Source organism: Opisthocomus hoazin, chromosome 2, assembly GCF_030867145.1.
Source record: "Opisthocomus hoazin isolate bOpiHoa1 chromosome 2, bOpiHoa1.hap1, whole genome shotgun sequence".
Taxonomy (NCBI): domain Eukaryota; kingdom Metazoa; phylum Chordata; class Aves; order Opisthocomiformes; family Opisthocomidae; genus Opisthocomus; species Opisthocomus hoazin.
Window position 1 is genome coordinate 11,693,883 of NC_134415.1, and position 576,716 is coordinate 12,270,598.

At 41.7% G+C, this 576,716-nt stretch overlaps 4 protein-coding genes across 19 annotated transcripts; 2 read left to right on the top strand and 2 right to left on the bottom strand.

The window, feature by feature from the left end:
* Positions 1–14,982: 14,982 nt before the first annotated feature.
* Positions 14,983–118,253, bottom strand: CEP170 (centrosomal protein 170). Of its 5 annotated transcripts, XM_075412623.1 has the most exons (20): positions 118,089–118,253; positions 93,062–93,207; positions 86,081–86,170; positions 80,191–80,272; positions 79,491–79,546; positions 79,218–79,380; positions 76,993–77,127; positions 71,017–71,493; positions 68,233–68,393; positions 67,747–68,148; positions 53,142–53,291; positions 46,653–46,779; positions 39,530–41,356; positions 33,903–34,137; positions 28,932–29,109; positions 27,354–27,521; positions 26,959–27,047; positions 20,731–20,824; positions 18,974–19,025; positions 14,983–17,323 (listed from the first exon to the last, which is right to left on the bottom strand). In XM_075412623.1, the coding sequence occupies exons 2-20, from the start codon at positions 93,164–93,166 to the stop codon at positions 17,037–17,039; spliced, it is 4,878 nt and encodes a 1,625-aa protein (XP_075268738.1). In that variant the 5' UTR covers positions 93,167–93,207; positions 118,089–118,253; the 3' UTR covers positions 14,983–17,036. The 5 variants fall into 5 exon arrangements, with proteins under 5 accessions (XP_075268738.1, XP_075268739.1, XP_075268737.1 ...); XM_075412624.1 differs by having other exon boundaries at positions 33,903–34,029; positions 67,747–68,393; XM_075412622.1 differs by having other exon boundaries at positions 28,962–29,109; positions 67,747–68,393.
* Positions 118,254–118,796: 543 nt separating this feature from the next.
* On the top strand, positions 118,797–238,133 carry SDCCAG8 (SHH signaling and ciliogenesis regulator SDCCAG8). Of its 3 annotated transcripts, none has more exons than XM_075412626.1 (19): positions 118,797–118,919; positions 134,202–134,360; positions 134,468–134,550; positions 138,004–138,117; positions 138,529–138,654; positions 138,933–139,073; positions 140,455–140,519; positions 142,369–142,557; positions 144,735–144,873; positions 148,099–148,251; positions 150,807–150,941; positions 154,235–154,351; positions 166,454–166,596; positions 185,678–185,805; positions 187,914–188,022; positions 194,799–194,930; positions 231,178–231,304; positions 233,224–233,306; positions 237,850–238,133. In XM_075412626.1, the coding sequence occupies exons 1-18, from the start codon at positions 118,853–118,855 to the stop codon at positions 233,272–233,274; spliced, it is 2,178 nt and encodes a 725-aa protein (XP_075268741.1). In that variant the 5' UTR covers positions 118,797–118,852; the 3' UTR covers positions 233,275–233,306; positions 237,850–238,133. The 3 variants fall into 3 exon arrangements, with proteins under 3 accessions (XP_075268741.1, XP_075268742.1, XP_075268743.1); XM_075412627.1 differs by having other exon boundaries at positions 237,968–238,133; XM_075412628.1 differs by lacking the exon at positions 237,850–238,133 and adding an exon at positions 235,086–235,219.
* A 31-nt stretch (positions 238,134–238,164) lies between these two features.
* Positions 238,165–405,254, bottom strand: AKT3 (AKT serine/threonine kinase 3). Of its 5 annotated transcripts, XM_075412632.1 has the most exons (15): positions 404,799–405,045; positions 392,441–392,595; positions 332,208–332,283; positions 316,109–316,234; positions 303,003–303,114; positions 301,382–301,526; positions 295,220–295,351; positions 291,640–291,705; positions 289,970–290,038; positions 281,427–281,549; positions 279,281–279,409; positions 260,537–260,751; positions 257,770–257,857; positions 246,975–247,077; positions 238,165–244,470 (listed from the first exon to the last, which is right to left on the bottom strand). In XM_075412632.1, the coding sequence occupies exons 5-15, from the start codon at positions 303,101–303,103 to the stop codon at positions 244,385–244,387; spliced, it is 1,257 nt and encodes a 418-aa protein (XP_075268747.1). In that variant the 5' UTR covers positions 303,104–303,114; positions 316,109–316,234; positions 332,208–332,283; positions 392,441–392,595; positions 404,799–405,045; the 3' UTR covers positions 238,165–244,384. The 5 variants fall into 5 exon arrangements, with proteins under 5 accessions (XP_075268747.1, XP_075268745.1, XP_075268744.1 ...); XM_075412630.1 differs by lacking the exons at positions 332,208–332,283; positions 404,799–405,045 and adding an exon at positions 405,122–405,254; XM_075412629.1 differs by lacking the exon at positions 332,208–332,283.
* A 72,212-nt stretch (positions 405,255–477,466) lies between these two features.
* Positions 477,467–484,579, top strand: ZBTB18 (zinc finger and BTB domain containing 18). 6 transcript variants are annotated; one of them, XM_075412634.1, is made up of 3 exons: positions 477,467–477,584; positions 478,691–478,774; positions 480,874–484,579. In XM_075412634.1, the coding sequence occupies exons 2-3, from the start codon at positions 478,762–478,764 to the stop codon at positions 482,454–482,456; spliced, it is 1,596 nt and encodes a 531-aa protein (XP_075268749.1). In that variant the 5' UTR covers positions 477,467–477,584; positions 478,691–478,761; the 3' UTR covers positions 482,457–484,579. The 6 variants fall into 6 exon arrangements, with proteins under 6 accessions (XP_075268749.1, XP_075268750.1, XP_075268754.1 ...); XM_075412639.1 differs by lacking the exon at positions 477,467–477,584 and having other exon boundaries at positions 478,366–478,774; positions 480,874–481,561; positions 481,674–481,787; XM_075412635.1 differs by lacking the exon at positions 478,691–478,774.
* The last annotated feature ends 92,137 nt before the right edge of the window (positions 484,580–576,716 follow it).

The window sequence follows — 576,716 nt, forward strand, 5'->3', positions numbered from 1 at the left end:
CTCCTGTGTACCATACAGGGACTTGTACCCACCGGCGTGTGTACGTGCACACACAGAGCGAATCCACACAGAATTACTAGCTGTTGCCCATCTGTAACTTATTGTTTGTCCACGCAGTTGCTGTAACAGTGAGCAACACCACAGCGATGGTTCTGAAACTTTAGCCCAATGTGCCATCTAGTGACAATGCAGGTGATCCCGAAAACCAAACTCGGCTTCTTCCGACCATTTTACTTGCAATAGAAATCACTGACTTTTGCCACATGAGCCCGCTTCACTTTGGAAGAGATTTATGTTTTCAGGTTGTTACTTTGTTCTGCAGGAGAAGCTTTGGATTCTGTAATCATGACCTTCCATACAAACCCATGTGTTTGCTTTGAACAAGCCGCAAAACAAACAGCCTGCAATGGCCAACTTTGTAGCTGCCTTTTCCAGCACGTCAAGTTATGTTTACTACCCACGTTCTTAGAAAATCCTCCTTTATGGTGGTCCAAGAACCTCCCACAGATCAAGACAGTATACCGGACATTAGAGTCCTTTCCTTTTTGTCTCTTTTTCCTGTGTGCAGTTAGAACAGCTTGATTAGTTTATAAAGGGGTTCATTTATATTTGAAAATGTCCATTTCCCAGGAAACTGATGCTTCTGAAAAGTGCCCTTACTTTAAATACTAGCAAGAGGTGATCATTCAGCTCAGTATCATCATCTGCACTGCAGCCATACCCAAAAGACAGTGAACAGATGCCAGGAAGCTGGCAGAAGACCTCGAGTTTAATTTTGCATTCTTATGACTTGCATGGGGCTTTGTTTTAAATCAAACATTTCTTAACCTACTTATATATGGGTTATATATATGTGAAGCATATATCCATATCAACATATATATAAGTTTAAAAATGGAGACCTGTCAAATTAATGTCCAAATAAAGATGAATTACTCCAAAGAGTTCTTGAGTGGAGGTTTCTAGTGGTGAGCGCAAGTGAGAGAGGCAGAAATCAGTAGTAGAAGGTACATCCCTGTGCAAGAGAGCTGACGTGAGTCAGAACTGGGATGCCGAAGCACCAGAACAGTCTACCAACAGCGGACCTTTTGCAATAGCATACCTTCAGGTAGTAACACCACTCTTCCCTGTTAACGTAATTGCAAAATCTGCATTCCCAGTACAGCTGCAGCTCAATTTGTAGCTCTTCAGTTTATAATGCCCCAAGAGCTGAAGCAATGCACTCCACGAAACATCCCGAGACAGCGATGGCATCCTGGACCCGAGTCTGGGAGGTCGGTCAGATCCCACTTGGGCTACCCCCCAGGACTTCTCTTACCCTAAACTATGAAACTACCAATGCTGCACAGAAGCAAGAGCAGAGCTCCTGCTGAGTTCAGCTGGGGTCTAATGGAGGACTCTGGAGTCATTTGCATGTCTGATGGGTTTCAGCTCCCTGATAGCACAGAGAAAGGTAATAATAACGGCTACAGCCTGAGCCAGGGCAGCTGCATCGGTAAGGATGAGGGAAACTCACACAGTGGAGGTCCCCAGCTCCCCTAAATGACACAGGACTGGAGTATCCCTGCAGGGTATTCTGCGCTGCCTGTTACTCTGACAGGCAGCCATCCGCAGGGCAGAGATGCCGGGCAGCAGGCAGACACGGGGCACTGGAGAATTACCGTCTTCTTGTTTCTGTTTCTGCCCACGGTGGTTAGTGCCAGGAGCTGAGCGGGGCAGGCAGAGAAGGGCGCGTATGCCAGCGGTGGGGAAGAAGCAGCTCCAACCCCACACCATCCAGTTCTCTCCGCTTTTACTTCCCTTCTTGTACAGCTCCACTCTCCTCCCCCTGGACCTCCTGCGTTAAGGAGCAGGGGTAGTGGAAGGAGCTTTCTACGTTGTATATGGCAGTGCTGCTTCTCCTTCTGTCCCCTGCCTGTTGTCACATAGCAGCTACAGGTCCCTCTCCCCCGTGACTGCTGCAGGTAGGGCATCATCCTACCATTTCTAGAAGCCCAGAACAATCCAGCTACCTATGCAAAACTCGGCTGAGTCACTCACTGTATCAGGTTTGATATTTATAAATAATTCTGCGTGGATGCATATAGGACAAGGCACAGTTCAGCCACCTGCCACACAGCTGCATGGCTTGTGTCACACGCTGCTCCATTTGAAGGCTGACAGGTGTAGCAAGGAAGGAAGGAAGGAAGGAAGGAAGGAAGGAAGGAAGAAAGAAAGAAAGAAACAAACAAACAAACAAACAAAGGGAAAAAGAAAGAAAGAAACGAAGGGAAAAAGAAAGAAAGAAACGAAGGGAAAAAGAGGGAGACAGGGAGAAGGGAACAAGTGTTAGTGCAGAGGCATAAAATCTCCACAGTCTTTTCTAGTTTGTGTTTGCTCTTCTATTTCCCTCAAAAATGTTGTATTTCAGCACCTCCCAGGTGCTCGTTCAGCGGCATAGCTGGTGCGTCTAACATGTATCAGAATTGTGTACTGGCTTTTCTGAGCTCTTTGGTGACAAAGAAGCGCCTGTGCCAGTGCGATACACAGAGTGGAGGGGACAGAAACCTGCCAGCTACCTCCACAGTATGCTGACTCCCTCATTTCAGTTACGATGAACATTTCAGTTCTGGATATGTTTGTGTTGCAAAGCAAGTAAGCATAGAAACACTTCCATCAATATACGTGTATTCGCAGATCTGGTCTGATCTGTTTATTCTTTCCCAAAACATCATCACGTCAGTTTGCCATCTGGCGATGTGTAGAAGGTGAGCAGAAGAGTTACTTGTGTGGAGTTGAGACAGAAAAGTTTCTAGAAGAAACAGCTGCTGAACAGCGGCAGTAGATGGCATAGAGAACAGAAAACCTGAGCATCTGTCCTTCGTTTCTACGGCTGCCCCTCTTGCTGGGCTGGGAATGATCGCAAAGCAAGAGACAGCCAAGCATCTCTGCCAGGAATCACGACAGCAATCGTCTCAAAGGCTGTACATGGTAAATAGCCAGGATAATCTTACAAGTGTTTAGAAAAGGCTCAGTATGAATGTGGGCTGACATGGATAACATTTTGAGTTGACAGAGTGTAGTGCGGGCACTCACTCCAGAATAATGGACCTGATTTTGAGAGGTTCTAATTACCCGCAGGCCTTGTAATGGAGTCAGTGTCAGTGCAGGGTAAACAGCTGAAACGGGGCAGTGTGAACCCTTGGTTTAACTACTAGAAGGTAAATCAATACAATACAAATCTTTCTAATCTCTTTGTACTTCAGGTTTGTGTCTCAGCATAGTCTTGAGAGATGAGCAGCAGTTAAAGAGAAACAAAAAATGAAGATAGGAAACTGAAAAACTGCAAGTTCTTTGGAACTGAAAAGTCTAAAATGATGATTTCATATCATATTGGAAATTGTGACTTCAGACATGATTTCACATGTTTTCTCTTAACCACATATGCCATATTCCAAATGTCTATCGAATAAAAATCCAAAGCTTTAAATCACCAGCTCAGAAGTGCCGTGCACTCATTTCATCTCCAGATGCCAGTCACGTGTGAAACAAGTTTGATAGGCTCAATTTCTTTTCATAGCTAGCAGAAGTTTTGGTTCCTGCCTTCACACCAGAAATAGATGTGTATATACGGTTTGCAATTCTAGCTCACATTACAATTTATCATCAAAGTTCATTGGCAAAGCTGCAGGGAGTTGCTTGCAAGAAGTTGTTTGCAAAATGTTATCTAGTCGTTTTAAGTGTTTCACTATAAATTCCTCCTATTCATGAGAAAAAAATCATAAAGCTAAGGCAAATAGCTCTACATAACATAAAAAAGAAACCAGATGAAAGATGAGAGAGGTCCCCATTCCCCATTCCTCAAGAGATTGGTTCTTACTTGCACAAATCTGAAGAAACCGGCAGAAATTCACAGTCTGTATGGGAAGCAGGACTGAATACAAAGCAAAGTAAATTAATGGTTTTTGTCAATTTACCTTCATGCCCAAAGGAATACCATGGCTGAAACTTGCAGCCGCAGACCCTGGTTATTTTTTATGTCACCGATTTGCATAGCCTCGCCATTAATTATCTTTGTCTGAATTGCTATATTTGGTTGTGCAGTTGAGACAGGGGAGTGGAAATTTCGCAGGAGCTATTGCATACTGCACTGCAAATCAGGAGGAGGTTTTAATGCCATTTGAGAAAAGCCATGTTGCAGTTTGAACTTTAATTTGATATCATTAACTGTACTCCATGACTAATGTTGAAATCCTAAGGGCTGTTTCTCATGGCCTCAAGCTTAATTCCCTAATGATCAAGTATCACGTTAGCCTCTCTGTCTGCCCTTTCTCAAACATGCCTGGGAAATGTAAAAGTTACAAAGGCAGATTTAATCCTTCTGTTGTATGATGGAAAATGTCTAAGGAGTCATAACTGAAAATCCCCATAGCTGTCTTACAAACCACTTTATCGGATTCTTTTCTCCAAGCTCAATAAACTGTTGTGAGATAGATGAGTCAAAGAATAATGTGCCCTGTAGATGATGAGAGCACAACATTCAAAATCAGACAGGGAACTTCCTCGTGTCACATTGTTCTGAAGTGTAAATGTGAATAGCAGGAGTCAAAGGCCACAGATATCAAGATTATTACGTTTACTATCAAATAGGACACAGATGTAACCGTCTTGGTTTCATTTCTCTGACTGCAAAGGAGCCCCGTGTAGATGAGGGAAAGCCAGACTGGGAGACTGACTCAGTGCTCTCGTCTTCTCATATAAAACAATCTCCCTGATTCCCAGACCATCAGGACCAGGCAGTCCTGCTGAACAGGCCACGACTTAGCTAGGACCGTTCTAGGTGTGCCAAAATGTGAAAGAAATACCAGGGCTTAAGTTTCAACTGGATGTAAAAAGAAAACAGTAGAGGCAGAACAAGAGCAGCAGTAAAAGCTGGTGCTTCCTTCACTCTCAAGGTTGGAAACACTGTTTGGTTTACATTTTTTGCCTTTTCATTTCATGGGCTGTAAGTATCCCGCCTGCCTGCAGCAGACTTCTTTCAAGTCCTTCAAGTTCAAATTCCTCCCTCCTCCACCTCTCTGAAGCGCACAGAAGCCCGACAACCTGCAGCGCCGGGGGTTTTGTTGTGTGACCTGGCTGATGATGGCCAGCCTTCCTCCTGGCCGAGGCAAAGCCTGACCTTTGCTGCAGCTATTGGTCCCCGAGTGAGCCAGACCTGCTTCCGTCCTTACTGGCTGGTTGTTTACAGGAGCTGGCTCTCCACAGCTGCACTGAAATCAAGAAGAGTTTTTGTTTAGCCCCTGTAAGCATCTGGCCGTAGCAAGAATAATGTCATTATTTAAGTACTTCATGCAGAAGCTCTTCATGCGTTCCACTGCTGACATTACATAGCATAAACTGCTTATTTATAGCAGTTTATTAAAGCTATCTCAAGCTAATTTAAATTAATTCTGCTTGGTTGTTTCTCATCTCATAGCTATTGTTCACCACTGCTCAGGTAACTCGCACTCTGGGAAACAGTCCAATGTGGTAGCCTACCCTTTTCATTTACATAATTTTTGAAAGATCAGTTATAGATCATTGATTACTGCGTCCAGCTCTGGAGCCCTCAGCACAGGACAGACATGGACCTGTTGGAGTGGGGCCAGAGGAGGCCCCAGAAATGATCCGAGGGCTGGAACCCCTCTGCTATGAGGACAGGCTGAGAGAATTGGGGCTGTTCAGCCTGGGGAAGAGAAGGCTGCGGGGAGACCTTAGAGCAGCCTGCCAGTAACTGAATGGGGACTTATAAGAAAGATGGGGACAGGCTTTTAGCAGGGCCTGTAGCGATAGGACAAGGGGTAATGGTTTTAAACTAAAAGAGGGTAGATTCAGACTGGATATAAGGAACAAATTTTTTACCATGATGGTGGTGAAACACTGGCACAGGTTGCCCAGAGAGGTGTTCAATGCCCCATCCCTGGAGACATTCAATGCCAGGTTGGATGGGGCTCTGAGCAACCTGGTCTAGCGCAAGATGTCCCTGCTCGCTGCAGGGGGCTTGGGCTAGATGGCCTCTAAAGGTCCCTTCCACCCAAAGCATCCTATGATTCTGATTCACCTTTTGATGTAACTAAATAATAACACATGTTGCTGAGAGCATGACAAATCTGGAAACGTAGATAAGTATCAAATGTCATTTTGCAGCAAAGGGTTAGCTTCTCAACATGAGCACTTAATGACATTGCTCAGCTGTGCTGGGAGCTTTAATCCCTCAGCGTGCCGGGGCATGTATGTAAAAGCACCAACAGATCAGGCAGTCTCCAACCTGTGCTTGTAACAGCTTGTACATGGCTCTGTCTGCGTGGTAAAAGTTGGAAACTCTTCATTTGTACACCATTATTTTTTCTTCTGAATAAGTTGGCAAGCAAATAAAAAGTACTTACAAAAAAGTAAGTAATGGCCAAAGTTATTCTCTTTGTTATTTATGTGTAGGTCATGTGCTGACATGGAGGGGATACAAATATTCCAGTTATTCAAGTTCCTAGTAAGTCAAAAATAAACATAGAAATGATAAGTTAGTAAATGTATAAGTTTAGCCAGAGTGATTCACATTACAGCTCTGACATGAGAACTTCACTTTTAAAAAAGAAATTAAATGCAGAACGATATTAAATTTGAGGAATAAAATTGTTTTTGCCTGGACCATATATAAAGAGAAATTTCCATGCAGTGAATACTCAAGATACTTTTCCATGAATTTGTCTTCAATTACTTCCCTTAATTGAATCCTGACTGGTTGTTAGCACTCTACCAGCTCAGCTAATGAGGCTGCTTGCCCGAAGTTCAGGGTCCAATATCTCGACTTCCCAGTCATTTTCCCTGTTTAACCCCAACCAGGAGCATCTCGGCTTCTCCATTTGTCAGCATTATTTGTACATCTGGGCAAAAAACTTCTGTGTCTGAGCCAATGTCCTGCTTTTCCTGATTCTGTGGATCCTATTCAGTCATCAAGTGCCTTTTCTTTTTCAATAGTCCGGATATAGCTGGACCACCTGACTGGTTCTTGTATCTCAGTGTAGCAATGGCCCTTTCCTCCCCTCTTTGATGTTTTTTGAACCAGTTCAAGGGACTTTATAAAGCCCCTGAGGCATTTTACTTTAGTTGCTTCAAGCAACCCTGTGTAAGACCCAGGGTTTCACAGATCTATGGTTTAACTGAACATCTGCCCTTGTTTCTGATCTCAAGGTCTGACCCTTCAGATCAGCACCCTCTTTGTATGCTGTAAACCAGATGTAGAGGAAGTCTTGCTCTCCAGAGCCCTTGCTGGCATTTCCCTCTTCTCCTGTGTCTGCTGGAAGGGCTGGAAGGGCTCTCCCCATCCCACGAGCGACACAGCCCACAGCTGCTCTGGCTGCCTCCGCCGGCCCCGTGACCAAAGTCTGTTGAGCTGCAGACACTGCTCTGCCAGCTGCTGGCTCCTGCAGTCCTTGCTGTTCCCAAGTTCAGAAACTGATGAGTTAGAAAAGCGCAGCATTTGCCCTCTTACCTGAGTCCTCCTGGGTGAGCGGGCTTCCTCCGGATAGCCTGATTCTACATCCAGACAGTCAGTCCTGATTCCACAGAAATCTCCAACACTTCGAATTTCTTTGGAGCGTGACCTATTAGTTGTTGAAATCCAGACTGGGAAAGTTGTAGCTGGGTTTGCAAGTTTACCTGAAAATTTGAGAGAGGTTGCTCCAACCAAAGCTTTATTTTCCTCAGTTCCTTCTGGGCAACTTAAATCCTTCAAAAATTTTTTTTCTGGGAATTCCACCCCCCCTTCCCCTTTTGTTTCTTTGAGGAATTTCTAGTCCTGATGGTAAGGCACTTTGGAAAGCTTTGATTCCCGTGAGACCATGCATTATCTGTCGTAGCTTGCTTCAGCAGGAGTACCAGCTCACAACATCTTTCCTTAGGAGCTCCGCTGCTGTGAACAGCAGCACTGCTTTGTCTTTATGACCCACTCATCGGACTTCAGCACGCTGCTTTCTATCAGAGAGAAAATCAGGGAGGTAAATCTAGTGTACTCCTTGGTGAAATTGCCTTGGTGAAATTTTTTGATGAAAAAGCCAGAGTGCAGGCACAGCCAGAGCCAGGAGGGGCCAGGGAGAACTTGACTGTCATAAAGTGATCACTGGCTTCCTGCCTCTGGTTTCTCCTTTGAGAATGATGCCAAAAAAACTCGTATAGAATGTGGGATTATCCACTTAGCTCTGTCCTTCCAGACCCCTGAGTGAAATCATAGAATCATAGGTTGGAAAAGACCTCTAAGATCATCAAGTCCAACTGCCAACCCAACCCCACCATGCCTGCTAACCCATGTCCCAAAGTGCCACATCTACATGTTTTTTGAACCCCTCCACGGATGGTGGCTCCACCACTGCCCTGGGCAGCCTGTTCCAGTGCCTGAGAAAAATGAAAGCTTGATCTGCAATCCTTTCTGGTTTGTCACTAACTTTGTGTAAGTCAGTGGTAGCTGTGACAAAGAAATTAGGAAACCTGGCAATTTTTCAAAGGCAGGCAAATTTAATGGAGCATGTGGCCCTTCTCAAGATAACAACTTTAACACTTGAATTCTTGGCAAAATGGCAGCTTAACTAGAAAATTTTAGAGGCTTCAGATTTATTTCTTCTTCCAGACGTAATCTTGTCCTCAACAAGGCACATCACCATATTTATCTTTTTTTCCTGGAAAGTTGACAGGCAGGTGAATGGCTTTCGATCTTTTCTGAAATGTATATACTCTAAATACCAGTATATACTCTAAATACTAGTATTATTTTTTTGGTATTGTGATCCGGTGGACATTTAACATGCATGAACAATAGACACACAGTCAGAAACTGAGGCTCTAGACCAGGTTTCTACAGAACCCTCCAGGAACACCTGGGCCCTACAGCTGCGTACTGTCCTACAGGGAAGCTGCGTTGCGGCTAACCACGTGGAGGTACAAAACACCATCTTTCATATATCGCTGATAATTTTTAGACAATTGAACAAAATACAGTTGCTTAGATGCCTTTCACTCTGGGCTTCTGCATACATTTAGAAATGGAATCCTTACATTAGAAAACACGAGTGGCTACAGCAGCGCTTCTGCAGGGCTGCAGAACGAGTGGACAGTATTCTTCTGGCAGCAAGTCTAATGCCCCAGGTATCAGTGGCTGAAAACTTCTATCGATAGGACCTCTGTTAGGTGACTGAAGCTTCAGATTAAAAAAAATGGACACTTGTAAATACACACACATAAATCAAGATAATTTTCATGGAGAATTAGAGCACTTCAGGCACATGCAGATTAATTAATGCAAATAAAACTGATACACATCGCTGCTTTCAGCATTGCCTAATGGACAGAGATAGGGATAAAACAAATTTTCAGGAGACCTGGGACAATTGTAAGACATGCGCTGCACTGAGGATTGCGTGTGGGACAACTCCATGACTACCAGAAGCTGCCCCAAAACACCAGGTCAGCCGCTGGTTCCAGCCGACCGCTGGGGAGGCTGCCAAGAGCAGCTCGCTCCGGCAGCTCGCTGGGGGAGACACTGGCATCTCAGCAGCTCCAAACGCGCCAGTGAGGAAACCCAGAGCGGGGAAAGAGGGGGAGAAGCAAGCACAATTGACCTGGCTGGGAGGAGAAAGGTGACGGGCTCTGTCGCGTCCCCGCGGCAGTCAGGAATAACTCTGGTGTTAGGAAACGGGCACTGTCAGATCCAACAGCGCATTAGTACTGCCACCGGGCTGCAGGTTGTCACTTACCCAGATTTCAGTCGTGGAGAAGCCCTGCCTCAGCACTTTCTAGACCACAAACACAGCAAGATTTTTCTTAGTCTGTTTTCCCATCTGTAAGATCAGGATGAAGCTATTTCCTCACCGGTATTTCTAAATGGAATAGATGTCTGTGAAGGGCTTTGAAAGATTTCAGAAGGAAAGCACCACTGGAGGGTAAAACCTTGTAACTGTTTCTTTGGCTTCAGTACTACGGCGCGAGCCTGCAAGCGATATTGACGTTCGTCAGATCACCCGGGGCCGGCCCGCAGTGCTGCCGCCCAGGAGGCTCCAGCCAGCAGCGAGACGGGCTCATTGATCCACAGCGATTCTCCAAAGCTCATTTCGCTTCAGGCTTTTCACTGTGCCTCCCTGGAGAAAATCTTCAATTAGAACTTTCCTTCAGCTCTGCTTTTTAATCGTACCTATTGCTTTATAGATTTTTTTTCTACTATCCTATGCTTTCCATTTTTGGCTCGCTGCATTTTAAGCAGTCAGACAAGATCCAGCATGTTTCCTTGCCTGGAGGAATTTAAATACCAATTAAAAGAAACCATTGATGTCAGCCTGGATGAATTTCTTCCTGCTAATTCTTAAAATCATCGCTTTTGCAATGTCAGGTTAAAGCTTATAAACAATTCATTTAAAAAATGCCTGTGCTAGGGCGGCAGCTTTTCTGAATTTTACAGAAATGCACATAAGCAAAAACTAAAATGTAGTGATCGGGTTTTACACTCAGCTAGGCAAGTATGTCAGTTCAGTTACCTGAACCTTTCCGTTGACGTCGGGGAGACCAGCTCTGCTTACCCTGTAACTGAGTGCATTTGGAGCATTAGGGGACAAGCGTACGATTTTATTCAACGCTTTTCTCCCACTTGCATAAAATCCACATATTTTCCAAATAAAGTCACTTCATCATTAAAAAGGAAATGATGGCTTTCTGTGTTAATGCCACTTTGAACTTTGAAAAATACTTAAAATTGGCCCACGTTAGAAATTTCGACACTTGGAAGCCTGAAAACACGTTCTCAAAAACTCCAAGCGGCAAATGCTGCGTGCGCCGCGGAGCCAAGCCTGCTCGCGCAGACGGAAACATGGCCCCTCCCCGGAGTTCGGCGTGCCCCGCGCTAACGTCAGCGCTGAGATACGCCACTCAGCTGCGCTTTCAAATACACGTTTGAACTTCTGCTGCCCTTGGAATAATAACTTCAGAGAAGCTGCAGACGTGATTTTCACCAACACCCAGCATTTTTAAATGTGCAAAGGTGCTGGGGAGGAACGATACTTGAGGAGGCTGCACATCTAGAAAATCTACTCAGGAAATCACTAAAGCAACATTTTTACCTCAGACTTGCAATGGGATGAAAGCAACTTGTAAGGTGTTAAAAACATTAAGTTGCATTAGAAGTTGATTTTTGTAAACGACCATTTTATCAGCCGTTCGTCGTACTGACAGCAGCAATGACATGGGGATCTTGGTTTGTGTATCTCCTTGCATGCCTGGAAACACAAGAAAGAATGAACAGGGTTATGCGGCAAATTTTTGATGGCACACGAGTTCCCAAGTGTGCAGGTAACAGGATCACAGTATTATACATCTCCATCTTTAGTCAGTTCAGTAAATTTCACCTGTGAGGTACAGAAATAATTTTAGGAAAACCACATAAAATAAACTGCATGGAGGATATGAATTTGTTGGGGGTTTTTATTCTTCTGTATGGAAAGAGCTTTCTAGTGTTTCCGTCGGTGCGTCTGAGAAACCCCGGCTACTCTGCAGAGAGAAACCCAAAGTGACTACCACACACCTCACGACTCCTCGGCGTCTCCAGCCGCCATCCTCTGCCCCGGAGCAGGGAGCCTGCAGGCTCTCCTGCACCTGAGGCACGTGCTGGGGCAGGAGGTGAGTGTCGCTGCCCAGCGCGGCAAGCCCCATGCTGATCGCCAGCTCCCCATGTGCCACCTGCACCTCCCAGCTCCTTCACGCTGGAGGTGCCTTGAATTAAGGGCACCGCGGGGCTCAGTGACAGGCACCACCCCGGCCGACTGCCCTTCTGCCGTCACTTGTCTCTTTCTAGAGTTCTTACAGAAGTTTGCTTAGCCGTTTGCACTCAAGATCGAGTCTCCTAATCCAGTAATGTCTGTTGAGAACACGGTTTTTGCCTGCTCATTTATTAATCAGTCGTCATATCGGGAAATACCATTTATGTCATTTTCTCCAGTAACTTTCTTACGGCATTTCATTTCTTAATACTTTTAAAATCTCCTTATCTGCAGACATCTCTCTCATCTGCCAACATCAGTCTCTGATATCCTGAACCCCAACTCGCATCCACATCTGTATTATTTCCTCAGTGAATTTTTCTTAACTTCTAAATAACACTGTCTCAGAGGTGATGCTGTGAGTGAAATGTGAAGTCACCCATTAACTTTTTAGAAGTTTATATATAATCCTCATTCTTTGTGGCCTGCTTCATATGGGTCCACGTGTGCAGGAACAGACATACAGAACTTAGAAACCTCATGTTGCATATTTAAAAAAAAATTCTTATTATTAATTCAGGTTTCTCTGTTAATAAAGACCACAGTTTGCTTGAAAGATAAGTCATGCTGCTGCTAAACTTATTTTTTAATATAATACAAAGACCTCTAGAGCCCTGATAGCGTTTTTAGCTACTCCATAGGAGCAGAAAGCCTTATAAACGTGTATTAATTTTTAAAACAGGTCTAAACATGCTAGCCCTAAGGAATTGTTGGGCTACACCAACAGAACTTAGCAAGGACACGTGTTAATCGGCAAAGGAAAACATAGGGTTTATCCCCGAAACGAGCAAAGCTCCAGCCCCTCACTCCACCCCAGGCCCTAGTGCTTGAGTAATTGTTGCCAGTATAACTTTTGAAAACGTCGCCCTGCATTCCCATGAAGATGCTCAGCAACCACAAACTCCTGTTTCAGTGCGGCCTCCCCGACGAGGGCGTTGTGTACGACCCCAGCACTGCAGCAGCTCTCCCCAGACGTGAGGCACGGATGGGAACATCGTGCAGTGTGGCAGCTGCTCGAGAAGCTGTTAGCAAGACAACGTGAGCGCAGGGTTTATTTTTTTGCTGTTAACTCTGGTCTGGTTGGAACAGGTAAAGATCAAGCTCTTTCACAGCAGGCTTCCAGTTATCTTATCCTGCTTTGAAGTATTTCCAGGGCTGGATAATCCCACTTATTTGCTAACTACATCTTATCCTCCGGAAATCTATGAATAGAGAGGAAAGAATCGGAGAAGGAAATGCCCTGCTCCCCACGCACTTCTCTGTTGGCTGTCGCTTGCAGTGGCAGCACCGGGTGAGGCTTACCAAGTTGGAAACAAAAATTGTTTTTACAAGCTTATTGAGCTAGGGCAGCTGGAAATGCCATTCCTTAGCACTAGGCAACTGTCCTTGGGCAACAGTGCCAAGGCCGGAATTGCCGGATGTATGTAGTGTCCGGCAGGCACGGCTGAACCAGCGGGACTGTAGCCCTGTCAGCACTTGCAGATGTGCGCTACTTGAAGATACATTCTTGCGCTTTTAAAAAAGTGATTATTCACCAAGATGAAGCCAAGCATCTTGTACGGTGAGTGGCGAAGCTTCTTCCTTGTAAATCTCTTCAGACGCAGGAGCCCTGCTGGAAAATCTCCTTGGCACGCAGGGAGCGGCCTCCTTTTGCCGTACACACGATTCCACAGAACGCTTCACGCGTTCCTGCATACCCTTTCTTTTCATGGCTGCATGCCACTGCAGTAATTGTAGATCTTTTCTGTGCTTGTAATCTTTCCAATTGAAGTTACAAAGGACTTCCACCGGGCATTAACGGAAATTCAGTTTTCGGTGTGAAAGCAGCATTCTCTGCTGAGACTGAAGTACCAGTTGCTTTTGGTGCAACGCACATGCCGCAGCGAAACACCATCTTGTTGTTATCAGGTCAGGCACACAAATCATACTCTTAGCTTTAATTCTGTACGCTGCAGCTAGATGCGAGTGTCATTAGAAGTGTTTGCTGGTGTATAATTAGCACAGCGCCCGTAGCTAAGGGAGGAACCAGCAGCGCTGATCAGAAAAGGCTTGAACTCGGCTTTCCCTGCGCTGCTGCATGTCAGCCCCACTGGCTGATGTCGAAAGGAAGCAGAGGAGGGAAGCAGTCTGGCTGGATTCCCAAGTGCTTCTGAAAAACATCTCTGCATAACCTTGGCTCAAAGCGTAGTGGCTAGATGAAAATGTTATGTGGGAAGAAATAACAACGTGCTACGCTACCACTTACATAAATGGGGCTCTGTGCATGAGAACATTAACCCAGAAGTGCATTCCCCTTACTTCTGTGAAGACGGGGGGATACGGGCAACAAGTGAGGAAACAACAGCAGCCAGTGAATCTGGGGAGTATGAAAAGTCCCCAGCACCTTGAAAGCCCTTCTGACGTCTCCATGTCTGGCATTACACCAGGCTAGCACCTCTGAACACCAGTACGAATCTCCTGCCCTTCCAGAGCTGAGTGCCATCGAGTGTCACTGTGTGCCACCCGTGCAGTCTCACCGTCATCAGATGGGGAAACAAATGAAAAACAGGTGCACAGAAGCAAGAGCAGAGCTGGCTGCTGCCAAGCGACAGTGAAGCTCGGCAATGCTGAAATGGGTAAGCTGGGAGGGAATTCTTGGAGCTTTATACTAAACTCACAGCTTTGTTCTTGCATGAAGCTAGCAATGGAAGAGGCAGCTTAGTGTCTTGCAGGAAAGTAAGCACAGAGTCGAAGCTGGGACAGAAGAAACAAGGCACCAGTCTGGAGCCAAACCAGAATGTTCAATAACATTTTCCAGTACACGAAGCAGAGGAAAGCGGTCTGCGAAGCATCTACTGCGGCACCTGGCAGGTGCATTACAACTCGCTCGCTCTCCTTCTACAAAGGGAAACACCATCACTATTTGGCGACCGGCTTACTGGATTATCTTTGCCCCTAGCTTTGCACACAAAAATCAGTTTGTGTGGAAACGAACTTGAGCATGGGAACAGGAGCCAATACTGTTAGTACAGAATAAATGATGCAGCAGCAGCAATAATACAAATTATTCTGGAGAAAAGACTTTTATGAAAAAATGTTGTTTCCTATTTCAGTAAAGGTAAGTCAGACTGCAGGAAGACTGTGTGAACTTCCCAGCTCTCAGTTACACATTCACACGTTTGTAAAGTTCCAGAAACACTTTATTTAAAAATGGAGTTGTAAATGCATATAACAAAATAACATACATAATAAATGTAACAAAAATAAATAAGGAGAACATGTTCATACAAAATAAGAACATAGTAATGCAAAATGCTTATTACAGAACATAAAGGTATCACTGCCTGAAAGAACACAAACAGAATCTCGCATGCAGAGCCTGCACCTCTAATCCTTCCTAGCCATCTCCTGCTTTCCACTCGAGTCTGCGGAGAAGTTATGTTCCCAAGCATTAAACAAAAGAAGGAATTATGGTGATGGTTTGGTACACTCTGTTTTCAACACCTGGCTCTAGTTTTGATTTATTTTTGCCCTTCTGCACCTTCTAAAACTTTTCTTGTAGCCTCTGTAAACTAGTGTAATTCAGGCTTCCACAGTTAGCTGGAGTAGAGCATATTGAGTCATACATGAAGGCTGTTCGCTTTTAATTTTTTTAAAGAAAATATGAAATCCATTATACAACAGATTAGTGGTTTTGTTTTTACATCTCTACAAAAAAAGTTTTTGCATTTTTATTAACTGGTCTAACTTTTATTGACTTCTGAAAGCCTGTACAATTTAAAAGTGTACAGAAAGTAGTTTTTTTAAACAAATGTCACATAGGATTATTGCTGAAATATTAAAGACCATTTCATAAAAGCTGCAAAACTGTATCTTTAACCGTAATATATAGAGACTGATGCAAACATAGGAAAATTCCAGTCTATTAGATACATTTAACAGAAATAACATTCCTCCAAATTACAGTGTTCTGGAAATACAAAGTAATTAATTTTTATTATCATTTCCAAATGTTAAGTTACTGGGGCAACTTATAAGGAAAATAGGCTTATATAGGAAACTTTAAACAGACTTGCGTTTCAGTGGTGTAAGCAAAACGTCTACGTTAGCAGTCGCCTTCCAGAACCCTTTTAAATATGTAAGACACAGACAGCTTTACTAGCAAGACTACAGGAAAATATACAGAAGCAAATAAAATCACTTGCTTGGGAGTGCATCTATCGATCAAGCAAATTATGACAACTCTACTTCCAAGTCCCCTACAGAAAATTTTACATCTCATGATCATTCCAAGGAACAGTAATTTCTTCCGTAAGCTTATGTTGCATTTGAATTGGTGAGAGCCCATTTGCCTCAATATGCTTTAAAATGCCCCATGTTGCTGTATGTTTAAATTTGTTGCCTAGTTTCAAGTAACATTTGGACAGAAATGAGCTATGAAATACTTCTACTTTCATTAACATCAAAAAGACATTTGAAGAAGATCAAAAAGTGCCAAATAGTCCTTGCAGAAAGTGGATTAAAACACTGCAATGATAATACAAGTACGGTATTATCAGTTTTCTATGTACACCAAAACACTGCTTGCTGTTTAATGATATCGATATGTTCACCTATCACTCCCAGCAAATCTTAGTGCAAACATAATTCGTGAACTTTGTAAACCCCGAGACAATTTACGCAGCAACAAGGTTATATAAATCACAGAAATGTTTGAGATTTTCAGTACATGAGAATGAATGCTTTCTGAAATCCATCTTACCTTTTGCAGTCATGTGTCACTGTAGTTAAAGATAATGTTTCCTATATAAATCATCTAATTCAGAATCAAATGTAACTGTTCAACAGTTGTGTACAACTTTAGTGGAGGAAATCCATTCATGAGAGCAGCTTGGCAAAAAGATTTGGGGTTTCAGTAACATTAAATGTTAGACTGCTTGCATGGCTTTTAGAAAGAAAGAAATCTATTAAGGGGAAACTGCTGATATAATAATTCTTTTGCAAAGCACACAACCACAAAGGGCAAACCTGCCACAATTTGCTTTCCTACACTGGTATCTATGCATATCTTTATGATTTGAAAAGGATTTGTGTGACAATCAAAGCATCACAGTTAAATAAAACTGGTTTAATAAAACAACTGCTGTTTGATCAAGCCTTTTTTTTTTAATTATAAAACCAACAGTATAATTTTGCCTTTATTCTTAAACATTCCACATGAAAGGTTTTTGTATCAACACTGAGATGTCACTCACGCAGCGTGGCATCTTCCTCTTCCCCATCTGGGTTAAACCTGTTGAAATGTATGCTGCAATGTGACTCGGAGTCAGCATTCTCAAACTCAGCTGCAACAGGGACGGCGGCGGGTCGAAGAGCCCGAGCTTCGGGCTGGCAGTTTGGCTGCACTTGAGGGCGGGTACTTTGGGGAATGGGACTGGACTTCGGCTTCGGTTGAGCTGGTAAGATGGGGCTGGCGAATCCCAAGTTGCTCAGGGCATCCAGGGTACCATCAGGGTCGATCATAGCATTAATTGCTAAGCAATCAAGAACAAATGAAAGAGACAGGGAAGAAACCATAAAAAATACAAAAATCTTGTTCTAACACTTTTATTTTTATGATGACAGACCTGAGCTTTTAATTGTGCTGCCCACTACAAAGGAGTGGTGTATCTAACATATAAGTAGCTGATACATGCATTTAAAAGCATTCACACAGATTAAAACTTCAGACGAAATGAAACTGCACAAACTAAACATTGCCTGATGTGTGGACAGGAAAGAGAGATGACAAACCATCTATGATTAGCTTATAGGGACTGAAAAATGGGATTTTTTAGTCATGTTTAAGGGGCTTTACCTGTAGTATTACCATCACATTATGCTTCATTCAACCCCACCCCCAATATCCATAGCTGCTACTTCCACGACTGAATGAAATTTGTATAAAAGGGCAATCATGTATCTGTTTTAATGCATAATGATGGACTTACTGTCCCTCTCTCTCCACATAGTGAGGGCAAACTGAAGCACCTAGTACAATTTCATTTTACTGTACTATCAACACGTTGTCACATTTAACAGAACGTTTCTCTTTTTTATTTCCAAAACTGCACTAATATCTACTCAAACACCACTGCGTACACAAGGAAATGATTTGGCTTCTTTCTCTGGGTGTTATTGCTTGTTATGTTCTCTAAACACAATATAATTTGTAATGAATTAACATTTTTTAATTACAGCTGAGCATGAAACAAATACTAATTTGTCTATAAAGGTGGCTAATGATTCCTCCCAAAATATTCTTTTTTAAAACATGTTTTATTGTAGGATTAAATCTGAATGCTAAAAAAAAAAAAAAAGGAAATTCACAGCAAATAATGATTATATATAAGCATGGACCACTAATCCATTTGACCACTTCCAATGAAACAATAAACAAAGTATAAACAATACACAAATAAGATTGCAACTTCTTTTTAAAATATACTCAGTTTTCAAGTTGATTTTGATAAATGGGATAGACATCTAAATAGCAGACTTTGTAAGCACAAGATTCTTCGTTCCATTCTATTCACAGGTAAGTCTTTGCACGTGAAAAACAAAGTAATTTATCTACTTTTCAGTCCGTGGGCTCCACAATTGCAAAGAGTGGATTCAGTAGTGTGAAGGGAAGATGTCAAAAGCTAATCCTAAATTTTCATTTTATTGTATCAGATAAAAGTTTTATTTTTTTTTTTATATTTCCTATAGATTATGGTCCCAGTGCATTCCTTATACTGAACTGTGCTACACATGAGGGTATTACTGATGCGTAAAGACTATTTTATAAAGCCTAATCTCAGGATTCTCTATCATCTACGCTTCAGCATTTACCCACAAAAATATTTCTATTAAGAATGTTTCACAAATAATTCCTTTGGGATTCTCTGGACTATATAATTTTTAGCTGAGCCTTTTCTCACCCATATCAAAAGATATCATTACTCTCCTGTTTTAAAATAATTCAGTGATGTTTCTTTACCAAATGTGCCAGCAATTATATGATACTAATGTACACGATACTGTGAACATATTTTCATGCAATGTGATAACTGTTTCATGATACACATATATATACACAGATACATATTAAAAAAATTCAAAGCAAGCAACAATGAAAGAGAAAAGTGAAAAAACATTTGTACCTTGCAGCTGTTTCTCAACTCGTTTCAGTTCCTGTAAGATTGATGAGATTTCCTAGGAAAGAAACAAACACATTTCATTCAGGAAAAAGAGACTCAAGCTACCTATCAGCAGTAAACAGGCCCCCTCCCCAGCCTTTCCAATAAGATGTTTGGGTTGTCTGTCCTGGTATCAGGAACACCCTTGCTGGTGGTGGCCCAGCCAGGTCCACCACAGCTCCTGGGTGGTGGTGCTTGAGGTTGGACAGCCAAAATGCTCCTCCGCACTGGCTCTTCTGCCTGCACTACTACTTCTCAAGCACAGACTTAGAGACACCACGGTTCTGCAGAAATGAGGCAAAGCAACAGCAAGCCTTTATAGCAAAGTTACAGTGTAAAGCCAGTATTAATGGAACAGGGTGATTTAGAACCTTGTTCAGATGTGTCACAATAGTAAGATGACTGCATCGGGATTTCTTCTGCACCCATTGGGCCCTGTGCCCGTGAGACCCTTCACAGCACACTAGTGTTGCGTCCTCAGCACTCATTTGCCTTATAGGTTTTTCTTCTCCGTGCTGCATCACTTGCTAACACAGATGTAGCAACAGCAATGCACTCAGAAATACAACAATTATTAAGTGTATCGCATCTTAAATTATAAATATGTAAATCCTACAACTGAAGGATCCCACACTAAAGAATACTGTTAATCCAACTGCAGAGGAGAGCTATCAGTGATCTTCAAAAGCTGAGCATTGTCAAAGGCACTGGTTTCAGCAGCCCATTTAGCCCATTTCAGAAACCAGTTCTGTACCAAATAATGTAATTTTTGTGGGTGGCAAAGAGATTGATTACCTTGGATTTTACCAAGTCATTATCTTTAAGTAGATTCCACATCTGAGCTGCATATAAATGTCCCAAGGACAAAACAAACATCAGTTACAATTGTCCTCTGTTAAATTCTAATAACATTCTGTGGTAAAAATAAGCACTGCGTTTGAACAATACATTGCTCTGCAAACTGAGCAGAAACTTGAAAATCAGTGCATAGACAAACCCCCACCCCAACTTTCAAACAATGCAAGATGCTTTAATGCATTGGAAAAAAGTTTTGCAAAACGCTGAATTTAGGAATAAACATACAACTAATCTTTTTCTTTTTTAACGAATGCCTTAAAACCCCATATTCATAGCATTTAGAATACAAAACACTAAACTCCAATCTTATTCTGGAAATGCGTCAGATAAGAGAAACTCCTTATATTATCATATTTCTAAAAATAGAAACTTCCTTGAGTAACAGTGTGTCTACAGATTATTTTCATCCACATATAGCAAAATACAACTATTTCTCTAAATGTTAATCACACAGAATCACAAAGTATTAACCGTATTAGGTATTATATATTAATAATCTGTTGGTAAAGTAGTCCTTAGGTTGTAAAACAAGTTCATTCAAAATCAATCCAGCATTCAAACTAATGGTTGTTACCTTTTGTTAAACAAAATTACTGACGGCCTTTATACAGTCTGAACCCTTTTCATTGTGTTCTTTATCTGACAATCTACCCTGAACAATTACTTCAGACTGTTTCTTTATAAGATAGAAAGTCTTAGTAATTATTAAAGATTAGGTTTATTCTTGAAATACACTGAGTGTTTAAATAAAACCTTTTAAAGATTTTTGCCTTTATATAATTCAAAAGAATACATTCCTTTACTGATTATTTAGAAATTAGGTAAGAAGCTCATTCAATCCCACAAAAGATAAGTATTCATACCATGCTTGATGTTTTCACAATAGGAACTTCACTTTCAGCTCGCAACTTGTTTTCAATTTCTTCCCAATTTCTGTCTTTGTCCTTAAATAATATTCTAGAAGAAAGAAATTCAAGAACAGCATGTTTAGAAGAGACAAAAATAAACAAAAATTAACAAGCAAAACCCGAAAGATTAGATACACGATACACGAAAGTAGCATAGGGAGCACTGAACAGAATTAAAATCTGAAATACTGAAAACTGACAGTATCCAACCATATAGTTTAAATTTTCAGGGAAGCATACAGGGTTTCAGCAGTATCATTATTACTGACATTAAAATGGCAGTTCTGTAGCTAAATACTTCCTTATGGTGTTGAAAAGACACAGCTGATTCCTTCCTTCAGCAGAGACTTTTTTTAAAAAATCCAACTATTTTGTAGTAGTCAGAGAACTCCCTATTAGCACTGCATTTTACAACAACTGCAAAACAGAAGACAAAGACTAACAATGGTAAATTAATGCAAGTCTTTTACCAATTAAATGAAAAATAAAACACTTCAGAAAATCAAAAGAAAAATGCATTTCACAGAAGTTTTCATTGAAAAGTCTCAACACACAAATTGTATATGTATGCTTTAGTAACAGAAGTATCACTTGCATTACATATTTAAAGTCACTTCTTCTATTTGTAAAACCCCAAAGAGTACTGAGATTCCCCATTTTTTATATTGTGCTTCCCTGCTGTGATAAATGATTTTTGTTTTCATTGTCATATCATAAACATAATTTAAACTGTTTATATTTGCATAATTGGGAAAAACAGAGGACTATGCAGATATTTAAGGTCTGGGTATTCATTTTTTTTTGAAGTGGCACCAGAATGACAGAGGAATCTAAATCCACTTCTCTAATTGCTATCTCAGAGTTAGAAGTATAAAAATAGCTGCAGTAAAACTGCTAAGCAAACAAACAAACCAATCTGAAATCACAACTGAAAAGTAGTACATTTTAAGGAAGTTATTAGTGTAGGTAGGTCTCTGATGAAATAATTTTGAAGGTGGAAATTCATGACACCGTGTATCTCATAAAGACTAAGAATTTGCAAGAAAGCTGGGAGTCTTAGTACTGTATTTCTGTTAATCTTTCTTCAGTTATTTACAACCTATGGAAAATCCCACTCTCTATTACCATCCCGTCAAGAAAGTCTAGTTTTTCAAAATGTGTACCCTGTATTATCTTATCAGTACACAGAGGTCTGCAGACAGCCCATCAGGAAGCTGCTTTAACTCTTCTTTTGTCTTCGAGGTCTTCACTTGCTGCCGCTTCAGAACCTGTTTTTGTCAGATGTTTCACTGAGAGGAAGCGCTGCTCTCGTGAGACAATGTCATGAGATCGATGCAAATCACTACTTCTGCAAGTGACTTTAGTGGATTAATGTACAAAGCATACAAAGAGTAAATATTACCACCTTCTTTTTCTTGCGGAAGGAAAACATAAATTAAAAGTAATCAAAACTACAGCGAAGAAAACATGAAACACTTTATGGCCTCAAGTAGTGCCACCACCTGGTAACAAAGCTGATCATCAGAGATCTGACAAGACTGCTTTTATGTTCTGGAAGGGAGTGCAAAAGCTTGCAAAGCCATACGACTGCAAACCTGGATACCAGAAAGTCCAATTACAATGGAAAATTTAGGACTTGCCTGACACTGATGAACTTAAATAAATAAAAAGCAGAGCCAATTAAATCCTTTATAGGATCCTATACAAAAGAACAGGCAACTCCTAGAAATATTTTGAGTCAGTATACAGAGAATCTTACACAGCTATACTTTCCGTACTTTAACAGTATTTATATCATTTTAGAAATCACCAGGAACATTGAAAATATGGTTTTATTTAGCAGTAAACAGCACTAGTATGAAAGATATAGAAGTTTCTGACACTGCTTGTTTCTTTAATTTACCTTCTTGCTTATATTATATTAAAATACTATCGTTACGTATGTGATGAATGCCTTTGCTTGTGTTTTCTGTCTTACTCTCTTTTAGAGATAATGTTCTTACTTCTCTTTTACAATTTGAAAGCTTTCCATTTCATAGGTAATTTTATTCAAAAAAAAAGGTGGGAAAAAAAATGAGAACAGTCTTTTAAAAAATGCTATTATTTCCACTGTAAAGTAGACAGGCCAATTTGATTTTGCTATAACTTTAGGAAGCCTATTTCCTTTTTAGAACGTTTTTTTCAGTTCTTCTTTTAGTACATTTTAATCTCCCAGGGCATCTTCACCTCCGTCTCCTTTGCTCTTCCTCCTTCTAACCACACTCTTTGTATTAAGAGAACGTATTTATAAATGCCTGCTGCCTTCCGCTCCTGCCTTGCCCAGTGCTACTTTCTGGGGCAAATCTACCTGAACTTTCTTATTTGTGTTCAGTCACCATTTTTCTTCCATGGCACTTTGCAGGATGCACAGCAAACTGCGGAGACTGCCAGTCAGTACCTGCACTGACCTGAATGCTGTGCCTAGATTTTGCCCCACTGAAGACATACTTTGCTGCTACAAAGCAAGCCAGTAGCACTGCATCCGCATTGCAAAGCACTGCTAAAACCATGTAGGTCTTCTCACTGCAAAACCCGCTTACCTCTTTCCCTCCATAATCTCTGAAAATTCCTGCAAACTCCTTATAACATGTAAAAGACAGAAAAGCCAACAAACTGCATATCTGCTTCCTGAGAAGCCACCACAATAATTTGTTAGCAAAAAACAGGTTACAGGATACATGGCAAGAATGCTGCAGAATTTTTAATATAATGTAGTTTTGCGTACACCAGCAGATAAAAACCTAACTGATCATACAAAGTAATGAATAAAAAAAAATTATGAAAAAGTAACTTAGTAATACCCAAGCTATGACCTTATTCCGAAGAAAATTACAAATATAGAGAGGATTTGGTGATAGGAAAGAACCAGGCATGTGAATCTGGTTCTATGTGAACCCCACACTAGGACCTGGGGAAAAAACCCAGTTTGGCCAGCACTGGGAGAAGCTAGACGAGGAATACAGCATCAAAAGCTTCCATCAGTCCTACTTCTTAATGTAAGGTAGGATTGATGACAGAACTCAATGGAACTCGGAACATTATCTATAAATTAGAGAAGAGAAATGGCAGCTCTAATGAAGTGGGGAAGAAACTAGGCAAGCAAAAAGATACATATCTTCTTATATCCTCATATTAATTTATTTTCACGATTGATTTCAGCTCATTTTAATTTCTGATAGATCTGCTTGTCAAGAATGACTGAAAATATTTATGTTTGTAATACTTTAGCTAAAGTGAAACAGGTCTTCTTGTAAAGCTAGCTACTGAAAGTAAAATATAACAGAAATAAGAGTGTTCACATTCACAGGAGGCACATCTCTCTCCATTTGGACCCAGACAGGAAGGATGTAATTTTTTAATATGTATGACGCAGTTTGTAGGGAATGTAATTGCCCTATACTGTCCGTGCTCTTGGGAGACAGGTTTATATTGGTGAAAAAGAAAATTTGAGAGAGGACTTTTAAAACATAGTCAGGCTTACTGGTGCCTCTATAAATTTCTCCTCTCCTTTCAGGTTCAAGTACTTTGGAAAAATACACAACTGGTAGCTTGGAAAATCCTGATTGATTCTCACTGTATCTATTCTGGGCAGAACTGGCTTAGATGCAGTAAAAGCAGCACACCAGCTGGCTGAACTCGTGTGCACCAAAACAAAGCAAAGGAAAAATCTGTAATAGGTCCTAGCTGTCTTACATGCTCTTTAAACACTTCTCTAAAACTACTGTTGTTTTTCTGATCCAAAATATTAATGACATCATGAATAACATCACAGTAGTCAAATCCATTCTGAGTAGCAGGAAAAGGAAGTTTTGATTACAGCTCTGGGGAATATGCTAAATAATTGCTTATTAATTAAAGCAAAAAAAACTAATGTATTTTTATAGAAATATGCAATGCCACTCTCTTTAAACGTATATAAAATGTTTATAGGTATGCTTATATTTATACCATACATGATCACATCAACATTACATTCATTAGTGTAGCTGACACCTTTTAAACTCAGAAAATTAATCAGAAAAGCATAAGATGATTTTATAGTTACCTGCTTTTCTCAGAATGACTTTGCATACATAAATTTGCTTTAACTGTACTGAACTCAGTTTTGTACATTAAGTAAACTACAGCTGTGCTAGCGATGTATTTATAGATCAGAAACTGCCAACCATCAAGAAAAATCAGCACGACGAGAAAGGCAGAGTATCTACTATCTACCACTTCTGAGGAATTTAAGAGACATATCATCCTAGACGCCTACCACAAATAAGTCAGTCAATAAGCACGATTCTTGTTCCAATCATGCAGCTTTAAAAGGAAAAAAAAAAATATTGGTAAGCAAAGTTCCTTACGGATGTGACTGTATTTTCCCAGAGAATTATGCACAAAACAAAACTGAAAGTAGTATTTTGTTTCTGCTTCAAAATTTCAAATGCCTTCTAGAATGACCTTCAAAGAATGGTCATGCCTAAGTACCTCTTGGCATGTATCTGCTGAATTTTTGAGATCAGCTATTAAAGTAAATGATAGCATGCACTCAGAGGTTGATTAAACTTGAACAAGCTGTGAACTTTTGCATAATTTGTAGTAAATTCTGCATAATGAAGTTGAACTCTGTTAATTTGGCACAGCTTTTGAGAGTAACCGTATTGTACACCTGCATTTCACAAACTCATTTGTATCCAAAATTCACACATATTCAAATAAATAGCACAATACATAAACATGTGTCTGGGAAAACCAAAGAGGGAAAGGCAGCAAACGGTTTATTTTCAATATTATAATCCTGCAGCCCGAAAACGGTGAGTTGGAAAACGAGAAATGAGATGAACATCAGTCCAGGAACATGTTCCAAGATAGCAGAAATAGGTACTCACAAATGTTACCTGTAACCGCTAGTAAAAACAACACACACAAAATCTTAGAACAGAAATGCTAAGAATGGGCTGCAGGCTTTTAAAGACTTCATTCTCCAGTCAGTGATACTCCTCCTACTAGAAACAGCAGGACTAGAAATGGCAGATAACCTACAGTTTTTACTGATTTCTATTCTTTTTTTTCTTCCTGATTTCTATGGTCAAATTTTTTTTGGTATGCCCACTAGAATATAATCTTCAGATATGTTAGTATTTTGCTGCTTTTACAACTTACGTCACCTTATGATGAAATAAATTTGTAACTTGGTGATTAATCTGTCACCCACCTAAGATTTCAACATCTCACACTTCTCAGACAAACTGATCAGTTACAGTATTATCTCACACTGAGAAGATTATATGGGAAGTTCAGCCAAATCACTTTCTTATTGTTAATGTACTATATTTTTAAATTATTGACTGCAAAAAGACATGAACAAGGACAAGTGAATTATACGATCCTGAACTTTTGTATTTAGAGTTTTAATTTATTCTTGTCAACCAAAGTGGTCACTGAATGGTTGTACACTCACTCATTCAAGTTAAACGGAGCTGTTGGTAAAGCAACATGTTATCATTTTTGATATGTCTATAATTCCTGTTAGCTACTATGACATTTTATACAGGAATCTAACTAAGCAGGAATTTTCAATTAAAAATAACGGATGGTTACGTCTGTTATTTTAGATTTAGAACTCAATAGTGACCACATTGTGTCCAAATGTGTGTGATTCTGTGTCCAAAGCAAGTTCTTTTTCAGAAGGATTTACTGAAACTGCTCTCCTCTGTACTGTTTTTCTTCCTAAAACGGGTGATCCCTACAAGAACTTGGCAAACGTACAGGGCCTGGTTTTACAGTTCAGCAACATCTTAACCTTATCTTCTAAGGAAGGGAGTTTTACAAGATTTGCATAGAGGTCGTGTAGATTTGGCCCAGTATTTCCAGTGTTGGAACAGCTCCTCTGCTGGAAGTATGATGGGTGATGTTCTGTCCATGTAAACTTTGCTGATATTTATTTTCATATAATGTGAAAAACACACAAGCAATAATGGAAAAAATATTCTTTTCAAATTGATCTGAATGCTACAAAGGCCATAGGTAATGTTGCTTTTTTAAAACACGAGTTGCTACTAAATACATCTAGCTGTGTTATAGATCTCTCTTCTACAAGTAGGAATGCTGATGAGAGTAGAACATTTTCAGTAATAACAATAGTTTTTAAAAACCCACCTGATTTTGCCAGCTGTTTTGTCTATGGATTGTCTTATCTTGCGAGAAAATTGGAAGACTGAGGACAACAGTAAACTGTCCCCCATTACCTGCAATAAGTTTTTAATAAAAGAAGATATTATTAGCTTAACGGAAATGAAATACAAACAAGTCCATATATTTTGAAATCTTTTTTTAACTTAAAAAAAAAAATCATACTTGTGTTCTAATTAGTATCATATACAATCATATTTGAACATTTTGCAAATTAAATAATACACAAATATTTTTTCCAGTATTAATGCCACCTGCTACAGGTAGGAAAGAAAGGACAGTGTCTAGAATATTAAGCGGAGAGACAACTGTAAAAGCTTAGAACAGACACATTACTAGAGAGAGTCCTGTTGTGTACTTACTTCATCTCTGCTCCAAGTCCTTCTCCGGGTAATTGTTGGGGGTTCGAGGGCATCTGACAGCTGAGGTCGAGCATCATTAGGCCGACCATTCCCCTCCGGCGGTTTGGCGTGCACTAGTGGAGGGATTTTTCTAAAATTGAGACTTTCATCAAATACTCGGTCAACCAACTGGGAGTAAAAGAAAAACGCGATTTATGAAATCTACTGGATACATACAAGATCAGACTAATATTTTTTTTCCTTCTGAAACAGTTCACAAGAAGTCTATCAAACAAAAATCATTCTGTTGTCTTTCACAGTAAAAAATGATGCATCTCTTATGTAACAATACCTTGTAGAAATGAAGGTCTTTTTTTCGAATACCAGACATAGATGGCAAAATTCGACCACTCCACAGCAATTTTGCTTATGGGCAGGTAACATATTAGTTACCTATAACCTGGTATTGAATAATTTATTCTTTCGATTAATAGAATACATCTGTGGAATTAAGTACAGTAATATCAAATTTAGAGTTTTTTCCAGATTAGTCGGAGTGTTACAGAAACACCTATACCTACTTAAAAGCGATACTGCCACCTGCAGTAGTATGTACACACCGTACAATTCTTTAAGAAGAAAATAATTTTGTAATATAAAAATCAAACTGATCCAACAGGATCTGAGAAAATGAGCACTTCCTTAAACTTTAGCCACAAATCCAAATGAATTAAACCCAAAATCTATGTGAGTGCAGTTACAATTTTTCTGAGTACACAACTCACAGATTTCTTATCACTGTTTATATCTTTTTTTCCACAGAAAAAGACAGTATTATACTAAACACAGTAAACTAATGTATTAACCAAACTTTATGCACACAGAAATGAATAAACACATTTTGAAAGGAACACTATGAGGAAAAAAAATGCAGTAAACATTTACAGCATATTAGGGTGATTTGTAGTATGGTAGAAAGTGATGATTTAAATTCAGATTAACATGTTTACCAGCATTAGACCTGTGATGGTTACTAGAACAAGTTAGCCAATATATTCATAGAACTGCACACCAGAGATAGTTAAAGAAAATAAGAATTATTAGAAGCACACGGCAAACTTATTTGAAGGCAGTTTTTTACAATGTTATTAAGAAAAAAAGTCTAAAGTTATTGTTAATTGATGGTAACCTAAATATTTCAGTGTTCAGAAGACGACACTTTAATGTCACCTGTGAAAAGAGGGACTTTTTTGTTTTTAACAGCTATGCAATGTATTAAATGTATATATTTATATATATTTGTGCATACACACCAGTATCTTTAAATGCACTTAGATACTATCGAACGGTATCTAAGGCTACAGACAAGCAAGAAGCAAATATTTTGTCCCATGTTTCGTGGAAAAAAAGAGACAGACAGATAGTATGCATCTTTTTGACAAGCTGTGTTCATAGAATAATCTCTGGGTTGTTTGTTGAAACTTAAAGGAACTTTAAATCAAAAAACAATGTAGAGATCATGGACACAGGTTGAGTGGAAATAACTAAAAAAGGCTATGCAAAATGCTAAAAGCAAAAGAAATAAAGAAAAGGAAGAACCTTATGCATTTCTCCATGAAGATCTCCTACCTCTTCTCTAGTGTCTATGGCAGAGCCAGGGGTGGTGGCAGCAGTGCTTACTGTGGTACTGGGGGCAGTGCCTGATGAAGTCACTGAATCTATCTCTCCTGCTACATCGTTGATTTCCCGTGCGATGAGAGCCAGATCTTGACTGATCCTAGTAATAAAGACAGTGTTACATTCTCCCCTATAAATATTTCTGGACCAGTAGAGCCCAACCTGCAGCCCTTGAGCTTTTAAGTTCCAGTTCCTGATAACTGCGCTAAAAAAAAATGTATATGCCCTTATAAACTGGAAGTTTATTTGTAGAACTATAAAAGCAAATTTTTAACTGAAGCTTTTAATAACATACCTTTCTAGAGAAAGAAGGTAGAAGACAAACTCAAAAGATGGAGCATCCTTGTTTTCTTTCTAGGATTCCCAGGCAGAGATGTGTGCAACATGCACACATGGGATGCACTGGAAATACGCTGAAAATATCGCACAGATGAACTGTGCACACACAGTAAACTTGAAACGTCCAGAACACATTTAATTTATACCTCAGTTTACCTACTTGCAAAAAACTTCTTCAGGACCTCTGATGATCCAGCAGCCCTGCAGCTTGCTCAGATCAAACTGCTTATGCGTCTGAAATTCCAGTACTCTAAATCCTCAAATTTAATCAAGATAAGCTTTCTAGTTGGAAAAACAGAACATGCCTGTAAAAACCTGGATATGACAGCACCGCACAAATACATCTAACTTCTCAGCTGAAGATTCTTTTTCCTTTCTTCTAATCCACCACATCACAAAATAGCTCTGCTCTGTATTCTGCTCAGCACAAGGAGGAAGCTTGCCAGCACTGCTTGTGCTGCTGCTCCCTAGTACACCCCAAAAGAAAGAGGGGAAAAAAAAACCCCAAAGCAAAAGCTAAAAGCCCCCTACTAACTATGGCACTCAATCTCCAGCTTGGATTGAGCAGTTCTGAAGACCTAGAATTCAGAGCAGCCCACCAAGAGGTCCCCTTTCACACTTCTGTCTAAGTGGACTGAAGATATAGCAGTCAACATTCCTAATTCTGCACCACCAAGGACTTTGTGAACAGCAGCAACTGCCATTTAAGTGGAAGGAGTTGCACCGTCACGTCAGAGTGATGCACGCCGTGCTGGCCAGTGCTTGCGAAAGGTGAGCTTCCTTCTGCTCTTTGTTTTCACTTTGTCTTCAGGTGAAAAAGAATGGACACCACTGATCTACAGACAGTTTAAGACTGAGTGAGCAGAATTTAAACTAGAAAGACAAATATAATCAGAGAAACTTCCAGTCAAATTCCAACACTGGATTTTGTGACTAACCGTCAGCAATCTGCAATAAAGTGCAACCTTGTGCAGCATACGTGTATCTACACGCATATAATTGGTATAAGGCTGTAGTAGAATACGTGGCAATTACCTGTGACACTCAAGACAATATTTCTGAACTCAAACTACCAAAGACTGGAACACTAAAGCAGAAACCAAGTCAATTGCTCTTTTTTATAAATTAAAATATGATAAGTGCCTATTACTACATTAATTTAACCTAATTACTACATCTTTGGGGTAAATTTTAATTTATATTTTGTGTTCTTATATATACACATCATTAAAACTCCAAGGTTTGAACTAATATTCTAAGCAGTAGAGACAGCACCTACTTGCTTTGTTTCACACAACCACACCACTTTTTTTCAGAAAAATTTCAGTATATAATGAATAGTCGTGAAGAAAATAAAACCCAGGAAATTTCAATTATCAGTAAATCCTTCAGAAGACAAATGTCATTAAACACCATCACCAAAAGTAGTATCAACCAGCTAAGACTTAACTCTCCACAGAAACTGGCAATGCTTCAACATGCCACAGCCACTTCAATTGAGTTCTTACAAAGCAATCAAAATGACATAAAATGTCAGATACCTACATGAAAATGAATTCAAGTGAATCCAGAAATTATCATAATAAACAACTCTAACATGGATGGCAAGCAACTTGTTAGATAATCATCATAGTCAAACACTAGTCAAGTGAACAAAATCTGGAATTAGTTTCAACGTGATAGTAAGCTATAGTCAGTACTCAATAATGTTTCTGTATAGAAACAATATAAATAGAGCACTAAAAAAAAAGCATCATGAAAAAATAAAATAAGAAACCAGTTGAGAGTTGGGCCATAAATGAAGTTTTCAAGTCATTCTACAGTAACTTACAGAAACAGAAAGTATTGCTTAAGTATACAGAGTATGTTTTGTATGATCAAGGACAAGAGACTTCGGCTTTAGGTACACACTATTTACTTGGTTGCAACTGCAGGCTGCGTTGTAGATTTCTGCTGCTTCCTGCATCAGACCTAGCAATCAATTCAGGGAGCCAAAACTAAATTAAATCTCAAATTCCTTACCCCCCTAACCCATTCCAGGGAATGTTACTATTAGATTCACTTGGTGAGCAGACCTCTGCAGCTAGACAGTGACTTAAGGGACAGACATAGTTGCCAATGCAAGAGAAAAGGTGGGAACATGGGCCTTGGGATGGGGACAGCATGAGCATCTTTCTCAACAGTCTGGAACTCTAGTTCTTATTTACCCGTAGTGAAAGAATACCCATAGCATTAGAAAACACACAATAAAACAGGAATACTTCCAAGATATCTGTAATAATTCTGAACTGCTGGGTTACCAAAAAAATTTTTATGCTTAGCCTACTATGTCACACTTCCTACAATGAGTCAGTTTATTTTGTAATGATACTTTAAAACCCTTAAATAAAATATATGTGAAGCTCCTGTTATTCTGAGGGTGTATATTCCCTCTGGGCCAAAGTGGTTTTGGATCAAACTTAGTTATTCCATTAAGTTTTTTAAAACACCTTTCAAATTTTCAAATTTATTAACATCTGTAGATTGTACAAATCTGTGAAAAGTGCAAACTGGGTCAATCTTGGAGGACCAGATAAAATACAATATGATGGTAAAACGGATGCAGAGAGATGTTCCTTATACAGTCTCTAGACCTTCACCTGCACATTTATTTTATGAAATACTTAGCTTTACACCTGCCTAATCTAGTTGGTTACTCAACAAAAAAAATGATATAAACCAATTTTAATGAGATCATATAACTATCTTTTCCTTTTTCAAAAACTCTAAACAGAGTTGAAGGGACTATGATCACAGAGGTTGGACTGAGGGCTGGGAAGGAAAAAACAACCAGGGTAGACAATGATGAAGGGGAGACTATGGTCAGCAAAGCAGAGGGAGCAGAGCAAAAATTATCTTACAAAGGACAGAATTTAAACGTAAAGCCAGGGGAGCAACACTGCAAATCAGTACACAGAGATACAGAGGCACAGAAAGGATCAACTAGTGACCTAGGAGAGCGGGGCTCAGCAGAGGCTAACCAAGGAAACTGGTGCTGGAACCAGTGACAACAGACAGCAGTAGTCTGGCATTTCTCAGCTGCTGAGCGCTAGCTTTCTTCAGCTTAAATATGCTCATTTAATGCAGTTTGTGTAAAATTTCTATATTTCTATACACAATTGCCAATTTGGCAATACCGATTTAAGCCTCTCACCACTTCCACTGGAAACAAAGAATGTGAAAAAGGCAAGGTAAGTACATAGCTTTCAAAACAAATCTAAAACCAGTATCTAAATGAAGAAAATAGGAAGAAGCCCAAGGGAAGAAAAAAACTTGCAAACCTAACCATCAAGTAAGTTTAGACTGAATTGTCAATTACCTCCAGTGTCAATCTCTCCCAGATAAGCAAAATGTACCAAGAATTTTCACTGAGATAGAGGTTCAGCAGCAGTTTTCACAAGGAGGAAGTAACACACTACAGCTATCCTCAATTTTTTTCCCCGTATACACACATTCCTCCCTATATCCACCTCTTTAGATTCTTGGAAAGAAAGAGATGTTTTAGGAAGATGCCTTTGAAGGTGTTCATTTCATGATTTATCGCAATGCTATCAGACTCCCTTAAGTATTTCCCTTTGCACAGACCACACTCGAAAAACCAATGTTGAAAAATACTATCAAGAAGAGAAAACAAAAAAATAATTAATCACACTAAGCAAAACACAACGCTTCACATCTGTGAGACACCAGTGTTCAGACTAATTTTAAAAGGAAAACACTCTTCTTGTTTAGGCTTCCAAATTAAGTTCTGTGAAAAGGCTCAGAACCTAAACACTGGCATCTAAGTTTTAAATAACATCTACATACTTACGTAATTTTATATGTTTAGTGTAAACTGCTTGAAGTTTTCACTGCCTGGGTATTGGATGATATGGGAATAACTGGTTACCAAAACGCAGACTGACTACCTTTTGCTTGCTTCACTTGAAGCAGAGTGCTATTAGCAGTAATGGAGGAACTGCTATACTGTATCTCAGGGACCCACAACAAAAGAAATTACTTTTTGATGAATACATATGATTTAAATCAGAAAATATCTATCATGAAGTAATATCTAGATAAACTGAAAATTAAAATGAGAATATGGTCTCTCTCATTGCCACACTTTTTCTCTGTCACGCACATTGATCTGAAATTTTACCTCAATAGGAATGTAAAGGTAGTACAAAATCAGATATACTTCAGCCTCAGGCAATACACAATTATCATCTAAGAGTTCTACACAAAGTACCTCTGCAAGTCCCACTAATGCAACCAGAAGTTCAAATTCTGGGATCCGACTATCACAAGCCAGAAATTATTATCATTTTCCATTAGAAAGAGATGTGCTGATAGCACGAGTGTTCTGTCTGCCAGTCTCTCATAAGAAGAATTTTAAATTACCCATGCAGTTAGTGCATGAAAACAGTACGCGATACAGAAAATCCATTTCCATCTCTTTCTCCTATATATGTACCCGTATAACTGGTTGGGGAAAAATCTTTGTTACTTTAGAGGCGCTCCTTTAAAACCAACCTTTCTATTTCTTCCCGGTGAGCAGTCCAGTCACGAATGTAGTCTTCCTGCTCCTTTATTCTGTGCTTGAATGCATTGCTACTTTGAGCTGCTGTCCCGGTGCTCTGCAGTCGCGTGGTTTTCAGGGCTGGAGAGGTACGTAGACGGGTATGTTTAGGGGAATTACGGTTTGATCCGAATTCATCTTCTGAGGTGGAAGCATAATCTGTAGGAAAGCGCCTCCATCTTGCACTTACTAAATTAGTTTGATTATTAAAAAAGAATTATTATTGCATCTTTAACAAGAAAAAAAAAATATTATTTCAGTAACATGACAAAAGCAGACAACTATTCATTACCAATCCCCAAATACCTTACAAAAGGTTTATTTATTGCATCTTAAAAAGAAAGCTACAAAATTTGTGTCAAATAATAAATATTGATTAATAAAAACATAAACCAGATGCTCTTTGTATAATGATCAGTGAAATAAGACATAAAAGCCTGTAACTGTGTATAAGCTCAAGCAAACTGTATTACAAAACAAGGGCCCAATTCATTAACATTTAATTATATAGTCAAATTGCACTTTTTCTGCAGATTTTTTCCCAATTTTCATTCAAGTTTTACGTGATACACACAAAAAAATGAGGAGATGTAAAGGAAGGATGGAGTTGGCACCAACCCTGGAATGCACACTTATCTAAGGAAAGCATAAAAATCCTAGATGATGCATTATGTATTTAGTACAGAAAAAAATATTTTAAAGTTAATACTGTGTTCTAAAAGTCAGCAGCCCATCTACAAAAACAGCAGCCTCAGAGCAAAAAGCATATATTGTCACATGTAGCACATAAAGCATACACAGCCATGTTGCTAAAGACAGCCTGAAGTATGAGAACTGAAACTAAGTAGGAGGCTCTTGTCCCGCTATGAATTCCTGAAGTCTAGAACATGCATTTCAGATCTGCTGTCCTCAAACATTCCCAGCAGGAAGAGACATCACTAAGTGTAAAGGAATGCTCATCACGATGACCTGCTAAATTCTTTCAGGGAATTTAGTCCCCCAAACTCACTGACATTCATGAGACTCTTCTAATTACTGTAGAAATTTTTAAAAGTGTATGATCACCTCTTGGTAATTTAAAAATAATAGGTTCAAGTAATCTATTGGTTTTAGTATAAAAAAAATGCAAGAAGAATGATTTCTCCTGAAGCATTCAAAAAAACATTACAAATGAAGTATACACAAATATGAATTAAAGTAATAAATAATAAAAGCAATTTTTAGTGGAGTAAAGATTTGTGTAATGGTCTCAACGATTACAGTATGTAGAATATGGCATTGGTGTATAAGCTTACATCCCTTCCCTCATACAAATAATACATTTTTACTCACTAAAACCAAAAATACGCTTGTGTAATTTTTTTCAGGTTTAAATGTGGACTTCAAATCATGTCCAGTTCTACTATTTTTTTTTAACAATCTAACTTCATTGAAGAAAATAAAAATGTCTCTCCAGTCACTCACTATTCTCTTTTTAGAGGTTTCAAACTTGTTTTGATCTTAGGGAAGTAGAACATAAGCAGAAAAAGCACATTTCCTCACCAACAGCATGCAAGCAATGTGTGCAAAGTAGAAAGAGTTTTATGAGTTGGGCCCAATTTTATCATCAATTACTGTTTAAAGTCTTCATCCCGGTTCAAATTATACACATCAAAATAAATATAAAATTTGTCTTAAAATCTCTCCAATGCTAGCGCTGCTAGTCCAGCAACTCAGCACTGTACAATGAGCACATGTAGTCACATATTTAAAAACTAAAAATTGAATGAGAAGTGAAATATCAGAAACAGATTTGATTTCTAGTACTCTACCACTGTAAGTTTCAACATCAGGATCTGGTCTGGGAGAAGCTTGAATTTCTCTGTATACAAAATAGTGTTTTATCATGTTAATTTGTATTAAAACATTCAGTTTAGAACCATTTGCTTAAGTAAAATATATCGATGAGATTAGTCTTAGGTCCTCTTTTCCACCCACACTTTTTAGCAATAGATTCTTCAGTTATACATTCCATCAAAAATAACAAATTTTGCAAAAGCTTAAAAACATGTCAGAGATACTAACTGAAATGATATCAATAAAAATTGTCTACATAGTACCATAAAACCTCTCTACACTTTTAAAGACAATTACATTTTAAGGTCTTAGAAATGTTGTTAATTTATATTATAAGAGGGTTTCTCATTAATATGGGAAAAAGTTCTTGTAGACTTAACAGTAAAAATATCAAAGTTGTATGATTCTATGATAAGCAATATCCAAGCATGTTTTCCATTAAGCTACCTATACATTTGCACATATATGCTTTTAATACTATTTATAAATTATAAACCTCTGAAATGTCATTGTAGTCCATGTAGATTTCTGAAAGCTATCATGCAATTAATTATCTCAGACAACTAAGACTGTATCAGCACCAATAACCAGAAAATCCTCCAAAATGCTGGCTAAAATAATCAGCAAGGAAATCTAAATTGGTGACTCCACTGTGAGAACTACAATGTGTTGACAACACCTTAAGCTGGCAAGTTTAATGACTGAGCCACCATAATGTCACTTATAAGATCTCAGGATGGGCTTTATGAAGCATATCCCTTATAAAATACTCTGGTCTAACTGATGCATTGCCTTGTCAAGTTTCATCCATTTCAAAGACCATGAAATTCGGTGCTCAGTAGCTCAGTAGTGCAATAACGCACGGTAGTGCAATAAAGTACAATTAATAAGAGCTACCTTAACAGCTTTGATCAACCTATCTGCTAGTTATTTGCAATTACAGCTAGGTCAGCAAGCCAGCAGAGCTGCCTAACACAATTACTTGTTCAAGGTCTCTTTGTTCTGACTCAGTGCTTAATTTTACAGTTGCAGCTTGGCACTTTTGCACTGTCTGATGCTGTTGTTGATTTTCCCAACACACAGCTCTTTCTGTAACAACATCATATTCAATTTTCCTCTGCAATTGTGAAAAAAGGTCTTTGGTCTTCTCTGTTTTTATTGATCACACCCTACCATCTGATGATTCAGTGCCTTGATTAAACCTTCCATTGCCTGTGCCATAAAATTACTAACTCTACTTCACATGTCTTCACAGTGTTGTCAGTTATCAAGCCTCCTACCACAGAAACAGCCTGGTAATTACTTTAATGTTGGTAATTCTCATTGAAGATGTTCCATTTATCTGCTTGCCCTTTCATTTAGAAGTAAGCAATATTTAACTGTAACAAGGCTTAAAAAAGATTCTTGAAATTACAGACTTGCTGACAGCTCTGACAATTTTAATGCTATTACGTTGCAACTCATCTGCATGAAGATAACAAAAACTCCAGTGACTACAGCTTTTTTTGCTCCCTTTTTACAGACATGTATTGTCTGCACATTCAGAAAGACTTGTGAAATGTGGAAATAATTTTCTCTCTTGTAGACAATAAACTTACTGATACAGACCAAAATACCGAACTCCAAATCCTAAACAACAATATTCTTTAATTACATAGTAACAAGACTTGATTGATTAAGCCATGAGTTTGTTCTGAAAGTACCTGACTGATTTATTAATTGCTTTCAGATTACTGCCTTTACATTGATACAGACTTCTCCCTGATTTTGATATATAAGCTGATAAAGTTTTTTTATGACAGAAGCTCTTTCTACCATAGATTTTTCTAGCAATGGTCTTTTTATTATTTTTAGCTTATTATGTTGGGGTAGCTCATGAGAAGACGGCATCTTTTCTCTCTTGAAAACAGAGTATTCTAAATAAGCTGTAGTAAACTTTGTGTGATGCAGGTAAATGAAATGAACATTAAACAAAGATGACCATGGTAGACTAGTAGACTGGGAAGAGAAAGATAAGGCCCACTCCCCTGAACAGAAGCAGCAAACCACTTCAGTGCAGCAACCTGGGAAAAGTGTTAGGAAGCATGCCATAGTTCACGTGGACACAAAACTCAAACTCTTGTGGAAAACACAAGCAGCAGCAAAGTGACAAGTAACATCGGGGGTTTACTATTTCAAAAAGCAGCAATATCACGATGTGAACTAGTGTTAATTATTAAAGAAAACTTATAGAAGCAGTTTGAACTGACACTCTTCCCTGACCTAATGTTGCCACCTTTCAGGCTGCACACACCAAATTTAAAACTTTGATTAAAAATGAAACATGTTACTTTTCCAATGTTATCTTACAAGGAAAGACTGAATTTTTCTCTGAAGCTTCACCGTATTTTTGTATCTTTGTAGACATCTATCATAATATAAAACAGATTCAACATTACAGCTCAGTGAATATCTCATTTGTAGCTCTACAGAAATTTCTATTCAGCTAATAAATGACACAGCCAAAAGACACCTGTCTGTGGAATATACACTGCTAAGAACCCTGAGCAGGCACATTTATGATATACAAGCAACCAAAAGGGCAGCAGGACTGTGGGAAATTTAAGTATCACAGATGTTTATATCAACTCTGAATGTGAAGCAGTAAAGGAGAACAGATAATCTCAGTAGCAACACAGAACACTGGAAGCTATTATATTTATTTTTTCTTCTACTGTAGATTTGCTTCAAATAAGGTCAAGCTGGTAGTATGACAATTCAAAAAGCAAGACGACATCAATTTTAGACATTCATTCCACATGAAAGTTGACTTATTTAGAATTACATTTTAATGTTTGTTGACTTAATATTGCTTTTGGAAAAAAACTAGCAGCCTTTCACACTGCTTCCACTTAAAGTGTTATGTGAACTTCTAACTGAATAGTAGGTTAGAATTCATCAGTTGTATGGATTTTTCCTTCCACACAAAAGACAATATTATAGTAAAGCAAATGACACACAGAAGAAGATCAACATGGTTTGGAAATCATGATGAAACTGTAAATCATCATGATTTGGAACAGAAAGCAGAAACTACTCCAAGGCAAGGCAAACATTTTATTTAAATTACGATATTTAGTTAGGTAGTGTTTGTGTTTAATTTTTCCACTTGTTACTTCATTGTTATTACTCTTATCAAATAAATCTCACTTTTGTAGTTCTGGAAGTGAATCTTAAATTATAAATATATTAAAATATTATATTAAATATTATAAATTATATATTAATATATTAAATATTAAATATTATAAATTATCCTACAGATGCTCAGGGTGCACCTCAGGGAACACCTGCTGTTCAGTATATTTACAAGCCCACCTTACAAATAAATATCTTCTCTGCAGTAAAAAGTGCTGCTGACCTTCTCAACTTCTACTACTATGACTCGAGCAGAGATCTCTGCTCTGTTTTTGTATTAATGCAAATCAGTGCTGCCACGTCTGAATGCCTCAGTGCAATTCCTTGTTATTGGTTTCAAGTTAAAAGAAAAATATCCAAACAGTTAAAGGATTACAATTTCTTGTCTTTACGATTTTAAGCAAGAAACATCCACACGCCCTGCCAAGGAAGCCTCTTACTCCAAAGAGGAAGACTGCATTAACTAAAACTCAACAAATGTTTGTTAACACCTGTTCCTTAAAAAAAAAAATCCACATATGAAAAACATGTCATATTGTATAAGACTAGTTCAAATAATCTCACATACCTGAGGGAGAATTATGAGCTGAAGCCAAAGATTTGGATTTTGAATCTGAAAGTCGAGAAATGCTATTGGCTCGAGTTCTAGCAGAAACTTTACTACTATCTCCTGCTGATGTTAACCTTGCCCCACTTCTGATAACAGCTTCTGGGGTACGAGATGAAGCAGTGCTTCTAGTTATCGTTGCTTCAGAATCACTACGTGCTGATAAAGAGCCAAGTCGAGTTCTGCGAGGCTGAGCAAGTAAATCTATTCTGGAAATAGTTCTCCTCCCTGACGGAGGTTTTGACGTAGAACTTGTAGTGGACACTTCAGAAGCCACTGAAGCCTTATCGGCATCAGCAAGCTCGCTATCTGAGGCTTCACCAAGCCGTGCTCTGCGCAAGAGAGAAGTCCTTGTAGGACGAGGTCTTGGAAGAGTGGTAGATTTACTGGATTGCCCAAGTGCAACAGGAGATGTTTTTGATTTCGCTGACTTTCCTTCCATTTTGGAATGTAAAAGTTCATCTGCTGAGGCAAAAGGAACTCTACCATGTGATTTCCCAGAGTATGTTTCCTGGTCAGATGATAAGATATCAGAAATGGCAGAATGAGGTACACTAGATGTTTGGTCATCATCTGTCAAATCTACTGATGGTTGTCTCATTCTTCCACTGGATTGCACAGTTTTGCGAGCATCAGCTCTAGATCCACCATCTGAAGATCTACTTTTAGTTTTCTTTTCCATCTTTTCTCTGGCACTTGTTGCAGAAGATTTTAAAACATCCTTTGAAGGGGAACCAGAGGAACACCTATCTTTATATAAGATTGTAAAGCTCTTTCGCTTCTGCGTGGATTTTCTTTCAGTGTCACCAGTAACGAGACTGATTGTGCTGGCTGTATCTACATCTGATTCTGGTGATATCGAATTATCTCTGTTATAGCTTGGAGTCTCAGGACCTTCATCAGTTTTATTTTCTTCACGCAATTTAGCTTCAAGGAAAGCCATTACAGCTTCTGTGTCCTTTAAAATGAGTGTTGTATCTAGACTGGAATCGGTGTCCATTGAATCACTTCTGTCACGTATCCTGTTCGCAGATGCTAAAGGGGTAGCAGATCCACTTTGCTTATTAATGTGAGGAATAAGTTCTATAGGTATATTTGTGCTAGGCTTATCTATAGTAAAGCTACCTTGCCTCACTAATGGTTTTGAAGATTCCTTTTTGTCTCCTCCAGATACGTTAGAACTTTGTCCTTTGATTGCTTCCTCATTTTTCCTTCTTTTTCCCTCACTCTGTGCCAACTTCATTTCTACTTTATCTGTAACATGTCCAGGAGCTTTGTCTTGCTTTTCCAAAGTTCTGGGTGTCATAGCAATCTCCACCCTACCTTTCTCAACCTGGCTTCCAGCAGGTTTTGCAGAGGATAGTTTTGCGGCTGTCCAGTGTCCTTGCTCCTTCCTTTCTTGCTGAATTTTTGCTAAAGCTTGTTTTACCACGGAAGTTTCTCTGACAGTTTCAACTCTCTCTTTACTGGAAGAGCTGGGGAAAGAAAAAACTTTGTCTCCAGTAGCTTTGGGCGAAAGACCATTCATTGTTCTGCTTCCCTTAGCAATACTTCTGCTGTCAGCATCTGAGGCATGAGCTGGAGTTTCTTTCTCCTGAAGTTCAGTGTCTTGCTTTTCACCTATTTCTGATCTCTGATGCGATGTAGCTTTTGCTTTTGAGCTTTCATTCACTTTCTCCTCTTTGGGAAGCTGTGGAAGTGTTCTCCTCTTTCGCTCACCTTGGCTGGTCATAGAAGCAGCTGAACCAGTACTTCTAACAGAAACACCAGACTCACTGATGTCTGTATCTAAAAATGAAAACGAAAAAAATAGTTGAGAAGTCATTCAATAGCAAGGTAAATAGAAACATTAAATTCTTCAGACTATGTACGACTAATAAAACAGAACTGAAAAAAGTCATTAGTGTATCCCTCTGTTCTATGGCAGAATCAATTATACTTACACAAATACACATTTAAAAACATTTTACAAGTTCTTAAAAATCTCAGTTGATGGAGATTTGACTATCCCTATAAGCTATTTGGGTAGATGACTCTTAAAATAAATTTTCTTATTCTTTAACCTAAGCTGGACTTTCTCCAATTTAGCCCATTACTGCTTGTTCTATTCTGATCACGCATCTTTTCCTCTTTACAAGGAAGACTGCAATCACTCCTCTTTAGAGTGGAAACTCTGCTTGTGAATTACATTAACTACCTCCACACTACAATAACTAAGCTGTACATAACTAGCTACATTATTTCATTTCACTGTTGCAACACATTTTGTAATAAAACGCACACAAAACCATGCTAACATAATTTTAGAATGGGTATGTCCTGATTAAGGAGATTACCTATATAAAAAAAATTACTAGAAGTAAAATGTCCAGAGCGCCAGGCAAAGAAAGAACACTTCATTCTACACAATCCAAAGTGCTGATACAGCGCATGTGTTCATCAAAGCAATGTCTGAAAGCTTGTAGTGGAGTTACTGCAATGAACCATTTCTGGTTTGTCACAGACACATAACCAGGACAGAAAACGCCATCTTCCAAAAGCATACTTCCTAGAACTAGCATTTGCAGGAAAAGCGGAGGAGTCATTTCAGAAGCAAGGTACGAGTGAAAAGACAGAACATCCTATCCTCCTGCTCTGCTACACACAGGCAGAATTCCTTCCCAAACATGGATAATTTCGGTTGCAATTAAACAATTGCCTATTTGTGTGACATCTTGGACTAATTACTACCTTGCTGACACCCTGTGACTCTATACGGGGAAAGGGAACACTTCATAAACATTTGTGTCATTCTTGCAGAGGGATTATGGTATTTTTTCCTGCTTCACTGTAATTTCAGTACACATGTTGCATAATATGGGCTAGGAGAGCTCTCATATAAAAAGGAAAATTTTCATAGCTACAAGAATTTGAGCTACCTGAGATATGTTCTCCCTGAAATCAAACTCTTCTAGCCAGCAGCGTACAACCTGAAGCTTTCGTGCTCCCACAGCAGACTAAATCAGGTACACAACAAATCCCTGTTGTATCAGCACACCATTACAACAGGGAGTAGAAAGCACGTCTTACATTCCTAAACACATTCAGCACCAGATTTCAAAGCTACTGAATAGGGTAGGACCCCCTCCTTCCTCCCTACTTGCCTGTTTCTACAGCTCAAGGTCTTGTCTCACCAATGGGCTACAGCCTCTCCCTGTGAGACCTCCCCTCAAGGGAAAGGCTGCAGGGCCGGGAGACACTTTGCAGTATTTAAAAGCCTTACTCATGAAGAAAGAACTTACTATGGTTGAAAGAGCAAAAATAATGCTTTTAACCTAAACAACACATTATAGTATAGAAATACATAGAAAATGTATAAAAACCATCAAAAGAATGCGGCACTACTGCTGAAGCACTTTCATTTAATTCTTAGTGGATATAGAATGCCCTTAGGGCAGAAAACATATGGATATCCCACGAACTATTGCAAGGAATAATTGATGCCGAGTACCTCCCGTTTACAAACCGAACTTGGAGATAATATGAATTGCTCTATGAATTGCTCTGAAGTTGAATGTTTGGATAGAAAATAATTCTTTTGCAAGTTCATTTGTCAGTTGTTGCAATATAATGTGACATACTAACACACAATTCACTTTTCACCAGGAAAGATCTATAAACCACTTCTCTGCATACCCCATTGGGATCTTTCTACCAAGGCTTGCCGCAACAATAACATTGGTTGTTCCAGGAATAAAAACTGGAGTACAGGGCTTCCCCCTCTGCAAAAATTCTCCGAGCACTTCACTGAGTACCGACAATCATACCGTATGTATACAATTGTACCTATCTGATACTTTCTATCTGAGCTCTTCAATCTTTCTTTTCACACCTCTGATGAAGAATGAAAAATGACTCGCGCTATTTTTTGTATCCTCCATGTTAGGACGCTCATTTGAAATGCAGGAGGTATCTTTGAAATCTAAGCAAGGTTTTCTAACTCCTGGACTATTTTTCTTGCAAATTTTTTAAAAATTGGAGGTTCAATGAAAATCTGTATGACTACTATGCGTGAAGACTGACTTCTCTCAGACATACCTACCAGATTAAATCTTTTATATCTATTTATGCATGTAACTTGCTTCTTGGTGAATTTCAGTCTTTAGTAGAAGAAACGTGTGGACCTGTTCAGCATTGTCTTTGGCCATATGCATGTTATGTGAAGATTAACTACTAAGATTTCTAAATAAAACACAGGCATCTAAGCCAACAAGACAGATTTTGTGAATTCGTCTTTGGACATACATATCAAAATTATATTTTCATTATATCTTCAATGCTTGAATGTTTTCTGGATTTCTCCTTTAGCATTTTAGAATTCTTGCAGTATGGGTATGCGCTACGCAGTAGTTGCTTCACTTAAATCATGAAGTTCTTATAACGGTAAAAGCAGCATTGATCTCTCTGAAGAAGATCCTTGTTAGTGTCCCATCTGAAAAGTGACTGTGTAAAACAATACAAAACCCAAAAGACCACCAACTGCCCTGATTCACTGTCTAAAGGATCAGTCTGAAGAGCTGTGATTTTAAGTGCCCTATATGCATACCTGATCCTCTGGATTTCCATTATTCTATGTACAAGGTACAGCAGATAATTTATTTTTTCCCCTTTCCATCTCCTTTGACTTCTAGTATCCTATGCAAAGTTCAACTACTATGAGGGGTGGAACAGCTACTACAGAAGCAGCAGTTACTGGTAAGAACTGTTCCATGCATTGATGCAGAAGTGTGCATTACACAACAACAAAAGCGAAATTTCTTTGTAAGCTTCCCCAAAAAGTAAAATGAGCCTATGAAGTTGGAATGTATTTTATTGCTTGCTTTAATAAATGGCTTTACCTTCTATAATTTTAAAACCACGTGAACTCACTTCAAAAAGTAAATTAGCAGAAAAATAACTGTATTTGATGAACCAGTTAATTAAACACGCTTACACATACTTTCATCTGCTGAATACACACCCAAGTAGAAATTCAGTTACTAATCAATACACAACAGCAGCTTAATTTTGGAAGAAATTCCCAATAATATTTCAGTTTCACCTTCTTTTTTTTTTTAAAGTAGTCAAGTTATTTATTCAACTTAAGAATTAAAAGTCATGTTCTTTCTCTTCCTTTCATTGTGCTAGAATACCAAATTAAAAGCTAAGTCTCTTATGAAGAAGCTAACTGGCTTTTTGTCCAGTAAAGAATAAATTGTACAGGTAAGATCTCTATAAAGAACATAAGAAGTATCTGAATTAATTTATTAGTGTTATCTAAAGTCTGAGGACAGTAAAATACATCTATCACAAATGCACTTAGGAAATGCATGTATTACTTCCAACTAAGTTAAGGTGTTGCAGGAGAAATAGAGGGAATTTGAAAGAAAAAAAAAAAAAGTCATTATTGCCTGTGAGATTCAAGACTGAGCTGTTCAGACAATGGTTCAGTTCATCTAACCTGGGCCAGAAACAGAGTTATCCAAACTTACCAAGAAATCTCAAATTTGAGTAGAAAAGTATGGACAATATCTTAATTGGGTTTTTTGCCTTCCCCTCTCCCCCCTTTGTTTAATATGTCATGTGGAACAGATAAACACTTTTAGAGAAATCTCCGTCCCTATGCTTTTACTCTGGTAATAGGCAAATTTTTTTCCGCAGAAAGCCTGACTGCTGGGCACAGTTCTAGGACAGTCTTGCAGTCTAAGCAGAGAGAGAATCACAGGGTTCTGCTTTGAAAGCAGTAAAGACTCGGTTTTATCAGTTGAAAATGCAGTCTTCTGAGAGACTAACTTATAGGTCAAAGGTGTAGCTTGTTCTGAAATTGTAAGAGACTGGATTCTTGAAAATCTGAAGAAAGCTAGCAGCTGTAACAAAAAAGTAGACAACACACATTACAATTCATTACAATTCACACTTGTGAATGTAACTTTTGGGGGGAAAAAAAAAAGAAAAAAACCCTAAAAGGATGCTCAAAACTATAGAATAAAAATAATTTATTCTTTTCACCAATGTCTAACAACAGGTTATTGGACATGTTCTGTAGATGGTAGTATATCTTCAGAAGTTGTGTATACAGAAGAACATTTCTACTTCTAAACTACATTTTTTTCCCTAATTAAAAATCTTTTAAACTTTGTCTGGATTCTGAAAATTTCAAAGTCAGCTGGAATAAGAGGAAATGCTGGAATTGCAGGACAAAAACATTATCTCAAGTAGTAGACTGATAATTAGTTACTTCTTGATCACTAAACAGCGTATCACTTTCAGAATATGAAGCACTCATTAATATGACATCCCTTTGTAGTTATCAGTCAATTTTTTAATGAAGAGCTACATTAACTCCATCTCAATACACAAGTATTGACATAGAAACGACACTAGAATTCTGTGCTAAATCATCTCTGAAGTGAAATTGAGTGGAAGAAAACAGCAGAGGAGAAGTAAAGTAAGGTAAGCAACTCTAAAGAGTGAAGAGTGTAGATCTTAAAGAACAAAACATTTAAAATACAAATGTGCATATTTTAACTAAGGAGAGACATAGCCTGACCATCTGGCACTCACAAGAAAGGGAGATAAAGTTGTTCATTGCTGAGAAGGTGGTTTCTTTGGTTTTCAAGAAACATAGAAGGTTTTCTATGTTTCCAGGATAAGGAATTATGCTGTGCTTCAGATGAATAACAACTGAAATGAAATCTCAGGTTGGATGGTTCAACAATCAATCCGACGAAGTCCAATTTGGGGTCAGTACTGAGAAAGATGTAAGGAAAGAAACATACTATGCAGATGAACCCAAACTGATTTCAAGTGGAAGTTTCCTTAATATTAAACAGTTTTTATATTTTTTGTTTTAGTAATATTCAGCTTAATATTGGCACTCTTCTGCCATGCCAAACACCACTACTGTTGAGCTTGTTTTTATGCTGTTTGTTCTCAATGACACGAAAGAATTTCAGGTGAAGATGAGGCAGTAAGAGTAAGAAAGCTGAAGGTACATAATCACTCTCTTCTCCCTTTCATGGGTGTCTTCAGCAGAAATTATATCAACAAGAACAGCTTGTAATACCATTTTCTAATGGTGCAGGCACAGAAGACTCCAATCTGATGTCATCTTGGTCATGACGTGTGTGATTAGCAGCCAAACTGGCCCACTGTGATACCCAACGTTTACTTCCAGGGACAGCAGAACCTTCCTAAGGAAGAAAAAAAGCATAAGAAAAATTACAACTGTTTGATGAACATGGGCATGTCCTCTTTCCAGGTTTGTCCTGAATAGACAAGTCAGACACTATTTTCCTGAAGGAAGGTGAAAAAAAGCTTACCTCAATAAATTTTAGTTACCAGCTCTAGAATGGCAAACAAACAAACAAAATCTATATAGTTGCAGAATCAGTACAGAATAAATGGCATTTCCTAGTGCAGTGAACTTTTAAACGCCAGAAACTATATAAAAAGTAGTAGAAAATGTGCTAGTTATGAAAACAGATTATTTCAGTCCTCAGCTCAGAAGAGCAGGATAAAAAAACATGGAGTCTGAGGAGGTGTGTGTTTAAAAATTAAAAACATGTGTCAGGAAGACAAGAAGTGACATTTTACCAGTTTAGAAGACCCTCTTGTGCAGATGCAATATTGTATTTACTTCATTACGGAAAGACTACCTTAAGGATTGAAAGAGTAAGATAACTTATGATGGAAAGGAAAGGAAGATCAAGTCATTTATTTGGCCTAAACAAAAAAAGAAGCAAAGGTTAGTTTGAAACCATCCTACTGGGTAACAGTGAAGTCAATGTAATCGGTATCTGGTATTTTTTTGCAGTGACCTAGAAAGGAAATTAATTTCGTTTCTTGATGGTAAGCCTTTTGAAATCTTGAAAATTTGTAAAATGTTAAAAAAGTAAATATAAAATTAAATCATCTTCTTAGGTTGTGTTGTTATAGTATCTTAAGCATTCTTTTTTCCAAAAGCTGATTTCTAAATATAATGCAATCTTTCTGTTTTATCCAATATATTCTCGTCTCTCTTGCTCACGTTTCCAAAAAAAGACAGCAGGCAACTGTCGATGCATATATATATATATATATATGCACATGCATGCACACACGTGGGCTGTACACTGTCAAAGGCTTTATCGAAGTTTACATAGTCGGATTTCTTGGACTCAAAAGACAAAGCACTGCAAATGACAGAAGTCACTGACTACAGTTCCAATGGAGTTACATAACCACAGCAAGTCAAATGAGAAACCACAATTCAAGAACAACAACAGAGATGGGAAGGACATGGAGATACCAGTAACTTTCTTAATAAGGAAAATTGTAGGAGCTGTTTCAAAGGTTAGCTGAAGCTCTGCTGCCTCTCCAAATCTTGGCACTTACACTCAAAATGTTGATTTTTGCCTAATGCCTTGGCCACTCTGGGATTCTAGTCTTTGACCAGGAATCAACTCTGTAAATTTATACAATTTATTTAGCAGAAATGGAACGGCAAACAATGTGATCTAGTGTATGATGGCTTCTTTCAAATTAGAAGTTACTTAGACATTTGAGAAGAATTCAATTTATGACCTTGAATTTCTCCTGATTAAATGAATGACCCTAATTAATGCAAACAAGTACAACATCAGAATTATTTTTCAGAATATTATGAATGTAGTAAGTCAGAGATGCACCAAATAATTTGCTTGAACTATTATACAAATTTCTGTATTGTGAAATCATTTCTTAGAATCAAAATGTTATAAAATTCAAGTCTAATAACAACAGAGGAAAGCAATTCAATGTTTCTGTTATTTATGGGCATTTCTGAACACAATGCAAGGAAAAGGGTGCCAGAAAGAGTATTACAAAAAACCCATGCAAAAATGTGCAGCATTTATGCACTAACAACTACCGCTGAAGCCTCATTTTTTTTCACATCACTAAACTTTCTTTTCTCTATTTCCTGTCTGTACCAGTGAACTCCCATCTTTAATAAAACAATTAATTACACCCAAACCCAAATACGATAGATGTCCCAATTATCTGTGCTACAGAAAACTCCAGCTAGTTCCTTGTGTACACCTAACCAATTCCAGTGATACAGATATGATATGTATCAGATACCTGAATTCTACTTCACAATAGAGAAACAAAGAATTTTCAGATTAACTATGGTAAAGCAACATGATTATTTACTTTTCTCTGAAAGTAATTACAATGCCAAAAAAACCTTTTCTGCATCGCAGTGGATGTAAATGTGTGTTTTGCCAACCCTCTGCATAGACAAGCACAAACAACAAAGCTATGAAAAGCAGTTTCTTTTGATAGTAGTCTAAGCACATCCAAAGGGTGAAAGGTTTATAAAACACAGATTAAAAAAAGTCACATTCAGTTATCCTAATGTTCTTCCCATAATCCATATCAATTTTCACCTTACAGGCTCTCAAGTAAGCAATCCTCCAAACCTTCTCCTGAATACCAAATTTCGTAGTCTTTCAGAAAAGCTGGATTTATATAAAAGATACTGGCCCCTTATTGCATATACAAACTCACGTGGAGTAACAGATCTTCAGAAAATGTATCAACGGATTTCTACAGACTTACTATTCAGCCTGAAGATTTAGGGCTTCAGGCTCCATATCTGAAAAAACCCCACAGCACACACACGACACCTGGAAGTATTTCAGAGCAGAACAATATATTTTTTTAAATAAATTTCAACAAGCTGAATAAAAAAAAAAAAAAAAAAAGCCAGACGTATTTTCAGGCACAGACTCCAGTCATCTCATGTTGTAAGAATCATGTTACACCATGCTTTCATAAATTGAAGTTCTGTCTTGAAAGCAGTTCTTTTAGTCCCTCCTCACCCTACCTGCTTCAGAACCACATTCCTCTAGGGTGATGATTTTTCTTCAGATTTCCGTACTCACTTTATTTACAGCCAACATCTTCACATTTGCTCCTGGAGCAACACTGACATCTATCTCAAATAATTATTTTTCTTTCTGTTGCATTTACTCCCGTTCTACAGCAAAACCCAGCAATTACACCTATCTCAGCTACTACTTTACTAGATGAAATGAATTGTACCAATCTGTTCTTGTAAGGCAAATATCCATTCCCTTAATAATCTGAGTATACCTCTTTGTACCTTTTCTAGTCTTGTCTTGTTAAGTCTCTGCTTAACCAATACTGGCAGCAATTCTAGTGTCAGTACTTCAGCAGAAGTTTCACCAGCACTTTCTACCATGGTGACAACACTGCCCTTTCCTACTGACAATACATTTCCCAGGGTATCCAAGGGTCATATTTGCCTTTCCACAGCCACATGACATTAGTGACACAATCATCCTATGATTCAGTATAGTCCCTAAGTTCAAACAACAAGCAAGCATCAAACTTCAGGCTGAATGGTTTGCTCTACAGAAGGTTTCAAAATTAGTGTAATATGAGGATAAACAAAAGGAAATACTGCCTCTAAATACACACAGCAGTTCTCCACTGCTAAGAAGCAATACAGATAATATTTAAATGAATAAAGTTATTCGGTATTCAGAACGGCAGCGGTATTATTTTATTTATCTTCTGTGGGAAAGACACGAAATGGGCATTCAAAACAGGAAAAGGAATATTATAGTCAATGGCAGCAATGACCCTGCAGATGTGGAACCAAGTTTCTAACTATGCTGCAGTCTTCACAAAAAAATAAAAAACCCTCACACAAAACAAACAAAAAGCAGGTATGTCCTTAAGAATCCCATCAAAGACAATGGTGATAAACCCTGTACATTATTTAAGAACAGTGGTTAGCATAGATAACTGGTCACTGAAAATTAAATGGAAGTTGGATGGATAATTCACAGCCCAAATGTCTACAGTATTTTTATTAATCAAGCTCACAAAGCAATAATAAATAATAACAACAACAATAATACCCTCTTTATTCTCTATCTTACTTAGTTTTTGTTTTTAAATCACACTTACCTTGGTTGGCAAGTGGCAGCTTATAATATAGAAAATAAAAACATTTAAATATTTTAAATAGATGGATTTAGTATTTTTACTGGCTATATGTAATCATTGAAAAGGCAGGAACCAGCGCAGGCAGGCTCAATCCAACTGTGTCAGACATTCACTCTGCATTTTATTTAGTCTCATGACATACACTGCTCCAAAGTCCCAAAGTTTGTTATAGCAAAGGAAAAGCTGAGAATTTCTTTATATGAAAAGCAATTTTTTTAGGTCCTTTCCATGCACATTATTCACAATACTTCATGAACCCTCTAAGGTTAAGATACCTAAGTTCAGAATAATCTACAAATTCTAAACTCATTTTTAGAAAATCTTCATAATTTCCCAAGACATCTTTTCCACCTTCCTCAATTGAAATCTCTCACATTTTTATTCTCTGCTTTTTCTATGTCAATTATGCCCTGCATTCGCCTCATTCTGCTAAATCATCTACAGCTACAACTGTGATGAGCAGCTGAAACAAGGACCACCCACTATCTGAGTGGATGCAAGCCTGGAACACTGAGCTACCCTGAGGTTACCTGACTATTTAGCCAAGATCTTTAATAAGGTTTATTAACTTACGATCTGCAGCTCAGTAATGCTCTAAGTCTTCCAAAAACCACAAGCAGAAAAGTCAGTGTATAACGAGAACACGTACTTTACAAATTAAACACATTTGCCTCTACTTTTGCTAATGATACAAAAAACTGCATGTAAGTTTTGGTGATGAGACCTGAAATACTACAATCTTCTCTAAATAGTTCTCCTCATGATTATTTTCCATTACGATCTTACGAAATACACCTCTATTCTTCTGAATTAGCTTCTCTTACATCTAGATACCTATCAACCAACTTCTATTTTTAACTTTCTCTGGTAAGCTTTTTTCCATCTTCATCCATCCTCATCTCACCTTGCTATATCCACATTGCTATGTCAGTTTTGCTCCTCTACCTACCAAACAACTCTCATTTTTTCTTCTATCATGCCTTGTAACAGTCTTGTAAATTAAGACTATGCCAAGTAATCTATTCCTTTCCCAATATACGAAGACCTTTCTACTCAGCAAAGCATCCACAGTAATAAAAAGGCATCATTGTCGTAATTGCAACCTAAACCAATGCAGGTTTTACTATGCTAGTGCCAGAAGGATTCTTAAACCTGCCCTATGACTGCAAAAGTCTGAGTCTTCTGAAATCAACCCCTGTTATTTGCAAAATATGACACCTGGAAAGCTCAATTATGTTCATTAAATTAATAACACACTCTTCTGCTGTTTATGAAATTATAGAAATGATAAAATATCAATACTTTTAATAATCTTCAAAACCGATAAGGCACAACAGAGCTGAATGCTGCAAAATGCATGAAAAAGCAGAGAGAGAAAGACTGTGGTTATAGATTCATGCAAAGCAGCGAGATGAAAAGCAAAGTTTGTCAAATTCTTCCACATGATATGCCCACGCTATTTTAGCTATAGTCTACTTGAAGCAGTAACCTTAGAGAAAATGTTCAAATATACTGATCTAGGTACAGTAACACACTTAATATATCCAGACTGCACAGTAGCTAAAATAAAACCACGATAAAGCACACCTTCTCTAGGAGAAACAGATTCCTAGATACTAAGACCAATGCATCTGCATGGCAGGCACACAAAGTCATACTTTAAGCTCCCGATATATTCCAGAAAATTTGCTTATTTATAAAGTTTGCTAATTTACAGGATCATAGTTCCAAAATAGCTTGCCATGGCAACTAGGAGTAAGTGTGGTGTGCTTTGTTACTGTTACCAGATTAATTCTGCTTAAGTGTGAGCCCGTTCTGTTCCCAACTTATTTCAAGTTATAGTTCTTCCATTGCAACGATATCAGAATGTCTCCCAATATTTCAATATGAAATACAATTAACGTCTAGCTTGTGTGCATATTCTGAGTCATATATAAAGAACAGGCATTTTTCTTTGCCTAATCTTTCACCAGCTGATTCAATTACACTATTTCTGAGGCAACCAACATCAGTGACTTCTCATGAGTGGCATCTCACTTGAGAACTCAAACCACGAATGTATAAACCTGAAGTCCTCTGGCTTCAGAAAAAAATCTGAATTGTATTATCCATCATTTTTTTCCTAGCTGACTCTGTATCACACATTAAATGCATACACCTTATTTCTGAATTTTAATATAGTTACTTGCTTTGGGCTGTAAAACATAATCAGCTTTTCCTCAGTTCTGCTGCATAACTTACAAGCAACATATACTGTGCAAATGTGTTTTGCAAATATAATGTTGCAAAGAAGCTCCTGCTACATTTCCAATACACTGGAGTTAGTGCATATAGAATGGTAGCAAAGTTTAAAACACCTTCACAATGTAGTGTGCCTGTCTTGGACAGAGAAGTTTTGATAATGCAATGAAGGCCTAAGAAAAACAAAATACTTATAGATTTGAGCTAATATTTTCCAGGCAAGGTTTTGTTTGCTGTTTAACACTTACTGGTCAGTTATTAGTGCTCTCTCTTATTGGAAGAAAAAAGAAGACCATCAAAAATTAAATTCTACCTCTGTGTCAAGAAATCCAGTTGTACTCAGTGGTCTTTTTTCTTCCAGCACTAGTGTAGCAGAATTTATAGCCCAATCTTTTACTAAATCTTTGTGGTTCTCGCTGATAACAGGCCTATTATAATCCTGGCTGTCATCCACTCCAAATACCTGAAAATGAAACAAACCATTACATACATTAACCCAATACCAGCCTGATACAATGTTCAGTGTTAATGGATGGATGGTGACATGCTGGATAGTGAGTTTAAATAATTTTTGTTGTACTATGCTTATCTATCATCTTGGTGAAATCTACAAATTAAATGAAAGAAACATCTACAGCAATTAAAAAAAGAGCAGAAGGCTATGTCAACACTGAAAATTCAAGAAACTGCTAGTTGGAATGGTCAGATATGAAAAAATGACCCTTTGATGAAAGAAACAGAAGGTTAAGCCAAAGTCATTACAAAAACCATTTTACAGTCCATTTCCCAGTTAAGGACAAAACCAATTACTAGAACCATCAAACTGTCACATTTTTGCCATTATCTAGTGAAAACAAGAAATACAAATGCTTACATCTGCTACAAACATGCTTTTTGAATTACTTCTCTAATACAAACAAAATTTCAGTTTTCCATTTGTCAGGGACTTAGCAGATGTTAGAAGTCCACCAGGTCTCAAAAACCATGTAGCCTCATCTCATTCAAGACGTGACTTGCCATACTTCTACTACACTGCTTCCTGCTGATACTTCTACTAATCCCTTCTGCTTGTGATAGAATAATTTTTCCATTATATTTAAAACCATTGTTCAGAGAAAAATACTAGAAAAATGTTATTAGCAAAGCAATTTAGTAATAAGGACTTAAGCAGGAGAGCCAATATCTTCTCTGTCAAATTAAGTAATACGAATTGGTTTCAGAACTGATGTATACTTCAGAGCTATTTTAGAGAACATTTTGTATCTTGGAAACATATAATTTATAAAATGTATCAATTTCTGCCTAAGAAATAATAAATTCACTACTACTGAAGATTTGGACATTAAAAAAGTTACAGAATAAAAACAGAAAACCCCACATATTAAATCTGGCTACTAAAAAGAAACTGTAACACGAAAAATTGTTTTGTTTTAGAGAAAGGCAAAGAAAAGGAAAGAAGGAAATGACTTTCATAGATGTTTTCATCCTGTCAAAAAAAATTACTAGTCCAAAACAGAACAAGACATACAGAATTATTTTTTTCCCCTAAAACTGTTCTGTAATTCAGTTTTGTACAGTTAAGCTAGAGGACTGGTTTATTCGAATTCGTAACAAGGTTAGTGTATTTAAAACGGATTCACCACTAGATGGCCACAAACCACAGTGGTTCTTAGTCTCTGAGAAGCAGATGGAGAAAAAAAAAATAAAGCACCCTGTCATTCAACTCCTACTTATGCTCTTCTAAATGTCCAGAAAGATGTTCCTATAGTATTCATACATTCATAACTGAGGAAGCTTTTTCAAAAGCGTTGGAATTGTATTTTGCTCTCAAGCAAAAAGTCTGCTTTCTACAATTCTAAAATTCAGGCAATGCTCCCCAGTTTTCAGTGAATACATAAATCATGTCTAAATTCACCTATGCACGAGTTGCTTGACAGTACTGTATAAATATTTCTGTTCTTAGAAAAAGTGTGATATAACGTGATATAAAGTAAGTTTTCTCTTTAATGATGTACTTTTGATTTGTACAGTTGTAGCAATTTTTGAAGATATAAACCAGTTATCATCCACTGCCTCCTTTCTTTGAATGTATCGCTATTCTGCAGCCACTTTTTTTTTCTTGTTTAATGTAGTTCCATTGATTACAGAGTTTTACATACTCTTCTAAATGAAAGCAAATTCTAATTTTATCGCATAAGCACCTGAAGGAAAATATGAATTCAACACTTCCATATCTAATCAGGACTACAGGAGTAAAACGCAGCATGTAAATTGCTTCATACAATCTGGTGGCACATTCATTTGCCATACCAAATTTCTTTACTTGTATCACAAACAACAGCACCTAAGGCTTCTTTCAGTCTCACCTTTTCTAGTACTGAAGTCCTATTTAAGCAAATTTTGTTATTCTTCTTCTATTGCTGAAATGACTGCAAAAACAAATTTGAATATTGTCTATTTTTCTGGGAAAGGTAATATGGTAGCAATAAGATCCAAGTAAAAGATTTACCTCCTAATACTACTCCTAATGCTCCCTCTGTATATATAGTAGGGATATCATAGGCCAGAAAAGATAAGCAAAATATCTGGGGACACTATTAATATCAAGAAAAGGAAAGCATCTTCTTCTTTAAATGTATATTTTTGCACTACACGTACATTTTACATTTAGGAGTACTGGTATGTGCATGCACCTGCACCTTCCATTGCTACACAACTGTAAAGCTCCTCTTCTCAGCAAGAAAGAAGAGATTCATCACACAAGTGTGATTTAGCCCAAAGACTAAATTTCTGAACTGTGATATGTAAAACCCCTTTGAAAACAATGCCATTAATACTTTAAATATTAAAACTATGCAAAAGATAAAACAACTCACGTCCAATATTTGACAAAATTTAGAACATCACTTACACACCCGTCACACATCTGCAGAAAATTAATACTATCAGAATTTCAGGATTAACCAATCCACTTGCGCTGTTCACCAAATAATGAGAGTATACCCTCAAACAGAAACAGCCATGGAATAACCTGAAGGTTTCTGGCAGAAACCATCTCTCTACCAGTTAGAAAAATGCAATATGTACTTTATGGTTTGCTGTGATAAGGTATGTGTGCCAACAGTGGGCTGTTGTGATTGAAACCTGAACCGACAGAGACCTGCATGTTCCCGTAAAGACTGAATGACATTCTTCAAGGCTTCCAATTCTTCAGATGTTTCTGTTCTGTAAATATCTTCATGATTCCAAAGTAATTTAATGGAGATAACTTAACCAAACCAAAAAAATCCTGAGGGAATGCTGATGTCACCAATCACTGCATCTCTTATCTATTTATACAAAAAGACTGAAGTTTCTTTCTGTAAAGCTTCTATTTGTCAGAAGCAACTACCACCTGTATTTTGATTAACCGTGTTTTGGGGAAGAAAATGATGAAGCCAGATTCCAAGATACAGGTTTGGACACAGCAAGTTGTTTGAAAATGAGATGAATGCTTATTTTTTGTTTTAGATTTGATAAAGCAGGTATATGGAATCTATGACTTCATTTACGACTTCAAGAACTTTGCTAAGCATCTCGAATCACATGTATCCAGCACACACCTGTCAACGAAAAAAAGAAGTTTCCTAAATATTTTACACTTTATTATGTCACTGTAAACAATAAGGACTTTCAAAAAATAATGATCTTGCATTTTTGGAGAGAGTCTGGGTGATGGGGAGTAATACATTTGTTTTTTAACTTAGGTAGCTGTATGCAGCATGAAGAAAATAATTCCTAGAAATCTTTTTTTTTAAAATAAATCCAAAACATATATTAATGCTGTTTTTTAAACAGATGTCATTTAAAAACAAAACTATCAGAAAAAGGTATTTCCAAGCTAACAACTTCCTATAAACAATCATTCTGGGAAGTTAAAAGTTTTCTGTGTGTTTAAAAAGTGCTTAAAAACAGCTACTTTATGTTTAAAGTGTTTCAAAAACTTTATGAAGCATGAAACAATTTCCATTACAAATCAGGACATTTTGAATGGCAAGGGAACAACAGCTGTAGAAAGTCAAGCCCCATTTATGAAATGCAGTCAACATAATTTTGTTTAACCTGCAACCCAGTTGACCTCTTAAGCAAATAGATTAACAGGTGATAGACAGACTGCATCCAGTTTTGGTCCTCTCAGTACATGACAGACATTGTCTAACTGGAGGGAGCTCAGCAGGGGCCACCAAGACGGTCAAGGTTGAAGCACGTTGCCTGTGGGGAGAGTCTGGGAAAGCTAGGCTTGATGAGTTTGGAGTGTTGGCTTTGGGTGTGCCTAACAACAGTCCCCAGTACCTATGGGGCATGTAGCAAGATGACAGCCAGGCTCTTCACAGAGGTACGTGGCAGCAGGACAACGGATAACTTGCTGAAGTTGAAACAAGAGAGGTTCAGACAGGATATAAAGAAAAGGTTTTTCACTCTGAGAACAGCCAAGCAAGGCTGCCTAGTCTCTGTCCCTGTAGGGTATGAAGACCCAAATGGATAGTGCTGGGCAACCCGTCTGACCTTAAAGCTGACCCTGCTTTGAACAGAAGGATGGACTAGAGACCTCCTAAGGTCCTTTCCAGCTTACATGATCCTGTGATACTTAATAACAGTGATTCTAGACAATAACTTAGCATCTCAGGTCAGCCTTCTAGCTCAAAGAGTCAGTCTTGAGAAATCCCAAAGGGAAATCCAATAATTTCTCAGTTGCAAAACTGCCAACACAATGGCTGACCTATAACGACGTCTCCTAAATCAGGGGAAAAGGGAGTTCCTGACACATACATTTCAACTTCAAAGCAATGAACGGTAGGCTCTCCAAACACCCCTCTGTGATATTCCATTTACATCCTGTAGTGCCACCAGTAAAACAAAGGGACAAACCAGCAGGCTGAAAATAAAGCCAGCCCCAAAACATCACGCTGTTACTTGCTGGAATGCAAACTCAGCCTGAAAAGTACAGAGGCGAAGTACAAAACACCTGATGGCAAAACAACTGCACCTTGATGTAGATATTAATAAATTCCATCACTTTATCTCAGCAACAGTTTTCCCAATATTGTAGCTGAGAATATAACTTTATCTACATAAACCACTAATTTTTAAAATTCTTTATCCAATAACGAACAAGATTTAACAAAATCTATGTAACACAATACAAGCAAGATGCAAGCATTGCAAGAAGTAGTGGCATAGTTTTGGAGACAGCACGAGTTACAGGACCAAGCCTGAGCACGTGCCTTGTCCTCTTCTGCAAGGGCTAATTTTGTAGAAAGCAGAGTAATCTGTTTTGGCAGGCCACAGGCATTTCCCTGTGAAAACAGTTCATGACTCAGAGCACACCTGCTCGTCACCATAGCTGAAACACAGCTTTAACACAAGCTAGCTTTAGTGTTCAGGAATTGGTCTTGTTCACTCTCCTTTCCTCCCTCTCCTGCCCCCCAGCAGATGAATTAATATCTTTATAACACAGATGAACTATACTAGAGGTCAGTACAACGACTTCAGGATTAATTATCAAAAGTGATAACTCTTTCAAACCACAGAAGACATTTTTCTTTATTGACACATATGTGAGATCTAGAAATCAAAATAAAAACTGGTCAGAAAAATTAATGGCAACAGAATCCATTTTTCTGAATCAAACGGAAGAAAATGGGTTAGGTAAAAAAAAAAAAAATCCACCCCGCTTGATGTTTTCTTTACATGCTTTTTATAAACTTAAACGTTCCTGAGTAACAAAAACTTTTTCCATTTGTATCTCTTTTACGTGCCTTTCCCAGTTCCTGATGTTCGGACTTTATATTTACTTTTATTTAGTTTTAGGACATTAATTTTAAACTATTTCATGGTTTATAAAGACCATACTGCAGTTCTACAATATTACAATTACTCAGTACTTAATGTCCATAGATCTAGGTCCTCTTTCACATCATTACTGAAGATACTGATACCAACGGGGAAAAAAGGTCTTATCTGAAACTCCTAATAGAGATGCTCACTCAGTTTTATAGCAAGTCATGTATATTAGAACAAGGATTCTATTGTTCTACACACATACTTACTACACAAAGCATTAGAAAGCATTTCTAAGAGCACTAACACAAACTAGGAGCATAACTTTTATTCAAAACAGAAATCTGAAAAATTCTATCTAGCTTTAAAATTTTGAGTTTCTAAAGTTTCCCCAAGTCTTACTGCTGTAGTCTTCACCTACAGGATATGCAGTAATTACTAATAATATTATTAACAGAAAACCAACAGATAAGTAAGAAGGATTCCAGTTGCAATTCAGAGAGCTAGAACTAGGAACCTATCCATTAATGATGGTATTTGTAAACTAGAACTATTTGAATAATTCTCCTTCTTTTCCTTCAGATCCTGACAACAGTTACAACCACAATCTGCAGAGGTATTTGGAAAGGATGATGACTTAAATGCTATTAATTTCAGTGCAGGCAATGTGTATACAAGGAGCAGAACAAAACCCAAAGACAAATAGTCTGTAAAAGAGAATGCAAAGACGAACAGTTAAAAAACCAAACTAAATCAAAGTGGAGCACAGGTAAAGGACAAGGGGCTGTACTGCACAGGGCACTAAAGACCACAGCAAACAGATCCTGTCAAAATAAAACATGGAGCAAGTGTTTAAATTTGAAACAAGGTATTTGCCATTGTAAAGTGATGGGAATGTAAATTACATTAGCAATTATGTTTCTTAACTTTTTTGGGGAAAGGAAGATGATGAACATATTTGATTGTCAGGAAAGTCAAATAAAAGTAGATTTCAGAAAATAAGCTGTGAACTAATACAGTCAGATCAGCAAGAAAAAAAAAGGGGGGGAGGGGAGAGAGAGAAGAGAGAAGAGATGCGAGTTTGGAAACACAAGCAGGATTTCAACAGTTTGGATGTACTAAGCAAGATAAGCCACACTCAGAGAATGCTTGATTCACAGCAAGAGAGGATTCCAGGGAGCCGGGAAATGAAAGAGGTTTCAGATTCATATCGCAGATCATCTTGGCAATGCTGCGCTTAAGTGTTCAGACTGAGCTCCTCATAATTCTTCCAGAGAAGGTAGTCCAGACATTCATAATATACAGTAAGCTGATTGTTGAAAGTCAGAGTTACTGATCAGATAGGACAGAAAAAAGGCAAACATTTTCCTCCCATCTTTAACAGAGTGATGAGCCAGGGTACAATGCCTACGATCAGTCTGTGTGTAGCTAACGCACGATGTGTGTTTAACCAAGTTGTTCCTGAAAAGTCTGATTTTAATAGTTTTTACTTGTTCTCAGCAGTTATGGTAGCCATCCCAGGCAAACAGACTGTGTTCTGTGCAGGGTATGTCTCATGAATCACTTACTGATTTTCACAGATGTTTATGTCATTTTAACTATATATTGAATATATAGAATCAGATGCAAGGAGCTCTGGTACAAAAACAGCTACATAAGCAAATGAAAAAGATCAACATGCCAAGTCTAATAACTTCCTCTCAGCAGATGCCAGCTACACATTTACATGGATACATATTTTGAATTCTTCTCTATAGCAAACAGGTACCTTTTCTTTAGAATTCCAAATTCAAAAGGAAACAGTAAGTTTAGAGATTGAGACTCCTCCCCTCGGAAGAAAAAAGATTACAAACATTCTCTGAACTCTTGACAAAATTATATGCTCAGACAATTCGATAGGCTTGAATTGTTCTACTGCTTTTTGAGCACTGTATTCATAAAATATGGTCATTCTGCAACCAAGACACTCTGGAGCTAAAAGGCATTCTTTCTAGAAGAAATTGGTGAAGCAATTGTAAAAGCAATTAAACACAGAGGGTGTGAAAAGACAGAAGATCTGAAAGTCATTTTCTGAAAACAGATATATCTGTCCTGGTTCCTTAAACAGCCATTGAAATATGCTGAGACTTTTTTTTTTTCTCCTAACTTACTCCCTGTCTCTTAATTCTTCTCAGGAAGTTTGCCGTTTATAATACCGCAAAAATTTGCCAACAGGAGTTCCATTAACGTGTATGTTAACTTCAAAATAAGAGGAGTTATAACAACATGTATGTTAAGTATTGCAATGAATAACATCCCCCCTCCCTGCTCCACTTTCATTGTAAATGTACATTTTTGGATTAACACAGTTCTAGTAAAAGAGTTCAGAATATACATTTTCTAATAAACCTTGCAGATCTTAGAAAATGTTTTGATTTGTATACAGCTCCATGTTTTAAAATTAATCCCTGCTAAGCACTGCACACTCTTTACTAATGACAGAAAACATCCAAATTAGTCTATACTTCTTGCAGAACTAGACTGATCTATGCAAATGTAACAACATAATAAAATACCTACTTACAATTTTGCCATTCTTACGTTCAAAATATTTAACATAAAATTAATCTTAAACTTGTCAGTCCACAATTCTTCTTTTCACAGTTACTTTAAGCTTAATACAATGTTTCATACTATCTGGAAGATTATTGATAAAACTTTAATGTTTGCAGCAGAGAAGTCAAGATCTGGCAAACAAACTTCATGAACACTTAAAAGAAACAACAACAAATCATCCAAAAGCACGCAGTCCCTGAGGAACACATTAGCCAGTAACATATATGTTAGGAACAGACATATCCTGGGAGAGAAAAGAGTAAGGAGATTCCATTTTATTATAATCGCCTTTCAGTATAGATTCCTATTCATACACATGCTCAAAAAACAAAAAAAAAGTGTCAGTTAAAACAAACTGAAATGTAAGTATTACGATGAGCAGAAAAATGTAGAAAATGAAAACAGAGAACCTGGTGTCTACATGAACACCAAGACAGCTTACCCTCCAAAACTATTAGTTATTCCAAATTTTTAAAGAGGAAAAAAGAATCTCTCTGAAGAATAACTGTACACTCTGCATAGCATACAATCAAGTAAAATTAAATAGCATCTACACTAAAACCAAGCTCATTACTATTATGGCCTGTATCTATATAAACAACCACTTTAAAACAGCATCCTTTTCCAATTTAAAATCAGTTGGAACATGATCTAAAATATGAACTCTGCACTGAAAACAAAATCATTAAATGATCGCAACAATTCTTTTTGAAGATAGCAGAAGGATTGATTGAGGTTTGATGTTGGTATTTTTTTTTCAAGTTTTATTTCTGGTTGGGAATTAGTATGTTGAATTGAGATCTAAAATTACTTTGCTGATAAAAAAAATCAATTATTTACCAGGAAATTTACACGAATCTAACATGACTGACAAAAACAATTTTCGGATCAAAGAAAACTTTATCTAAGCCCAATATTCCCATATGCATATGAGTTGCTATAAAATTCTAGATTCCCTGGTTAGCTACGCTAATGAGAACTCAAACATACATGTAGCCTCTATTCTGTTCCTTCCCTTCCGACACATGCATAGAAGAGTTTAACTCTGCTACAGTAAGTTCTACAAAGTACTTCCACTCACACATACCATGAAATTAAATTGGCTAAAGAAGAAAAAACAAAAAAACCTACACAAAATAAAGAAAAAAGGGACACACCCTCCAAACCCCCAGAGAGCCTGCAAAAACTCATATAGTTGTTTTTTATTTACTGCAATAGCCTCAAAGTATTTAATATTCTAAACATCTCTAGAATTATTTGCACTTTCATTTCTTAAAATTTATTATGGGTAACATTTTTCTGTATAGAAAAAAGGAAACCCATTAGCCTGATAATTTGCAGTCTTTTTATGTCAACAAAAAGGAAGATGAACTGCAGAAACATAATTTTGAATTCTGTCATCCACTGACAGACAGCTTTTCTGTGGCCAAGGAAGATTTTTTTTACCTGATATGACTGCTGAGAACAACTTCCTTCTAATAGAACACATCTGATCATTTAAAAAAATTAAAACAGATAGAAAATTTATAATTTGGTGAAAAATAGAGAGCAATTGCTAAGTGTTAACAGAAGAAAGGACTGAACCTATCTAAAGGGCAGAATGGCTGGATGTAAAGGAAGTCAAATCGTACGACTGTGCCCCACTTACTCGTGTATTTTGTGTGTTAAAAGAACACTGAAAACATGTTCTAAATCAAATCAAGATCCTGAATTTCTTCTTTTGTACTTAGCCGTTAGCTGCAAACAATTAGCGTATTTTTCTGCTAGCAAGAGTTGTGGCTTTCTGAAGCTATTTGAGTAGAGAATATTGTATGCCTTGCACGTTCAAGGTGGCCTTTGTAGTATGTAAGAGCAGCTTTTCTTTTTACTCATTGATGAAACTGCTCTCAATGGTAATTTTAAAAAGAGCTCTACAAGTATAAAAAAAAAGCCCACATGAACTACTCAAATCATAACATACTTTCACGTTATTAATGTATTTATTTTCTAAACATGTTTGCCTACTAAGGAATACTTCTCTATGAATTTAAGTGACATTTGAACACTGGGATGCAGAAATATCATTGGCTAATAAAAGGACTTTTAGGAAGCAAGGTTTCTTGCTATTTTTCAAGTGTTCTCTATTTATAAAAAATATTAAGACACAACCATACGCTTACACTGAAGAGAGCAAGTGAAAAGGAGATGAGCTTGTGAGTACAGCACCAACCTTGATTAGAATTTGTATTTTGTAAACTAAAGGTGACAGAGGACCATATGGAAACCCATGATCGAATAAAAATGCAAGTAAACTAGTCTTAGAAGAGGTAAGTGTACAACATATTTTCATACCAGTAATACCGGCAGTGTTCACTCAGTCTCTGTATATCAAAAAACCAACAGGATTTGAAAGAAATAGTAATAATGTCAAGTTACTGAAAAATAAACTTAGAAGTCCCAGAATATGTATTTCAGAGAAAATTTCAGTACTACAAAATGAGTTTGTGTGCGCGGGTTTGTGTTACTTGTGAAAAGCACAGCTGGATCCCATGTAAGCACCGCAGTACAGTGGAGAGAGCATTCTCACCAGCTGACTGACGAAGGCGAGCAGGCAGCTACAGTGGGTAACCGCTGAAGATTGCAACTGTTTGCAAATTCTAATCGCTGTCTCTACAATGGGAACTCTAACAAATCTTTCCACTCAGAAATATCAAGAAATGTAATTCACTTAAGCCAAACCAAACCAAAGAATGCCTAAGCCATACCCATTTTTTACCATAATAGTTTCATGTTTTGGTATTTGTTCTGAACACATGCATGTTATGTATTATATTTTAAAAGAGAAACAACTATGAAATCTTCTTATAATGAAATCTGCTTCTCTGTCTCTGCCTAATAACATAGCTGGAGATTTCTCATAACTTCTACAAAATCTGACGTTGTTTTTTTCTTTTTTTATTACTTAATTTTAAAAATTTATCTTTCTATGTATTCTCCAAGATGTTTGTTTTGTTCTAAGAGACATGTTTAAAAATGGTGTGTCATCAGTGACCTGTTCAAAGCTGGCCACAAGGCAGTGATATTTACTTCCTCTGAAAATATCTTTAAGATTTGTGAATAAAACTCAAGTAACAGCACAAAAGAAATAATTCTTATTATTCCTGAAATACTAAGTAATTACCATCAGTTCCTATCATGGCTGATCTAAGCATAGAAGATTTTCAAATACAACCAACCCAAATGATTAACTGCTGTACAAGTGAAACAATCTTTGGAGGACTCCGGAGTGTACAGGTCTTGCATCTTTTTTTTTTAATGCTTACAACTGAAAACTATCTTCTTAATATTTTTATGATGCACTTCATTTTTTCACCCTAAAATCAAATTTCTTTAAAATCTTTCAAATTTTCAAGCAATTTAACAAATTTCTCTTTTCCTACTCAGTTCAGTCTCTGCGGGCATTTCTATAAATTCATTTTATTCCAGTGACCTTGCCTATCAGATCTTGATATCATGTCTGATTTTAATTTCATTGGCTCAGCAAATTATCAGAAATTTCCTTCTAATTATTTTTGTACCTTTTTCATATTCTCTTTTCAAAAGTCAGGCTTTAAAATGGTTAAGAAAAAAATAATATGTTGTTTGTTATTCTATGACTTTCCTGCTGCATACTTTTTGCTTAAGATGCTGAAACAGTAGCAGAGGAATAAAAGGATACTTAGCAATCTAAATGAAATCAAGATGTTGAATAAGCAGGACAGCATCCTTTTTGGGTTTTTAAAATCATTTCACGTAAGTATCTATTTTCTTTGAGTCTCTTTCCTTGAATCTTTAGTAAAAGGCTACATTAAGCAAAATGGTACTTTTGAAGGAAACAATACAGCGCAACATTAAGGTCTTTCTCCCCTTTTAAGAAACTATATAGATAGATTTTTTTCAATTTTTCTGACACTTTTAACTTTGATTTCCTGCATATTGCAGGATTCTTAAGTCAAACAAGCATGATTAATCATGCCTTGGTTTTTGACAAGTTAATGCCTCTCTTGCATTTGTGGTTTGCTCTTACGTTCCTTTCCAGAGAAGAGAGTAGATGGCCTACAGGAGTAAGGCTAAGGTTTCCCAACCAAATGAGCCACACAAAGTAAACTTTGGATATCTTGGTCATTCTCACCCGTTCTTCCAGTAAAATGGAAAAAAGACCCAAGCCCTGAAGTATTTTATTCCATATTGAAATTCTTCAGGGAAACCAGACACAGATCTTAGCACCACTCCAGTGTAAACTGTTACTGACAAGACTGCATTATTTGTGGAAATGTTTTAGAAAGTTATCCTTGCTATTTGTTGTGCATTTTCACCCCAATCCTAGCAAATGTAACTCTTCAATTTCAGCTAATCTTTTGACCCAACATACACTCATTGTAACTGCTGAGAAAAAGGATTGACTTGCCAGCAAAGAAAGAGAGGTTATACTAGAATTATGGATAAACGTATACCAATAATTCTCTTATTTCCTCAATAAAACAGCACAGCAGTCAACAGGCTAACAAAAGTCCTTGTCTTATTCCTCACTTATCCACCTTCAGCAACGTAACAGAATCCACAGCATCAGCAACTTAACATAGGAGGGAAGCAAAGCTGGGCTCAGCTGGACGAAGAAATTTTGGCTTCCATTTGGTTCTGATTTTCTTCACTGGCTGTTCTTCTGCACTTCATAAAAAATAGTATCATACTTCTTTCACAATACCAAACCAAATAAGAATTGTGCAGCAGGACTCTCTGAACTCAATGTAAAATACACTGTTCATAATACTTCAGTATAGATACTAAGGGAAAGGATACAGAAGATCTCAAATAAAAAACACCTCTGCTTTACTTCCTAGTGAATCTTTACTATCTAGTGGCAACACTTTTTAGATTAGCAGTAAGGGGTGTTTATAATATCCTAAAGCTTTTTATACAACACTAAGGATATTAACCAGCACTTCATTACCATCCCTAATGCCTACATTCACCTCTTGTTCCTGAATTTCTCCTGTAACAGGAGACATTCGTTTCAAACAAAAAACTGACTCCAGATATCCTGAATGGATATTAAAGACGACAAATAATTTGAAATCTTATTAAACATTAGACATATTCTTTTAAAGTACATAAATTATCCATTTTGAAATATTATTATTTTTTCTGGTTTCCAAATAAACCTTTTTGCACAACTATACTTATCAAAAACAGGACTTACACATTTTCTGATGCAATTTAATTGAAGATTTGTAACTTGAGAATTAAATGTAGATATTCGTAGTCACTAAGCCAAAGCTTGCTTCATTTGGAATGGCTTTAGTTCTCAGTAGTTTTTTGAATACTGACTCAAAAAAGTCAAGTTTCCTTTTCAAAATCCGTAAAAGGCAAAACCATTATCTTTATGAATTTATTGAAGGCAATTCTCTTTATTTTAACCCTCTCTCCCAAATGCTCCATAACGACCTTTTATTAAATAAAGCCATCTGTAATAAAATTTCCCATTTCCCCACTGTCCGCACTTTTCTACAAAATCAAAACAGTGAAGCTAGCTTGTCTTCCACAAAATATTTTTCAATGTTCAGCCAAAATTCTTTGTAAATGTATTAATGTATTCGCTCAGCTCTGAAAAAGTTTTAGACACACAAAGTCAATCCTTAGATAATTCTATAACAAGTAAGCAATGAATTTCCTGTTAAATTGGCCAAAAAATTGCCTCAATTTGGATGCCAGCATTCTACCACAATGGATTGTTTGGGAAAACACAACAGTAACAGAAAAAAAATCCTCTTGAAGAGTCAGTTAAGCCAAATGATTAAACATAGCTCCTGCTACCCATATCTTCCTCTTGAATCCAATGAAAGAGTTATTTGCAGTTATTTAGCTGCAATTACAATTTCTGTTGTTATTTCTATTATCACCAAGAAGCAAAAGTTACTTGGTCGTCACATGATCCCTAAGCCTAATGAAGCATATACCTGTATTCAAACTAGGAAAATTACATTGCTATCATATAAACACTTTTGTAAAATGAAAGCATTCTTGTACTTACTTTTTATAATGGATGCTGAAATTTAAGTTATTGTTATTGAAAACATTCACAAATCTATTTCTGTATAATAATTTGAATAGAGCCAGTTTATATACTGAAAACTACAGAGATCATAGGATTTTAGCAGGTGAGTACAGAGTTATAATAAATTAAAATATAACAACTATCATAAAAACAATAGTTAACTGAATTCTGTTGCATAGTGTTCTCACAGCACTTAAATCTTTTGAAAATGCATTAAAACTACCAAACTAAAAGAACAGCACCATCAAATTGGTATAATTTTTAGCCAAATGCCTGCTGCTACTTTCATGACCATCCGTATTTCATCATTATAGACTGGCTTAAAAACTTGTATCATTGCAACAGCTTTAATAAGTAGAACTGAACTGGTAGACAATTGCCCACACATCACATACCACTTTAACATCAGTATACATTTTAGGCTTCTCACCTTATCAATCATTTTACGGGCTTCCATTTCTTCAGAATTGGGATTTTCCAACTCAATAGTGTAAGTACCTTTGTCACTCTGGTCATCCTCATTGTCCTTTTCAGTAGCAGCAGAAATATGTTGGCTTTTCAACTTTTTGTCTGTCTCCTGGTTCTGACTAGGCCTATGGCCAAGGCTTCCCGAACTCCTTAACAATGCAGCCTGTAAGACAGGCAATGCAGCAGAGGGTTCTTCGGATTTTTGTTTTAATAGTTTTGCATGAACACCATGTACTGCTCTGTGATGCGATGAGCTAGCTTGCACAGATGAAGGGACTGCTTTCTCTCCTGATGGAGGTTTCACTCTTTCAGTTCGCACATGAGGTGTTGGAGATGGAGATTCTGGGCACAGCCCTCCTACATTCTGAGAAAAAGAATAAGAACGTCTCTTTCGAGGATGGTCTTCACCAAAAAACTCAATCATAAAGGCAGTCTGACTCAAGCCTACTTGCTCTTGCTGCTTTTCTGTGGAATGGACTTTCTGGTGTGAACTTTGCAGCTCCGTATGATGATGCCTTAAGTGTTCTTCAAGGGCTGCCCGCTTACTGTAATGCCGGCGTGCACCAGCATTTTCTGAATCACTTTGTGTACCATCATCATGCTTATTCCCTACAAGCAAAGCAGAAGAATATACAGCACATTGAAAAAAAAACAAAACAAAACAAAACAAAACCCAACAACCCCAAACCAACCCAATACGTACAAAAGAAACTGGCAGGCCATGAAAGAAAGAATTTCATACTGGTTTTCTGTTCAGACTCCAAGAGCTTTCAGTACCTGTCTCTGCAAATATTGTACAGCTCCTGATAACACATTCAACTTGCTATGAGTCAAAAAATGAAACACTTCATGAGCTGATCAGTAACAGCAGTGCATTAACTACTCTTTTCATCAATACTCTCAGCTGTGAATACTTCTCAGTATCTTACAAAAGCAAGTATTCTACCAGCTGTACTATAGTATGTTTCCCAATTGTATTATTTTTGTTACACAGCCAATTGATTACAAATGACTACTGAAACATTCAAGGCAGGGCTAAGAGGAAAAAGAAAATCCTAAAAGAGTCCTTCTGGTAGCTGAAAATACCCATTGAGAGCCACAGCTCATATTGCTGGATTCCTCAAACATTTACAACAGTTTATCATGAGAACTGTCTACTGAAAATTGGACTGAATCATTACTCTTTCCAAGAAGTACAATGAGTTTTTCCATCATTCATTCCCCTCAGCATCTGATGTATGCATGTAAAATGGTTGTTAGTACTTATTCATTTCACAAACTACTTTGAGATCTATGAATAAGGATTACGTATTTAATATATCATATATACACCTATAAATATACTTTGTAATGATACCTAAAAATGCATGGAAGGCTTGATACTCATACACAGCAAGTCACATTTAACACAGAGCAACTTCATGTACAATGAGCATCTACACTTCTGAGTTTTAGCTCAGTTCCTGGGAAGAAACAGCTTTACCTTCTTTGAATTCTTTTGGATCAAGTCTTACTCATGTGCACATAGAATGTATGATTTATTTTTTTTATTCTCAAGAGGATAGCTTTTTTTCAAGGTCTTCTCACTTACCCAGTTAGGATATGCAGCTACTATTCAGTTATATAGTAATCACATATTTGGAAACCCTACTTATCAGATTAATAGCACTGAACATACAGCTGAAATCCCAGCTTACCTTCCTGTTTCCTACTTATTTGTACAGTGCCTATGAAAATTACGTGAAGGTTCATATACTTCCAAATAATAACAATAAATATCAACACCACAGTCAAAGTCGAATAACATAATTCTAGCCATGTGACTTCAATATTGGAAGAAAAAGCTGAGGAGAAAAAATTTTTTTATTTTTTCATAAACTTTCTAAGTGGCTAGGTATATTCTCTACCTTCATGACCTGAAAAAGTACAAGTAACAAGTGAGAAAACAAACAGATCACAGAAGATTACAAAATCCAGGTGTTTATTATGGCCATATGCACCTCGTAACTTACACCTCTCTCAGATGAAAATTTATCAAACTTTGAGGAGCTCCTGCCAGGAAAAGGCTAAGGCTTTGTAAACAGAGCCCTTCCTGTTTATCGAAGTGACATGGCTAATATTTTGAAGAATGTTCATGAACATAATACAGTAACATGAACAACAAAAAATGCTCTGTGATACACTCTACAAGAAATATATGCTATTATCTTAACACTAGCACACTGATATAATTCTGTTTTAACAAAATTATTATTTTTTAGCATAATTTGGAAGAGTCAGCCTTAAAAAGCAGTCTTTTGATCAGTAAGACAAAGCACATTGTACCCAGTCCCAGCTGGTTTAAGAGCTAGACATGGTAAGGTTGCAGAACCAAGAAAAATGGGAATTGCAGGGTTAACCTGCTGAAATTAGAAAGAAAGAGAGACTTGAGAAAGTTCTTCAGAAGTTTTCATTTTGAAAGTCTGAATGTCACTGGAATCTTCATCTGGACATCAAAATTACTTTCTTCGCTATTTTGCTAAGTGGCGTCCAAAAGAAAGTACACTTTTCACGCTTAACTTTTGATTTAATCCTATTTGAAGTGTCAGCGTCTGCAGTAAATGAACATATATAATCACATGGAACTCCACTCATCATCAGTATTCTTATAAATACAATATTCTGCAAGCTTAGTACAAATATTGAAGCTCTTGGTCTATTTCAGATTCCTGACTCAAAACTGACTCCATCATACATGATCAATTTCAGCAGAATAACTACAGGATGTATTCTTTGCCATATATTATTTTCTTAGAGCACATGAATATTCATAGAACATATACTATTGGAAGGGTCGCTAAAAGGATAATTTGAATTTCAGAGCTTTGATTCTAAAAAGCAATTCAGCTTTTTAAACTAATGAATGGGAAAAAGTAACATATATAAAATTTAACTAAGGTTTTGTTTTTTTCCTTTTCCCTTTCGAGATCGTAGTTTTAAATACCTGATGTTTTCAGTTGTACTAGAATATATCCAATTAGTATAGTTACTGTAAGATGATTTAGGATTAGCTTTTCTGTCCTCTTTTTAAGACTTAATCCTGCAATAAAATCTCCCAGCACAGATCCTTGTGCGCATGTGGAGTATCTGTGATTTCACCTGAACTCCACAAGGGCTCAGGGATCCACCCACTGGATGCTGGTGAGGAATAGCTGCTTTCAGAAATAAGCATAGCTGGAATTGTTTACTTTACCTTTCAGTCTCTTCAAGTACACTGGAACGTCACTCTTAATACTTTTGGAATCCTCCTCTGTTGGTTCCCATATCATTCTAGGAGGATTGTTCTGTGCTAGCCAATCTGCTACTTTGCTCTCTGCGGCCATCATCACCGTTTGAAGCCCAGGCAGGTCCTGACCACTGGAGGAAGCAGGCTTTTTTGACTTGTGACGCTGTTCTGAAGTGAATTTTGTCACATGGTCTTTGATTGTTACTTTTCCTGGAGTGTTGTCATCAAATTCAATGGTAAAGGAAGCATGCCCTGCACCTGCTGCATGGGAGCTTTGGGCGTCTTTTGTCGGAATTTCATGAATAGTGCTCTCTGCTACCTGTGAAGGTTGCTGGAATTCTTTTGTGGGGATTTCAAAATAACTTGGCTCCCTACAGAGAGGATAAAGTTCTTCATTTGCAGCTGCAGATTGCTCTTCAGCTTGCTTGGCATCTGTACTGCATCCTATTAAGAAAAATAAAAAATAGATTTCACAATGCATGGGAACTTCAGGTTCTTCAAGAAGTTTCTGAACTCCTGTAAAGGCCACTTGAGTAATTTCTGGAATAAATGGTAAGATTGTAGAGAAGACTGAGCAACATAGTTCTGGAAAAATAATTCCAGAATTACATATAAAAAGTATTACTGAAAAGACAGCACAAGGTTTGGCTGTAAGGAGTGTAAAGTGGCAAAAACCTCACTTAGAATTTGTCAAAGGAAATTTGCATTCCAAAAATTTTTAGATGATGCAAAGGTCAGATGAGTTATTAGCACACAGAAAACAGGTAAATCACATTAGAGCAATAGTTGTGATGATCATTATTGCAATTCCAGCCTACTGGAAAAACATCAAATCAAGGTGCCCCCAAAACAAGTGCTAGTGATCTATCTGGCTATCATCTCCTGCAGTGGATAGCTGGTATAATGTTGTTTGATAAAATTCTCTGGAAAAACAATTCACACATTAACGCAAGATAAACATTAATTCTGGCTTGAAAAGGTTAATACTGATAAGCATTGGAAAGCCTTATGGAATTCAAACACTTTATGTTTCTACAAAGGACAAAACCGAAGAACTGCGCTAAATCCTACTGTCATCTGCTCTTAGTTTACTTGTTTCCATACTTTGTAGATGAACAGAACAAGTAACAATAGCTGGAAGCGTGCAGAATGTTACCAAACCATGCTCTAACTGAGTAAAGAAAGTGGAATGCGGGAAAATCATGGGGCAGTAATTGAAAGTCCCACTGTATAGCCCGAATGAAGGTTGAAGCTTCTTGTGGTTGCAGCAAAGCCATCAATGTGCCTTTAAGAAAACAAACTTTGTGGCTGCATTTCATGAACTAGTAATCTAGCCAAAATATCTGCTGTAGAGATGTGCTATAAGCAACAGATGCTTGAAATGTTAGCAGCAATGGCAATCTACATTCCAGCAGAAGAATTCTGAATAGAATGGACCAGATGACCCACAAAGGTCCCTTCCAACCCCTAACACTCTGCGATTCTGTTCTGTGCTATTTGACACAGTCTATCAGACATGCAAGAAATTGCCTGTGTATATGAATATATTATCATCTGCAAAGACAGGATGAAACTGCAGAAAATGTTTTGCAGTCTTCAGATTTCTTAGAAATGTTCTTTTTTTTTCTGCCTTAAAAACACAATTTAAAAACAAACCTCGTAAATGAAAATTATCCAGAATTTACAAAGCACTTCTTTAAAAAATGTCTGTAAACCTGGAGCAAAATATTTATTTGCAGAAGGTATAAGAAGCAGTCAAAATATCATATTTACACAATACCTTAAAAATATTTCTTATGTTAGCTTTACATTTGGTAATGTGCAATGATATACCATGCTTCTTCGCTGCTACAGCTTTGCAAAGCAAGCCTTACATATGCAGCACTTGCATGTATTCCAGGCCAAAACTCAGCAAAATTCTAGAACAAACTTCTACGAACTTTAATGTTAATACTAGGGATTGCGTGTGTAATCTCCTACACATACTGATTACACTGGAATTTCTAAAATAAGTCAGCCTGCTGCACCATAAAATGACACTGTTTCTTAAATGTAAGGAACATTTAATCTGACATATAGTTAATGCAATGCTGGAATTAAAAAATACTTCATGCCAAATGGAAAAATACTACTTCAGATTCTTAAAGCTTGTTTAAAAATTAACTTCTGTCTTTTCTTAGATTTCTGGTAAAGGCATTAATGATGTAAAATTCTACAACTACTACCAAGATCAGCAGAGAATGCAGTTTTTGCTTTTCCAGGAAGTGAGAGTGTAACACATGGCAATAATAATAATTACACAACCTGGTAAAGTTGCCAATAACATGTAAGTTTAACAGTTGCAGCATAGATAAAGTCACACCATAGATGTATATACAACTGTTCATTTTTATACAGAATAACAGATCATAAAAATCATATCATAAAAATAGAGCAACATACATGTCTGAAAAAAGTAATAAGGTTTTTTCTTCTTAAACCTTCCCAAGCTATTCTGATCTGTTTACAAATAATTTCCATTAGTGAGTTTCCACTGTGACAGAAAGACAGTAACATTAAAATAATCTTATTAACTCGAGACTATAAAGACTAATTGTCTATAGCTGGCTTAGCAGAAACAAATCTCCTATTTCAATCTCCTCATTAAACCTTGCCCCATCTGTTCTAATTCATGCCTTCTTTTCTATTCAGTGAATAATCATGTACCAAATCATTAGAGCATGAAGCAAGTTCTTCATAGGATTAATTGGTTAAAATGATATCAAGCTTTATTGATTTGCGTTACTGAACAAAAGGTTTAAGAACTTCCATTCATGAACTCACCTATAATGTACTTACTTTTAGGCAGCTGATATAAAGAAGCATGTTTCAAACTGATGCTTTAAATACTTAATACATTTTAGCCCATGAAAGAACAAATAACTGCATCAAGCTTGAAGGGGTTTTTTAAAGTTATTTTTATTTAAAAAATATCCAAACATGACAAGTCATGAGAAGTTTCTAATTTCCTTTCATTAAAGTGTCTCTTTATATTAATTTCCAACCATTATATTCATCTATGCTATAAAACCTAGGTGCATAAAGGAAACACATACTAACTTGCTGAAAACTAACTTAGTGTTTTCATGCAACCTAACTGTAAACCAAAGAAGCCCCAAAAGCTTATGTTTTTTTTATGATTGTATGAAAACATTCAGGATACTTTTTTGCACACTTCTGCACATAGTTAGTGTTCTGAGATTGAGGAAATGTGTCCATAGAGGCAAGTGTCAACTCTTTTCTGCTGTCTTCCCAGGTTCTCTGCCAACACTACTAAAACCCACCTACAACAGTCAAAAAACAAACTAGTAAAACATATGACTAATGTATACCCAGAGATTATGTGATCAAGATAAATAAATCACTTGTCTGCAACATGGGATTTTAGTTCCATATCCTCCCAAATGAAACTGTTTTGCAAAAATGTCAGATTTTGTTTTTTTCCCAGCAGTGACTTCCTATAACATTTCACATAAGCTTTTGTTTAGTATGAGCATATTCAAACTGAATTCCATTCTTGCAGATTTATTATTCAGTTTGAGGAAACAGAAGCTACTCCTATACTCTACACAGATTAATTCTGTTCATAAGAGATAAATTCATGATTAAACAACAACATAAACAAAAGAGATTTCTAACATATGTTGTACATTTAAAAAAAAGAAATGCTTTACTTGCCAAGAAGGCTCCAGGCCCAAATTTTATTTTTATATATAGTGTATATATATGGAAAACAAACAAACACAATCAGTTAAACACTGTAGAAAAGATTAGTCTATCTTCTCTATTCATCATTTACCTTATGATGAATTCACTAAGGCAAAGCATTCCAAAAATATCCTCATCACTGAAGTTCTGTCTAGAGCAAACTTATTTTCGTCTACAGCTGAAACAGATTGCACCCCCTTGATTAGTTTGATAGGAAGTTGGAATCTTATTTTTCTTTGAACTCAGGAAGAAAGACAGAAGCACTGATCACTTTCTGAAAAATCTATAGGTAAATACTGCTTCTGAAAAAGCAATTTAAAATTATGAAAAAATACGAATAGGCATGCTATCAAGGAGAAACTGGAATCTTGTGCCATACCTTAATAATGGCATGGCATCAAAATCACAGACCTCACAATATTACTTTTTAATAAACCTGTACTTAATGAGGTCAAATAATATGCACGTTTTTTAAATTAAAACAATAGATACACATGAGTATAAAAAGCTTGATGAATTCGTATTTTTGTTATGCTAGTTTGCTATTGACATTGGCAGCTAAGCAATAGCAACACAGGTACTAGTGACTCTACCGTGCCCCTTTTGGCATATACAGAGTCACAGGTTTCATAGCCAATAGTTAATGCTTCCTGTAATCTGGAAAGTAAGGAGAAGAATGGGGCTAGCATAAATGGCATGACTCAAAGGCAGAGACTTCATTCTTTCTCTTTGTAACTGATGACATACGCTCTTTTCCTTTTTGTTGAGAAAAATGGAAGTGGAACAACATCTAACAGTCACTGCCTCTCATTATTATTGCCATTGGGAACAAAATTTGTATTCCTTAGGAATGCTTAGAAGTGTTTGAAGAACACATTTCTAGACAAGATTTCAATTGTAGAGTTATAGATTATAAATGTAGGATATGAAACCTGTACTTCACAAGCCTCCACAGGAGCACACAATAGCATACTCTGCTCATGCTGTACACGGTAGAGAAATCTTTCACCAGAAATCAGACCAAGTAAGGATGTGATCTATAACTGTACTGCATTATGATGAAGTTCTTTTACACGTGACAAAGTTAAGTTGCACAAAAACTGTCACTAATTTAAATGTTTTCACCTGGTTTCTTTCTACTAGTCCAAATCTTAAGAGACTGACTTTACTGTGTGAGTTGTGACAACTTCAGACTAATATGAAAAAGTTCATTAAAGACTACGACAAAAAGTTAACTCTAAAGACTCTGACTTCATTACACTGAAGTGTTACTTTAGTTTGGTTTCACATGTTTTTAGAGTTTATTCCAATTCCTGCAAAATGGGATTCATGATAACCAAGGCAACTACTATTACAAGTAGTTTTACTATTACAGGTAGTATTACTATTCCCACCTCAGTTAAATTACTTTTAAAAATTGCAAATTTAATACTGTTGGGCCTTAAATGTGTTATCTAAACAGCTAAACAAATACAGCTGAATTTTGTCCTAACCTGAGTTAAGTTTTAAGGTTATTGTCTTTATCAGAATAACAGCCATGTTATTTATATGCCCAACGATGGATTTACAAGCCTAATTATAGACATTGAGATTTAAGTTTTGGCAATGCATACCGTCTATAGACAAGCTAAATCAAAAAAAATAAAAACACAACACCAAACTCTATTATGGGGAAATAAACATTACCAGTTTAACTTTAGACTACACAAATCTTTACTGCAAGAACTACGCAATGCAATTCCCACTAATGCAGCATTACTGAATAACAGGGGAGAATGCTAGCATAGATCACCTTATACAGTTGTAAGTCGAATACAAAAATAATATAGCACCATTTATTTTCAGAAATTATTTTGACAAAATATCCCTATGCAATCTCTAATTTGATCATATAAAATGACAGATATGGATTAAATTGATAAATGAGACACACTGGTTCAGGTAACATTATTTTCTGTATTTACTGATAACAAACTGTATTATATATTAGAAAACTGATACATTATATGTGAAATTGTTCTCTGGAAATGCACAGTTTCTCAACAGAATAAATTTTTTAAACTAACTTAACTGGCTTTCATCTATGCAAACTCTCTGTGAAACTTGCAAACATTAATGACTGTTTAGTTCCCTAGTTAAGAATGTACGTACTTAGTAAAGAGTAAAAACCCAACAAAAATAAGACAACAGACTTACCTGAAGCCCCTGTCTCATGCATTTTCTCTTCATGCTTGCTGTCTGGCTTACAACCACTCTTTTCATCAGCTTCATCATCACCCCACCAGGCTGGCTGTCCATACAAAGGTGTCCCACGAGGCATGGCAGAAAGATCTATAAAATCAGCCCAAAGCAGAGGAAATTACTTTTCTGTTTAGATGTGATATTTAGGTCAGAACAACCTGAAGAGAGAGTCATGTGCTTGGATCTTTTCTCCTGGAAGCTGAAGTGTATTGGTTGCATGCATTTGCCTAAATACAAAACAAACTTGGAGACTGGATAACTGATCTGGGTTCTAAATATAAAAGCTTACTAATGACCTGATCAAAACTTCTGGCACAAACGTTTATGTAAAGGCAGCTGACATCTCTTACTGTTACCCTGACATATCTGTAAACATTATTTTCTGCTTTCAGTTTGAAATACAGTATAGCAGTACGTTCCTAAAAGCTGTCCACTGCTATTTCTGTGAGAAGATTCTCACTTTTACCCACATTGACCTTTCAATGAAATCTGAACTCACTGCATGAAAAACTGATCAAATTTTGCAGTGTTGCCAAGGTTCCAACATGCTGACAGCTACTACGGAGTGCTGAAAGTTACCTTGTGTAAAACATTACTGAGTACAATCATTTAATTATTTTTTAAAGGCAACAGTTAAATTAGAGTTCAATTAAAAATGCTATTTCATATATAGGATGTATACACATGATTAAGCACATTTAAACATAAAGATTAAACAAGAAAAAACCCCACTGGTATAATTAAGACTTCTACCTTGATGATAAATTGACTAGATCAGTTTTGACCTGATGTCTTGGAAGGATAGTTCACCCTACTGAGATTTAGCCATTGTAATATCATACAGATGTTCTGAAGATACTTTAAAACAGTCATTATATAAAATAACATAATCTGTTCAAATCCAGCTTAGTAGTTTGTCTGTCACTTTGCCTATCATGAATTTCAACATTTTTATTCAATGTTTTATTTACTGTCATTCCAAAGATGATATATAATTTCTCAGACATGCCAAAAGTTTCAATATGATTTGAAGATACTAAATACTTCTTTTTTTAAAGCAGCATTAAACTGCTTTACACTTCAGTCAATGCTGAATTGTTTTTAAAAACTTGATGACTGATGCTTGTGCACTGAATTAGCAATAGTAAACAGCTATGCATACATAAAGCAACAGTGAGAGACTCAATTCCCCAAAAGCTTCTGAGAATTGCACTTAAATGTAAATCCCTATCATTACTTTGACTGTTATTTTTGGAAGAGTGAACAGAAAAATGGAAGATGAGGATAAAAAAACCCCACTGTGCTACTTTATCGCAATTTAAGAGGACCCGAAAGCTGAAAAGCCATATTGAATAGGAACACTGAAGTACTGGATAGGCTTTATGTACCTTTAACAGGATGCTAAATCAGCCAACAAAACTAAGATTAATTAGTTTACAGAATCCCATATGTGGGGAAGAGAACTCTGCAGTGTGTCTTCCAGAAAAATGCATTAAACCTAAACAAAACTGCTGAGGCCTTGACCTAAGGAGTTGGACCTAGTCAGTTCCACACTAAGGAGGCAACAATACCTGATTCCTTTCTCATTCTTGTGGTTATCTCCTGCAGTAACAGGTAACACAGCAAGTTGCTATAAGACTAACAGTAAACTTTAGCACATTACACAAATATGAAAGACGATGTAGAAACAAGACTGAAGCTACAGTTTTCACAATTTTTTGACACCACAATAGAACACTTTGGTTCTATCCTGGTGTGTGTAACAATGAATGCTCAGAAACAAATAAACAAAACCTCCACCCATTTAAAAGGGGGGCGGGGGGGGGGGGTGGAGAGAAGCAAAAAAGAGAGCACTTAACAATGGTGGTGGTAAAAAGTACAAACTGTTCCTGAACAAATATTTTCAGCTACAGTGCAAAAAATTAGCACCTTCCTGTCACAAATGCTCAAAGTTTGAAGATGATAAATGCTAATTAAATGTCCCTTTATGAGTTTTCTTAATATACGGATGCTACAGTAAAAAAGGCAGAAATTAAATTCTGAAAGTTCTTAACTACACTTAAAGTTTGTTTACATGTATATGGAGTTTTTACTATCTACAGAATTTCACAAGCATCCTACCAAAGCAAATTAATATCCTTTCCAAGCTTGTGTGCTTCTGTGACAAAAACGAACCTTACCCATTGATTTCTCTTCAGATTTCAGTGCTTCTGCGGTTTTGTGGTGCACTTGAGCTGTAGAGTCTGTTACCTTGGACTGCGAGCTTTTGGAACTGGTTTGCTTCGATCCTTCTGCCTCTGAAGATTTTTGGGATAACTGGAGTTGGCTTGTGAATTTTTCATGCTACATGACATTCAACAGAGAAAAAAACACCCTCAAAGAGTGGAAAAACCCCTGATATTACCAATAACTACACAATGACAGAAGAACATCTAGGAACTGCATGTTGCTACCTTAAGTGCTTCTTCAGGGACTCTCATCTCTCCCCTGACAACAGTAAAAAGATTAGTATGTATGAAATGCTAAGGAAAATACTGGAAAGGCTTCTCAATTCACAACAGGATTTTACACAAAAACAACAGTTCTGCAGCCTGTTCGCCCATTGGAATGGTGACACTTCTACAAATATGTCACTGTTAGACTAGCATGTATGATCATAATCATCAGAGCAAATGCACAATACAGTTATTTACTATTTGCAAATAGAACACTGAGTAGATACCTTAATGTTGTAATAATGCAAGCTCTCTTTTTTCATTTCGTAGTTTGCCAAGTGATTACTTGTAATCTTCTCTACTTACTTGTAATCTTCTCTACTTGTATACAATTTCATATCATACAATATTCATATATTTGCCTCAAAGAAAGCAATGTTTTTTTAGCAACTCAGAAGTTACACATTAGGTTTTAAATAGTAATTGGAAGTTGAGGTTTCTTGCAGTGAGAAACAATGAAATGAGCTTATCAATAGTTCTGACCAAAGTACAGTATTTTAAAACCAACCATTTTCTCTAATCTAGGCATTTTTGTAGTAACGAGAGAAATAAATATTTCAAAGCTGCTTCTCAAATAGTATGAGAACCCTTCATTTAACGTAACCACACTTTTAAAAAGAAAAGTGTGTCCCGACACTGTGCATTCCTATGACAAGGATATCATATCCAAATCTCAATTTATCTTCTAACTTCAGAGTGATGTATGTCTGTTCCGGAATCCTCACATCATTCACAAACGTCTACAGAAATAAAGGAGGACAGAAAGCGATACTGTTAAATTCCAAAACAGTAAAATGACAAATCACTTAAGTAATTTTACATGAAAGTTTCCAGCACTACAAATTTTCTAGTGGTGATTCACTGGGGAATTAAACTTATCAGCTCAAATTACCACTTGCTTCACAAAATACTTCAAACGAAAGGTTAAACACCCGTTGCTAACTAGGCTGCTGACACCACACTGGTCTCGAAAAGTTTCTTACAAGTTTAATCTTGTTAGCAGTATTTACTGAATCGTTGATTAATATTGCCTCAAATTAGCATCTCCACTCATTAATTTTCTTGTAGTTTGCTTTTTCAATCTGAATTAGCTGTCAGAATTGATTTATCATCACATTTGCACAGCATTTAACATAGGATATGAGAGTTCGGAGGTAGCTTATAATTTCTAAACATTGTCAAAGGACTTAAAGGAAAAATGGACCAAGTTGGTGCATCTGAGTAACTCCAAATAGCAGTAATAAAGAATCCAACATATTGCAACTCTTGGAAGAGCAGGTATAACACCACTTGTAAGCAGAAGTAACATTATTATACCAGCTATCAGAAAAGCAGAGCAAATTCCATAGGCTTGACAATACCTTTTGAAAATTCAGTTATTGTACAATAAGTAACCCTCTCCTCCTCAAAATCACTGTTGGAAACCTAGTTGGAGAAATCAGACAAGCTTTCAGTGACTGGGAGAAGGATTTATGAACCTGAAAGTTTGCCCAATTTCACCAGCCGTATCAGCTGGCTGTTAGAGGCAGTGGAGACTACCAACCACTCCGATTTCAAGGTCTGGATTAAACCTAACAGCAGAAAACAAGGCATTTGCAAAAACCTGCCAGTGTGTACTTCAAGAGAACACCTGAGATATAAACAATGACTAATTACACAGGCAGCAAGGAGGGAGAATAATACATGTTCAAGTCAAAATGGATCTCAGATGTAATTTGGAAGAGTTGGAAAACAGTTTTGTCTCTGTGGGAAAAAAAATACATGAACATAAATAGAACTTGAAGTTAGATTATTCAAGTCCTACAGAAAACTCTAGAAAGTCACAGACATAAAATTCTAAAATGGATACAAGCCCTTGTAAGAACTAGGGGAAAAAAAAGTTTATTCCTTCACTGGAACTGATCTGTATGTTTAAAGACTGATTTACAGTCTTAGGAAGGTAGGCTGTCAGCAGTCAAGCAAACTGCTCGGGTTACTAACATCAGCTAGACTTAAAGCTGCATGTGGTGACTTCAGATACCAGAAATCAAGCATGGTAACACGCTAAGGTAGGAGTGGGTGTCAGGAGCTGAGCGTTTTCTCCTCACAACTTGCCCTTTTGCTGCTGGAGGGGATGCTTAAACCTTCAGCTAGAGACTGCTCCCAGAATACGCTACCTCCCAATGACAGCTCTCAATATGATCCTTCTGCTCATCCCGAGTCACAGCACTGCTCTCACAACTCTCCAAGTTAGGCTGAATCTTTAATTGTGAAAGTGAATTGTTTCTTTAACTGTGTTTGTTACCCTCAGAGAAAACTCCATATTATGTCAGTATCTTCCGAATTTACTCAGTGATAGAGAAACATAAAAGGGTGAAGACATGTTTCATCTAGCAAAATAGAGCATTAAACTCTCGATTAAAAAAAACTAGAGATGAGGATACCAAGAAAAAAGAAAACAGTAAATGTAACCCTGCATAATATTTAAGACACTTTCAGAGTTACAGATCCTTGAAGAATCCATCCACAGTGTGAGCTGACAAAAATCTTCCGCACGGCATCTTGCCTGAAACTGTTCCTCAAGGCTCAATTCGAATCTGCATTAAGAAGCTACAATTTACACTCTGAAGTTGTTCTCCTCTACATTCTCCCCTGGCTTTCTTGAACTCTTCCCTCTCTTTTTATCTGATAAGAATGTTACATCTGAACTTCTCAGAATGTAGCAACTTCCTTGTAAGAAATACATATAATCAGCAACATGTGATCAGTCTCTTGTTCCTTGGTGTTACTTCCTCCACCCTCTTTTAAAATCCAAAATGAAACTTTAATTTAGGGCAAACTCAAGGCAAATAAAATATTTATGGTTTAGCTGGTATAAGACTGTTTCATTATTTTATGAATTATTTATCAGTTGTACATTTTCCCACACCTTAAACAATTTACAGCTTCTTGCTTGTTTCTTCTTTTCGTAACAACTACAGGTTAATAAATAGGAGTTTAATTATCTAGTGTGCCTTTCTGAAAGACATTTACTATTAGTTTGTGGCAGTTTGGGGGACTTCAAATGCCGCAACTCCACAGGACCATCCTATTTCAAACTCCAGAATTCTACATCTACAATGTTTCTGTGGAATGCAACAGCTGAAATTCGTCATTTTTTTAGCATTTTGAAGCTAGGGACACACACACAAGTCAGCCAAGAATCTAAATCTTTGCACACTTGTGTTGCTCGTCTACATCTATTACTGCTAGATGAAGTCTGGAAAGACAGAAACAATGTCCTTCCCCAAAAGTGTGAAGGGATCTTCTGTTTTATTTTCTTTTTCTAAATGAAAATAATGTTTATTTCATTACTCAAAAAATTGCTTACCTACATCACAGAAAATACATTCCATGAGAAATAAAAATTCAAGGTCCCACTATTTACTGGTTTGTAAGCACAAAACTTTGAGTGGTATTTAATGTGTATTTATTCCACTTTAACATTGTGAGAGTCCAGAGCAAAAACCCCGTAAGAGGAATACCCTCAAGGCAGCCTGAATTTTAGTGAATCACCAAAATTCAGGCTGCCTTGCGGATATGAATGTATATAGCTACATATGTATTTTTCCTCTCAGGTCAGAGTTCTGAAATTCATGTGCAATCAGTATACTCAAGTCAGAGAACTCTGGAGGTGCTGCGTTCAGTCTGCAGACATCCTCATGACTGAACTGATGGCACACAACAACCAAGCCTCAGTTGTTTTCTCACTGGAGTTTCGAAATCCCACCACAGGCTTTGGGATGCAAGACAAAGCTAGTTTGAAAAAGCTAGTTACTATGTCAGTAAGGAATCCTTTCCCCTCTTTAAATCACTCTACACACATTTTTATTTATTCACATGATTTCCAAAGCTTTATTCTCCAAATAGTGCCTGCACACAGCTTGCTGAGTATTTCACAATTTCAGTGTGAAAGGACTTCACTATCCTCTTATCATCCCTGAGAAGAATGTTATTCAACAGAGCCATAGATGCTTGATAATTTTTCTGGTATGTTTTTGAGGTCACAAGTCAAAAGAGAAAATACAGTTGAATTCTGTTGATACTGCTGAAATAATAGATTTTATCTTAGCAACTGTACACATTTTCCTCAGAAAAGACAAATTCCTTAATCGTTGTTGTATGAAATAAATGATAAGCAGGACCAGGAGGAGTCATAATGTAAACAAACTGGAAATAAAACTTATACATTGTGCAATTGTAATTAAAATTTACTTTTGCTTTGTTTTCAAGTCTAGATGTATGAAGACCAGGATGAAGACTGCTGTAACCTTTACACTGAGCTGAGTATGAATCAACCATTTAGATAAGAACATTCAGGCATGAAGGCATCAGGCACAATCACAGTTCATCTCATGAAAGTATTTGGGACTCATAAAAATCAAAAGAAAAGCCCTGTGTATTGGTAGTTGCCATCTCCCCTTAAACTCTGAATTATCTTGAGTGGTTAAAATGCATTACACCAGGAATGGAGTGGTCCTGCATACTAAGAAAAATATGTATCTGTTCTCTAAAGAAATGGGACTAACTGGGGAGACCCAAAATAAATGTTTGCTCTTGATGAAGCAAGCAAAATAAGAATTGATGGAAGCTGATGAAGCACTAAAAGAGAGATTTGGCTGTTAAGTAGGGGGTCTTAGTTGAAATAGCAGCTAGACTAAAAGAATTAGTGTCTGGTAGTAGTTCACCGCATGGTACAGAGGCATTGCATATATTGTTCCAGAGCACTGGAACAGGCTGCCCAGAGAGGCTGGGTAGTCTCCTTCTCTGGAGATATTCAAAACCTAGGTGACTCTGCTTTGGCAGGGGGGTTGGACCAGATGATTCCCAGAGGTCCCTTCCAACCTCTGCCATTTTGTGATTGTTCTGCCATGCAATCTGGCTTAAGTACAGTGTTACAAAATTATGTCTTTCCTCTTTCAACCTGAAACCAGGTAGGCAGAGGTATGTAAGGAAAGCACAGTTGGAAAGAAATAGTAAGGGAAGCACTGAGAAGAAAAAGGGCAAGGATTTAACTCTAAGACTTAATATTCCCTGTCCCAGAACTGTGGGAAGGAGCTCCTTTGATATCTCTGGGTAAACAACTATAAAGCAACTGACACCTCAAACTAGAGAATGAATCAGGTCAAGCAAAGAAAATAACCGAAAGCTCTTTATCAGAGGCACAGAAATGAGCTGAAGAAAGGCCTTTTAACATACTTTTATTAAATTCAAGTTTTGTGACAAGGCAAGGAAAATCAGAAGATATACCTACTGATGAACTGAATAACAGAATTAGGGAATAAAATCAAGAAGCTCAGCAAAAAATTACTACATGCTGAATTAATTTTTGATCACTGCCTTGAAACTGCACTGGTTTTCAAAATACAGAGGCATATTAAATATTTAAGGAGCAAAGTTCTTATACGTCTACAACTGTTCAAAGGCAGTAACTCTTCAGGTTACACTGGTTTCGTATGGAGTTGAGACTGACTCTTTGGAAGATGAGTTAGTTGCCTTAAAATGCTGAAAAGCTAGCACAGACAGACTAACAGGGGTTTTATTTTGAAATGCACTTCAAGATAAAACACCAAAACCTAAAGCAATGCTAACAGTAAGAAACCTGAGATTTCTTCTTCAGCTTCTGTTTTTTTAAACATTTGACAATGGTTACTTGAATTAATGTTTAGAAAGCTACTGGTAGTGAACAGCCATCACAGATGAACTCACAATTTTACTCTGTATATATTCACGACACAGCCAAACATTTAAAGTTCTATAAAATAACAACCGTAACTAGTGTGTATAAACAGCTCATAAACAAGTATCTAAAGGGTTACAAAAAAATATGATAGTCATTAAGTTTTTAATAATTACTATAGTATTTAAAACATTTATAAAAGGTGAAGCTCACATAGAATATTGTATACAATCCCTAGAAAACCCTTAAAATGTAAAATGACATATGAAACTTGATTTTGCTCAAACTTTACATTTTTCCTACATTTGTTTGTAATAACTTGACACACATTATTCATAGACCTTTTGACACAAAGGGTACCGAAAAACTAAATGCAAATATAGAATAAGTTACAGGTTTACATGCAACCTGATTATTGCATACTGATTTTTTTTTTCCACATATAAAGTAGGGTTTAACATTCTTTTCTGTATGAAGGAGAAAAAAAGAGTAGCATGTGAAATAAAAATCCATTTCTTAACCAGGCATTTTAGATAGTAGAATCAAGACTTTCTCCCCCCCGCCTTTCTGAAATAAAGAGTAACATATTCATTTTTATTCTTTTGAGTTTTTTCCTATTGCCAAGGCCCTGTTATTAATGGAATTTATTGCAGCCCTTTTAATAGTGTGCAGTGGAAAATCCCCACAAAAACTACATTTTTGTTTCAACTGTTGCCTCATTTCCGATCTCACATTAAAAAAAGATATTGATGTACACTTGCTAAATCATACTCTCCTTGCTCAAAAAACCCCAAACCAGAAAAGCATACAAAAGACTATGGGGAGCTACACATTTCTGATGTTAACTTACCCCATTCAAGCTGCCCAAATCCTTCACCAAGTGTTCATCTGTAGAGGCATCATAGTTAAGTACAGCATGTTGCTTGTCCACACTTCGTGACTAAAATATATATATAAAAAGATAAGGTATTTCAAAACCAGATCAAGATAGCATTTATTGCTATTTCATACAGTAGCATGATTATTTTCTTTCTATATAGCACATTTCTTCAAATTATCTAAAAAAAATTAGTCCCACATATGAAAAAAATCATTCTCTAACCATATCCAACTCTGGCCCTGGGTGCCCACAGCAGAACTCTAACATTAATTCAGAAGAATTATTTTCTTAATGTTTCACCAATGTGACTAAGTCAGATCCAGCCATATCTTAACTGAAAATATTTTTTTTCCAGTTCACCATAGTATCACCAATGTTTAATCTAACATCACCAATTTCACCTTAATTTTTCTCTCCTTCACTACACACATCTTTCAAAACATGAATATGATTCTATGGCATTGCTGTTCTCTCTGAAACATGCCGTTTCCTGTCATGCATCAGTAAATCTTCCATTACATTCCCTTGGATATTTACCATAGCATACAAGCATTCAAATTGTTTCTCCTTAATCTCAATTTCCTAAGCAAATTAGCAATAGGCTCATCACTAAATGTCTGAGCAGTTCCTGAATTGCTACTCCCATCAGTTCTGACTCTTTTTCTTTTATCAGTCCTTCCTTAAGCACGCCAGTGTTTATTTATTTATTTAATTCTGTACTTCACATCCAAATGTCAACCCATAGATCAGGAACAAACCTTACCCCTATTTTCTCCAAGAACACCACTCCCCTAACAGCTAAGTCCCTCTTCTAGAACTTGCCCACGGTCAAATGTTTGCAGCCTGAGGTGCTGACTTCAGGCAAGGAAGAGGTGGGGCTGGATGTATGCTTCCTTCGCGCCTGCATGTGGGCAGGAGCTTGACCTCCAGAAGAGTTCCCAACCGGATGGAGGCCACAGCTCTTCTTCCCCAGCTGTGCACATCTGATCTTCCCAGTCTGTTTGCTGGCAATTCTGCCAGTGCAGTGTCCTGACATGACGGCAGAGCAGCAAATTTCTTCCAGCAGTATTCTTTTCCAGTCTCAGATTTGCATCTTCTATCCCTGCTACTCAACTCAATTCTTCCGGACTATATAGCACTGAGAACTGTAAATTTCTGCCCAAGACTTCTGTGCATATTTCTGTACCAGCACCTGCAGTCTGCCAGCTCTAGGAGTCCCCAGTTATCAGTGCATTAGACACTGCAAGGCATCAGACCGTGCCATCATGACTTCTAAGGAAATGCTTTCTCTTCTCAGACCCCCACGTTTATCACCTCTTTCCTTCTTGATTTCTCGAGACTTGCTAATATTTTTTTCCTGCCTTCTTTTCAATTTACTTCCTTATTCTTCCTTTCCATGCCATCTTTTGACTGCGTCACTTTCTCCTCAAAGTGAAATCAGTCCTCTTCTGCTTACACTTACCGTGTTATTTTTAGAATTTTCATTGCAACCAATTTGCAGTCTTGAAGTGTACAGAAGGGAGACCAGGATATAAAAGGGGAGGGGAGAATTAAGGATGAGACAGAGAGATGAACAACAAGGTCCATGCCAATAAAAGCAGCACTAGTATACTACATCAGTTAAGTGTTCTTAAGGGTAGATGAAGATACATCAGTATAGCTTATTTTCTACTAACTTAGTAATCTTTCATCAACTGAAAACAAGCTACCTCAGTAAAATTAAATTCACTGATGCAGGTGTTCTGCTGAGCCGACGATGTCAAGCAGAGATTACACTTTTCCACGCACAAGTGATACAGCAACGCAAGCACAAGAATTACCCCATCTTTACCTAGGTTATGGGAAAAAACTCTGAACTTCTTTCAAGGCTATTCAGGAGGACTACAACGATATCGTGAGGTTATACAGGGAGAAAGTTAGACAAGCCAAAGCCCAACTAGAACTTAGCCTGGCTACTGCCGTAAAAAGTAATAAAAAATGTTTCTATAAATACATTAGCAACAAAAGGAGGGTGAATTAGAATCTCCATTCTCTATTAGATGCGGGGGGAAACAGTGACATAGGATGAGGTACTCAATGCCTTCTCTGCTTCTGTCTTTAATAGTAGGGGAAGTTGTTCTCTGGACACCCAGCCCCCTGAGCAGGAAGACAGAGATGGGGAGCAGAAGAAAACCCCCCAAATCCAAGGGGAAATGGTCAGTGACCTGCTATGCAACATAGACACACACAGGTCTTTGGGGCTGGATGGGAACCACCCAAGGGTGCTGCAGGAGCCGGCAGAGGTGATTGCCAAGCCACTCTCCATCATCTGTCAGCAGTCCTGGCTACCTGGGGAGGTCCCAGATGACTGGAAGTTAGCTAATGTGATGCCTATGCCCACCTACAAGAAGGGCCAGAAGGAGGAACCCAAGAACTACAAACCTGTCAGTCTGACCTCAGTGCTGGGGAAGGTTATGGAGCGTTTCATCCTGAGTGCCATCACACAGCACACACAAGACAACCAGGTTATTGGGCCCAATCAGCACGGGTTCATGAAAGGCAGGTCCTGCTTCACTAACCTGACCTCCTTCTATGACCAGGTGACCCGCCTAGTGGGTGAGGGAAAGGCTGTGGATGTTGTCTACCTGGACTTTAGCAAAGCCTTTGACACAGTTTCCCACAGCACCCTCCTGGAGAAACTGGCTGCCCATGGTTTGGATGGGTGTGCACTTCATGGGTGAAAAACTGGCTGGATGGCTGGGCCCAGAGAGTGGTGGTGAATGGAGTTAAATCCAGCTGGTGGCCGGTCACGAGTGGTGCTCCCCAGGGCTGTTTTGGGGCCAGTCTTGTTTAACATCCTTTGCAATGATCTGGATGAGGGGATTGAGTGCTCCCTCAGTAAGTTTGCAGATGACACCAAGTTGGGTGGGAGTGTCGATCTGCTCGAGGGTAGGAAGGCTCTGCAGAGGGATCTGGACAGGCTGGATCAATGGGCCGAGGCCAACTGTATGATGTGCAAGAAGGCCAAGTGCCAGGTCCTGCACTTTGGTCACAAAAACCACATGCAATGCTACAGGCTTGGGGAGCAGTGGCTGGAAAGCTGCCCGGCAGAAAAGGATCTTGGGGTGTTGGTCAACAGACGGCTGAACATGAGCCAGCACTGTGCCCAGGTGGCCAAGGCAAATGGCATCCTGGCTTGGATCAGGAATAGCGTGGCCAGCAGGAGCAGGGAGGTGATCATCGCCCTGTACTCGGCACTGGTGAGGCCGCACCTGAAGTACTGTGTTCAGTTTTGGGCCCCTCACTACAAGAAGGACATGGAGGTGCTGGAGCGTGTCCAGAGAAGGGCAACAAAGATGGTGAAGGATCTAGAACACAAATCTTGTGAGGAGCAGCTGAGGGAGCTGGGGTTGTTTAGTCTGGAGAAGAGGAGGCTGCGGGGAGACCTTACCACTCTCTGCAACTGTCTGAAAGGCGGTTGCAGCAAGGTGGGTGTTGGTCTCTTCTCCCATGTAACAGGCAATAGGACAAGGCAAAATGGCCTCAAGTTGCACCAGGGGAGGTTCAGATTGGATATAAGGAAAAGTTTCTTCACCGAAAGGGTTGTAAAGCATTGGAACAGGCTGCCCAGGGAGGTGGCTGAGGCACCATCTCTGCAGGTATTTAAAAGACATACCGATGCGCAGCTTAGGGACATGGTTTAGTGGTGGAATTGACAGTGTTAGGTTAATGGTTGGACTCGATGATCTTGAAGGTCTCCTCCAACCTAAACAATTCTATGATTCTAATTATGTTATTCAAATACAAATTGTATCAGTAATCAGTTATTTTATTATTTTTAATAGGAAGTAGCACATAAAAATAATTTTAAATGGAAATGACCCAAAAGATTGTTAAAGCTTCATGATATTTTGTCACATCTTCTGAAATGGTAAGAATGATTACTCACATCTGTGACTTTTAAAGAAACACCTGAAATTCTGCAGAACATTAAAGTTTTCCTCAAGCTCAGATTACTTGCATATAATTGGACACCTTTTTATTCATTGCAGACAATCTTTACAGGCGCAAAGATTGTGCAAATCTTTCAGATGCCATTTTTCCTTCTGATTTGTTATTGCAGCCTTCCATTCAAATTGAAGTACTACAAAATTTACTTTTCATACGACTGTGGTGCCCTGGCTTACAGCTAAGCACCACACAGCTGCTCACTCACTCCCCCCAGCCCAGTGGGACGGGGAGGAGAACTGAAAGAGCAAAAGCAAGAAAACTCATGGGTCGAGTTAAAAGATAGTTAAAGCAGCAAAGGAAAGAAGAAGAAAGCATAAATAAAACAAGTGATGCAAAGGCAGTCACTCACCACCTGCCACAAGCAGACCAGTGCCTAGCCAGTCTTTGAGCAGTCGTTACCTCCCCCAAAGTCCCCTCCCTCAGTTTTTCTGGCTGAGCATGACACTATACGGCATGGAATATCCCTTTGGTCAGTTTGGGGCAGCTGTCCTGGTTGTGCTCTCTTTCAGCTTCTTGTACACCCCCAACATAGTCACGTGTGTGTAGAAGGAGCAGAGTGAGAAAGAGAGAATGCATTGAAACTGTGAACACACTGTTCTGCAACAGCTAAAATATTTGTATGTTATCAACTGTGTTTTTGGTCACAAATCCAAAACATAGTACTACAAGGGCTTCTATAAAGAAAACTAACTCCAACCCAACCAGACTCAGTACAAAGATTTATATCTGCAGAAATAATAAAAATCACAGAATAACTGTGTGAAGAGCTGTATGAATGTGAAGAGGAAAACTCCATCCTCAGTTAAAATAAATGTGTAACTAGCACTATTTCAGACAAAGACTCTTCAATCCAATCCAGACTACTAAGAAAATGTTCAGAAGGCAGAAATTAGGAGTATTCTTCCTTGGAAATGATTTTGATAATATGAATAATGCAGAATTTTTAAGCTTGGAAATGATTCCCCCATCAAGATTTAAAAAGTTTTCTAAACATAATGGTGAAAGAAGGGGAAAATGTGGTATTTATCCACAAGAAGGGTGATGCACTGGAGCAGCTAGCTAAACACAAAGACTGCATACTATGTTTGAGCACATTTACTAAATAACCCAGTTAAAGCAAGTCTGTAGACCCAGACATGAACAAAACCTGTGTCAGAAGAACAGGTACAGATCTGAGGTCTAATTCTACCAAGCAAGCAACAGAATTGAAATGCTTTTTAATAAGGCTTTTCTAACACGTTTTCTGTCAAGAAATTATGAATAAAAGCATTAAATTCTGCTTTATCATGCATTGTCCACACGCTTTGCAGTAAGAGAACAACCAAGTTGTCAAGAGTGGAAAAGAAGCGCCTACACAAAGAGCTATACACACAGAACAAGAACACATTATTAGCTGCTCTTTTGATAGGTTCCTCCCCCTCCAGCAATATGTGGTATTACAGTCATGCTGGCATGTAGACCTAACATAACAGCAGGCTAAAGAGAATACTCTTGAAAGTCACCAGGCCCCTTGATTCTTTTTACTACCTCTGAAGTCAACACACAACAAATAACAGTTGTAAATGACTGGAATCTATTCACAAAATTAATCAAAGAGGCAGCTACTTTTGAAGGTGATAAAGGCTGAACTTTTATAACACAAAATAATAAATGCTTGAGTATCCAGCTTTACTCTAAGGACTGATCAATCACAGACAGAAGATGGCATAGAGGAGAGAGGAAGAAGCAAAGGCTCCGTTACTCAGAGACAACAACTCATTACAAAAAGCTAGTGGCAAAATAAAAGCATTTTTCTGATTATAATCTTCTGGGCAACAACCAATGGGGTAAGGTTTTTTGTTTGCCTTTTTTTTCTGTTTTGGGTGTTGGGGATTTTTTGTGTTTATTTGTTGTTTTGCTTGGGTTTTTCTATTTTAATACTTCCCTCATATATAACCAAGACATCATACTGCCTGTCTTTAAAGAGAAATTTAAAGTATTTTCAACTACTTTCTAATCGGACGAAGTATTTTCATCATCAATAAAACCTCTGGATGCCTTCTGAGGTTGAGAGCCAAATGCAGTTTACTAGGGATACTACATTCTGAGTAATATACATAAAAATAGGCTTTTAGGCACTTAATTTTCTTGAAAACAAGAAATCCAAAAGAAAGTATTTTATCGAATGGTACAAAGGGTTGAGAATATTAGTTTTAAAGTTTAATCCTCTTAAAGAGTTCTACAGTAACTAAAGACAAGAATTCAACAAGAAACTCCCAAAATATTACCATTAACCATTCAAATATATACATATACTAGAAAGAAGCAGCTCAGAGGACTACAGCTTTTACAGCGTGAAGTGCATGCAATACGGCTACATAACAATACAGTTACACACCACTAAGAGTTCCACATAATGATCCTGAAAGTTGAGGAAGCTACTGCAGTATCAAACTATTTTGATGAAGACTTGTATTTTTACAGTTCCACTGAAACCATTACTGAAACTGAGTCATTCAGCTTCCTTAAAGATAGAGAAATACTCCTCTCTACTAATTTCATTTGCCTTTGTACAATAAGATCATGATATGGGGATAGAGTTACGTCAAATCGTGTGATTAAATTAGATTACAAGTTGCAGAAAAAACAAAGCTCTTTTCAAAAACATCCAGTGCACTTAGCATTTTCACATTTTATGAATCACACAGTGTACTTACTGATCATATTGCAAAATTTATTTCATCTTCTATTCTTGCACTCTGTATGTGATACCTATGAAGAAAATGTGTTCCTCCACACTTCGACAGTAACTGTATGATTGATGGCAATACATTTAAACTAACTTTTTTCTATGAATGCCAAAGATTAATCAAAACAATCGTTCCCCCAGCACCTAGGGAACTTAATTTTCACAAGGAATATAAAACCAGTGCATTAAGTTCACGATTTGAGCAGTTGCACATGGAAGGCTGATGCAATTACCTGTAACATCAGCTCACAGTCATCTCTTCCAACAAAAATCATTTCTCTTGGCAGTCTATGGCGGGTGCCTCCACTGCTCACCAAAAACCAGGATGTTAAGCTCATTTTCTGCTTAGCTGATAAATCCTTGGCAAAGTTACGTCATCCTGTAGCGAGAAAGAGAGAGAGACAGAGAAGTTCATTTTAGTTATTTTTAGCTCCAGTTCCTGCTCAGCAAACACTGTGAGCAGAATACATTAAGCCTCTGAAAATGCAGCTTCCTCAATAGCATGTACTGAATCCAGCTATCGCAGGAAGTGACAAGCTCCAGATTTACATAGTCTGAGGCTTCATGCAACTATGCAAATTTAATTGGCGGTAAGCTTCTTCAAAATGAACAAGCAGGTAGTTAATGCCAAAGTTGTACATCAAGTTGTCAGAAAGCTTTTAACATTTGACCGCTTACTATCAAGATAATTGCTACATTAATGCTTCACTATCACAATCAATAAACAACACGGCAAATGTTCACAAAATACAGCAAGTAACTTGCATGTGTGTCATTATATTCTCCTGTGAAAAAGAAGTACATCATTTGGTCTAAAGCACAGCACCAAGTGAAAGCTTAATTTAAAGGAAGTTTTGCTTCTTATTTCACATTGGATTGTCTCAACAGAACTTGTATCTTGGAAAATTAACAGAGTACGTTTAGAATTCTAAACTAAGCAGAGCAAAATGCAAAATTTAGAAATTATTTATAAGTAGTAAACCTGAAAGTGTTCCTACAAAGCTTCACCTTGATCTTCCAATAAACAACAAGACATGCTACATACTTACTAAGAAAAAAACCCCACAGCTATTTCAAATGTCATAAAATACAAAGGAAAACAAAACTTGAAAACTGGATAAAATCTTTTATGGAAAACTACTTCACATAACACGGCCTACTTGACACTGGGCAAAAATACAATTATAAGCACCCTCCAGAGTAATTCAATGGTTGATACTTGGAAAAGCCTTTAAGAAGTATTCCAAAACTCTCTTTAAGAAAAAACAAGCCAAACCAATCATTTCATTCATTCGTTACCCCCCTGTATTCACTAAAAGAGAAGTCAAAGAAAAGAAAAAGAAACCAGCATTCCTCTCTACCAAATAGCCGGCATTTCTCTTCTCTTTCATTTGTATGTCATTTAGTGAAATTATGCAGGAGTAGCAAATGTACTGTAAGTAGACATAAGCTTGTAGCAGACTTGAGAATAATCTGCATAATAACAAGAATGCAGCGAGGCTTGACTAGATGACCCACGGAGGTCCCTTCCAACCCCCAACATTCTGTGATTCTGTGTGATTCTCAAAACCAAGACTAACCTGCAAGCGCTGAGTAAGACAACAATGCCAGCACTGCCCCATTAGGCAAACTACCAAGCAAGGGGACACACCGCATATTATGAAAATTTAAAGACGACCGAGTTAAGTCAAAACTGCATCTGAAAATGACAGACTGGACATTTACAAAACAGTTAAGTCAAAAGCATACCACAGCAGGTGCTAAAATGAACCAGCAGGGCTGTCAATCCAGTTAAAAAAAATTTAATGCAATTTATTGAAACTTATGTCCACTTAATGTTCTCCACCTCAATGGAAGAAGTGAGACAGCATCTCTACCACACTTTCTACTATATAAATAGAAAATTTAAAGATTACAAATTACATCTACAATACTATCTTGCTGAAATTAAATTTAAAGACATCTAGTTACCAAATAAGTGTTTTAATCATGGAAACAGTTTATTCAGAACCTTTGCAGGAAATTAACATTTGTATTTTTAATTTAACCTAGTTTAAAACTAGAAGATACACTAAGTCAATCAAATGACATTTTCCTATTCCTTTTAAGAAAGTAAAAGGAAGTATCAAAACTGGCCAGCCTAGGTTTCAGCTTCTAACAAGGAAATTAAATGGATGCTTGACAGCAAGCATGCTGTTCAATATCAAAGGTCCTCAGTCCATTTGTATTTTACTGCCTTTTAAATCTCCCAGCTGCTTATCATAACAAAATTTACACCATTAGGCCTTCTTGTTCTAATTGGAAATTCATATAAAAACCTCCAAGAGGACATAAACTATTTGAAAAAGTTCTTACTTAAACATTATGTTTTAGTTAACACAGGTGAACTATCAATAAAGCAGAAAAACTATTTTTATTTATAAAACCGACAAGTAGGTCAACAACTACCGAGCTTGGTAAAAAACCCTGTATCTCCCACAAATGATAAAGCCTGACAAAAAACAGAAGCTAACTGAAATATTTTTTTAAAAACATATTACACAGAGCAATCATTGCCACACAGCTTGGCAGCATATTTGTAGTTAAAAGCCCATCACCATTTCCATTGAATTTAATAATGTTGTTCTTTTCCAACAGTGCTGTCTCAACTTCAACAAATCATCAACCTAGATACATATTTTATTTTAAAGTATTTTTTAGAATAAACAAATGCCTTTGATCAAAGCTAGGCTGAAATTCTGCATCGCAGAACTGGCTGAAAACAGCATACAGTAGCAACAGTTGTTTAATACCAGAACAAAAAAGTGCATTAAAAATTTGAGACGAAGCTGCACACTTACTAGTTATATAGGCAGTATATGGGCAATTACATTGTACCCCGAAAACTACATGAAAGCTAACAATATTTTTAATACACTGCTGTATTAAGTATTCCGGCTGTAGTATTCTGAACAATACCAGGATGACAGATTGTTCACTGTCCAGGAGATACTAAATTCAATTACTATATGACAGGTGCAAAATCATCAGAAGTGGCTCTTTACACAGTGTAAATATAGATCATGATAATTTTTGCGATAAAATATTATGCAAACTAAAGGTTACACTGGGTTCAAAAAGCAGTAAGCATTCATGGAAGAAAAAACTATCACGCCTACTAAATGCAATGACCCCACTTCTAGCTCAGCAGCTGCATGAGTTGTGCATTCTGCAAAGCTGGGAGCATGCTCTAGTGAGGTTTCACTTGGTATCGTCCTAGTTAACACCCTCTCTTCCTTACCTAGTCTTTGTTTATGGGGAACAGGATACTGGCCCAGACAGACCTGTCTTACTCCACTACAGACTATGCTTTTTAGATGAAGTATCTACCAAAAATATTATTTCTTCCCCAGAAAAATGGATTTTAAATACGTTATTGAAACATTTTGTTTCCTTAGTCTTTCCTAATATGGCAATATCGTGTTGTAATCTTTAAACAAATTAATAAGCATTTCACCTTCAAGACTTGATCATTCAAAGCAATAGTTCATTCTAGACACCTAGAAGTCAGCTGCTGAGCTACCTATTGCAACTGCAGAACATTGAACGTTTCCTTGTCTGCAGAAGAAATAGCATCGTACAGTGAAGGGCAGGAACCAGTGTGTAAGAATGAACGCATGGGTAATAAGTCATTTGAAACAGATGATGTAGTAATGAGAAAACTGGCTGCATCATCACTGTAAACAGAATTCAATCCTAAGAACTAAAGCCCGTATTATGTAACCAAAAGATGGGTGTAACCAATTTCAAACATGTCTAGAGAAACACTGCCAAAATCATAGTTTTGATACAGTAATGTTATTGTAAGCAAAAATCCTTAATAATTTCACATTTGAGCAATCTACAGTCTCCATTTCTATATTTGCCTGTAACTGAAAAGTCAACTGTTTTCTCCAACTAAACGATTAGCAAGTACTGAGACGGTAATCCTATACAGAAACAAAAAACTGTGTTTAAAATTTAAACTAAACCTAATATATGCCTGAAATTCTGACATTCAAGCACTGTAGTCCTCTATATTAAGAGTGAAAATAGTATAAACTTCATTGTGCACAACTACTCTATTACTGTACAACAAATTTTATTTAAGAACATTTTAAAACAACATTTAAAAAACTGTGCATGAAGCTGAGACACAGCTTGATGATAATATGTTGCCAGTTATTTGCCCTTATAAGTTCCTGTTTCCAGCTCCTAGAAATTTTGCTAAAATTAAGTTTACCTTCTCATAAAATTGCTTAGTATATTTGGGGAAGATTCAGAAGTAGCGACTCAAACATTTCTGAAACCAAGTTAGAGGAAAACATTCTATGCTACTACCTTTAAAAAAAATTGCAAGTAGTACTTCATACACACAAATTGGTAATTGACATGTGACAGGAGGCCTTAGTATCAGTTTGTACCTTTTACTATTGCTGTTGTGCAAATCTATGCAAATACAGACAAGCAACAGCCTTCTGAAAACTTTCTATGTGTATATTAGTTCAATGAGTACACAGATAAATTCTCTCAACAACTGTCTATACAGATCATGCTCCACAATTCACTTTAACCACCTCTTTTTAATGTTATAGCGCCAGTTATAACCAAAACCAGAACATCCTTCCTCAGTACTCTCAATTCATCCACTATTGCAGGTAGAGAACAAACACAAGAGTAGAAGACTCAGAAGGTGAGAACAACACCACACTTGGCCAAGACACTTGAGCTGGAGCTAGGCAGATTCTGGAATGGGGAATCAAAACAGACAAACATCAGGTGTAAGCCATGACAGGGAGAAATCAGAATTAAGACAGCACTAACAGAGCTAGTAATGACTGGAGAAGTCCTGAAGTTAAAGCTGATTCCCAAGTCACAGAGAAACCCTGTCAGCAAACAATGCGCACAGGAAAAGTACCTACAATGACCGCTTTATTGTCTATCCAATGTAATTCAGGAGACTGAAATAGAGAAATCTACGCTACAGAAAGAAAAGAGCAAAGTGAAGGTAATTCCAACCCTGAGAATATTACTGTATCAATGTAACTGATACTAAAAAGTAATCTACAAATATATTTTTATTTAAATCTAGAAATTTTTAAGTGGAAAACACCGCAATAATACTGTCTACTCTGTAATACAAACACTCTGAAGTTGGGCAGTATCACAATCAGTGTTCCACATACAATCATAATTAACCTACTTACATACATGCATTAAAAAATAACCTTTAACTACATCACCACATAATATTTTAACCAGGACCTCCACCTTATTTGGGTTAAAATAAAGAGCTTAACAGTCAATTAATCAGCATTATTTTTTTCCTCCTCTCCTTATCAACTGATTAGCCTGTGCCTTATTTGTTGCACACCACTGAAAACCTTTTGTGAATTATTAACTTCCTACTGACTTTATCTGCCATGCTCATCACCACGGCATGAGAAATTCATTAACACTTCCAGTAAAATCTCCACAAAATCTCTACAAAGGGTTTATTATAAATGGGGAAATGTAGAGAGCACTTGTTAACACTAAAGTGTCTTAATCTTCAATATTTAAGTCCCAAAACTATCAGCATTTCATCTTAAAGTACCCAGTTTTACACAACATTACAGGTCAAATGGTTTCATTTATTTCTGTTACATCACTGAATGTCTAATTCTTTTCCAAGTAGGTTAAAGTCACATGTAGGGTGGCTAGGAAATTAAGACCACCTTTCCAAAGTATGGGTAGATTGCTCATCTGTGTCATATTTTAACATAGTGGTTTGTTGAACTGTGATCTAATCAATCTGCCAGGCCTCCCCACATTTATATTTCCAACATCATCGTCCATACCATAAAGGCTTTAAGTCACTGTCACTGCCTACACATTGCCCGCCGCCACTTAACACAGATAAAGAATTGGTCCTACAACCCATGATTTTATAGAACTATGAGCCAGTGTCGCACAGCACAACAAAGCAGTACTCTTAATCCAGTGACCAAAGGTGATACATGAGCACCGATAAACAGTATATATGGCAGGTAAGTTGCTACACTATACAACTCTGAAACCAACTCAAAGAGCCACATTGTGACCTGCAATGACCAAACCAACATGATGAATGCTTATCACTAATTCGTTTTAACATGCTCTAGTCCTATCTACTGTTACCTCAAGCCTTTGAGCCCCACGTTGGGCGCCAAAAAGCACCCTTGTAGTTTAACCCGGCAGCTGGCAACCGCACACTAGACAGCTGCTCACTCCCTTTCCCCCTCAGTGGGATGGGGACAAGAAATGGACAAAAGGGGAAACTCATAGGGTGAGATAGAGACAGTTTAATAAGACAACAACGTAAATACTACTACTAATGATAATGATGAATATGCAAAATAAACCACGTACAATTTTTCTCACCACCTGATGACCAATTCGCAGCCCCAAAAAAGTTTGAACTCCCAACCAAGAGAGGATTCAAACTCCCAAACTCCCTCTCTGGAGAGCAGCTCTGCAGAGAGGGAACGGGGAGTGCTGGGGGATGACAAGTTGAGCATGAGCCAGCAGTGTGCCCTGGCTGCCAAGAAGGCCAATGGATATCCTGGAGTGTGGCCAGCAGGTCCAGGGAGGTTCTCTTTCCCCTCTACACTGCCCTAGTGAGGCCCCATCTGGAGTACTCTGTCCAGTTCTGGGCTCCCCACTTCAAGAAAGATGAGGAGCTACTGGAGACAGTCCAGCGGAGGGCTACGACGATGACGAGGGGGCTGGAGCATCTCTCCTATGAGAAAAGGCTGAGGGAGCTGGGCTTGTTCAGCCTGAAGAAGAGAAGGCTGAGAGGGGACCTAATATATACTTATAAATATCTGAAGGGTGGGTGTCAGGAGGATGAGGCCAAGCTCTTTCCAGTAGTGCCCAGTGACAGGACAAGGGGCAACGGGCACAAACTGAAGCAGAGGAAGTTCTGTCTGAACATGAGGAAGAACTTCTTCACTCTGAGGGTGACCGAGCCCTGGAACAGGCTGCCCAGGGAGGTTGTGGAGTCTCCTTCTCTGGAGATATTCAAGACCCACCCGGACAAGGTCTTGTGCAGCCTGCTGTAGGTGACCCTGCTTCAGCAGGAGGGTTGGACTAGATGACCCACAGAGGTCCCTTCCAACCCCTCACATTCTGTGATTCTGTGAAAAACCAACAAACCCCTGCCCCTGGCCAAGTCCATTCGTAAAGTGAGCAGGATGTCTATGGTATGGAATATTTCCATTGGCCAGCTCAGCTATCTGTGTGGCTGTGCTCCCTCTTGCACACCTGCTCATTAGCTGAATACGAGAAAATGGAAAAAGTCCTTGATTTATAGCAACAACTGAAAACATCAGTGTATTATCAACATTCTTCTTGTACTAAATCCAAAACATAACAGCTGCTGGGAAGAAACTTAACTCTATCTCAGCCAAAACCAGGACAATCTGCCATCATAGAGACTATAAATACAAGAAAATAATTCGTACTCTGGAGTAGCTTCTAAATGTTTTAGTCATGAAACTATGCTTGGTGCTTTCATAATCCCCTGCTTACATTGCTGTCATCCCAGAAAGGGAGACAGAGGGCTCCACAGACAACAGTCTCTTGGCTGAAACTATTTGCACCAATTCCTCTGGCTGGCTCATCAAGCGAATCTGTTAATAAACTGGTTATCTTGTGCAGGGGGGGTGGGGGAAAGAAGCATGGCTGAAGAACCTTTCACTGGGAACTGGAATTCAGTTCATGCCACAGTCATGTGAAATGTTATTCCTCAAAACCCTTAAATAAATAAATAATTATCTAACTAAATTAAAGAAGTTTAGGCTAATGATCAATAAAAATATTCCTTGAAGAATTTATGGACCTTCTGAATTCACAGTGTAGTTCACAAGGTGAAGTAAGAAAACTTCAGTGTTGGCCACTGCTTTCCAAGTAACATGGGATACATGTATATAAAAGTTTAGCACACTGAAAAGACACTACCCAAAGTAAGGCTTTGGTCAAGTCAAGTTGGATCAAGCTGTCAAGTGACAGTACTTTTCACTTTGAGGCTAAGATTAGTGTCATAACAACACCCATAAAGGTTAGTAAAAGTATACCCTTAGAAGGCTGTAAAAAATAATAAAAAAATAAAATCAATGGAAGCATAAATAAGGTAAATTACGCTAAAAAAACTCATCATCAACATCCCCCAGAGAAGATGAGTTCACATACTTAGGAAAACTGACCAAAACAATCCTAGATTTCAGCAGTTGTCCAACTAGAACTGCTATTATGGAGTACTACACTGACTGGCAAATTCCCCTGAACACATCCCTCTAGAAACATCCAAATGCTATATACTGCCCTGAACAAGAAACTGTTCCCATTCACACCAATATAAAGAAATATTGCTATTAGTTATAAACTTTATGACAATTTCATGCAATTACTCTAGAGTTACACTGACGTAACAGAGCAGAACTGCATGGCAAACATGCAAATAGGTAATGTGGAAGAAAACAGGAAACCAAGGAAGAAAGGTGAAGTATCCATTCAATTTAGCTTCCTTGTTCAAATGGGGAACAGGAGTACATTTAGGATGACTGTCCCTACCACTAAACCAAAACACCTCAAAAAATTGCAGTCCTCCTTGGTCTCTTGGCTTATCTCTTAAACTTATTAAGGTTTAGCTGACAAGGCAACTGAAGATAGACTCAGACATTCATTCTGCTTCTGAAGTACTTGACCTGTTCCACCTTAGTTCGAATACCCAAACTTGGCCACAGTGTCTTGAAAAAAAGATTAGAAAATCACACTGAAGCCTTACACTACATCTAAAATGTGTAATTTCCAATGTCCATCAAAAATTGTAGCCATGACTAAATTTTACAGAACAAGGCAACCACTGAGAGCAAATAAACCCTCTTCACCACCACCCTGCAAAACTGCTCTCTTCCCCTTTTTGCTGCCCCCCTTCCTTTTTTGTATGTACACAGACAGAGGAAGAAAGAAGGCAAAAAAAGAGTACGTAAACCTCCCTAAATCTTAGTCTGCAAAATCAGCTGGGTCTTTTGTTTACAGAGAAAATTGTTCACTAGCAACATCTGCTAGATCAAATATTTTACAACAGATTTTTTAAAAGTTATTTTAAATTTAAGAAGAAGAAAATATATATATTAAAACATAGAGCAGAAATAAAAACCAGAGTAAGAAAATGTCTTTATAAAGCATCAGGAGATCAAGATGAGTCATGCCTCTTGTTTTTCTTTTTATTAGTATAATCCAACAGAGGTAGATATGCACATTACCTACATTACCTATCATACAAGACTAACTAAAACCACAAGAGTTAGAGTTCTACCACATCAATAAAGCAACAGCAATGTACTTCTCCGAGGGTCTCTGGCTAGGAAAGGAAGAAAACCAAAACAGAACAAAATAAAGGGGGGGTGTGTGTGTGGAACCCAGACAGCCATACACGCACACGCTCCACTTTACTGTGGTGAAGCTGCAGAGTACAGCTCAGCACTCAGTCGATCTGGCCCTAGGGTCAGATTATCGCAGCAGACTCCTCAGGAGCGTTTGTGGCAAGGAGTATTTCTTCCTCATATTTTAATTACAAAAAGGCATAAAAGCCTTCTAACTGGGAATGCTACTAAGAATAGCGAGAGATTCTCCTCCTGAAGAGGAAAGAGCCTCCAAAGAGCTTGAGATCTCTACCCAAGGGACCCAGATACCCTTTTTGCCCTACAGGTCACCCCATGTGTCTGATGGAGTAAAGACAAGAAAGCAGCTCAGGAGGCTGTTGCCCTCTGTCAGTCAGCAAATCTGCCCAGTAATGTGGCTACAGCTGTGGGGCCACACAAGCATCCTTTCCCTCCGGTCCAGGTCAGAATTAGATCTATGTCTATTTTATTGCTGTGACACACAGGGATAGCTGTCAGAACAGGAACTGAAATAAAACCCTTTTTCTGCCAACAGTGCAGCTGCACTGAAAGTTGCTCGGGGTTTTGATTTTGAGAGACAATGACTTAAAAGACTATATCCTACTTCATTTTTGATGTAGTAATGACTCACACAACTGAAACCAACAATCTCTCATGTAAAGCATCTAAGAAAGGGAAATTAAATGTTAAAGCAACTTTGAAGACAGCTGTGCCTTTCCCCACCACAAAAGCCCCTTTAAAAAAAAAAAAAAAAAAAATTCCTAGTAGAAGCTAGGAGATCAAATTGTATTAAGACCAGCAGAGGGAAACAAAGACTTCAACAACTTGACAAAAAAAAAAAAGGTTATCTTTACAGTGAATACTGGCAAACATGCAAATTCTTAAAAAAATGATGAGAAAACTTTGCACAAGACTGGTACTGTACATGCAGATAGCCTTACACAACAATCATAAGCCTTTTTATGCATATATTGTTGTTGTAATAATCAGGGGTACCTGAAGGATAAAAAATATTTTTAAGTTTTAAGGTCTTCTCAGTCTAAACATTGGATTTCAAGCTGTTAAAAGTACACTCAGTTATTAGCCACTACGATAAAGCCATTAAGACTTAAAAAAAGCTATCCTGTTTTATCCTTTGGTAACAGACAATAGGGATATTTTGCATTTATTAAAGAAAATGGACAGCTTGTTTTGCATTCCTAATCTTTACATTCATAAGCAAAAAATCATTTCTCACGAATGTTCTTCTTTGAAGCCTTCCTACACAGGAAAGCAACAATTTTGAAAAGTTGCTTTCAATAAAATGTTCAAATAGAAGGTAATGTCTGCTTGTAAGAGTAGCTTAACTTACGGTCAAACAATCAAGTGTTCATATTTTGTCCATCACTCTCATTCAGATTAAGGAACTGAATAAAGAAAACTATTTTGAAGTTTTTCTGTTTCACCATGATCAAACAAGGTCATCAACACAGAGATTAGCACACCCGTATGCTAATAAAATAGCGCACCTGGTAAGTAGTCTTTAGAAAAGATCACGGCAAACAGGCCACAGAAACCGTAACCAAATTGCCTTAGGGAAAAAGTTTCCTTTCATTAAAGCTACAGAAATACCTCCTTCCCACTCCATATCAGACTATATTATCAGACTATACTATTGCCAAGATAAGCAAACAGGAAAATAAATAAATAAATACAAATCAGGCACTGCATTCAAGTAGAATGTAATCTTGAAGAAGCAGTCAAGTCCTCTTCCTCCGCTTCCTACTCTCACTGCCTCCATCGTGGCATGTTCCAAGTTATTTTGTAGGCTGTGCATGATGAGGAAGTTTTATTTGCAGTGGCCAAGTACCAACCACAGTCCTGAGCACTACTGAAAAGACAAACACCACTCTGCAAATAAAATTGGACCTCTTAACCTCCCAAGGGTGGTGATTTCACTTGCCCCAAAATTGTGAAATATATGGGGTTTATTCCATGTCCTAAGATACTTAGTAACATTAAATTACATTCCAGGCAATGCAAACTTTTTCTTCTTTAATACAGGGAATTAATTTTTTTGTGGGTATGAAGGCAAATAAGCTCTCCAAAGAAAAACATGTATTTAAGTAATTTTAACATCGCTCTTAGTTTTCAATTCCATTTGACTTCTTGACACAATGTATAAGTACACAGAACATGAAAATGGAAGTAACAGAGGGCGATTATTGAAATCAGTGTTACTGATCTCAATATCCATTCATAGCATTACATACGCATAACTGGAAAAAGGTAGTCAATTATTATTCTTTGCTACATCTCCACTGTAACATGAAAAACATATTTATCATTCCAAGATAGGCTCCATACGAATATTTGATACATTCTACCCTCTCCCTTATGAAATGCTTTGGAGCTTTTCACAATTATTTCAACAGCCAAGTCCACAGATGTATTTTTCTTGGAAATACACTAAGTTGTTTGTTCCAAGCTCAGTAACACAGGCCCTACATGGAAAAAAAAAAAAAAAGGGCAAAAAAAAAAAAAAGAAGGCTGGATGTACTTATTTTACAAAACAACCAAAGGCTCAAAATTTTGCCATAAAGTTCTAAGTGATGTTCGCTCTCAGCAATCTTCAGTCTGAAGACAGGGAAAGAGTGTGTGTGTGCACCAGTATAATAAAAGCTCGTTGACACCTTGTCGTAATTATGTTATGCTATGTGGGTATTCCACAAAGTATTTAACATCACTACAAGCTTAAATCCAAAATTCTTTAAAAACTAGCATGGTAGCTGTGATGTAAAGAGAGCAGTTTTCTTCATGCTCAGCATTTTCCAATCTCGGACAAAACCATGGGATTTGATTTTTAAGATCTTTTCCCTATGGGAAGTCCTCTTCCTGGTGATTCATATGAAAATAGAGTAGAACAAGGCTTAAAATGCCTTATATTTTCATTATGTGTTCAGTTCTTTACTCATAACCCAAATCATCCAATAGAAATACAGTCTTGCAGTTTAGAGTATAGCATTTCTTTAATGTCTGTGTCCCTCCCATCTCTCTCCTTCCCAGGAATTGAAATTGAAAGGTAACAAATACAACACGAACACTTTCTCAGTGTATGATCACATGAGAACAGCTGCCTAAAAGACAGTATTAAGAATTTAGCAAGACACAAAGCCGGGTATGACATCTGCACAAACAACAAGAATACCCATGGTTTTAATGATTAGTATTACTTATTGCAAAGGTTTTAAACCAGTCTGTAATTAGTACCTAGCAAATGGCTTCCCTGGAGAGAAGCTATTCCACATTTGCTTGCGGTGCCTGCTCATTCCTTTCTTGCATGCAGCCACCAAACAGGAATACAGCTACTAGCACGGTAAGTCTTCATTCTGTTTCTTACACTACCTCTTATTTTCCAGATGTGATCAGCTACATGTGACATTGTCACCACAAACTTTTAGAATTAACATGTACAGTGAGCATGCAACTTGATGATTTTGTGCAAGGACTTGCTTGAGCAAGTGTATCACAACCCCTCAACTAAATCACAGTTAGAAGCCCTCACTGCTGTGTAAGCAGAATATTTTCATATGGACATTTATAAGCAGGTTTAAGAATGACTGACTGATGATTTAAAGCTGATTTGGTACAACATCAGCATATGTTTTGCAGAATACTACAATGAAAATCTGCTTAACTTCAGAACGCTTGGAGACCATCAGAAAATGCTTTTATTAGTATCATATTATAAATATTTTTAAAGGCTATGAAATGAATGCAACTGTGTCTTTCAATAGACAGAAATCTGGAATTCAAGTAGTTCTATGGGTGGAAACCTATATAGATTGTAAGTTCATTAATTCTGTTGCCTTAAATAAAAAAAAAAAAAAAAAAAAGAAGAGATGTGAAAGGTAAAGCTAAATGCAAAGGGCTGTGAACTCCACACACACTGCCCCAGGCAGGGAACCAAACAAGAGGAAGCGGTACTATAACCTCATCCATCAAAAGGGATTGAGTTAACCCTCTCACTGGCACTTTAATGAACAAGTCTGGGGCTCTGGGTTTTGTTTTTTTAAGAACTATCCACAGTTACTACAAAAGTTATTTCTTTCATGTCTCCAACAAAAAGATTTGACTGGGAACTTCGTCATGCTCAGCTGCACAAAAAGTAAAAGGTATATTAAGCAACACTGACTATGCTGCTGCAATACAGAAACATTCTTCTGGTTTACCAAAAATAATTTAAATCATTTTAACATGGAACTAAATACGGACAAAAGCATAAGAAGTTGATTAAAACAGATCATCATCAGTTCACTTTTTAAAGGCTGGAACAATTCACATCCTCTGTTCTTTAAATTACATTTCCACAGTATAAAAGTTATTATCACTATTGGTACCCACTAAGCAACACTTCTGATAGTTTAATAAGTAACACCTAACATCTTAGAGTAAATTAGTGCTGCATTTCTATGTTTGTTTATTTTGCCTTGGCTCTTTCTCACTTTATTTCTTGTGTATTTCCTATTGAAAAGATGGTAATTACTTATTTTGTGTATCTGTCACATACAAGACTAATACTATCTCTTGCTTGGTCAGAGCGTGCAGGGACACGACGAGGAAGGCCAAGGCTCACCTGGAATTGAAGCTGGCAAGGGATGTCAAAAACAACAAGAAGGGCTTCTTCAACTACATCAGCAGCAAAAGGAAGGCTAGGGACAATGTGGGGCCGCTGCTGAATGAGGCGGGTGTCCTGGTGACAGAGGATGCGGAGAAGGCAGAGCTACTGAATGCCTTCTTTGCTTCAGTCTTCAGTGCCAAGGCAGGCCCTCAGGAATCCCAGGCCCCGGAGGTAAGAGAGGAAGCCTACATAAAGGACGACTTTCCCTTGGTCGAGGAGGACTGTGTGAGGGATCGCTTAAGCGATCTGGACGTCCACAAATCCATGGGCCCCGATGGAATGCACCCACGAGTGCTGAGAGAGCTGGTGGATGTCATTGCTGAGCCACTCTCCATGATGTCTGAGAGGTCCTGGAGGACAGGAGAGGTGCCCGAGGACTGGAGAAAGGCCAGTGTCACTCCAATCTTCAAAAAGGGCAAGAAGGAGGACCCAGGGAACTACAGGCCGGTCAGCCTCACCTCCATCCCGGGAAAGGTGATGGAGTAGCTTATCCTCGAGGCCATCATCAAGCAAGTGGAGGAAAAGAAGGTTATCAGGAGTAGTCAGCATGGATTCACCAAGGGGAAATCACGCCTGACCAATCTAATAGCTTTCTACGATGAGATTACTGGCTGGGTAGACGAAGGGAGAGCCGTGGATGTTGTCTACCTTGACTTCAGCAAGGCTTTCGACACAGTCTCCCATGATATCCTCCTAGGGAAGCTCAGGAAGTATGGGCTGGATGAGTGGTCAGTGAGGTGGATTGAGAACTGGCTGAATGGCAGAACTCAGAGGGTTGTCAACAGCGGCACTGAGTCTAGTTGGAGGCTGGTAACTAGTGGTCTCCCTCAGGGGTCAGTACTGGGCCCAGCCTTGTATAACTTCTTCGTCAACGACCTGGATGAAGAGTTAGAGTGTACCCTCAGCAAGTTTGATGATGACACAAAACTGGGAGGTGTGGTAGATACACCAGAAGGCTGTGCTGCCATTCAGCGTGACCTGGACAGGCTGGAAAGTTGGGCAGAGAGGAACCTGATGAGGTTCAACAAGGGCAAGTGCAGGGTCCTGCACCTGGGGAGGAACAACCCCATGGACCAGTACAGGCTTGGGGTAGACCTGTTGAAGATCAGCTCTGCGGAGAGGGACCTGGGAGTGATGGTGGACGACCATGAGCCAGCAGTGTGCCCTGGCTGCCAAGAAGGCCAATGGCATTCTGGGGTGCATTAGGAGGAGTGTGGCCAGGAGGTCGAGGGAAGTTCTCCTTCCCCTCTACACTGCCCTGGTGAGGCCTCATCTGGAGTACTCTGTCCAGTTCTGGGCTCTCCACTTCAAGAAAGATGAAGAGTTACTGTAGACAGTCCAGCGGAGGGCTACGAGGATGGTGAGGGGACTGGAGCATCTCTCCTACGAGGAGAGGCTGAGGGAGCTGGGCTTGTTCAGCCTGAAGAAGAGAAGGCTGCGAGGGGACCTAATATATACTTATAAATATCTGAAGGGTGGGTGTCAGGAGGATGGGGCCAAGCTCTTTTCAGTGGTGCCCAGTGACAGGACAAGGGGCAACGGGCACAAACTGAGGCACAGGAAGTTCCGTCTGAACATGAGGAAGAACTTCTTCCCTCTGAGGGTGACGGAGCACTGGAACAGGCTGCCCAGGGAGGCTGTGGAGTCTCCTTCTCTGGAGATATTCAAGAGCCGCCTGGACAAGGTCTTGTGCAGCCTACTGTAGGTGACCCTGCTTCGGCAGGAGGGTTGGACTAGATGATCCACAGAGGTCCCTTCCAACCCCTACCATTCTGTGATTCTGTAATCCAAAATAGCCTAGTTGTAGCCTTCATTTTATTTCCCCAGACACACTTTTACAAGACATATTTCTTACTTCAAGCAAGTGTGTGTATTTTTTTAAACAAATGATTTACGTTTTTTTTAACTATATTTTCCTTCTACCCCACAGTTAGTAATTAAAACTCCTACTGACACCATTTTTAGTTACCTGAGGAAGTGGGGCTTAAGTAGTCACTCTTCTTCTGTCAATCACTCCTCCTAACAGCAAACTTCAGAGAGCTAGAGATTTCAGAGATACAAAACTCCTAAAAGTTCTGGAAGGCTGAGCAGAACAAGTTCAAAAGAACAAGTCCATCATCCCACTAGCAGAAGCACTGTGCTACAAGCTTGACAGTTCCCAGCTCCTTAAAGGTTGCTGGCCGACCTGCGCTCACACAGCTCCTCTGTCCTCTGCCATTTCAGGGTGATCGCCATTCCGGTTACTTTCCTCACAGAACATTACTGGTTTTCAACCAAGCAGAGCAAGAGCGAGCACACGTACATGTTGAGGATCAGCACAGTTTGGGATACAGGACACACCCCTGAGAAACCAGACATTACTTGTTTCTCCTGTATGTTTTTCTCTCCAGTTCATCTTCATAGGATTGCTTTACTTTCAATCAAAAGCAAAGTGCTTTCCTAGTGTTGCCAGAAACTCCGAGGTACTTTTTTCCCTTTAGCCTTGGATGTACATGCCATGTACTATTACAAGTTAGAAGCAGGGACAGAGGAAATAGAAATGTTCCCTGTACTTGGTCCAGAAGATGAACAGGTTGAGGGGTCTCCTGTCCAGGCACACAAGCATTTTTAATAGAGTGAGTGCATTCTCATGGTATTGCAAGTATAAACACACAAGCATCACAATGGATTAAACAGATATTTCAACAATAAAGGTCCAACAATGTCAGCCCATACATCCATAAAAGTCAAGCTTTACAATTAGGAACAACGGCTCTAGAATATACTAATCCGCAATCTTCTGCAGACAGAAAGGCAGCTAAAATTCAAAAGAATACTGAATAATCACGACAAAACAATTATCCTTTATTATTTGTATTTTAACTCTCAGTAGTAAAAAACCTCTATGAACAACGGAGCTCCGAAGACTGACTTTCATTCCCACTTTCTCCTCAAGTTCAAAGTGCTTTTCTGATGTTTTTGCAAGTTTGCTTCAGAGAAAAAGAAAATGCCTCTTATTTTCAAATCCTCCACAACTTTTAGTACCTGAAAAGGTGATAAAATTCCATCATACACATTGTATTCAGAATTTAAAATGAGACTGGAGAGGACTCTGCCCCCAGTTTTACTGGCTGAAATGGAGACGTTAGCGGTTTAATTAAATTCAAAGATCTAAAGACAGGAACAGTAAACTGTTCAGTAACATGGGATGGGAATTTATAGCGTGGCATCTCTTCCTTATTAGCAGCTCCTGCATCCACGCTTCCACTGCAGCAAATCTCAAGTAATGTACTTTGTGTGAACTGCCTCGTGTTCCTTGCACATGCCACACAGTAGCAGTTACTATGGCAAGTTAATACATACAAAGCTAATACATGGATTACCCTGTCATAAGTTGTTTGCATCTCCACAACTTAACTGTATTGACTTATTTTCAACCTTAGTGTTGAAGACTCAACTGACAAGCAAATAAGCAGTTCTAACCCTCATCATGCAAATGCTAAACTGAAGAAGCTGCAGTTCCACACCAGCCAAAGCCAGACTGACTGCTGTCGGGATCCCAACCGTCCTGCCCTGCCCCAGCCTCAACGTCCTAACTCCTCCTTTTGCCTTGGCTGCAGGACTCAGGTGGCTGTGCAGCTGAGCTGAGCTGTAGCAGCATGTTCAACTAGCGACAAACTAACTCTTGCGCTCTTCTCCACTTCCACAAACAAATGAATCATTCCCAGAAGGTCACACACAGAAACCTAGCACCAAAGCAAAAGGAGTGGGGCTCTGTAGCTAGGGGTGGGAGACAAGGGAACAACAGTACATGACCAAGACAGCCAGCAGCCAGTTCTGCTTAGGCTGCTACAAGAACACAGGTCAATTACACCACATCTACCTAAGCTTCACAGGACTTCTTATAGTTAGAATAAGTCTAGATTAACCGTAAGAAATATTAATATAATAATTACTATTTAAATATAAAGTAGTTTTTTATATTTACCCACTACAGATTAAAGCTGTATAATTTTTAAAAACTTACAGTGTGTATTTTGACAACTAATCACAGTCCAATGATCAAATCTTTAGTCTCTCACCTCCTGATATACTAATGCAGTCTTTCTTCTAAATCTGCCTTAGATCAGTGACCCCAAATGTGAAAGAAAGGAAGAATTCCTATGGAAATAATTATACAAATAAAACAATACAAAGACATCTTTGAATAAAATTTTTAAGGCCATGGCACTGTCCCCCTAAAAGTGCAACAGATAAAAATAGTAGGGCATCGCGCTTTTCTTGGTTTTGGAATGGAACTGCACCAAGGCAAAGACCCACAAAATATGGGAATTCAAGGATTTCAATCTGCTAAATGTACTTTTCTACTAAAGTGCTGTCTGAAATACTGTCATCCTTAGTGTATTTCATAAAATTATGTTTGTGGTTTGTTTTTTAACCAAATCAAAAGTTTCAATTGGCCTCAACTGGGAAAGGAATGACTCGGGACTCCCTGGTTCACTGTCACACCTTGATATTGATGTTTCAGCTTTTTTTTTTAACCGCCACCTTACAAAGGACTTTACTATGTGCTATAGGCTGCCCAGTCAATATAAAAACAAAAATGAATTCACCTTGTCAGATATCGAAGCAAATACCCAGTAATATTAACTGGACCAACTGAAAATGGTTATTGTGTAGGGTACACAAACCGGGTAAATAGAATTAGAGATCACGAAAGCAATGTCAGAAGCTCTAGAAGAAAAAGTCCTTCTTGCTTCTTGGCAAACTAGAGCTCAAGGCATGATGAACAAAAACTTTAAAATGTTTCTACTATGTGCTGGTACTGAAATTTGATTCAGAGACCAGGAACTGAAGCTGCTGGATAATTTAGTTCCTAGTTCTGTTACAAACTCTGACCTCCTCAAAGCAAGTAACCAGGCAGCATTTCAAAACAATACACTTGCAATGATAATCCTGCAAGTAACCAATGCAAACCAGATTCTAGAATATCAGTCTGCCCTAAAGGGGGAAGCTGACTGTTGCTATTTGCAGTTTCAGCAATGCAACACCTGAACACGTTTGACAGTTGAAGTTGCCAACACAGTATGCTGAAGAAAATGCAATCAGGCCACAAAAATGCATTTAGAAGAAAAACAGTTTTTGAACAATATCTTTTCTTATGTTTATCAGCAAGAACTATAATAATAAGACAAACACAAAGTGACCACTGAGGGCAATATCTTCTGTAACATGAAATTATTGTAGTGGTTCCCTAGTTCTTACACCAACTAGTTCCGATCGTTCTTCAAAACTCCCTGATAATCCACAAGCTAAACAAAAAGTAGTTCTGGGTTCTCAGAGGTTCCTCAATGGCTTCCTAAATAATTTCTGCTTACAACTCAAAAAAGATTTGTAATGACCAGTTTCACAGTTAACTTAAAGCTAAAATTCAAGCTGTGTTTTTGACTTGTGAATCACCTCAAAAAGCAGTTCTTATAGGAGGAGTTTGACCCTCATACTACATGACTATCCCCTTTGGAAACAGAGTACAATAAAAAGAAAACATGATCATTTAAAGAAAGGGAAGATGGATGAGCACAAGTGTAATCCCTATTAACCTCACAAAACTGTGGTGGCTTTTTTGTAATAACAAAAACATGTAAGAAATTAGGATTTTAATTATTAAGCTGAATGCATATAAGAACAGAAGGTCTGCTATAAAAGGTCATATTTATTGAATTGCCTTTTCAACACATAGCTGAAGAAATGCAGATCTAATGGAAGGAATAATCCTTAATAGAAACTACACCTGACTAGGTCTAAAGTTCCAAGCAGAAAACAGATGGAGACTAGCAGTGCCTTAGCAGAAAATACCATCCATGCTCGCACCTTTCTGATCTCTCCCTTGGCACCAGATTATAGCTATTCTTGGAGAAAATATACTGGGTTTAGGTCAGACCAAAGGTCTATCTATGTTGCCATTCTCACATTCTTAGGAAAATTCCAAAGGAAAAAAAAATAGTTAAGTAAAACTACAATATTAGCCATTAAGCGTCTTCTATTCAGTAAATTAAATTATACAATTAAGTAGAGTAATTCCTGACATCAAGGTTTCTGCAATGATACAGTTCCACAGGACTAAATAATCAGTTAAGTCATTGAGGGAGGGGGAGAGAAGGTGAGATTAATGAAAGCAAGAAAAATGTATGTTCATGAGAAAACAGAGAAGATATCATGAAATTCCAACTTCCTGCATTTTCCTTCATAATCTTGAAATGTGATCTGTAACAAGAAGCCAAATAAGAGATGATTGAAAAGGCTTTGGTCTTGAACACAGAACAGAACGCATATTTAGATGGCCAAATATTTGCAATTCAATAGAAAGATCATCAACAAAATTATCTAAGCATGTCATTCTGAGGGACAAGTCGTAAGTACACCTGATTTAATGCATTCAGTGTATTGCTACTTTCAGACCATAATGTTTAGCTAATGGATTGATTACAAGTTCTTCATGCAATACCACAGCTGAAGACTAACAAAATACCCTGCTCACAAAGAAACATCTTGTAAATGGCAGGGAGTGGCACCACTTCTGTTATTATTGCTTTGAAAAGCTGAATAATTGCAGTTCTTCCTAGAAAGAAACAAAATGAGCCAGAATCTCATTTGGAATAAGGTACAAAATGAGATGAGATCTGGAAAGGCCATCACACAGACTTTAGAAGCTTCAGCTGTTTGTCAAGCAAGATACCTTCTCAGTTTCATGGAAAAGATCAGACTATAAAACATTTCAGTTCACAAGAATGGAAACAACCGAACAGAGGACCCTATTACAAAAACGCCAATCCCCGCGATAAACACAGCAGAACTGAAGAAGCTGGACTGTAAGAGGGCTGCAGTTGTTGGACCTGATTCAGCTCACTAGGCCCACCAGTGGATGATGCTGGAGGTCTAAAAAGCACCTAGCTAAGGAAAAGCTTATTTTGCAGTAACTTTCTAAGAGGAGAAAAAGGGAAGGAGAAACAAAGTTGAAAAATATGTCGGGCTCACATAGGAAAAAACTATCACATTTCATTGAGTACTCTATTCAGGGGATGAAAAGAGAGAAGATAATTTGTATCTCTGTGTTGAATGAATAAAAGCAATTTCTCTGAATGTATACCAAATAACACTTTTCTACAACTCAGAAAAATCACACACTTGATAACTAGTAAGCAAGAAAAAGCTAAGAAAATATTTGAAATCTTAGAGCCATAAATTCTGTGAAAGAGCAGATACCAGTATTCGCGTGGCACAAAGATCCTGCTTTTCCTTGTACAAAGGCCGCACCACTTAACAGCACCACTTCTCCTTCCTCATTTCATATCTGCTTTGCAGAGAAACATTTTTCTCATCCAGTGATATGTTCTGAACCTTTAGTCTGTGGCTGTGGACAATTTATGTATCAAGGACAGTAAGTAAAGGCTAACAATAAAAACAAAACCAGTATCTTAATTATTTTGGTTTCTAGGATTTATATATAACCCAGCCCCTTTTCTGACCACAGTAGTCTACAGTGGCACAGGGGACAGCCAGACAGGACAGCTAAGCAGACCAAATGTATCTTTGCTACTGGAAGAGGGAGCATTCTGTTCTTCCAGGCTTGACATTGCTGTGCCCATTCTGCATACTTGCTCTGGCACTCAGCTGACCACACAGCAAGGTAATTCAATTTGCCAACCCAAGGGAGCAGGGAGAGCAGGGGGGAAAAAAAAGAATCAAGCAAAACACAAAGAAAAGAAATAGTCTTCTGCTGGGTTAGTCGAGTGAATCAACTTCTCATGTACTTAGAAAAGTACCAGAGCCACTGTGACAGACCAGTACAGCCATGCTGTGACAAAACCAGAGGCGAGTGAGTAACTGAGATACCCGAGTCAGTCTCTTTAACATCCACCTACTTCCAGACTTATAATTACGGCAATCTACTAAAACGTCTTTGTGGGTTTTATTTGAAAGTTCTAGGACAAGCTGCTTTTGACATACTATATGATTAAAAAATACACACATTAATTCAAAATATATGGGTTTTTTGAAGGTCAAACAAAATTTTAATTAAAACTATCATTCTAAATACAAACGCACCTGTAAAATAAAAACAGCCTCCCAGCTTTTTTGGGTTAGAGTGGGAGAAACAAAACTACAAGAGTTAACCAAGTATTTAAAATTGACTTCAATAATTATCTGCATGTATAACTGTACAACAGACAGATACACAAAGTTGTTTAATCAAGTAGTTTGGACTCTCTTCCCACCCTAATTTGCACGCATTATGTTTAAGTCACATGATCACATACTGTTTTTCCCCAAGACATCTGCCTCATTCAACCCGCTGGATGGACTCTGATCCAGGGAAGCATTAGCGCTGTGCACTGAAGGAAGCTGCTATTTGTAGACCAGTCCATTGAAAATTAGTAGATACACAACAATCAATACCAGAACGGAAGCAATGCAGCCATTCGGTGAGAGCACTACCAGCCTAACAGACACCCACAGACCCCCACAGACCCACTTAGCACAGTGAAGGTCTGTATCTTGTCTCAGATACACGCATCTAACTCTAGCTCCCAGCAAGCAAATTTGAAGGTCCATCCCTCAGTAACACAGAACCTTCTTTTCTCAAATTTCAAACAGTCTCCTGGTCACAACCATATCAATTTTTACTACATTACGCAGCATGTTCTTCAAAGAGGAGGAAGTGCATGCCATTGCATCCTTTTACGTCGCAAGTCCTAGAAGCAGATGTGAGAATTTCTGCAAGTAAATTCTGCTATCTGCACAGATTCAATGCCTAACTCCCCTGTTTGAAATTTTCTAAAGGAAAACAAGAATTTCACAGATTTTCTTGACTTTCTACTGCAGTAAAAACAACCTGTTTTACCTCAGTTCCATTCTGCCTTTAAAGCTAAGAAATGCAGTGCTGACATAGAAATTATCTTTTTAGGAGACTCAAGGAGATACTATGTTATCAATATACATTAAATACCTTTTTCCTGCATTTGCAAGAACTGGAAATGGTACTTCAAACCCAATTTCTGCAGCTACTCATGCCTCAGGCTTCATTCCAGTCACTCAAGGAAGCTTCCTAGCTCCCACCTACAAGTGCACACAGCCTCTTCCAGTTCACTTTCACAACAACGTTCTTTTCTGGCTTGCGTGTTACCAACAGAACTGTTAAAAAAAATTCTGCCTGCCAAGCCTGTTACAGCTGATGAAGCACAACATAGCAAGAACCCATTCCTCTTCAGAATAAACAGAATACATATGGGAAGCAGTCACCTGTCACAAAAAAAAAAAACAGCAGTACCATGATAAAGTAAGTTTGGTAACCACTTTTATGTCAGAACGTTTCTCTTTAAAAGAATTAAAGAAAACATTTTTATCTGATCCATTACAAATAAATTTTAGATTCTTGAGATTTTGACAAAATTCTGTGCATCCTCAGCTACGCTATTCTTTCTATCCAGCCAGCCTTCCTGACCTCCTTCAGATCAAAAAAATTAAAAGGGAAACAACAACAACAAAACATTTACATGAAAGCGACAAAGCATTAAAAAAAAAAAAAAAGAATGAGGGAAGAGTCTTTGTAGTATTTATGTTTAACTTTTCTCCACATTAAATAAAATTTAAAGTGGAGGACGTTCCGCAGGAAGAGTTTAGTTCCAGTAAGACAGACTTCTCAGCATCTGGACATAAAGTGATTCCCAGAGGAAATTAATCATAGGAAATCACAGTGTATTTAATCATGTCTCGGTTCATTTCACAAAAACTATTCCGCCCCACATATCACTTTCCACAGGCAAACCCCGGGCCAAGACCACTGTCACAACGTCCCGAATGGCATTCCAGCGGAGAACAGACCGTCATCGCAGTGCTGGAGCGGGCTTTATTCTTTCAAAGCAGTTAAATATTTTATGAGCACCTTTGCTTTCACTGGGAAGAAAACAATTGCTTCCAAGCGCAGCTCAGTGGGCGCTGCCTGTGACCCCTCGTCGCCAGAACGCGCTTCCTGTCTGTCCTCAGCCCCTCGGCGCCGCATCTGCATCTCATTTTCTCCGTCGAGCCCGCGAGCAGGCGGACTAACCGCCATCTCTCCTCGGGAACGCCTCAGCCAACGCCCCGGGGGCTGGCGAGCGGCCGCGCCGTCCCCGGGCCCCCCTCCCCCGAGCCTTGCGACCCGCACCCGCGGCGCCCAACGCCCGCACAACCGCCGCGCGCGCACAGCCCCCTCCCCCCTTGCTTCCCGCCCGCGGGCGGCGGCGCGCGCAGGGGCCGCGGGCGGAGGAGCCGTCCCCGCCGCGACGCGCTCCCCGCTCCGGAACCGCCATCGGGGTTTGGTCAGCGCGGTGACCCGCTCCGTCCCGCGCCGCGGAGGCAGAGCGCGCCCGGCGCAACAGCAACAAAAGGTTATTTGGTATTTTTGGTTTTGGTGTTGGTTTTTTTTTCCTTTTTTTTTACCCCCTCAAGAAAGAAAAGATGACGCCTTCAGGAGAACGTTTCTGAATGCAGAAGGCCCGCCTCGCTGGGTGAAAATGCGCAATAAAAGGCAAACCCGATGGGTCTTCTCCATCACCCTTCCCAGCAGACGCTGTTTTAAGGGGGGGCGGGGGGGGACACACGACGCACACACCCGCATGACAAACGCACGGCAGCTCTGATTTTTAAATCCGGACAAACGCCGCCTTCGGCCCCGGGGCAGTCTGTGAAATGGGGGCAACCGGAGGGGGGAAAAAAAAACTAAAAAAAAAGAAAGAAGCCTCTGGAAACGTCCGCTCGAATCACGGAAATCCGCCGGCGGGAGGGGAAGGCAGGCTGCGAAGCCCCGCTGCCCGCCCGGTGGGTGGGTGTGCCGCCGGCGGCCCCGGCCGGGCGCCCATCGGGACGGCGCAGCGCCGCCCGCACCCGGTCTGCGCCGATGCCCCTGGAGGGGAGCGGCAGCCCCTCGCCACCGGCCCCGCCGCACTCCCGCGGGGGGAGGAAGACGGGGGAGGGGGAGCGGGCTGTGCCCGGACGGCGCTCCCGCCCCCTCCGGGGCCCGGCGGGCGAGGGCCGCCTGACACAATAGGCGGCGGGCGGACGAGCGGCGCGACCCTGGCCCCTCTCCCCGTTACGGCTCCCGCCCGGCCCGCGGTCTGGGGCGCCAGCACCCTCACTCACCCCCTCGAGGAGGCTCGCCGCGGCGGGGAGGGGCCGTCCCTGGCGGTGCTGCCGCTGCTCACTGAGCCGGCATCCCCGCGGGGCGGGGGCGGGGCGCTCCGGTCCGTGTCCCTCTGGCAACAGCTCCAGCGTTATTCCCGGCACATAGCGGCTAACGGGCACAACGGGGCGCGGCACTGCGCAGGCGCCGCCCCAGCGCACACAATGCGGGGGGGGGGCGGGGGAAGGCAGGGCGCAGGCGCCAAGGGCCGAGCGGCGGCGGGGCCGAGCTGCGCCTGCGCCGCCTCCAGACAATAGCTGTCCCCGCGCCGGGCAGGCACTGCGCAGGCGCCGGGGCACGCGGTTGGTGGGAGGTAAACACCGCTTCCCCCTCCCGCCCGCCTCGGCCATGACCGGACCTGCGCCGTCCCCCGCCGCTGCGGGCCCGGGGACGTGGGCGGAAGAGCTGCACTTGTGCGCAGGCGCGGCCTCGGCCCGAACCGAGGGGAAAGAAGCGGCTGTGGCGGCCCGCGGGGGCTCCACGGCCCAAGGCGCGCCGCGCGGCATGCCGGGACCTGTAGTTTTCTGGGCGCATTCCCGCCCCCCGCGTCGCCGCCACGCTCGGCTGGGGCGGGGCGGAGGTGGCAACGGTTAGCGCTGAGGAGACGGGGGAGGAAGGGAAGGTACCCGCAGGCATTGTGGGAGTTGTGGTTCTTCGGGAGCCGTCGGCGGTTGCGGAGCGCGGGAAGGCAGAGCGGGTGGCGGTGCCGGCCGCTTCTCTCCTCATGCGGGCGCCCCGCGGGGAGCCCGCCCTGGAGGAGTCCCTGGAACGGTACCAGAGGCGCCTCCGAGGTGAGTGGCGGAGCGGCGCGGGGTGGCAGCGGGCGGCTTCTCCTGCCTCAGCCGCCGCCCGGTGCTGCTGGAGGTCCCGTACCCCGCCGGGCGCCCGGCGGGGGCGGGGGGCGTTTCGGCGTCCCTGTGCGCTGCGGAGCCGGGGCCGGGGGGTCCCGTCCCCGGACTGAGGTGGGGCGGCCGGGCTGAGCCCTCCCCGCGGCCGGCACCGCTGAAGCGGCCTCCGGTCCTCCCTGAGCCGGATCGCCGGTGCGATTAAACCGCCGCGCGAACTTGTCTGACCGTGACTTGGCTTCGGTGCAAGCGTTGTGACTCTCACTGGGACATCAGGCTCTGGATAGGTGGTAGCGGAGTCGATGCAAATCGATTCTTACGAGAGTTTTTATTTCCTGTATCCTAAGCTGTTTTCATACCTGCCTCCTCACCCGAGAGGTGTTGTCTGTAGCCTGACAGAGAGCACCTTCGCCCCCCGGCTGTGCCGTCTGGGCTGTGTCAGCCTTCAGACCGTCTCTGATGGGTCGAAGTCCGTGTCCAGATTCTAAAGAAAGCCAGTAGGTAATTTGTGGGTACATCACCCCGCTTGGTGCAAAAAGTTGTGCTGCAGACAGGGTGCCCGCGCGTCACGCCCTGCCACGCTGGTCAGTGAAATGTGTGGTTGCAATGTGGGAAACGTCATCGCAAAAAAATAAAACGATGGAAATATTTTTACATAACTACTGGATACTGGGTTTTTAGCAAGTGTTTTATAAAAAATTTCATTCTCAAAATAACATCACTTCTTTGTGCTGAGGATGGATTTTATTTGTTCTGAAACACAGAACTTTGAAGAATCATCTCTGTTTATTTCTCTTGCAGATTAAGTGGGCAGGTAGATGCTGCTTGTCACTTGCTGGTGGAAGAGTTAAAATGACAGATCCCAGAGCATCTCTTTATAGGTGTAGAGTTCCTTTTGTGATATGTAAAAAAACATAAATAAAAATCTATGAATAGCCATACACAGACATGGATAATCTTAGTAGTGTATCACGTTTCCTTTTTCTGTGGAAGAGTATGGAAAATCACTAGATGGTTTTCCTGTACTGGATTTGGACTTTCATGGAGGCAAAGGGTTTCTCTATGACTTTTATTGACAAAGGAGGATTTTAAAACTATAGTTGAACACATATGATTTTGCTGCTTAACAGATCTTCTGAAGGCAACATGTTTCTGCTTTAAGATGGTATTGTCTCTCACAGAGGCACAGCTTCCTTTAGAAAGGCTGCATTTTAAGGGTTTTTGTTCATTTCTGCTGCACTAGTATAGGCATAAGTATGAGATCAGCTAAGAAGCTGAATATGTGGTATAGTTCACAAGACATTTATTTTTAGAGTGCTTGCGATTATCTTTTACCTAGAATATTTTTCCAGGCCTGTTTACTTGCTTTTATGCATATGTATTAATAGGCTATGCTGTTATTGAAACATTGTATAAATTCACATTTTGCTTCTGTGATAGCTCAGTGGTTGACCTGCCTTTTCATTTTAGGCAGTGAAGCCCAGTCAGTGCTGGCATTTTGGATTACCAGCAAGTCCAAAGGTGGCACCTGGGCACTGGGGAAGGCAGATTTCTTCTGTTCACCCTGTTCTAAGGAGTTGAGTTGATGTCTTGAACTTCTGGAGTGCACAGGCAGCATGCTGTGCTCAACATCCATCCTGCTGGGGCATCCAACCATGCAGTGGTTATGCTGAGCTGCCAGAACTCCCTGAAGAATGTTCTCAGCTTGCTTAGATAGTAATATCAGGTGAAGCCAAAGACCTTTGATCTCCAAGCCTACTATGTGTTCCCATAAGTTCAGGATGCTTAATACTTATTTACGTAAATGTCCTTGTGTGTGTGTAGTTTGGTAAGCTTGGTAAGGACTTCATAGTTTGTTCCTTGACTCAGACTAGGCTCATCATGAAAATATGCTTTTGTAGTATTTCGTAACAGAGCTCCGGTCTTTCTGATTTTTATCTTGGGCTCTTTGTGCATTTTAGATGTTCCAACGGAATTTGTCTTTCAACTCGAAAATCTGTTGGAGTGCTTGGGCACTGTCATATGTATGATATCTTCATAGTTGTGATGAGCTTTTAGGCTCTTGATATGTAGCGTTTTGAGGGATATATATGATATATATGATGTCTTTGTAGTTGTGACAAGCTTTTAGGCTTTTGGTACGTGGATTTTTGAAGCATGCTTTGGGACCCAGTTATCTGGACATTGTAAGTGACCTCTCTAACCCTCTCATATCTTCCAAAAGGCCATTCTTAACAATTTTGCATCTTGGGCTGTTTAACTGTAACTTTCGACCTCGCCATATCAAACAATTGGATGCATGTATTCTGTTCATACAACTTATTTTCATTTTATCTCTTTCTGACTGAATCCTCTTACACTGGATCCATTATGTTTTTTAAATCGTTTCAGAACGTGACGTTCTAGTGGCTGTTTCACTTTCTGTTCTGGGAAGCATGAACTTTTTACGTACAGTGCCGAGATAGGTTTGATTTCATATATCCAGGGGTCCCTCTCAGTGAGTAGTTATCACAAACATAATCCCAATGCAGGGCGATACAACATTGTGTTTCTCAATGAGCCTCTGTTTTTCAGTGATGAACAATTTTTAACTCCTTTGACCTGTACAACATTCCACACATCATTACTACTACTGTTAGGAATTTACTGTAGGACAAATAGAGCACTGTTACTCCCTAAGCTGTCAAACTTAATTTTTTACCTGTTTTTTTTATGTAGTTGTACAGCTTGAGATTCTTCTCCAGATTGACATCATTCCTGTCATCTGGATTCTGGTATTTCAGGTGGCGTGCCTCGGGCATTGTTTGATCTTTTTGAAATACAGTGTTCTTAAACTGCCTCTAATGCTTGACGTTATCTGGACCCAGGCTGATACGTGGCAACAGGTTATCACCACCCATGCTGGAGATCAGAAGAATCATTTTACAGCCCTATTCAGTTTGATGGAAGGATGCATAAGTTCTCAAAGAGTAATCAGTTATTGAAATGCAGTGTCTTTGTTCTAAAGGGAAATTCCTTAAGAAGACTGGGACACAGGGAGCCCAGGTGTTCAGTAAACTGAGCCTGGTGGCCAGAGGACAGAAAGCTGGACCAAAAAAACTGACTAAGACAAAATTGGTCTTAGAGCCCACCAGAGCGGTTCTGATGAAATAACAAAGGCCCTGTAACAGGGATTTTCCTGAATAGTGTAGACCTTGTATAATGAAAGTCTTCAATGTGTGTGTAATAGAGTTAGGAGGGTGGTATTTGTACAGTTGCAGTTACTAAGTTACTCTGTAAACTTTCACACAATTGAGACTGTTTCAAATGAACCTCAAAATCTTTAGGAGATAATAACATTTCCAAAAAAAAAGTTATTCTCAAGGGAATAGAGGTAGTTTGTAAATTAGTAATTAATTTTGAGAATTGCACAGAACTACAAAACAGTAGGGGTTGGAAGGGACCTCTGTGGGTCATCTAGTCCAACGCCCCTGCCAAAGCAGGGTCACCTACAGCAGGCTGCACAGGAACTCGTACAGGTGGGTTTTGAATATCTCCAGAGAAGGAGACTCCACAACCTCCCTGGGCAGCCTGTTCCAGTGCTCCGTCACCCTCAGAGGGAAGAAGTTCTTCCTCATGTTCAGATGGAACTTCCTCTGCTTCAGTTTGTGCCTGTTGCCCCTTGTCCTGTCGCTGGGCACCACTGAAAAGAGTCTGGCCCCATCCTCCTGACACCTACCCTTAAGATACTTATAAGATCCCCATTAGTGCTGTGCTATTGTATTCACATTAGTAACTAAAAATTGGCAGGCATAATGTGAATATCCAATGGGCTTGCTACTACACCAGTGCCGAGAGCAGAGTGTGATGGCTTCCTGCTATTTTCCCCTTTTCTCCCAACAGCAGTAAATATATGGTGAAGACTATTTAGAGCCCACCTCTTTGTTGGTAGTATTCATCTGGTTCCTTAAACAGAGAGGTGTTAACTTACTTTTTTTCTGTTGAGTTTTCTGCCTGTTTAGTAAACAGCACTGGCTCACTTTTGGGCCAGAGTCAGTATAAGAGGAGGAGCACAGGAGAGGGAGACCATCCTTTGTAGGTACCATGCCTGACAGAGCCATCCTGTAAATCTACCCTAAGAAAGCATGGAAATTATGTTCTGTATTCCACTGCATTACTGAGTGCAGCGTCCTATGTAATTTCATAGAATGAAGATGCAAGCTGTGGGAGGAACAGATGAAAATAGAAGACTTCTACAAATAGTTTTGTTTTGTGTCTGCTTTATGTGACTCCAAAATTAAAGTAGGAGAGATGTGAAGTCAAAGCCGTCCTAAGAGAAATGAGTATGTGGCCCAGCTACCAGCTCTCCAAGCTAGCTGTGACACTGAAGCAGTTAAGAATTGAATTGTAAATTGTAATCTATAACTGTAAATTTTTGGCTTAAGGTTTTTATTTTTATTTGGCAATTGTTTCCAAGTATTCTGCTGAACAAAGCATGTAACATTTATTTAAGGGTAGAGAATCTGTTGCAATGAACTGCAAAATGCTTGGAGTTTCTCACACGTGAGGGTCTCTAGACCTGAGGCATCACCTCTGTGCCGGGGAAGATCATGGAACAGATCCTCCTAGAAGATATGCTATGGCACATGGAGGCCAGGGAGGTGATTCGAGACAGCCAGCATGGCTTCACCAAGGGCAAGTCCTGCCTTACCAACCTAGTGGCTTTCTATGATGTTGTAACAACAAGGGTGGACAAGGGAAAACCTATGGACGTCATCTATCTGGATTTTTGTAAAGCCTTTGACACGGTCCCCCACAACATCCTTCTCTCTAAATTGGAGAGCCATGGATTTAATGGGTGGACCGTTTGGTGGAAAAGGAATTGGTTGGATGGTCGCAGCCAAAGGGTAGTGGTCAATGGTTCAACGTCCAGATGGAGGCCAGTGACGAGTGGAGTCCCTCAGGGGTCCGTACTGGGACCGGTGCTGTTCAATATATTTATCAATGACATGGACAGCGACATCGACTGTACCCTCAACAAGTTTGCAGATGACACCAAGCTGAGTGGTACGGTTGATACGCCAGAAGGACGGGATGCCATCCAGAGGGACCTGGACAAGCTGGAGAGGTGGGCCTGTGTGAACCTCATGAGGTTCAACAAGGCCAAGTGTAAGGTCCTACACCTGGGTCGGGGTAATCCCTGGTATCAATACAGGCTGGGGGATGAAAGGACCGAGAGCAGCCCTGCTGAGAGGGACTTGGGGGTACTGGTGGACGAGGGGCTGGACATGAGCCGGCAATGTGCGCTGGCAGCCCGGAGGGCCAACCGTGTCCTGGGCTGCATCAGGAGAAGCGTGGCCAGCAGGTCGAGAGAGGTGATTCTGCCCCTCTACTCTGCTCTGGTGAGACCTCACCTGGAGTACTGCATTCAGCTCTGGAGCCCTCAGCACAAGAAGGACATGGAACTGTTGGAGCGGGTCCAAAGGAGGGCTACAGGAATGATCCGAGGCCTGGAGCACCTCTCCTATGAGGACAGGCTGAGAGAGTTGGGCTTGTTCAGCCTGGAGAAGAGAAGGCTGCGGGGAGACCTGATTGCAGCCTTTCAGTACTTAAAGGGAGCCTATAGGAAAGATGGGGACAATCTGTTTAGTAGAGACAACAGTGACAGGACGAGGGGTAATGGTTTTAAACTAAAACAGGGTAGGTTTAGGCTGGATATAAGGAAGAAATTCTTTACAATGAGGGTGGTGAAACACTGGAACGGGTTGCCCAGAGAGGTAGTGGAGGCCCCATCCCTGGAAACATTCAAGACCAGGTTGGACGGGGCTCTGAGCAACCTGATCTAGTTAGCGGTGTCCCTGCTCGCTGCTGGGGGGTTGGACTAGATGACCTCTAGGGGTCCCTTCCAACCCAAAACTTTCTGTGATTCTATGTGCTTTATGCTCTGCAGAAAGGACTTGTTTAGGAACTCTCGACGATAAATGCTGCAGCTCCAGAGAACAGTTTCCTCTCAAAGATATTAATTCAGCAAAAGCTGTGTTGAAAACCACCTATTTCTCATATAATGCAAAGTAACTATGAAGACCAAGAAACTGAATCAAATGATTCCATGATTCATTATTTTGAAACATCTGAATGTTAAACACTTCTTGGGAGTTTTTGAGGGCTGGCTAATGAACAGCCTGGTATCACTCATCGTTATTGTGCAATGTTTACTGTGAAATCCTAGCAGTATAGGTAGTAATTGATAGTATACTTTCGGTCTCAAAGCTGCCATGTAGTGTGTTCGTAACATGGTAACAGGTAGCATGCCTGTGTTTGGCAGCCAATAAAGAAGAATAGTTGCATATCAGAAGGGCAAGTAAGGTAAATTACAAGACTGCTCAAAACAATGAAAACTTAAAAGCATATTCTCAGTTTCAGTATTTTTAAGCAATTATTTGGCTGAAATGCTGCCCCAGAAGAGGTACATGATGTACTATTTTAGATTTCTAAGTTTCAATAGAAACAAAGTGAAAATTGATATACTTTTGAACAGTAAAGTTTTCTTTAAATAGGCATCGTCTTTCGTTTTTCACTAACTGGTCTAATTTTCTGTTTTGTCAGTTACTGTTTCACATCAATTCTACAGTGTATTTTTTTTTAAGACCTAAAGTGATCACGCATTTCTGGAGTTCACAGTCCTGAGGGACATGGGGAAGGCGAGGAGTATAGTCAGGACCCAGAATTTTAGGAAAGCAAAATTCCAGATCTGCAAGGAGTTAGTCAGTAGGATCCCCTAGGAAATGGTCCTCAGGGACATAGGAGCAGGACAGAGCTGCCAGATCTTTAAGGATGCTTTCCATAGAGTGCAAGAGCTCTTAATCCCTAGGCCTAAGCAATCAGGCAAGGAAGGGAAGAGACCAACATGGCTGAGTTGACCTGCTGGTCAAACTGAAGGGCAAGAGGGACCTGCACAGGCAGTGGAAGCAGGGACAGGTATCTTGGGAAGAGCATAAGGATGCTGCCCAGTTGTGCAGGGATGGGGTCAGGAAGGCCAAGGCACAAATGGACCTGAATTTGGCAAGGGATGCAAAGAATAATAAGAAAGGCTTCTACAGGTATGTCAACCAGAAAAGGAACACTACAGAAAGCATACCCCACCAATGAACAAGAATGGCGGCCTAGTATCAACAGACGAGGAGAAGGCTGAGGTACTCAACAACTTTTTGCGTCAGTCTTCACTGGCAACCTCTCTTCCCACACCTCTCAAGTGGATCAACCGCAAGACAGGGGACAAGGGAGGGTAAAGTTCCTCCCACTGTAAGGGAAGATCAGATTTGCGATCACCTGAGGAACCTGAACATACATAAATCTATGGGACCTGACGAGATGCATCCTAGAGTCCTGAGGGAACTGGCTGATGTAGTTGCCAAGCCACTCTCCATGATATTTGAAAAGCCATGGCAGTCATGTGAAGTCCCTGGTGACTGGAAGAAGGGAAACATTGCACCCCTTTCTGAAATGGATAGAAAGGAGGGCCCCAGGAACTACCGACCTGTCAGCGTCACCTCTGTGCCTGGGAAGATCATGGAATAGATCTTCCTAGAAGCTATGCCAAGGCACGTGGAGAGCAGAGAGGTGATTTGAGACAGCCACCAAGGGCAAGTCCTGCCTGACCAACCTTGTGGCCTTCTATGATGGAGTGACTGCATCAGTGGACAAGGGGAGAGCTATGGGTGTGATCTATCTGTACTACTGTAAAGCCTTTGACATGGTCCCTCACAGCATCCTTCTCTCTAAATTGGAGAAATACAGATTTGATGGGTGGACTGTTTGGTGGATAAGCAGTTAGTTGGATGGTTGCATCCAGAGGGTAGTGGTCAACAGCTCAATGTCCAAATGGGTGCTGGTGACAAGTAGTGTCCCTCAGGGGTCCATACTGCGGCTCGGCTGTTTAATGTTTTGATCAATGACATACACAGTGAAATCGAGTGCACCCTCAGCAAGTTTGCAGGTGACACCAAGCTGAGTGGTGCAGTTGACATGCCTAAGGGACGGGATGCCACGCAGAGGGACCTGGACAAGCTCAAGAAATGGGCCTGTGTGAACCTCATGAAGTTCCACAAGGCCAAGTGTAAGGTCCTGCACATGGGTTGGGGCAACCCTCAGTATCAATACAGGCTGGGGGATGAAGGGATTGAGAGTAGCCCGGTGGAGGAGGACTTGGGGATACTAATGATTGAAAAACTGGACATAAGCCACCAACGTGTGCTTGCAGCGCAGAAGGCCAACCGCATCCTGGGCTGCATCCCCAGCATCGTGGCCAACAAGTTGAGGGAGGTGATTCTCCCCTTCTGCTCCACTCTCTTGAGACCCCCTCCGGGAGTCCTGCATCCAGCTCTGGAGCCCTTAGCACAGGACGGACACGGACCTGTTGGAGCAGGTCCAGAGGAGGCCACAAAGATGATCGGAGGGCTGGAACCCCTTTGCTATGAGGACAGGCTGAGAGAGCTGGGCTGTTCAGCCTGGAGAAGAGAAGGCAGAGGGGAGACCTTAGAGCAGCCTTCCAGTACCTGAACAGGGACTTACGAGAAAGATGAGGACAGGCTTTTTAGCAAGGCTTGTTATGGTAGGACAAGGAGTAATGGTTTTAAACTAAGGGAGAGTAGATTTAGACTGGATGTAAGGAGGAAATTTTTTACAATGAGGTTGATGAAACACTGGAACGGGTTGCCCAAAGAGGTGTTCGATGCCTTGTCCCTGGAGACATTCAAGGCCAGGCTGGACAGGGCTCTGAGCAACCTGATCCAGTTGAAGATGTCCCTGCTCACTGCAGGGGGGTTGGGCTAGATGGCCTCTAAAGGTCCCTTCCAACCCAAAGCATTCTATGTTTCTATAATTCTAAAAAATCAGTGTAATTCTTTCTTCTCTAACTTTATAGGGCTGGTTTCCAATTAGGAGCCGTGGGTTATCAGAATGTAAACTGTTTGTGGAATTTATAGCCAGTAACTTCTATTCATCTTCCTGTAAGCATTGTTAGAACTGGACCGTTAGCTTTAGATGACAGACTTACGGCAACTTCTTCCTACAGCTGTAGTTTGTTTTCTTCAATTTATGTTGCTGAACACTTCTACCAGCTGGAGTTATTTTCCATGTCTTTCAGGCACTTCTGTTGTTTTGGATGGTTGGTTCCTTTGCTAAGCTCTCCATTAGCTCCCAGAGTGTTTTCTATGGCATTTCTGAGTTCATGAATGAGGTAGCTTTGGTGCTTTCATTTGAAGGAGTGCTCTTTATAGACAGTCTTGGGCAGTGTCTGAAAAAACATCTTTTGTTTAGGCCATGCAAACATGGTTCAATGCCTTCTCTGTTTTTTCTGTTTTCACTTCAGTGGCAAATTGTTCTTAGAATGATTTTTAAATTTTTTTTTTCCCAAAGCTGATTACTACTTTAGAAATACAGCTACCTCTTCCATGTTGTATTTTACTTCAGCGTGTCCTGACTCTAGCCTTAATCTTTTTTTTTTTTTACAAGCCAAATGGATCTTTAATGTGTCTGCAACATAAAAAAAAAATGCTGTTGTTAGGCAGTAGTACTGACATTCCCATATAAAAAAAACCTTCTACCAATTATTTTTATACAAAGATACTTATCTGGAAAAAGGATATCTGTACTGTATTTTCAGGGAGTAATACTTAGATTGTGTAGTTACAGTGAATACAGAAAATAACCAGAGCTATCAATGCTTCTTCCAGGACAGAGGAGTATCTTTATTCAGCATGTAGAATATACGGTATGTGCTTTTTGAACATAATTAATGTTTCACTCAGGGCCCTCTTGGTTTTGTCTGAAGCGTTGTGCTTAAATGAACTTACTCTAGTCCGAAGTTGCATTCATGTTTAGATGAACTGAGGGGTAGAAATATCTTTGTACCCAGAACAGTGTGGTCTTGATCGTGGATTAGGATCCCTGGTTGCTTCTGTCTCTGAAATAATAAGTAGTAACGTACTTCTTCCCGTGAGGTGTTTGGTCAGCTATGTTGTTGCTAAGGCATTAGATAAGTTATCTGCCTGTCCCTTGTGGCAAGTACTGCCTGTGATTTATACATGACAGCTGACAACTTGACAGTGTTTTTGTGGAGCAGTTGCATCATTTTTTTGATGTATCAGGTTTGATCCATCAGGTTTTATTGCTAGCTTGCCGTTTTTCATAATCATCTCAGATCCTTTAAACACTGAATACCAAAGAGCTTTATACTTAATAAAAATTATTTTCATAAGTTTTAATCCAGTAGTCCAATTTCATTTATATCCTCAGCTGTTCCTGTAGGAAATAATACATCAATGAGGTTTTGTTATACAACAGAAATATATATTTGGATTTTATTCGTAGAATCTTGCTAAGATGTAGAAAAGAGAAATACTGACTGAATTTTAGACCTGGAAATCACAGTACTGCATGTGAGCAGTTTTCTGCAGTATGTTTTTACTGAGCCCCTGTTTCTGTAAAATGTACTATTACAGGAACAGAGTCATAGAATCATTAAGGTTGGAAAAGATCTCTAAGATCATAAAGTCCAACTGTCAACCCAACACCACCATGCCTACTAAACCATGTCCCAAAGTGCCACATCTACACATTTTTTTAAACACCTCCAGCGATGGTGGCTCTACCACTTCCCTGTGCAGCCTGTTCCAATGCCTGACCGCTCTTTCAGGAAAGAAATTTTTCCTAATATCCAATCTAAACGACCCCTGATGCAACTTGAGGCCATTGCCTCTCATCCTGTTGCTAGTTACTTGGGAGAAGAGACCAACACCCGCCTCACTACAACCTCCTTTCAGGTAGCTGTACAGAGCAGTAAGGTCTCCCCTCAACCTCCTCTTCTCCAGACTAAACAGCCCCAGCTCCCTCAGCCGCTACGTATAAGACTTCATTTCTAGACCCCTCACCATCCTCACTGCCCTTCTCTGGACACGCTCCAGCCCCTCCATGTCCTTCTTGTAGTGAAGGGCCCAAAACTGAACACAGTACTCCGGGTGCGGCCTCACCAGTGCTGAGTACAGGGCGATGATCACCTCCCTGCTCCTGCTGGCCACATTATTTCTGATCCAAGCCTGGATGCCTTTGGCCTTCTTGGCCACCTGGGCACAGTGCTGGCTCATGTTCAGCCATCTGTTGACCAACACCCCAAGATCCTTTTCCATCAGGCAGCTTTCCAGCCACTGCTCCCCAAGCCTGTAGCATTGCATGGGGTTGTTTTGACTGAAGTGCAGGACCCGGCCCTTGGCCTTGTTGAACCTCATACAGTTGGCCTTGGCCCATTGATCCAGCCTGTCCAGATCCCTCTGCAGAGCCTTCCTACTCTTGAGCAGATCGACACTCCCACCCAACTTGGTGTTATCTGCAAACTTACTGAGGGAGCACTCAATCCCCTCATCCAGATCATTAATAAAGATGTTAAACAAGACCGGACCCAAAACTGAGCCCTGTGGAACACCACTCGTGACCAGCCGCCAGCTGGATTTAACTCCATTCACCACCACTCTCTGGGCCCAGCCATTCAGCCAGTTCTTCATCCAGCAGAGAGTACATCCATCCAAACCATGGGCAGCTAATTTCTCCAGGGGAATGCTGTGGGAAACTGTGTCAAAGGCTTTGCTAAAGTCCAGGTAGACGACATCCACAGCCTTTCCCTCACCCACTAGGTGGGTCACCTGGTCATAGAAGGAGATCAGGTTGGTCAAGCAGGACCTGCCTTTCATGAACCCATGCTGGCTGGGCCTGATCTCCTGGCTGTCCTTCACATGTCTGGTGAGCACATCCACAGAATCACAGAATCACAGAATGTTCGGGGTTGGAAGGGACCTCTGTGGGTCATCTAGTCCAACCCCCCTGCCGAAGCAGGGTCACCTACAGCAGGCTGCACAGGACCTTGTCCAGGCGGGTCTTGAATATCTCCAGAGAAGGAGACTCCACAACCTCCCTGGGCAGCCTGTTCCAGTGCTCCGTCACCCTCAGAGGGAAGAAGTTCTTCCTCATGTTCAGACGGAACTTCCTTTGCTTCAGTTTGTGCCCATTGCCCCTTGTCCTGTCGCTGGGCACCACTGAAAAGAGCTTGGCCCCATCCTCCTGACACCCACCCTTCAGATATTTATAAGCATTTATTAGGTCCCCTCGCAGCCTTCTCTTCTTCAGGCTGAACAAGCCCAGCTCCCTCAGCCTTTTCTCATAGGAGAGATGCTCCAGCCCCCTCGCCGTCCTCGTAGCCCTCCGCTGGACTCTCTCCAGTAGCTCCTCATCTTTCTTGAAGTGGGGAGCCCAGAACTGGACAGAGTACTCCAGATGGGGCTTCATTAGGGCAGAGTAGAGGGGAAGGAGAACTTCCCTCGTCCTGCTGGCCACACTCTTCTTGATGCACCCCAGAATGCCATTGCCCTTCTTGGCAGCCAGGGCACACTGCTGGCTCATGGTTAACCTGTCGTCCACCAGGACACCCAGGTCACTCTCCACAGAGCTGCTCTGCAGCAGGTCCGCCCCAAGTCTGTATTGGTGCATGGGGTTGTTCCTCCCCAGGTGCAGGACCCTGCATTTGCCCGTGTTGAACCTCATCAGGTTCCTCTCTGCCCAACTTTCCCACGTATCCAGGTCACGCTGATGAAGATGTCCAAGATGAATCGCTCCATAATCTTACCCAGCACTGAGGTCAGGCTGACAGGCCTGTAGTTCCCGGATTCCTCCTTCCGGCCCTTCTTGCAGATGGGTGTTACATTGGTGAAAAGCTTAGCTGGAAAAGTTAGGGTGAATGTGTGAGCACTTAAAAATTAATGACTTAAAAATTCATTATGAAATTATCATGTTGTCTTTAAGCATATGTTCTCTGTGTCCAGTAGCTTGCATCCACAGAGGTTATTTCTACTTCTTTCATATTTAAAAAGACTGTTTTTGAATTGGCAGAAACAACAAATGTAATCTTTCCTCTCACTAATGCGTCTTCGTTTATCCTAATGCCCAAAATTATGTCCCTTGTTTAGGAAAAAAAATGTTATGGTGCAGTTACTCCCTTTTACGTGTACAGTTCACCTTTACTGACATAAATGTTAGCTCTTTGGTGTCTAGTGAGTGTAAAGACAGACTACTGGAAGGAAACTCCTCTAACTCCCAGCTTCCTGGTGGTGACTGTTTTGCTTAAGGCAGCAAATTTTGTAATTTGGAATCAGCAAGATTGTAAGAAGCTTTGGCAAATATGTGATGAAGCTTTCGAAAATGTGGTGACATTACTCCAGAGGCAGGAAAATGTAGTCAAGAAAAATAGACACCAGTGTGCCTTTGATAATGATTTTGATGTGTTTCACTACTACTGCCCAGTGTATTTATGGAAGAAGAGGACATAGCGTAAGAAGATCTATGTTATCTTCGAGGATAAGAAATAGCTTGGAGTTCAGAAGCTGTAATGTTATGAAAAGAGAGGGAAGTTCTGGGAAAAACTTCGTACAGGCCTGTTTGGTTTTGGTTTGTTGTTCTTCACTAGCCATGGAGCAAATATTGATAGTCTGGGATTCTCTGACAGAGGTCTACAGTGAATGGGAAATGAAGGAATTTTCTTGCTGTCAGATGACACACCACATAACAACCGACATTGAACACTTCTGGGCAGCAACTAGTTGTGACGTAGTTTGCTAAATATTTAAGCCATTGTGTCAGTGAGATAGTTCTACCATTGCTCAATTAGCTCTCCCACCCTCATAGCATCCTGGAATGCTCAGGAATGGGTGAATATCTTAAATATGCCAATAGAGAAATATTTGACCTAAATCCCTCTTTTTTTGTCATTGCCTTGTCAATTGTATTTGGGGTTACTGTAATAAAGTATGGCTATTTAAAATGTACTTTTCATGTCTTCTTTTACATTAACTTTGTTAAAGGATGGAGTACCCAAAAATCAAAAGGGGTGATATGAATCAGAAGATGACTGGGCTTTAAAAATAATTGCTGAGAGAAGATGAATAGGTCAGAAACGGGTCAGGTTTTTATTAAAAACTAGCATTGCTAAAAAGTGAGCAATGGCTGGCATACTGGACCGAGAACCATGTTCTTAAGTATAATGCTTTTTTGGGGGGTGTTTATATTTTGTAAGCTATTTGGAAGTTACAACCAAGCAGAGAAAAAGACTGAAAATGATTGTGAAAACCATTACAGTGGGGAAAAGAATCAATTTCCCAACTTCAGTCAAGATGATGTGAACTTGAAAAAGACAGCTAAGGTGAAGGCACAAATACGTATCTAGCTTTTGTTCTCTGACTTGAACTGCTATTCACCTTTCCATTTGGAAGAAAGGGGCTATTAACATTTATAGCCAGCGGCATATATACTCTGCAGCATGTCTTCTGAATTCTACCAGCAAATATTTACTGTGATTAATTTTTTAAGCTTTTTTTTTTGCCTATGAAAAAAAATGTTTTCCATTATTTATGCATCATATCAATTTACAGATTACAAACGTAAAAATAAATGAAGGACATTGCTGGAAAGCTTGCTATTTTTCTAGATATAGCAGTTATTCCAGTAAAACATGTTACCTTATAAGCTTTGTCTCACAAGAGTGAAATTCCTATTCTGTGGGCATTTATACCTAAATGTTTCATATATAGTAGTCCTAGGGGAGAATAACCCTCCAAAGAGTTCAGGGCTAAATGAAGAAAATAGCTATAATTTTATGTTACTGAAAGTCAAGTTAGGTCTTGAGAGTGTGGAGTTTTGCTTTGTTTTAAATTATTAATAACTGTTAACTGTTGATGAAACTTTTCTTATTCGGGGTGGTTTTGACTGGTAGTCAGAAATGACTGTGGCATTATTTAGGAGAAACTTAAAAGAAACATGTCTTCTTGTATGCCTGATAAAGTGTCTGTGAATCGTGATGGAGGACTTTCTCACCGAGCATGTACGCTCTGTGCCTGATCTATGGGTCGTTTTCTGGGTTCACTTGGTATTACAGTAGAACCTAGAGATCCTGCTTTGCTGAACATTGCATAAAGCCATACTGCTTAGGTTACTACTCTGGCTTTTCTAGTTAGTATATAAATTGCTTAAAGGGAAGAGAAATTAAATACTCATCTCCATTGCTTCCAGTGGCTGCATTTAGATCAAGTAGTGAAACTAGACTGATGCTGAATGCTTTTAGTTCTCCCATTTTTTTTCAAATTTAAAATACCAGTCAGTAAATACTTTCTTTTGTGTTTATTGTGACTAATGATGTGGGGGTTTTTCCAGAGCGTGCTAGTGAAAGCATCCATCAGCTGCAATACGCCTTGGAGGAAAGACAGTTTGCAAAGGGAGAGGGTGAAGTTGGATTTGACCAGTCCTCTGTGGGCAAGGGCAATGATGACAGTGGGAATGCAGCCTCGCAGGAACTGCAGCACAGTCACGCAGGTAAGATTACTCTGGAAGCAAATAGTTTAAAAATTATTAGAAATTGTACTAATTTCAATAGAAAAAGTAAGTATTTTTTGGTTATAAGGTTTCTTATCTCTTCCTAGTTAATCAACTTAAAATTTTGTTGCAACATCAAGAAAGAATGGAAAGTGAGATCTCTCCATCAAGAAAGAAGAGGTCGTTCTGTGTATGTTTCTTCTTGTTTCTTTTGTGGTGTTTGAGTGAATGGCATAAATGATGAGACCTGTTTTCTAGCATCGATGAAGAGAAAGAGGCACAGAATAATTTTTATATTCTGAAATGTAGGAGATTCCTGAGGCTATGGTGAGAACTTGGTATGCTTATGACCACAGTGGAAGAAAGAGAAATCTATAATACAGGATTTAGACTTTCCTTCTCTTGTGTTGACCACGCAGTGTGGGTCACAGTCCACATTGCTTTCAGCTTTCTCATCTGTTTTTTTCCAGCAACAGTTCATCCTTTTTGTTTTGGAAACAGTTGGGATAGACTACACGGACAAATTTCTGTAAAAGCAGCCTCTGCTTTCCTCTGACTGTACTTTAATGATTCTTAAAAGCCTTCTTATGCTGTAACTGTGCTTTTTCTTTAGAGGATTAGAGATGTTCATGTAACAACAGGTTTTGTAGCTGTCTGCCAAAGTGCAGTGGTCTCTGTCAAAGTTAATTTAGACCTGTACATGGGTGTCTCAGATTTAACCTTCTTGCAGCAGAACTGCACCTAAGTACGTGCCATGGACAGTTCAGTTGCAGAGCAACTTCTAGATACTAGTATCCCTACAGGAAGTAATATCAAGAATGCAAATGTGAACAGCACTTCTGAGGCTCAGGCATAAACATTTGGTAATTCATACTGATCAGGTGCATCATTCAATTCTGATTGTAATATTTGGCCTACTTTAAGTATGTGCCTCCCCAGCCTCTGTTCTTTCACCCTATAAAACATTACATTATCAGAATATTAATGAAAATTTTCCAAATTCATTTATAATTAATTGATAACAGTTGTGTAGTAAAAAAGGTAAAAAGAAATAAGTCACAAATGATCTACCAGGCATTTGCCCCGTGAAAGGGCAGGTAGAGGCTTCTAAATAAAGAAATATCCCACTGGCAGTGCTGTGAGTTAAGAAGTTGTGTTAAGAAGTCCTCTGTTCTTTTTCTGTTGGGAAAATATACTACATATTATTTTCCTTTTAGTGAAACCATTTTTTAGCACGCTTGTGTACATTACACTGATGTTTCTCAGGTTAAACATTAGCACTCTTTTTCAGTGAAAAATAATTTGAATAGAAATGGAGTTTTTTGCATTTTTGAAGACTGCTATGCTGTAATCTTTTCAGGGAGGCACTTGAAGGTCTCAGCTGCAAGGTGTCTATTCCATTTTCAGAAAAGAGGGAGGGGTGAATAGGAGCCAGAGGAACAGAACGATGAGTTACAAATATTATCAGCACTATATATATTTTAAGAAGTGTGATTAATTTTTAAAACTTTATAAAGTATCTGAGATTAATAGACTTTAAAGCAAGGTGAATTCTGAGTCAATAGAACATAGAACTTGTGTGCACTGAGCCAGGTGGAATACATTGCAAATTCAGAGTCTCTTGGCTAAATGTTTTTCTGGATGGTTCTTGAAAATGCTCCATGTCTCTGCAGTCATAGTTCCAGATTTCTCAGGAGTCCACCCTTTAATATGGCCGTTACTTATATTGTGTATAATTTGACAGGAAGGCTTTTGTTGCTAGAAACCTTTCCCTCACCCTGGTTAGTGGATTTTATCCTTTATCTTTAAAGGTTGGACAGGGAATCTTAATACCTTGTTGAGAGGAAAAAAAACATCAGTTGTTGGCAGAACCTGTAGATAAGGTAATTAGTATTTAATAGCCAGCCATTAGCAGCTTGATTTGTGGTTTTGGGTTTGTTTGAATGGTGAATGTTTCAAAAGTAATATTTAAAACCAAAGATGTGGGTTTCTGAATCTTTTAGGAGATTCAGGAGATTTAGGAGTCCAACTGTTCAGTTAGTTTCTGAAAATTAGTTCGATGATTTTTGCATATTGTGGAATATTTTTGCACAAGAAGGTGTGTTTCTGACCCAAGATCACAGATGTTAGAATTGCATCAGTTTCAAAACTAGCTAGGAATTGGCATAAAAATGCTTGTTTTCATCCAGAATAGTGAACTAATGCTAGAAATGTACTTGTTGTTCCTCTGAGAGGACCCTGTTAACAACTCTCTGAGTTTAGTATTTCTTCCCAGAAAAGAACATGTGAGTAAAACTGTTCAGTAAATTGGTGAAAAATTGAGACGTTTCGTATAAGATGATATATGTTCTACTTAGAGATGTGTCCCAGTTTGACTGTCTTAATTTTAATTGTTAAAAAAAACCCCCACCACCAAACCAAAATTTTGTGGCTTGCATTGATATACTTTCTTTTATCTTCAGAAATTAAAATAGTTCATATATGTCAACTAGCATTAGACTGTACTTAGTTCTTTCAGTGGATGAAATTTGCAATAGTGGAATATCAAACTAAGGTAGTAAAACAATATTGAAATACGTAAAGAGGACAGGTGCGGATCTGATAGTAGCTGATAAATTTGAAAGCAGACACTCCATTAAATATTTTTGTGATTATTCAAAGGCAGTTTCACATTTATGCCTAATACTGTTACTCCATTAAAATTATTTTAAAGTATGTTATACTTCATTAGAACTAACCAAATTATTATACTATTATAAAAAAATTGTTATATCCACTCTAAAGAATCCTTTTTATTAGACTGACAAGGACTATTTGTTGCTGATAGGATCGAAGAGAGGCTGTAGTTTCCAGGAGACTATTTCATTTATGATTTTAAGGGCATTTTAGTAATATTTACATACGTTCTTTATCTGTCCTGTATTCTTAGGAGTAAATGCCGTAAAGTTATAGTGATTGTGTTTTTCATGTTTTGTAAAAAGTTTAATCCCTGTTTAAATCTTGCTGAGCAAGGCAGAGGTGTAATTACTTATCTTGAGTGGGCAAGGATTCCCTTCATTACCTTCTTTAACTAGTTATGTGTGAGGCTATAAAAAAATTTACCTATTTATAGGGTCTTCAGAAAGGTTTTTTAGAATTGTCTTTTAGAATACCAATATTCAAGTTCTTTGATAAACGTTACACATTTTCCTGTGTTTCTGTGGAGGTATTAAAATTGCAGACATGGTGTGTTTCTGCAGCGATTGTTAGTAGCATTTAGAGGAGTTGCTTCTGATGCACATCCACAACTCGTTAAAATTCAAAGGATTTTTGTATTAATTTCACCGAGAAAAAAATATTTCCTTACGTTTGTCTAAAATAGATGATACACTGAAATAGTGGTATGAATTTAATTTACAAATCGGCTTGTGGATAGGATTTAGTCCTTATTTGTAGATGTGCTTAATGGAGCAGCTGTACGTTTTGACAGAAGTGACATATTTACTTTTTGCATTGAAGAATTTAAGTTCTTACTGTGTCTCACTTCCTTATGATCTAGTACTTGGTGGCTTGTTATTAAGAGTACATAGTGTTCTGTGTGCAAACAACACCTTACTGCAATAAAGGGAAAACTGGAAAATAACAAATTCTTTTCTTCCTTCAGAAACCCCCAGAAGCTGCAGCAGGAGACTTACCAGCCCTTTCTGATCTTGTTCCTATAATCAATGATCAGTCACAGTACATTAACCGTTTAGAAGCAGAAGTGAAGTTTTGCAAGGTATTGGACAACAAATTTCACCTACTAAAATCCTGGTCCCCTAAATACGAAGAATTGCTTTAAAAACAACTTACACTTAGCCTTTAGATTGGTTGCTGTAATGACCAAAACTGAGCCAAACACAGTTCAGTACATACCAAGCCTTGCCATGCATCTTGATGCCTGGGTAGTGTTTAAGGGGCTTCAAAAACATTTTTGCATGCTATCACGAATACAAATAAGCAATTTTTTTAAGAAGTTATACTGAAATTCAAGCTACAAAAGTACAAAATCTGTCTTTTGAGTATGCTTATTCTATCTAAAAGGGTTAATGTAATTGAGAATGTTAATCTAGACTTTTAGTCGCAAACGTATTTAAACATTGATCGCTGTCTCAGGGAGCCTTTTACATGCAGTTCGTGTATCTTGTAGGAGGAATTGTCTGGGGTGAAAGAACGAGTACAAGTAGTTGTACTTGAAAATAAGGAACTCCATCAGAAACTGAGATTCTTAACTGCGGAACATACATTGAGAGAACAAACTCTTCTAGATGCCTCAGTAAGCTTTGATTTTTCTTTTGTTGTTTTCATCAGTGGTTTCAGAACTGATGAATGGTTATCCACAAACTGAGTTTTAGTCAAAATTTAATGAGAATGTGCATAACATCATTGTTGTAGGTTGCCAATCTAATTAACTTGTTTATTAGTTTGTTATTGTTTATTAGTTCTTATATTCTACTGTAATGAAAATTATAAGATTCAATACTTATATAATTAACATTTGTTTGAAAAACAAGCCTACATAATTAAACTGAAGCATTAATATTTTTATTTTAGGCAAATACTCAGATTTCCTGGCCTGCAGGTGGTAATGGCTGTAGCAAGCGTCAGCCTGTCACCTCATCACTAGCACAGAACAAGGATCAGGCTGTTGTTACAGCAGCTGTTGGAGAAACAGAAAAATGGCATGTAGAACTGGTTGGTATTAACTTTCTTTGCAGAGTCATACCTTTACAAAACCTTTCAGTGCTTTGTTGTTGCTGCAGTTCTGATGATTAGTTTTGTAACAGGCATACAGGAGTAGTTTTGGTTGACTGAACCTTAATCTGAGGTCAAATTTTATATCTTAAACCTCATCTACTCATTATACCCTAATTAATATTATTAGCCAGTTAGACACATTGGGCAGGTTGTACGTGCAGATATTGACTTCAACTTCACAGAGATAAGTCTTATTTTAAGAATGTCCTGTCAGTGATGGCTCCACTGTGCTTTGGAGATTCTTAGAAGTAACACAATGCACAAGCTGGTGGGAACTAGCTGGTGCAATATAGACAGCCTTCCAGGCAAGCTGGTTTGCAAAGAGCCTTTCTGCTCCTGGAGCAGCACAAGCTCAGTGAAGTACAAAAGTAACTGTGTGCAGTCTTTTTTCCCTAAGCTGAATTATACGTTTTGTGCTTTTAGAGATACAGAGGAGCCCTGGTGAATCAGAGATTATGTTGTCTCTGTCCTGTGTTTTTAGTTTGGGAAGATGTTTGTATTTTTTTTGCTCTAAATTAATGGGGTAGCATTGCTGTCTTTTGGGAAAAACATGGTTAACTGAAAGTTTTGATGTTTTTTATCCATGTGCATATGTGTACTGTGGAATTTAAAGGGTACTTTAATTCTTCAAGATAATTATATGTATTTAGAATTTTTTCCCAGTAAAATATTTTTTTGTTGGTTTTGTGCATCATCTAGAGCTGAAAACCTCTTTAGTGATCCCGAAATGCCTGTAGTTGTTTGAAAGCTAGTTTTTGCAGTAATTGCACTTTTACTTCATCTGCCATATTTAAAGCAAGAGAATCATATTTATTGTGACTTCTTTCTAAGCATCATAGCGAGCTAAATATCCGGTGCTTTACCTGGTTCATTATCACCATTGTATTTAACATTGGTGTGGTTGATTTATAGACCTAGTTCTTCACCAGGTAATACGAGTAACTCGCTCTATTATAAATAAATAGCCTATGTACCTGAAGTTCTTCAGAATGCCTCTTTAGTTTCTGCTGATTTGTAGGAGAGTAAGAGCAAACTCGAGAGAAGATCATTAATTTGTGTAGATCATTGTAGAGGAGTGCAGTTAGAGCTGAAGCAATTTACCATATGAGGCTCTAGCAAGATGTATAGAAATAAGAAAATGAGAGGGTTGTTCATTTTATAGACTGACAAGTGTGTAATATTGAGATTTCTCTGACATCAGTGTTTCAACAAGATTATATCTGTTGGGAAAATGAACAAATGTGGTTAATATCTAGATTTATTTGTAAAGCCAGTATTATCAAGAAAGCAAAAGATACTTCTTCCATCTTTTCTAAAGGAGAAACTAAAACTTCTTTATCAAGAAAGAGTCGATGTCCTTGATGCTCAAATACATTCTCTAAGGTAAAGTGAAATATTTTTTTATTTCTTGAAATTATTGTTAATAAACTATCACTTCATAACAAAATGAACCACTCTTAATCTGACTTTAAGTAAGAGAATGCCTGCATGTCTGAATGTCGTGTTTTCTGATAGTGTCCCTGAAAGCTGGTTTTACATGAAGTTTTCTCAAATATAAGCGTAGCAAAATTGTATGTACTGCTACTATATAGCAACATTAGCAATACATAAATTTTAAATTGAGTTGAATTATTGTATTTTTAGAAATTATGACTTGATATAAAATGTCTGTTTTACTCTTTTTCTTTATGGAAACATCATGTCTGTTAAGGCAGACCAATCAAAGAAAAAAAAAGAAGTTAAAATTTTAACTTATGTAAGCTTTTCCATAATTAGCTTTCTTCTACTAATACTCTATGTCACAAATTATAGAAATCCTAGGCATTGAACTAGTTTAGGCCACATAATGATTTTAGAGCAGGAAAACATAGTTTTGAAGCATGCAGGCATTGTTTCCAGTCAGGTGACCTGCATATCTTTAAACACAAAGCTGTTTGAAAATAAGTCCCCATGTACCGCCCCCCTCCCCCCCCGCTTGAAGTGTTATGTATACTCAGAAAAAAATACTAGAGGCTAAAATAATCTGAGAATTTCCACAAGTACATTATTCAGCCTCTTGATTTCTCCTCAGGGGCATGATCTTTCAAACTGTAAGTTCCACAAAGCACTTGAGCATTTGCTAAACTTTAATTAAAGTCTGAAATTATATCGGTTTCAGTGGGACTCTCCTTGTTTTTGACTTTAAGCATGACTTTACGTAGGACATGCTGATTTCTGCCCAAGTTTTCCCAACAATAGGTCTGTTGTACCATAACTGTCTTAAGGATATATGCAGAGCAAATTCTGTTAAGGTTATAGTGGATTATATTTAATAGACCAACTACTAAAATTGGAAAAAGCGCACAGAAGATTTCCCAGATGGAAATAAGCATGCATGCAGTGTATCATGTGCACAGTAAATCCAATGCAACCAGAATGTGTCAGACTTACTATGTGTGTGCTGCCCAGATGGCCTGCATAACAAACCAAAAGCTTTGGATTCATTGCGCAATTTGTCAAATTGATCTATATGTGCACAGTGTGTGTTTGTCTGGAACTTCCTGATGGCAGCTTTCCTACTGCTTGCGCTCTCCCCGGCCTGACAGATGCTTGGAAATTCTGGAGAAAATTCTTCAGAGCACCTGGTAAAAGTTTTGGAGACAAGTCAAAAACTTACCCTGTTTTTCTGGAGGCGTGGTTGACCTCAAGTTTGTATGTAACGCTGGATCAGAGAGAATGTGCTGAATTCATCTGGATTTTGTCTGGGGAGCATAGGGGACTTTTACTTTAGTTTATATAGTAACCATACAGTTAATTTGAGAGTAGAGAAGAAATGTGAAGTTAGTGATATTATTAGTAAGAACAACAGAAAAACTCTTCGCTAGGGTATTGAAATATTTATACAGCTGGTGGTGGTTCTTGCTAATGAATCTTTTACTCTGTTCAGACAATATGTTTTGTCCCAAGTTTGATCTCATCATTTTCTGTGTAACTTCACTATTTTCTGATACTACAGAAGGAAGGAATAAATTAATACAATTTTGGTTTGTCAATTAACAATTTTAATTGGGCAGTTCAACTATTATTTCTCTGTTAAAGACTTCATTAGCCTACTGAAATGTGTAAAATAATATTCATTACAGGGATTCTTACACTTTTTTTTAGGTTACATCTGTAATTACATGTTGCATGTAAATATAACTTGTAGCAGTGTTTGATTGCACAAATAATATTTTTTATTTCTTTTTTCTAGAAAAGACCTTTCAGAATCTCAGAAGACATGCAAAGATTTGGAAGGAAGGCTAAAACACCAGAAGTCATTCATATCAGCCACGAATTCTGGCTGTGTGGGTGGTCTGTGTCTGAAATGTGCACAGCAGGAGGCAGTTCTTGCACAGACTCATTCTAATGTTCACATGCAGACCATTGAGAGGGTAACAAAGTAGGTTTTGAGGGTATTTACTTTCTCACTGAAAGTACAGTTGCTTACGTTAAACCATTTAAGTTTTTGTTACAACAATATGCTGGGTTACATTCATAGAGAGATCATAGAATCACAGGATGGTTTGCGTTGGAAGAAACCTTTAAGATCCTCTAGTTATAGCACCCCTGCCATGGACAGGGACACCTTCCACCAGACCAGGTTGCTCAAAGCCCCGTCCAGCCTGGCCTTGAACACTGCCAGGGAGGGGGCAGCCACAGCTTCTCTGGGCAACCCGTACCAGTGCCTCACCACTCTCATCGTAAAGAATTTTTTTCTTACATCTACTGTTAATCTACCCTCGTTCAGTTTAAAGGCATCACCCCTTGTCCTATCACTCCAGGCCCTTGTAAAAAGTACCTCTGCAGTTTTCTTGTAAGCCCCTTTCAGGTACTGGAAGGCTGCTCTAAGGTCTTCCTGGGGCCTTCTCTTCTGCATGCAAGAATTTTCTGGGAAAGCTCGCTCTTACTGAAGTGTTTCAAAATCTACTTTCATAAGAAAAGTAACTTTGTCGCAGTCACTGGAAAATAAGAACAAACTGTAAATCAGTACAATCTTGTAATCTTGTATTATAATGCAGTTTCAAATAGAAGATTTGAGCTGACCAATTTCTCTTTCTTAAACCATTATTTCAGTTTGAAATTTAACAAAATATGAAAGCTGTATCTTAGGAAAATGATCGTCCCCCTGTACTCAGCACTGGTGAGGCCGCACCCGGAGTACTGTGTTCAGTTTTGGGCCCTTCACTACAAGAAGGACATGGAGGGGCTGGAGCGTGTCCAGAGAAGGGCAGTGAGGCTGGTGAGGGGTCTGGAGAACAAGTCTTATGAGGAGCGGCTGAGGGAGCTGGGGCTGTTTAGTCTGGAGAAGAGGAGGCTGAGGGGAGACCTTACTGCTCTGTACAGCTACCTGAAAGGAGGTTGTAGTGAGGCGGGTGTTGGTCTCTTCTCCCAAGTAACTAGCAACAGGATGAGAGGCAATGGCCTCAAGTTGCGTCGGGTCATTTAGATTGGATATTAGGAAAAATTTCTTTCCTGAAAGAGCGGTCAGGCATTGGAACAGGCTGCCCAGGGAAATGGTGGTTTCCCCATCCCTGGAGGGGTTCAAAAGACGTGTAGATGTGGCACTTCAGGGCATGGTCTAGCAGGCATGGTGGTGTTGGGTTGACGGTTGGACTTGATGACCTTAGAGGTCTTTTCCAACCTTAATGATTCTGTGATTCATGTGATGCAATTTATTAAGAGTAAAGATATTTCAGTAGGGATTTTCAAAGCACCTTTGTCCAGATCTTGCTGGATTGAAACTCAAAATATGACTGCTAGTTCACTGGCACATACAAGTGGGTTACCACTCCACACAACATCAAGAAAAAAAACACCACCAAACACAACAGTTTTCTGCCGGAATCTCTGGTTGCACCTAAACCACAGATAATTATGCTCTTAATTTAAAAGCTTTCAATATATCAAAATAATTAAAAGGTGATGTTAAGTATTTCAGTTTTACTGACTGTGCTTCAGTGTTTGGCATAGGTCTCAGTTTCTTGGTTAACAAGAGTTCGGAGGGGATGTAGAATGGGGATGTAGGATCCAGAAGTCTTACTGTTTAGTTTAGTTCCAGTTTGCAGCAAAGGGCTATTGATTTTCATTTGACATACTTAGTGCTCTGAATTACTTGTTGAAACTAACCCTTCCTTTTATTTTTTTTCTCGCTATTTTACATTTAATGACAGTGTAAATTCATATTGCTTCCATCTGTTTTTCTTCAGGAACTTGCCTTTTTTTTGTTTTTTTTGTTTTTTTTCTAGCATGGGTCCCCATTTTGTAATGCCAACAGAATGTTGCTCAGTTTCAATATATTTATGACTTGAGCTCTACTGTCATTACTGGTGGTCTTACTAATGGTCCATCCTCCTGAAGTGAAGAACTGGACAGCAAGCAAATGATATTTTTAGTATCTACCAAGCTAGCAGTATGCTGTCTTTCACTCTTAACCCATGCTGGTTTTAGTCTTCACTGCTTCACTTACCACCCTTATGTCTTTATCTGTTAACATTTCATATTTGATGTACCTGTTGTGGTTTTTTTTCCTCTTGAGAAAAGATACAGAAGAAATATCTGGTTTTTCTTTATATGCAGAGAAAGAGATGATTTGATTGATGCACTTGTTTCACTGAGACGAAACATGAAAGAGATGCAGCAAAGAGAATCTAATGCTTGTGAGCAAGTTAAGCAAGCTGTGCAAATGGCAGAAGAGGCCAATTTAGAAAAAACAAAGGTAAATTAATCAAGAAACGAGAGCCTTTCAGTATTCAGATCTACTGCAAATGTTAATTAGTTTAATTTGCAGATCTACTGCAAATGTTAATTAGTTTTCATGCTAATGAGAGAATATACGCAGAAGACCTTTATCACTTGTTGCTATGGTGTAGTAGATTGAAAAGGATTGCACTGTGTGACTGTTCCTGAGCAGTAGCATGAACTCTGTATTTGAGTTCCTAAATTCTCGTCAAGGCTGTAGGGTGTGTTCAATTCTTAGGCCATCATTTAAATTCTAATGTAGTTTCACGGCAAGGTGATAGAAATTGAGTGGTAGAGTTTTCAAAGCCATTCATGACATGCAGGAGGATAATCTTCATATCACATTTCTGAGCTACTCCAGAAAGAATATTTAAAAACCTTAGAAACAACTCTTTTGCCTCAGATGAGTGCAGTGCAAGAACTGATTAGCTAACAGACTCTTTGAAGATGAGAAGTCCTATCTGATGCTACCTACAGGAAGCTTTTGGTGCTATGTAAATAATAATGATAAAACCGGTTTCGATCTTATGCATGTGTTAGTCCTAGTTACTGTATACAATCAACCGATGTTGACCTAAATTATTTCCTTGATATTTAGTGACATCTACTGTATTATTAGTGAATTACTATGGAATTGAGAGAGGGTTGTTTTGTTTGTTTTTTTTTAAATGAAATGCCGTTGGTTTTAATAGTGGCAAGATTGATATGATTGTTCTATTGATCAAATTGGTGTTATTCATCCAATGCCATAATAGAGTGTGTGTGTGTGTGTGCTTAGGATTCTGTAACTATAAACAGTGGTGCAAAATCATGAGAGTTGGAAATCCTATGTACTTGTTAAATTTAGCTTCAGAGTATTACAGCTACGTGTTTTTTACTGAACAAAGACAGAAAGAATCCTGCTGAGCCCACTGTTCGCCTGTCACATAGTGTCCCTGAGGGGTTAGACTTTTTTAATTGCTTACTTGTTTACTTTTTTGGGAGTGGGCTCTACAGTTGTCCCGTAGAAATGTTATTCACTTAACCCTGTTTGAAACTGCACAAAATACTTTTCCTCCTCTGTGCAATAAAGTGAAGTTGTCTGATCTTCCTCTTTTTTCATTTGGTTTTGGGAATCTTTATTCTAATATTTAAAAAGAAAAATCCCTATAAATTCTTATTCAGTATAGTTCATGTTAGGAGTATGGCCTAAGAATAAAATGTATTAAGATGAATTAGTAGAACCTTTAATAAAATGCCTCTTTGTACCTGTACTTACACCACATAAAGAAAGCAGCTTTGTATGGTCTCTACCAGCCACCCTTTTCACTGCAGCAAGGAAATGTGAAGTGCTGGCCCTGTACAAGACTATTCACTAACCTGCTTTCTTTCTTGCTCAAAAACTGTTGTTACATGAAGGAACTGGAAGAAATCCTTCGCTCATGCTCCCTTAATTTATGATTTTTACATGTACTGGTATTTCTCTTGGTAAGTACAAACCATCCTTTATTTTCCCAGTCCTATTCTACTCTTAAGGTGAAGTGCTGTTTACTTTTGAATCCAATAGAACAGGCCATATAAGAAAAGCGAAGAGTTAGCACTTGAAAGCCCAGTGTGTTATAATTGCAGTTTCATCACCCTGTTTACAGAAAGTCTAACCTCAGGTGCCTGTCATTTAAAACCACCATTTTTTCTTGTGTTTTGGTTGTCTCTCTAGTTTGTGGCCTTTTGGCTATTACATAGAGCAGGGAGGAGATGTGGTAAGGTTAAACTTCCACAGTTGAAGTACATCCAGGAACGTGTTTTCAACAGAAATGTCATATAAGATAGAACAATACAATAATTGTTTGAACTGCTCGTTGAGTAGTTGAAACAGTAGAGTAACAAAATACACATTTCTTCTTGCAACTTATATCTTCTAGAGTTGCGTTGTTTTACATGTCTGCCAAGCTACACCAGTCTTATGCAGACAATTGTTTGCTGATGCTGGTGATAAATTCCTACAGAAGAGGATTCAAGGCAACAACAGAGGGGTTCCCTCACCAAGACAGACTTGTGATAGGAAAGAGATTCTGAGAAGGGTCCTACAGAATTGCCATAAACTAATAGAGACTCTTACAGCATTCTCTAAAAATTGTGGTTTAATTTGCTTCCCTCATGAACAGCCGAACACCAAGGAAATTGCATATAGGGGAATGGCTTTGAGTAAAAGAAAAATAAGCACTTAAAAAAAATAATTTGAAATTAAAAGGTAATAAGGTTGAATTCCAAAAAGGAAGTTACTTCAGCTTCCTTGAAATAGGATATGCTGAATATCAGTGAAACGATGAAATGAACTCTAGTTTACTCATGGGCTAGCAAGCTGCCTTTAGGGTGCTTTGAATACTTTGATTTACTTAATGGAGTAGTGTAATTCTGATTTAAATTGATGTAACACTCAACTGCTATCCCTTTGGCTGGGATACATCAGCATAAATTAATAGATGTTGGGTTTTTCCTACCTTTTTTAGAAGATAGTGGTACTGTACTTCTTGCATATGAATTTATGTTTCTTCTGATAGAAAACACATCTATAACCTGTGTTTTAGCACTTCAAATTGAGCAGGACACTTACGAGTTTTCAGTAGAGTTAATCTTCTTTATCTGACAAACCAGAAACTACAAAAAAATAGTTTCTTTGTATCTTTACTTAGGTCTTCCAGGTTTCTTCTTAGTCTTCTGCACTCAGTAATTCACTTCAGGGGGAAAACAAGTGGAAGTGCATACATTACTTGTTTATTTATTTTTCCTTCAGCTATGCAGTTAGGCAGTAACCACAGTGTTTGCAAGGAGTCAGATATTGGACCCTGGTTCTTGTGATGTACGTTCATTAAATTTAAATGGAAGACAAATAATCATCTTAGTTCTAGAAGAGCAGCTACCTATCTGGAAAATATACTCTGAAAAATGCGTTCATCTTTGCCATGACTTTTAAAATCTAGTAGATTTATAAATTACAGTAGAGCATGCATATACATACAAAGATGTACATCTGTTGTCAATTTCTTAGTCCTATTCTACATGTTAACACAGTACGGTATGTATAAACATCCTAATAGCTATGTAAAAAAATAAAAGACGTCCTTTCTAATAGCAAATTGGTTTCTCTGAAGGCATCAGATAAATACCATGTGTGTTTAAAATTTTAGATTTCTTCAACTTAAAAATAAGTATTTTTTTCTAGGCTCTAGTCCAGTGTGAGCAGCTGAAAAGTGAGATGGAACGGCAGAAGAATCGTCTTGAGAGGGAGTTAGCTGCCCAGCTAAATAAGAGGACTCATGAGAAAGAAGCATTGCGGGAAGAAATGAAGAAGGAAAGGGAGGGCTTGGCGGCAATGGTATGAGTTGGTTTTTTTTGTTGTTTTTTTTTTTTTTTTAATATTTGTGTATTACAACGAGGATATTGGCCTCTTTAAACTTTCTGTTTGCTTGTTTTTCATTTTGTTTCAGTTTTGGATTTGAGAGCTCAGTAAATCACTTCTACCATTGCTTAAAAGCAGTGGTAGATAGTAATCCTTTGAGTCTGAATAACTGGGTCTTATGCTATGTCACTGGATACATAATAGGTTGTTGATGTTATGCACTTATTTTAGTTTGGATAATGGTTTGTAATGCACTTTGTCAAAGTAAGAAAGGGTAAAGTAATATGTGATGCAAGGTTTGTACCTAGCTTCTTATAAAGTTTATTGTTTAGGTTGCCAAGTCAAGCTTTCAGAAGTTAGCACGTCGAATTTGGGATTCTTTGCTACTCTGAGCTTACGTATACATACATGTTAATGTTACAATGTTTGTAATTTGTAATTACATTCTAATATGGTATTTTTCAGAGTGACATTATCATAAATTTAATTTGCCCACCTGCAGAAATGTGTTGGAATCTCTCCTCTCACTTTTACTGATGTTTGTAAACTCTGAGACAGAATCTGTCTCATCATTTATAGTGTGACAATTCCAACAAAGCCTTGATAACCATGTTTTAGACTTCTAGATGCTGGTGTAATCCAAGTGTAAAACATAAGGGTTTTCTGCCCAATGGAATCTACAGAGGAAACCTCATGTTAACAGCAGTAAGCCTGTAAAATGTGATGGAGGCGGCACGTCGAAGGTGGTTGGAGAAAGAAATAGGAAGAAAAGTAGAGAGGGAAATGCTCCATGAATTAGTGGGTTTCATGCTTGTTTGATGTGTAACCTCTTCAACCATTTTGTAGTGGAGGTTTGGAAACAATATAGTGAATTTCTGTTCTGATTGTAGGCTTTTTCCATATTTTTTGAGCTCCTTTTAGAAATAAGCCATACAGTTTATAAAATCTGGAGAGCACAGAGTGAACAGGATAAACTATTTAAGTGTTTAAAAAACAGGAGGTTCTTTAGTAGAGTTGTTGCCTGTGAAATGGCTGGAAAGCTACTAATACAGACAGGGAACCACAGTGATATGTTTGTATTTCTGGTATTATGAGATGGTGGAATAATGTTCTGAAGCTGCTACAGGAAGTCAAAGCCTTTGATTCCAGTTCCAGATATTAAAGCAGAAATTAAACACAGTGATAGGGGCTAAGTGATATTTAAGAAAGTGAACTGTTTTGAGTGATCATCAGAAATATGTTGCCAGGGCAAACAAATTGAAAAAACAACCTTACACTGGAGACAATGAGATTGTTTGAGTCCTTGCTCTATTGGGAGTTATCCCTCTCATGCATTTTGTTGTTTAGTTACAGATTTGCTTTAGAGCAGAGTAGGCACTCCAAAATATAGCCTACTAGACAAGAATTTCATGCCTCTTTTTTGGTAGAATAATTCACTCCTTCGTGTCACCATGTTATTTTGTATTTCATCACCCACTGAAAAGTGTTTTACTGGGACTGATTCCCACTTTTAGTTGTAGTCCTTTTTCTAAATCCTACATACACATTAAGCAACATGTAATGGCACTATGTGCTTGGTAATTAAAGATATGGGATGACTTTGTAGAAAACTATGATCTGTATGCACGAGTTACGCCTACGTACAATTAACTACTTCTATGTTTCAGGATTATGAGATGGTAGAAATGGTATACTGTGCATCAAGTCAATTTGCATATGAATATTTTATCACTTTATGAGGTGATTTGTTTGAACGGGAGAATTGGCATGATACATAAATCAGGTGGATGTATAGTGAGTGAAAAATAGTTAAGAATATGTAGTCCTCTAGGTTTGGATTTGAATTCCTGTAAGTTAACCTAGAACCGTCAGACACCATTATTTCCACTTATTTTAGTAAGCTTCAGGGCTAAACAGCTGAACGGTCACTGTCTCTCTTTTATTGTTACTTATTTTTACCATTCAGCAAAATTTAATATGAATTACATTAGCATTTTTAACGTACTATTTCTGTATGGTTTTTGTACAACATCATGCTTTGATCTATAATGCTGAAATGTTTCCTGAACTTCAAAATTAATTTAAGATCTGTGGTTGCAATCGAAGTTTTCTTTAGCTGGGGGGAACATGATTTAGTTTAAATCAACCTACATAAGGATGGATAAGAAGGTGTTGAACAGTCCTGTTACAGCTGCAAGAATAATACAACCAGCTGCTCTGACACTTTGTCCATACTAACAAGTCCTGGAGACCAGTCTGGTTGATGAAAAGTTTCAAATGAAGTAGTGTATGATAAGTCAAAATAATGAACCTATTATTAAAATCATTTAGCCATATTCTATTGTATTTTTATGGTATATTTTTATGGTATATTTTTATGGTATATTTTTATTGTATATACTTAATTTTTTAATTATCTTTTTGGTGCTGTGTATTTTGGCTACATACACTAGCTTTCAAGGAGAAAGTCTGACAAGATTTAGATCCGTGGTTGGTCAAATTGTGTCATAGTGTTCTTGGGCTTTTTGCAGGTGACGACCATGTCCGAAAACGTGGCCATGTTGGAGGCTCAGGTGGAAAGAATTACAAGGGAAAAGAACTCTCTAGTTAACCAGTTAGAAGAATCACAACACCAGCTTGTATCACATGACATGGAGACAAATAAGGTAGGCACATTTATAAATAAGTATTGAGCTTGGTTTTTTCTTATCATTGTGACCTGAAAGATAAGAATTATTTTCTTTCTGCATTTTCCTCTGTATTGGTGAAAAAAAAAAAAGTGTGATAAATGTAAACTTCATCTGAATATCCCAGAGACACAATTTTATGATTAAAAAGATAACTTTTTCAGTCTGCTAAATCACCTTGTGATGCAAAAGCTAAACTTTCTACCTTGCAGACTGTGCAAATCACTATTTAAAACTGCAGTCCAGTGTTTCATTAAAAATTGCATTTGGTGTGAATGAGACTGTGGTATTCAACCCTGTCCTGTAATTGCTACCTCTGGGATATGCAGTGCTTAAAAAAAAGGGAGCTGCATCAATTCGCTGTTTTTCAAGTACTTTCCTGTAGAATGTGTATGTGGTGTACCGCTGTATTCATTAATATTGATGACATGCCTTTTACAAAGAGATCTTTCTTCCAGTTAAGAGTTATAGCTTAACATCTGTCTATGTATGTGTATGATTTCTGGGTGCTTTATTTTGCATGTGTTTCTCAACCTGTTAAAGCCTTAATGTGGGTCATAACGTGAGAGCGGAAAAACAATTGCCATTACAAAATTTCTGCTGGGGAGTCACACAGGTGTTAAAGTGATTATTTTTATTAGCTTAGTTTCATCATTCACTTGGTACAGGAATAACTTCAACTTCGTGAGGATGAGGGGGTGCTAAATTTCTCTAGAATATACAATCTGAGAATTCAAATTTGTTACAGCGTCTTGAAATGTCTATATATACCTTACCAATAATCTTGGGGCCAATCCTACCTCCCCAGTTGTTAATTGCAAGGGTTTGGGAAGCAATTCATTCTTCAGGCCTCTAGAGACTGCTGGAGAGGTTTTCATCATTCCTGTCTTCCTCTGCTGCTGGTAGCAACAGGTTAAAGCATTACAGAAAACTTACAGCAACAAGTCATCCCAACCTATTAGAAAATTTAATTCGGCTTCAGCTGAAAAACAAATGAAGGGAGCATTTGAAGAATGTTGAAATGGTTTTATTTATGATTTCTGTAATACAGGGTTTTTTTTTCAGGCTGGGTTCACAGATGACTAGCACCACTTAAAGGGTCAGGGAGCAGGGGAAAGAGGTAGCAGGTATAAATATCCGTTGGTCTGGAAAGAGCAATTTTATAACCTACCAATTCGAAGCAGTTTCTCAGGAGGGTCACGCTGTAGTTCCAGTCCCTGCTTCACTCAGTGTTAGTCAATACGAAGTTGGCTAGGTGGCCGCCTTGCAATAGTCTATGCTGTGCTTTTATTGCGCTGTCGTGAGAGATGGCAAAACCCTGCATTTGTGTCCCTGTTCTGAACTGAGAAGTCTCAAACGTCCTGGAGGAAGGTGCTGACCGTTAAGCTGTCTGTCTGCATCACCCTGACCTTCTTCGTTGGCTGTGTGACATCTATGTCTGCTTGTGAATCTGACTCCTTGTTTCCGAACTCAGTTTGCCATTATTAAAAACATCAACTAGCAACATTTTTTCTTTTGACTTTTATCTGAAATGTTTTTTCTGAAAGCACCAGAAGTCAGGGAAAAAATTTTGGAGTGAGAATCTTTTTCCTTTGTTCTGAACTATAAGGAGACTGAAAAATCCATTATTAGGACAGCACCATCTGCTGATTCTTCTGCGTTCTTCACTTGTGCGAGGAGGGGGGTGCTGAAGGCGAGGACGGCTGGATTTATTTTTTTTATTTTGCTTGGAGGAAGTGACATATCACTCTGTCACATCCTTCATGTAAAGGAAGGAGGAGGTAGAAAGGAGGTAGAAAGACAGGGTTGGCAATCTATGCAGTTGTACCTTAGGATTTTTTTAGTTGCATATGATATTTCAGTATTAAACCCCCCCAGTGCTTTAGAACTTTGCCGTTCTTCAAAGCATTTGCTACCTTGCATTATTTGCAACAGGGTCAATTCCCAAACTGTCCTTTGAATTTATAACTGAAGCTGCTTCTAAAAGTTATGATAGTCGTTTTTGTTTTTTTCTAAGGGGATTTGATTGCAGTGTGTGTATTGTCTTTTACCTTACCTTTTTTTTAAGAAGAAAAAAAAAGTAATGAAAAATGAGAAGAGTTATGAGACTGAAAAATACAAAGTAATTTGGATTGTAGAATGTGTGTGAGGAGATTGAGAAGCACAGAGAGCTGCAGCAGCAAATTAAAAGCATGCACATTTAGGAAGCAAGTTTGGTGAAAGAAGTGGGGTAGGGAAGCAGAGTGAGTTGGAAAGTTCATTCTCCAAGAGTAGCTGTGAGTCAACACATTTGTGTTTTTCTTAGGGAGTGTGTATGTATTTATGTTTGGTTAATTAAGGTGAACAGGCACAAACTGGAGGTGATTGCACAGGATAAGGGCAAAAAGGGCACAGCTTGTTCACCATCCTTCTCCATTCCCAGCAGAGAAGATCAAATAGAATCCTTTTAAAGTCTTAGACTGGGAAATGGGAGAATAACAACCCTACACAGCAGTAGTGAACGTTGTGTGGGGGATTGATGTGGGGTTTTTTTCTTTCTCTTTCTTTCCCCTAACCTCTCCCCAGACCCTCTGAAGTTGAGCTGCCTTCAGGTGGAAAGGAACGAGGAGGTAATATAATAAAAATCCCAACAGCAGGGAGGAATTGTTGCCTTTGTGGAAGGGATACTAGATTTCTTTAAATCTTGCTTTGCTCTCTTTCTTCTGGCTCATGCATATATTTGAATTAGGCATTGTTTTTAAAGAATTTATCTTCAGTTTGTAGTAAGTCTGCAATGCTCTGATCTAACTTTGAAAATGATCATATTAACATTTAAACATTTTCTTTCTTAACAGTGGAAAATTGGCAAGATAAGAAACTACGCCGTTATTTAGAAGTGTGATAGATCCTTTACTTCTAGGTTTTGAAAGTGTTGACATAGATTTTCTTGGGATTTTAGAGAGAATGGGAGAAGTATATAAAAGCAGCAACTGTAGTTTAACTGTATTTAGTAGCACATATATTTACAGCATAAATATTTATACTTACTGAAATCTTGATCCAAATATGATTGAATCTAGAAGGCACTGCGTATTTCAAAGTCGATGGCTATATGGAGAATTCAGATCCACCTTTTTATATAAAAACATTTACCATGCATAGTCTTAAAATACCTGTAAAATTAAGATATGTTGCATTTAAATGACCTCTAGAGGGCACCAAAAGATCTAATTGCAAACCCTGGGCTGTGAATTCTTCAAGCTACAGATCGTGTTGTCTGTATAATCTAACAGGTGTGCGGAGAAATGCGCTATCAGTTGAATCAAACCAAAATGAAGAAGGATGAGGCAGAAAAGGAGCTCAGAGAGTACAGAACAAAAACTGTAAGGGAGCTTGAAATTAAGGACCAGGTAAGAGATAATACTGCTATACCTTTGCAGTTATTAGAAGCCTAAGTAGGGTTATTTCGGAAGCTGGAATGATTCATTTTTCTAATAGTGGTCATTTATTACTGTTAAATGGTTTCTAAATTAAGGGCAACAAGCCAGCTATTACTGTTAAATAAATACCTCTTGGTTATCTTATTCTTGTTTTCAGCCCTAGTATGTTCGGTTTTACATAATACTCATCCCATGCTTTCATATAGAATTACTCTGTCATATGTATTCATACAATGTACTTAAATTGTGTGTACTGTATACATATGTTTATACACTTTTTCTCACAAATAAATCCACACATGATTACATATGCAGCCTGACAAAACACTAAAGACTCTGAAGTATAACCTAGCGATACCAAAAATGAAAATCATTTATCTTCCTGTTTCTTTAAAGATTGAATGTTAATGAATGCTGGGATTCATAGAAAAGTTTAAAAAAAAACCAACAACAACAACAACAAAAAAACCCCAAACAAACAACCCAGACCAAAAAACCCAAAGCCTTCTAGAGGATATAGGTACATAGAAATTCCACTAGGCATTAATTGTTGATTATCTAAACCTGTGTTTTATAAGAATACAAGAAACAGTATATATCTTATAGGTAGTCTGTGAGAAAACGTCCCATGCAGGAAGAAAGATTATTAGAGTAACCTGCGACATACTTGGCAAATAGCTTGGACAGGTGTAATCTGCATCTTTTGAAGTGCCCTTTTTTGTTGAGGTTGTATCTGTTTTTCTCTAGGTATTCAAACTTCCAGTTATTCTTTCATAAGTTGTGATTTGCACATTAGAGTGGATGGATGTCTTCTGAATACACAGATGTATGAAATGAACATGAGGATAATTTTTTTTTGTATGCATTTTGTTATTAGAGCAGCCCATCTAACAGGTTTTAAATCATTCTTTTTCTTATAAATAAGTGAAAAATTGCTCCCTGTGTCAGAATATATGTAGGGAAAAATGCATTCTTTCTGAAATTATATTTTTATTTATCAGTTCCCCAAAATCTTTGTGTAGGACAGTAAGTTTCTTAATAAAGTACGAGCTTAGGCTGGAAGCAATATTAATTCAAATGATAATAAAAAGATATGTAAAAACCAAAAGAGAAGTTCATTAGATAAAATAACTCTTCAATATGTATAGAAAAACGTACAGGGCAGAAAAACAGAGGCCTGAAAAGATTTTGTTTTCCAGGTTGGCTTTTTTTTTTCTTTTTAGGCCTAAGGACACTTAAAAAAACAAAAAAACCCAGGCTTGTCGTCTGTGTCTTGACAGATATCACAGATAAGAGAGTTGGCATAATCTTGGCATACAAACAAAACAGGATGTGTTTAATAAGATATTTGAAGAAGTATCTTGGATTTTAAATCCTGTTCTCCAACTTGCTTCAGGATTGCCTTTTGAACAAATTGCAAAATTTAACAAAATATTTTAACCTCATGTATTGACATACTGGTATTTTATTCAGTGTGGGAATGAATACACCAAAATGTGGTGATTTATAATTTGATATAATTAAAGTGGTGGGAGGAGGAGTTCGTGTCAAGCAAAGATTATTAGACTAATTCAGTAATTACATGAAGGAATTGTATTGTTCAAATATGATTGTTGTTTCCTTAAAGAAAGGAAAACAAACTAGTTTGAAATTCTCAGGCTCAGAGTCTAGCAGCTGTTTTACAGCTGTGGCTCTAGTAACCAAGAAAATTCTGTAAAGATCCTAATATTATTTAATATGTTAAAAGGTAACGAAAAAGAAGAGTGTGTGTATGTTTTGGTATTTTGGTTTTTTGGGGTTTTTTGGGGGGTTTTTTGGGGGGGGCGGTGGTTTAAAATCAAATTTTAACAAATGTTAGTAAGTCATTGCAAATTATTTCATTTAAATTAAATGAAAACAGCTCAATTGCATCTAGCTTTGTATTTAAAGAAAAACCTAAAATGTTTCATCTTATATGGCACTGAATAGCAAGTGGTAATTGTTCTTTGGTCTCTCAGCCATGACCTGACCTTCTGGCTAAGAGAGAGAGTTGATACCTTCCTTGGCCACCATCTGTTCATAATAAATACATATTTATTTTTTAAAAGTAGAGACAATAATGTATGAATATTTTCATGCTAGTCTATAGTAAATGTTGCATTTTTCTATTTTAAAAGCACAGTATCATGTTTCAGATTGTCTTTTGCTATACTGAAAGTGAGTTTACTGTTTTATGAGGTATGACTGTATTTTTAACTGTGCTATGGATAAATTTTAGTATTGAAGATGTATTTTTGTTTATATGTAGTGACTTAAAAAGGAATTAAAGTTATTCAGGTGTGTCAGAATAAGCAGAAATCACCACATGTACAGTTTAGGATCATGAGATACATTTATGTCAGTAAATACAGATATGTGTTTATTATACAGTGTTATTTCTAAAGTTCTTCAAAAGTGAATTTGTATAATTTAGGAAAATTAAAGGGAGTACTTATCTTTGGTCTTTCTCTCTTCTAGTCTAGTATCTCTTTTCCTATCATTGTTACTCAGTTAAGACTAATAACAAATATTGGCACCTTGGTATGACTACCTGTTATTAATATTTGACATGAAAATTTCTTAGAATAAAAATGAAGAAGCAGTGATCAATGTTACCATTTAAATTGAATAATTGTTTTGTAATATCATCTGTCATGATCCTGATTAACATTAGGATTTGGGGGGGGGGGGGGGGGGAAGACATGTACCACACAGTTTCTCTACACAAAAACCGCATCTGTTCGTCTGGCCCAGTATGCTGTAAAGTAGCACAACCTACTGTCCTCACTTTTCCTCTCTCAGCCCTCCCATTGTGGATGGAGCTGTGCTGAAGTAACAGTGCCTTACTTCATGCTTTTCCTTCTTAGGAACAAGCTTTAGAAGTTATACGGGCATAATGCCTGCATGGCAGTAAACTGTGCCCACACTAGGGGTTGTACTAGCACAGCTATATCGGAGAAAAGTCACGCCCTAACCTAAATAGCTGTTACCAGAACAAAAATTGTGTGGCATATTTGACATAACAGGACTTCACTTTTATAATACTTTTTCTGTGAATTTGCAAGCACTGCATGGCATCATTTGTGCATTTCTAGCAGAAATCATACTTCTGACACACCATGAAATCGTTTCCTCAGATTAGCATCACTTGCTCTTTTCTGCTCTGCATTATAAAAAGGAAGTACACTGTTAATAATTTGCTTTCTGTTTGTCTGTAAATTATTTTTATTTGGTTTATAAAATCTTGCAAGCTTCAGCATGTAGAAGTGACAACAGTTTTGTAGTATTGGTTTATGCAGTCCCAGCCAATTTGAGCGTCATCCTTATTAGATAGTTCTTACTGGTAGCATTGCACCACTGGGAGCTGTGGTCTCCTTGTAATAAAGCAATAAGACATGTTAAGTCCAACTTCAGAGACTAACTGAAGCTTTTAAATTTTATTTTTCATGTTTTGAGGAATCAGATAAATACTTTGAGTAGAAATAAATCCAAGCTCATAATCTTAACCAGTAAAAAGCCATTCTTTTTATACTGTCTTTAAAATCAGACAAACGTTTGAAGCGGGGGATTACAGATTTCTGTTGCCTACCTTGTAGGTGACAGAATGAAAAACTCCAGAAATATTATACCAAACCCCACAGATTTTTAAGAGCTGCTTCATGGAAGTTCATGAGTCCAAATAAAAGAAAGTTGGAGAGTCACTGATACGCACAACCTATACAAATGGAAAGAACTACACATCAGAGCATTTTTTTGTGGTGTGACAGTACCTAAATGATGCCTCTGTACACTATAGACTGATGATTTTGCAGACAAATAAAACTCTGGCAAAATTGCAGTCCAAAAGCATTTTGCCAAAAGGTATTTTGGGAATGTTTATCTCATTTGTCATAAATCTGAGATTTATAGTAACCTAATTTGCACATTATAAGCAGAGAGATTACTGACTCTGTCTTTATCAGAAATACTGCAGGCCGAGAATTGGGGTGTATATCCTGGAAATGCTGCAGTGTCCGATGCAGGACCAGTGCAACCTGCTGAAGGCACTGATTCACTGAAGTGCCTTTTTATGAACAGGTGTCAGGCCTCCATCATTCAGGCTTTGAAAATACTAGATTTTTCACAAGCTGGGACATCCAGGATATCACCAGATGTTTTGAAACTTGATAAAACTGCAAGTTTTAATAATGCTGGCAAAGATGGGTTAGGATTATGTGTTTTGTGTGTTCTTGTAGCAGTTCTGTGCCTAAGATTTTGTGACCTCACTAGCTGAAAAGATGCTCTGGAAGTTCTGTTTTGGAAAATTCTAGTCAATCGGTAAGCATACTTGAATAGAGTTTGGCAGGAGGAAAAATCCAAAACCTAGCAGGCAGCCTGAAACGCAGTATCGTATTTTCTTACCTGGTCTGATCTGGAGTATAACGGCCTTAAGAGTAGCAAAGCCAAATTGCTTTTGGACGAAAAAGCATAAAGAAAATGTGATAACCTTTGCTGTAAGTGAACTCTTTTTAATGTATTATTTTCAGTTTGGGGCACTCAATGCACTAATTTGAAAATGGGTAAGTAAGAGAGTAAAATGATAGTAGTTTATGCCTTGCTTTGATATGGATTTTCTAACCGGTTCGGGAGAAACATCATTCTTTTTTATAACTGAACTTACTAGCTCATCTCAGATTTTTGAGGGAAAACATTGATCTACAACCCTGAAATATATAACAAAAGAAATGTTTGATTGCAATTATGATATGGCTGCTGCTGCTGCTCTGCTATGGCATTGCTTTCTTCCATCAGCCATCCATTCCTTAAGGATCGGAGGTATGATCAGCCTTCATTAAATTCTTTGTCATGTTTCCATAAGAAACTGGGATTCCCAGCAGTAGAATTTTCTGTACTGACCGGTCTGCGTTTTCTGTACTGTCTGCTTTCCCTAAGCAGCTTACCTCCTAAGAGGAACGACCCAGTTGGTAACCAGGATTTTGTTGTTCATAGGTGTAATTGGCCCATGCAACCTTCATCCGGTTCTGTCGTCCAGTGTGAGGTCACACTGTTAAGAGTGTGGGAAGAGAAAATCATGTATATGCATTAAACATTATTCAAAGTAGGAAAATAATTGCATAGCTCTTGGTATTGTGTGTATATGCATTATATTTGAAGAAATCCTTGTTTTCTGTTGTTTTTTTCTTCTTAAACTAGAAAAATGGGTTCTTTATCAATAGCCATTGTGCCAACAATCAGAAGAGAAAGAGTGTAAAAGTCCCTGACTATCACTTGTTGGTTGTTGCTGCATAGGTTTTCTTTCCAGCTATTGCTTAATGCTGTCCAGGAAGAAAGAGCCAATCCCACACCAGAAATCTCAAATATGTGTTTGAAATGATAAAAGGAATAAGTTTTCTTCTCTCCTGTTTTTCAGTAATGAAGTAGGAGTAATCTTCCCTTTCCTTTTCTGTATGCATCCTTCCTTTTCTGAAATTCCTTTATCAGCAAGCCAACCATCTATTTTGCACACCCCATTCTCTCCCCGGTCCTGTCCCATCCCTCCCCCCACTCCCAGTCCAATCCATTGAAAAAAAAAAATAAAATCTTGTTGCACTGTAGAACAAAATCGCTTTCTTATCTCTGCTGGTGGCTGCTGAGCTAATCTCTAGTACAGCAAGGTTGTCTATTAAAATGTGACTGTAGTAGTTTCTATGGGTTTGGAAGTTTTGTTCCTGCAGTAGTATTGCAATTCAAGTATTTTGGCAAATTGAAAGCAAATATTTTCAGGGAAATAATGAGGTAAAATCCTTGTATAACATGTTTCAGCCATTCACTGTTGTCTGTTTCCCAGAGTATTTATGCACAGTATCCAGGGGCCATGTTGCTCTTTGAGATTTTGCACAAGGACAGACACCTAAGATAGCTTCTTAATTAAAAAATTGTGTGTGTGTGTATTCATAAATATCTGCTTAGCAATGTGATTTTTTTTCTTGCCCCAGCTAACAATTACAGATAGCAAGTTTGCTTCAGTGGGATTTACAGATGTGTGCGTTTAAGAGCATCCTCCCTCCATGCCATTCCCGGGAATTTCTTCCAGCATCCTGCTCTTCCTAGCAAACTGCAGCGGCCTGTCTCTATTAATTCTCAGTCTTTCTGGAAGCAGAGGGCTTGTGGCTGCTGGCCTGTGCTTAGGTAATGGTTTTCATCTTCAGGCTCTGCCTTTCAGTGGAGCACGTGGGGTGCCCCAGTACTGCCAGGTGCTGTTGCATTTCTTTGCAGTACGAGTGACAAACTGGTCACAGAACTGCTTCCCTTTGAGGAATTGGAGAATCCCACCAGATCAGGCTGGAATGATAGCCGCCCAGCAAAATACAGCCTGCGTTGCTTACCTAGGTTATGTCTTCGTTTGTCCGTCTGCTCTGCAGAGTTCAGTTGATATGTGAGCCAGCCATAGGGAAAACCCTTCAAAGGAACCGTGGGTGTTTATTGGAGTTACTTCTCTTCCTGTGTATCTGATCACATGAGTTGCCTTTCATGTCATGAAAGGTTTTCACGTTTCTGTTTTGAGCTAAATGATTTGTAGAATTCACAGTTGTCTTACGATTTTTGTGAACTGACCTCTTTGAAAGAGGAGGTCTTTGTGGACTCCTTTAAGTCTTGTGTGCATTGTATTTCTTATTATTTATTTGTATATTTGCATAGCTTTATAATAAATCTACTTCCAGAAAGGAGATTTCCCTTTAAAACCAGATTTTAGTTTTCACAACTGCTTTCCATCCTCATTCTGATTTGAATGGGAAGCAGCAGTAATTCATATAGAGTGCAAAAGTTGTTGGGACGTGGAGGGGGTTGACCTCGTGTGGCCCTAACTCTCTTTACAAAGTTGGATAGTTTGTCAGGTGCAATGTGTTATGTCAGATGGCCATGCCTGGGAGGTCTGAGGTTTAGAGACCACTCAGAACCTAGAGTTGCTTGACCGATATCAGGTTTAGTATAGAAATGCCTGCAAATGACCCCTGCTACATATGGACTGATGGTCGTATTACCTCCAAGTAACATACCGCAAATGCTTACTGCAGAAACTGTCAAGTTTTGTTTTAATCAAAAAATAAAATTATTGTTATAGTATGCTGTGATTGTTCTGTCCCTGATCAGTTAGTATATTAATAAGTAAACAAGGTGACATGGATTGAGATCAGTGTTAAACAGTGCAAAAATTTCCTGTCACTGCTATATGTAATATTGAAGTGTATGTGAATGGCCGTACTGGCGGCACCTCTTAGAAAGACCTTAATTATAGCTTCAGTCCTGTGCACCATCACTGATTTCATTGCTTTGAAGGGCTACTTCAGTAAATGAAACGAAGCATGTGAGCATCAGGGCCTGTGAGATTTTACCGTGTATTAATTTGAAGTGTATGTGTTTTTATAGATGTTGATTGCCTTTTTGGGGGTGTACCTGCAAATACTAGCCACCATAGTAATTACATTTCACTTGTTATTACTTTGTATTTGTTCTTCTGTTTTTGGTTCTATTTTATACCCCTTTGATCTTTTAATAATGGTGGAGAATGAAGTAAGAAACAAAAAGAAAATACTGTAAATTCACAAAAATATTTTTCTATCTAGAATTATTTTCCTGCAGAATTTGTGTAATGGTATAGTCAGTGCAAAATTTATTTTTCAGGTTATATTATTTATTTTCTTACCTGATGTGTGAGCATACTGGTACAACAGGGAATGTCATAAAACATTTATTAATTCATCTGGTTTTAATATATTTTTGATTTTGTTAAAAGTGTTCGAGAGTTGTTTTTGCATTTACTTCAGAGTACCAATTCTTTTATCATTGCTTAATCATTCTCATTTGTTTAAAAAAAAAAGCATTTGTCTTTTCTGTCAGTGTGCTGCTATTTAGAATTCTATGAAAAACATCTGCTAGTTTGGAATTTAAAGTTGGTTTTTTCTGCATACAATAGCATCAGCATCAGAATGAAAAGAATTCAACAATTATTTTAATCTTTAATTTGACTTTTTTGATTGAAATTATTATTTCATTTTATCAGAATTTGTAGAGATAAAGAGATGTCTAGTTAATTAAATAGCACATTTTTACAACATACATAAGTATTGCGAGGTGAAGATAATTTCAGATGATTTATGAAGAGGATATCTGAAGATTGATCCAGTGTTTGAGAAATCATCTTTTATGTTTTCCAGTAAGTTGCATTTATGTCACTGAATGTGTGTTCACCTGAAAATGCATTGTGAAAACCAGAAGATAATTTGTAAAGTCATCATAAACTAATGAATGAAAAATGAAACACTTAAAGTAAGTGTTTCAAGAAAAAAATATAGAACGGTCCTATATAATTCAAAGTGGAAAATTAAAATATATAAGGTGGTTGGTGGTAATACTGAAAAAAGAATGATTCATATAGAATAAAATTTCACTGCAGTGGTATTTCACCAACACTTCAATTTTTGTTTGGTAAAACTTTCTTCTTGTAACGGAACTGGGTTTGATTCGGAATGGTATTAACGTGTTTCAGCTTACTAATAATGATGTTTCTCTTACTGAGGTTTCGGCTGCCATCTTTCGATGGCAAAGTGCCTGTTGATATTCCTTGAAGTTTAGGCAACTGCAGTGCAAGACAGATTAAACAGTACTTTTAAAATTATGTGCAGAAGTAATAAGAATATTAAAGTTGCGGAGTTAAGCACCAGAAGTTGCCTGTTCCAACCTCAATATAGTCTTGTTGTACGTATACATTATGATAATTCTGTTCCTTGTTATACTGAAAATCTGTTTCAGATTTTCTTAAATGCAAGATTGTCATCTGTCTTTTTGCGGTTCTGTGCTCCATCTCTTGTCTCTCACATACGTTGAAAAGTTAAGTACCTTGAAGAAATACTCTCTGATCGTGTTGTAAAAAGCTGTATCACAAATGATAGGCACTGAGGGATCAAATTAACACTGCATGAGAAGCAGAGTTGTCAGCAAAATACTTGGTGGTTTGTTTCTGTTTCTCTCCCTACAATTACATTGGGGCCCAGATAGCAGCTGCAGAACTGCTTGCAGCTTACCAGTAGAAGACATGGGAACTAAAAGTAACACAAAAACTAGTTTCAGTGTGAGTAGTTTTGGAAAGATGCTGCCTGATAAGGTTCCTTGCAGGAATAGTGAAGAAGATTCTTGGTTTCGTAATTTCTCTGTATTTTAAATTCTGGTTATATTGTGATGACCTAGTCCCGGACTGGACGTATTTCAGGATAGAGCGTATACGTCTGTGAGACTGTTACTATTTGCAGGAGAGAGGACTGGTTTTATTGTGTGAACAAGTCTCAAGTGCTGAGACTTCATAGGTTTCAAACTATTAGCCGAGTTTTTAAACTGAAGTAACACGTAGCGTTCAGAGTATGGGCTGTCTGTTTTCAGCTTGATGATGCAAGGCTCCTACCAAATTATTTTCAGTGAGTGTTGTCTGGTGTTTCATAAAGAAGAATTTAGTCGGTATCCCTAAATATACCTGGGTTAGAAGCTTCTGGTCTCTGAGTTGCTGTTAGCGTGTTCTCTTGGGTGGCATTTTTGTGCCATCCCTTTCTCATGAGGTTGTGTACTGTTTCTGCCATGGTTGTTGCCAGAATTCTTGTGTAGAATTCCTACTCTTCATATAGCTTGCACAGTAAGTACCTCTAAATATTGGTATTTTAAGATGTGTATATATATATATACACACATGCACAAACACACACACGTGTGTGTATGTAAAGAAGGCGATTCTGAATTTTGGAATTACTGATGAAAGCAGCAGAAGTAAAATTGTCCTTCAAAACCTAGGTTTGCTTTCTTGATACTTATTACAGAAATCATAAGACTGCTGTGAATCTTTAAAGATCCTGTCATGGAGTCATTGTCTGAGAATTTCCCTCCATACTTCTGTGACAGCTGAAGTCTGTGGATGTGTTTTTGGGTTCAACCCTGCAGGTTCAACATCTGGCTGATGGAAGCAGAACATTTTCACCAGAGGTTCTTGCACTTGGAATTTGCTTCCTTCTGTGGGTCTGTGTCAAAACCTGACTGAGCCTATTTAACTTGAGGCAATAGTGTAAACCCATCTGTTCTTGAAACTTCTCCCTGAAGGAGTGATCTAGAGTGTATTTACGTTCTCAGCTGTGGTTGTGCTTTTTCAAATACTTAGTTGATGCTTTTCGACTAATTTCTGGTTTGGTTTTTGTAAAGGTCTGCTGAATGGATGTATTCTTAAAGCAATTTTTAAGAATGTTGCAGAACTTCCCTGTCTCTAACTTGTAAAGACAGTGAAGATCTCATATCCCTGTTTACTATGAATGGAAAAATCACATAAATGAACTGTTGCTGTTAAGAAGAACAGAGTGTAGAGAACCCACTGAGACTTCTGTTGTTCTGTTTAAAATATGTGAAAGTCTCTGGGAAGAAGTGAAAATGCAAAGCATATGTAACTGAATACCTTTGCACACCTGGTTTTAAAATATTCTGACAGTATAATAGGTTGTTACATTCTTTAGAGGGGAAGAATACTAATGATTTTGGAGATAGTTTCATTATCTTTGTATTTGACCTTGGAATTACTGATTTCATTTGGTAGGTGGTCTATGTGATAAAGCAAGGTGACATTGAAATTCTAATCAAAATTTCCTTCATGAATCTTTGAGTGCTCTTGGGGGGAAAAAAGTGTACGGTGAAGTAATTAGCAAAATTCAAAATAAATAAAAAAGAACATTATGAAACCTTTTTCTGGATGAAGAGATTGTGTTTGCGACATCATGACTTACTGTAAGTGGTCTATGTTAACATTTTCATGGGAGAAAAGGAGACAACATTATTACTAAACTGCTTCAAGTGCAAATATTGGGACTGAATTACATTCATTTGTTCTTGTGGGATGTTTGAATGAATAATTTCACTAACTGAAGAAGATATTGAGGCCTGTCTACATTAGGAAGCTATCACAAAATAAGTTGTGGTATGAATTTAAAGTATAATAGCTCTTCAGCACTAACTCCTTATATGAACAATTTTATTCTGTGCTACAAATGACCTTTCACAGTTTAGTTGACTGAAAAACATGCAAGTTCCCTCCAGCCCCAACAACGAATAAATATTTATGTAGGGAGTTAGTGCAGAATAGTTACTGCATGATAAAATTATATTGTTAGCTTATTCTGTACTCCCCTGGCCTCCTTAAAAGCATCCTTAGGACAGAGTATAGTATTACAATGCAAATGTATTCTTACAGGTACTTGCATGTTATATATGGACTAAAAGCAAAATATGTTCCTTCTGAGACTGTGAAACATGTTTAAATTGTTGACAATATGATTCAGTTAGTGGTGGTAAGTCCAGTGTGCTATGCTGGAATCAAAGATGCAGATCATTCAAATCATTATTTGTAAATTAATTAATAGGCTCGTTGACCAATTTAGATTTACTTACTTGGTTTAGATGACCTGTAAGGACTAATGATGTTAAGAAAATAACAGGATTAGCAGTTCAGTTACAAGTTATAAATAACTTATTGTCAGTAATGGTAAAATCACAAGATGACCTTTATTCTCTTGCATAATGTTACGTGAATATGAGAAAGCTGAATTCCCACGTGTCGTTGTTTATGTAATAGATAAGTAAAATAAATGACCACAAGAGCTATCCCATGCCCAGCAGCTTCTGAAGATGGCTGCTGTTCTGCTGCCTTCTGGCTTTCTAACACATTGACTTCAGGACACAAATATGGAAGCGTTCACATGAGAAAATCGGAAAATGATTGAATGCATGGATCTCTTAAGCCATGTGAAGACAATAACATTGGTTGTGTATTAATGTATTTAAATATGATATGCATTTTGGCTTTTCGTAAGAATGTAATTTCAAATACTTTAATTTGCTTCTTTTGCGGTTTTTATCAACAAACTACTTTTGTTCTAAAACAAAAGTGTGCATTATTTTTCAGGAGCTTTGATCACAGTAAGATTTATTGTCTTAAAGCGTATCTCTATGCATTTCTTAAATATACTTTCTTTGGTTCTACAATTTTCTAAGCAAATAGAAAAACTGGGATTAGAGCTGAATGGAAACAAACAGCGTTTGGAACAAGCCCAGCAGGATGTGACAGGAGCCAGAGAGGAGTGCCTGAAACTGACAGAACTGCTGAGTAAATCTGAGCACCAACTGCACCTCACCAGGTACCCCTTATCCTATTACATGCTGTAGTACCAATTTCAGTCTGCTAATTTTTTGCCACAAGCTTCCCCACAGTTGTTACAGATATTTGCAGTCATTGAATGCATGAGCAGCCCTCAGTCATGTTAAAAGTGGAGATTTGACAAAGTGAGTTATGAACTACAAAGTGAACTAGAATTTATGAAAGTGTGTTACTAGCGTGAAGAAGAGGCAATGTTCAGCTCCAGCAGTGAGCTGGCGTGCTTTGGGGCAGGAAGAGGAGCAGCGGAGAGTGCAGCTTCATTCTTTTTGTTGTTACTGCATTTGGTAGGACAGAGACATTTTAAATGTCATTTGAGACTGTAGTGTACAGCAGCACCTTTAAGCATAGGAGTTCTCAGATTAATAACCTGAAGTTTCTGCAGCAGAATGACCAGCAACATATAAATAAACGTAATTCTGTTAAGCTTCATTGAAGATTAAACAATCAGAAAGTGGCATTACCGTTTGTGAATAGGAGGTAAGCGCAGGTATGTGAGGAGGGTGTTTTAAGTCGCTTGCTCAGTGGTGATGTGGTACAGTGCAAACACTCTGTGACAAAAGACTGCCTGAGCTGATTCCATCCTTGGGTATAGTTCCCAAAGCCATTTACTGTACTATTCATTACACATTTCCAGAAAACACCAGAAGGTTAACATGCCAATTATTCATTGCAGTTTGAGTTTTGGTAACTGCAGGAATTTTTCCTTTTGCCGCAGAAAATGCTATTGTCTGACTGTTTGCAGGGTTTTGGTTGTGTGGGGGAGTTTTGTTTTGTTCCGTCTCCCTGCTCCCCCCAAGAGAGGAGCTTTTGCTCAGTCCTTAAGGAAAAAAAGTTGAATTAATTTAAATTTTACATGGAGGGGGGGAAAACCCTTTGATTTTTATCGCTTAACAGAAGTCTGCGTGTTTATCCAAGTCTTTTACTCTTCAAGCTTTGTGAGAATTCTGCCATTGAGTAACTGGAAATAAAATAGAGCCTCGCCTAAACTATTAAATTCAATGAATCACTTTTTTATTCAGCTACATTTCTGTGTAATTCAAAGCACGGTTGTTTAACAGATGGAAGAAAGTACCACTCTAACAGCCTGTATTTAGAGAAAAAATATGCTAGAGGTTAATGAACTTGAAAAAAGTTTTGGGTGAGTTGTTAAGATATCTAAAGTTTGGATTTAGCAGAACTTTATTAATAATGATTTGTTGTGATAGTTAACCAAATGGCTTACCATGCTCCTTTTAGCAAAAGGCTGATTATATGCAGTAAAGCTCTGGATATCTTGGAGGAAATCTGACTAGCCAATAATTTTGTGTGTGTGTGTGACAATAGTGAACTTGTGAAAATGAGGTCTATTGCATACTTTTACATAGCGAGGTACTTAAAGCTGGATACCTAACATACAGATGATTCAGGTAGCTTTTCAGGCTATGGTCTCTGACTCGGGAAGTCCGAGATGCAAATCACTGGAGTCTGGAAAAAGTATTTTGGGCAAGTAATGCTCTGTGCTGTTCTCATGCAGTTTCACAGACATCTGCTGTTTGACACAGATGCTGAACTGCCACGGTTTCTTTGTCTCACCTAGCGCAGCAACTCTTCTGCAATGTCCTAATCTTCATTTTGCTTTTTATACGTTGTGTTATGGTCTCTGCTTGTAAGTATGCTTGTGAGTAGTGAAGTGTTTTCTATGGTGATATCTAACTGCCAGAAAAATGTATACACTGCAGCATGGGAAATAGGTTCAAATCTTTCTCCATGATATTTCCCAAATTCTGTAATACTTTGTTCTCTCTTGGTTTTTGTGTCCTCCGTATCTTTGGAGTGTCCGTCTGCTTTCCAGGAATACATTAGGTGATGTTGCTGTTGTGGATGAAGCAGGAGGGAGAAAAAGAGATGAGAGATTCATTGCTCCGGAACTGTTACCTGTTGTGCCCGTGAACTTAAGATTGGTAGGGCAGGGTTAGAGATGTTCTCACATAGCTGTCTGTTTTCCCTGGGTCGCAGAGGAAAAAATCCGCTGCCGAAAAGAAACTTTTCCTTACCATGTACTGACTTTCTTCCTCTCAGATCACTTCCTGCCAGAACAGGTTTTCTGTATTAGTGAAGGTATAAAAGTTACATGTCTCTAGTGGCGTTAGTTTTACATTTTGAATTGGTACATCCATAGTCGCTGCACATGAACTTTGTTCGCTTACAGTCTGCCCTCTTTCATTCTTTATTCCCTTCATCTCAAATGGCAGCTGTGTCAGTGAAAATACTCACTTGAAGGGTAGTGGTAATAGCAATCCTGTGGGGGTTATAGACTTATTCACTGTGGTGCTTGCCAAGGAAAACAGATTTTAAGCTCTAGAGTCCTGCCTGTGGGAGGTTGCTGCAGAAATTGCACTGATTTAGTGCATCTCTTGGGTTTTCTGGCCTTGGCCTCGGCTTGCTGATTCCCCTCTTTTCAGAAGAGGACCAGCTGGTCCACTGCAAGTCTCCTCACAACGCTGGACTTGAGGGAGGCCTGTACTGCTGTTACACGGTTGTGGATAGTTGTTCTGTTGCCTTGAATGACCTGTCTGTGTTGTTCTGGCAAGAATTACAGGTAGCTGAGGAGATACAGAAATAATTCTTTGTTTTGTATGAATTAGTTTGTTACTAAGGAGAATAGTTCTTCACTAATCCACTGATTCCAAGTTTGGATATTGTAAATAAGTAGAATAATAAAATGAATACAAAAACTTTGGATTTTAATGTATGAAAATGAGATGGTGAATACTATATGAATGGATTAAAAGAGAAAGAGTATGCTGCCTAGGTCTCAATGAGAAAAAGTGTGCTCTGCAGAACTGCGCTCTTCTCCAGGAGTCCCACTTCTTTGCTGCATCCTCATTTTCAGACACCGTTGATTGATTACCAACTAAACAGCTTCTAAGTTAACAAAATGTACTTGTTAAAAATCAAGAAAAAGGTTACAATTAGCTATTCTAAACCATTGCCACAGAGTTTAAAATTGCCTTTTCCTGTCACCTTTCTTCCTGGAGCAATATGTTGCTTAGAAATCCTTGCTATTAACATGCATTTCCTGCCATTGAATCTAGTTAGTAATTCTAATTTGTATTTCTTCAAATGACTGGGAAAATATACAACTTTTGCTGTGTACTTTTGATTGTCAGTCATGTAACTTTGCAGATGTCACCATGCTATGAGGCTGACCGTACTTCTTTAAAGTATTATTTTTTTTTTTACCCTACTTTCAGCTTTGTGGCTGTTTGTATTGGAGTTGCTGCAGTAGGAGAATCTTATAAAATGGCTTGTGAGGTCAATGTCAAATTGCTGTTACTCTGGCAAGGCTGGGTCTTGCTAATGAAACTTATCTGAATCCGTTATTCAGAGAGCAGAAAACATACAGATCTATTGTTCTGAGTTCACAAGAGAATAATCATTGAAAAGCATGTCAGTAAGCTAGTGGAAAAGATCACATAAAAGATGCAAGATGTTAACAACTTGCCCAGATCTTAGTGTGTCATATAATTTAATAAAATTTTTCACTATTCTTACATAACGGGATCATCATTAAAAATCTTTCCTCTTTTTGTTTCAGAACAAATCTGAAGTTATTGTTTGTTTCAGTTGCAGTCAGATGTCGTTCCTGTTTGCATATGTCAAAGCAGTTAAATCTTAATAAACTAGGAAATGACTAGATTTCAAAGTTGAACTTGTTCTATGCCATCGTGCATTTTCTGAGCACAAAGATAGGTAGATGGCTCAAGATATTTTTTACTGAAATGTCATCTAAAATTTGCTGGGAGATGTAATTGAGTGGAATTGAAGCAGATTTAGCTTAGTTTAATTTTTTGCTATTCTTGTTTGCTTATATGACCCACCAAGCTACCCTGAATCTCTGTGTGACTCTCTTGAAGGATAAAAGTCTGTATTACAGTAAGTCAGTGGGTGTTGTAGTTCTCGATTACTTTTTTCCCCCCATTATGTGATATTTCTTTTCTCCCTTATATTTGAAAATGATACAAACTCTAGAAAACAGCATATCTTAAGAAAGTGACATTTGGGGAGTACAGTGCTGTAGCCTTCCTACTGTGCAGCGGTCCTTCTTGCTAGTTTAAAGAGCTCCATTAATGCTAATTTGTATTACATGTATGATACGTAAAGCACATAAATCTGTCGTTACATCTCCGGATTCTTGTGACATTATTTAGTCACTGAAGTTTTGGTGTTGAGCTGTATGTTGTCACCAGTGTTCCGTGTTAGAATCGCAGCATGCCTCATACATTGATTTCCCTATTTAAGCTGTTCTATTAAATGATAAAATGTAAACTGACTTCATGGTGGTTATACATAGCCTTCTAGGGAGTTGCATAGTACTTAGTATTATCTGTCAGGTTTTTTTTTTAATAGTAGTATCTATTAGTTAGCAGCACACTTACTGTTGTGCTTTTCCAACAATTTTAGCACATCAGAAAGAGTCCATTGTCTATGCTGGAAAGGAGGTGACATTTGAAGAAATGCTGTTACTAATATTAAATGGCTGAGATATGTTTTCAGACTGACTGACTGATGAAAGGACCAATAACACTTAAATGGGGGGGTGAGGGGTTGGGGGGGAGAAGCAGAAATGAGGTGTAAGCAGTGACTGATTTCTAATTTTTTTTTATATTCTGCTCATCTTGTAGAAAACCATTATTCTAAAATGCAGGGAGGAGTGATAGCATAAAACAACTCTGATAACTAATAAACTTTTTAGATTCTGCTTCATATGTTTACTTTCATTAAATTTAGGGACGGTTGCGACTATGTTGTTGTGATTCAGTCAACATTTATTTCTATCTGGTTTTCGTATACAAAGGCATCGGGATGCCAGAAAATAAACTGTTAACGGAGAATTAACTTCTTTGGCACGCTTTCATACTTCTCTTCCAAATTAAAGAAAATGAAATGGGCAGAAGCAGAGTGTAGATTACCTCCTTTTTGTCAAAAATGGTGGGAATTTGAAAATTAATAATAAAAAAGGGAACAGATGCAGTAACATGCCAGAGGGAGATTAATGTGGAGAGTAAAATCTGTGAGCAACAAAACTGAAGCAAACTGAATCAGTGGGAGGTGGTTGTACAATCAAAATCAGGATAAAAGAGAAATTACAAACAACCCTGCACTTGTCAAAGTAGTAGTAATGAAATCCTGACTCTGCCAGCAGCGAGAACCTGTGTTAGCACTTTGGGGTAAGGCCGGGAGCCGGGTGCCAGGTAGGAGGGCAGCGCGAGGCTGCTGGGCGGCAGCCATCGCGTGTGGAACAGATGGCGGGGAAAGCTGGCCGGGGAGGGGCTCCTTCGCAGAGCTAATCAGACAGTAACGGATAGGGCAGCTGGGAGGACTGACCACCGCGAGGCGAGCGGCGGGGTAGCCGCAGCCTTCCGCGATGTGTGCAGTGGCGTGCCCCTCGGCCCGAGAGAAGACCTTGCAACGCCTTTTCTATGCGGCGGCTGCGCCAACTTCGGGTGTCGGGCGCCTTCCCGCCTCGGGCCGTCGCGCCCCTCGCTGCCGCAGAAATACCTGTCCTTGCTCGCCGTCCGCTCGCGCGACGAGGGTACGCGTTGGCGTGTTTGAATGGCAGCAGCGCGTTGAACGCGGAATTTGGTGGCTGGACTAAGCGCAAAAGCACGTGGGCCCGGGGCCCGATCCAGCAAACCGATGGGAAAACCTTGCCCGTGTTGAGAGGGGGGAGAGCTGTGGGTCGGCACCTTCCCGCAGGCCTGGGCCCCTCCGATGAATGCAGCCGGTTTTCTAATGTTTTATTTTGGCTCGGAGGAGGCACGTCCCTCTTCGTAAATGAGAGCTTGTGAGGAATGAATGGGGGTCCGAGCCTTCTGATCTTGAGTCACATGAATAATTTTCCTGGTGTAAGAAGTAAAGATCAATAGGATTTCTTGTGCGAGTAAGAGGTAGTCATGTGCAAGAGGATTACGAGGTCATGCCCCGTGCTGATGACTGTCAGCTTGAAAGAGGAGTGAAAACAAAATTTTATCAAGGAAAGGGGGCAATAAAATCCTGAAGTGTGTGTAGCGGAGGGAGACCTGACCTATTATTGCCCAGTTCTGTTCGGTCGGGGTGTGTGATACTTTTTTAGGCAATTTCAACAAAGAAATCTACATCTCCTGCATCTGCTTTTTGAACTTGTGTCTCTCTCATCTGCAGAAGGTTTTAGCTTGGCTCCGTTATTCATTTTGAGCAGGGAGGGGAGGAAACATTACAGGGATTTGAAATAGGTGGTATAACATAGCCATATGCTATTTATGCAGCAGTTTCTGCAATAAATCTAATTTGGTGCTGTCAAAAAAAATTAGACTTATTTGGTATAGCAGCACATTAGTAAATGATTGTGGTAGCTTTGAAAGTTGTCATTCACTTTGCTTTACTTGCAATAGAATCTTATAAAAGCTTTTTTTTTTTCCCCCCCTTTCCTTTTCCCCCAAGCAACTCTGTGAAAATGTCTCAGTTCTGTGTCCTGCAGCTGTAGAAACTGCAAATATTTCCACAACTGAAAAGAAGGTCTTGCTTTAAGGTAATTGAGGAAGGGGATGGAAGAGAATAACCTCTATTGTTAGCAATTATATGAATGTATAGGTGGAAAAATCAATAAAGTGGGGAGGGAAAAATTTCTCCCTTGTCTGCAGGTTTTCATAGTGCAGCTGAAATTGTTTATCTGATTATACAGCATGTAGATAAATTAGCTGCTCTGCGTTATTATAGAAGGTAAAATATTTTACCTGCCATGATAAGACCATATGCTGCTTTACGAAGACTGATACTGAATGATTTGAAATAAATCGCCTCTGTCGTCTTCTGGCAGTGTCTCGTAGAAATTTCGAAGCCGATATACTTTGTGTCAAAATAATACACAATTATTAAAGTATCTTTCTATTTAATTACTTAAATGTATTTGAGATGATTGTACAAATATGAAAAGGCCATTCATTAAGTTTAAAAGGGAAAGGAAGAAAATAGAAGTGAAGGAGTGAAGAATGAATCCAAAATTGTGTGTTAATTTTGAATATGAAAGTCTTTAGTAAAAAAACACCACCTTTTTTTCATTCTTACAGAGTTTAAACATGGTTGACAATTTAATTTATTGTCCTGCAATACAAATTTCTCAAGCAAAAGGCATTAATACATTTTCAGATTTCAGTCTTAGAGTCATCTAAATTTTTCTCCATGGCATTCAAACTACAACTGGTCACATCGAATTTCTCTAGTGATTTCATCTTTTATACATCGCATCAGGTTGTTGAGGGAGCCAAATTACTACTGCATGTAGAGTGTGGTTCAGGAGCAGTGACAATACTTAAAGCACTTTGGAGCGAGCAGTGAATTCAGATGAAATACAGAAGAGACTAACTGCTGTAGAAAACAAAACAAACATCTTTATAAGGTCTTTGTTTTGAGCAGTTATTATTCAGCACTAACAGTAATAAGTTTATGCGTGTGTATCAAATATTTACTTTGATCTCATTCAAATTAGGTTTTCTATTTGTGTGACTAATGACAACAAGATAATGATTTATTTTTTTGAAGCATAAAAATCTTTCAGACACATGTATTCAAGGCTGCTGGATTTTTTGCTGAATTTGCTACTGGAAAAATGGTTCTGATTTTTGTCTTTATTTTTGACTTGTTCTAGGGCTTTTCTGTGAAGTACATCTGAAAGCTTGTTTCTGCAATAAGCTAAAATGTACGTTTTCTATCAGCACTTTGTATTTGTGAACTTAAATAATTCTTCAAGCTGCCTTGTGCTTTCAAAAGTATATTCAAATTGTTTATTTTGTGCAGTCACAGTGAATGTTGGTTTGTTTATTTTTTTTATCTTCTGCGCGAGATTCTGCTCCTGCAATTCTTGCCTGGAAAAAAAATCCAGCAGAGAACCCCAAGGGTCCTCAACTGGGGACCTTATCAAACTTCACCATCAGCCTGTAGGTTGCCCTCTCTGGAGAAGGTAGCTAGTGGATGGAGGGAGGAAGAAAAATCCCCTGCGCACACCAGCTTTGGCTGCCTGGCAGCTCTCCGCACCCCTTGCTCAGTGCCCTTGTGCCGGGGGTTGGTCGGGGGGAAGGTGTGAGCTGGGAGATGCCTGTCCTGAGCGAGCAGATGAACGCAGCCTCTGCTGTCGGCTACTTGACAGGGCTGACCTCCTTCCCCTGGCTGTGCTGGCAGCGTGGCAAGCTCAATAGTGTGCCACTGCTGGTTGTCCCTGCATTCCTGGTGGTTTGAGTATGAGGCTGCATTTTTGTAGAAATAAGAGCAGCTGTTCTTGATTAGCCACTCCTTGTTCTTCAGTTGCCTTCTACAAGGCTTAAATCAAACTGGAGAATAAAAGTTTGTCTGTGTTTAGGTGGGAACACTGCAGCATATTCTTTTCGTTCCAGAGTTCCTCTTCTATTTTGAGTGCTTTTGTTCACCTGCATGTTGTTTCCTATGGAGGAAGATCATAGCATCAGAAAACAAACGCAGGGACTAATCCCTATATAAGGGATGTATCAGTATCAAGTTATTGTTCAGCTAAACTTGTGCAGTATTTGTCAATACAATTTTCATTAGAGTCAAATTCAGACCTAACATAAGTATAACTGCGTTTCTGCTAATGAGATTGGATTACCTCCTGGATTTGCTCCCAGAAAGCTTTACTTTAAATTAATTTTTGGTAAAAGGGTAATAAAATGGGTGTTTTTTTATAATTACTTACAAAACTTAAAATATGTATTTTATTTTTTGGTACTGTATTTAATCGTGCTGAAAGAAATTTTTTTTTTTAAAAGGATACCCAAGGTATGCTGTGAAACTAAAAGGTATTTCTTATTTTAGAAGAATGAGACTCTTGAAGGGGTTAGTTAATAATTCAGGAGCTTGTGGTTATCAGAATGTATTCCTGAAAAGAAATACGGGCACAGGAATTGCTAAAAATAATGTATCCTGCTGACAATATGAATTTAGTCTCAGCCCTGACAAAGTATCTTTACAATTTGTCTCAACGTGGAAGGCAGTATTTTAACAGAGTCGCATATGTGTGTTTTACAAGGCTTGAAAACAGGAAAAAATATTCAGAATTTTTTTTTTCCTTAAACAGTGTTGCATTTGAAACATCAGTAGGTAAATTAAAAAAAAAAAGAAAGAAAAAGAAAAAAAAGCTGCTGCAGATGAAATAATTTACAGTGAATGCTGTTGGCCGCTCTAAGATTTTACTGTAAACTTACTCATTCAGCTGTTCCCATTTTCTCTTTGCATTTTTAGTCAGTATCTTTGTTACACAGTGTTAAAATGAGAGTCAAAAACTTTCATTTATTATTTTATTTGTAATATTTTTGTTAGCCTTTTTGTATTTCTTTGCATAGCTCTGCAAGTCTTTCTCAAATTATGCTAGTCTTTGCAAGAAGGTACAGATATACACATCTGAAGAAAAACACATTAGCTGTTGGAGTTAACAAATGGTGATTAAAATCTATTCTTTTGCTTCTGTATTATTTCTCCTGTACCCCAAACCGATCTTCACAAACACAGGACTGTAAAGAACTTCATCTTCTGCTGGTTAGCAGAAGTGGATTTAAATCCACACCGACAGTTCATTTGACAATGACCTTGAGGGGCTTTGCTTCTTGAAGAAGAAAGCAGAAGCTTGCGGTAAACAAAGTTCACTTCTGACAGATGGATTGAATGACAGAAAGGTTGCGAGTGCCAGAATAGCCCTGGCAGAGGAGGAAATGTTCAGTGGAATCCAACAGGAGAGGAGGTGTGAACAGGTGCAGGGTTGCTGACGGAAGGGGAACCAGATGGAAGGAGCCAGAGCCAGTTTATTTAAAGGAAAAGGCAGAAAACACTGAAAGGCTGTGCGATCAGTGGCTAAAAGTGTGCATGGAAGAAGGTAAAAATTCACAAAGCAAAACTGCACAGTGGGATATCTAGCACTTAACATAATGGTAGTAATTTGTGAGTTTCGTTTTAAAGTTGCTGTTGAAATACATTTCTCCCTTACTAGTGGCAGCATAAGGAGAAGAGATTTATAACCTGACCAAAAAAAAAACCCCAAACCACTAAAACCCTCAACTGTTATGCTGCTGTCCATTATTTCTAATACTAATGTGCAGACAGTTACAATGAGAATAATACAAGAATTATGCTACAGTTGACCAAACCAATGAAATGCCTACAAGGCTGGATTTTTATTTTTCAACTCACCTGTTCATATCTAGTTCCTGTGATATGTGGGTAGATGAATATGTCTTTTATTGGGATGCTTCTGCAATATCTAAGCAAATCAACAACGATCAAGTACAATGTAATGTTAGCACTGTATTTCTCATCTGTCTTGCTTTTGGTCACGAGTTTGTCAGTTTGCTGGAATATGTGGTATTTTGCTGTAGGGTGGGGGAGAAGTCTAGCTTAGCCTAGATCAAATTCCCTCAAAATCAAATATTGTCTTTCAAATTGTCATCCTGAAGAATACTTCGTTCTGTCAAATTGTTCTGCTCCTTCCCAAGTGAGGCTTGGTCCTTTGGAGGCAGAGAGAACTGTTCCTCAGTTCTGCTCAACTCCAGCGATAGCTGGGGATAGTTAACAACTTCAAAGTATCAGGCCTACGGTAGCTTAACTGCGGGTTGCGTGTCCAAACCTAACATCTGAAAAATATGGGTGGCTGTTCAGCAGTCGTTCATGGTGCATCTGTGATCCACTGGATCATTCAGCTGTGCTGGTCTGATCCGGGTCAGGTGTGAGTGCGCAGTCACTTTCCTTTTGAATTAGCTAGAGCATGCAGTGCAGTGTTTGTGCTGACTTTATGCCAGCTGCAATAGGACAGATGATACCTGATTCAGCATAAAGCTTGCCTGGTACAAAGTTAACGTACCAAAAACATTGGGTTTTTGAGCAAATTTAAATTGGCAGGGCGAGTTCATAGCAGATCAGGTCTCTGCATCATTTAGCTGCATCATTTTTTGATTCAATGGTAGGATCCTGATGGCTGGATTTACTGTATTAGCAAGCTGAGCCTTGGAGTACAGAGTCGCGATTGTTTGAAGCTGGTCTAAGTCTGTGCTGCTGCTGAAAAGGCAAATCCCGAGAGCGGTGGTGTGTGGCGGTGTCTGGCCACACGTTGCCAGGCCCTTGCTTGTGCTGACACTGGAAGACTGGCACCCGTATGATCAGGTGGTTCAGAGAGTTAATCAAATTGCAAAAGAATAATTTTTTCTTGCAGAGTAAGTTACATCCGTGCGAATTAGAAGAGGATGAAAAGAGGGACCACGCGTTATAGTGGCAATGTCGCCTCGGACTGGCTTAAATCTGTCCTGAAGCTACATCATAAGAGACTGCTGGTGCCAATTTCAAGAATCACCATGAGTCAAGAAAATTACTCCTCTATTTTAAATATAGTGAAAATAATTTAAATAACTTTGTGTATGCAGAGGAAATGCCTGTAAAAATCTTTTATGGAAAGCAAACATTTCAACATTCAGCCATTTGCAAAAGTGGCTTGTGGAACAAAGATAAAAGGAATAGTCCAGAGAAAGGGATGCAGTACTGTGAAGTGCTTAGGGCTACGTACTAAGACTTCACAAAAAACACTTCTTCTCGTGTTGTATCTTCCCATGCAACTTCTGTTTTGTACTTCATTGTCTGTTTCTGTTGGGACTTATCAGCCAGACAATTCACAATCTGATGGTAATAACCACTGCAGGATGGGTGTTTACTTAAAAAGTACGTAGCTTGCTGGTATGGCTTATAGATGTGCCAGAAAAAATGGGATTTTTGTTCTAAGTCAGTAAATTTGACCTAATATGAGATGTTAATTACTGGTAGAGACACTTTTTTCCTTCTCTAACAATGGAATAGAAGGCAGTTAATGATAATATTTAGCTGTTGCGTGGTATGCAGAAAACTATCCAGATTGAAAAGTAGTTATTGTCTACATTGAGGAACTGGTAGTTTTCTGTATAGATCTTCTGAAAGCGTAACACCAAAAGAATAAAATCATGTTATAGGCTAGGTGTTTGCAAATTCTTTCTTCTATGCTGAATTTAAAGTAAGAAATCCAATCTTTTCATTTTGTTAATAGACACGGTAGACAGTAGAAGAGATGGAATATGCCACCAGTTATGTATATACTCAAGTAAACTATATTCAAGCTTCTTTCTATCGTATAAACTTTCATAGGAGTAACACTCTGTGTCTCTCAGTTCCTATGCTCTTACAACTTTCCATCTTTCTCATGCCCATCAATATCTCCAGTTAATTTTGAAGTAGTTTTCAAGTACAGCAAGTACTCAGAAACAGAGTAGGAATCTTTTTCATGCACAGCCATGAATGTGTAGTATCTTCTGATGCCTCAGGTGGGGTGTGAAGGGCAAAGTGGAAGTTTTAGACTTCAGTGGTTTATTGTTTGTGTAGACCTCCTAATATTATATAAAGTGCAAATATGTATAAAAGTTGTAAGGTGGTACCAATGGTGTAGCTGCATGCTAAACAGAGAAAGCTGGAAAAAAAATTTCAGTGGGAACATGAAAGTCATGTGCACTGATTTCTGTTTCAGCAAAACTGAAATTCTCAGAAAAAAATAGAATATAGTATAACAAGTTGACGTTATTTGGATTCTGGGAATGGGCTTCAGTTGGGTAATTATTTGCATTGTGGGGGAAGTAGTTTTAAGCTAATTTGTCAAATAATTGTAGCTAGTCTCTTGATAAAGTTGGAAATGTGGACAGAGCTTAATCTTTTCTTGTTTTCTCCCCCAAAAGTGTTTCTTATTTTATGAGATGTTTTTGTGAAGTAGTAGTAGCTAGACAGCTAGAGCTATATTTCCCAATCTTTTATCTCAGGCAAGGTAGTAAAAAGTTTTGTTTGGTTGGTTCATTAACACACCTTAAAGGTATTTCTACTTTAAAGTTATTTCTGTAGCATTTTCTAGCCTTCCAGATCCATATTTAAAGAATTGAATTGATGTGAATGCTTAGGTTTTTACCGCTTTTAAACCCTTGACTGTTACAGAACTTTTCTAATTGCTTGTAGTAGCCTCTGCTTCATATGGTTGTGAGAAGAAAATTCTGACACTTCCTTATTTTAGGAAACTATCTGTGTCTCTCAACTAATGTAACTAGGCACCAAAAATTAAGTAGGGGTTTTTTTTGGGGGGTGGGTTTTTTGTTTTTTGTTTTTTTTTTTTTTTAAAGCCTTAATTCTTACGAATAGGACCACATACATCCTTAACAATGACACAGTCCTCTAATTCTACCAATTAAATTAATAATTAGGTCTCTGCCAAATTTGACTATGCAAATATAGATTGTACTGAGGCTCACCAAACACAGCGAGCTGGCTGGGGCAGTTTCCAGAAACTTGAGCTTTCCGCTGAGAAGACCTGGCAGCCGGCTCCAGAATCAGCATCCGGTCAGAAACAGACAGAAAGAGCAACTCAGTGGGTAATTCCCACAATGGGATACAGGAAGGGCAATTTTTCAGCTCCTTGGAGAGTTTTAAAGAAATGACCTGATCATGATGCTTTTAAAAGATGCTTCTACAGAATTCTTCCACAAGCATGCACGAGTGCATCTTTTTTTAATTTATTTTTTTGACATAAGAACATTTGTTTCATGCCTCTCCTTCTGCCCTGTAAAAGTACCAAGAGCTGTAAAATCCAGCCAGTCCCAACATGCTGGAGCAGATTTACACATACTCTGAAAAAATCAAAACCTTTATTACAAATAATCGGATGGCAAAAAATCTACGGTGTTTTATAAGAGGAAACCAGGAAACACTGTCCAGCTATGTCTTCAGTCATAGCAATCCCAGGTATTAAGAAGAACCTATTAGATAAAAGTACGTAGGCCTTACAAAGGAAGAGAACCAAAACAATGCTAACCAAAAGATTCCAAGAAACCTGACTTACGGGAAAGGGTGAAATCTTGTGACCCCAAGTCTCTTTATTGACTTGATCCAAACATGCTCTGTGCAGATAGAAATTAATAATTTTGAATCATAGCTACACTTAAAAACAGCATTTACTTATTTACTTGCAGAATTTGGGATCTTACTATGTTGTATTTCCTTATGTAGATGATGGAGAATACTAAGACCTCAGGCAGCATAAGATAAAACTTTATAAACATGTTCACCATTATAAATAGCTGAATAGGATGCTGCAGTGCTCTTAAATTGAAAGGCAGGTCTGAAAGCCATTTTAGGAGTTTTACATTAATAGAGAAAATGATTTAAGACCATTCCTGGGGAGAATAACTTCTTGGTGATTTGTGGGTTTTTTCATATTTGCAGACCAACCTTTAGGCTTGTCTGCTGACCTGAAGAAAACCCAAGCCCTTAGCCTGCTGTATATGAAAATCTTATGAAGACACATATGGAGGACAGAGGGAAGAAAGTTGTGAAATATTCTAACCCAGCCTATGATCTTTTTCTATATACATTCTCTCATGACCTTTATCATTGTGGTATTTGAATGCTTTCTGATGGTAAAGTAAGAGACTGCAAACATTTTTCTCATGTTTTCCCTTACAGAATAGGGTAGATACTGTGACCTCGTGTTTCAAGTTTTATTCTTTTTTTTTTGACTGTGGATGTTGCTGTATAGTTTTTTTCCCCTGTAGCCTGAGAGAAGAGCAAGGATATACGCTGATTTTCCATGCTTCCCTTGACACTTGTAGATGAAGTGATAATATGAAATAACCTATGAGAAGATGGTTCAGAAAGGTGCTTGTAATGGACAGTTCACTAGACCTATATTGTGGAAAGCTTGCAAAGTAGACTGCATAAAATGTTGCTGGGCTTTTGTATCCAAAGATATTAGCTAAAATCTTTACAGTTCCTAATACACATAGGCTTTCAAGTCCTATTTTCAAAAGTGTTCTAATTGATTTGAGTGCCTGCAGGCCAGATTTTGTTAAAAGATACTGGGACTTAAGTGCTTAGGTACCTTCTCAAAACTGTTTTTCCATTTAGTATATAGAAGCTTGTGCTATGCTGTTTTCAGAAATACTGGGAGAAGCAGCCCACTTCCTCTGGAAGAGCTGAGGGAGCCCTCAGCCGAGTGCTTTCCCTCTTCTGAGGAGATTTGTTGTGCAGTAGTTCACAGTGCTGGCCCACTTGGCTACCTGTCATCTCGGAAGAGGTCTGTGCTCAGCCGCTGAGGCATGTGATTAAAGCATCAGTGTTAGGCTCGGCTGGTCCTCTTGCTGCCCAAGTATGAGTGTTGGTGCCGAGTTGCAGGACTGGTCATTATTTAGACCAACAGTCTTGTTAGTCCAGATACATCAAACATTTGGAACATTAAATACCACCTATGCCTAATAATTTATGAAGTCCAGTTTAAAGTAAGCGTATATGAAAGCCTGAAAGAGTTTATAATTACATTTTTAACTATAATTAATAAGAAGTGAAGATGTCAAAAATAAGGTTATGATAACCTTGTGTGCCACTGAACTGAGATAATTGCTAGGGTATTTTAATTTGACCAATTAAGTTCATAGTCCTTACTAATGGATCCATTAGCTTTTTACAAAATGCCACAAGTTGATCTCATGGAAAAATCAAATCGTCAATATAGGAGGCATGGTTGCTTCACATCATAGTGTCTGTCAGAAGACCTCCAGTCAGAGACCTAATTCTATATTAAGACTCTTCCTATATTTTTTCATTTTGTATTTTTATGATTACCAAAGCAAAAAGACTTTTGCAGAAGGACCTACTAATGAACTGTGTTGTGAAATTCAAAGTTTTATCAATCTGAGTTCTGTTCTTTTACAGTCAAAAATTGATGAGCTATTATTTAGGTCAAATATGAACTTCACATCACTAGTCTTTATGTCTTTTTCTTCACTGAGAAGCCATTTGACAGAGAGCAGTCTTCTATTGAAAATGGATCTGTGATCCAGTTTTTGTTTGTTAGTGGTGGAAAAGGGTTTTTTTTCATTAAATATGGTGACTCAAATTCAGCCAGCATACTTTTATGTTAGCTTTGAGGTCAAAGTGAATTTTCACTTCATTTTCAGCAAGGATTTTTATAAGTTTTGCAAGTGATGGCAATTTTATTCTTTTTCCTTGCTATAAGCTGCAGTATACCATGCCCTTTGTTTTGTCAAGAATATTTCGAAAGCATAGCTTTCAGTCACTGCAAACCAATATCCAGTTCATTGAGATATGTGAACAAGTTAACTAAGTAGGCTGCTCCTGACAGCCATAACTCAGGCTCAGAACAGTCAATGTTTAGAGCTAAAATCACTGTGGAAAACTTGCACTTCAGAACAGGCCTCCAGGAGAGCCTGAGCTTGTCTCTGTGGCAGTGAGTCTTTGGTTGCTTCTGAGTTTATGGCACAAAAATGAAAGTCACCATGAGTTCAGTGCTTCTGCTTTAGTAAAACTGATCAGCACTCCATAGATATTCTTAAGTCGAGCTCCCCTTCTTTCACAATTAAGAGTAATTGCAAATAAGCAGCCGGTGTCAAACCTTCTAAAACTCCTGCAGTATTAGCTGGTTGTAGCAGGAATGTTACAGACAGTTCCTGAAGGCTCTTTGGCTGCCTTCTGCATGTTTTATCCCGGGGTTCTTTGCTGTTTTTTTTTCTTTTTTTCTCTATATGTAAAATGTGTTGGGGAAGTTATCTGTAGGGAGGGCAGAGAGATTGAATTTAGAGAGCAGGGAAGGTGTCAGTTCAAGGACTTGCCACTCAGTTTAGACAGCTTTGGCTCCAGGAATTTTTTTGGTTCCTCAGCGGCTCTGAGCACCTCAGATGTTGCTTGTTATATGGCACTGGACGTGTCGCAATCCCAAAATTTTCTAGGTGCTAAGACTGAGACCTGTCAGCTACCCTTCTCTGCAAGTCTTACCTGTGTTTTCCCAGTCTTATAGATGGGTTTTTATCCACTGTATGAACTCATTTTCACCCACGCCATTTAGACTTCAGCCAGAGGAAACTCAGCCATGCATCCTTGGTTTCTGAGCTCCTGCTTGTTTGCTCTGTAAAGTAAGTAGCACAAGTGAGTGGTTTTTTTGGATGGGTCCCCTTAGCGAGACCGCGTTTCTGGTGGCAGTAGATTCTCCATTTGTTTTGAACTTGCCCGTTGGCATGTTTTTGACAGGAGGGACCCTACCAATGAGGAATGAGCCTTTGCAGGCTTGCCTTGGTAGCTTGAGCTGTGCGGCTTGATACGTGCTGAAGGCTACCCCTGGCAGAACGCTACCCATCCAGCTGCGTGCCAGATGACAGCACAGCACCCAACTGCACATGGCCATCTCGCGTGAGACGCTGCTGAGTAGAATAGTGTGCTACTGCCACTGCCTGCAGCTGGAAGTGTCTCAGGGATGTGTTAGGTGCTGGTGCGTTTTTTTTGAGCAGTCCGGTGCTCATGACAACCATCTGCAGGTAGCAGGTATTTGGAAGAGGGGAATGGGTTTAAATAGACTGATTCCCAGCAGATATGGAAAGATTTTTCATAGTAATGCTTTCCGTATTTGGAGCTTACACTTAGGAAATGATGCAAGCATCACTCCTTAGGATAGCCCCAACACAGTTACAAAGTAATTCTGAGAATGATGTGAATACAGTGCAGTTCAATGTATGAAATTTACTTGAAAAATGTGTTTTGTTTCTGTAACGCTATAATGTCCTTGCTATCTAAATGTATTCTCTGTGTCAAATAATATTTTCAATCTTACCTCAGAAAAAACTGCCTGTGATTTCAAAGGGAGTTTTGCCTAAGGTAGGGCTTGCAACATCAGGACGAGGAATTAGTGTAATGTGACCCACCATTTGTATTGCTTTGGGGTAAGTTGAAGAGAGAAGATTTAACATTGTGTGTGTCATGCTGAGATATTGCAATATCTCGGATGGGTTATTAGGCACCAATCCAAAGGTTAAGTGCAGCAACCACATGAGATGTGGCTTTATCCTTACATGATCTACACCCGTGTTCTGTTTTGTAGTCCCGGAAGTAGGTATTATCCCTAGAATAAAACAACACATTCAGAAGACTTTACTGAAACCTATCCCAAGCTATTAAATGTAGCAAGTGGTATGTCGTAGAGAAGTGTGCCTATATATGGCATTTGAAATACAGAAATAAATCCTTGTATGTGTGAACTCACTGAAATTTTGAATCTGGATCCTGGTGTGCACCAGATAAATATTCACGACCTTTGGGAAAGTCTAGGTATGAATTTGCAGTTTCAGACCTTTTCTAATTTATATGCATATATCTTTTTGGGATTTTATTTTCCATGCTGTTTTTGCTTGGCTTGCACTAAATAAAATGCTTCAATGGAGTGTGGTAGTCTAGCATTTGTTTTGCCTCAGGAGTAGATTGCCCCATCTTGCATATCTGGTCAAGTAAATTGCTCTCTTGCCTGCGTACTTCGATAATAGCACTGGGCTTTAGACCTTCCTGTACAACCCCCCAGTGAGCAGAACCACAAGGGGCTGGGCCTCTGTTGTACTAGCAGTCTTCGCTATTGTAGTGGATGCATTCATCTCCTGTTTACATAAATTAATAGTTAAAACTTGTTTAGTTGCTTAAGAAAACTCATTAAGCTTTCAGAGTAGCTGTATTATGAGCAGTGTGGCAATCGCTCCCATTGACTTATCTCCTGCTGGTTCGCTGGGAACCAGTCCATCTCAGGGTCAGGCCCCTAAGCTTCATTGCAGAATTAAATAAATAGAATTTAAAAGAAAATGCAAATAATCTGTTCAATGCAAAGTGGATGTTGGGCAATTTCATTGTGAAAAAGAAGTTGTGTTTAAAATGTTTAAAAATAAACTTGTGGTTTTGTCTGAAAGGCTAATTTTCACGCAGGAAATAGATCATATTTTTTATCCATTTTCTGCTAGTCACTGGAGAATGTTTGACATTGTAAGAGAAAGGTCAGTTTGTATAACCTGAAGTGGGAAGGGGATGTTTAGTGTGAAAAGCTTGGCCATACAGTGTCTTTTTTTTTGTTATTATTAATTGAATATTCTGCTATGCCTCTTAAATTTATCATCTTCAGTGTATGATTTTTATTTTTCTTTATTTCTTATTTATTTTTTGTATAGATTGGAGAAAGAGAGCATTCAGCAAAGCATTAGCAATGAAGCAAAGGCCCGAGCCCTTCAGGCCCAGCAAAGAGAGCAGGAGCTGACACAGAAGATGCAGCAAATGGAGGCCCAGCATGAGAAAACTGGTAGGTGGTAGGGAAAGATTAGAGCCTGGGCACTCACTCACAAGCCAGGCCCACGCCTTACTGTGAAATGACATCAGGAACACCTGTAACCTTTGGCTGGCCGAAGGGAGCAGATGCTAACTACACCGGAGATTCCGAATTACATATTAGTTAGCGTTTAAAAGAGAAAATGGAAAGTATTGCCCACTGTCTGTTGATTTCAGAGTGCTGCTCTCACATCTGTTGCACCATCTGGATTATGAGTTTATTTACCTGTGTTCAAGAAACGTAAAGCTGAGAGAGACCACAACAAAGTAGAAAAACAAAGGGCTTGTTTTTGGCTGGATTTTCAGGCACACATGTTATATAAAGAAAATAGCATCAGAAGCTCTGCGGGAAATGCTCTGAGCTTACAGTTAAAGTCTCCTGAATAGCATTGAACAGTTCCCACAGTACACACATTATAGCTACTCTAAAAGCTTAATGAGTTTGCTTCGGCATCCAAACTGGAGAAAAGCTTTAGCCATTAATCGGTTCTTAATTCACTGTCGCAGCTGGATGTAATTCACTGGCTCCAAATTGATATGTTCCTTTATTTAATCTTTGCAGCCTCAAACATTTTTAGCATTACCATGTGCCCCCCCCCAATCTAGAAGAAAGATGTTTAATCCCTTGCATACTTCACTTTCTCATAAGAGGAGACTTCATTGCATTGACTTAGCTGATCAATAACTTCTAACCTTTAATCTGTAAGTAAAATGGGTTTTCCAAACAAACAAAAAAAAGCCTTTTATTATTGTGAAGTACTATGCCAACAACATTAATAAAGGTGCATATTATAAACAAAAAAAGATTTTTTGTTAGAGAGGAAACCCGTGGGCATGGAAAGGAGGAGGAGTTCAGCTCTTACAGAACATGGTATATTCATATGTTTAATAAAATACCATTTTTGCCCACCAGTTCTGCAATACTTTTAGAAAAATTATGTAGCCTGTATTAATCCTAAACAGTGTCAGACAATACCTGAGGTAGCAGGCGTGTTTACATCTGCTGTCTGATTTTCTGCCATTTTTTGCAGCATTATCACAGTACTAGAGGACCTGTCTGTGTGTTCAGGGACTGCAAACAGCTACGTTATGGCTGCTGTCTACGCAGTAGGAAAAGGAAAGAAGCTCACAGAATCATTTTTTCCTTGCTCTAGCTAACGCATCTGCATATGACCCAGTATAATTTTTCACGAGAGATGTGTAATTTACCCTCCTGGTGCATAAATTGTCCCAGTATACAGAAATGGAACAACATTAAGGCACAGTTTGTTTTTACATATCTCTAGTAGGGTTAGAAGGGGTTGAAAATGATAGTCATTCATTATGTACATAAAGAAACCCTTGTGTATTATGACCCTACTCACATACAAGGAATTAGGGTAACAGTGGTCTCTCTTTCTCTGATTTTAAAAGCAGAAATTCAGAACATGATTTTGCAATATCTTCCTTTTGAAAAAAATAGATGCTTGATTTCTAGGTCACGAGTTTTGGTGCAGCCCAAATTGATAGTAATTGAAAAGTAATTTATAAAATGGTTTTACTGCAACTGTCACTGGACAATAAGTCTAGATCTTAGCATTACAGAGGAAAAAATACATTAATCATAGTAAGGGCAGGACCCAGTAAATAAAAAACCTGCTTTTGTAAGGAGAGGATTAAATGAGTCTACAATGTGAGTGTTTGGGTTGCCAGTATATCCTCTGCATCAGTTGCGCAAGCAAAAGGCTGCTGAGGCATGGCTTGCCAATTTTATTCCTCCCAGAAATGTCAATGAACTTCTAGCTAAAAAGCAAAACCACCAGATTAGATATGTAGTCTTTATGGTGATACTTCTCATACGAGACCTGATTCAGTGGCAACATCGATTTAACGCTTTAGGTTAGCTTACTCTGACATAGAGCCTTTATCTGGTGAATGATGATGCCAATATTTCATGTCCGAGTAGCTAAACTTTAAAAAACATACCAAACCCAGAAAGACTAGAGGAAATAAATCAAGAATACATAAAACAGTTTCTAAATGATTTGTAAATTTATGTAATTGTAAGATAAATCTCTAGTTTTAAAATTTTGTAATTTCTAGTAAATGAACTGGATTCACTGCTGACCTCCCAGAACACATTCATAGCAAAAATAAAGGAAGAATGTTGTATGTTGGCACGGAAGTTGGAACAAATGTCAGAAAAATACAGGTTAGTATATTTTTCTTATCCTGTCCCTTCTATTATTAGGACATGCTGCCTTATTTTTTTTTATTTTTTTGTCAATATTTATTATTGTTCGTCTTGTCCCAGGTATTACACATCATCTCAATATGATATGCCACTTAAGAAACATGAATGGGTTTTTATCCAGGGTAATTCCAATTTTCTGCTTTTCAGGTTATGTTTCTGGCTATTACTTCAAATTTTTTAGACAATTCCAGTGTAAAAATTGCATACTGTTTTCTTCCTAATGTTAATAATATGAAGAGTGGAAAATTATTAACAGAGCTGCAATTCGAGTTTATCTGATATTACATGAAAAATACTAAATATTTAAAATTCTCAAAACTGTAATCTGTTGGTTTAATGGTTTACTTAAAACTCCATTCACAATACTACGCACTGAATAATTATCTCTGAAATAATTGTCATCAAAATTGCTTGCCATCGAAGCTCCGATTCTGCCACCACTTGTTATGTGGTGCTCTTGTTAAAATCAATAGCAAGTCTAAATACAAAGCCATTAAAAATTCAGGAATAGAACAAAACCTGGAAGCAATAACTGCTTTAAATACAAAGGTATGAAGGTATCTATTTAGAAGTTCTGTAGGACAGGACTATCTTAAAAAAAACCAAAACACAAAAAAACCATCTTATGAGTTTGGTAGTTCTATACCAGTAAATCATTTGATTTTACATTTTGAAGTGTGAAAATAGTCTTTTGAAACTTTCTGCAGGGTTCTTATTTAGGACTTAACAGTCCTAAATAAACAGGACTGAAGTAGTGAGTTGGCATTCTGGAACTTCTGTAAATTTCATGCAAATTGTGTTTAGTAATTAAGGGTAGGATTCATCTTGTATGGCTTCTGTGAAGTAAGGAAAACAGCAAAGATAAAATTGGTTTTCAAGATAGGATTATTCTTCTACTGGGCGGATTTAATCATCCTGTTGAGGTAACATAGCAGGGGTAACACTCACTCAGGAAGAGAGTTCATTTATCCCAGTATCCTGTTTCCAGGAATGGTCAAAGGGGAATGATATAAGTAGATGACAGACACACGCACACAGAGATATGTATTTATAAAAAAAAAAAAAACCACGCTTCCCACAGGTACTGCCTCCACTGCCTATCCTACTTTCCACTGAATATAACGTGTTGACTAGCTGTTAAGTGACTGAAGTTGGGACATGAATCCTATCCAGAGTGTTTGGGGAAGGAATGAGAAACTTGATGAAATGTAAGCGATCTTCCCTTGCAAATGTTGCAATGGGTACTCGAGAGAGGAGCAAGCAGAATTTTTCTTCTGAAAAAGCAGAGCTCCTCTGTTAAAGTAATACAAAATCTAAATAGATTCAAATCATGTTATTATTCCAGCAATAAAAATGCACACAGACTTTGTTGCTAGAGCTCACAGTCACAGACTAGTAACTGTAAAAGGATGAAGGAAAGACAGAAAACATACTGTGAAAACACATTATTCTCTGAAAATAAATACCGGAGATTGCCAAGTGTTTCTCCACCTAGAAGCATTAGCTGATTATGTCAAGAACCTGAAAAAGGGAAAAGGAGCCCTCTTGGATCTCCAGAAAATGGTATATCTTGCACATGAAACAGTATGGAAGAATGTATGAAAGCAGTTCTGAGAAGTGGCCCTAAAATAGCTTGAGCTTGCCCGCACTGGAGTGGGAGCTACTGCAGTCAGTAACAAGAATGGAGAAATAGGTAGGGACAAAGAAAGCGTGTGAAACTGAGAACAGAAGGGCGGAACTGGAGATGATGGATAATGGTAAACTGATAGATGCCTTCAAAAAGTGAAGTGATCAGGAGATCAAATGCAGAACATGACTTCGGCAAAGTTTTAAATGCTTGATCAGTATATATCTTTCAGTAGCAGCTTTCTGAGAGGCAGTCTTCATGCTCTTGTTACTGGATATATTGTAAAATCACATTTCTGGGACAGAGTGCTGTAGCTTTGTCTTCTGAAAAAAAGTTATCATTTCTGGAAGATTTTATAACTTAGTTCTCATGTACATTAATAAAAGCAGATCATGAAGCAGCAGGGTATCCTATTTGCATGGAAAATATTTTTTCCATGTGTTTTTCATGTTTTTGGTATGATCATAAATTGAATTTTGGACCTGGATGTGTGTTTTCTTGCTATACTTCTAGACTCTTTGTGCATTAGTTTCCATGGGGTTAAGAAATAACTGTATACTAGTGGTAACATTATTGAATTGGTAAAGCACTCAAGCTTTTTTAATAACAGATGCAAGGGTAAGTTTATATAAAATTTTGTGGGTTTGATAGGAAGTAACGGGCCCATCTGTAGTAACAGGCATTTCAAATTTACCTGTGACAACTACGTATTTGCCCAGTTTCCGTGGGATGCCTCTGAATTGCACATATATTTTTATATTTAATACAGGTTTTCTGAGAGATCTAAACTGAATTTTTCTTGTTTCTGTGTAAGCTGGAACCATTCTTGTGAGCTAGCCCCTACACATACTTAGAAAAGCTTCAGAAAGACAATGTCGGACAAATTATAAACCCCTCAAGCTGTGCAGAAAGAAGATAGTGTCTGTGAAGGTTTTTGTATGCATAGGCGTGTTTTAAAATATAGTCCTTTGTTGTTTTCTTCTCTGTTATTTTGTGGTTTTTTTTTCTCTGATTGTCACTGTCTGAGTTTCTAGGTTGTAGATTAATGCTGAACACTACCCACTGTGTATTTGTGATTTGCGTTTTGTAATTAAGGGGAACAATGGGAGTCCGCTGGGTCTCGTTATATATAATGGTTGGTTTAATTTGTTTCACTTCTATCTTGTTAATTGTAAATTGATCATTAAGATTTGAATTCTAATCTGTCACCAGGGTTGTGAGTATTGAAGCTAGAGCAATGATCCTGGTTTTAATCACTGATGATGAGAAACAAATTTTATAATTTTGGTACATATTGCAGTTCATATATTTTAACACTGTATTTTATGGTGTTATAAATATTGTTAAATGACTTTTAGTGTAGTTTTACTGTTTGGACTATAATGTATAAATTATATTACTGGTTTGGCAACAGTAGGCATCCAACTGTGTGAGTTTAATTGAAGTAAAGAACACACACCCGGCTGAACTATTTCTCTGCATGTTTGGTTGCAGTCGTTGCGCTCAATACCAGGAATGAAGTGTTTGTTGAAGGTGGCCGTACGAAGATGTGAAACGGTCTGTCTGAAGGATCAGTCATTAAAATCCTATGCAACAATACTGTGTCAGCAGAAAAGATGTCAGAGCATGTATTTAGTTGCTGTGCAAGTAAACAATTGATTTTAAGAGTAGGAAAAGGCAGTGCTTAAAAAGTGCTGCAATGCAAAAGGTGGTTCAGAGGAGTAAAGGCAGCATTGCCTTATCAGTGTGCAAAAGTTAGCTCATCCTAAAAATATGCGGAGACTGACTGAATTGTTACTATTTGTCATTTCCTGGTTCTTTGCCTCCAATATTTGAATGTTTTGGAGGAACTTGGTTTTCTTTTTTTCCAAGACTCTTCCAGCAAGGATGGTAAATAAAAACTTAAACTTATTTTTAAGTAGAAGCTGAGGCTTTCTTGGTAGTTGAATGGATCCAGAAGAATAGAGGGTATTTTGTTGTTGTCCCTGTCCTCCCCTCAGTCATCATCAATTCTTTTTAATACAGTGACAAGTAAATGAGATTTGGCAAAATCTATTACCCATCTAGTTACAAGCATGCATTTTACATTTTTATTTCCATGTGATGATGTAGCTTTGCTCTGTGCAGTTTCAAAATAATATTGATTTCATACAGGTCTGCTGAGTCTACCAGATCTCAGGAGCACGCACAAATACATGAACATGACTGTAGGACTTGTGGGCCCAGCCTGAGTCTGCAGAAGTGCCACTCCATGCAGAGTTCAGCTCAGATGGCAGCACTGCAAATGTCTGCACGCTTCAGTTTCTTCGGAGTCCATCGCAGTTTACTACTCGGTCTGTTGGACCTGGAGTAGCTCTTGCGGAGCAACATCGGCCTGCCCGTGCCGTGTCCTTTAGTTGTTCTGGATCCATCAGACACAGTGCTTAGTGCATAGATTTGTCTGATGTCCCGCTGTCCCTGGCCTTAGGTGTGGGCTGTCTCTGGAGTTCAGGGCTGCGTACGCTGGCACCTGCCCCCCTCTCTCTACTGTCCCTGCTGTGGCTGCTCGGGAGCAGAGTGAGTCAGAAGCATTTACGCAGACCTGGTCCTGCCCCTGGCTGGGTGAAATTGTTACTCCTAGTATGAACATGCTATCACATTTATTACAGTTGTTCAGGCTTATTACAATGATGGCTGGGTTTGGGTTTTTTTTTTAATCCAACAATTTCGAAGTTATTTAAATATCACATCGAACTAATTGTTCTCTTAGTCTTTGGAAACTGAAGTGGATGAGTGGCATATTTAAAGATGCAGGGGGAATCTTTGTCAGGTGATAATGAAGACTCCTGGTGCGCGGTGTTGTATTGGGACCAGTGTTCTCGGTTTAATGCTGACACATGTGAACCTTTTAACATTGACCTTAGTAGTATTCTGCCCTTCATATGCGCTGTCCTCCAAAGTTTCAGTGTAATTAAGTACTTGAATCTGGGTGGTCAGACCCTTAGATATTTACTTGAAAGGGACATTGTGTAAATAATATTTTAACTGGAATGATTTTTTTTTTTTTTTCTGTAATTACAAAAGAGATGTTTTAGGAGAAAAGAGTGCAAGTAAAATGGTTCAAAGCATCAGGCATTTGGAGCTCTATTTTAGGGAAGAGAGATCATGCTACTCATGTTTTCAATGAATTCAGTACTTTCTTTTGTTTCATTAATTGTAATGTTCAGTAGCGTTTTGGTTTTGGTTGGTTTGAATCCCTTGATCTTTCCAGAAGGACTTTGAGAACCTTCAAATGTGCTAGAGATGAGTAAGTCCCTTTAGAACTTTAAGATTTTTACCACCCTGAAAGTTGCTTCTGCTGTTTCCATGAATGAGACAGCCACATATAAATACAGAAAAAAGAAGCAGAATCACCCAGCTGGGAAACCCTACAAGCATGATAATTTACAGTATTCCCACATGACAAATGCTGTTGTTGCATTTTGCTGGCAAAAAAAAGGAATGCAATCTTGAGTTTAGGCTCTATTGCCACTTGCTTGGGCTTTGTTACATCAGGTCTCTGCTGAGCTGCTCTTCAGTGAACCTTTGCTTTTATTCACTGATTGTCTTTCTTACAGTACCAGTGTCAAGTACAGGCTGCATTCATACTGTGTGATAACAATTGGTCCAACTGACAGTTCTTTGTTAATGCTAACAATTAAGTTACTAGTATTTCTGTTAAATGATCGGTGTAAAAATTCGAGTTCAGTTACCCTCCTGTAACATCCTGCCCACTGTTACATACTTGTGCCTTTAATTTTGATGTACAGATACATCAGCACAATTCTGATGCATTTGTCAGTGATGTTCCTTAATAGAGCTGTAACTCCCTGTCTAAATTCAATTACAGACAGTCTTCTTCCAAAGTTTCCCTTGCTAAGTTCTTACAGATTCACAGATGATATCATGTATTGTTCTCTATTTAAACATGAAAAGATTATGTTGTCATTTCCAGATTTGACTTGTCAGTGTAACAACATGTTTTGAGGGAGGAGTATTCCTTCCCCCCTGCACTTTGTTGTATTTTTCAGAATGTCAGTTGTTGTTGCATTCTGTAACAGCCAGGAAGGTAAAGTATCTTTCTGCTGTAACTGCAGCATATTTAAGTTTATGATTTAAAGATATCTCTGAAGCTTTTTAACCTCAAGATCTGGAGTGGCAGATGCCATAAAACAAATTTGCTTGCTTTTGATTCTTACTTTCTGATGGTATAGCAGATTCTGACATGTTCTCATTAACCTTTTCCAAAGAGTTAAACTGTACAAGTGCATAATGTATATTTTATCACTGAGATTTTTTCCTGATATTAAGAAACAGCTCATGCTTGTTTCTCCATGGGCTGATGGTTAGAGATGTAGCAAGTAGCAGTCCCAGGTCATTCATGGATCTGGTGTATCTGCTCACTCGTGAAGAATAAGAATTGCTAGAAGTGACTAATTTTCTTAAAGGCTGTGCCGAGTTTTATGTAGATTAGGGTGTGCCTTTGTGATTTGTCCCTTGTTTCTTAAGGTTTTATTCATTTTCCCCTGAATGTGTTTTTTTGAGGGTGTTTTTTTGTTTGTTTGTTTTAATCTGTGTAATGGTTTTTGGGCATATTAGGTTAATAAAGTTTCTAAAACAGTACTACTATTGAGAGTTCAACCTGTACAGTGCGGTAAAGGTTAAATGAGTTTTTAGTAGCCATTTTTTAAATTAGATGTTAGCTTTTACTAATAAAGAACTTGAAATGCGTTTTCAAAATGCTGGCCAAATTCTTGTTTAACAAGTATGAATTTACATTTATTGATCTTATTTAACATCAACACATAATTCCAAATGACATGCCTGTTTAAATTAGGCTGAAATTAGCATAACCAACCTATGACTGAGTGATTGCCATTGGCATATTTACCAGATACCCTTCAGCATCGTGTTCTTTTGTCTTAAGATTATTTGAAACAGTATTTTGTTTCTGTAAGTTCTAGTAATAGCCTGTTTATGCATTACATATACATGTATGAAATTTAGTAAGTGCTGAAGCCACATATTGATGGCACGCTGCAGGATGAAATCTGACAACATCCATCATCACTGTGTTTTACTTTTGTAGATCTGAAGTCAACCAGCTTAGTCAGGAAAAAGAGTATCTTCGTGGCAGATTGGAGAAGATGCAGAAACGGAATGATGAATTGGACCAACAATGTGTCCAGCATGGGAGAATGCATGAGAGGATGAAGTTGAGGTAGGAGGTCCTGTTAATCTGTCAGTATGTGGTATGCTCCCCTGTACCTGTTGTGTTGTGTAAACATAAAAATGACACTAGGTTGTCTGAAAGTAATACTCTTTCCGTATGAAAATGACCACCCCTTCCCCCTTTCCAAGCATTCTGTCAAGTTTTTTTTTATAACATCTTTTGCTTGTGCCATTTTGGGTAAATAGAGGGGAAGCTTGAACAACACAGTCTTCCAAAGAATTTGAGCCTAGTACATATGTGTGTGGGCTGCTTCGGCTGTTCTCTGCTCTAAGTTGGATGAATTGTCTTACCATATTACAAAAAAAAAAAAAAAAAAAGGGAGGGGGGAAAGAGAGAGGAGGTTAATCAGTAAGATGAATGTAGAGTACAGATGTGGATTCAGTTATGCCATGTAATAGGTGTGTTTTTTGGTTTTACCGTCTTACCTTTCTCAGTAATATTAATCTTGTATAAACAGACAAATCTTACTGAAGATCTTAGTAACCAGAGAACTATTAACAGCTCCCAGGCATCACTAGCCTTTCAGAGAAGCAGCAATTTCCTCCAGAAGAGCTGGGAGCAGCTACAGCAAGACTAATATGAAATATTTCCACCAATACCGATTGACTGTTCTGGCCAGAGTGTCCAGACTGCTAATGCCTTGTGCTGCAATTTGTACTAGATGGCCTTGAAGATTACTGTGCAGACTTTTCTTTTTGGTACCGGAAAGTTCATCTCTGCTCTCTTGTTCTGTTTTCCACTCCATAATTCAGTGTAACGGGCACTGGAAAGAGCTTAGGCATGGTTTGGGAGGTGGAGGATAAAGTAGGGAGATGGCTGAGAGGCAATTCTGCAAACCCGATCAGCCAGGCTACCTCTTGTCAGTAGTGAAAGGCAAAATGCAGTTTAACTTCATTTGGACTAGATAGTCCTGGCTGGGCAAATTTCTGTTTGCTTTTTTGACCGCTGACCACTTGATAGGAACAGAGCTTGCATATACTGAAGCAGTCAGTCTTGTATGCTCATTTTTTTCCAAGTGTTCATTTTTGTAATTTTTTTTTGTTGCCATCTTTTCATTCTCTGTCCGTATCAGCTTATTTTGTACAAGCTTTCTGTACGTTGTTTTCAATCTTCAAGACCCCCTTCTTTCTTCTTCTTTGTCAGATTTCGGTCTGTACCTCATCTTGTTCTTCTGTAACTCAGGACTGTCATTATCTTTTATAGTTCAGAGAACAAAGAAATTCAAAATGCTATGACTGTGTCCCTAAGCTGTGTGGCTACATGAGCTTTCTGTTCATCTCACCTCCCTTTTGGTGTCTTTACTTGTGGTGGATTCTTAGCATATGGGTAACATGCACTGAGGACTCAGGTTTACTTTTTGGGGGGGAAAAAGGTTGGTTTGTTTGTTTGTTTGTTTGTTTTTTTCTTTCTCCTAGCTGTTCTCCTGTAGAATTATTGATATCTAGTTGAATTTAACTTGTAAGTTTTTCGGACAACCTTTCCTCTGTCAGAATCAAGTAGATGTACTGGAAAATGTTGCTCATTCTTTGCTGCAGCAGCAATGGTTATACACTAGAAAAGACTGAAAGCATTAATCCAGAACAGAAGAGTGGTTTGAAAGCAGAGTGGTCATGCTGCAGGCAGTGCCTTACCTTCTGCTGCTGTTTTGATGACAACAAAAAGAGAAAACAGGACAGTGATAACATTTGTCTTATTTAATATTTTACAATATGTAAATATGGCAGACATTGTCAAGTATTTGAATGATGAACAGTATACTTTACCCGGATTTTAAGAGGGCACTCTTTTAACATATTTGTAATGATGATCTTGCATTATATTCATTTAAAATCCGGGTAATAAATGAAAAGGCTGATATAATAAACTGCTTTAAAAATTCAGTTTAATCTAGTTTTAGTTGCCATGGGAGAACTGTAATAGATTTTCAGTATCAGTTCCCAAATGCTATAAATTTGCTATGAATTATTAAGATCTGGGTGAAGAAAAGCAGAAAGTATAACTACTGCAACAAATCAGTCTCCTCATTCCTTATATTTATGTTGAAGGACTTCCACCAAATAAAAACAGTGATTTTTCTCATCTGATTTTGAAAATAGAGATTGGACTATGCTGTTTAGTAAAGGGAGAAGAACAAATAATGTCTTTTCCATCAGATTTTCATCCATCACTCAGATATTAATAATGACAGCAAAATAAGATTAAGGATGATACCTTGTTAACACAATATGTTTCCGCTTTGTGTGCAGCTACAAATGACACTGGTCTTTTTGCAATACAATCCCGCAAAGTGAGTTCCTACCTAATTTTCTAGCTATTGTTATTCTGGCCCTCTTTAGAAAGTTTCTTGTAATCAAAACAATTTTGACTTAACTTGGGACTTAACATTTGCATTTGAATAATAAGGAATTGTGCTATTTGTTTAAAAAGAAATCTCTGTCACTACTTGTATTCTCCTAGGAGAACATGACAGGCCCTGATATGACTATTTTGTGGAAGGACCAAGATCTAATTGATCAATCAGTATTTCTTTTTGGAGTATCTATGTTTTGGCACTTGTGATAGTTGCATTTCTGAAAGTGAATGAGAGAACTCTTTCTCTGCCATTCCTTTCTTTCCGTCTGAATATGTGCTGCAAATGAGTATAGTCTAAAATGATATAAGCAGGTTTTAAAGAAAGAGATTAGTTTGAATTGCAATCATTAAAGATGATTTTGAATCAGCCATTTCAATGTAATGCAAATATCCATCCCGTTCAGTGTGTTTTTGCTCATTGAAGTACAGCATTAAAAGAAGTCGATGTCCATCTAAATGATAGAGTTGACACGTGCTGTTGGGGCAAACTTGAACTGAAAGATGCAGGGTTTGCAGGACGAGGGTGACACGTTGAGGCTGCAGTGAGGTCTTCATTTAATGCTATTAAGCTAGCAACCGTGTGGATCTTTGCTTTACATTACATGAACTATTTTTTTTACATTGGTTTGTTCTTTTTTTGATATTTTTTGCAGCTATGTACTTTTCATTTTAGACAGTGATTTGTTTAGCTAAGTAGATTATCTCGAAAGTATTAATTAATGTGGCACAGGGTCACTGATGTGCCACTGGAGATGAGCTGGTCAGCATGTGTGACTTTATGGATCTGAATCTTGGAGAAATAAATTCTTGTCTGTTACGTGGCAAAGAGTACATTGGCATAAATTTTCAACCTCAAAACAAATTTTATCATTAAATTCTTCAGATTATCCTTCTGTAGATATGTGTTCGTAGTAGAAATTAGCAGGTAGCAGAAAGTGCAGAATTTCTTATAAGGCAGCTATAAAGATAGAAAACTAGCAAAGAATAAAAAGAATATGTAGCAAAAATAAAAGGTTAAACTACCATTCTGTTTTCCTTCTGTGCTCCACTCCACAAAAAATAGATTCCAGAGGAAGGAAAATCCAAAATCAGATGAATTGGGTAACTGTACAAATAATGTTGGTTCTTTCTCTCCTTTTTCTGTTTTCAAACTGAATTCCAGGGCATGTGTTTTCACCTCTGTAGTTAGACCAGTTCTGTAAATGCAGATCCAGTCGTTTCTCACAAGCTCTTTTCGAGTTTGGAAGCAAGAAGAGAAAGACAAGGATCTGCCTAAACCTATTACTGATAGAACATATTTATGAATAAGTAATATTTGCCCAAGCTGCGATAGGTCAGGATTTCATCAGACTATTTAAGCTTTCACTGAACTTAGTTAACAACTCTTATAGGTACAACGTTCAATTACAGCTTTTATTTTCTGCGTCTGTTCTTCTCGTTAAGCAAGTGTTTGATTGCAAGTCATCTATTTAGAGAATTTCTTCTGTGGACAGCCAGTGTCTAAAATGGGGAGCATTTAATTTAATATGACTAGCTTTTTCCTGTGTACGTTTCCTGTCAAAGACCCAGATGATGTGTGGAAATATAGCAAATATGAAGTAGTGTCTTCAAATAGGAGAAGAAAATACTAGGCAATTGCTTTCTTTTTTTCAAGATGAGCCAGCCATACCTTTACTTTTTATCAAGCAGCAAAAAAGAGCATATGGACAGTAGTTTGTGTGAAGTATGAGGCTCTTTTGAAATCTTTTTAGTAAAACATATATTTGGAAGCTTCTAATGAGTTTTTCCCAAAGTAAGTTCAGTATATGGGATCTGGGGCTATGACTTTTCTCTAAAACTTCAGTTTTGGTGATTAGAATTGGTATGACTGTTACTTTTGCTGTAATGCGTGTGATCACTATACAATCTGTGTAACATTAACAATAATAATACATTTTATGCAAATTTGTATGGTGATTTTTGCTGTGGTGGCTTTTTGGGGGCGACAGAGTTGCATGTATTTCGACTGTATTTTTGGTAGCTAAAGTTAAAAAGAAGAGCCTACAGGACTGGCAGTTTGGGGCAGATGTGTGTCTATTCCTCAGGCATCAGTGGTTGTAAGTTAACTATAAAAATGTTACAACCATCTGTGTAACAAGACGGCAGAGATCTGCTCTCGCCTGTTACTATAAATAAGAAGGAGATTTGTTTGACTTCATAGACATTGGATTTATAAAGACTATATGTGTCAAATTGTAACTACGTGCCATGTTGCTGAGATGTGTCTGCAGCCAACTACCTGGGGTGTCTTCCCCTTCAGACATTCTAGTGTAGTGCAGCAACTGTGCTGAAATGTCTGTATAGCACAACATGTGACAAATGATATTTGTTTTCTACCTATGGGGAAATCTTATGGATAAGCTTATCTGGAAGAGTAGCTAAAATGGATTCTTAAATGGACCACTCGAGGAGTTAGAGAGAAAACGTGACATTCAGTTTAACAATGATTTTAAAGGGTTTGCCCAGCATTAAATTTATTTTTTGTTGTTGTTACTGAGTGATGGTGTATGAGATATCATGTATGCATGAGTGAACACACATATATGAGAATTGAGGCATATATATATTGAGAATATACCAGCAGTTTCAAGTAACTGATACCTAAAATCACAATAGCTGGTTTGCTGTCACTGTTACAATTCTGAACATAGATTTTGGATTTCTTTGGCAAATCTTCAGTAGAACAATTGATCAAAATTATTTTTGATAACTGGAGCAATCAAGCTGCATTTAAAATTTTACATTTTCTCCCTAAAGCTTTTGTACATTTTTGTGTGTGTGTGTGTGTTTTCAAGAAATAATGATGGGAGTAGCATAGTTTTGATCATTGCCTAAAAGGGCTTTGTTTTTTGCCAGTCCAGTTCATTCTTTGTTGAATATATTGTGTTCCTTATTTTTGTTTTACCGATAGGTTGGTATTTTTTTTAAGTAACAGTGAGGCAATTGTTACTGCCTTTTTGCTAGATCAATCATCTGTTTTGAAATGCAATTATAGAATAAAAATGCACTATATTGTGGCTTATTAGTTCAAAATGCATTAACTTTTATGTTGAAAACAGAGCTTTACATATGCAGTGTCCATAATATCTTTGATATCAAAGTTGCCTCAGTGTTTGAAGAGCAGTATGCTCCACTTTTTCCTGAGCATCATTTTTCATACCCACCTATCTTTGGTGTGGTTTTGCTGTCTGGAGACAGACCTGTTTCTGTAGCCTTTCAGGCAAGGAGTTTGTAAAAAGCTTTGTGGTCACTGTGTCTGGCCTTGCGGTGCAGCCAGATAAAACTCTTAACTCTGTCCAGAGTGTGGGGTTGTCACAATTACTTAATTTTTTATTACTATTTAATAGACTCACATTTTAGATTGAGAAGTGTACACTCCAGAGGAATACTATTAGGAAATACTCAATGAATGATGTGTACACACTAAGACACATAAGCATATATATGTTGCAAATCGTGCCAGAGTCTGAAAGTGCATTTGGCTTTTCTTTAACGTTTATGTGTTTACGCACAGTTCACATGGTCTGGAATAGAAACTGGATGTTCAAAATCTCTTCCTCTCCAATTTGCTATTTGTCTATGTGTTTGTCTATTCCCCACACACACACTTTAAGTAGATGTCTATCTGTAGTATGTATATAAATGCATGTATTATTTATACTTTTATATGTATAATATTCCAATTCTAAATAGTTTATAAGTTATATAAGATTATATGACACCAAATACTGTTTTTAAAGATTTATTTCCCAACTATTTCAACAGTAGACACATAAAGCAAAAATTATGTTGGTTGTTAGAAAACCTGGAAATGTATACAGAGAGTGAAATACAGTGTCCTCAGAAAACACTGCAAAATAGCGTGCAGAGAAGTTGTTAGCTTTCATAAGAAGCAAATGACAAGCGAAGGAAAATATCACACCCAACTTTCAGACAGATGTTTAGGGGACTTACTAATGTTCTGTAAGATGTATTCTAGGTCACAGAGTACTGTGTTCCTCTACTGCAACTAAGTGAGTGTGTGTGTGTATTAAATATATGTACTTGTATATACAGCGTTTACAGATGTATATTCCTTTGAGAATGTGTTGAGCTCTGATGTAAAAGTCATTAGGCCTCGCTGCTCCAATTTGGACAACTGTTTCCAGCACCACTGATCTTCTGATTGGGATCCTTCTTATTTTGATCGGAATTTATTTGTGTTCAGTTTGAACCTACTTGTCCTTGAGCCAAAATTGGGATAAGTAGTTCTTTGTTCTACTTTTATTTTGTGTGCACTGAGAAATGCAGATAATTATAGACAATGGTTCTATCTGTTCAGTCCTACTGCGCATTAATAAGTGAAGCCTTTCTGTTTTGTTGTTCTTTTTGCAATAAACTCTCCATCACCCTCAGTTTTCTGATTGTCGATCTTTTTTGAATGTGGGCAATCAGAACTGTCTACAGAGTGCTGGATGAGGGTATTTGAGTATCTTGTATGGTGGAATTAATGTATTTACTGGAAATTTCCTTGACTGGTCGATCCTACGATCACGTTTGCCTTTGACAGCTGCATAATATTGGCAACTGATAATCCTTCTCTATCCAAGAATTGCATCCAGGACCTCCTCCTCCCAAGTAAATTCAAGTTCTTAGCTGAGACTTTTGCTGTGATCTGAGAATGCGTAAAATCCCTCGTGTAAGACTTTGTACTGTAAAATTTCATCCAGTTTCTGATGTTTGAATCTTCTGAGTCATCTGTTTCTTTCTATGAAATATCCCAGACCTTCTATAAGCTGATGACATCTCTTAAATTTATCAGCCCACTCCCACTTTTTGTGCTGAGTCATAATTCAAAATATTCAAAAATCTGTTCAAACTTGAAGAAATCCTCTTGTAATTCTTCCTCACCTTCGATTGTACTTGTCGGCTGTGCTCTTTATTTTAGTCCGTTACAACAGCTTAGTTAACAATTGCTGATGGGGCGTGACATTTAAAGTTTTGCTGAAGTTCATGTAGCTAAGATTTATTGCATTTCCTTTGTCAAAAAAATCAGCTGTCAAAGAATTTAGGATTGATGTGACAGAATCTGCTTGGTCTAACTTAAGTTTCAGTATCTCATGCTTTCCAGGTACCTTCATTTCCTTACGTATTCTTCCCCCTTCAAAATCTGTTGTAGGCTTTTCATGCATTTGGGGTCATGTTAATGGGCGAATAATTATCTGAATTACCTTCTTTAAGAATTAGTTAATGCCACATCTGTTTTGATTGCTTCACAATGTAGTCAATATGGGGAGGAAGGTGTAGAGGGGAAAATGACAGTGTACATGTTCATTTTGCACAGCAAGACAGCTGGCCCCCACAATTTCAGTGTTTTAGAAACTGGAGAATAAGATCTGGGAAAGGGATACCATAAACTTGGGGGATAGTCAATGCCTGAAAGAAAAGCTAGGTGGAAAAGTAGCCAGGTTTGCTTGCTTCTGTGTTGAACAGCTATCAACACTCTGACTAACACCCCCTCTGCTAATACTCTGGTAATTGTCCACTCCTGAGAATTTCTGCTACTCTGCTGCTTTGGTGTACTCTGCCTTCTCCAAAACAGACATGGGGATAGTTCTTATTCATGCCATCAACTTCTGGGAGTCAAAGCCTTCAGCTCACTAATAGTAAGCTTGTGTTCTTGTCTACCGGGAATGTAAAAGGCCCTGAAATATGTGTGACATAAAACAGCACAACATAAGGTTCCAGGCTGTTCTTGTTACTTTCTGTTGTCAGCACAGTTGTTGGTTTTCAAATTTAAATGTTAATGTAGCATTAACGAAGAATTCTTGATTCTTTCCTCTAAAATGGAGGTGGATAAAGGTGATGTCTTTGACAGCTCAGCCCTGACTCTCCTTGATATGGCAAGATCTAGAAATGCTTGGCCCTGTGCAGATCGTCACAGTGATGCTGAAAATGATGTGCGTCATTGGAGAGAAGGGTACCATGGTGTTTCAGTGAAACCCCGTTTTATTCTTCTGTGTTTCCTACAAACCTGAAACTGTTTTAATTTTGGTTGAGCCTTGCTTCTGGTGGTGGTATGTGATTCTTCTTGTGTTAATCCACCAATTACCCCTTAACCACCACCATATCTTCTGCGTTGAAAAGCTTTGCCTTCAGTGCCTGGTAGTAGCACCTCTGGTCTGTGGTAGTAGTCATGGACCGGTCTTCCTTACCCATTTCCCCAGAGATGTGAAATAAAAAGTGAGCAGGCGGGATCAAAGTGCTCATTTGCTGACAGGTTCATAAAACCATAGTTGTTTAATGGCAAGAAATAGCACCAAAAAACATGTCACAGTTCATTCAAGTTATTTGCTGAAAGGTATCCAGAGCTACAAAATAAAGGTTTCTACCCAGGATAATAGCCTTTCCAATGTAGTGTGAACTGTGGAGGACAACCCTCCCCATGTTTCTCCTAGAGGTACACAGCATTTAACAATCTTTAGCAAGTCTTGATTGTTTAGACCATCTAAAAAATTAAATTGTTGAAATCCCTAACTGTTGTACTCACCTTGTTTTCTTTCTTCCATATTGTGTTGCATGTGCTTTTTTAAGGTTCATTTTTCTGTACTATATTTCTGTAATAACCTTGTTATATGTCAGACCATTAAAAAAAATATGTTTTTAAATAGCCACTGTGAGACTAACACTATGCACTAGTTCAGCAGCAAATATCTAGTCAGGTTATTTAACAGTAATTGGGATCTTCCTATTGGGCCTTAAGTGAACTCACAATAATAGTAAAATCTGACTATTAACCCATTTGGCAAACTACTTTAAGCAGTAGCAGATTTCCTTCTGGTTTTGATCTCTGTGTATAACTCTGAGATTTTCAGACTAAGGCTATTTAAAACCCTTCATTTCCCATATAGTGGGAAACTGAAAATGAAGACAGATGAATAACATTTAAGCAGCTTTGCAAGTGTGTAATGAAAATTTAGCAGCTCTGTAACAAAATCTATGCACCTGCCTGTGTTCAAGGTTATTGTTGTAAGAGAAGGAGACCCAAAACTGATGACGATTTATGTTTTTAATAAGTGAGTAAATTTTTGCAAGGCTGTTGGAAGGTAGCTTTTTCCTGATAACTTCAGTGGTTTGATTGCTTCTGTAGCATCCGGTCCTGCTCCTGTGGAAGTTAATATAACTGGGGATGCTCTCGTTTTCCATATACAAGTATAACCTGCTTTTAAATCTTGGAGTGTTTAGCCAGGATGTGTCTTGTGCCAGTAGTTCCATAACTAATGTTCCACTTAAAGAAGGTGGTGGTGGTGAGTTCCCTTCATGATTTTTGTTTTACATCTTTCAAACTAATTGGAAGTGGTGTTGTTTATGCATTATGAGACTGAAGACTTATTTTTCCACTGGTTTTGTTCTCTAAAACACAGATAGAATCTTCTTTTGTCTACTTCTTGTATAACTTAAATTATCATTCTTTACTGGAGTTCCAGTCATATTTGTTATCAGTTTCTGAGTGCACTCTAACAAATTTTCTATCCTAAAAAAAATAAATACTGAAAAGTAGTTGTGTTTATTGTGCCTTGCGATAGTGCTAGTTGTTAGTAGTCTAATAGTAACAGGCATTGTGCTAGTTTCTGGAAATGCTGTCTTAAATCTGTTGTCCGTCAACTGCTAATCGCAGAAGTTGTAGTGAACTAGAGTTTATGGAAGTGGCTATAAGTAAGGACAGTATGATAAGACCTACTTAGCATCTACATTTCTAGTGTGCTCAGGGCTTCTCACTTTGGTTCTGAAGTAAAGTAGTGATGATGGAAATATGAAAGAATTGGAAAAGGGTAATAGATTATTCTGTGTTTGTTTAACTTGTTCTTTGTGAACAGTAAATTCATATATGAAAGGAAAGAAAGGGGAAATGAGATATTTTTTTTTTGTTAAATAAGGTACTTTTAACCTCAGATAGCCAGATTCCAGCTTTAGTTATACATATGGAAATACATCCTTGTCCCAAATACAGTATCTCCTTACCTGTGACTTGATCCTGAATGGTCTATAGAATTCTGATTTCATTCAAGTCAAGGTTGCTAAACACTTCCACTTCTCCAGTTTCAAAAGATTGTGTCGGTGGCATGGCTGAAATTACAGTAATCTTTTCTCCGCTTATGTAAAACGGTGTAAACTTTTTCAGTGCTACACTAGCACTTCCCACACTGCCAGGGATTTAGCCTTAGTTTTAGCTATGTGACTTGCATGTAGTCAAAAACAACTTTTTTTTCACTTTGCTTGGATCACTTCAGTGGCCGACCTTTTATATATATATAAAAAATATATGTGTGCGTATATATATGCACACACAGTTTCAAAACTAAAAATAAGCTCATCTGTAAATTGACACCAAGCATGGACAATTACACAGAATAAATGTTTGGAAGCGTGTGACTTAAAAGCACTTTGGTTTTAACTTTTACCATTGTGAACGCTGTTGTAATCTGCTGTGCCTTATCACACATGTGTTAGATGATGCAAATACTTGTGCTTCCCAAATCAGTTTTATGAATAAAATGCACAAACAAGCTGAGCAGAGCCATAGGTGTCTTTGGAGAGGGCTTTCATAGGCTGGGCAGAAATGGAATTTCTTCATTGACTTTCTGTAATGTCAACCCTCGCCAGTAAAATCCACAGGAATTGCATCTAACGTTTTGTCCTTTTTACATTTCCATTTTTAATATCAAGAAGACATTCCAGGCAGTGCATTTCTGGGGGATTATTGCATTTCTCGGGTGGCTGAAGTCACTCACCCTTCAGCCTTGTGCCTCGCAACATACCTGAGGCGAGCAATAAGCCCCAGCAAGGCACTGCTTGTCTTATCTTATTGCTTAATTATTATACCTATTTAATGCTGCTTAGAACGTTGTCAGCTGTTGAGAAAAGGTAATTATCACTAGTCAAATGAAAAACACTTTTTTGGCTGCCTTACGGATACACATTTTACTGGTACCTTGATACATAATGAAGCCTGATAGCAAAACTTTTGCTTGTCTCTTCTTCAAGCCACAGCTGTTTCCCTGCTAAATTCATCCCATCTGTCTCCCCTTCCGTAAGGCTGTAGGCAGTATAGCATAAGTACAGAAGCAGTTCAGTGCTATTTTGGATAAACATAGCTGAAATTTGAATCTTTGCCATTTGCAATGCACACATTTTGTTTTACTGCTGTAAAGAGAGCTGTCAAAATAAAAACTACATGGATAATTTACTGAAATACAGTCAAATAAAGGGATGATCAAAGGGGAAAAAATGAAGATATAATAACGGGTCACTCTTACTTTCCGGGTGTATTCTGAACAGTGTCATTGTTGACCTCTTGACATGGCTGGATTCAGAGAAAATGGTAGCGGATAAGACATGTAGGAGCCACTGAATTAGAATATAGCAAAAAGAAGTCTAGACTTCATGCCAAAAAGGTTAACTGTAGCAGGCAATTATTTGTGATTGTGCCCTGCTGAGATAGCTGACCAAGGTGTAGTTCTTTGCTCGTTTTATAAGGAGTATATAATTGTGTGAGATAATACAGCTTGGAAATTGAAACCAGGATTTCCATTTGTGAAACTTTGTCTCTGAAAATGGAAGGACACCATAACGTGGGGCAATGGTCATCTACACCCTCCCTTACTCTTTGCAGTTTTAGTTGACATGGAAAAAAGTATATTAAAGCTGAACACCGCATCTTGCTTGAGTTTGTTGTTCTAGATTGGATTGGTGGTTAGTTACCCAAGGCTTGTGTTTGAAATTCCAGACTTTCTAGAAGAAAAGATCCAAATCTCAAAGGTCTGCTTGATAATTCACTTTTGTGACTTGACTAAATTGAGTGCTGTGCAATATACAATATTTGAGAGTATTTTTTAAAAAGTCCTCTATTATGCTAAAGTGTTAGAAAACCTATGGCACCTCCTAGTAAGAGAAGGATTTTGACCACTACATCTTGGATATAGTTTCCTTTCACTGCGTTATTGTGTTCTATGTGGCCCATCTCGGAGAAGAGTGTGTTTCATCAGCAGTGTCTCTATATGGCTTCTAAATACTTATGAGTCTTTTGCAGGAAAACCTGGGACGCTCTCTCTAGATTAACGCTGATGTGTGTTTGGGGTAGTTCTATGTTCTCTGAAAGTTAGTTCTTGAAGGCTAGTGCTTCTAAATTCTGTTACGTAAAGGTGAACAAAGCCATGTTTGTCCAAATCTAGAAGATGCTCTCATAGACAAAGAAAGAAATAGATGAAGAAGTTAATGTTAGTGGACAATGAAATGGTCTCAATATAAAATTAATCTAAATGTTACAAGCTGAAAGTTCACAGAATCACAGAATCACAGAATAGTAGGGGTTGGAAGGGACCTCTGTGGGTCATCTAGTCCAACCCCCCCGCCGAAGCAGGGTCACCTACAGCAGGCTGCACAGGACCTTGTCCAGGCGGGTCTTGAATATCTCCAGAGAAGGAGACTCCACAACCTCCCTGGGCAGCCTGTTCCAGTGCTCCGTCACCCTCAGAGAGAAGAAGTTCCTCCTCATGTTCAGACGGAACTTCCTGTGCCTCAGTTTGTGCCCATTACCCCTTGTCCTGTCACTGGGCACCACTGAAAAGAGCTTGGCCCCATCCTCCTGACACCCACCCTTCAGATATTTGTAGGCATTTATAAGGTCCCCTCGCAGCCTTTTTAAAAGGCTAGAAAAAACAAAACAAAACACTTGTTTTTGTTTAGAAAAAACAAAACAAAACACTGTGGAGTTCTCTACTACTGAAAATACTGATTTCAGTGTTCTGTATTGGGGTAGAGAAGGGAGAGAAAGGATGTGAAGTCATTAGCTTCTTCAGTATTTACAGGATTGTTTTCAAGCTGTATGAAAAGAAACAAAGCCTTTTGTGATATTACAAAGAAAGGTACTGCTACGTGAAAAGCTTACACGGTGGTTTTCTTGTAAATATATGTAAAATCAATAGTCTGTGGCAAGAACCAAGACTACATTACTCCTCTGTGTTAACAGGAATGTTAGAATTTCTCTCTCTTTATAGACACTAAATTGAAATATATTCAAAGGTTGTGAAATATTATTTTTGTTTTGTCCACTAATATGAATATAAATAAGGATGTTATAATCTGGGAGACTGAATGTCAGTATTTAGTCCGCCTGTAACTGGTCCGGGAGCTGGTAAAATAACAGAACTAGTACCTCATGTTTCAGCTTAGAGGAAAAAAGGCTTCAGCATTTTGAAGGGAAGCCCAGTTCTTCAAAGATTCCACCATAACAGCATGCCCAGTAACCTTTTTGTGGATCTCATTCAAAAGAGCAACATCACCTGTATTTAAGATTGCAGAAGCTATGAAGACTTGCAGTGCGTGTAAACTCATACTAAAAGCTGTTGTCTAACACTGGATGATTTGGTTTTTTGTCTTGGTTTCTCTTTCTGATATATTTAAGAAAGCTTTCTGAGTCTGCTAGCTGAATGGGAATGGAGCCAACTTTTACTGCATCAACCTGTTGGACAAAGTTGGTGCAGGAAGAAAAAGATTCAGAAACAAAAGGAGATTGCGGAATGTTGTGCATGTGTAAGGGCATCGCCCTCTCTACCTCCCTTCAGGCTTGACTGACAGAGTAGTTGTATAGACTTGTCTGAACACTTAAGTCACTGAAATATTGTGGTAAACGTCCAGGTACTAGGACCTTCTCGAAACAATTGCTTTGATGTTAAATATATTGTGACATTCTTGAAAGTCCTAATAAGGTCTGAGCTTACCTTTTAAAAATACTGCCTATGGCTTGGTCATCCTGTTTTGTATACAACTGTGTAAATCAGCTGCAGTGAAAGGAGAATGTTTAACATCTGATGGAACATGTGCATGCAACAACTTAATGTTCCAAGAAACTTAATAAGCTTGCTTGGTTTCTTTTTTTTTTTTTTTTACTCTCTCCAAAAGGAGAGGTTTACTTTTGTGCTGCGTTACGTATTGGAAATTGTAAGCTTCTGTTAGAGTCATTTAGGTAGCTGCTGTAAGTTCATGTGGAAGGCCTATACCTTCGTGCGTAACGAATTTAACAGATCCACTGCATTTTTTCGAAACATAATTCCAAAACTGCAAATATTTCAAGAAAACTCAATTTTTACAAAGGATTTTACCCTCTTACAGGGTTTGCCCAAATGAGAATTAGGGATAGAGGAGTGGGCAAGATCAAGAGCAAAACACATTATAGTGATTGTCTTTCCCATGTGCAAAGTATTAAGAAAGCTGTCAATCTTATGTTTTTCACATGTTTATCACACTTTATTTTTGCAGTCCAGAGTGCCTTACCATAAGTATGTGCATTCGTTGATGATGTGATCAAAAATCCAAGATGATGTGAATTCCAGGTGATCGTTCACCTACGATGTTGAGTATGCTTCCACTGTTGGGACTGTTTAGTGGTGATCTGGATCCAATAAGGAGACTTTCTTTTGTCAAGTCTGGCACTTCAAATACTCATTTGTTTTTGTCTGGCCGTTGTCTTTCTACTTACATCCAGGATTTTTTTTATTCTGCCTATGTCATTTTAGATCAGACAGAAGGCCCTGTATTTCTACTTTTTCCTTCAGCAGGATAGTGTAAGGACAAAAGAAAAAGAAGGAACGGGTCAGAGGGGATCACATACTACCAGACAAAAAATCCATTAAGTAATATGGAAGAAGAAAAACACTTATTTAAAGACAAAAGAAGAAAATTACTTCTTACAGTGTTGTTTTCCGTTCTTTTTCCTTTACCTTTTCATGCTTTTCTTCGTTTAAGGCAATTTTAGGTACTTCATCTCTACATGTGAAAGGAGTGTTTCCTGATAAAAATGTTCTGAAGATGTCTGAATCTTTTGAAAAAAAAAATTATTTTTAATGTACAGTGAACAAAAACCTCTGTTTGTTCAGAATTTTTCATGCAACTTACTTGTTTGCGCTGTTGCCTTGAGTTACATGATCAAAACCAAAGGCCAGTGCAGTCTTTACAGGATATTACTTTTCCCTCTATCTTAGCTTTCTGCTCCCACTTTCAGTTGCTTTTGTTTTGGTAAATTTTAGACTTAGTTGTTGTTATTATTAGTGCTTAGATGTTCTGGTTAGATATAATTTGCAAACTTCACTATTTGAAAGTTGTTGTTTTTTTTTAAATAGCAGCATGACATAAACTGAACAATACATTCCACCTGTATGGTACATAAATGTTTTTCATCTTTTTGCCTAGGTTCTCCCAAACAGAGAAACTGTAGCAACTGTTGTAAGTGCTTGCAGGTCACCTATAAAACAAAATTAAAATCTCTTTCAGCAACAGTGGGGGTTTTGCGCATGCGCTCTTAACGGAAGGAAAAGCTTACATTATATTGCTGTGTTAAAATGTTTCCCTTGGAATTGTTCTTCTCTGAGTGGTCTCTGGACCCAGCACTGCTCTGTTCCATTTGAGCCTCACCAGAGGTGCAGAGCTACCCTAAGCAAAGTTTTGAGTTACACAGACTATTTATGCAAAAGCAGAGGTAGAATTAATTTTTGGTAAAAAGTGGAACTGATTAGAGTCCTGATAGTTAAATTCATTGGCAGAACCCCTCCAATTCCACTTCTGTTAAAGCAGTGTTGCAAGATGAGTGATCCTTCCCATGCTGCTTCCTTTCCTTTTAATAATCAGTGGAACTTTGGTTGCTGGAACCAGCTGAATTTGTTCAGTCCCTTGAACGCAACAGACAGCTGTAGAACAGAATTGAAAATGAGGGTTACCTGAGATCTTAGTGTTATTTGCGTGAAAATAGCATCTTAGAAATTCCGTTCCACTAAAATTTATTCTCTCCTATTAAGATAATTTCTATTCATACTTTCAAATACCACATTTGGGGATTCTTTCCTTTGTAATCTTTATGGAAGGAATATTTTCCTGATACTTCGGTGATTTCTGCATCGGATCGGAGGCTAACATTACAGTCATTAATGTTTACATCAACAAACGTAAATTCAAATTAAATCTGTTATTTAAATAGCATAATGGAAACACATGGTGCTTTGTAGTCATGTAATGAAAGAAGATCTGTGCCTCCAGGAGTTTATGATCTAAAGATCAAAACCAGTTTCACATAGCAACAGACCTCCTCTAATATCAGTGTACAATTCAGGGATTTTGTCTTGCTTTTACTTCAGCATAAATTTTACTCTTGAGCAGAGATTTCACCCAGGCCAGTGCAGTAACATTTGAGATGTAATGCGTAAGTATTGTACTTGACACTTTGTGCAGGGGCAGTTAACTCTCAGCACGGAAAAGCTTAGTGTTTTGGTGTCAAGATTTATACTTTGCTTCTTTAACAGTAACACTGTGAGCAAAACTTTGGATGATACTAGTTTAGTTAGGGAAATAAAAATCAAATTCTTGTCTTTAACGAGGAGTCTGACTAGCCACGCTTTTTTTTCCCCCAGTTGTGAAAGTAATTTTGTGCAAAATTGCATTTGAGTTAAATTATTCACTCATCCTGGGGCAATAGCCTGTATTCACTTTCCAGCTGAGCCAACTAAAAATATGGGAAACAGACCAGCCTAGTATTCCATTGTTGCCTTATATAATGTGGTGTTTTGGAAATGATGATGAAGGCAACCTGGAGGTTTCATGGATGAAATAGTAGATTCATAAACCAAAAGCTTTGCGTGCTATTTGTAATGGTGTTTTCTCCCTTCCTTTCAAATCTCTGTGCCCACAAATCAGAGATGTTGCTTTTGTTTAAAAAGAGAATGACAAAGAAAAAGAGAAAAAAAACCATAAGCCTCTTCATCCTTTGAAGAAATCAATCTTTGCCTGAATTGCTGGCTGGGTTCCCTCAGAAGCCCTGGACGCCTCCAAAACTTGGAACCAAGTTCAGACCCCGACTAGGTAGTGTACTCTGTTGAGTGTACTTTAAGTCTTAGTTTGCTCCCCACTGTATGCTACAAAAGAGTCTGGGTGTAAACACATAGGTTGTTATTGTCAAGTGTGATGGTTTGGGATTTCTTCCAATTATTCTCCTAATTAGGACCCTGAATTAAAAAGAATTTTTCATTTCTTTTGGGCGTGGGGAGCTAAATGAAGACCTGTCTATGAACCCTGTGACTCACAGGTAGCCGCAAACCATTAAGCCCCTTTGTCGCTGTAATGACTTAGCTGCAAAATAATTCAGTAGCTCTAAAAGGCAAGTTTTGCCTTCAACCTTCTTGACTGAGCGTTTTCCCTAAATTAAGGTAAGCTCGGACAGCACCTCGCATGCTCGCATGTTTTCTTCCTTGTTCCAGTGCTTTTTTTCTCAGTTGATGCCTTTGCTTAGGATTGCACAGCTTGGAGATGCTACTGTGTTTGGTTTTCTTCAGCTTTTTAAATCCATAAAACATGAGTTCTGGTTGTTTCCTGATCCTCTGAATGTTTTGAGTTCTGGCAGCTATCAGAGACTTCTGAGTTACGGCAGTTCTTCTCCAGGTGCTGTGCCTCAATTTTACCTGTACAGACCCTGGTACGGCTGGTTTAAGGTAATCTGTGTGCTGTGTGGAAAGAAAGCTGTACTGGTCTTTTTTAACATCTTCTAAGGTAAAGCTGTGAGATATTTGCATGTTGGGAGTGGTAGGCATGAATGAATGTTGGCACTTTTCTTCCAGACTGCTCTGAGCTTTGTGTATGGCTGTGCACTAACCAGAGTGAAGTAATAGATTTTCCTGCAGCGAGCAATAGCACAAGTCTTGCCTTCTGCAGGTCTGCAACTGGATTGCCTTTCTACTGCGCTTCTTTTTTTTCAACTAAACTGTAACCTTCTGAGCAGAGTGAGTCTCTGGGTCATACGATATGTGGCTTCACACGAACTTTTCCTACATGACAGGCTAACTTAGCAACCAAAATTTGTTATCCACTTACTCCTACTCATTGCTTTTGTCTTGTGCTGGCGTATTGGATTCTGTGCTGTACAAAAGGAAGCCCTAAACAACAACTAGTGTAGCATTGTGCCTGGGACCTGTGTATTTGTATCTAGACTCAGATGAAGGAGGACTTGTGCTCAAAAACATTCAGTGCTTGGCAGTTGCAAATACCAATTGCTTTTGTAACAGTGAATCGGTGGTAATCTCACCATTCTAATGCAACAGTGAAAAAAAAATCCTCTATCAGTTGGGGTACCTTAATGATTTCAGGGTGCTTTGAGTGGAAGAATAAGCAAGAAGAGTAAGATTTCCTAAGAGGGTGTAGCATTGGTAGTCTGAAACAACCAACCCACCTCCACCCCAAAAAACCCAGAACAGCAGCAAAACAAAACCCCCAAACTACAGAGGTCCTATGAAAAGATACAATAATTCTGATATCAGGCAGTTAAGTAACATACTCTGATGCGGAAAACTGTCCCAGATTCCAGCATTCCTTTCAGCTGACATTAGAAAACAAGGTAGACTTAGCATGAGAAATAGTGTCTTTATATGAAGAGATTGCTCTTGTTAGGCCCATATGTGAACCATATATCCAGATTCTCTGTACATCCGCTCACATGTCTCCCTGTCAGCATCTGAAGAGAGATCCCCAAATGTTCAAATGTACCTTGCAGATCACAGTTTAATTTTAGAAGACTATCTTGGCCTATTAATTTTGATTAGAACAGTGCTGTGATGGAGGAGACATCAGATTGCAAGTAAAATTTCAGAAGTCAAAATACTACAAAGCTGTAGAAATAAACACATGTGCAACTTGCAGTAATAGGTCACAATACTTGTATATGGTAAAATATGTATGTGTAAAATAGATGTCATCATTGAATAAGCAATAATTCATCAGGCAGTGTATTGCTCGTGCGCTTTGTGTGTTATAAACTGCAACATGGAGGCTGAATGCTTCCATGAGCTGTGTGTGTCGGACAAGGAAGGCAAAGTTTAAAAGCCCAAATAATGGTTCCAGAGCTGACACTTCTAGAAATTTGGAACTTCAATACTGCAGAACATCTTGGACATTTTTGCAATTTCTATGTTTTCTCATATTTAATCTGTAAACCTTCTTTTCAATTTGATGACAAGCTTTAGAATATACAAGCAAAAACCAAACTTCTTGTACTTAAAAAAAAAAACAACAAAAAAACAGGGGGCAAAAAAGCTTACTCCTTGAAATTGTTTAATGCACATAAGCAAAGTAAACTCCTAGACAGTTCAGAAGAATCGCACTGATTATTAAATATGATCAGGTAATACCTAAGAGTTAGAATAATAAAAACTGATCACATTACAATAGTTTGAATACCTTGAAACTTGCAGAAATGTTAATTGAGATCTTTCAGATACCTTATTGATTACTTAATTTCTGTCTAAGTTATATTTTCTTATTGTATCCTTAAAATTAAGTACGTGAAGTCACCATCAAGAACTAGAAATGATACCAAAACAGGAGCTGCAAAATTAAAAATGCCAGTTTGAAGTGCAGCGGTTTCATTGCAGCGGTTCTGTGCTTTCTGTTTTGATAATGGATGTCTAAGGGCATTCATGTGGTTATTTAGTAAGGGAAATTAATTCCCTTACTAATATCCTCACTTCCCAATTAGCCCTTTTCAAATAAAAGGGGGTTTGGTTTGCTTTCAATTCTCTACAATTCTTACTATAATTTACAGAATCACAGAATCACAGAATGTTTGGGGTTGGAAGGCACCTCTGTGGGTCATCTAGTCCAACCCTCCTGCCGAAGCAGGGTCACCTACAGCAAGCTGCACAGGACCTTGTCCAGGCAGGTCTTGAATATCTCCAAAGAAGGAGACTCCACAGCCTCCCTGGGCAGCCTGTTCCAGTGCTCCGTCACCCTCAAGGTGAATTTACTGTAGAAATTCTGATGTTTCTACAGGTTACAAATGAAGTGCCCAATAAAACTGGGTAGATGATTTACAATTGTTATTTATTGATATTGGACATTTCAGGTATACCTAGAATATGAATACCACAAGCTTTTAACCTGTTTTTGTAATCTTGATTATTCCATATAATAAGATCTGTCTGTTCTTTAAAAACTTCAACACCACCACCACCCCCAAAAAAACAAACAAACACAAATCCCACTTGTTTTGCATTTGTAACTATGACCAAGATATGATAAAGGATTCTGCATCACACCCAGTCTTTTCCTTAAGTGATCGAAACTGCAATCCAGTGAACTCATTGGCTCTTTCGATCAGAAATCATTAAAGGTGAGCATGTGTAAGAAGCAGTGCAGTTACACTCTGCAGTCAAGGGAGTAGCTTTAGACATACACTTTGCCTTCATAATTTTCCATTGCTTATCAAGAGAATAAAGTGTATTATTTTTTCTTATCCTGCAAACAAGAAGAAAGCAGCATTTACATTGTCTCTAAAGTGGTCAGTTTGCAGCACGTCTTGGCCGAGACTTCACCTGTGGTTTCTTTTCATTCACCTGTTCTGGGACAAGAAGATGTAGCACATATACAAAATTTCTTTTCTCTCTCATATCTAATCTAGGATCATACTTTTTTGCTTAAACAGTATATTTAAATTCTGAAATGCTTAATCCAATGCATGTTTCACATATGCAAAGGACCTCTCTTGGCCAGCCCCTCTCTTTCTGAAATTCTGTTTCTGATACTTGTACGGGCTTTTATTGAAGGTAGGGCAGTACTGGAACTTGCTGGTGAGGGACTGGGATGAGGCGAGAGAGCCTGTGTGGCAGCTGTCCAAGCACATCATCTTCTAGAACTGCAGTGACAGCTGATGTTCAGAGACATACCGAACGTGGTCCTAGACAATTGGGTTTGACCTGGTCAGTTCAGAAGGTACCCTGCTGGGTTGGTTATTGCTTTGCTGTCCAAAGCAACCCAATGGATAGAATAGGCATTTTTGCTACATCATGGAATACGTTGACACATTTTACATTTTGAAGTTCAAGTGTGTTTTGAACTTGTGGCATCTTTTTCGTAAGGAAAGGAGGAAAAAAAAGTGGAATTATGGGAGGAGAAAGTTGCTTTATAATTTTGTTTTTATATAAAACTATCCAAAGCAATTTTGATGAAATTTTAAATGGCCTTGAGACAGAGAGGGAGGGAAGGAAAAGTACTAGCCATAAATAAACAGCTTAGAAACTGAGTAGTATGTACTCAAAAGTGCTTGTTTAAACCAAAGCTTCAAAATTGATCTACTCTTTCTGTGAGGGTAGGACACAGTGTCCCCATTGTTTGTTTAGGAACTCTAACTCCTAAATAGCCAAAGGAAAAAACAATTTGTACATTATCTAGTCGAACACAAGCATTCCCATATTGTAAGGAAAGCTGGTTTTCTGAGGGCAGCGGAATGTTCTGTGCTCACTGCAGTGGAGAGTTGGTGTGGGGAGACGATTTGGAGCAAATATGTGTCTAGTTTCTACTGAAAAATGTTAGAACATACACATGTGCTTCATGGTCCTTCTGCTGCATACTGCTTCCCTCTGCACAGATAATCACATGAACAATACATGTGAGCAGCATTTGAGGTAGAGCTGTTATCTTTTATCTCTTTGATGTAATATTTTACTGATGCATGCAAAGTTGAAGGAGGAAATAGTGATTCTGAACAAAAGGTGCTGCTCAGCAGACAGAATTGCAAAATTGTGCCGTCCGTCCTCACACATTTCCCTCTCTGCCTGTCCTTCATTAATTGAGATAGATAGATAGTTATTCATCACAGAGTGGTGGATGAGAGTTTTATAGGAGCATTTATTTATAATTTCTGTGTTCTAGATCTCTTTTTTTAATTTCGGGCTCCAAAGTGTATTTTTTCTTTTCTGTTATAGTCAATTATGTCAGAAATGGTCAAATGATAACTCATCACAAACGAAATCATTTTTGCAGCCTGTCTTCCTAGCGTCTGGATTCTAAAGAGACAACCTGGATGCCTGCATGCCAGGGCAACCAGGATTTCAACAGTGTCAATAATCTTTGCTCATCACACCAAAAAAATCAGTGTGTCAGTGTATTCCTGCAGAGTCATTAGCGTACAGACTCACTGCTTGCTTGACAAAGCATGGTTTGGTGCGTTATAGTTTCCTAGTTTGCTTGCCTGATCTACCTCTGACAAAAGCAGAGAAAAAATGCAGTCCCTTCTTCGGTGGCACACTAATGTGGGAAATAAATCTTCGGGCATAAGGTCTGAAATGGCAGTCATTTAAATAATTCAAATGCAGCGATCGTTTTGCCCATGTGCCTTCAGTTTCTTTGTTTTATTTCTCTGTATTTCTCAAATCACTGAGAGACAAACGATCATCTGCGAGAATCTATATTTTTAAAATATCTAGAGCTAAATAATCCCCGTCCTCTTTAAATGCAGTTTAACTGGTTACATGTTAAATAATTATTTGCTCTCTCTTTTGTGGTGTGGAGGGGGGAGTTGGAGGGGAGAAGTAACATACAAGCAGATGTGCTGCTAGATCTACAGGCTTCTGCCAACCATATGGCATCTTAAAGAAAGATGGTTGGAGCGTCTGGATTAGCAAAGAGTCGGGATGGAAAGCCATGTGTCGTGTTGGTACAGGCAGTTGTTTTAGCTCTCTGTAAAAGGCTTCAGGAGATTGTGTAATGGAACAAATGGTACTGCAAGCCTAGTAACAGCCTTACCGCTGCTGGAGAGGCAATTGGCCCCCAGGCGGGTACTGCTTCATCCTTGCTTGTTGGTTTTTTGTGAAGGATTTTTATATCGTTATTCTGTGTGCTTCTTTTAATGTACGGCAAACTTGGGAGATCTAATTCTGAACTTTATACTTAAAAGAGAGCTATTGTGTGTTTAGCATTTTTTCACACCCTCATTTTATATAATGAAAACATACAGTTTCGCGCTCTCTGAAATGGGAAGCTCGTGCCCTTCTGCAAATTTCCTGCATCCTTCGTGAACACTTTGAGACACCGATTCACTGAATTTGTAGGCAGTGCCCAGATTTGAGGGGAAAACTGCTCTCTCTGGGATTTGCTTAGTTAAAAACAAGATTGAGGCTATTGCGCTTGTGGCTATAACGTACCAGCTTGGCATTCGTGTTCTGTTTGACAGGTTGCTCTTTATGCAAACAAGGGGTCTGCTCCTATTAAAGACAAAATTCCTTTTGTTTTTAGCAACACAGGATTGGGCTCTTGGTGGGATTTGGTGTGCTTTACAGCAGTCTCTGTAGTTCACTTTGCAGCTCATGGGAGCTACTCTGGATCAGGATGAAAGCTTTTGTGTCCAGATCTGTAACAGAAATAGGTTTTAGTCATTCCTCTACTGTCACACAACAGAACTCTGAACTCCTCTGTGTGTCTCAGTGAAGTCAGGCCTCTCCATACACCTGTAAATGCAGTTTTCTCTCCCCAATACTATTTGTTCCAAAGGAAATTAAAAATTTGATGTTGCAGTAAAGGGGTTCAATAAAATTAAGATTTTTTTTGTGAAGAGTCTTGAAGTATATTATGATTCCGTATTGCATTTTTAATGTAAGGAGATAACATGAGTGACACCCAGATATTCATTCATAGGTAAATACTTGCTGAGCAGGTAAAGTTGTGGTTTCAGAGACATTAGAAAGAAACCATTAGCTACAGAAGCGTCTTCCCTACTGAGGATCTTTGCTGAAAAATATGCTGTCTGAAACTGAGACAAATGTTGCTCTAATATAGCCTAAATTCACAACAATTTAAAAGTAAGTACGATTGCTGCTCTTTTTCTCTTTAATTTTTTTTCTTGCTCTCCAGAAGGCTCCTTATCTGGAGCTTAGGAAACAGCAGCCCTCAGCTTAATCTGCAGTGCAGTTACGGCAGCGCATGCTTTTTCCTGAGCTGCCTGCGTGCCCCCTGCTCAAGCCTGCATATGTTGCTCAACACTGATCAAAAGTAGGCTCCCTCGGGAGAGAGACTTGGGCTCATTTTGTTGGCCTGTTCATTACCTCTCCTCCACTGAGGCTGAGCCAGGTGCGAGGTGGACAGTTGTCCACCTGGAGCAGTGCCAAGACCACCAGCGTCTCTCTGGAAGGCTCTGGTGGTGGCTGTTGAGGGGGAGTGGAGTCAGACCAGTGAGCCCCAGTGGGGACCTCGGGCTCTCCCAGGACGTCTGCTGAGCTTTCACGGTCTTTCAGAAACCCAGGGTGTTTTCTGTGCCACGTTAGCGTGTGAGTTCACCGACATTGTGGGGCACGTTATCCAAAGTGTGTGTTTCATTCAGAAATGTGCATTTCTCTGTGTAGGGTTTCCAATAGCGAATTTTGAGTAATGGTATATTGGTGATGCAGCAGCAGTATCAGAGGTTACCAAGTCTAGAGAGACAAGCAATTGATTGATAGTAGGTGGATCTCCTGCTTCTCATTTGGCATATGTTTTTGTTTTCCGTATCCCTACTTAGAAGAACAAAAATATGGTCGTGTTTTTAAACAAAGAGACATAGCTTTGTTTTCTTAATTTACTACTAGTGATTTCAGGCACTTAATTTTAATTGTCCAACTACTTATGTGAATGAGAATGTTCAGCTCCCAAAAGCATATCAAGGCTTCTGAGCTTTCTGTTTAAACATTTGTTTCGTAAACCTGTTACTGTTACTTACCACTGAAAGGCTAGAACAAAAAGCATAATTTACCTAACAAAACTAAGCAAGGTCTTATGATGTAATCTAAGGAGGAAAGTAGTTACATTGAAGATGTGTCATGAAAATGAATAATGTATTTTTTTCAACTTGTGGCAAAGAAAAGACAGATAGTTTTGCTAGAATTTTTGACAATAATTAAAATACAGTGGAAACAGAAGAGTCTGTGCATACACATGCACAGTTGTGGACAGAATGAATTCTCCTGCTGGAAGGTGCCGACAGTCTTACTGTGGTGGGGTGCCTGTGCATGGTCCAGTGCCTGCTGGCTGATGTGCCGAGCCATGACTTGGGAGAGCCGGGCTGGAGCCACCGTTGTGCTCGTTTTGTGCGGTACTCCTGACAGCCCTGTGCTGCTATCGCACAGACACTGGAGCTGCTGTTCTCATCCACAAGCAAAGCTGCTGTCACCAGAAAGGCCTAACTGACCCTTCCTGCTGGCTGTGATCTGGGTGTGTTGATACTCATCTCCAGACTGCCTGGTTGCAGTCATATTCCTTATTGTGGAGGGGTCAGTGGTTATTCTGAAGATAACTGTAATGATATTTGCCTCTAAAGCAGCAATAAAATTCCTCTATTTCATAGCAATGATTGAGTTCAGCCTTTAGGCTTGATGCAGTAAATTCAGAGCACGATTGGACTAATATATATACATCATGAAATAGCCACTCTTTTACAGAGAGTCTAATACTGTCTGTAATGTACTAATACATTTTTAAGATGTATTTTCTGTGAAACGCTTCAGTGCTTTCCTTTAGTCCTTCTGACCAATTGCGGGTTTCACTAGCTTCACGTGGAAGTTCACAGTGTTTTTAACATAGTCCAAAACAAAACACCAGGTGGACTCTGTATTCACAAGAGCTGAGCTCCATGAAGGCGGGCTGACAATACTGCTTGGATCCTCCAGCTTTTTTTATTTTCTGGAAAACCTCTGGTTTCTCAGGACAAAAATCCTCTCCTCTCGGCTCTTCCCAATGCAAAAAACTTTCTTTGTAACCCTCACCATTTCCCCTACGTTTGGTCTTCCATGTTGCATTCCCCACAGCTGGTGTTCCCTTGGCACTGTGGCTCTCCCTTCAGGCTCTGCAGAACTGGTTTATGGTGTACCGAGGGACCTGGGGAGACTGGGGCTGGTCCCAAGCGGATACAGCCCTGGTGCAAAGTGCTGTGTTGCGTGAGAGCAGCAGCTCCCTGTGAGGTGGGAGCACGCTTGCTTGGCCAGCCGGAGCTAACAGGGAAACAGGCTGAAGCCCCCCCAGGTCCCTTGGGATTATCCGTGCATATCCAAGCACAGCTCTTCCCTACATCTCACGCACATCCTAGGTTCCTCGGCTCACCATGACCTGCTTCCCAGCCTCTTCTCTAAATGCTCACTCAGTATGTGCCCACTATTCTCATTTTTCTTTCCTAGACGGAGTAAGTTTGGAAAATAGACATATGTGATAGAGCTGTATTTGATGGGGAGTAGGCCAGGCTTGGGCTAAGTTCACAAATGGAAGCAATCTGGTCTGTATGGAGAGAGCAACAGGGCCTAATATGGAAAATATCTATCTGAATATGCTGCACAGAAAAATTATCTGTCACGAATATTAAGTCATGTTCTTCTTTTTGTATGTCACAAGTATAAAACTACACTCCATACAAATCTTACATCTATCATTACTTTCACTGTAATTTATGAAAACCACAATAACCCTGTGTGAACCCTGAAAATAAGCAAATATGTTTTGCCTGCCAGAGCTTACAGGCAAAATCAGTTGTTCGAAATGTACCAGAAAGAGGGCCATAGTCACACCTCTGGTGTGTGGAAAATAAGGGTGATGGGATTTAAGCAAAGAAACTAATGAGTGACACCTACATGGATATTTAACACTGTGTTTGATATTTTTATAGTTTATTTTCATAGTGGTCAAACTATACAGTATAGCAGCCTTGGTTTCTATGTTGAAGAATATTTTTGAAGGACTGTGATATATAGTTATTAAACTGTGAACACCTTGCAGATAACCAAATCAGAAGGACTGTACCCAGCACTATGGAGCTCCCATTTGCAAGATCACTAGTGAGAAACATTTTACCTTTCAAGCAGAGGTACTAATACCTCGAAACAGCAGCTTTATGCTCTCTGTAGTACAGAGCCTGCAGTCCTTGCTGGTAGCAGCTCGAGTCTGGGCTGAGCGAGGACGGCAGGGCTGAACTCAGGGCTGCTCTGTTGGTCTGCAGTTGCGACTGTCAGAAACAGAAGCAGTTGCAGCTCAGCTGCACGACCCTTTCTAGCGGTAGTATTTTTTTAATTAAGACAATGTCTGACAAAGTAAATTAACAGAAGCTGATGCTTTTAGCAGTTTTTTTTTCTTCAATGCCTGATGTCAGCTTGGGCCACATGTACATTCTGCACATGCCATGGGATAGAAAAAGTGAAGCCGCCTTTTTCAATTCTCTGCTGCCTGCCCAAACACCACATGTACTGTCTGTTACATGTCGCTTCTGATGAGGTTCATGCTGGGAATTTCTTTTCAAAGGCGAAGTGTTTCTGAAGGAAAGAGTTCAGATTGGGCAGACTGCATTAAAAAAAATTCCCAGTGTCTCTGACTCGAATATAGTATTATTTGGTTTGGACACCAACTAGCAGTCTGTAAAGGCTGAAATTTGTCTGGTAATGAAAGAAATAAGAGGAATCAGAGTAAGCAGTGGGGAAAATGGAGCATACATTTATAAAAAATAAACCAATGACAAAAATTGTTGTAACCAGTAAAATAAGTGCGGGAAAAAATATTTCAGTAGTGCACATATGTGCCTTGTGGAATGATCCTTATCCCCCTTATGAGGGGGACACTTTTGAAACCTTGATAGGATGTACGTCTCTTAACATTATCAAGACTCTGTGTTTCCTGATGGAGAAGTTTTGCAAAATCTCTTCTCTCTGTCACATAACAAAATCAGAGGTAAACATATGAAAAAAAAATAAATTAGAGTCTGACTATAATGTTACAGGATTATTGTGATTATATATCTGCTGCAAGCCCTGCCTTCTTTTTTTTTTCTCTAGGTTATATTACAGCACTGTAAATCAACAGTCAGCCTCAGTGGTTTGGAGAATTGTTTTATTAAACATTTTTCAGCGATAGGCAGAAAATAGCAGTCACAACTATTTTTTCTAGAGCAAACGAATGCAGAGTTCATACTCTTAGCATAGATTATATTCTTCTGAATTCCTTTACAGGAGGAAGAGCCTCTCTTCAGCCTAGGGACTCAGACACAAATAGATGTTAGAGAAGCTTTCACCCGTATCTTTTCCGGCCTGCCATCCATTCTCTTTCATTGTTTCCTTCCTGCCCAAACCCAGGAGGGCTAAAAGTGGCCATCATATCGGCTAAGCCCAGCTGCTGCACCCCTCTGCTGAAGGGCCGGCTGATAATGTTCTCTCTTCAGCACGTTAGACACGAGCTGTTAGAAGCCCAGGAACAGATCCAGGCTCAGGTTTCCTGCGTGATCTATTTGTTTGACCTGTCGGGCCAGCTGTGGAAGTGAAGATATATTCTCATAGTCAGTGATGACATCCAAAACAAAGGGGAAGCCCCTGTTCCTGAGTAAATGTTTAATTAAACCCTCTTTGTAATTGTTATCACCGCATGTGAAGATTGTTGTAATCTTGGAGAAGATGTAATATAGGCAATTCTTTAAAAGCATGTGGAAAATTTGAGAATGTCTTTAGTAAGAAGGAATTTAGAGGTTACCCAATACACATTTAAAGAAAAATGATAAAGGGATAAAGAACCACCTGGGTCAAGGGTTTCATGGTGGAATGTGGACATTTTCTTCTTAGGTGTCTGATTCCAAACTGTGCAAGGGATATGAACCTCTAGTTACCATCTGTTAACATAAGTTGGATGAGTTTGTTCTGCCTGTAGTGCAGGCAAGTGCTTACCTTACTAAGCTAGAAGGGGTATGGATTGCATTCCTTCTCTGCCTGAACAAATGAGAGTCTGGGCCTTTTATGTGGCAATAGAATTTTGATAGGGATTTCAGAGGGTGGGAAATGCTACAGAAACTTGTTTTAATGTGCCCTAAACTGTCTCCCTGTGTCCTGTTAGAAGTCAGGAGTTCCAGCAGCAGAGGCGAGGAGGCTCGTTCACTGTCCTTAGTTCCTACTCACTGTTTTACGGCTGCTTTTTTTTCATTTGCATGGGTTTTTTTTCTCTTATGCTCTGTTTCTTTCATTAGCACGAGAAAGGTGGATCATAGCGTTTTGCTTTTGAAGCTAGAAGGGAGAACAGAGTTCAGGTAAAGGATGGGTAGTATAGATGTTCCCTTTTAAATTTTGGGAGCATATGGAGACTTCTCTGAGATGCTCATCGCTCAAGGTTATCTCAAGATCTTAAGTAAACAGCAATTTAGGACACTAGTGAAACTTTGAGGGATCATTTGCTATTTGTCTGCATTTCTAAATTTACAGACTCTTATTCAGATACCTAAAATTTACTGCGTGAATTTGTCAGTGCTGCAAATCACAACGAAGATGCAGGTTGCTCATACGAGAACTAACTTCACTACTGGTTTAAACATCGTAGTTGTCCACAGAGCTGATTCAAGATATGAAGAGGTGGTGAATATATGTTTTGCTGCCTTAGTGAAAAAGACAACATCACTTCTGCTATGAAAAGGGAAGATGGAAAAGTAGCAGAGTTGAGACAAAAAGGTCTGGCTTTCCAAGATCCTCATAGAGGCAAAGCAAGGCTGATTATTGATTTGTGTATAGCAGGAGATTACCTTAGGCAGTGCCTGCTGTGTCGATGTCAGGAACTAGCTGTGGTCACTGGAGTTTGTATTAAGGTTGTGTGGTGCTTCTTGTTACAAGACACCGCTGAAGTTCTTTGTACTTTCATTAGGCTTGCCAAAAATTGTGGTTTAGGCTGAAACTGCTCAGCAGGGCGGTGGTGGGTAATCGTCTTGGGAAGAGATCAGCGAGGCCGGCCAGGGGAATAGCCGTGGAGGTGGGAGCCAGGGTGGGAAGGAGTTACACAGGCAGCCTTCGCTCAGGCGTTTCCTGGCTCCTGACTGTTTGAGTATACAAATTTAACATCCTTTAATGGGTTGTAGTACAACTATCTGTTGAGTACCACAACTTAAACACTTCCTGTCACTTCAGTACATGATAGCAAATTTGTAGTGTGTCCTGAAAAAAATTATAAAAGCAGGCAGAGGTTTGCTGATAGCAAGTTTACTGGGTTCTGCTTTCTTTTCTAAGTGGCTTGCTCCTCCTTTTTGTATACCGGCTTGCTTTTAAACCCACATTTGCTTTTAAAATTCATAGTGCGTTAAAAACATTTGAAATTCGCAAATGGCCAATTACCAAATCTGGCACTGCTTACACGGTGGGGCAGAGTCCCCTTCAGCCGCATCCCCGCAGCATCGTGAGGCTCTGCGGCGTTGCCCCAGTTCTCCCCCCTGTAACCAGGAGGAGCCTCGGATCGCTCTGCACCCCCGCAGGCAAACGAGCAAGGCGAGGGTGACGTTAGACACCAGTAGCCTGGCACTCGGATCTCATCCTGACAAGGGAGATGGTTTGTGAAGGCAGTTTGCTGCACAGTAACGTGTTCTGGTGACTCTGGGTTTTGGTAGTTTTTGGGGGCAGCAGGAGCCCCACGGCCCCAGCACCCTCCGTCACGGTGGCAGCCGGCAGACGGGGGCTTCGGCGGGGAGGCGGCTGCAGCAGCGTGCCAGGCGAGCCCTGACAGCTCTGCTCTGGCTGGCCAGAACTAGTTATCAGATTACTTGTATTAAAACCTAATTAAGATGTGTGCCAATAAATGCAGCGTGGTGATTGGATTTGGTGATTTAGCTGCTGCGGGTTGCTGCAATCCAATCACGCCATTTCAGCAAAGTCAGTGCCATGGAGTAGAGTGAAAACATTTTCCATCAGTAACCTGACTGTACCAAAAGAGTAAATAACCTTTTACTGCCTCTGCCATGCCAAGGACTGATCCCCACTGCAGGGTGAATGGACACTGTCCACAGATCCTTGCATATTAATTTCTTTCAAATCAACTTTAAGACCCAGAGGAGAGCTGACAGGTTGTATCAGCTTTTCCCTTCCCTGCGGACTGCCTGCGGATTAATGGACCTGTGAGTCCCCCAGGGCAGGGAGCTTGCAGCGAGAGCCTTGTGGGTGGCCCTGGTTTAGCAATGTCTTTACAGAAAAGAACGAAGCTTTTGGGTTTGCCTGTAGGCCGCAGACAAGGGGACAATCTCAATGTAACACGATGGGTGCTAGTCCAGCTTTGTGGTGTTGGATGCAATGGAAGTTTATTCTGCTGGGTGGAATTCAGCTTGGAGCCAAAGCTCTGCTTTATGTTTGATGTTTCACCTACTTTTTGCAGAGTCCTGCAGTGGCTGTCAAAATGTAACACCACCTGTCTATCCCTTTCCATTTCATTTCTGGACAGGCTAGGGTATAGCCTAGTCTCGGATCCAGATTTTACTCCTGTACAGAGTGAGAGATGTAGTCTTCTGCAGGTTGTAGCTGCACAAAGTAGCAAGGTAGCTTGGAGCCATTCTAACATAAAGCTGCATGCGAGCTCCACGTATTGAGAATCAGAGCAAAATGTTTACCCTGAAGCATTCATTACAGCTTGTGATGCCTTAGTTTTGCTCTCCTTCTGTGGAACCGCTTGTGTCACAAAGCTCCCGCTTTCCTGCCTCTGTACAGAAATAGGAATTTTGGTTATTGGAAAATTATTTGAAGGGTATTATTATTACTACTAAATGGGAGCTTACTCCTTAGTGCCAGGTTGTCCTGTAAGTAACCCAAATGTAACGTAGTTCAAGAGCTACCTGTCTTCACCTTGTGCCTTGAAGTAATGTGACAGAGCCTGCCCTTCAGCGCTCCCAGGCCAAGGAGGAGCAGCCACCCAACATCCCAGCTGGCCAGACCTTGCCACTCTGGTGCAAAAATGATCTCATTTGGAATGGGGGGGAGGGTGCGGTGGTCACTCAGATGCTCGGGACGCAGTACACGTTTGCCTGGTAGGTGGTGTTGCCAAAGTGAATGTGGCGACCGTGCAAGCTCACTCACTCATATTAGCAAAATGTGCAGAAGGTTCTGTCACCCAGTTGTAAAAATGATGGCAGGCATCGATGTGCAGTTGTAACATATGGGAAGTACAGTGAATGTGGGTGGAGCTGTTCATTTCTCATCTTGAATCATTTACGAGATCAGCAGGCAGGCCAGATACAATGCATATGGGAATGTGTGGCTGTGCTGCACATGTCACACGTAATAGCAGATACTGTGAGAGGGCCCAGAGCCTGTCCTCAGGAGCTAAACGCACCGGAGCAGGCTGGTAGTCCCAGCATGTGGACCAAGGGCCAGCTTGGCAGCAGTTTTGGGAGAGCAGGCTGGTAGACTGAATTTTGGAATTCACGGACTAAGATCTGCACTGACTAGAACTACTCCCTTTTTATCCATCATGACCCAGAATTGTAGAAAGGAACTTTATTAACCCTGTCCTCAAGCAGTGGAGATAGATACAGATGATAAAATGCAAAGTTGTGGCCTGCTAGTTGAGCCCAGCTCAGCGCCTGTGTTACCTTCTTCCCTCTGCTCAAGGGGACAGCCTAACTGTAACATGGTGGGTGGTGAAGTTACAAAACAGAAAAGCATAATTGAGTAGTACTGCCATAATTAAACACTCTTCTATTTACAGCAGTTTATCTGAATCACCCTTTGCATGGTCTGAAAAGATAGAGAGCTTTACAATAGAGCGTGCTAAGGCTCATGTCCAGTAATGTTTCTGGAATTTGCATGGGCTGCCTGTGAGTATCTAGTAGAAAGCGTTGGTTTGATGTAAAATTCCCGTGAGCTGGCAGTGACCTCTCTGGGTGCCAGAACTGGAGGTAGTTCCTCGTGCTGAAGTGGTGGCTCTCCAGCTGGAGCCTCCTCCCTGCAGGAGCAGAGGCACGCTGGGGAAGGGCCTCTCCTCCAGGCTGCCTTGGCTTTGCTCCTCCAGCCAGAATGGGCCCTGCCGCTGCGATGGGCAACTCTCATCAGGTTCCTCCAGACATGGGGGTCGACAGGTTTATGTACTTACCTGTGTCTTCAGCTGCCAGAAATAACAATTTTGTGCAAGAGGGTCTTTCAAAGGCCATATGATTGGTCTTAGACTGAAACGCTAGGAGAATGGCTAAATTGTTAACTGAACGTAGAAGTCAGCAGAAACCTAAATTCTAAGGGCCTATACCCAGACTGTAGTTGGTAGTTGTTGAGTCAGGCTCTCATGTGTGAGGAGGATTTCATAGCCCCAAGCCTTTAAATAGGTAGGGCAGCACTGGAGTTCTTCCCTTGGCTGTCTGAAGACAGCGCTTTCCAGTTACACCTCCCTAGCAGTACTGCTGTAAAGTAATAACTACTCTAGAAATAAAGGACCGGAAGATGTCTTTATTGAAAATCAAGTAGTGCAGTAAGGTCACATCCTCCTCATGTTAAAGGAAATCAATGGCAAAGTAGTGAGCTGAACTCAGCTCCCCAGTCTGAAACTACGACGTTGCCTCCAGCAACCACCACTGTTGCTGTGCACGCCCTGGGAGCAGGGTGCTTGTGGAAAAGCTGCTGTCTTTGAAACCAACACAAAGAACAGTACAAGAGCGGGGGCTGGTTTGTGGATGGGAGTTTTGCTTTCGTTTTGAATTTCCACCCCCTGAAATCACCTTTAGTAAAGGAATGAAGCCTAAACAGCTCCGGTACCAACATGGTGTAGTTTGGAAGGTATAGGGAGTGTGATATGAGACACACAGTGTGTAAGTGTGTTTAGTAGAGTGTCCTGTGCTAACAAAGTGGTGGTTTTGTTTGCTTCATTGGGCGTGCACAACCAGCTGTCGCCGTTTGCAGCGAACTGCATCTAGATTTGTTCTGATCCCCAGGAGATGGTCCTGCAGCTCCTCAAATCCCTCTTGCAAGGAAACGTTAGCAGACTAACAGGACACTGTGAAATACGGGCGTTCACAGTGTTTGCTGCATGATTGTTGCAGTTTGATTTCAAAGAAGTTGGCTGGCAGATACAGATCAGTTAATACTGGTTTTGACATAGATTTTGGCAATTTTGTTTCAGCTAGATTTTCCTAGCTTTTTATCAGGAAATTTGGGGGTGTTTACTAATGCGGTTATTTGAACAATCCTGATTAAGAATGTGAATATTCAGAGTGATTAGCTTAGCTGAGTTATGACAGCTGTACAAGTCAAAACTACCACATGGAGCTGCAAGTAGAAAGATTCAGAAAATCACGTGCCTTATTGTAAGCGTAGAACTAATTCCATTAAAAACACAGCCTGTATGAGAGATTCAACCTAAAACCCTGTGCAGCTGAAGCTGTGTTTCAATCTGCTGAGCACGAGATAGTTTACAAAAGCAAGCAGAAAGTTTAGATCCAGAACTGACCTTGACAAAACCAGAGTCGGTTCACGCTCCCTGAGTGCATCCTGCTTAGATGTGCAGGTTTTTCTCTAGAGTACTGTTATTTAAAGACAAGAAGCTTCTACGATACCTGAAAGGACTTATAATTAAAGACATTTCCATTTAAAGAGTGAAATGGATTTAATGTAAAACCACAATTTCCAGCTTATTTGTGTTTACATCCCTTGCTACAGGTCCCAAGCAGACCTTAAATTTTTCATGGCAGGAGTGATAAACAGTCACTGGGGACATAACAAGACATACCAGGGTTTGTGACTGAAGAAGGAAAGGTGCGGTTGCCCTGTCCGCAGCAGTGTTGTCCCAACTCAGGCACTTGTTTCTCCAGTGTAAGCAAAAAGCCACTGCGTGTTTCTGATGAACACCTGATGAACCTGATGAGGTTCAACAAGGGCAAGTGCAGGGTCCTGCACCTGGGGAGGAACAACCCCATGCACCAGTACAGGCTTGGGACGGACCTGCTGGAGAGCAGCTCTGTGGAGAAGGACCTGGGAGTGCTGGTGGATGACAGGTTGACCATGAGCCAGCAGTGTGCCCTGGCTGCCAAGAAGGCCAATAGTGTCCTGGGGTGCATTAAGCAGAGTGCGGCCAGCAGGTCCAGGGAGATTCTCCTTCCCCTCTACTCTGCGCTAATGAAGCCCCATCTGGAGTACTGTGTCCACTTCTGGGCTCCCAAGTTCAAGAAAGATGAGGAGCTACTGCAGAGAGTCCAGCGGAGGGCTACAAGGATGATGAGGGGACTGGAGCATCTCTTCTACGAGGAGAGGCTGAGGGAGCTGGGCTTGTTCAGCCTGAAGAAGAGAAGGCTGCAAGAGGACCTTATAAATGTTTATAAATATCTCAAGGGTGGGTGTCAGGAGGATGGGGCCAAACTCTTTTCAGTGGTGCCAGCAACAGGACAAGGGGCAACGGGCACAAACTGAAGCAGAGGAAGTTCCGTCTGAACATGAGGAAGAACTTCTTCCCTCTGAGGGTGACGGAGCCCTGAAACAGGCTGCCCAGGGAGGTTGTGGAGTCTTCTTCTCTGGAGATATTCAAGACCTGCCTGGACAAGGTCCTGTGCAGCCTGCTGTAGGTGACCCTGCTTCAGCAGGGGGGTTGGACTAGATGACCCACAGAGGTCCCTTCCAACCCTGAACGTTCTGTGATTCCTCCTGATCCCTGCCAGCTCATTCCCTCTGTCTTGCAGCCCCTGATGAGGAGGACCTTCAGAGCGATGAGCTCTTTACACCCTTCCCCAGGAATCCCTGTTATGCTGTTTAAGGATGCACACTGACATGCTTCATTAACACTAAGCTTACTCAAAATAAATGTTGCGGTCTGTAATGAGTTTTGGGTATTGACCAGGTTGCAAGGAGCAGTGGACAGAAAACAAAAGGTTTTGTCACTTTATCCCTACCTCCTGACAAACTGGACCTGTTTGGATTTATAATCAGGACTAGTGTGTGTGTCTCAGGAAAATGGTTATTGCAGCAGCTACAGAGCGTGCAGCTTGCCGAGCTACAGATGTCAGGATGCAGTCCTGCAGTCTTTACTGATGTCACTTAATGGCAAAGCAAATTCGCTGTCATGTCGTGATAAGGCTTCTAAATGAGAAGGGAAAACCTTTAGAAGTGCTCGTTTAAAGCGTGAAGATAAAGTGTATCGAATGCCCATCCTAGGAGTCCTACTTTAGTCTCAGCCCAAGCACCAGACCGAGCTCTGTCATCTGGGAGCTGCACCCGCCAGTGCAAACATCAAAGCCTCCAGCCTGAACTGCAGCTTCAGATGCTCTGCAACCCTTTCATCTGTTTTTTTCCAGGTTACAGCAGCTTGACAAGCACTGCCAGGCCACTGCCCAGCAGTTAGTGGAGTTGCTCAACAAACAGAATCAGCTCTTCAAAGAAAAGCAGCTGCTCACAGAAGAGGTGCAGTTTCTGCGTATACAGGTACTGTGCCAAAAGAAAAGAAAATCTGAGGGGAATATTCTGCAGCTTTAGCAGAGAAATGCGCCAGCAGTCTCATTGCAGCTGCTGGAGTTTGTTGCTGTTGTTGTTTTAAATAAAGGGGGGGGGGGGGGGGGGGGAAGAAGTCCATGCAATTGGAAAGAGACTGGTAGATGGACCTGAGTCCCACTTCAACCTAAACGAAATGCAAAAAGTGTTTGAGGTGACAGTAAGGGAGAAGTTTTTCTCGGAGACAGTTCTTAGCTTTCTTATTGGAAGATTTTGTGTTCCTTTTTGAGAGGAGAAAAATCCGTTCTTGAACAGCATTAACGTGTGAACAGTAGCTTCATGTTGGTGGTTCTTTTGAGTTGTTTGCTGACATTTGTCAGACTTCAGTCCCGCTACCACCTGGTGATTTCCCCCTGCCCCTTACTTTAAAAGTCATTTATCCTTCCTGCTGCTCCATGACCACTCACCCAAGCGTGAGGTGGAGAATGGGATCTCAGGCTGCCTGAGCACTCGTCACGGCACCACGTCTCTGGCAGCACTGGCTCTTGCCTCCAGTGGTCTCTGGGAAGCTGTGGCTTCTCATGGGCTGTTGCTGTGGTTTTCTTGGCCACTGTTCTTCAGTCAGTGCTTTGGAAATAAGGGAGAGGACTGCATGGCTTGGTTTTTTTCTTTGTCTTTCATTTACTCATTTCAGAAAAAGAAGAACTAACAAGCACAGAATGAGGTTTTCAGTAAAACTGTCAAATAATCAAACCCTGATTCTGTGACTCAGTAAATGAACTACTTCAACCACAGCATGATGTTTTCTAACTTGCAGACTAGTGAGCTTGCCCAGTGTAACTGGAGCTCTATTTACAAGGTAGCAAACATTCTACAGTCAGTGTAGGAAATTTAGTCCAGTAGCACACCTAGCAGTAAGCAGGACATGAAGCGTCTTAGAATTTTAAGATATTTGAATCATACTGTTTTTCATAGGCTTTTTAGCTGTAGAATTTAATAAGTGTTTAACCCAGGAGAATGAATTCCATACTTTGTTAGGCCTTGAATCATGTCAGTGTGTTTGGTTTTACAGGATTTCCTGCTGTAGTAGACAAACTTGGTAGTTTGAGGCAGTGTAAGGTTATCAGCGTGTAGTAACTACGGGCAGATTTCAGGGCAGCCATAGTGCGCTCTCTGTAAGATAGTCTAAGAAGGTGGTTGTTCAGAAAAGAAAATTAAAATTTCTGTTTTAAGGGAAGAACTTGTCATAATGTGAATGGACTTTGCATGTTCCATGGGGATTTTTGTTATTGATAATCCATTTTATCTGTTCTGAAGTTGAGCAGAAGTACAAGCACAAAGGAGGAAAAAATCATGCAGATACTATACTGCTGTCGAGACTTGACTGGCACAAGCTTCCTTCTTTTTGTTCTTTACAAGTTAATTGTGCTCCAGAGGATACTTTTTAACTTGAGAACACACAGAAGAGAAGAATGATATAAAAAAATTATTACTAAATGAGCCCTAAAGATCTATTTGCAGCTATTTAAAGCAACGGTGTTTCTCTGGGAATTGGAATTCAGCCCAAGAGAGCTGCCTGGAATATCAGGCAATTGTTTTAAGAATACGAAAGAGCAGTTCACCATAACTGGGAGATTTTAACTACAGAAAAATGAATGTATTTAGTGTATAAGTATATTAAACAAAAATCTCTTGCAGAATCGGTGTTGATCAAAGGTGAAAGTGACATCATATTCCACATTTTACTGTATTGTTCGACAGTTCTGCTTTGTAATCAATTTTTATTTGGTCCAGGGAAGCGGGGAGAAACCAGTCACACCTAATCTTTTAAAAATTATGTAAAATAGACTAACGTTAATGTGCTATTGTATCTTGGAACATAAGCCCCTAGTAACTGCAGTTGCATATTTCAGGAAAAAAAATGGAATGCAGATCTCAAACAGGACACAGATGGAATCAAGTAAAAACCTGGATGGATAAAGAGAACAGAGCAGAAGTAGGTATTTTTTCTATATCCTATATATAGAGAGAGGGGAGGGAGAGGAAAGGAGGACTAGAAGTATTTGCAGATGTGGGCTGAATCTGGCAAACGCCTCAAGACAAAAGGGAGAAGGAAGTGTTTGAAACATTTTTGGGTTTGAAGTTGTTGGGGCTTTTTGTGTTTGGTTTTTTTTTTTTAAGCACCTAAAAATTTAGGACAAGCACTCACAGCAAAGACAGGTTTATCTGGCAGAAATTTAAAAAAAAAATCGTAAGGATTTAAATTGGAGGGGAAAGGTGGGACCTTCTAGAGGAACTCAGATTTTACCATAGGTACTTTCTGGTCTGGATAATCACTGGGTGTTTGTTGATTTGGAATTCGTTAGTTCTGTTGCTTCTGGTAATATTTCCCTGCTGAGGAAGCAGAATCTTCTCTTCAAAAAGGCTACAATGTGTTTTGTAGTAAAACTTAGTGTCCTGTTGAAAGCAACGTTATATAAATAAGTGTACTTGGGGTAGCGCTGTTGGGGGTTCCAGTACTGCTACATAGTTACAGCTCTTCCCATGGCCTTGTAAGGGTTACTTCACCTTCATTTAAAAGTCCCAGATTTTAAAATTGTGTCATTTGTTTTAATCTAGCTGACTTAGAGGAAAAAAACAAACACTGGCAAACCTATAACGTTCATAGGATTTGTCTTCAAAACTCAGGTTACTTCCACTGCCATTTTTATTTCTAGTGTTAGTGTTTGCTGTAGGGGGAAGGAAGGAAGGGAGGAAGGAAGGAAGGAAGGGGGAGGAAGAAAGATGTTTTTAAATCCAGCTGCATTCTGGTGTGTTGATAGTCTGTTTTTCATGGAAAACTCATTTGACACTGTAAGAAAAATTCGGGGGTTTAAAGGAAATGAAAAAAAGTCATCATAAAAGAAATACCTGATCTGGCTACATGCTGAATTCCCTTAGAGGCAACACGAGTTAAAAGGCTTTTAGTTGAAGCAGTAACTGAGAGAAGTGCCACACAGTTTTCAAAAACATCTTTCTCATTCTCAGCAGTGAATGACATGCTTTTAAAATAATAACGTTAAATCTCCTATTACTGAAAGAAGCTCAGTATTATTTCAGAATAACCGCCTGCCTACAACGTGATGAAGATGCTCACACTGTATTTTCATTTTCATAGCACTAAAAAGGACCAGTACAATGTGCCTGACCTTACAGCATGGGCTGTGCATCAGGCCGTTACACTAGGATTTAGTAGGTGGCACTAATATTCAGTGGTGGTGTACAGCATAACATCTCAGGTCCACGTAAAGGTAGTCATACGTTTGGTTACTGGATTGACACCTCTCATTGTGAAAGTTTTCAAAAGATTCAGGTTTTGAGTTTCTGCCTTTGAAGTCTCTTTCACGCTGCAACTCGCTCCGAGGCAGGAGGACGGGAGACATTTACCCGTCCTGTATAGGTACTAAACACAAATGTGTGTCGTGTAGCAAACAAACGTCTGAGCTGAGATGACCAGAGACCTCAGGGCTGCCCACCCAGTATGAGTACATTTCTGAAAGCTGGGGTGCTCCCCTCTTGCAGCATCTGCCTTGGCGTCCATCAGTTTGACAGGAATCAGTACTTGGCCCGGCTGACAGGCCCCTCGCGGAGCCTGGCTGCCGAAGGGGTGGCTGCCCTGTTCCCTCCAGCCAGGAGCTCTGCCTTCCCCCCAGGAGCCCTCCCTGGCAGGAACCCGCGCTTGCCCCATGCTCTCCGCGTGGCCGAGCCACTGAAACTATCTCCTCCCTCCTTACAGATGTCCTGGTTTTCGCTGTGAGCGTGTCTGTGAGCAGACCGTCTTTCTTCTAAGCAGAAGTCAACATGTACTCAGCGTGACTGTATTGCCACCCTCGCCCCGCGGCGGGACGTACTGTCACAGTTACAGCTGTTCCTGAGCGCTGGCTTGCTTTGTTTTCTTACATCAGCATGAATTCTCAGTGAGGTCCCAGCAGGAAATGCGGTGCCTGACGTGCTCCCAGGTGGCCCGCTTGCTTTTTTTTCATTATATGGTATGTTACAGAAGGGGAGCTTTATATCCAGAAAAGTTGTAGCTCGTCCATCTCTGGTGTCAGAAGGGATTCGGGCTGATCCTTACACAGCTCTCAACTGTTCTTCAGGAGACCTGAAGACTGCTTAGGTTACTGGGGAGAGAGCTGGGGTTTTTTAGTGTAGTCTAAATGCGCAAAACCAGTGCCCCTGCCAGGTGTCTGTAACAGCCAGTGACATTCCACAGCCAGGGGTTGGTGGCTGGTTTTTGGTTCGTCTGGTTTTTAAGCAGGTGAGAAGAAAGTCTTCCTTACTCCTTGGATGGAGTTTAGTCAGAGGTGGTGAGTGTGGAACTGTGACAGGAGTGGGTACAGGTAGAACCCTGCTAGAACCCTCAAGTGCTGCCTCACCCAATACTGCACCAACTCTTCCGAGCTTGTGCATCCGCAGCCATGGGAGGCCCGTACCTCTTGCACGGCGCCTGGCCAGCTGGCAACGCCGGGGAGCAGCTCAGGAGCTCAGCCTGGCCCTCCTGAGAGCTCCACGTCGGGTACGGCAGCTGTGCAAGCGAGGGCTGAGGCACCTAAGCCACCTGCATGTTTTCTAACCAAAGATGGAGCGAGTGGCTCCTCTCCCCTCCACTATGAGTACTGCTAACAGCAGTGCAGCCATTCAGTTGTCCATGGCTCTGCTCCTACACAGCCTTCCGACCCCTACACCTGAGCGTACCCAGCCACCCCGGGAGAACCCACGGAGAACGGGAGGGAGTGGCGGGAGGAACCTGAGCAATTTGTGCTGCAGAGCTCCGCTCACCGAGTGTCAAAGCACTGGCGGGAGGAGGAGAACGTTCAGACTGGGAAGGCCCCTGCCCCGACTGTTCAGCGACCAACCCTCGGCAGTCAGCTGGGCAGCAGGAGCGACAGGGCTGTGTCCGTTCAGAGAACGGCTCTTCTTCAGTGGCTGCTCTGGCATCCAGGCTGCTGTGCAGCGAGAGGCTGCCGCTGGTTGTGCTTCATTTTTAAAGCAGTTGAGGCCTGGCTGTAGTCAGGTGGAGAAATGCCGACTGCGTCAAGCAAGCTGAGGTTCAGCATCTCGCGAAGCTTTAACGCTGGGTACCTGTGGCGAGGAAAGCCGTGTGGGCACCCCGAGGCTTCGGGATGGAAGCCCTGGCACCTAGCGGGTCTGCAGGCGGGGCTACAGGAACATGATTTGTGGCTGCGGGTGACAAGAAGAGGAAGGTGACAGCTTTTAAGTTAGAGGTGGGTAGGACAGGATGACATGACTGTCCTGTAGAAGCTTTGTGGAGTTCAGTGGCACAGAACGCTGCTGGCTGAACAGGGCGGTGAGTCTCTGCCTTGGGGTGCAGCTGGGCACGCTGTGTTACTGGGGGGGTGGGAACGGGGGGACCAACCAGAGGAACAGCCCGGCTGGGGATGGTGTGAGCCACCCGCAGCAGCAACAGCTGCCACGAAGCTTCTCTGGGAGCCGAGTGTTTGGGGGGTTTTTGCCTTTTCAATCTTCTGCCTGTGCGCAGAGGGTGGCTGTGCGCAGAGGGCTGCTGCGCATGGAGCAGGAGGCCCTGGCTGTTACTCACCAGTCACTGACACGGAATTCAGCACGGCTTTCGGTGGCTCCAGTTTACTTTTCCTTGCACTGGTTACAGACACAACTGTAGCAGTTGGCACTGGTGCATGTATTTGGGGGAAAAAAGTACCATGTTACTGTTTTTAATTAATTCTTTAATGAACTGCAGCATCATAAATTCTCCATTTTTAACTCAGCCCAAATTGCCTTACCAACTAAGGTGGGGGGGGGGGGGGCGGGGGGAAGTAAAACCCTTTAGTCGTCTAATGCAAAACCAGCCAAAGTAGAAAGTTTATTTTTATTTCTGAGGTCATTTACATCTCTTAAATTCAAATTTTAGAACTCCAGTGGCTTATTTCTAGGCAGCTCCCCCAGCTCCAGTAGGGTTTGATGTCTCGCTCTGAATTCAGCCCTGTCGTGCTACTGTGGCAGCGCAGACCGTAGCTAAGCGAGAGCCTGGAGACGGGAATTCGCCTCCCCGGCAGCGGGCTGGGTCCCCCCGGCAGCAGCTCCCCGTCGCGCTGCAGCTGCCCGCCCCGGACGCGCTGGACAATTCACAGTGAACAGGCTGGGGCACACACCCGCCGCCTCCCTCCTGGAAAGGAGAAGGGCCAGGATCCTGGACGTGCCCCGAAACAGGAGCTCAGTTATTTACTGCTAAACACGAAGGATGTCTAAAGCTCATGGAGATCCTGTTTTTCAGAAACCAAACAGCTCGTGTTCTTGCTGCCTGTACGGCTTTTGATCTTAGAAAGCGGCGAGGACAGCAGGCCCGCAGGACGCGGCGGCTTTGAAGCAGCGCTTGTTTACCTGGCATTACCGCGGCCTTAACCATTTCTGCAGTTCTTGTCTCAGCACTCGCCCGCAGGCCGAAGGGCCACAAATGGGAACGAGCAGCACCGCGATACAGCCTGCTTACTCGCACCCCTTCTCCTCCTTTTATCTTCCAGCTCTGCTCTGCACCCAGCTGCAGCTTGGGCTTGTCTGAGGCTCACCCAGAGACACCTCTGCAGAAGATGGGCACTCGCTGGCTAACTTCAGCTGCTTTCTGTTTGTTTTTAACCACAGAATCGTCAATATTTTGAAGCACGACCAGCCTACCAAACTTCCTAGGAAGACAGCTGAGATTTTTCTGAGAAGACTCGGCTCGCAAGCCAGTTTCAACAGCTAGTATGTAGTGCGGACTTAATTTATCATTTGTACGACTTTTTTATAAAATGTTTTTGTCTATTTTTGTAATTGAACATAGATGTCTTATTTACAGACTGAAATAGCAATAAAATTCTTATTTGCCTTTTTCTGTCCTTCTGAATGGCAGAGAAGGTGCTGTGCCTCGGGGGGGGGGGGGAGGAGAAGGGGACTGTCCCTAAGCCCTGCACAAACACACTGCGCTCCTGGTTATAAACTGATTACCAGAATCTACCTGGGAACTTCATTTTTACAAGGCATTTGTCACTTTTTCTCCAAAAGTGAGACTCCTAACAACGCCTCTTCCCTCAGAAAAGCCTAAGAATGCTTGAGAAAAATTCCACGTAATGTGGCGGAGCTGTGGGGGGGGCAGGCTGCCCTTCAGCACGCCCACTGGCAAAGCCCTGGAGAGGCAGGAAGCCTCAGGGCAGCTTCGCCGTGGAGTGGGGCGCCCGGCTCGCCACGCTGCGGTGGAGGGGGGACGCCTGACTGTTCCACCAGCCACCGTTTAGCAGCCTCAGGGACGGGCACCAGCAGAACTTGGCTTAAATTACTGAACGCCAAACAGCTGGAGGGCTTTTTTCTAGTTCACTGCGCACTTGTGTTTTTAAAAGTTACTTTCCCAATAGCAGACTCTTTCAGAAGGAATTTATCTGAATCTTCTGCTAAGCAGTGTAGAATAAACCAAGTGCATAAAAGTTTCTACATCTATTAGCCGCAGTGTAGTTGTAGAATTGCACCAGTAACGGGGGAAAAAAAGCACAAAGAACAGTTCCCTGTTAATAAAGCTACCTCAGCCAGCATAAATGCATAAAATTCACCAAAAATAGGAGTAACACCACATGCAAGAAGTTACCATTTGCTGTGGGACACAATCCTTCCTTCCCTCGCATTTGAAGAGTTGTTAGTGGGTACAGCCCTAACATCAAAGTGGTTCTTCCTCCCTGTTACAATTTCCTGCCCTGTTAAACTGCCAAGTGCAGCTAACGGCCCCCCTGAAGTGCTTCACCACCAGGCCCGTAAAGATGCTGAACGTGGCCTCGGGGCGATGAGCCTGGTGAAGGCAGGGCCTCTCCAGTCCAGCGCTGGGTTTTCCACACTGATCAGGCTGACGATTTTGTGTGTCACGACTTTCTAGCTGGTTAAACAGGTAAGAATACACAGTGATAAATGTAGGACTATGCAAACTTTTTTAAACAAATTATTTTTTTATTATTCCACAGCATAAATCTGTGTTGAAATAGGAGAAGGTGCCCACAGGCTACGCACGCAAAGGAACTGGGGCACCCAGTCCCAGCACTTGGGCTTCCCTGCGATGCCAGACCCTCCGCCTTTCTGGTGGCTTCTGGGGCTGCTTGCCGGGCACCGCCGCCCCCATGGCTCCGATGCCAGCAAAGCGTCCTGGGCAGCTGGAAGGGGCTGCCTCCTCCTCCCAGGCACTGGCTCGATTCGTTCTGTTGCTGGGAGCCTAGCAGGACTCCATTTCCCCACAGCAGCTACTCTGCCTTACAGCAATTAATTAGTCCTTAAGCACTGCAGCACCAGGTCTGCCTGGCTCGTGTTCCCCCCGCTGCTTTCCACTTCGGCACTGAACGCTTGGTTTGACAAAGTTTTCAAGTGTCGGAGCAGGTGACCAAACCCTGACCCGGCAGTTCTGCCGCAGTCGCCTCCTGGCCCCAGATCTCCTGCTACCACGGAACTCACGGCTGGCTGGCGCTCGCTCTTCCCTGCTACAAGGCGGGGGAGGAAAAAGAAGGAAAGGCAAAGACCTGAGACCTGGACGAAGCGCCTCTATTCCAGGGAAGCGTCCACCAAGCCTGAGAGCTGAGCTAAACCCCAGGTGATCCAACTGCTTCAGGGCCACTCAGCCTTCCTGCTCAGGTGGTTCAGCCGGCCCTGGACCGGCAGGTGGGCTTCAAAGGGTCCCCTCTGAGGTGTCCTGCAACCCCCACCTTCCCATTTGTTCCTCTCCTTACCCTACCCGTTGCCTAGCGGTGGGATGTCAGGCCATGAACTTTGCCAGATGACGAATCACCTAAATCGTGGGTGTTCTGACAGGAACGTAGCCCTGGGTAATCACTACTCGAAAAGCCTGACCCAGATTTACAAGTGACACACACCTCGTAGCGCTAACCTGAACCACCTGGGTGGAAACAGCCTTGGTCCAAAGCACAGATACAGCTTGCTTAGTGGTAAAAACTTTTTTTTTGTTGACAATACTGTAACTTCATAATTTACAGCTGAAACTGATCACCCAGTATTTGAAATAGGTCACAGCCAGTTACAGTGCTCACTCGGACTTCACAGCAAATAAAACTCGCAACTAAACATGCACAGATCAGCATATATACAGTGATAAAAAAATAACGATGTACATTTTCTTGTAAGAAGAAATTAAGTAAATTCTTTGTGCATTTCAGGATTGAAACATCTAACCTATATAAAATTACTTTAAAATATGAAGTAAATATTTAACCCAAAACTCAAGAAATCTTTTGTAATCTGCAATATAGCCTTCTCCTTTCAGTGTTTCTTTCTCTGACATGGAACAACTTAGGACTTTTATCCTCTAAGATATTTAACAGTAATGTGCAGATATAAAAAAATACGTCCTTTGTGGCAAGCTTGAACATATATATATATATATATATATATTTACAAACCTCCAGAACAAATTATCATTACAAAACACAGAAGTAGCAGATTGACATAGTGCTTTATTTAAGCTGTCTGTACGAAGGAAAATAATGTGCATCCCTATCATATACGTGTAAAAATACTAAGGATGTACAGTGTACAAAAACAGTTTTTTGTAGTTATTTCACATCCTTGTGGGTCATATACTTAAGGAAATAAACAGTTTAAGTATGACCAACAGTAAAACGGTTTCTTGGGTTCGTAGTCGTGTCTGCTTAATATCCTTAACCATATGACTAGATCTTGCATGGATCTAATGAAAGAACTAGCAAGGTCAAGAAATGTCACAAACTCTAAAGCTACAGGGAGGTAATTCAATTACCAATTTAGAGGTTTTTATTTAAATAAATACTTTACATTTCATGCTTGCCTGTAATGCACTACCAGGAGCAAGATAAGGAAATTCTACTGTAGACAGTACAAACAGTAGCAGCAAAGTGTGTACATTGAGGTGTAATATATAGACCCTGCAGTTAGTAAGGAGAGACCTTACTTTGTACTCTAGGAGAAGCACATGGCCCCTGCAAGAACAGTCAGCTTTGAGAAGCCGCAAGTAAAGATGGAGGGAAAAAAAATGAAGGTAACACAATACTGGAATAAATGTTCTTTAAGCAACAGGAATGTACTGGAAGATGGGTTAGTGTGGAAAGCGAAGCTGTGTGCAAAACTGCCAAAACCCAAACAGAAATGACCTATTTCCTCCGAGACGGCTGCAGGACGTCGGGCGTACGCTGCGCCGTGGAAGTCCGTACAAGCTGGAGTCCGAGTCTGCCACGCGCTGTGCTCCAAAGGGGAACCCGCCACCACCTCCTCTCCAGACCCAACCCCAACCGCCAACAGCACACGAAGGGCTCCGGAAGGCGCTCTCGGCACCGCTCGCCCATCCGTTCCTAACACCGGTAAGCGAGAGGAAATCCCCAGCCCCGGGCAGCGCGACGCGGCCACTGACTCTCCCCGCAGCGCAGACTGCGCCGGCGAGGTTTTGGAAGGCAGGCAGTACGATGCGCAGTGAAGGCTGGAAAGGTTTTCCAACGGTTCGCCGACAGACACTCACTGCCGGCCGCGCTCTGACTCGCTGCGCGGCGCTGAGCTCAGCGCGGGGCGGCCGACGCACGCGAGGCCGGGCTGGCCCGAGGCACAGCGCCCGCTGGGCAGCCGCCGGAGCCGCCCCGTGTTGAGAAACTTATTGCTAGTACAAGCTGAAAACATAGCGGGGAAAAACGCAGGCGTGTAACACAGATCTGGAGTCGCCATAGTTTCAGTCTGTAAGTATGAGGCCTTTGCAGAGAACTAATTAATGCCCGTCTATTAAGTCCGCGGTTGTTTCGGTCGCTCGCCGCGCCAGCACTGACGCCTCTACACGAGCGGGGCGCAGCGGCCCTGCCCCGCGTTCGCCGTGCTCCTCTCTCTCCGCAGAGGGATGATCTCGACACGCGCTTAGTGTTACCAGGTGACAGGATGAGACCCTGCCTCGTTAGAACGTACAACACGATGCACCGCGGACTGATTATCCATCCATTGCTAGCGATAAAACATGCAACGAGAAAAATTGTCTAAACCAGCCCGCGTCTTTAGCTGCCTTGCTAAATGCCCAGCCACCCCCTGACCGTCCCAGCACACGCACTGCCAGCAGTGGGCTCCATGCTCGGGCACTCGGCTTCCCGCCCCGGGAGGCGAAGGCATCCGCGCAGGAACACCTCTCCTCCCAGACCCAGCCGCTCGCTCGCGCAACGCGACCAGCAGCGCCCGGCAACGTCACAGGCGCTCGCCGGGTCCGCACGCAGAGACCCTTCCAATGATAATCCCATGGAGTCGGGCTTTCCAGGCGGCGCTCCCGAGGGCGCGCGCACGCTGCCCCGGCACGGCGCCACGTCCCGACTCCTAGCACCAACGGGTTTATCGTGAAGATTATCATTGCTGAAGGTCGGAGCGAAGGTTTATGCACATGTTCCGTCAGACACAGATCTCCGGAAACGGAAAGACATTTTCCTATCAGTGGAGCGCTTCTCGCGGGGTTTTAAACTCGGTCAATCGGGTACCGCAGTTACGTCTAACACGCTGGGTTTTGGGACTCTTTTGCTTGAGGGCAAACCTTCCTTGAGAACAGCTGATCCCAGAAATTTACTCTTTTCATTATTAAAATAAAGTGCTTTTCTTGTAATCGCTGGGGTCTCGTTGTTCAAACGCCAGTTCCTTCACGGAGGACAGCAATGTTCTGCTGTGCTGCCCGGCGCTCACCTTACCTTTCCCCTCAGTGGAGCACAAGATGTAGCTTTTTGTCTGACCGGTTTTAACCCTTTGGCACAGGAAGCTGGAATTCCTCACCTCCACTGCCAAACGCTGCCAGACAGTTAACAGACAGCATTCCACTCACACAAATCGGATTCTAAGCAGTATGTACAATTTCAGAGCCTTGTTAAAATTTCCACATGGGAGAAAAGTGCATTATTTCCTTCAGCTTGTACAGTCCTTCCATATATTACAAAATTAACTGCTAGAAGCCTGTTCTATCTAAGATGTAGCAGCATTTGCAAACATGACACATACAATCCTTATCTCTAAAAATAAATACTACCGCAGTATAACCAAAAAAAAAAACCAAAAAAACAAACCTCAGTTAAACACCTGGAGAAAAAGCGAATTCACAAACTCCGAATGAAACCAAGTAAGGCAAACACCTGTTCACCTTGGTGCACACATTTTGGTGAAAAGCAATACCATTATGCCTGTCTACATTCTTCAGCCATCAGAGGTGATGTATATCATGAAAGAAAAAGAAAAGCATGAGAAAGATGTTATCTGGTGCAAATTATAAGACCCCCTTAGACAACTCCAACTGCTGCTTTTACGCCTTCATTTCTTGCATGTATAATGTTCGATTCTCCATGATTGCACATGAACCTGGAAGTTCTAAATGGCAGGCTGGGTGAGCCCAGCCCTTCTGTTTCTTCTGTAGTATCCAACAGTAATTAAAAAATAATATATATATATATTTATATATATCAACAGTTTAAGTCCTTCTCTCAAACGTTTGCCAAACAAATTCCAGCCAGATGTTAATGACAGAGACCTGCTTCAAGTAATGATATGCCTAACAAAAACCTGGCGCGTGTACATCACCACCCCTATGTCTCCTTGTTCTAACCAGCACAAACAGATGCAAGAAAACGCTATAGACTAGTCTTTTTAGACTAAGTACAATTTTGATTCATCTTCTGGAAGAAGATAAACTGGACCAACACATTTTTTTTGTTTAGCCTCCACTGTGAGGAAAAATAGATGACTACTTGTGCACAAAGTGTACAATGCTGAAGTCAAGTCATCTACCTTCAGAGAAACTGTCAGTAACTTCTTGACGTTGCTATTACACTGAGACTGTGGGCAGCAGCAACAGCAGGAGAGCGCAGTAGAGAAAAATCTCGTATTTCATGCAAAACCAAAACGGATTTTAGGTAGATTTGGGAAAGAAACTTGTTCAATTTGGAACGGTCTCTGAAAGTGCCCCTGCTATCTGAAATAGTATCTAGTACTGGTGGTGATGTTCAGGAATCATTTTCAGTGATAAACCTAAGATGACAGTGAAGCAGCAGAACAAAAATGTTATTCTCGTCCACTTGCAGAGTAGGAAAACTGGGGGAAATGCGGCCGCCTCTCATTGTCCATGCAGTCCATACCGTCCTCGTCATCTGTATTAAGGGAGAAGTTCAAAACGTCACTATATTTGCAACAAAATTTTGTTCTTCACCTAATATGCAGTACACCTTTCAGGGTTCAACGCTGAAGTGAAAGGCTCAAGGTAAGACTTCATTCATGGAAGCTTACGCTCACACAGCAGAACCAAGCTCACTGGAAGGGCAGCCTTTCAGGCAGCCACCAGTTATTTCGGGGAGGGCTGGTTGGTGCGTTTGATTATGACTGTCACCTGAGACCTTCAGTCACTGCTACCCTTCCGGGCTCACCAAAACACGCCAGCACGTCCAGCTCCTGGTGGCACGGAAGCCGACTGCCGACTGAAGCAGCCAGTTCTCATTGTTTCTTACGCTGAGTTCAGGAAATGATAATCTTATTGTGGATATATATTTATGTACTCCTCCATTTCAAAGGGAGTTCAAAGGAAAAACAGCTACAAAATGAACAATTCATACAGGTTCTATGCGTTTCAATTCTTACATGTTATTTTTTGGTAAACTATTTATTTTTACAGTATTTGTTGGGATCAGCGGAAACACAGACTAAGCCAAATTCATAAATATTTTTGTTTACATGATTCCTACAGTGGCAATGGAAACCAGGCACCAGATGTTGCCTGACTCTTAGAATTTGGATCTACATTCTCACCTGGATTTTTTAACAGTGCTTATCCTTAAAGACCCCTATTGAAACCGTTATTCTAATGACGTATTTACCCGCAACCTTTCAGAATTATGTATCTTTTGCATCTTCATATACTCTATGTAGAAAAACTAGAGTTAATGCAGGTTTGAGCAACTGCTATGGTCAGGCTGCTTGACTTCAACCGTGCCTCTCGGTTCTGAAACTTCAAATACAGTCTCCCATTTACACTGTGAATTTAAACCAGGTTAATGTACAGAGCCTGTTTGTTTAGCTGTCAGTTTGATTACTGTAGATATAAGATACAGATTCAATATTCACTTAGCATGATTTGTAAAATTTTGATAGTTAAACAAATAACTGGCCAAAATGTTATGAAAATTATTTCTGCAACTGCACAAGATCTTCAGTTCAGCAGTGACTTTCTGATACCCTCCATCCCTAAAGCACATTTTATCCCCCTTTTGCACAATCACATCAGGCAGAGGTGACACCATACTGTAGATAATACAATTACTTGTAGATTTTAAAAGAAAAATAATTCAAAAGCATTTCCTGTTGCAACACCCAGAAAAGGAAAAAAACCCCATGTGGTCCCTGAACCACTGCAGCTGACTAGAAGAGGCAGCAGTTTTCCAGACCGAGCTGGCACACGAGCAAACCCACCTCTGGGCGCTGGCGATGCGACTCACCGCAGCCGCAGGCGAGCAGCCCTGCCAGCTCTCCGCGAGGGCTCCCCACGCCAGCAACGCCGCGGCTCTGCTCTGCGCGGCTGCTGGCCGTCACCCCCACTTTATTACCCTTCGGCCTGGGGCGGGGATGCAGCCCGCGCGAGGGTCCACGCCGCAGCAGCCAGACCAACGCAGCAGGGGCCGACAGAGGCACCGCAGGTCGGCAGGTCGTGTCCCTGCATCGGCACCCATCACCCGCTCTGATCTCAATAAAGGCAAAGCTGCAGTCTTGGGAGCAGACACATATTCTGTACTGCTTCAGCCCTCGATGGACAGACAGCCACTCGCATTGCGTATGTGGAGTTTCAAGAGATCAGGACTTCCTGATATTGAATCAATAGTTCAAATTTTCGCAAAGTTTGTTAAAATTACAAATATGAACACATTCTCATCCAGACAGATGGAAGAAGAAAGAGTGGTTTTTTTTTCACAGCAGGAAGACTTAAAGTCACTTAAATGACTGTTCAAACACTAAAAATGCAAAATCCAGAAAATACTCCAGATCTATCTACCAACGGAAAACTGCAGCTAAACCTGGGAAACCTAGAACACCAAAAAATGAGCTAGCTCTGTGAAAGTGTAATCAACCTTAATTATAGCCTTTATCGTCTACCTTTGTGAGCCTCCTTCCCCATCCTCCAATAGGAAAAAAAAAATATCTCCCTTAGAAAGGACATTCATTCAAGAACTCAGCAGTAAGATTTTAACTGCTCTGGCTGGGTAAGTAACTCTGTTAAGCTCCAGCTTGGCCGATCAGAGCATGATTCTTGTGCGTGTTCCATGTTCCATTCTTGTGCAGGGTCCATGTTCCAAGTACTTTGCTGAACTGGGACCTTGAGTGCCAACCAGCAAACATTTGAAGCCAAAACAAAAACCCCAAACAAAAAAAAACCCCATGCCAAAAATGCCCCTAGAACCTAACCCAGAGTGCTGTAATATTCTAAGCCTTGTAAACGCTCCTTCTTTAGAACACTGTCATTAAGAGTTACTCTTTTACACTTCCACATGAAGATTTCTATTAGTCACAGAGAGCACAGCTTTTCCATTCAAACAGCAAAAACCTTACACGGTGCTTTATTATAAACTGATTGTTTTTAAGTTATGCTTCTACATAATTTCTGACTTACATTTTTCAGGCGGCGTTATTGTAATAGTTTGAGCTGTAAATTCTTCATCAAAATACCTGGTGTCTGTCTCAGATGTCACTTGAGGTTTAAAAGGAGGTACAAGCTGAAAGGGACCAAGAAACAAAATGAAATTACTACACCTGCAACCAGCCAAATTACTATCAGAAAAACAAGTTCATCTTTTTGCCTATAGCCCAGATCAAACGAGGAGGGCCGTGGAGAGACAGCCGAGTCTCTAACCTCTAGTAAGAGATAGAAGCCATCAGAGTCAACCCCCAGAATACTAGTTCAGAATCCAGCTAATAGCACTACATGGCTAAATTCCAAGGACCAGTCTCACGTGACTTGCAGATAAATTGAGCTGCCTGGCGATAATTATCTAGACATTCTTCGGGCCATTCTAATTACCTGCAGAGATGTCAGGCAAAGGCACCAAGGTGGTGTCAACAGCTCAGGCAGAAAGGACTACGCAAACAGCACAGGAAGCACAATGCTGCTTTATTTTTTCGCAGGGTTAAGGCCTACATCTGAGCTTACCTTTAGAAGAAATGTGAATGTGAAAATAAATCTGATATTTGAAAAAAGGCCAGTTCACGCTTAAGTGAGTTGCTGGACCTAATCCTGCCTTTCACACTCTGGTGCGGTATTTCCCAAGAGCAAATGACTGGGATTTGCTCTCAGCTTGCAGGCAGGACCTCCTTGCCCCTCTTTTCAGCCAGCCTTGCTATCCACCTTCTCCCCCGGTACAAGCGCCTATGGGCCAAAGATTTTAACTGGAAGGCCTATTCAGCCTGGAATCTCACACTGCACGGTGCCAGACCAAAACCACACAGCGGTTTAGTGCCTGTGACACTGCAAATGGGGCTGGGGGGGTTGCCAGTGTCTTGGTTTGTACCTTGGAGCCCATCGGTGTTATCTCCTCACATGCACTTTAAAATGCACACCCTGAAGATAACGTATCCATTTCCCTTTCCATATAACAGGTTAACTTATGGCTCACTGATATTATCTGATCTTGCATGTGGTTTTCACTAGCTTCACGTTCTCTCTCTCCTCAGCTCCAGAACACCGACACCAAACAGTTCAGGTGTTCGCTTACCGCACAGCAAGGGAAGCCGAACTGCCGTTAGACCCCCTCCCCTCCCCAAGGCCAACGCACTAGACACAATTCACGACACACGGTGTACATTGCAGAAACTCCCATTTTCGATGACAATTTTTTACAATAGCAAAAGTCTTTGTTATTTTATTATGTTTGATGTACAAGACTTTTTTTTTTTCTCCTTACAGCTTCGAGGGATCTGCATGACCTGGTGAATGTTAGCAGGGGCTCTGGAGCTTAGTGCTAAGCAAAGCAGACTACACAATACAGGAACCGAGCCACCCAAATCCCAGAACAGGCTAGCCTGCCCCACGGGGACTAGACTGTGTAAGGACACAGTGCTGCACAGCCAGCCAAAGAAAGCAGGCTTTCAACAAGTTGCTCATCACAGTACATCTCTATCCAGAAAAATCTTAATAGTAATTCCTAATACTCCAGTTTGGGATTAGGCATAAAAGATTAAAATGTAGTAAAGTGCATAAATGGGGCACTTAAACAGCAAGACAGCTGCAAAAAAACCACTAAACACAGGCAGGTGTAGGTGCATGCACTCACTTAAAACCTCTCCATTTTTTATTGCCGTTACAAAGGCACACACAAACTCCCGCTGTTTCCAGATCCAGGTTGAAAACTGCCACCCAGTTCTTGTCGCGTTGTCCCTCTCACACAGGACATACTCCACTGGCAGCGGGTAATGTGAAAGCCACGGTAGCTGGGGAAAGACACCTTCACTGTACTTCGCACTAGGAGAACCACACCAGAATGCTGGGTGGTTCTTCAGACACAGGACCAGATTCTGCTGCCATCCCTCCCAGGACACACCTACAAGTCCTTCAACATTACCCTTTATTCAACAATTTGACTCTTTTCTTCCTGCAGCAGTTTATTTCTCCTTTTGAGAATATACTAAGAGCTCTGTTTTACCTGATCCAAATCTTCAGTAACAGTTTAAGCAATTAATAAGCAAAAATAAACCTATCACTTCCATATACTTAAAAATAGTACAATAAATCTGATCAACACAGTATTTGAAGTAAAGGCTTTGGGCATTGTAGGATAAATGCTTATGGAGCTAACATACATAAACTCCACATCAGAAGAATATTCCAGGTATAAATCCAGTTACATCCAGTGTTTAAAAACCAAGTATTCTGTTTTCTTGTACAAATTCTTGCACCAAGTAACCTACTCTACTCAAGGCCAAGTGACCAGCACTGCACATCCTTCTAAAAGACACTTTCACAGTTCTCAGAAACTGAAGTAAACATTAGATAAATTCAGTATGAAAAAAAATCCATTAGATATCAGTTTATTGTAACGATTTTACCACTTCCCTGATTGGGATCATTTTTCCAGATCGGAAACAGAAAACGCCATTTCACAAGAATTAAAACTTTTCACATGAAAACACAAGCTTAAGAAAAATTTTCTTGTTTCTCCAGTCAAGGACAAGAAGCAATGTCTTTCCAATGGAGCAACACACATCCCCAGCAGAACAAACCACGCTTGCTGTGAAGTAAACCAGAGACCCTTCACGCTACAACTACTACGTGAAGAGAAGGAGCAACCACTCACTCCGCAGTCTTTAACAACTGTGACTTGGGTCAAAGTAGTCAGTGAAAAACTGAAGGGCAGGATAAGATCATGAGATCTAGCAATGTACGGATCTGCAGCTGGAGAGGAAAAAGATCATGCATTACCTGACAAGTTTCTTCCTCAAAAACTTACTGGCTAATTAATGGTTTACTCAGGGGTTTTTTCCTCTTTTTTTTTTGTGTGTCCACTGAAGTGAACAGGCCTCACTACGACTTTCGCTCACCCCCTTGTTCTCTCCATCTATCTGAGATAGTAATGGTTATGAAAAACTCTCCAAAGACTTTATTTTAGGAGAGAAGCACAGTACTCAATGACACTTAAGGAACAAATAATTACAATAATAATTTCAATAATAATTTCAATCAGGTATGAAAAGCACCATTAAAACAAAATCCATCAATCACGGGTAATGGGAGGAAGCTGGTGCTCCAATCTGATGCTCTTTAGCGAGGCTTAATAGAAAACTCTTTATCAGTAACAAGTCAGCTGATGAAACTTCCAGGTACGGCAGAATTTCAGCTGCCTGGGGAAGTGAAAACAAGCAAAACACACTAAGCTCCAGGCTGTAGCCAGAGGGGAGGAACCCGACGCAAGTTTGTGTCACTGGTGTTTTAGGATTCATCCGTCTTCCAGCGGTACCCTTCATCTGCTGGACATTAATAGCAGCTGGAAACCTCAGTGACTGCAGAAACCAGCCATGCAGCCACGTGGCTCTCCGTAAGAGGTTATGCTGGTATTTACACGAGCTATAGCCTCGCATACACCAGCCGTCCCCTACAGCCTACGGAAAAGAGGAAACGGTAGCGGAGACTCAGACGCGCAGGTACAGCTCCACAGAGAGCAGCAGGAAGGCTTCTTCGTTCTCTCCGCACACCTCGCCTCCCTCCCTCCGAGCACCACTTCCAGCAGCACAGCTGTGAGGGCAGCCAGAAGCGGGCATCACTCCTGTCGATCTGCTCTGCCCCACCTACACCAGACTAATTGTGGGTGAAGTCTTGAGGACATCCCACTCCAGACAGACTCCTGATCCGCCACCAAAGGCGCACGCCCTCCTCCCCCAAGTAAATTCCTTCTCTGATCTTAATGTAATTGTTGGGATACTTGCAAGACAGACTCCCAGCTCTCATGGGAGAGCCTCTAAAGTAACCATCGTCAAGAAATGACGAACGGGCACACAGAGCTCAGGCACCTCCTCCAGAAGAAAATGAGAGCAATTCAGTATGGACTCCTTTCCTAACAACCTCTCAGACAAAGCCGAAGCACAGCGTACGGTACAAATGGGGTATACAGAGGGACGTGGTACTTCACCACCACATTCAGGAGATGGGGGACAGAACCACGCAAGACAGATTTTGTAAGCCATGTCACCAACACACCAGGCCACGCTATGGAAACTTGGCAATCGTCTTTCTGGAGGCGTGCCACCTTTGTTCATTAATTGTCGGATTTTATTTAAAAACAGAAAGCAAAATCTCCACAAATTTCAGCTGTAATGAAACCATTAGAAAGACAAACGAGGTGCAACTGCTGCAGAGATAACCACCTGGACTGACACACAGCCTTATTAAGAACTGAGAAGCTTCTCCATATGTCCCAAGGGAGACTGAAGCAGAGGGTCAGTGACAAAGAACAAAACATCCAGCATTACCCACAGCTCCGACAAGCAGAACATGAAGATGCCACTCTATAGCCAGCGGCACTTCAGTTTGGTGCCTCAAGGAGAGAGCTACCACCAAAGCTTCTCCCCCCTTCTGACCTGAGAAGTCAGAAAGTCCAAGAGTAACGTGAACACGGCAAGGCAGACCCAGTAACCTGTGCCCGAAAGGAGTCAGATGAGCTCCTGTTCAGCACAGGCTTTGCCGCACTGTGAGAGAATCGCGCTGCTCGGTCCCGGCTGCCAAGCTTTGGTACGGGACGATTTTCCTCCTCTAGCTGGCTGTGCAAATTCAGGCAGAAGGCACTCGAACCTGACAGGAGACTGCACCTCCAGCACCCGACAATTTGCTCTAAGGGCCAGAAATACAGATTTTCTGTGTTTATGCATTACATACACACATATGCATAAATATGTATGTGTGTGTGTGTACAAATAAAGAAATAAAAGTCTAAACTCCGTGTGAGTTCAGTGGCTGTAAGTGTTGATGTTAAAAAATCCAATTTCACACCAACCTTCTGTCAAGCTGAATCTGCCCCGGCCACTTTCAAGGCTTGATGTTAGAAATGACAGCAGAAGCAGCATAGTGTCTCTATCATCTCCAGTGAGTGGCATTCCATTTGGCATCCACCAAGAGCAGCATGTGAGAAACACCACTGGTCTTCCAGTTCAAGACCTGTGCAACCTGCCACCCGTCTCTCGGGGGAAGGGAAGGGGCAGGTACAGTACCTGACTGTTACAGCCACACTGAGAGGAACAGACAGGCTCCATCCTGCAGCTTGAGCTTTCTCACACCTACTGAACAACTACAGAAATACTTCAGTACGAGAGAAAATATGTAACGCTACTTGCTCAGCGATAATCTGCCAGGAATCATTTGTCTTGGTGTTCTATAGGAAGTGGCTGAAGCTACTTCAAAGTAACTGTGATGCACTCGATCTGCCAAATGAAAAATATGATGCTTAGGAACATCAATTTGATCCTCCTCCTCTTTTTAATTTAAAGGGAATTTTCCTTCCAGTTAACTCAAAATTAGCACTACTGTAAGAATCTCATCCACCAACCAACTGCAGCTGAATAGCACTCTGAGATAAAGTGTGAAAGGAATAAGAGGAGCAGCTACACACCACTCCCACTGCATTACTCATTGAAACAAATCAGGTAACTAGATTATAATCTCAAAACTCCCAAACACACTAATTCCCTACGTATCATATAAATACTAAAGACTGAGCACTGTTATTCAATTGCAGGTTCTATTCATAAGGAGTGACTATTCAACTCTTACTTATGGTTCAACTTCAATACGACATTCCAAGTTGTCCAATTAAAAAAAATCACTGCAGCATCTCAACTTACGTGCCTCTTCTTTATTAACAAATTACAATGTATTAGCTGAATTCTGTTTTTCTCACAGCTTATCTATTTTGAAAATTTTTTATAAAAATAACTACAAAACAGGTATTTCAGTAATGCCTAGTATGATCATCATATGCTGCATTTCATAGATTTCCATCTAGTTTATTATTCAAGTCTGACCAAAACTGTGTCAAATGTTACAGTTCTTTCTTACCATGAAAGTTAATTAAGTATTAGTAATTAAGTGTTCATGATTTGATGTCCAGAAATCAAGCTTTCATTTGTCTTAAACTTTCTTGGAGAACCAAAGCTGCAAAGTTGTGATTTTCAAGAATCAAACAGAAGAGACAGATTAGCCAAATCAGAATGGTGAAAAAATGAATTATACTGTGAGGAGGGAAAGAGGCCACATCACTGAAACACACCTTTGCATGCTCAGCTGGAAGCGTGGAAAACATGTCACAATTCACAAACAGATTTCTCAACTCAAAAAAAAAAAAAAAGTATTTGCATTAACAAACTAGCTAACTTACTAAATGACATTTCAAGTAAACAGTCTATTTTCACATAAACTGAAATTCATTAACCTACAAAATACCACAATAAAATATTTTAAAAGGACACTGGTAAAGCTTGTCTCAAAGTTTTATATTTTTCTGAAGCCTATCTGTTAATACATGTTCCCTCATTTATACGTCTTTCAAGCTGCCATCAAAGCAAATGCTTGGTGACCCTAAAAGCCATGCAGAGATACTAACGACACAAAACCTTCGTTCAGTCTTTCAACATCACATTGTCAACAACAGTATTTTAATTATAAATACATAAGTCCTTTAAAACAACGGTTTTCCTTTCCTAACAATAATTTTCTGCTCTTCTGATACTAGCTCAGTTACCCAAGGCAACAGGAGCGGACAGATGATGTGCTCTGCTAGTCTGTCTGTCCTGCCCTAATGCGTTCTGAACAGCTGGGCGAACGCACCATGCCAGAGAAAAGACGAGGAACACGGACGCTTCCCACAGAACTGCTTAATCTAAGTTTACTGAATGGAAGCGAGACCCCCCCGTCCGTCCCCCCGAAACAAGAGCTTCCACTGAGGGAAAGACGGCAATCGCAGCTGAGCTCCAAGCCGGTCAGTAAGCATTCAGAGAATCAAACACCCTTGGGTGTATTTTCCTCCCTGTAACCTCAAGCAGCTGGGGGAAGGGCTGGTGGCCCACCACTAGCTCTGCCCACATGCTTTAAAGTACCACTGGAAACACAACGAAAAGATCAGACTGGTCAGCAGGTTTCTGATCTTTTTACCACTCATATGGCAACAACACAAAAGCAAGTAGCAAGGGTCACTTCTACAGGCTTTGCTGCACTGCAGATCATTGTACAAAAATAGCACAACTCAAATAACAATGGCCTAAAACCAGATGTTGGTATTTTCCTCTTTCTCTCCTGCCCTTTCCCTTAAAATCTGATACACAAATGTACTTAAACATGCATTTAAGATTATAGTTATGCTGCAGATTTTGCCAGGGCTGAACCCAGGGCTTCAACCACGGGATTTCATAATCTGCTGTTGTTGGGCCGTAAATAAAGCAAAGGCCGTCGGAGCTGACGGGTGAGGAACAGCTTCGTGCAGCTGCCCGACTTCACGCCGAAGGTCGCTGCCTCCGCACGGAGACAGGGGCCTTCACCAGCGCTGCGCCCACGGCAGCGGCACCACCGCAGCCTTCACCGCCGCTGCCACGCGCCCCTGCTCCCTGCCCCGTGCTAACAAATGAGTATGTTAGCACTCCCTAACTTGCTCCAGGAACAACCAGAGGTATTATCAGAAATCAGAAGGAGATACACATATCTGAGCCCAAATTCCTGTATGATTTCTTTCTTCTTTCATCCATATTGCATGCAGGACGAAACCCAGGCTTCACTAAAAGGCCTGGATCTCCTTTGCCATGAGGCTACCCAAGTGATTCGAGATGCAAGCCTGAAGACCTACCTAAATTCCTACCTTTAAATTAATGCCCATGTGGTTTTTATTTGGTGGAAGACCCTAGACAGAACAGCCAACAACTTAAGAATATTTTGCAACCCAAATAAAAATATGCTAAAACATTTCTTCAACCAGTAACAGAGAAATTTCAAAAAGCTTCCTGATTCTAGCTTAAAATAAAACAAATATTTTATTTAGAAGTATATGGGCTTTTGAAGTCTTCAGAGTTTGCCAAACTATTCAATTTCTCATACTCAGGCACAGAGATTAAATCTCATCAGGGCTGAGATGATCACAGGAAGAACCTGGCACGGGCTGCTCCCTTTCATATGCCCTCGTGTTTTTTCTGCCAAAAATGAGTACATCTGATCACAAAAGCTAACTACTATACATTTTTCATTTAAAGGCAACGACCTTCTCTGCTCCGCTGTGTCGTACAACGTTTTATTCTCATTGTGTAGTACCAAATTATTTTAGTTAGCAGTATCAGAGAGCTAGTAATTACAATTGACCATTTGGATCCATTTGACCTGACAGAGCTGCTGTGTGTTGCATGAAATACTCTAAGTTTACAGATACATAATTCTGTCTCTAATCACACCAGTAAAGTGATAACCTAGCAGGTACAGAGATGTACTCAGTCTCTAGCCAAAATGACAAAATTTGAGGTGCAGGAGCATAGCGTGCACCTGTGCAAAACTATCCCCCAACAACTACCTGGAATACACAGCATTTTTTGGTTTCTGTTACTCTGAATGTGAACTCCAGTTCTTTCACTGCTAACAGAAACACATTCCTGAAATGCAGCGAGAAAATTACAGTTTCAGGGTGCATAAACCTCAGGCAAGAATCCTGTGAACTATTTTTACTATGCAAACAATTATATCAACTGTCAACTTCATCAAGTGACCCTACTGCTAAACACTGTACTGCTACCAATACACAGCAGCAGGAGCAAGCACACAATAAATCTATTTGAAAATCAAATTTGTTTGATGCACATTCCTCCTGAGTTATTTCAGAATGCAAAAACCTCAAAAATATTCATATATAAGCATTTTAATCAACATAGCCAAAGTTCGTTAACCTTATCATTACGTTTGAAGTTGATATTTCAGAGCACAGTCTTACACTCCGCATACTTCAGAACTGATCAGACTGTGTGTGCAGAAGGAACACCTGGGTATTTTAACCAACCAGACAAATGGCTTTGCAATAGGAACAAAACTATTTTTTAATTAAACAGCAAAACATACTGTCAGAAGTTATTTTCATGAGTTATTTTTCCATAAAGAATATACTGTGTGCCAATACTGCACAAAAGCAATTCCTATGATCCTTGAAGTTAACTGTTCAACTGAGGAAATTCAACTGATTTTTTTACTGGCAAATTTAGTTTCTCAAAGCAACAGTGGACAGAGTAAACAGTAAATGACTACAATTTCTCCAGTTACAATACTCCAATAAGCCATATCCACCTCTATGAGCATAAAAGCAAAATACCTGCATTTATATATTTCTATAAATTTATATATGTATGTACTTATATCTGCAAAATACCTCCTTTTATTATTTTATATATTTATAGCTTAGAATAAGATCTCAACTGAAAGACATTTGCCATGTTGATTTGGAAAGACTCAAAGTGCATGCTTAAAAATTAAGAGTATATTTTCTTAACCAAATATGATGTCGGACACAGTGTCGAATCGAGAGCTCTGTTTCTAATATAAAATAATGAAGAAATCTTTTTCAACAGAGCAAAAGTAATGTAACAGCTTTTTCTTTCTCACCCACTCCTAGCACACTGCAATCTGATCAATTTTAGTTGGTTTTTTTTGAACTCCAGAAAGGTCCTCAACTTGTATTTTTAGATTTTATCCTCAAAGTGCTTCTCTATAATGTCCTTACATAAGCAACCAGTGGTTGAGCTCTTAAAGTAACATACTTACTCTGATTACTTATTTTAAAGTTTCTTGAAGCGTCATGATACTGCCAGGGAAAAATCACACTTGTATCAAGTAACTTCAGAGTACCATATTTTGTATCATCATGTACAGGCTCTTATTTGAATTCCGGTATTTGTCAGAGAAGTACCATACCAATAATCACACATTTTTAAAATTCCAGTTCAACAACAACTGAAAAAACAGTTTGTATCATTGACATTGTAGCATAAACATATTCTGCTCATTCGTATGTCTCCCATTTTCCTTTTATCCGAACAAAGCAAAAAAAAAAAAAAAGAAAAAGAAAATCTATCTTTTAAAACTACACAGCTCAACTGGCAAATTAACAATGTAAAACAGTTGGGGAAAAAAAAAGACTTTATCAAAATAGAAGGGGTTTATAGCAACAAGTAAATTCTTACACAAGTACTGAGATAAAATCAGCTTCTGTATATAAAACAACTGAAGTCAAATTGAGTTTCACTACTGAGTAAGATAAAATAATTTTCTAAAATCATCCCCAAAGTGTTGATCATTACAGGAACAGGACTGGGTTTAGTGAAAATTGTTCCAACTGAAGTCCCAGTACTCACTTTCTCCACAAGCTGTTTTGGCTCAGTGTTTTAACACTATTTTAATCTTCTTAGATATCTCTTTAAAAATAAGTTTGAAAAAGATTTCTACTTAAACACAAACAATCAGAAAGTAGATTTTTGCTATGAGTCCCTTCCAATCACTTCATTTTCCTATTGCCATAAGACAACTTTTCAACAAAAGGCAGAAATAAAAAGACAATTCAGGATAAGCTTCCATTACATTTTCTCACAGTATCTTGAGTCATACACCTACTTTGCTCTTGAAGGCCCAGGAAGAAAAAAGGAAAGGAAAAGATTTGGACGTTTACACAATAAAAGAAAAATCCTTGCTGAGTTTAGGTTGGTTTGCAAAATTCATTTTTGGTCCACTGACACACTATTACGGAAAACAAAAGATGAAGTAAGTACACCTACTTCAGAATAATTATTCATTTGTATTAACACAAAAAGTTGCAAAGAAAAACATGACTAACTTCAGAGAGCAGCAGTCCTATGACTGCCAGTTGAAACCACCCTGCAGAAGCCAGGTTACTCAATACCATATGAAGCCATACCTTTTTATCATACACATCTTGCCAGTTTACTCCAGCAAAGAAACTATGACGCATGATTTCTTTTGCATCATCTGGGCCTCCACCAAGCCTAAAGAGAGTGGGGAAAAAAATCATATTAAACAAGTGTCACTCTTAAAGGGAGATTAGGTAATTGTAACGGTTGGAAAAGTGACCATTTGCTTTTGACTATCTGGGAACAGTTCTCACCCCTTTAATGTGCAATTCTCTACCTTTTTAATATGAATTCAGGTGATCTTGAGAGAAAATGTGATGGTAGAAGTATCCATGCCACAGTCTATTCTATTTGATTAATCCAACTACAGCATTCGTTACTGTCTGTGATAGGCTTTTTTAATAACTCATTCATGTTAAAAACATACGTAAGTTTCATTGTCTTGAAAGACCAACTCATGTTCTGGCACTACTAAAAACCCAAATGAACCCAACAATGCTGGCATCAAATTTTGCCAAGGAGGTGCCAGGCACTGCATTGGTAATGTCTCACACATCATCTTCACACAGTGTTTGCTGCTGTTGCATCTGGGTGCTGTAACAATTAACCAATTACCATAAAATAGTCTCAATCTGAGTCACTTAGTATAAATTAATAAATTGTAGGCCTGCTGAGAAGGTTATTTAAAGGCCATTGTAAATAACCACACTATTCACTGGGGCCCATAGTGTGCCAAAGCCAGACTCTGGCAAATCACCTTAGGAAGTGAATTCCACCTACTTTGGGTGAACTTGTCCAAGGCGATTTGAGCTCACAGAAGTGGTCACTGCTGCCAAAAGAGGAAGGTCCCCCCCCGCCCATACCTCTCCCCATTCACTTGCATCTACACTATCATTCCCACTGACGACTGTGGACTAAGTCAGCTCACTAACTTGGAAGAAAACTAACCCTGCAATAAGAAAACGAGAAAGAACTGGCTGTTTTTTGTTGCATTAGCAATTCAAATTTGACTCAACAAGTTCAGTGAGCTCCTTTGAGCTGCCGCTGTTGGTGGAGAAAGAACCACGCATCCAGTGAAAGGAACCTCTGCCCCTTTCAACAGCATGTGGGCTTTCAGGACTCCTCAGCTCTCACCTAACTTCTTCCTGAGAGTGGCTGTCCTACTGGTCTAACAGAAAGAAGGTGCAACAGAAAAAAATCTAATTGTAACTGAACAAGCAGCCCACACATGTTAAACATTGACAAGAAGAGTGATGCAAGCAGGCTGCGTTTGATTAAAAGGAACTACTAAAGATACAAAGACAAATTTTAAAAGTAACCTTTTAAGTAAGATAAATTCCTCTCTATAGCGTTTACTGCAAGGAGCAATAATTCCAACCAAGCAAAAATATCTGTCTCGGTATTACCCTGCTGCCCAATTACAAAAATATTCTGGACTACAACCTCAGTCTTGCAGTAGCTGGGTGTAAAGTTATTCTCCTTCCCAAGCTGTATTCCTCTCTATTTCTCAACTACTCACTGTAAAATTCTCTAAAGCTCTGCTAAGCATCCCCATTAGCCTGCTGTCTCCAGACTTCTCTCAGTATCTTCCCAGGCAGCTGCTCAGAGAAAAGCCGAGTTGCAGTTAACCTCTGTGCTCCCACCCTGTTTAGCGTTAGCTAGCACCAGAACTGGAATATGAATAAGCTTGTAAATGTAAGTCTGTAATAAACACCACTGTTGCAAAGATTAATTACAAGAAAGTACCTTTTCAATTGGAAAGGTTAATATATTTCACGGGTCAGATTGTTTGGATGTTAAAATGCTTTAGGAGTTGCTGCAGGAACAAATTTTGACTTTCCATGTCTTTGGTCGGTCGGTCACAGTTTGCTTTTATTGCACACAGCAAACTCCATTGAACGGGCACTGCCGGGCAGCAGCAGAAAGCTGAGCGCTTGTGCCGGGCTGCCTGCAGGCAGGTCCCTCCGAGGGACACGGCAACCAGTCCTGCCCCGAGTGCCAGTGAGCAATGTCAACTGCTGGAAACTTCTTCAGACACGGAGGGTGAAGGAGGCCTAGAGAAGAGGGACAGACAGGCAGAAGAATGCCCGCAGCCCTAAAACAGGCCAAGAGGCTCAGAAGAATCTACAGAACAATCTCCCTGATTTACAGAGACAGATTTGTTTTAGAACCAGAGGGGACTGGGCACTGCCAGTCCAGTGCAGGAGCCACTGGAAAATGTCTCTCCTAGGCAGCAAGCCCAGAGGGAAAAGTCCACCACAAAAAGGCACAAGCAGCAGCTGGGTGATACTTGTTTTCAAACCACTGTGTTTAAATTTCACCCAGATGATTTATTCTTTAACAAGTTGCTAGTTTACACAGTCTAAAATGTGATCTATTTACATGCCCTAGTAACATTTAGCTGTAGCTGTCTATATACATCTTCTGGCATGATCACTTCCAAGAAAAAGCAGTGTAGTTCCCATGGGACGCTACAGCCAACCCAGGGCTAAGCCATACTCTGCAAAACGATTTAGAGCTTTCCCTTTCTTCCAGCACACAATCTAAACCTGAAAAGATCTCTATGCTTGCTGTGAATGATTAAAAAAGTGTTCTCTTCCACATGCTTTTTCCCTTTTTGCTCGTTAAACGCACTTTGTGTATTGTTGCTGTATTGAAAAAGTGGAAATCTGAGACAGTATGGCTGCATATGGCCCTTTCCTGTGACTGACAGGTCCGTCAGCCAGGAAGACCAGGCAGCACTGGCCTATTTTTACATCACCCAGTCTAATATAAGTATTAATTATGCCTGTATACCCAGGTAATTTCTCTTACCGTTTATTTGGATCCTTTATCAGTAGGCCTGATAGTAATGATTTTGCATCTGCAGACAGAGTTCGAGGAAATTTTATGTCCTCCATTAGTATCAGTTCAAATAGTTTCTCATGATCCTGGTTGTAGAACGGTAATCTTCCACACATCATCTCATACATGACAACTCCTAATCCCCACCAGTCCACTGCGCGGCCATAGTCATTATCTTCCAACACCTAAGACAGAAACCAAAGCCAGCTGTAAGACATGCACTCTTTCAGACACGACCATTTCAGTCTGTGGGATGCATCTCTCTGTGAACGTGTTGCCAAGACTTTATTTTCACAGCGTGCTACAAGGACTCCCAGAACCTGGCTCAATACACGCAGCTGCAGTACTGACCCACACACCCCAGCTCACTGAAATTCCAGCCATACTGGGGACCGCACTGCTAAAGGCAAAATAAAAAATTGAGAATGACCTGCTCAGAATTATCACGACTGCCTTTTCCCCTTTCCTATGTCCTCTACCATCCCATTTACAGGGTAGAGAGCTTTAGGAATAGACACTTTGTCTACGGGCACTACTGTCTTGGTTAGCATTCTTCTGGGAGAAGAAGTGAAGCATCTCGCTGCTCAGTCACTTCCTCTCTCCTTACCCCACCTGTAAGAATAAAGCCTCAAATTTAGAAACTTCTTAGCACTCCCATGACAAGCTTAGCTTCTTTATGATCTTTGTTTATATTAGAAGTCCTCTGTGCTTTTCTCCTGGCAGTTTCACTATGTTCCATGAAATACTCCAAACAGCTGAACTGTGCCAATGCAAAGAAATGTAACAATGTTTATATCATACTATACTTATTATGATACTATGTTTATATGATATTATATGATCACAGAAATACACAATTTGTTAACATAATGTCTCCAATGTTGTGTACCTAAAAAGAACCTACCCTGCAGCCCTTCTCCCAGCAGCCCCAGAGAACTGCAATAAGGAATCTAAGCAGTGTGTCTTGACCTTAACACACCTTCAATTGTAGAAAGGCAGACGACATAACAGCAGCATACACTCATAATGAAACCATAAGCAATAAGGAAAATTAAGGCTACTGAATATATACATACATAATTCCAATTTCCGTGAATTTCTAAAAGATCATGCCCTTTCACTCAAAAAAGATTCAGCAGTTAGAAGTTAATAAAAGGTAATACAGTATGTGCCAAACTGCCAATATTTGCTGTAGAAAGATCTATTGAAGAGACAAAAACCTTAAAACAAGAAATTAGACTTAAATAATAAACAATTAGAAAGATCAAACAAATGCAACTAATACAGCTGGACTATATTTGTAAAGAAACAAGGAATTCTTTATAGAGAATTGTTTCTGTATCATTAAAAGGCAGATTCTGAAAGGCAGTACATATGACTGATTGTTTTAAAAAAATCAACAAAGTAATCCGTAGAAAACCAAATCCTTTTTACAACACACAGACACATGCAATCACCACCACAAATAGCTCACCCAGACTCAAACTGTAAGTAGACACAGAGGAACAGTCATTTAGATATATAGTAGTGAAAATCTGGTGATGCGTAGGAAAGCCTTCAGGCTTTGATGAATAAGACAGCCTCTAACAGATCAGAAATAACATTTTCCATGAGTACATTATCCTGTGATTGTCTAAAAAGTGTAAGATGACTTCCAATACTGTTCTCTGAAGCAAGTCCTCGCCCATCTGGGGACACTAAGCGGCCGCGACCCCACCATAGGACACACACACTACCCCAGCCAGCCCTAACGAGGGGTGTCACCTCCTTTATCCACCTCTCCTTTTTCTCCCCCAGTAAACACAACCCTGCTCTGAAGTATCAGGTAGCTGCTATTAGTAGAAACAAAATGCAGTCTGATCCAGTATGGCAGTTTTGACAATCCCACAGCAATTAACGCATTCATATTCCTAGTTTTCACTGTCCTTAAGGATTAGTACTGGAAACATGATGAAAAGGAGTGCATTACAAATCCCTCTTGTGTATATAAGATTAAAAAATCATAAATATTAACACATTAACACATACTATTTACAACTGTGCCAAAACACACAGATTCGTTACATCATTGATATTTCCAAATAGAGGGTGAAATTTTGGAAAGTGTAAAATACAACAAATTATCTGAATAAGTACATATGACAAAACTAACTAAAATAACTCTTGCATTTTAAAATTGTTTTATGAGTTTGAGCATATTGCAAGCTATTTGCTGAAAAACTGTATATGAAATCTGTGACGCTTGCCTTGAAACCACTGTTTCTTCTGCCACAGAATAACAGCATTATATATTTTTCGACCATATCTATTAGCACCATTACTATTTTTCCTATTTGTACAGTGAGCTACTCTTTTCTTCCAAAGCTAGTAAAATATATAAAATTGTGAGGCAGTGGTAGATGCTTTTTACAAGCAAGTTGAGGTGTAGTTTGTATGTGAGATTTATAAAAGAAGGTAACGGGAAGATAAAATGTATCATTCTCTGAACAGGGCAAATCACATGGCCAATAGCTAAACCAAATTGTATCTGGGGCTTTACCTAATTTATGCAGGACTTTACCTAATAATAATAAAAAGTATGAGCAACCTTTTTCTGCATTCCCACAACAGCAACAAAACAGTGGTACAAAGAAAGAGCCAAATGTGATTTTTAACCTCTTTTTACATAAAATCATAAAAAAGCATAAAAGCTGGATTAACTGCCTCCCGAACCCACATATCACCAGCCGGGTTCTCATCCCCAGCTGGCAAAACTGGCAACTCTTTATTTTTGTTTAAATACCTGGTTTTCAGCCAGCCAGACAAGCAAGAGCATCAAAAGGGTTTCATTTAGGCAAAAGGCAAACAGCCTGAAAATAGTGTAAATAAAGCAAAATGCATCTCAACTTATTTTAATATAAATGTAATAAAATTGTGCATAATGCATTCACAGTAAATGCACACAATTATTTTCTTTAAGTCATTTCTACTCCTCATGGTGCTAAGAAACTCCGGGATTTGTAGACTGTGACAAATCAATGGAAGCGCTGGAGTCCAGCAGCTCCTACAACCAAATCCATGCAATTAGGGCAGGCATGAGAACATGTCTATACGCGCTGCCCTAGCATTACCGAATCCTTTCCAAACAATTCCTACATTGGAGGGATTTAATTTTAATTACACTGAACATAGGTCAAGAAAGCTTCAGCTCAGTGCTAAAATGAACATGACACACAGCTGCAGGCTTTGTACCTATGAATAATTCAATCTTTTGCCTACCATGAGGTGGATACCCGCTTTTAGAAATGCCTCCTTAGGCTATGGGGACTGATACTGCTGTCCCTCCAGTATTTGTGGGGTACCCTCCTATATGTGGGGCACCTGCCTGAGCACCTGGCCAGCACAGACACAGTGGAAAGTCTCATCTTTTAGACTTTGTACGCTGCCCTTAAAAGCTGCCTCCACCACCTCCAGCCATTTCTTTCCCCCTGCATAAGGACCCACAAATCTGTCTTTAAGTGCATACACTGTCCTAACAACCCAGTGCCTTCAAGGTCACAGCAGGAAAGGCAGCAGGCCCACGAAAACCATCGCAAAGGGCACAAGCTCAACCACTCTGGTATCTGTTGTACAGTAATCTGTTAATATTTTCTAGGGGTATCACACAGAAGGATCACGTGGAACCCATAAGCTACACTTAGAAAGAGCAGCTACACTGAGTACGTACTCCAGTCAGGTGCGTTTTCATGAAGTACAGACGAAATTACATGCTTTCTTCCACAAAATGTGCTTAAATAGTCAGATCATTCAGGTACATGACTTCCCTTACCTCATCTGCTCCACACAGGTGGCTGCCAAAATCTGCAGCCACCTTGTCGAGACCTAGGTGAGGTTTTAGGCAATGAGGGCTCCAGTGCGATGTGACTTCAGTGCACAGATAACATTTACAGTCACCCATCCCCATTTTACACCTCACACCATCACTGTACCCAAGTGACTTCCCAGTGCTAAGCAGGAGGTAGGCTGACTGCAGTTCAGTCTGGATGATACCACAGATTATGGGAAATAAAACTCAAAAAAACCCAACCTTCATTTTCATGACTTGAGGGAATCTTACTCCATCTTCGTTTAGGGCTCTAGTTCAACAACCGGTTCTTTCCGAGGCAGTGCCAGACTAACTCCCACTCTTGTTTCTGTTCCCTCACCACAGCTCCCCTCACCTTGTGTGGTTTTATGCAACACATCAAAGTTGACCAGTACGAAGAAAAAAAATGGAAAAAAGTTTCCCCCTGGGTTATTTTTCACCTGAATGGAGTTTTCTGACCTAAGCTTCTCCATGCCACGTGAACAGCTGTCGTAGCAGCAGTGAGCACACCGAGGCAGGCAGTGTCAGATGTGGCACTGCTGCAAAAAGCAATGCCTGTCAAACTCTGCCCCAAAGTTACTGCCCCTAACAGCGTAGGAGTCACACGGCCTCTGCCAGTTCTTGCTGCACACACAGGCAGCTCCAACAGCCGTGCTTTTAAGGGGAAGATTAAGGGCCTGATGCTCTTCCCAACTGGTATTTCTCCAGAGCACTCCAACAGTGTAACAGGGCTCCACAGCGGGCACAAACTCATTGCTGCACTGAAAATGCTGCAATTTGCACAGGCATTGATGCTCCTCTAGAACTACACCTACACCTGCAACACCAGGACACAGCCTGGGTTGATATGGCCTCAATGGCCTCAAGTTGCGTCAGGGGAGGTTTAGATTGGATGTTAGGAAAAATTTCTTTCCTGGAAGAGCGGTCAGGCATTGGAACAGGCTGCCCAGGGAGGTGGTGGAGTCACCATCCCTGGAGGTGTTCAAAAAACTTGTACACATGACACTTCAGGACATGGTCTAGCAGGCATGGTGGTGCTGGGTTGACGGTTGGACTTGATGATCTGAGAGGTCTTTTCCAACCTTAATGATTCTATGATTCTGTGATACAGATGCTTTTAAAAAAGCTGCAGAGGTGCTACTGAAGTTTGTGTTTTTCCAGTCTTAGATAAATATGCAAGAGGTTAAGTAACATACACACTTTCTAACAAGGCAGAAACATCAGCCAGGCATCTGTTCCAGGCATATGCAGGTACCTTAGTGCTTTGGGCATGTTTTAAAGGCACTGGACAATATCACAGTTTCAGCTAAGGGAAAGTTATTTATTGACCTTAAAACTTTCATTTATATTGTGGTCAAAAGGCAACCCAACTCCTTTTTAAATTTACTGAGATAGCACGAATAGCCAACCGTACCAAGGGAAAACAAAGTATTCTCTAGTAACTCCACTGTCTCTGCCCACTCTGTGGTTTCTGGAGAGTATTATCGGCAATGACCGAGTATCTGATGGGACAGCGTTTCATACACACAGCAAAGACCATCAAGCCCTACATATCAAATAAAAAACTCAGTTCATAGACTGGACTTTGCCTTTGTGATGTCTGACCACACAAACACACTGCAGTGCTGCTAAGATCACAGTAATTCAATTGTGTTTGACCCTCACACATAAAAATTCATTTTGCTGACAAGTAACTACATATCAGAAAAAAATCTTCTTGTATTCATATTTACTGACAAAAAAGAAACTTTCTAATACTACTCCCCACTGCTGAAAAGGCCAGTGTGTTGGACTTGAAAATATTAATAGAAATTATTAGTACCACCAGAAACTTTCTCCTTCCCAGAAGACAAAATCCATTACAAAGACCTCCTCCTCTACTTCACCCGTGGTAGTAGATTTTAATGTTTAGGTTTCAGTCAATAGATCTCCAGGTGTCTTTTGCTTTAGGTACATCATTCCTTTAAGAGCCCAACCTACAGTCCACAGAATTTGAGGACCGTTTAATTTTTACAGCGAAAACCAGTGAAAAGATATCTTTCATTATATAGGCTCTTCATTCCTTCAGTAGCTAGAGCCAGAAGTTCTCTGGGCTGCAGCAGCTTGAGACATATCTGCAAACTCTTCTTTACAAGGGCTCGGTCAGAGACTTAGGAAGCAGGCAATTAAATGAGTCAGCCAAAGAGAAGTTGACACTAACACATGCAACGATTTTACAAGATTGTGTGAAAATAATTTTTTTTTAGGATGTTAGCCAGCAGTATAACAGGTGACCACAAGTCTGTGACCATCTTAAGTCAGTCGTGTATTTCCCTTTGCCTTCAGTGAAACCTGGATTCACTGATCACAGAATACTGGACAAGGCCTGACTGCCTCAGGCACATACCGAGCCTAATGGAGAAAATCCCTTAGTTCTGTTTTTCCTGCATTCTCTTGAAACAAAATATCCCTGATGAGCAGCCTCTGGAAGACTTTTGGTTACACAGCAGAAATTCACACAACCAAGAAATGTACTTCCCACAGACCTCTAAATGGGAGTTAGTTGCTGTAACTTCTGGACTCCGCAAAGAGGAACAAATTTAGCAATAAGCTTGAGCATGAGAGGCTTCACACAATGCATTGTCAATCTTCTACAAAAGGTTTTATCTTTAAAAGAACAATACCAAAATATCAGTTTCATACTCGGTGCTAGACAACCAAGGCAACTTACTGGAAAAGCGATTACATTTTTGACCGAGCTATGGTTTCTCTTCATACATTAGATACAGACTTTCCAATAGCAGATTAGAAATAGCTTGTTGCTCGATCAATAAATTTTGACAGAACAGATGGGAAAATATTTAAACATCTAAACAAACTGTCTGCACACCTATGTTGTGAAAGAAAACTGAGAACTTGGATACACCAATGTACTGTTAATTTAAGGGGAAAAAACTGTTTTCAATTAACCTTACAGTTCAGGTGGAGTGTATGTTCCTTAAGTGTTCCTGGTAACCCGTCACACATTTTTATTGCTACAGGTGTTGGTCTGCTAACAAATATTCATCCACATATTATTCAACAAAACTTCAGAAGTATATTTGCTAGAACTTTCTATCCATTGGGGTAACAGCTGCAACAATGAGAAAGTTTATAATCTAACACTGATGAACAAAGGTAATACACATTTCTTTCCAGAAACAGACTTTTATCCAAATGTATGAAAATTCTTCCTGCAGAAAGGTACATTTGTCAAGTATTATACAAATTTAGTTACTATAACTGTATCAGGTATGAACAGTGAAAATATTGCTGCATCAATAGTAAAAAAGAAGACCTGAATGAATACTCCTTGCTTTTATCATACAGAGCTGAAAAGACAAAACACCGACGTTAGAGGTACCCTGGGAAATGGACACCTGAGAAATCTGACACAAGGCAGACATCCGAGACAAGGCAGAAAGTTTTCTATTACTGCTCTGACTTTTGCCGGTAGTTTTTCTCCATTTTGCATCTGGCTTGCACTGCTGTTTTACTGCTGGTCCTAATGCAGACTATCTTCCTAATACGTTTTTGTACTAGAGATTTCCCCCATCTTACCTAGCTTTTTGTTAGGTAACCTTAAAAAAATAGCAATCTAAAATTTTTTTTCACTTGCTGGCACACATTCTGCTGCATCAGAAATGATACATTCTGGTATAAACGTAAATTAAGCAAAGCCTCCTAGAATAAAGGACATGCAATACTAATTAATGCATTTAACCTCCTACAAGGGACTCTGACTTCAGCAGAATTTAAAATCCCCCCAAAAAAATTAAGCTATTGCACATGAAAAAAGTATTCTAACAAAGAACTGTAAGAAGTCAATGGCAACCCTGGCCATCAAAAAAAAAAAAACCACCCAAAACCAAAACCCCACCAAAAAAGCAAACCGAAACACAAAAAGCAAGAAGAAAACCACATCATATTAAAAAGAGTCGTCAAAAGTAAAACCTATTCAATGGACAAAAAAACCCCAACAACAACAAAGAAAAACACCAGAAAGCTAAAATAACTCTGTTCTAGAATTAACAGATACCTTTCATAGAAGGTAGCAAGTAAAAGCAAAAGATGATTTCAGTCTACAGAAAGATGGCACTTCTAACTCAACCAATTCTACCATTGGAAGAAAAACTGCAGACCTGTTCATACCTATATTAATTCTCACTGCACTAGAGTAGTCTCCGTAACATACACTACCAGAAGATGCAAGATGTGTAAGAAGTGATAAATAACAGTATTACTGTGATGTTTCTTTCTGGTTGCTCATTCTTCCTGAAATGATTCTCAATTTTTACTGATGTTAAACAGCATTTGTTCAGCTTTTGTTTATGCTTCATTTCTGTCGGAAAAAATAAAGGCTTTTGCTGATATGGAAATAATGTTTGCATTGATTAAATGAAAATTAATGAAAAAAGCTTCAAGCATGTTATTGAGATAGTCTTTGTAAGAATTGTCATACTTCTTTGTTTTACAAAAAAACGTGGTTTTTATTAGAAAACTGCTCTCTGCTTTTAAGTTCTGGTTCAAATACAACAGTTTATTTCTGGGCAGCATGAGCGAATCTGTTTTCTAGTCTTTTGTTTGTTTTATTATTTTTGCATATTTGTTACATCTTTCCCCTTGAGAAGTCTGACACTACATGCGGACAATTCGTTTGCGCGTCTGGTCAGATTAACCAGATTGCATGAAAATTCAAATTCTTGTTACATCCTTGGTTGTCTGGCTTCAGGAGAAAGTCAAACTCTTGTGCTAATTTGTCTGTTGGTGCAGCAACTCTTCTGTACGTGTAACTGCGCAACGCTTTCGTACCCCCATCTAAATAGTCCCCATCTTTTGATCTTGATACTGGTTATTGCCAACAAATGATGTTCTGCTCCGGATACTCTGCCTTGTCCACATTCCATCATGTTCATCTCAGGGCCCCACTGGCAATGCCAAGCTGAGAGAAATGCCCAAATTCAAATCACTATCATTTTTGATGGCTTAGGAGCATAAGATGGCACAATGTGGTACAGTAAAATCTAATAAGTGACAACAAAACAGAAAAAAATACCACACTTGAATTTTCATGAGGTGCTAGCATTTCAAGATAAAACTACTTATTTGTATTTGCATTTCCTTTCAATGTAAAAAAATAATTCGGTACTTGGAATTCTAGTGTAAAGAGAAAATACTATGTTGCGAATCTCCCATAAATCAGAAGGGAAAATATTTTCAGGCATAGATGCTGTTCCTCCTCACACCATGCACTGGTCCTCACCCAGAAATAAACTGTAGCCAAATATACAACAGACAGCTGTTCAAGAGCACACGCCAACACTAAACCACATTTCCACAGGTAAAATAAATTCTGTTGTGCCTCTGCTAAGAATGAGATTATGCATGAAACTTCTAGGTAAACAGAGAGTAAATAAACTTGAACTATCCTTTTGAAGCCAGATGAAAATTGGTTAGACAAAGCCCAATAACATAACTACAGTGTTTTGTTTACAGTTACTGACCAGACGAACTCTACTTTCAGGAGAATGAGTACAAGTTATCAGAAGTTGGGGCTTTTTGATTTTAAGCAAAAGCCAACAACCAGAAGCAAAGCGTTCTGCCTCACCAAGAAGCAGTAATGTCTCGTACTACAGGTTAAGACAAACACCTGCTCAAAAATAAAAAGAAAAAATAATTATGGCATCAGTGCTGGTAGAAGACTTTGCAAATAAATATTTATCAGATTAGATACTTTTTATTTTATGGAATGAAATACATCTCATCATTGAGATTTTTTTAAAAAGGAATCTTTTTTTGTTGATATAAGTCAATAGATATGAATGTTAAGACTCCATTAAACTAATGCAAATAATAAGCAAAACTTCAGTCCTCATAGTAGGGCAGGTCCTTACATGTAGTGGTCCACACATAAAAGATGCGCTTTTTTTTGTTGATTGTACTGTCTCTAATTACTTAGCTTTACATTTGCCTATATGACAAAGAGGTAACGCTGCCTGTTACAGATTAGTTCTAGTTACACAGGTACTCCAATTACAGACATAATTAATTTACACCATTGTAATAAGAGGGTTAAAATCTTTCTTGTGACATCAGAAGAAAAATGTTATCACAACCTGCAACACTACCAAGACATGACACTAAAGCATGACCCTTCTGACAGCATTCTTTGAGCATGGAACACAACTGATTTGAATGCATCATTTTAAAAGGAAGAAAGAATACAGCCACCACCTTTCCAAGTCTCCGGCTGATAAACACTAGTGTTCTGTTCTTGGATACAACAGCACTATATAACATACTTTCCTAAACATACATTGAGCACTCGTAGGTCCTATTTCTTTTTATCAGTAAAGTTTTTTGGGGTGGTGGGTTTGGTGGGTTTTTTGAGGGGAGGGGAGGCTGCTCTATTTTGTTCATTCTAACTTGGCAATCAAAGAATTTTTATTTTTACACTATTACAGAAGTGCATTTTTCTAGGTTTCCAAAACCACCTTATTCAACCTTCCCCATCTGTCACCATCTGCTTCTTTTTAGCATGTACTTTTTGTGTGATCACATAAGCATGTGAAAAATAACTAACATTCAGATGATTGTCTGCTGGTACATTTGAGGACTGGGCATAATAAAAGTGAACTGCCAAAACGTACTTAACACTTCTAATTTTGTTGGGTCTTGCATGTAAGCTACATTTGATTTTCAAACTGTTTTACAGTTGGAAAGTTGATCAGGTACTCTAACTCAACAGTAAAACTGAGACTACATAATTAGCTCAGCACTAAAAAGATTATATTCAAAGAGAGGAACAAAACCCAGAAATACATCCACATGAGTTCACACATCCATCTTGACTGAGTCTGTCTGCACAATGTTGCCTGAGGCACAGGATAAGATGCTACGAGGAGCCTACTTCTGGACAGTCTTCTCGCCAAGCTGCCACAGGACACGCAATAAAGGACTTTTGTAATTACAAGGGTGGATGAAATCTCATGGAAATGTTGGAGAAGCAACATCTCCTGCCTTTTGTGTCCCTCTGCAAAACATTCTATTCGTTTCTATTAAGAGAAAATTAACAAAATAATATAATTGTCTTTAGATCAATCTCTCTTTCCTGCCCTCAACGACATTTTTCCTCATAAGAAAAATCTTCTCACCTCTAAGCTGTGTTTTCTGGCCTATCAATCTACCTGTGAGATCATCAGGTTCATTTCACGAATTCCTTTGACCTCCTGTTAACCTCTGTTGCTATCCTCCTCCTTATTTTACTCAAATTCTTTTCTCTCACCCATTTGAAAAAAAAAAAAAAAAGAAAAAGAAGAAAAGAAAAGAAAAAGGCCTTGGCTGAATTACCCATGCAACTTCATTTTCTCTGTAGCATAACATGCTGGTCTTTTTATGTCCTCACCTTTGCTGATCTCTCTCAATTGGCCTACCTCAGTTTATGTTTGGCTACTTTCATCAGTTCTTTCCAAACAAGCACCTTCATGCTTTTCCCCACACCTGAAGGAGCTCTTCTGTGACATTCTCATTACAACTTCTATCTGCACTAAAATCCCTGTTTAAAACACTGCTCTGCTATGATGCCTGCAAAAACTGAAAACATCAGTTTCCATGCTAGCATGTCTCGGTGCATTTCTGTGGTTCCCTCTCTGCCTATATATCATTTCGTTTCAATGCATATCAGATGCGCTATGTGGTAGACCATCATTTTCTCAGTCCAAAAATCTACCAGACTGCCTTTGGCAAATATCCTGATCCAACAGAAGCAAGTATCAAAAGAATGAAATAAATGTATAGCTGCACCAGTGAGAAAATGCTTTTTCTGCCTCTACTGCAACATTTTGCAATCTGCATATACCACAACATTCTTAGAAAATTCAACTTCAATTCCTGTAAACACAGGAAGAATGTTTTTTCTTGCTACAACTATGCCTGCAGTACAGGGCACCACGCTTCCCTCTGCCACTGAACTTTGACGGCCAAGTTCTAGATTTTGGGCCAGCCCTACATCAAAGCCATATCTTCCCTAAAAGAAAAGCTGTAAGTAAGAAATTAAGTGAAAAGTGAAGAAAGACAGCAGTTGCTTCTTGATAAAAGAGTTTTTACCTTTCATTTCTCTGAGATAAAACTCAGGGAAATAATTGATTACATATGATCTCTCTCACTCCCATTTCTAAAAGAAAGATCACCAAAAAACCTCCCCCGGCCAAACAAGCATTGTGTAACTTACCTTAATATTTCCTTCCTCTCCACTGGTCTCATTTTAAAGTAAGTTATAAGACATGCAGATCTTCTCATGCCTAGGGACAAAGGCTATGAATCTACTCTGGTCTTATTTACTGTCACATAGCTTTAAGTGATGATACTAACTGCATAAACTATACTGAAATGGTCTTGCTGTGGTTTGGGGTTTTTTTTAATAAAAGACTACTGTTCTTATAGGAATGCATTCATCCATCTAGTCGGTATTTCTACGCTAATAGAACTTAAAGGGGTCCTACCATTTTCCCTGTTATTAGAATACACCTAAATATCATCGATCATCCATGCCTATGAAGAGTTATTTGAATGAACATCCATGAAGTCCCTTACAGACTTGTTCATAGCCAAAACATCTTCTCTCCTGTTACGAAAAAGATTAAAAGCATCAAAATAAATTTCTGGTGTTTAAACTTGTATCTCCCATGACACCAAAACTTAGTAGCCCCGTGACTGCCCTGCTGTAACCAAGACTGTGCACTTCGTGCTAAGAACTTGAACTGAAACGCAGAGAGCCAGAAGCTGCAATCACATGTAAGAAATTACCCTTATAAATAATCACAGCTGCAAGAACTTTTATTTCTCTGCCCATGTAGCTTTAATTCCTGAATGTTCTAATAAAGAAAGTCTGTAGAGGTCTGTATCTTTATTCGCAGGTCTTTGATCCTTGACGATCAACTGAAAACTATCAAAATCCAAACTGCTTTTAAATGTCTCACAGGTATATTTACAAGTACAAGTACTTTCTCAGTTTTATTCTTTCTTTCTTAAGCAAGTGATGCTGTCTGGAAAAGACACATGGTCCTATCCTGCCTTTGACACTGCAAAACTGCAAAAGAAACATTTTGTATTTTTTACCTGAAAAAAATTAAGAGTACATCTGTGTTTACTAAATGGGATCACAATTCATCTTTTTCTCATTGGATCTATGTTTATTCTCTGACACCACAATGATCTCTAATGTGATAGCTGACTTTGAAGGATAACAATGCAAACAGATTCCTAAGAAATAGTCTCTTCTTCCTGAAAAACTACTGAGGAACGAGAAATTGTAAAATATTTTATACCTTTCAAATGGAGAATACCACAAATTCTTAGAGCAGACGGAAATATTAAGTATCACCACTACATTTATACACAAAATAAAAAATGAGGCTTGCGTTAGTTCCACCGCAGATGATAAAAGAATTTCACTATTTATCAGACAACCAAGTTATTCTCAAAAGACTTTATAATTTCACACATAAAAGGTACTTACTCACTCTTCAGTAAGTGCGACCAAAATGTACATCTGTACTGTAAAAAGATACAAGCCCTGCTATTTGTGAGTGGCAAGTATTTTCTTACTAGAGGATGTGTTCATACCTTACCATCTCCTATGCTTGGCACAAAACTATGTAAGACAAAACACAGTCAATGCTATTTTAGTTTTCTTTAAACTGTAGAATACTGGTGTTGGGTAACAGGGAAAGACTAGGAGAGGAATGTACCTGTGGACCACCAAGCTGGAAGCCCTGCACACTCCGGTAAGAACACAGTGCTTGGTGAAGGTAGGCATAAACTTCCAGGTCGGTGCCGCAAACGATAAATCAGTGACGGTACAGAAGAGTAATTCTAGCTCCAGAGATGAAAAATGGCTCCAAACCAGCAATCTCATCACATTTTCTTCCTGTGGCCCACCATGCATTTGATCTTCACATGGACAGGGGCATTTTTCTGGATCTTCCAGATATCAGTACGATCTGTCTCAGGTCCTACATGAATGGTCAGGCCCTGCCAATGTGAGATGAAAGAGCCTTCTCAACAGAGGGTGGGAAGGACTACTTTGATCTCAGAAACACAAGGTTTGTGGTGAAACCATAGCAATAGGTGTGCTTGTTTTCTGAACAAAAGTAATTCTGAAATGACCTTGGGAAATAATTCTGTATGGATCCACAAGGACACCTTCACCTGAGAGAATGTCATGCAAGGAGGAAAGCCACATTACCCTGGCTCAGCTACTTCCCTGTTTTCCTGTTGGAAGCAACTGTAACTTAGTTTTTGTAAAAAGACAGAACAGTGAGCAGGACTCTATGTTTCAAACAATGATCCAAAAAGCACTTGGAGAACCAAGCTCAAGTTCTCGTTTGGAACTGAATCCACAACACTGAATTCATACAAAAGAAAATATTAAGTCAGTTCTCAGGCTAGGTATAGATTCCTGCCAGCCAAGGTTCCCGTGTCAACTGCTTCCTGGCTGGTAGACAGCAACATCAGGCTACCCCTATGCGGCACACAGCACACTGTCCTAGTGTCCTCTACCAGCAGCCAAGAAGCCCATGGGCAGCTCAACCAAAAGGCCTGTAGAAGGGATGCACCCATCACAACTGACGTAGATGAAAGAGAAGGATGCAAGGGTATTATTAAAAGGACAGATGCTGGGAGGTGTGGAAGATACACCAGAAGGCTGTGCTGCCATTCAGCGTAACCTGGACAGGCTGGAAAGTTGGGCAGAGAGGAACCTGATGAGGTTCAACAAAAAAAAGGCAAATGCAGGGTCCTGCACCTGGGGAGGAACAACCCCATGCATCAGTACAGGCTTGGGGCGGACCTGCTGGAGAGCAGCTCTGCGGAGAGGGACCTGGGTGTCCTAATGGACGACAGGTTGACCATGAGCCAGCAGTGTGCCCTGGCTGCCAAGAAGGGCAATGGCATCCTGGGGTGCATTAGGAGGAGTGTGGGCAGCAGGTCAAGGGAGGTTCTCCTTCCCCTCTACTCTGCCCTAGTGTAGCCTCATCTGGAGTACTCTGTCCAGTTCTGGGCTCCCCAGTTCAAGAAAGATGAGGAGCTACTGCAGAGAGTCCAGCGGAGGGCTACAAGGATGATGAGGGGACTGGAACATCTCTCCTGCGAGGAGAGGCTGAGGGAGCTGGGCTTGTTCAGCCTGAAGAAGAGAAGGCTGCAAGGGGACCTAATATATACTTACAAATATCTGAAGGGTGGGTGTCAGGAGGATGGGGCCATGCTCTTTTCAGTGGTGCCCAGCGACAGGACAAGGGGCAATGGGCACAAACTGAAGCAGAGGAAGTTCCGTCTGAACATGAGGAAGAACTTCTTCCCTGAGGGTGATGGAGCCCTGGAACAGGCTGCCCAGGGAGGTTGTGGAGTCTCCTTCTCTGGAGATATTCAAGACCCGCCTGGACAAGGTCCTGTGCAGCCTGCTGTAGGTGACCCTGCTTCGGCAGGGGGGTTGGACCAGATGACCCACAGAGGTCCCTTCCAACCCCTACTATTCTGTGATTCTGTGATTCTGTGAATGGATTTCTCCATGTAACTGGAGAATACCTTGCTTCCAAAGAAAGGCTAGAAGGTGTCTGCCTTTACGCTTACCACATCCAGGCAAAACATAAGTAACTAGCGACAGGACAAGAGGAAATGGCCTCAAGTTGCATCAGGGGAGATTTAGGCTGGATATTAGGAAAAATCTCTTTACTGAAAGAGTTATAAAGCATTGGAACAGGCTGCCCAGGGAAGTGGTGGTGTCCCCATCCCTGGGGGTTTTCAAAAAACGTGTAGATGTGGCACTTCAGGACATGGTTTAGCAGGCTTTGTGGTGATGGATTGACAATTAGGCTTGATGATCTTAGAGGTCTTTTTCCAACCTAAATGATTCTGTAAGTATATGCTGCCATTTGTTTTCGGATGAACAAGCAGGGATATAGCTGGACTTCAGTCCTGTTCCCACAGTGAAACTTTAGGTTCTCATGATCTGCAATGTGTCAAAAGCTAGCAAGTCTTTGGCATCCGGTAATGGTTTCTGTGGCCTGAACTGCAACGAGAAGTGATTTTTGCGCATTTATTCTCTGATACATGCACATTAATAGAATGGAGGACCCAGCCTTTGGACAGTCCCTTTGTCAGTCAGCTGTCCCAGGCATAAAAACAGATAAAATTGTCTCAGGTGAGCAATCCAGCCAATGCACTGCTAATCACTATTGTAGCAGCAGAGAGTAAAAAGGGAAAGCTTATTTTTTGCAGTGGTGTCCATATACTGCTAACTTCACCTTTTTAAATAAGAATGTGTGGATAAAGGTGTTGAGTCTTCTTACGCCGTACCAGTAACCTGTCTAGGTCGCTTGCTCTAAACCCTTTACCTTAGGTAAAAATGAATGAGTTCTGTGGTTCCCAAGGCTAATGAAGAGTCCATTTCCTTCAATACAGATTTGTACAGGGTGGGTCTCCAAAAATACTCATAATAAGAGGTGGGGAAGTGGGACTGCTAGCGGACAAAAAGGCAAACTGTACAAAGTAGTTTGTGGTAGGTGTCTAAAACCCAGCATGATCCCTTGCCAAGTTCAATGGAAGAGAGCTAACAAGTTTCCAAAAGCAAGAGATGGAGAAGTAGATGAAAGCAACTGAACAGGATATTTGCACTTTTTGAGAATGTTTTCAAGACTGCTGATAAGAAGATAATCGGGTGGTAAGAGCTGTCAATGACACCTGTAGTCTATGCCAGTGACGACCGTGTCATCCCTTGTGCTGTTCTTGTTGCTGGAACACATTCTGAGTGTGGAACACAAGAAAAGCGGCCACTGTACCAAGCCAAACAAGCGGACCTGCAACAACTTCTAAGAGGCATAAAAGATTCAAAGCAGGCTAAGAACAGTTCTGGAAACCTTAAATCTAGATAACTGCTGAGTGTCCCTGCAATAAACATAAAGGAGATGTCAGAAACTGCCAAACAGGAGCAACAGTCTGCATCCAAGTCATCCCTGAATCTATGCAATGGGATTCTGCAAAGGAGACCAGGTATTACCGAGTTTGTCTTCGTAACTAGAGCAGCCGGTGACTCGTCAAACAGCCGAAATGAACACGCTTAACCAACCAAAATTATTTAAACACTTCAAACCTGAAGTGTGAGAGCATGACTGCTCAGACTTCTCTTCACTGCTGAAAGAATCAAGCAAGATGGAACCAGATGGATGAAGAGAAAGTTAGTGGCCCCTAAGAATACTGGTATTTCCTTTATAGTTGGAGAAAAACAATGTATCAAAAGATTTTGCTATGATCCATAAAGGTTTCACTAACTCTACATACCATATAAACTTCTAATTAACTATTAGCAGTTTCAGTTTCCTCCCTGAGTGCAAACAGGAGTCTTCAAATTTGCTTTAAGAGATTTAGAAAGGCTCTCAAACCCGCAAACCTGACCATCCTAAAATCTTCATTTCCAGCCAGCAGTATCCAGAAGGTGATGTGTACCGTTTCCTTGACATTGTAAGGTTCAGAATAAAAAATGCAAGGCACTCTAAACTTGCTTGTTGAAAGAGGCTCCAGGGCTTGTTGCTGCTACTCAGGATTCAATACTCCTGAAAATAAGAAGGTAAAGAGCTATACTAAACCAGTGCATCCTCACCTCCTCCCTTTAAAGACACATTCTTCTTCAAAGATGATACGTAATGGTGACTTTCAGGTGGTGCTGAGCTGCTCCAAAAGGTGGGGAAATCACTTGAAGAATGCTTTTAAACAAACAGTATGACTGAAGGGCCTTGTAAAGCCCTTTAGGTTGCCTAGAAAGTTGTCTCAGTATCATCTGTGGAATATGTCAATTGGCAATCTTGAACGCTGACAATAATGGAAATAAGGGCTAATTCAGCATCCGCAGAATCCTTGGCATTAAGTAAAAAACACAATGCTGCCTTTTATGTCAATACTGAGTTGTGTTTGGCAGCCCCAGGGTAGAGGCAGAACGACATTTCCGAGCACCACAATCAGTACTGTTGACTGAAGCCAGACAGGACAGAAACAAAATTTTGAGAGTGTTTTTCATGCCTTTTTTCAGTAGGCATCAGTGGCAGAGCTGTCAGCACAAACACTGGAGCAGATCACCTGAGTGCCTTGAGCTTCCACAACAGGTTCTCAAGTGGCCAAACCAGAGCTGCGAAAGGAACGAAAACAGCATCCCCATGTCCACCTTTTCATCAATCCTCGAGAAGTGCGATGCTTGGCACTCCGAGTGCTAGCTAGTAGTGAAGCTGGGGTGGCATACTCTGGGATGCCACTTCTCCTTACGTACTAGGAAACAGCGAAGTTCTGGTGCCCACCCTCACCCCAGTTCTGAGGCTGACACACTCAACTGTTTTTAGCAGAAACATCTAATATTTCAAATCCCTCTCCCTGCAACTGGGGAGTTCGGATAAAACCCGGCAAACTCAGTACCTCCCCATTCCCCCTCGCCTCCGCTGAGGCTATATAAACGCTAGTTCTACAGCTCAGTCAAGCAGGATCATATGTTCCAAGTGACAGACAGATGGAAGATTATTTTTGAAGAAATCATCGGAAGATAAAAACTTTAACAGAAGAAGGCAAACATAAGAAGGAAACCGCATGTTAGAGGCCTTTTTAAACACTAAGAAGCACAGCATTAATATACATACAACCACCACAAAGAATAGTAGCACGTAAAATTCTGACTAACAACAGTATAATAGTAATCGGGCAGACTGTCAGTTCTTTACTACAATGAACAGTTCTCAGCATACAAACATCACAGTCTAAAATTAAATGAAAAGTGAACATTTTATTGTATTACAAGAATATATTCTAAATCATACCTCGGGCGCCAGGTATTCTGGAGTACCACAGAATGTTTTCATAGTTGCTGCGTCTGTGATTCCTTCTTTGCAAAGTCCAAAATCTGTAATTTTTATGTGTCCATCTTTATCCAACATTAGATTTTCTAACTGTGTGTTGGGGAAAAAAAATGTTCCCTTAGTATTTCTTAACAGGACAGGCTGATGCATTACATCAATTTTGTAAAAAAGATACAGAGTTATTGCTTGGAATTTGTAAGTTAAAAAAATACACCACCTATTATATTACAGCATTTAACAGTGTTTCTGTTACACAATTTAAATTATTATTTAATACTTTAGTACAGTTTACAATAGTAAATCCCAGGTCACTCGAAATGTGACCTTTCATTCTGAAGTTTCACAGGTTTTGTGCATCTTCCATAGAAAGAAAGCAAAATAATTATCTAAATATTCTCAAGATATAATCAAGTAATTCAAGGTTACAATCATGGCTGTCGTTTGGTAAGAATTCATAGGTTTCCTTTGCAGTTACATAACCTTCATTTATCAAGATGCATTTTACTTACCACACTGTAATGAAACAGTTAGTACATACCCATAAATCCTTAAAATATCTGCATCTTCCCCAACCTTTTCACTAACAGACAAAATTCAGGGTAGTGAGGCTACTGACAAAAACTAAACCCTGAGGTAAATTTCTCCTTGTATTCTTGCAAAGGACACTGTTCTTGAATTGTGTGTGCGTACCTCTGCATGCTTTGCATTGCTTTCCAAATAGTTGACTCTTGCTTTGAAACGTGAAAACAGAATATAGTCTGTGATGCAGTATTTGAAGAACAGGAATAAAAACTACTGCAATATTTACTGTGGACTATCTCAAAAGCACGGCTAACATCACTTTCCCAAAAGCTTTTTATTAGCAATACTTTAAATACAGATAGAATTAAAAACAAGTAAAACATACTTCTGAACAACTTTTCTTAAGAGAAAAAGGTAGTGGTTTTTCTTTTCCCTAATTCTCAGGTGTGTAGTGAAAATACCAACAAATAACTATCATAGCCCTGTCTTCCTAGGTCTGCATAAAGCCTGAAACACAGTTCAAAGGTATGTGTTTCCTGGTGAGTCTCACAGTGTCATACCAAGAAGACGCAAAGCAGATGACACCAGCAACAGAAGATTAATGAGGTCAAATTCCTCTTTCCTTGTTATTTAGAATTTAAATAAAAAATCTTGACCTATCATTCCTTGACCAGGCAATTCCATATCTTTCCAAGATGTCACAGCGTTTCATGTTATTACAACAGATTCTGCTACAAACAGGTAACCCAGTATTTTGTTTTCTGCCTGCCTCCTCGAGCAGAACCTTCCACCACTGCCTCCTTCTCCTCGGTTCCTGTATGCAGGAGTCCATGAAAAAACTCCATTGGTGTACATGTACAGTGGGAAAGCACAATCTTCCATACAAGAAATCAAAGGCTTATCACAGAAATAGAACAGTTGCGGCATGGAAGATTAAGGTTCCTCCTACGTAAGTTAGAAAATGTTCCTGTTGAAAGCTGAGGTTATTTTCCATAGAACATGGCCATACTGTGTCACAGAGTACCTGGAGCTTCAGGCAACAGAGGATACACAACTGTACACACAGGAAAATCAAAGACAAATTACACTCCAGTATTATGAATCTTTCCCAAGATACAAATGACAAAATAATTTTTAAATTAAGGCTGAATTTTTTTTCCTATTGAAGAATTGTTTTAAATCTTTTCAAATCATACAAGAACTCTTTGGTGAGATAAACAGAATGCAGTCACATTGTCCCCATTTCATTTGTTTGGGGACATTGAGAGTTGTATTTGAGATTTGTGTTGCAATCCAAGTTAAGTTATCAGTAATGAGGGGAAAAAAAGTTTTCAGAAGTTTGTATCTCCTTCAAGTGCTATCACCAAGGTATGCCGTTACTTTTTTTAACCAAGTAATGCACTCATCTATAGATTACTGACTGTATCAAACAGCTTCCTTCAGCATATACAGAACTTCAAACTAAACACAGATTTTTTTTTTTCCCCATTAACTCTGAATAGTTCAACTTTATAATTACTTTGTGTTTGTCCCAATAGTCTCTACAAAAACAAAAATTTGATTACTTTTTTTTTTCTTTTTTTACCTTGAGATCACGGTACACAATCTTCCCAGAATGCAGATAGTCCAGGGCAGAGACAATTTCGGCACCATAGAAGCGTGTGCGGTCCTCTGAGAACACCCGCTCTCTCGACAAATGGAAAAACAGCTGCAGGGTAAACAGCAGGGACAGGATTGTAATAATTACTGATTTAGTGGGGGAAATTAACACAAACATAAAACACCTCTCATCACCATATTGTGATGATAGATAGGGTACTCTCAGTGGACACTCAGCACTCTTAGACAGCAGCTGGCTTATCTTTTCCAGGTTTCCAAAGGGAGAAAGCGAGCTGTTAAATCAGCGTTTTAATCAATATACCAATCTTGTTTAAGGCATTCTGCTTGCTACTCATTTAACCTTCCGTTACCAGAGGAAAAAAAAAAAAGTATGCAGCAGCATCAGGCTGTACTTTTCTCCCTGTATTACTTCCTCTGATTTTTATTTTAAGCCACTGAGAAATATTATGAACATACCCAGATTCTGTTTCCGCCTTAAGTTTTTCAGTAATTTCACAACTTTTCTTTGAACTGAAAAGTCTCGTTGCTCAGCAGATTTTGACTGAACAGGTGAACTGGCATTTTACACAAACACAGCATTCATACTGCTAGCAATATTAGTAGAAAAAGCAAACCAACAACTGCTTAGGGCTAATAAAAAAGAATCTATGGACTTAGTGTATCTCTTTGCTACAGTGAAAACACTTCTTTGGGGTTTTTGTCTCTTCTTTAATACTTTATAAGTAACAGCACTTTGCAGACACGTTTTCAACTGAAGTCTTTCAGTGAAAAATATTAGTGATTATGTATTGCCAGTAACTTCAGCTGCAATGACACAGCCTAAGGCGACGTTCTGTAAGGTTGGCAGCACCTTCCTGGATAAAACACCACCCTCTGAACATGGAACAACACCTACAAAAGCAGAATTTGGCTATTTAACTGAAACGCTCTCTAAAATGGCTAGTTTTATTTATTGTCTTAATAAAGCTTGGGAAAGCCCTTAAACAAAGAGTAGTGAGCATGCATTTCTGAGTTCTGCTTAAGGCCAAATGGGCTGCCTGCCCTACTCCTTCGAGTTGCAACGTTTTTGATCTTACCGCAATAGCTAAAAATCAACAAAACAGAAATACAGAAAATGTGATCATTTATAAACTAAATATAGACAAGGAAATCCATAACAACAATGCGTTTTTTTTATTTTCACTGCTAAAAATCTCAAGTAGACAAGAATTCCAAAATGGCAGGGTAAGTAAAAAAAAACCCACAAAACCAACCAACCAACCAACCAACCAATAATGTGTTTAATCTGTCACTGCCACACCCTACCCTACATTTGTAGGACATCTACACTGCTCACACGGCACAGAACAGTGTAAGAATTACTGCAGCTGTTTTCAGTGTGGGCACTTCTCAAAATGCAATTAAAAAGTCAATCCTATAAACAACCAGAAGTCAACTTCTTTCCTGACAGTTTCACTTCAGAAAGCAAACCTCCCACTACACCGAGCCTTTGGGCGCATGTGTTTGTATATGAGAGACATCACAGAAAACAGAAAGTGCAGTATAATTTAAATATATTTCAATTTTGTTCATTACATATGAATTCCCCTTTCAATTTCTATTTGAATTCTCAAGACATCCTATATAAAAATGGACTACCTGCATGACAAGGAGGATCATTATTCTATAGGTTTTTCAATTGCTCCTGCTGCTGTTTCCCAGTTTAAGAACCAGTCCCTGGGGGTGACACCAGCCCTCCCTGTAGTAACCTGCATTCTGTACTGACAACTGCTTAATTGCCAACGTAAACAGAAGACCCATACAGATTCAGCAACTAAGTCTGCCTTCATGAAGTGCCTCACACATTATGAAATTGGGAAAAGAACAAATGTATTTCTCGATTTGTGGAGTCTTTCCCACACGTTTTCGTATGATTTAAATAGGAAACAAATACCACTAAGCAGATCTTCATCCAACTAAGCAAAATATAAAATTCATGTAACTTACACATTTATGTCTGTTTTGTGGTCTCTTTCACAAATAATGAACTAATGTCACTCATTTTTGTACCCTCAGCAAGTTTGCTGATGATACACTGCTGGGTGGAGTGGTAGATACACTGGCAGGCTGTGCTGCCATTCAGCGAGACCTGGACAGGCTGGAGACTTGGGCACAGAGGAACCTGATGAGGTTCAACAAGGGCAAGTGCAGGGTCCTGCACCTGGGGAGGAACAACCCCATGCACCAGTACAGGCTTGGGGCAGACCTGCTGGAGAGTAGCTCTGTGGAGAGGGACTGGGAGTCCTGGTGGACAACAGGTTGACCATGAGCCAGCAGTGTGCCCTGGCTGCCAAGAAGGCCAATGGTCTTCTCGGGTGCATTAAGAAGAGTGTGGCCAGCAGGTCAAGGGAGGTTCTCCTCGCCCTCTACACTGCTCTAGTGAGGCCTCATCTGAAGTACTGTGTCTAGTTCTGGGCTCCCCACTTCAAGAAAGATGAGGAGCTACTGGAGAGAGTCCAGCGGAGGGCTACGAGGATGGTGAGGGGACTGGAGCATCTCTCCTATGAGGAAAGGCTGAGGGAGCTGGGCTTGTTTAGCCTGAAGAAGAGAAGGCTGAGAAGGGATCTTATAAATGCTTATAAATATCTTAAGGATGGGTGTCAGGAGGATGGGGCCAGACTCTTTTCAGTGGTGCCCAGTGACAGGACAAGGGGCAACGGGCACAAACTGAAGCAGAGGAAGTTCCATCTGAACATGAGGAAGAACTTCTTCCCTCTGAGGGTGACGGAGCACTGGAACAGGCTGCCCAGGGAGGTTGTGGAGTCTCCTTCTCTGGAGATATTCAAGACCCGCCTGGACAAGGTCCTGTGCAGCCTGCTGTAGGTGACCCTGCTTCGGCAGGGGGGTTGGACCAGATAACCCACAGAGGTCCCTTCCAACCCCGAACATTCTGTGATTCTGTGATTTTTAAGAGTTTTCTTTCTTTTGATGGACTCCAAGTAAGTCAAAATAAAGGCCAACTTTCAGATCACGTTTTAATGTGTACAAATAGCAAACACATTCCAAAAATTTATAATATAACCTCCAGTTAGCCCAGCATTTATATCTATGCAAAAGGACTATTGCAATTTCTGTATGAAAGGGACTAATCCAGTAGCTGAGCAGCAAAGTCTTAGAAAATTCTAAAACCTCAGGGCAGTTGTCAGAAACAGATGTATTAGCTTCCATAAAAAAATAGTGTCCTGCTCTGAATCTGAGAGTTGATAACCTGAGAAGTTAACAAAATTTTATTTTCTGTAATTTTTATTTCAAACAAAGTATTCTTGATATTCATTCAAAATACTAACTTCAAAGTAAAATGACCAGCTAGAAACAACTAGCATCAGTTCCGTGTTTGCCAAAGAGAGTATGAGTTCCCAAGTCAGTTTATTTTAACATTACATATGACACTACAGTCACTCTTCATAAACATTTTTCATATCATTGTAGCACCCAGCAGAGTTGTCATCAAACCATACATGCTAGCTTTGAATGAAGAATGCACACTTAGATACAAAAATGCATGTTAAAAGGGAATTTATACACTTGGATATATCCTAAAGATACTAAACCCAACTTTAAAATCATAATAGAAAAATGTAAATCAGTGAGATTACAGAATTATTTTCAGCTAATTATTTAGTTGGTTCACTATTTTGGAATAAATGTGCCACTAGGCTCTATTTACAATTATCAGAACATGAAGATTAGATATATTAAGTCAGGAAGGAAAAGAAGAAATCTGATGGAAGGTTATGAAAAAAGCTTCCAACATTTGCACTATTTATTGATCTACAGTTATTAAATATGTGCTATAAAGTCACTGGAATTGCAACAGAAATAGCTTTGGCACAAAGAAAGCCATTTTGCACATAACATTTTTGATGGCATACATGAGGGTGCTATAGTTACAGTGAGGACTGGAGCTATAAATTTCCTGGTATGTCTTTATTTAAAAACTGATCAACAATGTTGCCATGGGGTTTTCTTCTAGTAAAAAAAATTTAATGGAAAAATTTTAACAAATAAAAACAAAGATCAAACATAAAAGTATATTCAACTGCTGATCCAAGCATGCCAAATATATAAAAGAAACAACCTTATATCAATCAATACGTTAAACATCTACACATGCTAGTGACCTATTTAGCATGTTCAAAGTTGTATGACTGGCTCTTGCTGATGTAGATTTGGTTTGCTCAGCTCTGCAGTTCAACACATTTTATATTTGACCTTTGATTTGACTCTTTTGCAGAGCATTTGCAGTAGCAGCCTTGAAATTCTGAATTCTTTGTTTATTGTTTCAGACTTTAGACTGCTTCTAGGCACACTCTATATCCAAAGAAATGTAACAACCTTACCTTGGACTATTGTAATTTTAGGCTAAGGAACATTCTCATTTGCGTAGAGTTTAGGAAAACAAAACAGGACACAACCGAGAAAAAAACAACAAAGCTTACAACAGTATTCAGTTATTTTTCATTAGGTAGGCTGTAAATCCTCTTTCTTCTTTTCTAGACAGTAATAACACTTGTTCTATTACAACAAACCACTTAGTTCTCTCTTGCCTAATGAATTGAAGTAATTGTTGTGGCAAAAAAAAAGCCAAAGAACAGAGATTTAGAATTCTAGTGTGAAGAAACCATTTGAACAAATTTTAGAGTCTAATTTTATTATACGGAAAATCACCAATTAAGTTCATAACAACCTACGGAATTTGGAATTATCCTGAAAGAGCAAAGCAAGGAAGTTAATCAACTTGTTAGTCAGCTGAATCAGTGTGCTCTGCAGAGTAACGCATGTAATAGATTTAATTCCTAAAGCTTTTCAACCTTTAAGGCAAAATACTGGAAATAAAACATGGGAAACATATACTCTGAAAGTATTCCCCAACAATAAAAAGCCATTCTTAGAATATCATTTTTTATACCGCAGTTTACACCATTCTGTATGGCCTGGAAGTTGGGGAAACACTGTAACGTACCACTAACGTACTGCAGTCACATAGGACTCAAAATCACATGAGTTACAACAGGAAGAATAGGCAACTCAGTGCTAACAGGAAAACCGTCCAGACAGCCTTACTCATCTTTTTCAAAATGTTGATAGGACAAGGACAGCAAAAAATGTACAAAAACGAATAGCAAAAGGGGTTTCTTTTCTTTAAAGATGGCCTGTGTTCATCACTAAATACTGGCAGTTTTACTTGTTTAAAAACATTTACATGAATATTCTGTATTTTGAAGCAAAGTAAAGAACGCAGTTTACCATGCTATACTGCATGTACTTTTTCACCACACGCCCACAAAATATACCATTTCAAAGTCTTGATAATGGAATTTGGCCATCTCAACTAAGCCAGATAAGGGTTTTTTTTTCTAAAATCAAATTTCAATGTCTTAATGCTACTTTACTGTAATTCCTTCAGTATAACAAAGGTATTGAGAAGTAATCACAATGTTAGAAGTACCCTTCTAGCTCTATACTGCAACATAGTTTATCAAGAGACGTTTCATCCACAGAGTCCAACAGCAACACTAAAAAAGTTAAGCTTTCAACCCACAACAAAGATTTTAAGATTGGGCCCTTAAGCAGCAGAAAATGAACTGTAAAAGCTGTCAGTGTAAGACAAACATATTCAATATTTCTGTCTGAATAATTTGCTTGAAGAAAATCCTCTAATGTTTTGTTTTAATATATTTAGCTACAGAATAGGCTTTTTTTTTAAAGGAAGTCAAAAGAGAATTTGATACAGTAATACTCTGTACATTGTAAAAAAGCACACACATAGAGCAGTAAAATTGAGGCAGTTACACCTTCACTGTGACGTCGTCGCTTATTAACTGAGTCTAACTAATTTGAAGTTACATAGGCAAGCTAAAGCAAAGACAAATTGCTGCTATTCTGGTGGGATATTAAATTCAACATGGATCTAGATTTTTAACAGGTATAGACGATTTTACACAATTTCTTCTCCTCCAGAACGAAATTTAGTGACCCTCTCCTTGACCGTTTTCCTTCCTAACCATAGGAAGAAGAACTGAAGACTCCTAGTACTGACTACACTTTTTATTACTGTAGTAGGGCAGAAGCTTAAGTTGTGGCGTTTTCTTGCTTTCACCTGGGTAAGAGTCAAGAATATGGACACAGATTTCAAGAACTCCTTCATTTTGAGGACTATTTGGGTAATGTGCTCCTGAAAGACATAAGCTACGAAAATTCCCAAGCAATTGACTCAGGCTCAACTGTTTAACTAAAAAGAAATCTTTAATCTAAAGGAATTTTGAACAGAAACACACTGAAGCTAGTACAGCTCTGGAGAGAATCAAAAGCAACATGGAACTGCTACAGTCAATTTCCCACTGGAAGGATATAATTAAAAGACAAGTTTTCAACACCTTCAACAGCAAGAAACCATTGCAAGGAAATGAAAATTCCTTGGAGCACAGAGAGAAGCAACAAAAGAAAAAAGTCTGTGTACTGTACAGGAGATATGCTTACAAATGGCTAAAATGCTGGCTAAACTTTGTGCAACTTACTTGCAGTAGTTCTGAGTTAATAGCAAGGCTATTTTTACACACATGAAGTCCTTTGTATCTCTTAGCAGACAGCGACTGAAGACGGAGATTCACAGGAAAATTTGGTAAGATTGAAGATTTTCCTATTAAAAAGGACAGCTTGTCCAACTTACTATTCCAGATCTCTAGCCAACAAGCAGCACATCAGCAAATCAAGAGAGTTCCTTCAAGAAGACTGCCTACTCTGAAAGGCCACTATTTGCCACTGTGGCAAAAATTGACGGTTAGCTTCACTGAATTAGAGAACCATCTGCAAAGAACATGAGCAACACTGACAAACAAGAGCATGGTACCTAGAAAAAAGCAACCCGCTCTCAGCAAAGTACACTGCAGTCATTCAAACCCCAACCAGCAGCAGCAGGCTGCCGCCCAGCAGCCCACGGCACATGACGTTGGCAGCAGCTGCCACAAAGGTGCACCAGCCATTGCCGAGGAATGCAAGATACCAGCCTGACCAAAACACAGTGTCAGAGTACCCTCAGTCCTAAGACAGGAGTCAAAAACATTCTCTGTGGCCTCTGTTCTGCATTCCAACAGGACAGAAATGTACCTTTCAAAAAGACGAGTATCTAAATGACAGGCTGATGTTACAAACTTTTAAAGTGCATCTCCTGAGATTACAGAAACGCACTAAGGTCTTACACAGGGAACACGAAGAAGAATCAGCTAGTTTATAAGGCATCACTTTTCAAACTCACTGTAGATAGCACGGACCCAATACTGGTGACACAAGCTCAATGTCAAATACGCCAGCTGAGTGTCCAAGAGAAGGCTGTCACCCCATTACTGCCAAGGGAGATTTCTGCATCTAGTTCAACTAGCCAGAATGGTTCAGTGCCTGTGATGTCCAGAACTGGGCCTACACACATGGAGTTAAACCAGCCATCCCCCATATGAAAACCCTATAGCACCATGGCAAGCCGTGGCTGGTAGAGGACGGCCATGGACAAGTCAGGATGTAAATGGGTCTCAGGCTGGGCCCAGAAATCACCAGAGCAATGAACTCCAGATGGGCACTCGGGGGGGGGGACTCAGGTGTTAGGGCTATAGGTGAAGACAGTTTTATTGTAGGAGAACACAGCAAAAGGATAACGCAAAACATGGCATCATGCGGCAACAATTCCTGAATGAAGAAACAGTTTTCTGTTAAAAAAAGCTAGTGAAAACACTTAGTCCTTTAACGTTATTATGCAGCATACAGTAGACAAAATAAGGAAAAACCCCCTAGTTCGTGTTGTAACAAGATCGAGTCTGAATAGCAAACACCACCTAAGAGGAAGATAAAAGACCTCTTCTTAGATTGCAACTCTCTTTAATTTCATTTGATGAGTAGAGTTTTTAATCTTCTGTTCTTCAGTAAACAGCTGGAGGACTGTAACAGCTTAAAGGTTAATGACACTGTAAGAAGTTTAGCACATAAGTTGACATTTCCAGAGTACAAAGCAAGTGAAGGGGACAGAAGTAATGAAAAATATGAACACTCTTTTGTCATCGGTATTTGCAACGGCTATAGCAAAGAAGAGAGCACCTATTTCACATCAGGACAAAAGCAAGACTAGTCAACATTATTTTTGCTTGTTTGCACTAGATTATGACCGTTTAATGCCAGAATATGCTATGATGTGATTGAAAAAGAAACAATAAGCAAGCTATTTGTAATTACTCCTCTACCATGAAATTACCTTTCAAGATACAACAGTCTAATTTTTTTAAGAATAGGAACTACTTTTGACAGCACAGTTATAAAACAAGTCTACATTTTATTAAAATAAAACAATTTTTAAACTTTTTTTTTTAAAAAAGCCTTTCAAAGACACTAGAAAGCAAAAAAGGCAAAAAAATTATAACCTTTAAAGTGTAACCCAGTGACAGCATTACCATTAGAAGCACAGAACATCTTTTTGAAACTTACCTCTCCTCCATTAACATACTCCATCACAAAACACAAACGATCCTTTGTCTGGAAGGAATATTTCAAGGACTTGCAAAGAAAACAGCAAAACCAAACCAATTATCATCTCGTATTAACCCAATTTCTTGCACTTAAACTGCAACAAAATTTAATTTTATCCTCTTAAGCAAACAATCCTGACTTGGTGAGAACTTTCAGAGTAATTAAAAGTGTAACTTCCTGTCTGGAGCTTGAGATGAATTAACACAAAAAACCTTCATGTCTTCCCTCATCTCTGCCATATGGCCATTGATAGGAAACCACCTTGCTTATTATAATAAAATACTAAATAGTTACTAAAGTGCACATTTTTCTATTGCATTTCTTACTGCCGTAGATGGTACCGGCTATTCTCACTCATCATATTTTATGATGTCTACTTCCACAACGCCCATGAAGGGAGAGACTACCATGTTCTTTCTAATTTCTCACAGATAATATCTTAAAAGTGATATTAACCTCTAGCCTGTTTTTATTTCCAAAGCAAGAACTCCCTAGTTTCACATACTATGCAATGTTCAAAACAGAATGCCAAATGAGTATTTTTATTTTCATATCATCTTAAAATTGTAACAAACATTACAATTTTACTTGAATTGATTTTGCTTGGAAAAATGATACCAAAGAAAGTCTACAGATGCGGGCTTGGCCTAAAAGAAATAAAATGCAGGAGAACTACACATAACAAAATCATAAGGAGATTCATGTGACTTAAATACTGCATCTCTCCTTAAGATATTTGTTTAATAATAGCAGAAAGATATAGATACAACTGCAGTGACACTGTTGCATGATTGGATTGGGATTACACCTGCTCCTGCTTACCTTTACATTCTAATTTAAGAAACTTTTGGAGATCTCATTTTTCTTGACAGGATTTCCAAGAATATTTTGTCCAAGAAATATAAATGTAATCCTTTGATTGCTAACAGGTTTGTTTATAATTTTCTAAATAGGAAAGCTTCCATGTTACACTTTGATATTTTAATACAAAATAAATCTTTAAATACATCACGTTAATTATATTTCAAAATCAATTAAAATATTTTCTAATATATTCTCAAAGGAATCAGAATTGCTTCTACAGAAGAAAGTCAGTAGTAAAATTAAAATTATCAATCATAATTTGCCATGAATCTCAAAATTTTCATCTTTTTTTCAATATTTTCCTTCCGTTAGATACTAATCATATGAAGACAAAGATATTGAAGCAGGGGGATTTCAGTTTCATTGCCCCATGGGCTACTTCTGTTGAACATACAGTTATTTTTATAATTTCATTGAATTGTTAATTAAGTTGTCTTGGTAAAAATTACTTATCTGACACTATGTGAAATCAATGTCTTTTTAAAAAAAAATGTTCATATGCAAAAATTGCACAACAGTCATATTCTACAACTAAATTTGTTCTCAGTGCAGTTAAGCTTTACAAAATTATTAGAAATTTTGTTTCTGAACTCTCACATACATATTCTGAGAAAGGGTATCATAAGCACCAGATAGCTACTGCTTGTTTACAAATCATCATGGGAAAGACTTCAAAATTTGTTTGTAAATTTTGCTCATAATGGAATACCCATCACATTGAAAATTACCTGCTAATGTTCTTAAAACTAATTCCTAATACTTACTGTTAAAAAAGGGTGTCTGGTGTTTTTCAATACTCTGCTTTCTGTAAGTGTATGAGCCACTTCATCCTGAAAAATAGAGGAAATAGGTCTGAATTACAATACAAAATTGTTATTTAATTAATTATGAGGAAAAGGTCAACACTCCCGAAAAGAGAAAGCTACGGTACAGTTTTGGAAAATAAATGAATCTGAAAGAAACATGAAAAATAATTCACGTTTTTTGAGAAAAGAGTACATTTAAGCTCGACAAAATACAATTTAATGTATTTAATTTGATTTTCTTTTTCTTATTTTCTTGCTTTCAAATGAAGTCTAACTTTATATCCAATGCAGGGAAGGAAGAAATGATAATATTCAATTTGATAGTTTAAAAATACAGTCATCACAACTTCACAGTTCGGGTATGAATCACCTGAACGACACATCTACAGAGAGATTGCATCAGTCTGCAAGGAACATACACAGGTAGTAACTGACAGGCAGAGCAGGGGAAGAGTATGATGGTGGGAAGAGGGCTCGCCCTGCGCTACAACAGCAAGCAGCTCCCAAGGACTGGGGAGAAAAGCAGGACATGTAGGAGGTTCGTATAATGAATACACGGCCATTTTATGCACTTCTGCATGTAATACATGCCGTGAATCTCCCCTCCCCAGGCCAGCCGAACAAGCCTGAGCGCCGCTGGGGTGGTTCAGCCATTTTCTGTAGCGCTAAGCCACTGCTGAGGATTACATCAGACAGACCTGAAGACTAACTTAGTGCGACTCAAACTTCAAGCATAATGCTGCAGAAGTAAATATATTTAGTCAGAGTATACTTTATTACTGCTACAAATAATACCAATACAAAATTATTGTACTGCACATACTTATCAGACTATGCTCTGAAGATAAGGTATTATTAAACTAGAATGTAAACACAGATGTCAGGAGTTTTAAATTAGTCTGTAAAAATTGTCAAAATAGGAAATTAATCAACAACAACAGAGTTAGTGGTAATAAATTAATGATGCCATTTAGCTGCATAGCAGTCCAACACCGAGTGTATGCACTACAACCACATACTAGGGGAAAACCAAAAAAAAATTCAAGGAGAAAAGCAAGCCTGTAGTTTTATTATTTATTTGTTTTTAAATTTCAGTGGTTCAACAGACATGGGGCATGAAGCTGGCAGTGGCCATTTTTCCTGGCATTGCCTCAGAAGTTTGCAATACTGGTAGCAATTCCCTGATAACTGTAATATTAACCTGTCATGAAAATTTAGGATCAACAGATTTAGTCTGAACTGGGCAGATGCTATACAGCCTTCCAGATACAGCTGTCACAGCACCACTTTTCTGCTTCATGTTATGCTGTTATAGGTGTGACTTTCTATAGTGTGTATTACATCACATTCTAGGCTGAGTTGGGACTGCAGAACTGTTCTACCTAGTGACTGTATCCTTACCACTGATCTTCAGAGTTCAATGTTACTTAAACCCCCTTCCACCCTGACTGGGCTAGACAGCTAACTTCAGGCTAAAGTCTGCTTTTGTTTTTAGTTTGGGGAGGAGTGGAAAAACTGGTATCTCCTGATGTAGGGAAAAAAACCATGATCACTTCCCTTGTGAAGATCTAAGCACAGTCTGGTTTTTATTCTTTCATCTGTTTCTTATCAATATACAACAATACTATGGAAAACTTTGGACGACCCCCTTCAAAACAAAATTCCAGTTCTGAGGAAGTAAAATTTAAACAACCGAGGTGCTCCCATGTTCGTCACAGGATGAAAGGCATGTCTCCTCACACACTCCATCTTCCTTTAGTCTACAAATAGGCAGAAAAACAGACCCTGGTCTGCTTCAGGGAGTGTCAGGTTCTGGCCAATCTATCACTGAGCTAGCTTTCTCTTTTCAGGTAAACAGATAGTTTAAACAGATAGAGTTGTATCTCCAATCTCTTCAAAATTTCTCTGGCTTTATACGAACAAGAATTTTCGCTCAACAGAGAGAGACAAAGTTACCTGAGCAACAGTTTTAACCCTTCTAACAATTCAGTGATATTGTAGCAGCCAGCAAAGTAAAAGGGGAAACCTTCAAATTCAGAAATGTGGGTTTTGTTTTTATTGATACAAAGAAGCAAGCTGAAATGCTCTGAAGGCTGGAAGGCTATAAACGAGGAGCAGCAGAGCAAGGGCTCACAGCAGTCAGATATAAGACCACCCCTGAGGACCCCCTGGGTGCCACCAGTAAGCAAAGCACTGGGGAAGGGCGTCAGGCTGGAGACCGGGCCATGACATGCAGCAACCCGACAGACTCCGAGACCCGCAGAGACTGCTGCCGTTATAAAGTCTTACAAGCAGGGCCACTGAGACGCTCCTTCCCGTGCAGAATCAGGAGAGCACAGCAGCGATACCCTCTTTTTTTTCTGTATCTCCTGATTCTGACAAAGGAAAGGGTGCTCCGTTGCTGTGACTCCAAGCCACACGCGTGCCAGCCAGCCTGCCACTGCACGCAGACAGCTGCTTGGGGCAGGCAGAACTCACAGGTTACTCTGCTGAAGACAGAAATTTAAGTCTCTCCCCCTGCACCAGGGCTGGTTTTAATGAAACTCGAGGAAATATAATCAGTTTTGAGGTTCTTACTCCTCTATCAAATTTAATCGAAACTGATCAACACATTCAAAAGTTATCAGAAAGTGAGTGACAGACAGACAAATGAACTGAGACTGCAGAACTCTGTAAGCCCTCTTTTCATAGACCAATAGGAAAATTAGAAAAATCTGAAGGATATTTTAAAATAAAATATATGTAAACCATGGTAGTTCCCATCCATATTCAGTTTTTATAAATATTGGTATCGTTAGCCTCGAGCACTCAAAATCGTCAGTCAGATCCACATCCCTCAAAAATCTCCTTACTTAACAACTGGGATTATTTTTAGCTGCATCTCATGGTAACAAGAGCATGTAGGTTTCTCGCTCTCAACTTGCTCTGTGCAAGTGGGATTCAAAGCTTTAGAATGGCTAGAAACAAAGCTCCGAGTAGATGAACTCTGAGTTTAAACTTCGTAAAATTATGACCAAGCAGAAGAGCTAGCAACACTAAACTAATCAAGTTGAAGTGACTCAACAATGCCAGTTTAAACCACTTCCTCAGACAATCAGCTTCAGACTTTTCTTGTTCCTCAAAAACTGAAAAAAAGGAAACTGCTAGTCCTATGCACAGCCATCTTAGCTAACATATCAGGAACGGAGCACAGGCTGATTAATTAACTGCATTTCTCTGAATAAACCTGCAGTTACTGAGAAAAAATTTTGAAGTATGCAATATACCCTACAATGAACTTTTTCTTGTTGTAAATTTGGATTGCACTAACTTGCTGCCCACTAAACTCTCTCAAGGCTTTAGCACATTCTAGATAAGACATCAGAAAAAGGCATACAAAATGGGTACACATGCTTTTTTTGTACTCTTGTTTTCTGAAGATACACACATATTTCTATCAAACTCGGTTACCATTAAAAATCAAATACACCTTATGTATTAGATGCTTATTATTCCATTCCAAAAAATGATCCAATACTAAAGCTACAACCTTCCTCACCTTTGCAATAATGACTTCTTTTTTCAAAATCTTCATAGCATAGTATTTTCCACTAGCCTTCTCTCGGACCAGGATAACTTTGCCGAACGTGCCTTTGCCCAGTAGTTTTAAATAGTCAAAATCATTCATTGTCTATAAGGAGCAAAGAACAAGGATTAGCAAGACTTATGCTATGCAGTTCCAATACGCACACAAGTGTGTCCGCATATAACCAAATGCTGTTACCAATGCAATAAGAATAGTTTACATAAATAGGTACACTTCTACGATTCAGTTCATAATAGTTAACTGTATCCTTAAACCACTAGGATATAAGCAATGCTACTCTTATTGCAGTTGTCTAAAGTCAAATACTGCACAGTACATTACACACATACACTTCTTTTTACAAAGCACACACAGGACGAAGTCTTAGCCTGTATCAGCATTTCATGAATGCTCCACATCTAAGCAAGCTCATCAACCCGTGTATTACCAGGGACACAAGCACATGGTATATCAGTAACACCAACCACTGCACTGATGGCTTTTTTGAAACGTAGATGATCCTCACTGCAATATTATACCAGTAAGACTCTATAACAGTCTTTGCATTAGAGGTGGACTTCTAAAAATTTGAATACAGATTACAATTACAGGGTTTTTACATTAATCATTCTGGCTCTTAAAACGAAGAGCTGGCAAGTTTTCCACTTTCCTGTGACTCCATTATAGTGACCGTTCAAGCATTTAGTATTGCCACAGTTCTGCATGTTAAACGTAGTACATCCACGAGCTGGTTCCATGATCAGACAATTTAAGTCCAGTAGGCTTATCAGCTCAACTGAAGTGTCACACACTGCAAGAATATGACCAGACAATCTCGGATCCCAAAGCAGTTTAGCCACTTTCATGAGCACAAAGCTTGAGCCAATAATTATCTTAGTTCTGTGAGTTCATTTCACAGGCAGTTCAGCAGCACCAACCTGCATTAGATGCAAAGATGAAGATGTAGAAAAAACAGCACAATACAGAGAGTGCAGCGACTGCCCAGGGTCACCTTGGATGGACAGGAGTGTTCCTCTGGCCAACTCAGGGCCAGTCACTGGCTTCCACTGGGTGTTTCCACAGCACATTTTTCAGCACGCTGTGTTCTTGGCTTGGGTGCAGCACCACATAGCCACACACAGACCGCTTATGCACGCAGGAACCTTGAGGAAAGCGGTTAAAAGCTCTCATAGACAACACACTCCCTATTCTTGTTATAGTACTGTCCTGCAGCTTCAGTAACCTTCCTTCCTTTGTGAATAATAGACCTCAAAACATTCACGAAGAATAATTATACTCCGAGTGCCAGTTTTGCTAAGTTAAATATCTTTAATTCTGCTACTTGTGAGGAAAAGAACATATCATGGCTTATCTTTCATCTTCCTTGAGTCTCTATCCTAGCTGCAGTCTCAGGCAGCTTTCTTCAATACTGATACTTGTGTCTTCCACAATGGAATCAGTATTTTCCTTGTCACTACCAGAAACACCCCTAACAGTGCCTACACATCTCACACATTCCACTGTAGAGCTATTGGGTATATCCCCTGCTGTGCAATCACAAACAGTGGCAGCCCAATATATTCTATCATGTGAGAAAGAATAAAGGGCAAATTTCCTTCTGAAATCATTTATTCCTTTAAGCTCAAGTGCATTATACTATTACTGTGGATCTGAAGTTGGTGTCGACAAACTGTGAAAATAATTTATGCAGTTGGTCACTCAGAGTCAGTTTGAAATCTGCTTGTATAAGGGATAGAACTGAAGTTCCATCAACCACATTAATGCTGTTATTCCTTAGCTTTTAAGTGCTCAACTTGCAACTTAAATGCTGTAAAAAGTCTCCAACAGACTACTTAAGGTTGCACCTGGATAACTGGGTATTTCAAAGCTTTATTACAGAGAAGATGCCTTCCACATATCGATTTTCTAGTTATATCAGCAGGAATTACATCTTTTTTCCATGTAATGGTTGATTGGTAGCTTCTAAGTAAGCTAACCTTGGTGAATTCCATTCTTTGCTCACACATGAACATACTTAAACATTTGCTGCCAAAACCACCTCGCATCAAGAGGACCAAAAACTGCATTTATCCCAATAAGAAATGCAAGTAACAGAGATTTCAAAGTCTCAGTATATTTTTTTACCTAAAGCAAATCCACACAATTGAGTGTAAAGTTAAAGTTTATGACCACAGACAAATCGTTAAATGGTCGACTTTTCCAAAAACTAGTATAATGTATTAAACTAGTGATGATGCATGAGGTAATATGTAAAGTTGTGATCCAAATACTATGTGGCTACTAGTACTTCATCAACAGAAGGCAAGAGTTCTCAAATATCACAGTCAATACTTTGGAAAGCCAGGTTATCTACTTCGATAGTTCTATGATAACAATCAAGCAAAAACAACTGCCTTTGTTCTCAAGCAGTGAAAACTGACAAAAACACATGAACAATCCAAATGCATTCAAAACACAATTCGGGCAGAAGACGAGGAATTCAGGGAGAATCCTCCGTATCTTCAGCCATAAGCTATCACGTTCCCTGACAAATAATGGCCAACAGCTTTACTGATAAAGAATACAGAGTTAGTTACCGTACCAACTTATCACTTTTAACAGTCAAAAAATTATGGGATCATAAGCAGCATCAAAGGGGTAACTTTTTCCCATACTTCTGATCTTCTTTGAGCGGCTGGATTTAGAGAGGGACCGTCATAGTCTGAATAAAAACCAGCTCAGAAATGCAGCCCTTTGCCTGCACACAGAAGGAGGCTCTTGGCTCGACTGATCACAGACAGGGGCTTGATGCTAAGGGCAGCAAGCCAGCCACATCGAAAGACTCATTCGCCCAAAATTTGCTTACATAGTGTTCATCAAAGCAGTCATGAATCTAGCTGCAAGCTCAGTGAACACAAGTTAAAAAAATATATGTATATTTATAACAGGAAGGTAATAGCTTTGCAAGATTTTGAGCCGTGGCTTAACATGTTGGAGGTTATGGTGGTAATGCTAGTTCTAAGAATAAAGTCTCCTGATGCTCTCATACTTTAGAAGCTCAGCAGAAGGCCTAGAGATGATACGCAGTGCAGGGTAACTCAAAAAGTCTGCCAAAGAACACAAGACCTTGGGAGATAAAAACACAGATGCCATAGCTAAGGGTGTATTGAAAACTGGTGGAAAAAATGGAAATACTTCCTAAACTTGAGGGATGTTGGTAAGCAAGTTTGGAGGCTCCCATAAGACTGGATTCTTTCTCCTTGATGATTTTCCCACCTTTTTTCATTCCTACCAATCTCTGAGCACTGAATCTTTTTCCTCATTACATTATTTTTTGGCTTCCTCTGAAAAATCTATTCTTTACTCATTCTGCACCCTGCAAAACAAAGGAAAAGCAGTGAAGCTACAGGAAACTGCAGTAACCAAAGAACCGTATGATCCTCAGCCTTCTCTAAAGCCTATTTACTCCCCTAAGGATGACCTGTTCAAAAGAATACACCCTACTACAGGTGTTGAAAGTTCCTACCAAGGACCTAATTTCTTAAAATTCCTGATTCACACAAAGATTATGATGCCACTTGGAGTTTTCACCTGACTTCATCAGGAAGAAACTCTATTTACAAATAATAGTAATACAGTTAGAAATAAAAGAAGTTTGCTAAGAATTTTACCGATGCTGTTACTGTAAAACTTAAGTGGCACACTGACACCATTCAAACAAATTGTCACAAAAAAAAAAAAAAAGTGGTTTTGGTTCTTCCAGCTAATCTGGCCAAGGACGCTGCTGTTACGTCTGTTTGAATGAAGTTCCACATCCTAAAAACAGTTTTCTTTGTATATCTTTTGCTACCTTTTCAGAGGAGAACAGGCCCACTCCTCCCTGTCTTCTTTCTTAATCTGATTATGCTCTTCTACTCATATGTATACCATCTGGTGCACGCACAAGCAAAATTCACTGGGCTTAGATGTAAAATCAGGTGACAAAACAAGCTTGTAGGAAACATTGTGCAAAAAATCCCTGAAATGAAAAGAAATCCAATACCAAAAAAGCAATAAAAATGCTTTAAGTCATTATAACTGAAATGGTTCTGATTATATTAACAACTACAAAAGTTTAAACAGAAGCTTTTCAGAAACATTTCTACAAAACAGCAACAGTTCTAAAAAAATACATTTTTTCCCAATTGCATTTAACACCGAAGGAATGACAACTCCCTGTCATTATGGTCACTTAGTATTTTTGATTCCAAAAACTTCTGAGAACCTTTCAATAAAGTCTGACAACAGTCAGAAATCTGCAGCGGGATTCTGAGTTTTGGCAAAAAAATATCCTTGTCGTCATCAGTATGCTCTTCACTGGCTACAAAAACTCCACTCTGCTCTATTATTAGGTGTCGAATAGCACCATTTTTCATACCACCATTTTTCCTATCACCTTTGTTTTGCAGAGTTTGCTTCTGGCTTGCTGCCAAAGCCATTACATAGTCTGTAGCACTGCACATGCACTGTCCTAGCGTCTTATTTCAGCATTTTTTAAAGCATAAGCAGCAAGACAGAAACCAAACTGATCTTCCTCCTCCTCCTGTTCCCACAACCCCTTTTGTTGTATGGGAAAATGCACCACACTGTCAACAAGGAAAATCAACATTCCAGATAAACTACTTAGATTAGACAGCACTAATTCTGACACCTTGAAAATGCTTGTTGTTACGCAGTGGTTTTGTGCTCCACTAAGAGGATACACCGGCTTGGAACAGCACTCAGATCTTTCATAAAGCAAACTCAAATCCCTTCCACACAACCGCACTCCCTCGGAAAGACTGACACATCTTGAACGCTGCCTCTGTCATGCTGTCACTTATCATATTTTACCCTGAAGCACAGTCATTAAACATCTATGCCGCAAGGCTAAAAGTTCAATGTCAACCTGACAGTGTACGATGAGAGCATTGTTACAGCTGTATATAATTAGTTTTTACCTTCTTCTATAGCCAAAAAAGGTTAGAAAATTGCATACAATGAAACAACACAAAAGAACTCTGTTGGCACTGCAAACTCAAGTTGTCAAAAGTTAGGACATGATGGAACTAAGATTTCCTACGACACCTTTGTTACAAGGGTACAGTTGTTAGCCATTGACATTTCAATGATTCTTGCTGCATACAGCGCAACGAACAAAACAGGCTCCATGTGTAAAGGCACACGTTCACTATTTCTTTTCATTGTTCATCATTGAAAGGCATTGAGCTACATTAGCTGTAAGACTATTTCGCTCTGTCAGCAGACTTCCACTTCGTTTTCTACAGGTTTCACCCCTAGCTAGAAAGAATAAAGCTAGTCCTATAGAAACAGGTTATTATTTCTCATGCAATTTCAAAGCATTCCTTGAGTCATGTCAATCCTGTATAGTAACGCCATTTGAATGATTTATTCTTCAAAAGCAGTCCATACTTATAGAAATACGTGACAAAATGGAAACACAAAATAATAAGCAAATTTTTGTGTGGCATTGAACCCTTAAAGCATGCTCTTAGTGGTGTGTTTATCCTGTTGACTCCGGAGATACAACTACAAGTATGATATAGCCAACAATGTACGTATTCCTACTTACACCAAAAGCTGTGAAGGACTGCAAAAAAATAAACCACAGTTTTCTCTTACTTCATTGAAAACTAAAGCAGTGTTATTTACCCAGATACAAAAACCAAGGTCATTAAAAGCCAAATCCCGCTAGTCTTTCTCATGCAAATTATCTAATTTGTACTGGGTATTATTTGCATGAGAAAGAGGGCAAGCCTACTTGTCTCAAGAAAATATTTTACTACTATATTTTTAAAAGAGTAAACAAACAAAGGAAAAGATGAAAATAAAATTCAAACAATAAGCAGAATGTTAACATGTGCCTGAATGGTTGAACTTTGTTTTTCTTCTGAAAAGATGATGTATCAGATAGCATAACAAATAAACAAAACTAGAGCAGTTCAGCTTTATTGAAATAAAACAAGTACTTCTATGCTTGTAATACACTGAAATTTATGTAGAAATACTATTCCCTGTATATTTTTTTACCCAACTAGATCATTCTGCAAAAGGTATTTGCACATTAATCTTGTCAGGTTTTTTTAATGTCATTACCTTTCTTTTATGATGGGTTGTTGAAGCATCCATCTCTTCTTCTCCTATGTTGTCTATCTGTGAAGTTGGACTACAGTTCATCCTCTCCTCTTCTTGCCTCTGCAGTCTGTCTGCTACAGCCTGGATTGCTTCTGTCCATTCTTCCCTATCATGAACAAGCCAACATCCCTATCAGAAACTCATAAAATACACCCAAATAAGTGGTTTATCATGTTTTTCCACAAGCTACATTGCTCTACATTCAATTCTTATGTTACACAGCAGAAGACTGACAGAAATTATCCATTTCCTTCCAAATTCTGCATTATGTTAAAGGTGGTGAAGTTGATGAGCGTCAAAAAAAGATCACTGCACAGTTCATTTCAAGAATTACCAGTGTCTGATTTTGTAAATATTTTTATAGCGAAAACATGAAAACGCTTTCTCCAGGTGTAGTGCAGCTCAGAGCATAGAATATCACCCCCTATCTAATATTATCTGATAATAATTTGATATTTTAAGAGACTTCTTGGTATTCGCCCTCCCTGGGAGACATTTTCACATAAAGTAAGTAAGATTTATTGAACCACACCGTACGTTCAACTCCTTGTCTGTCTCCTCTTAAAACTCAGTTTGTTGGCTTGAGAAAGAAGCCCTGAAAGATGATTAAATTCCTCCAAGCATCAGAAAACCCAGTGGCTGCACGAGGGAGCGGCCCAGATGCGGGTTTCGGTGGAGGGACAAGCAGGGACAGCTGAGCCCATGGCTACTCCGCGGGCTGGCCCGGCTGCACCAGCCGGCCCAGCGGCAGGCACAGCCCCACGCCACGCGCAGTGCCAGCCGCTCCGTGCTCAGCCAGCCAGGGACACGGGAGGAGGCTGGTGGCACCAGTGAATGCAGTAAGAGGCACAACGCTGCACACACAGAAGAAAGAGGGTGGAGAAACAGTACCAAGGCAGAATAAAAATAATTCTAAGTGAATATACTAACGAAAGAGAAACAACAGAAAAGGCAAAGTCGTTCGTTATTTATAGTTACAATCAATATGAAACAGGCAAATCAGAGTATTAGTCTCAGCAGGACAGGTGCCCACAGTGGGAAGACTCAGTGCACCTAACCAGAGACAAGTACAGAACATTTTGGCGAAGTACACACATCATCTCATATCTCCTACATGTGTTTGGTGCATTAAAAAAGTTAATTCTTAAGAGTTTGTGTATGTTTACTGAAACAAGAAAGACTAATAATCAAACATAAAATAACTTCTAACCAACACACTGGTTTCTGTGCCAAAAAAAGAAGCATATTTCATGGTGTAAAAGGAAAATTTCAGACAGCAAGGCTGGAAAATATTTCACTGCAGGCTTCTATTGTTCAAAATTTAACACTTCAGAGACATACGATGACATAGTTTTGGCTTATTTGAATACACTCATCCCACCTACTTGCAAGCAACTCTTACACTAGCTATGAGCTCAGATAATATTTTACAGAAGCTGACTTATAAATTCTTCAAATAACTGTTCAGATGTGCTCAGAATGTCACAGTTCCAAGTACTGATCGCTGTGTGGTCCCAGCAGAGACTGCGCCAAGGCTTCTGCGTAAAAAACACGCAAAGCAAAACAAAAATAAAATCCTCACCGTTCCTCCGGAGTGTCTACATGGAACGTCCTCTCTATGACAGTGGTCCACTGAAGACATCTGATAATGAATGTGTTTGGCTTTGGTCGCTCTGTTTTCATTAGTTGACATTCTAGAGAAATACAACATTGCCTCTTTTATACACTGCCAGTTAAGAGGTGAAGAGCAAATCAAATTACTTAGATTAAATACACATAGCTTATGTACACCTATCCAACACATATCCAGCACGTCTAAGGAAATACAGAACAGCAATATAACGATAGGCTTGAACAAAAGGTAGCAGGTAAGAATCATAAGGTGAAGAAAGCAGTCATTTATGGAACTTGTATTGCTGCCCATATAAAGAGTACGAACTCCATTTTCAAACTGGGTCTGTGTTATGAGGGTAAGCAGAGTCTTAGATCCCGGATTGCTCTAGAATGCCAAGGTAACAGCAGTAGCCACAGGCACATTTTTCCATCTGTACCTGGCAGGAGTAGTATGACATTTTCCTTTCAGTGGTAACCATGCCATAATTACCCACGCTACTGTCACTTCAGGATGAGATTTATTGTAAAATACGCTATCTGAGAAAATTCAGATCTTGAAACTAGTCTGATTATTAAATATAGAATAACCACACACACACGCCCAGTGGGGCTGCCCCAGGAAATCATCTCGTCCTCTTTGTGCCTCAGGGCAGAACCAGGTCTACCTATGGTATTTCTCAGAAGTATTTCTCTAAACTCTTTCTACAATCCCCCAAAAGTAGTAGCTGCAAAACCACTGTAAGAAAACTATTCCATCCAACTACAAGGAAATCAATTCTTTCTAGAGTTGGAAAATTTTCCCTAGCATTTAATGCAACTGTTCCTACAATTCAAGCATGTTGTTTCGTGCCCTATTGACTAATTACTTTTATCTCTCCAGAAGCTGGAACACTATTTTCTCTCCCTTCAGTCTTCTCTGGCCTACGTCAGTTCAACCAATCTGCCCTCACAGGTTGTGCTTTCAGACCCAAGACCTTCCTTGTCACACAATCCTAGATGGGCAGCAGACTGCCTGTTGCTCCTTTGTCACTAGACCACAACACCGGTAAGTCAGGCAGTGGTTCAATGAGACTGTGTACTAAATATTACATTAGAATAGATATCAGATATTAGATATTGGAGTACTGTGTCCAGTTCTGGGCTCCCCAGTTCAAGAAAGATGAGGAGCTACTGGAGAGAGTCCACCAGAGGGCTACAAGGATGGTGAGGGGGCTGGAGCATCTCTCCTACGAGGAGAGGCTGAGGGAGCTGGGCTTGTTTAGCCTGAAGAAGAGAAGGCTGCGAGGGGACCTAATAAATGCCTATAAATATCTCAAGGGTGGGTGTCAGGAGGATGGGGCCAAGCTCTTTTCAGTGGTGCCCAGCGACAGGACAAGGGGCAATAGGCACAAACTGAGGCACAGGAAGTTCCGTCTGAACATGAGGAAGAACTTCTTCCCTCTGAGGGTGACGGAGCACTGGAACAGGCTGCCCAGGCAGGTGGTGGAGTCTCCTTCTCTGGAGATATTCAAGACCCGCCTGGACAAGGTCCTCTGCGGCCTGCTGTAGGTGACCCTGCTTCGGCAGGAGGGTTGGACTAGATGATCCCCAGAGGTCCCTTCCAACCCCTAACTTTCTGTGAAAATTCTGTGAAAATTACAACCCAGCACACTGCACTAAACATTGCATCTGCAAAACCTACGAGAACTCTTTATTCATGCAAATGTATTTAAACATTTTTGTGGAGTTACGGTTACCCTGTCAGAAGTCTCATTCGTTTTCCTGCAGCTACCACGAAACAGACACAAACATCACATCTCCTGTTCTGGAACACTGTCCCTTGTTCAAAGTTGACCCAGATCAAATGCATGATCCAAAATGATTTATCAGGTTCACAAATCAATCAATAATGCATATGGCAGCTGAATTCCTGTTCACTTATGATCCGCTGTAACTTCCACAGTTTAACATGTATGCATTTTAAATATTCTCCTAGGCACTGCATCAGACCCAGCAAATTTCTAAACACCCAACATACATAGGTAGCCTCTACCCTGCTTTTGCTTCCTCTCTTTCACCTTTGTTGCCAGTGTTAATTGTACAAGATGCACACTCGTAGCAAACCTTCTGAAATGCAGCTGTATACTGAAAATACATTTATGTAATTCTCTTCAGTATTACCAGCTCATAACGAGCTTAAAGCCTTAGTTCAAGACATCGATTTGTATACCTGAACGCCTAAACAACTTGGGACAAAATTATCTAAGGAATGGCCTCTGTCTCCATGATATAAAGCCTCAGCAATTATCAGCAGACTTGCTTGTACCGGACCACCCTTAATAAAAGCATGAAAGAACTGATATTAGGGGGGTCTGTGTGAGGACACCTTCATTTAAGAACTTTCATGCATGCTGCAATTTTTTTATTTGAAAAAGCAAAGAAGAGTGGAAGTGGATATGTCTGTCAACAGGGTTTTTCCTGCAGCTTAGCAGAACACCTCAGGAGCTTGACAGACATGTATAAAAAACAAAAGAGGAATCAAGTAATACTGCACTATGCAGGTGTGTACTCCTTCATGTACAAACCATACATGTATAAATTAATATGTAAGTCAGGCTGCTCACTGGTCAAGGAGATGACATTACATTTAACAAACCTGCATACACTGCGGAGACTCAAAAGAGAAATAGTAATCCAACTTTGCTGCTTTTACAAACTCAGCTAGGTCTTGGATGGGATGAGGGCCATCCTCAACATTTAGAGGAAAGACCTACAGCAGAATGGACATAGCAAGAGGAAATTTCACACAAAAGCTGGAAGAGGAACAAGGAGGACAGAAGCAAATGACGGGAACGTGGGGAGCATGATGAAGTAGAGCTGCTTAGGATTCTTAACCAGGCTTGTAGCTGGGTGCGAATATTATTCATGAGATCAAAGAAACCCCCATCTTCAGGGATATGGTTGACATCCAAGTTATGATCACGATGATGGTGAGGCTAGGGTTAACAGGCTATTTGTTTTCTTAACTTCCTCAGCTGTAGCTCTAAGGAATGTGTCGGGCTACCTTCGCAACACAAGAGACTAGAGGCATTGTCTGCTCTAACATGATCTCACCCTACTCCTGACAAAACCATCCTCTCATCTTTAATCCTATCACACTTCAACCATGTAGGCTGAAATTTTCTTTGCTGGGTGTCTGCCTAAAGCTGCACACTGCTGGAAAATACTACTTTTTGGAAACGAGACTTAAACTTGGCAAACCAAGACCTTTGATATCCTTTCAATATTCCTGTGAAAATGTAAGGCATCTGGCCACGCTACATGTGGGAGGGATAAGAGTGCAGTGGGAGGAGGGTAAAAAATTACAGTAACAATTACTAAAGCATACAATCATTGACAATATATGCATTGAGTATAATCCAGAGGCTACAGCTATCTCCTGCCTCTACACCTACTAAATGGAAAGCTCTTTCTCCCATATTCATAACGTCTCATCCTATTCCTCAGATAATATGATAAAGAAACTGCCTCACTGAGGCAAAATCCAATACAGGAAGACAGCGCACAGCAAGTTATTTACAGAAGAGATGTCAGGAACAAAGGACTACGGAATAAAGGGAAAAGAGCGGAAATGGGACAGGAAAAAGACTGGGAAAGAAAAACTTGGGGGACAGCTAGAGCATACCTAAACTAGAGTAGCTAGTTTCAGAGAAGGAAGGTAAAAGCAGCTGCCAGGGACAGAAAAGTGAGGTGATTGTGTTAGGACAACCTGAAGGCAAAAAGAGTCCAACCTGCAAAAAAAAGTCTGTACCCATTAAATAGCACATCCTCTCCAGTGCCTGTAACGGAGCTGAAGATTTTGAATTTCACTATTCATTTTCTGATCGCAAATACATACAAAAATGCATACATTAAAATACAAAAATGCATACATTAAAATACAAAAATGCATACATTAAAATGGCATTAATTTAAGTTTGCCAACTCAAGCACACAAAAATTGGAACTAACGGAATTAAGCCTGCCTATGTCCAAATGCTATCTAGAATATGGTTTATACCTAGAATCACAGAACGGTTGGGGTTGGAACGGGCCTTTAAAGGTCATCTGGCCCAACGTCCCTTGCAATGAACAGGGACAATACCTACATATATAATATTCTATTAATAGATATAATTTACTATATTATATATAGTATAATAAATATATTAGTATGTACATTCTGTAAATCTGTATCTAATATACAGACGCATTACTGGTACTATCTATATCAATTTTTTTTTAGACAGTCCTCAAAGTGATGATGCACATTATCAACAAGAACAAAACATATGGATGCACATACTCAGCTCTGTAACTACCAAAGAGTATTTATTCTCTGAGTTTTCATTACAGATGATTAACTAAATCAATTAAAGGTGATTAAAAAATACCTTAGCAATTGAAAACGGCACTGAAAACATAAAAAACAAAAATGCCATTTCACTATCACTGAAGGCTGCTATTGAAAAACAAAATCTAGCAAAACTTAATGAGCTTTTTAAATATTCTGTTAAACATGGCTAAAGATTTCATTTCCTTGTGGAAGGTGAAAATTGAGTATGTTCACGTTCTTCCCTTCTGAAGCAAACAGAGTTTCAGCAAGCAGTGGAGGACCAATGTATTTCTAAAAGTGGTGTGCTACTCATTCTTCTCAAGCAGACAAAAGTAACTGAAGTCTGCTGATATTTAGTACACCCACATGCTTCATGTGCTGCCGTACACAAATGTATGGGATAAACAACTTCTCTGACATGATTGCAACATGAATAAAAACCTGTTTGTGAATGTCTTTCACCTACAGCTAGGGAGAAAAAAAAAATCTATTAAGATGGATAAGTACTCTAATACACAGTTACTGCTAATTACCAAAATATTTTCCTACTAATTACTGGAAAAACGGTAGTAGTTTTAGACAGAGAGAATAGTTTGGAAACTACAAAAGCACAGAAGAACGAGTGAAACTGGCTACTGAGAGCTGGCTCCCAACACTCGAGTGATAGTTGGGTCACTACCAAGAGTAGAGAACACTCTACCATAATGTCTTCAAGTTTGCTACTATACATAAACATATGTAATTAAAGGGCTGAATCTCAACTCAAAACAGTTGGAAGTCTAAATTATAATTCAAAAAGATGAGTAAGCCAGTAAACAGACAGACTCAACTTTGTGTTCTTGTATGCTAGCCATCTACCACTTGGAATTACACATTTTAATCCTAAAGCTTTCTCTCTTGCTGGGATTAAACACCAGTCATGAGAATCTTCCCCTTTAATATTAGAGGGGATGAAAAACCTTGGGGGAGAACACTTGTTCGAAGCAGCAAAACATAAAATCAGTAACAGAAACTGACAACTGTTCCAACAAGTCTGTAGCACTCATTTGGCCATTTTGGGACTACACAGAAAATGAAAAAAATTAAATAAAACTGATTTAAAAAGTGCAATTAATGTATCTCAAGTATTGAACTTCCCGTTTTAACACAAAAGTCAAGTACCTACCAGAGGTTAACTTTCGTCTCCATATCCACACACAACCTGACAATTCTAAAATGTTAGACTACCTTTTTCAAATAACTGCTACTATCTAAATTAAGTAGTTCTGCTAGTTAAACTCTCCTGAGCAACTCTAACTACAAACTGTATTTCAAAACGTTCTGTTTACTTTACACCATTCTGAACCACAGATGACAAAGTTTGCTTGAAGCTGTAATTACTCTGCAAAGCTGGGAAGCCAATTAGAGGGCCTGAAACCTGCCAGTTCCAAAAAAAAAAAAAAAGCACAGATCATCTGTTCAGATTTTATTAAAAAGTTTAAAGTTTGAATTCTGTAACTTTAACCATATAATCACCACAGTTCTTTTCCTAAATACATTCATTCAGCATAAAAAACAGAAGGAACACTAACACCATTTTATTATTTCATGTACAGAAGCTTTCAACTTCAGCAGAATTTGTTGATATGGCTAGACAAGAATACTAAACATACAAGCAGCCATAAAAAATTCCATGGAATAATGAACAGAAGGCTGCATATTTGAGAAATTATTCCTAATACAGACTGAGTTTTAGTACAAAAGATAACTTCCTGTGGTTATCATACGATATAAAAGAAATAGTATCAAACCACTACTTGCATTGTTTAGAATATATGCACTTTTAAATACATACAGAGCGCTATCTATATACAGATATCCATATCTATCTATGGATCTATTTGCATTACAATTTAACCTTGATTTCTTATCCTCATCTTGGTCTTTCCTTCACAAGATAAACACTTTTTCCCAACATTTGCCTGTTCAGTTACTACTCCCATTTTTTCTTTCTCATGTCAAAATTTGACGAACACACTACATACAAATACTTTTTTCCATTACTGCTACTCTGCACTGCAAATCCCCACTTTTCTCTGATGACCTTTTTTGTCAGACATGTAACAGAACCAATACACTATTTTCATAATATTAAGACAGACACACGTGCTTTTATTCATATACATATGAAAACCCATGGCTTTTACATATATGTACAAATACATGTGTATACACACACCCCCCACACACCCTTAGCTTGGTCCTCTCTCGATTCTCTCACTGGTTTACCTACTCCCTACGAGCAACCTACTGTTCTTAGACTTTCCAAAAGGCTTTGTCCTTTCTCACTACATTTTATCTATGGGGAGTATGACCCCAAAAATAAGTTTGCTCACATACAGATTTATGTGAACAATTTAGTATCCCTTCCTTGGTCCCAACAAATGCAGTTTTCCTCTAAAAATGTCATCCCCAAAACTGTTGAACAGATCATTTTTCTCCATTGTCCCTTTGACCATATCACTCTTCTCTTTGCATTCCTCGTTTCTTACCCAGCTCTATCACATCAAATACATATAGCTTTTCAACATGGTCTGTCCCCACAGCCTACCCTCATCCTTGGTATCACTCTTTATTCAGTATCAAAATACTACCCATAATTCTACTGCTCCAATTTCAGCACCATTTCTCAAAAGCATTTCTAAACTCTCTCGATTTGCCAGACTGGTTCTCTGTTAAATTCACCTTAAAACTGTCGTTCACCATGTCTTAAAAAACATGAGGAAGGGAAGGAGGGAGAGAGAAAAGAAGGGAGAAGAGAGTAAAAAATCTAACCTTGACAATGGATTAGTTGTTGATGTGCTGAGACCACTGCCTGTACTACAGGCTAATACTGTCTCATTGTTTTCTCATGCTCCCCCCATCTGTTTGCATCCATCTGCTGTCTCTTATTTTATATTTGGAATTTTAGTATTTTGGAGCAGGGACTGACTTTTTGTTCTGTATGGGTAGAAATCCCACTTCTGTGGGGCTTGGCTCATGACAAGTGCTTGTATGTGCTTTGATGATACAACAACATATATGACAGCATAAGAAACACAAAAAAGTTAATTACATTCCTTGAAGCTGAAAAAGATCATCCTTGATGCACTTCATCATGCTGGAAAATCTTTTATTTCCAATACTCCAAAAAGAGCTGAAGTAGCACCCATGTCTTGCTGTCATTACAACTAGTTTGCCACTTGCCCCTTCACGCAAAGAGGGAGAATGAAAATAGATTTCTGGATGTTGTTGGGTTTTGCCTGGGGTTAGTTTGCTTTCACAGAGAACAGTAAAATGATACAACCTCCTCTGTCTTTCATACAAGTGCCCCGATTTTATTTATGCAACCGGGTGTATGACACCAGCATAAAAACTCTCAGACCTGGCTTTAAACTTTGAGCTGCCACACTCATACGAGGACCTATTTAGAGATAATTGGAAACTACAGTATGCTATACTGGTGTCTGAGAAAGCACTGCCCATTACATTAGAAGGGAGACCAAGGAACTAATTTTCCTTCATGATCCAAGCCAACAACTGAATCCAAACTTCTAAGTCAAATGACAGAATACCAACTATACCACCCAGAAACCATTCAAAAAGTAATATGAAAGCGTCCCGAAGAAAATTACTGGTCCAGTTTTCCAAAAAGCTAAACATTTCCTCATCCAGCAGAGACAGTAATACTGGTTACACACATTAGATTTGAGCTCGAATTTCCATACATGCATTTGCATATGCAGTACATTACACATACATTGCCTTTTTCTCCCCACAACTATTTTCAGTGTTGAATGAACTTTATTTATTCAATTGCACCATTATTATTTTTGAATGAAATCTATACTGCAATTATAAGTATCTACACTTCCATGCTTATCTCTGGGTTCATGTCATCCACTGTTGTGACAATTAGAAAACCTGGGACTTTAAACTTAAATTTTATTGAAAAGTTAATTATGGAGTTGCACACAAGGTCATGTCTAATGCCAAAGGATTCTGATGCATAATTTAATCTCACTTAAAACGTACTTATATATTTTCCTACCCATTTCTTTACACAGTATCTTCAGAATTCTTTATAGCCCTAACACTTTTCCCCTGAAACCTTTGCTTTTTCATGTTTTGAAGATTTTTAAATCTCCAGAATAATAAAACCTTGTCTCTGGCCCACTGAAACATAAAGACTAGGAAAAAGTAGCACAGCTTCTCCATTTAGAATAGCCAAGGTTTATCCATAATCATTTCTGCAAAGAAAAAAAATAAAATAAAGGACAGGTAGTAAAAGGTTACCTTCTCACAATAACTAATATTTGCTTTTTCTTTTCAAAGAGAAGAAAAAGGATAGCTGTACCACAGAGTGCTTAGAAAGCACTATCTTTCAAGATAGGAAAGAAATTCCAGGTGACATCATTTTTGGCCAAAGCTCAAAGGCTACTGTGAAGGGATACAGCTCTTCCCAATTATTCCTTACGTAAAGATCAAAATGAAGGCAAAGGGCCAATTCTTCAAGATACCTCATCCCAAATGTGCTATGTGATTACCTACATACTTACTGCATATGTGAGAAGTATTTTTTTTTTCAGTAAAGCCAAAAATGGTCATTAAGTAGAACTGAAGGAGAATTCTTACACACTCTGTTTTCCCTGACAATGATGAAGATCAAAGACCAAAGTGGTTTACACAAAGCAGTGTTGATTCTACTTAGACAACACCGGACCAGTTAATAACAGCATTGTGAGGCCATGCTGGTTTGGGGAGGGGGGGGACACTGAGGGTACACAACCTGTCACTCCAAGTACTAGTTTTGTTCCAAAGAAACATAATGGAGTTTTAAAAGCGAGGACATTTTTTTCAAGCCTCTGCCCATACACAGAAGCTATACCATTTGAATCCAAATTATTTTTAAACTGGTTCTGACTGCATAAAAGCCCAAGTAAAAGCAATTTACATTAACATATTTTATTTTGCAGTTGAAGTGGGCTAGGAATGCACACCCACTCAGTTACTGTGACTCAATCAAGAGTATCTCTTTAAGCTACAATAGCTTGATTACTTGCAATTGCTTGTCTCTACCTGAAAAGAGCTGAACTGACTTTGAACCATCCAATTCAAGTATGCTCACACTTAGGAATTTACCTCTGAAAACGAGTATCAACCAGTTTTAAGTTTCCACAATGAATTTCCCACCAATGTAACTACATCACCTTCATTTATCTTTAAGTGTATGGTTAGACAGCATGGCACAACTTTTTGTGAATCTAAGTGTCAAGGCAAGAGCATTAAGGAACTAAAAGCGTATTTCAAACACACAGCTCTCCCAACTCCCATGTTAAAAAAAGAAAGCTCAGTTGGGTGTAAAATAGGCTGGCTCCACAGGAGAGAAACCAGAGTGGTTCCTACACGCTATGCAGTGTCACCAGATCTGGCTGATTTGTTCACCCCTGCAATCCTGTGGCAGCTTCACAGATGCAGCGCGGGGTGCTCATCGCCAGCCTTCACATGCACCCAAAGGCAGGAGAGCAGTGGCCATGGGGAGGCAAAGTGAAGCCCCGGTCCAGGACACTGAGGGGCCAGTCCTGTATCCTTCCCTGGGGCTCAGCTCCATCCAGCCACGCTCTGTCCTACTCTTCAGTCAACTCTGTTTCACCGTCAGGGACACACTTGCACTCCAAGGAAGAGAAATCCCTCACCCCCATTTCATTTCACACCCACCCGGTTTCCCCACATACTCGGGGAGACAGCAATGAGCCTCAGGCTCTCCCTCTCTATGCAGAGCACCTACCTGTTCACACACCCACTTCCCAACGCCCTCCTCCCACACTTCCTCCCAGATCACCCCAAGGAGACGGGATGGCCTCTGAACACTCCACCCTATGACAAAACACCACCCGATGAGAAAGGCTTAATTAAGAAAGACGTATTCAGCACCGTAAGCGCTGTTAGCAGTATGTAAAATAACTTCATTCTCACTGGCCTTCCTGCCATTCCCCAAGGAGTACACGGACGACACATGACCAGGGAGACAGTAACACTCAGGTGCAGGACTTCAAAGTTATTCAAGAAGAGTTATTCAAAGTTTCAAAGAAGAAATCAGGAAGCCGCTGGGCTTCCCCTTCCCACTAAGGAAAATGATACTATGCCTGGAAAAGAGCCTTTTGCAAAAATAAAGTTGATTTCACAGGAGTGGAAAGCAGCGGACGCTGGTGGGAAAATATCCATGTGGTGGAAGTAACTAGTGTGATAGAGCTGGGCACAAAAGTTTGAAACTACAGAACAACTATCATACAGAGCAGAGCGGCGCAAACTTTCCAGGGTTCCACTCCAACAGTACTATGAAAATAATACCACAGCCTTGGCCTTTTCTGCTTAAATAACAAGCTGTAAGCAAGAGCCAAAGATGTCTATCATTTGGAGAGCAAAAAGTAGACTGAGACCACACTCTCACTTTACAGATAGCTACAAAGATTATAGGAAGATAGGACTGTAAAGACATATCTTTAAGTCCCTGCCAACCTAATCAAGATGGTATTAACAGTGATCTCACACTCCATCTGCCTGGCTAGTAATTTATGAAAAATGTACTTCACTATTACAGGAAAAATATGTTGCACTGCTTGTGGCCACAAACCTGCTGCAGCAGCTCAGGAACTCTTGGATCGGAGGCCGTGAGACCAGTTCTTGACATTTACCAGGCACTGCCCGTGAGATCCGGTTCATTCATACAGTGATTTTGTTCGCTTGTTTGCTTGCCCTACCAATGAGCTCATCTTCAGACAGATAAAATAGCTGACAAAAAACTGTCAGTCCCTTGCAACTGAGAGTGTAATACCATACTGCTTTGCTTTTCGTCCTGTGAATTCTACATAGGTACTACACTTAATTATAGGAGATTCTTTTTACGATTGAAAAATCTCCCCCAATCTTGCACTGATCAGCAATCATTTCTGACAAATTACTCATTTTCCTGTCAGAAAACAGAAAAACTCACCTTGCCTATCGAAACTCTATTTCTTCTAATATTGCTAAGAATCAGACCTATGGGGTTTATGAGATGCCAAAAGGATTTTTTTGGTTTGTTTGGTTTTTTTTTAGGGGGGGTGAGGTAGGTAGTGGTAGTCATGGTGTCGTTTTGGAAAACTATATGGAATTTTCAAATTTCCATCACGGCAAAGTTCAGGGGCAGCATTCTAATATCAGAATGACATAAGATGATGTCTGGGTATAAAACAAAAAAAAAACTCCACTAGTATCAACACACTGGATTTAATTCCTAATTATGCATTTCTTTGTTTAGCAGAACTCCTGTTTGGATCATCCTTCTAGTTGCTGCAGGAAAGGAAGACTAGATACGCAGCGAAGATGATGGTAAAGCAGGACAAAAAACCCTAATGTAGTTCTACAGATGTTCTCTCTGCTGCGCACTGGGGCAAAAGTATCTAGCAATACTAGATAACTAGATAACTAATCTAAGGAATAGAAGCCTATGATCTAGTCAATTCCTACTCATATGAACAACTTCAAGACATCACTTTCTTTTATGTTGAATAGCAACGAGGCAAAATGAAATGCTAATGTTATTAGAAGGCTTACAAGCTCATTATCATTGGTGAGACTTCAGTCACAACCAGAATATGAAAAGTTTTTCTCCTCTAGTGGGACAAGACATGGGCTTGGAGAACAAGATTATCTTCTTACCAAATAAAATTCCCAAATTACTTTGTACACAAAGGCTGAGTCAATCTCAAGAACAATTTTATCGAGAAAATAGGTAAATTCAGTCTAAGTAGCCTTTGTTCAATCTTCAGCAATGCAGATGAAGGGAATCCTTTTCCTATGTACACATGCTCTTGTGGCTCCAATACTCCTCTATAGAACTAAACACCATCATTTACTGTCATGCAGTACACTAATACAATTTTGAAAGAAATTGAGTAAATTTTCTAGTGTTCCTCTGAAAGTTTCTAGCCATGATATCCACAGCTCATACTCAGGGAGATTTCTTGCCCCCTTAGTTTTGCTCCTCAAATACTTCTCATTTCTGCTCAGAAACACTCTTCTACCAATCTCACACTGCCAGATCAAAAAACCTACAGATTTGTTTTTTAGAAACATTCTTGGAAAATAAGAAATAAAAAATGTCTTCACTTTATCCAACAGATACACACTTCGTAGCTTTGCTAATATATGCAAATTGTCTGATTGCTTGAAATTACTGATTAACCAGGCTGGAGAGCTGATTACCTGATTATCCAAGAGAAAAATAATTTAGCACGATTTTGTGTCATTTGACAGTCTAGATAATTTTCTAATTAATTTGAGTTTTCAAGTGAATTCAGAGATACTACTGAAAAAGAGACAAGAGGTTAGTGATCTGAATAAAGGTAAGCTTTCCAGGAATTTTATTCTTACAATAATCATTTGTCAAATGTTGTTTAGTTACAGACACTTCAGACACACACACACAAATGAGAACTTAAACTTTCAAAAATATTCAAAAACCAACCCATGGTAAAATCTTCAATACCCTCGTACAAAAGATATCTTGTAGAGCTGGACATAAGATTAGTGGTGCACTAGTCTGACGCATGGCATCGAACTTCCAGTATCACCAAGAAATTCCACACTACACGTGAAGCAATACGTAGCAGATACTTTGTCAATATGCTGAGAGAATAATAAATACTGGAAATACGTACTTGCCACTGAAAAGTTGTTGAGTGGATATGGCAGATCCACATCCTGGGGCTTCTCCTTATAGCCTATGAAAGAGCCATCTGTCTTTAGCAGGAAATATCTTGGCCGCCAGTTTTTTATATATTCTCCTAAAGGAGAGGAAAAAAAATGTTCATTAGTACTGTAGAAAAAACCATTTGCTATTAAAAAACATAACATATTATCAGTGTCTAACATTAATTATACCAAAATTTTTCAGACATTTTCAATTTACAGAGGAAACCTTAACACCCTCCAAAAGAAGAGAAAATGGAATTGCAGTGGTAAGCCTGGACTACACAGAGAAGCCTCTGGAATAAGAGGCTAAAAGCTCTGCATAGTAATATTCTATAATTCTAAATTTTATCACACTATACTCTTCAAAATCCTACAACTTTACACCTATAAACCGTTCGAAATTTGCTGCAGGCAAAAATAAACACTACAGCTTGACTTTTAATAACAAAAGGAAATCTAAATTACTATGAGGTAGGACACATACCCTGCTGAGCCAAAGCAAAAAAAAATTAATTTCCTCAAAACATATATGAAGCAAATACTAGAAGACTGGCCATAATGGGAAGACCTACACAAATTATACTTAATAAATGTATCTCAAATCAAAAGGAATGAAAAAGTAGAAGCCAACTACCTTTTAAGAGGTAAGTCCACCAATAAATCCACCACCTCCACTTTCCCCCTAACCCAGTCTGAGCAGAAGATTCTGCTAGCCATGAGGTATTCAGGACCAGAAACATACAGAACAGGTCAGCAAAGACACAATAGCTTAATTAATGATGCTTATTTGCTATTTAAGGGTGAAAAATCTCTGTAACATCATTACACTTTACAATGCCACACAAACATTTCAGCAACCATTTCATTTTGAAAGTGCAATTACTCTGTTAAGTACAGGTGAGTTTAGATCTGCCCAACTTTCCCCGTCTTTGATTTCTACCGACTCTGCAAAGCAAATAACGCATGTACGAGTACTTGCTAAGACTTTAAATAAGTCGCTTTTTCATCATTATACAAGTGAACATGTCAAGAAAAAATGCGTATGTAACAATGCGGGATTTCCAGTCGTGCCTCAGACTTCCACCCTTTGCAGAATGCTCAGAACTGACCAGCCCAGGGGCTGCACCAGCCCCTTCAGTGCCACTGACCACCTCAGCGCACTGCTAGCTGTAGCTACGCAGCTTTCAGACAATTCGCAGGTCAGAAAGAAGTTTATATCTATCTCATACGGAGACTGCTCCATGAAACGCTGATCTAAAAATTCATTAATCACATCTTCACCTTTCCATTTGAACAAACAACCAATTGTCACTGAAGTTCAGCGTGTATGTATGTATGTATGAGTACGGGGTTTGCGTGGCCAGGTTTTGGTAGCAGGGGGGCTACAGGGGGGGCTTCTGTGAGAAGCTGCCAGAAGCTTCCCCTGTGTCCCACAGAGCCAACGCCAGCCGGCTCCAAGATGGACCTGCTGCTGGCCAAGGCCAAGCCCATCAGCTATTGTGGTGGCGCCTCCAGGATAACACAGTTAAAAAGGGGGGAAAAAATCCTACACAGCAATTTGCAGCAGGAGAAAGGAGTGAGACGATGTGAGACGAACAATTGTGCAGACACCCAGGTCAGTGAAGGAGGGGCAGGAGGTGCTCCAGGCACCGGTGCAGAGATTTTTCCCCTGCAGCCCGTGGAGCAGGCCCTGGTGAGGCAGGCTGTGCCCTGCAGCCCAGGGAGGTCCACGGTGGAGCAGATCCCCACCTGCAGCCCAGGGAGGACCCCACGCTGGAGCAGGGGGATGCCCAAAGGAGGCTGTGAACCCATGGGGAGCCCAAGCTGGAGCAGTTTGTGAAGAACTGCAGCCCGTGGGAAGGAGCTGGAGCAGTTCATGGAGGGTTGTCTCCTGTGGGAGGGACCCCACGCTGGAGCAGGGGCAGAGTGTGAGGAGGGAGGAGCGGCAGAGACAACGTGTGATGAACTGACCGCAGCCCCCATTTTCCGTCCCCCTGCGCCGTTCAAGGGGAGGAGGGAGAGAAAATCGTGAGTGAAGTTGAGCCTGGGAAGAAAGGAGGGGTGGGGGGAAGGTGTTTTTAAGATTTGGTTTCTTATTTTCCTACTCCAATTTGATTGGTGATAAATTAACCTAATTTCCCCAAGTCGAGCCTGTTTTGCCCATCACGGTAACTGATGAGTGATCTCCCTGCCCTCACCTCGACCCACGAGCCTTCCATGGTATTTTTTTCACTCCCCTGCCCAGCTGAGGAGGGGAAGCGACAGAGCAGCTTTGGTGGTCACCGGCCCTCCAGCCAGGCTGAACCACCACAGTATGGTTAATATGGCCTTGCTGAACTTGACCACAGCTTGTAAGAACTTTGACGATGCCCATAGCTTAAAAATCTAACTGCAGCCATTAATGTTCCCATTTTTCAGCGTGTATTTAAGCAGAGAAGCAGGGTAAGATGTAGGAGATGGAGAAGAGGAAAGAGTGAGAAAAATTAAGACCAGGCTACCAGTGCTGACTTATGTTTTCTGTCCCTCAGCAGCAAAACTCTTCCTATTTAGTCCTGCTTCTAGAGAGCAGGGTACCTGTTTGATTTTGTTATCTAGGTATTTTCACATAAGTAGAAAGAAAACTGAAAAAGTCAAAGCATTACTTAATTTGACCACAAACTTAACAGAGCAGATAGAATGCTAGTTACATTTGTATCGACTGAGCTTTCTATCTCCGATCTCTGGTGCTAGTTCAGCTGGGAACAACCCTACTGCAGCTGTCAGTCTGAACTGACTTCTCGATGGGAAATCCCTGCTAACATAAAAGCAAACAATAAAAAAGCAAACCAAAACAAAACACAAAACAAAAAGCAAACAATAAAAAACCAAACCAAACCACTAGGTATGAGATATCTGTAAGTTGGAGAAGAAATACACGTGTAATACAGGAAAACAAATGTGTTACTTTGATACCAACAAATAGTGAAAAACTGTATCATCATTACATGAAAAGGTAAAGACATTTCTTGAATTGTTTGCCGGCTACTTGGAAATGAAATAATCATAGGCTTAAGTAAAGGTATGACTCACATTTTAAGAACGCTTAAAATACGCCCTATGACAAATTTGCTGAAATCCGCACGGACCCAAAAGTATAAGCCAAAACAAAGCCTTATGTATCAGATCATCCCACATAAGTTTAAAAAATATTAACGTCCTAGTTGCTTTCTTAAACAGACCATAAAGAAAATCTTCTGTACAATTCCAATAAATTATCTCTTATTTAGTTGTAACAGCAAGTTACTGTTAAGAGTGAAAGTGCCTGTTATTAGGTTTAAAATGGATCAAGAAGTTAGTCTCATCTAGAAGGTGCGTTAACTGGAAGGCAGGCAGCTAAACCACTGCAGAAGAGCTCAAGGACAGCACGGAGAGAATACCAGCATGCCTGAAACAGGTCAGCCATCCAGAGGTTCAGGTTTCAAAGAGAGCCCTCCTTTCCGTAAGGAATAAACTGGACAGGGAGATAAGCAGGCTCTGCTCCCAGCACCAGAGCTGACAGGGTAAGTACACTCATTAGTCACTTCACGAAAGAACAGAAGCCTTCACTTACTTACATTCAGGCTCTCCAGAACTAAACCTGTAGAAAAGGAGACAATTCTAACAGGTGCCCTTGGAGACCCAGCGCACGATTCATAGAATCATAGAATGGTTTGGGTTGAAAGGGACCTTATAGATCATGTAGCTCCAACTCCCCTGCCATGGGCAGGGACACCTTCCACTAGACCAGGTTGCTCAGAGCTCCATCCAACCTGGCCTTGGACACTGTCAGGGAGGGGGCATTCACAACTTCTCTGGGCAACCTTTTCCACTGCCTCACCATCCCCATAGTAAAGAATTTCTTCCTTATATCTAATCTAAACCTACCCTCTTTCAGTTTAAAGCCATTACCCCTTGTCCTATCACTACATGCCCTTGTTAAAAGTCCCTCAACAGCTTTCTTGCAGGCCTCCTTCAGGTACTGGAAGGCTGCTGTATGCTGTCTCCGCAGCCTTCTCTTCTCCAGGCTGAACAGTCCCATCTCTCTCAGCTTTTCCTCACAGGAGAGCTGTTCCAGCCCTCTGATCATTTTCGTGGCCCTCCTCTGGATCCGCTCCAACAGGTCCATGTCAGGAGGGGGGAGGGGTGGTGTGGGGAAAAACATGCAGCAAATCTGTATTGAAGATTGCCTTGGAAGTACCAACGTGAAGCCTAGTACAGATGTGAACAAAGCCTGGCATCAGCAGATCCCTGATCTCCTCTTAGGACAACACTTTAGATTGTAATTGGCTTCTACGAGGTATTCAGCGTCTCTTGATCAGAAAACCAAAGCGATTTTTGATCACCTACAAGTTATGCAGCTGATGTTCTGCCTGGAGAAAAACCATTAGAAGAGTATGCCTAGCACTTCCAAGCTCCTCTGACTTTGGACAAAAGCTAATCACAAGAAGATATAAATATTGAATGACGTTAAGTACCAGTTCATCCATGAGCACAGCTGTACCTCTGTCTTCACCCTGCAAACTATAGCCAGACAAAGGACATGTAATTTAAAAGCAATTGCAAAACACTACAGTTTCATAAGGATCCTTATATTTCTTTCATAGACACATTTCTTTGAAGAATGTTTCTCCTAAATGGTTTCCCCACATGAATCACGGTCAGACTACTTTTTCAAGACGTCTGTGCAACACACACACAAAAACCCTAGTTTTGTCTTGAAATGATCAATATTCCAATACCTCTTCAAGGCTCATACACGAATATTTATCACCTGCCCTTTACTTATTTTGTAATTTAATTAACAAATGGGTGAACACTTTTGAAGACCAAAGTAAACAGTGGTATCAGTGAACAGTTCACTTCGCTGCTCAAGTGGTTTAATGGCTCTCAAGATGCACTCTAGGTGCTCTCTTGTAACCGCATTCCTTGTACGTAATCTGCTTAAAGGTAGAAAAACATTTTAGCACTCACTTCTTAACAGACATGTTCTTACTGAACTGCTTCAAAAGAGAAATCCTCCATACAAAAATACTGAAACATAGCAGAATATTTGAAAAGAAAAAAAACTTCCACGTGCCTAACTTCCCAGCCCCGCATTAACAAAAAAAAAAAAAATGTATCTCTTACAGTATTAGCAATATTAAATTACTTTAAAGATATTTGGAGTGTATGTTTATCAAATACCTCAACACAAGCAAACAACAGAAAATTTATATCTGAAAATCATTAGTTCAAATGAAAAAAAATTCCATCATCAAGGAGAAGTGCAGGCAGGCTAACCAAGCCACGAGATCTCCTGACAATTTAATGAAATGGAGCTGTGGTACTTAAAAAAGCAGTGGATCTGCCATAGAGAATTAATCAGTTTGTATCCTGCTTCCTGCTGAGTTAATGTAAGCTAAATTATTATTTTGCTTAAATTTACACCCTTCTAAGTTGAAAAACATGTTCTTTTAGGATCTGTTTATTAGACATTAAGAAAAGGTCTCTAATTTCAACCACCGCAGCGAAAAAAGCCAAGTAATTCCTACATCTTTTTAATTCTAGTCAAAGTTTTTAAAGCTACTTGAGAAAAGGGCTTATATATATACATCCAAGATACATACAGACAATACACACATACACACACACAAAATACAAATTTAGAATCAGTTTTAGGTTGTTGGGTTCTGCTTTTTTAATAACTACTGAGAGAATACACCCAAAAGACAAAACAAGACAGCAGTGAAGCACATGAAAATGCAATCTGATCTTCATGCAAAAAGCACCCTCACAACACGCAACTCTTCAATTAATGTTGTATTTAATAACACGCTGGCTAACAACAGTCACAAAGAACGCTTAATGAAGGTTTGTTCAGAACATGACCCTCGCGGCCAGCTCTGTATTCGCCTCTCTACTGCAACCTTAATGATTTTTCTTTTTTGCCTTTGACAGCTCGGAACAAGACTCCTGCCTTCAGGCCATTTCACAAAATATGTTTATTCTAGTGACGCAGTGTTTGTAGTTTTGATACTGCTGAGGAGCTTCACAAAGAAGAGCTTTCTAAGAAACCATCCGAGTAGTCAGCAAATCTGTGTTAGGCAAATGTATCACTCCAAGTTCGCGATTCTTTTACTTCACCTCAGAACTCCAACTCTCTCTTCAAACACACACTTCGCATCAGAGCCAATGGTTGCTATTCTTAGTCTCACCGCTTGTGATCTTCAAGCATATGGAAATTTAGCAGTTCTTGAAAAATTATTCAGTAATTTAAAATTAATCTTATTATTTTAAAATATCTTAAATGATGTTATTTTTTTAAAATCACTTTTGCAAAACATCTGAGTTTTTCTAAATGTAAATGGTTTTAGAGGTGTGAAGGAAATGCCTTTAATACACAGTGCTGATAAACAACAGAAACCTGAGTTCAAAAACTTGCTTCCTTAAAAGAAGCAACAGCTGCCACACAGACATACGTGAGATTTCAGAGGAGGGGGAAAAAAAAAAGAAAAAACACCCCAAACCCCCTCCAAGCAAACAACACCAAAAATCTGCTTCTTCTCTATGTCATCAATTTCCTAAAATGGATTTAATAGAAATAATACACAAATACAGTTCTTGCTTTTTTTTTTCTCTTTCTTTCTTTTTTAAGGCACTTTCCTGTTAAATCAAACTCCAGTTCCCCCACACTAACATTTAATAAACAGAGAGGGCAAAAACTGAATATATCTCAGAGCATTAAACAAAAATATATAAAAGTAAATAAAACATCTTAACCATCTGTAATTTTTCTTTAAAATAAACAACTGTAATTAATGTCAGGTCAAGTAAAATACCACAAGTACAGCCAGTGGTTTTGAGGTTGAATTTACTTACCTTGGCCCTCTGAGGGCAGTGTTACCTAACACACGATTAGAAGCCTCAGCAGGCTCTCTGCCTAAGTCAGTAGACACTACTAACCGTAAAGCACTTCTGTTAAATATTTACTTACTTCCGATTTCCTGATAACAAATTTACAATACTGTTCAAAACTACTGTAAAAAATAAGTATTTCAAAAAAACTAAAAAGTATACCTGTCCTCAAGATTCGATATGTCCTTCAATCTAATGTAAATGTGTAATTATCCATCATGCAAAAGACTTTACAAAATCCTATTGCATATCAAAAAATTAAATAAACCCGTGATTCTTCCTAACGTGCCTTAGCATTTTAAAAGCTATTTTTACTCTATGCTCCCTCCCAAGTATTTGCCGGCAGTTCAAAGAAAAGTAGAATTTGGAACTAACGCTTTTTGATTGTCTTCTACACTGTGAGACAGCAATTATTTATTTATACTAACTGTTTTCCCACAGTTCCCAGTAATGCTAAATGACATTTTGAGCACACCTGTACTTACATCAGACAAGTGAATTTTTCCAGTCACAACTGGGAAATAGGAAGCGTTTCATGCCATGTGTGGGCACCGGCTTACAGCACAGCTAAGCTTCCATTAAGTTTCCTGCAAATTGGGGAATTAAGACAAGCAAGTTCAAGTGCCCTTCACTGTCCATGACATTGCAACACCGGCCAAGTGCCGTCCAAGTACTCACAGCTGTGTGGCCAGAAACCAGTGAAAACCACACAGATGTGAAGATATTGCCGAAGGCAGCAAGCAGCCTCGGGAACAAGCTCTAGAAGCTCCCCAGCTGAGTGAGGAGAGAGGAAAGCAGGGACAACCCTCTCCTCCACGCCAGCCAAGATGCACTGAAGAACAGACAAATGGTAGGATCCCTTTTCCGGAAGCAGCAGTAGGCAGCGATCAAAGACAAGGGCTCCTACTAGTAAAACAGAGTCACTCCAAGCGGAGGAGCCACCAGGCAGGGCGAAGCCACAGAGCGGCTCTCCGTGGTCTCAGCACGCACCTCTGCAGCTGAAGCTACAGAGAGGACCAAGCTTCTCAGTGAGCTTCTCAGTGAGAAGCTTTTCCCTGCTCTTGCTGCGGGGTTTTCTTCTCCCCCCAGCTCTGAACACAACCTACCAACGTGTTCCAGCCAGAGGCTCACCAGGGTTCCAACCACCACCCGCCCCCATTTTTTCATGATGACTGCTGGAGTGAGTCAGTGTCCCATCTTGTATAAATGCAACAGTACTTCAGCTCCTGCTGTTTATTCAACCCTTTCCTGTTGCATTAATAATCTTTTCTCTAAAATATCTAAAAACCTAGAGGAAAATATTCAATAACAGAGACACATACTGCTATTCAAACATCAATGTGGTTTTAACTGGGCATCTACAATATCCACATAAAATTACTGATATGTTTTGGCATCTCATGGAAAATAAATGTTCACAGCACACACTCAATTTTCATATGCACAAAATTCTGTCCTTTTAAAAAATCGTACCAGAAATACTGAGTTAGCTGACATCCTGACAAAATGAGAATTGACCTTTACCGTGTCCATTTCGAGCCAACAGGAAGAAAAACTTGCCAGTTTCAACATTACTCTCACTTCCCCTTCATTCTTGAAGGGTAAGAATTAGAACAATAAATAAATTAAATAGAAGGTGATATTAACACATGCTGTCTGGAATAACAGAGTCCTGTATTGTGTCAGCATCCTTGAACAACAAAGTAGATCAATATTTTCTAAATATGCCTGCTGTTCAGAAATGGAAAACCAAGGTCTATATCCCAGAAACATTTAGGGACATTGCTCACATTTTCAAAATTTCTCTCTTGCATAAGGCTTTATAAGATGAAAGCCTAAAATGCTACACTATTCAACTGCTTCTCAAAGCATTTTTGTAGTTTTTAATAGTATTGAGATGTATTTGTGGTAAATGCAAAAAAAAAAAATTTAGAATGTCGCCTCACATTTTTTTTTATAGCTAAAAGCCTCCACTAAAAGTTCTCCATACTTTTAAATATTTATAATTTTTTATATAGACTATCAGCATCAAGTGGTACTTTGTATAACAGAAAAAATATGACTTTCCTTTCTTTTGCTTTTATCGAGTGCTAGTAGACCAAAGGATCTTGTTCAGGTTTTGAAAATATTTTAAGAGTAGGATGAGCATACAAATATTCATCTATAAATTACACTGAATAAGACAGTCAGCTACAGCAGCAACGATTAAACTCATGTTCAAACGTACATATTAAATCAGATGATCATATTTTAAACGCTTCTTACAAGTAACTAACGTGAATTAAAACATTTTATTAACACACTCTACGTACAACTTTTTGTAAAACAGCCAACTCTAGTTTACACAAGAAATCTCAAACTTTCCATTGTTTGCAAAAGAGTATGATAAGTTGACAATAGCATTACCATTCGGCTCAGTTTCTCTGACAGATTAATGTGTTGCCAAAAATTATATGAGTTTCTCCTGTTAAAACTGGTATACTTGCTATCGTGTTTTCACAAAGCAAACTGTCTCACTTTTAAAACTGGCACATTGCAATAATTTTAAAACAGCTCCTCTGAACTTTCTCCTTGTCACTAGGTGTGCTCCTAGCCCTAGACTTGCCAGGTGCCAAAAAGCGAGCACCAACATTGTTGACCTACATTTCTTCCTCAAGCACATCCCTGAAGTCAACCTTTTTGGTTTATCATTTAGCCCACACCGTTTGCAAGCAATTAACCCGAGATCTGCAGAAGCATTCCTCAGCCTATGCGAGTTGAAAGAACGGCTCCATTACTGCTGGACGCGTCAGGAGAACTCTCTGGCTGCACAAAATGCTTCACGATAAGCAGCAATGCAGCACTACCTGGAGTAACGTGGACGTCACACTACCAACGACAGAACACAGTAAACGGCACAATTCTGCGGAGGAGAACCAACAACCCACCCAACAGGCAAAAAGCAATTCTCCATTTGCAGTGCTGTTGACCTCTGTCTAGGCTCAGATGCAAAAATCGATACTTGGGTAGGAGGCAGCCACACCAGAATTTTCAGTTAAAATTAAGTTGCCATAATCCAAAACTGACTTCTTCCATTCAGCCTTGGTGATGAAACACAGGGACATCCAATGCTCCCATCAGTAGTTACAGTTATCAACGACCTACAGATCTGACGCTTATTAGAACCAAGACGGAAGACACAAGACAGGGCAGGGGGTTCCTTCACTTCTGGTGTGGGGTTGGTGGGAAGGGTGGACAGGTTCTTTCAGATACTATTGAAGTCATTCTGTGACTGCCCAAAGAATAAAAAATAAGAAAGGATTTTAGTGGAAAAAAGAAAATCGTATTCCTATAAAGCAACCAAAATTTATTTTATGTACAATTGTCAAACAGGAAAATATAAGTTATGCCTGACCAGCTCCTTGCCCTTGGAGAAAGAACTGAAACTAAGATCAAGTGAAAGAGAAAATTAATTGCTAATCTCCTTCTAACCTCTAGCATTTACTTGTCTACCATACAGAACTAGACAATCGCCACTTGGCACTTTCTGCGTATGAAAAGCTCAGGATGCAATAGTAGGAATATGCAACGTAGCAGTCTTGAGGTAGACAGACAAAGCTATGTAGGAACTTGTATAGCACCTGTCCACCAAATGTCTGAGACTGAAATAACTGCATTACTCTCTCTACTTTCACAAGTACCAAATCTATCAAGTTGGTTTTTTTTTAAAACCCACCACATGGAGAAATCAAAAAGTTTTCTTTCCTACAAGAAAAGGCTCTTTTTAGGAATAAACAACGGCGGGAGGGAAGATATTAAACTCCTGAACTAATTAACAGAAGTAAAGGAGGCGGTGGGGGACAATGATAATTAATATGTACCCTCCTCCTAACGAAATCTCCACATACATTCATTCTGTATATGCACACACAACAGCAGCATCATAAACCGTCTCAAGTTCTTGCCATTATTCAGTTCGACATCTGCACATGTTTATGCGTCTCTCCAAACAACCTCTTGAACACCCTGCTGGAGCTGTCATTTTTTTCTTCTCCCTATCTGGCAGATGGCAAGTCAACAATCGGCATCAACAGCAGCCGAATATCTCCCCCCTCCATCCGACCCCCCTAAACAGACACAATAATAACTTCTTTGTGCTTCCCCACAATGCAGCTGCTTAAACCATTTCGCTACAAGGCTGCTTTGCCTTAATAAAAAAAAAAAAAAAAAAAAAAAATCCCTTCTGTCAAGTCTAAAAAGCAGCATAATGTTAAGCAAGCTAAAGCCACAGCACAGCTGCAAACGGGCAGACACATTGACAGCTCCTCCCTTAACAAAGCCCTGTGAATTGAAGGGGGTTCATCTGAGGCTCACACAGTAATTAGTATAAAAAAGTCCGACAGCCTCTATTATGCTAGGAAAAAAAAACTGGACAGAACTGGGCTGCTGTTTTGCGTCAAGAGTTCTGCTGCAGAGTAGATAAATCATGTTGGGTTTTTTTCCTCTCTTTTTAAAGACAGTAATAAGGAGGATGAGAGAAGCTAATTTGAAAACTTGGACACAGTAATTGTACCATATGGTGAGCATTTATCCCTTCTGAAATACACGCTAACAGTCACTTACATGCACAGTGCTTTGTTTTACAGTTGTTATTCTCTCTACCATATTCATAAAATGGATCTGAATATCCGATACTCCAGAGAAGTTGTGTGTAATTAGCAGCAAAACTGCCTGAGCTTAATATATTGGCCTACCATAGCAATCTAGTTAATTGCAGAGAATCCCATGCCCCCCAATTTAAATACTGTCCACTTCAAGGATTTGTTTTATTTCTCTCAATTCAGCTAAACATCACACACAGTACTAAGTTCAGAGAAGTAATCTATTGACACTAATACTCCTTGATACTGTTGGCTCTAAAACGCTTGAGGAGGAGGTATTTTCCTGTTCAGCCATGCAGTATAGAGGAATTAATTCAAGAACCATTTAACAGTAACCACAACGTATTTCAGTTCCATCGTACTTGGGAAAGGAATTGCTCCGTAAACTTGAAGGTGAAACTGAACTTCAGCATGGGGCACGGGAGGGAGACAAAGACTTCAAATCCACGCCCCCACCTCCATTTTCTTCCTGGATTGTATTTTCCAGTATTTTTGTTAGCAATCCAAATGCTTCATTGATAAGGACCTTCAAAATCTGGAAAATCTAGCATCCAACCCTCTGGGTCTGCTTGCTGTTTACCATATAATTCCAGCTGTTCACCCTGTTCATGCCACCAAATCATCCTGGAATCACAGAAGATAAGGAACCAGTTGAGAGGAGCTGTGAAAACACAGGCTTCTTTATTTAAAGGAAACACTGTAGTTATATGACAAAATTAATAAATCTTAGAAGTCCTGCTGACAGAAAATAAGATGTAGTGAACTTCCAAGCAAGGGATATAAAACACTCAAGCAAAATAAAAGACGAAAATTTGGTGAAAAATTAACCAGACCTAAAATGAAGTCTGCAACGGAGGATAATGGCATTTGCAAAGAACCAGAACGGTTTCTTTCTATGAGTCCTTACCCTCAGAAGACAACAACAGAAATCAGCTTCAGGTAACAGCCAAATACTTTCACTGTCTCTGGATCAAAAGGAAGTATTGGAGCAGAGTGCTAGGTACAAATGAGTCCCAGAACTAGGCAGAATACATCCACAATTACTAAGAAATTGTAACTGAGGTGAAAACTACTGGGAAAAAATGGCTACCCTTCAATGATAATGGTTAAACTGAAGGATTACAAATGGAGAACTACACCACACACCCCCAAGAAGAAGAATCAAAAAAGGTTAAAAAAAAAACACCTTGAAAATTCCAAGTCAATTGCCTACCCAATAATGGAAGAAAACTGTTTATGCTTCTGTTTTTAATCAAACACTTATATAATGCAAACTGACGTGAGATAAACAAGGCAGCACTGCCTCCGAGTAGAAAAATCAGGCCCATCATACATATGGGATTTCTTCAAGAATGTCAAGAAAACAAAATGGATAAAGACTAAACTGACACAATTTCTTTCGACTTTTAAAAAGCTTCTAGTAAGTTTAAGGAAACAGTAGTTGTGTGGAAAAAAAAGCTGCGTGGTGGAACAGAACAGAAATAGGAGACGGGGCAAAAGCAAGAGAGCAAAATAGGATTATATAGTCAAATTTCAATCCGTGATGCTCTACAGTTCTCTGTCAGGAACATTTTTAGTTAACATATACAACAATGATGTGGGATCACCACTGCATATACTGCAAGACAGCGAAACTATTCAAGTTTCTTAAGAATGTGAAGAATTTCAGAGTGGCAAAGCTACGCCAGTGAGCTGAGAAACACCAGATGAAATACAGTCAAGAATTACTTGAATTAATAAACAGTTACAGGAATAACCTGAAATACTCATACACTGTGCTTAGTTTTAAATTAGCCACTAAGGAGTAATTAATGTAACCTTTGCTTAAGCATGCAGTACTGAGAAGAAAGAAAGAAAGAAAAGAAAGAAAAGAAAGAAAAGAAAGAAAAGAAAGAAAGAAAAGAAAGAAAAGAAAGAAAAGAAAGAAAGAAAGAAAGAAAGAAAGAAAGAAAGAAAGAAAGAAAGAAAGAAAGAAAGAAAGAAAGAAAGAAAGAAAGAAAGAAAGAAAGAAAGAAAGAAAGAAAGAAAGAAAGAAAGAAAGAAAGAAAGAAAGAAAGAAAGAAAGAAAGAAAGAAAGAAAGAAAGAAAGAAAGAAAGAAAGAGAAAGAAAGAAAGATACTATCATTTGTAAAGTTACACAATTTTAGGAACACTGAAAATGTTATTCCATGATAAACAAATAAATTTCAACTTTGATAACTGTATTTTTTAAAAAATGTCAGGAGAACAGAAGGGCTTCAGAGACAAAACACGGGGGGTGGGGAGGGGGAGGGACACAGAGTTAAAGAGAAGCAGAGTGAGGAGAGGATTAGGCTTTGGTTTCAAGGGAAGGACTATGACAAAAGGATTTAATGACACAAATGGCCAACAGCAGAGTATCAGTCATCTCACACAAACATGTTTTCAGAAGAGTTCAGGAACAGATTTTCGAATGTTCAGCATCTACTGTTCTTGCTGGATTCTGTACCACCACCAGGTAACTAGCGGTTTGCACCATGGCAACGCCTCCCACCAATCCAGCACCCAACACCAGCTAGCACCTTCAGAAATAGCCAGCTTCTCCTTGAACGCCGTGAGGCATCTCCAAACTGGTGTGAGCACTTTTTCTTAAAAAAAAAAAACTCACATTCAGGAAATTGGAGTAAACATTCAACATAGGCAGATTCTTCCTCTAACTGCTATGCATTTCTGTCCGAGCACAAACCTGGTACTAGCCAGGGAATATTGATGATGAATTACAGTCCGTCCTTGGCCACTGCGGTTCACCTAAGATACGGTCTGCTGCCAGCACAGTGCATTTGGGAAGGTGGGGAATGCTTGCAAAGGAGGTGTGAGGGCATCCCATGTCCCGCTCCACTGCACCAGCATGGGCATCCACGCAGCTGAGGCAGGACTCCAAAACGATCTAACCAAAAACACACCCCAGGAAAACAGGTTCTGACCAGATCCAAATCTCAGCTCACTGTACAGCCAGTATCAGCACAGAGAAGAGACAGGGAATAACTGGCTGGGGGCAAGAAAGACGCCAGGGAGAAGGGGCATCAGCACAAACGTATGCAAGATTAACTACTGATTTATCAGACTGCTGGTCTACCATGTGATTGCAGTTCTTGTTTTCCAGTTAAGCTAGAAAATCAAGTTAAGTCATTCAAATTTCTAAGATCAACTGCATCTCTATGCAATGATGCCACAATAGTTCTGATGCAATATTAAACCAAGAATTTCCGTAATACAATTTCACATTGTATACAAGCAAAGTATAACATGTACACAGAAATCACAGATAAAAAATATGTAAACTATAAGGAATATGTACAAATTTTTATACTCTGCCAAATAACTGAAAATCACTTAAAATTTGCAATTTGAAAAAAGCTAGAAATACAATCATTTGACATGATTTTGTGAAATAGTTATTAAAATTTAGTGATATTAACAAAATCTTAGCAACACTGAGATCCCAATACAAATTGATATTTTCAGTTAGCTGTGCAGTACTTCCCATACTAGAAACAGTGCCAAGAAGAGAAGAACAATTTGGTCAGTATTTTCTCAAATTTGCTGATTACAATTAAAGTAATAGAAGCTAATTACAGAGAGAAACAACTCAAGTTTTTAACCTCAGGATTCTACATATTTCTAAAACATTTCATTGCCTTAAAATGAATAAAACTGCTCATAACATCCACATAATAATTATAATACAGTTCAATTTTAATATACATATTTTTAGTACTTTATCTTGAATGATTTTATTATATCACAACTGCAAGTATTTAGGCAAGTGAGGTGTTAAAAGTTTTTCCACTCCTCTGAATGAAAAGAGAGCTTGACTGATAAGCAGAAATGAAAAATTCTGGACCCTGTAATTTGACTAGCACAAAATTTTTCCTCATTTTCAGTCACTTCAGAAACTTTTCAAATAGAGCTATAGATTATGAACCCCAACATTCCAGTGACAAGATGGAACCGAAAGATGACTGACCTGGATAAGACACATAAATTTATCTCGCCAATCTCAGGAAGAGTTTTGTTACTGTTTTGCCACTAACAGACACACATTTTGTGGTTTCTCCGCTATGAGCATACGTTTTTTTCCTAATCTGAATTACTGCAAAGTTTTTAATGACTTAGCCTCCAAAATAGTTTTGATGCAAAAGGCAGTCTAATAACTTATAGGATGACCTTAAACAGATCTCAGCAAAATCCACAATTGTTTTATTCCATGCAGAAGTCAAATTTCACAGAAGAGAAAACACTGATAATCTCCCCCTGCATCTGGCCTTTCTGAGATTCTGATTATACATACAATAATTAACTGGCACCAAATATTTAACATTTGTGACACCAAAATAATAGGGACCAATAAAGAACTCTAATTTTCAAAAAATATATTTGCATTACTACTGAATTAACCAAAACAAATTTGATACCTTTTAGTGGACGTTTTTTGTTCTAGAAAGTAAACAGCACAATTTTCTAATTAATAAAAACAAAATGGAAACTGACTTACAACACTGACTTCAAAATCCTTGTGAAAGTCTGTACTGGTGATGTCACAAATGCTGTCACATCTGAGCCGGTATTGTCTGTAGAAGGTTCAGAAATGTCCATTTTAATCAAAACATTTATTAGAGGTAGTTGTGTCTTTTGTTTTTATTTTAATGAATCACAGAATTCCTTAAGAATCATGGTTGCAACTCCCTTTACAATTAATAAATTAGATAAAATCTAAATAGCTGAAATATAAGGATCTGACCTAAATGGATACAGAAACCCATAGAATAGTGAAGGGAAATCCATACTTCATGCTTCCATCGCCTTTTGATAATGATGTTATCATCCTTTAACAATGATGTTTGCATAATACTGATGTAACACTCACATTTTCTAATTTGCTTAAAATGAACTACAGATTATTTCCTCAGAGTACTAAACTGCCAGCGATCAAGCACTACAAGACAGAAAACACAATTACTCCAAGCTTGCAGTTATTATGAAACTAAACCTTTTAACTTCATGATACTTCAGAGTCACATATTATCTTCCATTTCTCCCCACTGCAAAACACTAACTACTAAATAATTTACTTTTTTTATGTCCAGAAATCCTCACATCACTGGTCCAAATCCCAGAGACAGAGACTTAAAAGAGAGGGGGACCCTTGTTCACTTAGAGGCAAGCTGTAAGTGTCTGAAAACTACTTTTTCCTTCTCTCCTTTTTTCTCCCTGTGCAATCTGGGAGCATGGCACTAGCAAAAGGACAGTGCTGTACCATGGGCAGGGATTTGAGCTGTCTGGTGCCTGAAGAACTCTTAAACATTCTTCTTACTATTTAGAGCAGTTATAGCATAACTATTTGTATACTTCAGTTTCTGTTGATGCAAGTCATCTACATTCTATAATCATTTCTGTATGTCCCCAGTGAAGATAACCAAACAGCATGAAGCCTTTCCAATAAAGACTTACAGCGAGAAAAATAAATTCAGGTACAGTATTTCTTAAAACATCTTTTAAAATTTCATATCTGTGACATGAGAACTGGACCGAATGACAACAGAATAAAGCTGGTTTTATTTCAAATTCCAAAGAGGGGGGGAAAAAAAAAAAACCCTCATGCCAGAATGAGGTATGAGGACATATGGGCAGTCTATCACCTGACTACCAGACAACAGTACTAAAGCTGACACGGGTTTGTTAATCCCGCGAGGTAAAATGCTGCTTTGTCTTCCGGGGATCGTGCTGCAGATGAGTGCCCGTTATGATGCTGATGCATTTTTCCATGCTGACGTTCCCCGGGGAATTTGAGTTCCCCATCAGGGAGAAGTGACACAAATTTTTCATCTTCTCTAAGAGTCTTCCGTATTTTTGTTCACCAAGCGTGCGCATAAGAATAGCAAGCATCAGCAGCACAGCTGAAACAGTTCAAACAAAAGCTTTTCTTCCGGATGTCTACAGTTTAATTCGGTTAAATTTTATACCAAGATGATTTAGTTTTCAGTGACAGCTTGATCTCGTACCAACATATCACAGTTTGATAGGGAATGACTGAAATTCAGTGACGTGATTCTTGGTTACAGACAACAAGCCCTCTTCAGACAATCTGAGATGATTAAGAGGAGCAACATTTCCCAGAGATCTGGGCATTCTCTAATGTACATTTACATGGGCAGAATAAGTTGGGGTCAAGGGATCAATGATCAGTAAGCTACAGAAAAACTCTAGTCCTCTAGAAGTTGCTCATTCTCCTGGAAAAAAGTCTGTTGTCAGACTCCTCTGGTTCCAACAAACCCCCCAGAGAACTCCAGGTGCAATTTTTCATTACACCTCAGCTGATCTGGCTGAGGAGAAACCCTTGCCTCCTTCTCCTTCCAGCCCTGCAGTCCAGTGGCCTTCCTTGCCTGATCCGTCACTTGTGCAGCTCACGAGTTCAATAGGGGGGAAAATCAAGGTGGGGGGGAAGGGCAGGAGTAGGACAGTTTTCTGTAAGGTCAGATCACTGACCCCATCAGCTGGCAAGTCTTACTAAAATTCATCACGAGGTGGCAATGGGGACATGGTCCAGGCAGGGTCTATCTGAACCTCCTCCTTCATCAGCAGCACACCATTAGATCTGATTAGGCATAAAAAGGAAACATCCTCTGGATACTGTTTTCAAAACTTGTCTCTCCTGACACACTGGGCATCTGTTGAAAGGATCTGGTTATGTGAGTAACAAGTGGGAGGGTTGAATGTGTATCTGTCGTTGATTGTACAGGCACCAAAGCAGACGACGTACGACTTCAGGTTGCGGCTTCTGTCTGTAAACGGATGGTCATGCTCCCCGGTGGCATCCTTCACGCGCGTTTGTTCCTTAGGTGAAAGTGCAGAAACAGCAGCACCCCTGCCTTCATTTAAGGAAGAAAATTAACAGTGACTTACACAATGCTTTTAGCTCACTCTCTAAATCTGCATCTGTGCTGCCACAAACATTTTTATTCTTAATCCAGCAACCGTCCACATGCTAGAGCAAGTGCCTTTACAGCGTCTTTAAACAAATCCATTTACTTAACGTCTCAATGCAATATGAAGAAATTACATTATTGCCATGAATCAGTACCTTCACACAGAAAAGTGCAAAGGACTAGAGGGCTTAACTTCATATAATGAGAAAATAAAAATACACCGCAAAGGAAGTATGTGCACACTCCACATTCAATCAGAGAGCTCTAAATTGAGTACAAAAGTGCCAAACTGGTGGCAACAGCAGCACCCAGCTAAGCAAGACTATGGAACACACTAAGAACTACAGTAATTGTATCTTCTAATATTGATACCGTGTCTCTCAAACAGCATGTCAGCAGGGACTTCAGCAAAGAGCAACTGGATTTTTACTGAGCAAGTCTCAGACAAATTCTCGATGCATTCACATTTCAGCGCTAATCTGAGCTTGTATGCAAATCTCTGTAGGACATTTTGTGATTTTTAGTCACAGTATCATGTATTTTAAGACAAAAAGGAACATCTCATCATTTCAGTGTGACCTCTTCCAGGACATCCGCCACAGAATTTTCCCCTGTTATGCATATACTGGTAAAAAAATTACTTGGCTTTTTTAGTGCTTATCTTCCAAAACGTACTCTGTCTTGTTCTGAGGCTATCAAGATGCTCTCCTCAGTGTTTTCCAGACCTTTCTCTTAGCCACCCTCATCTTGGTTCTGAATACATCTGGATTCAATGTTCAGTCACAGATATCCATTACTCCTTATGCTGCTATATTAAAGAGCTCTTCACCTTTCCCCATTAAGGCTTTTTCTCACGGCAAAGCAATCCCTTATCTCTCCATAGCCGCACAGGTTCTCAGAATCTCATGTTCTAAAGTCATTCTCTCCAACACTGAAAACATTATGACTTTTCTTCTCTACTATTTCTCCAGAATGTAAATATTCATTTTAATATTAAATATTAAAAGAGAAACTGGAATGAAACTCATAATTCCCATCTCCCTACGCTAATTATCTTAACTGTATTCTTATTGCGCATCTTGAGAGGCTGCAGGAAACAACTTTCTCAGAACTTGACCAGGAACTCTCAAGAATTACAAGCATTAAAGATCCCAAAGATTTTATTTAACTCAATGTGTTTCAAAATTTTTCAGTTCATGGAACCCCAACATTTTCCAGCAGAAACACGGAGTTCTAAGTAACAAGAGAAGTGCTGTGTCCTACACCCTGAACAAGTTGGCTGGGTTTATTTCAGTAACCTTTTGTGGACTCTTCCAAAGCAGTCCACAGATCCTCCTGGATATGCAAACAGGATGGAAACTACTATTCTTATTTTTAGCTACTATTGACTTATTATTTAAAATAATATTACTTCTCTAGTGGAAGATTTCTCCATCTCCCAGGAATTTATCTGAATGCGTCATGAGAAGGTTTAGCAATGGAGTGGAAGAAAGCTTCCCAAGTAAATCTGATACGCAAATATTCAACGTCAACAGCAAAAATATAGGTAAAAATAAGAAAAAGAGTTACAAAAAAAAAAAGGGGGGGGGGGGGGCAAAGGATCATCTCAAAAGATCTGACCAACAGGCAGAAGACTACTGAAAATACTATAACACCAGGAAAAATGGCTGCCTTTATTCAAGAAGAAAATAAAGTAGTTCTCCCTTCTCCCCCCTCCCCTGCCCCAAATTCACCTGAAAGTCTTAATGGAAAAGTTACAAAGGTCATTATAGGAAAAAGGTCAGTATTAAGAATGAAAAGCTCACCCAACTTAGGAGGAAAAGGAAAGACCATAAAATATGTCAGGGCAATGTAAACACAAAATTAAGAGAGCTAGAAAAGAATTTGAAGAGCTTCTTGCAAATGATGCTCATCATCAAAACCAGGAAGCCACATAAGAAATCAGGGGGACCACTCGATAACAAAAGCACAGAAAGGGAACTCAAGAATAGTAAGGCCACAGCAGAGAAACAGTACAAATTATTTGCCCTGGTCTTTATTGCTAAATACACTCCAAACATACCCAAACCCAGACCATTCCCTGTAGTAGCAAAGCCAAAGCTAGATGATTTCATGTAAACACGCAGGAATTACTAGATCTCAGTAAGTCACCAAGACTGGATGACAGTCAGCCAGGAGTGCTGAAGGAACTGAAAGGTGAAAGCGTGGAGGTGCTGGCCAAGGAGTACAACCCACCACTACAAACGGCCACATGCCCAGAAGACTGATGGATTGCCAACACAACATCAAAAAAAGAGACTCTAAAATGGATCCCAGAAACTACCTGAGAGTCCAGCTCTTGCCTCTGGGAAGTCACAAGAGTCTACAGTAAGACCAGAGAGCACAAGAAGACTGGGATTTGCTGGGAAAGAGCCAGCACGACTGCTGTGAAGGGAAAGTTTGCCTCACTAACCTGATGGAATTCTACAAGGGGGGCAACAACCTCGAGGGCAAAGGGCAGCCATGAGGCATAACGAGTAAGTTCCTCCCCAAAGACAATTAAAGGCATTAAATTGCCACAGGATTGGTGAAGAGGTTCTTATACAGTCTGAAAGCTAGGTAAGGAAGAGGAATCAAAACATAAGGCTAATGGTCATTTACCAGCGTAAGAAAGACAGTCAGGAGATCCCCCAGGAATCCTTGCTGGGATCATTTTTAAATGACATCAATGACCTGGACAGTGGTATGATCCATGAAATCTTAAAGTTTACAGATGATACTACACTGTAGCAGATAGTCAAACACCATGTCTATGGCAAGGAAAAACAGAAGGATCTCACAAAACTGAGTGGGCAAAGGTGACAAATGAACATTGGGTACATAAATACGAGGCAATGTATCTAGGAAAAAAAAAAAATCTAAACTACGTCTCACAATGTTTACCTAGAACCACAAATTATAGTTTAGTTGAGTCCTGGATTCACTACTGACAGCTCTACGAAATCATAGTTCACAAACAGCACCAGCCAAAAAAAACTGACAAAATGTTGCGCATGTCAGAAAGGATATTGAGAACAAGAGAAAGGATGTCATTTTGCTGCTACAGAAAACACTGCTGTGTCCCCATCTTCATTACCCTGCACAGTCCCATCTCCACGTCTCAGGAAGGAGGCAGTTGAATTGCGAGAAAACACAGAGCAGGGCAACCAAAATGATACAGGGCATGGAGCAACTGCCTTTTCTAAGAGAGGATGAAAAGACGGAGGCTCCTTACTTCGGAGGGAAGGTTGAGGTTTACAAAATCATGAAGGCAGCAGGAAAGCGCAGAACTGCTGTTCACCAAATACCACAACACAATAGTTCGGGCACTTGGTGAAACAGGTCCATAAACAGATACTAGAAGGATCACACAGAGATGCACCACCCAGCTTCACTAATACAACAGTTCCGGACACTGGGAAAGTGCAAGGGGAATGAAGGGCAAGAAAACGGTCAAGCTTGCTGGCTCTCCCTAAGCAGCATCTCCTCTGCCACTGCTGCAGACAGAACACTCGGCCAGATGGGCCACTGGTACGATTCAGCGGGCTTTTTCTTATGTTATGATTATTTGAAAAAAGTTCTCCCAGTTTGTAAGTCAACTGCCTTGCAACAATTTAACGCCATAATTTCTTCTCCTCTGTGCTGTACACATGAAAAGCAGACTATATTATCACTTCTCTTCTTATTTAGCCTCAGTAATTGCAGTTCATTCAACCTACGCTTACAGGGCACACTCCCTGAATCGCTGATCACTCTCGCTGCTGGTCTGTTTACAGTCTTTATAATCTTGAACTGCAGCATCCAGAAATGGATGCAGTTATCCAGCTAAGACCTTCAGTGTTCAATGGAGCAGAAATATGTATCGTACAGGCTCTATTACTGTTTAACTATGTCTGTGTTTGTCTTCTTCACAACAGTGAGATATCATTAATAACCAGCTTGTGATCCACGGTACCTACTGGACTTTTTTCTGAAGAGCTACTTACCTAGCTACCCCATTCTCCATCCATTTCTTTGTAAAGTAGATCATTCTAGAGTGCATGTCAAACTTGCTCCACCCGAATAGCTCCCAGCTCCTCACACACTACGTCTCTTAGTAACTGATACCATCCTGAATTCTAATCCCATCCTCCAGCACGCCTGCAGTCCTTTTCATCTTGGAGACACCTGAAAACATTAATAACCATTCTCTTTTCTATTACTCACCGCATCAATGAAAGTACTGCCTAGGCAGAAGTCAGAAACCAGACTAACAAAATTCTACTCCATATTTACTCCCATTTTTATACAGAACCTTTAATAATTACTCAGCACAGTTTTCTACCAGTTTTGCTCTTACAAACAAACCTCACAGCTGCTTCATCTAATGTATCTGTCTATTGTTTCCTTATGAAAACAGTATTCACAGAACATCAGAAGCCTGACTAAATCCAGGATACAAGATCCAAAGGCACCCTACTATACACAGGCTGCTACCTTGTCAATAAAAGGAAATTTGATTAGTTTGATACAATTTGACCTTGCCAAATCCAGTGACTCATCTCATTATTTTCTAGATGTTCATAAATAGTCTACTTGTTCTAGTATTAACCCTTAAGTTAAATTGACATTAAGCATTTTGCCAAATTAAAACACATTTTGTTTGAACACAAAACCCATGCAATCCATATATTTTTTCTCAGTGTTATTTAATACATTAGTCTATGTCATCTATAAATTTTATCATCAATGATTTTGTATTTCTTTTCTAAAGTACTGAACCTGTCAAATAGAGCCAGTCACAAAACTGACCAGTGCAGAATATAAGAAGAGCATCGTCATACACATTCATCTCCCAAATTTTCAGACATACCTTCCAGTTTGACTTTGGGTTATATAAAAAGAGGAAGGAAAAAAATGGAATCCAGCTTAGTCTCAGAAAATTATGAAGGAAGAAAAATTAATCCAGCTTAGTCTCAAAAGAAGCAAACATTTTACTAAAGGTCTTATTCATTTGTGTACAACGGGCCACAGGACTGATCTTTAACTCCAACATTAACACAACATAGTAAGAGTGGTTCCAGAATAACGGCATAATTAACTCAAAATGCTCACTGCAAATATAAAAGAAAAACACCTTCAAATATTCAACAAATAGCACCTTGCCACGACTATTGTTAACTGCTGCTGCCAATCAGTATTGTTATGGTTGTACAAAGACTCTGGTGCACCAGACTGTCGCTAATTATGTATATTCAAGTGATTAGCAAGCACTTGTTGCCTCGTTCACACCACCCTCCAAACAGCAGCCTTTGAGAGGAGAATAGACTGCAAATTTATTGAGAGAACACTGTTAATCCTTTGGGGAGAATGTAAATGTAAACAGGACTACTCTACATCAAGGTGCTTTGACAACAAAAATCATCTGCATAAACACATGCTCAACAACAAACAGGTGTTCTATTTCACAACTAGCGCCCATTTGATGCTTTCAAGTAAGCATTATGCACAAACTGTTAGAAGTACTTTGAAACCAGCTGCAATTACTATAATTAGCTGTTTTCCTACACTTTGGGTTTTTTTTTTTCCCTGTACCTGTTCAGTATTGTGTTCGTTGCAATCTGTAAACTCCAGTGAAGCTAAGGTTCTAGCATCCTGTTTAAAGATCACTAGCCTTTCAGTTCAGTATGCACTATGGTAAGTTCATACTTACCATTAAAGTGCCACCAGTTACAAGATGATGTTTGCATTAAATAACTTCTTATAACTTAACAACTTAACAGTCCTACAAATGTCAGGTCACTCACCTAATGCTCATCACGAACAGGAAAACAAGGACAACTGCCAAAATAGCACCATAAAAATAGTAATTCTTCAATGTTCAGGATTTATCTTTTTTACAGAAATGTCCCCCGGAACTAACACGATTTATTTGTACTAACACGAACTTTACTTCTAGCTTTATCAGACAACGGGTGGTGAAAAGTCTTGCTTGTAGACAGCTACTCCTTCTACTATGTTGCAAGCAAATGTTTTTAAAAAATTATTTGGACAGAATGCACACGCTTCCTTCTGTTTAATGAATACAAAATACATAAAAAGCACATCTACAATATTTTTTATTCTTATTAACATGATGTATTCAATAGTAGCCTTTTCTCCAAAGTCAAACTCTAATGTGCTCATTTCATAAGCTTGGCAGTGCCACCTATAGACAGCTAAAATCCGATTCTCCTACCTTAGGATTTGCCAGATTTTAACCACTGAACTGAGTAATTCCATATTCAGCACCTGCTGAGAGGAGATTTTTTTTCACAAATGAAAAGCTTAACAAGCAAAGACTGGGACTGCCCAGGGAATAAGAACGCAGCTGGGTGGAAGGGCTAAAGATGATAAATACACAGTGCCAGAAGAAGGACAGGCTACAGGCGATGGAAAGAAAGAGGCTCTTTCACCTGGGGTGAAACAGGCAGGAAAGTCTATGATACAGCACCTTTCCAAGACTGGGAGACAGCCTACTGTTGACAGGTTAATTTGACATCCTCTAACAATATCAAAACGTACCCGAAGTCCCTCTAATGCTTTTTCCACCTGTAACAGAAGAATTCTGTTTTTGTGGATGTCCACAATGGGTGATTTACAGAGCTCTGCAAATTTCTAATAACATCCACTACTTCCTTCCCATCGACTTCTGCTCAGCTGGAAATTATACTGAAATTTCAGTTTTGTTGGGCCATACACAGTGTATTCATAGCAGTTATTCTCCAAGAGACCAAAAGAATGAACAAAAATATTAATAAAAAGTTGTAATACTACTAGACCGCCCACAGAAATGCATGGAGCATTGTGTGTCTAGAAAATTCCAGGCAAAGCTGATTTTTGGGCTTCTTCCAGAGAGACACCATCCTCTGAGAAGCCCAAACAGAGGATGAAAAACCAATAGTTGATTCTCATTTTCTCTGTTAGCTCTTATGCAAAGATGCGGTAGTGAACCCAGCAGTTCCAACTGCACAAGCAATCTGCACAATGACACGGCCGTTCCGTTTCTCTGCTGCTCCTTTCTTGGCAAACAGAAACATCTGTCAAGTTTTCAAAAAAAACAAAAAGATGACTGTATCTATAGCTTGTATATTCATATATCAAGAAACACCAGATTCAGAGTTACCTTAAGCTTTTCATGCACGCTAACAGCTGTAAATTAGAGAATGTTGTCTTGTGTTAGAGTTATCTTTGTGATTTGTATTCCTAGCTCTTACACTGTAATCCCAAATCACAGTTCACAATACAGTATCACCCAGCCACTGAAAAAATGCAAACACTGCAGAGCATCAACACTACCATTCGTTTGACCTGCAGTAAGGTAATTCAAGGAGCTAGACTTTTCTTTTTGGTTTAGGGTTGTTTTTTTTAATGTCAGTTTAATTCCCTGAACGAACACTGCTCACTTAGATGAACACTGCTGCTATACCAAAAGATGCAGCTGAAATGCATATGCAAAGGTCGCAGTTAGCAGTCTCTTCTTCCCCCTTCCAGGGAGAGCCAGGCATTACTTCAGCTAACCTACGTATATCAGAATCCCTCTATCTCAGCACAGGAACAGATATGTAACGGTTTAAGCTAACCCTTCTGATTTTGCAGTAAAATAGACAATGAGTTAGCAATTTGTTACAGAATGTCTGATGGGAACGGTAACCTCTACTGTCACCACGTGAAGTGCCTGGAAGGGGGGAAGAAACAGCTGTGAAATGCTTAAGCAGCTCCAGATACCCAAATATCGTTCAGTTATTTTATTGTCAAATAAGCCAGCTATATGCTAAACAGAATATATGACTATAAGGGTGTTTACTACTCATTCATATCATCACCACGCATAAAGTTACATGCAGACACATCTGCTTTCTGTTTGTTTATTTAAGACTCTTTGTGAGACTCAAAGGCAACTAATTAGGAGAAATACTGTATTGAATTCCAACACAGGGAGGAGTTCAGAGCCTGATAGACCATTTACACACACAAGCATATACTGTTTCTGTGTTTCAAGTAAAAGCTATGAGAGGGAGAAAAAAAGTACATAACAGAGGTCACTATTAGCATTTGTGAAGAAATATGCATCATTTTATAAAAGTATTAAAGCTTTACAAACAAGCAGCATCCTGAAAAACTTATGTGTATGTTTATACTTACTTTATTACAGGGCATATATTTATGCATTAATATGAGAACAACAGGAAAACATTCTAAAGAAATGCTTTGAAATTGCAAGCCCTAAGTAAATCAGTCAAATAAAATATATATATACTAATTAGCTTTGGGTTCCAGAGAAAAAAGAAAGAAACATAATTTTAACATGACAGCATTTTGAGCTTTATAGCATTGCAGTTACCTCTGATTCACTGCATTTCGTTACACTCTTCTCTCAAAAACCCCTATTCCGCAAATGCTGCATCCAGATTTTTCATTTTTTTGCATGTGTTCTGATGAAACGTGAGATCTTCCTAAAAACAGAGCTGGGCAGATGAAAAGGACAGAAATTTTTGTATTAAACTAGTGTTCTTAGCTAACGTTCCTAGGAAGTCTAATACAAAACTATTGTTTTAAGACCACATTCTTCCTGCAAAACATGATATAGTGGCTACAAGTGCATTATATCTAGAGTAGGTCAGATCTGACTGCTGGGTTCCTTAGAAAGATTGCGGATCTTTAGCATGGACCAGGTAAGCAAGCTGGGCCAAGTCTGAAGGGGACGGCCAGGCCTTCCTTCCAGGACTTCAAAGAGTACGTACTTAGCTAGCATCCATCAGGAATGAAACGGTTAAGTGATTAGCACGGGCCAAAGCATCACACCTACACAAGTCTTACATATACTTCTCATACTATTTTGAAGCCTTCCTGTTATGGAGAACTGATTTGCAATGCCAGAGAAACCACGGTATTTATTAATATGCTGAAGAAAGCACAAGCAATCTAACTGTGTTCAATATTCACCAAACGAAGTAACGTAGCCCACGGACGTAGCCTGTGAGCTCTGGTGACTAAACTTTCGCCAAAGGTTTTAGTGAGGTGAGAGTTTTTTTAATTGTTTGTAAGGAAAGGAAAAAATTCCTTTCAGAAAGTCTCCCTTTTGCGACGAGGACTCCATACGGTTTGTGCGTACATGACTATCTACTGCAACATGAAACGCCCGGGGCTGCTTTGAGAGGGGATCCAAAGCAACAGAGGAGTTGTAGCTCACAGACTGGGTGACAGAGCAAGCTAAGAGATGTAGCTAATCGGAGCAGGTAGACACTGCTCCAGTTTCGGAAATGACTAGCAGTGAACAAAATTAACCAGAGTAACTAAAAGGACCATCCGAAACAATCTGGCGTGGACCATGCAGTCTTCAAACCAAACCTTCCAGAGCACTAAAGCCTACACAACAGCAACCACGTAAACCTGTAATGGCTCATATAGCCCTGGCAACTGGGACCTGTGAACTACCCTGCCCACAGGGTAGGACTGCTTTACCAACACACCAAATGCAACACAATTAGAGGAACAGGTCAGTGGCAGGCTACTTCAGCAAGGCCTCAAAGCTGTAGGAGATTTGGGTGGCCACTACTGCCAATAGGTTTTAGGTGTGATTACTGATACTGGTACAATTCTGTTACCACTGGTCCAGACTTCCCAAATTGACCTTTTATTGTCTCTTACTCCTCTTAATGGTTTGCTGCAATGGGGAAAGTACTGCTTAAAGACCAGCTAGAAAGCATAATTTAGTGTCCTGGTTTTCTAGGGAAGAAATGAAGTTGGTGACGTATTAAGTGTTTCCTTAAGGACCCCTCAGACACCTAAGAACAGGGTGTTGGCAGAAGAACGGCATCCTTCCCCAAAGACCAAGCTTCTGGAATGAGTACACGCTCCCTACAAAAACGTGTGCTGTAAGTTGTGCTCTCTGGCTGCCTCCACAGTCCACTCCTCCTTATTTCCTGCAAAAAAAACCCAAAACAAGCAAGATCATATGGTTGCAGAAAATGTACATACTTTCTGAAATCCTTCTTCAGCAGACTGGGTGAAAGTACTCTGCTGGTTTGTTGCTTAACACGTAAGCAATGTCTAGTGGTTGGAACAGTATTTAAAGGGGGTGAGACAGCAGTACTTGTACAAATATTTAAAATAATCACACTTTCAAAAGCAGTTTGTTAAAGAGGCCATATTATAACTAAAACACTGTAATGCATTTAGAGCTAAGGCTGACTAAGAGAAATTTGCTTACGCCAAAGTACCCACGGCAGCCCTGGCGCATTGTGACGGAGATTCGAGTCCCCGGCGCCACTCCAGCCGCAGCACAGCGACTCTTTTCCAGTTGCCTTTGCGGCGCTCGCTCTGCCCACCCCAACACAGCGCGCAGCAGTCGCTCCCCTCACGTCCCGCTCCCAGCGCGGGCCGGGCTGCAAGCGGAGCAGCGCCGGGGATGACACCGCTCCAGTACTGGAGGGAGGAACAGGACCAGGGAGCGTCCAACCCTCGCTTTGTGCAAGGGGATCGGCCCATGGGGGCAGGTTGTAAATCTGGCCGGGGGCCAGCGAGACTTTAGATCACGATTTCACCCGAGGAGGCAGCTGGAGCAACGAACACAACGTTCGCTTCTGTTCCACGGGATGCTTCAAATGTAAACATTAACTCTGTAGCCGAATTCCCAGTTCACATTACACTAAGCACAAAGAAGAAGAAATGCAAATAGCTGACCTCTAGTAAAGCTCATAAATCTCTAAGTGTTGATTCCCAAATACTTTCAGATAATTCCCTTCCCCTGTCCCACAAAATACCTTTGGAGTGACATCACTACAGTTTTAAACAGCAAACTACGTTTATGACCCTGAGAAGTTAAACAGAAGGAGGAAACAATGAATGAGATCATCCGGGGATGGGAGGGGGGAATGTTTCTTTTCACAAATTACCACCACTTACTTTTTTTTTTTTAATTTTTACTTTAAAAAAATAAAATTTGCATCCTAAAGCTCTCCTCAGTCTCTCCATTATGTAACAGTTCTTTAGGAAACCGCCAGCTACCCTGACAACTGGGATGTTTTGCCAGAGTGGCTTTGTCTAAATCCGAAGGCAGTCCCTGGCTCTGCGCTGAGCCCAGGGGCTGCCTGTGATCCGAATGCCAATGAAGAGCGCTGCCCCTCTTGTCTGACAAGGCAGAGACTTAAAGGTCCATCCGAGGTCAGCAAACTGTCTGGGCTACTTTTGTGAGCGTAAGAGACTGAGAAACACAGCCAACAACACGGTCCTCTCCTTCAAGTGTCACACTGGGCAAAGAGCGTTCCATACAAAATTGTCACTGCGTTTTACTTAAAGCAAAAAACCATATATTCTTCATCTTTTGCTTTGGTTTGCTCCCCTGTCTTACTTTCACTCCCTGCATCACCACTAAACTCCACCCCCGAGAGGACAGGTAGGGATGAAGACTAAAAGACTTGTACTTTAAAATCAATCAAATAAACACATGGATCCAAAATTCAATTAACAAGATTATGAAAAATTAATAGTGAAGTACAGAATGTGTCCAGTTTGGCATATGCACTCTAACTGGTGTACTAGCTCTACACCATTTGATCCTGTAGCTTTCCTTCAAGTCCCCATTCAAACAAGCCCTACACCATAGACTTAAAACTTCTAGTTTTTGTTGTAGATCATGAGAAGCAGTGCAGTAGGCCGAAAAGCACTCAGAAATGCTATTTGCCCAGATGTGTTATGAACACCCTGAAATTATCTTTCTTTGACACAACAGATCTTTTAAGACAGCAATGGATATATAATCCATCAACATCAGTAGTTATGAGGAAGCAGTAACTTCCTTTCCAATCTTTCACATCATTTCCACTTTTGGAGGCAGAGACATAATTATCTGCTAGCTACAGAGAATGTTAACTTGTTGCTTTCTTACTATTGCTTTTTATGTAAACAGTGAAATCTTACTTTATGAGCTCTACAATGCATGCCAACTTTTTTGTAAATATTTAGCTAAAACTATGAGCTGAGACAATTTTCCAACCCAAGAAACCGTATCATTTACATTCCCCCTTCTACCACCTTTCCGTTGTAATTGGTGATTTAAGCTTCAGTTCTTTTCCTGAGAAACTGCAGTTTAAACACTTTGAATTCTTACACATAAGCATTTTTCACTAACCCCAAACGGAAAGGACACCTTGCTTTCCAGGATGATGAAGACTGAAGACAACTACATTTCACATGAGGTGTTATTCTGCTCTTTTCATGAATGTTTAGTGAGAACCTGCATCACTGGGTATTTACCTTACAGAATCCCAAGAGATAAAATGAAGAAAAATTGTAACATATCTACTGATTTTTAGAAGGGATTTCAATTTCAGACATTACAGTTCAAAAATTAATGAAAAAGTGCAAAGTTGCTCATTAACTTGTCAGTTAAAACCACAAACTTAAGAGTTAAAAGAACAGCTTTGCTGAAACTAAGGCTAAATCTCCCACTGAGAAAGGCTGCTAATATGCTTCTGAACTTGCAAACTATTCCTTGTATAGCTACATTCAGAAAAGAACTTTCCGTGATATATTTTTGGCATACGATCTTGAGGGGGAGGCTGCTTTTTTAATTTATTTTACCTACAGTAATTCATTCATTCTGCATGTTGCTGTGAGCAAGAGAGAGAGCCGGTACAGAGTAACAGTTAGATAATTGATAAAACAAAATTCTATGTGGTATTTATAAAAATATAGATGTATTTAAAGCTGTATTAAAAATACTTAAATAAGAACTAGGTTATAGAGCTGTATCTTTTTAAGGAAAGAATTCAATAAAGCATATCTTCTATTTTTTTTCAGTCCATCACCTTCATTACAATACCTTAATCTTTCTCATATCTCAAAGTGTTCCACCTAATTCCTGGCCAGAAAGGGCATTTCACAGACACATCCCCACACAAAACTTGGACAACACTCACTGAAAACATTCCCAAATCTTCCTCCCAACTTTTAAGTCAGACCCCCAGTACTTCCACAGATGTCTACAAAAACTGGTGTGCACGTCTAGCATCAGTGAGCTCCTCTCTGAAGCCTCTAGCTTTAATATGACACCTCTCCAACTTCTGTTCACTTTTCCACGTTCACAGGCTGTTGAGGTCTTGTGGAAATCTTCCCTCCTAACAAAGTGCTGAGCAAAATGCTTCTTAAGTCAGTGTTATACAAGAAACCTCAGATCTCACAGAACAGCAACTGAAATTGCATCATCATTAACGTCAATAGTGGCTTGGGGCCAAAACATCAAATTTCCGTTATGTAAAACTGAGGCATTTTCTACCTCAAATAAGTATTATGACCTTCCAAAGTCATCAAGAAGATCTTATTGTGACCATGGAAAAACAACCCTTTATCTGATGAATTTCACAACCTTGTAAAAAGCAGGAGTAAGTTAATGGAAAAAATAAAAAAAAAAATCAATAAACCCTGCACCAACTTGTGACCCCAAGTATTTAAAGTTTTCAGCCATGCTTTCAGCACTGCTGAAAGGCACATGCCTGACACCCCTTCCATAGCAACATGCACCTCCAGGCTCGCAGTTGGCTGATGAATCACTGACTGACGGAACTGGAAGACAAACTCCCAGAAGAAGAAACTCAAAGCTTCCTCCACTGTTTGAGGTAATCACTTCAGATCCAGGGTGCTCTTGTTTTGGGGTGAATTCCTCATGATTTTCAGAGAAATGCAATCTCAAAGTTTTGCAGCTTCTGTGTTAGACCAGGACTGCACCACTAATTTATGTTATTGGCCACTTGATTGCTGGCTGGCATCAGGAATAGCCATATATTAAGTGAAATCTATTAAAAAAATACCATGATAAAATTAACTCCTCATTTTGATTTCTCTCTTCTGTTTCCTCTCCCAGTAACCATGCAGCATCGAAGTGGTCACAGGGGAAACAATTTTACTTACTGACATCACTTACAACATTCTCAATACAGGGCCACAACCTCCCCATCCGCTAACAGACAAAACCATTGTGCGCAGCAGTATGCAGCAGCAGTTGGAACAGACAACAATTTGAACAGGATGCTGACCAGCAAAATATCAGCTGATGTCGGAGAGAGGCCATGCAGGTTTGACAATGTCTCACAGTTACAGTACATTTTACTTAAAAAAACAAAACACACAAAAAAAACCACAACCCAAGAGATTCGTACATATTTTGGGATACCTATGGTGAGAAATATTTAGACACTGAGCACAGCACAGTATCAGCTTGATATGTGGAATACAAATTATATAAGTAAGCCACCTTATCTAGGCAACTTCATCTGGATTCACTCTTTTAGGAAGTAAGGAACAAAATATATTTTCTCAAATTCCTTTTTTCTTCCTCAGTTCTCCTGTCTGTGTCATCCTGTAATTCCATCTCAAGCTCTGTTGTTATGTTTCAATCTCCCTCACGTTGCAGAGCTACTGTACTTTCAACAATTTTAAGAACTGCCTCTAAAACAAACCCCCAAACTCTTTCAAGCCTACAAACTTTAGAGACTTTGTAGGACAAATTTCTGGAACATTAAAAGCAAATATGCCACATTTCTTCCCACGTGAAGAAGTCCACTTCATGAATCTTTAAAAAACAACTGCAAAGAATAAGAATACTCTTGACACAGCATGTGCCGTATGTATGAGCACAATGATCTCCTTAAATTTTGGGTCGACAACTGAATCGCATTCCTCTTTTACTAAAAACTTCAGATATGACAAGAGAAAAAAAAGGAAGAGTACTGAGAAAAAAAGATGGTCCAAAGATGTGTTTCAGCATCCTGAACCATTGCAAGGTTTTGAGATCAAGTAAGAACATCTTACATGTCTTGACATGCAAATTCCGTAACTGTCCATTACTGATCATCACTGCTCCTTTCTGATAACTCCTGACCTTTTCACAGCAGCCCAGATGCGTATACTGACTGCATCCTCCTCAGACAACTGCTGACTTTGGAAGAATTTTAATTGCTATAGACTAACATGTTTGATCACACTTTTGAGGATTTTCACCCAAGCGGCTGTGCCAGAAAAGCATGGCTATAAACCTCTTCAGGTTTGTATGTCAACACAGGAGCTCAGATTGAGTGCTTTATCAAGTCTCTTCCTGCTAAAAGACGAAAGCTATGTAAAAGGTAACAGCTCTCCTTCAAAGTAAACACCCTTTGGTGTCTTGACTATCCTCTCAAACCTTTGGCCTTGGTCACAGGATGGTCTGCCTTCGCATTTATTTAGATGTGTTGATAATTCAAGAAGTGCTGCCTAGGCAGATTTCCCTGAGTAATTCTGATTTCCCCCACTCTCTTTCAATTGTAATATGGCTTAAGGAAAGTCTACTTGGAGTTCCAAAAGAGATTCAGAAAAACCGCAAACCAAAAATCTTGACATCTGAATTGAGCAAATTAGTATAAACTATTCTCAAGAACAGAACTAGTGGGCAGACAAATAAATATGGAAAAACTGTCAAAACAGCCTCTGTGAAAAGAAATTACACCTCAGAAATCTGAGAGTTCACTTTAATGAGTTAATAAGCATCTAGATCAGAAAAAAAATCGAGTTGATATATACTGTGTAGGTTTACAAACAACATTGAATAACACCCTTTACCTAACAAAACCTAAACTTCCACAGGACAAAAGGGATGATCCTCACAATAAAAAATAAATAAAATAAAACCAACCAAGGTCAGAAAACAGGCATCAAAAACGCAGAGTAAACAGCCAGTTTTAACAAAGAAAATTAAGGTCATCAGTGGAGACCTGCAGTGATCTACTCTCAGGTCCAGCAGTCATAAAGGACCAGTACAAGAAGGTAAGAGGTGGTGATCCAAAGCTGGCAATTACACAGAGCTGTTCAGGCTAGTTAAGAGGAAAGCCAACTCTGGAGAACCGCAGAAGGACTTCACATCTCTCCCTGTTCTTTACACTCTTCCCTAGCATCAAATGTCAGCTGCTATCAGAGACAGGATATATGTCAGAGTAACCACTGGTGCTGTTCTTACTCCCTTCTTAATCTGCAGGAGAACAGGTCACTTCTGTAGATACAACCAGCCTGAGTCAGTAGTAAGCTCCCGACGGAGTTCATTCGTGCATGCATTCCAGGACTTCCACTGTCTCAAGGCCTTGTTTGCAGAAGGATGTTGTCAAATGGTCTGTGTTTGTCTCTAAGGGGCTTCTCCTGAATGACGCTTCTAGGCAGGAGTCTTCTATTCAATATCAAAATGTTCTACGGACCCCTTCTCAAATTCTGGTCTCTACCTACATAAAAATCTTTAAACCCTTGGACACAGAGGTCAAGTCTCTCAAAAATTAGAATTAGAGTGCTTTAACTTTGAGACACCGGTACTGTAACCAAGAGTACTGTTTATTTCAAGGATATGTGGACAGATGAAAGGTCTTTTTCCTGTGTGCATCCTAGCTCTCGCATACCATTTCAGCAAGAGCTGGCCACACTTAAGCGATTTTGCTTCAAAATGCAATTTCCAAATTAAACCAGGTGCCCAAATTCCATATTTATTGTATCAAATGGGCAGTTATAAAGACACCAAAAATATTCTGGTACATAAGAGACAGTATAATCAACAGGATGTTTAGGATCACAACCTTGGACTTCAGGAGAGCTAACTCTGGCCTCTTCCAGCACCTGCTTGGAGGAATCCCACAGGTCAGGGCTCTAGAAAGTAGGGGGCTCCAAGAGAGCTGGTCGCTATTTAAGCATCACTTCCTCCATGCTCGGGATCGGTGCAGCTCCATGAGTAAGAAATCTAGCAAAGCACGCAGGAGACCCGCACAGATAAGCAAGGAGCTTCTAGCGAAACTAAAATGGAAGAGAAAGGTCTACGGAATGTGGAAAGAAGGGCAAGCCACTTGAGAGGACTACAGGAACATTGTCAGAGCATGCAGGGAAGCAACGAGGAAGGCTAAGGTCCATCTGGAATTAAATCTGGCAAGGGACATCAAAGACAACAAGCAGGGCTTCTTCAAGTACATCAGCAGCAAACAGAAGACTAGTGAAAATGTAGGGCCACTGCTGAAGAAGATGTGTGGCCTGGTGATGGAGGATACAGAGAAGGCAGAGTTACTGAATGTCTTCTTTGCCTCAATCTTCACTGCTAAGGCTGGCCCCCAGGCATCCCAGACCCCGGAGGTAAGAGAGGAAGCCTGCAGAAAGGAAGACCTTCCCTTGATCGAGACAGATCGAATGAGAGATCATCTAAGCAAACTGGACACCCACAAATCCATGGGCCCCGATGGAATGCACCCACAAGTGCTGAGGGAGCTGGCAGATGTCATTGCTAAGCTACTCTCCATCATCTTTGAAAGGCGCTGGAGAACAGGAGAAGTGCCTGAGGACTGGAGGAAAGCCAGTGTCACTCCAGTCTTCAAAAGGGGCAAGCAGGAAGACCCAGGCTGGTCAGCCTCACCTCCATCCCTGGAAAGGTGGTGGAGCAGCTCATCCTGGAGGTCATCATTAAGCAAGTGGAGAAAAACAAGGTTATCAGGAGTAGTCAACATGGAATCATCAAGGGGAAAATCATGCTTGACCAACCTGATAGCTTTCTGCAATGGCATGACTGGCTGGGTAGACGTGGGGAGAGCCGTGGATGTTGTCTACCTGGACTTCAGCAAGGCTTTTGACACTGTCTCCCATAACATCCTCATAGGGAAGCTGAGGAAGTGTGGGCTGGATTAGTGGTCAGCAAGGTGGACTGAGAACTGGCTGAATGGTAGAGCTCAGACGGTTGTCATCAGTGGAGCAGTTTAGTCGGAAGCCTGTAACTAGTGGTGTTCCCCAAGCATCATTACTCAGCCCAGTCTTTTTCAACTTCTTCATCAATGACCTGGATAAAGAGTTAGAATGTACCCTCAGCAAGTTTGCTGATGACACCAAACTGGGAGGAGTGGCTGATGCACCGGAAGGCTGCGCTGCCATTCAGAGAGACCTGGACAGGCTGGAAAGTTGGGCAGTGAGGAACCTAATGAAGTTCAACAAGGGCAAGTGCAGGGTCCTGCACCTGGGGAGGAACAACTCCATGCACCAGTACAGGCTTGGGGTGGAGCTGCTGGAAAGTAGCTCTGTGGAGAGGGACCTGGGTGTGCTGGTGGACGACAGGTTGACCATGAGCCAGCAGTGTGCCCTGGCTGCCAAGAAGGCCAATGGTCTCCTCAGATGCATTAAGAAGAGTGTGGGCAGCAGGTCAAGGGAGGTTCTCCTCACCCTCTACACTGCCCTAGTGAGGCCCCATCTGGAGTACTGTGTCCAGTTCTGGGCTCCCTACTTCAAGAAAGATGAAGAGCTACTGCAGAGAGTCCAGCGGAGGGCTACGAGGATGGTGAGGGGACTGGAGCATCTCTTCTACGAGGACAGGCTGAGGGAGCCGGGCTTGTTCAGCCTGAAAGAAGTGAAGGCTGCGAGGGGATCTTATAAATGCTTATAAATACATTAAGGGTGGGTGTCAAGAGGATGGGGCCAGACTCTTTTAAGTGATGCCCAGTGACAGGACAAGGGGCAATGGGCACAAACTGAAGCATAGGCAGCTCCATCTGAACAAGAGGAAGAACTTCTTCACTCTAAGGATGATGGAGCACTGGAACAGGCTGCCCAGGGAGGTTGTGGAGTCTCCTTCTCTGGAGATATTCAAGACCCACCTGGACGAGGTCCTGTGCAGCCTGCTCTGGGTGACCCTGCTTCGGCAGGGGGTTGGACTAGATGATCCACAGAGGTCCCTTCCAACCCCAAACATTCTGTGATTCTGTGATTCTTTCACAGATGATACGGATTTCAGTATCTGACCAATACCAGAATATCCTTGCAAAAAATATGTATTGGGTGGGGGCAGAAAACTGCTGGTACTTCTAGCATTGAAAAAGAACCTCTGTAGCTTCATGGTATTGATGAGTAATTCTCTGTCCATAGAGTTCCAGTATAAATATCATCATCTTTATAAACAACTAAGATCGCAGTTTTAATTAGTGATATATTCCCCCTTCTAGATTTTTAGGTCTCGTTCCATTTTCATCATTCTCGACTTCATCTTCCTAAGAAGGGGCATAATTATTTGAGAAACTCCCCAGTAATCAGGGGCTGATCCCAGGAAAGCAGGGCATTGATAATCTTGACTTTGAAGGAGTACAGGATCATGACAGTAACAGAAAGGGAAATGAGCATTTAAACAGATGTTATAGAATTCTGTATATGAATGTGAAAGAGACTATTTAGTCACGTTTTATATCTGAGCAAGTATTTGCAGTGGAAGAGTGAGAATAGTGGGACAAAAAAATTTACTTAATTTAAAAAAAAAAAAAATGTACCAGGAGCAGGTTTGGGAGCTCAGGCAACAAAAACCACTTTGAAACAGAAATACAGTTGTACTGGGAGCAAAGTGCCTAATTAACCATGCTAAACAGTACTTCTTTACTAAGCATATTCAGAAACTATGCACAAGCATTTCAAGCCATCTCCTTCCAAACCCATTAGTCTGTTTGGTTTTTTTTAAAACTTTATACTCTTACAGCCTTCTTTAATTAATATTAATAGAATCATTAACATTAATAGAATCACCTGAGAAAAGGAAGTAACAACTCTGCCACTACACACCTAGAGCGTCTTTTCAGATGTCAAATACCAAGAGTACAAACTCTCTTCTTACACTTGTGCAAAGAAAAATCCCAAGTGACCTCTACTGTAAGCCCCATTCTCTCCTCACTTGGACTGCCGACTTCAAGGGTGCTCGCCAAGACGCTGGACACACTCCTCCCTCGTATGCTCATTACCTACGCTAACTGTCATACCTTACACATGTTATTTTGACAGACCAACAAGTCTGTACTTCTCGGGCAACCAAGAAGTAACCACTACCCAATTTCTTTGCACATTTAAAATTAGAAATAAGGTTTCAAAACTACACCTGGTAAATAATTTTAAGATTCTGATTTATCAAAATTCAGGCAAATTCATGCCAAAGGGGAAAATAAATATATAATTACATATTTGTATATACTTTATGCACCCTCTTAAACACATTTACATTTTAAGAGCTCTTTGAGCTCTGTATTGATTTACCTATTATATTTTTTGTCAAATATATGGAATATTTAAATTTAGTTTACATACACTTAAACTATCTGTCTCATATCTGCATTTTCACATACTTCTTTTCCTCATAATGCAAATCAATTCCTTTAAATTACCTTGGGCTTTTCAGAGAAGAATATGTCAAGATTGTTCAACCTCTCTACCCTCCTCCTTTGCAGTGTAACAACCATCAATTTGTGGCAGAAAATCTGCGAGTGTTAAAGGGCAGCGTCACCATATCCAAAGCATGAAAGAGCAGACAGAAGCGTGGCTGTCACCACCTCCTTGAACAGGAGTAACCTCAGCAGCCTGAGCCAATTCCCACCTTACCTACAGGCAGTCTTTCCACTCATTTAGCTGAAGTTGAATACAAGTTGAAACAAACTGACCCAAGTCAGTTATTTCTCGGGGAACTGGGGGAAGCTACATTGTCGTGCTATTGTATAAAAACATTACAGGAAATCTTCTGTCAAAAAGCTCTAGGTTTTGAAACTTGACTTGGAACTTGCAGTTTGGCAGGGGATTCACCGGATGTCAGAGATGTCTTAGGAAGAGCCACCCAAATGTGATAAATATTAAAAAAAAAATATATATATATATATATACACACACACACACACACATCACTTCACACCTGCGAAGTTAAGAGTTGTTGAGTCTGGCAGCCCAGCGCTCCGCAGGCTTGTTACTCAGACCATTTTCTCTCCCCTGATGCAGAGACTGACCAAGTCATTTCCTGCAATTGCTCCTTCTGACAATCAATTTTCTGCAACCGTGCCAGGCAACTGAATGAGAGGAGAGAGGCTCTTTCTTGCACTTCAAATACTACCTTTAATGACATCCAGGTAGCACAGAGATTAAGGAAGCAGTCCACGTGGAATAATTCAAGTTGGAACAAATGCATTGCAGAATTCTGAATGGGGCAATGGGGCAGCAGGAGATAAAAAGCACAAGATGGCCAGAGTGGGTAAGCTAGAAAACTTAGGAGTTGAGAGAAATTCAAAATAGTCATAGAAATGCACTGGGAGCACGGAGCAAGAGCTGGAACTCATGATGGTCTGAGAAGACAAAGAGAAAGAAGAGGTCCAGATCTGGAAGTTGTAAGTGCAAATGAATAGCAGCAGGGCAACCAAAAGACGAGAATACGAACATAGAAGGAAAGGGAATGTGGGATTAAGTAGAAGAGGAAAGAAAAGTGAGTGGCAAGGTCAGAAAGTACATCTCCCAGAAAGATCTGAACTTAGGGGTCCGGAGTTGTTACATTTTCCTGTCAGCGCACAGCTGTGAAAACCACTGGAAGTAGTGTTTCATTCCCCTCTAGTAGCTAGTTCTCGTTATAGATAAGAGCTTGTTACAGCTACCAATTACATATTTCAAGTGCAAATGTCTGTCATAACCCAAACAGAGAGATGATATAACTCCACATGATATAATTGCTTTTCAGTTGGCTTTTAAATAGGAAATCACATCCAAAGCAAACTCCTTTAAAAGGCTGACCAGTTAGTTACTAAGTGAAGTACTCAAAAAGTTTAAAAAACGCCAGAACCAAAGCTGACTACAAAGGCTTAACTTCAGGTACATACACCTTAACATGGGAACTCTGCTCCTGTTCCTGAGCAAGAAGCTACTCCGTATTTCCTTTCTTCTTCATTTTGGAATTGGCCCCAGCTCCGTTTCATATTGTCTGTTCAAATTCTCCAGCAGATACACCTAATTTAAAAACCCATACACACAGTTACTTATTAGAAAGTCTACCTTGTATGCATACTAAATATAGTCTTAATTTTGTGTGTGTGCATTTGACAGTGAATTTTCCATGTTGCATTATTATTGACCTATCTTTTAATTCATGCTTTATTTCCAAGAGCACCTGCTGGCACACAGTATTTTTTCTTGCATTTTTGTATCTGGCGATCTCCTAAGGAAAAAAATAAAACAACACATCCCCCCCTAAAAAAAAACCAAAAAAAACCCAAACAGAAAACCCCAAACTCAGTAGCAACTGCAATAACCATATTCACTCACAGTACCAAATAACAGAACTGTACAACAACAGAAATTGCTCCAGCTCATATATCCTCTGAAATACACGAGTGCATCTTTCACAGTGTTGAACTGCTGAGGTAAACCTAAAAAGCAAATGGACAATTTCCTTTATTTGCTTTCTGCAATTGCATATTCTTTTCAACAAGTAGCAAAGAGTTGGAATATAAAAATTCCTATACATTTTTTGGAAAATGCAGTACAAATCTTGCAAACAGTTATCCAATTCCACCCCCAGCCCCAAGAAAAACCCGAAACCACAGAAAAATGATAAACACAGATCTGTTCCTCAATAAGAAATGTCATATGCCAAATGCGATATTTTAACATTTGAATGTTTGGAATTATTTCAATACTGAAAGCTGAAAGACTGTTTTAAAGCGAAAACAAACAAACGAATACAAAAACCATGCTTTCTTGCTTTCTCCTATTCTGAATTCCATAGGAAAAAAAAAATCATTATGGGGCTCATATCAGGCAAATGAAGTTTATGCTGTGATCTAACACCTCTAACAAAGTGATCAGCAACAGAACAGGCATTTATTCTAAATTATGTCAGTCTCCCATACGAAAATATGAGGATCTTTCTTTCACATCTCTGCAAGCTACTGCTCGCTCTGTGCGTTACAGAGCCTAACTGGTCTGATGTACATTCTTAATACACACTACTTTATCTTCCTAAACAAATGCAGATGGCAAATTTGTTTCTCGTAAAAACCAACTTCGTATACCTCTTTTTTTCATTAGTTTTGTAACTTACGAGGACTAAATATTGCTAAACTGAACATTCAAAGTTTTAAGTAGAAAACGATGTTTTGTCAAAATTGTTTTTACAATGCTTCAACTCAAAAGAGAAGCTGCAGGAAAAGCACACCAGTGGTGGGATGGGGGGGTCTGGTGGTGACTCATTTTAAATGTGACTCATCGAGATTTTCTTCCCTCCAATGATTTATACAGCTATCGGAAACCAGTAAGAGAAACTCAGCCTTTCATTGTAGCATAGACTTTGTGTTCTCTATACAATATGCTTTTATTGTCACCCCTTAAAAAATTGGTTTTATCATTTAATCAAGATACCACAGTATTTTTGCAGCAAACTGCTATCTGGTGAAGAAAGAAATGTATCAGAATGATCTCTTTTATCTGGCTGATGCATAATCAATGATCCTCCCTCTACAGATGGCTATGAAAGCATCCAAAAATGCTTAGATGTGAGAGTTCATTACGTGCCACGAGACGCTTTTTTTTTTTTCTTATTTTTTTTAGTTAGATTTTTAACATACACCCTCCTCCCTAATCACTAGTCCCTTCAGGGCTTCAGAGATTTTTAACAATAAATAACTAAATATGTGAATAGCTGGAGTCCTGACCTCATCACATCTGGCACCACAATTGATGCATAGTAAGTATACCATTGACGATTTCAGATGCGAATACTGCAGAATTATACACACCTACTTGTAGGCAAGTAGGCTCAAATAAAAACACACAAACATCACTTGTAGGCAAACAGGCTAAAATAAAAATATACAAATGTCTTATGTATACAGCATATCAGGCTTATCAGGATTGAACATAACTGCCTTAAGTCTCCCTCCTCACCCACATCCCTCTACCTGTATTGTCAACAGGTACGCAGTCATTTTCTGCTACTGAAAAAGTAACTTATTCACTAAGTTAATTTTATTTAGACAAAATTATCAATTAAAGATTACAAACATGTTTCTAATTTAACAAAAAGCAGAATCAAGTGTTATACCAAGCAGGACTCCTAGACTTTAAACTGCTTCCACTTATTTCCATCTGTGATCATGGTCTAAATGCTTCAGTGATATGCAGAAATAAATATTTAAGTAAATAAATAGATCAGCTAGACAGTTTGGGGGGGAGGTAGGCTGTGAGCAACTTCACTCTATCTGAAATTTACTATATCCATTAAAAATATTTTCATGAGTAATTCTTGATACATTACAAGTGCCAGGCGTAACCACAGGAAAGCGAACAGCAAAACAAAATTTCATTGGTAGAAATCATAATTTGGTTCTCTTCTCTAGCCAAAGGGCCTGCCAGAAAATACCATCTGAGCATCTTCTATAAAAAAGCAAGAAACATATTAAAGCTCCCTTTTTACAAGAATTACCTAAAAGAAAAAAGAAATGCAATGAATGTAAGAAAGCCCAAACGACATTGTACATAGTGTTAGATGTCTTGGCTGCGTGAAAATGGCACTGCCAGCCTTATCCTTCTCTCGCTGTTTTCCTCTCCGTTAATACCATAGCTACCAAGGCACAATTCTCCATTTGCTCCTTCCAAGCAATATGAGATTTTCTCTCAGTATCAGCACGTATTTTTTGCTCTCTTGCAAGAAAAGGATGGCCACATTCAAGTAATAATCATTACCATGCTTCTTGTAATAGTTCAAACCCTTCTTGTTTCTGCAGCCACAGTTCTAGGCTGTATGACAAGGCTTCAAAAGTGAAGCTGCAGCTCCTATGAATTCAGATTCTGTGATAATCCAGCATCATCTCAGCAATGCAAAACCGATGAGTAACAGAGTTCCTTTAGAATGAAATTAATTAACTGTCATTTTTATAGCAATAAAACCCCCATATCTTTCATTTCATTTGATATTGAAATACAGACAAAAGCATGACTTGCAAAAAAATTCTTATGCAACTCAGAATACAGCTCCCACTCATACTTAGCCCCCGTCAACACGCATCCTTTACCTTCTCCCACCACAAACAGCAGCTGTCTCATGCACCCCTTATTTTCTCCAACCCCTCTCCCCCCAGAAGAACTTGTCTCCTTCCATTTTATTCCTCTTTTTCACCTGAAACATTTTTATTGCCTTCCTCATTTGTGTGTCACTATCACTAAATTATATATTAGGTTGCTCATTCCACTTGTTGACACTGAAATAATAAAGTTTGAAATTTGCTCTAAATTATAATAATAGATATATGAAATTGAAAACTACGCAAACTTCTGATTACTTTTACTGCAAAAGACAACATTTATTTATTCTAATACAATATTTACACACAGTCTCCTAACGAACAGCAGAACCGCCTCTCCTGAAACACGATACAGATTATTATGGCTTTGTAGATTGAACAAGAAATTGTTCCAAAAATACCTCTGTCCTCCTTTTCATGACACAATAAATTACAATAGCTTATTAAAGTCAGTTTCAAGATACTACACATAGGGGGAGCAACACGTGTTTTTCACCAATCCTTCAAAAATGCTTTCGCTTCTACTTTCAAGGACACACACCTAAACACTCGGCAGCAAGTTTCACATTTTACAAAATACAGGTCAAAACGTACAATTAAGGCTACCAAAATAGAAAACTACGACGAAGAGATATGAATTGTCTGCCTCAGTAAATTTCACCAAGGCACAGCACTGTGGCAGAAGTATTTTTTAAATTTCGTACAAACATATAAAGAATCCTATTTCACACACAACAAAAAATAAGAGTAATTTAAACTGTAGTAACAAAGAACCACTAATAGAAGTGGAAAACTGGAAAGTCTATATTTAACTTGGTGCTCAGTCATTAGAAAGGTGCCCCATAACGACCATATGTTACTCAAATATGTTATCACACCTACAATTTCATCATATGTCTCCCAAGAAATTAATTAGCTCTAACTTTTTCAACTTTGACAAAAATGTCTGCAGTAAGTCAGATTACTAGCTGTTGCAAATGCTTCAAAATTCAAAGCTTGCCTCAGCTTTTATTTAACCTTTTAATTACAATCACTGAATAACATTTGGAAGGCAGATGTTTCTTTTTTTGCATATGTAGTTAATAATAAAAAAGACCATTTATTTTAAATTAATATTACTTTTTCAATGACAAAAATGCTACAAAGACAGCCATCATTTTATACAGCAATGAATGGATACATCAGCAACGTTAAAATATCAGTTACCTTAACGGGACATGGAATAACCCGAAGAGAATGAATTCCAATAAAAATCACATAGTGTGATTCATTTCCACAAAAGACTGGGAGCAGATCAGGACTCTCAACTGCTCCGAATATACTGAAGCAATACAGAAGAGCTCAACCTTGAGCTGCCACCTCAATTCACAAAAAGCGTTGAGAATGATGTTCAAGATTTAACACCGGCACGATAGTGATTGAATCGTTCCATATTTTGGAACCAAATACAATATAAGGGGAAAAGCCACACGGACATGGCACCAAAAAGCAATGATATATATACATATAACCTAATCTAACAGGACACACTAAACTACCATCCCAACAGGGAGGGTCAAGCCTATCTCACAACAAACTATAACAAACAGTCTTGGTAGATGTCATTCACAAATCTGATTTATGTTGTTGTGATAGTTACAGAAAATCTACAAAAGTTATTCCAACAACTTTTTAAGTCTGAAAATTATCCAATAAATCCTTACCTGTGGAAGAAACGCTAACATAAAATTATTTTAATACAGGCATACAGACAAATGCTACATGTTTTTACCACAAAACACACTGAAGTTTCAGCCCCGATATCAACAAAAAGTAATAAAAACCAACTTAATTTTACAACCTATATTTCCTTAATTCTTAAGAAGTATTGGGCACATCAGTATACAGCTCTTTGAAGAAGATTAGTACTTCTTTGTTAAATCATCGAACACGTGCAGATAAAGAGGCTACATCAGTGCTGAAGGCTTGCATTCAGAGTTGCTTGAGGAACAACTCTCTAAAGCCATTAACCCTGCATAGAAATAACAACTAAAGGTTCAACGCACAATCCAGACTTTGAATAAAAAGTGTGAAACATTTTGCCCAACTTTTTCTTAAGGTAGCATGATGTAACATGTCACCACAAAAAGTCAAACAAGTAATTGATTATTTTCTCCTCCAAGCTCAGAGGAAGGTTCCTATCACTTCATCCAGTGTCGAAACTACCTTTTATCACGAGAATGTAAATTTAACCATGCACACACATGCATGAGAACACATATGCAAACACTAAAATAAAAGGCATTTTTGAACAGGTCTGAAGATAGCTATGTTATTCCTGTGATTGTATACAAGTGTTATAAACCTAAGATACCACAGTTAAGCCAAAACTTAAGATAAATCCAGTCTTTTTAAATTATGAAGGAAAAAGAAAAAGTAATCACATTTAACAAACCCTGACTTCACGTGCAATGATAGCATAACTGAATTAAAAATGAAAAACGATGAAAAAAAGAACAACAAAGCGTCTCCCAAAAGGAAAAATAATTTGAAAGCTCATTTGGGTCTACATATTTTCAAATACTTTAATCCAGCAGCTACAGCTGTTTGAAAGCATTCATTCAACTGCCTTTGTATACTTTAATGCTTATTTCGTTCTACCTTTCCATGAGATTTTCTGTATGCCGGAATTGCTGGAAACACAAGTTATCGATGTGGATGCTGCACTTTAATTCTATCTTCCTCTATTTTTCTCTAGAAATGTCTATAAGGTGTCACTATGCAGTATCTCTAATTAAATCTGCTACTGAATAGTTGGGTATACAAAATATTATAGTTCAATTATAGTGAAACATGATCATATCCAAACATAATTTCCATAGCGTCAAACATACAGGGACAACACGAGACAACAAAATTGACTTTAAAATAAATATTCAAAATATTTACAACATAAAAAGAAAAATTCATGAGCAAAAATTCATGAGTACAGCTGTACTAGAAATAAAATACGAAAAAATCATACATTAAAAATGAAAAGAAAAAAAACACTGTCTAGACAAGCTCTTTAAATCCAGCAAACCATTACTGTTCCTCACCCCATAACTCATTCAATCCTACATTATAATTCCAAGAAGCTTTTCTACTTGTCTTCCGCATTGAAACGAAGTCAAAATGCAGGGTTTATCTTTGTCTAGAAGAAATCTAGAAAATATTAAATTTAGAAATGTTGCTGTTGCGTCTCAGGGAAGCTACAGTTCAGCCAACATATGCTCCAGCTGTCTCTCTGAGATCGCTTCTGCAGTAGCACTACATTTTTCGTAAGGCCGAGCAAGGGATGAACAAGAGGCACATGAGGTGAATTACAGGAAACACACTTTTGCCAGAAAGCCCGGCCAACAACAGAGACCAAGTAAATTAGGTGCTCAGAAAACAGCTCTGTTCCTTTCCCCTATACCTTTTAAAACCAGCAGCTGATATCATCTAAGTGTGACAAAAAGCAGACACACTCCCATAAAATTGGTGCAAGCAGACATCCATGTCAAAGGGATGGAGAGACGTGCAACCAGTTGGGCAGGAGGAAAAGCCCCGGCAGAAGAGGACAGATTCTCGGACAACAGAAGACACTGCATAGGAGAGGTCAAACGCAGGAACACGCTTTAAAACCCACCACAGCTGCCAGCAGGGCACGAGTCTGGAGGGAGTCGAGCCCCGTCCTCTGCAGCCCCCGTGGGCTCCGCAGGCCACCCCAACCCGCTCCACCCAGCAGCTGAAGACACTTGGAGCCCACAGTGATTTGGGGGTAACTGTCCTCAACACCAAAAGCCACACTAACTGGACCAACTGCAGGCAATGCTTCAGCATAAGCAGACTACTAATTTTTAAAAGTGCTCATCCTATGTGTTGCGCTTAGAAAAAAAAATCTTCCCAATCCAAAAAAAAGACCGGGATGAAAATCACGCACCTATGCATGTTTCTCCTTGAAATATAAAACTGAGCTCACAATATTTTTCTAATAAGCTGTCTCCAAACACTTCAGTACAGGTAAAAAGATAGGAAGGTTACTTCTCTGTCCTCAGTGGACAGGTGTTGATTCACATCTCCTTGGGAATGTTATCAAAAAGCAGACAACACCTCACCCTGATAGAAATCATACCTACCTTCAAAAGAAATCCTTACAACATAGGCATGTTTTATGTCCTTAAAGAGCTTTGAAGGTAACACAGAAATAGCTGTGTTAGATTAAAAAAAAAAAAAAATTTTATGTTTACAATCATCACCCAGTTCCCTTTTTCTGAGGTCAGCCTCACAAAGAGGTGCAACAAAACCCAAGGAAAATCCGTTGCGATTCAGACTGCTGTAAGTGTATGAACATGCAGAGCAAAGCTGGCAAGCAAGCCACGTGTTTCAAACGGGAGCACAAAAGTTTCTTTGGTATTCTCAAGCAACAATCCTTACACTTCTGCGTCTGTGATCTTATGGCAACCCTTAGTAAATATTGCCCAGCTTTTTAGTGGCCAAAGACCTTATTCATGTTAGTAATTTTAATCAATAATTTTTATCTATCTAATGAATATATCTTAAAAATATATTGTCTATTAAGATGTAGAATCTGTTTTTATATTATATGCAACCCCCCCAATGTCTTCACATGTTCTCTGATTAAATTAAAAAAAAAAAAAAAAAAAAAACAAGTTCCTTCACTACAAATCCAGGTGAATTCACCTCTCTTGCCCTCCCACAAGAGCCATGGGCCACTGTGGACGTATCTAAAAGGAAAATGTCAACCCATCATAAGAAACATTTTCAAGAAACATTTTTCTCCTCGCTCTGGAAACCAGGATCCTTGAGTACAAAGCTCAGCAGAAATTATCTGTGTCTCTTTCAACCCTATCTACAAACTCCAAGAAAAACCCCACAAGACACCATGCCATTATCAGCATAGCAAAAGGATGCCTACAGAGGGAGGAAGCAAAGCCAGGAATGCTTATCAAGCTCCACAAGTACCGAGCACCCGACGCACTGATCCGTGCGGCTATTCCCCTTGTTCGCAGGGAAGCCACCATTCTTCCAGCACCTCTGAATACGGCACTGTAACTCCTAACAAAAATACCGGGCACTGGGAAGAGAGGATTCCGCTCTGCTTGAAGGCCAGGTGAATATGGGTATTACCAGTCATTTTGCTGAAGACAACCCAAAGTTTTCCTGAGTGCGGGGGCAAAATGACATGTTTCACCAAAAAGTTTCTGAAACTGCCCCAGTTAAACTCTCCAGATGTAATTTCTTTTGTAGCAATCAGACTTTACTTGTTATTTCATCTCCTAATCAAAACAACACAGACAAAAATAATTTGCTTACTGATGACACTTTTTTCTTAAAAACTGTCTTTTTAATGCTCTTCCTCTCCCACTTCCATTGCATTGAAATAGCGACTGACATCAGAAAGCAGCTGTGCCGCACGCACCCTGCCACAGCACCACAACTGCACCAGAGCCTGCCAGCCTCCCTGTGGAAAGCTGAAACCTAACTGGGATGCTTAAGATAGCATTACAGATTTTGCAAACGATAAATAACTAACCCAAACACATAAGCTATCACAAACGCAATGGATAATTTTTTAATCGTTTTAATCTAAAAATATTCTGGTGTTCCTACATATTGCAGAGAAAACAATCGATGCCACTTGAAATAAATGCTTGCTTTTCTATTTTGCACCTGCACTCTTCTGCTGTGAAAGTGTGTTTCACATCACGATTTTTGTCAGCAGCTCTTGTGGTGGGTTGAATTAGAGTTAACAGTATTTCTTGAAATCAGACCACCAGTGTACTGTGAGATTCCTTCGCAGATATAAGTAAGCAATAAAACGTCATATTCACATTGTCAAGAATATTTTATGATTTTGTCTGCATTCCATGAGTTTGACATTATGTGAAAAGCAAACTTCAAGATACTTCTCCATTTTTAACATTAAAGAAATTATGCATATAAATATTCACATAACTTTGCAGTGTTATGAGTAAGCTACATAAGCATCATTCTTTATTGTTCGAAGGCAGACCCTAACTCCTTATTTAGGCACCTCAGTATTATGAGACATTCCAAGGTGCAAACATTACAGGCTCCACAAAAGTTAATACATCCAGCAGGGGAGCAGTACCTTCAGAAAAACAGAGAGCCCTACCCTTAGAGATGTAAAATTCTGGTGTTGATGTTTCAACATCCTGGTGACTAGAGAGAGAGGAGAGAAGGAGGGAGAGAACACAAAATGCATTACTGAACAAAGATTTTGCTAATTCAGGCAGAATAACAGCAGAAGCTTGGTAAAAATGATAGATGGAACCGATCCGTCACACTCACTTCCTTGTAAAGTTCTCTGATCGGCCACCAGCACCGGTCACCCACGCGGAGTTCAAGCAAAACTCCGCCGAGGTGCAGGGATCTGTCTGTCCCTGGCCTCTGCCCACGAGGTGCACCAGCCACAGGCGGGAGGCATCCGTAAGAAGCCCCAAGGCATACAGCACCAACCCGAAGGCAGACTCTACTCTTGTTTGCGAGGTAAAGGCCTTTGTTCAGTCTTCTATTATTCTGCTTCACCCTAAAACCAAGTTTAAAGCATGTATACTTAAAATGCAGTGCCATACTAGCTTTGAATCTATAATTTTAAGGAGAAGTTACCACTGTAAGAAGTAAGGCTGTAACAGACCAGAGCAACGCACTGGCAGTGATTCAAATTCATCTCAACTGGCCTCGGCACAGACATCAAAGACCCGTACAGGTAAAACCTCCTGCAGAACATAAGCATTCAATTACATGACACAGTAACATTACAGAGTTTGATTTAACTGCCACAGGCTTTCATATTTTTATCTATGCAATGTTTCACTGTACATGTAAAATGTTAAGATATGGTTACAGTTTCACATGTAACAATGCCACAGATTTCTACAAGAGCTCTCAGATATTTAAACATAATTCCTGTGTGGTTTTAGAACCTTCATTTCAATGTCTGAAGCTTAGTGAACTTCCTAAATGCATTCACTAGCAATTTTTTATTATTACAGATACAGTAAATATTTAATAGTTATATTCAGTTTCCTTTACACTCCCTTGATGCAGTGCAAGTCTCAATTTGTGTTTCTGACATGAACGAAAATGATTTTACTCACAGGTCTTTATTCAGGTCCTTCCCCACTCCAGACATCAATGGCTGGAATTGTAAGCATTACCTCCTACCTGTGTCTATCCTCACACTTCTGTCAGGTTTCAAGTAAGTCTTCCAAATCTAATGGCAACGAAGCAACAAGTAAAGCAACTACAGCACAACTATGAAAATGTTTCTCTTTACAAGGACCATATTCATAGTCCAGACATTTGTATCAAACCACCAAGGATCTTTAAGATATGATAAAACAAGTATTTGAAAATCTAATTTACTTTCCAATTTGTAATTTGTGCATGTGTACTCCTATTCCATTAAGCAAACATTACTCTATAGAAGGGAATGACAAAATGCAGCTCTTCCCATAGGTATGTTTTCTGAAGTAATCGTACCTATCAAAATGAGTTCTAAAAGTAGAAAAGGCAAAATATGCTACTGCAAAGTAAAGGTGATTTAGGCCAGGATTCAAAGTTGCTCCAGTATCACCATCTTACACTACTTCAGTGATGTTTTATGTATCAACGCACTTACGTACCGCAGAAAAAATCTATGATGTGAAACTGCAAGAAAAGACTATTCAAGCAATATTCTGGTTAGGTTTTTTCATCCAGAAAAATTATTTACGCAATGTATAGTCAAACCACACATTCAAAAGAAGTATCCATATCATCATCTAGACTGCTGGAAACAATGCCATCTGGGCCACTGGACACTCACATGCAGTAAAAACAATTTGATTTTGAAATAAGTTTATGGAAATCTAAATATACAGTATGAGCAAAGTTTGCAGGCCTGTTTCTTCTATTCCCTTGTTTCATGCTTCTTGAAGGAGGGACTTCAACATTCAGAAGTAGGTTTCAGAAAGCTAATTCACACTCCCAAAACGTTTGACCCATTTGGAAAAGCACAGTTTAGCTGATTATGAAGTCCTTATTGTGTCTGGCACCGCAAACAAAGCAACCACCTACATCCACAGGTAAGAATAAAACAAACAAAATTTTTTAGGCTACTCACAGCAACTCAAAACAGATTTCTAAGCATTTAAGAGCTGTAAGAACAAAGAATGGAAAAGGAATTGACTATTTTACACAGAACAAATGAAATAAAAATCTCTGCTGGCTAGCTTTCTCAAATTTTAAAAAAAGAAATTTAAAAAAAAATCAAAAAAGGGAGAAATAATGATCAGTTGTTGGAAAAATAGCTTTAATGAGCACTTGTAGCACCACATTAAAATACCCAATTTGCTTAATAAGTAGGGAATGTGAGTCTAAAACTACAAAAGGAGTGCGAAATGCCACACTACAACAAAAACTGTATCAGAAGAGGACAGAGCGCACTGAATTCAAGTGGAATTCTACACAGAAACGTACAGTAACTCCCCAGGAGAAGTATACCAAACTTCATATCTCCAGCTAGCACTACACAGCACTTCCCACCTCCAAAATAATCCCAGCCCTCAAAAGTGTGTGCTTACCAACTTATCATGTCAGACGTCCTAGATGGTGGAGATCAGGGAAAGCTGCGGACTGGGAGTGAGCAGGGAAATCAGAACAAACCTCTACCAGAAACAGTGTTTACTGTCGGCTGCACATTCCTAGGTACCCGTATATTAGGGCAGCTGTGGTCAGTAAGTTAAACCTGACGGGTCTACCTGCAGATTTTGGACCTTTCTCTTGCCACCGGCTGGAAGGTTAGTGAAGTGAAAGGAACCTCAGTGGGACAGACCCTCCCTGCTGGGGGCTGGAATCCCAAACATTTCTGTAGGTACCCAAAAGCTGAAGCTATGAACTGAACAGCAAAAATTACTTCTCTATGGGAAAAACTGTTTCTTCTTTTTTTTTTTCCCCAAGGTTTCACCTGTCATGCAAATTCGTGCTAATGTCGCTGTCTTGGAGAAATGCCTACCCAATGCAGGAAACCCCCACCTTTTACTAGGGCAGAACCTGGAGGAATTCTCCTTCACCGAGGGATTCGTTCTGGGTTGTAAGAAGATTATTTCCTCTTCGGTGGCCTCAGGTACTACGGTCGGTCTGTCACTGACTGCTAAATGGAGCAAGGTGAACTACTGTGCTCCAGCAGACAGTCACGTGTGAGTGCTCTCCTAGGAATTACCTTGCTGGAGTTCTAAAATACGAGGTGTCTGACAGAGGTTTCAGTGAGAAGACTGCCTGCAAGTTTCCCAAAAAAAGAAGGTGTATCCCCTAAACGTTGAGGATACGTGCAGGAAACTCGTATCACATTTAGGAACATGGACATACCGGGTGCTCCCTACTCTGTTTTGTCAGAGGCAAGAGGAAGGGAAGGAGGGAAACACTTTAGAAACTCCTCTCCTCTATGACCACATCTACAAGCTGCTGGTACAAAAGGAACAGCCAAGGAGATCGTAGCACCAGAAAGGCTCTCCTAGATGATCAGGTCCACTCCCAAACCTGTCACATCATCCCAGCACAGAGCCCCTTTTTGCAAACTGACGGCGGGGGGGAGAGGCAACAACAAAAAACCCATCCAAGCAAGCACACTCAGGAAACCTGGACGGTATACTGCCATTTTCTCTTTAAAATTACCACTAGCACAAACGTCTAAGGAAACCTCTCAAACAGAAGTAAATGCACTGAAATAACATCCCACCTAAGCACAGCCCCATTTTCCAAGAGATTTTGTAAGCCTCACACGATGTATGATCTATTAAAAATACCTGGAAGTAGGGATCATAAGTAAAGACCACCTAATCATTCATCAAAAAAAAAGAGCCCTGTGGTGATCACCGGTCAGAGATTTTGTACAACACTGCTCAGCGTATCTTCGCCACCTCTGACAATTCAGAATATCACTGTGTTTATTGTCCTCAGGAGAAATGAGCAAGCTTTAAAGCAAACACAAACTGATTTTTTTTTCCAGAGTAAAACATCACAAAAATATGTTATTTTGATTTAAAAAGGTCATCTCTTTCTTTAGAAATCACTAGACTACTACAACATCCGAAACAAACAAAAGATAAAAGAAACCACAAACAGTTAAACACTACCTCCAACTCTTTATAATACATTACAACAAACAAAAAATTCTTAGCAAAAAAAGCCAGTGGCAAATTTAAATGTAACAGGATGTGTTAATAAAAGATAGGATCATAATAACATTAACACAGTTGATGGAAATCAACAGATTAAAAAAAAATATTTGAGTATTATTAATCCACCTTCCCAGAATAAACAAAATATTCTGGATGACTCTGATGTCACCACTCATTAAAGCCAATCCAACTAATCTCACCTCAGATTTTTTTTTTCCACAACATGTTAAATGATAGAAGGAAGAATAATTCTCCACTACTTATTTCTCTGAAATCTATTTTTACTGCTCAGTGAGCTGAATGTCAGAGACATACTGAAGAGATTGTTTTTTTGGGTATAATGAAAAAAGCTATTTATCTTTAGCATCAACAAAAAATAGAACCACAAAGCAGTTCAGTACATCTCAAAAAAAATACGAAGAAACAACTTTGGAGTAAGGATGTTTTTAGCATATCAGCTACAGAACAATCAAGAGCAAGACAAATATTCCAAAAGGCAAAAAAAAAAATAATAATCCCGTTACAAATCATTTCACACACAGAAACACCCAGACAGCAAGAGTTCTTTAGAAAAGTAGTCCCAATTTAAAAATTGTACTGTCTTTGAAAAAATCGGGGAAGAACAAACAATGCATTGATGTTATAAAAGAGACAGATAGCATAAGAGATAAATATCATTATGCTACATATTAACAAAGGTATTGTATTAAAATTAAGGGAAAAAAATAAAAGAAAAATTTATTCCTCTCTATCAGGCAAAGATAAAGCTCTGAAATATCACCATTCACAAATTTTGAGCACTACCAAATTGGGGGGGGGAGCTAAATTGAGAAAAGTCCTGAGAGAACAAGACTATACAGTTTTTTCTTTGTTTGTAAGAAAATACCAAGTTTGAAGTACAATTAAAACAACTGGCTAGGCTTAGCCTAGAACAGAGAATATGGTAGGGAATAAGAAGGAAGCACAATATAGTAATCTTAAAATATGTGAGTCTCATAAGGAGGACAGTGATTAATTGTGTTTCACATCTACAGATGGCAGTACAAAAACTGATCAGCAGGGAAATTTCGATTACATATTGTTAGAAAGTTGATCCAAACAGTTTTTTAAGTTGCAGAACAACTCTGCGACAGAAAGTCACTGGAGCCTTCAAGAACACCCCAGACAAACATCATGCAAGGACATTTTTTACTTCTGACTCAGCCTCAAAATGGCGGACAGACAACTAGCAATCAAAATCTCTTCCAACACGACCTTTTTAAGTCCAATAAAAACGTATCAATACATAATCTAAGTTGGCAGCCTTGTTGGAAACACAAGCCAATATTTCTGAAGTTAACTAGTTATTTCGGTAGGTAATTTGCAACATAAGGACAGCTGTACTAGTTCACCTAGCTTAGTGAGGTTAATGAGGAAGTGATATTCTTTTCCATTTATATTCTTTTCCATTTTCTTACTAAGACTCACATATCTGCACTGCAACTGAAGAGCAACTGTCCATTTGTTCAATAAACCTTTAATATACACAGGAAGCACTCTTTCATCATGATAAGTACAACCTTGACAAGAGTCATGGATCACCTTCAAATACTTTAAAATTAAAGATTACCTAGATTTTTAAAAAAGTGGGTTCGGAGAAGAATTTCTGTTTTGTTTTTAAGTGAACATGAGTTACATGCCTTATTCTATCCAGTTCTACTGGGGAAAATACGGAGCACCTCTCATTCCACCTGATTTTCGACTAGATCAAGTGGACTCGTTCACAAATCATAGAATCATAGAATCATTCAGGCTGGAAAACATCTCTAAGATCATAAAGTCCAATCATCCACCCAACACCACCATTCCTACTAAACCAAAACCTTGAAGTGCCACATGTACATGTTTTTTAAACACCTCCAGGGACGGGGACTTTATCACTTCCATAGGCAGCCTGTTCCAATGCCTGACCACTCTTCCAAGAAAGAAATTTTTCCTAATGTCCAACCTAAACCTCCCCTGATGCAACCTGAGGCCATTGCTTCTCATCCTGCTAGTTACCTGGGAGCAACACCCGCCTCACTACAACCTCCTTTCAGGTAGCTGTACAGAGCAGTAAGGTCTCCCCTCAGCCTCCTCTTCTCCAAACTAAACAGCTCCAGCTCCCTCAGCTGCTCCTCATAAGACTTGTTTTCCAGACCCCTCACCAGCCTCATTGCCCTTCTCTGGACAAGCTCCAGCACCTCAATGTCCTTCTCGTAGTGAGGAGCCCAAAACTGAACACAATACTCGAGGTGCGGCCTCACCAGTGCCGAGTACAGGGGCACGATCACCTCCCTGCTCCTGCTGGCCACGCTATTCCTGATCCAAGCCAGGATGCCATTGGCCTTCTTGGCCACCTGGGCACACTGCTGGCTCATTTTCAGCCAGCTGTTGACCAGCACCCCAAGGTCCTTTTCCGCTGGGCAGCTTTCCAGCCACTCCTCCCCAAGCCTGTAGCGTTGCGTGGGGTTGTTGTGACTGAAGTGCAGGACCCGACCCTTGGCCTTGTTGAACCTCATACAGTTGGCCTTGGCCCATTGATCCAGTCTGTCCAGATCCCTCTGCAGAGCCTTCCTACCCTCCAGCAGATCGACATTCCCACGCAGCTTGGTGTCATCTGCAAACTTACTGAGGGAGCACTCAATCCCCTCATCCAGATCATTAATAAAGATGTTAAACAAGATCGGACCCAAAACAGCCCTGAGGGACACCACTCATGACCGGCCACCAGCTGGATTTAACTCCATTCACCACCACTCTCTGGGCCCACCCATCCAGCCAGTTTTTCACCCAGCGAAGTGCACACCCATCCAAACCATGGGCAGCCAGTTTCTCCAGGAGGGTGCTGTGGGGAACAGTGTCAACGCCCTTACTAAAGTCCAGGTAGACAACATCCACAGCCTCTCCCTCACCCACTAGGTGAGTCACCTGGTCATAGAAGGGGATCAGGTTGGTCAAGCAGGGCCTGCCTTTCATGAACCCATGCTGGCTGGGCCTGATCCCCTGGTTGTCCTTCACATGCCTGGTATCGCTCCATAATCTTCCCCAGCACCGAGGTCAGGCTGACAGGCCTGTAGTTCTAGGGAAGGAAGGGTCTGAGTCACATTTTCTCCAGCTTGGCAACAGAAACAGCTACGGGAAGCAGCGAGCTCTCTCTGAACTTCAACCAGAATCCTAAACTGAATTAAAATAAAAAGGTGACTTTATCCATACATTTCCTCTCATATTCCAACCCAGTACTCTAGTTCGGCAGCTCCGGACGAAGTCAGCTCTCTCCTATTTGCTTATTGCTGCCCAACACTGTTATTGATGTTAACCCCAACTACCGGTAACAGTTTCTGGGAGGAGGGAGTGACTACATACAGCAGTACACCCAAAGGGAAAGTGGAAGGAAATGCCGGTCTTCCTCCACAAGCAATTCCCAAAACAACATCTCAAACCAGTTATGAAAGGAATAAAGTTGAGTTGGGGACAAGGACAAAATAACGCAGGCGAGCTGACCCTACACAGCAGAAAAACAAAGACTGAAACATTCCGATTTTATTACAGAACTAATTTAGCCAAAACTCTGGCACAAACTCAGCAGAGCTGTACTCTGGGAACCCACACACTCTCATCCGTGCAAACTAGATTTCTGTACCAGAGAATCACTTATTCAAGACCATCAACCTGGCAACCCCTCTTAGCTGTAACTACTACCCTGTATGGCTAGTTTGATTTTGACTCTGCATCAAAATGGGGGGACGAAGTCTTCCTTCAGTCTTTGGCAAAAATCCACTGAGGGTCTCCCTTCATCCTACTGGATGGAGATCCTCTACATGGAGGGGCTGCCTCTCTCTCTTAGAGATCAAGATTCTGTTATATTAAGATTTTGTAGTATATTGTTTCAAAACACGGCAAAGAAAAGGCAGAGAAAAATACAAAATTTCCATAAACAATCACTTAATAACTAGAATTCAATATTTTTCAAACGAAGATTTATACAATGTTTTGGTTTTGTTCCTACTTTGTTTAATGCATTCCAACTGAATACTTAAAAGCCTTCTTTCTCCAAGGTGTGTTTTTAAACCTCTGCTCCTGAAAAATAGTATGTCAATATTTTTAATGATCATCCTATAATTGTTCTCTTCAAACAAACCTTGAACAAACAATACAAGGCTACTCCTGCCAACTCACTGACCACAGGTCAAAGCATGTAGTAATCCTGTATTTTTAGCTCTTGAATATTTTTTATTGTTACTTACTGTTGAGCAAAAATCTTTCGCAGTGAGCACAGGACAATTGTATTTCAAAACACTAGTCAACACACAACTTGAAATAGTATACCACACAATGTCTTTTCACTTCTTTTGTTTCACAGAATCACAGAATAGTAGGGGTTGGAAGGGACCTCTGTGGGTCATCTAGTCCAACCCCCCTGCTGAAGCAGGGTCACCTACAGCAGGCTGCACAGGACCTTGTCCAGGCGGGTCTTGAGTATCTCCAAAGAAGGAGACTCCACAACCTCCCTGGGCAGCCTGTTCCAGTTATCCGTCACCCTCAGAGGGAAGAAGTTCTTCCTCATGTTCAGACGGAACTTCCTGTGCCTCAGTTTGTGCCCATTGCCCCTTGTCCTGTCGCTGGGCACCACTGAAAAGAGCTTGGCCCCATCCTCCTGACACCCACCCTTCAGATATTTATAGCCATTTATAAGGCCCCCTCGCAGCCTTCTCTTCTTCAGGCTGAACAAGCCCAGCTCCCTCAGCCTCTCCTCGTAGGGGAGATGCTCCAGTCTCCTCATCATCCTCGTAGCCCTCCGCTGGACTCTCTCCAGTAGCTCTTCATCTTTCTTGAACTGGGGAGCCCAGAACTGGACACAGTACTCCAGATGGGGCTTCACCAGGGCAGCGTAGAGGGGAAGGAGAACCTCCCTCGTCCTGCTGGCCACACTCTTCTTGATGCACCCCAGGATTCCATTGGCTTTCTTGGCAGCCAGGGCACACTGCTGGCTCATGGTTAACCTGTCGTCCACCAGCACACCCAGGTCCCTCTCCGCAGAGCTGCTCTCCAGCAGGTCCGTCCCAAGCCTGTACTGGTGCATGGGGTTGTTCCTCCCCAGGTGCAGGACCCTGCATTTGCCTTTGTTGAAACTCATCAGGTTCCTCTCTGCCCAGCTTTCCAGCCTATCCAGGTCACGCTGAATGGCAGCACAGCCTTCTGGTGTATCTACCACACCTCCCAGTTTGGTGTCGTCAGCAAACTTGCTGAGGGTACATTCTAACTCTTCATCCAGGTCGTTGATGAAGAAGTTAAACAAGACTGGGCCCAGTACTGACCCCTGGGGGACACCACTTGTTACCAGCCTCCAACCAGACTCAGCGCCGCTGATGACAACCCTCTGAGTTCTGCCATTCAGCCAGCTCTCTATCCACTTCACCGACCACTCATCCAGCCCACACTTCCTCAGCTTCCCTAGGAGGATATCATGGGAGACTGTGTCGAAAGCCTTGCTGAAGTCCAGGTAGACAACATCCACGGTTCTCCCTTCATCTACCCAGCCAGTCATGTCATCGTAGAAAGCTATTAGATTAGCTATTAGCTATTAGTTTCCAGAGACATAACTTCTAAGCCTGCCTTCAGTACTATTGAAAGTACTTTGTTACGAACTGAATACACAGAAATTTCAGTTGCCACACACACAAAAGAGCAAATGCTCATGGTAACGAAAGGAGAAAATATATTCGGGGGTGTGCTGGGTTTACTTTTCCATATAACATAACTAAAGGCTGCTCTGAATTTGGCAGAATGCACAACCTCTGAAAAAATTTTGTTAAACAAAGTTTTACCTACAGTCCTGGCTGGATATAATTACACATTGCATCAGAAGCAGAATATGTCGAAGTAGAAAATTGTGACCGCGCAGGCTCTGAAGGACAGACAATAGCTAGATGCCCTACCTCCAATGCATGGAAAGAGGGCATCTAAACTGAGTTCCATCAACACCAAATGTGTAAAGGGGATAAAAAAATCTGTAAATATTTTAAAAGTAAAAACAAATTATGTGTCCTGACTGTTGAGCCTTTAAGTGGAGCTGAATAGCATTTGCAAGCTTTTCTCACCTTTATGAAGCATTAAGAAATAATCACTATAGCACTTCATACTGTAAGTGGAAGAAACAAAAAATCTGCAGCTATCAATACACCTTTGAAATGTCTGAGGAGCTATTCACTTTGCCTAAACTTGTTACCCTGCTAAGTGGAACTAACAATCTTGGTTCACTACTTAGACTCATAAAATGCATCTAGAAGGTAAAGGGGTTGTTCAAACTTCTCAGAGGAGTGAGAAACATTCCCACGTAAGGCTGGGTGTCAGTGAGATGTTTCAACAAGGGGAAACAACCCAAGCAACCAAATTTTTTAAAAAAGCACCTTATCAGACACACACACAGTTGCTTGGGAGTACCTCCATGTTACTGAGTGAAGAATTCTTTTTTTTTTTTATTTTTTTGCCTGGAAAATCATAAGAGAAAAAAAGAACACAAAACAATGCTGTTTCCCAAGTCTGAGACATTACTGACTACTTTGGACAAACTTCGTTCAGATTGTTGTATTTTATTAAAATGCTTTCATAACACAAGATTAAGAGACAGACTGAGATAACAGATTTGAAAGCTTACATTTCAACTGGAAGTCTTTTATGAAATTCAAATTCTGCTAAGGTGTTTCTAACACCAACCTTTGTAACATTCGGCTAATACTAGGGCAAGTTAAAAGACAGCACAGTCCAAAGAGCTGCTAGTTCAGAAACTCCAGAACTCCTGCAAAGTGACAAAAAGTACAAAAAGATAAGAGCAAGTGTTCTCAAAGAAAAGGAAATCCATAGCACTGTCATTAACTGTAGGCTACTCGGATACAATAATTCTGGATTTTTATCCATGTAATCCTGAATGCTCTACTGTAGATAAAGCCAACCAGTGGGAATGCATCTGAAGATTTATTTAATTGCACAATCTTCTTTCTCTTTTCATGGCTAAAGAAATTATATATAAATTCTAATATAAATGAAAATGCATTACAGCTAAGTACTGTACTTAATCCACACTTTTTAATTCTGACCTTCAATTTTTAATCATCCTTTATAATCTGCAATCTTAACAGTAAACAACCCAAAACCTCCAGTTTACACACACTGAAAAAAAGCAAAGCGCCACAAAGCCCTATGCAGTTTTCATCTACTCTGAGCCACTCCTTGTGCATCCGGTGCGATGTCCCACAGTTTTTTTTTTTCACCTTAGGCGTTGTTCAGTGGACACACTCTTTCAGTTGGTGCTTTTTGCGTGTTCCTCCAGCTGCCCAGTGGCATGCTTTCCATGACAGATGCTCTGGCTTCATTCTTAACATATGTTCCAGATGATAATTCCATCTTCTTTTCTGGATAACTTTAGAGCCAAGGGGTTTTTGAGCTGTCTAATGAATCTTGGCATCTGTTATAAATTCATTCCATTTAATACATAGTATTTTTCTAAGGCATTTGCTTTCAAAGGCATTTAGATGTCTGTACCTTTGTTGGATTTCCAGCTTTCACATCCATATGTTGAGATGGAAAGAAATATCCGAGTTGAAGTTTCACACCCTGGTCTTTAAAACATGGATTTTTATGACCATATCTTATTTAGTTGGTAAATGAAACTGTTGCCTTGCCAATTTGTAACACCAGCTCTTTACTGAAATCTCCAGATGACAGGCACCTTACCACCAATATAAATAAATTTATTCCCTTCTTGCATTCCTTTACTTTCCCGTGTAGTATTTGAGCTGGGAGTTTCCACGGATTAATTATATTTGTCTAGATTTTTTTCCTTATAATTGCATAATAGCATTGCAAACAAAACAAACAAAAAAAGCTAACATTTTTCATTTAACTTCATCTTCTAATCACTGAAGGACAAGGACATGTTGCAGTATGTCAGAAGTTACTGCAATTACCATGGAATTTTTCTTTGTTGCAAAAACTTCTCACAATTCCTTAAGTAATTAAAAATTGTCAGTCTCTCCAATGTAAGCTTTCAGTATTTTTTTTTCTGAATCTCTATCCTGACATAAACCTTTTTCTATAGTTTGTTCTTCTTTGATGCTACTGTATCTAGCGATAGCTACTTCGTTTCTACACCAAAGCTGCTCACATTCCCAGCCTATCCAACCCATCTTTTAGATGTCTCCATTCTCTGCACCCTTCCTATTTCATCAGTCGCTCTCTACCCTCGACAGGCCCACCAGCTGCTTAGAACCACACAAAAATAGCAGCATTTACCAGTGACTCTTTCAAACAAGACCAGAGAACAGCTGTGGCCAAGGGAAAGGTGTAGCAAAACTAGTGACAGACTTTTGCACCGGGAATAACCAAGAGCAGTTACAGTACGAACCCAAATGAAAATATCTGTAAAGCATTCTAATTCTTCCATTTTTACCACCTCAAACCAGGAACAGAATCTCTAACTACAGTAGAAGCTGAAACCATCACTGCATGTTTCTCTTTCAGACACAAAAGCGCTCTTCAGCTCGGCATGAGCATAAAGCATTTAATAATGAGTTCTTCAAGCATTGGTTAAATCACAATGCGTCGATTTCTTGGTAGAGAGTAATTGTTAGTATTTGTCTATTCTGAGGAAAGATTAAAATGTTAATGAATAGATTCATTTCTTGCTTTGTGTATTAAAAAAATAAAATACACACACTCTAAGTGAAGAAATACAAACAGATTTTCAAGGAATTCCAAATAAGACAAGCTATTTGGAGCATTTTAAAATACGTCGACTGGCAAAAGACAGAGATTGTGGTAAGCCATCCTTTTTACAAACTGTGCATCTCACCAGTATAAAACTTTCCTCTACACTATAGCTACAAATACATTGACATCAACAGTCTACCAGTCACAGATGGTTTTTAGGGAATACACTGGATTGCAAGAAAGGAAAGGCTATTAATATGCTAAAGCTCTAATACAGGATCGTATTTACTACAAAAATACAAACGTCTATTGTGAGGCAATTTACCAGTGACAATGATTTCACAGAATATGACGACCTGTGGCTTTTCTGTGGCTTGCTTTCTAAGCAAAACTCACTTTATTATAGAGATATTTTTCTTTTGTAAGGAAAGGTCAGACACACTGTGGACAACCAGACAGTGATGCTTTTGCACTCATGTTGCCTCTCAATAAAAAGAGCTTTTTCTTACCCCCTTATTCTACCCAGCTCTGGAATAGCAACTTGTTACCTCTTTCACAGGAAAATCCATTACAAGAAACCAACATGAATTCAGATTTTATGTTCTTATGTAAGAATAAGCTTAATTATTGAAGTATGTTCCTCAAAACCACTCAAAATACCTAGTAATACAAGAATTTTTAGACTGACATTATTTGAGTGGGTCAAGCTTTTATTATCAAAGGTAATATTTATTGTTATTTGCCTATCTTAGCAGATTATTTAAACCCTCACTACCAATACACTCAACAATGCTGGCATTATCTATTAATGGCTATACTGATACACAGGAGGCTCGCACAAAAGAAATACCTCAGACTCATACGTAAGTATGTATTACACAGCTACCATATACCACAAGTTAACGCACTGTGACGATAATCATTTCCCTAACTCTCTCTTTGTAGACTAAATAATATCTACAGCTATCTTCTTGGAGAGGGTGCAGGGGAACACAGTGCATTAGAAAGGATCCCTAAAACAAGCTGGGTTGGGTTAGGTTGGTTTTTTGTTTTGGATTGTTTCTTTTGTGGAGTGTAGAGTTTTGGTGTGGTTTGTTTTGGTTTTGGGGTTTGTTATTGTTGTTGTTATTTTTATTAGAAATGAGAGCTAGCATTATGGTCGTGGCAAATGGCAAACTTCAAGGTGTTTCTATGTGCCTAGAGAATATGACACTCATTTGCCATGAAATTTATCTATTTGTCTAATATCAGCATGGTTTCCCACACTGCTGCAGATAACAGCAATTCTCGGTGTCCTCTGGAGCAAGGATGGTTGGATCAAGTGACAGAAAAGTTCATCAGCACTATGTAAGCCTCTTTGTGTTAACAGCAGTTGTACATAAAATCCCATGCATGTAGTGTAACTCAGTGTGGAAGATCTTGCCTGTGATTGAAAACCATCCACAGGGATCCCAAACACAAATGTTTACATCAAAAAATCATATCAAATATTCATTATGCAAGCTGAAATCATAAAGAACTTGATCTTTCTCCAAATTTTGGTATATCAGCAAAGAAACCCAGAAGTAGGCTTGCAAAGAATGAATTCCAGCCACAATTTACTTTTACAGGAATTCCACCAAATGTAGCAGAAACTCTACAGAAAACTCAAGAGGCTTAAAAACTTACATTATCTGAAGTTTCACTGATTGTCCACCAACACAGTATGCATATTCTGAACTCTGAGAACCACAAGTATAATTTTAATCTTGAATAACACCCAGAAGCCAACAGCTCACTAGCCTCAGAAGGGTATCTGTCTATCATAAGCTTTGGGTGTTTTTTTCAGTTAAAATACTCTTTTTAAAGAGCTTTCAAACTCTAAACCCAAGAGGATTACAAAGCTACTATATCATTTGGATTAAGGAACCACTTCTTGTTTCAGACGTTATCCAAGTCACTACTCTGTTAAAAACTACTGTTTTTTGAAAAACTATAAATACACAGGAATAGGAACTAGCTAACCTCCTGGTGGCATTTTTTACTTCAATCATGTTTAGGACTAGCACAGAGAGTAAATCAATGGCCCTTTTCTAAACATGGATTTCAAAGAAAACCACCTTGAAATACAAAGTAATTGGGCTGTGGTCTGGTCACAGTAATAACCTAAGTTTTAGGTGCCGTTCTACGACCAATTTACTCTTGGAAAAGTGGGGGCTGCCCCTAGGAGGGAGCTGTCTTGCCCCTCCGCGCTGCCGCTTGCGCATTCCCCTGTGTGCCAGCACTACTGTTTGTGCAGCTACACGGTGAGTCAGGTCAGGGAAATGATCCCTCTGAAAGTTAGCTAGGAAAATAAAAATAGATTCATTTTCAGCCAGATAAATTTCCTGGTATGATTCACCATGTCACCATCGCAATCACAAGTGCCAACACAACCGAGCAAGGAGAGGACATGACACTTCCCCCATTTCAGCAACAGCTTCCACTTAACGCAAGTTTCAAGTAAACATGGAACTGCATCTATCGGGGGCAAGGTCACAAGCTCCTAATTAAAATACAGTAGTTGCTGCTGTTCCTCAAGATAAGAATAAACTTGTTCAGAAAAGTTTCCAATGTATTAATCAGCATACATAAACTGCCATGTTATAAAAGCCAGCACAGCTCACAACCAAGTGAGTGAATACCAGCTTTGAAGTAAAGCTATCAATGCTGTATGAAAGCACACTACTTTGTAAATATTTTCATACGTGTAAAAGTTATACCCCTAATCCATCTGCACAGTTTCACCGGGTCAAAAGACGGTAAGTAGAGCTGTTGTCATGTTCCTATGGACTACTCTCCCAGTGATCACTGTTCAGGGGTTTCCTCCAGTCTCTCTGGAAGACACCTAGCAAAAAACCTAACCTTAAGAATTGATACAGGACAACTGGGTTTTTGTATCTTATTAACAACTCCTCCCCTTATACACCTTAACACATTTCACCTCTTCCTCTGCAGCATGTCTCCTCCAAACTAAATGATTCTACGATTCTATGTCGAGAGGATAAACAAAATACAAAAACTCCACTGCTTCTCCATCAGGCTGAAATTCAACTACTACTGGACTCATTCTGCTTCCTATATTACATTTTAAAAAGCATGACTATTGAAATATAAGGCACCCAGAAGTTTCACGAGGATGAACAAACTCGCGTTCAAGAAGCCTCTGAGGTGAAGTAGCAACAGTATTTCCATTTCATGAGGGAAACCGACTCAGACAAATCCAGGTTAAAATCCACAATACTAAATATGCCAAATTTAAGATGTCGTTAGCCCAATTCTTTACATAATTTACCATCTTACACATTTTTCTTCATTATGAACATAGTTGCCCATGAGTTTATTGCAACCAAAAACACAGAGTATTTGTATAAAGTAGCAATTGGATCTCTCTCTGGTCTTGTGGTTCTCATTATCTAGGCCTAGTTAGTAGCTATCTGTGAAGACTGTTCTGGCATGACAATGTTGATAAAAAACCAGCAGGAAGCTATCCCCAGTAAAATTTTTACACTTAAACTGCACAAATGTGAATAAGTGAGGATTACACAGTTTAAAAATTCAGTATAAAAATGGTAACAACCAACGAAACTGGGAATATTGTAATTTTACATGGTTAATACGCTACCACATTGTAATTAACTATTTTTGGGAATACTACCCCCAAAGGCGAGACAGCCAACATTTTGAAAGTGAACTTTTGAATCTACTTTGAAAAAGGGAACATGTTTTCTTACCAGCATGCTGGCATTTGACACATGCATCTCCTATCTACCTACCAGTTTAAGAACGCACTCTGTAAGAAAGCAAACTATAAATTTAGAATTTACAGTAAACAAGATGTCAGTTGCAATAATCTGATTTCAAAGAAACGTATTTAGATTTATAAAAAGTAAGCTAACAGTGCCCTGATTGGCAAGGGAAGTAATCAATAACAACACAGATTAGCTGGGATATAGTTAGAGATGGTACCGAAGAGGACTGGAAAAAAATGTAACTGGAGTTACACCTACATTACAGATAAGGAGTACACGCCTGAAGCAGATCTCCCAGTTATCAGCCTTTACAAGCTTTGGCTTACACTGTGACCACACCTGATACTTTCCCACTGCCAAGAGGCTCTCAGTCCATAGGCACAGACAGGAGAGTGAGTCCAAAGCAAAGCTCTGGAAACAAGCATAGACAGCATGGACACCAAAATCCGAGCACCTCTCGACAGATTCACTCCTATTGTGCTATATTATGTGCTAACAGAGACCTACCCCGAGACCCAGGAAACCCTCCTAGCACAAGTCAAGGTCTGTGCTGCTGGAAATGAGCAACACTGGTTTTCCTGCAATTTAGGAAAGACCAAACTGCTCTCTAAATAGGAGGTTGAATACATCCCAGGGGCTACCACCATTTTTTTTCCATGTTTCGGTTGGAAAGAAACCTCTCATTTTGTAAACAGATTGTAGAGATGCTCATGATTGACCTAGTTGAGGTAAGAAGAACAGGTACATGGATTGCCTTTGAAATAAAAGAAAGCACAAAGACTTGGGAGATTTGTTGGACCAGCACATAGGTATACTGAGGAACGATGAAATTTTAATGAGACACCAAAAGCCCTGGTATTGCAAGCAAGTTGTCCCTAGAATAACAACATCTTCAATGTGAAAGTGACATAAACACAAATGAATTTAATCAACAGATTACAGTATGCCAAAGGCATTACACGGCGTGACTATTTAAGCTTTAAGTAAAAATAAAAGTAGGAGTTTTATTAAACAGAAAACACGTTATTTGGGAAACAGTTCCTTGAAGTCTTCCCAACAGCATACTTTGCCAGGGTCAAAGGGTTGCGAGCAGGAAAAGGACAATGACTTGTTAATATCTTGCTTCTCTAATACCTGCAAGAGACAACATTAACCTCACTTCTTTAAAAGTATTGCCCTCAAGGGTAACAAACAGGTATGAATAAGACAAACTGGTATGAATGGAGAAAACTTTCAGAATATCAGCAATAAGGCAGCATTCATTACTTAGCAAATGGAACAGACATACAAGAATATGTAACGCCAGTGTGTCCAGAATACTTGAAAAAAAACAATGCCTATGTGTTTTCCTGTGTAACAAGCAACTTCTTATTGTGAGGAATAATAAAAGCACTTTTCTACCATAAAACTCAGGACATGTGAAAGCCCAAAGCCCAAGGTGATAAGCACCAGAAACACATCTTACAAGCCACTGAAAGGATAACAATAAACAGGGATTCCGGTTAGGTATTCAATTTGTTCAACTTCTTTTCAAAAACCTGAAAATCAATAGCACCAAGGTCAAACGTGTTGATACACCCATGAATGTTCCACATCAATATGACCCTATTAATACAAACACAGGATAACACTCTTCTCCCCTTGAATATCTTACTGCATCTTCTATGTGATGCCTCAGTGGTAGGAACTAATACATTTAATCAAAGAACACACACAGAATTTTAGCCACTATCAGCTACAATACAGCTCCATCTAGCACAGCGTCATTTCTACCAATCAGAATCACAACTGTACAACCATTTAAAAACTGGGAACAGGCTGTATTACAACTACATTGAAAAAACACACACAAAAAAAATTAAAAATTAATCAACCATGCACAATTATCTAAACTGGCATTCAGCAACAATATTGCAGAGAAAAACCTTGAGATTGTTTAAAATACCTTGTGTTTCAAGTTTCAATTACTATAGCAAATGGCCTTTACCTGCAGAAACTCATAACAATCCAAAGTGGAGAGCTGCAAAAGTAACACTCACCTATCTACTACCTAAAAAGTACCTGGAATAAACAGTTATTTATCAAAGAGGAACCCCACACTCTCATCCTAATTACATCAAGTTTAAGATTTTCACATGGTTCTGGTCCTCCTACAGGGACAAGTAAGGTTAAAAAGGTTATAATTACTCCAAAAACAAAAGCTTGGCACTCAACTACAAAGTGAATGGGACAGACAAAGGGCACAGAGGGCCCTCTTCCTCTCCCAGTGGGGCAGCTGCAGGAAAACAGCCTCTAAATACACAAATCTCTGCTCAGAGCATACATGGAAGCAAAAAAAAAAACAAACGTGTGTGAGGTATCCCTGACTGCAAGCAACTTTACAGATTTATCTAAACACACTTCTACACCGAGTGCATGATATAGAAATCTCTAACTATTTGAGAACTTAAAAAAACCCCTAGTTTAGATATACGGATGTATAATCACTTATACAAGAGAGCTTGCACTGTCATTTTTTCTCTCTTTGGTCCTCATGGAGCTGCCTCTTTTAAATTCATACATTTTATTTGAACTTTACAGTAATTCAGATTTTCTATTAATTACACAGAGTAGAAAGATTTTAATAAGAAAGTCTTATTTAGTTTCAAGCGGTTCATCAGTGAAGACTTTACCTTAAACTACTATTTCCTAAGACAATTAGAAAAAAATATTTGAAATTTCTTCTACTTTGTGTAGCAGATGTTCAAGATAGTCTATTTAAATTTGTCTTTGTTAGAGGTGTGTTAAACTACTCAAATAATTCAGACAATCTGCAAACAAGATTTCTGACAGGTTGTGAATAACACTCAATTAGTACCATAACTTCTGAAATTAATTTTTCAATCAAGGCATTCCTGCCCCCACCCACAAAAAAACCCCACCACCAAACATACCACGTGAACTCAATCTCCAGTGTGTATTTCCAAAATTAACATCTGTTTGGTCTTGGTTCAACTATAAAACCCAACATCCATTAAATCGAATTAGTTAGTTCTTTTTCTGGATATGAAGGGGGAAGGGAAGACATGTTACCCTAAGAATGTAAATAATTTGTACTTTAAACAACAGCTGTATTCCTATTTGGAACAATAGATATATTTCACTACACTATTTATTCTTCTTGATAGTAGATATAACAACAATAAATATTTTCCACACGGTTATTTCTTAAAGTCCCATGACACCCGTATGATGTCCTGAATTGCAAAAATGAAAACAGACCAGCAGCTGAGTGAATCTCATCACAGTAAATCAAACACATCTTATGCTATAAACTCTACGAGTTTAGAAATAACTAACACTACTTCAGGTAATTCAATTCTGCATACTAAGACACTATGAAAGGCGGTATTTAAAAAAAATAAAAAAGAAAAACATTGAGTGAAAAATGCTATAACAGTATTTCAGTGATACTCTGTTTACAGGAAAGCTTCATGACATTGTTTTTTTACACCATCTCATTACATCAAACTTCTTAAGCTGTCATGGCTAAGTCACAGCAATTTTATACTTCAGTTCTCCCTCTATAGAACTGGTATATTAGTACTGCTGTACTTCAGGTGAGCATTGTGACATAAAATGAGGACATCAAAAATTGCAAGATTATTATTAAAGTCACCCCCATAACCAAGACAGATACATTATCTACTCAACATAATTTGGGTAAAAATACATCATGTAAGCCAGGTAAAGATTATCACGACAAACAGCATTATCTAATGTGAGACACTTGAATGCAGAAGCCCAATCAGAGGTGTGGTAACTGAAGGATGACTACAGAAGCAGTGATTTAAACTGACAATATTTTGCTTTGTCTTTAAATAATGATTTAGCCATGTAGTTACGCAATATACATTAGGTATACTCTCCACAAATAAAAAAAAACTTTACTCTTTCCATTAAAGAAAAAGTTAGTGGACATGCTAAATTTAAAACTGTGTCCTTTAAAAAATTAGCATTGGTGTCAATTTCTCCTTTGTCCCAAATGATCTTTTAATAACATGTAACAAAGATTCTTAAACCTTTTCATATGTTTAAACTAATTGAAATCTTGTGCACAGGTTATGTATAAAGAAATTAGGTTGCAATTAAGCATACTTATTAATGATTCTTAAATCTAATTGTTGCAACTATTATAGACCACAGACAAGGTCAACTCTACAACTTAGGAAATTTTAGCTTTAAAGAAAAAATACCACCTGAATTATATGTATAAAACCCACTTCTGTAACGATACAGCTCTAACCATACTAAGCATGTTCATCCATTTAAAAAAAATCAGCTGTTTCCAAATTGATAGATTAAAAGCGCATCCCCCCTCTGTAAAACATTAAATTTAATTTAGTAAACACAATAAAAACACATTAAGTAAAATTAAAAATACTAACTCTTGCAATAATTTTAAGAAAACACTCTGCAAAATGTTGTGCTTATAACCAAATCCAAAATGTAAAAGTCATTTCAGCAATTACTGCAGGGTCCTTACACTAACTGCATACATGTCAAATATGTGTTTTAACTTCTGCATATCAGCAGCGAGGTTCAGATCATTGTATTTCAGATTTTTAGTCAAGATCACTTCCCTTTCACCTGTATGCATTAGCAGGAAAAACGTTGGTGTCATCAACACATCTCTCTCCTAACCTGGCTACAGGAACAACTGGAGAACAGAAAGAAGAAAGAAAAACTATTATCCTCTCTGAAACAAAACACACCGAGCCAGTGAATGGCAAGAATATCTTTGCAGCAGCGCATGGCACAAGGCCATGAGATGCTTGGTTCTTACCACCAGATCACAGAATCATAGAAAGTTTTGGGTTGGAAGGGACCCCTAGAGGTCATCTAGTCCAACCCCCCCGCAGCGAGCAGGGACACCGCTAACTAGATCAGGTTGCTCAGAGCCCCGTCCAACTTGGTCTTGAATGTTTCCAGGGATGGGGCCTCCACTACCTCTCTGGGCAACCCGTTCCAGTGTTTCACCACCCTCATTGTAAAGAATTTCTTCCTTATATCCAGCCTAAACCTACCCTGGTTTAGTTTAAAACCATTACCCCTCGTCCTGTCACTGTTGTCTCTACTAAACAGATTGTCCCCATCTTTCCTATAGGCTCCCTTTAAGTACTGAAAGGCTGCAATCAGGTCTCCATGCAGCCTTCTCTTCTCCAGGCTGAACAAGCCCAACTCTCTCAGCCTGTCCTCATAGGAGAGGTGCTCCAGGCCTCGGATCATTTTTGTAGCCCTCCTTTGGACCCGCTCCAACGGTTCCATGTCCTTCTTGTGCTGAGGGCTCCAGAGCTGAACGCAGTACTCCAGGTGAGGTCTCACCAGAGCAGAGTAGAGGGGCAGAATCACCTCCCTCGACCTGCTGGCCACGCTTCTCTTGATGCAGCCCAGGACACGGTTGGCCCTCTGGGCTGCCAGCGCACCTTGCCGGCTCATGTCCAGCCCCTCGTCCACCAGTACCCCCAAGTCCCTCTCAGCAGGGCTGCTCTTGGTCCTTTCATCCCCCAGCCTGTATTGGTACCGGGAATTACCCCGACCCAGGTGTAGGACCTTGCACTTGGCCTTGTTGAACCTCATGAGGTTCACACAGGCCCACCTCTCCAGCTTGTCCAGGTCCCTCTGGATGGCATCCCGTCCTTCTGGCGTATCAACCGTACCACTCAGCTTGGTGTCATCTGCAAACTTGTTGAGGGTACACTCGATGTCGCTGTCCCTGTCATTGATAAATACATTGAACAGCACCGGTCCCAGTACGGACCTCTGAAGGACTCCACTCGTCACTGGTCTCCATCTGGACATTGAGCCGTTGACCACTACCCTTTGGCTGCGACCATCCAACCAATTCCTTATCCACCGAACGGTCCACCCACCAAATCCATGGCTCTCCAATTTAGAGAGAAGGATGTTGTGGGGGACCGTGTCAAAGGCTTTACAAAAATCCAGATAGATGACGTCCATTGGTTTTCCCTTGTCCACCCTTGTTGTTACACCATCATAGAAAGCCACTAGGTTGGTGAGGCAGGACTTGCCCTTGGTGAAGCCATGCTGGCTGTCTCGAATCACCTCCCTGGCCTCCATGTGCCTTAGCATATCTTCTAGGAGGATCTGTTCCATGATCTTCCCAGGCACACAGGTGAGGCTGACAGGTCGGTAGTTCCCAGGGTCTTCCTTTCTACCCCTTTTGAAAAGGGGCACAATGCTTCCCTTTTTCCAGTCACTGGGGACTTCCCCTGACTGCCATGACTTTTCAAATATCATGGAGAGTGGGTTTGGCAACTACATCAGCCAGTTCCCTCAGGACTCTGGGATGCATCTCATCGGGTCCGATGGACTTCTGTACATTTAGGTTCCTCAGGAGGTCCCGAACCTGGTCTTCATTTACAGCTTGAGGGATTTTACCCTCCTGGTCTCCTTCATGCCATCCATCAACTCGGGAGGGGTGAGGAGAGAGGTTGCCAGATCTGAGACAGTAAGTCACAGACAACCAGAAGACCATATGTACAAAACACATTCCCACTCTTCTCTTGCCTGAGCAGAGACTCCAACCTAAGAAGATGGTTCCGCTGGCTCTCTGCTTGTACAAGTTCTGATGTCTCACAGGGTGCACCTTCATTAGTACTTTAGCTCAGATAAGGAGAGCACTTCTACCACAAATATTCCATCACCCTAGTTAATGCACTTCCATTTGCTGCGTGAAGCAGTCCTGGGAGTGCACAAATCTGGTTCCTTTCAGATGAAACTAAAAATCACAAGATGTACTCCAGGAGCACTACCACTGCCAAAGCAGCACAGGAGCAGTCAGGAGCCAGTCCAAAGTAACATCCACTTCACTTTGCAAATGCACTACGTGTAGACAGGTATCAGGTCCTCATCACCAATTACTTCATCCTCTGAATCTGCTCTCACTGGACTGCATTACTTGCTCAGGCAGGCCTAGTCGCCGTGCTTCAGGGTCTCCTTTCACCTATGACATGGGACCTGACTGCACCTGAGGTTCACTGAGCTTCTCAGGCTTTGCTTACTCTTGGGTTTTGTGTCTTCTGTTGTCCAAAGTTCTCACCTCCAGCCTGTCATCTCTGTCTGTTTGACCATTCACATATAACAGCTTACTCTTTCTCAGTATCATCTATTCCCACCATACTGAAACAACTTCTCCCAAAGGCTACTGAAAGCCTGAGTATGATCATCCTTAAATAAATGTAATTCTGGCATTGCTTAACTTCGAGAGCTGGCTGATTTTAAAATACTAATACTTTAATTGGTTCATCACTCAAGCACACACAGAAAAACAGAGCACTGAAGCCAATTGTGTAGCATCACATCAACTCTTCAGCGCTCCATAGCAGGGTTAAAAGCTTACACACACACAGCTCTCGGCCCTCTATTATTGACACGGATACAGCACTAAGGATAATAAAGTAAACATTTTCTCAGTGCATTTCACAGCCATTAAGAATTGTAGCACTGTGCCCTAACAGATCCCGTCTTCCCCAGCTCCTCTCTGTCACAGTCTCAACTCAGAGACAGATCCCCAGCTCAACTTTCAGTCCTCCCCTCCCATTCCTACATTCAGTTCACTTAACCTGCCTTTGTAATAGCCTGTCTCATTAGCCGGCTCCTCAAAACCATTCTTCATCCCAGTACTTTCAAGTCATCCTCATGCTCCTTGACTGTGCTGTGAATTGCAGAGACACATTGTGTCCTTTTCCTTGTATCACAAACCTTCCTGACTGCTGAAGGGAACAGTTTTAAAGGGTCCCAGGCTGACCAAGTAATTTGGCGTAATAGAAGCAGGTCAGTCACCTGAAGCAGCTGGTGCCCAGGCCGCTGTGTTTCAGCAGGGGTTTACGAGTTTTATTTCAAGTTAAGTTCAGTCTGGAGCCTCAGATGTGACGGTTGCACCACACAACCGTTCAAGGCTGTCCAAAGGACCGATTGCTGGTTCTGGAGTTCACTCAGTGTCTGCCTGGAGAAGAGATCAGCTTCCTCCAGGAGGAACTTCATTTTTACCTACCAAAACCATCCTGTGAACTGAGCCAATGAGTGTCAAGTGGGGATGATCAGAGAATTCACTCAAACTGTAATCACACCATAGCTTGTGGAAGCAGGGCAGCTTTACCCAATCCCATGACACTTCCTGGTACAGAGAGAGAATATGTAACGGCCAAAATAAGAAGTGTCTATCTACTGAGCGTACTCCAACTTTCAGAATTTACATTAAGGTTGGATACTTTTTCTCGGAAAAATTAAAAAAAAGCACTTAACAACTTTGATTCTTTTGCTCCAGAGCAAGGTCAGGGTAGAAGTTGTAATTACATGAAATGTATAAGCGTTGAATTAAATGCTTACAAATTCTTGACACTGGAAAACACCACTGCACTTTCAGATACAAACAAAAGCAACATTTTAATCCAACAACAACCAGAGTAAGTCAGACACAGAAAACTAAGGACAATATTAGATCTAATAAAAAAAAAAAATCCCACTTGAACCTACACAGTCACCTACAGGAAGAAGCAAAAAAAACAGCCACACGTCCATTCACAGTTAATTAAAATAAGGAAAAAAGCATGTCATCAAATGTCTTTACTTAGAAAAGAAAATCATTACTAACAAAACTGACATCAAAATGTCAACTCAGTAGGCTTTTTTTCAACTCATAGATAGTGAAACAGCATGAGAAGGGAAAACTTAATTTACAATTCAGAATTTCAAATATTCAGTAAGACATTGAGTTTCATTGTACATTGTCCTTTTCTGGTCCCCCGTGATTAACGTATGCATACCCAGTGCTCACAGAGTTGGTATCAGGGTGTAATAAGAATGAGCAATAATACATGTAGGAACCGATGCAATGTAAGAGAAAATTATTTGGATCATTCTAATCATTATCTAATACATTTGAAAGCAGTTTGTTTATATGAAAAAATAAAAAAAAAAGAAATCAAATACCCAAACTGAGTAAACAACAAGAAGATGGGAAGAAAAAATGATCAAAAATTTTAAATAGTTCCTGTCATGTAAAATTTGATTTGTTATAAATATAAATATATATTCCAAAATAGGAAGCAAGCCTTCAGCTTCACATAATTTAGCCCATTTTCATCTACAATACCCATAATGCATCTTGAAATACAATTTATGCAGGAATAATAACAGAATAATAAACTTTTTCTCTCATTCTCTTGGCTTCTTTGACATTTAATGTCAATCTGCAATAACAAAGCTAATAATGATCTTTGTCTTCACACACTGCTATTGAAATAAAGCATTTCTTTGTAAATTAAAGGGTAATTTTGTTCCCGCTATTCCAGGCTAAATCTTTCTGGGCTAGAATCACAGAAGCTTATGGCATAAATCACCCTATAATCCAGGACACCTTCTTTCTGCAAGAGCAATGATGTTCTTTTAGAAATAATCATGTGCACAACCACAAAGCAAAGCAGAGCAGCCTGAAGCATGGAAGATTTCATCGGAAGTTCATTACATGATACGAATGCCAGGCATTTCTGGAGGTTTCCCACTCAAAGCTTAACATACAGCTACCTTCTCAAATTTGTAAATCACATGGTGATACATTATAAAGTGACGCCTGAAGAACTCACGGGAATTCCTACATAACAGAAAGTCGTACTTTAGGCTGGTATATAATTAGGAACACATCCTTTCATCACACGGCTTCCAGGTCTGCAAAGTAATTAGGTGTACTCTGAGCTTTATGTAAGTATTCTGTTGATTTCATGGGGACTACTTGCATTTGCAATACAAGCTGAGCCAGAGTGAATGATTTTAGCACCTAGCAAGTTTCACACAAAGTATCCCATCCACAGCAGCTTCCAGGCAACGTTACACTGTGCACCTCTATTACTACCCCTTCCAGCTGCCACAAGAGCCTACTTAGTCTGATACATGGGTGACAGCAGCTGCAGCGGCAAGGTTAAGCGGGAATTACCGAGTTCAACTTCCTCTTCACTGTCAGCTACCCCTATAAACAGGGGCAGTGCTGAGGGTTAAGCATTAACAAGACCAAGGCCTTAATGGCCATTAATTCCATATGGTCAGATTAGCTCGCTGCAGACTAGAAGATAAATCAAGAACGCTCATATGTGTAACGATGTAATGCCACTGCGCACAGCTTACAATACGTCAGAACTTTCCATTAAAAGGTAGAACTTACCCCTCTTCTGAACCCAGCCTTCCTTCACAATGGTAACATCGCTCATGATGGCTCCACTCTGCACCCCCAACTCAAAAGAGTATTTCTTTGAGTTATCAGCTTGTCTGTTTGGCTTCTTTTCTGCAGCTCTTCCCAATTTCTACTGATGAGTCAGCCTGGAAGGAAATATTGGAGGAAGAATTTAAGTCTTTTCTGTTTTTCTCACTTGACAGCCAACAAAAAAGTCTTTGTTGATGTCTTCCACTGACTGAGCTCATATTAAAAATCTGTCTTTTTTTTAATTAACCATATAACAGAATCATGTTTCTAGCCTAATAGCACATTTTCCATGAACACTGCAATACAGAAAATAAGCACAATGTGTTAAATTTTAAGTCATACGGCACTTTTATAAAACGCGCACAATAGAATCCTCTTGTACTAAAGCACAGGATGCTGTTAAAGGAAAGGGTGCTCGTACTGCTTCACACATCCAACTCTGAACCCACAGGAGCTTTAACCATTTCCACCTTTGTCAGAATCCATGCAACAGACAAGTGGTTCCTCTATTATAGCTACATTGATCATATGAAGAGTGCAAGAAAATGGAAGGAATGGTTCTGTAAAGGAGCTTAAAACCAAAGCCTTAAGTACTATGGATACAGTTATCCTCGTAACTGTTAAAATCTTTAGTAACCAGTTTACCAGCCATGCAACTAGGGTTTTTAATGCTTCAATTTAAAAAAAAAAAAAAGTAAAGGCTGCAGAAATACAACATGCTTCCTACTTCCACTACAACTTCAGCATAGCAAATACAAATCCTTAACTTACACAAATGTTTAAAAAACAGCATCATCTGTAAGCACACAAAGAGAAAAACAACTGCTTAGGAGTACAAATTAACCAAAAAAGCCAATGTGTGGGTTATGGAAAGAAGGAGCACACATTCTCTCAAGGCTTTAAGCCAGGCAGTGACAAGAGTCCTCTTTTCCCTACAAGGCTCAGCATGCAGAGGACAGCAGGGAAGTTAGCCCTGGAACAGGACATGCCACTCTCAGAAGCCACGACCCTCTCTGCTGACCACCTCACTCCCAGAGTACCTAACAGCTGTGAAGAAGCGATAAATAGCACTACAGTCAAGTAGGAAGAGAAGCCAGAGGGCAGGAGGTTTCCTTTTGCCAGCAGACTGCCTTTCCCCTCCATCCTTCAAAACAGAGGCATTCAAATAAAGCTCATCTAGAAGAGGGTGGGAAGCCAAGAAAAGGACTTTCTCTGATGGTGGAGGAACACCCTTCTACAGCTGCACACACAGGCGCACGCATGTACACAGTGCTAGCACAGAACAGGAACCCACACACCAGTTTAATACTCTCAAATGCAGCACATACATATCCATTTAGTAGATCGACCAACAAATGTAAAGATGTGCTAGAAACAAATACAACTGTGCTAGAAGAAATCCATGCAACGAATGACTGGAGAAAGGACTGGGAAATAAGCTGTTTTAATCCAACCAAGTACAAGCTAAAAACTAAACCATTACACAAATGCAGGTTATTTCTTATTTATCATCTGAAAAAAGTGTATTTGCACCACACAGCAGCTAGATGGAAGGCTACTTCTGTATGGATGCTGTGTAAAATAAAACTCAGTATGAGTATTTTTTTCAAGCGGTATGCAACAAAAAATGCAGTACAACCTGATTTTACAGAAACACTGAAGTGTGTCCACTTTACAGTTATGCTTTCACGGAACTATTTTTTCAAAAACACACAGTATTTCAGCTGCATAAAAGTAAAAACCACAATGCCACATTTGCTAGTACTGCAAAGTTGAAGTGCTGTTGAACACAGTGCCTGCAAGACATCTCCACGGCCATGGCACCTCCGACAGCGAGACCTACGCAGGTGCTGCACAGCCTCTGGCATTGGCATCACGCCCTGTTGCATCTAGAAAGTCACCGGACACCTGCGCTTATGCAACTGCACCCTGCCGTAAGATTTAAATATTATTTAAGCTTTCATAAGAGTTAAAAGAAAACATTATGTACAGGGTTTTGGAAGGACATGAGACTGCTTCGTTACGTTTAATTGATCTCACTAGCTTTAGCTGTTTAGATTTTGTATTCTGTCGGTCAGTATGGCAGAAACAACCAGAACACGCATTTCCACATCTTTCACCTTACTAGCGTGAGAGTTATTTTCTGGGTCATAATTATCAGAACTTTTGTTTGCACTCTTCAAACCAGAGATAAGCAAGTCTACCAGCTGTGCATGAAAAGAGATCCTGGCAGATGAAGACACGCGCCCGAGAGCAGGCTACAGCTTTGCCGTTCTGGATCACCGCAGCGCAGTATCAGCTCCTGCTACAACCACACACATCTGTACAAAGCCAGAGGTGAGTGTCGAACAACTGTGACCTAAAAGCAGCTGTTATGTGAAGGAAGTGTAGGCACATTAGTATCCAAATATCCGACTGAAGTTTGATTTTCCTACAAGACTTTGATTGCGTTCTTTAAGAAGTGATCACAGGTAACTTTTTTCTCCAGCTACAAAGAATAAGCAATGTAACACACCGTACGTAGCTTGGGCTGGCATATGCTGCACTGTGTTTTACCCTTTAGGCAAATGTAATGTACTTTCCAATCTCGGTCTATGCTTATGAAAAGTGCAATAATTTATTTTCATTGGTAGACGCTAAGCTATAAGAAAGGAACTTCCATACTAAGTAGCAATAATCTTGTCTGCCCACATACTGATCATTAAGTCCATGATTTCAGCAGACACACAGTTTTAATGAATGAATTTATGCTTGAAACTCTCTATTTACCCACTGATTGTGATTAAGCTAGTATTACTCAATCAAAATCTGATCTATGACTGATTTTCATGTCAGCCAGTGTCCCAACAACCTCAAGTGTATGTCTGTAGGACTGCACCCCACCCATCTCCTGTACTACATTACCAAATTTCGCACAAAACCCCCAAAATACAAAAAAGATAAACACGTTGACAAAACTAACTGAATTATCTCCAGTTTAGCTTCACAATATTACCAGGAGCAACTTAAGCAGAATTATCAACACTTCTATGGTTATAGGGATTGTTCCCTTAATGGGTAATTAAAAGTCAAGCTGAATTACAGAGGAAGCTGAAGGAGATAAATCGAAGCATTAAAAGACTAATGAAAATAAAGGTTATACATTCACACTATACTTTCAAGAAGCCATTTGTAAGCATCTGTAGTACTATCCCTTATTAAATTCCTTTGAGGCTTTCTAAAAGCTGTACTCCTTTACTCTGAAAGTCACTCGGCAAAGCCATAAAGGAGAAGACTTTTGAGAATTACTTCTCAAGACAAAAACTGACCTTAATGAAAAATAGTCACACAGAAACCTTCTTCACTGAAGATGTAATAAAGGATTTCTACAGAGGTAAAGGAGTTGCCTGAAACACGTGGAGCAGGGACTCTCACAGGAAAATAGCATCTCATCGATAGTTCAACTCTCTCAAGAAAAGCTACAGAAACGTTGCACAGCTGGCACAGAACTTAAATACTTCTTAGCAATCAATTCTGCCCTCCCAATGCGCTTCAGGTTTCAGCAGCTGGTATACAGTAATTTTTACAGTTTCCCTTATTGCTATAGGATGCACCTACAGAAATAAGGAAAATACGTACATGCAACAACTGAGGTTGAAGATATTTTGCATTCCAGCTGCTTCCTAGAGGGAAAAACTTGACTCATTTTTATATACGTTCCAGCAACTGGAGAACAGGTTGGATTGCTTTTTTTTCCCCCCACGTTATAAACAGAACTTGGAAGATACTTTTCCGACAGTATATTGTGTGTATTCTGCAGACAGTATCAGATAGTCGTGTATATGCATAATACATACAGGAACCCACTGTCTGCATGCTTTATGCTGCAGATGTAAAAATTTATTTCATCGCCATCAGTCGTGATGAAAACACCTGTATTTTCTGGATCTGGTAGAAAATAGTAAAACTTCTCCTTTCTTCTTTGGAAAGCTATTAAGCCACTTCTGTAGTGTTAGATGAAAAATTCAGCACACGCTTCTGAAGAGCTAGCATTACACCTCTAAGTTCCTAGCTGCAGAGGTTGCAAGGCATCTTTCTAAACAAAGATTAAGGAGAAACTATTACATGCACCAGAGTTCCAGAGCCCTCTGCCAAGGCTCACAGTTTTCCCAAGCTGTGGTGAAAACTAGCCAACACCTTCTCAGTTTTCATCTTGAGCTTCAAGAATAACAGCAATATAGAGAAAAACCAGCTCATTTCACAATACTACTATACGGGAACTACAAGACCAACCAGTAAAATGAGCAATGGATCGTTCGTTAGGACGACACCTTTTCCTCAACTTGTGTTTTTAAATTAAAGGAGGCTCTCATGCCCATCGTGGCAGTCAGGTACCTCCACAGACCCAGTGGATGGGGAGAAAGAAAGAAATCCCTTCCAAGCAGCAGGACTAAAAACAGTGGTTCAGGTCTACACTGCACAACCATTATGTGTAAGTGAATAATCATGGAGATTCATAAGAACAGACAACACTCCCTTGGAATCTGGGCATCCTCCCATTTCCCCCGTGACAAGAGACAGCTGAATAAAGAAGACAGTGCCCATAAATTCAGTGTAAATTGTATGATTCAGGTCTCTGTTGTAAGAACTTTCATAAACACAGGCTCCTACTTTCAACAATTTTGGATCTGAGAAAAAACAGATACTCTCACATTTACCAACTCCAGTTACCAGACAGAATACCAACAGAATCAGTTTTAGCGCTTCCAGAGACGATCTCTGTAACTTCTTGTAGCATTATCAGCTTAGTGATTCATCCAACCTCATTCTCTTAATATATAAGGGAACTACCATGTTCCCTTTTTACAAGTAATCATTTGTTTAATAAAATGTTTGGGGAAAAAAATAGCAAGTGAATCTTTCTGATTCACTTCACCTGACTCACTGAGATTCTCTGGTCCTCAACGTAAGCAGAGACAAATCTCATCATCTCTATCTCCTATACTATATATATACACATATAATATACTGTATATATGTTACTACTTCTCAGAAAGGTGACAGAAAAATTTTGTGCATGCACACACGAAGCACACGCTACACTACGAGAAAAAGTTGCTCTTGGTCATTCTCTCATGGTTTCCATCACACACACATTTATTTCCCTGCTTTGGGGGCTTTTTTTGTAGCAGATCAATCTTCTAAGAGGTTTTCTCAAATCTGAGTTTGAATCCTCCAAGACAACTGAGCAGACTATAACTGTCTCCAGTGCCAGTTGCAATCACAGAGCAAGGAATTCAAAAGATAAGGCTCTAAACTGAAAACAGAGTTGCCTTTAAGACTGGAAGCCGAGATCCAAGTTTTGTTTACATGAAAAATGCATGCATATCCTCTTCCCCTACCAGAGCTGTTATCTAAAAGTCCGGTCAAACAATTAGAGGATATATTGCACATCATCAAAAATTACACAAAAGACTGTTGCAGAACAGAGACTGCCACAAAACCTACTAAATCAAATTAGCCACTTTGCTAATGGAAGAATCACACTCTGTGGAGTGCTTTATCTAAAGAGCATAGAGTATTTATACAGGCTTTTACAAACTACCTATTTTGGAATTTTGGTTATACTTCAAACAGAGCAGAATGGTTCATGTCCCTTTTTATGGTCTCAGGAGGACTGACTGATTTAAATACTACCACTGCTTAAACTGAGAAAGAGGAACCTGCATGCAGATAGTATTTGTTCAATTTATTAGAGTCAACTAAAAAACACAAACAAACAAAAAAAACCAAACCGACACAAAACAAAACACGAACTGGTTTGACAAGACAAAGACATCAAAAAACCCAGATTATTAAAAGACAACAGCTCCTAAATTTATTAAATCGTAATCTTTATGTAGGCACAATCAAGACACTTAAGACACTCCTAAATACTTTGTAAGTAGAAATGTTCATATTTCACAAATTTTAAAACAAATGTAAAAATTCCAAAATCTCCATGATACGCACTGCAAATATTTTTTTAAACTATATTTTGTACTAAAAGCCTCAATGTCTTTAAGAACACTGGTATCAAAAATTTACTGCTAACAACTTTATTCCATAACCCTTGACTTGGAATTCATGGGTAACAGGAAAATAGCACTGCCTATACCTTGTGGCAAGGAGAAACAATGTACTCTGGAAAAGATAAATAGCTGTTCTTAAGACACGTTTATGTGTATGCTTTGTGCCTTAATATTTTCAGTGTTCTATTTTCACTTTCAGTACGTCAGAAAGCTGCACATAAGTAATACACACTCAGATAAGCCTAGTTAGGAAACCACAGGCACAGTGAATTGTTAATGAAGAAGTTAGATGTTTTATTTAGATTCTGCAACTGAATAAGTTTATCAGAAATGAAACCATCAGTCTGTATTTCTTTTCCTATTATAATGACAAAGCAAGTTATTTTAAGGGACAAAGGTATATTTAAAGTAAGGTGAACAAAGCCACTCTCGCCTTTGTTTACCAAGGTATAAAGGAAGTTTCTAAAAGTAACTAAATTGTTTCTTTGGAATCCCACGTGAAACATTAACAATCCATTGTTTTGCACTGTGTTTACTGACAAAAATACTTTAAATCCTTTTTGACCGACCCCTAATCACATAAAACAATAACTGCAAATCAGACAGAAGCAGAGTGATAAAACATATGAGAGTACAGGTCTGAAATCTAACCAAAGAATACATTTGAAGTAGAAAAGCCAAAGGGAGGGGCTGAAGTTACACATCAAAAAAAAAGTTATACAGACAATGAACTTGAGAGTTTTGAGATTTAAAGGAGGTCAAATCAAGGATTAGTTGATCTGAGTATCACAGCTATGGCAATGCTCTTCCACTTAACACTTCAAAATACATGTAATGCATTTAACTTGCTGAGGATTAATGTAGGAATACTAATTCTTGCCTTTTTAAGACAAAGTTCCTTTGCACTTGAAAAAAATAGTTTAGTAATGACTCAAACAACCAAACAAAATTAAACTCAAGTTCAATATTTTGAAAACAAACTAAAACTAGCTTTCTATGTCTAGAATACTCTGAAAAAGGCAATCTCTTTTTCAAAAGTTCAAAGAACCTAGAAATTCCTATTCATTCAGAGATATTTAAGATATCCTCAAGAGACACAAAATAAAGTTTCATTAAGCTCATATACTTAATTATTTGTTTGATAATGACTTTTCTGCAGCACAACATCATATTGTGTGTAAAACACCGAGCACACTGTTGCAGATAATAAAAACCAGAAATATGTGAAGCGCCATGACTAACAAGAAAAGGAAAGTACTGAGATAAAAATCTGTTCTCAAACTGTTAATATAAAAGATGGGAAAAGTTCAATGGCATGTTTACCAAGCTACCACGTAGCTTTTCTTTAAACTCTTATAGTAGGGTTTATTTATTTTCTGGATATTGAACAAATTAAATTCTGAACTGCCTTGCAACAATAGGGATGAGCTTTGTGATTCCTTCCTACAAAGCAACCAAACGTTACTGAACCTACTGTCAAATCCTGACACTGCAATATAACTAGAACGTAATGACTTCTAACCTAAAAACTTTGGATCTTCCTGTTCACCTACAGAAAGCATTATTCTCGTCAACTTGAGATCCAGACTTCCTAAGGACAGAAGGAATTCTCTACAACCTTAAATGAAGACTGTGTATTTTTCAAAGGTAAACTATTGCTTACACATATTCCAGGCTAGATGCAGAGCTCGCTAGATGAAAGTCTTTGGCAAATGTTGTACAAAAAGCCAGATCACATGAAACTCACGCATACAGCCTTAACCCTCTGTCTCAAAGTATATCAATTTAGAAAAAGAGATAATAATTTTAAGAAAATTTCGCAAGGCAAGCTGCACCAAGCATGTATCTCCAGAAGCACACTAAATGCCTAGGGAAAAAAAATTATGGTTTTTTTTGGTTGGTAGAAATCATTTTGCATGATTGCTGGACTCAACTGAGAAATACTGTATTAATTCTGTGGTGCTTAATCAGCTGTACAAGAAGTTTTTGACTGTCGGGCACTGCCATTCCCCACCTACAAACAGGCAGTGGTAAGACCTGCATCGACCTCAGCGAAGCTGAAGCAGGCTCTTCATCTCTGCTCCTGTTGTAGGAGGCACTCAAGTAACTTTACCACATAGACAATGCAGGGAAGTCTGACAAACCATGCTGTCAAGTCATTCAGACGTGCATACAAAATATGGAGGTCCCAGTTGCATTCTTAAGGGAATTTCAAAATCACTACTGTTCTTTAGTCAGGATATTACAGAGAGAAAGAAAAAAAAAAATCACAGGGCAACAACTTGTTCTTAATGCTGTATTTGATCAGTATGACTCACACCTAGACACACAGAAATACGGGGAAAAAGAGGATTGGTCAAGATGGACTTGACATGTATTAAGTTATTTAATCTAAACATAGTAAGTGTTGACACAAATAGTATCAAAAATCAAAGACACATTTAAAGTGATCAAAAGTAAGCATCTTCATATACACAAGACAAAAAAAGCTTACTCTCCTTGCCAGTAACATCCAATGATATTCAATCTCAAGGGGATTTTTTTGGAAGTATTAGCTGCGCCCCAGCGTCCTACTACACCTGAACAACACCTTTAAGTACTAAAGATGAAAAGAATCTGTTTGAAATCCATGTCATGCATCAAAACTACCTGAATGCCCATACTTAATGTTGATCTAGAGCTATGGGACAAGAACAAAATGCCAAATAATTGACTACCACGCCTTTGCATTTTCTGCAGTCTTATTATTTATTAGTGATTTGCCTAAATAAGCTTCATTTATAAATTCTTCTCTTCATATAGGTAGCCCAGAATGTTCTTCATACAATTAGTCAAGAGGAAAACATATAAAGCAAAACTTTAAAGGTTACTTTTTAGACTATGTAAAACACTAAAAGATAGCTTTCACATTCAACGTTTTATTACTTGCTACTAGTTTTTTTGTTTCTCTGGCTTTAACAGAGGTTTTTTTTAACACTTTGAATCAGCTTTTTCATTTACTATGTAACTTCTCTTTAGAGAAAAATCTTTTCTATACCACACCAACTTGTTGCAAAGAAAAGTAACTAATGCAACACATTCACCAAGGGGAACCTGCGATGCTGGGAAAGTCTCTTCCCTACAACTGAGAGGAAACACACTGGCTGACAAGAGCAATTCTCACCGAAAACACACCTTTCCTCACAAGCAACGCAAACTCCTGATGTACATGCTGTGCTGGGAAGTACGCCCCGCCCCCTCCACGGTATTCTTCTTAGGCATAGCCTAACAGAACGAGAATCCAAGATGACACAAATTAATCTAATATTCCAGAATAATTTTAAAGGGCACTCAAGTTGGCAATCTTCTCTTATACAAGACAGTATTGAAAAAAGTAAGTGGGTTGTAAATTTCATATAAACACTGAAACTAAAAGCAAGGGTTTAATGTTAAATGAAACTCACGGATGCACACACTTAACTATTCCCCTCTTTTCGATTTGTTACTGTACTGCATGTTTTGAACCGAATGTTTATGTTATTAGTCAGGAAAAAGAGAACAGAGGGCTTTTGGTACACACACAACTAACACACCTACAAAACATACAGTTACAGTAAAATGCATTAGTTTTAAAGTAAATCAATTCATTTATGCGTTAACCATATCAACATGGAGGTACGGTACAACAAAGTTTTGACTGGGTGTATTTCAGCGTCCTTCCACTCTCAATTAGTACTGTGCTCAAGCCATAGAAGATGCCAAAGCACATTGGGTCTCCATTGCAAAACTACAGGAAAGCTAGGCTACCAGGTCACCAAGTCCACCTCCCCTGTTCCATCAACAGCACCAAGTGAAACCACAGCCAAACACAATTATAAGAAACTGTACCTTCTTTATACTACAAACAGCACAGAGATTTCAAATGTTATTCTAACATGACCCGCTGTAGTAACTGTGTCACGCCTTCCAAAACAACTATTTCAAAGTTATTTAGCAAATGATGTTTCTGGGGTATGGAAACGATTATTCGATAGGTCTCTTTAAATTGGGAAAATGTGCACCCAGAAAGTGAAAGAACACTCAATCAGCCAGTGCTAGACAAACTCCAAGTAGTCTGAGGGATCTCCTAGTTATTCTGCAAACTTCAGGCACATGCTGTTTCAAACTGTAGTTGGAAATCAAGATATGGTTTCTGGTAACGTCTTGCAAACAGAAACGCAGGTTACAAAAACAGCAAAGCTCTAGTCAGTGATTTTGGGTCAAGCTTAAAAAACCCACCAAACTATTGTCCCTTTCATGAAGCATTTGTTTCAGTGTCAAAAAGTCAACATTTTCTAGTGCAAATTAATGCCATCCACTCCTTCAAACTCCACCTATTTCAGCCGGTCCCTGCCAAAACTCTCATCGACTTCCCACAGAACAGCAGCATTTTGCTGAACAACACATCATCTTCCTCCAAAACACAAAACAAATGAGGGAATAAGACACTGAAACACTGCCTTACATGAACCTATTTATGAAACTAAGGAGACTATCGGATTTGTTCAAACCTAGTTAGAGCAGGTAGGAATACACCACAGAATGACCTCTCCCCAACAAGTTGGTCTTGTTAACATCACCTGTGTGTGCACACACACCAGGCACCTACATTAGAGAAAAAATGAGTTACTCAAATATTACATGTAGCCTTCTAGGAAACAGAGACACTTTCTTATCTCTGAAGTTTTTCTTTAGCCCTTATTTGAACCTGACTTACTGGTTGCATCCAAGCAAAATATATCCACACGGACTATAATTAGCAATCCAATCCAATTAAAGATATTGGGGTCAACTCACAGGCTCCTGTCAAGAAAACAAACAGTCCTACAAACAGAATCCTCTCAAGCAGTACACTTACTTTAAAAGTCAATCTAAGCTTCCTTCCCTATCTCCTGTACCCTCTCCAAACCGCGGCGCAGGGCAGCCAGAACTGGCCTAGACAGAAGCTGGCAGAAACAAGAGATGGTGCTGAAGATGTTACTTGTCAGAAGTTTCGACCTACTGATTTGCACTCTGCTTGCCTTGAGATATAAAGGCCTCTACAGGCAAAACGTGGGGAACTGTTTGCCTACGAGCAAGGTTTCCATAAAACGTAAACACCAGGACACGAGACTGCCGTAAGTCTCCTCAGCACTGCAAGGAAGCTGGCAGTGCGGGTGTCAGGTACGTCACCATTTTCATAGCCAAACTCCCAAGCAGAGGCCAAGCGCATCCAGCCCGTGACACGTCTCCACAAAGACGACGCGACGCTGTGGACACATCCAAGCAGCCAGCCAACCAACAGCTACACCACAGGAAAAAAATCAGAATAAAGGTCAAGACAGATGAGGATGTTTACACCCTCTCAGCTGCGAGGAGATAGGACCTGGGTTTGTTTTTGACTCGTACACCTTTCCAACAACGCACGGCGGGAGGACGCGCAGCGATCGGATCCCTCCCCCCCACTCCAGGGCAGCGCCGCTCCAGCCCCGCAGCCGAGCCGCCCGCCAGCCCGCCGCCGCCCGACACACCGCAGCCAGCCGCAGCGCAGCCACACCGCCCGCAGGCCCCGCACCGAGCCGGGCCAGCCCCCGCACGCCCGGGGTGCCCGCACACAGGCCTGCTCGCCGACCTCCCTCCCTCCCCGGGCCGGACCCCGCCGGTAGCCCCTCACGGCCGGCCGCGCGCCAGCGCCGGCACGTGGGCCGCGGCCTCCGTGACTGCCGGGGCGGCGGGAAGGGGGGAGGGGGGATGGGGGGGAGGGCGGTTTGTTTACTCGCCGCCACCGCCGGCGCGAGCAGCCTCGTTCGAGCGAGGCGCTGCCCTCCCGCCGGCCGCGCCGCTATTCTTAGCGCGGGGGGCGCACGCGCGGGCGCGCGAAGTTCCCAGCGGCTGAAACCCCCTCACGGCCGCGAGCAGGGGGGTGGCGCGCGCGCCCGGCGGGGAGGGGCCGCCGCGTGGGAACCGCCGGCCCCGCGCCGGCAGCGCCCCCGGGCGCGCGCCCTGCCCTGCCCCTGCCCGCCCCGTTACATAACGTCCCCCCGCCCCGCCCTTCCCCACCTCAGCCCCGCGCCGCCGCGAGGGCACCGCGCCCCCTCCCCCCCGCCCCGCGCCGCTCGCGCCCCGCCGGCGGCAGCGCTAGGCCACGGGCGCCCCCGCCCCGCGCGCCCCGCCGCCCCCGGCCGCGCGCCGCCGCCCCGCATCCCCTCGCGCGCCGCCGCCCAAGCCCCCTCCCCCCCCTCCGCCGCCGCCCGGCCCCTCCCGCCCCGTACCTGCAGAGGCGGCGGCGCCGCGGGCGCTGCTGCGGAGCCGGAGGGCGGCGGCGGCTCCAGGGGGAGAAGGGGAGGGAGGGGGGGCGCCGCTGCCTCCTCCCCCGTCCCCCCGCCGGGCTCGGCGGTCCCTGGCGGCCGGTGTCTCCGCGGGGGCGGGAGGAGGCGGCTCCGGCCCCGGGGCGCTGGCGGGCGGGCGGCGGCGGCTACATGGGGCTGCGCGCCCCGCTACGCAGGGAGGCGCCCGGGCGGGCAGCGCGGCCGCGGCATCGATGCGCGGGGTCAGGAGGGCGGCGGCGGCGGCGGCTCCCCCCCGGCGCACTCACCCCGGAGCCGCCCGGGCCCCGCTCTCGGCTCCTCCCGCCGCCTCCGCCGGGCTCGTTATTGACTTTCAGGAAAACTCCCGACGTCACTGGCTCCCCCCGAGTGTCTCCCCCTCCGCGGCGGCGGCGGCGGCATCCCTAGCTCTCGCGAGAAGCGCGGCGGGGACGGGGCCGGGGAAGGGGAGGGGGGGGCCGCCAGACAGAGCGGGGGGAGCCAGACAGAGGGGGGCGGCTGAGGTGAGGGGGGAGGCGGGGGCCGGCGGCGGGAGGCGAGGCGAGGCAGCCCGCGGCGGGAGCGCAGCCCGGCGGGGCGGCGCGTCTCGGGAGCGGGAGGATGGGTGCAGGCAGCCGCGTCCGCCGGCGCCGCGCCTCCGTCTTTCCTTCAGGCCGGGGGTCCTGCCGGGGGCCGCGGGGCCGGCGCTGCCTCTGTCCCTCCCGGGCGCAGAAACCCGGCAGCCGCCGCCCCGCTTCCCGCTGCGGCACCACGTCCCCCGCCAGCGCCGCCTGCGCGCCCCCGGGGCTGATCGCCTTTGTCCCGCGCGCCCAGGGCGGCCCTCCGAGCCCTGCGGGCTCCCCGCGGCACCGCACCGCCGCCGCCCGCCCCTCAGCGCAGCGCTCGGGGGCCGCCATGCCGGCAGGTCCCCGCATGCTGGCGCGTCTCGGAGCGGCGCGGTGCGAGGGGCACGCGGGGGTTTCTGGCGGCTTCCAGCACGGCTGTTGGCGCTGCTTCGCCAGGGTGGAATTTATCCCAAAAACGGACAGGAAGGCGTTCGTCAAAACCGCGTTTAAAAACGAACCAAAGACAACAAAGCTGCCGCGCTGGGACGTGCCCCGTGTTCGGTTTTCCAGTTTTCCAGCCATATTCGGTTTGTCAGTTTTCCCGCCATATTCGGTTTGCCAGTTCTCCTCCCCTCCGCCACGACCGCTCGAAGCGCCAGTCCTGCTGTTCCCCGGGCCACTGCAGAGGGGCCCTTCGGAGGGCCCAGGCAACGGCGTGAGCGGGCGCAGGGCTGGGGAGTTGCCCCCGGGGCAGCGGATCCTGTCCCCGCCGCGGCGCCCAACCGCGCCAGCGATCCCCTTCGTGAATTGGCCGAGTTTCCGCTCGGGACTCTGCGGTTTGTTTGCCGTGCTGCTCTCGCTGCAGGCTCCAGCCTGAGCTCTCCATCCCCCGAATCCTGAAGAGAAGCAAAGCTTGTTATACATATGCCATGAACACACCTTTTTGAAACACAAGTTAGAAAGGACCTTGCCAAGCGTTACTGCCTTTCCCAGAATTTGCCGTCTGGTCTTCCCCTTTCTCAGAAATACTTTACAAAAGCAAGCGTCTCGTCAACTATCAATGTTCACAGAGCACCGTAGCAGCAATTATTAAAACCCATTGATTCACTCATGTCTCCTTAGGTCGTTGCTGTGCTGCTCCCAAAAAGCTAAAGGTGTGGTTCTTGGAAGGCGCCGTCTGCTTGCCCCCGTTCCTCCGCGGGACGCGAACCCGAGGCAGCAGGACGCCCACATGGGCAGGGGCCGGTGGGCTGGCGATCGGCTGTTCAGACGCCTGACGTCCAGTGTGAAAGCTAGGCCCGCAGAAACTCCTGGGATTTGGTATCAGTCAGACTGGGAATTCACGTTGCCTTTCTACTATACATTAAGCCCTGCCGCTAACAGTTGCAAATTCCTTATCAGTGTATTCGTGTAGTTGATCATCAGTTTCTCCTGATTTTCAAAAAGCCACCTATGCGATACTTCTCTTATGACGACAGTAAGTTTGCTTAAATTTATAAATAGATACTTGATGTAAATCACCCTGGAAAATCTGACATGAAAGCACATTTGTTTACATCTAAAAAAGAAAATACCCGTGCACTGAGGTGAAATATTTTTATTAGAGAGGATAACATTTATCTACACCAAAAGATAGTTTTCTACATTTTTATTTTGTTTCAATTTGCTGAGAAAGGAACAGTGGGTTGAAATCTGTCATACTGTTCTGGAGAATAAACATGTATTTTTTAGCAGTACTAAATTAGGATCATTTTATCTCTACAATATGGGCAACTATTCACAGACAAAGCATTTTTCTCCACAATATGACTTTAAAATCAGATTCACCATCATCTTACTCCTTAGAAACCAAATATCATTGCTCTGTTTGGAAGTGCGTCATTACTAGCTACTCCTAAGTTTTTGATGCTGCTCAGCCTTAGCCTTATACATTGGCCTCGATGTGCTCAAACTAACCTGTTCTTTTTTCTATGGATTATTAAATGTGCTATATAAATAAATGCTACTGCGCAACAGTTGTGGTTTGTTGTTTTTTTTTTCTTAAAGCTTATGATCATTTTACTGCTTACTATCTCACTCCAAGGCTTCAGAACGGTTTCTTGTAAAGAGTTAATCGCTGTAAATCGGGCAGAAATGACCCCTTGATTAATAACGAAACAGTGGCATACCTCTGTCAGCAGTCACAAGGCTGCGATGTACATACTGTGAACATAATGAGGTTGTAGGTTCTGCAGAAATGACATCATTTTCAGATTAATTGCAATGTGACACGAATTTAATGAACATATTAACAGGATATGCTAATGAAGAAAGTATTGCGATTCACAGGAGAAGGACAATAGACTGCACATAAATTCAGAAGAAAACAGGAATCTCTGATGTTACACGTTTCAAATACAGAATCATGAAACAGACTGAACAAAACCCATTCCTTGTCATCATCTGTACTGGCGCCACCAAAAAGGCTGATAAACTTTTATATGATCACTTGTAACCACGATTTCAACAGAAACCACGGGGGAAACCTGCATGCAATCTCTAGATATTCTGTACATTCTAAGGCAAAAAAGGATGCACCCCTTATTTCACTTAACATGGTTATGTTAAGTGTTCTCACTACCAGACTGATAGGGTTGAAGACTGCAGAGATACACATCCTGCAAATAAATAGTTAAACAGGAGAGGAGAAGATTCTGCCCGCAGAACACCGGTTCTCTCTGCCTCTGCAGATTACATCGCCTTCAGTTTAACTTCATTCCTTGTTCCTCATGGCAGCTAACAAGCTTGTTTCCATGTAAGCACGCCTCTTAAAAAAATTGACTTGAAGTGCAGTGATTTTTAAAAAAAAAAGAAAAAAGGACAGTAGGTCAGATTACAATCTCTGTTTTTGAACTCCCTATTACCACCGTCTTCCTTGTTATTCTTTGAAAAGGAGACACAAGTATCAGCAGAAACTGACTGACAGGAGAGCAACAAAATTTGCCCTACATAAAGCGATGCTTAAAATATATATTATGCATTTTGTTATAGTAAAGTTAAGGTGTTGCCTACAAAAGTCGTGGCTTAAGTGTTACATATGTGTATGGTTTTTAAAAAGCTGACAGATGTCTGTTAGTGAGCTGAAGTTCAGATGCTGTAAGAGGTGAACATGTCCAGCTCGTGCTGAGCTGCGACTCTGGGTTCTCTGTATTGCCGTAGGCACACAGACACTTCAGGACTTCAACCACTGCCATCCAAACTGTAGCCGTCTCTTGTGACAACCGGATTCCTCACAACAAGAAAGAGCTCATTGTAAAGCTCCACAATTCAGATAAGCCACGTCGGAAAGACGTGGGCAGAGGATGTTGCAATCCACTGGACACTGGGAGGAAGCAGAGCTTACTCGTGGTCAGTTGGATTTTACAGTGCATTTTTTTTTCTTTTTATCACATTCACTTCTAAATAACTTTATTGCTCTCATCTCTTTCTCCTTTGTCTTTATTCTCTTTGAGACTCAGTTAATTTCTTTTTGGCGTTTCTGCCTCAGAGGCTGGCTCAGAGGGCAGTATCCCACTCCACATCCCTGGATATCTGTGATATGTTTGGGTAAAAAACATTAGAGAGCCATTTATTTCTAACATATGAAGAGTAGAGAAAAAAACAACAGCGTGGACTCTAGATTTTTGCCTCCGCAGGCTGTGTTTTGCTAAACATTCCACCAGTTCCATGAAACCGCTTCAGCATCAGCTGTCAGTGGCTGGCTGGGCTGACCCTGGTTGCTGGGTGGCTCCTGCACATACTGTAAAAATCATCTGGGCACGGAAAGTTCTCCCTCCCGCAGATGGTCACAGTTCATCAGTGCTTACAGAAGGTACTAATATATAGGCTCATATTATCTTTATTATTATTTTAGACCTGCAGGGTGTAGGCTATCTGTGAATAGGCAGTAAAGTAAGATAGCAATAAAGGAATTACTATTCAGTCCACCTATATTTTGCTGAGCAGCACTATAATTATGCTGAACACAGTAAAGACTTTAGATAAAAGACTGTGTAAATATCAGTTGATAGCATTTATTTTACAGCATGTTATTATTACTTTATTATTTATCCTCCAAAGATGTAAAAAAGTCTTTTGCTTCCCCTTCTTTCCCATACTCCCACACACTGGAGCTCTACAAGCACAGAGGAAGGCACGTGCCCTACCCCAGTGACCTTACCCTGCTTTGAAACCAAATATGACAGTCAGGATGACAAACAACGGGCGGGAAGGATGGGAAGAGGGCAGTAAGATTACACAGTTGCACAGTTGAGCTATATGCTTAACTTAATGTATAGGGCTTCAGATGAACTTGGAAATTTTTCCTCAGTGAGAAAATAGTTTCCATGGTGCACAGATTTATCTGAGGGAGGTCAATCTACTACAGAAGCAACCCGAAAAAAAATTAAAATGCCAGCCTTTCTGCCTGAGCTTTTTTCTCCCTCTCTTTCCTATCCTATTTTAATTTCATCAACACAGATAAAATATGTCTTTGAATAAAAATCTGCAATTACCACCATACAGTGATTTCTCACACTGAACCTTATCTGTGTCCTGGTCTCAATTAAAGTCAATGAGAAAACGCCAGTTGAGGCTAGTTAGGAGGATCAAGTCAGTAGCGCATGAGTAAAATCAAGGAGTATAAAGCTTAATGGACAGAGGGACAGAATTTTAAATGAACGTCTTCTCTTTGGAGGTTTTGTGAAAGTTGTCCTTACATGGTCCTGAGAGGGTGACGGCTGCCTGAAGAGTTAGAAAGAAACAGCTGAGGAGAAAGCTGGCTGCTGCTGGAGGGAGGGGGAGCCATCTATTGCTAGATTTGGTCCAGACCTTTGCCTTATTTATAATGTTCCCCTGTCTTTGGCAAATAATTGGGTTATCAGTGGTACAGTGCACCTTACCCTTTGAGTGTGTTACTCAGAGCACCTTCCTGTGCCCCTTGCTACCATGCAGGCTCCGGAGTGGATTTGCTGGAGGGCTTCCTCACCGTATCGACCACCCGATTTGTAGCTGAGATGACTGAGGAGATTGTTTCAGTGTCAGCCATAAAAGTATTCCACTAGAGTAGACTGTCGGCTACCTTCACTGCCAAATGCTGCCCTTGATCCATTACATGTCAGAAAGTACCTGCATTTTCTGGAAACTGAGCTGTGACATGAAATCAAAGAATTAGCATGAAAGTTTAGAAAACAAAGACAGATTGGGGTTGCGATAACAAGGACCTCCTCACATTTGATAAGTATGTGCTTGTTAATAATGAAATATAACGAGATACTAAAATATTAATGGTGCATTCATTAATAGTTTTCAGAACTGAAGGACAGATTGCCTTGAAGACTTCAGTTACCTTACACTACTTTGGCTGGAATAACTGGATATAGTTCTGCTTTGTACAAGGCAAAGCTAACAAAAGATAATGTTGAAGCTATCCCTTCATACACTGTATGAAAAAAGAGGAATGACTGCAGTAAGATTTTTCTGCCAAATTTGTTAGCAATCTGTTTAGTGAAACTTCATGATAACAGAAATCTAATCAATTATCGACCTCTTTATAATTTTATTTACCATGAGCTGAAGGAAAAAAATGTGTATTAGCAAAGAATGGCAAGTTGTAACTAAGTGCAAGAGACAAAAGTATTCACCCATCCTCTCTTAATGCCAAGATTTGAACAGGGTGCTCCTGAGCAGATGGTTTAACAGACTAAAGCATTAGTTTGCTGATCCTCCATGCTTGCTAATTAATTCTTCAGTTTACTAGGATTTAAGACGATTGTTAAAAACAAGGCTTCTCTTAAAATAAACTTTAGGTAAATGTTATAAAATGGTGGCTAAGATTATAATGACCGTAACAAGAACTTTGTGTATTTTCTAGAAACGACATTCATTATCTTAACGTCCTAAGTACTATCCTTAACAATTCCATCTCTGAAATTTTCTTCTTATAAGAATATGGTTTTGTTTTCCTAGCTAATTAATCCTCTGACTTCCTGTTGACACTCTTGGGTCAAGATTACGTCCTTGACTTCTGTGAGAATGGCACATACATAACCATGGTAAGGATTTAATCTTTTGTAACAAAATTCTTCCCTTCCCCTGAATTGTTTTAAGCCTGCTATCATGCAAAATGTAAAAATTGAAATATCTCCTTTATTGTTTCTAAAGTCATTGTCATGCTAAACAGTTAGGATTTCATGTAGCAATTTATTTCAGGTTAGCATTAAAATGATGAATGCTCATTAAAGATATTAAAATGCAGTATTGTAGAGTAGCTTGCTGCCTATTAGATTTAGACAGTGGGAAAAAAATTAATTTATTTCAGGTTTCATTTTTATGGCAGTTTGATAAACTGTATGCCAATGTGAAGATAGCAAAACTCCACCCAACAGAAATTCTGGAATTTATACCACAGAAATTGAAAAAACAATCAAGCAAAAGGTATTACGGCAAAATAACATTTTACAACAAAATAGGAAGTAGGAAGAGAACAAAATAGCACTAGGGAAACAAGGTCTTCGCTTACGAAAGCTAAGGCATAAATTTGGAAGCCCCATCCATTGCCGCTTGCAAAGGGGTGATCCATGCTGATGTTAGCGGACATGAAAATTGTGAGTGGACTCGGAGAATGTCTCTCCAGTCAGCTCATGACGGCCTAAAAGAAGCTCCTCTTCCATGGTCTTGCTCTGCCACAGGAGGCACTGTGAAATTCTGCATTTGATTTTCATGTCCTTATTTGTTACACGTGTGTTTGTGTGTGTTTTGTGATATCTTCCTTCAGGTACCAGTTCGGATTTACTGGTTAGAATTCAGAGTTTTATGTCATCTCTGTAGCTGTTCCTTCTGTCAAAAACACTATTGGTTTGTTGTTATGTCAAAAACTCTTGGCTGTTCCGCTTTCAGAACAACAGATAAAAATTCTTATTACTGTTGTAAGGAATTCATAACTTGCCTCATTCTATAATCTATCCATCTTGTAAACCAAGAAAAAGCTATTATTATAGATGATTCAAGGGTGAATTTTGTAGTAAGCTGTCAGTATGTTGTCTTCATAGAACCAGTCTTCAGCTCCTTTCAAAAAGTAAGTTTCTTATCCGAAATAACTGCAAGGAATTTTGAAATAGTTTTAATATACCCTTAAAAGCGAATCAACACCGAGGCCACCAAGAATACAAAATGTTTATTTACGTGACATGTGGATTGAAATGAAAGTAACACAATAAGCTGCTTGGGGTGAATTAATGCTAGTAAACTTGAAGTATTTACTTCAATAATTTTAGATAGGTGGGTTATTACCATATTAATTACAGCAGTACTAGAATACTAGTCCAGCCATTTTTAAAACTGCCAAGAGAATTAAAATGAATTTAAAAATTAATTATCTGATGTTGAAATTTTACTTTATAGTGAAAGATTGCAGTCCGATCTCTTGAAGAAAGGAAGAACTAAGATTTTGTATCATGTAAAATGTTATTCTGTGTAACAAATTATGGTAGACTAATTAAAGTACTGTATGGAGTACTCTATAATTCAACACATAAAGACAAAGGTCTTTTTTATGGGACTTTGGGCAGATGTGTTGAACGAAAACTGAGAGCAGGCAAACTTAAAATGGAAGTATAGCTTTAGCAGTGAGATGTATTAAATTTTGGAAAAATATAAAATTGGGACAATTTAAGCAATGCGTGCTAGATTCTTTGTTACTTTAAATCACAAATAAATATCCTTGTTCAGCCCACCTGACATTACAGTCTTGATCAAGAAATTAGGAAAATGCTGAGGCTTGCATTAACTTGTCAGTCCAGACTGATGATCACAGTAATTTTTTCTGGTCCTAAAACCAGAGCTTGTGAGTAGTTGTGCTTTTTTTCACTTTGTACCCCGGTATAGTGATCTGTAGGCAAATATTAGCTGTTAAACATAGGCAAATGTAAATCAAAAAATAAGATGTGCCATGAGTAGTGGAACTGAAGAAGCTGAGATTCTTTATATATTAATTCTGTTCTATTTCCCACATCATTACCCTTCTTGACTCTAGCTGCCTTGTAGATCCCTAGAATCTCATCTCTTGAAGAATACACTAAGTCCTCCCTATGTGCCTGAGACCACTGTGGTTCCTCCAGTTGATATTTCGGACTTTGCCATATAGAAAACACTAACAGTAGAGAGCTCCTCCACTCAGTGGCCAGTTTGCACGAGAATTTTAGGAATTTACTCTCTCTGAGACTTTTACCTCTCTTTGAAACTTATTTGGAAGAAGGAATGTAGATAAAATGTTATTGGAAGAGAAAGGACAGGCAGGGAGGCAGACAGGCATGAAGACAGCATGTGCAAGAATTTCCACAGTTACCAGGCTGAAAATGGTCAGAAAAGTTGTCCTTATAGATCTACTTGACTTATCATAAATTTAAATGAAAACTTCAAGAGGCTGAGACTGCTTAGATAAATACCAGTTCTAGGAAAGATCCTGTGCTTCTAGCCTATGCTTTACACTAGTACATAACAGTAACAGTACCAGAGGATTAAATGTCATTTTACTCACAGACCAAATCCAATCTTTTCGAAGCTGAACAAGACAGCTCGCTTCACCGCACATAGCAATGCTGCACAACAGTTTCAGGGGGTGAAGGGAGGAGGAGAAGAGTAGAAGGTTGTGTTTAGAACTCTGAAAATACTTAGGGAGTCAAAATCTGATTGCCAACCTTGTAACTTGATCTACAAATATGAAATGCACATACAATTGATATTTTCCTAGTACATAGCATTTATTTCTGGAAGTCTTTTCACCGTTGTCCACTTTTGATCTGAAAAACATTTTTGGCACGGCCTTAAATTGAAATTTCAAATGAACATGAAACATTTAACTTCCTTCACTAGCCAACAGGGCCAGCTATCAGTAGGCGCTCCAGCTATAATATCTACTAATGAATCATTAGTTTGGGATCATAATTATAGTAAAATTCTTTTACTTTTTAACAGACAAAAAAGAAAGATATTGTGAGTTGAGAAAGTGCTTTGTACCATATTTTTCATCAGGGTTATCTATTTGACAGTGACTTTTTAATCATAGCTAATTACAAATGATTCATCAGCATGTTTAAAACCCTACAGAAATGTTTAAATAACTCATGGGTTTAACTGCATAGCAGTACTTTAAATTATTACACTCATCTATACCAGAGGAGTGAATGCACTTAACACTGTTGTTCTTGTCTTCTTGAAGCAAGTTATAAGCTCATTCCTTTGAATCGTCTATGAAACACAGCACTACTAATAGGCCTCAGCTGGGCTGTAGTTTCATAGAATTTTTATCTTTCGTCCTGTTTTCAGGTTATTTATTCCTCACTATCCTTCATCTGTGCAAATCAATTCTATGCAAATGAGCCTGCAACTCCCACAGCTTTTTATTTCCCACTTTCCAGTTGTGAACAAAGCTAGAAAAACTTTCCAAATCGTACTAGAGTCCTGGGCTTAGCTCTGCATAGGCTATAGGTGAAAATTCGGACAGTCCCTATCCTTGCTACCATTGGTAGCTTTTTTTGTTTCAATAGGGTTGTAATTAAGAATAACTATAATAACTCTTGAGCCTGGCTATAGGGTTACAGATAATCATGAGAATAAGATGAAAATGGATTTCAGATCTCCACTAATGATTAAACTCCCCAACTGCACATTTAGGAGTCTAAGTTATGATACCAGTTAGAAGGCGAATTCTCTGAGGGTTTCCCTGTTGTTAATGGAGTCCTGACCTGAATCACCTTCTAGAAGAACCTGCCTGTCTCCATTCACTTTGTGCGTGGTCTCAGCAGATTTGCTTTTTAATTCAGGAAGTAATTTGGGTGTCTAAATTTTGCACAAGGTGAATATTGTCTTGCTTCTACTTGTCAATTCCACAGCAATTTCTTCAATTTTTAAGGAATAATTTTATAATAGGGAACGCCGATACAGAAGGAAAGAATGTTTTAGTGCTGTGCTAGTTACCATCTTGATTTGGTTCTTAGATTATATTGCAACAAAATAAATGTCCTTCATTTCTTGTAGTGCAAAAGTAAAAACTTAATTGCTAGGGAAGAGCCCTATCCTGACAATAAACTATTGTCACCTTAGGTTAGAAGAAGTGATAAACCCTCTATTCTTAATCCCTTTCAGTATTTCCCACTGTGTGTGAGATGCTTCTCAAATGTTTAATAAATACGTGCTTCAAAGAAATTCAAATCCTTCAGCAACTGAACAGAGAGCAGTCAGAAAACTGGGAATGATGGCAAACAATGTTTGCACAGGTCCACAAGACAAAAAGCAGGTTTTCACAACACTTAAATTTGAACTAAATGGGCCTTTTGATGAGTTTGTGCAAACTGTAAAGTTGATACCAATATATTTTCAGGTCGGAAACAGAATATGACATATAATTACTGAATTCAATACTACAGGGTTTTTTGCCTTGGAGGGGGTGAGGAAGCATTTATCTGTATTTCTCCTCCCTGCCTAGCTATAAATTTTCACAATGTTTGTAGATTTCCATATCCCTGCCAGATTTGACTGAAATCGGATAATGGATTCAAAAGTTACTACGAAGAACTAGAAAATGAACAGACAATGACATCATAAGACATCTTGACAATCTTACAAAACCAGGCTAAAACCTATGAAATTTTGATGCCCTCAAGTTTAGAGGGCAGTGGCGCAGCAGAGCTCTCCAGAGTGCCACTTTAGACTTGTAAGCACCCTTGTCCTCTCTGCATCTGGCTTCTCAAACAGTAAATGGAGTGCAGACACGAGTTTTCCCAGCTTCAGCACACAGGACCACATGGAACATCTGGTAACAATATTTTTAATTTCCTAGGAGTGGAGCAGAACAAGGTTTCTGAGTAACATTCAGTGTCTTTTTATCTTCTAGTGGAAAACTGTTTTATTTTATAAACAAGGAAGTATATCATAACCTAAGAGATTTCTCCAGGAAACAACAAAAAAGTAGATTTAGCTGTTGCTGCTGGCACAAAAAAAGGTACAGATGGAAACACCTGAGCTTCGTCTTAACAATCTCAAATAATAACAACTTAAATCTTTACCTTGCAACTCAGGAAGCTGGATTGCATCGTCATCTAAGTATAATCTGTGAGCAGTATTTTTCAACCTTCAAACACTAAGTTCAAGTCTTAATTTACGTCGATTGTCTGGGATAGGAGACTCATTGGGAAGTCAGATGAATATATCTGCAACAGGATTTCAACACCCCTCTGTGGTGATTTTGCAATTATTTTAGTCCATATCTCCCTTTTCATAGTTACGTCACTAATAATCTTGCTCATCACCAGCCTTCTTTTTTTAAATATCCCTACAACTATGGGAAAGTTAGCTGAAAGGGACCAGTTCTTTGGTGGATTCATCTCCTGTCCATGAGGTGTACTTCTGAAGCTAGACCGATCCCCAGAGAGGGATTATATTGTTTTATTTTGCTCACTCTTTTGAACCTCCAGGTACTTTTTGAACCTCTACAAATTTGCAAAACTACATTTCATTTGCGGTACCAAATGCAGTAGTCCTCTGTAAAGATTATCAACACGTGCAGTAAAGAAGGTGATCTAAGAAGTTACTCGTAAGGGCAGTAGAATTTTTTGAAACTGCTGGAATCAACAGGAAGAATATTCTTAAAGTTCAGTTTCAAGCTAACGTGCTTGGCTTAGGCATGCTTGCAAGAAGTCTTTGGTGTAGTCTTTATTAATATTTTAGTTTAAATTTTGTATTTGAGAAGCCATTCTTCAAATAGATCATGTCAGCTTGTTTCACTGCCTTCTGAAAATCTTGTAATTCTTGTTTTCTGTGTTTCCAATTATAATGAATGGTCTTTTAATTGCACTTTGGCCTGATTATGCTTACTCTCGTAATGAACTCTTGTGTCTTCCAGTCCAGAAATGTCTTTACACTTTGTTAACTGCTCTTCTTGATGAAGTACCTAGAGAATTGCTTGTTGATTAAATTCATTCTTCCTTTATACAGTCTCTTGAATAAGGTGCCCAAAACAGTAATTAAATGAGAAAGAACTTCTGAAGAAATATCTTTAGTAATTTTTTTTTGCTCCTGTAAAATAATTCCTTTTGGTGACGACTCTGCCACCAATTTGTGATTATAATGCATACATGTTTCTTCTTTAGCCGTAATTCTGGTAAGAGTATCTTCATATTACTTTGTAATTTAAAGTATTTCCTGACATTTCCTGATTTTCACTGGTTCAAGAACTATGCCTTGTCTGTTTATATGTGAACTTAATATAATTTAGAAAGCACAGTAAGAAGTGAAGAAGGCATTCTAAATAAATTACCTCTCAGGGGTTATGGTAGGGAGACTTTACTAACAAATTCTCCCTGAAATTAGAGGTAGTGGAGTAGCACAAGTTTAATTTATACCATGTTATTCATTTTAATTAGGTTAGTGGATAAAAAAATTCAAAGTAAAGGTAGGTAAAAAAAAAGGCCATTTAGTTATCCACGAAGAAGACACCAATTGCCCAGCAGAGAAAGCTTTTCTGAGCAACCTGACCATTCTTCCTGAGCTCTGATACAGAGAATAGCACGGAAGTGCAGACCGATAGCTCAGTCAACATTCACCTTCAGTCCTTAGGTTCATCATTAAGGCTCCTCAGACTCTTCACTAAGGTTGCAAGATTGCCAGGTTGCAAGATGTTTAGATGCATATTTCCGCAATAAGACCACCATAACTTATAGCAAATATGCATTATATTTGCTGTAAGTTGAGCAACTTAGACTACTACCTGTCTGTTCAAAGCTTGAACTGGTGTTTCACAGTATCAGCTCTTGCAGCTCAGAACTGTTATATAGAAATGTACATGTTATCTCTGCTATCCTGAACTTATGTCATGCCACAACTTTGGACAATAAATCTGAAAATAAAAAATATTCACCACACCATCCTTTCATAGAAGAAGTTAGTACTAAAGCAAAAGGAAAAGAAGTGCAAGGCTTCAATTTTCAGGACAAACGCTCATAGCATTTCTTCTGTTACATTTCTTCTGAGTACAAAAGCCACTGCCAAGTTAAAAAATGTTAGGGGACATGTGCAAAGAAAGAACAGCCATGTTTATTAATAATGAACATACTGATAGCTCAGAGCTCAGCAAGAACTTTATCTTATTCAGCTTGTCTGGCAAATCTCAGCAACCTTGTTTTCCAGGAATTCAACAGCCACAAAAAATCCTTCCCAAATATTTTAAATCATAAGAATGATGTTTTACATTTCTGGGGTTGCTTAGCTTCAATTTGTTTGCTTTCTCATTTGTACTTCGTAGAATCTAAAAGGGATCTACATATAGGTATATATTTAAATCAAAGTCTTCTTTTCCAAGACTGATCCTATTCATTTGCAGTTGAAATGTTTAGCTTTTAAATAAATATTTTGTCACCCGTAGTTAATTGAAATTGTTAGTATAAAACATTAATACTTTTAATTAGTACTGAGAGGTTGCGAAGTCTGACCCCATGTTTCAGGACCTCGGAGAGCACCCATGGTTCTGCCATGCACTCATCATTCATCACGCCAAAAAAACCCCACGAAGAGTACAGCAAAGTGATTATTTTTAAGTGAGACTGGTAATAATTTCTGGAGTCTTGAAGCATTTTGAGATCCATCTCTTGAAAGAAAAACTGTTAAATTACTTTGAGAATATAATACGTTAAATCATCTTTTGTATGTTCTGGACAATCTTCTGGCTTCGCCTGTTTGGTCAGTTGAAAGAAATCTGAAATCATTTTCTCATAATAATAATTTATTGACACTTTGGTGTGAGGACAACTGGTTGTGACTTGGTCTGATTGTGAAAGAAATATGGGACAAACCTTATTTTGATAAAATCACAGCGCAGATTTCACAGGAAGATTCTGTTTCAATAAAGAAAATAGATTCAGCAGAAATGAAGCAACAGCCCTGCCTGTTGAGGCAGATCTGGGCTAATTTGGCCTTCATTTCAGAAATGGCCAAGAAGACATCTGTATTTATATATGCACACTATTTTACTTCCATAGCAGTCTGTCTTTTCATTCTCATGCAACAACCACTTTTCTAAATGAACAACAGGAGAATTTTCAGAAAACATGAGCTGCAGTCTAGACTTTTCTGTTTGTTTCCACTATTGAAAAGCTTGTTTCAGACTGAAAATAGGCTGGCAGGGGGGGAAAGCAGCAGCATTCACTCTATGGCAGAGAGGTGAAACAGCTTGTTTTGCTACTATATAGGTCGAGTGAGGGATGTCTCTGCTGTAGTTGCTGGGTCTTTAGCACTTTAAAGATTCATAAGAGTTTTGAGGTAGATGTGGAACTTGCAGAAGACTTCTGCTTTTCTAGAGTGGCAGCATACCAGGGCCATCTAAAATGGTGTAGGTAGCTACAGTATCTGAATACAATCCTTGAAGGTTCATGGCAAATAGATACTCTTTTTCAAAAATAAGAGGGGGAAAAATGGATTTGCACACAGTCAGGAATCTGTGTTACTTTGAAGAGCTGCTGTTTACAATTCATTTAAGGCTTGTAAACATTGTATGTTGTAATAAGCCAAAGTGTTTATTTAAATCACTACAGCTATAGCAGATACATCATACCTAACCCATATCTCAAAATGAGTGGCTTTTTTTTCTTCTCAATTTCTGTCACATTAGAAGACTCTCATCCCAAAACACCATTTTTCCTTTTTTTTTTTTTTAATGCATACCAAGGTAAGAAGTAGTTTAACTATATTGCCCTAACTGATGAAACTCACCCCTGTATACAAATCTTACATTTTTGTTTTTTTCCTGGGGCAATGGGAATCATTGTCCTGTGGTTTGGTCCAGGACCTGGATACCAAACTCATGGTCAAGGGCAGACCAGAATCAGAGATCAAGCCAGGTTCAGACAGCTAAATCAGAAAGCCTGAGATCTTACCAAGTTCACAAAGCAAAGATCAGTAAGCAATGACAGGGAAATTATAGGTCATGCCATGGTATAGTCAGAGAGAAACAGATATCAAAGCCCAAAGCAAGGTTAAGCAAGAAAGCTGATGATCTGAAAGCTGGCTCTGGATAGTCTATAACTGAGAGAGATCTGGCATAGAATAAAGACTGAGCAACATTTGCATCTCTCACCTGAAGTCAGTAAAACAGTTTTCAGGCATTTTTTCTTGGGTGTTTGGAAGCTATTCTCCAAGGACATGAGAAAGCATCCCAAGGATGGAGAAAGTCAGCTGGAAGAGTTTCAGATTGAAAACTGATATTTTTTAGCCATTTCTTTTCTGTTCAATTAATGGTTGCTATAACAAGCCAAGCAACATCCTAATGTAGACAAATGCTATCTATGAGACAGTGTTTGTGTCTGGAAAGGCAGCAACCAACGGCTGCCTGCTTGAAGCATGATTCAGTCCCAGGTGCTGAGGGGGTGATTCATCCTCAGTTGGGCAATGACTCACTACAACTTTCTGCACCAGTTTGACTCTACCCTTTAAACATGTACACGTAGATGTTTGACATCACATGTTGCTATTACGTGTAAGAAAATTCTCTGAGAGGTAATAAATGGGTATAAAATGTAAAAATTCCCTGGCAATTTCTCTTAACTTGAATCCAGAGAAGGGTGCTACATAAAGAAGGGGAATTGCAGAACTATGGTGAAAGAATTATTGAAAATGAGGGAAAAGAAATGGTAGATAAAGCTCTGCTTGCTTTCAACCAAACTTAAGGGATTTTCACAACAATTTCCACCTGAAATTGAAATTACGTAAAACTAAGCTTGGAATGGTAAGCTGATGAAAGAATGTAAGTATAAGAGCACTGTTGCTATTCTTCACAAAGCATAAAATTCAAGTCAGTTACATCCCATGAAAAAGAAACAAAAATGTATTTGTTGGAGTCTGAAATTCATCATACCTAGAAGCTTTAACGGCCTTCTGATTCTCTGAAGCTACACTTGGAGTTTGTTCTCATGTGATAATTTGTCAGTTAAAGGTGTACTGGAAATCACAAGCAAAGATATCTAAAAAACCTGCTGCATTTATATGTTAATTATTATTCTTCTAGCATTGTCTAGCAATCCAAAGTAATGAGATGGTTCTCTCAGTAGCCACTGGTTTTAAATGTCACCCTTCCCATTCCCCTGTGACTCAAGGGAACATAGTCAAAAGTAAGTAGACAGATCCTGTTTCAGGTTTCTGTTAGTGTTTAGATGTCAGTCTTTCTTTCATCAGCAGTGTAACATCTCTTGATTTCTCTCCTGGCCTTCCTCCTATATATTTCTTTTTTTCACCTTTTTATGTTAGTTCAACGGGTGCTAGTTATTTTTACACGTTATCGTATACTGCACACACATCTCTGTCTGGAACTATGAAAAACAGCTTCATGACGGATATATATTTTATGCATTTGTATGTGTATATGTATCTTTACAAATACCTTTAACATCTTAAGCAAAAATTAATCAATGTGTAAAGTGATGTGCATATATATGCATTGTATAAATTGATAAATTTGGGTTAGCAGGGAGTAGAACAGGGCAGCTGACATCTTCATAAAGTCCAGCACTTACTGTTGCTGACAAAAATTAAGGTATGTTTTACGACAGTCCTATCATGGAGATACAGCAGAAAACTGAGGAGGAACTGACACATTCAGACCCAGCTAATATGAAACTGGGGTAAGGGAGAAATGCAGCATGCCTTTATAGCTAAACTGGAAAAACAACTCTTTAATTTTACTAACTACACCTTGCCTTTTGGCTGGCATCCTTTATGTAACAGAATTTCAGTATAAACTCCTCTGTGAACATTTGTGAATTTCAAATGAATTTCATAACTCAGACTTCTATTTAAAGTTTCTATTAACTGATGTCTGTGAATACCACGTTGGTGAAAAGCTTTCATTTTCACTATTTTTCATACATCTGGAACAATTCAGACTCATAGTTCTTGGTACTATTCAAATGAAACTCCACCTCTCCAAATACCTGCTTACAGACAGGTTAGTATTAAGAGTACCCTCCTTTATTCACAAATGTATCTGTGAAATGTTTATCTGTCCATAGAGGCAAAGGCACAAGCCTGCAAAGGATTACTACTGCTGCTTGCTTCACTTCACCCCTGAGCCTGAAGCTGTCCCCTGGCCCCCCACTCTGCTGATCTGGAGAGACCCAGAGCCACAGGCTGACTCTCCTCTGGCTTCATCCCTCCTGCCCCACCACCTTGGCCTTGCCTGGCGGTCGCTGGCCCCTGGATGATTTTGGTTATTGTCTCTGGGCTTGCCCCTGCCTTGCTGAACAGCAAAAGCCTGTTGGCGCAGCACGCAGGGTCTCCCTGGATGACCACCCCCCAGCGCTCCCCTCCCGCCCAGCCCATGCCTCAGCTGCTCTCCATGCTCATGCTCCTCCCTTTGCCCTGAATGTCCTGCTGTTACCCCCACCCTCTGAATCATATCAGTCCCTTCCTATCCAGACAGGTCTAAATCATTTTCTTTTAGAAAATAATATGAATGCTTCTTATTTATCTAACATATCCAGATGACTTTCCCTCAAATATCCCGTCCTTCAGGAGAGTAGACTCAACTCAATGGGGTAGAAGCCATAAAAGTAATACAACTCCAGAGCTTTCTCCAGCTTTTGCCAAGGGTGCGATATGCCTCCCTTACTCAGTGGTCCTGGCCTAACCGTTGGAGTCACTCATGTCATGTGGCAGTTGGCACATGACCTAGAAAGCCCATGGACTAATGTTTTTGGTGTCTTTTTCTTGCAGAATTCATCAGGTCTGAAAGCCTGACTTTTTTTCCCCACTATAACGACTTATTCAATATTGTGTTTCCAATAAGCCTCTTGAGCCACGATCAATGAGTCTATAAACACGCATGAAGCGCAAAATATCTGTAGAGCACAGCAATTTTCAGAATGTTTTTAGGAGAAGGGGACTGCCCCTTTCTTCCATTTACAATCTGTTTGAATCCTTAACCCTGAGGGAATATTTCCACGAGGCACCCCATGTTTCATGGCAGTCCACCTAGACATACATACTTTTTATTGCTTTGAACTTTCTCCGTGTTACTTTTAGCAGTTCTGTGGCCTTGGGCAAAGTAGGAACTTTGACGCCATCCTTGCTGGTACAAGAAATACACCTGAAATATTCCTTCAAAATAATGATGCCAAGTTGTAAACAACTGTCGTAAAAGGTAAGCAAAAAGCATGCTGTCCTTGCATTAACATAGCAGGTAAATATTGATGTACAGAATGCCTTCTAATGTTACCTGTTCATTATGATTTTAACCCTCCCTCAAACTGAAAATCTAGAGAAATCTTATCAAATATCGTAAAAGTTATGCAATGACAATAAAAATGCCTTCCAGCGGGTAAAAACTGGGATGCTAGTTGCAGCCTACACACTGTGTGAAGTGAATGGAGTTGGTACTTCTGTTCATAGGTCAGCTATGCTTTCCCAGGAGCTGCAAAAGAAATCTTTACATCTCGGATGGTTGTCATCTAGAAGGAGGGCTGCTCAGGACGCGTTACTCAAACCCTATTCTGGGACTGCTCCAGCCCTGTGAGCCCCATGGCCGTTGTCGTCCTTCATGTTTACGTTACCAGAGCACAGGCAGGGGAGCCTGGGCTGCAACAGCAAGCGTGCGTTATAGTCAGGCCATCAGCATTTTTGGCAAAAAGGAGGAGTACTGTTTTGGGCTGAACCCGATCAGTTTCAGTGGCTTTTGGGGGCTCACTTACAATGGCATAAAACACACAGATGTTCAAATACAGACCTAAACATTTTTAGCAATTTGGTCTTCACTATCCCATTTCTGGTGTAAGTAGTCCCACTTGGAAATAAAGTAATTGCACACCTTGAACACTTAAATGAGAAAGGCTTTTTCTATGCTTTGCTGATGCGTATTTTAAACACTGTGACTTTTGTTTGCTTCTTTCAAGCCATTCATTGACTTTTTTAATTTGCAGGAGAATTTGACTATTTCCATGTTTTTCACTATCTAACTACTTAATGCTGTTCTTCTGTTACTTACAACTATAGCAACAAAATACATATATAGTGCTATAGCACTAAAGTAAACAACTATAAACAGAAAATCATTAAAGAACTATTACAGTTAAATAAAGGAAAAAATAGTAATGAAGAAGCAAAATTCATGAAAGACAACTTGCTATGGGAAATCAATTATAAATATCCAAAGATTGATCTTATAAAAATTATTTAGTAGGGTGCTGCATTGATTCCCTTTTATATTGATCCTGCTTCCTTTAGAAGTCAAAAAAAACGTACTATCTATAAGCTAACTGTAAAAAATCAACACGGCATCTTGGGTTGGGTATGAGCTCTTTCTACACTCAATACAGGGTTTCAGAACATGAAATTCAGGCTCTAAATAATATCTGTGCAGCTAGAATCGTCACGAGTCTTAGCCAAACTGCACAAAGTGAATGAAAAGAAGGTGTTTGGGTGGGATTCAGATCAGGCCACGAAAAGAAGAGTTCTGAAAATTTGGCACAGATATAATCAATCAAAACTCAGGAAAATGATCTATTGATGAGACACTGCGTTGCTGCAGTTTGAACACAAGCAAACAACGTTAATGTTGTTGTCTTTAAAGCAAACAGACATGGCTGACTAAGAACTGCTGACCAAAACGCTACCATTTTCCATCACTGATATTCACTATAGTGTCATACTTTGAAATAAGTTTTTCCCATGCTGTCTGCATTGGCTTCAAATCTCTTGAGGATTACTTATTTTTTTTTCACTGACTTTAAAACATGCTGGTTTTCCTTAGAAGAAACTTCTGAGTTCACAAATTTAAAAAAAAAAGAGGAGAGAGAATTGTCCTAATATAGCACTAACTTGCAAGCTTTTCAGCGGGAAGCCAAACTGTTTAGTCATGCAGCTGATTGCATCCTTGTCAGCAGCAAGGCCCCGTCTCGCCGTTCGGGATGACGCTTTTCAAGGTGATGCTAATGGGAGCGACTCGCAGCCCGGTCGCGGAGGGACCCCCTGCCACGGCCCCGCGTGCGGAGCTCAGGTGCATTCGCAATCTGCGTGCGTGGCAGGCGCCTGACGCCAAGGCAGCCCTGCTAAGAATTCACAAGTGCTATGTAAATCCAGGTGTGTATATCTGCAGTGAATGTGTGCATATTTACACGCATGTACAAACCCTCTCCTTTAATCCTTTTGTATGTTTTCCTTTTCTTTTTCTTTTCCATCCACTCCTCATTCTTATTTATTTCCCATTCATATTCTTTTCTTCCTCATTGCCTCCTTCTGAGGTTTTTTTTTCCCTTTATAAGTTCAGTACCTACTACCTTTATAAATTACAGCCCTTAGGATATTTTTTCACCTTGCTGGTAGTTATGGAAGCACCGCAAGACAAATGTTAGCAAGGTCACTGTGGTTCCTCTGTGCCCTATTTACTCTAGCTACAAACTCAGGAGGAAGGAGCTTTATCCATTCTTATGAAATGCTTTGGGATCTATGAATGGAAAAGAGCTATATATGTCCCAAATAGTTGTATCTTACAATTGTTTTTTTTAAATTTCACCTATTTAGTATTTGAAGTCAGCTTGCTTTCTGTCTCTGTCAGTACTGATTTATAACTCATGCCAATTTGTGCTATTTCTTTTTTTTTCTCTCAATGATAGCAGTGTCTGTCCTCTTACCTTTGGAAATGCAATGACCCTTTTGGCCTTGTTCGGATTATATACCACCTAATTCTAAAAACTTACGGCTTTTCTCAAGGTAGTGGATCCATATGGAAGGATCCATTTTCCTGGGTATGTCTTTTTGATTTCTTTGGATTGTGTGAATGCAAATATCCCCACGTGTCTCCATCTGCAGATGTTTGCCTTAATCTGGCTGCAATTGTTTGCTGATATTGGTCTTGATGTACATTGATATTCTGATTTTATGGTCAAGTTCTGTAATTCTGCACAGACAATATATACATTTCATTTTGTGCTGCTACACTGAGGAGATGCAGTGTTGCTTGCCACTGCAATAAAAGACTGATTTTCTAGCTTGTACTGACAGAGACCTTTCTAGTCCTGAGGTCGTGGGTTTGTTTCGCACTTTATCAGTTCACGGATGCTTGACACCAGGCGTTGACATAGCGTTATACAGCATCACAGAATCACAGAATGTTCGGGGTTGGAAGGGACCTCTGTGGGTCATCTAGTCCAACCCCCCTGCCGAAGCAGGGTCACCTACAGCAGGCTGCACAGGACCTTGTCCAGGCAGGTGTTGAATATCTCCAGAGAAGGAGACTCCACAACCTTCCTGGGCAGCCTGTAACACTGTGAGCAGACATTCAAGTAGCAAGTTAGCTCTGATACAACTCACATTATCAATTTAAAATGCAAAATGGCAAAATTGTTCTAGGTTCCTTGCTTATTCTCCTTTTTCTATTGCGTCAGGGTAAATCTAATCTAACTAGTAATAGACTAACTCAGATTTAAGCAAGTTCCAGTGAGAGAAGAAGTTGAACCCGATTCTCTGAGGTACTTACAGAAAATTGTTCCACTGACAATTTTTTTTAATTGTGTATCTTCCTAACAGAAGATGTATACTCTTTCAAGTATTTTGGAATACAGATTTTCATGGAAGAGAGAGCCTCCACAAGAGTTAAACACCTAAATACACCATTGAGAGTCCGGGCCTTCATGCTGTATCTCCTTCGTTAAACCCCTTATTGCTATGCGGAAAAGAGTTTGCTGGGACTGAGGTAATAATTTTTGGCTGGGAATCGTTGGTGAAAACAGACGGCCATTGCTCATCATGTTAGTAAGAAGTTTAATACTTCTGGTCTTCAGCTGTTAACTTTAGTGTATTTGGAGTAATTCTAACTTCAGGTATCAACTGTGTTTCTCCTGTCTTTTTATACTTGACAATTTATAATAAAGTACTGAATTTAGGAATATAAGGTACAATGCAAAGCATAATTGTAAATGTTCTTGTTTTAGCATGTGAAAGGAATGAAGAAGGCATTATGGATTATCAGATTTTATTAAGATGAAAAATCAAGAATACTGTCGTTTCAACAAAATATGATACCTGGAAATAATTTTTATAAGACTAGGGAGTTACGGGTAGATTTTTAATTATTTTTCTCAAGATGTTCTCAAGGTTTTAAAAATAATTAATTTCTTGTTTATTCCATGCTATTTGTTAACACATTCATAAAACCATTGTTGTCTTCTATTTCCATCTTTTCATCAAAAGACAAAAGAAATTGCTGCTGCTTTAATTTGTGGGGCAACCTTTCAAATTTGTGCATAGTTGTTTGTAATTTTGACAAGCTCCAAAAACACTTCTGCACAAGTAGCTCGAGACAATAAGCCTCGCTCTGCTCAATCTGTTCTTCAGCATCAACAAGAGGGGCTCAGCAAAGTGTAATACTTTACAATTAGCCCAAGAAACAGCGACGTGCTTACTCTGGCTTCTAATGACAGCTCATGGAAACCATTTTAATATGCTGAAATGAAGCTTTAGGAAGAAAAAAAAATGAAGGATCTGTTAACAAGTGGAAACTTCGGTGATGCCATGAGACTGCCACGAGCCCACCAAGAGAAGTTCAGGCTTACAATGTTCTTTTTAGCACAATCCTGCTCATTTCTGCTTGCTATACACATAAGAAAATGGCTTGCCAAGTTATTTTGGGTATCGTCTGTGTGTTTTTGTTACAGGTTGCACAGAAGTGAAAGAAAATTACAAATGACTTTGTGCATGCTGGCTGCAGATTACTGGTGCTCACAAAGAGAGGATTATTACTTTAAGTGGAGAATGGGGGTTATTCTGTTGATAATGCACTACAGTAACCTCTGTTCATTCCTTTCATTCCTTTGAAGAAGCTCAAAATATGATCGCGCACCATCACAACCCCTGCCAGCAACATCGACTGCAGCAGCCGCAGGCATCCCACACCTGCTGCCTGCTAAGCCTTTCATTGAGCAGCAGTGTGGAGTGGCCCTTACAAGCAAAGGCTCAGACAATCCCTTTCCTGGCTCAGCCGTCTTCTGGAAGTTCACCAAATCTCTCCATTTTAGCCCTTCAGACCGTTCTGTCACTTGAGGCAGCGTCTCCAGCGTACTGATGCACTGAGGGCTCTGCTCTGTGATTTTCCTGCCTGTAACACTCAGGCCAAAGTGGTAAACATCCATGTGTCTTCCCTGGTTAAGAGAGAGAAGACATATCTCTGAAGTTAAAAGAGACACTTTTAAATATACAGAACAAGTGCAGCAACTGATACTTCTCTTCTGGTGGATGGTACTTATTTCAATCACTGGTGTACCAAGTCACGGTGTTCACATTTCTTTGATAAATTATTCTTTGACCTTACAAATAATAGATGTCTCAGTATCATAACTTGCCACTTGTCTTCTTTCTTGCCACCCCAGTCCGTTCACTCAGGCTCTCCTTTTCTTAAAGACAATTTGATTAGATATCACACGTGACTTGAACTTTTTGAACAATGCAGAGTAACATCCAGTGGTCTCTAATGGGGGAAGAATAAGCATTCAACACGAATTGCAGGAGATTTTCTATGTTAGAGAACAGTAGCATGTATGTTCAGCTTCCAAGAGGACTGTGATTATTGGTAAATGACGACATCACTGCCATCTTGTAGAAAGCAGCAAGGTGTATGTCAAGCAACATTCGAAGGAAACTCCTATTTGTAAAACCCAGGTGACACAGCCTGGCTTCCCAACATAGTCGCTGCAAATACTTTCCTTGAATTTCTGTTCATGTTACAAGTTTTACTGAATCTGGTGCTTGCATATTAAAATATTTTTTTAAAATAGTGGAAAACTGAAGATCAAAATGTAGTATTTTAAATACATATGACAAAAATAGAACAAAATCCGTGTATTTTAAAAAACTTGGCATATTAAATATAGCCATAAACATGCACTTCTGACCCAATCTTTCTTTCATTTAGGAAAAAAATCATCCCTCTGTAATATGAACAGCATGAATCCTATGTATCATGACAACCCCACTGATAAAGTTATCAAGGACTTTAAACTCCATTTGACTTGTGCTGGTCTTCTACACAGGGATAGATTTCTTTGACAGTGGATAATTATATACAGCTTCAGTGTTTCAGCCTTCAGAAATTTCTTTGGTGATGAGCAGTTTTGATGTCAGAATCTTTCTTGATCTTTCATGAGCTTTGTTACCACAAAGTCAACATTTAATTCAGGAGATAAAGTCTCTTCTCTAGATCTGCAGGAAAGCATGTATTTTAATGGATTAAGGAATTCAATAACTGTCTCTGGTTGTGCCCTTGCTAGTCAATCACACCTTTGATTCTCTGCTTAAATGGAGAAGACCCAATACTGGCACTGAATACGTGTTGCCATGTACCATATATTACTCACACATAAGTGAAGAACTCAACTCATTTCAGATTTGCACCCTTAGAGATGCCCATCCCTACAGTTAAAATACATTAGAAGGAATGATTTAGATGCAGTTGCAAATTTGCACTTTACATGCTGACAGGCGTCTCCTCTCACCACCACGCTTGTTATTCTATTACCACCTTCAACCTCACGGTTCGACTTCAGTGCATGTCTAAATAATGTCACCGCACCAGTGACAGCACAAGTCTAGAAATATTAAGAGCCTCAAATAGGACAGCAAATCCACTGTGCAAATAGTTTCTTTCTTCTCTGTTGACTGTTCTGCAACTCACACGAAGTGCTGCACTATCCTTTCATTTAGGTCCCATCCAGCCCGTGAATCATTGCTCACCAGGAGTACAGGCCTGGGCATTTGGCCCTGAGTAACTGGAAGCAGAGCAGATAAATGAGTAGCACCCATCGGTAGTGCTCTCACTGCGGAGGTATTTCCTCCCAAAGAAAAGACGCTTTGGCTTTCCACCCTGGCAGCTGATCCACGGCCCCTTTCGAATGACGCCCAGAGCCCAGCGACTCTGCATGAGCGACGGGGAGAGGGCAGGGTCTTGGCCAAAGAGGGGGCACCTACCGGCGCCTCACACTACATCAGACAACGCGTCTTGCTGTACAGACCAAAACACAACAATCAATTCAAGTTGCGCAGGAGCTGCTGCTGATCCACTTAGCACTGACAAGCGCTATACTGCACCAAATGGGAGTAAAAAGCAACTGGGTGGAAACAAAGATAGGCATTTTAAGGCATAATTCCGGCTTGCCTATGATATACCTTTTAAAATAATGGCCTTTTAGAAGAGCATTCTCCAAACCACTTTTTCTTTCTGTTTCGTCCTGTAGTGAAGCTGTATTTCTGCTTTTAAATGACTGGCTGAGATGATAAAGAGTCACCGGTTCATCATTATGACTTTATTGTAAGGTCAAACAGAAAGAAAAGACAACCAGTGAGGGTGGAGGATGCGAGGCCCTATTTTCACACAAAACAACTGCAGTGCTTTGCAAGGCAAAGTAATAATCAGACAAGGCAGATTAATAATCTGGCAAAGGCAGTAAAAGGTTTCTTACCAATCTGTAAAAGAACAGACTCAAAGCCATATCAGCAAACACCTGACTCTGAGTTCAATACACCTGTGATCATGCTCCACAGAGCTCTAAATAATAAAAACCCGCAGCTACTATATTTCAAAGAGATGCGCTGCTTTGACACTTACTTATTGTTTTTTCTTTTCAGTTTATTGCAGCTTCAAGAAATGAAAAGCATAGGGAAAAAAATGCATATGAATTTAACGAGACATTTCATGCCCATAAATTGAGTTGCGCTCATGAATTAAGTCATGCTGGCATTTAAAAGAAGTTTGAGATTTCAAACAAATTGAATGTCCACAGGGATTTGGTGGTTTTTGGGAGGGACTATATCTGCACAACTTAAAAGTCCAAGCCCTAATAAGTATATATTAAACACAAATGAGCTATTGGATTAGCATTTATTGAGTGCTGAGAAAGATAAACAAAAATGGATTCGCCTGAGTTCTATATTTAAGACAAATTATAATGATCCCCAATGAAAAGCTTTAAAACAAATTTTAAAACTTCTCCAGATCCCAAATAAAAAAATCTAAACTCAGAGAAGAGGAAAACAGGAAAGCATACCCCTAGGTGATCACTATTTGAAAGGAAACGTATCTATACATGAACAGAAAAATAAGACATGAAAGGTATAAAATAGAACATATGTAAGTTTAATTTTACTGTTCTGTGTAGTTTAAATGGGAAGTCTCAATGACTATAGGCAAAAGGAACAAAAAATCATACTGTTATATACTTGCTAAGACAGCATATTTGAGAATGCTTTAAGTTTACAGAGAGGTGTGCAGGGCATAAGGAGACTTTCACTCGGTTTGTTTCTGCTGGGGGAAATTTGATATCGTTGACACACAAAGGAATTACAAAATAAGTATTACCAGTAACACTTTTAATGAAATGCATCTAGTTTAACCAAGTAACATTAATGCAACAACAATATCTCTAATTATTGGCAAAAGTAATGGAATTAAATGAATAGAGTTAGAGGAAGTTTTCTGTTCCCCATGACATCGCATAAAACAATTAGTGGAAGGCAAACTTTTCAGCAGAAATATTAAGCAGATGCTTGCGGAGTATGAGCCTTCTTGCACTGTCTTCTTTTTTCTTCATTACAGATGGGCTACCTTTAAAGTAAGAACGAAATAAATTTACTTGCTTTTAATCAGGTGCCATCTTTCCTCGTCAACCTCTGCCATGCTCTCCAGGAAATACAGTTTTGAAGGATTTTTATCAGCATGAAAAACCTTTCAGGGATAAATGTGCACTTTGAAACATACCAGAAACTAGTAGAAGCTACAAGTTGGCTGTAGGAGGAATGAAAGATCCAACCAGGATTTTTGAGTTTACCACCTCACAGAAACAAGGGATTCGGCTAGGATTAATGAGCCCCAAGTGGCAACACTCAGAATACAGGCAACCCCGCCTGGCCTGTGGCCTGAAAGAGGGACGACTCATTGCTCAAAGCTCCACTTCTTTCCAGTGACCTTCCAACAACAATTCTGTCCTGAAATAATTTCTACCTTTTGCAATTTTGTGTTTTAGCTGTATTTGACATAAAATGCCAAGTACCATGACTGAGATTTACTCATGCTTGCAAACGTTGACTTTATTTGCATTGACTGAATCCCCTTGGGCATCTCGTACTTTGTCTGTAACAGGACAAAGTACAGTCATAAATATTCATGCTGCTGAAAAGTGTACCAAGAGGGAAAGAGTAGTGCATGAGACCCCAGACAGCCCCATCCACCTCTTTCAATTGCTTTGGGTTGTACCATCTCTTGGGTTGAAAAAAGAATTCAATATTTTGCTCCTTAGTTCCTGCCTGACAAGACTGCCAACAAGAGCGTGCCAGTGACGGTGATTCGCTTTAGCACACGGACACTTGTCCAATGGAAATGCTGTGAAATCACCAGCACATTTTACATAAGACATTGAACAGTCATCAGTCAGTAGGAAAAGGATGCTGAGACATGATCAGTAAATAAGTAGGTGAAATTCTGTCTTGTCTGTAGAGATGTTGGAAGTGAAATCTGCTGCACAGCTTGCGGGTTTATATGAACAGTTTGCTAATTAGAGTTGTATAAAATGACAATTTTTCAAGAAAATTTCCACCCTTCGTAGCAGCCCAGTGTGAAATCCGATATTTTTTGAAAACTCAACAAATGAGCTATTCTCATATTTTAAAAAGAGTTTCTACAGCAATCCAATACCACTGCTCAATGCTGCATTTTTTCAGTACCACCTAAACATTTTTTGCTGCATAGATATTCACTGTTTTTTGGCACCGTTCAGCTGCTTTCCTCCTCTCTCCCCTGCTTATTTCTGTTGCCCACCAGAATAACGAAAAAAGTGTCAGGAGAGCTCATACAAACTCACTGTCATTTTTTTAAGCTACAAGTAATGACATTCGTTAAATGAATGCAATAAAAACTAAAAATACCGAGTGGGTTCATTCTTTTCGAAAGCCTGGGTGTTTTCTGATGCAAGAAAAATCCTTTCCAGTCACACCCGTTGGGCTGTTCATGTGCAGAGTCTGCTGCGGAAACTCCTTTTTTTGGGAATTCTTCTGGAGGATTTTAAAGAGGATGCTTCTGTCTTTGTTACTGCCACCCAGCTGAAACGAGAAAGGTGCAAAAAAGATGAGAAAGAACAGGAGCCTTATAAAATTCAACACAGTCTCAGTTTGGAATATGTCCCTTTTCCATCGCTCTGTTGAGCTCTACTAACTGACACTCTCCTGTGTGGGGACAGCCAGAGTAGGAGAGTCTCTTGATGAAGCATCCCTTTCCACGGGGAGAGCTGCCAAGGGTGGATGTGGGATGAGGAACGTTTTTGACCTTTGGCCAGTCCCAAGATCAGGCCCGCCAGAGAAGCTAATTGGGATGGAGCACATTGCTTTTGCCCAGCATGCATAAGTGAGTCTGGATAGTCCCTCTGCTGAAAGAATGGAAAATAAAATAATTCTCCATACTTTTCATTCTTCTGTTTATTTATAAAATGCTACAAAAGAAAAGATACCCCGAATGTGATTTATGCCCAGTGAACTCAAGGGTTGGACTTTAATGGGAACTGGCCTGTGCTGCCTACAAACACGGTAGTAAAGAGGCAGTCATTTGGAGGTGTGTGAATGTGTGCACATTCATGTTAGTTTATTGGTAGCGGTGGCAAGGAGCAAAGCGAGTATTTTTAAACAGCTAGCGCTCCACAATGCCAGGTTTTAACACATAGCCCTCTCCACCGCTTCCTCTTTCCCTTCTAAGCGTACAAGCTAAACTCAAGCTAAACTGGGAACTGCTCTGTATTCCCAGTCTTGTATTTTTATTTAAATAAATAAAAGTGACCTACATTTGCTAGCTAGGTGGCAAACAAAGTGATTAAAGGGTCAGCTGTGCTGCTTGGGACAAGGATGGGGAGATTCGTGTAATTCAACAAGACTTGAAAGGGAAGGAAGCAATGGCCTTTAGGGAAAAAGGTAATAAATCTCTTCAGGTCACAACTGAAAGCTGGTAATATCCCCTGGGCTCTGCCACAACGCCTTCTCTTAAAGGAAAGGCTGATTCTCCATCTCCCTGGTCTCCAGAACTCCTGCTTCTTTTTTAAAGTGAAATATGGAACGAATCCCATATGTGACCCATTGCCAAGAGCAGCATAAAACGGTGGCGGTGACAAGTCCTTCCTGACTGCCCTTCCCTTAGGAAACAGGTTGCAGGCCATCAGCGAAGGTGCCTGAGACACCCGGTGGGATGGTGCTCCTGGCAGGGACTACCTGCACTGCTGAGGCCAGCTGTAGGAACTGTGAGAGTGATGAAGAGATCGCCAGCTCCTGCCACCACCCAGCATCAGTCACCAAACACAGCCCAGAGCCCAACAGAAAACCCAGGGCCTGCAGTAAACACTGAAACACCAGCAGAAGGCCAACAGAGCAGGAAAGAATAGCTGTTCCACCTTCTGTGCTACAAGCAAATGTCCCAGCTAAATGCAGGAAGAATAGAGTGTGACAGAACAAGGCAAAAGTACCCCAAAGGTCCTAGCCAACCTGACCTGGAGAAAAAAAGTTCCTTTTTATGCCCAGGACTAAATCTTTTCAGCTCAGCTATTGAGGAAGACAGTCTCAGAAATGCTTTCCAAGGACTTCTCCATAAGCCCTGCTAAGGAGGCAGGGCTGGGCTGAAGCCCTTGCGTTGCTTCATGGCAGTGCAGTGATGGGTTAACCTATGCAGGTGACCGTGGAGCAGAGAAAGTATTATTTGGTTATCACTATCAGATGGTGTTTTGCAGCAGTCAGAGTTGTAAACACCGCAGAAATAAATAGTTTCCGTCTCCAGGCTTTTGCCTTACGAGTAAAGACAATGCCTGGCCGGTGGCCGCCGACCACAAGGGCAGAGCTTGCCGAGCGGGGGACGGGGTGCCCTCCAGTTGCACAGTCTGGAAATCCAAGGAGTTTCTGAAGTAATGAATCACAGATTTCAGCCAGAGTTTTGCCTGAGAAGCTGCAGGAGTTATTTCTTAATAAGAAAACTGTCCCTCTCACTGGCTGCTAGTTCAGTTACCCAAACCAGACGCAGAGAACATTTTTCTTATTTTCTCTCTCTGTTTTCTCCCTATTTCTTCATCTCATCACAGAAAGGGACAAAGAGAGCAGATGCGAGTGCACCCTGGAGCCCTTGCACAGTAACCTCCTAGAGTTCAAGGAGCTTTTAAGTTGAAATTTGTCTTGACAGCTGCAGGACAGGACCGAAGTGGTCTGTAGAGTCATCGGGATCCTCTCTCTCAGAGGTCCCTGCGGTCGGTGGGAGAGATCCCCAGCATGCACATCTCCAGGGCACTGCTGGACCTCCAGCCTGCTTCCACACCTACTGCCTTCCTCTTCATTAAATGTCTCTTTTCCCTTCGCCTCAGTGCCCTCTCCTCAATTAACTGGCTCACTCTTTTTTAATCTGCACCTTCCTTTGACAAGGAGCTGCCAGCTCTGCTCATTTCAATCGCTCGGAGTGGCAGACCCAGTTTATGCAAACCCGGTTCGTGGCTCCCCGCACGGCAGAGCCGTGTCTCTCCGGTGCCACGCCACTGTCTGCCGTGGGGATGACTAACTCTGCCCTGGCGGGTGGGCGCGGACAGGACCATGGGTGACCACTCCAGCACCGCAGGTCCCGGACACCAGGATGCTGCGTGTGGCTCCCAAGCTGTCAAGCACGCTCGCACCCACGCGGGGCCGTAGGTGCCCATGGTGCCTGGCTCCTTGTGCGCAGCAACTCACAGCTTGGACCGAGGTGAAATGAGCTCACATCGGTGCCGCTGGGTCTGAGACAGTGGCAGGTCTGGGCTCGTCACTCGTGCTGGATGAGCACCCGCACAGTCACGGTCACCTTCAGACCTTGGGCCAGCACGGTACGCCATCTGCGTCCTACCTACGATTTATAGCAAAAGCTATTTTGAGAGGTATTAGACAGGGAGGTAAAACCTGGGCTTGTTCTCTTATGCAGGAATGAACTTTATTTTGAGATACGTGACAGCAGTGAATTTTGACTTTCCTTACCGGCCCAGAGCGCCAAATCCCAGAGGACATAACGCACCCAGAAGTCCCATCACCTTCAATGAACGTAGCGTGATCTTTCTGGATGTGGCCAAGGACACAAACTGGGACAGTCCTGTGAGTAAGTGATGAATCCAGATAAATAGTGACTCACGGATTTGGTTTTCAGATATTACGTCATTAGGGAAGCACAGAAATGGCAGACCCTGTGTCACCCGAATCAGTACAGACTCACCTTGGAACAGAAGACCTGTGGAGGCTGGGTGCAGCCACAGGGTGCTCGTGGAGGGCCAGCGGCAGCACAGCGGTTCCCTCTGATGAGCAGGATGGTCGTGCTCTGGTAAATGTGCCCACGTGCCCACAGTCAGCACACGTCCCAGGCGTCATTTTCCTTTGTCCCTTGCAGCTGAATGTAGGTGGTGCAGCTCAGCTGACATCAGATGGGCTTCTCCTGATCCACAGCGGTGGAATAAGGGATCGAGACAAGGGTTTCCTCAGTCAGTATATCCATGTGTGGGCAATTTTTACTGTAACCATGGGGATTATTTACAGCCTGGACACCATGACCCTTATCTTTTCCTGTTCATTTCTCTGCAGCTACATCTTCTACAGGAAAAAAATAATCTTGTCATTAAGACAGCGCTTGTACCATCACGCGTGATTTAATAAGATCAAAATAATTTTGACTGAACGCGGGATGACAAACAAAGTTCTCTTTATGGCGAGATAGATGTAAAGCAGTTGTAGTGGTGATTTAGAATTGATTCGATCTAAGTGCATCTCAAAAAATTGTGAAATAGAATCTACCAGCTAAAACTAATGAGCACAAAACTACATTGATTTGGCCCAGGGTGGACAAATAGAACATCTGGCATATTTGGCACCGATGACACAGCTGGCATTGTTGGACCCGTTTCTGCAGAAGGTACAGATGCAGAAATGGGAGAATTGGTACAAACAGTGCAGATGGAACAGTTGGAACAGATGACAGTGGGCAGAGCTGGCGATGCTGGCACAGGTGTCATAACCTCAACAGCTGGCACAAGTTGTGACAATCCTGGGATTTCTTAGTGCAAGGCACATGTTCATTTTGGCTTTGGCTGCAGAGAGATAAGAGCATTTTATAATTAGTAAATGTGCCATTTAAAAAAGAACTTTTTTTCCCATCCTTAAGGACATCCACCTCCAACTGTTACAGCTTGGAATGTGGAGCATTTCTGCAAATTACAATTTCCCAGAGAAATCCACAATTGATAAATACAGATTTAATATAAGGTAATTAGACATTTTTATTCTCATATAGATAATAATCATGAATAGGATTTCTTCATAAGAGGTTTGTTAAAAAACATGGTCAGATCTGTAGCCTGATCATGGAGATTAAAACAAGCTTTGTCTTAATGCCAAGGCTTGTTTACCACCAAATTGGTGGGCTATATTTTCCAAAAGTGCAACGTTTTACAGCGAAAAGGAGTTTGATAGAAGCCACCAGGAAGAGCAGGGCAGGGGTGAGCACCGCAGAAATGGTTAACTCTTTGGCTGAAAAATGAACCGTACCCAGGGCAAGAATGAAAAAAATGGAGAAGCCACGATATTGCCTTTTCTTTGGCAATGCGGCTTTGTTAAACGTTACTGAAAATACCACCGGCCAGAATCTGATTTTCATCCGAAAAAGCAAACACCTTGCTCTCCCTCGAGCCTCTGCTCCACGAGTGGCTTTAACAAGGCAGGATCCTTTGATTCCCATGAAAAGATAAGCCATGAGATGAAGTTGCTTGCCAAGGATTTAAAACAGAAATTAATTCCTTTTATTTCGGCTGTTAAATTCTGTGGAGAGCAGCCAGGAAGTAAATTTTGCTGAACTCTGGGGCCTGATCCTGCAAAACCTTATTCATGGTTGTCTTCAATAGCAGCACAAGCTCGCAATGGAAGGGATTGCAGGATTCAGCTTCCCTTTTCAGAACACTTACACCCTGCAGAGAGCTTACTTGTTGGATATATTTCTGAATGCACCTTTCATCATGCTGCTTGCACAAAATCAGTTTTCACCAACCTGATTTCGCTGCACAAAGCGACCGTTGGTTGGTATTTTTAGTAAATTGAATTCACAGAAAAGAGGATTAAAAAAAAAAAAGGGACAAGACCCAGGACAAACTAATAAAAATAGTGAATTGAAAAATATTTAACAGCTTGAAAAACCTCAAATGAGTACGTAGTGTCATGGCTAGAGAGGTTTTTAGTACTCAGCCATTTTAAGCAATTCTTTGTCCTCTGTCTATTCATGTGCTCCCGTACCTTGTGCTGCGCAGTACAAACCCACTAGTTAGTCAGTCACACTTTATATCAAGTAATAACTACAATTTAAACCCTCAGAAACCAAAAAGGGAGTAGTTTGGAGCAGAGGAAGTCAAAGCTGTGTTGCTCAGCAGTAGTCCCAGCTACGCCACGAGGAACGGTGATATTCAAAACCCAGTCTGTAAACATCTGTAAAATTAGGAGTACGTCCTTTATACTGACGTAGCAGCAGTAACTTTTGTTTTCCAGGTTGCCCCACTGGTAAGCCGACCCTGGCAATGCAACACAGGTCTGTTTCCTTCAAGCCAAGTCCAGGTAACAGCTATAGCTCTCCTGGTTTCCTGGACAGTGCGGACCCGGAGCACCCTGCAGCTGGTCACGCAGCCATCCCTTCGCAGCCATCAGCTACCGCTGGCCGGTCGCTACCTGCCATGCCGGAATGGCCGATCTGCAACAGGAGCCAGCCTGAACGCTCGGCACGAGAGTAGGGAGATGAGGACTTCGTCTGGGCTGCTGCCTTACTGATCGCTGGGCTTCACGAGCAGAAATAAACATGTGGTTTCCCATGTTTTGCGACTGCTTTGCTCTCTGCCTTTTATTTAATAGCTGTCTGCACACCCAGGGCTTCATAACCTACGGAAGTCTCGTGAAAACATTCCTCTCTTGCTTCTGGCCACAAGCTTTTACGACGTGCTTTAATCCCCCCTTCAAACAGTTGCTGCACATGCTGGCTCGCTGCTGTCCCGGGAGAGCTACCGCCGGGGTGTGATATTCCAGCTGGGGTGGCAACTGGGGGGGCGGCAGTTAATCCCCCCTCGTACGCCAGCAGACACACCCCGAAGAAAATTCCTGCTGACCTTGGGGTGAGCTTCCTGCCACTGGCGCGTCCGGCAGTGAAACGCGGCCATTTGTTCATGGAAAAAAGGCAACGAGGGACATCTTTTTTTCCCTCTGCTTTGTGTACGCAGTGCATGTCCCTTCATGATACACAATGACCTTTCACTTGTGTATTGGGTGTTTCATTTTTATTTTGTCTTCCCAAATTTCTGACTTGAGTCCACCGTGTTCTAAAGAGACCAAAGCCTACTCGTAAAATTCACTCCTACGCACCATTTTTATTCCACTTAAACCTTCAAAATAAAGGTCATGTGGGATTTAATTACTGTCTACGACTGGTGCTGCCTCTCTGCGCATAGACCGCATTTCACCCATCCCCCCAGAAAGGAAGCCTGTTAATCATTCTCAAGGTGCTGCTCAGTCATCACAGCTCAACTTTTTCTCTTATCTCAACACGCCGTGATTGAGGATCAGTTCCCCAGCAGGTATGAATCATTACACCTTCTCCAAAGTCAACACAACTCTGCTGATTGCCTTATTGAGGATCTGGCCCTGTATATTATGGAGGCAACATCTCCATGAAATTGATTTTGGAAGCAAAAGTGCAATTTTCCTAATATGATTAAAGCACACGCTGTTGCGACAGCAGGTACAGGTTGGACATTGAGTTAGTAAATAATGAATAATGGCCCCTTGTACGCTCAGGCACCAGCCTCGATGATGCCCTCTTTTTCCCAGTCCACATGATGCCCACTGTGCATGGCGTGCTCTCCCAGTACCACGCAAATATGGTTGTCGTGAGTCCTGGTTTACAATCAAGAAGCCTGCTCCACCACAGACTCCTTGTGCAACCTGGTGTAAGTCTTTTGTCTCCCTGCTATTCCTGGTGTGTGACCCTGGGAAAACTTCCAGATTCCTGGGTATGGCTGAGTACCCCAACCCACTGGGGACAGGACACCAATATCTACCCATCCTCTGGTCTTTGCTGCACTTCTGCATAACGGAAGCCCAGGCACAGGGGCTGCAAGGAGTCATGGAGTGCCCCAGCCAGCTGCCTGCTTCAGCCAGGGACACCAGCTTCCCAATTTCCAAAAAAACCCGCACATAGCTTTTATTAAATCATTGAAATAGCCCCGTGCCCGCACTGGGTAACGGTGTCATCTTGCTGCTTTTGTCTTTTCCTCTTACCTTTGCCACACGAAGTCAAACACCCAGAATAAAAAGAGTAGTGTCTTCATTTACCACCCGTGAAGTGCCCAGAGCCTTGGAGTCCCTGCAGTCGCAGTAAGCATAACAGTCATCAGTTAATCAGATGGACAGAGTGGCAGTAGTTTTTGCTGTAATTCCATACCTTACCTGGAATTGATTCCTATATCAATGGAGTTAATCCAGCTTTATAAATTAATTTTTAGCCTGATTTCTGTTCATTGAGGTGATGAGCACTCTTTCATCTCGCAGGGTAACTTCTTTGCTATATCAGAAAATCATCTAGTTTTCCCCCCCAGTGTTTTACATAGATCTTAAATTCAAATCTGGACAAGGCTGTTGCAGGCTCTGATCCAAAACTCAATTAGGTCGATGGAAGTGTCTTTTTGGGCTCTGAATCAGGGTACTTTCCAGATTATTATCTCCCCACATCGTTTCCCCAGGACTGGCCTAGGTGTCTGGGCTGCACGCTTGGGAATCTTCTTGGGGACCTGGAGAGGGGAAGGTGCCTCATTTCTCTTAGTCCAGCGATAATCCAGAGTATCTGCACTTTCGTCCAGTGATACCTCTGGCTTCCTCTCTGAACAGTTTATGGGGTTAAATAATCAGGAATTACCAGCCCATGGCCCGAAACATGCTCTCCTGACCCACACAGCAGGTGTGGTTTTGCAGCCAATTCCCAAATTCTGGAGGTCTCTTGCTGACCTTTTTCTCTGCAGGCTTCAACCGGGAGTCGGAAAAGCAGGTCTGCTCCTCTTTCCTTGTCTTGGGCAATCAGCGAGGTCTATTAGCAAAGCACGTACACACGTGATCAGATCTCCAGCAGCGAGCTGCATCACTGGCGTTTGCACCAGGCAAATGCTCAGGAAACAAATGCTGGTGCCTTTACGCCGTGCAAATGTCACTCCATAAATCGCCTCAGAGACCTCAGTGGTGCTGTTTGCTGAGCGAGGTGCCGTCCTTCTGCACGCTGTCAGAATACGGCCCTAAGTGCTTTCCTGGACTAGGGCCCAATACCTGTCCATTTGCCTTGGAAGATAAAGTAAGAAATGATATATAGGGCTGGGTGAGAGTCATTTCATTACATCGTCTGCTTTTTCTTGGCTACTGCAGGTTTTCCAATGTGGCTGTTGCTGAGGGAGGACAAATGTCTCTGCAGGTTCTGTCTTTGGGATTTACTGCGCTTTGCACACTGAAGAACTGTACAGGATTTTTTCCAGTCTAGACTGGACCTTCGTTTCTGATCCAAACATGAAATTTCCGTATTGGGCCTATCCACGTACCCAGAAGAACGACATGTCCCAGCTCTTCAGAGGTCTAATTCTGTCTCACAGTAGCTGCAATCACTTTGAGAATGACAGCCTCATTTTTGTCTCAGCATTGGGTCTTCTTCGTCACCTTCAGCCTGTGCGACCAGCCTCTGCTTTCATTCTCGGTGGCCCTGCTCACTTGTAACCTGAGAACAACAGCTTGCAAAGTGCAAAGCCAGCTCCAGCATTCTCTCACTCTTTTCAGATGTTAGGCACAGCTCTGTATTTCATTTCAGTTTATGAGCCTGGGCAGGGTTTGCATAGCCTCTCCTCCCTGGACCCCGCAGAGGAACCTTCTCCAATGCACTCACTGTTATAAATGGCAGCGCAGAGCACGATAAAAACTGATGATGCTTGTTTTGTCTCACTGGGATATTCTTTGCTTCGCTTTCTGGTACCCAGCACACCAGGATCTTGGATGAAGCACAGTTTATTGAGATTTCTGGCACCGATAGTGCTGAATTATGTCTAATTCAGCTCCACAGCCACAAACCCTCAGTGCTGAAGGGCTACACGAGGCTTCATCGCCTTCCAGTAGGTTTCTATATTCTTTAGTCATTTCATCTGCAACACTCCCTTAAAAGCAACTGATGTGCAGACAGTGTGTAAATTATTAGAATAATCTCTTTGGGGCTGTGCATCTTTGGCGTTTTGGTAGCCACCCCTACAGTGGAGTTGCTTCTTACTTGTGTTTTCAGGTGTTCATGTGTTTTCAAGAATTCTAGCCTGAAGTGAGGCTCTGATTCCAGGCCCAATACTTCTGCAATGTGTGTTGCACAGTTACTATTAACAATACTACTAGCAGTATTAAGAGCATGCTGCTGAACGGGAAATGAGTTCCACACACCATCAGTATTGGAAAACGGGACCACTGGTTTCCTGTAGCTGCGATGACTTTGTACCTATAACCAGCATAAAAGAGAAGGTTGCCTGGAAGGGAAAGATGAAAAAAATCAGTGGGGCACTGAAGAGATCAAGCAGAATCTAACATGAGAATCTGAGGGAGAAGCCTTTCCTGGTCTGACAGAAAATGGCTGGAAATCACTTCTGTTTTGAGGAGGAGGGAGAGGGAGATGAAGAGGGAGAGAGAGAGGAAAAGGAAAAAGGAAACAGAAAGGGAAAGGGAAAGAAAAAGGGAAAGGGGAAAACCAGGATAAGCAGCTTGCTAACAAAAAATACCTTACACTAACTTTTACAGGGTTGTTCTTCGAAATCAGTGAGATTCACTGATCAAGGAGACAAGTATCTATTTCACAGCACCACAACCCAGAAGCTGGCAGTTTAAGAAACCAAAGGTTACAGGGAAGCAAGCGTTTGGATAAGAAGGAGAAGGAACAGCTGTCTCCTACGTGGGAGGTGATCAGCACATAAAAATGTTTGGTGAAGGGGCACACCACCAGCACCTGGCAGGGGCAGATCCTCCTAATCCCCGCCAGCAGCTGGCCGCAGGCATCGCCCTGCGCCCTGAGGAGCCCTCGCTGCGGTCGGGGCTTCCTGGTGCTGACGACTGGGAGATTTAAAAGGCGCTCATGAACCTCCCGTGGAAGCACTTGCCCCTGCAGCCCAAAGCCCTCCAAACTTTCCCTATCCAGGCAAGCTATTCCTACCAGCTTCCACTATGGGTAGAGATCGCAGCATTCGGTTTTCTCATACCTTTTGGTAATTATGTAAATAGAGCTTCTAATTTACTCCTGTCACAGCCACCCACTACTCAGTATGTGTGCCAGTCTTGGAGAGGCAATTCGTGAGACTGGAGGACAAACGAAAGGACAAGGCTGCACTCACCGTGCAAGCGCCTCATTCTGCCATTCACGCCCGTTGTGGCTGCGGTGCAGGACATCCACTCACACCCACCGCCTTGGCAACAGCCGTGATTTGCACCGCCATAAGTCAGGACCCACTGAATTTGCATGAGAAAATACATAATTATGTGATTTTGTATCTTCAGATACCTTATCAGCCACTGTTTCTGAATTCCCGTATACTTAAACAACGGAAGACAAGGATTGCACTGAAGAAGCTCTTGGTGTCAATCAACACTTGCTCTCTCCTGTCGTCCCTGCCTGAACAGGAGCTTTCTTCCCAGCTTCCACGTGTGACCACATCCAGTGCTGCACCGTGGCTCTGTCTTCAGCCAACCTGATACAAACCTGTGTGCTGATCCCAGACTTTCATTGCAGCCAGTGCATACTCCACACGCACACACACAAGGTCTCCAGAGCCCTCACCAAACTCATGTAATGCTTTCCTTCATTGCATGCTGCAACCACAGAGAAGCAACTGAACAAGGGACGTATTCCTGTGAGACATCTCCCCCCACGGAGGATAACGGAGATGTGATTTCATAGGAAAAAGAAAGGATCTTCTCTGAATCCAACTGAAGTATTCAGGGCAGTCACCCATCAGCAAAAACATTAACAAGAAACTACTGTCTGTACAGTTTCTATTACTTTTACTGTACAAGAAGCAAAATAATCAAAACTTGGGATTTTTTTCAGACCTGGTTAAGCTTGGAGTGTAGTAAGTAGCTAGAGAAAAGCTCAGCAAGTCTGATGTGTTGCTGCTGAAGAAAAGCCAGTGCAGAACCCCGTGAATCATCGAGGCAATTCTGTATCCACAACCAATGCCATCATGCTGGCAGGTGTGTTTTTATTAGGCTGTCACATCTATGTCACTTCAGAAGTGGTGTCAGATATTGCCACAACAAACTGTCTCATTATTAAAAATTGGGGTGCATATTTTTATAACATTAATATATCATACATAAAATGGTTGGAATTCATATCAGTTGGCACTCAGTATAAGAGTCTTGTTTTGGCTGATATATACAGCATATTGGGAGAGGAGGAAATTTGCTTTCTTTGCAAACACGATGACTTTCCACAAATCAGAACTCTTCCCCTCCTGTTGAATATTGCGGGGGCTTTTCACAATTGAACGGAACAAATTTAGGGCTGTAAGTAATTGAGAGTTGGCTGCTTGCACACAGGAAAAAAGGAAGACAAACAAAATGTCACAGTGATTATTTTTATCTCTGTAAAGTGTGTGAAATTAATTTATGAAAGCAACATTTTTGCCCTTTTGAAAGTATATGTACACAAGTTAGAAGTCTGGGTGGTTCTCTCCAGGCTAGCAGGAAAGCAAAACATGTACTGTATATCTGCCCTTTAATCTAGCAGATCTTTATTTGCAGATCTGGCTGTGCATCATGTTTCTGTATCTGTGGTTCTGCCAAGTGCAGAACCAGATTTGGTTCTTAGATACACTGGCTCAAAGCTGGAGGAATCTCACTGGGTTCAGTATAGACTGCTGAAGGAGAAGAGGAGACAAGAAGCGAGGATCCTCTCTGTTTCAGCCCAGCCTTTTCTGTCTGTATGGAAGTCCCTGACTACATGGAGTTTTGCTGCTTAGGTATTATTTATTCTAGACATTATTAGGTATTATGCCTGTGGCTGGACAGATAGGAAGAAATGAGGTAATGCTCACAGGAGCTTAATCCCGTTGTCTTGAGCAGGGGCTCATTGCTGGTGTAAGACACTTCACTTTACCTAGTCACTCCATTTTGACACAGCTGCGAAAGCTGAATTGTTGCCCAATACCATGTCAGCACAGTATGCTACCAGTCATCACATCAAACCTTCCTAGCCAATGTCATTAGGAAGACCAAACTAAGTAAAGCCCAAAGCAGCAGATAGGTCAGTCCGTAAAAGCTCAGTCTATGTAAAAATAAGTTGACATGGGCTATCTGGGGAAGGAAATGTTCGGAAAGCCAGTTTTCAAAGCGTGAAACCCAGAAAGGGCCAGTATGGACAACGGTGAGGAGGCGAGGAAGCTGTCGCTGGGAAGGCTGAGCTTCCTTTCATCCTCCTTACAGACTGCCTCAAGCTACTGCCAGCTTTAAATACTCCTCCAGGGTTTACCCTCAGAATAATGTGGACTTTTAAGGTCAAACACAAAGAGAACTGTTACTGGAGAGGTTTTCGTTTGGCTTTTGAGATGGCAGATTTGCTGCCACAGGGGAGGGGTGAGAGAAGGGGTTGCATTTTCAGGTGAAGCTCATAGAGACAATACCAGATGAGCTCCTCTGGGAAACAAAAACTAAGTTACAGTGCAGAAGGTGATCCAGCATTATACCCCTCTTCTTCCTCTTTCCCCCATCCCATCTGCTCCTCAGCTTTCCTTAACCATTTTCCTTTGCCCTTAAAATTTCCAGTTCTTCTTTCTCTAGACTTACATGGGTCTTTAACCTTCCACTGACCCTTGAAAAGATAATTTTTTAAATTATTACTACCTTGCCCCTAATGCTATCGTCTGCTCATTCCCATCACTTGTAAGAAAATTCTCCAGACTCTGTAGAAACCTCATTGTACATTTTGATGTATTGGCACAGTTGGTGATGGCTCTAATGCCTTTTAGCTGGTGGGGAATCTCAGCAGAAAATTTTGTAATAGACTTGGGTATGTGTGTGAGAGTGTGTGTACATACATTACCAAAGGTTTAAGACAGCAGTATCACACAAAACAAGAACAGCACAGAGTATGCGTTCTCAGTATAACACTGTCAGGGTGAGAATGTTTAGTTGTTGTATGATGGAGAACAGAAAAAGTGGCCATTATTTTGTAAAGGACCCTGTAGCTTTCTCCTGCCTGCCCCTTTTGCCCTGTCACTGTAAGCTCGGGGACAGCCAGGGAAACCCCCATCGTGTGCCTCCTCTGCCAGGGTGTACAGCCTCTCCTGGTGGGTCACCATGCTGGGCTTGGGTCTAGAAGGGACAACATCATGTATGAGGGAAATAAGCCTCAGAAAGATCTCACCAAAGGCTGTGAAGTTCTGATGGGATGGAACAACTGTCCCCATGGTAAGAGCACAGATACTTGTCTGTTTAAAAAGTGGAGTAAGGACCACAAAATGGACCCAAAGGCAGCATCAGCTGCCGGCAAGGGAGGGAGATGGTAGTCACCAAGGCGCTAGAGAGCAGCCTTAATTGCTTGCAAGACCCATGAACTGCAATTGCCAGCAGAGTTAGACATTCAGAGAGCTGGGGATGGGGCTGGGGTGGGGACAGATTAAGAAGAACTGCCAAGCCTGTGTACTCTCGGTGGCAAAGACACATTGCTATACCTGGTGACCTTCAGATCCCTTCCCTCACTCTGTCCTCCCTCCATGAGCAACTCCACTGAGACCAATGCACCAATCAAGCTTTTATTCCAAGTGATTCAGGGTACCAGAAACCAGCCCATCAGCAGGTCAGTATCACCATTTGTTCATGCCTGCGTCAGAAAGCTTTCTTGCCCTCAAAATTTTAAGAAAGCAGGAGGGCGGCTTTAAAAGAGTACGGTTCATCTTTCAGGACTGCTGGCTGGAGAATTGTTCCTCTACCAGCATCGCCACTGATCTGCACCCAGAGCTTGGTTACATTTCCTAAGCCTTTTGCATCCTCATTCCACCACTGGTAAAGTGAAACCACCAATACTTGACCATCTGCTCTATCAGTAGCCGCAAGAAACAGTAAAAACATGAAAACTGTAACATAAATCCAAGTCCTCATGTGGAAGCTGTGTAAACATTAGCTATTACTGTCTAAAAAGATTAACCAAAGAAATGTAATCCAAGTGCTAACAGGGATAAATCTATCTAGGCACGGAGATTATGCAAAGTTTCCTAGGATTGTCTAAATATGGCTAAAATGTGGAGTTTCATTACCAATTTGCTGTCTTAATTAACTAGTCTGTTGAGCAACAAAATGCAGGAAGGTCTTGCCAAGAACAACCACCAGCTACTGAAGGGCATGTTACTTTGGGGAATCAGATGAGGAAGTTGGGTGCCCTGGAAGCACTCCTGCATGTCATGGCATTTGATCAAAGCAGGTTGTAAATGTTCTGCTTCATCAAATGACAGCTTCAACAGAGAGCAGTCAACACAGCAGGAGAGACAACCAGTGTAGATTTCTCTATTTGTTATTTCTTTTTTGTATTTCTTATTTCTTTCATGTTTATTTTTGAGAGCAAGGGGTTGAGAAAGCCTTTAAAATAAAATGGACTTGGTGGTGTGATTTCTGAACCATAATTTAGATTTTGCCTACTTGTTTTCCAAGTATATCAGTGAATTCTCTCTTCACTCTCCCTTCTTTCAGCTAGAGGCATCTCCAAAACTTACTGGGGGAAGAGACGTCCCTTAAATAAGGTAAACTATTATGAGCACCATGTTTCCAAATATAATAACCCTATTGTCTTAATTATGTTATGATGGTGGCCAATTTGGAATGGGATGGGAAAGCTTTCGGAGGTTTTCCATGCCAGATTCCCTGCCTCGAGCGTGGAGAAAACTTAGTTTGCTAATTACAACTAAGGGCTTTTCCAGATGCCATGCTCCTTGCAGCCAGAATGGGTACGATGTTGGAGTCTCAATGGCTATGACCTCATCTCGCCCGATGCTACATGTTTCTTCCAAGGCGAATCAACCTCCACACTCCTGGACGTGAGCAGTGTGTAAACTAGTTTATGCCAATGCCATAGATACTGTAACAACAGGGGAAATTTATCAGATTTAATAATTATGAGTCATTCCTAATAGTACTAATTGAAGTTGAAATATGGAAAGTACTCACAAAACCTCTGTCTGGTTCCAGGTCTCTTCCGAACCCCAGCTGCCAGTTGTTCTGCACAGCTGTTTTGTGCTCTGCACAAGCCAGGGTTATAACACAGAGTAAAATATGGACTGAAACTTTCTTCTGGATCCAGGCAGTATTTTCAGGAGTTAGACTACAAGCAAACATAAGGCCACAGACCTTAACTTTGCAAACATTGTGCACCTTAAGCCATCGCTACTTTTTGAATGCTTGACACCGCTCATGGCCTTGGGATTACCACAAAATGCTTCAACGCAGAGTAAATCACATCAGCTGAAACCACCTTCACCACGGACTTGTGCTCACTTACCACCAGGGGAGAAGGAGGAGTGCCAGCTTTTCCCCCCCCTTGCAGAAGAAGCAACCAGCGGCGACTGGTGATACTTCTGACCAGAGAGCCCTTTTCAAGGTACATGTGTGATCTCCCCCCTGCTGGTAACCTCAGCTTTAGCAGTCCCACAGCTTTCCACAAGTGGAAGGCACCTTCCTGTCTCAAACCCCAAACTAATGATATTTCTTGCATGAAAATCGTAGGGAAGATTCGGGCTTAGTTTGATACACGCAATTTCTCACCAGCATGAAGACCTCTCTCAGAAGAATCTGAAGAGTTTTGCTCTGGGGTAATAATCCTAATAGAGGTACTTAAAAACATCCATCATCCCTGAAAGTACATTTAACTGAAACAGTGGATTTTTGTTGCAGAAAAAAAGGATGATGTTATCAAAGCTACTACAGAATGTATACAATATATGAAGGGAGGTTTTTTGGTTGGTTGGTTTGGGGGGTTTTGGGGGGGTTTGTGGGTTTTTTTGAAGTGGTGTTTGTCTGCCTACAGTTGCAGCTATGTCCTTTGGAACAGATAATGTAATGTGTTGCTGCAGGAACCCAGATACTTCAGTTATTTTAGAGCAGTTATGTCAGAATGAAAGGAAAAAAAAAACCCTCTCAGAGCTTTACATTTAAAAACTACTGGCATGACATGTGCTAATTCATTAAAAGAAATCTCATTCATCAAAACAATTCATTTTTTGTTTGAACAGGCTGAATAAACAATTTCTTACTGATTTAATCCTGGCAGCCTTTCTAGCAACAAGTGGCTCCAGTTCATGTACAAGCACCACAGTGTCCTTAAGTATCAAGAACAAATTGGGTACATAAAGGACATTTAGTGATCACCTCTGCGTGACTGCCCAGCACTCCCACTCGCCTTTTTCTCACCCTTTTTTCATTATTTTGCTATTCTAGCAAATGCCACTAAAATCTTGAGTTTATCAGAACATTCTGAGAAACATCTGGGCTGGATCCTTCCTTTTCTTTCTCCTGCCAGTGATGGGCTGACATGGCACGAAATGTTGTCCTGAATCAGCACTAGATTGTGTACTTTCAAAAAAGGTCACAGAATAGTGCTGGAACAGTGAACAGCCGCTTGGAAATGTGCTTACTGTAGAGCTCACTCTTATGAAAATAGAGGAAAACTTCTTTTCAATACTTTGAAAGGTATATGTTTGTTTTGATTATTATTTCCTTTTTCAATCAACCAGTAAGCATAAATGCCAAATCTTCCCACACCTCGACGAAGAATACGTGCTAATACCCAACAGCTATGTAGGTGTGTGGCAAAAAAAATAAGCACATTAAAAGTATATGAACCGCTTGTCCTCTTGCCCCGGATTGGTCAGGCAGTTGGACTAGATGATCGCTCTAAGTCCCTTCCAGCTGAACTCGCCTAGTCTCATCCAGTTCTGTTCCAGACTTTCCCAAGTAGAAACACACCAGTTTAAACATGGATTTGCCAACAATAGCAAAAATCAGGCTACAATTTCAAGAGTTAAAATAATTTTCTTACAAAATCACTTGCAGAAGTAAGATTTTTCCCTGAATCTTTCCCATGTGTCCTTGCTGCACGTGTCCTTAAAAACTACATGACACGACCTTGAGCTGAGCAGTTGGTACTTGTATTAGTCAGTACTTCCAACTATAATTCTCATCTTTAAGAAGAAATCCCACCCTGTTTTAATGGGAACAACTTGAAAAACCGAGGAACAAAAAACCCTTGAAAAAGCTCAGTGCTGCTGCTCCTGGGCATGCTCTATGCTTAGACATCCTCCTCTCCTCCTCCTCCAAGTGCACACAAGGAAAGAAGAGAGCCTGGCAGTCACCGAGTGATTTACAGAAAATCAAATCAACACATGAGTTTCCGGAAATTTTAGAAAACATTTTGTTGCATATGTTCAAATGAAAGCCTATGCAGGATTTTTTTATGTTTAGCTGACTGTTTTTTTCATGAAAGTCATTTAAAGCTGATGGTTGGAGCCACTTCTATTTTTTAGTTAAAGCCTAATGATGGTGCTAGGCAGGGAGGACTCTGCCAGCCTGATAAAAAGTAGTGTGGACGAGTCTGTCTGGAAGATACTCATCACAAAATGTAAGTTGTGTGCGCGAACAGTCTGTGGCACACATTGGGTAGTTGTCACGGTTATGTTGCCAGTATTCTCACATGGGAAAAACCCCCAGGACTGATTTTGATCTCACGGTCTCCAATGGTCTCCAGCAGCCATTTAACCAAGGGAGAACAGCAAAGTGGCCAGGGCAGAGGGGGGAATGGAGCCAAGCAGTCCAAGATCTCCTTACACACAAAAAAGAAAGACGTAAGCTTTAGATCTCACGCCTTACAGACTCATGGCACAAAACCATATTTTCAGGGAATATTGAGGGGGATTGGCTGCATCACTTTGAACTCTTGAGAAAAGCAAATGTTAGGAGAGAGATTTGCCCAGTCTGCCTCCAGACACTGCTCTTTTTAGGGTTCCCAGCAAGAGGATGAACATGTTACACCTTCTAGGGGATCTGCAAGCAGAAGGTAAGAAGGCTCTGGAATATTGTCTTTACTGAGTATTAGGAGGACACTTACAATGCAGTTGGAGAGCCTCCACCATAGAAAGTAGGTCCCGCAACAGGACAGGGTAAGGTTCACGTTCCTGTGTTTCCCCATCTTTTTCCTCTCTGCCATTCCTCCTTGGAGCAGGCTCAGTTTCTTCTTGTCTCACTCACAGCCAGCTTTGCACACAACATTTCTTCTTCCACTTTGCATTTTTTGTCCTCCTCTTCTTTTACTCTCAAGCTTCCCCTTCAACCCCAGCTTGCTTTCCGTCCCACATTGCCTTCCCCCATCTCCCACGTCCTCTGTGCAGCCCCCAGCTTCTGCTGCTGCTGTGGGACCAAGCAGTGCCGGGAAATGTCTTCCTCTGCCATGGGAGGAGGTGGCAGGTTTAGGAGGGCTGGCAGGGCCTGGAGGGATTTGCAGTGGTGACTCCTGCACACCTGCCTGCGGGTGCAGAGAGACCCGGCACCACAAATCTGTACTCCTTTTGCATTTGGAAGATTTTTTGGGGTAATAGTGGGAGGAATTAATTCCTTAGGAAACATCTGTTGCCATATAATATTGGAATAGAGTAGCTAAAAGGGAAGCTCCTCACCTCGAATTGTGTCACTTTAAAAGCTGCCACTCCCAGTTTTTGCAGCAAAACAAAGAAGGTCTTGTTGGGGTAGTGGGCACCACTTCCCCTGCAGCTGGTGCTGGAGGTGGAATAGCTTTCCTTGCCAGTTGTGGGCTACTTCACAGATGTCCTTTTGTTCCCCTTTCACACTAGCCACAATTTCCTCTTAAACTTTAATCCTCTCTCCGTTTCTAATGTATGCAAATATATGCCAAAAAATTAAGTCGGAGATACAAGACAGAGCAAGTTATTGGGGAGGGAGCGGGAGGGAGGGAGGGAGACAAGGAGGCAGTGGAATTTCTTTGTTAGTATAAATGTTTCAAGGATCAAAACTGTTTAGAAAAATATCTGAAAGCAAAGAGCGAAGCGCCTTTATTATCCGTGCTAACCTGCGGGAACGGGAAACAGCTGAATTTTCTATACTGTACAGTTTACATGAAAAAAGCTCTCAGAGCTCAGAAGAAAACGTCTGCTTGTCCTCGCCGTATGACGGGTTTCAGCCAGCGTGCTGACGGAGCAGAGGCTTTCCCCCTCCTGGAATTCCTCAGGATTCCCATTTTGGTTCCTCCTCGGTCCAGGCCAGTGGCGCACCTCACCTCCCACGACTGCTCAAGTCGCAGGAGCAACTGCTTGGAGGAACCAGTTCTCAAAAGAAGCTGATACACACGGTCATCTCCAGCAACAGATGAAGAACACAAAGAAAGGGCTGAAACGTAAGCAAAAAAAATCCAAACCCAACAACAACAAAAATTACAAGAATTGTAGTTTATCAACCCCGATGGAACAAAAGAGAAAACACTTACACTGGGTGTCCACAACCTCTACCTTTCCACCTTCTGAATGGAAACTCTTTCCTAATGCCCCCAGCATGCCAGTCAAAACTCACTGCCACCATAAATTGGTGAAAACCATTTGCAGTCAATGAATTTCTGTCCCCTCATATTTGTGCAGTGCTTAGTTTTCCTCACAAAACAGAAAACTAAGAAAACTGCTAAGATTTGAGGCTCTTGGAAGGAAGCTTCCTGGCAGTTCACACACCTGTGCTCTGTTCTTTGTCTCCCATTTCCTCTCAATGACGCCCGCTTCTCTCTGTCCTCCTCACCTTCCTCTCACCTCCTTCCACTCCTTTGGTCAACAGTCTCGTCTCCACTTCTGCCACCACATTCTACTGTTCTACTGTCTACCAGAGTCTCTCTCTTTCCCTTGTCCCTGAAGTCCTCCACATTTGTGAATATCATGTTCAAAAAAACCTGTGCAATCTAACTTGCAATTTTGAAAGGTTTAGTAGTAACTTTTTGAGAGAAAGGGATCTTCTGGTCCCAGAGACACTGGGTTCTACTAAAGAACACAGAAGACGAAGAGGAATCACAGAATCACAGAATGTCTGGGGTTGGAAGGGACCTCTGTGGATGATCTAGTCCAACTCCCCTGACAAAGCAGGGTCACCTACAGCAGGCTGCACAGGGCCTTGTCCATGCGGGTCTTGAATATCTCCAGAGAAGAAGACTCCACAACCTCCCTGGGCAGCCTGTTCCAGAGCTCCGTCACTGGAAGGAGGTGAAAAACATGGTTTAAATTGGTTGCTTGTTGATTCAAACTTAAAAGTATACACCAGGAGGTCTTCTCTCTGGAGTCCTCTGTGCAGAACTCAGCACAGCAGGGGAGTTTTCTGTACGAAAAGGTGCCTATATGAAGAAACGCATGTGTACAGCCAAGGCGCAATGTTGTTGTGGTCTCACTGGGTGTTAGGTATCTCCCTCTAGCTCCATCATGTAGAGTTCTACTGCAGTTCCCTCTTGTTCCTCCCCTGTTACTCCCTCGGGCTGTCAAGGTTGCAGCACTAACACACACCGCCAGCAGCTTGGGAGTTCTGGTTCAGTCTCTACGGGGCTGACACAGCAGTTGTCACTGGCATGGGATCATCTGGAATTTGAAGTGCTGTGGACCTCAGGCATTTAGCACGTGCTTTTGCTGGCCAAAGGAAACATGAAGCCTGCTGGCCAGGATGTACACTATTAATGTCCTTTTAACAAATTTATGGATAGCAATCTCATGAAGGTTTTCACCAAGCTCATCTATTAACTTGTAAAGCTACCCATTTCAATCCACGAAGCTAGATTATATTAAGATTTTTATGTCAGTCCACCAGATGATATCTGAATATCTCAGCGTCTTTAATGTAGGCACTCATCATGAATGCCTCAGTGGGGCAAACCCGTGCTACCATTTCCCATTGTCACAAACGGGGAATGAAGGTATCGAAGGTTAAATTGCTTGCCTGATTTAATCACCCATAGGAAGTCTGTGACAGAGCCTGAAGTAAGAGATAGCTCTCTGAATTGCACCACCACCCCCGTCTCTTCCGTGCATCTATTCTGGCTTCTTAGACAAAAGGCACAGGCAGACCTTGTGGATGCAAGACTAAAATGTTCCTTTTTAAAAAACTACAGATATGAAAAATGCTTCAGCTAATGGTAACTAAGGGAGAGGGTCTGAGCGTGACTGTGAATGCCAGATTTGTGGGAAAAACTGCCAGAAATAAAAAAAAAACCCAAGACCAAGACTGATAATCTATTTCAAGTATATGTCTCTTGTGTCTATAGGTATCACTGTGGTGGTGCGTAAGATCTTTCCAGTATCGCACACAATGTAACTTCTGATTTTGTGTCACTCATTCTGAGTGACCTGAATTTTGTCAGAAGATGTTTTTGAGGTAGACCAGGGTAGGAATACAGGCGCAGTCACTGTTTTGGATGTTCCTGACTCCTGCTCTGATGTTCCCCTAGCCTTCTTAGGGGCTAATGGCAGTCAGAACAATCATATTACCTGGTCTCGTAAAAACTATGTACACTCTACTCAGGGGGAGAGCTATGGATCCAAGACTTCCATAAAGAAGCCTACAAGAGTTTAATGAAGACTTGGTACCTGCAAGGTCCACCTGAGTTACATTCACATATAAAAGCCATAAATACAGCCAAGACTCAACAAACAGATGTTCTCATCTTGAAACTCACTCATGACAGACTTCAAACTCTTGAGTGAGATTTCTGATGCTGGTACAAAAACCTCTGAGCCCAGTTCTTTCTTGGAAGACTAACTCCAGAGTCCCGTCTAAAACCCAGAAAACAACTCTGAAGAAACAAAGGTATATGGAGTAGATCCTGATGGTACTCTTGAAGGGCAGCTGAGCATTTTCTAAAAGGGAGCTGTTGCACAAAGTTGGAGATCAGTTAACTGTATGTGTTAGTGGCACTCCTTGCTAGCCATGGATATGTTCCGCAGACCAGAGAGAGATGACTGCAGATGGACTTCTGCACACACATGCAGGGAGGTATAGAGTTCAAGCTATAGGTGCAGTATACATGCGTGCCTGCTGTTCCAAAAGTTCTGCCACTTGACCCACGCAGAATATTTTTAAACTTTATTTTTTGGCTGATAAGTATTTCAATTTTGGTTTTTTGCTGAGAAAACCTCTTTTTTTATTTTATTTTTCAGCAGGAAGGCAAATCATCTTTGAATACTGCCAAATATAACAAACATCTACAGATGGGTTGGTCTGCAGCTGGAGGCTTTAACTTTGTAGTATTTATTTGAAATATCGAAGCCAGCAGAGCAAGGCTAAAACATAGTGGGCACAATTCACAGTGTTTTGGCTCTTGAGCAAATAGCAGTTGAACTTAGAGGTTGGGGTTTTTTTCCCTGCTGAAATGGAATTTATGCAGATGTGCTTTGCACTAAATTCATTAACAATTACATCCTGGTGCGGTTTTCACATTTTTGTAAGGGATCTGCATAAGCACTAATTAGATCTAAAACAATGTTACTGTGCAAATTACAGTGCTGATTGTTCAAGTCGCCTTACATTCTGCATCTGCTTTGCGATGATGATAACATAGGTGCACGCAGTACAAATGCCAGCTTTTCACATTTAGTAGGACAATTTATTTAAAAGATAGCTTTGAACAGATAATGCCGCAGTTTAAATTTCTCAGGGCTGCTTTTAGGTAATACTGTAAAGTAAAATAAATACTAATGCTAATAAGTTGCATAAACTAATTGCTATTTCATTAGTCAAGAGTGATCATCTCTAAGGCACATCCATGTTCCATTTGGCAACAAGTACCAACTGGTATAGCTAAATGAAAGCAGCACTTTGCAAAGATTGCATTCTCGCTTGAATGGGGGAAGGAGGAGGGCGAACATCTCAAATCTGTTGCTTCAAACCATGGAAACAAAATCATTGACTCACTTATTCAGCTTCAGTTCCAGATAACATGTGGCGGTGGAAGGTCACTAGGAGTGGAATTTATTTTTAAGGAAACACAAGTACTTCAGTACTTTTGTCCCCACTCCATCTGTGATGCCCCCAAGTGTGATAAGACAGCATTAAGCTTTAAAGCCACTTTAAAGACAAAACTCAGTCATTGTGCTGGCCTCCTTGTTAATTTTAGTGTGAGTTGAAGAAGCAGAACGATAGGATGGGGTCTGAGATGTCATGACAACGTTCATGTATGCAATGAACGATACTGTCAGCCCAAATTCACTTTCAGGAGGAGTAATCCGTAAAGCTCTTCTTGCCTCCCAACTGTCTGCACCTTCACCCAGGATACCAACCAAGCACGTAGATGTGGCGGCAGTGTCCCGGTGTGTGCATCTCCCACAGCCTTCCTCAAAGGTGGAAGCAGTGCCATGAGGCCAGTGCATGTGTATGAACACACAGGAACCACAGAATCATAGAATTGTTCAGGCTGGAAAAGACCTCTCAGATCATCAAGTCCATCCGTCCACCCATCACCACCACACCTACTAAACCATGTCCCGAAGCCCCATGTCTACACCCTCACTGTCTTAATCATCATTTCCAGGGAGAGCAATCATTCCTCCCTGATCAGTTGAAGCCTTTAGGAGGGGCAGGGTAATCTGCAAGAAATTTTCCAGTTTAGCTCCCTTACAGAAGCAGCCAGGAAGAAGCCATATTTTAGGGTAAGAAAGGGTTTCCCCACACAGCTACTGGAGCATGAAGGATGTCTCATCTCACTGCGCTTTGTACAGCTGTGATGGGAAAATAAGGTAAATGGAAAACATGAGGTTTTGCTTTTTCTGGTGAATACTGGAGGAATGTCGGCAGCCCAAGAGAACCACCTGCAGGGACTGAGACAGGAGTTCCAGCTGCCTTTCCCTGAGAGAGCCATGGGCTAGAAGTACCACGTCTACTAAAGCCTAATAATTTTCCTGGTTCCCTGCTTACTTAAGCATTTCTGTTCTTCTATCCACTCTAGTTCTTCTTGAACAAAATTATTTCATTTTCATCTAACTTGTAGATTCATGCACATCGTACCAGGAATGACAAAGCAGACCAGGAGTCTTCTGCCTAGAAAAAAAGGGGAGATGACAAAAGTCTATAAAGAAATGAGTGGTGTAAAGAGGGTGAATAGAGACAGATTGTTTATTGTCTCTTCTAAAACAAGAACTACACTGTCAGATGGCAGGTCCAAAACAGATGAAAGAAGATTCACCACCAAGACACATGGTTTAGCTAGGAATGGTCTGCCACAAGAGGCTGAAAGTTTATACAGGCTTAAGAAGCAACTGGACAAACTCAGAAGAAAAGAAATCCACCAAGGACAGTTAAACACCCAGATACCACCTGTGGCTCAGAAGGTCAGAGAGCTGCAATCGCTGGAGGCTGGGGGATGGTTCTGGGGGGATGTTTCACTACATGCTTCTCTCTTATACTCTCCCCACAATATGTTTTGGTCACTGCTTAGTGCAGAATACTTCACTAGATGGGCGCTTGATCTGACACAGCATGGCTCTTCTCATGCCTTTCATACCCTCTGTCAACCACTGAGCTTCCACTACTGAACTTCAGCTACTGAACTTCAAACATTTACTGCACACAGTGACTGCTGACTCACCTCTGTGGACAAATGCTCTAGGCACAGAAAGCAGGCACTGTTTTGAACACACCATTTAAAGGATTCATGCTAGCCTGTTCCAAATACTTCTGCTAGACAGCTCAGCTGCTATTCTCTGCTATGTTTCCCTTATGGCAACGGAGAGAGCGGCGGTCCTGCCCTGGACCCCGAGCTGGGCAGGGCTCTGAAGAGCAGCTCTAATGAAGAGACCTCAGGGGAGTACCTCCCTCTTCACTGATTAGAAGAAGAGTCTTGGGAGCCTTTCCTTACCAAATTAAAGTCAATATTAATGAATAGCCCTCTGTCTTGCATTCAGAACTGTCTTAAATGCCTAAATCTTGCAGACTTTCATGAGCAGGGCTATCAACCTGCCTAATCTCTTTGTGCTTAGGCTCTGCAGTCACTCACATGCAAATCGTATATGCATGCTTGAAATAAAAAAGGAAGTTGGAATAATATTAAAAATAAAATTAAATATAGTAGTATGCTTAAATGGTAGACACTTTTCTGCTTAATTTATCAAAAACGCAGTAGTCTCCTAAATTTAATTAAACCAGTCTGAGGACATGATGAAAGGGTTCTTTCGCATAAAAGTCTTTGAAGTTTCTAGAAAAGAGTGAGGTATATAACTCTGACTAAGGGAATCCCAAAAGACTTCTCTGTGTTGAAATTAAAGTGCAAGCTCTTACCTCGAGGATGCTATTTCCATCATCTCCAGGGTATTATTAGCTTTTGCAGCATGTGCCACTACGGGTTACGCTGCGTTGCCCACACAGGCCAAAAGGACAGAGAAAGAGAGAGGATCCAAATAATCTGTAGGAATATGTTGAAGTAAAGGCTGGGGGTACGTGCATCGTGGTGTCTCTCTACTCATGCACTGGAGGACATTTTTACTGTGCAGTCTCACCTCCTACCTTAAACACAAGCCAGCTGTTCTCTCCTTCATTTCGCAATTTACACCAGGTCAGCTCTAGCAGAGGTGGGAGCTGAATCCTGGTTTCTCACATGGCACATTTAGTCGCTTTTTCTAGCTCTGAGACTCCAGCAGCTGCTTTCCTTTAATCAAGAAGAGACTCGGGAGTCTGGTTCTCCAGTACGTTATTGATGCGTTGCCAAATACTTGCGGAATCTATCACTTAAATCTCTATCAGATCGTTTTCAGTAGCTGGCCTACATAAAATATATTAGTTGCTTCCCCAAGTAGTATTTATCTGATAAGGTAACGGAAAGTTTGTGGTTTAAATCTGCATGATGACATGTGCTCTTGTCTTCTTTTTGGTTTTCCTTTTTTAAACCCTCCTGCTTACATAACGAAATGGCATCCTTCACAAAATTTGTGCCACTAACCCCATGCAAATCTAAAAGCTTGGCAAGTTGGGGATGAGAACTGAAGCCAGCTGCGGTTTGGTCCCTTGTCGCGTGTTTTGATCGCCAGTGTCGCACCTTGACAAACCTGAAAGGTGCGAAGTAGATTCCTTCCCGCGACGTGAGGCACATTTATGCTCGGAGTCTCCTGCCGTTGATCCTGACTCGCTTTATGTAAAATGCACCGACTTCTGGAGGATTATCCTAGCTCAGTAAATCTTCCTGAGACCTAATTATTGTAACAGCATCGGGGTCCTTTCACCGGCTCCCTGGAAAAATACAGTTATTACCATCAAGCAGCAACAGCGCGCACATATTGCGAGGTGGCAGAACTCTTGTGTCATGAATGTAATACAGAAACATTTGCCTCCAGCTCAGACACATTCTGTCAGACCATCCTCAACGCATCTCTCCCAAGAAGTCAGATCTGACACTTGGGATGGCTGGCTGTCTACTCATCCACCCACATCTTCTCAGGGTTTCTCTTTGCCTAGCAGGAGTGGGTACAGGGTTCACCGAGAACCCTGAAAGTAGGCTATTAAGTGACCTAGATTATTGCGGGGGGAGTGGGGGGTGTTGCTATTTCTGTCCTTCTCGGTCTATGTGCTTATGTTAGTCACTTTGTCTCCGGGGCAGCCTCTACCCAGCAGGAAATCTGGTAGGGGGAGTGGAAGATGTACCGGGGAGAGCAGGCTGTCTAGAGAGAGGAGAGAAGATGATGGTGAATAAAAATAATGGACCCGAGGAATAACTGGAATACAAAAATGCAGTTGAAATCCAATCCTTTCTTATGTTTGTGGCTTAACATGTGTCAGTTGGCACATTAACAGTAGCATATGGGTTGCTCTGATGTGAGTTACTGCATACAGTATGTTATGTTCAGGCCTAAAATGTGTAATTCTTTTGGATTAGTGTTGGCAGATTTCAGTGTGCAGCGTACAGTAAATGTTCATAAATTTAATATATTTATGAGCTTTTCTGTGGAGCTCATTGCCGTCTGATCTAAGAACCTCCCAAGCAGCTCTGCAGAACACAGCACTGGGAACTCGAACCTCCTTTATCGAGGCAGGAGATGCCATAGGGAATCTGCTGCAGGGTTGAGGGCAGAGCCCATACCATCTCCCAAGTCCTAGCCCAATGACCTAAACCACTTGGTCGCTCTTCTTCAGGTTCCTACAGGGAAACCCTCGTGTCACTGAAGAAAGTCTAGGTTTGCCAGTGAGCTGGTGGCAGGTAATGTAGCTTTGGTGCTTTCCACCATGCCCTTCCTCTGGGTACTACAGCTGCAGCCACCTTCCAGATGACTTCCTTGCAGCTCATCTTGCCATTCCTACACAACCGAATCTGAATATAGAGGATGTAGTCTGAGAGTGTCACTTTTTTTATGGAGCACATCAACAAATAAGCACACTCCACACAAGCTCCGTGCAGCAGGACACGAGTCAGTGCTTCTCCAGAAACGAGGTGGCCAGGTTAGATCTTGCTTCCTGGCTCCCACCCCACTGAGGGGTGGCAGGTGGCAGGGCAAGGGTGCAATCACCTGCCCCTGGCCCACCCTGAGGCTGAGTAAGGTCTCAAAGAAACAGCGATGTTCCAGTATCTAATGTCTTTGAAATAAAGGAACAGAGGCAAATTATGTATTTCTTTAAAGCTCCACTTTCAGTGGAGTCTCTCCGTTCATTCCTTTCCCTAAAATCATTGCTAGCCCCATGCTCTGGCAAAGCTCTGGCTGTGGCCGGTTCCCAGAGGTCTTTGTCCCATCAGCAGAAAGCTGAAGTATCATCAGGAGAACCAAATCCTTAGCAGAGAATATCTTGAAAGCATGACACTGTTGCTCAGCCTTGCAAAATGGTTCTTAATTTGGCTGGGGCAAGGAATATTTTCTAGAGATGTGCATAACATTTTTCAGCCTCTTGCTAAAATTGGTGAAATTAACTTTTGTGCTTGGAAAAAGCATGTGACTCCACATCGAGCTGGCTGCTAGCAGTGACTGATACACAAGAAACTTTTGCATCACAGTACTTTCATCATTTTATGATGACTAGAGACAAAATAAGACCAGCCTGTGGAAAAAAGGCTGGAAACCATTTTTGTTAGCAAGAAAACACAACCTAACAATGAAAAGCAACCGCGCCAATCAGCGTGAAAAACTAAAACCAAGCGTTTTATCCTGGCTCCAGGCCACAGCCCAGCCTCTCCACTAAGAGCTGCCTCAATGGATGTAAGACCTGGAAGATTTCCCCGACCTGCCCTGGTGCCAGGCACATAAGTCCAGAGCAGTGCCAGAGACTGAGGAACCTAAGCAGAGGGAGAAAACGGGACATCTCTAGAGGCGTTTTCCCCCCCGGGCTGCTGGGGACCCTCGCACTCGGGGGCTGCCGCTGGCATCCACCCCTTGATGGGCAGCCCAGGTCAGGCTGTGGGTTGGTCGGGCATCTGCCCACTTCCAAGATCCCCAGGACTGGGAGCAGGCTGGCATGCAGCCACCCATCCTTATCCTCAGCTGTAACATATGTAATATATGTATATACCTGTAAATATACAGGACAAAAAGGAACAAAACCAAACTAGTGTCTGAAAACTGGAGAGAAAATGTGGTATGTAATCAATATTTTCAGTACTGACTTGAATCCTTTACATCAGGTATGAAGATGGCAGTGGACGAGGTGATGCAGCTTGACAGTCTGATTGCTTTCCCCCAGCAGTTTCATTTTTTGGCAGAGTTTGCTTAGTTTTTTACAGTGGTGAAATGCATACACTTTTTTTCTGAAGCTCACTTGTACCTGTTCATCCTCAAAGCCTTACTGTGACAGTCTTAACAGCTCTGAAGACAGATTTCTCAGTTTTGGTTGTTATCATTTTTTTAAAAAAAGAAAAGGTACTGGCAATGAGTTTTTAACAATGAAAATTTTGGTTTTCTTGGAATTTTTTAAGAAGAAAAAAGAAGCCCTTTTTGTTGGTATTACTAATGGTAAACTAAAAGCTGCTTCTCCATATGAAGACAGCCAAATCTGCAGCCAATGAGTGACCTAAAGAGTGTTGACAAAGACCAGTTTTTAAACTCGTGGCCCACCAGCTAGCTCCCACTCCCCTTTAAACAGGAACCAAATTACAGTATCTCCAAAGAAGTGGGTGCTGGGGGGCTGTCTGATGGAAGGGGAGAAGAAATATTACTCCGAAACAGCCAAGTGCTGCTGAAAGAATAAGGTGTCCCTGCAGACTCTGTGCTGTATCACATGGCATAAGATGGCCTTATTCAGCAGGGAGTGAACTTCAGCTTTTCTCCTTCCTTGAAGGGAGAGGACCTGGTGACTACAGCACCAGACACCCTTGCACTGCACCCCCTTAGCTCTGGGAAGAAGCTGTGAACATGGTACCCAAAAGGCTCTGCACATCTCCAAACCTCCCTTCAGGTAGTGTCCTGTAAAAGGAAGATGTGCAATGCTAAGAACTGCGGCTTACTCTTGCATTGGCCTGAGTGCGCTGGAAGTATTCTCTTCGTTTCTCGTAGCTGCATCACTTCCTCGGTCCTAGACATGAGTTCACAGTGTGACATACGAGCAAAACATCCCCAGAGACACCAAGCCCAAGACAGACCAGATAAACTGCCGGTGGCTCTGAAGCACGATCCAGTAACTCTAGGTATGTGACTGAGGCCACACATCAAAGAGATGATAAACCAGAAGAATCTACAACTGCTCACAGGCTTGGAAGCCCTAATTTTGAGGGAAATACTAAAGAGAAAAGTGGAAAACTGCTACATGTCAATTAAATTTAGGGCATGAACCTGCTAATGTTTCAAAAATATATGGGTAAGAGAAAAAGGATAAGAGATTCTTGACTCAGCAAGCCCCAGACTGATGACATGACACTAACAGAAAACAGTGTTTTTCCAGAGAAACTGGTAAAAACCTCGTTATTTTTACTTAAGAAATCACCCAGCAAAGACCCAGCAACCTAGATTAGGCAAAATACTCAAAATGGAATAATCCTCCATCTGCAGTAAGACGGATGGACAGGGATGGGAGGATTTAATACATCTTTCTAGCTATTATTTTGTTACTTGAACAATAGAAAATCAAATCAAGTTATTACTAAAGTAGTTATTTGAATTATAATGTTCGAGTTCCATTACTTTTGGCTTTTCAGAAGTTTCCTCTCTGGATTGCAATGTTGTGCTGAGCGTCAAACCAAAACAATTTGTTTATTTAAAAACTTGAGCAAACCTTCTTTTTCTCAGTCAAGAGAATGGAGCAGAACAGACATTTTTGCTGGTACACATATACATGCGCCCATACTGAAAGTGGTTGAAATGGCAAGTAAAAAGGTCTCCTGATTTTTCTCCTGGCCTCTGAGTAAGAACTTAGGTAGGGTTGGGTTTTTTTCCACCTTCCCCTAAAAGAAGGGAAGAAACTTGGGTCAATTTGCGGTGAGGTAAGGGAACAGCTGAAGTTTGCAGTGGGTTTTCTCTCCCCTCCTTTCCTCCTGAGTGGCATAAAAAGGAGCCTCCATATTCCTCTCCCACATGCTGTCCTGAATTTCTCTCCTTTCCTCAACACTTAACTTTTTTCTTGGAATGCCTTTATGTGCCAGATGACGGCGAGTTACTGTGCTAATTGCTTTATTCTCCAATAAGGACATTTACTATACCAAACTCCTACAATACTTATGTGTAAATTAGAATTTGGCCTTGGAACAGCCCTCTTTCAACAATTAAAAAGCTTTCTTGAATGGATAGCTGTATAGATTTAAAAGGCCTTGTCTTGGATAGATTTTTTTCCTTTTTCCCTCTTTTTTCGGCATTAGTGGCTGTTTTCACCTTTCTGTACCCTTGTCAGCCAAGAGAAGACCCGTAAATCTCCCTAAATTGCTCTTGTTTATTAACAAATCTGCATTTAGGTCCAGTCCATGACACAGAATTATGGAGCCCCGTGCATAAATTCCCTTCTTCAAACAACAATGGTCTTCAAATACATAAGCTCAAGTTTTAGACAAATGTTTATCAACCTGTCAGCTACGCTGAAGAGGGTTGCAGCTGCGTGGCGAGCACGGAGAGCCCCAGGGAGTAAAAGAGGAACTTACCACTTAGTTCTTTTTGCCCAGAGAAGAAATGATAATTTTAGTTATACTTTGCTCGCTTGCAACAATAAAAACAAAACGAAGCCACAGAAGAAAACTGTCATGTTACACCCCTTCCATCTGGCCTGTGCTACACACCCACATATCCCGTCATTCTACAAATTAATCTTTCACACATTTTTTAACAAAAAAAAAAAAGTGTTAATGTTATAGAAGAGAAAATAAGGTAAACAGAGAGCTGTGTAAAAATACATTAACATTAAAATATGGTGGCAGTTATGGATTTTCTTAATTGAATAGGAGAGTAAATATTCACATCAAATCAATGCCAATGGCATGCAAATTAAAGCTACATTAGGGCAGCCTTGATATAGGCATTACCATTTTTGACACTTCTGTGATTTAAAATAATGTGCAGACTTTATTTGTTAATTTTTTCCTCCCTTCTTTATGTTATTTTTGAGTGGGTAATTTGCCATTACAGAGCAAAATCCTTCTCCTGTGCCCTCTTACGTTCCGCTACCTTCTTTTCTTCTTCTGCCTGCAAGGCCCTGTCAATGTTGGCTCCGTTTAATTCAGGGTTACCGTTGAAGCCTCCCCGCTACAGGACAGACATCTTTGGGCAGCTGCCTTCAGGTCCTCCCCGGCCCCAGCATACAGCCAAATAACCCGCTGAAAGGGTCTGAGGAATGGTGCCTTTGATTCACCGCGCCAGGTCCTACAGGCATCCCCCTCTCCTAGTTCTGCGCCTACTTCCCCCTAGATCTTTCTTCCATCTTCCATTCAAAAATTGCTTGGAAGAAAGAGAACAAAAGCGAGGGCCCTAGCACCTCAAGGAGGAGAAACCTGGCAGGGGCTCTTAGAAACCGTACGGCTTCCAGAGGTGAAAGCAGGAGGTATGAAACTCACTGGCTGGCGTAAAAATCAGCTCCACTGTGCAGGAAAGTGGGACCAGTGGATCTCTATGGGACAAAGATGAAGGAGTACACAGCCGACACGATGCCAGCAGCTGGTGGTCTGGTGGAAGATGTCCCTGCTCACGGCAGGGGGGTTGGAACCAGACGATCTTTAAGGTCCCTTCCAACCCTTACCATTCTATGATTCTATGATTCTATGGTGAGTAGAAGCTGCACCGTGGTGTGGATTATGCAGATATTCCCTCCTGGACGATGGGAGGGAAGTTCAATTCCCTCCTGGACGATGGGAGGGAAGTTCAACCCCTCCTCTGTGAGGCCGCAGCAGTGTCAAACACGGGCAGCTTGCACTCCTACAGCAGTTCCTTTTCTTTGGAAGCTTCTCTCTTCCCTGGCAGTCCTTCAGCCCTCATCAATCACTAATGCTTCTGCACACTGCCTCCTGATATTGTGAAGGTGGGTCCACCATCACGCCACTGTGCCCCCAGAAGAAGCGACGCGCACTGGCGAGCCCACGTGGTGGGAGCCAGCACGAGTCTCCAAGTGGTCTCCTCGCGGGACCCCAGAGTGGTCAGATGCACTGAAGAAAGCAAGCGCAGGAGGAAGACAAAAAGCAACGCTATACCCCCAGCATGAGTGTTCACCCTCTGTTCATGCTGACTAGGAGGTGGCTCTAGCTCCTTCTATAGCACACATGCACAGCTGAAAGCTCTAAACCTTAATGAAGACATGATGGAAAGAAAAAAATGAGTTCTTCTAAACACAAAGTCCCAACAAAAAGAGCCTGTACTGGAACTCGTGCATCTGAATCCTACACAAAGCTAAGAGCCCACATCCAGGTTTTCTTTCTGCTCTTCAACACGTCCCAGGAAAATCAGGTACACAGGGTCACACTGCAAGCGTTTGCTGTCTGTCGCGGAGGTTGCTCGTCAGAGTCCACACAAAAGGTGAGAAGGGCTCTTGGCTGCAGCAAGGACAGGAAATTTGCCACCGCTTAGGAGGTTTTAGTGCAAAAGAGAGCCTGTGAACCTTTGCTTCAGAAGGCACCATGCTGAACTGGGTGAGCAGCAAGACTAGGACGGAGGGGTCTGTGAGGAGCCTTTTCTGCTTTGCTCTGGCCAGCCCCATCTCCTTCACCGAGGCTGCTGTGACTGGGGAGAAGGGGGATAGGGGCTGCAAGGGCGTATGTTTTCCGTTGCAGTGAGCACCTTGCACCAAAGCAGAGAGCTCGGAAGATGCTCCCAAAGTTTCTCCCAAGCACTGAAGACCACGTTTATACACATAAATCAGTTTCCTTCCCTTTACTTCCTAATTTCTTCTCACCTTAGCTTTACCTGTGGCTCCCATTCTCCTTTTCTTTCTCCTCAACTCTTCTTTCCACTTCTCTCCCTTACCTTTTTCTCCCTCTTTTACATTTTTTTCTACCCCATACATTCCCAGGTGGGTGGGGGGGTGTTGTTTTGGGGGTTTTCTTTCTTTATTACAGGGAAATAAGGGGACTTCAGTGTTCAGAAGCCAGGGTGCTGAGTTCTTCCAGCAGCTTGACGCTATTTACCACCTAAAAAAAATCCACCTCATGGTCCATCTCTGCTTTTTAATCTGAAGAGCTGAGATGATTAACGCCAATTGCAAAGACAGTTGGCTGTAATAGTTCGTGTTTGTGCAACACTTCACACAGCTAACCATTGTACCTGATCTTCCCCACCAGAAACACGGGGAGCTGCTGCCACTGCCACCCGACTGCCTCTGAGTGTGATGATTAATGAGCTCGCAGCCCTGTTTTGCTGTTGAAGTTAATGCTGCTTCCTGAGGGCAACACGCCTGATGAGAGAACTTGCAGCAGTCCATACGCTATATTGATTCAAAATGCCACTGTACGTTTTAATTAGCTTTTAACCATTAAAAAGTGGGGCTGGAAATGAAAATGGCACATAGGCTTATGCAGCAACTGTCTGTACCAAAAAGGTGAGCGTTAGGCCAAGTTATCAGCCTGTAAGCTAAATCACCACTGGCACTTAAAACCTATCTTTGTGGCAGTTATCTTTGTGCATTTCCATGGATTTTCTTTTTGTTAGCTTTACGCCAAATATCCACTTACATCTATTTTCAAGCCTTGAGGAACATGTGTTTTCACCCACCCATGCCATCTTTTGAGAGGCCAATGAGAAAGTGGTGTGCTGGGATGAAAGGCTGCACCGTGAGCCCTCCTTTCCACCGCCAAACAGTTTCTGCTAAATCATTAATAAGGTGCTTATTATTTCCTAACCTGTATTGTACTTAACCTTCAGCATCTGGATAGCAAAGGGCTGGCTGAAGCAGTCTCCTAATCAGTAGTAGTCATTTTTGAGAACTCATGGAGGACAAGGCGGGTATTTTATCCTTCAAAGAGGATTAAAAGAGAATTATGGGCCAGTTATCAAACTTAATTTCTCAGAAAAAATACAGGGACAAATAATTCAACTTTTAAAAACCACCTAGAAGACAACAAGGAGATGAGCAACTGTTCACACTGATTTATCACGAATGAAACATGATAAACAAATGCAGCTTCTCTCTGAGACAGGTTAAGGGGCTTCGAGAGAAGGGGAGGCAATCTACGCCATGTCCTGCCCTCAGCCAGGCTGTTTACCTGGCCCCACCTGACGCTCTTCTGACTAAACCAGGCAACACGGTTAAGCCAGAACCAACCAGTGGTGGCAGGACTGGCTGAAAAGCCACACGCAAAGGACTGTTACTGAAATTTCACTGCTAAACTGAAGGGCTAATGGAGTTCAGTTTTCTAGGTAGCTGTCCTAGATTTGATACAGCTCAATTTTTTCATTAACAATACAGATAAACAGATTAAAAGTACAACTCCTAAATTTGCAGATGACAACAGCTTGGAATGAGCTGCAAGCACACCGGAGGAAAGATTATGATTCAAAATGGTTCTGGCTGATTGGAAAACAGCCCAAAAAAGCTGGGTGCATGGCAGATAGGATGAAAACAAAATCTTCTGCTTCAGTAGGAGTAATAAACTGTGTAAGTGCAGGATCTGCAGCCTGGGCAAGGCCAAGAAGGATGTGGACCAGCTAGAAGACAAAAACAATGAAACAAAACATGAGAAACATGACCTACAAGAACACGTAGGGCTGTTTAACCTGAAGAAGAGAATGCTGGATGAGGTACGATGGCTGACCTCCACTACACGAGCTATTAGGGTACAGAAAAAATAAACCCTTCTGCACAGCCACTCTGGGCAGGACAACAAGCAACAAGCCTCTTACAGCAGTGCTTGCAAGAAGACACCAGGATAAACACATCGCTGGAAAGACTAACGGAGCAGTGGGAAGGATTGCCTGGGTGGACAGTGGGGTCTCCTCCACTGGAGACTTCCGAGAACAGGATGGACCAGCGTGTATCAGGAACAGCCCAGATACAGATGATCCTGACAGCGATCCAGCCACTAAGTGATCTCTTGAAATTCATTCAACCCTTTTTTTTCATTTCTATGTTACCCATGGGAGGTGCAGAACTACTTTGTGCCTCAACTCCACACCAGTGAAACAGAAGCATCAGGGGCCAAATTAAACATATCAATGAAAAAGACTCACACTGAGCTTGGCTGTCTCAAACCGGTTAATCATTTGGGGTTTGCAGCTCATACAATTTATCCTCTGTGCCTGCTTTATCACAAAAGCAGATATTTGCCAATCATAATGTGGAGACAATCAGATATTGTTGTCGTGACTGAATGCCCTTAAATGCATTTCAAGCTTTACAGACTAGTTAGACACAACGTATATTTAAAATTCTTGAAACCAGCAAAAGATCAGATTGAGGAAGGAGAGAAAGATGGTAGAACAGTGACACTGTGCAAGTTAGTTTAAATAAAGAATCTTATCAAATCCACTGACTACTTGTTCACATCTGTCCAAATATAACTTCTGCCATATGTCCTACTATATAAGTCATCTTGGAGGCAGGACACTTCCCTCGGCAGCAATTCACTTCCTGAGTCTGCTCTATCTTCTAGAGAATAGAGAGGGGGGAAAAAAATGACACATCACTGAAAAAATCTGAGAAACAAACACAACAACCTCCTAAAAGCCTCTGGGGAATAAAACTCCTTTCTCTACCCTAACGGTACAGCTAGCCGAATCGTTCGTCCCCTTGTGTATTAGGAGGAGTAATCACGGAGATGCTGTTCCTACCACCAGCTGCCTTCGAGGAAACCAGACGCCTCAGCTTCACCTCACCTTCTCGCTGCCTGCCGAAGCGGCAGACAGGCTCTTGCCAGTCCCCTCAGCGACCGTCCTCCCACCACGGAAACACGGCCACAAGCCCTCAGGCCAGCCCCCCAGGTACGGGCAGCCCATCCCTCCACCGCTTCGGGGACTCCGAGGGCTCCGGAGCTGCTGCCCCGAGCAGCAGGCAGGGGAGGGGAGAGCCAGCCCTGCCCAGCCGCCGCGCTTCCCAGCAGAACGCTTCCCGACGGGGGCTTTCAGCTGGTAGCGTCGGATAAAAATATCAGCATCGAAATCCCGTTTCAGATACCAGAAGCCTCCTTATGGCTCTAAGAGTTTAATTTTCATTTAAACGTCAATAAATAGCAGCATAAGGGTTTAAGATGAATTATGTAAGCCCTTTAGCCATAGCCATTACATTCTGCCACAAAAATGAGCTGCTGTTCTCACTTTGTTTTATGGGCTCAGTGTAGCCTGTTGTTATTGTAGCTGCCAAATAAAAACCAGCAAACCATGCAAATGAAAATATAATCTTTTATGCTTTCACAGTCTTAGGATAAACTGGCATGGGCAGTTTTAGAGGAGAGGGGTTTTTTGCAGTCTGTAGTGTTATGCCCCTGCCTGGGGAGCCCAGCGAGCAGACAGCAGCAGTGGCTTCTCGGTGGAGATCCCTCGGTCAGCTGCTCTCCCACCTCCAACCGCAGCACCGTCACAAGCTCTCCGGCAAGAAAACACACAACAGCTTCCCGAAGGTATGAAGAAAGGGTGGGTTACGGGTCCTTTCGTAAAACTGGAAAGTCCTCTTGCTTTAAAAAGAATAGATTTTCCACCTCCTAACTTCCCCCCCGCCTTCTCGTTCCCTGACGGGAGCAGGCACCCCACGGTTTGCTCTGAGCCATGCTCTTCCCGAGGGCCTGGCGCCCCACAAACGTGCCCAGAGGGAACACCAGGCGAAGCAGTCGTGACAGGGAACAGCAGCTGAAGCCGCGTGGTAAAAGCCTATGACTCTGCACGGAAACACCTGGGACAAAGCGTGCACCAGTACACAGCGAGAGAGAAAAAGGAGAGCCGAGAGGGAACCGAGTCAGGGACCGGGTCTTACCCACGCAATGTAAAAAACGGGACTGTAAGCAGGAGTTAATGCGCTTCCAAGCTAATTACAGCAGTGCACAGCAGCTACATTAACGGTAGAATATTGCGAACACGAGCACGTGGACTAACACGTAAGATTTAGTCCATAACTTCTCCACCCAGAAGGGAGGCTCGAAGACTGTCTCCTTCACCTTTGCAACGCCTTGTCTCTTTCTTTTGTCTGTCTCAGTTTATTTTTGTAGCCACATTCACTGGTGATAACATTTTGTATTTTGTGCTTCCTAGTGGGAGCTATGCTGGATGCTGACACCCACTCTCGTGCAGAGATTTTTGCATATTTTCTTTTTTTTTCTTCCACCCGTTTTACACAAGATGGTAACATATGGCCTTGGGTGATTAGATGATTTAGTGAATGAACTGAGCAGAAAGAGCAGGCTGATTGGAAGAAGACAGCTTCTGTTTAGGCATAAATGTCTTTGTAACCTGTAATGATGGGAAAGAAATTACAGAAAAAGCATAAGATGATTTAATTGGGTTTTGGTTAAACATTTTATTTTTCAGGTCTGTTTTAAATATAGTGAAATAATAATATAGCGACTAATACTTATTTTATTTCTGCAGCACGTCCCTGTGGAAGGGGCACCCCCAAAATGTACACAGATGCCGACACCCACACGCAGCCTATAAAGAGTGAAAGATTAAGCAAACAGTTTTGTAAAACTAAGTCGGCATTTTATTTATTGACTTCTGAGCAAAGCAATCCTACGGAACGTGGTGTTGGGCCACCACACTGGTGGAAGAGGTTTCATACCCTCAAGCTCTCTCAGAATCCCTCTGACTGACATACCCAGCCACACCTATGCGACCTCAGCAGCAACCTCAGAAGGTCTGGTGGAAGGAAGATGCTGAGATATCTTCTGAGCAGTCTCATCCCACACCTCTCTGCCACTGCCTGGGCCCAGGGCACAAGTCAACAACCACTCCCGCTCTTCTGCGTTCGGGGCATCACAATTTAAGCCTCTTGCCTTTTTGAACTCCAGGTTTTGCAATTGTTACCTAGGTTTGGGGAAATACTTGCGTGTTCTCGCAAGCGTGTGGTGGCACGTGGTGTAGGTCTGCCCTGCCTGGACTATGCATCTGTCCGTGGCTGGCCAGGGTTGTGGGAGACTGCACTCCAGCAGCCAGGTGTTCCTAGGCTAGGAATGTGAAGCCAGTTCCTTTGTATCCAAAACAAGGCATCCTTTGAGGGAAAACATTTCTATTCTAGTTCCAGCGACGGTGTGCCTGTCATTAATACCCAACAAACAAATCCAACTGAATTCCAGGTCACGTCTCCACCCACAAGGCCAATTCCATTCTTTATGACCGAATTTTTACACAGAGCCTTGAAATTATTTTGCGACGTAACAAACAATTCACAAATCTCAGCAATTTTCCCCGTGTGAAGCAGAAGATGGAGCTTAAAGCTAGACAAATCTGTGCTCCAGAAAAGGACAGCTGGACCTAGAGAAAATGTACCGGTGGTGCCTGTCCTCCTCTCGCAGCGTGAATGCTAGCAGCCCCCTCGGTGATAAACCTCGGTGCGTGGTGCTCCTTCTCCGTTATGACAGAGTGGCTGAGAGGAGAGCGAAATGCTTGGCCCAGGTGGTAAGAGCAGCTCCTAGCCGGGCACATCCCGGTGGCTCACCCAGGACTGCTCAGAGTTACCACATCCTGGTGGCAGCATCAGGGCTGCTCAGAGTTGCTGATCCGGCCAGGCTCCGGCACGACGCGGTGCACATGGAGCCAACACAGGCCAAGGCTGCAATGTGTTATCCTGGCACTTCCCCAGCACTGGTTCCCCAGAGAGAAAACTCCATTCCACAGTGACATCAGCTGAACCTCAAGTATGATGGCAGGTCCAGAATCTGTTTAACTTTCAATTTTTCTGAAAACCAGACGGCCATTAATTGAGTTTCACTACAATTAAAAAAGATGTATCAAAAATAAGAGTGCCATGATCACAAGCCCTAATTTTCACTTCTCTGGGATACTCAACCCTGGAGATATTTGCTGCTGTACCTCGAGCCCTCTTAGTCAAGAGTTTTAATCTACCCGGGGGGTACTCACTTTCCATTGCCCTATCAATGAAAAGAGCAGTCATGCATATGGTGACAGTATCTGGTCAAAAATAACTTGTAGAGCATAAACCTGGGATATTTGACTACAGCAAAGCAGTTTTCACTGGAAATTTCTTTTTTTCCATGGAGAACAAAAGGGATGGCATATATCATAATTAGCCCAGCACTGCTCTACAACTTGAAGAAAATGTAGAAAATTGTATTATAGCAGGTACAAGAAATAAAGGGCCAAACTGGCAGCTGGTTCCACGGGATAGCTGTGTTGCGTGAACAGCTAAATCTACGGCTCTGGACCTGAATATCACGCAGGTGCCTCTGACCTTCCTCAGCTCAGGCTCTTCTGCAGGGCTGTCCTCAAGAGGAGTTTCCAAGCACACACAGCACCGTTCAAGCTCCAGAAACCAAGGCGATGAACACACTTCGAGGCTTGCAGGCAAAGCTGGCATCTGCAAAGCGGCTCGCCAGGTACTAATCAATCTTGAGCAGCAACAAACGGTACTGGGAGATGCACCACGCGCGCCGTTTCAGGAAAGACGCCAGCAAACCTCGACGGTCGGAGATCAGAGGCGAGCGGCGAGGCCCTACCCGCGCTGCTGCAGCGCCACGGTGCAACGTCAGCGTTGGGTACGAGCCAACGGCCTTCAGGCTTGCTTGTTGCCTGGAGGATACAAATGAAAGTCAGCAGGTGCAAAGGTGCAAGAAGTGCAAAATCACATCATGTCTTTCCAAACTGTGTTTGTGCAGTAAATGAGACTCATTTCTTTCCACGCTAGATCGAGACCATTTTTATTTTCTTTGGCTTATGAATGTTCTTAGTTCAATTTTCGTGTGTGTTCTCTACGGTACCTTGGGATGCCGGAGGTGATTTATAAATACGTGTAGAGACCAGGTGTACTGCCAGATGTTTATGTCCCTTTACAACAAGGCTTCGCCATCCCTTCCCATGGAACGCCTGCCTTATATTATTTTTTCTAATAGAGGATCAACTGGACTACAGGGTATTTGTCAGTTTTCCCTACGTAGAATTTTTTCTTAATTCACTTTTCAGTCATCTTGTTTCTGTATTTAAAATAATACTAAGTCTTTAAACCTCTCTAAGTAGTCTTTAAAAGAATCAGAGTTCCTTTCACATGAAAAAAAAAAATCACAGGCACATGTCAGCGGTTCCAGGTTTACATCAATGAAGTTTGACTCACTGCCAAAAAGATTTTTAATCTTAAAGTGTTACCTACACATACCTTTTTTCTCTTTCACCCCATCCGCTATTTAGAAATGTTAAAAAATTGTTTTATTATAATAGCTGTATAAACGGTAATTGCAGATCATTCTTTTAAATATAAATGTAGTAAGAAATAACCCGTAGCCCCGAGGGCAAGCCGTTCTGAAGCGACAAAAAGGACAAAGTGATTTGCTCAGGGTCATATAGTCAAACGACAGAATGGAAAAGAAAATACAGCCTGATTTAATTGGGAATCAGCACTGTAAATACTAGGTGAGGGGCAGGAAGATTTTTCTCAGTACATCTTAAAACATAAGGTGGGAAGTTCACGTGTATGAGGAGGAGAGAGTAAGTGAACAGAATGTACAAACAGTAATGCCCCATGAAATTTTCTTTTAGGATTATTTTTAAATTCCAGGTCCTGTAAAAGTCTATAAGGACCCGAGAAAGTCCATTTGCCACTTGCCCTCTTTAGCAAGTAAATTCTTAGGGTTTTTTTTCACATTAAGCAGACCCACTTTTCCCAGTTTTGTATCATGAGAATGACTAAACTGCCTCCCTCAGTAAAACTGCACTTGTAAAAGTATTCATAAACTGACGTCTTACTAACCGACCCCAAGCAGCTGGTGAGATGCTTTATACTGGGAAGCATGAGGCAGGAGGCAGTTTACAGATCTAGGACAACATAGTTAACGTGATTGTTTCAGGCACATTCGCTGATGGTTCAAATACATATAACTGCATAAGTTATTTGTATGTTTCAGATTTCTAAAAAAAACTTTAGAACTCTCTTCAACAGTATTTCCTATTAAAATACTTCCAACATTTATTTTTGCAATTGAAAGGAAAAGCAGCTTAGTAGTTATGGGAAAGATGTTCAAGAAATGACAGGCAGCAGGGCACAGAGAACTGATTTTTCTCAGGTGAAGTGATTATTAGCACTGAGGAGACAATCGGGAAACGTGAGGAGTCAGCATCTCAGCTGCTGTGTCTTAGAGACAAGGACAAAACCCTGTCAAGTTCCAGGCATAATGGAATATGGAACACTATGCCAATGGAAAAAAATTTTAAAAAATTAAATATGGAACTGTAACAGCATCTAAGATGGCCTGAGACACTACGAGGTTAACAATTAAAAAATCCCACAAGGTCTGCATGAGCAATCAGTTCACCAAAGGTCAGAGAGAAAAGTGTCTTCTTTTGCACACACATATATTTTTTCGTCTATACGTATGTAATGCTTGAAGCATATGGACACCTAGATGCTAGCTGCTGTGTGATATACATAGCAGAGCTGTCAAATAAATTAGGCACAGCTAGAATTCAGCATGTTTCTTTGTAACGGTTTCATATCACTGAAGGAGACTGAGTACGTGCCTTCAGCTTTTACATCTACTCAGTCAATTTTGGTTACTAACACACAACCGAGTTCTTTGTCCTTAAGCTCTGGATCTCTGTCGGTGAGGCTTTCTCTCTTCAAAATATTTCCCTGTGTTGACCGTTTACCTGAAACGAAGGGGAGATGGTGAAATACCCAACCCCTTGAATTAGTCTTTTCCTAAGGAAGACCTCAGCTCCTCAAATCCAGCCTCCACCACCCCAACTTAATCCACCATTAAGCTGTGGTGTTCTCCAAAGCCGCTGACCTCCCCCTGCCTGGAGGTCTGGCGAGCTCCGTTTCCCCTCAGGCACCGTCCTTCCCACCGCTGCCTGGGAGCGGGCAGGCCTGGACACGTGCAGGTCCCAAACGCCAGCGACCTGCTGGCGCTGCTCCTCCTAACCTGCCCCGCCACAGCGGGAAGCACAAGGATTACAAACCAAAACGTGACGCTAGAGGTGGAAACTCTTGCCCAGGGCAACCCATCAGCAGAAAGAGGAGCCAATGCACACCCCCATGGCACCCTTGTTACAAACTCGCAGCTGGCCCGCGCTGGCCGAGGAGAAAGGCTGGGATACAAACTACGGAATTACAAAGGTAAATATTTGTTTGTGCCCATGAGGTGCCCTAGGCAAACTGGGTGCACCCCAGGGATTTTTCTTTTGGGGTTTTGTACTAGGGTATGATACGAATCGCCTAATCACCTCCTAATGCATATTTCTAATTATGCAATTGTAAACGCGGCACAGCAAAGCAACGACGTTTTCGTAGGCCTTGCAGCGGCAGCAGCATCCACCAGCATCTTCGAGGCTCATCTGTTGATCCAGACGCGCTTCTGTCGTCAACTTCCGCAAAGTTCTCTGGCACCAGCAACCGGTGCTTCTCTCAGACAGGGATCCCTCAGTGAATTCTGAGGAGAGTTTCCTCATCTCGGCCAATCGCTTGTTCTTCTTCACGGGGGCAGGCGATGGGTCTGGAGATAACGACCACGCAGCAGTCAGGTGCCAACAACGCCCTCGGCTCCTAACAGCTGCCGGCCCCCAGCGAGCCACACCCCGCGGCACGGCGGTGAGCCAGGCCCAGCTCCCCGCCAAGCCAGGCGGGACGGGGGACGGGCCCGGCGAGGCCTGCCCGGCCAGGCTGCTCACACTCACGCACAAACCCGCCAGCCACGGCCCGGCCCGGCCCGGCCCAGGTGGCCGCACCACGGCACAGGAGCGGAGGGACACGGCGGCGGCGGCCGCCCTCAACCCTCGGCCCGGTCCCCGGACCCGGCCGCACCTGCCGCCCCGCCGCCGTCCCGCCATGCACCGCGCCACCCCGCTCCCCCCACCCCCCCGGCAACCGGCGCAAGGCCGCGGCCCGCGCGCGCCCTCAGGGGCAAAACTCCGCCCCCGGCCCCGCCCCTCCCCGCTCGTCCCACCCCCTCGGCCCCGCCCCGGGCTCAGCGGGGCCCCGCCCCCTTCCGCCTGGGCTCCTCGCCGGGTCACGCCCCCCTGCCTCGCCGCTCGCCGCGATTGGCGGCGGCGCCGGCCTTCCCGGGCCTCCCTCCTCCACTCAGCGCCCGCCGGTGCCCGTCACTCATCGGCGGGGCTCCGCGCCGGTTGGCGGCGGCGGCGGCGCGGGCGGGCCGCGCTGTCAGTCAGGGAGCGGAGTCCGAAGTGGGGAGCGGGGAGGGGGCGAACATCTGTCTGCCGCAGCCCGGGCCCGGCTGTGCCGCCGCCGCCGCCGCCGTGCGTGCGCCCGTGCTGCGTGCGCCCCGCGCCCCCGCGCCCCCGCCCCCCGGCCCCCGCCCCGCCCCCGCGCCCGGCCGCGGGCTCCGCGCCGTCTCCGGCCGTCGGTGCCATGGGGAGCGGCTGAGCGCGGGGCCCGCTGCGCTCCGCCGGCTGCCCCGCTCGCTCCGCAGCTGCCGGCAGGGGGGAGGCCGGGGGGGGGGCGGCGGCCAGCGGGCGGGCGGGGGGCGAGGCGCGATCCCGGAGCGGCAAGTGAGCGAAGAGGAGCCGGCGGGCGGCGGCGGCGGGAGCGCGGGGACTTCGGGCCGCCGCGGAGTGTGAGTCCCGCCGCCTCCATCCCCACACACACCCGCCGGGCCGGGGCCGGGGCCGGGGCCGGGGCCGGGGCCGGGGCCGGGCGGGGGCAGCGCTCCCCGGGCGGCGGGACCGGCCGCCCCGGCGCCTCTCCCGGTTACTTTTCTTTTGTTGCCGCCGCCGTGACCCCGGGGGCGGCTTTTCCTGCGCGCCGGGCAGCTGCTTCCTCCCCCGCGGGGATCAGCCCCGGCCCCGGCGGGAGCAGGCCCCCGCGCCGCGGGGAGCGCCCGGCCCCGGCCCGGGGTGCCGGGGGGGGGGGGGGGGGGGGGCGAACCAGCCCCGGTGAGAAGTTGCCGCCGCCCGGCGGGGATGGGGGGGGGGCCGGGCCCGCCGGGAACTTGCCGCGCGCCCCCCCCTCACGGCTCTGCGGGCGGGGGGGGGGCGGCGAGCCGGGGTCCCGGTGCCGCTGCGGCCCGGTCCCCCCGGAGCGGGGTGGGGGGAGATCGGCGGGCGATGGGCAGGGCCGGGCCGTCGGCGTCGCGGCCCGGGCGGGTAAGGAGCCGGAGCCGTCCGAGCGGCGTCAGCGGGAAGGGCGGAGCGGGGCGAGGAGGTGCGGGTCGGTCCTTCCCCTCGCCGAGCCCCCGGGCTCGGTGACACCGGGCTGGCGTGGGCTCGCCGGGTCTCCGGGCGGCTGGGGCGAGCTGTCAGCGCGGAGAGCCGGCCCGAGGCGGGCGCGCTGCCGTGCTGCGGGCGCAGCGCAGCCCCATATGTTTAGGATTTTCGTTGCTTTTTTTTCTCTCTTTTTTTTTTTTTTCTCCTCTCCCCGTTAGAAAGTTTGAAAAAAAAAAAAGAGACTTTGAAGTATTTTGTTTATACTAACAGAAGAGAAAAGTTCTCCTAAGAAAAAGCTGGTGGCAGGAGTGTAGAGGAGTAGCATATGGCATTAAAAGGAGCACAGCTGGAGGTAGCATTTCCATCTGAACATGATGTCAGAGCAGCTGACAGCCTGCCATCCCTCAGCCTTTTATTCTAACACACAGACAGGGAGTTAGTGTGTGCGGATCTGTGTGTGGAGAAGGTATCTCATTCCTCTCTAACATCATCTCCACTTTGCATCTGTCTCTCCTAGTCTGCTTTTTTTCCACCGATCTAACAGACCTGGAGCCAGCAAGACTCAGAGGAAAGGACTTAATCAGGTTTATGTGTACTAAAGGTAGGAGTAGCAATAGATTAGATACAGCGTATTTCTGTTTTGGTGTGTTGTTTATTGGATTTCAGAAAAAAAAATCACATTACTTTTCTAACCAAGTTTAGAGGTAAAGTGTGAAATTGAGTATTAAACAGACGAGTGGACTTAGTCAAAAGGCTGGGGCTGCAGTTGGAGAGTATCAGTTCTTGGGCACGTTGCTAGCCCAAACTTTAATGCATATTGTGAGAATGTCTTGGTTTGGAAGAAGGAGAGAGCAAGTTCATTCTTCATTTCTGAGACCAAAACTGCGATGGATTTCGTGGCGAGCCTAAAGAGAGTTCTGCTTTGTGTTCTTGTATGGCATCTTTTAAATGACTTTACGGGGGTTTTAGTGAAATATACAGAAGTGTGCCTTTTTTTTTTTTAAAAAAAAAAAAAAAGGACGGTTTTGGCTAAAATGTGTCTGTGGGGAAGTCTTTCATTAAACTTCACGGTTAAATATCCAGCAGCTCAGAACCGTGGTAGCATACAGCTGTAGTGCTTCTCAAAGACAGAAATCAGTTATGTGTTTAAAAACTTTTGTACCCCGGGGAATGGCTTGACTGGTTTCCTCTTTTCTTCCTCGCGTGTAGCATTTGAGGTCTTTTATTTCAGCATAACAATAATTATTTGAAGGAGTTTTTGTATTTGCGACTAATTTAGAACTTGTAGATTTGAGCTGCCTGAATTGGCCAGACAGCTGTAATCGCACTCCTCTATTCTTAATCTCTTTATCTGGGCAGCAGCTGCCATATGGCCACAGTCAGCTGGATCAGATGTTTATAAGCTTCCTTCTTCGTCCCTCTCTGTCCTTTCAGCCTCCTAATTTGATCACAGCTACCTTGTGAGCTGCCCTCCAATCTTTATTTTTAGCCCTCTTAAGGATTAGGATTGATGTTGGCTGTGGGGCACTTAAAGTGATTGTATTGTAAATCTTCGTGCTTTGCTCTAGCGATGGTATTTTACGGAATATAGCAGGGGTTGCGTTGTAAGTTTTGGTGCGTCTTGGTTTGCGAGGGATGAGGATTTTTCAGTAATATCTGCCAGCCTAGAGAGCCACGATCTGCTTAGGTGGTTAGGGAGAAGATTGCTATCAATCACAGAAGAATAGATTAAGACGGGTTTTTAAGAGATTTTACTTTCTATTTGAGTTTTGACTTCTCTGCTTCTTTGAAGTTTATATTTTCTTTATCATCAAGGAAGGTGAATAGAAAAATGCTTGGGTAAGAGCAGCACTCGGGATACTGATTTTAAATGTGCACACATGCACACGCGCTCACGTTGAATGACTTTTTTTTTTTAAGTTTGGTACCGCAGACTCTGGCTGGTGTGGGAGGGGAGGGAAATTTCTGTCCTTCTGCACAGGGGAAGCGGTGCTCGTTGGCGTTTTGGTCGTTAATTTTCTTTTGTAAATTCTGCATGTTGGCAAGAAATGTTCATGTTCTATTGTGCAGTGTGGAGAAGGTTTAAAACCTGAAACTGCTTACTACAAGAAGAAAACCACGCAAACTAAATTTCTAAAAACCTTGGTTTTGCTGTCAGTATAAATTGACACCTATAAATAATTTTTATACTTCATGAATGTTAGACCTTCAGATTTGGGCGTATATTAGCATTTCTTCATGCGTGAACCTCTCCTCTTACTACAGTTTGACTTGAAAAAGAAGGTTGATGATCTGATTTTTTTTTTTCCTTGCTCCTCTGTGATCTCTCAAACTTAGTGTTAAAAAAATTTTTTTTTTTTGGGTCTGCCCTCCTAGGGATGCAATCTGGACGAAGTTCCCTGAAAAAAAAAAGAACTGTTGAACAGATTTTATGAACAGCAGTGATACTTTAAAAAAAATTACAGATGTACCTATGCGCTTATCAGAACGGCTTATTTACCGCTGAAAGGAGATCGTAACTTGGAGGGGTTGATGGGGAAAAGAGTTGCCGTCGTACACGCGTGTTAAATAACCTGTGCATGGTGTCAGCACCGGCATTCTGGCGATATAAATACGAGGTTTATAGAGTGGAATAACTTGGATTCGTAAATTCTGTGATTCTGACCTACATTTAATTTTTAAAAATCTCGTTGCTTATAGGTTATGAAGACAGTATGGAGTTTCCTGACCACAGTAGACACTTGCTACAGTGTCTGAGTGAGCAGAGACATCAGGGTTTTCTTTGTGATTGCACTGTTCTGGTAGGAGATGCCCAGTTCCGAGCGCACAGAGCTGTACTGGCTTCATGCAGCATGTATTTCCACCTCTTTTACAAGGACCAGCTGGACAAAAGGGACATTGTTCATCTGAACAGCGACATTGTTACAGCCCCAGCTTTCGCTCTCCTGCTTGAATTCATGTACGAAGGAAAGCTCCAGTTCAAAGACTTGCCCATTGAAGACGTGCTAGCAGCTGCCAGTTATCTCCACATGTACGACATTGTCAAAGTCTGCAAAAAGAAGCTGAAAGAGAAAGCAACCACGGAGGCAGACAGCACAAAAAAGGAGGAAGACGCCTCAAGTTGTTCAGACAAAGTGGAGAGCCTCTCCGACGGCAGCAGCCACATGCCAGGAGACTTGCCCAGCGATGAAGACGACGGAGAAGATGAAAAATTGAACATCCTGCCGAGCAAAAGGGACTTGGCGGCCGAGCCTGGGAACATGTGGATGAGATTGCCCTCAGACTCAGCAGGCATTCCCCAGACTGGCGGAGAGGCAGAGACACACGCGGCAGCAGCTGGAAAAACAGTAGCCAGCCCCTGCAGCTCAACAGAGTCTTTGTCCCAGAGGTCTGTCACCTCCGTGAGGGATTCAGCAGATGTTGACTGCGTGCTGGACCTGTCTGTCAAGTCCAGCCTGTCAGGAGTTGAAAATTTGAACAGTTCTTATTTCTCTTCGCAGGACATGCTTAGAAGCAGCCTGGTTCAGGTGAAGGTGGAGAAAGAGGCTTCCTGTGATGAGAGTGATGTTGGCACTAATGACTATGATATGGAACATAGCACTGTGAAAGAAAGTGTGAGCACTAATAACAGGGTACAGTACGAGCCGGCCCACCTGGCTCCGATGAGGGAAGATTCGGTCTTGAGGGAGCTAGATAGAGAGGACAAGGCAAGCGATGATGAAATGATAACTCCAGAGAACGAGCGAGTCCAGGTGGAAGGAAACATGGACAGCAGCTTGCTCCCTTACGTGTCAAACATACTGAGCCCCGCTGGGCAAATTTTCATGTGTCCTCTCTGCAACAAGGTCTTTCCTAGCCCCCACATCCTGCAGATCCATTTAAGCACGCACTTTCGAGAGCAGGACGGGATCCGCAGCAAGCCTGCTACCGATGTCAATGTCCCGACCTGCTCGTTGTGTGGTAAGACTTTTTCTTGCATGTACACCTTGAAACGTCATGAGAGGACTCATTCAGGTGAAAAGCCCTACACTTGCACCCAGTGTGGGAAGAGCTTCCAGTACTCCCACAACCTGAGCCGCCACGCGGTGGTTCACACGCGGGAGAAGCCTCACGCTTGTAAGTGGTGTGAGCGCAGGTTCACGCAGTCCGGAGACCTTTACAGACACATTCGGAAGTTTCACTGTGAGTTGGTGAACTCATTGTCTGTCAAAAGCGAAGCACTGAGCTTACCTACTGTCAGAGACTGGACCTTAGAAGATAGCTCACAAGAACTTTGGAAATAAAATTTTTATATATATAAATAATATATATATAAATCTATATAGTTGTGGTACAGTCTAAAAGCAATCTTGTTTCCTTGAACTGAAAGTTTGGCTATTAGCTTGTTTTTTGCACTTTAAGGCAGCATGAGTATTTCACTAATTTAGCACTCCGATAAAAATGAACTGTAGAGGTAATCCGACAAATTAAATTACGGAGCGTATTTCCCCCCCCCCTTTTTCGGAACAGAAGCCGGCGGATACTTTACTTCTAAGGAATCTCCAATTCAAAAACTTTGGACGCGGCTTTATTCTCCCCAAAACACTGCGTTCTTTTAAGCTCTCAATCTTTCTCCTCTTAAAATCTGAATGTAGAAATCTTTACCCAATTTTGTCAGTTCCTTTACATTTCTATAATTGCATGAGTCCTTTCTAGCTGTTGGAAACCTGAATGCTTTTAGACCCAAATGGAAAATTTCTGAAATGCTGGATTATCTATTTTTAAACAAGCGGTTGACTTAAAACTTATTATGGCAACTTCTGGATTTCTGACAGTTCCCACTGGAGAAAAAAGAAACAAACAAACAAAAAACACAACACAAAAACATGAAACAAAAACCCTGAGAATACACTGGGATCACTGGGACTCTGTCTTACGTGAAGGTTTGCTTGGGATGAAAAAGGATATTGCAGCTTCAGCAGTGATGAACTGTGTGTTTAAAAAATGTGAATTACTGTTATTGTATACTGTAATTGATTACATGGGCCGGGGGGAGGTATCAAAGAACTTGGCAGGTTGTGTTGATGCTCTTAGTTGAGTCTTGAAAAGTAAATATTAACGCTACAGAAATGCATGAGTTTCAGTATATTTTTGTCTTTGTTTGCATTGTATAACTTTAACGAGTGAGTTGAAAATTATTTAATTTCCTTAGGAAAAAAAAACCCAACACCGTTGAAAATGCCGGTGTTACGAAGAAGAGAAATGCACTGTTTTTATTTTATCTAATTTAAATTTACTTTCCCACTGTCTTTAAGTTGAGAAGAACTTAAGCTACGAGTCGCCGATTTAGCTATGTTAACGAGGAAAAAAAAACAAAAAAAAAAGAAAAAAAACAAAAAAAAAGAAATGTTTACAACCAGGCTTCGAGATTTGCATGTGTGGTGTGCGTTGCCTCACCCCGGCCCCTGCCGATGGCACGGACCCAGCGCCAGCCGAGGGGCGACTGTTCCCCAAGGAGCGTCGGTGGGATTCCTGCTGCACCGCTCCACCACAATAGCTCCTTCTTCCCCCCCCCCATGGTGAAAAGAGGCTGTGGACTGAAAAAAAAAAGGAGAAGGAAAAAAAAAAAGGAAAATATAAAACAACCCCGCCACAAAAACCCCGCTGGCTGAAAGGCCTGGGCAGGCGTGAGTGGCAGGGGGCCGGGGAGGGCAGGGGAGGCCGGTGGGTATCCAAGCAGCAGAGACTGCAGCCTGACGTGTGGTTTTCATGGCCAACACGCGGGTCAAAAGCATTTTGCACAGTGTTTGTTTTCCTGTCTTGCACTTACAAATAAGGTCTATGGGAGTAGCATGGAAAACGTTTGCTGTTTTTTCCTTTTTTTTTTTTCCCCTTTTTTTTTTTTCTCTCTGCTTTTGTTTAAAATTTGATCGCCTTAACTACTGTAAACATAGCCTATTTTTGTGCTTAAGATACTGAATGGAAAACTCCATTGTGTATTGCTGGACTGTTTTGGAAATATTTGGTCAAATGTGTGTTAATTTGGCTGTAATGGCATTTAAAACAAAAAAAAAAAAGCTGTGAAAATGGCCTTGGAGCGTTATCTTTAGTTACTTGAATAGTTTCTAGGTTTTAAAACTACATTCTTTTCTTGAGTTAGAGAAGACAATCAGTGTCTGAGGAAAATGGACTTTCTCTTGGATTTTTTTGTGGTCCTCGTGAGTGATTGCTTTTTTCCTTTCCTTAGTTTCACATTCTTCTTTTGTTCTAAAACTTAGACTGACATCTAGCTTTGACAATCATAGTATGTTTTATTTTCCTGAGGGGGGAATAACTTATAATGCTGTTTAGTTTTGTACTATTGGTGTGTTGGTGAATTTTTAAACTGTGTGCTAACTGCAATAAATTATATGAACTGAGAAATCAATTCCCTTGTCTTTTTTCCCTCTTTTAAATTATAGTTACGGAGTATTTTTTATAATGTGTAACTTTATTACTTTTGTACAGACTTCTATTGCTAACTGTGTATGGAATATGTTTTCAGTATGCTTTTGAGCACTTTGTTGCTAACGTACATATTTACATCTCACTTAACATTTAAAAAAAATTAAATGCTTGTGTTTTGAAAGCATTTCTCTGTGTGTAGCTCTCGATCATTCTGTAGAGGGATTTTTTATTATTATTTTTTTTTTCTTCTCCAAAGACTTTTGCAGAAGCAATCTATTAAATTCCAGAAATTTTGCTACCATGCAAATATCTATGCAGACACACAGTTCCTGTTCTGGGCTTAATTTCACCCCAAGGAGCTCTCTCGGCCTCCCTCTTTTGTATTCGGTCTCTATCAGAACGTTAGAGCAGAAGGCAACAACTTCATCTGAAGCACTGGCCAGGTACTGACTGACAGTCGACGTTACAGGAGGCAGACAAAATGTCCAAAATACTGGTAAGACATCAAAGCTGTCTGGGCTACAGAGGAAAATTTTAAAAATCCCAGGTCTGTTTGGGGAATTCTCTTACGGGCTAAATGCTGCTTTAAAAGAAAATAAGATTAAGCTTAGCAAAACCGTTGAAAAAGACCTGGTTTAGATGCTCATTGCAGGATATACCCAGCAGTCTTGTTCGAGGCCGCTCCATCATAAGAACGAGACCAGCACTGCAGAGCCCAATGGGAATATGAAACTAGAGCTAAACTGGAAATCTGGAACAGAGACAGCAGGACCAATCTGAAAGGGAAAAAAAAATCATAATTTTAAACATTTCATTACGTTTGTCATCTGCCTAGGTACGACTGGAGTTGTGCCTTGACCAAGCAAATCTCCGTGCCTAATGCTTTACTGCTCATCTTCCTATATCCACGGTAATTTGTACTTAGCCAAATGATCTTTTTCGCTGTTCTGTTCTTTATAACAATTTTCAATCATCATATGCTGTGTTTGGGTGGGTTTTTTTGAGTCATTACAGGTATTTTGAAAACATTTCCTTTTGTCGATGTTAGCATCTTCAGCCGCATAGACTTCTCTTTTTCTGGCAGCAGACCTTTTCTGTAGGCTTTCGTACGGTAGAATATTATGTTTAGTGAAGACGGTTTGAAGTATCGTCAAGACTGAGAACCAGCTAATATTGCAGTTCCAAAATCCGTGTGGCTGATGAGCTGTGGCTGTGGCTCTCGGCAGATTCACCGTTTGTTCTCCAACATTCAGATTTTCAGGGATTGCGGATTCCCAAATAAAACTAGACTTAAAAGGAGCCCTTCTTCAGAGGGTAATAGCAAACATAACTTACCCATTAACGACAAAATAATTCAAAATATCCTTTATATTTTCGGTTTTTTTCTGGACGGGATATACATGTGCAGCACACGCTTGCTTGTGGCTCTCAAAGTATTTCTTCAACAGAAAGATGAAACACGCTCCTGTGCGTTGCCTCGCTCCGTAGGGTTCGATGTACTGACGTATCTAAATAGCTGTAACTTTTTTTTTTCTTTTTTTAATACAGTCCCTAGATAATGAAGCACAAGAGAACATTTTATTTGGCTTGAGGATGTGGGGTCACAAAATCCTCACTGTTCATGTTGCCGTGATGGCTGAAGGCAAATTGTGGGAATGGAAACTGTATGCTCTGAACTTCACAGGTTCAGAAGAAGTTCCCTGACCGGTGATAGTCATCACTTTTTAACTGTGAGTACTTCTAGCCCAAGACTCACAGGGAACATGCTAAATATATCATTCAGCTATTTTTTTAACCGTTGCCCGTGATGGCTTAATATTCCTTAATTAGGAATGATTTCTCGAAACTCAAACTTGGGGGTTTGGTCTAACAGAGACATTTGAATCAGGTCTAGCACTCCACAGACCATGTACTTCCTGAGACCTTTGTGTGTTCTAGGTGCAATTTGGAGAAGAACTTGGTAGGAGCTTAAAGCGAAGCTTTCTGGCCGAGGACGGGCAGGGATCCTCATCGCTTTTCCTTCTCCTCTGCGTTAGGGTGAAAGCAAATACGAAAAGATCCCGTGTACTTCTGCTGAGCCTTCAGGAAACCAGCACGTCCCTTCAAAACGCACGTCGCCTTGTTGGAAGCCTCAATAAAACTCAAAAATGAATTTGCAAAGGGAGATTCCCTTTTGCCCCCATGCCCTCGCCCCCCGGCAGCCGTGCCGGCTCACCTGCCCGGGAAGCGGGGAGCACACCGCCAGTTCCTCTCCCCGCCGCAGCATACCTGCTGCTTTCCGTCTACGGATAGCAGATCCCCTGATTTGTCGGTGGTGGAGGGACTTTATTTTCCCCCCTTAATTAAGTCTACAATAATCAAATGTTCTAAATTTTTAATGGAGTCCTAATATATAATTTTTAAAATCCATTTTTCCAGCCTGCTTTCAAAAACAAAACCCCGAGCCCCCCTTTTTATGATCAACGATGCTGCAGCAATTTGTAGCTGAGGAGAACTTGGAAGGGGAGAAAATTTCTGCCTGCTCCCTCCCCTCGCTTTGAAGCAGCGCAGATTCCTTCAGAATGAAGGTGAAATACGTTTCAAGTCTGCAAAAATAGCCTAAAATTAGAAAGCTGATTCTAAAATATTGTCATGTAGCCCTTTGTAGCAGCGTTCTCAAACTTACGTATTATCAACACTATTTGTCCATGTGATTTCCAAACTGAAATATTTCCAGAGAGTACGGTCTTTTATTGAAGAAATCTAACCAAAGCTTTAAGGGGTTTTTTGACTGGGATGGTAAACGTGAATGTCAAGAGAACTGTCTGATCTTTTTCCAGCGAGGAAAAAGTGATGCACAAATCTTCTGGGCTCTTTCAAAATATTCTGGTTCAGGAGTCCTTGTTTAATTTTTGTTGCTGTTCACACATATTTTAGTGGTGTCATTAAATCTAGTGAGTTTGCTAATAAAAAATTATTTTCTAGATGGTGAGAGAGGAGTTCTTTCTTCATTTGTGCGAACGCTTTTGGGCAGAAGGTGGAAATGTTCCCTTTTGCCGGCAATGAAGACAGTCGCAGGGGGAAGAGCCCTGCTTATTAAAACCCACAGCCAGCAGCTCCTGCTCGCGTGATGAAATTCAGCTAAACCTGTTAATGGGTCTTACAGATGAGAGATTACATCCTTTTGGGAAAGATTATCCATTTTAGTCTCATAGGCTAAAAAAGAAGCATTACTTTTAACTGACTGTCGAATCGAAATGCTCCTGGTGCCAATAGCACGCAGCTTAGCCGGCTGTGCCGGAGCCCGAGAGGGGTGAGCCGGCTGCACGGCCGGGCAGCCGGGGAGCCGGAGGTGGAACAGGCTGCGTGGCGACGGGGGCAGCAAGTATTTCGAGTGATAGAGGTGTTTGCCAAAAAAAATAAAAAGTGTTTTTTTGAAAAATAATCCGCATCTGACCTGGAGTATTTCTCTTACATTGGAATTTCTTGGGTTAGTTAATTTTTCAGTCTGACAGACCTTGCTAGGTTGCATGCTTAGAATCTTCAGGTTCATTTTGCTTTCATCTAGTTTCTCACTTTCAGGTTTTCTTCCTCAGAATTCACTCCGCCAACACCCTGTGCAGAACACGGAGCATTTGCCTGCTTGGTAGCTCCTCAGCGTTACCCGTTTGGAGGAGGGGGCCACCAGTGCTCGCCCCTGTGGCAACCCCTCCCCTCGCGGGGACGGACGCTGTGCCCTGTGCCCCTCCTGGACCACGGCAGTTGCTGCGGGGCCAGATCTGCTTTACTTTTTCGAGATTTTACAGCCTGGCTCTAACAAGTTATTGCTTGGGGCTAAAAGGGAGAGCGTATGCAGTCTAGCCTTGGAGCTGAAATTTCCATGCGACTGGGGATTTTTGGGATTGCAGGAAATAAATAAATGATTAATTGCGAAATACAGCTGGTGATTATTTTTTAGGATGTTTTGATGTGCGGTGTTTTGTCTTAACCTCAGCATTGCACTTTAAAATGCGTATCGTGTAAGAGCATACGGGTGTGCATGCAAGGAAGCAGTTTAAAATAACTTGCTAATTTTTATTTAGGTGTGCATCAAAATCGCAGCCTCCGCTATTCCTTAAAGATCTTCCGAAGATGTGTTTAGTGTTCATACGTAGCAGCCAACGCGATGTGATCTTGTGCAACCTATGGCTTGTGATTCCTGCAGATACCAGTGCTAATCTGAGCACCAAGAAGGATGTTTTTTATGCCGCGTCCGGAGCATGCCAGATAGGGATTGACACAGCGCATCCCCAGCCATTACAACCCAGCACCTGAAACCCAGCTTTAAATTAGCGAAATATTTAGAGAGTGAGTTCTGTGTACATCATGACTTCCGAAAGGATTTAACTGGTGAAGCAATATGTTACTGCCTCAGTAGTACAGGAGGTATATTAAAAGGCTCAACTCTCAAAACAGCTCTGTGGCATGGTATATGCGGTATCTGGATGGAAATCTAGATGGGGATTTAAATATTTCTCTCACAACCTTCCTGAAATACATTTTGGTTAAGTCTTATTTACATCTATTAAGAAAATAAAAACTACCCTCGATGCCACATTTTAGGCTTTTGTCAAATTGTCTTCAATTTTAGCATTAAAGCTACTTTTTATAAACTTTTGGATGTGTTCCCAATATACATTTTACAATTTTAAAAATCTGCTTTATCTATAAATAAAACCCCTTGAAACTGATAGGGGTTTATCATACAAGATATGATTTATTTTCAACTGCATTTGCCACGTATTCGCACTTAGTGAGGATTCATGTCGAGATAATTTTGGAAAATCATACCGAGATAAAATATAGTTAAAATCTTAATGAAACGTATCCTATCTTCATAGGCTATAGCTACCAGGTCTTCATTTTCTGTAGCTTATTTTTCATAGCAGTTTGACTGGCACCGTCTATCTAGAATCTGATTTCTGTTCATAGATGATTTTCAGGCTCGTACACATGACAGCTTGATAACCCTATAAATACCAATATTTCCTTATTTTCAAATGACAGAGTGACTTTTAGGAGAGAGCTGTCTCTGAACGAGTGGAGGCTAACCAGGCAATTCCTAATTTTTGGAGAAATGGAGAGTCATATATCTCTGTATTAATTATGAGGATGCAGTTTAACGAACACACGACTGCTGGGCTCCCCGTTGACAGCCAGCCCAGCGTACCTCTGCCAGTGTCGGATGACTGGCTGCAGCTTACTTCCAAGGATTTCTCAACACCGGTACCCTGTGCTTAGGAGAAAAGCCTCCCAGGACACAAGGTGAACGCAAAGCTGGGTATTGCTCAGTTCAGCGTGATAACCAGGAATGTATTTCTTTTTCATAATGACTGGAGAAGTCTCACAGAGAGAAAACTCCTGAAAAACTGAGGAAAAAAAATGACATAAAGCAGTACTTCACTTAGGACATTTGTTATTCTCAATCTAAATTTGCATTAAGAAACCTTCAGTACAGAGACCTTTTAAAGCCCATAACCAGTAGATAAAAATGAGAGTAGGCCAAGCTTTTTTCTCCTTTTTCTTTTTCTTTTTTTTTTCTTTTTTTTTTTTTTTTTAACAGAGTAGTAGTTTTGACGCGCTCTTTTATTGTCTCTAATACCTAACATGAAGTTTGCAGCTTGGAGGAAAAGGTGGGATTCCTGCTGAGGGGAGAAAACAAAGCCGAGCCGTATTCACCGCCCGGCGTCAGGGTGCTGTGTCAGGGCGCAGGTGCGAGGCAAGCAGCGGGGCCGGACGGTCCCCTGCTCCTTCACCAGCAAGCCCGCTGGAGGTGAGCATCGGGGTGGCAAAAAGCGCTTCCATCCCCAAGCGACAGCAGGTTTGTAGGCACGCTTCCGCTGGAGGGCTTGGAAATGGCTGAGGTGCTGCGTCTGGGGAGACGTTGGGTAACGCGGAGAGGTTCAAACCAGGAACTAAAATAACTGCGCTTGTCCTGGGCCAAGGGATGAGCACGTCGCAGAAGTATCTGATGGGATAAATTGATTTTGAAGTGTTGCGCTCTGAACTGACGACGCCGCTGGATGGTCTGGAGCTGCATATCTGGGTGCAGTATTGCAATGCTATTTTAAAAAAATACACTGTTTTTTTTCTACCCTGGTAAGGGTCTGATCTCTCAACCCTTCTTTGCAGAAGATGAGCCCGAGGGCAAGTGGAGGTGTTAAGGTTTGGGACCTACCTGAGGTGAGCTACAGGGGAGTCACTCTCCAGGCAGCACGTAGATGACTAGCACTCGCCCTAACGCTACCCTTCTGTTTTCACAGAATCACAGAATGTTCGGGGTTGGAAGGGACCTCTGTGGGTCATCTAGTCCAACCCTCCTGCCGAAGCAGGGTCACCCAGAGCAGGCTGCACAGGACCTTGTCCAGGTGGGTCTTGAATAACTCCAGAGAAGGAGACTCCACAACCTCCCTGGGCAGCCTGTTCCAGGGCTCCGTCACCCTCAGAGGGAAGAAGTTCTTCCTCATGTTCAGATGGAACTTCCTGTGCTTCAGTTTGTGCCCATTGCCCCTTGTCCTGTCGCTGGGCACCACTGAAAAGAGTCTGGCCCCATCCTCCTGACACCCACCCTTGAGATATTTATAAGCATTTATATGAGATATTTATAAGCATTTATAAGGTTTTGGGTTGGTGCTCTTCAGGTTCAGGGCTCCCACACACAAAAGCGTAACCATTTAATGCAGGGTTTTTTTTAACAAGAGCGTTTGATAGGTCCTACAGTTGTTCAAGGCTGAGGCGGTTTCCTTCAGTCCAGGACTGCCTGTATTAACAGCAGGCAAAATTTTGCTTTTGGGAATACCCAGCTCCTCTGGGTAGCTGTTGTTACTTCCAGAACAGGGTAAAAATATGTCTGGAGCAGAAAAAAATATCTACAAGGACATCAGCTTAGAGTGTATTGCTAAAATTTAATATCGGTGCTCACCTTTTGAAATGTTCTTATCTCTGATCTTACCTCCTTTTATTTAGAAGAAGGAGGAGGAGCCTGCACTGTGGTCTCAAATGTGGTGAGAAGAGAGGGAACATCTGTAAATAATGGCTTTTTTTTTTTTTTTAGGAGAGGGATAAGCACGTTGTTAAAAGAATGAAGGAAATTACAGAAAAATGAGGTTTAAGGGAAAGCACATGTTGAAAGACAGAGCACATTAATCAGGCTATGGGAATGGGAGGTATAAAGCCTCTTTGCTACTCCACTTTGATTCTTATTAAGGACAAAAAGCATTCTGGGGTTGTCTTCCGTTCTGTCGCTGGCTCTTCGGAAGGAAGCAATATCCCACGGCAAGGTTGTGAGCCTCACTCCTGGTGCAGTCCTGGAGGATGAAGCGTTTTTAATTCATCTCAAAGGCTTCTACTTTTTTATTTTTTCAACAAAGAAAGGAAAGTCTCGTCCTTCTGACTTTACAGATGGCAGAATCCCAGTTTTGAATCCCACACTTGAAGTCTCCAGACCCCATCTGTGGAGCAGAGGCCCCCGGCTTTCTCCTGCCCTCCTACCAAAGGAGGCATTGGGGATGGGGAGCCCATGGGCAACGCTGCTCCGTAAAATGACGTCACTCGTTCAGAGCCACCAGACTTAGTGAAGAGGGATTAAAAAAAAAGAAAGGAAGTGAAAGTCATGTTTATGCTGGAGCTGCATGGAGGGTTTGATATTTCGGAGTGTTTTCACCACAACTTCTGTGCTACCTCTCCAAGCCCCTTTGAGCACCACGTTTGATGCCTGATGTTGGGCTTGGCTCCGCGCCTTTCTGCTGTCGACTGATCCGAGCTGAACGCGTTCTTCCAGAGTTGTTTGTCGGTTAGAGAAAATAATTTTGAAGTCTTCTGGAGAACACCAGAGGCATATGCTTAAATAAAAGTTCATCCCTGGGTTCTGGGCAGAAATTAAGCTAATTATGGAAGTGTTCATTCCATTGTAAATCTTCCTGAGATACTTGGCGGCCTTCACTGAGCGCTTGCTGGAACCCCTGGTTTGTGTCCACAGTATTTGTTTAGAAAAAGAAGAAGGGGTCTGACGACCTCAGCCGTAGCGTTTTGCCAGGTTATACGGATATTCCTGCGACTGCCCTCTTTTGTTCCCACCTCCCCAGCCCCATTTTCCCGAGAAGACCATTTTGCCATCCCAGGCACAGGCCGCGAACGAGGCTTTCGCCCATCGCGCCTCTCAGAAGCGGGCTGCGAATTCCGGCAGTCGGCGGCGTGGCTGCGAGCGCGCAGCTTGGTGCCTGTCAAGCATCTTGTTAGCACAGCACCCGCAAGACAACTACTCCAAGAAGTACAACCACCGGGTTGGAAATCGCTGCAACCCCCCACACGCACACGCGTTTTTAAGCACGGCTCTTCTGCGTGGCTGGCGGGGGGGACTGAGGAGAAGGAGGGAACAGAGGGGAGCGGGGCCTCCTGAAAGTGGGGTTTGCTCTCCGTTGTGGCCCCATGGAAAGCCGTGCTGCTGCCCGAGCCTGCAGCAGCCGCGCCAGGCAGGGTGACAGGGGCTGGTGGCATCTCCATGGCCCCGGCGCTCTCCCCACAGGCAGGGAGAGGGAAGGGGTCCCGGCCCTGCGGGCCCACCCCTCCTCTGGGGAGGGACAGGGATGCTGCGGCACGGGCGCTGGGTGGTTCGGCCACGTGGATTTCTCCGGGCCATGTCCTGCCCTCAGGCGAAGGCTCCCCTTCCACAGCCAGCTCCAAAGGCTGGGTCCTAACCTACGCCTTGGTCGGGGAGAGGGACACGGCGGCCTTCGTCTTTTGGTTTGCTCAGTTTTTGGGGGCGGACTCCAATATCTTGGAAGTTCATGCCTGACGATGGCCCCGGAGCGATTTTGGGCTCCAGCCGGCCATCCTCCTGGGGCCTCGGCTTCGGCACATTTGCGAGGCAACCAACGCCACAAAAACATCCGAGTGCAATCTATTTTTTCCTTCTCCTTTGTTGCTTAATGGATGACTCAACTTTCTTTTGTGACTGGATAGCTTTAATTTCTAGTTTTTAGGCGAGCGATCGCTCCTCTCATTATTTTGGGTTAAATATTCTTATTTGTTGATTATTTAATAGTTTGTTTGGATAAAGATGGGGGAAAAAAAAACCAGCTTGGTGCCATAGACTGAGTCCAAAAGAAATTAACTGCTCTGCTGCACATATTGGAGCAGGGAGTTTGCGGAGAATGCAGCCCCGCTAATGGACTGGCAAACTGATAAAGACTTTAAAGATTCCATATAACCCCACGCTGCCTCGTTTTATTAATTAACTCTCCTTGCTTTGTAGCAAGGTTGTCCCGGCTGTGGAAGAAATGAGTGAAAGGGCTAGCCAGTCTACATTAAACATCATTTTGTGCTCAGCCTTGTGGAGAATTAGGGCTCACGGGGGTTTTGGGGTGGGGGATTTTTTTCCTCACATCCTTCCTCTGCCGGGCTTTTTGCCCGTGTTGCTCGGGGTTGGAGGGGAAAGGAGGCGAGGGATTGCGTCCGTGGCCCCTCGGTGCCGTCCCGCGGATGGTGGCGAAGGTGTGGCCCGGGCCTGGGAACGTCAGAGCTCCGGCACCCGGGGGTCGACACGAGCCCAGCTGCGGAGGGGAGACAGGGGCCAGGGTACCGGAGAGACGGGGGCGGCAGCTCCTGCGGCGAGGGGAGGGGAAGGAGCCGCCAAAACCAAGGCACCGCTCTCCACCGTGGTGAGCGATCGCTCAGGAGCGACGACTGACTGAGCGCTGCATCCCGGAGAACAGGCACTGTTTTGATGGACTGCTTTATTTAATCGCTGTTTAGCTGGAGAACGGCTCCGCTAAGGCATTAAATATTTCCATGCAATAAAGGTCACTGGGATTTAAGTTTTTAAATGATTCACTAAATATTAAAGCTGATTTTTCTTTTGCTGCATTAATTTTCTAATAGTCCCTCTGTATGTTTTCTTTTAGAGGACATACAGATTATTGTAAAGCCTGTCAACCGAAAAGGGGCAACAGTTGAGGCAAAAACAGTTTATTTCTTTATTTTTTAAATCTCTGTGACTCGTGGGACAAAGTTCAGCAATGCATCACACCAGCTACTTTGTCTGGACCGACGCAGGGTTTTTTGTGGGGTTTTTTTTTGTGATGGTGTGTTTTTTTTTTCTCTAAAACATTACTTCTTGGCAAACTAAATATGCAAATGCCAGAATACACTAAAACCACATTTAATTGGACCCACTTGCCAACTTCTTGAACACAGCTTGGATTATTTCACTGGAGGCTGCTTCTGTTAAAAGATGGGGGAGGAGGAAGCGACATATTGACAAGGCTTCAGATAATTTTTTTTCCACTAGAAGTACAATGATGCCATGAGCCAAGTTTGGAAGTATTTTACTATGTTTAATAATAATTATTATTAAAGGATATTGTAAACATATGCATTTAAGTGGAATGTAATGGGAATACAATCATGTCACTAATTTAGCTTTGGATTGATTTTCAACTTTTCTTTTTTTTTTTGAGGGGTAACCGACTCCCACAGTAGCTGGAACCTGTGCGGTGCTGTGAAATGCTGGTTTGCAGGGAGGATGCGTATCCTTCTCCCTAGCTAAATGAGCTGATTAAAAATATTCATTCTTTTAGAAGATCTGTGAAATTTTCATCTCTGACTAGCAATCAATTAAATATAAACCGTATAATAGGATTAAAATTACAAGGTATACAGAGTTCCCAGGAATTTCAAGCATACGTATGGACGCATATGGTATGCTTCGGTATTTCAAAGAGAGATAGGAAACCCCAATAAATGATTGCCCTCATAACACCGACGCTCTGAAAAACTGATAGAAGGGGGTTAAAATGTCTTTGCGGAGTCCCTTTTGTACTCTGATGGCCACCTGCAAACGTGGGTGAGCTGCAGGTCTGCCCCTGACAGCCACGTTGCTGATGCTGGTGGGAGCTGGGAGCCTGGGAGAGGGCAGGAGGCACAAGTGCTTTCGGGGGGCTCGGCGCAATCTTTGCCTTCGCCGCATATTGCCCCGAGGTGATGGGAGCGTCCGGGATGTGTGGCCAGGCCCTGGCACGGCACCAGGACTGGGCGAACGGGAGGGAGCCGGAGGCCAAGCAAACAAACAAACATTTCTCCATGCGTGCAAGTTATCAGCGATCTCGGTGCAGGCTGCCGCGGTTTTCAGCGTCAGCCTCGGGTTCTTCTGTAACCACCTCCCAGTCGAGGGTTTTGCGCTCCGTTTTATTCCCGTCTGCGATTTGGGGCAGCAGATTGGATGTGGCGGGGTGAAGTGAGGACAGGGGCAGAGCGGTCCCATCCTCGCAGCACGGCTCGGGTGGCCGGCTGGGGGAACCCACACCTGCCCCCGTCTCCATCTGCAGAAGCCACGTCTCCGAGCAGGGCTCGCTCCCCAGTCTAAAAATTCGTGTTACCGTGTACGAGGGTTTGGGGAAAAAAAAATTAATCTCGCATAATAGTGGCACTGCAATTAGGGAAGAGGCGTCTCTTTAGATAATGAGCATCTTTTTAAGGTACTTCGGCGATCTGAAAAATCATAGCTGGGCTGGATGTTCCTTAATCTTGCCATCCACCCAAAGCAAATTTACAAAGGAGGGGGCTTTATTGTCATTAGAGGAATTCTTTCAGCTATCTGAGGAGAGAACAATTTCTTTGTCATTAACAAAATCCCTGGCTTTCCTTCAGCGCATAAACAGTTTACACGATGCGGTTTTAAAATGTGCTTGTCTGCAAGCCTTCGCAGGAGTCTGAATTGTGAACATTTCAGCGTTTGGATGTAAAATCTGGGATCTCAATTTAGCCTTCTGTAAATGCAAGGATGAAGGGCAAAGCACAGATCTGGGCATGAATTTTTAAATTAAGGGTATTCAGTTTCACAGTTTTAGGATGGCACCTATATGCAGTCGACAACCAAGATGTCTGAGCAGCTCACAGTCTGGAGTTTATTCTTAAATAGTCTGTGAGGCCTGGAGTGCCTATTGTCCCTCGTACATAAGGTTCGGCGATGCATTGGCCCGGGCTACGCCAGCAAAACTTCTCCATGCAAACCTGGCAAGTGGCGGCGGTATAAAAGGATTGACGTCGCTCGCGTCCCTCGTCACCGTACCGGTGCTAATTGCAACCTAACGGGGGCTGCATTTTGAGGGGTAAATCATTCTTCTCCTGGGTGAGATCCTTACGCTCGGGGAGCAGGGGTTTTTTATGGATGTCCGAGGAAAAGCCGTCGCCTGCTGCAGTGGGCTGTAATTGCGTTTGGGTAGTGGAACAGTGCTGGCGAGCCCTTTCTGGGGCACTTGGAGCCAAAGAGACCAAGTGACCATTCCAAGCCTTGCGGGAAGCTGGTGCCAGAAAAGAAATTGCAGCATGGTCCCTTGTGTTGCCACTCGGTGTCCTGAGCACTGAACCATCCCCGCTCTAGTCCTAACTCTGTTTGAAAACAGCAAAGGGATGGCGTTCAACCAGAGCTTTGTATTACAGGTGAATGATCAGCCCCCCAGAAAAGAGACTAAAACCTTTCAATACGACACAAATCAGTTGCCTGAACGTAAAGATGAACCTAAGCCAGTGACTCTGGCAATCTGTGGCCGGTAAAAGTTAATGCAATTTATTTTAATTAATAGAGAAGTCTTTTTTTCTAAAAGAACAAATGGGTTTCTAAGATGGGCCTGGAGGACTGGTGTGTGAGGAAGGCGGAGATGCTCAGTGTGAGTAGGGTGCAGGGCTAAGACAAGCGAGAAATAACTCCACTGGTCTGTGAAATGTAAAAAGAGACAACGCGCAGAGGCTCTCAGGGGCATGAAATGACACCAGGGACATTTTATGTTGAAGCTGCATGAAAGGCAGGGTGGGTTACACTGCAGAGTAGCTGGAGGAGCGGCACATAGGAAACCTCCTGGGTTTGGATCGATTTGGTCGGATGGCAATCTGAACATCAGGGTCATAAGGAACAAGCAGAGGGTGATGAACGTGTGCCCTCAGTGCAGGGGGGGCACAACTCCTCACGGTGAACGCTGGAAACAAAGGGGTGAGATGTGAAATTTTCAGGGAATTGCACGGTGGATAAGAGGGCAGCGGGCCTCTGGGCCAGGGTCCTTCACATCTCCAGTGTCTAGACTGAACTGGTGAGGTTCAGCACCATGAGCAGGGATGGGTCAGTGAAACACCTCTGCAGTCCCAGCACCATCCATGTCTGACCACGGGCAAAGCCATGCTCATGACAGCTCTACTTGTCTACCTGTGTGTAATGCTGAAATGCATCATTCAGGTTCAGCAATAGCTGTTTTTGAGCTGAGGAGGTGACAGATGAGTTCACAGAATCACAGAATCACAGAATGGTCGGGGTTGGAAGGGACCTCTGTGGGTCATCTAGTCCAACCCCCCTGCCAAAGCAGGGTCACCTACAGCAGGCTGCACAGGACCTTGTCCAGGTGGGTCTTGAATAACTCCAGAGAAGGAGACTCCACAACCTCCCTGGGCAGCCTGTTCCAGTGCTCAAAGTTGTTTCTGCCCAGGTGTGCTGACCTGCAGTAAATCCTGCATGGTGGGAGGTGCGACTGGGGCAGAGCCTTGCCCGTGGCAGGACCCAGGCCACAGCTCTCCTCCACACAGTGGACCTGAGCTGCAGATCCACGCTGGCTCTGCAGCGCACACAGCTCTACAGTGTTGGTTTTTAATTAAGCTGCTGTGACCAGCCGAGTCACAGAAGCAGATGTGTTGTCACAGAGTCACAGATCACAGTAGGGTTGAGGTTGGACCTCCAGTGGTCACCTGGTCCAACCCCCTGCTCAAGCAGGGCCACCTAGAGCAGGCTTCCCAGAATTGTGTCCAGGCTGTTTTTGAATATCCCCAGCTGCGAACATTAAGCAAGAGAGACGCCATTTTGCTTGGCCGGTTTTCTACAGAGAGTTGATTTTTCACATGGGACCTGAAATGACTTACCTCCACCTGCACGGAACACCGAGGAAGGGAAGGCCAATGCCAGCAGGGATGCCCCGGCTGCCCACCTCCACACCACGGCATCTCCCACGCTACCCACTGAGCGGCTGTCGATAGCTCTTCTAACGCCGTGAGGCAATGGCTTTGCGCTGCACAAGCATGATGTCTGCGAGGCTGAAGTGATTTTGGAAGCATCCAAAGGCATAGCAGCTCTCGGATATGAAGGTGGTATTTTGGAAGGGGCAGCAGCCAGTTTGCCTGCTTCTAAATGAGCCATGATCCTGGGTAATGGCAAGATGCTCCCCAAGATGCAAACATGTCAGGGGAATGTGTATCTGCCTTTTAAAGAGCTGAATAAAGTTGCCGTTTTCAATAAACTTTTGAACCAAGTGTGAATGCTTGAGGTCAAATCTGACTTGAAAGCAACACTAGCAACCGCTGATTAAGAGGTGTGGTCAGATAACATTTGGTAAGTCCAAATCTGAGCCAGATTTTTGAAAACGCAGGCAGATTTCAAAGGCTGGGTCATTACAGAACGTGAGATTTCTGTGAATCAGCATGTTACATGGTCTGATGTATCGAGACTCAAACAAATGTTAGACATATGGAAAGACCTCTATATAATGAGAGATGTGAAAAACAGGATGACTGTTTAATTTAGAAATAGGATGAGGAAGAGGGGCACATTAGAGGTATATAAGGCAGTGAACAGCACAGCGGAGATAAACCTGTGCTTCTGTTCACTTTGGACAAAACTGTAATTTCTATTTACTTACACACGATCAGCACTAGAAAATTTTCTCCAAGCATGGGTAATATACCACTGGAACTCTGTGCCACAAGGTACCCATCTTTGGAAGAGAATAGAAAGGTTATAGAAAGCGAAAACATCTATTTATATGGATAATAAGCCATAAATCATGCTTTACGAAGTAAGCCAAACGGAGATTGGAAAGAAATGTCCCTTATGGGCCACATGTTTCCCAAATTGCCCAATATGAGTTTCTTGTGCCTTGCTCTCAAGGACCTGTGGCTGTTGGCAAGAGCAGCAGGTGAGATGATAGGTTGTTGTTCTGCCCTGTGGTCTAAAAAATTATGTTTTTTTCAGCAGTAACTGCATCCCAGATGTCCTTCTGCACTTGGCAGGTGCCGCTCAGAACACGACCCAAGGGGACTGGGCACACAACTCCCAGGGCCCCACAAACATGGAGCGACCAGTGGCTGGAAGAGCCCTCCTGCCCTGGAGGTTGCATCTGATGTGGCTCAAAAAGGGACTGGGGAGAGCCCTTGCCAAGTGCACGCTGGCACTTCAATCGATGGCCGCCCGACTAGGCTTCCCATGCCTGGTTTGGCTGGTGACCAGTGTCCGACTGCAGCGTGGTGGCACCGGCCAAGGAGCTGGGCAGGCGGGGTGGGTCTCACCCACAAGCTGTGTGTTTCGGCGGGTTTGGGTCAGTGCTGCTCCAACTCTTAGCATCCTTCGCAAGGCTGGTGAGGATCAGCGCTCTCACTCACAAGCAGGAACACAATCGGCCTCTTCCTTGCTGGATGGGAACCGTGTTAGGAGCCAGGCTGGCTCCGTGAGTCCGGTTTTCTGGGAGAAAAAGCAATGTGGCAAGAAATGTACGTGCCCGGACCAAATGGCAGCAAACTTATGGTAAAGCTCTTGCATATAATCTATACTCTAATTAATACTCTGCATCATCTAATCAACAGAAATCTTCTGGCATGCACGGTCCAGTTTGCAAACTATTCAGCAGAGAGGCTTTTCCAGCCTCTCCACAGATCAGGGTAATTAAGCAAAGCTGCTGGAGGGGCTTCCCTCTGCAGCTTCTTGAACACTGGGAAGGGGGAACGGCGCTTGAAAAAAACAGGCAACCTCTGGCAACCTCCCTTAGCCCTGGAAGGCTCTCTGGAACAGAAAGGGGAAAAAAATTGCCTTCCTTTGCTGCTGCTGTTGAGCTGGTCTCGCTCCCGCTGTCCCGGTGCCAGCGCTGGAAGCCCGTCCTGCTTCCCTTGCGACGAGCGTACTGTCCGTCCTCGAGCAGATGCAACGGCGGCAGCGGGACCGCTCAACTTCAGAGCCTCTCCAGCAGCCTCCCGAGCAGCAGAGCACAGCTCTCCTCACAATATGCTGTGGGGGAGGAGGAAGGAAGGACTTTGGCCCTGTTTGCTTGTGCTAATTGATGGCTTCTGTTGCAGCTATTCACACTTTTAAAAAATGGTAACAAGTCTACTGATTTAGAAGCAAAGAATAAAAACCCACGAGCCTCAGCAGCGCGCCGGGCCTGGATACGCTCCGCAGAGGTGCAGCGAGCAGAAGGAAGGACCCACCTGCCAACGTTGAGCACCACCAGCTGTGGTGGTTTCTGCCTCCCTGATGAAAGGGGTTCTGTGCCTCTGACTTTAGTGCTCTCCAGCTGAGCAACCTCTCCCCTGACGCAGCTCTCTCTCCGTGTGCTGGGTCTCCTGTGCCAGTGCGGGCTGGAGCCCGGGAGCCATCTGGAGAAGGGCTCCGCGTCCCCGCTCTCCTGCCCCAAGCCGCTTCTCCTCGCAGGCAGACATTGTCTTCTCCTGCTGGGAGAGCACTGTACCTCGCTTAGCAGTTTACACGCTAAGTCTATATTGCAAGCTGGAGGTGTGATCACAACATGCCTGGGTGAAACCCTGCTTGCTTTGATTTAGCTAGCTGAGATATTAATTTTGGAGGAAGGGGCCGCGGTATGCACTTTGGAGCCGATGGTCTGGGTGGGCTTGCGGTGTTTCAGCTTCCCTGGCATGGGCACCCAGGCAGCTAGACGGAGCGAGCTCGGATGTGTGAATGAGCAGCACGGCAAACGCTGAGCAGAGGGAGCTGGGCTCCAGCCACGCGCCAGGGATGCCACAGGCTGAGTGGGGTGAAGCCGGGGCCCTTGGCAAAGCACTGCCACCCCCTGCTCCCCGCCTCCTGGGCACCCACTGAACGCACCTCCCTACCCAGCAAGTCCCTGGCTGCCGAGGTCAATAATTCTGCTTTAAGGAAGGCAGACCCTGGTCTCCTCAGGAATTTGTCTCTGTCGGAGAGACCCTCGGTGCTGCCGCTGCCAGCTGCTTGGCGGCTGCCTCCACAGGGGCTGGGGACAGGGACGGGGAGAGGGAGCATCCCCCCGCCTCGCCGCAGCCCTCAGCGGCATCGCGCAGGGGCCTTCGCCTCTTCTCACAGCCCCCCGCGTGCTCCTCGTGATTCACATCTGGGCGTACTCAGCCTGGCAAATTCTTCTTCTGAGAAGGTCACCCGAAATATGTGTTCAACAGAAGCATTCTCTATTTTTAACACAGAGAAACCTCACAGAAAGCCAGAAGACTAATTCAAAATAATAAATGAGATATTTAGTCATAGGTCTCCATCACATTCACAGTATAAACAACTCAGAAATTATTTCTGCTTGTGAGATAAGGCTTAATTGTAAATCACGGAAAATGGTGATATATATGTTGCCTGGAGCAGGGTGGTAAACATATTTCTGGGCCTGGAGGGAGAAAATAAAGTGAAGTGTGTGTCGTAACCAGGGTGGGCCCTGAGCACGTTTGAACCAAACTGCATTTCAGCCCAGGCGGCGGCTGCCGTTCTCTAGAGGAGGACCATCAGCTTGCTGCTGAAGGCTCTTTCTTCCTAGCAGTACTGAGGGGCACTTTGCTGCTGCCGTTTCGTGGTACCCAAGGCTTTGTTACTGGTTTCTTCCAGTGAAGCTGCTTTTATTCCAACTTAAGCTGTTCCTTAAGCAGCATGAGACCAGCTCACAACTTAAATGGCAAATGTACGGCAGTAACTTTCCTAGCTGCAGAAGGTGATATAGACAAATCTGTTGCTGATACCAGCAAGCACTGAGCCGAGCCCCTGTTTCTCATTTGGAGTGCACTGCTGTGTCTCCTCTGACATGTTTCTTCATAGCACCAAAAAAAGAGGCACTTGGAGAAACAGCTTTTCTCCTTGGAGAAAGCTTCGACTCCAGGGCTGTAAATCGAGTGCTGCAGTAGGTAACCGGCAGCAATCAAAGAGCTTACATGTTTTTCCAATGCAGAAAGAAGAAAGATCAATTTATTTAAAGTAGCAGAAACTGATTTTTCAGTTGGCTAACCCATTAGTGTGCTTCTGTAGGATGAAACCTAGGCAGGGCAAATGCTTGGATTCCTCTTGCATTTATTTTGTGGGTTCCAAGCAGCCAGTCGAGTCAGGACCGCCGGCGGGGTGACCAGCGGTCCTCCTCTTGTCCTTCTCCCTCCAGCCCCCGCCCTGAGACTCAGCCACCGTCCTCCAGCAAACGACGCTGCGGCTGCGGCTCCTCTGCCGTGTGGTTGCCCGAGTAAGGAAACGGTCTGCGTCAGGCAGTGCCCTGCTTACCCGGGGATTAAAACAGGGAGGAAACAGCCACGGCTCAGCCTGGGAGCAAGCAGCCTCTCCTGGTGCGGAAAATGAATAGGATGAGGAGAGGAGAAGGAAACCGTTGGTTTGAACCTGGCCACGAGGAGAGCGAGAGTCTGCCTGAGTGAAAGCTTTAAAGGAGTTAAGAAACAGACACTTCTCAGACCTTTTACCCTACTTTTCCAGGGTGGTTTGCTGTTATTCACATGCTGCTTCACAGTGCAGTTTTCTGCGGCTTCACATTTATAATATTTCACAGCTGAAATATTATATTATAACTTAGGGCACATTTAAAGCTCAGTGGTTATGATACAATATATCTGCCTTCCAGCGTTTGGGGAATTTTATCACTGGAGTGGCTCTAACCTACCCACATCCACCGGAACAGCGGAGCGGTGCTGCAGCACCGCATCCCCCCTCGCCGCCCTCCTGCCTCCCCTCTCCCGGGCTCGCCTGGCTCCAGACAGCGTTGCCTTGTGATGCACACAACTTTTTCACTAACTGGAAATAGGAATCTTGCTCTATCCATTAGTTACTGTATATGCAGTTTGTATATATAATATTTATATTTTTCCCCCAAAGTTGTGAAATATATAAAATATAATTCCTCTAGCTGAGAGCTCATCATTCCCATGACAAGGTGCAATCAATAAATTATGCACCACTTGTGGTTATTCTGCATGTCAACTCATATTTCCATGTCGCTGTCCTGACTGTTACTGAGTGTTTGTGTTGTTGTACCTTTCCACCTCCTCAGTGTTGATTTAGGAGTTATTATTCTGGGCTCATAGTAACTGCAAGAAAATCAAGTTCCAAGTGTTTCTGCCAAAAGAAGGAAATGAAATGAGCAAGTCAACAGAAAATTCCACTTGTCAAACACCATTTGCTTACGACTATGGCTTTGTTAAGGAAACTTGCGTTCGGACAAGTTGCCCGAAGGAAACAATTCGCCTTTGCGGCGGGATAACCCCCGTGCCCGGCGAGTACTCTTGGTCGCGACAGCTGTGGTCCTCAAACGAGCGAACAGGAAAAAAAACCAAAGCCACTTCTGACACTTACAAATTATATCTCCTGAATAATGCATGACGCATCCAGATTGGCTACAGGAGGGGGGGGCGGGGGGGATGCTTTTTCAATGGACAACCAGACGGGTAAGGATTGTATTATATGAAGAGTTTGACATACCAAGAAGGGGGGGGGGAAGCAAAAAAAAAAAGCCCAAGTACTCGCACACACTTTGAGATTGACTGTCAAATCATTTCACATCTGTACCTAAAGCAAACAGACATAATGCTAACAGCTTGCTGGAGCTCAGAAATGCCACCCACTAATCAGTCCACCTGTGGAATTCTCAGTCCATCTTGCAAGTTGTGTACCCGATTGCCAAGACGCCTGACAAGAAAATGTATATTAAAACGTTGAGTAAGACTGGAAATACAATGTGGTGTAGTATAAACAGAATGCACTCTCTGGGTGGGAAAGCAGACATGCCTTTTAACTCCTCTCGCCGTGACCCGGCGCCGCTTGCTCCTGCCTTCACCAGTGCCGGATGGCGGGGAGGACTCACCGGCCAAGAGGCACGTTTGCCTCCCGCGCACGACCGTGTCTCCCTTTGCTTTTGTGCAAAAATAAATAAATAAATAAGTAAATACCCCCTCCCCAAAGCCTCTGTCCCTCTTAATTACTTTTTTTTTTTTTTTGCACACGGATATAATTAACAATTGCTTAAATACAGGCATTGGCAAGATAAGTCTCCGCAAAAAAAAATAAAAAGAAATAATCTCTCTTGCATAATGAGCGCGCCCTTTGGGGTAAGACAAAGAGGTAATTCAAAGGAAGGGTTTGTTGAGATGGTGCGTTGCGAGAGCACAATTCTTCCAGGCTAAATTACATCAAGGATTACAGCGCCGGATCGCCAGTCGCTATTTAACGTGCTGGCAAAATGATCATTTTGCTCTTTTCATCTCCAAAAGGAGTATAAAGGACTGAAAGGAGAAAGTTTACTGGGGCTGTAAGAGGAGGCAAGAAGGGCTGGGGAATGCCCCGGGGAGGATAATGATTCTGTGCAGGGCACCATCGGAAGGTGACGGGGTTTGTGGTGTAGCAGGAGGCGGCGTGGCACAACGAGATGCTTTAGCTACTCTTTTCTAGACGTCCCGAGCTTTTACATTCGCACAGTAGCTGTTTTCTCTCTCTGTGAGTACAAAATGCTATTTTAACATCTGTTCTTTTAAGGCTATTTGCTCTGGGAAGGCAGTGTGTTTTGCCATAAATTTAGGTCATTAATTTGTATCTGTTCTTTGTTTATTTAAGCAACAGGACAAAAGGGCAGCTGCCGAAACATTTGGCTGTGCCGAGGGGCAGCGGGCTCGGCGTGCCCGAGTTGTGCGCGCGACCAGCTTGAGTTTGCATCCGCAGCTCGAGGACAGAACTTTCTGGGAAGCCTTTGCCAAGGCGTGCGGGGCTCCGCCGCAGCCCTGCCCTCCTCGTTACCCACCGTTGGAGGGGCGGCCGTGCCCAGGGACGGGGCCGGAGCGGGGGACAACGCGGGACACATGCCGGCAGCGAAGCAGAAGCCTGGAGAGCTGTGTGGGAACGCCGCTGCTGCTGTTGTTTCCAGGAGAGGTTTAGAAAGCAATTGGTTTTTACTGCGTTGAGTCAGAGAACTGCAGTTGGCTACCAAAGAAAGGGAACGCGCTCCAAGCAAGTCTGACCTATATAATTAGACATTTATAAACAGAAGCACAATAATACCTAGTAAATTGATTGTTAACAGCATTTAATGCTCTTAAATTGGCCATTAAGTGCGGCATAATTTCTGGCATATTATTGATATTATGAAGCATTAAGAGAGGTTTTATTTATTCTCATAAGCCTAATGGACTCAAGCAATTGAATGTGTTTGAAAAGGTCATTTTTTGCTTGTTTATTCTGTGACATCTTCTAATCAGTTTAATTAGATCAAACAGAAAAAAATCTCACAAGTATCTTGAAGCAACTTCCGTTTCCAGCTTCCCACTAGAAACAAACGTGTATCTCAGAGAGCCCGGCACTACCGGCTAGGCGTGGAAAGACCAAGCTCACAGTTAAAGTGCAAGGCTGAAGAAGAAGTGCTGGTGTGCACACACTTGCACAGAGTCCCTGCAGGCTAGCTGGGATCCAGCCCTCTGCTTCTCAGTGGGGACGGTGTCTAACCTTTCCTCTGAGCCCCTGGAAACCAGGGAAGATGTGTCAAATAATGTCCAGTTCGACAGGACAAATGTCACAGAAATATGCCTCCAAGTAAGCCATTTAGATCTGGTCTGGTTTCTGCTGGAGACGACGGTTGGGCTTATGGCAGCAGCATTAGATCCAATTTGCAGAACTGGTCCCCAAACCCAGGCTCAATGTATTCTTCATTGACACTGATCTTTAGAAAAGAAATTTAAAGGCAGTACTTTTGATAGTTCAAAGTATGTCTCATTGCGATTTGTGTTGAATAAAAGAATTTCTCTGATCTTCACTGGGTCTTTAGATGCAGTAAATTATCAAGTGCTTTGGGTGCCCAGACACGCATGGCAGCTCCCAAGGGCACATTTTTAAACCAGTTTAGGCTTTTGCTTCCTTAATCAGTGGGAAGGAGCACCTAAATGTCTTTTTAAATCTGTCTCTGAATCATGCACCATGGAGAAGCATACTATTTAGCAAAATCCCAGTGTAACTAGTATGGAGGGCATGAAACCAGTTAATCCAGCAGTTTGTAACAGATTTACAATTTTAAATAATGAGACTCAGCAACACATTTTTGTTTGGTCTTATTAAAACCTTAATGTTACTACGATTTGACTCATGACCTCCAGTACCAAGGTGCTTCTGATTGCTGTGAGACTCGAGGTGAGGGTCACACCTCTTTTCTGCTCTCCCTGACCACGCTAGCGCCCAGCCTTTGGAAGATCTTTCTTCCTGTACAGCCATAGGGCAGGTCCTGCTGGCCCCTTAAGCTGCTTCATCTTTCCCAGGCTCCAGCCATGTCCATCCCAGATGTGGAGATGTGTTGGGAGAGGTGGGCTGGAAGTAGGGAGGAAGCAGAGCTGACTGGGAGAAGGAGCCTGGAAAGCAAGAGTGGGCAACCATGAAGAAGAAGTGGTGGAGGACTGGGGTTACCAGGAGAGGCTGGGACTTCATTGGGGAGCAGCCCAGGGAAGCAAACAGCAGAGAGAGGGACAGGCTGGAGGGCTGAAGGTGTTGGGCTCGGGGCACCCCAGGCAAGGGTCAGTGGTGGACCTTAGTGTGCACCCCTGCCCCAGCCACCCCACCAGCAGCGAAGCGAAGCTCAGCGTGGGCCTGGAGCCCAAGGCAATGGCTTCTCAGCTCCAGGAGCTGGGCTGCTGCTGGCACTGTCTGTGAGCAGCAGCTCTTCCAGCACAGAAATCTGCAGCAGCGCAGACTTTACAATGTGATGAAGAAACAGTTAAAATTAAATTTCTCCAAGAGCATTTTTGGTGTGAAAGAGGGGGGAAGGAAGAGGGAGACGGGGGGGGGGGTCTGCCAGGGTTTTACACTCTACAGCAAAAGCAGCCCATATGGGTAGTGGAGAGATTTTCCTTTATCGCTGTTCCCCGGCCATTGCTGGCAGAGAATGTGCAAACTCGTGTCTTAAAATTGTACCCTTCCGTGGACCACTGGGGAGATCAATCACATGCAAATGTACAGGTTTCAGTGTATAAAATCCTGGGGCATTGGGATGCCAGCTCTGCAGTCCTGGGATTTTGGAGGACTTCTTGATATGTGTACGCTCCAGAACAGACCATCTATGTGGGACAACTCATTTTTATCTGTCCGAGTAATTTGATAAAACAGAGTAAGAGGGAAAACAGACCAGAGAGAGAAAAGAACAGTCCAGGGAATCAAACTAAAATTGTCCAACCTCTGTGAAATCAGGGCCCTCGGGAACATGCAAGTGTTTTCTGAAAGATGTGGACAATTGTAGTCATATGTTTTAAATTTAATTTTCACAAAGAAAAATTCTTTCCCTGTTTCAAATAATACAACATATTGTGAGTGCAAGCTATTCCATCTCTGTAACTCAAAAGCTAAAACCTACAGCTCTCGCTCATTCCTTACTCAGATAACGCTCCTACCTATTTGTGGATAAGTAAGAGTTTCAGAAAGCGAATTAAACTCGGCTCAGGTGAGAAGCAGGACTTTGGTCCAGATCTAGGAAAATGAATGACGTGTACCACGTGAGGTTGGGCTTCCTTTTTTAAAGAACGGGCTGCTCTGTTTGAAACATGTCAAAACTTCTTTGTGGCTTTCCATGCTTCCTTCAGGTAGAGGGAGAACTAGCAGCTGGAACGGGAAGACAAAATGCCTGGACCAGAACGGCTAATCCTTCATTCAAAAGCAACAGGTGGTTTGCTGAAGGTGGCAGAGGCAGTTCTTCTGCTGGCTGGGAACTCATTTGCTGGTTATTACATTCAAGCAAGCAATGTGCATTGCACGTGTAACCTCTCTGCACTTTAACTTCCCCATCTGCAAAATAAGAGCAGCAAAACGCTGTACTCAGCTTTCTGAAGCATTTTGGTGTCTTCAGATGAAAATGTTTTATACCTACATCAGTGTGTGTGCATCAAAATATACACATGTACAAATGCACACATGAGGTTTTTTTCTGAATGAGAACATGTATTACATGCTATCTTTATCTTTATCTTTATCTTTATCTTTATCTTTATCTTTATCTTTATCTTTATCTTTATCTTTAATACAATTTTATTTACATTCCAATTCCAGTTTTACTCATGTCATCTCCATACAAATACTCCTGTTTACCTATACCTCACCATGTTTTCTAAATCATTTTAAAGGACTGAAATGTCTGAGTAGATCATCTATTACATTCAAAAGTCATTGTCTCTTTGGTTACAAAACTTAAAAATGCCTAGCTGCAAAAAGCTTCAAGGAAGAAGGATTATAAAATAAAATTAAAGACCGATTTTACTAAATTCTGTGTTGTTCTGATTACAAAATCACTGTTACAGAAGAGATATACTTGCAGAAAGTATCCTGCCCTTTTTCTTTTCTGTTAACACTCTAAATGTTCTCACAGGAGCATCAGGAGATTTTTCTGTAGGAGCTATTTCATGTTTTCCTACTATTTTAAATCGATCTAATTGTATTTGAAGAGGGGTCCACTACTCTATTTACATATCCAGCTCCCTTTGAAACCAGAGTGAATTTTGCTAGCTGCTTTGGGAATAGGTCATGCTGCTACGTAACTATTTTTTGTCTTCAAACTAGTATATTTTTCATCAACGACACTTCACAACAGGGAAGAACGGGTGTCAGGTTTCAGTCTCATATGTTCTGCAATTTTACATTCTGTGGCAATGCCCACGGTGCTGGAATAATTTGAAACAGAACTACAATCTTTCCAAGTTTTGTAGAATAAATGTTTAGAATTGGTAAGAGTTTTGAAATGCAAATGTCAATTTTTTTCCGAACAGTATGTGATTAATTCTTAAAGTACTAACAATGCTTGCCTGTGCATGGAATTAGCAATGGGGATGGAGATCAAGCACCTGCAGGTAAAAGAAATGTGGGTGCAATTTTGGACAGTGAAACTGCAGTGCTCACTATTTAAAAGCAGAGAGCCAGCCCCCTGAGAAAGGGGTGTTGAGTGTTGCCGGTTAAGGAAGGTCCCCACACCCCTGAGCTCCCCAGAAGAATGCACCCCAGGATCATCACCATAAACCCAGCTCTGCCTGACCTCCATGAGGTGACTCCATGAGAGCCCACAGAAACCAGCCTGGCATGGGTCTGCCCAGAAGCTCGTCCAGGGACCATCTTACTGCTAAACTGCAAGTCAAATGGGGTCGTTGCCACCAGAATCACCACGGTCTCAGCTTCAGGCAGGGCTGTGGGAGGAAGGGGAGGCACAGGCAAGGTGAAGCCACATCTTGTCAAGAGCTTTGACTCACCCCATTGCAGACAATCCCAGTGATGGCTGAATTTCCACTTGTGGTCTTAATCCACATGAAGAGTAGAGAGGCCCCAGCCTCTTCCTCTTCCTCAATGAGTAGCACTGCACATACCTGCAGGCTGCCTCGGATGGTTTGGCAGTAGTGGGCTGGACCAAGAGCATCCAACATTGAACTAAAGATGACTTTTCTACCTGGTAGATTTGAGGAGAATCATCACGTAGGCAGTGAGCTTGATACTCCTCACCCTGCCTGCAACGGGTGGGTTTCACCTCACTGCACCACATGGCTTTGCTTACTGAGACTCCAGGAAAAGGAGGAGTCCCCTGGCCCCAGCTGCCTTGTGGGTGGCCAGGGAAGCGAGCCATGTACGCTAAGGACCAGTGACATGCTGACTGCGTGCAATAGAAAGAGGGGAGATGGCACATGAAGGGCAGTAAGACTTCCTGGGCATGAAGCGTTGGAAGGGAGTCCCTGCCACCCATGCCCTGCACCAGGTCCAACCACAGGACCGGGAAGGCCACATTCTAACATGGGCGATGCCCAAGAAGTTCAGAGCTGGAAGCCTGAGGAGCAACCCAAACTGGTGCCAGCGATCACAAGAGGCTTCAAACTAATTTTTAGCCAGACTGCTGCCATCAGCCTTTGTAAGGCACAAGGAGTCATGGACATGGTGTTCATGGCTGGGCTCCATTTCTCTTTCCCTCCTTCTCCTCCTTCTGCAACAGAAGAAAGTCTCTTCCACTGCTGTTTAAATAGTCCCACTGTGGTTTTTGTAGCAGCTGCCACTCCAAAGAGTACCCTTTTATATCTTTCTTGGGAAGAGTGTTTGGCCTCCAAAAGCCATTTGCTAGCAACATCCAAGTGGCCTGAGTGGTGGTGCTCTGTGGAAACACTGCTGCGGCAGCTTGCCCTCCTGGCTGACCACAGCTGGCTGTTAGAAGGGAAGAGTGGGGAGCACTCCAGTTCCTCTGCCCTGCCAAATCTCCTTCCCATTCCTGTCCCCTCTCCCACCACTCACAGTCGGAGATCACGCTTCAAACAGGGATGGGGCTGAGTTTGAACATTTGCACCTGGCCCTCCCATTTGAGTTTGTCAGTTTGTGGAAACAAAGTGCTGACTGCGAAAACTGCATATGAATTTTCTCCAAGTGTAGTGGGATCTGTATTTCAGAATTTGCTTTAATCCTAATTCTATTTTAGCCTGACGGCTTCTCCACTTAATACTTACTACTGCTGTGAAAAAAAGGTCTATGTGGCAGGCAGAAATGTGACCTTTTATGCTTTCTACCACAATGCTTAAATAAAAATATGCCATCAGGTCAATGCAGGCTGCAAGCTAGTGATGGGTCTTGCTGTGGCTAATCCACCCAGTTGTACTGGCTGCTTGGAGTATTGGCTCCAGAGGTCAGGGCTGGAGTCCCATCTTTGTAATCGACCTGCTACATAGCTCTAAGCTTGGCCATGCCTAACATCTCTGCTGAAAGATGATGCCAGTTAATGCAGCTTTCAAATACAGAGATCATCATCATTTGTCATCTAAAGACTTCAAAAAAGATTTTTTTTCTTATAAAGAGTGTTCAGCGTAAGAATAAAAAGAACTACATTAAAGCTAAGATGGTATTATTATCTACAAACACTAGTTTAAATGAATAATCTTGTAAGCTGCTAGCAGTTTACTTTATTGAAATCCAGTGCAAATGTACTCCAATCTGTGATAACTATATGCAAAAGATTATAAATTGTTTTTTTCCATGTTTAAGATGGAAACTGTAAATTCTGTATTTTTAAGTCATTCAATTTGTTATATGGGGATTTTTCTTGATTACTCTCTTGATCTTTGCAAGGGCTTTTCAGGAGTAAAGAATCTGTCTCTCTGGTTCTAAAGAGAAAACAGTTCATGTGACATGAAGCTTTGTCAAATGCATAAAAAAGCTGCCTGGATTAATGACTCTACTTTTGCTAACATTGAAAGCAAAATCAAAGATTTCAACAGTTTCTTTAAAGTACAAAGAGGGGGGAAAAAGGGTTCAGATATAATACTGCTGTAATTCTATATCTGCATGGTTACAGTGTCATAGAACAGGATTTAACCAAAACTAGGAGGTGTTCTAACTGTAACTACAGACATCACTTCAATGAAGACATTTTCAGCAGTACAGGTTATTTCCGACCATAATATAAGTGCAGGATAATTTAATTTAATATAAAAGATCCTTTGGGGGGCCATATTTTTAAAATGCAATTACACAATGAATATTTGATACCTATATTTGGCATATAATGAGGATTAAAATTATGTTCCCTAAACAGAGGTTTAATAACAATGTAAACTACGGAGAACTTCATTAAAGGTGTTGAGGGATTAGAAATGAGATCTAAAGATGGCCAAGGGGAAAATCAGAAACTTCAAGCACCTCTCCTAACATAAATTGCAATATTTGATATAGAACATGAAGAATTGATGTGGGCCTCAACCAAAGTGCTAAAAGGCTGCCGCTGAAATGGAGTCGCGCCCAAGTGAAGACCCCGTAGCTGCCCTCACCCCGAGGATCAGCGCGCTCAGCCCTGCGCAGGGACGCGTCCCGGCTCCCCGGCCGGGCTCCCGCCTGCAGCTGGGGAACGTGCAGGGTGGCTCAGCATGGTGTCGGTGCTGCCGGGTGTCCCTGCCAAGGCCGGGGATTGCAGCGCAGACCTTCGTGGTGTAAGCCCCTACAGCTTTCGCTGAAGAGCACATCTCTCGGGTTGAGAATGAGAGCAGACTCCTACTCTGCAGCGCAGCCGTAGAGCAGCTAGCGTGATGCTCACTGACCTGTGGGTGTATTACATATCATGCAGTGCATTTGCTCCTTCTCCCCGAGCCAGCTGTGAGCCGAAAGCCCGCTCTGACCCAACGGCAACGCTACCTGCCCAGGGAGAACGCTCGGCCACATCCTCTCCGTCCCTGGGAGGGTCCAACATACACCGGACTGTGCAAAGGTGTCAGACACTCTCTGAGGTGGGAAAGCACACCGTATCTCCTGCCCCTCGCCCCGTTTGATGGAGGCGGTCGTGACGCCTATAGCACTAGGGCTGCAGTTGGGGCAGGGGGCTGGGAGGTCCTAGTGTTTTATTCCAGGATTTCAGCCATGCAAAATGAAGACCCGAGATTTTCAAAAAAGGATCTTCACACATGGCTCCTAAGACAGTCTTTGGGTATCTACACAAGTATCAGAAAGCACGAAATAATTTGCAGCTCCTGGAAGGTTCAGCGGCCTTTCCGAACTGAGGCTACAAATTTTCATAAATATGTCTGCGTGCCAGAGCCCAGCGTCAGGCGCCTTCTTCTGCCCATCTCAGGTAAACCAGACAGGGCAGCTCACCTCCTTCCAACCCCAAAAGCCTCCCCCGACACAAGCTGGGGACTCCTGCGTGGCATGGTGAGGCCATGGGGCACATGCTCCCACCTGCCCAGATCCCACCCTGCAGCAGGAGGTCCCCCTCCGGGGAATTCGCGTCAGGATCGGTCTTACAGGAAATCATTATTCCCAGACGCAAAGGCAGCCAAGGTGTCTCGCAGGTTGCTCCGCTCTCCTCTGACAAAGGCTTTGAGGCAGCTCACATCCCTGGAACATATTTTCTACCGCATAAAGAACTCTAAGTACACGCCTGTCTTTGCATGAGCAGACAGTGTTATTTCCAGCTGCAGCACTTTGCGTCACTTGACTAAGAAGCTATATATACATATCTATACATCTATACGTATAGACGTGTGTATGTATGTGAGTATATACATATGCTATATACGGATGCATATAGGTTTATATGTACGCACTTGTGTGTATTTACACAGAGGTGTATTTGTGCGCGTTCACCTGTGTGTTGGGGAGGGCAGGCCGTTCGGAACACGAGCCCTGTCCTGCCTTGGCAAATGTCATCATCTGGGTGCTGCCTGGAACGTTTCACATCTAGAAATGAGTGACACACCTGCAAAGAAGTGCCTCCTCTCAGCTCTGATTGCTTTTGTTTTTACTTCTTCATTAATCATCTCCTGCTGATATGTGGGAGGAGATTCTGATGATGAATATGTGTTAAATAATTTGCAAGCATTCATTTTTTTTTGTTCTGGTTTTCCAACGTATCAAACCAGCATAAATATTGGCAGAATTTCCTTTAATCCTCCAAGGGATCCATGCCTTACTCTCCATCCCAAGTCCTAATCTCTCTAATGTGTTGTTGGGTCATTTATCCAAGATGGAGTGCCTACATCCTTTCCTGACTCATTTTCTTGCTCTTTCCGTTTTGCTAAAATTGTCTTTGACAGTGGAATTGCCCCCTCCCTCTCTGCTCACCAAATAAATCTGCATCCCACCCTACACAGAGGGGAGAATGGATGGAGCAGCTAGATTTTTTGGACATGAAGCGGCACCTTTGCGGGTCCCTAATTCACCCTTCCAAGTCTCATAATTGCCAACAGAGGTCTTTTTTCCTTCTCATAATGTACAAAATGATCTGCCCTTTTATGATTGCCTTGAGAATATCCCACAAAGCTGACGGTGAGGGAGCAGATGCCTCATTCAATTCCAAATAGAAGGAAATCTGTTGTCTCAAATAATCCCTAAATTCAGACACTTTCAGCCAGCTATTATCAAGAGACCACATTTTAAGAGCAGATGTGTTATTAAGGCTGAGAAATGTTATGAGTACTTCGTGATCTGACAAATGAATTCAGGCTATCCAGCATTCCAACATTTGATCTTTTAATAATTCAAAAAATGAAATTGAAACCACTGGGGAAGGAAGGAGGGGGGTCCCTTCCACAAGTCGCTGACCTGGAATTTTAGGGCTCGCTTAAATTTTCTGGAGAATATTGCCAGTGAAGATTTGGGGCACATACTGCCTACACCGATATTGTCATTTCTTCCCCATGCTGGCTAGACCTCCGCCTGACGAGATAACCTCGCGGTTTTGCCACCCGGACTCGTGCTGCGTGCTCATCTAATGAAAAGCTTCGTTTGGATACAGAAGCGTTCAGAGGCTACGAAAAAGGCGAATCTGGTTCTCATCTCCCTGAGGCGTGTGTGACCGCGCTGCCTGCCACGCAGCGCTGCTGCTTCGCACGTGTGTGAGGGAGGTCACACGCAGGGCCGGGGTCGTGCCCAAAGGGCGCGAACAGTCCATAAAATTTCGCCTTGCCAACGTAACAGCTCACGCGCGTTTCACCGGGCAGTGCTTAAAATTTGCTGTGACTGTCTTTAAGCAGGGGTCTGGAGAAACTGCTCGTTTTCCCTCCTGCCGCCAAGTTGCTCCCGCTGGCTGATGCTTGAGCTGGTGTCCCCGGGGGGCACGGAGCCCGGCTGCCCACGCGGGCAGTGGGTGAGGAGCCCCGCGCGGTGGGGAAGTCCGCGAGCAGATGTGTGCGAGCGGGGCAGGAAGGCACGGCGGTGGGAGGTGCCGGGGCATTGCCGTCTAGACAGCAACCAAATGAGCAGTCTGGGGGTGCGGAGGGGCATTCGGGGCCCATTACCTGGCTGCAGTATATCAGCTCGCTCCCAGCTGCCGCTGCCCCTGCCCACGGGGCAGCTCGCTACGGGTTACTGGGCTCCTGGTTGGCACCGCGAGGGCTTTGTCCTACTCACAGACACAAAAGCGAGGAAGTCTCCCTCACCGCTTAGTTGCTGGGTTTGGTAGCATTGACTTCACAGGTTCCCCCTTCCTCTCGTGACTCATGTGAGCTTCCAGTACTCTATAGCTGTTAACTGGGGAGACAAGCAAGCCGTGACAGACATACTGAGCCTTCTCAGCGCCCACAAACTCTCTGCTCCTAGTTGTGCAGCTCCAAGATGACGAAAAAGTCTGCTGCTTTTGGAATTCTCTCCAACTCTGCTGGGGTCACTTTAGAGAGGAGGGCAAGCTTCGGCAGGGGGGATGGACTAGATTATCCCCAGAGGTCCCTTCCAACCCCTGCTATTCTGTGATTCTGTAAAGCAGGTACCGCCATTGTCCGTGTGCAGACCAAGAAACCACGGCACTGAGAGGGTTAGTGATTACTCCAAGACAGAAGTACCAGAGTCGGGAATCGGAGGCACTGTTGCATCACCTGGGCTGCACTGCCGTTCCGCAAAACATGTAGAGCCCTTTCTTATCACATGTCCTGGGCTGCACACACCTCTAGGTACTCATGGTTGGAAATCCTCGGAGATGAAGGCAGACAAATCCCTGCAAAAAAATTTCCAGTTCGAAATTGCATTGCCAGGGGCCAGCCCTAGAGCAGGAAAGCTGCAGATAAAGCTTTCAAAGATGCCTGAGTGACACAGGTGCTCAGAGTGAAAACTCTTTCGTGCACTTCTGGGGTTCCTGCTCAGCATTTTCCTTAATACCCCCTTCAGTGTTTTCTGTTAACTTTGACACTTGCAGATTTGCACCCAAACGGGGCAGGGCGGCAGCAGTCCCAGGGAGCCTTTAGGGGTGTCTTGCATCACCCCCATCCCTAGTAGGCTGGATTTGCCACTACCGGCAGCAAGAACATGCTGCATTGGTCCAGGAACCAAAGCCAAACGCTGCTCAGACATGCCATCTGTAAAAAAATAATGATACCCTCCTTCCCACCATTCTGGGATTTTTACTTCAATTTGGTCATTCTGAGCTTTTCTGATCGTTAGAAAAAGCCTCCTGCCCCTAAGCAGGTTTGTTCAAATAGCATATTTCAACATCTTTTACTTCTGAGCTGAAAAAGAAGCAGCCTGCATGGAAACCTAGTTTTCCTCACTCAGATGTATCACATTTTAAATTCAGAAACAAAGAGATGCACATGGGCAAGTGAAAGCACATCTTGCAGAGATCATCCAAGAGCTCTTACATCTTTCAGACTACCACCAGAAGCACAACTCGCTGACCGCTCCACGTGAGGGAAGAAATGAGAAATTACGAGGGTCACTGAGCACTCCGTGTGTCTCCAAGTGCCGCAGTTATTTAATGAGGCAGCTATCGTAGCGGCGACGCCGGGAGAAGGGCCACGCTGCTCAGTGGGCTCCACGTGCCCCACTGCCTGTGCACTGAGGTGGCTCGGCCACCACGCAGAGCACAAGTTAGCAACCCCCCCCAAACTGAGACTGTTTCCCAACAGCCGGGGCTGGGGTGTTATCCTCATGTTTGTGATTCTTTTTCACAGGAAGATTGCAATGTGTGGGGTTTTTTTTCTTTCTTTTTAAATGCACATTTAGTCTGAGCAGTAATGCAGGAGATCTGAGGTGCTAATATATGATGTGAGGAAGGACTGAAGTCTCCTTGGGGGGGGGCTTTTTGGCTATGACTTGCCTCGGTGAGAGGTTTGAATGAGGAACACTACATGCACCGAAAATCACTCACAGGACACGTGCACACAGAGGTAAAAGCTCGGCTGCTGCAGGGGGGAGCTTCCCCTCCTCGCAGTGCTCTTCTCATGTCCCTTTTCCCCATCCTCAGGATACTCATCCCGTCCTGATTTCTCCATTTCCCCCTTTCCAGCAGGCACACGATGCTTCCCCAGCAAATTCTTCTGCGGGTCAGATCTGCTGGTACATGTGGTGTGGCAGGGACAGGACTGGCGCATGTCCAGGTCAAATCTACAATGGGTGGGATACAATGTGTGCACAGGGCTGGATTTGTGAGTAGAGGTTAGAAAAGCTGCAATTTTCCCAACTGTTTCCTTACTCCTCAGGACAAGCTGTGATGCCGGGTTTTCTGCTGCAGATGTAACTGCCATGCCATTGGCACAAGCAACCCTACCAGGTTGCACCAGTTCTAAATCAGTTACTAAAATAAACAGCAGTACTAGTTAAATTAATTATTTCTGGTCAGAAAATGAAGGTGAATTAGCAAAACCAGATCAAATACTGCAAAAAAACTGTCAACATTTTAAATTAATACTTTTCTTTAAAGTCAAGATTTTGAAATGAAAAGTAAAGGTTTTAAAAAATCAAGCTGTGGACATTTTAAAAAGTGAGTGAGCCCTCACACACTAACTTTTCCCTTATATTCTACCGTAAGAAAAGACATCTCTGTGATCAAAGCTGATTCCATCAGGATTGTTACGGTAGATGTCCTTATAGCGTACATATACTCTCTTCACAGCATGAAAGATCAAAATCTTTCTAATTGCTTTGAAGGTTTATAAATGCTAGACTGCTTGGTCAGTATTTGTTTAAAAGGTAAAATCAGGACAGTGGTTTAATTGCAAGGTAGTATATTTGACAAAAAGAAGTTGCTTTCAGTACACAATGCCCAGAGGTATCTGGGTAGGCCTGGGAAAAACATTTGTGGAAAGGACGCCTCTAGTCAGTAGGCTTAACTTTGCTTCTCAAGATGTTTAATAGTATCACAGAATTGCAGAACGGCTGAGGTTGGAAGGGACCTCTGGAGGTCACATTGTCCGATCCCCCACGCTCAAGCAGGACCACCTAGAGACAGTTGCCCAGGACCATGTCCAGCTGGCTTTTGAGTATGTCCAGGGATGGAGACTCTACTACCTCACTGGGCAACCTGTGCCAGTGCTTTGTCACCCTCACAGTGAAGAAGTGCTTCCTGATGTTCAAACAGAATCTCCTGCGTTTCAGTTTGTGCCTACCGCCTGTGGCCCAGTCACTGAGCACCACTGGAAATAGCCTGGCTCCATCTTCTTTACACCCTCCCTTCGCATATTTGTGCACATTGATGAGATCCCCCTCTGAGCCTTCTCTTCTCCAGGCTGAACAGTCCCAGCACTCTCAGCCCTTTCTTACAGGAGAGATGCTCCAGTCCCTTCATCACCTCTGTGGCCATTTCCTTGACCACCTCCAGTAGCTCCAGACCCGGACACAGCACTCCAGGTGTTGCCTCACCAGTGCTGAGCGGAGCAGATCACCTCCCCTGACCTGATGACAATGCCCCACCTGATGCAGCCCAGGACATCATCAGCCGCCTTTGCTGCAGGGACACATTGCTGGTTCATGTTCAGCTTGGTGTCCACCACGTCCCCAGGTCCTTTTCTGCAAAGCTACCTTCCAGCCAGTTGGCCCATGTATGATACACATGGCATGCTGTAGAGTGCACATCTAGGAGGCAGTTTGCTGTAATTCGAAGGGTTTTCTCAGCCATAATGTACTGTGATACCTTGAATGGGTAGTGTCCTCAGCAGTAGGTGTACAGGGTACACTGCTCTCTGTAGTCCAATCTAGGGCTTGCTGCCATCAGTAGCAGGCAGAGTTAAGGTTCACAGAGCTCTGAGGCTGAATCTTTCAAGTATATTTTGAAATATCTTGAAAACTTTGTCTTAGCTTAGAATTTCCAAACTGAATATGAAAGAGACTCAACATAGGAGACTATTTTTTTCCTCATAGTACATATCTGCATTGACAGCCCAAGTGTGTTAATTAAGCATTTGATATACAATTTTTTAGGGATTCCTTCCTCTACATTTTCTTCAAAAATGTCTTGGGTAAATCTTGCTTGTGAAGGGAGACCATCATTATTCTACACAAAAAAAAAAAAAAAAAAGGCGGAAAAAAGTCTGTTCTGTGCAAAGCTTCTGTGCTCTGCAGGAGTTTATTTGTGGCAGTTACGATCACAGAAGGAGTTCTGGGTGATAAGTATGTCCAAGCCTTCAGCGGCAGATCTTTGTCAGTGCTGTCATTCTATACGGTACTGATGCTGTAGTGTCAAAGCCTCTGGATTTTCCCATGGACAGCATTTCTTCATATGTGAACACCAAGTTACACAAACCCTGTGACCACTTGTTTCAATATGCAATAAAATTTGGCTACTTTAAGATACAATTAGGGTGTATACTTTCCTGAAATTTCAAATTTAAGTGTCACTACAATACTGTCTAAAAGTCAGAGTGCTAGTGGGCAAGAAGGCCAGTACAAATAAGAAGATTTCTAACTCCTAGGGCAAGAAAAAATTTAGATAAGCTATTAGAAAAAAGAAATTATCCTTAATTTTTAAGCATTCATGCTGCCAGGAAAGCAGGTCTTCTCAACACTACTTTTTAAAACAAAGCAAAACACCTAGCAAAGCTGCAAATCTATAAACTCGTAAACCTGTGATTATTCAGGTCAGTCATTTTAGGTTAGATGATGCCAGGGGGACAGAAATTGCTTTTTTACCAGCAATCTAAGTACATCGTTATCTACAGAGAATTTACCATCTCCCCATAATAATATCCCATCTCCAGAAATACACTTATCCCTTAAAAATAATCAGTTGCAAATTTTAATATAACCAAATTCTTTAGGGAAACATTTTAGCTATGCATATTTTCCAGTATTGCTCCCTTCTCTCTTCCTCTTCGTTCCTGTTAGTGATGTGTGAATTGGTGTAAAATAATGCCAGGCAGCAGGACCTTTCTGCACTTTACCACAGCCTCCTTATTACGCTGGGTTTAGGTAACGGGTTTGCACCTTTTTTTGTGTGAAGAGGAGAACTTGCCTTCGCAGCCTTGCACGCAGAAAGGCCTGTCTACAGCAAATCAAGTTACAATTTTGAGCCACATTCTGCTTTCCATGTTTGCATAAAACTCCCACTGACATGAATAAGAGTTCTGTGTATATCATGCTGTGTAATAAATAGCATTCAAAACAGAACCTATGCAAAGCTTTCTCACTGTTTTGGGCTACCAATTTATCCTTGTATTTACAGAATATTGATGTAAGCAGATGCCCAAACTGCCTGTCATTTTTGATTTATGCAGGGATGACTGGTACAGTGGCTACTGACTACAAAACCACCACAAACTTTCTGGGGCTGCAATCTTGCTGGTCCCTCTGCTCCACTTGGCCAGGCGACAACAAAAGATGCCCTGGCCCTGGCTCAGCTCCGGACACGCACACACACTCACCCGCTCGGCAAACGACGCGCAGCGGAGCTCACCCTTGCCTTCCCTGGAACCTCAACGTCCTCGCAGCTATGTTGTCTCTAAGTCTGGGACGCGGAAGGAAAAAGCAGCACAACTCCCGATCCACCAGGTTTTATCTGGAGTGGTTTTGTACAGCTCTATCTGCCTATTGAAAGGACTGGATCCCTTCTGATCTCTGAGTAACTAAGCTGGTTAAGACTGCAACAGTCCTCAGTGGAAGTCTAATCCAAACGTAACAAGAGGCGAGCAGGGCGCACCAGATTTATGGATGGAGATTGTCATCAGCAAGGACCGCACTTGGAAATGTTGGGATGGCTCTGCTAGGTAGGATACCCAGTTTCCTGAATTTTTGTGAATATTACCCTTTGATTGTAGCTCTCCCAAACCAGTTTTGGCCTGGGACGCCAGCTCATCTCCCACGCAATGTCTCCCATGGAGGCGGCTGGTCCCGGCCGTCCCCGTCCCGCCTGCCTTGCCGGGGAGTGGCAGGGGAGCCGGGCGCAGGGCAGGGCTGCGCTTCCCAGCTGTGACCCGCCGCCAGAACAGAAACACGGAGAAGCGCTGGCAGCAGCTTGTTGACTAGTGTCCTCCAACACTTGACTCCTTCCAAGCCAGCAAAATAGCTCTGTGCCTGCAGTCCATGCGTGTGTGTGTGCCTGAATGCCTGGGTGCATGCAAATAAGCCTTCTGCAAGCACCCTGTCCTTACTGAGTGTGCTTTGGAGGTGTGCCACTCCACAAATATTGGAAAAGCCCTGTGGAGCTATTTTATTTTATTTTTCAGCATTGGTAATACATGAGGACATCGTTTCCACCCTTTGCAATTTTCTGCAGATGATTTCTACGTTATTTCATGTTGATTCTAAAACCATTTAATAGGGTTTCCACGGAGCTCGGTCATCTCCAGAAGGAAAATAAGTGGTTCTGCTGCCCTGAGCAAGCCAGAGGAGACAACTCTCAAAGAGATATCTGAATGCACACTTTGCGTTGGGGAAGAAAAGTCAGCAAGACAAGGGCAAAAAATGTAGCTAGTAAATCAGAAATTATATTCTCTGCATAGGAAAAGCCACTTTCAAGTCAAAGTTCTGGCTTTACAACATCTGCAGCAAGGCACCGAGCAATAACCCCCTGTATCGTGAAAGGAAAGATACAGTGACGCTGTCATAATGTTGTCACTGGTGACACTTATTTTAAGAGCTGGATGCTTTCAGTTAGTGACTACTGAGTGATAATGGGCCCTCAGGTGTCTGCACAAAACTGGTTACCATAAAACTTTTTAATTTTCCAAATTTTTCATTTTTAGGTGTCTTGGATGTGGCAATTAATTTTGGAGCCAAGGAGACACTCCTGTGCATTTCCATGAAAATAAGTCACTGTTTGTACGTTTACTCAGGACGAGATGAAAAATATTTAGTGATTTTCTACACCTCACTTATTGATTGTGCAGTTAAGAAATTTGACATTTGTGAGGTGTGCTTGTGGAATGAAAAATAGCAAATTCCCAGTCTTATTTTTTGTTTTGTAATTTTGATTTTGGTTTTTGAAAGTAAGAGCACAGTATCTATTTCCATCGCGTATTTTAATGTGAAGTGTTGACCTTACAAGATCTTTTAGGATGCATGAAAATCTTTGACTTGTAAACAAGAGGGAAAGACAGAAGCATACCAAAAATTAAAGGAGGAATAATAAAGATTACAAGTGATTGGGGGCTCCTGCTTGTTATAAAAACTGCCCACAGCTTTGTATTACAAGACCATGGTTTTGGCAACTTACAAGTGTGCCAAACATTAATCGTTTGAAGTTAAATTTACTATACTGTTCAGGATGATTGATTTTTTTTTCTTTTTCTTTTTAATTTCTGATCCTTCAGCTTTGGCCTTTACAAGAATGAGATTTGGGAAAAATACGTTGTTTTGCCCAAATTTAAATGTTCTGGCAACTTTTTCTTGGAACCATTGTATTACTCCCATGTTTCGAAGCAGGGCTTGAAATCTGGCAGGGGATTGGCCTCAACTTGAGGGATATGCCTTGTACCATCTTTCTGAAAATCCACCTAATTTGGCCAACACATGCTTTTGGAAAAAAAAAAATCTCACTTCATAGTCACTCAGAGGACACTCTGTAGATGTCAAGAGACAAAGCCCTCAAGAACACCACTGTCATGGAGCATGCTCCATCCTGTCATTATCTCCAAGAGACAACAGAGACTGAACACGTACCTCTCCATGAAATAACGGAGCACGCCTGAGGCCAGCATTATGGGAGGGAAGCCAGCCTTTCCCTGTAATAGCTGCTCTAGGCTGAGTCAGAGCCAGCGCTGAGAAGAGGGGCCATATCTGTAGCGTACAGGACTACATCCATATGATACCCTCAGGTTATGTCTATGCTGGTGGACCTGCAAACATGTCCAAACTCTTGTAAGCGAGTATTCATCAGGTTGCCACTCAGCTGGCTTCCAGGGGGGTGGGCAGAGGCTCTGCCTGGGTCTCTGATGCAGATGACCAGGGAATCAGGACTGCATATCACAAAACCTTGCGTACTTTCTGCTCAGTCAGCTTACTGCCTCAGTCACCCTCCTTGTAGGGGTTAAGTTGGAGGCTTCAAATGCAGAGGAGACAGCAGCTGGAATAAGGATTGGAAAAGGGATGGAAAGACTGAGGCAAGGGGTCTGTGGACACCAGAGCTAGGATCAACTGGGGTTGGGATTAGCTGGACAAGTAGGCTGGGAACAGAAGCTGGGGGCAGGAAGCAATGGAGTATTGAAGTGAGCGAGCATGGGAGCGGAGCTGTGAGCAGACAATGGTATCATCTGTGGAGCTGGGGCAGGAGGAAGACTGGGTCACAGCGGATGATCAGACCGGTGGAGAACAGAACCGGGGAAGGGAGACAAATGCGGTAGGGAAACAGTTATAGAAGATAGCCTGGGAGAAGAAGTAAAATTGCCAAAGTAGCAATGGAGAGGAGCACCAGAACAGGACAGAAAGCTCAGGAGGGCTTAACTAGGCCTGTTGGCCAGTGTGAGAAAAAAGGTGTAGACCATAAATCAGAGATCAAGCTGTCAGGGAGGAGAGACTGGATGTAATGAGGTAAGGAGCCCAGGCTAAATAAGTTTGAGGTCTAGCAGGCAAGAAAAACAAGAAAGCAGGAATGGGGAGCAGAGAGGCTGTGGCATAAATCATTTAGAGGACAGGAGACAGAACAGGCCAAAGGCGAAGAGGAATGGGCAGACCAACCATGACCAGCAAAGCGCATTTCTTGGCGACTTTCTGACAGCATCTGGAAAGAATAACTGTACTATTATGGGGGATCTCAATGTATTTCCAGTTTGGAGAAGAGCACTGTAGATGAGACTGCTTTGACACAAGAAGCATGGCAGTCATCATGAGGGAATTCCAGTTTGGACTTCCTTATTGTGTATGAAGATCAAATAATCAACGGACTGGGAGTTGGTGGCTGCTTAGGGATATTTATCTTGACCTGACTGCACTGACTACACCAAAGACAGTATCCCCAGCACATATACTTGACACTTCAGAAGGGCTAATACCTCAGGATGATCAGAAATGTGAGGAAAACTGGGAGTAAAAATTTGCAAAGACACCAAGAAGGACATGTAACAATGCTGAGGCCATTATATGGTCCAACAGTCAAGCCTTCACATTTAAGAAAAAGGGCAGTTTTGTCTGACAACTCATCCTGTTTGCGAGGCAAAGAGGAGCCATCTCTTAAGGGGAAAAAAATGCAAATGGAAGGGCAAGAGAGGCCAAACAAGAGGCTTTATAACTTGCTAAGTTTTAACAAAAACAAAACAGGTTCAAAGAGCAGGGGAAACAGCAGACTGAGAAGCCCACGAACAATTTATTTAATACAGTAGAAGCAAAAGCAATTGGCATCAGCCTATTATTGGGGGGAGGGGGGGGATGCCAACATGTTTAATGATGCAGAAATACTCAGTGCATATCTTTGTTCTGCTTGGAAAGAAGTGGGGCAATGTATCAGTATCGAATGAAGATGTGAAAGTCCTTTCCAATCTACAAATAACTGAAGGGTATATTAAATCACTCCTAGAGAGATAAATACTTGAAGATTAGCTGTCTTGGATAACAAGCATGCAAGAGCTGTAAAAGTTTTGCTGAGAGAATCTCTTTCCCGCTATTGTTTCTAGCAAATATTTGTATATGAAGGAAATCCCAAAAGGCTCCAGAAGGTCCTACACAATATAAGGCAAATCACTGAAAGCAGATTTTGCACAGTGGATACTAAGATTGCCTACTACAGTCTTTTGTGTAGAAGTCCTGAGCTCCCACACGCAGATGGGAGCCTATGTGTGGAGCACAGAAGTCACCCTGAAGTACTGGACCCTTCCCATCTCCCTGTGTAACCCAACATCTGTAACCAGCAATAGTTCCACCTCCTCATCTCTGAAAGGTGTTGTGAAAATGAGCCCACCGGTACAAGAGTGGTCCAGAAGAGCCTACAGAAAAGGGAATTGCTCCGCCTCCACGTCGGGGTCTGAGCAGCATTCGATGAACGAGGCATGGGGGCTTGCGCTGAGCACAGACCCAATATAAATAGCTGCTCATTAAGCAAGCACCACCTGCTCCATGCGCTGGATGAGGCAGGGGTTCTGTGGGACAAACAGTGCAGGATTATGCTCATGTAATTAAAGATTGCCTCAACGTCCGTATGCACAGAGGGGCCAAACTGAAGCTCCGCGAGCCAGCTTAGCCGTGGCCTTTTCTAGCTTCGCAGTGCTTGGTTTCTGCCACCCTTGGTACCGATCTTTCACTGCAGTTCGCGTGTGTAACGTCATTACGTAGTGTTTGGTCAGGGACTGGAGCAGATGTGGCATTGTGGAATGCAGTCAAACCTCTTCTAATTGCTTCTGAGACATCACCAGTGTGAAGTAAGACAAAAGGCGATAGAGGGAGTAGACAAAAGGAACTGCAAGACCTCCCATACTCCAGAGCGTGTCCAGTGGGGAAGTGGGAAGGAAAAGAGTAAGAAGAAATGCCGAATGCAATGTTTGAGTGAAAAATGCAAACAGACCCCTCCTTGTCTCACTAAGACCCCAAACTTTGGAGAAGTTTGCCTTCTGATCCCAGTTCCAGCTCTGTGACTCAGGCTTCGCTCTCCAGATCTGCAGTGTATCTTCCCATTTATCTCTAACTAGGACAATTTCTGAGTCCTGTATGAGTCATCAGTGGGTTTTATATAGAAACCAAAGAAGGTTCTTCCAGTCTCTCAGTAAGATATGCCGTGCTGCCAGGGAAGCACTTTCGGTTGTTCTGACGAGCAATTGTAAGTGCTCTGAATTGCCAGAAACACCGTCTGAAGAGCAAAGGGATCGCTTGCCACCTGAATCCAAAAGGGTTTATAATGCAACCTTCGTGTCTCCTGAACGCACCGATCCCACCTTGCAATCGCGGATATTAGGCTTTGCGAACCGGCCAGCTCCCAGTGGGTATAATTTCGAGGCTGGCTGACTGGCAGGGCTGGAGCGATGCTGCCGGGGCGGCTGGGAGCCAGCGGAGGGGAGGGGGCGGCGTGCGGTATGCGGGCAGGGGTCTGAGCCGGGGCTGCCGAGAGCGAGGGGACCTGCCTCCACTCTCCTTCCCGCTTCTGGAAACCTCTCTGGCTCGCTGACAGCCGCCTTTCCCGCAGCTCGGCCCCATCCCTGCTCAGCTGCGGCAGGAGGGACAGGTGGCCCGTGCCGGGAGCGGTGGCCGCGGCACAGGAGCAGGGGGGGATGCTGGTCGGGAGCCCGGAGCTGCCGTGTGGCAAACAGGAGGCCAGGTATTAACAGGTGGGTGAGAAGACAGGGGCTGGCTGCCTGCTCGGGGAAGCGGCCGTCTTAAAACCGAGGCGGCAAGGATCACAGGGAGAGCGCGCACGGTGGGGAGGGCATATTTTGAAGAGGAGGAGGAAGGAGCTGTTTTGGAATTGGGTGTAAAGCCATTTGTTTGGAGGGGTGCCAGGGTAGCAGTAGGTGCCCAGAACAAACGCGCGCAGCCATCCCAGCACTCGGAGCCCGCATGCTCGTCCTTCGCAGTACCTAAGTAGGTCAGCCCGTTTCTTCAACCTTTCCTCTTCCCTTTCTCACTTGCTCTCTTTGTGGGAGGTGGCGGTGGCGGTAGCAGAGGGGCTACACCCGTTTTCACTGATTTCCAACACTGTCTACGTGTGAACAAGAGAAGCAGAGAGAAGCTAAAGCTGCTTTCTTATTAACAGCTGGTGACAGTCCCTTTACACACTGCATGTCGCTTTTCTTAGCCGAGGTAGAAAGGAGCGAACGAGGAAGGCAGTTATTTAAAGTTTAACATTACAGACAAATTACAAGGATATTCTGAGGCTCACAGTCCCCCTCAGCAACTCGGCGAGCCCTGAGGCTGGCCTTACCACACCTTTGCAAGCGACTATTTCAGGCAAGTGCGCTCATCGGGTTGAGGAGGACGGCTGCTCCAAGTAATTCTGGGATGCAGGTTTCGCACCACAGGATGCCAGCGGGATCCAGTGAAGGTTATGGACTGTCTAGCCTGAACTCCATCTGTGCCCTGAAGTTTCCTCTTGGCTGGGCACCGCTGAAGGACCAGAAGCAGCCAGTATGAAGCAGTAGGCACAGGGGCTCGTGGGGAATTTAAGCCATCTGAACGTGGCACTCGGTTTTTTAAGACAATGTTTTTTTTAAATGCTGTGAACATATTGCACCCAATTATAATTGCGCTATGTGCTCCGTGCCGTGCTACGAGTGCATGCCTCCTCCTAGCTATGGAGGGGCCGATCTGACAGGCACGCGTACAACAAGTGCGCGGTTTTCTCCTGCCTAGCTTCTCCCAGCCTGCTTATCACGACAGTATTTGCATGCCTCCCAGTAGGGCACTGAACTGTGTGGCTAACATCTGCCACGTGCTGTTTGTTCTGTCCTCCTCTCCCAAGGAAGGAGGTGAGCGTAGTGGAGCATCTTGTTTTTGCAGCACATTTGTTCGGCTTTTGCTTTCCCCTCATGCAGAGCTACACATTTGTGTTAGCAAAAGTAAGGGCACAGAAATGTGTCCTGCGATTGGAAAATGCTTTTATTTCAGTAAGGGGAATTATGGCTAATTAAGCCAAATTAAAAAGGGAAGGGAGAGTTGATTTTCTTTATTCTCAGCATACTCCGCTTGACAAATGGGTCTTAACCACAGATGACAGTATTAGCTTCAGCCTCTCCGACAAGGAAATCTTGGCTGCTATTCCCTCTGCCCATTTATCTATGATAAATTTAAAGACACATGTTCCCCCTTCCTGGACAAACACTCTTCAACTGGTTTTTGATCGAACAGTAAAATATATTTGAAATCTCTTTAGACGTGTCCTTTTTCCCTTTCTTCGAATGGGCAGCCTCACACACGATACCCTCCACAGACCTTGGCAGGCAACAGCACCGGCTCTGGACACAGCTCTGTTCGTGGCAGTGTGGGTCCGCACCCGCTTTAGAGGTAGGAGCACTTCTGAAGCCTGGAAGCGTGGCCTATGTGCACTGCTGTCTCCAGGGCTGTATTTCAAGTATTTTCACCTTTGTATTACGCTGAGGTTTATTAACAAGCCTTAAACAAGCAAATAACCAGTATTATTCAGACAACAGTTCTCATGTCCTAGGGAGCATGGAAAGGCAGAACAGACTGACTTTTCAAGACTGGAGAGAAAAATCTGTATTTTAGCCAGAAACTCAGACGTCATTTCTTGAGCCCAGAGGTAAAGTCCTCTGCACTGGGTGTGTGTTTTTTCAGCTCTTACAGTTTGATATTCTTTGAGTCGATTCAACTTTTCAGATATTTTCTTACTATCAGTATAAAAACAAAAACATATCCATGTGTCACTGTTAACAATAAGCTGATTTACACTTTTTCCCACGTGTAGTTTGAGATTACCTTATTTTAAAGGGTCAGAGTGAGAGTTTCTTTGCTTTAAGCTGTAGTAAAATGCTCAGTTTCTTATAATCTTTGCCGTTGCCTTCCAGGCGCTCTGCCTCATCCTGCACTTGCTGGTTTGGTGTTATGACAAAAAAGCAAACACGAACGCATTGCAGGAAGCAAACAGTGCCTTTAGCCCTGGAGGTGCGCCAGTCAAAGCTGAGACTTTCCTGACCTCCGTCATGGGGCTCCAAAGTGGGTCGGGATCCAGCCTGAGCTGACTTGGAGTGCCTCGGAGACCTGCGCTGGTGAGGTCTGTGCCATGGTGCTGTGGTCCTGCATGGTGTGTAGCATTTCTGTGTGTTCATCACCCATGAAAAGACTCATTCCTTGGGCTTTGTAAGAACAGAAGACTGCAGTGTCCTCACTATGACTGTTCTTTTAATGTTAAAGTGATTCTAGAGGGGGAAAATGTGACATTAACAGCAAATACACGGAGCATCAGGATGGGGACAACATGAAGCCCACTCTACAGTTGACCCAGGGATGATGGAGGGGTGGCTGCCAAGCTTGGCCCCGGGCACACTGCAGCGCTGGACACCCACTCGCCACAGCTGGGCCCAGTGCTGGCCCAAAATGCCAGCCCAGCGCGGGCCCCCCATGGCCGCCTGCGAGGAGACCAAGGGCAGGAGTCAGTGCCAGGCTGTGAGGAGTTGGCTGGTGTCCGCTCGTCCCCACCTGCCCACCCCAAACATTTGTTTGTCTTCAACACAGCTTTTTTCCCTTGGGCTGCCACAGATTTTCCACCTCAGCGGCCAACCAACGGCCGATGAGGGATGTTCATCAGTGGCCATGAGGAACGCCGTCTCTCCCAGTGCCGGACCTTCCTGGTGAGGGGGGGAGGCAGCAGCCCCCCGTCAAATGCCAAACAACCTTCGCTGTTTTCTTGGTTGCCAGGGTAGGAACCGACGTTGTCCCGGCGGAGCACAGGGACTCCCCGTGCCGTGGCGGGACAATGGGAAGGTATGTTTTCTTGACCCGCTGCAGGAAATCCTGTGCGTCTTGCTGGGGAAAGCAGCGTTTTCCTGCCCTGTCTGCGGCCAGACCGCTGCTCCAGGGGCCTGCGGCAGCCTGGGTGGTTTGAACCCCTCTTAGTCGTTAGCAGAAGCAGGTCTGTTCGGTGCCCAGGTGGACCTGGGTGCCGGTGGGGTGGGCCAGCCTCCCCCCGGGGCTGTGCGGGGACAACGCCGAGCTGCCCAGCTGCTCCCTGCGACAGCCGACGCCGTCTCTCCCGGCCGGAGCTAAATGGGCCGTTCCTGCTTGGCGTTACTGCTGCTGTTGATTAACCGATTTATGTTATTTTTAAAAAGAAACAATTCAGAAAGTGACGCGTTACTTCTGCCTGTGGACAGAGGGAACAGCTGAAACGTGGGAGTCCAGACTACAGCTGTGTGACTACAGCTTTTTTGAAAAAAAAACAAAAAACACACCGCATATTTTAGTGAATAAAAACTACTGATTCCCTCTGCTGGTGTTGCGGACCTTATTTACTTACCAGGGTGGTGGTGGTGGTTGCAGTCACCGGACTGTCTGCAAAAGGAAGAGTGAGACAAGCAGGAGAAGCCATGACCTCTTCACAGCTGGGGAGTGTTTAAACCACAGCAGTCACCCTGCCTGGCCTCCTGCCTCCGCTCCGCCCATGCATCTGCATCTTCGCCTCTGCTCTCGGTCGTCACTTGGGCTCCTGTCACACAGAGCAGCCTGCCACAGACACTTGCATCCGTCGGGGGAATGCTGCCATTCCAGGGAAGTTCATATTCCCATGGATAAACTAGCCATAGAAAGGCTTCTGCAGCCATTTGGAAAAGCCTCACACTCTAAGAGCCATCCAATGTTTAGGGAATGCGCGTGGATAATTTCTCAACAGGGAAAAACAGAATAAAAGCAAATTTTTTCCTATGGCAGCCATGCACAGACACAATGCCATTAAGGCTGGGTGACAGATCCATCAGAGAAAATGATTAGCCAAGATTCCAAATAACCTGTTTACTGACAGGTCCAGGATAGCATTTTTAAGTGTTCCTCTTTTTTTGCCCTAATTCCTTGCCAGGCAGCTATGAACAGGGGCATGCCCATGGACTTGGTGCGCCCTGTGTGCAAAATTCATGCTGCAAGGAGAAGGCTGCGCTTCTTAGAGAGTTCATTGGCAAAAGATAACGGGACTGGCTGGAAGCCTCCCTCTACCTTTCCCCTTTCCTTTTCCCCTTCGGAACAGATGCAGGAAAAACAACACCTCCTGGAAACATTTGTGCCGGAATTGTGTGATTCCTTGCACTTCCAGAATAACCTCCCTTACACAAATGCCCATGATGTGTACATGCCATTAGAGCATGAGGGACACATCCTTGCCTACACGCTGTTTCCCAGCAGCAGTGCAACAGGGCAGCTACCACAAGCATTATCTTACCTTTCCTCTGCCGATGAGGGACACACGCAGACACAGGCTGCTAGAGAAGGAGGGCACGTGTTAGCAGGACCTCACTCAAACGGCTCCACCAAACAGATGTGATACGCAACTTGCCGGCGGACATAAACATGTGAAACTTTCACCCTGCCCCAGGTGGGGCTGCCTTCTGTCCCGTGGTCAACACACAAGGAAGCATGTGCTGCTTTCCTGGAAATCAGGCTTTAAACCTAGAGTGTGAGAGCACGCAGGAATCGGGACTTTCCTCGAGCATTTCTGCCAGCATGGCGTATAGGGGTACAATCCTTTGACGTGCCAACATCAAACTGTCTACCTCTCCAGCTGTCCTTCCCGCTGACGCCACAGCCATCCCTGTACCCAGGAGACGAAACGCCTCTGGGAAGAGATGTTTGCACAGGGGACACACACATGCGTTGGGGTGGATTTACAAATGCTGAGAGATTCTGTTATCTGGCTTTTTGTTCCCCATCTGGTGGTTCCTCCCCTCTCTGCATCTCCTCACTTGCTCTTTTCTCATCTGTGCTTTGTCTCACTCCTGGCTGTGCGTCTTCGCTCATCTCCCCGCCCCACCTTGCCCTTCCTTTCCCCTCTCAGCTCTTCTGCCTTCTTCTGAGGACCTGTAGCCTCTTCCTAGTACTTGGAAAATGAGTATAAAAACTGCAGTCTCAATGGGAAAAGAAAGCAAATGGTTGCGATAAACAACTGTTCTTCTTGGGAGCAATCTGACCAATGAGTCATTCCCAGGGCTTTTGAAATGACAACAGGCATCTTCTCCTGCCTTTGCTGTTGCTGCCATTGTGTTCCTCACAGCAATGCTTACCAGCCAGCGGAGAATGGGGCCCCCTTATGCTTGGTGCTGCATAAATCATTTTCTTTAGCCTGGGGAAAAAAGAAAAAAAAAAAAAAACTGAAGAAGATGAATACATGATTCAAGGATTTACTGCTCAGATTGCTTTGGGGGTCTTTTATTCCTTACCCTTTCCTTTGTTTCTCTCCCAGGCTGCCTCTCCTGCTGGCCTAGTCCTTCACCCCACCCCATCATTCTCATGTCTGGCTGCCCCCATCTGATTTACCTTCCATTTCACTTTGTCCCCTCCTTTGTCCACCCGCATGCTTCTCTCGCTGTCACTTACTCCCCCTCCTGTGTGGCCAGATCCCCTGGTTGCCTTCTCCTTTCTGCGATACTGGGTAGCTTTTCATCACCTTGCTGGTGGAATCAAGAGATGCAAAATATTCAGCGTGAGGCAGACACCGAATGGTTAAAACTTGGCAAAGTTATAGAAAACTGAAAACAGGCTCTCATAGCAGAAAGTGTCAGGTACCACCAGCTCCAGCTAAATTAAATTCTGTCCCTGTAGTGTGTATGCACAGAGACATTTATATTCATATTTTTAACAGCCTTCTAAACTCTGCAGTTCACTGACAAACCCTTCATGAAGCTATCATTCCTTTTTTAACACCTGAACTTTAAAATGTCACATATAGCATTTAAAAGGACAGGCAAATAACCAAGGAAACATCCTAGCATGCATTTTGCTTCCTCTCCTTATGGTTGATCTAAAGTCCGTGGAAATCAATGACAGTCTTTCCATCTAGTTCAGCAGAGTTCGCATCCGGTAGGTTGGTTCCTCCTAAAATTTCAGACGAAAAAGACCCCACTCAAATGTGTGGTTTCTGAGTTTCCTTTTACTCATATATCTGGCAAGACTGATGTGCTGTCAAATGATCTTTTCAGTGCTAAATATATACCATTAACTACTAATAAAAAAACAGGCTTTAAAAATTCAGCTCTTTTTGGCATCTGTACAGAGCATTCCACTTGATCTCACAAGCTGTATGTTTTGCACTAGGACTGCAGTCACAGTTTTCTTGTTAAAGCTGTCAACCGTTCCAGTGTCTATCTTTACAATGCAATTCAAACCTTGGTTGGGAAAATAGTCATTTTCGCTTGAACTATGGTATTAAGATCCTTTGCCAGCCCTTTTCTGTACCCATTAGCAGGTTACAGCTCCTGTTAAAACTAGGTTGCAATGTGAAAACAAGGGAGGGAAGAGGCTGATCCCTTCTGTTTGAGCCACTTCCTCCTGGTGGCAGAGATACTGTGGACATTAAATGCTTCCTTAAACATGCTATTTTTTGGAAAAACATTTCGTTAGAACCACTTACAAGGCAAAACTTCACTGTCTCATCTCATTAGAGTTACAAAGGTAACTCCAGGACAGGACATTGCCTTTGACTCTCTTAGAATCAGCAGGGAAATTCCCCTGAACGTTAGATGATAAACCATAGCATTGCGTTGGTATCCAACTGGACTCATTAGCAGACATTTGTTCACGGCGTGGGAGAGGTGCAATCAAGTTGATTGTTGTTTTCTTGTGAAAACTGATCATCTTCTAAAGACAAACCCCTAGAGCATATTTGACAAGCCAGTGTAAATCTTCAGTCAGTATTGCATGAATCAGCTTTAACGTACCAACATAAAGCAAAGGGAAAATACAGGTACGGGATCAACATATGTCTTCTACCGCTTAGGCGCAATGGGGAGCCCCCTTATCTGCTTCCATAATGCGCCTTACTCTGCTTAAGTAATGGGTATTAGAAGCCAAGCAGTATGTTACATCTCCTCCTACATGGTACATTCCCATACTGCCTAGATACATATGAATCCTGCATGTCACATGTCATTACATTTTCTGAGACTATATCTCCATCCATGCTAAAAATACACAGGGAGAAAGAGAGAGAGAGAGAGAACTTGAGTGTAAGCAACAGATACTTCTGCACAGACCCTTGGCAATACCAAAGACTGAGAGATTTATACATGTATTTATTACTCAACATTGTTTGAAGAAGAGTGTTTGTGAAGATAACTGGCCCTAGGGGTTTCCATAGCAAGCACTCGCTAGGTGCTTGCACCCATCCATTTCCAAGCTGGATGTGCTCAAGCGAAGCCCTCTCCACCTGCCTTTTCATCTACATGGTGGCCTGATTTTTCTTCTAAAGTGCTTAGTTACAGAGCCATTCCCATAAAAATAACTCCAGAGCTATCCATAAATACTCTCGCTCAGAAATTCCAGGCACTGAACAAATCTGTGAAACTCGTGACCTGCTGGCGTCCCGCTCCTCTGCCATCGGAACACGGGGACCGCAGAGCCCTGAGCCTGCTGCGGGGATGAGCCACCTCCCGGCAGCCTCTGCCCTGCCGCCTCTCCCCTCTCCCAGTGAGGGTCCTGGCCAGCAGCGCGGGGTGGCCTCCGGGACTCCATGTTGCGATAAGGATGCGAGACGGACCTTTTGGAGCAGACTCCTCTCCCCTCCCCTAAAAAAACAGGGAAATAACGTGGCTTAAAACCTTGCTCTAGCGGCTTCATCGCTGCCGCTCCGGGAGCTGGATTCGGTCTTACGTGTGAGAGACAGGGGAGGAGCAGCGGTCCCCTGGTGACATGTGTCGGGCTGGGACACAGCACATGCTCGAAGTACCCCCAGTGTCCTGGGCTTTTGGCTGTCTGCGTGAACAGCCGCATGGGCAGACCCCTCCCACCCGGCTGCGGCAGATGGAGCGGTGATGCAGGCTGCGCGTCTGCGGGGCTGGGCAGCGGAGCTCTGCTCTCCAGCTCCAACTAATGAAGCTGATTTGATGAGCTGATTATTCTTGTGTATTAGCGCATCGCTGACACGGTGCTCCACGCTGTACCAGACACAGAAGGAAGGGTGCAACGCGGGCTCCTACCGAGCTTTCCACCCAGGCGAACGGACCAGGCGATCCAGAAGGACAGGGTTCTGGATGATGAGGAGGAGACGAAGCCCCTCTTTGTAACAGAGCACTGCAGTTTTCTGAGTTGGAATGTAGCAGCATTCCTAATTTAGATACTCTGGTTGAATTTTAAGTGGAAGTGAACAAAACATTTGAAAAGCTGTCCCTGTTCTCTCAGCAGGGAGACTTCAAGAATTTTCTGGGTTTGGGGAAGAAATACTGGCACAAAACCCGCCAGAGTTTTCCCAGGTAGAGACGCGATTCCTGGAAGCAAGCGCAGGTTTTCTAGATGTGATGGATGTAAACAAAGAGGGGCTGGTTATCAGGAGGTGATTCATGATGGGAGGGATAATGATGAATAGGTGTTATGACAACTGCTCTGCAGCTGTAGCTCGGTCCTCTGCCACAAACTGCCAAAAGCTCACCAGCTTTCTCCCGGGACCTTCTAATGACAGTAAACAAGGCTTGACAGTGTCCAACACAGAAGGTACATGACTGTTGACCTCCTCATGGCAGAAGAAAATTGACGAAATGAGATCAAGATGTGGAATTGCAGGTATCCGCTAGGTCTCTGAGTTTTTGCAGACAGCAAAACATCCCCGGGACAGCATTATTCCTAGTTTACATAAGTCATTAATTATGTTAATAATGTTTCTACCTGTTCAGTTTCTCCAATTTTAGCTCAATATTTGTCCCTCAAAATGCAGAAAATTACCCTCTGGGAGCACAGGGACGATTTTTTATCTGTTTTTTGTTCATTTCCACTCCAAATTGAACGAGAGCAAGCCCCGACAGAATTTTTTTCAGGCAGAGTGGTGGTTCTGCTCTTGCTGAATCATCTGTGACAATGATTAGGCAAGAACACAAAAATAAACATTCCTTGGCAGCCAGGCTCCAATCTCCCCTGCAAAGTATCAAACCCACCATTTAGAGTTCAGCTGCTGAGTTTGAAAAATACTGCGCAAGGTGGCTTGGTCTGTGCTCGGCGCAGAGAACGAGCGGCACCGAACCTGGAGGAGCTCAGCAGAGCCCAGAGGAGGGACCAGCTATACACTGGCAATGAGGTGCTCGGACAGAGCTACTGTGTAGTCTCCACCATGGGATCTGGACACATGCAGAATAAATGGGAGAGATTTGCCAGAGGGTCCGACGCGAGGCTGAATGCGTACAGAGGTCTGCTGGAAAGCCGGGCTGACATATGATGGTGTTGCTCACAGTATTTATGTATTCATATATATTTGAACATCTTTCCAGATTCCCTAGCTTCAAGTGCCTTATTCATGCAAGTCCCACGCTTCACCCCATCCGGGAGGTTTCTGCTCGTCGGCTCCTCGGTTCTGTCATTCCTCATTACAACAGTCACCTATGAGAATAGGTAGAGAAACACAAGGCCAGATGCACAGCTGCACAGATGAGTGGAGCACACTGCAACAAAGCAGAGCAACTCTCTTTGGACATAACTAACATGTGTGAACTTGCTTGACTGTTTGTAATCCCATTTCTCGTCGCCTGTTCTCACAGCGATGCTGAATTTAAACACACAGTGTTTTCCAGCCACAAGCGTCCTCTTTTTCTGATGATAAGGCCTACTGAATCTGTATGTTGAGGCATTAAGAAGAATGGGAAGGATGAAGGCGAAGGAAGGGTGAGGGTTAAGGCAGAGAACTTCAAACCGAAGTCACAGAGCTCCTTTTCCAGCTGTAACAGACATTTTCCTGCACGCCATTAGACACGCCACTTCACCAGCATGTGCCCCAACTGGGAAAGCTGTCGAATGGGAACACCAGACAGTCCACACCGTGAGGGCTTGCTGGGTATCCTTGATGCGTGTTTGTGAGTTTCTGAGATCCCACTTCGGCTAGCACCATAGACAAGCTTTTAACTAACCAGGCAGAAAAGGAAGCGGAGGCTCTGAGATCTGGAAACATCAGCCTGAGGATTCATGCCTGGCAAAGAATGTCAATGCTCTTGCCAAGCGTATTCTGCTGAACTTTCTGTGCAATGACTCTTCTTGTTTCTACATAACAGCAAATATCCCATGAGGTATGAAAGGCCACTGCCATATACCCACACCACATTTCCACTGCAAACCAAAGTACTCACTGATTAAAATTTCAGAGAAGTCCGGGGATGGTGCAAGGAGTGGTGAGTTCAAGGACCAAGAGCGAGGGGAAATTCATTTCCCACGCTATTCTCAGTCACATGTACAGCCACTGTAGACCCAGTGGCCTTATAGCTGGAAAATTGTGTTGCACAGAAAGGCTGTTTGACACCCAGAATCGACAAACCAGAATCGCATTCATGGCAGAGAATCACTGGACACCCCCTCCCTACCTTGTGCCCTGGGAAGCCGCGATGAGGAGATGCTCAGGCAGGAGATGACATCTGCTGTCCAGGGGCCCCTCTGCTCCATAGCAGGATGGAATTCAGTTGGGTCTGCAGATGGTCTGCACAACTTCTGGCTCTCTTACCTCCAGCAGTCTGGATTACACAGACAGTCCCCTGGTTCAAAAGTTCGGCTGCCAGTCCCAAGCTATCGGCCCAGCACAGGAGCTGTACAGGGCAGCCCCAGAGGCAGAGCACATCTCTCCTGCAGAGCCACAGTCACCACCTGCCCAGGAGCTGCTCCAGGAGCTCCTGCTCTGCTCAGCTCCACGCTACGTAATTTATGATTGCCAGTCACATGAAGATGTTGATAAGAAGGTTCCCGAGCCGGGGAAATTGGCTGCCTGCTCCGTATCTGTGCTGCAGTGGCAGTGTAGGACCCCACACTTTGAGGCTGGACAGAAAGTGATAGATAGCTCCAGAAGACACTCTTACCTGAGATTTATTGAACTGTCTTATTAAATTGGTGCCCTCTGGTCCATCTCTCCACTGACTGCACAGGTTACCTAAGGTATGTCTCAGGGGAATGTCTTGGGTCTCCTCCCAAAACTTTGGTAAGATATAACCAGCCCTGAATGCAGTGACCTCCGTAGTAGTTAATAAGCTGGGTGTGCTATGCCCATCTCCCTGTGCTTTCAGCTGTTTGTTTCTGTTTGCCATGCATCCCTCTCCCCTCCTTCTCCCTCTCTAGCTCCTTTTTTTCCCATTCCTTTTTTCAGGGATGAATACATAACTTCTATAAAAGGGTTATACAATAGCTAGAAAAGCACCCAGAGACGCAATGCTCTGGTCCATGCTGCAGACCTCTCGGTGCTCCTGCAGTCCCTTAAATCTGACCATCCAGAAGCACCTGTTGCCAACAGCTCGCTCTGAGCCAGCATCCTCTACCATCATGTGCATGCAAATTAAATATATTATTCTGCACAGGCCATCAAGAATGGCCAGTGCAGAACAACATGAGTGCTTATTTTCTGAGCTATGCTATAGCTCTTTTCTTGGTAAAACATAGAAAGTTAAAAAAAAAACCCAAAGCAATCATGCTCATTTGACACGACCACTGAAGGAATGCCTAATGGATAAATCAGGCATTTCTTGGCTGTGAAGGTGGCACCTTTCAGTGACATCCCATGATGAAAGCTTTGGGAGAGATGACCTGGTACGGTGACACGTTAATGTGAACAGCCTCTCTCAGCTATGCATTTTATGACAGGATCTGATGAGTGAAGGATTAAGAATGTATTAGTTATCAACTTCTTTTCGGATGAGTTTCCTAATACTGTAAGATTTAAAGGCAAGCAGGCAGTGCGCTGTGAAATCTGTAGATATTTACGAAACAGTAAGCAAACCTAAAAGGTTGTGTTTTTTGAATGTGACTTGGTAATTGTCTAGCAGAGTTACAAAACAGAAAAGATCTGCATTTGGATTATTGTTCTGAAGAATTGTTGCTTACCTAAATCTTGAGCCGAACTGTTTCTGACATGGAAGCTGGGTGGGAGAAAATTCTCCTACAACCAGTCTGCACCCCCCATGCCCTGTGCTAGACATGAGGTGTTGGTGAGAGTTGCCGAGAAAATGAGAGGCAGCGTTTGGGGATGGAGAGGCAGAAACCTAAGCCAGGACACCTGGGAGATGCTCTGCTCCAGCACACACACCTCCCTGGCAGGGTGAACCACCATATCAGGAATGTACTCGCGCCTCGTCTTTCCCTTCTCTTCTTCATTCCTCCAAATCCCGAGTTTTGTCTTCAGGGCACAACCAAGCCTTAGAAAAGTTTACTCTGACAGCCTAATTCTGAATGCTGAGGTTTTTTCTAGCAACAGAGGGTAAACACAATGGAACATGAAGAAGACTACAGCTGAAGTGGGGCAGAAGCTTGCGCAAGAGAAGATTAATGCTGGAAAGCTGGCTAGGAAGAGACCAGAGAAAATAATTTCTCTTCCTCAGAATATTAAACGTATGCAAGGAGTAGCAGACAGTGACTATGGGAAAACCTGTCAGAACAAAGTAGCAGTCTTCCATTCTCTCCTACCTACAGACACAGCCAAACGCACAAGAATGGGGTTGGGGGTCGTTCATAAATAGTCTGGCTGCTGTTTGTCAGAGGCAACAGTTGAAATGCCCGTGCACAATCGCTACTTCAGCATGTGCTAAAAATGACAATGGCATCCAGTCGCAATGGCCCCGCTGAGAACTGTCGTTCCAAGTCACAGTCATAAAACTACTGGTGGGTGGTCTTGATCTCCGCTTGTCCTCATTATCATTTCATTGTGTTTCTGTGGCCCACTGCACCGTGGCACTCCCTGCATTTTAAAGCATTTCATTGATGGGGCAGTTTGACATTCATATTTATATGTCCTTGTTATATTGCAGGGGTTTCTGCTATTCTTGGGATCCAAGCCTTTTGTGAAATGGTGCGAGGAATGATCTTTAAAGATGCATACTCAGATCTTGGCCCAATGAATTGTGTATTGTCAGGAAATGACAGAAAGTATTGGAGATTTAAACATCCTGGACCCTATCCTGCTGCTGCTGAACATAACACAAGGGTTTTTCTTGCCAGGGACTGAAAGCCAGGCTGTGGAAGAGGTCAGATGGGCAGCACATACCTGGTTTGGGGTTCAAGGGCAAGCTTACTGGGTTACAATGTTAACAGGAGGCAGTCTGCCTTCCTCTGCCGGGAGTGGACAACAAAGCTCCTGTTGACTCCAAAACCAGAAGTCCAAACCCTAATGATATTTCTTTTATTTCCTAATTCTTGTTTAACGAGTAAATCAAAAGCTAAGCAAAGCCTATATGCAGCTCAATGACTGGGCAAACCTTGAGCTGTAAAAGCAAAATTTTTGCCAAATGTGTGGAAAACAAAAAAAAGAGAGACAGCTTACACAGTAGAAAAGGAAAAAAAAAACCTATTGAAACCTGAAGATTTACTTCAGTTGTTTTACTTTGTGCTCTTGGCTGATGGCTCCACCACTTCAGAAACTTGGGCCAGAGCAGAGGATTTGTCCTCTCCCTCCGTTCCTCGGGCAGGACGGCCGGGGGGGCACAGCGGAGACTCGACTCGTGCTGGGCTGCCTTGCCCGAGCTGGAAAGCAGAGTGAAGTGGGCAGGCACAGGAGGCAGGCAGGGCTTCTGCCATTTTGCGGGGCCAGCGTGCACGTAGCTGGCTTGCTGCGCGGCAGATACCCCGGTTCTGCATACATCGAGTTGCACTACACGGCTCTTTCAACTTTCCAAGTTTTGCTTGTTCCAGGCACATAAAGGAGCAGCTGCTGCTCATGTGTGCATGTGTTGTTGCCCAGTGAGGAGTTGAGGATGTGTCTTGGCAAATGGCAAAAGCCTTAAGTTGGGAGGTAAAATGCCACAGAAGGGAAATGAAAAGATAGGCCCAACTAAAAACATGAGAAGGTGTTTATTTAAATGCTCTACAGATGACTGCTCAAAGTAGGGCAAAGTACTGCTTGCAAATCAACATAAAGAATGAAATATCTGACATGGGCTTTCTCCAAAGTTTCTTTAAAAAAAATTATCTGCAGACAAGAAGTCAAGGGGCTGCTTTTAGCCCAAAAACCAATCTGCTCCAGAAGTGCCCCTTCCTGGAGTACAGCTTTTAAACCTGATCACCTTCTCAACCCATTAGTGAGAATGCCAAAATTGTTGCAAGAGCCCTTAGCCCCACGGGATCACAATTCCCTTCTTTACCCAGAGAACAGGACCCCGCAAGCAGGAGGTGTGCAGGCATCTCGCATAGCTCTTCCAGCACGCCTCAGTCCTGATCCGCGAGCTTTCAGAGCAGGATTCCTCCCCTCTGCTCATTCAGTCCTTGGCCTCAGCCAAGGTGCCAAAAACGAGCGTGATGAGAGCCAAGTGGGATGACAGCTTTTGTGCTGTGCTCCTTGGCCCACCAGACACTGGACAGTGAGACAGCAATAAAGATGCCTTTCTCAACCGTTGTGCCTAGATCCACAGCAAACCGCCAGCAGCAGTAACTGAATCCTGTACTTTTATGCTTATGTAGCAACGACCCGAGGTGGAAGAGGTGGCTCCGGACACGCAGAGTGGGCCAGTATGCATCTCTGTGGAACATCTCTGACTCGCTCTGAACTCAGGGCAGGAGATCCCTGCCTAACCCTCCTCGGTGCACAACAAAGCTAGCAATAGTAATACCATTTGTTTAAATATTATTTGCCATGACTGTAGCACTTCTGTTGGTGAATGATTGATGGACCAGCTGGAACTGCACTGAGCATAGTTGTTAAGTTTTTGGTATATTTTTGCTTTTGGCTGTCAATGGTTTAGACTCATGATTTTCATCTTGTGCCTTATTTATGAGCTGTTTGAGTTGACAGTTTCCTATTTGCCATTCACCCCTCATGGTATTGAGTTGGCCACCTAAACCACACAGTACCCCTTCTGTCTCCTTCTGGGTAGGTGAAACCTCTTGAAGAGAACAGTAAACAAGGAAATGCCACCGCAAACACTTAAACATTCGTGGGGTTTATGTGAATAAGGACATTACAAAGAGCACCCAGGCACTCGAACAATAGTCAACCCTCACTTACCTAAGGAAATATCCAGAAGACACATTTCAAATGGAATTTAAACAAATACTCACCAGTCCTGTTCTTCAGCACTTAGCCTGCTCTGTTATTTGGACCCTCAGTCTTTGGGCATGTTGGAGTCTTTCTTGGATATAATATTAACTTGTATTTTTAACGCTAGTGTGTGATTTCCTGATGAATTCTCTTACTACTCGTGCAGGAGAGGGGAGAGGTTCACATTAAGGAGCCTAACCAGTTATTTGGTTATTATTTTAATCTGTAATGTGTGCTCTTACCAGCCTAAAAAAGAAATGAACTTCAGACAAGGTTCTGACCTACACGCAAAAATGCATAAGACCTGACATTTGAAACTTAATAAGTGCTTTCATCTAAAAGGCAAGTAATTTCATCAAATGCATGCAGTTTCCTCCCATACTTGGAACTGCACGGGTGCTCAAGTCTTTCACCAAACTGGGAGCATCACATGTTTTAAAGGTGAATCGCTTCCCTTCCCCAAAGAACCTGCAAAAGAGAACCTGTAACAATTTTGTTGTGATTTGACTTTTCTCCCCACGTTGCTAATGGGGGGGGGGAGGTGCCAGCCATGACACCAACAGATTTGACATCCTGCCTTGATTCATTTAAGAAAAAGACTGCAAGAACATAGGATTGTAAGAGAGATTGTTACAAAGGATTGCAAAAAGATGAATCGTGGAAGAGATGGCACAAGAAAGATTGTTATAAATCATGTGCGGAGCTGTCTATAGACTGCAGGGAAATATGGAAAGAAGAGAAAAGAAACCTTTTTCCTAAATACAGAAGAGACAAGCTTAAAAAAAGAAGCAAGGGACACCAGAACACTGCTGCTTTGAATGTTGCATTATGTTTAGTTGGATTTCGTGTAACAGTATGTGTCACTGACGTGACTCCTTCAGCATATACATAAGGATAAAATTTCATGCAGTGGTATTTTACATTGCGTATAGCAAAGAGAAAAATAGATATACCCTTTTGAAAAAGTCTTGTTGGTTTTTTTACTTCAATTTTCTTTTGTCATTATTGGTGCTGGAACTTCTGCCCGTGGATCCTGCTGTAACTAGGAGAGGTTTTGCCGTGCATCGTCCTCGGTGCCTGGCTGGCTGCTCGGAGCCTGCTCTGCTCCCCCAGCAGCACTCAGCAGGGAAACAGGGTCATGCTGGGAATCAGCATGGACAGCTGTGACCCGGCGCTGCCCAGTACCCAGCATCACCCAGAGGGCCCAGTCGTAGGCGGGGAAGTGTCCTGGTCCCCAGGCACCGTCACCTATGTTACCATATGTGCACTCCGACAGGGTGCCAGCCAGCTCCCCCGCTCCCTCCAGCCCCATCCCACCCGACTCCTCTGGGATCCCAGGTCCTCGCACCTCCCCTGGCCCAGCGGGAATGTTGCTTCCCAAGACACCAAGCTGCCCCAAAGGCAGCCATCCCAAGACGACCAAAAGCAGACGCTCCTGGACCAGCTGGGCACGCGGAGGTGCAGGCACCGGGGTCAGAAAGGTTCCTTCCAAAATGTTGAGAGTCGCATCATGTTTTGAAGGCTTCATTTGGTAATGGGGCAGCTCCCTACCCCCGGCCATCTGTGCCGAGTGGTCCCCGCTCTCGCTGGCTGGGCAGAGCGCTGGGCTCCCCCTGACAGCAGCCTGACACTTCCAGTTAGGGAGCACAGCCTCCCCGCGCCCCGACCTTCTCCGGGAGAGGCAGCTCCTGCCGGGGCGGGTGTTTCCGTGCCCAAATCCAGGCCGAACTGGGTCTCACCAGCAGCACCCCTAGCACGGCAGGAGCCAAAGCAGGAGCCGGGCATAGCGCTTCCCTGCTGCACCCTCCCAGCCTTCGGCACCCACGGGTTGGAGGGGCCGGGACAGCTGTGTTCACAGCCACAGCTCCCTCCACGTCCACCCAGGCTCCAAAGCTTTTCTTCCAGGCCTAGGCACTGTTCTTGCACGTGACTCTGAAACCGTGTTGAACCTCAGCGTCCAGAACCATCAGCAAGAAGCATTTTTTTTGTCACACAAGTGTTTTGGACATACGCTCGATGTTAGACTATCACGTCTTCAAAATGACCCCCTTGAAGGAAGGGAAAGACAGCAAGTGTGGGAATGCCTAGGTGGTCTGGAAAAACCTTTGGCTCTGTTTGGATACCAGTGGTGGCATTGCATTTCATTCTGGGAGGAATATTCATGGCTAAGCTCTAAGCCTCTGATTTATAATGGAAATACTGATAGATTCAGATCCATTTGCAGATGCTATTATAACGTTTCATCCTGGGGAGGGGAGGGGGAAGGGAAACAGCCTCCTTCCCTTTTCATTTTAAGTATCGGTACACTCTGATATTGGTTTCATGAAGCATTTGGATGGGTCCTTATTCACAAATGAATAAAAATGAGTAAAGTCCTCAGAATCAAAGGTAAGCCAAAACTGGCACCCATAAGCACAAGGCAACCCAGAGAGCCCATCTGCAGCCAAACCATGCAGCAGACCCAGACACAGCTTAAAGGCTGGCAACAAGACCGCCTGCAGAATCTGCCAAGGAGCCAGATGCTGTTGCTTCCCAAGCTTGGCATGAGGGTTCCTGATTGCCATCCAACAAAGAGGAAAAAGAGGAATGATATAATGTGGTGGGATAAAACACATCCCACCTCAACCTCCTTTATTGCTCATTGAAAAAAAAATCATGGAAGATACTATTGGAAATGTATCATTGTTTTCAGAAGTACATACATTAGCCACAACAATGGCCTTGCCAAATGGGAAAAGTAGGAGCTATTTAAATATATGTGCCATTTAAAAAAAAAAAAATTAAATCTTCATATGCTGTGTTTTGGGTATGGATGTCTTTGTGTCTTTTGTTAACTGTTACAGTGATAACCACTAAAATGAATACAAGTGTGGCAAAAAGCTTCCAGTTTTTTACAGTAATATTTCAAAATCCCCTGTCTCAGCACAGCTGTCTAGATCAGATAGATCACGGTGATGGCTACCGAATGTAAAGAAGCCAGGTTTGCAAAACGAGGTGCAGAGAAATAAAAAAGGAAAGTGTAAATAAAGATACATGCTGAGAAAGACATTATGAAAAAAAAAATGTATCATGGCATAATACAGATAAGGGCTCTGCTTTTCCACAGTTGCACAACTCTGTGTTGATGTAACTTGATTGGCGTCACACCTGAGGGAAACCAGAGTAACGCTGTGAAGGATTTGGCCCAGATAATGTTAAAAGAAGTCATTGGGGCTGTGCACCTGAGGACGTATAAAGCCACGAGGGCACCGTCACGTATGGCAGTGAAAAGGACGAAGCAAAATAAACAGGAAAATACACATAATATAATATACTGCAGGTAGATAAAGAAATAGAAAGCAGTAAAAAGGTGATGAATAAGAAGGAATAAGAAAATGCTAGTAGAGTTACCTGAACAATAACAGCTGTTATCATTACTCTTGTCGTCATCATCTTATCATATTTTGGAAAATACCAGGTGCTTCCATAAATGATATTTCAGGGCAGCTCAAACATATTTGCAAATTCAAGTCAATTTTGCCAGAGACTTTCAGCTGAAAGAAATACATCAGAACATGGTAGACAACCCAGTCCCGTAATTTCCATTGCTAGCTGTTTCAGCATAGTCAAAAGACGCAGGCACCTGTTGAAAAACAGGCGGCGTCCCATAAAATCAAGGACGAGGAATCCCCGCTTATTCAGTAGCACAGGGGTTAGAGCAGTTGCTCAGGACAAGGAGGCTCAGCGTCAGTTAAGCCTGTGCTGCCGTGTCCGGGGTGTCCTCTGAACAGGGCTGCGGTGCGGCTTCACGTCGCTCCCGGGCACAGGAGACTATTGAATATTAAACCTGAGCCCTCCACCTTAACAAACGGCCCTGGCTGCTGCGGCTCTGGCTCACGGAGCACTCCTCTCCCGTTCTGTCATCCTTTGGCTTTCATTAATATTTTTTATTGTAATTATTTTATTGCAATTGTTTTTGCTTTGGAAGATGTTTCATTTTCTTCACCTGAATCAAATTGCTTTTAGATTTTCATTTTTAATTCCTACCAGGTTTTGGTCAGTCTAACCCATTTCAACTCTTTATCAAGTCCAATTTCTCATCCTTTTAATACACACATGCAGTAACCTGAATGTTCTTACAACATTATCAGCAGGTTAGGTTGAAAATACTTGGTGAAATATCATAGAATCATAGAATCATAGAATCATAGCATGGTAAGAGTTGGAAGGGACCCTAAAGATCATGGAAGCACATTTATTGTAAAGCAAGAATATAAAATAGTGAGGAGTATATTGTGAAGTGTTGCATACTAAAAGATACAAGGTTACATACTAAAAGATACAAAGTTACATACTAAAAGATACAAGGTTCTTGGCCCATCTCTCTGAGTTTCAAATGCATATTTATATTTACAGAGCGCTATCTGTGGTAAATTTATTGTATGCGTAAAATCCCCGCTGTTCAGAATTTCGGTGACAACCACGTTTATGCACTGGGAACTGAAGCCCTGTGGTACCATGAGACAGCGTATCTCAAATGGTTCCTCTCACCTTTGCAAACCACCGGGAGATGTTTCCCTTGCTGGATCTGGGTATCCAGGACTAGCAATAAGGAAGGCTTCGGTCTGAAAGGCTGCTACGTGCTTTTACAGCTGACCACTCCAGAGTGTGCAGCCTAAAAAGGTCTATGTTATGATACATTTGTTTCTTGCTCAATATAACTCTCTTCTTAGGGGACTGCATTGCCTACTGCAGGAACATCGTATCATGGTATCATATTTATAGATTGAACCACAGTATTATAGAAAATGCAGGCCCTCATGAGCACTGCAGACTATAAGCAGGATTGCCCAAGGTTTTCTATTCTAAAATCTTGCTTTGTTATATCCTAACTTGGCTGAACATTCACCACCTGAGGTAAAATTTTTCCACGATGCTTGGCTGTCTCAAGCTGATAATTACAGTTCTGTTTTGCTAAGTTTTAGGGGAAAAAAGCTCCTTCCTTAAATAGGGCCCTTTTACCATGTGAAATGAGTTCTTACATTAATTGACTGGCTTAGGACTTCTGCTCTTTGGTGGAAGAAATAGGAAAAATCGCCAGCTCTCTGAGATTTGATAGCAATAAGGCGCATCAGCAAAAGACCACAGAGCCTGACCACGGCACAGCTGCGAAGGAACCGGCTTGGCTGTGTCCAGCAGTGGTGAGCCAGGGGCGAGCGCCCAAATCCCCTGGGCAGCCCTGAGCGGATGTCACTGTCGGGTCCCTCACCCCTGGGTGCTGCTGCCCCCAACACCTCCCCTCCCCGGGCTCCGCTGAAATACCAGGAAACCTTCTTCTTTTTGGGGGTGCGGAGGCTGTGTGGCCAAGCAGTGGCTTCCAGGACGTGACCACTCGCTGCTTCCATCACGGCATGGTGTGGCCTTGGGTCTTGGAGCCCCTCACCTCCGGTACTGGCAGGGCTTCACGGCCAGCCGGCCTCCGTCCCTGGGGTTGGGGCGGTGAGGAAGGGGTGGTTGATGTCCCCCCCCATTGCTTCTGGGAGGAGGCCAGGAGGGGCCCCTTCGTTTCAGCCTGAGCCCGGGGAGCGTCACTTGCTGGATCCAGCCCCGGGTTTGCGCCCACACCAGGGCGAAGGGCCCCCCAGCCCCAGCTGGTGCCACTCCTCGGCTGCTCATCGCCAAGGGCAGCATTTGGCTCCCTGTGGTTTGTTTGGAACTGTCTTTTTTTTCCTCCCCCTTTTTTTTTTTTGCCCTTGATATTCACGTCTTCTTTCTCAACGCTAAAGCCAGAAAACCTGCATCCTCACAATAGTTTATGTGGTGTCTAAAAGAAATGCATGTCGTCTTGGCAGCAGTGACCCAGCAGTGAAGAGGGAGAGCCTTCAACACCCCCTTCCCCAGCCTGTCCTCTCTTACCTGGAGCGTTTCGATGCCACAGGATAAAAATAAATAAAAGCAAGTCCTTCCAATTCCTCGGAGTGGAGCTGATATGGCAGTAGCTCACTGGATGAGAGCAGCTCAGACCTGAAAAGCTTTCTTCTCTGTTGGGATCACAGCTTGAGCGTAGGCTTGTTGTGTCGGAATGGGCCTACTGTACCCAAACATCTGAGCTTTCTCCAGCTCCTAGAGGAACATTTTATACTCATTATACATGCAGCAGAATTTCAAAATATGTCCCTGGGACCAGAATGCAGGAGGAGGACATTAAAGGTTAGGAGGTAGTAGGGGAAAAGCAAAAGGAATGAGTAATCCAGAGTTGCCTGATAACCCTTCGAGGCTTAGCCAAAATTAACCATATCGAGCTGTCGTGAAAGGCGGAGATGTGCTACTTGACGTATCATTAACAAAGAGAGGATTTTATTGCTTTAGGTAGCTTTTAGAAGTAAAAAGCAAAGGATCAGCTCCACACCCCAGGTTTCAAAATGTTATGATCTAAGCGCGGAATTCATCACTGCCACCACTAAGAGATCATACATCCTGGAGTGTCATGAGCCATCCGTGATTTGTGTCATTGCAGAGGATGATAAATCACTGCTAAAGACATAACAAGCAGCATCATCACTGCAACACAATAGATCATGATGCATCAAGATCTTTGCTAAAATATTATTTACAGTTAGCAGGGGCTTGGAATGGCAAAGCAGAACCTGATATTAATCTTCCCCGCATTGTGCCTTTGTGCACACCAAGGGCCCTGCCCTGGGAAAAACGGGATCTGTAACGTTCACTGATGCAATAACCACGGGTTGTATACACTGGGACTGAGAGGGATTAAGTACATATTTATGGAGAAAAGGAGCGATGGCGAGAGCAAGCAGAGTCCCATTCTTCAGAGCTTTGAGAACTTGGTGATGATGCTGCTCAGAGCCCATCTGTAAATGCAGACATGTAAAGGTCTCTGTTCCTTACAGCAATGCTGGGGAGAGAATTTAGTCATAAAGCTTGAGGGGAAAAGGGACTTACTGGTTTTCGAAAAAGCTCTAAAGGTCTGGAAAAGTCTTAGGAGTCCAGCTCTCCCCCTACACAGCACGTGCAAAGACTTTAACAAATTAAGTTTCGCTCCCAAAAGTACTGTGGGAATCACTTTAAGGGAGGTGCTAATTCAAAAACAACGCTGCTGACATAATTAATGTTTTGGGGGTTTTGCCTTAAAAATAAAATTATCCAAAAAAACCCCATACCCACAGAAAACCCCAAAACCCAGAAATCCCCAGACCCAGCCAATTCAAACTCCTGTAAACTGCTACCAGCTATTTTTATAGGAGACTGTCTGGAAACAGACTCTCGCTCTGTTAATCCAGACAAGTGTTTCTGAGGCACTGGGGACTGCGAGTTATTTCACTTTCTTATGCAGGACATTGCTGATTTAGGTCACATCAACAGGACTAACAGTTCCATTTAAAGAAATGCTGAGATTGGTAGAAAGGTTTTTTTTTTTTTAAAAAAAAGACTTCCTGCTGGAAGGAAATCTGCATTTCCAAGCTGCTGATGACCTTTTTGACAACAAAAAACCCATAATGCTTTATAAGAGTCTGCCCAGCTCCAGCCTCACCCTGTCAGCGCAGGAATATTACCCACCTCCTGCCATCCAAAAGACAAAAGACACAAGTAAAGTGCCTTTCGGTTTTATATCAGTTACTCATCCTGTCTTCGCTTCATGATGTGAAGCTGAACCCTCCCACAGACTTTAATTGAGTTAAATCATTGCCAGAACCTTTTAGGCTCCCTCTCGCTCACCCCGCAATGCCTGCGTCTCTGCTGAGGCGTGCGAGCGGGGACGCGCTCCCAGGACACCTAGGCAGCAAGGCACCTACCTGCGGGCTCCACATATTTCCATCAACTACATTTCACTTGAACGCTTCTTTCCTGTTTGGGCGATCATCAAAGTTGGGGAGGGGAGTAAGGAGGAGCCACGAGCAATCTACTGGAATATGTAACAGGCATTCCCCAGATTTCCCATCCTCCTCCTTAATTGGATATTATCCCTCATTAATGACTCTGTCAGAGCCTGTGGAGTACTAATTGTCTGTGTTTCCTCTCTCTTTCCCTCCCCTCTCCTCTCCCAGAGATTAGTCTTTTGTTCAAGTTCATGAAGTTTAATTTCTGTTCCTCTCACTGAGATGGGAAGAGCATCCAACCTTTGTTTCACCAGAGCTCTCAGAGCCTGGCGTCACCTCCCTGGGATGGTGTTTTAGGATAAAGGGAAGACCCAAAACCTCCCGCCTGCCACATTATCAGTCACCAAAGCCCGGCTATGCGGACGCTCTCACCGTGGTCCAGCATAGCAGTGAGGCTTTTGCCACCTTGCACACCCACAAAGCTCCTGTTTCACATCTCGAGCAGGTGTAAACCCAGAGGGAGAGTCAGAAGTCATCTAAGCCCTTCAAAAAGAAGCAGAGGGTGGGTGGACATTTTCTATGTGTTGCTTCCATTTCTCTTTTGAGGAGCTTGTGTTCTTTCAAAGCGAAACAGCTAATCCCAGAAGAACAAACAAACAAACAAGCAAAACTTAATTTAAGCGCCCATTAATCAAGCACTGATGTGAAAAATGAACGGTTTTGAATGGCTGAATTATTTTGCATTGCTGACTGCCTTGGTAAGCTCTTGGCCGGTTTTTGGCATTTTTCTGACTGGGTACCTTGCTGGGATATTTTAGGTCAGTTTATTTAAAGTACGAAACCCAGTAAGGTTTCCACTGGTGCTAGCAAACCCCCCGACACAATTTTGGGTGCGATCGCCTGTTTCGACTTCTGGCCTACTTGGTCGGGGCCGGCGCGCGTTCCTGCCATTGTGTCCCTCGTTGCTCTGGAGATGCTCGTCCCCGGGGCTCGCCCTCGTTAGCTTAGCATACAGCCCAGCCGCAGCCATCGGGCTGAGACCCCCAGTGCCAGGGGAGCCCGGCCAGGTCCGGCCGCTCCCGCAGCCCTGCCCCGGCACTGCAGGCGCTCAGGGAGACCGGTGGCCTCTCTCTTAGACCTCGTCTGGGATTCCTGCCATGCCCGCGGAGCACAGCCCTCCTGTCCCAGTCGCTTTTGTGATGGGGACACTGGAGCCGAAGCCTGGGCTCTGTGGGGAGGCAGGGGGGCTTTTGCCGATGTCTTCAGCAGGGTTAAAGTGTCACTGCCTGATTTCTGCTGTCCTGGGGCCCGCTAGCAGGAATCACAGCTATGCTGCCTGTGAGTAATTTTTCCCTTTCCTATAACTCTCCTGCTACTACAGCCACAGGCTGACTTGTTACTGCCTGCAGTCAGCACAGAGCGATCCAGACCTTGGCAACAGAGAACATGAGTGCGTCTTTTAACCACTGCTGCCCTGGGAAACCTCACTTTCCAACAAGCTTGGATGAATCGAAGGCAATTCTTCACAAAGGCCCTGTATAAGAGGAAACTACTATGTGAAAAAAAGATCAAACCTTTTTAAAAACCCCACAGAATTGCAGTTTTCTGCTAGACAAACCGAATGGGTTAAGGTGAAGGTAAGCTATTTGTCCAAGGAGCTACAGGCTCTCCAGCCACCGTGTCAGCCTGAAGTGGTTCAGTGTCCAGGTCATCCCAGGACACCGACCAGGTGATGGCAGATGACCTGGCTCCCTTCTGGAGGCCTCGCGTTTCAGGCTGGTCTGTCTGTCGGGGAGGTCCTGCCGGTGCCTCGCAGCTATCCGTCCGTTCCACCTCAGCCAAGGTCAGCCCTGCCCAGGCTACAGGCGCAACCTGCCGCTCCGTCCCTGGTTTCCAGCCCCAGCACGGCTCCTGCCTCAGCTGCCAGGTCTATGCTTTGGGCCTGGTGTCAGACAGGTCTCGTTGGTCTGCTCCTCCCCTCCCGCCACTGGCCACGAAGCCACGTTGCATCAAGGGCGCTCGCAGCCACTCGGGCTTCATCCCATGCTTCCTGGGATCTGTCTGCTCCCCAGACTCTCATTCTTAGGATGGCAACATCTGGGGTGATGGGTTTACTTTTGCCTGATTCAGGTGTGGAGACTGCTGATTTTTCTGAAGACGACAGACAGGAAGGCAGACCTTCCTCTCGCACACACCAGTGCTGCCTCAGTGGTGTTTTAGGAGAGAAACCATTCCAGGGGTTTGGGACCCCTGGAGCAGGAGAGTTAGTGTTCCCTGCTCTCATCCCGAGAAATATAGGACAGCAGAGACTACGTGGTGGTTAGAAACTCTGCTATAAGGTCTGACCCATTTTTATCCTCTAAAAGCAATATAACATCTGCTCTCAGTATTTCTGTGTGTCATTTCAGAAATATCCCTGGAAGAGCACTGCTAATTCATGCCCTGTCCACTTTCAAATATTGCAGCTTCTAGTTTATATATGCTTGGGGACGGATCTTTATATAAACTAAAACTTCCACAGAAGATTATTTCAGGGATAAATTCAGTAGCAAAATGGACCTGTACCTGGCAGTTGAACCTCAGATTGGTCCAGCTGTCCTGCAGAGCCTGCTGCAAATAAGTGGGAATAAATGTTAGTTGCTCTGTGCTGAGGCACCCTGACAGAGCAGCAGTTTTCTGGAGGCTCTTGGGACCTTGCTGCTGGAGTCGGTGGGGAGAAAGGGCTTGGAAAGACATCTCCCCACAGCTACCCAGCCCATGCAGAAGGCAGGTGAGCCAGCCCTGTGGGCTTGGTGGGGTAAGGGAAGGAGAGGCGATGGAGATCCTGGAGACTGCAGCTCCCAGCTTCTCTGTGCTTCAGTGTCGTGACCTGGAAATGATGAACAGAAATACCCGTGGTTAGCCACCAAGGGATTCCCTTCCGTGGTGCGCAGTCGAGAGGCAGAGGGGCTTGGCTCCAATTATCAGGGTGCCTTTCATGTCCTGGAAGAAGACAGCAAAATCCCTGTGGACCCTCCATGCCAGCCCGAGGTCTGGGAGACCTGATGGATCCCAGAGGTCCCAACCACTGCTAAAACTCTTCTCCCATCCCTGAGCGAGAAGTTTTTGTACTACAGATATTATCTGCCAGTAAATATTCCTCTAATCTGAGAGCCATCAAATATGCCAGCTCCACTTATTTTAGAGTCCATCTTTGACCTTTACCACTGTGAAATACGTCTACTGATATTCCACCAGAGGCTATAAAACATCTGGCCTGACTGAGAACCAAATAGCTGGAATCTTCTATCCATTTCAGTCTGTGGCATTGACCCCAAAGGACAATTTATCTATATCTGCACAATTTCTGAGTCCCCTGGAACCCATAGGGCCTGAGATGCCAGGAGCTGCATCGATGCAGCCCATGCCTGGGTGAATGGAGAAGACCCCATTTTGAAGGAGGAACTCTGGTCTTATATAGCATCATACAGAATCACAGAATCACAGAATAGTAGGGGCTGGAAGGGACCTCTGTGGGTCATCTAGTCCAACCCCCCTGCCAAGCAGGGACTCCTACAGCAGGCTGCACAGGACCTTGTCCAGGCGGGTCTTGAATATCTTCAGAGAAGGAGACTCCACAACCTCCCTGGGCAGCCTGTTCCAGGGCTCCGTCACCCTCAGAGGGAAGAAATTCTTCCTCATGTTCAGACACAACTTCCTGTGCTTCAGTTTGTGCCCATTGCCCCTTGTCCTGTCGCTGGGCACCACTGAAAAGAGCTTGGCCCCATCCTCCTGACACCCACCCTTGAGATATTTATAAGCATTTATTAGGTCCCCTCGCAGCCTTCTCTTCTTCAGGCTGAACAAGCCCAGTTCCCTCAACCTCTCCTCACAGGAGAGATGTTCCAGTCCCCTCACCATCCTTGTAGCCCTCTGGTGGACTCTCTCCAGTAGCTCCTCATCTTTCTTGAACTGGGGAGCCATGATGATGTTTTGCCCCATGCCCTGGGTTTCTGACTCTGTTCCTCCCCCTGTCTCTTCTCCACAGACTGTGGGGCTCCTGGCTGGTGAGGCTGGAGAGCACTGGACAACATTTTCAGGTAATTTTCTTGGAGGGCAAACAACACTTGACCTTGCGTCTCTTTTGGTGGGCTGCCAGGAAGGTCAGCTGCCCAGCAGCAGTTTTGGTGGTGGCAACTGTAGCGGTGAGACATCGCAATATCTTTGACAACACATCTACTTCTCTGTGTTTTCTGCTACAGATGAATAGACAAAAGATCTCCCAGGCGGGGAGGGGGGCCCTGCTCCACCAGAATTTGGATTTTTCACTGTCAGCCAAGCAGAGGATCCAAACTCCAACAATGAGCTCCCCGCTCCAGACGAAAAACATTTATAACCTCTCCAAGCCGAGCCCTGGCAGGGCAATACAAACTGCGAGCTCCACAAGCTAATGACCTTGAAAGTATCCATTTATCTCAGCCTTTCCCCCCAGCTTGAGATGCCACAGAAAATGTGAGGCTTGCTTTCTTCTTCTTTCCTTTTTTTTCATTTTCCTTTTTGAGCAGGAGGGATGAATATTCAGGGAATGCAGGCAACATGGAAACTGCTCCGTTTCACCTCTCTGGCTGGAGCTCAGCACTGAGAGCCCAGTGGAAACCACGAGTAGGGGGTAATCGGACCTCCTGTCCCCAGTATTCCCCTGCAGGGAAGGGACATCAGCGCTTTGCGCCATTACCTGACTGCTCCACACCAGCTGCTCGTTCATTAATCTTCATCGATAAACAATATTTATGATCAACAAAAGCCAATCCTTCGAGCCCGTTGTTCTTACCCACTAAAGCCGGCTCACAGCTGGGTGTGATGTGACAACCTGAACTGCATTAAAATCCAGGCAACAGGTTAGAAATGGCCCTGGAACAAATGGAGCTGGTGCACAGTAAACGGTATTTCCTCAGGGAGAGCAGTGACTCCCTGGAGGGTTTTAGTTTTCAAAGTCAGTGTCTGCTTTCTATGCATTGCCAGTGTATGGAAACCACTCGTTGGCACAGCAGGGTGCTCCTTTTCTTATGGGAAATACAGCCTGGGTGTAAAATAATCCCACTTTATTTCAGTGCAGGCAGCTTAAAGCGAAAAGGGAAGGCACACGCAGCGGCCAGCAATGGACATGGGCAGAACCTGCGACTAAGAAACGTCCTTCTACTTACAGAAAAAATACCCCCAGCTGCCGAGACGTTTTCCAACTGCTGCACGTTTCAGTCCTCTTACAGATGCGACGGGACCCAACCCCTTTATTTGCAGACACCCTCCGGTGTACAGCCCAGCCTGGCTGCTGCTCCGCAGATGCTCCGGCACCTGCGGGCTGGGACCTGCCGCTCACCTTTGCTCTCAGCCAGTATGGTGGGCTGTCTGCTGGGACAGCTTTTGGGCTCCAGAGAGAATTTGCTGGCTGCTGCCTTTGAAGCAGTAGCAGCGAGCACGAGCTCGTGTTTCCATTTTAGGCATACATGTAACGTACATCTTTGCTTACTGGACGCTCTGGGATGCAATCCAGCTTCAGGAATTCTTGGCTTCCCTCTGGGTTTTGATGACTTTATAAGAGGTGGTGTTGCACCAAAGGGGTCCGCTGTAGTCGTCTCCTGACTCACTGCCAGCAGGATGGAGACTCATACAGAGACTTCAGGAACAGAATTTTCACTCCAGAAAACGCACCCCGCGAGGCGACTGCTGTGCTCCCCGCGCACCCAATGCCGTCACCGGAGATGTGGCTGCAGGGCCAGGCATACCAGGGACACAAGACTCGGGGTGACCACGCACCGTGGGTGATGGCTGCCCCACGGCTCCACCGGCCAGGTCTGCGCTTTTTGGTAGGGTGGGGAGATCGAGCCAGCTCCTTGCACTTGCCCCCTCCCACCCCTTCAAGTGCCTGGCTGCCTGGCTGCTAACCAAACACCCCAGATCACTGGATGAGGCCTCAGTTCAGCCAGGTACTTCAGCATCAGCTTTAAGTGAACAATTAAAACTTTGTCAGCGTTCAGGGAAGTACTTCAGGGGACTGCCTGCACAACCAGACCTTATTTAGCTTGAATACAGCTATCAGAGTCTGGCTGCTTTAAAAGTACCTTTATGATACGTGGGTTTAATTATTTCTTTAAAAACAAAAATCCCTTTACAGTCAAGGAAATGCCAAAGCCTTTTCAAAGCTCGTTAACACAGTGAACGAGAAGACAGAGTTGATTTACATAACAGAGATATACATACGTATGTATACGTGTGTGTACATTTGCATGAAAAGCATTTGCAGAGCATTCTAAAAATAGGAGACATTTCAGAGGTTTTTGGGCAAGTAAATCTTTACATGCTTTTCTGTTTTATTGCTTCCCTCCAAATTAATAGCTTAAATTAAAACCCAGTCCTCCTGTCTTATACAGTCTGCAAGCCAGGGAACCACAGACTTCCCTACAAACACCTCTCTCTAATTCCTCCATGGCAGGAGCAACAAAGCACATCCAGTGCTACAGGGATAAAGGTCAGTAAAGGAGAGATGTCTTTGTCTCTACTCTTGCAATTCTTCTAAAATGAAATTCACCTCTTAATTTGGAGGGCAATATTCCTCCAAGGAAGGTAGGAAAATGATAATAGCTCCCTGCGAAACACTCACTATGTTAACATGAAAGTGCTTGGAGGTTTGAGGTATCTAAGCAGAAATGAGAGGAGGTTAGATACCAGCTCTTCTGAACTGTGTGCTCCAAACACTTGAAACGATGCTTAACCTAAAGCTTAGGCGTACCCTCGCCGACTTGGGTGGAGCAGCTCTCATACTTCATGCTAAGTATGTGCTTAACTGCTCCTCTGGGTAGGGGCCCCAGTTAGCACACCAAGATCTAATTTTATTCCCAGTTACAGCTGCATAAGACTATATTAAGCAAATTGCTTGGTATTAGTAAAAAAATTAGATTAAGATTTGGCCCAGGATGGAAAGGGAGAGCACGAAACAGAAAAAGGTGTCTTGTTGTTGCCCCTGTTACATATGTTTGTACCCTGACAGCTTTTTGTCCTCTTAAAACGCTCCAAGCTCCCCTCACTCAGACCAGTCCTTCTAATTCCTTCTGCAAAACAGCATCTCAGCAGAAAGTGTTTGCATACCGGTAAGATAACGCCATGCCCAAGGATCCCCCAGTTTCTGAAACAAAGCCCGTTAGCTAAGATCTGTGCAAACCCGTAGGTAAAATGCATGTCCATTAGTTAAACCTGTGCCTGCGTCCATGAGCAACCACGTGTTGGTGTTGCTGTAATCTCTGTTTCTTCATCCTGCCCTTCCCCATCACGCCATTTAGACCCTGATCGTGGTGATTTGGCCACCAGCTAATGATACTCAGAAATAAAGCCCATTGACTTCAGCTTAGCTTAGGTGCATTCTCATGGTCCCTGTTTGGGGAAGCACCCCTTTCAGATGAATTACACTAAATTATCCAGAATTACACTAAATTATCCACTTACAGCTAAACATGTGCTTTGGTGTTTTCCTGAACAAGATGAACTTAAACGTGAATTGAAGATCATGTCTGAGCATCTTCCCCAACCACGGTGCAACCAGCTTGGAAGATCAGCCCTCAAATGGTGTGTCCCCCAGTACAGGCAGCTGCCTTCTGCACGCCAGCTTCAAAGTGCCTCACACGCTGCTGGACCTGCCAAGAGCAGCTAACGCCAACGCATTTGGTTTGCCCGTCAGAGGGGTAAATCCCACAGAGATCAGTAAGGGGAAGCGCGAGGCTGGCCAGGCCGGTGCTCCCAGCTTTCCTGCTTGCCGGGAGCCACGGCAGGATGGGAAGGTCCCCTCGGCGCAGCGAGGCCGTGAGGTTTGGCCAAGGGCCTCGGAAGGCTTGGGGTTGGCTTTGTCCAAGCATCCAGAAGCTGATACATGCGGTGCAATTTCAAACAGATCCCAGCAGCTCCCCCGCGCCTGAGAGGGGATGAACGCACAAGTTAAAGCCGACACGTGGTTTACCCCAATCTCTAGCACCAGCCACTCTCATTTTTAAAAATACTATTTTGACTGCACACATGGAAAACAGGAGAAGGCAGCATGGACAGAGGCACACTTTGACATGAACAAAGCACAGCTCTTGTCTGAAGCACTGGCAGGAGCCCAGCATCTCTCAGGGCCAGGCACTGGGGTCAGCCCTGTCTGTCTGTCACTGCGCAGGGAGGACAAGGAGCTTTAAATTTTATTAAATGTGGTTATTTCTTCTGTTAGTGGCTTGCCTTTTAGTTTTTTTTTGTGTGTGTGTGTGCAATTGGTGGTAGTGGTTGTGCTATGCAATGTAAGCCAAAGGGTTTGTAGAATTACTGGTAGGACAGCGTTGATGTGGCAAGCCAAAAGTTTGGAGAAAAATTCATGCATGCAGGCTCCTAAATATGGATCTACACGGTTATTTTCAGCCAGAGTCTTGCACATCCATAGTCCTGGGTTAGAAAACATAAGCCCCAGGTGAAATGCATTTGGAAGCTCTCTGCCATCTGATGTGAAGGAAGACCCCAGTCACAAAATCATCTGTATGACCTACTTGCTTCTCCCCACTAAAGAATTGTCCAGGACTCATGTAACAACTTCAAACTCAGGCACATTCCTCGAGCTGTGTGAGGAAGCTTGCACATTGCCTGACCACATTATATCTGCCTCTAGGCAGTGTTATCACTCCTTCCCTTCCATATGCTTAAGCAGAATTTTTACAAAAATAAATGAAATACATATGTACATTATGCAAAGAGTGTTCTTGAGCCGTGCTATATTTGGTTTTGCATGATACGTATCCAGCGTGTAGACCATTGGCACTCGGTTTTTAACTGTTAGAGATAAGCAGAGTCACAGTAAGCTACAAAAGAGTGTAAAATATGCAGGGCCTGATTCTCCGGCTCGCGGAGGCCCCTTTACATCACGCTGGCACCGCGCTGGCATCTAAAAGCAAGCGCACATGTGACTGGAATCCACTTTCAGGCCCTTTCATACTGCCAAAAGAGCTTAAAGTTGCCTGAATTCAAATGAGACTCAGATGCTTGTAGTACAAGCCGGTAGCCGTCATTAAAGGCTTCGTTAATGCCGTTGCCCCTCTGCCCCCTGAATGCCGGGGCGGGTGGCAGCGGGGAGCTGCTGGGGAAGCGGGGAGGACCATCCCTGTCCCCGTCCCCAGGTGAACGGGGCTTTCCCTGGGCTGGGCATGGTGGGACGTGTCCAGTGGGTGCCACCGCGGGTGGGGGGACGGAGGCTGGGCAAACCGGGCAGCAGGTGGGTAGCCGGCTAGGGGAGAGTACGCGGGGCTGAGCACCCCACTTCTCCCAGCTCGTTCCCTGCGCAAACGGGGATCTGCATCGCTCACATCTCCCTTTGCGTGTCTGTTCTTCTCTCCCGACCACGAGCCGACGCCGAGCGGGCTGTATGTACGAGCGCAGGTACACCCGCCCTCGGTTTTAATCATTCAGCGCCAGCCAAAGAGGGAGGGACGGGAGGCTCTGCCGCCTTCCCGCTCTCCCCGCGGCGGCTGCCTCCGCCTGGGCCCAGCTTGGATCCAGCCATCCTCCGTGCGGGCTCTGGCTCCGCATGCCTCGCCCCGGGGCCCAGACGCAGCCGCTTTTGCAGCCAGGAGGGAAACCAGAGCTGCTGGCTCGTGACTGGCGCACGGATCACCAGTTCATGACTCTCTCCCGTGAAAAAAAAAAAAAGTTTGCTTGCATTTAAAGCGCTGGGGGAAAGGATTTTTTTTTTCTTTTCCAATCCCCAGTCACATGGCCAGATTATTTTAAACATTCCTGGCTATTCCCCCATGCACCAGCTCCCTTGGCTGGCACTGGGGTATTCTCGAAGCTCGGTAGGAGAGTAAACTCTGCATGTATAATTTATCCATTGTAAAGGATGCAAAATCTACTGGGAACAGGAGGGGATAAGAAAGAGCGAAGACACTTGTGGATGCCAAGAATTCCAAGTGCCAGACCTTGCTAGCGCTCTTCCAAAATGGAGGGTCCTACCCGGCTCCCGTTTAGCTAGAGCTGAGCCCAGCCTCGCCTGCTGTGTTGCGATCTGGCAGGCTGCGGCTCGCCATTGTTGCGAGCTCTCACCCAGGCGGCAGTGCCAAGCCTCCCCTCCGGCTGCAGCCCTCCCAGCGCCGCGCGCTCATCCCCTGGGATCTGCCTCTCCCAGATCCGGCGGGAGCACCCTCCGGAGACGGGGAGGGAGGGGGGGTCCCCTCCGCAGACACCCCTCTCTGACGAGCCCTGTGAAGCCCTATTTGCCCGCCAGAATACACTGCCACTATCAATGCAGCAGAAACATTACAGATCAGTGGAGGAAACATGAAATTCTGCTCTGAATCCTCGCTACCAGACTAACCCGAGGGGCCTGTTGAAGCAGAAAGGGATGCCGCCGGCCGGCGCAGGGTGGCTCAGCGCCAGCTCTTTCACTGCAGCTCCACAGCTTCGGGGCAAAGCGAGGGGTCATGCCGTACAGCCAAACTTCTCACGCTGTTTGTGAAGTTTTCTCCTCTGTCAGCCCTCCTGAGTGTCGAAAGCCTGTGGGCAATGTAGGCTGCTCATTCAGAATCACAGAATCACAGAATGGTAGGGGTTGGAAGGGACCTCTGTGGGTCATCTAGTCCAACCCCCCTGCCGAAGCAGGGTCACCTACAGCAGGCTGCACAGGACCTTGTCCAGGCGGGGCTGGAATATCTCCATAGAAGGAGACTCCACAACCTCCCTGGGCAGCCTGTTCCAGTGCTCCGTCACCCTCAGAGGGAAGAAGTTCTCCCCAGCCACCCTTGGACCACGAGTCGAAGCCGTGGATGTGGCCACTGTTCATCCCAGCGCGGCCAGCGATGTCCGTGCACCGGCCGAAGGAGACCCAGGGTCTGCCCAGCGGTGGGAGCGCCTGCTCCCCCCCCCCCCCCAGCACTTTTTAGTGCCTTTATCGTGTTTTGTGTGGCGATGGAAAGGCAGGTTTTTATACCACACCAGGGCAAGGCTACTGCTTTGAGAAGCAAGAGCAGGCAGGAGAGAGGGAGGCTACGGGCACCCACAGCGGGGCCGCCCATCAGCCCCCAGCCCGCGGCTGAGGTTGGCCCACCCTGGGGCCCACACTTCATAGGCATGGGGGTCCCACGCCGCAGTTGTGCAACTGCTGTCACCAGCTACATGGGTTTTCTTTTTTTAACCCCATTCAACATTGGGTTTGAACTGCATTTTGCAAAATGTGAACTTCGCAAAAGCAAGAATTAAGCTCTGGACGCTGTCCCTGCACCCTGGCTGCCATCCCCAAGAAATCCCTGGGGAGGGGATGCAACAACCGAGCCAGCCCCCAGCTGCAACCCAACTCCATCCAGGAGCAAAACTGGGTCCAAGGCACTCAGGCCTCCCACCCAGCCCTCGGATCATTCCTGAAGAGGGGCCCTGAGCTTGGCCCTCTTCACAAGCCACAGCAGGGTCTTGCCTGTCGGGCGGGAAAGCGCGGGCTTCCCGGCACCCCAGCGCAGAGAGGCAGAGGGCCGGTCATGGTGCCACGCTATGGCGGTGGCTCCAGCCCTGTGTGGGGACAGCCCACACCACAGCAGCCTCAGGAGCTGGTGGACAGCCAGCAGGGGTGCCTCCTTCACACCATCAAAGCCCTTGAGCTCAAGCAGGAGGGAACCTACCTGTGTGAGTGATTTTCAGAGAAGAACATTCCTTCTGAGAAGGGAGTGTTAGCTTAGAGCATGCGGTGCCAGCCTGCATCCATAGATGCTTGAAATGATAAGATCGAACGGCCGCTTGTCCGACCGTGGGCGCTGGTGCTGGCTCCAGGCTGCCCCAAGCCATCGCTGGCTTCCCTCCCAGAGGGCCAGGGGAGCAGCTCGCCTTCCCAGTCCTAGCAGGGCTTAAAAACGCCTTTTCCGTCCAATGTGATCACTGCCTTCCTTCAGGGAAGCATCTGGTTCTTTGAACGCCGCCATCGAGACTTCCCCGGCCAGGTGTGAAGGGGTGGCTTTGGCCAGAGTGCTGCTCCCCAGCGCGTGCCCGGGTGTTCAGAGCAACTCACGGGGAATCATAGATCACAGAATGGTAGGGGGTTGGAAGGGACCTCTGTGGGTCATCTAGTCCAACCCCCCTGCCGAAGCAGGGTCACCTACAGCAAGCTGCACAAGACCGCGTCCAGGTGGGTCTTGAATATCTCCAGAGAAGGAGACTCCACAACCTCCCTGGGCAGCCTGTTCCAGTGCTCCGTCACCCTCAGAGGGAAGAAGTTTTCCTCATGTTCAGACGGAACTTCTTATGCTTCAGTTTGTGCCCGTTGCCCCTTGTCCTGTTGTTGGGCACTACTGAAAAGAGTCTGGCCCCATCCTCCTGACACCCACCCTTGAGATACTTAGAAGCATTTATAAGGTCCCCTCATAGCCTTCTCTTCTTCAGGCTGAACAAGCCCAGCTCCCTCAGCCTTTCCTCTGTGTCACTCGGAAGCTGTGCCACTTGGAAGCCTTCCCTTGGGTTTCTGCTGGGTCACCTCAAAGATTTTACCTTCACGGTCCCAAGCTGTACTTCTTGTGGGAGCAAACACTTTTGGGCTGCACACGTCTGTCCTGTCCTTACTGGGGAGGCGAGGTGAGGTGAGGCAAGGCAGGGCAAGGAAATGGTTCTTTATTGTCTTGTCCCTTTGATGATCAGAAGTAAATCTATGAAATAAGCAGAGCAGTGCCTCTGATACTAAACTCTATAGCAACTTGCTTTACTCCAGCTTCCAGCGGGTCAGAAGAAGGGACTTACCAACTAAACCACACACCTTCTCCATAAAGAAAAGCAAACATAAGCAATCTGAATACATCAACAGCCCTTTTGAAGGAAGACAGCTTGTGTCCTTCAGGGAGAGCAAGGTGCTACCCCTGCACAGCCTGGCTGAACCCTTTAATTGCTGGCTGTCAGGTACCATACCATGCATGCGTACCAGAATTCCTGAAGTGCAGGGGGGTGGTGTGATGGGAATAGGTAACACGTGAACATCACAGGCTGGGCAGAGGGATGGAAATATTACGTATAAGGGCTCCGCTCAGCACTGGAAGATTTCTGTGTACGCAGGCTGAGAGGCAGTAGCATGCGGGATGTTAGCACAGCAAGGCGGTCCTGCAGGAGACACAGGGGCTTAGAATCATAGAATAGAATCATGGAATCATTAAGGTTGGAAAAGACCTCTAAGGTCATCAAGTCCAACCATTAACCCATCACCACCATGCCTGCTAAACCATGTCCCGAAGTGCCACATCTATACGTTTTTTGAACACCTCTAGGGATGGTGACCCCACCACTTCCCTGGGCAGCCTGTTCCAATGAAAGCTTCACGGCTAAGGCAAGCTAATTTCGTCTAGCCGTTAGGAGCCAACCAACCAAAATTAAGTTTCTTTGTAATTCCCACCAATGGCTATGAGAAATGAAAAATCTCTGACAGCCTCTTTAAAGAGAGAAGGAATGACCTTTGCTTGCTGACTTGGAAGCCAAACGAGCGTCTTGTGTGGAAAACAGATAATAAACATAATCTTAAGAGATTCTCCCAGATGGTGGCTAAAGTTGAGTCTGTAATGGGAGCTATCGAAATCTGTGTCGTAATTGTTTATTATACAAGCTGCACTTCAGAAAAAAAAACTGCACTGAAAGTCCCATTAATACAATGACTGATTGTAAAGAGTTTCTGCGCGCAGAGGGGGAAACAGCTCTCAAAGGGCAGCCTTTACATGGTGTGCTGCCCCAGTTTGGTGAGGGCAACCAAGCAGAGGCAGCTGGCTAGGGAAATTTCTCCCATTGCAGGGGTGGTGGGTTTTGTCCAGGCAGCAAGAGGAGAGGAGCGCTCAGTCTGAAGGGCAAGGTTGGAGGGAGAAGGTTGGACTGTCCTCCGAAGTGGGGACCCTCCTCTGCCCCCCCAGAACCCCCTCCAGCAGGTCTGTGCAAGCCTGGCTTAACAAAATACGCGTAGAGGGATGGGGGCAGAACTCATCCTGGGCAGGGGGGTGAATTTTTGTGGTAGCCCAGCATGGGGGATAGGACCAGAGACCTTGTGATCTCAGCAGCAGCTGCCGGGGAGGGCCTTGGCCAAAGCCCTTGCTGCCCTCCGGGGTGGGCTGCCTGGGGCTTGTCCTTTGCAGTGCCATAAGCCGACATGGGGCTGCAAGGCTGGGCATCCTCGTCATTGTCATCTTTGTGGGACGCAAATACAACGTATGTTCATTCCCAAATGCACAAGAGGAATATTTACTGATTGCAAAGCCTTTTGGTATAATGTTGGACTGACAGGTTATGATTTCCATCTAGTGACACACTGTTACTCAGATTTCCTGTGCTACTAATATGCTTTACAAAAACCCCAACACACTAATTGTCTTTAACTTTATACAATAACAAGCCATTATTTTTTATTTGACCAATTCTTTACTGTTCCTTGCTTCTAGGCAATATTCGCTGCAACCCACGACCCTTTCTTCCGCTGGGGTACGTGCGCCCGCATGGCACAAACTCTGAGACTCCCAGACACATGATCAACACGGAAATGCCGAAGGGTGGAAGGAAACCACGAAGCCCACCTCTCCTGCGGGCCGTTCCTGAAGGACACGGTGCGCACGTCAGAGTTCCAGGGAAGACTCCGCACTTGCTCCTCACTAGTGGATTTCCAGCTCCGTTTGCATGTGTGTGCAAACATGAGTACATATGCACACTCTACACATAACCCGCACAAACACATACTTCTTTAGAAATATATCAATACAACTTCAGTTAGTTTTATTCCCATCTGATCAGGTTGGGCATAACCTCTCCAACCTTTCAGTTTAGGGACTGAGCATTTAAGAAAATATCTTTCAGCAACAACAACTAATATTTTTCTTGTTCTCTCTCCCAGGTTATTCAGCCCATACTCTCTAACAACCTAAGCACCAAATGTCACTAATTAGTACTGGGTTTTAACTTTTCTTTTTGCACTAAAAAAAATGAGGTCACGATCATTTTGTACCTAAGCAACCGCCAACTTTTATTCCTGTGATTAGCTTCTCCATCTCTCAAGACGGCATCTGATGCAGGACCCCTCTGGGACAGCAGCAGGGCCACCTGTGCTAGGAGATGGCCTTTTCCAACACTGAGACCGCCTGCCTCCACTGTGGGCACGGCAGGAGAGGACCTCCTGTGGAGGCTTCCCCATGCTTGCAGTCCTGCTCGGCCGCGGCCATGTCAGCTCTGTTCGGAGGTCACCTGGTTTGCAAGGCAGCAGCGCCGGGCCCCTCCATGCCCTCGCCGGCGGGGTAATCCGTCCCCACAGATCTTTGTGGGAAGGGTTTGCTGCCTTCACCCCGCTCTCCCCAGCACGGCTGCCTCCCTCGCTGTGCCCCAGGCGAGGAGAGAGACTCCGCTCCCCCTTCATCCCTCGGCTGCAAATATCTGGCAGGGCTGGGCAGCTGGCAGGCACCGGACCGGCACCTGCGTGCCAGCTCCGTCCAGCTGTGCGGGTGACACACCATCCATCTGCGGCCCTTCGCTTTTCCTGCCGCCGGTCCCTTTCCCCGCGGCTGGCTGGGAAAGGACCCGGGGCCGGCAGGAGGGAGGGAGGGAGGGAGCCACAGTGAAATTTTCAGACAACGCTTTGCCTCCTAATTGCTTTCCTCTTGTGGCCTCCTCACACCGGGCAGGCTCACAGCTAAGGCAGCCCGAGGGTGCTTGGCCACTCGCTGCGGGGCCTGGGGCTGTGCCGGGACACTGGGGCATCCCCGGGAGCTTCTTTCAGGCTGGGGAGGGCTTCCTGCATGGATAATATGGCCAAGGCCTTTGGTGCTGGCTATCTGCCGCCTTCCTGAGACCCAGGCACTCGAGGGATTTGCTGTGTGTTTTGTTTTTTACAAGACTGCTTTACACCAGGGGCAGTCGATGCCAGCAGCAAAACTTTGCAGGGAATGGGGCTCTAGGGGGGCAGTGGGGGGAGAAGCAGAAAATGGCTCTTCTGGATTAATTTTGGAGTATCTCCCTAGACCTACATGATTTTCCTCATCTTCAAAGCCTCCATTCGTGACAACAGCTTAGCAGGAAATGAAACAGCGTTTGAGCAGAGGGGTGCGCTTGGGGAGGCAGTGGCAAAACTCTTTCTGACGTGGTTGACGGCATAAGGGAACCACCTCATCTGCTCTTCTCCACTTGCTAACCATCACCTCACCACCCATCAGGCTCCCCAGCAGATCTGCACTTGCCTTCCCAGGCTGTCCAGCCCCACTCCTGCATGTCCAGTCACGCTACATGAAAAACAAGCAAGGGTTTGAAAGACCTGGTTGAAAGAGAAACTTTAAAATAGTAAACCTGAAGAAATACCAGCCAGGGAAGGGGTCAGCCTTGGTTAGCACGAGCCGCTGAGCTCCTGGAGTGACACTCAACCTCCAGTGAAGGCAGCCAAGCTCCCATGGGGAGCACCTGAGGGTCCCCAACCCACTGCCCAGCACACACGGGGCTGCTCTCTCGGTGCGTGGCTCCAGGGGCGACCACTCCAGCCACCCTAAACACACACCTCTTGCTTGGGCACACAAAGGGCCCCGCGGAGAAAGGAGGATGCTCCCAGAAAAGCATGAAATGCAAATACCGTGGTGGGAGCCCGGGCGAGCAGTCACAGCGTGTACTGGCAGTGTCACCGTGGCCTTGCTTAACCCCGCCGGGAGCAAGGCTGGATGGTAATTAAAGGAACGCCGAGTGCCAGTGAAGCTGGCGATGCTGCTGCTGCTGCATCTGCATTAGCTCAGTGGCAGAAGATTTCATAAAGAAAATGGCCTCGGCTTCCTCACTGCATTTGCCGCAGCAGAGGGGTTCACCCATCGCTGCCATGACCCACTGTCCCACCGCTCGCCACACGCCGGGGCACAGCGAGGCATCCGCAGGCACGAGGTCCCCGGGAAGGACAGCTAGCAGCAGCCAGAACGGTACCTATGAAGCTGCTTCTCCCCTAAAGGGAACCCTCCAGTCCCCGATGCTTTTCCAAAATGTATCCATCACCCAAAAACTTGGCACCCTGCTGCTTTTGCTTTGCAGTCAAACGGCAGGAAAACTCCTTCTCCTACCACTCCTACCCTGAATGGAAAACTTCCTTCCCCCATGTTCTCCGCTGCACTTCCCAAATGACCTTTGCTTTTTCTTTTTTTTAAATACTTGCCCCGGTTGTCTCGTGTGGGTCAAACACGAGCCCGCTGGCGCCCACCTCACCATGCTCCCAGCTCAGCGCATCCTTCTCCTCATCGTCATGCAGAGCGTAATTTTCACCTGTTATTGAAAATTCAATATTGGGAGCTTTTAATTCCAAAGATCTCGATTTTTCAATAAAAAAGTGAAAATGAATCTCGGCAGGATTGCAGCAGAAATGTTGCAAATGAGGTGGTCACGTAAGGGAGAGAGAGAAGGAAAACAAGGAGGAAGAGAAGGACGGAGCAAAGGAGAGGAATACACAGAGGTGGCCCTTCCAGGAAAGGGCTTAAATAATTCAGGTGAAAAATATGACCAGTGGCAGAGACGTAGTTTTTTGGGCTGCCCTGCACAATCCAACACAAAATAGTGCTTCCCGCTCACTGCCCTGTCTGTTGGCTGGACCGTATCCCACTGCCACAGCATCCCTGATCACCCTTTTTACTTCAGTGCTTGTGCGCCAACAGCTCAGTTTAGGCCACCCGTGTATCAGGAACCCCGGATTTTGCAGTCATTCTATAACATGTCATTAAGTCCTTGTCAATGTCACCCTTATTAAATCGAATGGGATTTTTCCCTCAGGGTTAATTGGATTGGTTAAAACTACGGAAAAGTGGCGTTTAAAAAAAAGAGTCCAATAACCAAAGTTAAATATGGGCCTGTTTTCCCTATTATTTCTACTAAAATAGCCTATACTAAATATTAATGGATGGCTTTTTGGTCTTCTGTGTAGCTGGAAATCTCACTGGACGGGGGGCATGGTGCCAGTCCTGCGTTAGCCATAAAAGACATCGACTATTACATCTGTGCAGGGGCGTGAAGAGGGAGAAACACCACCGCCATGTGTCCCAGTCCAGCTAGCCAGACTTTGGGTGGATCCTCATACCCCAGAACCAGCAGGCGTTTGAAGGTTTCACTGATATCTGCTTCGGGGGTGTGCTATTTTTCCTCCTAGATCCAGCGCTCTACTGGAGACCTGCCTCCTACCCATACCAAAACCTGAAGTCTCTCAGATTCGCGTGGACAAGCAGCCATCAGTCTGCACCCGGCTACGACACGGCCGCCCACCTTTTGCCTCTCCCTCTTGGGGACCCCTCAGTTTCTGACAGCTCCACACCACCCCGTCCCTCCACCCAGACGCCCATCCATCTCTCCATCCGTCTCTCCACCCATCCCTGCATCCGTCCCTCCACCCATCCCACCATCCATCGCTCCGCGGAGTCACCTGGGCAGCGGCGCCGGCGGGTGCCTCCCCCGGGCTCACATCCAAGCTCGCGCTCTGCCGCTTGCAGATTCGTTCTGCATAACATCTCTGAGATATGGCCTTCCTTACCCATCTGTACAGCTAAAACTCTTGTCAAGACTCTCAGCATTTCACATCTCAATTACTGTAAAATCCTTCTCTCTGCTTGGCAAATGCAGCCTCATCCAGCGCTTCCTACTCCATCTTCCTGCCCAGCCACTACCGTACCTGCCAACCACAGCTTAAAATCATTTATGCTCCAAAGGATCACACACAAACACCTCCTGCGAGTTATTTTTCTCGCTGGCGATCACAGCACAGCGGTGAAGGTACAGGCTCCCACCTGGATGTGATTTCACAGGTGCAGCCCGCGACATCAGGAGCGGCGAGCCGGAGCTGACTTCCACATCTCGCCACCACGCTGAGATAAAACAGCGTAACCGGGGGCCGAACTCGGCCATGAAGTATTGCTGCCGTTCGTTCCCCCCGGCAGTGCTGCCAGGGCACCGGCTCTGGCTTGGAAACCCCCCATCCCTCGCCCACCCGCCGTGGCTCGTCCGCATGAGCATGCAGCATCCCCCAGCGCTGACCCCTCCCCAACCCGACACGAGCTTACGCCTTTTGCTCGGCAGAAGTTGCGCTGGCCCCATCGCCGTACTGGTGTGTTTGATATTTACAGACCCTTTCCTGTTGCTCTGTACATGCTCATCTTTTCCTCCCTCATCCTCTCTTCCCAGAGCTGCTTTTCTTCTTCCTTCCCCTCCTGCTGCTTCTCTCTTCCCCTTCATCTCCCCTCTACCGTGCGGGGAAGCCTGTGGCTGGCTCCCAAATTTTGCTCCTATTTATTCTCAGGTCTGCGCAGCTTTTACTTGGTGTTTTCTATTATGAGGATGACAGCAAACTGAGAGTTTAAACAAATTTGGCTTCAGGTGCTTTAATGAAAAATTAACTGGTTTAATACTGGCTTCACCATCAAAAGAAGAACATTAATGTTTAATATTTAAACAACACGTCTCCACAATAATTCCACCACATTTCACACAGTGAGCAGTAAACGCCTGGGGTAAGGCAATAAAAAAGCCCCAAACTGTAACGCTATTTACTATTTTAACCCTTCGACTGTCTTCTCCAGTTTACACACTGATCTTTTACAAAGAGAATCAAGACATTTTTAATGACCTTTCCCCCCCATCCTCTGCCACTGCGAAAGGTAAGAATATTAGATTTCAGATGGTAGTCCTGGCTTCATAAGCCTTTTCAAGACCGGGGATATGAAAATGTTATGCAAACGAGTTGCCCTTTAAATGTATCTTTCAAAAAAAAAAGCAACAACATCTCACTGAAGAATGATTGGGTTGACATTTCATCTTCAGCACATGCTGCCCAGGTACAGGTCTCAAAGAAAAGGTTTAAATGAGAAAGGGTGGCTCCAGCATCCATAAACTTGTGACGTCTCCCCAAATTACTGTACTGAAGAGATTTCTTGCCTTAAAATTGAACTCTGCCTTTCAGCATGGGCAGAGCACCACCCCGCCCGGGTCCAGACTCCTTGCGCCCAGGAGCACCCTCCCTGGGAAGCGCAAATCCATCCTGAACGTCAGCACTGTGGGGCAGATGTTGAGGGTGGCACTCGGCCTCAGGAGGAGCTGTGGGCTTGTTCTCTCTCCTTTTTCACTTCAGCCGATGGCCAAGACTTCTCTATGCTCATTATTTACGAATAACCTTTTGAGTACACAGTGCTCTCCCTGATACAACACAAACAAATTCAGAAAAAACCCACCTCACCAAGGAGGAAGCATTGATGACCTTGTATTGCCTGGATCAGCTTCAAGATCCTTTTTCAGGTAAAACGAGAATGATTTATTAAACTGAGAGCATTTAATTCAAGAAAGGATTCTCACTTCAGTAAACTTCCACCTATAAAAAAGCGTGATCCAGCTGGACAGCAAGAAAGCAAGTCACGTGTACTGTAGTACAGAAAAAAAGAAACTATAATGCTTCCAGATGCATATTACAGGAACATAATTAAATAGCAGCCCTGGAAGGAGACATCACAGTTGAAGTAGATAAATAAGAGAGCTCTGTTGATGTGAGCCCAGAAATAAAGCAGAGGAGGAAAGCACTTAAATATAAAAAGTCATCAAAGAAGTTATGTGTCTGCCTTGATCGTGCTTCCGGAAAGTTTCTGGGTCATCTGTCCATGAAGCTTTCCTGCTTTCAAATCTAAATCTTGTGGCACATCAACTATTAGACAGGAAGAGATGGACAGCCGAAGCTTCTCAGGCCCAGACAAGACCCATCTCCTGAAAAAGCTGATTAAAATGCCTCAGTGTGCTTTACCTGGCACACATAACCAGGTAAATACACCACCAGAAAAAGCACTGGAATGAGACTTCCTCAGCCTCTGAGCTGGGAGCCCTGCCTGCACTGACTCCCCTGCTATCCTGTACCCCATGATGTCAGGCGTTAGGGTGTTTTGATTCCCCAGCTAAAAGCTGTTCAGATCAAGAAAGTTCTTCTAAGAGCTGCCATGTCCAGACAGTCAGGGAGCATGTACGCTGAAGGTTAATGCTGGCTTTAATCACTGAGCTTCCTGGAGCGGCTCGGAGAACAGTTGGTGAGAAGCCTAACAGCTTCCAGGTGTCACTGCTGAAGTCCTGATGCCCCCACGCAGCCGGAGCCTTCCTCCTGGTGGCTGCCACACACCCTCAGTCCCGTGAGGCTGCCAGCAGTAATACACAGCCAGCATCCTCCAGTCCTGCTCTTTGCAGTATTATCTTTACCCAGCTGCCTTTTTGGTTTTGCAGCCTCCTGTGACACTCTTCAGTTTTCCGCAAACGGGCAGTAGTTCCTCCTGGTCTTCTTCCCGCGAGTTACTGTGCCCTCAGCTCCCAGCGGAGCTGGTTTTCTGAACCACAGCCAGACCAGTGGCTCCCGGCTGGGCGCTGTTTCGGCGGGGTGCGAGGAAGCACCCCGTTCGGATCGCGATCTGGTGGAGAACGCGCCGTCCTGGTGTTGTGCAGCTGCGCATGGCGCGGCACAGAGGGTCCCGCAACTCAAACTGCAGCTGCAAGTCAAATCACACGTAAAATGAACGTATTTTTCAAGAGGAACCAGTGTCTGCACTGTGGCTAATTCCACTTTCCTTGGCTATCGCTTCCTCCCCTGGTAATGGCTGCCCCACCTGCGAGGTCTTTGGCGAGAGGAAAGCCTCGTGTCGGGGACATCAGCAGGGCAACGCGGGGACACGTCGTGATGCTCAGGAAACTTTCTTCCACGCTGAATGGCGGTTTTGTAACAGGCTCAGATTCTCACTGGTCTGTACCACATTCGGCAGCAGCGTTGCAAGTGCAAGGTAAAGCCTTTTAACTCAGCTTTCCCACTTGTTTCCAGAAATTTTCACTGGTGGCAAGTACCAGGAGAGGGAGATGCTGCTTCCCTGCAGGGACAGGTGATACCTGCCAGTTTAGGACGGTTTCCATTAGCGTACGGGGCCAGGAAAATGTCAAACCTGAGAGGAGCAGAGGAATGGCCTCAGATGCACCCGCCGAACGGCTCCGGCAGGAGAAGCGTCTCCTCCGCTCGGCTGCCTGTCACAGCTTTCCATGGAGCCGGTTCCTCGCAGGCCCTTCGCCGGGGTACGGCGACCCGGACCGGGCGCCTGGTCAGCAGGGTTCAGCCCGGGCCTCGCCCGCCTGCAGAGCGCCTCGGCCGCCGGCCCACGCCGCTCCGAAGCGCCAGACATCTTCCCGCTCGGAAGCTCCTAACGGGGAGCTTCTGCCGGGTTTTGGATGCGGGTCCTGTCGGTTCCCCGGCTGCCAAAACGACTTTTGTGAGGCAGATAAAACTTGGAATCGATCCGCTTCAACCTTTGCAGCCAGCTCCCACGCCTGTGAAGTTTCTGAAACAAAACCCGGAGTCTCCGGGGGGTGGAAAGCAAGAAAAGCCACCCAACCCTCGCGGCGCGGAATGGCGGCGGGGCTCGGCCGGGCACGGGGCGACCCCGAGCGCCGCCGGGAACCGCCTGAGGCCGAGCAGCGCGGCGGGGAGCGAGAACGGGAGGGAAGACCCGAGCGGGCATTAACGCCTCGGCCCGCGCTCGCTCCCGGGGCCGGCGGGAGGCGGCGGGGCCGAGGGGACGGCGGCGGGGGCGGCTCCTCCCGCGGGCCCCGGCAGCCGCCTAACCGTGAGCGGCGGGGGACCTCTAGCGTCCGCCGGGCCGGGCCGGGCCGCGCTCCGCCGCCGCAAGCCGCCGTGACCCCGCGGGGCCTCCCCAGAATCACAGAATCACAGAATGTTCGGGGTTGGAAGGGACCTCTGCGGGTCATCTGGTCCAACCCCTCCAGAGAAGAAGACTCCACAACCTCCCTGGGCAGCCTGTTCCAGGGCTCCATCACCCTCAGGGAAGAAGTTCTTCCTCGTGTTCAGAGGGAACTTCCTGTGCCTCAGTTTGTGCCCATTGCCCCTTGTCCTGTCGCTGGGCACCACTGAAAAGAGCTTGGCCCCATCCTCCTGACACCCACCCTTCAGATATTTATAAGCATTTATTAGGTCCCCTCGCAGCCTTCTCTTCTTCAGGCTGAACAAGCCCAGCTTCCTCAGCCTTTCCTCATAGGAGAGATGCTCCAGTCCCCTCACCATCCTCGTAGCCCTCTGGTGGACTCTCTCCAGTAGCTCCTCATCTTTCTTGAACTGGGGAGCCCAGAACTGGACACAGAACTCCAGATGGGGCCTCACTAGGGCAGAGAAGAGGGGAAGGAGAACCTCCCTTGACCTGCTGCCCACACTCCTCCTAATGCATCGCAGGATCCCATTGGCTTTCTTGGCAGCCAGGGCACACTGCTGGCTCATGGTCAACCTGTCGTCCATTAGGACACCCAGGTCCCTCTCCGCAGAGCTGCTCTCCAGCAGATCCACCCCAAGCCTGTACTGGTGCATGGGGTTGTTCCTCCCCAGGTGCAGGACCCTGCATTTGCCCTTTCCTTCGAGGAGAACCCAGAAGCGGCCCTACAGAGCAGAAAGGCTGCCTTTCTGCAGCTCCGCGCCTGTCACGGCACCATCCGGCTCCCATTCCGCAGCACACCTGCCTCGCCTCGCCCGCCGTGCAGGCACGGGCACGTCGCTGTGCCCGAAGCTCGGCCCGGGGCTTGGCTGCAGCAGCCCTCGGCGCGGGGTGTTGGCGCTGCTCCTCGCTGAGCCTCCTGCACCTTCCACCGAGCCACCAGAGCGGCCAGCACTAACGAAAAACGTGAGTTCTCAGGAACGGTCAGTGGCATTGTGTCTGTTCGCTCCAGAAATGAGAAGAGGGAAGACACACGGCGACGAGGAAAGGAAGAGGCAGCTTTCCAAGCTGGCTGGAAGCGGGGAGGGAAGCGGCGCAACGCAGACGGCAGCAAGGGAGGGGGCTGCCGGGAGAGGTGCTGCTTCTCGGCTCAGCACACAGGCACCTGCTGCGCTTACCCTTTTGCTGGGAAAGGGCTTTCAAACACGAGCTCTTGGGCAGGAACGTGCTGCTGCTCTTCGTGTGGGTTTCCCTGCCTTGCAGGGGGGCCAGCAGCAGCGTCTGGCACCCGCTCACCTCTGGACGGCATGCGTGAGACCTGTCTCCCTCCCGAGCAAAAGAGCGAGGGGGTTTGGTGCATGTCTCACGGGATCTCCAAGTGTGTATGTTCTGAGATCCAGGAGCCTGAGGCAAGCGGCAGCCTGGTGGGCTGCCCAGATGGCCTCGGCGAAACAGAGCTGCAGAGCCAGCGGCAACCGCAATGCCAGTGCCCAGCCAGACGCCCGCCTTCCCGCACCTCGGGGCTCTGCCGCTCAGCATCCCCTGAGGAGACACCTTCCCGCTGTCCTTCCTACCCTCCTCGCAGTCCACACCTCACCTCTGCTCCCTCGACCCAAAATCGTTGCCCCAGCTGCTTGCCTCCTGAGCTCAGCCTGCGGGCAGTTGGTTTGCCCTCCAAGAAAGCCATCCCCTGGCAGCAGCTGAGCACACGGTGAAAGCACCGCACCTATTTCTGGGTGTTTACGGCCTCTTTTACCTCTCTTGTCCTTCCTCATTCTCCACCCATCTGCACCGTTCTCCACCCAGCACTTCAACAAAGCCACTTCTGTTTCCTGCTCCTTGTCTCCTCTTGTTTGAGCTCCAAGGCTCAGCTGCTGATGTACAAATACGTGGATTAACGTTGTGTTCGTTGTTTTGCACGAAGGAAAATAGGGAAAATTCACCTACAGGACAAAGAGGGGACAATTTGTTTTCCCACCGTAGAAGGTAGTGTTTGTCTTGCCCTGCTTTTTTTCTTGGAAACCTGGATGGATGGCAGAGGAGCTTGTCAGATTGAGGCAAAGGAGGGAAACAGCAGGTGAAAATTGATTTGCACGGAAGTTACTTAATGATATTTTTGTACTTTTGGTTGTGCCTTGAGCTTTTGTTTATGTCTGTGTATCTCATACATTTGGGAGATGCTTGAGAGAAGCGACAGTCCTGTTACTGCATCAATTAAGGACCACGCTGACAAGCTCCAAGCTCTCCGAGGTGCCTGACGAGTTCTCTGAGATGAGAACCAACATTCCTGGAAAACGAACCTCAGAGGGAAAACAAATGTCATGACCAGGATATCTTGTTTAATTTTACCTAGAAAAATAAAAAATGCTTTGTCCTAGCAGCTATATATCATGAGCAATGAAGCAAGGGTGTCTTTTTATTTTTTCCACAGAAAGCCTCTTCCAAAACAGTTGAAGAAGAGCTGAAAGACCAAACTATGGAGGAGAAGAAGCAGAGTCATGCATGCCAGCGCCATTGCACCCTGACCAGTCTCCCCACAATTATGCAGAAAGATGCAGACACGCACGCACGGCCACCTCTGAGCCAAGCAGAGCCCTCGTGTCCTTCCTGCCGTGGCAGCTGTGCTGGACCCACAGTGCTTGCAGCCTGGAAAGTAAGAAAGAAATTCTTCACCATGAGGGTGGTGAGGCCCTGGCACAGGTTGCCCAGAGAAGCTGTGGCTGCCCCCTCCCTGGCAGCGTTCAAGGCCAGGCTGGACGGGGCTCTGAGCAACCTGGTCTGGTGGAAGGTGTCCCTACTTTCTGGAGCTGAAAGCTGCTGGAGGCTCTATGGGGATGGGGACGTGTCGGCGGTCCTGGGGCAATGTCCACCAGCTCCTGCGGGGCCCGCAGGGTACAGGCAAGGGGACCGTGTGCAGGGACAGGCTTGTGGTGGGGCATGTGGACCTTCCCCAAATCAACAGTGCCAGAAACTGGGAGGCGCCACCAGCTGAGCCCTGGAGGACGCACCGGCAAGGAGGCAAGGAGTGCGGGAGGGGTGCAGACACCAGGAGAGGAGAAGACAGTGGAAGGTATTGCAAGAGGATGCGGCCAAGACACGATCTGACCCAAAAAGTTTGCATGGGAGACTGGGTGAACTGGGAGAAGAAAATAAGTTGTCGAAGGGCTGATCCGTGCAAAGTTCCCACCTCTGGCTCCATCCCTGAGCTGCCGAGGAGCGCGCTCAGGGGACGCGTTGCGAGGTAGGTGCTTGCCGCCTGTCTCCCGGCGCTGGAGGGACAGGCTGGAGAGCCGGCGGGACCGCTCTGCTCCAGCACAGCCTGCTCCTGGCTGGGTATCACACCGCCTTCCAAACCCCAGGACTGCGGTCGCTTGAGGCGAGCGGAGCCAGAGCGCAGGGGAGATGGCAGCGGGTGAGGCTCAGCCTGCGTCGTGAGGGGATGCTGGGCTCCTCGTTAGCTCCACGTTTTCCCTTCCTCTCCCTGCTGGTGTGAGAAAACGCACGCCGCATTTGTTCAGCTGCCAGGAGTATGGCAGCTCAAGCACCATCTTGTTAGCTTTGCTGTGTGTCTTTTCCCACAGCATTGCTTTAAATAATGAAGGGAGTCATGATCCACCAGCTGGATTAGACGTTATGAACTTCTCTGGCTCAAATCCAATGGTGATATATTTGGTCTCATTATTTTATGCAAAATGCCACAAAACAGCACAAGATTTTTTATTTTTTTTTTCCTAAATACTCTTTTTCTTTTAGCACTGACATTTCTCTTATTTGCATTAAGTTTTGCACTGAACAGTCTGTGCCAGACCAAATTTGTCAGATACTTCTGCTTCTATGGCTGGTTTGTTCCAGGAAATCAGGGATGGAAATTGTATCCCCTGGCCTCAGGGATGGGCCAGCAAGCACTCCCAGGGTGGGGAACATCTCCTCGCATTTGGGGACCTGCCGTGTGAAGAAATGGGGGGACCGGTGAATGCGTCATGGTGCCATGCCCAGGGCATCAGTTCAGGAAAATGGAAACCGAGGTCCTCATGTGACACGACTTTCAGCAAGCGTCTGAGCTGTGGTTTCCCCGGCTGTACGGGGAAGATAATAATATTCAGCCTGCTTTATAGAGTACTCGGCGGCTTACAAGAGTTTTGTTAAATGGAGCTCTAGCTGGAAGCGGTGGGAAGCGCCGTTACGTGAACTGCGCCCGCGCTGTTGCGGTTTCCAGCAGAGCCCCCAGCAAGGTGGGTGCAGGGTGGTGGATGCAGCAGGGCAGGGAAGCAGCCGGGCTTGCTGTGGAGTGCAAGACTTTCTGTCCCCTGGGGTGGGAATCAGCGTCCCTGTCGCCTGGGAGACAGAGATGGGGAAGGTTT

Excerpts from the sequence above, each read along its gene's own strand:
- SDCCAG8 (XM_075412626.1), top strand. The coding sequence starts at position 118,853 with ATGCGGGCGCCCCGCGGGGAGCCCGCCCTGGAGGAGTCCCTGGAACGG. Across the intron at positions 166,597-185,677 it reads CACCAACTGCACCTCACCAG|ATTGGAGAAAGAGAGCATTC; the intron begins GTACCCCTTATC and ends TTTTTTGTATAG. Across the intron at positions 188,023-194,798 it reads CAAATGTCAGAAAAATACAG|ATCTGAAGTCAACCAGCTTA; the intron begins GTTAGTATATTT and ends TTACTTTTGTAG.
- AKT3 (XM_075412630.1), bottom strand. The coding sequence starts at position 392,486 with ATGAGCGATGTTACCATTGTGAAGGAAGGCTGGGTTCAGAAGAGGG. Across the intron at positions 281,550-289,969 it reads AGTATGTTAATGGAGGAGAG|CTGTTTTTCCATTTGTCGAG; the intron begins GTAAGTTTCAAA and ends TTTACCCTGCAG. Across the intron at positions 260,752-279,280 it reads CAGAATACCTGGCGCCCGAG|GTGTTGGAAGATAATGACTA; the intron begins GTATGATTTAGA and ends TTTCTGTCTTAG.
- CEP170 (XM_075412621.1), bottom strand. The coding sequence starts at position 93,166 with ATGAGCTTAACATCCTGGTTTTTGGTGAGCAGTGGAGGCACCCGCCAT. Across the intron at positions 71,494-76,992 it reads GCATGAGACAGGGGCTTCAG|GATGCAGTACAGATGCCAAG; the intron begins GTAAGTCTGTTG and ends TTTTCTTAATAG. Across the intron at positions 19,026-20,730 it reads TTGTGAAAACATCAAGCATG|GAAATCTCATCAATCTTACA; the intron begins GTATGAATACTT and ends TTTCTTTCCTAG.